This window comes from Prionailurus bengalensis, chromosome C2 (assembly GCF_016509475.1).
Source record: "Prionailurus bengalensis isolate Pbe53 chromosome C2, Fcat_Pben_1.1_paternal_pri, whole genome shotgun sequence".
Lineage (NCBI taxonomy): Eukaryota > Metazoa > Chordata > Mammalia > Carnivora > Felidae > Prionailurus > Prionailurus bengalensis.
This window is the reverse complement of record NC_057350.1, coordinates 67065373-67642088: the sequence shown is the minus strand read 5'-3', so window position 1 is coordinate 67642088 and position 576716 is coordinate 67065373. Positions and strand designations below refer to the sequence as shown.

Genomic DNA, 576716 nt, shown 5'->3' with positions numbered 1-576716 from the left:
ACATCTAGTGGGGAAGACAATTAATTATACAGTTATTTTGGAGTAATAAGAAAATTCAGGTCCTATTGGAGTCAGAAAAGGCTTCTTTTTGAGGAAGAATCATTAAGCCAACCTCTGAAGAGTAACTAGAAACTCTCTGAGTGAAGAAATGGATAAAAGTGCTTTAGGGAGAGGGAATAGCATTCAGCTATCCAAGGTTGAGAAAACTTGCTCATCAAAAATAATAGTGAATCTGAATATTACAACTTGTCTTTGTTTCAAAAGGCTAGGCTTCTCATTGATTCTAGGATTTTCTATGTTTAATATACCTCAGAGGAAGATTAATAATATCTATCAATTACTGGATGCTAATTACATGCCAAGTGTGATGCTAAGCACTTTATATGTAATATAATTCTTACCACAAGCTGTGATATAGGCATTTTTATCAGTTCAATTTTAAAAAATGAAAACGGGTTAAAAAAAGTTAATTTTACCTAAGGTAAAAATGCTAGAAAATGGTGGCTCTGGGGTTTAAACCTAAGTCTGCCATCTACAGTGCCTCTAGTTTGGTGAACTGGAGTTCAGGGAAGCTTACCTGCCTGGCCTGCTGTGTTGGGCTGAGCCATATACTTTTCATATTGACTAAGGGACATTTTACCTTCTGTTATGGACTGAATGTATCCCCTCCAAACTCATTTGTTGAAATCATAGCCTTCACGAGGGTGGAGCCCTTATGAATGGAATTAATACCCAAATAAAAAGGGCCCCAGAGAGATCTCTCTCTTTCTTTCTGCTATTTGAGGATACAACAAGCAGCATTCTGCAACCCAGAAGAGAGCTCTCACCAGAACCCAAACATGCTGGCACCCTGATCTTGAACTTCCAGTATCCAGAACTGTGAGAAAAATTTATGTTATCCCTGTGTTTTGTTATAGCAGCCTGAACTGGCTAAAACACCTACACCTCAATGATATGTCACTTGCCTTAGAGAATGGTCCAATCCAAGTCATATGCTCCAGAGATTTTCCAGTATGTTCTGAGTCTGGCAGATGAGATACTCATGACACCATTGAACCAAAAGAAACACTCTTACTTTACCCTTGCAAGTGAGGTGATATAGGAGAGGAATATCTGTGTCCTTGTCCTTTAGAGTTGCCATTGATGTAACCCAGGATGTGCACACCATCAAAATGGGCGGTGAAGATGTGATCTTTGTAAGTTGGTCCCACTTTAGAGAAGAAAGATGGAATCTTGAAATATATTTATTTACCAATTCATGCTCAAAAGATTCTCTAATCTATATAAAAATTACACTTGAGGACAACTGTGAATCGCTTTAAGGGCCATTTTATTAACATGAGAATTATAGGTAACTGTAAGGTCCCCTTTATCATAAAGGAAGTCTTTCCATGGAGGATTCTGAGTTTATTAGAGATAAATTTTTTCCTTGCATTATGCATAAGGGTATACTATCTTCATAGTGATCAAATGTAAACAGGAAGAGAAGGGTAGAAAGGCAAATAAAGTGAAAATGAGGGGAGATAATTAGGGAAAGAGGCAATGGAGAAATGCAAAAAGAAGACAGGAACACAAATTCAACCCAAATAGGCCTGCATCCTCTACCCTACACCAAAGCAGCTGGATATAAGCAAGTCTCCACTCATTTTTCCTGTTTGTTGCTATTGATTTGGGGAAGATTTCATCTAAATAAGAAAAAGGGTGGGGTTGAGAGTATAAAAGAAAAAAATAAAGTCACATCTAGAGAAATCCTCGGAATCAAAAAGCTGATTTTTAAGAAGAATGCCAGTGCAATTTTGATTGGGATTGCATTGAATGTGTAGATTGCTTTGGGTAGTATTGACATTTTAACAATATTTATTCTTCCAATCCATGAGCATGGAATGTTTTTCCATTTCTTTGTGTCTTCTTCAATTTCCTTCATAAGTTTTCTATAGTTTTAAGCATACAGATCTTTTATATCTTTGGTTAGGTTTATTTCTGGGTATTTTATGGTTGTTGGTGCAATTGTAAATGGGGTCAATTTCTTGATTTCTCTTTCTGTAGCTTCATTATTGGTGTATAAAATTACAACCGATATTTGTACATTGATTTGTACCCTGTGAATTTCCTGAATTCATGTATCAGTTCTAGCAGCCTTTTGGTGGAGTCTTTCTTTCGGGTTTTCCAAATAAATCCAGTGAAGAAATGGGCAAAAGACATGAATAGACACTTTTCCAAAGAAGACATCTAGATGGCCAACAGACACATGAAAAGATGCTCAATGTCATTCATCATCAGGGAAATCCAAATCAAAACCACACTGAGATATCATCTGATACTAGCCAGAGTGACTAAAATTAACAACTCAGGAAATGACAGATGTTGGAGAGGATGTGGAGAAAGGGAACCCTCTCGCACTTTTGGTGGGAATGCAAACTGGTGCAGCTGCTCTGGAAAACAGTGTGGAGTTTCCTTAAAAAATTAAAACTAGAACTACCCTATGACCCAGCAATAGCACTACTAGGAATTTATCCAAAGGATGCAGGAGTGCTGATTCATAGGGGCATGTGTACCCCAATGTTTATAGCAGCACTTCCAACAATAGCCAAATTATGGAAAGAGCCTAAATGTCCATCAGCTGTGGTTTATATATACAATGGAGTACTACTTGGCAATGAGAAAGAATGAAACCCTGCCATTTGCAGCAACATGGATGTAATTGGAGGGTATTATGCTAAGTGAAATAAGTCAGTCAGAGAAAGACAGATATGTTTTCACTCATATTTGGATCTTGAGAAACTTAACAGAAGGGAAGGGGAAAAATAGTTACAAACAGAGGGAGAGAGGCAAACCATAAGAGACTCTTAAATACAGAGAACAAACTGAGGGTTGATGTGGGTGGGGGAGAAGGGAAAATGGGTGATGGGCATTGAGGAGGGCACTTGTTGGGATGAGCACTGGGTGTTGTATGTAAGCAACGAACCATGGGAATCTACCCCAAAAACCAAGAGCACATTTTACACACTGTATGTTAGCCAATTTAACAATGTTATATTTAAAAAAAAAAAACAAATTAAAAGTTTGCAGGCAAAAAAAAAAGGCTGATTTTAAAACTGTACACTCAGAGACTCAAGTGGTAGCCCTGGGGTGTTAGCTTAGGCATGATCTGATTCCCCCCACCCCAACCAAACCAATCAGGAGCTTGATCCACCAGGGCTCCTTTTGGTAACTTTTCCCCGGCAGAGTACTCACCCCTTTCCCCATCTAATCAAAGGCTATTTCTACTCCAAAAATCACATCCTTAGGATTCCTAGTTTTACTCCTTATCCCTCTTCCTTATAGTGTCTGCTTGGTATTTACTACATAAGCAATCGATAGTATTGCCATGTGAGAAGTGGGAGAACAGCCTATATGTAAATTTGGAAGTTATAGGTTCGTGTTCTTACGTATTTCTGTAATTCAATTTCTTTCAGGCATTCACAGTTTCATTTTACTATCTTTAAGTTGGCTTTCTGATGTTTTAACCTAGACGTTTGGAGTTATTTCAATTTTGCTTCCGACCCCATCCATAAGTGAGCTATTTCTACTAGTTCTTTGGACACTGTGGAGAAATAGGTCTTTTTCAGAGTTTCTTGTTCAGCTAAGCCTCTTATTAAACCTTCACAGAAGCTACCTGAATTCAAGTCTGCAGCACCCCTTGGATTATACCAGGGGTTCTCAATTCCAGCAACATTTTAAGAACACCTGGGGAGCTTTTAAGGTTCTATCCCAGACCAATTACATCAGAGTCTTTAGGCATAGGATAATAGTTCTAAAGCTCCCCAGGGGATACTAATGTGCAGCCACTGCCCTTGTCCAGTTGAGAACCACTGCACTTCAAATAGAAAATCCTCTTAATTAGCATCTCCTTTATTCTGAGCACATTAGCTCCAATTAGCACCACTTGCATCCCATTTCTGATCTTGGATATTTTCTGGTTTCTCCTTTTTTTTGCAAATCACTTCCATCCACGTGAGAAGCACAGAATTTATTCAGTTTGGGTAGATTACTTTGTTTTAATTAATTCACAAATGTAGTTTGCATTTTATTTTTCTATATAACCTCTGCAATTTCAATGGAAAAATCACTTTATTATTTGTACAGACTAAAATAATCAGATGACATATTTGAATGTATATCGTTATTTGAGTTTCCTTTGCTTTTGTTTTCAGAAATATTAGGCTGAACAAGAAACCACTTCTAGTGTAGCACACTTCTTAAAATTCTGGATGTTATATAAGAAATATATTTAATAAAATTCCTGAGTAAAATTGTAAAAATCAGAGAATTCCTTGTAGGACATAAATGTCAATCAAATACTCAAACATTCTAAAAGAGCAAATGAAACACTAGAACCAAAGTTTTCCATAGTGGTGTCTGCTGATCCATGGTGATCTAGAGTGTGGATTTTAATGGATTATGTATTCTGGGATAGGAGTCTGGGGCTCCTAACAGGTGAGAGATAAGATCTAAGAAAATAAAGTCAAAACCCAAGAAGCAGCACCCTTAGTAAGTAAAGGAGAGAAATGTCTGATCTGCAGATTGATACGGTGAGGATGGAAGTCTGTCCAAATCTGGCTCTGAGTGTCTAACATCATTCTCCTACTTCCATATATTAAAAAAAAAAAAAAAAAAATCAACCCAGAGATTAAGTTTCAAGTGGTCCAGAATTGGATGTCTCCCAGAAACTGCCAGAAATATGTGCAGATGTTTTTTTTTTTTTTCTGGGAGATTTTATTTATTTTTTATTTGTTGTAAATAAAATCTATACCACATGTGGGGCTTGAATTTATGACTCTGAGATCAAGAGTCCCATGTTCTACCGACTGAGACAGCCAGGCATTCCCTGTGGAAGATTTTAACTCAGACCTGGAAGAATTACCACAAATAAAAATCCTAAGGAACACAAGCTCAGATGCAATTAAAAGACAGATGGGAAACACTTCTGGTGTATTAACATTATTACTATACCTGTTAGCACAAAAAATTTTTTTAAAATATTTAAAAAAATAGTTTTGAGAAGTAGCTTTCTTTTTAAAGAATTTTTAAAAAATTAGAAACAGTTGTTGAATGTTTGAAAATTTGAAAATATTCTTCAGGCTTTTTACTGGGATGACATTAACTATTTCTTGCATTTCCTTCCTAATTATTTTCCTCATTTGATCATAGTTCATATAATAAAAATAATGTGAGATTTGTGAGAATTTTTTTTTTTTTGGTTTATTACTTTCCTTAAAATGCTGGGTTTATATTGGGAGAAATATTAGAACGTTTATTATGCGGGAGGCACTGTTCTAAGCACTCTACCCATATTGACTTGTTTAATGTTCATAAAAACCAAACAGTTGACTATTATTATCACTGTCATATACATGAAATAATGGATGCACAAAGAGATTAAGCAAGTTGCTCCAAATCAGTTACAAAGTCTTCATACTTAGACTGATTGGCTCCAGAATCGCACTCTTGACCTCTATGCTATAGGACATTTCATAAAGTTCTTCCATGACTACAATGTAAATTAGGATTCTTTCTACTTCTTTGATAACACTGTTCATTTCTGCCTGAACATTAGTACAACTTAAAATTATTAATTTGTTTAATGTCTGTCTCTTTCTCTAGGCTCTTTCTCTTCGAGAGCAGGAACCATTTCCTGCCATTTCCCTGCCACATACACAGAAGGTACTCAATAAATGGTTGAGAGAATGAATGCAGGGAACTTGCATAAAAGAGAACGAGGAAAAATGTTTCCTTCGTGGAGTAATGTCTCCATCTTGTGGAACTTTAGAATATCGTCATTAAAAAACATTTTTTAATAAGGTAGGTTTTCATAGAATTCTAAAGTGCCTATTTCCCAGGCGTGTAACCAATCTTTTCTACTGGACCAGCCCTTTTGAGATCGTTAGTGCTATAGAATAGCGCAGCCTCTTAAGGACAGGCCTTTCTCCTACTAGATTTGCTCGGTGAAACTAATTATGCAACTAGGTAATTAACTCGCCACAGTTTACGTCCAGAATGCGTTTGCTTCTACCTTGCCAAAAGGTAGAGCACAGGTCCATCAACAAGCTCTTGGCTTAGAATGATCACCCAGGCACATTCAGAGCCCATTCTTTGCAGCGTTAATACAGACTTCGAAGGGGTCTATCTGCCAGCAGTCCCCGACTCGCCGTCACGTATTCGTCAGAGTGTGATGGCCACAGCAGGAACTACAGAAATAGCCTCTGTCACACCATCATACACTACGAGAGCGGCTGATTATGCTCCACTAGAAACCCGAGGTTTCACTTGTATAATATTTTGCACACATAATCTGTTATAATTTTTTAATACAACACTTTAAGAAGAGTTATTTCCCTGATCTACCAAATCTTGCTATTCAAATCAGAAATGGACCAAAAAAGTGCTTAGGCTAACCCGATTATAAGTGCAGGTTATATATACCGAGTCTCCCCCTTCCCCACCCCCCAACCAGGCCCAGTTTAGCTTCTCTGACCCTAACCTACAAAGAAGGTTAGAGACTGGAGGTCTAGGACACCACTGAGAGACGCTCCTTCCCCACGATTCTATGGTTTTTCAGGATACTCTCACCACTGAGAACTCTATGGTTCCGGCGCGGGTTGGGAGGTCTGAGTTTGAAAACCGTGGCGGGAAGATGGTGGCTACACCTGTCATCAGGCCCTGTTTCTACCGTGTGGGAAGACGCTGGGACTGTGGCTTTCCCTGAATGGCCAAGAAGAGTTCGCGATGAATCTTCCGCGCTGGAGTGGGAAACGGCGACGTTCAGCATCAGGCTCGGACTCCTTCTCGGGAAGCTGCTGTGACAGTAATGACAGCCCCCTGCTCCCCTCAGGGCCGGTGCTGAGTCCTCCCCCAGGCCTGGGGCGCTGCTTGAAGGACCTCGGTCGCCCGCCAGCAGCAGCTGCAGGTACTCTCGGGCCCTCTGGGGGCGGCGGGTGAGGTGGGCAGCTCTGCCCAGCCACGTGTCGGGAGGTGTACGTAATTACAGCACAGAGTTTGCTTGTTTGCACAGCCTGCTAGGCTTCTACTCCCTTTCTCAGTTTGTGACTCCTGACTGGTGTGGAAGGTCACTTTCTGTTAGGACATGGACGTGGATATTGGGCAACAGCCTCGTGATAATATTCAAGTGGTTTGTGGGTCATTCGACCTTTACAGAAACAACTTCCTAGTGGCCAGTCTAATCATCTGTGGGAGGCTCAACGCCCACTAGTGCCCAGGACTCCTTACAGATCCTTATATGGGAAAATGCTTTATGTCAGGATATGCTCTATATAGCCTCACTCCAACACACAGGGATTCCAAAACACGGTGGAGGACTACTGAAGTCATATATTAGAATTAGATTCAACTCTTAATTACTTTTTTCTTTCCTGAAAGGGGAATGCAAGCAGACAGTTTCTGACGATCAAATGGACAAGTTGCTGTTGGCAAACTGGGGACTTCCTGCAGCGGTTCTGGAGAAATATCACAGTTTTGGTGTAAAAAAGATGTTTGAATGGCAGGCAGAGTGCCTTTTGCTTGGACAAGTCCTGGAAGGAAAGAATTTAGTCTATTCAGGTATTAAAATTTGTGCAAATTAATTTCTTTATTACTTTAAAACATGAATGTAAAGGATACTCTATTGAGGTAGTTATGAAGTTAAAAGGTAGTAGTTATGAGGTAGTTTTAAAAAGTGAATGAGACAGTGATTTGTAACTAGAGAAAGTCTTAAGTCTTAAAATATGAAAAGTGGAGTCTCATATACATACTTAAATTATGCAAATTCCATTATATTGGTGGTTGGTAGAGAGCAAAAAAGCAGACAATTAAAAATTTTTTTTACATTACTTTTGGAGAGACAGAGAGAGACAAAGAACAAGTGGGGGAGGGGCTTGAGAGAGAATAAGACACAGAATCCGAAGCAGGCTCCAGGCTCTGAACTGTCAGCACAGATCCTGATGTGGGGCTGAACTCAGAAGCTGAGAGATCATGACCTGAGCCATAGTTGGACGCTCAACAGACTGAGCCACGCAGGTGCCCCCAAAAGCAGACAATTTGAGGAGAGCTGTTCTGCTTGCCATTCCTCTCAACAAACATGTCCCAGGGTGAGTGTGCAAGGGAAATGTAAATCTGTTGTCCCTGCCCCCCACCCCGTTGATCTCAGTTGCCTTATGGTGTATGAACATTATACATTATTTATTTATAAATTGACTCGCTTTACAGGGTTGCATACACAAAACAGCATGTAATTTGTTTTATAGAAGATTTATATAGGCTTTCAAGAGCAACTCTGACATTCATACTACTTAATTTTTTTACTGTGCTGACTTTAGAACTTACTTGGTAAGATGCACTTTCTTTGTATCAGTTTTCTCTGAAGTTGTGAGCGATCCAGGTTTTTCCTTATGGCTGCAGCAAATAGTTATCATTAGAAATAAGTTCAGACTGTGGAATCAGATTGGTTGGGTTTGAAAACTAACACTTGTCGCCTGTGGCAATTAATAGAGAGCATATTAATAGAAAGCATGAGAGAATGCTTAGAAGAGTTCTTGGCACGTAGAAGGTACACAATAAATGCTAACTGGTGACAGTGGTAGAATGGCCTGACCATTTCCGCTGCTTAAACCAAAACTTGAGTGTCATTCATATCTCTGGTCACCAACTTATATCAATTAATTACCAAGTCCAGTGTGTATTATCCCAAATAGCTTGATTCTGACTACTCTCTGTTTTTAGGTACATAACCTAGCTTATTATCCTCTCTCTTGTAGATTATGCTATCATCTTCTAGATTATGGAGCAGCCTTATAACTAGTTTATCTTTTCTCTCTGGTTTTGTTCTGCCCCTGCACCCAAAGTGGTCTTTATAAAGTACATGATCTTGCCACTCCTTTTTATGAAACTCATCATTCTGTGTTGCTTTCAGGATAAATTCTAAAGTCCTTATGTGGTGGGATTATAAAATTTTTTTCATGTGGCACATTCATTTATCTTCTCTTACTCCTACTGATTTTATTTCAGGCTTACTAAATTACTGTCATCTGAATTTACCAGGTTTTCCTCCAGGCCTTTGCACATGCTGTTTCTTTTGCTTGACATTCCTTTCCTCTTCCATTGTCTTCTCATAACTTCTATTTCCTTTCCATAAACTTTGTTACAGCTCTTCTCTCTCAGCTTCTATCATAGTTCCTATTACAATATATTAAAGTTGTTTATCTCCTTCCTCAAAGCAGGGCTTTTAACCATTCAGTACTTAAAGGAAAGGATCTTTAGATACAAACTAGGGACTCAATATTCATCATTTATTGTTCCAAAAAGGATTTGTTTAACAATTCTCTTCTGTGTGAGGCTATCTAGAACCCTGGTTTGAAGTCAGTGGGGTTTAAGCATATAAAGTTTTCAGGCCTTTTGTAGCAATGTGGATGGAACTGGAGAGTGTGATGCTAAGTGAAATAAGCCATGCAGAGAAAGACAGATACCATATGGTTTCACTCTTATGTGGATCCTGAGAAACTTAACAGGAACCCATGGGGGAGGGGGAGGAAAAAAGAAAAAAAAAAGAAAAAAAGAGGTTAGAGTGGGAGAGAGCCAAAGCATAAGAGACTGTTAAAAACTGAGAACAAACTGAGGGTTGATGGGGGGTGGGAGGGAGGAGAGGGTGGGTGATGGGTATTGAGGAGGGCACCTTTTGGGATGAGCACTGGGTGTTGTATGGAAACCAATTTGACAATAAATTTCATATATTAAAAAAATAATAATAAAATAAATAAATAAATAAAGTTTTCAAATGCTAGTAGGGGCCTTAAAGATAGGTTAGTCTTAGGCCCTGTAGTTACTGGATGTGGTTTAAAACATTTATTTGTGCAGTATGTCAAATATTACTTCTCTTTATGATAAACTTATGGAATAATATGTTTTAGCTCCGACAAGTGCTGGAAAGACTCTTGTTGCTGAACTACTTATGTTGAAGAGGGTTTTGGAAATGCGGAAGAAAGCTTTGTTTATTTTGCCCTTTGTCTCTGTGGCTAAAGAGAAGAAATACTATCTCCAGGTAATGTTCTTGTACTAAGAACATTATTGTGATAAGATCTGTTATTGGGGCTGTGTTAATAATAAGTTCCTTTTATTGCATCCCAGTGTTGCTTTGAAAGTTGACCATTTATGAAGAGAAACCTTTTTTTTTATTAAAAAAAATTTTTTTTTAACATTTATTTATTATTGAGAGACAGAGAGACACTGAGCATGAGCAGGGAAGGGTCAGAGAGACGGGGAGACACAGAATGCAAAGCAGGCTTCAGGCTCTGAGCTATCAGCACAGAGCCCGATGCGGGGCTTGAATTCACAAACTGTGAGATTATGACCTGAGCTGAAGTCAGACGCTCAACCAACCAAGCCACCCAGGCGCCCCAAAGAGAAACTTTAAAAATATTGCATAAAAGAGAAAGGGTCATCAAATCAAAAGAATGATTGGAAATTGTGTTAAAATTTATAAACTTTCCCTTAGGAAGTAAACATAATACTCATGCTGATTGAGTCATAAATTAAAAATCAGCATTTTAGCTGAATAGTAGGATTAGAGAGAAACGTGGAAAGGAAAGTGTATTTACAGAAACATATCCTATCCTGAGGGCTGTTCGGGAATATTTAAGGGAAGAAGAACAAAATCCATTGGTGCTTAGGTAGAATCATATACCACTTCAAGCCTGTGGTCTGTTCTATTCTGCAAAAGTGAGTAATGTTTTTTATTTGTATGATACTCACTGGTTTTTAAGCCATTTTTACAAATACAGTGTTTCATTAAGTAGAATAAAGTTACTATTGTGATTTCTGCAGTGAAAAACTGCCTTGTTGGAATGGCAAGACTATTGTACTGGTGATCCAGAAAATCTGGATTCTAGTCCCAGTTTTGCCATTAACTATGTTTTCAGACCAGGCACATAATCTCCTGGGCATCAGTATTTTCATTCTTAAAATGAGGATGTTAACCTCATGGGTTAACTCAATAAACACTCAGAAACATTTTATTGAATGAACAGCTGTCAAGTTCAATGGTTCTATAAATCTTTTTAACAGTTATTTCAGAGGCCAAATAGCCAACAAAGCTGGTCCCACATCCTCTCAACTTAGACCAAAGTAACAAAATGATGAAAGGATCCTTTTTATTAAGAAGGTTATGTTAGTTACAATTTAAACTAAAAGAAAATTAACATCAAAGTCCCACTGCATTTGACTTTTGAAAACTTCCATTGTATAAAAAATTAGTGGGAGAGTAAGAATATTTTTTTCATGAAGTATAAATTTGTTTCTTAAAGTGTTACATTAGTGTTTAAAAAAAGATCTAGTTTCTTGCATGTTTTTAGAATAAAAATTTAGTGCTTAAGGTAGTTTTTTTCCCCCAATTTTAATTTCTATAAATAGCTCTAGGAAATGCTGCCTTAATGGTATCATTAAAATGGCATACTTAATTTTATTTGGCTTTGTCTTAACAGAAAATCTCTGTTCTGAGTTTTGTCAGTTCTAAACTTCATATGTTTAGTATATGATTCTAAAAAGAACCAGTGTATCCTGGCTAGGAACAACCAACAGTAATCTAATAAATATCTTTTGATACTTATGTCTGTGTCATGGAATAGAACCAATCTACAATTCATGAATTTCAAATATTTTTACCTGTATTGTTCCTTTTTACTCAATTCAGAGTCTGTTTCAGGAAGTAGGAATAAATGTGGACGGTTATATGGGCAGCGCCTCCCCCACAAGGCGTTTCTCTTCCTTGGATATTGCTGTCTGCACCATTGAGAGAGCCAATGGTCTAATCAATCGCCTTATAGAGGAAAATAAGATGGACCTATTAGGTAAGAAAAGTAGGAAATAAGCAAATACTTTCTGTTGCTATTTTTTGTTGGAATGGAGTGGAGCTTTTGTGATTTCTACATGTCCCATGTTTTTTCTTACTGTCTATCATCTATTTCTGAAGTTGAGAATTGGCATCTGTAATGTTAGGAACTCTGTGTAAAAAAAAAAAAAAATTGTGTCCTGCTGCTGTTAATTGACTATTTCCTTGTATATACTTTACAAAACATAGAGGATATCCTTGAGCCCTCAAGTCATTTCTCATTATTTCTCTTCTGTCCAAACTTTACCAAGAATAGAAGGAAGCATGCTGGGACTGGTTCTGTCATATCCACAGTTACTGTGTATGTATATTCATTATCATGTTCTAATGCCAAGATATCTAGATTTGGCCTCTTCTCAGAGGCTACCATTTAGCAGGGAAATGGTAGGGAGCTATAGAAGCTGACACTGTATTTGAACTTAGGACTCTAGGAAGATTTTCTACCTTAATACTTTTTTTTTCTTTAATAACCTCTTAGGAAAGTCTATGTAGAGATAGCAACAGGAAGAGAATGGTTGTAGCAGCAACAGAAGCAGCAGGAGTATCAGTTAGCTATTCATTGAGATCCTGGTGAACTTAAATGGTAAAGTAGGAGTAGGGTAGGAGTGAGGAGTGAAATCAAAGATTAATAAGACATGGCTCTGCTCTATAAAGCTTAGAGAAATCACATTCACCAATTTGTATCAGAATTGTCTTATTACTTGTGATCCAATTGGATTATAAATATGTTGAGGATTGCAATAGAATCTTATTAAGTCTTATATCTAATATATTGAGCACAGTGCCTGGCACACTAGGGAGAATAAATATTTTTTGAATGAGTGAGTGAATAAAATGTTGAAATAACTTATCATGCCATATGATTTTGAGATAGCTTACCAATGAGGAAAAGGAACATCATGCCATTAGGAAATAGACCTGAAAGATCTTGATTTTGGTGGGCAAGATTTGTAGGGAGGATACCATCGCCTGTGAAAACCATGACATGATGACCTTTAAAGGAGGTGTTGGTTGATACTAAATTTTCAATAATTCTTGAGCACTATTCCAAGTGCACAGACTGGTTTAATTCACTAAGTAGTGGAGAAGGGAATTACGGTCATATTTATGTTTTGTAGTAGGGTGATTCACTAGCCTATCACTTCCAACAAAAACATTTCTTAAAATCACTTCTTTCTTCTTGATCTGATCTTGTTTTTCTAAGCAACTTCCTAACATCAGTATGGTTGCCCTGGCTGTTTTCCCCCATAGAAAAGTCAATACACTGAATAACTGTCATAAATGTATTTGATGTCTCATTGTACATACATTTCTACAAGGTTGCCAATAAAGAAGTGTCTGAGTAATAAGAGGCAGTTTTCTCTGAGTTAGCCCTGATTTAGCTAATCATTGATTTTTAGATCCAGAATACTTATAGTAGGACCACTTATGATACCTGAAATGTCTTGAAAAAGGATCATCTACTATGTGAAATCTAATTTTTGTGTTAGGGTTAGAAATTTGTATCACCTGCAATATATTATAGTAATGACAGCTACTTACTGTATAAGATATTGGGTCTTTTAAAATTTTTCTTGAAATTGTGAAATTTTGTAAAATCTAGGAATGGTGGTTGTGGATGAATTGCATATGCTGGGAGACTCTCACCGAGGGTATCTGCTGGAACTTTTGCTGACTAAGATTTGCTATATTACTCATAAGTCAGCATCTTGGTAAGTACCTGAAATAACTGAGTTCCTGAGATTCTAGCAATGTTGAGAAAGGGTCTGCAAAATAGATATGAATTAAATAAATTAAAGAAGTAGAATAGTACCTATTTAGAACAAACTCATGTATAGCAGTTAGTTTTTATTCCAAAAGAAGTACATAAGACTGAGAGTGGTTTTATTTTGTAAACATTTAAAAATTTCTGACTACTCACCATTTTTATGATAAAATTTTAAAAATCCAGTTTTTGTATTTGTCAGTTATACATTCATTGTATTTAAGTAGTCAAAGCTAATTTTGAAAAATAGCATTTCTTCATCCTCCACTTATCAGAGGTAACTACTTTCAACTCTCATAGCTTTAAAAACAATTATTTACAGTGTTATCTCTAAATGTAACTACTTGAGTTTTTAGTTTTACAGTTTATATTGATTACTTACTGTGGAAGATGAAGATCTAGCTCTTTTTCTCTCATTTCAGTATGTATGTATGTATTTATTTTTTACTTTTCTTTAAATCCAAGTTAGTTAACATATAGTATAAGAATGGTTTCAGGAATAGAATTTAGTGATTCATCACTTATATGTAACCCCCAGTGCTCATTCCAACAAGTGCCCTCCTTAATGCCCATTACCCATTTAGCCCGTCTCCCCACCTACCTCCCCTCCAGCAACCTTCAGTTTGTTTTCTGTATTTAAGAGTCTCTTATGGTTTGCCTCCCCCTATTTTTATCTTATTTTTCCTTCCTTCCCCTATGTTCATCTGTTTTGTTTCTTAAATCCTACATATGAGTGAAATCATATGATAGTTTTTTTTCTGCCTGATTTATTTCATTTAGCATACTGTTGTAAATGGCAAGATTTCATTCTTTTTGATCACCAAGTAATATTCCATTGTATGTATATGTGTATATATATACATATATATATATGTATATAACATACATATATATATATATGTATATAACACATCTTTTTTATTCATTTGTCGGTCGATGGACATTTGGGCTCTTTCCATAATTTGGCTATTGTTGATAGTGCTGTTATAAACATTGGGGTACATGTGCCCCTTCAAATCCTAGCTCTTTTTTATGTTCTTTACTTACCCAACCGAGTCTCCCATCACCTCCCCTCCACCCCACAGTCTCTGTCTTCTCATCACCTTCCCATTCTCCAAATACTGTTATGTCATAATTTTGCTCAGATCAATATTTAGTGTTATGCTGTTAGGACTATACATGCCATTGCCAACTGAGCCATGTAGTATATATTGTGACTACTTTTACTTTCTAAATAATGTTTTATTTTCTCTGAAATTAATAAATGTTTTTTTTGTTTATTTGTTTGATGGCCTGTGTTTTGTTGTTGTTGTTTTTCTTTTATTTTGTATTTATTATGTGAGTGTGTGAACTGGAGAGAAGAGGAGAGGGAGGGAGAGAGGGAATCTTAAGCAGACTCCATGCTCAGCATGGAATCTGATGCAGGACTCCATCCCACAATCCTGGGATTATGACCTGAACTGAAATCAAGAGTGGGACGCTCAACTGACTGAGCCACCCGGGCACCCTAATGGTTTGGTTTTCTATGTCCTTATCACTGATTGACCTCCAGCCTATTTCCCACTTATGTAAATTTTCATCCAATATGTTTTTTTTTTTTTTTTTTTTTTTTTAATTTTTTTTTTTTTTTTTTCAACGTTTATTTATTTTTGGGACAGAGAGAGACAGAGCATGAACGGGGGAGGGGCAGAGAGAGAGGGAGACACAGAATCGGAAACAGGCTCCAGGCTCTGAGCCATCAGCCCAGAGCCCGACGCGGGGCTCGAACTCACGGACCGCGAGATCGTGACCTGGCTGAAGTCGGACGCTTAACCGACTGCGCCACCCAGGCGCCCCTCATCCAATATGTTTTAACACATTTGCTATTATACCAAATTCATCTTCTTGAAGTTTCTCCAAAAGCCTTCTGAACTGTTCCAATCTGGATAGGTGGGTAAACTATATATGTATGTGCTGCACAGCACTCATTTTAGGATCTTTCTTTATCATTATCATTCATTCCTATTACTTTTTGCTTGAATCAGAGCACCCCTTTTTTGGATAATTTATGTTTTCCTCATTTTGGTGAGGACATCTTTCAAGAAAATCCACTTTATTTTAGTGTACAAGCTATTACGCATGTGATTTTTTTGAAAATTTTCATGTCTGAAATGTTTTATAGCTATTTCATAGATTGTCCAGGTATAAAAGTCAAGATTTCCTTTAGAGTTTTTAAGACATTGGGGCGCCTGGGTGGCGCAGTCGGTTAAGCATCCGACTTCAGCCAGGTCACGATCTCGCGGTCCGGGAGTTCGAGCCCCGCGTCCGGCTCTGGGCTGATGGCTTGGAGCCTGGAGCCTGTTTCCGATTCTGTGTCTCCCTCTCTCTCTGCCTCTCCCCCGTTCATGCTCTGTCTCTCTCTGTCCCAAAAATAAATAAACGTTGAAAAAAAAATAGAGTTTTTAAGACATTACTTCATTTTCTTGTTAGTGTTGAGAAATCCCATGCCATGCTTATCCTTTGTCCTTTGTATAAAATGTTTTAATTTTCTCTGGGAGTTTTTAGGACTCCTTTTATTCATCAGTGTTGTGAAATTTCATGCTGATGTGTCTTCGTGTTCCATTTTTCTTCATTGTACTTAGTACTCAATAGATTCTTTCAATCTGGGAGCTCTTATGTTTCAGTCTAGGGAGATTTTAACACCTTTTGCAGTATATGAGAAAACATGGAGATAATCATCTATATCTTAAAGCAGTAGGGATATAGAAGATGTGACTAATACAATTACCAAATTTGACCTAATGGATGTATGTAGAAGAATTACCAAATACAAGCAGAATGTTCCTTTCAATGAACATAGTAAATTTGTACTAATGCTGAGCCATAAAGCAATATATTTTAAAGGGTTTAAGTCACTTAAAATCTATTCTCTGACAAATGGGATTCAACTAGAAATAAATATAGGAGAGGCATGACTAGAAAATTCACACTGGAAATTGGGAAAAACATTTTGACCCATTTATGGGTCAAAAAAGTAATCACAGTAGAAATTGGAAGATAGTTTGAAGGCATGTTTCCTAACAAAACTTTTGAAATGTAGCTAAAGTTTAAAGGGAACTTGATAGTATAAAGTGCATATATTATTAAAGAAGAGAGACTGAAAAATTAATGCATTATTCATCTCAAGAACTTAGAAAAAGAATAGTAAAATAATGCCACAGAAAGTAGAAGGAAAGAAATAAAGACAAGAGCAAAACTTATTGAAAGAGGAAAGTTATTATCTAGAACACTCACACACTTCTATGATCAAGAAGAAAAAACCCAATACGTCAATGGGCAAGCACCTTCAACAGGCATTTATAAGATGGTATCCAAATGGTCCATAAACATGAAATGGTCTTAATATCATTACTAATCAAGGAAATGTAAACTACTTCTTCAAGGGGGTATTACCACACACTTTCCAAAATGGCTAACATTAAAAAGATTGGCATTTGCAGCAACGTGGATGGAACTGGAGGGTATTATGCTAAGTGAAATAAGTCAGAGAAAGATATATGGTTCCACTCATATGTGGAATTTGAGAAACACAACCGATGAATATAGGGGAAGGGAGGGAAAAATAAGTTACAAACAGGGAGGAAAACCATAAGAGACTCTTTTTTTAAAAAAAAAAAATTTTTTTTCAACGTTTATTTATTTTTGGGACAGAGAGAGACAGAGCATGAACGGGGGAGGGGCAGAGAGAGAGGGAGACACAGAATTGGAAACAGGCTCCAGGCTCTGAGCCATCAGCCCAGAGCCTGACGCGGGGCTCGAACTCCCGGACCGCGAGATCGTGACCTGGCTGAAGTCGGACACTTAACCGACTGCGCCACCCAGGCGCCCCATAAGAGACTCTTAAATACAGAGAACAAACTAAGGGTTGATGGGATGGGGGCTTGGGGGTTGGAAAATACGGGTGATGGGCATTAAGGGGGGTATATGTTGGGATGAGCACTGGGTGTTATATGTAAGTGATGAATCATGGAATCCACTCCTGAAGCCAAGACTACACTGTATGTTAGCTAACTCGACAATAAATTAAAAAAGAAAAAAAGATTGGCATCTTTTTTTTTTTTTTACTAAGTGGTGACAAGATGTGAACAATAAAACACACATGGATTATGGAGATACTTTGGTACCGTCTCTGGAAACCAGTTTGACATTAATAAAATTGAAGATAAGCTATAACCCAGTAATTTTATTTGTAGGTGTGTACCTTAAAAATGACTTGGTGTATGTCCTGAAGGACATGTACAAAAATATTGTTAGCAACACTATTTGTAATTAACACTATGTGTCTTTTAACATCATTTTCGTTTATTTTTTACAGCCAGACAGATTTAGCCAGTCCTCTGTCTAATGCCGTGCAGATTGTTGGCATGAGTGCTACTCTTCCTAATTTGGAGCTTGTGGCTTCCTGGTTAAATGCTGAACTCTACCACACCAACTTTCGTCCTGTACCACTGTTGGAGTCAGTAAAAATTGGAAATTCTATATATGATTCTTCAATGAAGCTTGTGAGGGAATTTCAGCCCAGTCTACAAGTAAAAGTAAGTCAGTATTCTTCGATCAGTATTCCCAGTGTTTGATTGCATTTTCTAGCAAGTCGTTAACATTTTTTGAGCTATATAAGTTAGTGGTTGCAAAGTAGTTGAATATGCTTTACATCACCATCAGAAGGATTATTAATATTTTTTTTATTAAAAAAATTTTTTGTTTATTTATTTTTGAGAGAGAGAGAGTCAGAGTGTGAGCAGGGGAGGGGCAGAGAGAGAGGGAGACACAGAATCCAAAGCAGGCTCTAAGCTGTCAGCACAGAGCCCAAAGCTCGAACCTGTGAACCACAAGATCATGACCTGAGCCGAAGTCGATTGCTCAATCGACTGAACCACCCAGGTGCCCCAGAAGGATTACTTAATATTAAGCTAATTGGTTTCATCTTAAATAACTGGTGGTGATGGTGAGAGAGGAAATGTAGTTGTGCCTTGAATTTAAATGATTATCGTTTTGTGGGGCACCTGCGTGGCTCAGGTGGTTAGGCGTCCGACTCTTAGTTTCAGTTCAGGTCATGATCTCACAGTTGCTGGGTTTGAGCCCTGCATCAGGCTCTGTTCACGGTGCAGGGCCTGCTTGAGATTCTCTCTCTCCCTCTCTCTCTGCCCCTCCCCCTCCCCCACTCATACTCTGTCTGTCAAACTTAAAAAAAAAATTATCATTTCCAGTAAGTATAAGTAATAGAAAATAATATAAATAATAAGCAATAACTAATTTTGTAGATTGTTCTTTTTAACTGGGAAAAGATTTTCTTATGGTTTAGTTTACTTACTAAATACTAATGTGGAAAATGAAACTTTTGTTAAGTAGTAATTATAATATATAGTAAAGGGGAAAAACATTTTTGGAGTCAGACCTATTTCTGGTATTCCATAGAGATTCTTGATATGGCTGATATTAGTTGAATCACAAAACCTCTCTGAACATACTGTCTTCCTCTATAAAATGAGATGTAACACTTATTGTAAGAATGAAGTATGGTTTTAAAAAACTGGCATCTAGGGGCGCCTGGGTGGCGCAGTCGGTTGAGCGTCCGACTTCAGCCAGGTCACGATCTCGCGGTCCGGGAGTTCGAGCCCCGCGTCAGGCTCTGGGCCGATGGCTTGGAGCCTGGAGCCTGTTTCCGATTCTGTGTCTCCCTCTCTCTCTGCCCCTCCCCCGTTCATGCTCTGTCTCTCTCTGTCCCAAAAATAAATAAAAAACGTTGAAAAAAAAAATTAAAAAAAAAAAACCTGGCATCTAGGAAGTGTTTGATGAATGATAAATTTCCTCACACACCGATAAATACAGTTAAAAAATTTTAGTTCACAGTATTTTTTTAGGTCTGATTTTTCAATCCTGACATTAAAAAACTGATTCATCATCTGTGGAGGGGGGCATCTTCACATTTTATAAAGAGCTGTGCCTCTGAGTACTGAAACAGCTGGAGTTGGTAATAGGAGTAAATTCACGTTTCAGTACTCTCATAGGTATGCATTTGTAGCCTCTGTATGCCTGGCATGGAATCTTATTCAGTTGTTTGGCTCAGTACCCCAAACTGCAGCACACTGTGCCTTGGTTACCTCAATGAAATATATATGTAAACACATTTATTTACTGTCCTATTAATCTCTTTCTTTTTTTTTTTTAAATTTTTTTTCAACGTTTATTTATTTTTGGGACAGAGAGAGACAGAGCATGAACGGGGGAGGGGCAGAGAGAGAGAGGGAGTCACAGAATCAGAAACAGGCTCCAGGCTCTGAGCCATCAACCCAGAGCCCGACGCGGGGCTCAAACTCCCGGACCGCGAGATCGTGACCTGGCTGAAGTCGGGGCTCGAACTCCCGGACCGGGAGATCGTGACCTGGCTGAAGTCGGACGCTTAACCGACTGCGCCACCCAGGCGCCCCAATCTCTTTCTATTATTATGTCTATGCCTCCACCCTATTTGAATCACTTGACCCTTATTCGGATTATTGAAATAGTCTCCTAATTGATCTTTCTATTTCCCACCTTCTCCCTTTCAGTCTATGCTTAAATCAGGAGCTAGTGATCTATTTAAAATGAGCATCCAAGGGGTGCCTGGGTGGCTCAGTCCGTTGAGCGTCTGACTTCAGCTCAGGTCATGATCTCACAGTCTGAGTTCGAGCCCCGCATCGGGCTCTGTGCTGACAGCTCAGAGCCTGGAGCCTGCTTCAGATTCTGTGTCTCCCTCTCTCTCTGCCCCTCCCCTGCTCATACTCTCTCTCTGTCTCCAAAATAAATAAAAACATTAAAAAAATTTTCTTTTTAAATGAGCATCCGATCACATAACCATTATGTTCCCAAACTTGGAATGCTTCCTTGTTTCATTTTGAATGAAGGCCAGCCTCTTTTTGGTAGCCTATAATGTCCTATGTGATCTGTCCCCAGCCCCTTAGTGCTCTGACCTCACCTACTACATTCCTTCTCACTCCCACCACAGCCACATTGCTGTTCTATGAATCTTCTACCTCACTACCAAGATTCTACCAAGAATCTTCTACCTCAGGTTCTCTCTGTCTGGAATGCTTTCCCCCCACTCGTCAGCATGGTTTACTCTTTCACCTTTGGACCTTTACTCAAATGCCACTTTCTGAGACCTTCCCTGCCTAACTCATCTAAATTATAATGTCCTCCCTTTCCTGGTCCCTATTTTCCATTTTATTTTTAGCACTCTTCAAAATTCTGTGTGTTTTACTTAGCTTGTTTTTGTTATTATCAATCCCTTCTTACTGGAGTAGTAAAATTCTGAGGGCAGAGCTTTTTTTCTGCTTTGTTCTTTATCTCCAGTACCTAGAACAGTATCTGGTATGTAGTAAATGTTTGTTCATCAAGTGAATGAATGAATGAATTAATCCAATTAAACACACTGACCTTCCAGTTTTGAGAACTCACTGGGCTACTAGACATTTACATATACTTTGTTCTACCTGAAATTACCTTGCATCATAAGGAAGCTTATTTCTTTTTTTTTTTTCTCTTGCTTTTTCTTTGTTACTGACTTTGTAACTGGTTTTTATTATACCTTTCAGTAGAAAAAAACCTTCCCCAATAAGCAAAATGAGTGACTTGAAACTGATGTGAAATGTTTTGAAAGACCACTAAAATGACTATTTCTCTTTCTTTTTTAGGGAGATGAGGACCATGTTGTTAGTTTATGTTATGAGACCATTTGTGATAACCATTCAGTATTACTTTTCTGTCCATCAAAGAAATGGTGTGAGAAGTTGGCAGATATCATTGCCCGTGAGTTTTATAACCTACACCATCAAGCTGAGGGTAAGTTACTGATGGAAATGAAAGCCTCTATTTTCAGTATATTTGCTTAAAAATAATGTTAATGATTATATAATAAAGTATAGTTCTCTTTGATCATTGCCTCCACCTGCCCACTGGACACTCCTTTACAAAACTATGCTCCTCTCCTTATCCTCATTATAGACAATATATACATAAACTCAGACTAACCTTCAGATTTTTGTAATACTGGATTTATACAGGTGCATACTACTAAACATACAAGATTCTTCATCTGGGGTCCATGGGCTTTGAGAGATATCTTTGAAGCCCCTAAATTATATATAAAATTTCATATACACATTTTTCTGGAGAAATCAGACATCTCTCTCTTTATATTTCCAAACTCTAAGAAAGAATCACACACATATACTTATGTATGTATATAAACACATATGTATTTTAAAATCAGCTTTATTGAGGCTTAATTTATACACAATACAATGTACCCATTTGAATTATATAATTAATGAATTTTAACAATTGTATACATTTGTTTAATCCCTACTCTAATGAACATATAGAACATTTTTTCCTAAAATGTAATCTTTGCTCTTTAGCTATCAATCTCCTCTCTATTCTTAGCCCCAGGCAACCTCTGATCTGCTTTCTATTTCTCTAGATTAGTTGTGACTTTTCTAATAATTTCATATAAATGAAATTACATAGTATGTATGTGTGTTTTATGTTTGGCTTCTTTCAGCATGGTATTTTTAAGATTCATCCAGGTTGTTAAATCTATCAAACTGATTCTTTTTTATTGCTGAGTAATAATTTAGTGTATAGCTATGACTATTAGTATATATTTTACTGATTCTAGGATGAGCCCTGTTCCCTCACCACTTTTGCTAACCTGTGGTCCCTTGGGGTCCAAGATAGGTATAGAGAAGACAGAGACCAACCAGTTCTGGTCACAGAATATTAGGATATTTTATGAATTCATTATGCTACTGCAGTCATGAGGATAGGTGATAGATACCTCAAGCTTAGATCTAATAAGTAAACTTTGCTTGAAGTTTATTTTGGGAAGACTCCAGCCCAACATTATAATACTGCTTTTATTTCCCTCCTAATTGATGTTTCCTATACTATGCCATTTATATTCTTTATGTTGTACCATAATAACTTAAATTCCTTTGATAGACAGAAATATTATTATTACCTTCTTTGCTTGAGATTCTGTCATTTTGATTTATCACAAGGGTTCCCAAATCCTGGTGCTTAAATTGGAGCCTGGGTTATGATGAACTTTTCACTAGAAAAGTAAAGACAAGGCAGCACATTTTTTGTAAAGCTGAAGTTTAAATTCTGAAATTATCCCTACTAATTTCTTTTATGTTAAGATGACTTTTCTTAGGAAATAAAGGTATCAATCAATGGTAGTTTTAAAAAAATGTTTAATTGTACTTAGCATAATAAAACATTGACAAGCCTCTCTGAGTCTTTAAAAATTTTTTTTAATTAAAAAAAAACGTTTTTTTAAAATGTTTATTTATTTTTGAGAGAGACAGAAACAGAATGTGAGTGGATTAGGGGCAGAGAGAGAGGGAGACACAGAATCCAAAGCAGGTTCCAGGCTCTGAGCTGTCAGCACAGAGCCCAACATGGGGCTTGAACTCACAAGCTGTGAGATCATGACCGGAGCCAAAGTCGGACGCTCCACCGACTGAGCCACCCAGTGCCCCCCAATTTTTTTTTTTAATGTTTATTTATTTTTGAGAGAGAGAGTGAGACAGAGTGTGAGCGGGGGGGGGGGGGGGGGGGCAGAGAAAGGGAGACACAGAATCCAAAGCAGGCTCCACGCTCTGAGCTGTCAGCACAGAGCCCAATGTGGGGCTCGACCTCACGGACCACGAGATCATGTCCTGAGCTAAAGTTGGACGCCCAGCCAACTGAGCTACCCAGGCGCCCCTCTGAGTCTTTAAAATTTTAAGAAAAGTTTACCTAAAATATTTTTTTAATTAGGAAATAGAAGCTATATTAAAAATATATCTTATGAGAAATTTGCTAGTTCAGAAATCCAAAAGTTTGGGAGATTCTTTAAAGAAAACATAGTTCCTACACCTAAAAAAGTTGAGGTCTTACTTAATAAGGGAGCAGGTTACACAGAGAGACAAAAACAGAAGGTAATGTGTGATTAATTACCACATTAGTGGCAAATAGGCTAGAAAAATTGTCACACAGAAATAGGTTCCTAGGTGGTTCTGACACTGCTGGTTGGTGGGACACACTTTGAGCAAGGATTTTTTTTTTTTTTTTTTGCACACATTTTAATCATTTTTATTGAGCATTGGCACTTCCATTTTTCTGAACCTTTAGGGGGACATTCTATATTTGCTTTTTATTCATCCTTCCTTTCAGTCTTTTTATTCAAACAAGACATTTAGTCTGATATCAAGTAATGCTGGTTTCAAAGGCTTAGCGCCTTCTCACAAAGAAAATGACATTTCCGAGTATTCTCTACCATATACAAACACTTACAGTTATTTAAAACTAGATTTTATATACCTATACCTATACCAAATGGTCCGCTGAATTTTCTGTTTGGCCATTTAATATATCTGACTTTTGCATGGAGGCAATTATGCACAAGGTGATCCACATCCTTGCAAAAACTGGTATATAAAATGATTTTCAGAGAATTTAAAGGCTGTCATTACTAGAATTATAAGTGGAGAATCTAGAATTATTATTGGTCAGTATTAAGTCTATTGGCGTTCTGTTAAGTTTGTTTTCTCTCTCTCCCATCATCTCCTCTATGACCATTTCCTATTTGGAATGCCATTTCTTGGGCTCCTACTTGAGACTCAAGGATGCCTATTGTGTGAGAGTATACTGATGAGTAAGGATTTTGATTTTTAGGCTCTGAGTGGTAGTATCTGTAATCCTCTCCTTCCCTAGCTGGGTCCTTTGTCCCCTCTTGTGGGCTTGGTCTCACTCTACTACAGTGCTTTCTAAACTGTGGTGCACATTAGAATCATCTGGGAGATTTAAAAATTCCTTATGTCCAGGTTGCATCCTATTACATCTCAATGGCCAGGAATGAGAGCCAGCCATCAGTATTTTTAAAAGATGTTCAGCTAATTATTATATATGGTAATTTTAGAACCATTGCCCTGATATTTAGCTCTGTCCTGACTTAGGCAGATAGCACTTAAGGAGGTCTATCCAGAGGTGAACAGTGTTGATAATTTTTCTGTGACAGGATTGGTAAGATCATCTGAACTTCCACCGGTGGTACTGGAACAAAAGAGTCTCCTAGAAGTGATGGATCAGTTAAAACGTTCACCTTCAGGACTGGACTCTGTATTACAAAAAACTATACCTTGGGGAGTAGCATTTCATCATGCAGGTATCCATATTTGTAATCTGTTATTAAGAAGCCCCCTCCAGATATCCTCATAATTCCTTCACATTTATATTTGTGTGCATTTGATTTATTGTCAGTCTAATACTCTTAGATTTCATTTTAAGAAATTGTGTGATTAAGATTAAACAAGAATAAAACATGTTTAGTTTACTTATCTGTATAGTATATAAAACTACATAAAGGCTTTTTTGTTCCCTTGGAGAAGTGAATTCTATAATTGTTACCTTTCTACATTTTGTTTTCTTAAAATTTAGGTTAGACAGGTATTTGCTACCCTAATTTTATGCTACTCTGAGTGTTTCCTTTTATCTTAAGGGGTATTGAAATATACTTACAAATATATCAAAATCAAATTAATTTTAGAAATTGTCATATTGTATTTTGAGAGCACTAGAAGTGTTTAAAAATAAAACAGGTCAAAATTGCAAGGATTATACAGTCACTGAACTAAAAACTTCTTTCAGAGAGTGGTTTGTCCATGATTATATGTACTAAGAATATGATTAAGAATATATAGTTCCTAAAATTAGGAATTTAACCTTTTCAATTTATTTAAAATTTTCATTACATGTACATAAATAAATTTTAAAATATATGTGTATATATAAGCATACAGGATATTTTTTTTTAAATTTTTTTTTCAACGTTTATTTATTTTTGGGACAGAGAGAGACAGAGCATGAATGGGGGAGGGGCAGAGAGAGAGGGAGACACAGAATCAGCAACAGGCTCCAGGCTCTGAGCCATCAGCCCAGAGCCTGACGTGGGGCTCGAACTCACGGACCGCGAGATCGTGACCTGGCTGAAGTCGGATGCTTAACCGACTGTGCCACCCAGGTGCCCCATCATACAGGATATTTTTATTATATATAACTTATGCATATTAATAAAATGAATACCTGTGGACTCACTACTTAATTTATAAACTAGAACCTCAATCTTTTTGATATTTTTTAAATTATTATTATTTTTTTTTTTTTTTTGAGAGAGAGGGGGACAGAGTGTGAGCAAGGGAGGGGTAGAGAGAGAGGGAGACATAGAATTGGAAGTAGGCTCCAGGCTCTGAACTATAGCACAGAGCCCAACACGGGGCTTGAACTCATGAACAGTGAACTCTTGACCTGAGCTGAAGTCTGATGCTCAACTGACTGAGCCACCCAAGCACCCAATCCTTTTGATTTTTTAAATAAAATTAAAAATAATCTAGATAAGTATATATCGTATATACTTTTTTCATTTACTTGTATATATATTCTTTAGCATTTATTTATGTCAAAACTGTGCCTGACCACACTGTGTTGGATAGACCCTGAAATTAGTGTGATGCATAAGCAATGTCTCTATGCTCAGTGAGTTCATTTTCTAGAACAGAGGTCAACAAACTACAGTCTGCTGGTTAAATCCAGCACACCATTTATTTTCATAAAGTTGTATTGGAACACAGTCATGCTCATTTGTTCTATGGCTGCTTTCATTTGACGGTGGTAGGGTTGGCACAGACCATCTGTCTTGCAAAGCCAAAAATATGTACAGAAAAAGTTTGCCCACCCTGGTCTAGAAGATGAGATAGAAGTATACTAGAGGGGCATGCAGGAGAAGATGGCAGCGTAGGAGGATGCTGGGCTCACTGCGTCCTGCTGATCACTTAGATTCCACCCACATCTGCCTAAATAACCCAGAAAACTGCCAGATGTCTACCAGAATGGATTCTCCAGAGCCAAGTAGACAAGAGGCCCACGGAAGAGGGTAGGAAGGGTGGAGGGGCGGTGCGCACTACATGGAGTGGCGGGAGGGAGCTGGTGGGGTGGAGGGGCAGCCCACCTGGCAAGGCAGAGCCCCGAGTCTGGCTTTTAAAAGTGGAGGGGCCAGACTGCGTGAGTTCTGACAGCCAGCGGGACTTAATATTTGGAATGTTATAAGTCAACAGCTCTGCTCAGAGAGTGGGAGGGCGAGAGGACAACAGGAGGGAGAGGTGTTGAGCCGCAGAAGACAGACCTCAGCTCGGCGGGGAACAAAGGCATTGGCCAGCATCATCTCCCTCTCCCATCCCCCAGCCAAAATCCCAAAGGGAACCAGTTTCTGTCACCGAACTTGCTTGCACCGCACAAACACCCAACGCTGTGCTTCTGTGGATCCATCACTCCGACAGGTCTGCCTGCCTCCCTCCCAGTGCTGTGGGGCCCCTTCTGCAGGGGACCACCCATGGCAAAGCGAGCTAAGCCTGCCCCTCCTGCCCCTGTGCACCTTGCGGATCCACCTCGGCTAATACTCCAGATCCCATAGAAGCAGCACCAAAAGCCTGGCAGTGTGCAAGTAGCCCCCACAGGGGCCACACCACTCCACAGTGAGTCCTGCCCCTGGGAGAGGGGAAGATAAGGTACACACCAGTCTGACTGTGGCCCAAGCTGTGGGCTGGGGACAGACATCAGGTCTGACTGCGGCCCCGCCCACCAACACAAGTTATTCTAGACAGCACAAGGGAAGTGCCCTGCAGTTCCTCGCCACTCCAGGGACTATCCAAAATGATGAAACGGAAGAATTCTCCTCAAAAGAAACTCCAGGAAGTAGCAACAGCTAACGAATTGATCAAAAATGATTTAAGCAATATAACGGAACATGAATTTAAAATAATAGTCATAAAATTAATCGCTGGGCTTGAAAAAAGTATACAGGATGGCAGAGAATCTATTGCTACAGAGATCAAGGGACTAAGAAACAGGAGGAGCTAAAAAATGCTATAAATGAAGTGTAAAATAAAATGGAGGTGCCCATAGCTCAGATTGAAGAGGCAGAGGAGAGAATAGGTGAATTAGAAGTTAAAATTATGGAAAAAGAGGAAGCTGAGAAAAAGAGAGATAAAATCCAGGAGTATGAGGGGAGAATTAGAGAACTGAATGATGCAATGAAACACAACAATAGCTGTATAATAGGAATTCCAGAGGAGGAAGAGAAAAAGAAAGGGGCTGAAGGTGTACTTGAACAAATCATAGCTGAGAACTTCCCTGATCTGGAGAAGGAAAAAGGCATTGAAATCCAAGAGGCACAGAGAACTCCCTTCAGACGTAACTTGAATCAATCTTCTGCAGGACATAGCATAGTGAAACTGGCAAAATACAAGGATAAAGAGAAAATTCTGAAAGCAGCTAGGGATAAACACACTCTAACATATAAAGGGAGACCGATAAGATTAGTGACAGATCTATCTACTGAAACTTGGCAAGCCAGAAAGGAATGGCAGGAAATCTTCAATGTGATGAACAGAAAAAAATTTGCAGTCAAGAATCCTTTATCCAGCAAGTCTGTTCAAAATAGAAGGAGAGATAAAGGTCTTCCCAAACAAACAAAAACTGAAGGAATTCATCACCACTAAACCAGCCCTACAAAGAGATCCTAAGGGGGATTCTGTGAGTGAAATGTTGCAAGGACCACAAAGTACCAGAGACATCACTACAAGCATGAAACCTACAGACATCACAATGACTCTAAACCCGTATCTTTCTATAATAACACTGAGTGTAAATGGACTAAATGTTCCAATCAAAAGACATAGGGTAATGGAATGGATAAAAAAAAAAGACCCTTCTATTTGCTGTTTACAAGAGACTCGTTTTAGACCTGAGGACACCTTCGGATTGAAAGTGAGGGGATAGAGAACTATCTATCATGCTACTGGAAGTCAGAAGAAAGCTGGAGTAGCCATACTTATATCAGACAAACTAGACTTTAAATTAAAGGCAATAACAAGAGATGAAGAAGAGCATTATATAATAATCACAGGGTCTATCCATCAGGAAGAGCTAACAATTATAAATGTCTATGCGCCAAATACAGGAGCCCCCAAATATATAAAACAATTACACAAACATAAGCAACTTTATTGATAAGAATGTGGTAATTACAGGGGACTTTAATACTTCACTTACAACAATGGATAGATCATCTAGACACAGGATCAATAAAGAAACAAGGGTCCTGAGTGATACATTGGATCAGATGGACTTGACAGATATATTTAGAACTCTGTATCCCAAAGCAACAGAATATACTTTCTTCTCAAGTGCACATGGAACATTCTCCAAGATAGATCACATATTGGGTCACAAACAGCCCTTCTTAAGTATAAAAGAATTGAGATCATACCATGCATATTTTCAGATCACAATGCTATGAAGCTTGAAATCAACCACAGGAAAAAGTCTGGAAAACCTCCAAAAGCATGGAGGTTAAAGAACATCCTACTAAAGAATGAATGAGTCAACCAGGCAATTAGAGAAAAAATTAAAAAATATATGGAAACAAATGAAAATGAAAATACAACAATCCAAACGCTTTGGGATGCAGCAAAAGCAGTCCTGAGAGGAAAATACATTGCAATCCAGGCCTATCTCAAGAAACAAAAAAAACCCAATTACAAAATCTAACAGCACACCTAAAGGAAATAGAAGCAGAACAGCAAAGACACCCCAAACCCAGCAGAAGAAGAGAAATAATAAAGATCAGAGCCGAAATAAACAATATAGAATCTAAAAGAACTGTAGAGCAGATCAACGAAACCAAGAGTTGGTTTTTTGAAAAAATAAACAAAATTGATAAACCTCTAGCCAGGCTTCTCAAAAAGAAAAGGGAGATTACCCAAATAAAATCATGAATGAAAATGGAATTATTACAACCAGTCCCTCAGAAATACAAGCAATTATCAGGGAATACTATAAAAAATTATATGCCAACAAACTGGACAACCTGGATGAAATGGACAAATTCCTAAACACCCACACACTTCCAAAACTCAATCAGGAAGAAATAGAAAACTTGAACAGACCCATAACCAGCAAAGAAATTGAATCAGTTATCAAAAATCTCCCAACAAGTAAGAGTCCAGGACCAGATGGCTTCCCAGGGGAATTCTACCAGACATTTAGAGCAGAGATAATACCTATCCTTCTCAAGCTATTCCAAAAACTAGAAAGGGAAGGACAACTTCCAGACTCATTCTATGAGGCCAGCAATACTTTGATTCCTAAACCAGACAGAGACCCAGTAAAAAAAGAGAACTACAGGCCAATATCCCTGATGATGATGATGATGGATGGATGCAAAAATTCTCAATAAGATACTAGCAAATCGAATTCAACAGCATATAAAAAGAATTATACACCATGATCAAGTGGGATTCATTCCTGGGCTGTAGGGCTGGTTAAACATTCACAAGTCAATGAATGTGATACATCACATTAATGAAAGAAAAGAACCATATGATCCTGTCAATCGATGCAGAAAAAGCATTTGACAAAATTCAGCATCCTTTCGTAATAAAAACCCTCGAGAAAGTCGGGATAGAAGGAACATACTTAAACATCAAAAAAGCCATTTATGTAAAGCCCACAGCTAATATCATCCTCTGTGGGGAAAAACTGACAGCTTTCTCCCTGAGATCAGGAACATGACAGAGATGTCCACTCTCACTGCTGTTGTTTAACATAGTGTTGGAAGTGATAGCATCAGCAATTAGACAACAAAAGGAATTCAAAGGCATCAAAATTGGCAATGAAGAAGTCAAGCTTTCACTTTTTGCAGATGACATGATATTATACATGGAAAACCTGATAGACTTCACCAAAAGTCTGTTAGAACTGATACATGAATTCAGCAAAGTTGCAGGATACAAAATCAATGTACAGAAATCAGTTGCATTCTTATACACTAATAATGAAACAACAGAAAGACAAATAAACTGATCCCATTCACAATTGCACCAACAAGCATAAAATACCTAGGAATAAACCTAACCAAAGATGTAAAAGATCTGTATGCTGAAAACTATAGAAAGCTTATGAAGGAAATTGAAGAAGATATAAAGAAATGGAAAAACTTTCCATGCTCATGGATTGGAAGAACAAATATTGTCAAAATGTCAATTCTACCCAAAGCTTTCTACACATTCAATGCAATCCCAATCAAAATTGCACCAGCATTCTTCTTGAAGCTAGAACAAGCAATCCTAAAATTTGTATGGAACCACAAAGGCCCCGAATAGCCAAAGTAATATTGAAGGAGAAGACCAAAGCAGGAGGCATCACAATCCCAGACTGTAGCCTCTACTACAAAGCTGTCATCATCAAGACAGCATGGTATTGGCACAAAAACAGACACATGGACCAATGGAATAGAATAGAAACCCCAGAACTGGACCCACAAAAGTATGGCCAACTAATCTTTGACAAAGCAGGAAAGAACATCCAATGGATAAAAGACAGTCTCTTTAACAAATGGTGCTGGGAGAACTGGACAGCAACATGCAGAAGATTGAAACTATACCACTTTCTCACACCATTCACAAAAATAAACTCAAAATGGATAAAGGACCTGAATTTGGGACAGGAAACCATCAAAACCCTAGAGGAGAAAGCAGGAAAAAACCTCTCTGACCTCAGCCGCAGCAATTTCTTACTTGACACATCCCCAAAGGCAAGGGAATTAAAAGCAAAAATGAACGATTGGGACCTCATGAAGATAACTTCTGCACTGCAAAGGAAACAATCAACAAAACTAAAATGCAACCAACGGAATGGGAAAAGATATTTGTAAATGACATATCAGACAAAGGGCTAGTATCCAAAATCTATAAAGAACTCACCAACCTCCACACCCAAAAAACAAATAATCTGGTGAAGAAATGGGCAGAAAACATGAACTGACACTTCTCTAAAGAAGACATCCAGATGGCCAACAGGCACATGAAAAGATGCTCAACGTCGCTCCTCATCAGGGAGATACAAATCAAAACCACACTCAGATACCACCTCACGCCAGTCAGAGTGGCTAAAATGAACAAATCAGGAGACTATAGATGCTGGCAAGGATGTGGAGAAACGGGAACCCTCTTGTACTGTTGGTGGGAATGCAAACTAGTGCAGCCACGCTGGAAAACAGTGTGGAGGTTCCTCAGAAAATTAAAAATAGACCTACCCTATGACCCAGCAATAGCACTGCTAGCAATTTACCCAAGGGATACAGGAGTGCTGATGCATCAGGGCACTTGTACCCCAATGTTTATAGCAGCACTTTCAATAGCCAAATTATTGAAAGAGCCTAAATGTCCATCAACTGATGAATGAATAAAGAAATTGTGGTTTATATACACAATGGAATACTATGTGGCAATGAGAAAGAATGAAATATGGCCTTTTGTAGCAACGTGGATGGAACTGGAGAGTGTTATGCTAAGGGAAATAAGCCATACAGAGAAAGACAGATACCATATGTTTTCACTTTTATGTGGATCCTGAGAAACTTAACAGAAGACCATGGAGGAGGGGAAGGAAAAAAAAAAAGAGGTTAGAGAAGGAGAGAGCCAAAGCATAAGAGACTCTTAAAAACTGAGGACAAACTGAGGGTTAATGAGGGGTGGGAGATGTGTATTGAGGAGGGCACCTGTTGGGATGAGCACTGGGCATTGTATGGAAACCAATTTAACAATAAATTTCATATTTAAAAAAAATATACTAGGGGAGGCAGATTATACTCTTAAAGATAGACCGTGGTGACATAAAGATGTTGTTTATGGTCGTAACAATAGCTTGTAAAAATCGTTAGAAGTTTCTAGTAGATTCCCAGATCCATTTGTAAGTAATCAAGTACAGTATTTTCATTATATTCATTATTTCATATATTCATTAATAAATATATGTTATTGTAACTTCCTTTTGTTAGGTCTTACTTTTGAGGAGAGGGATATCATTGAAGGAGCCTTCCGTCAAGGTCAGATTCGGGTTTTGGCAGCAACTTCTACTCTTTCATCTGGGGTGAATTTACCAGCACGTCGTGTAATTATTCGGACTCCGATTTTCAGTGGTCGACCTCTAGATATTCTTACTTATAAGCAGATGGTTGGTCGTGCTGGCAGGAAAGGGGTAGACACAGTAGGTAAGTGAGTTTGATTTATTTGTAATAGCATTGGTGAAGGACAGTGTCAGTCTACTTGAAATCTGACTGATGCCTGCCAATTGATTTCTCATCATGCTGTATTTCTTTGTTATCCAAAGCACTAATGTCATGTTTTTGATTTACTTAATATTTATAATGAGTGTAAATTATAATTTTCATATATCATTAGCCATTGATTTTCTCTTAATGTAAAATTAACATTTTCTTTTATATACGGTGAAATGATTCAGTATTATTCTAATCAAAATGATTTATCATATTAGCTAGAAGATGATTTTTAATTTCCAGTATAATTTATTTAGTGCTAATGAAAGGAGTAATTTTCATGGGGCTTTAGTTCTGCTTAGGTGACTGACCTAAGACTTCAAAGGAGGGATACTGAGAGCTGGAAAGTACTCTTACATTTAGGAATAGGAATTTCACATACCATTATTTTCTCTCTAAAATGGTGCTGGTTCTGAAAACACCTTTTTAGTTTCTTCTGTCAGCAAGTAATGGTAACATTAACAGAAACCAAGCAGAAGTTTTGTCTTAAGCAATGAGGAAGAGTCTTGTTTGAATTAAATATTGAGGTAGCAGCAAATGTTATTACTAACCTGGTAGATAATTATGGGTGTGACAAAATTGTTATAAGTCTTACAACATTAAAGAGCTTTGGGAGGAAATTCTCTGTCATCTCATCTTTCTTCTCTAGGATGTATTTTATTGACTAATATTATACTGTATGTAAAAAAATAGTTCTATGGTTGCTGAAGAACATTATTGGATATCCAGGAGAAAAGGGAAAGTCTTAATGGGAAAATAAGTGGGATAGTCTGGGTGCAAAAAACTGGGTAGTATACCAAGGAAGTGACTATTAGAATAACTTGATTTGTCTGTCATCACATCTGCATTTCAACCATCAGGAAGGGGCGATGAGGAAATAAAGGACACAACTTGTCCCTTAAGGGCACTTCTCAGAAGTTGCACTAAGTATTTCTCCTCACATCCAGTCGGCCAGAACTTAGTCACATGGTTACATTTCCCAACTGCAAGAGAGGCTGGGAAATATAACCTTTAGCTGTGTGGCCATGTGCCCATCCAACATGCAGGAGTTTTATTAAAAGAAAAATGGCTATGTGTCTCAGCCCCAGTAACAAATGACTTCTCTGTCTGTAATCCCTGAAGGGCCATTGGCCTGCCTCTCTTTTAAGCCCTAAAAATTCTAATGATTAAAAAAAACGTCCAACTCCTTGGATTTCCCCTATTATAGGCATCAAAGAAGTTTATCCTGCTCTGTCTCTTACTTTACCTATAAAATGTGCAGATTACACGTGTTTAGAAAAGGTTGGGGGAAGAGACAAAAACACTCCCTTCCTATTCCTATTTGCTCTTCCCTCTGCCCTTCCTTCCAACTCTAATTTCTTAGTAGGCTCAAACTCTGGAGGGTGGAGTCTAAGTTCATTTTACACAGCTACTCTTCTTTTAGGGTCAGAGGGTCTTTAAGGTGACATAGAAGATAAGGAGATTTTATTTGCCTTGCTATATTCTTAGCTTATACTTCTCTTTCTTATAGGGAAGAATAATTGGAAAGTTGGTACCCTGGCCAAATTATCAAGCCTTAAACCAGATTAACATTTAAACAAAACTAAAATATACCATAGTAACTTTGTTTTTGAGGTCTTGGAAACTTCTGAAGTTTTGACTTTGCATAATGCTCCATTTCAGGATGACATATGCTTGCTCAGAACTTCCAGCAAGTGGAGAATGTGTGAATATAGTGTTTCATATCAATTATGAAGATATGCATACTTGGTCATGCTTTTTAGATTATGTAGCATCTTTGTAACTTCTTTACATTTTATAAATTATGTTAATGTTCCTAGACAGTTAATGGTGTTTTATTTAGATAACATTTTAATCTTTCTGTGGATTTCTTGGAAACTTCCAGTATAAGAGGTTGGTACTTTGTGCAAAAATAGTGATTTACAAGTCAAATAGTAATAATTGATTTGATTCTAATTGTCTATTGTAGTATGGATACAACCTCCTCAGACAGATGGGAGCAGGGACCTGGACTGTATATATTGGCATTAATTTTCATAAATCTTGCTCACTTTGAAAAAGGGTTTTCCATCTTGCTGAAGAATTAAAAGCTGAAAGTAGTTTGAATAGCCCAAAGTGGCTTTTTGTATTTGCCACTAATGCTAGTTGATCCATTTTGTAGATAATTTTTTATCTTAAGTTGGGCTATTTTGTAGTGTTTATAAGAGCCAGGTGATGCATTTTATCCAGCTGTTTTTGTTGCTGCTATTGTTTTGTTTGATGACATCTATCTTTTTGTAATTATATCTAGGATAAACAACAACAGTCATCAAGTTTATAGTCCTTTATCTTTATCTTATCTTGTTTCTCAGTTTAGCAATCAGCTTTAGGAAAGTCTTCTGTCTCCCTAGAATGATTAATATACTCCACCACAATGCCATTTTTAGTTTTCTCTAATGCAAGTTGCCTTCATTTGCCCCCTTACACATCTACTTGCTTCCTTTCCCCTACTATTGGATTCATTTTTGAAAAAAAAAATTATCTTTTTTTCTAGTCTTAATTACCGTAATAATAGTTTATGTTTGTATAAATTGTACCTTTATATATGTTTATAATGTATAAGTGCTATCACATTTTTATTCATTTGATTGTCACAGTAACCTAAAGCTTTTGATTAGTGAGTTATAATGTAATTTCTAGGTTTCTGTAAATATTTTTGAATTTGTGTTTTCATATGTAACCAGTAATAATTTGCATTTGCATTTTCCTTTATGATTTTCAAAATACCTCTATTATTATTATTATGTACTTAATTATTCAGTAAAAACAGTTGCTCCTATGTGGAAGGAAAGAAACTTTTCCTGTGCCTGCTTAGCTTCTATGGCTAGTGCCTGCAAATTAGACTGACAGATGGCAGATTAACAGGAGAAAAGGCATACATATTTTATTTGATGTTAATATTTTAATTTTTTGCATACACAGAGGACTTCATAGAGAACCAGTAAAGACCCAAAGAAGCAGTTAGATGTTAGGGGCTTTATACCCTTTTAACAAAAGGTAATAGAATTGTGAAGTGACAAGACCAAGGAAAAGGGGTTTGAGTTTCTAGAAGTGGTAAATTGTGGGAAAGTAAATATATACTGGAAACTAACAGAAGTTAAGGATTATTTAGTAAGGTTTATGCAGACCCATCTGGTGCTGCCTTTCTGCATCCAGTGATAAGTGATAAGTGGAACACCTTCACAAAGAGAAATTTATGTCTTACATCTAGGCAAACAGGATGAGGGCCAGGAGCTCTTACTGTGTTTGCTACTTCCTAAGTGCCTTCAGGTCAAAATAATCCTTATGCCAAAGTGGCATGTTTTGGTATGGCATATTCTGATCCCCTTCAATCCAAAATTCAGAAAATGAAAGCATCAGCAATAATTTTATGATCATAATAACCGCTATCATCTATTACCTTCTTTTTAAATAAGTAAGACAACTTAAATTCTCTTTGGCAGGTATCTTATGGAAATATGTTGGGGTTTTGCAAATGTGCATTTTTTTGGTTATAGGTGAGAGTATCTTAGTTTGTAAGAACTCTGAGAAATCAAAAGGCATAGCTCTACTTCAGGGATCTCTAAAACCTGTTCGTAGCTGTTTGCAAAGACAAGAAGGAGAAGAAGTAACTGCAAGCATGATAAGAGCTATTCTGGAGGTAAGGAAGAGTTCACTAAATTATTTGCTCTTTGAAGCCTATAATATGATGATAGAATTTAATGATGTGAAGAAAAATCTTAGCTTTGTGTTTCATTGTGAGATTGTTTATAGTGTTCCCAAGTCTGAATGTCTTCTATTTTATATAGTTATTTCCTGGAGTTTAATACAGCTAGTGCTATGTCAGCGTATTTCAGAACAGTGGATTAAAACCCAAATGCCAGATGATTCTTTTTCTTTTTTAGGTATACTTTATTATTTTTTGAATTTTTAAAAAAGGTGACAAAATGGACCATAGTTCTTACATACAGATAATACCTATTGACATTAAAATAAAATCAAATTACAAACAGACATGATTAGAAGTTTCAAACAACATGGAAAGATCTAAAGTGAAAAATAAAACTTTCTATTCTGGGTCCTCAAAGGTAACGAATCTCCTTTTAAGTGTTTTGCGTATTCATCCAGAAATTTTTCTGTTCATATACCAGCATGCCTTGCTCTTGGCTTCAGTACTGGTGCTAGGGGTTCTGGTACCTGTGCTCATACTTTTTTCTCCCCTTTCGCTCTCCAGTTGAAAACAAACGAAAACACACAAAAAAAGGAAAGTAACTGATAACATAGGGTTGGTAAGGATATAGAAAGTAGGCATTCTTATATACTGCTGAAACTCTTTTGGGAGGGCAACTTGGACATATCCACTAAGATAAAAACAACAACAATGCCAAAACAGAACACATAGCCATTTACCAGTAGATTCACAACTAAGAGTTTTACTTAGGGATGTATTTGTGAAATTGCATAAAATTAAATGTACAAGAATGGTTATTATGGCACTATTGGCAATAAGAAAAAACTGGAAACAACCAAAATACCACAAATACTAAATAAATCTTGGTAAAACTATGCATTGGGGTCATTAAAAGGAGTAAGCTCTGTTTAGGTTGATTTAGTATGTTTTCAATCTGTATTAAATGGAAGAAATCAAAGGGAAAATTAGTACACCTAATTAGTATATTTAATATAGTTGTAGGAAGATGATATCCACAAAACACAACTCACTTCACTTTTTCTACACCCATTCCCATCCCCCTTCTGGGTGGGGAATATTCAATACTAGCATTCCTATATGCCCACATGTTTCAGAAGGAAGGCTATGTTGTTAGTTCCTACATTTCAGATAGATAGTGATTCATTTATTTTCATTTATGAGAAAATGTATCTACTTTTAAGGAAACTTTTGATGTTGTCATTAGGTGTTATCTACATGTATAACGAGTGATAATGGAAGAATTAATAAAAAGTCTCTACGTTAAGATGCTGAGAATATTTTAAGAGAACAAAATCACTTCATTTCTTTTATATCATAAGGGCCTGCATGTCTTATTAAAAAGTTACAGAAAATTTCAAACCTCTTATATCAGATAATAGTTGGTGGAATGGCAAGTACATCACAAGATATGCAGACTTATGCTTCTTGCACATTTTTGGCTGCGAGTATGAGAGAAGGGAAGCTGGGAATTCAGAAGAATCAAGATTCTGTTCAACTTGGAGCAATTGAAGCCTGTGTAATGTGGCTGCTAGAAAACGAATTCATCCAGATTACTGAAGCTAGTGATGGAACAGAAGGTAAGTGTGACTTAATTACAGTATACACTTTTTCATCTTTGCTGACTTTATACTGCTTAGTAAAAGGAAATTGACTTTTCAAACACTATAAAAGGAAACCGGTTTTTCGAGTGCTATATAAACTCATTTTTAGTACTTAGTGTTGGATTTAGCAACATCAGGCATTTAGCATAGAATCTGCTCATAAATATGCATACATGGGGCAAAATTCTGTTTGTAAAATTTATCAGAGGCTAAAACGTAAATTATAGAGTACAGAAAGACAGTGTTTTATTTAATCTCTAACATTTGATACTTTATTTCCCTTCTCCTGCCCCCAACCAGGAAAAGTGTATCATCCAACACATCTTGGTTCAGCAACTCTGTCTTCTTCACTTTCTCCAACTGATACTTTAGATATTTTTGCTGACCTCCAAAGAGCAATGAAGGGCTTTGTTTTAGAGAATGATTTGCATATTGTTTATCTGGTAAGTTCTATTAAGTTTGTGAAAATGGGGAGAAAATACTTATATAGAATCCTGAACATCTTGGGAACATCTTGTTTGTCTTCTTTAGGGTAGCAGTGGTGGAAATAGAGTACAGGTAAGAAGAGAGTTGTTTTAAAGTAATAAGCTAAATGTTATAGTGACACTTTAATTTATTTGTCTACTTTTTTCTCTAACCTTTAAAAAAAGCATTTGAGGTCTTTTATAAAAACATATTTTACAATATATAAAAGAATAGTAAAGTATAATGAAATATCAGGAAATTGAAAATAAGATGATCATATAAAATTCAAAGGTTTGTACATAAACATGCATGCCTTTAAGTCATGTACAGTTCCTGTAGCCAACTTTGGTTCTGAGTTTTCTAGCAACTACAGCAAACAGGAAAGCTTGATTAGTCTCAATATTGATAAGATAAACAAAACCAAAAAAATGAGGAAAAGGGGTACCTGGCTGTCGCAGTCAGTAAAGCATGTGACTTTTGATCTCTGGGTTGTAAGTTCGAGACCCATGTTGGGTGTAAAGATTACTTAAAAAAGTAAAATCTTTAAAAAAATAATTAGGAAAAATGTTGCATTTTATTGCATAAGAGAAATTTAGTCCTAAAAAGACACTCAGGGTCTTATATTCTTGAGAAAATCTCTATAATAAATGCAATAAGGAATTTTAAAGTCTTGTATATATTAGATAGTCTTTTATAACTATTTCTTATAACAAAGATTTTGATAAAAATTGAATAAAATAGGGTTTGAGATTGTATTCTCTGGAAAGAACCTGGCTAAAAATATTTTGTCAATTAAGAGCAGTCATAGGAACTGACATAAGCAAGATGGCAGAATAAGAGGCCCCTGGTTCTAGTCTCCATAACAGAAATATGAATTAGTAACTATTTACAGACGAAAAGACCTTTCTAAAAATCCCAGAACCTGGCAGTTAGGCTGAAACACATTCATGGAGCACAAAAACTGAGAAAAGCCACATTAGAAGGCTAAGAGCAGTGGTTTCACTTTGACAGTGTTGCCCCTCCCTAATCCAGCACTGTACCACACTGGGAGGAATTCTCTGGGCCTACAGTTTCTCCAGTGAGAAAAAGAGAGCTTGGGGTTGACATCCAGCTTCCTCAGCATTCTGGAGTGTTGCCTGGGAAGTCCACTTCTGTCTTACCTTATGGGGAACACTAGGGAAATAGGCAAGGCTAGATTACCTGAGGAACAATATGGGAGGTAGGGCTCACAGGGTTTTGTGTGTGGATTAGTGATGGCACTGCATCCCTCCTGGCCACCTTGCCCAATCAGAGAGCCCAGCAAATGGCTCCACCCACTTGTGCCAGATTGCTGCCTGTTTGACCAGAAAGCAGGGTGAACAGTTAAGCCCAGCTAGGATTCCCAGGCAATGGCCTGACTGCAGAGCCCAGCCTGTACCTCTGCCCTTGCAGGTAACCAGTCCGACACCCCTACCCAACTGCAGAGCTCATCTTGTGGCCCTGCTGGAGCAGGGACTCTGAACTGTAGAACACAGCCAGAAGTCCTGCATGATCACAGGGTCCATCCTGCAGCCCCATCCAACTATGGAGCACAACCTCTGGCCACACCTGAACACAAAGTTCAGTTAATGGCACCACCTATCCAAGGAGTCTAGTCTCTGGTCCTGTCTGGCCAGAGAGCCCAGCCAGTGGCCATGCCTGTCTGCAGAGCCCAGCTAACAATCCCACCTGATCAGGCAGCCTAGGGAGTGGTCTTGCCTGAGTGCAGGGCTGAGCCAGTGGCCCCACCCAACCAGAAACTCTGGCATCAAACCTTGCCCACCCTCCTGTGGGCTCTACCAGCTGGCCTTTGAGAACCTAGTTTGGGCTGACTAGTGAAAATCTTTCCCTATTGAAGCAAACCTGTAAAGACTAGAAGAAGTGACTGCTTCCTCAAATGCACACATACCAACACAAGGATACAAGAATAATGAAGAATCAAGGAAATATGGCACCGCCAAAGAAACTAGTAAAGCTCCAATAACCAAACCTAAACAAATGGAGATCTGTGAACTGACTGACCAAGAATTCAGAATAATCCTCTTAATGAATTTCAGTGAACTACAATAAAACACAGATAGTCAACCAAACAAAATTAGGAAACAGTACATGAGCAGAAGGAGAAATTCAACAAAGAAATAGAAACCATCAAAAAGTAAAACCAAACATGAATCCTAGAGCTGAAGAATACAGTGGGTGATGTGAAAAATTTAGTAGCTTCAAAAGTGGACTCAGTCAAGGAAAAGAAAAAATCTGTGAACTCAAAGATATTATGCTAAGTGATATAAGTCAGAATGAGAAAGACAAGTATCATATGATGCCACTCATAAATGGAATAAAAAAAGAATAAGCAAACAAAAAGCAGAAATAGATCCTAATTAAAGAAAGCAAACTGAGGGGGTAGGGTAGGGAGATGAGCAAATTGGGAGAAGAGGAGAAGAAGACACAGGCCTCCAGTTGTGGAATGATTAAGTCACAGGAATAAAATGTAGAGCATAAGGAATACAGTCAATGATATTGTAATAGTGATATAATAAGACATGTTAACTATACTTGTGGTGGACATAGCATAATGTATAAACTTGTTAAATCACTAAGTTGTATACCTGAAACTAATGTAACGTGTCTACTATATTAAAAAAAAAAAACATAAAATAATGAGTTAATGGATACACAAAATAAAAGATGTAAATGGTAACATCAATGACCTAAAACATAAGGGGATAGAGAAGTAAAATTTTGGAGTTTGTGTATGTAATCAAAGTTAAGTTTTTATCAGCTTAGAATAGGATGTTATAACTATATACAATGGAACATCATTCAGCTATCAAAAAGAAGGAAATCTTGCCATTTGTGACAACATGGATTATCCTGGGAGGGTATCATGTTCAGTGCAGTAAGCCAGAGAGAGGAAGGCACATATAATATGATATCACTCACATGTGGAATTTGAAAAAGTTGAACTCAGAAATATTGTTAAATGGCAGTTGCCTGGTGCCAGGGCATGGGGAACATAGGTAGATGTTGGTCAAAGAGTACAAACTTTCACTTATAATATGGATAAGTTGTAGGAATCTAATGTAAAAAATGGTAATTATAACTAATAACACTGTATTGTATACTTGGAATTTGTTTAGAGAGTAAATCTGTTCTTACCACAAACACACACAAAGTGGTAACTGTGTCAGGTGATGGATGTGTTAATTAACTTGATTGTCGTATTCATTACACAGGAACACATGTATCAAATCATCATATTATACATCTTCAATATATCCAATTTCATTTGTCAATTATACTTTGATAAAGCTTGGGGGAAAGGGGCAGATACATATATTTTGATAAGCAAGTGAGTGGTGGGAGCATAAAACTGAAATTCTCAGAGAATTAGGAAGGTTGGGGTGCCTAGCCAGCTCATTTGATAGAGCATGCAACTCTTGATCTTGGGGTTGTGAGTTCAAGCCCTACGTTGGGCCTAGAGAATACTTTAAAAAAATAAAATAAATCGTAAAAACAAAGTTAAATAGAATTAGGAAGGCTTATCAGGAAATGCGTTTAAATAAAAAACAGTGTTGAGGTGAACAGGGGAAATGCCAGAACAAGGCCATTTTCTCTTCTTTTAGTGAACAATTGTAATACATGGGTGATAATATGCTCAAAGTTCTGTGCCTGAGAATGTGGCTAGGAAGAATCTCAAAGCCAGTGTTATAAGTTACCTGCCACGGCCTTAAAACTGTCTCATTTATCATACAGTGGATAAGATTATCAGTTCTAGGGTCAGACTGCCAGTTTACTTCCATGAAAATCAGATTGAATATAAGTCATTAAAATAATTGCTAATGAAATATGTGAGACAACTGTAAAAACTGTAAAAAAAAAAAAAACAACAGAAATTGAATTTCAGTGTATTGTGGATATGGTCTACATAAGAAAGCAGTGATAAATTCTAATCAGTAGACTTAGACTCAAAACAAAAGGCCTTGACCTTAGCTCAAAATGTGGCAAGTTAATATACATTTATGTTTTAAGTTAAATAAAACCTGTAGTTTTCATATACTATTTTATTTTTTGAATATTTAAAACATTTATGTGATTCAAAAGTCAGAAGTACATCAAAAGGATGTACCTCTACTCCTTCATAGATAACTATTTTCATTAGTTTTTAATACACAGACACACCTTGGCAATATTGCAGGTTTGGTTCCAGACCACTGTAACAAAGCAAATCAATGCAGTAAGTGAGCCAAATGACTTTTTTGGTTTCCCAGTATATATAAGTTTATACTATACTATAGTCACTATAGTCTATTAAGTGTGCAATAGCATTGTCTAAAAAATGTACATACCTTAATTTAAAAATACTTTATTGCTAAAAAATGTTAAGCATCATCTAAGCTTTCAGCAAGTCATAATCATTTTGCTGGTGGAAGTTCTTGCCTGGATGTTGATGTCTGCTAATTGATCCAGGTGATGATTGCTAAAGTTGGAGGTGGCTGTGGCAATTTCTTAAGAATAAGACAACAATGAAATTTGCCAATGAAATTTGACTCTTTCACAAGCAATTTCTCTGTAGCATGCGATGCTGTTTGATAGCATTTTACCGACAGTAGAGCTTCTTTCAAAATTGGAGTCAATCCTCTCAAACTCCGCTGCTGCTTTCTTTATCAACTAAGTTTATGTCACATTCTAAATCCATTGTTGTCATTTTGATGGTTCTCACAGCATCTGCACCAGGAGTAGATTACATCTCAAGAAACCACTTTCTTTGCTCATCCGTAAGAGGCAACTGCTTATATATTCAAGTTTTATCATGAGATTGCAGCAATTCAGTCACATCTGCAGGCTCCACTTCTGATTCAGGTTCTCTTGCTGTTTCCACCACAACTGCAGTTACTTCCTCCATGGGAATCTTGGACCCATACATTCATCCATGAGGGTTGGAAGTCACTTCTCTTAAACTCCCATTGATGTTAAAGTTTTGACCTCTTCCCATGAATCATAAATGTTCTTATGGGATCTAGAATGGTGGAATCCTTTCCAGAAAGTTTTCAATGTACTTTGCCTGGACCCATCAGAGGAATTACTGTCTTTAACAGCTATAGCCTTATGAAATACAGTTCTTCAATAATAAGACTTGAAAGTCAAAATTACAGTTGGCTCTTGAACAAAATGGGTTTGAACTTTGCAGGTCCACTTATACATGGATTTTCAAAAAATAAATATAGCACAGTACTGTGTATTTTCCTTATGATTTTCTTAACATTTTCATTTTTATAGCTATATCATAAGAATACAGTATATAATATAGCATAAAATATGTGTTAATTGACTGTTTCTGTTATTGGTAAAGCTTTCCGTCAACAGTAGACTATGAGCAGTTAAGATTTGGGGAGAGTCAAAAGTTATACACAGATTTTTCCACTGCATTGGGGTTGGTGCCCCAACCCCCACATTGTTCAAGTATTATCTATACTTCAAGATCCATGGACTGTAGAATGGATATTCCATTAGGAGATAGGAAAACAACATTTGTCTTGTACATCTCCATCAGAGCTCATGAGTGACTACATTGTCTGCAGTAATTGGAAAGGAATCTTTTTTTTTTCTGAGTAGGTCTCAATAGTAGGTTTAAAATACTCAGTAAACCATGTTGTAAACAGATGTGCTGTTATCCAGGCTTTGCTATTCCATTTACAGAGCACAGGGAGAGTAGATTTAGCACAATTACTAAGGACCTTAGGATTTTGGAATGGTAAATGAGCACTGGCTTCAACTTCAAGTCACCAGCTGCATAAGTACCTAACAAGAATCATCGTGTCCTTTGAAACTTTGAAGCCAGGCATTGACTTGTCTTTAGCTATGAAAAATCCTAGATGGCATCGTCTTCTAATAGTAGACTATTTTGTCTCCATTGAAAATTTTTTGTTTAATGTAGCTATGTTTATTAATGATTTTAGCTAGATCTTCTGGATAACTTGCTGCAGCTTCTATATCAGCACCTGCTGCTTAACCTTGCACTTTTACATTATGGGCACGGCTTCTTTCCTTAAACCTCACAAACCAGCCTCTGCCAGTTTCCAGTTTTTCTTGTACAGCTTCCTCTCCTCTCTCAGCCTCTCAGAATTGAAGAGTTAGAGGCTTGCTCTGGTTTAGGCTTTGGCTTAAGGGAGTGTTGTGGCTATTTTGATCTCTATTCAGGTCACTCACTCTTTCTACATATCAGCAATAAGAATGTTTCACCTTCTTATCATTTGTGTGTTTACTGGAGTAGAACTTTTAATTTAAAAGTTCAAGAACTTTTCCTTTGCTTTCACAACAGAGCTGCTTGGTGGAAAAGGCCTAGCTTTCAGCTTGTTTCAGCTTTCTATATGCTTTCCTCACTAAGCTTAATCATTTCTAGCTTTTGATTTAAGAGATTTGGGACTCTTCCTTTTCATTTCAACATGTGGAGGCCATTGTAGGGTTACTAATTGGCCTAATTTCAATATCGTTATATCTCAGGGAGTAGGAAAGCCCTAGGAGAGGGAGAGAGATAGGGTAATGGCTGGTCAGTGGAGCAGTCAGAAGACACAATATTTATCAAGTTCACTTTATTTATCAAGTTTATTTATCAAGTTTTATATGGGTGTGGTTAATGAGACCTTAAAACAATTACAATAGTAACATCAAAGATAATTTATCATCGATTATCATAGCACATAAAATAATGAAAAAATTTGAAATAAACTGTGAGAATTACAAAATATGACCCAGAGACACAAAGTGAGCAAATGCTGTTGGAAAAATGGTGCCAGTAGACTTGCTCAAAGCAGGACCGTCACAAACCTTTAATTTGTATTAAAAAAAAAAAGACAATATCTGTGAAATGTAATAAACTATATAAAATAAGAAAGTACTATATCTCTTTTGTTTTATAAATACTAGCAAGCACATATATGTATTCTTACTTTACCTTACTGTAAGTGCACTGTATACATTTTTTTTTGCACCATCTTTTTTCCTTAACAATATATCTTGGAAATCACTCTGTCAGTTTATGGAGATTTTCAATTCTTTTTTAAAATATCTGTATAACTCCATTGTGTGTGTATACCATTATTTATTCAGTTCTCTGTTGATGGACAGTTGGGTTGTTTCCAATATTTTGTTACGGCAAATGATGCTACAGTGAATAACTTTGGTGCATATATTATTTAGTTTTGAGGGAGGTATATCTTTAGGAAAGACTCCCTAAAGAACAATTGTTTGATAAAGTATAAAGGCACATGTGATTTTGGTTTTGTAAGATTGCCCTCCATAAGATTTGTATCACTTTTCAATTTTACCAGTGCTATATTAGGGTAGTTATTTTTCCACAACCTGATGAATAGAGTATATATATTGATAAGCTTTTATACTTTTTAGTGTATTTTTAATTTATATTTTTAAGCTATGAATACATTTGAACATTTTTTCCATTTGTTTAAGGACAGTATGCTTTTTTCCCTCCATGAATTGTCCATGTCTTTTATTTTTCTATTGTGTTTTGTTCTTTTTCTTAAGTTTTTAAGGTTGTTTTATATATTAGGGAGAATAGTGCTTTGTAGTATAAGTTGAAAGTATTTTTATCCTAGTTTTTTAGTTGGCTTTGGCTGTGTTTATTGTGTGTTTTACCTCACATTTTTAAAAAATGTCGTTGAATTTATGAACTTCCGTATCGGCAAGAAATGCTTTTCTTGATCTAAGATTATAAAGGAATTCTCTAACATTGTTCTTCATGTAATTGTCTGATTATGATTCCCTTCTTTTGAGCTGTGTTCCATTAGAAGTTTATTCTAGTACAGTAGTCACCCCTTATCCATGGGGGATACATTCTATGTGCCATGGGGCACTACTCTTCCTAATATATAAAACAACCTTAAAAACTTAAGAAAAAGAACAAAACACAATAGAAAAATAAAACACATGACAATTCATGGAGGGAAAAAATGGGGGATGCATTCCAATACCATCAGTGGATGCCTGAAACCCAGATAGTACCGAACCCTATGTATATTATGTTTTTCCCATACCTACATACCTTTGATAAATTTTAATTTATAAATTAGGCACAGTAAGAGATTAATAACAACAACATAAAAAAATAGAACAATTATGTAATGTTATAAATTTTTGTGAATGTGATCTTTCAAATTATTTACTGTATGTACCCTTCTTGTGATGATGTGAGATGATAAATTGCCTATGTAATGAGATGAAGTGAGGTGAATACTATAGACATTATGATGTAGTGTGAAGCCACTATTGACCTTCTGATGATATATCATCTGTTATGGACCATGGTTAACTGTGGGTAACTAAAACCATGGGAAGTGAAACCAACAGATAAGCAGCAGGGGAGACCTACTGTATATGGCTTTTCAATTTTACCTTTCTTTCATGGTGACATTCTGCAGTCACAATTTCATTTATTAAAAGGTTTATTTACACACAACGAATGAAAAAATTTCTTTAGCTTTTATCTTTACTTTTCCCCCCATGTTTTATGTACTAATTTGCATTTTTTATCTGTATATTTTAAACTTACATTTGGTTTTGGATGTATATCTGCTTCATTTGTCAGTCTGACAACAGACCAATTTTACCAATTTTTACACGAGTTACCCTGTTTTAATTAAAAGCTTTTCTTGTATGTTTTATCTAATGGGGCTAGTTTCCTTCATTGCTCTCCTTTTTCAGTGTTCATACGCATTCTTGCTTGCTTGCTTTTTAATGTAATGCTTAGAATTAACTTGGTATTTTCATTGGTATTGTTAAATTTACACATTGTCATGTAGGAGAATTGACATCCTTCTTTTTTAGACTGATTGGTCTTATTCATGAAGAGACATGTTTCTCTATTTCTTTAAGTCTATTTTTGGGCTTCCAAGAATGTTCTGAAAATTTTCTCATGTAGAAGTTGAATATATATTTTTAAAATAGCTTTGTGTAATATGGTTTATACAGCATACCATTTAAAGTATGTTAGTGGGTTTTAGTATATTCACAGAGTTGTGCAATTATCACCAATATCTAATTTCAGAACATTTTCATCACCCTAGAAAAACCCTGGTTGCATTAGCAGTTACTCTCAAATTTCCTCTAGTCTCCTCATTCTCCCTTAGTCCTAAGCAACCACTAATGCAATAGTGTGCCTTCTGTTTTATAAACTTTCGTATTCTGGAAATTTCATATAAATGGGATCATATAATATGTGGTCTTTTATGACTGGTTTCTTTCACTTAGCATAATATTTTCAAGTTTCATCCATGGTATAACTTATATTCCTATTTTTTCTATTTTTTAAAAAAAATTGAGTATAGTTGACACATGATGTTACATTAGTTTTAGGTATAGAACATAGTGATTCAATAGCTCTGTATGTTTTGCTATGATCACCACAAATGTAGCTACCATCTGTCACCATACAATGCTATTACAGTACCATCGATTACATTCCTTATACTGTACCTTTTATTCCTGTGACTTATTTAATAACTGGAAGCTTGTATCTTGTCCAGGAATTTGTTCATTTTATATAGCTTCTCTAATTTGTTGGTATTCATTTCACATTATTTTCTTATAACCCCCCCCTCCTTTTTTCTCTGTACATTCAGTAATGTTATCCCTTCTTTCATTCCTGACTTTAGTAATTTAAGTCCTCTCTCTTCATTTCTGAATCAGCCTAGGTAAAGTTTTTCAATTTCATTCATCTTTTCAAAGCACTGTTAAAAGTATTTAAACAAGGAAGCCATTAGATTGAGGTGGCTGTAATGCCTTGGTAGCTTACATAAGCAAGACAAAACATAAGCCAGAAGCAGTGCACTCAAATCCAAGAAATTGAAACTTGAGAACAACCAATCACAAACAGCCATTGAGGCTTTCCCAAGTAAGGCAAGTGCTTAAGCTATAACCAGTCAAATAATTGCTTTGCTTTGCTTCAGCATCTTCTCTATAAAAACTTTGCTCCTCCCCGTTAGTGGAGGGCTTCTAACCACCTTTGGTTTGGCACTGCCCAATTGAAATCAATTTATGCTCAAATAAAATCTTGAAAAATTTTAATGTATCTCAAGTTTGCCTTTTACCAGAACCAATTTTTGTTTAGTTGATTTTTCTTTTATTATTTTTGGCTATTTCATTAATTTCTGCTCTTTATTATTCCTTCTTATTTTGGCTTTACGTTGTTCTTCAATTTGCAATTGTCTAAAGTTGAAGATTAGGGTATTAGTTTCAACCCTTTATTTTTTTAATAGAAGCATTTATAGCTATACATTTCTCTCAAAATACTACTTTCACTGCATCTTCTAAGTTCAGTACGTTATGTTTTCATTTTTTATATTCATTAATTTTAAGGTACTTTGTAATTTCTATTGTGATTTTTTTCCCTAACCCATTGTCATTTAGTAGTTTCTTGTTTAATTCCCACATTATGAATCTCAAACATTATTTGTTATACATTTTGAATTTTATTCCATTCTTAGGAAACATACTTTGTGTAATTTAGTGTGTGTATGTATATATATGGATGTGTGTGTGTGTATATATATATTTATATATTTTATAAATACATATTTATATATATTTATATATATTATATATATGTGTGTATGTATATATATGGATGTGTGTGTGTATATATATATATTTTAAGATTTTAAGATTTTATATATATATGTTAAATATATAATATTTAATTATAATATTTATAATTATAATATTTAACATATATATATATATTTTTTTAAGACTTTATTTTTAAGCAATTTCTACACACAACATGGGACTCAAACCCACAACCTTGAGATCATGAGTTGCATGTTCCACTGACTGAGGCAGCTAGGCACTACTTTTATACATTGAGGCTTGTTTTATTGCCTGCATATGGTCTATCCTGGAGAATGTTCTATGTGAATTCAAGAACAATGTGCACTCTTCTCTTGTTGGATGGAGTTCTACAGATGTCTGTTAGGTCTAGTTGATTTAGAATATTGTCTTAGAAGACTAAGTTGATCTTCTGCTTAGTTCTATCCAGTTGAAAGTTAGGGTATTTAAGTCTTAAGCTATTATTTTTTAATTTCTCTTTTCATTTATGACAAGTTTTGTTCCTGTATTTCAGCACCCTGTATATATTTATAGTTGTTTATATATACTTGATGGGTTGATCCTTTTATCATTATAGAATGATCCTTTTGTTTTTATTAATGTTTTTGAACAGTCTGTTTTATCTGATATTAGTATGGCCACTCTGGTTTATTATGGTTGTGGCTGGAATTATATTTTCTCTGCCTTTTACTTTTGACCTTTTTGTATTTTTGTATCTATGTCTTCTACAGACAACATATAGTTGGATTCTGGCTTCTTATCCAGTCTGTTAATTTTTATTATTCAACCCATTCACATTTAATGTTATTATTGATATAGTTGGGGTAACATCTATGTTTTGTCTCTTTATTTTCTATATATCTTATGTCTTTTTATGTCCTCTGTACTTCTTTTACTGATTTATTTTAATTGAATATTTCCTAGTATAACATTTTAATTTCTTTAATTAATTTTTCTCTATTTTTTTTTAAGTTATTCCCAGTGGTTACTCAAGGAGTTATAATATAGCTTAAAATTTATACTAACTTAGTTCCAGTGAGATATAGAAACATTATTCTGGTATAGTGTTATTTTGATGTGCTATTACTGTTATATGTGTATATCTATATGTGTTACAAACCCAGTAATACATTGTTATAGTTATAATTTATGTAATATTATGTCTTTTTAAATGTTTATTTACTTATTTTGAGAGAGAAAGTGAGCGAACAGGGGAGGGGCAGAGAAAGAGGGAGGGGGAGAGAGAGAGGGAGAGAGAGAGAAAGAAAGAAAGAAAGGAAGGAAGGAAAGAAAGGAAGGAAGGAAGGAAGGAAAGAGAGAAAGGAAGGAAGGAAGGAAGGAAGGAAGGAAGGAAGGAAGGAAGAAAGAAAGAAAGAAAGAAAGAAAGAAAGAAAGAAAGAAAGAAAGAAAGAAAGAATCCTAAGCAGGCTCCACACTATCAGTGCAGAACCCCATGCAGGCTTGAACCTGTGAACCATGAGATCATGACCTGAGCCAAAATAAGAGTTGGATGCTTAACCAACAGGGCCACCTAGGCACCCCAATTTTATGTCTTTAAAGAAGGTAAGATGAGAGAGAAATGTATATTTATTGTTACATTAAAATTCATATTTAATATTTGTGTTTTTCTTTATTCCTATTGTTTTTAGTTTCTATCTTTTGTCATTTCCTTACTCCAATACAGTTTTGCTCTGTTAACTCTAAACAGAGCAAAGAGAAATTTTATTTAAGTAAAAAATGAATTTTATTCAGGAATAGCAGAGGAATTGCAATTTGGGACAAGCAAGCTATGGTGAACCATAAGCAAGTCTGAAAAGACAAAGGAGGGTCAGCTTTTATTATGTTTTAGGAGGAAATTAGGGAGTGTTTTGTTTAGAACAAAAGTGTACTGGAGAAGAACAAGAGTTTGAGTTTGTGGTGGTTTCTGATTGGTTGTAAATGGTAGTTAGTATGTTGTCACTAGAGCAGAGAGGGATCTTCCTTCCTATTTTTAAAGACAGGAGATACAATTCCGATTTGAAAAGTGCTCTCCCTTGTTGAAATAATTCTTCCTTCTTCCTGCTGGTTATGTAGGCTACAATGAGTGGTTTGGGCTTAACAGCTCCCCTTTCAGGGCTTCCCTGATCCATGGTAAGGGAGGTTTTCTTTATTTAGTTTCACAACTCCCACATGTCAACCTTTGGGCTGTTATTGTCAAATGTAATGCATTTTTATATGTTACATACATGTCATTTTATACAGTTGCTTTTTAAATCAGGAGAGGGAAGAAGAGGAAATATGCAATAATACTGTCTTTATAAGTATCTACATAACTACTTCTATTGGTACTTTTTGTTTTTTTGTGTGTGGAATTAAAATACTGTTTGGGGTCACTTTTTTTCCAACCTGAAGAATTTTCTCTAGTATTTCTTATAAGGAAAATCTGCTAGAAAAGAATGTTTTAGTTTTTGTTTCAGTGAAAATGCCTTTATGATGCCTTTACTTTAGAAAGATAGTTTCCTTCATGTAATATTCTGGGTTGATGGTTGTTTTTTTTTTTTCTTTCAGCTGTTAGAATATATCATTTCATTGCATTCTAGCTTTCATTGTTTTGTTAAGAAGTCAGCTCTTAATCTTATTGGTTTCTCTTGTATATGATGCATTGTTTTTCTGCTGCTGCTTTCAAAATTTTCTCTTGTTTTTTTACATTTTTACTATGATGCATCTGGGTATGGATATTTTTATGTTTATCCTACTTGGAGTTCACTTAGTCTCTTGTTGCACATAATAGTTCCCACATTTCTCTGAGGCTCTGTTAATTTTTCCTTCCCTTTTTTCTGTCCTCTCAGACTGCATAGTCTCTATTGGTATATCTTCATGTTTGCTGATTCTTCTGATAGCTTGCATGTAGTATTTAGCTCTGTAGTAAATTATTTATTTCAGTTATTGTACTCTTTACTTTCAGAATTTCCATTTAGCTCTTTTTTTTAATCATTTCTTTCTCTTTACTCTTATTCTCTTCTTGCTGAGACATTGTCATCATACCTTCCTTTACTTCATTAGCATAGTTTTCTTTTGTTCTTTGACTGTATTTGTATACCTCAAAGTCTGGCATTCCCAAATCTGGAACCTCTCAAAGTTCTTTTGCATGTTTTTCCCTTGTGTTTGGGACACACTTTCCTGTTTCTTTGCATGTCTCATAGTTTTTATTGTTGTTGAACCCTGGATATTTTAGATAATATACTGTAACATTTGTGAATATTGATTCCTTCTTTCCTTCCCCCCTCTTTCTATTCTCCTGATTCTTTCTTGGAAACCATAGAAAATACTTAGGATTGTACTTAATGTAAGGACATTGAAATTAAAAGTGTCTATGATTAAAGTTCTTGGATTTGGTAAAATCCAGTTTGTATGCTCAGTGGTCTCTTCTCTTTTGGTTGTGACTCGTTTGTAAATAAATGAAGTTTCCATATAAGTGAGGTATTACCACATTTAGAAATTTTTCCAAATGCTGAGTCCTTTATTTTTAATACAAAGTTTACATTTATAGTTTTGTTCCTTTTGTAATACATTTGTTTAGCTAATGAATGATATTTCTTTCTTTTAGGTTACACCTATGTTTGAGGATTGGACCACTATTGACTGGTATCGATTTTTCTGTTTATGGGAGAAGCTGCCAATTTCTATGAAACGGGTGGCAGAGCTAGTGGGAGTCGAAGAAGCGTTCTTGGCTCGCTGTGTGAAAGGAAAAGTAGTAGCCAGAACTGAGAGACAGCATCGCCAGATGGCCATCCATAAAAGGTAAATATCAAGGAGTCTACACTATCCAGTATTTAACACAGTTTTTGGATATATAGTAGATGTTCAGTTTATTGTAGTCACTTTCATTATCATTAAAATCAAATTTTTGGCTGAGTATGGTAAAAATTTTCACTTTCCTGTATTTATTGAATTGATTGATATTTCTCTCTTGCTATCTATAGTTTAGAAGTCATTGTAGATGAAGACCTTTTAAAGTAGAACATTTAGGGGCTCCTGGGTGGCGCAGTCGGTTAAGCTTCAGACTTCAGCCAGGTCACGATCTCGTGGTCTGTGAGTTCGAGCCCCGCGTCAGGCTCTGGGCTGATGGCTCAGAGCCTGGAGCCTGTTTCCGATTCTGTGTCTCCCTCTCTCTCTGCCCCTCCCCTGTTCATGCTCTGTCTCTCTCTGTCCCAAAAATAAATAAACGTTGAAAAAAAAATTAAAAAAAAAAAAAGTAGAACATTTAATTACTTCCTTTACTTAAAGATGTGAATTAGAATTGCCAACTTAGTGTAGCTTCATGTGAGGTTGTGCTTTGTATCATTATTATAATACAATATTATAATGGCTCTGGGGAAGAGCCATTAAAAAATTCAGATGGGGAAATTGAATCATTTAGCTTCTTTAAAATCTAATAAAATTATTTTTCTTAGTGCTAGTATCTAGTATATTATTTACAACATAATCAAATGTGAATTTTGTAAGGATTTATATACTTGGATTATTTGTGGCACTAGGACCTTTCAAGTCAAAACTGGTTTTATTATCAAATTATGTCATTTTTTGAAAATATGAATAGATGATCATGTAACTGTATCAGATGTTCTTTTAAATTATTGTGCCATTATATTTCTTGAACCAAGTCTTATTTCTTGAAATTAGTTAGCAGTATTGAAATATGGAGGAGCTCTTTTTGTTATATAGGTATTAGGTTCCTTGTTATGCTATAGTACTAATGTATGTCAGGATTTATTTGACCAACATTGAGCTCAGTCTTTGTCCACTAATCCTATATCCTATTAGGAATCTTCTCACAGTGTATAAATCTTCACTTGCCTTTTTGATTCTTTCTTGTTTCCCAGCATATATCTTCATTGTAGGCATAAGTAATCTCTTACCACACTTTTGGTGATTTACTTTCCAGGTTTTTTACCAGTCTTGTGCTATTAGACTTAATCAGTGAAGTTCCCTTAAAGGAAATAAATCAGAAATATGGATGCAGTCGTGGACAGATTCAATCCTTACAACAGTCAGCAGCTGTTTATGCAGGTCAGTTAAACAAGGGTTTCCACATTTATTTGAGACTCTGTAGTTTGAGATCAAGTTAAAATTACTTTTTTTCATATTCCATTTATTTTAGGCTTCTCTACAAATGAGGGGATCATGTAAAGTCATAATTGTGTGTGTTTGTCCTCATAAGAACCCCTAAAACTATGGCTTCTCACCCTGCTCCAGAGGATTGGCAGCTGGCAGCTAGCTGAGTGTCTGGATCTTAGTCTCCCTCCATTGCTTAGCCACCTGCTAAGCATCCTCCTTTTTATTTTTTTTTTAGTTTTTATGTTTTCACTGTTGCAGGAAGTAGACCCAAAGTTCTCAATGGCCTCCCCTTTCTCATCAAGTTGCTGATCAATATTTGTTATTGAGTAGGAGGATGGCAACTACAGAGGGATTTCTGTATATCTGGTAGACTGTTCTAAATATCTCTCCTCTAAGGAAACACTGGTCTGCCCTTAATAAAATTAAACCCCTATCTGTAAGCTAGGCAAACAGGGAAGTTCTGGGTCTGATTTTACCAAGAAATCCTTACAAACTCTTAGGAAGGAAACCCTGGGCTGCTGGAGAGAGTGTGGATTTGTATGTGTAGGAGGTTTCATTGTGAAGGTGTGTGCATATATGAGAGTACTGAGGGAAAGATTGTAGGAGGGGCTGGAGACTTCAACTCACTGGCATGAAGGATCTCAAATTGCCTGTAGGATTAATGTTCTCATAGGGAAGTGATTATATTAATGCCTTGACATTGGCTCTTCTGGCCTCTTTATCTCATGAGGAAATAGCTATTAAGTTGGGCAACCTTTCCTTGAAGAAAATATCAATAGGAGCTTCACTTTTTGTACTCCTCTCAGCACTTGAATATTTAAATCATCTCTCTTATTTTCTTATTTTGCTCTAGATGAAAGAGTCCCTCACCTGTTTTAAAGAGTTCTCTCTTCCTTAAAGAAAGAAAGGAAGGGGGGCGCCTGGGTGGCACAGTCGGTTAAGCGTCCGACTTCAGCCAGGTCACGATCTCGCGGTCCGTGAGTTCGAGCCCCGCGTCGGGCTCTGGGCTGATGGCTCAGAGCCTGGAGCCTGTTTCCGATTCTGTGTCTCCCTCTCTCCCTGCCCCTCCCCCGTTCATGCTCTGTCTCTCTCTGTCCCAAAAATAAATAAACGTTAAAAAAAAAAAAATTAAAAAAAAAAAAAAAAGAAAGAAAGGAAGGAAGAGAGAATGAGACGAATGAACTAGAGTGAGGGCTTTTTGTGTATTTTGTGTTAACATGCTCTGCCTCAGTTTTTTCAAATATCAAGTTCATGATTAAGAATAAATGAGATGACAACGTGTTTACCCCTTTTATTGACCAATTAGCTAGGCCCTGAACATGTGTCTACTCACCTGTTAACGTACACTTTGTGCCTTTGTGCCTCTTAAAGTTTACGATTCTGCTGGTAAAACAAAACAAAACAAAACAAAACAAAACAAAACAAAAGATACAGCAAGACAAAAGTATCTAAAGAAATAGAGAATTATTTATAAAGAATTTTTAAAAGAATTTTTGAACGTTTTTTTAATGTTTATTTTTGAGAGAGAGAGAAACAGAGTGTGAATGGGGGAGGGGCAAAGAGAGAAGGAGACAGAATCCGAAGCAGGATCCAGGCTCCAAGCTGTCAGCACAGAGCCCCATGTGGGGCTAGAACCCACAAACTGAGAGATTGTGACCGGAGTGAAGTCAGGCGCTCAACCAACTGAGCCATCCAGGAAGCCCAAGAATTTTTAATTTCATAAATATTCTATGATTATTGTAGGGATGATTACAGTATTTTCCAACCGCCTCGGCTGGCACAACATGGAACTACTACTTTCCCAATTTCAGAAGCGTCTTACATTTGGCATCCAGAGGGAGCTGTGTGACCTGGTCCGGGTGTCCTTACTTAATGCACAGCGAGCCAGGTTCTTCTATGCTTCTGGCTATCTTACTGTGGCAGATCTTGCCAGAGCAAATATTGTGGAAGTGGAGACTGTTCTGAAAAATGCTGTGCCCTTTAAAAGGTAAGAGAGTCCTCCTGACCAGTAGTTATTAAATGAAAAATTATGTCTATTTGTAAATAATAGAAAATGTACTAAAATATTTTTTCTTTGATAGTATCATGACATACATGGGGTCACTGGAAGAAAATGAGACTGCTTTTTTCCCCCTTTAGAATTACTATCGTGTGTGTGTGTGTGTGTGTGTGTGTGTGTGTGTGTGCCTGTGTGTATGTATATATTTTTAAATTGAAGTATAGGTGACACACAGTAGTACATTAGTTTCAGGTGTACACATAGTGATTTGAAAGGTCCATATGTTATGCCCTGCTCACCACAAGTGTAACTACTATCTTTTGCCATAAAATGCTATTAAATACCATTGATTATATTCCCCATGCTGTACATTTTATGCCTGTGACTTAATCATTCCATAATTGAAAGCCTTTATCTCTCACTCCCCTTCAACCATTTTGCCTATCCCCCTACCTCTCCCCTCCAGCAACAATCAGTTTGTTCTTTGTATTTATGGGTCTATTTTTTCTTTTTTGTTTTTTCAGAGTCCACATCTAAGTGAAATCATATGATATTTGTCTTTCTTAGTCTGACTGATTTCATTTGGCATAATATCCTCTGGGTCTATCCATGTTGTCAAAAATAGCAAGATCTCAATCATTTTTACGGACGAGTAATATTCTATCACATATTTATGATACATGATATGTGAGATATATATATATATATGACATCTATATTCCTTCATCTATCCATGGACACTTGGGTTGTTCCTATACCCTGACTACTGTAAATAATGCCACAATGAACATAGAGGTGCATATATCTTTTCCAATTAGCGTTTTCATTTTCTTTGGGTCAATATTCAGTAACAGAGTTACTGAATCGTATGGTATTTTCATTTTAATTTTTTGAAAAACCTCCATGCTGTTTTCCACAGTGTTTGCACCCACTGTGCACAAGTGTTCCTGCTTCTCCACATCCTCACCAACACTTGTTATTTCTTGTCTTTGATTCCAGGTGACCTGACAGGTGTAACTGATATCTCATGGTTTTGATTTGATTTCCCTGATGATTGGTGATGTTGAATAACTTCGTGTGTTGGTTTGCCATCTATATATTTTCTTTGGAAATGTGTCTATTCAGGTCCTCTGCCCATTTTTAATTGGACTTAATGCCCATTTAATTGTTTGTTTGTTTTTGGTGTTGAGTCATATAAGTTCTTTACATATTTTTGCTATTAATCTGTTATTGGATATATCATTGCAAATATCTTCCCCCATTCAATAGGTTACCTTTTCATTTTGTTGATTGTTTCATTCACTGTGCAAAAGCTTTTTATTTTGGTGAAATCCCAATAGTTTATTTTGCTTTTGTTCCTATTCCAAGAGGAGACATATCCAGAAAAATGTTGCTAAAGCTTATGTCAAAGAAATTACTGCCTGCATTTTCTTCTAGGAGTTTTATGGTTTCAGGTCTCACATTTAGGTCTTTAATCCATTTTGAATTTATTTTTGTATGGTATAAGAAGTGATACCCTTTCATTCTTTTGCACATAGATGTTCAGTTTACCCAGCGTCATTTACTGAAGAGACTTTCCCATTGCATATTCTTGCCTCCTTGTCATAGATTAATTGTCCATTAAGCATGGGTTTATTTCTGGACTCTGTATTCTGTTTCACTGATCTACTACATGTTTTTGTGCCAGTACCATACTATTTTGATTATTACAGCTTTGTAGTTTATCTTGAAATCTAGGATTGTGATACCTCCAGCTTTGTTCTTTCTCAAGATTGCTTCGGCTTTTAGGTCTTTTGTGGTTCCATACAAATTGTAGTATTATTTATTCTAGTTTTGAGAAAAATGCTGTTGGTATTTTGATAGGGATTGCATTGAATCTGTAGATAGCTTGGGTAGTATGGACATTTTCAGCAATGTTAATTCTTCTAGTCTGTGAGCATGGTAATATCATTCCATTTCTTTTTTCTATCTTCAGTTTCTTTCATTAATGTTTTATAGTTTTCAGAGTACAAGATTTTTGGTGTAACTGTAAATGGTTTTGTTTTCTTAATTTCTATTTTTACTACTTTGCTATTAGTGTATAAAAATGCAACAGATTTCTGTGTATTAACTTTTTATGCTACAACTTTACTGAATTTATTTATGCTAATAGAATTTTGATGGATCTTTAGGGTTTTCTATGTATAGTATCATATCATCTACAAATAGTGATGGTTTTACTTCTTCCTAAACAGTTTAGATGTCTTGTATTTCTTTTTTGGTCTGATTGCTCTGGCTATGCTTTCCAGTACTATGCTGAATAAACGTGGGGAAGGTGGATGTTCTTGTCTTGTTCTTGATCTTAGGGGAAAAGCTCTCAATTTTTCACCATTGAGTATAATGTTAACGGTGGGTTTTTCACGTATGGCCTTTATTATACTGAGGTATGTTCTCTCTAAACCCACTTTGTTGAGAGTTTTAATTATGAACTCAAGTTGAATTTTGTCAAATGCTTCTTCTGCATCTATTGAGATGATCATATGATATTTAACCTTTGTTTTGATTTATGAACGTTGAATTATCCTTGCATCCCCAGAGTAAATCCCATTTAGTCGTGGTGGATAATCTGTTTAATATACGGTTGAATGTGATTTGTTAGTATTTTGTTGAGGATTTTTGCATCTATGTTTATCAGGGGCATTGGCCTGTAGTTTTCTTTTTTTATAGTGTTTTTGGTTTTGGTATCAGGGTAATACTGGCTTTGTAGAATACATTTATAATGTTTTTGGAAGTTTTCCTTTCTCTTCTATTTTTTGGAATAGTTTGAGGAGAATAGATATTAATTTGTCTTTAAAAGTTTGGTAGAATTTACCTGTGAAGCCATTTGGTCAGGGACTTTTGTTTTTTGAGAGTTTTTTGGTTACTCATTCAGTTTCATTACTAGTGTCTTGTCTGTTCAGCTGCTGTTTCTTCCTGATTCAGTTTTGGAAGATTATATGTTTCTAGGAATTTATCCATTTATTCTAATTTATTGACATAATTTTTTGTAATGTTCTCGTATAAGTCTTTGTATTTCTGTGGTGTTGGCTATTAATTTTCCTCTTTCATTTCTGATTTTATTGATTTGTGTCCTCTTCTTTTTTTCTTGATGAGTCTAGCTAAAGGTTTATTAATTTTATCTTTTCAAAGAACAAGCTCTTGGTTTCCTTGATCTTTTCTATTTTTTTAAATCTCTATTTCATTTATTTCCACTGTGATCTTAATTTCCTTCCTTTTATGGACCTTGGCTTCATTCTCTTTTTCAATTTCCTTTACATATAAGGTTAGATTGTTTATTTGAGAATTTTCTTGTTTCTTGAGGTAGGCCTGTATCTGTATGAATTTCTCTCAGAATTGTTTTCACTGAATCCCAAAGATTTTGGACTGTTGTCTTTTCATTTTCATTTGTCTTCCTGTATCTTTTGATTTTCTCTTTGATCTCTTCATTGACCCATTGGGTGTTTAGTAGCATGGTATTTAGTAGCATGCTGTTTAGCCTACATGTGTTTTTCTTTTTACCAGTTTTTTTCTTGTGATTGATAGTTCTATACTATTGTGGTTAGAAAAGATACTTGATATGATTTCAATTTTCTTAAATTTTCTGGGACTTGTTTTATGGTCTAATGTGTGATCTGTTCTGGAGGATGTCTTATGTACACTTGAATTGAAGGTATATTCCGTTGTTTTTGGATGGAATGTTGTGCATGGATATTTTAAGTACATCTGGTCTAATGTGTCATTCAAAGCCACTGTTTCCTTTGTTTTCTGTCTGGATGATCTATCCATTGATGTAAATGGGATGTTATAGACCTCTACTATTACTGTATTACTGTCAATTTCTCCATTTAGGTCTGTTAATATTTCCTTTATGTATTTAGGTGCTCTAATGTTGGGTGCATAGAGATTTACAAATGTTATATCTTCTTGTTGGATTAACCCCATTATCATTATATAATGCCCTTTGTCTCTTATTACAACCTTTGTTTAAAGTCTGTTTTGTCTGATATAAGTATTGCTACCTTGGCTTTTTTTAATTTTGCTTTTATTTGTGTGGAATATCTTTTCCTATTCTTTCATTCTTAATTTCTGTGTGTCTTTAGGTCTGACATAAGTCTTTTGTAGGCAGCATACAAATGGGTCTTGTTTTTTAATTTGTTCCACCACGCTATGTCTTGATGGGAGCATTAGACCTACTTTTACATTTAAAGTAATTATTGATAGGTATGTACTTATTGCCCTTTTGTTAATTGTTTTCTGGTTGTTTTGTAGTTCTCAGTTTTTTTCTTCTTTTGCTCTCTTTCCTTTGATGACTTTCTGTTGTATTAGTTGATTGTCTTTATTTTTTGTATACCCATTATAAATTTTGGTTTTGTCTTTACCATGAGGTTTATATATAACATGTTAATTATATAGCAGTCTATATTAAGTCAGTTACTTAAATTTGAACACATTATAAAAATTTTTTCACCTCCGTTTTAGGTATGTATTCTCATATTTTACATCTTTGTATTCATAATTTTCTTAGTTCTGATTATGGCCTTTTCTTTTTAACATAAAGAAGTCCCTTTAACATTTTTTTTAACAGTAGCCTAGTGATGATGAACTTTAACTTTTTTAAATTTCTCCTTCGGTTGTGAATGATAACATGGCCATGGAGCGTATTCTTGGTTGTAGGTTTTCTTCCTTTCAGCTCTTTGAATATATCATGCCACTCTCTTTTGGCTCACAACATTTCTGCTGAAAAATCTGCCGATAGCCATAAGTGGTTTCCCTTCTATGTAACTTTTTGTTTCTCTCTTGCTCCTTTTGAAATTTTCTCTTTATCTTTAACCTTTGACATTTTAATTATGTACCATGGTGTGGAACTCCTTGAGTTCATCTTGTTTGGAACTCTCTGTCCTTCCTGAACCTAGATGTTTGTTTTCTTCCCCCAGGTTAAGGAAATTTTCAGCTGTTATTTCTTCAAATGAATTTTCTGCCTCCTACTTTCTCTATTCTCTTCTGAGACCCCTATAATGTGAATATTTGTTCTCTTGATGTCATCCCAGAGATTGCTTAACCTATCCTTAACCTATTCTCATTAAAAAATTTTTTCTATTTGCTGTTCAGCTTGAGTGCTTTTTATTACCTTGTCTTCTAGATTGCTAATCATCTCTTCTCATCCCCTATTGTTGATTCCTTCTAGTGTATTTTTCATATCAGTTATTGTATTCTTCAGCTTTGATTCTTTCTTATATTTTCTCTTTGTTGAAGTTTTCACTGAGTTCTTCCACCCTTGTCTCCAGTCCAGTGAAGATCTTTAAGATCATTATTTCAAACTGCTTATCAAGCATATTGTTTCTCTAGGTTTCATTTGGTCCTTTTCCTAAGGTTTTGTCTTGTTCTTGTGTTTGGAGCATATTCCTCTGTCTTCCCTTCTTGCTTGACTTTCTGTGTTTGTTCCTTTGAATTGAGTAGAATAGCTACTTCTAAACTTAAAAGAAAGGTATTATGTATGTCATTTCCTGTGTATTCTGTGTATACTGGATAACTTTGGCTGGCTGGAACTGTGGCTGGCATGGGCACGGAGTCCCAGGTACTCCATGTTTGGGCTGCCCTGGTAGGATGGCTTGAGCTAAAGTGGGCTTGGGCCAGGTGGTCCCAGAGCTCTCCATAGAGAGGGTGCTCTGGCAGGAGAGCTATAGCTGAAGTTGGCGCAGGTTGGAGCATTCCCTGGGCTCTCCATGAGAGGATCCCTGGCAGGATAGCTGAAGCTGAAGTGAGCATGGGCCAGGGCTGTCTAGGGACTCCCCACCCACAGGGTGCCCTGGGAGGACAGCTAAAGCTACAAGTTGGGGTGTTCTGGGGACACTTAACACAAGGGATGCACTGTCGGGGTGGCTGGAACTAAGGTGGATGTGGGCCAGGGAGTCCTGGAGTGTGTTGGTAAACTGTGTGGAGCCAAAGTAGTGTGGGCCTGGGTCTGGGGTGCTTTACGCCTGTGCCACCTTGCTGTAATGGCTGGAGTTACAGTGAGTACTGCTCAGGGGTGTTCTGGTGGGCACCACACTGGTGCTACTTTGGTGGGATGGCTGGGGCTGGTGTGGGCTAGGGGTCTGGAACTTACTGAAGTGTAGGCCAGCTAGGGAACCTGAACCCTGCTTCTCTCTGGGCTATCAAGGTGGAGAGGGAGCATAAACTGTGGCACTTGCAGCCCCTCCTGACATGGAAAGGGTTCCGGCAGCTCCCCCACCATTTGGCAAAGTTCTAGGTCTAGTTTCTCTTTACATTCTAGTTGCTATTTGTACTTATGTATTATGCTAAGGCTACTATTTCTGTGATTATACCTTTTCTGAATGCCCAGAACTTTATTGATCAATATTACTAACATCAGTATTAGGACAGATCTACGTCACATACCTCCTCATGTGACACAGTGAGAAAGACACAGCATTACTCCTGGAGTATTCTTATCAAAAATGTCTAACATAAATTTAATTGTAAGGAAACATCAGACAAACCTAAATTGGGAGGCATTATACAAAATAATTGTCTAATACTCTTCAAAAATATCAAGGTCATGAAAAACAATAACTGAGGAACTCTTTCTAATTAAAGGAAATAAAGAGACATGACAACTAGATGTACCACCTTATTCTAGATTAGATTAGAACAAGGATGTAAGTGGAACAATTGATGAAATTTGAATAAGATGTATAGATAAGAGATAGCATTGTATTAATGTTAATTTTCTGAATGGAAACTGGTATATCTGACACCTGGCCACCCTTTCCTTTTAGTACTTGGTACATGAGAGCCAGAAAACCCATTTTGATTGTCTCAGTTTGCCATTAACAAAAATTCACAATAAATTACCTATGCATATGTATTTTCCATTGTTGGTAATGTTTCTTCAGAGTAAATTCTTGGATGTGGGATTTCAAAAGGTAAGTGCTTATGTAGGTTTATTAGTTCCAGATTACCCTGCAGAAGGGTTGTACCAGGTTACATTCTCACTGGCCTATTACGCCACAGCCTTGCAAACAGAATCCATTGTTAGAGTTTTCATTTCACCAGTCTGATAGATAGGAAATAGTATCTCAGTATGGTTTTAATGTGTATTTCTCCAATTGTGAATGATGGTGGATGTCTTTTCATATGTTTCAGGATCATATTTTTGTATCCTTGTGAATTATCTGGTTATGTCTTTTCTTGTTTCTACTGAGTTTGGTCTTTTCCCTCTCCTTTTTATTTTATTTTATTTTATTTTTTTAAATGTTTATATACTTTAATAGAGAGAGAAAGAACAAGGGAGTGGCAGAGAGAGAATCCCAAGCAGACTGCATGCTATCAGTGCAGAGGGCTCTATCACAGGGACCCTGAGATCATGACCTGAGCCTAAATCAAGAGTCAGATGCTTAATCTACTGGGCCACCCAGGTGCCCTTCTTTCTCCTTTTAAAAGAATCTTTTCTTCTTAAATTGATTAGAGTTCTTAGCTGTTTATTTTATATGTATATTGCAAATATTTTCTCAAAATTTATAAATTGTCTTTTGACTTTTACTACATTGTTTTTGCCATGCAGAATTTTAACTTTTCTATTGATTTCTTTGTCAATTTTTTTTTTTTGCTTTGGAATTGTCATAGTTAGAAAACTTTTGTCTACTGAAATTAAAAAGGAATTCATTCATGTCTTCTCCTAGTATTTGTAGATTTGCATCTAGATTCCTGATGTATTTAGAATTTAATTTTGTGTATAGTATAAAGTCTGGATCAAATTTTGTCCTTTATCCAATGGCTCCCATTTATAAAAATGTTTATTTTTGACTTAGTGATTTGAGATGCCATCTTTGTCATATACCAAATATCCATAAATAATTAGGTCTATTTCTGTAGTTTCTATTTTATATACTATTCTTTTTGTCAATTCATGAGCCAGTAAATACTTTTAATTATAAATTATAAATTATTAATCTCTGGAAGGACACTTCCTCTCATAGTTTTCCAGTATTTTTTTTTTTTGGCTATTCTTGCATATTTGCCCATATGAAAGTTAAAGTGCTTGTTGATATTTTATAGGAATTGTATTGAAATTTAACTTAGAATTGATATCTTTATATTTTGTGTCAACCTATCCAAGGATAGGTAACATCTTTGAATTTGATCTAGTCTTTGTGATTTTTAAGAGTTTTCAAAAGATTTCCTCATATAGGTTTTCAAAAGTTTTAAGTTTTGCTCACACAGGTTTTATACATTTCTTGTTAAAGTTATTCCTACTTAATATTTATTGTTATTTTAATTGGTTGCTCTCTTTTATTATGTCTTCTACATAGTTATTATTAGAGTATATGAAGGCTGTTTTGTATAATTTTTTATCCTATTTTCTAAATTCTTTTATTGTTTGAATTACTTTTATCATTGATTCTCTAGAATTTTCCAGGTATGTTGGCACATCATCTACAAATAGTTATTTTACTTCTGTAAGAATTTGTATGCTTTTAATTGATTTCTCTTATCTAATTGTATTAGCTGATATCTCTAATATGTAGTAGTAGTAGTAGTAGTAAGGATAGTAGTAATAGATATTGGGAATTTTTGCTTTGTTTGTGATCTTAGGGGAAATGCCTCTGGTGTTGCTTCAATAGGATACTGGTTTCAGAACTATGGTGTGTGTGTATGTGTGGGTATGTGTGTGTGTGTGTGTGTGTGTATTTATGTAAGAAATACATAATTCTTGAATAGTTTTGTCATGATTGGGTATTGAATTTTGTCAAAGCATTTTCCAGTATTCCTGAAGATTATCATAGTTTTTTTTTCCTCCTCCTTCATCTATTAGCATGGTACATTATATTAATAGGTTTCCTAATATTGAATCAATCTTATGGAATAAATTTAATTTGGTCATCTTATTTTATTATATGATGTTGAATTCTATTTGCTAATATTTGATATAGTATACTTTTGCATTGTTATTTACAAATAATATTGACCTATTGTTTTCTTGCATTGTGTGGTTTTTTGCACTATTTTTATTCAAGTTTTGCTATCAGTTTTGGTATCAGACTTGCCTCATGAAAAAGAATTATGAAGCATTTTTTGTTTTCAGTGCTTTGCAATAATTTAGGGAGACTTGGGACTGCTAGAAGTTTTTATATGATTATTGTATGAAACCATGTTGAATGGTGCCTTTCAATGGGTTAGTTTCCCGATCACTTTGTCTACTTTATTTTTTCAGAAATTAGTCTCTCTAAGCTTTCTATCTTGAATGGGGTCAATTTTGGTAATCTGTATTTCCTTAGAAAATTATTTGTTGGGGCGCCTGGGTGGCGCAGTTGGTTAAGCGTCCAACTTCAGCCAGGTCACGATCTCGCGGTCCGGGAGTTCGAGCCCCGCGTCGGGCTCTGGGCTGATGGCTCAGAGCCTGGAGCCTGTTTCCGATTCTGTGTCTCCCTCTCTCTCTGCCCCTTCCCCGTTCATGCTCTGTCTCTCTCTGTCCCAAAAATAAATAAAAACGTTGAAAAAAAAATTTTAAAAAGAAAATTATTTGTTGCATCTGGATTTTCAAATACATTTTTATAGAGATTTGTGAATTAGTTTCTTAGGAATTTTAAGTATTCCTTCTATTTCAGTGGATATTCCTTCCTTGTCATTTGCTATTTTATAAATTTTACTTTATCTCTATTTTTTCTTGATTAGGTTAGCTAGTGGTTTATCTATTTTTTAAATTGGTTAAAAATCAGTTAGATCTAGACCTAGGTCTAGGCCTATGCCTTTTTTTTTAAAGTAATGTACCTTATTAATCTCTTCTTTTAATTTTACATTTCCTTCTTCCTGCTTTCTTTTGTTTTCTTTTGTACGTTTTCTGATTTTGTTGTTGAACTAGGAATTTGTTGACTTTTATATTTTTATTGGTAAATAAAATACTGTATTCTTAGTGTAGAACTATGAACTTAGTACTGTGAGTTTTCCTGTGGTTTTTATTTTAAATATAACCCATAGATTATGATATGTAGAGATTTTGTTTTTATTTGTTAGAAATGTAATTTGCATGGTTTCCTTCTTTTGCCCAGGTGGAAGTGCTTTTTGTTTTTTTTATTTTTTAAAATAATTTCTAGTCTTATTGCACATCAATCTAACGTGTTATTTATAACACATATACTTCATGGAACTCACTGATGTTTTCTTGGTGTGCTAATATATGATCAATACAAACTAGATGTGTTCTGTATTACAAAGGTAAAGTGTTTGAAATATATTCATAAAAAGTCGCCCTCATTGCTTATGTTCATTAGGTCTTCTTTATTCTTATTTATTACCCTCCTCAACATTTGATCTGTGTTTTAATGAGAATGGTTTATTAAAGTCTACTAATTATTAGTACACTTCTTTCTGTGTCTCCTTGTATCTCTTATATTTGCTTCATAAAAATGATTGCTTATTATTTGGTATGTAAATACTCATAGTAAATATGACTGGTAATGTTATATTTACTATCATTGTTGTTTTTAGCATTAAATTTTACTCTTTTTGTTATACTTAATGCAAAATAGCCCTCACTGCTTTCTTCTTGCTCCATTTTTCTAGGATATTTTTTGTCCATCCCTTTAGTTTTAGTCTTTTAGAATCACTTGGTTTTAGGTATGATTTTTATGTACCACACTGAGTTGTAATTGTGTTTTACTTTCTGAACCAAATTGAAGTCTTTCTTTTAATAGATGATTTAATCCCATCACATCTATTGCTATAACTAAAATGTTCCATTTCAATTCTTAAATTATTTTATAATTATGTGTATTGTGTATTTACTATGTTTCTTTGTCTACCTTTAAGAGTACTCTTTGGAGTTTTACTTTTAAATTTAGACAGGTGTGTATTTTGTTCTAGTGCATACCTGTGTACTTTTTATTATCTGGCTTGTAAACATTTTTTTTAAGATTTTATTTTTCAGTAGTCTCTACACCCAACATGGGGCTCAAACTCACAATTCCGAGATCAAGAGTCATATGCTCTTCCAACTGAGCCAGCCAGGCACCCCTGGTTCGTCAAGATTTTAATGGTATCCTGTAGCACCTACCTATTGCCTGAACAACAGTCATTGACATCGAGCTTACTTTAGTTTTCTTTTTCCCTCTCCTTTTCCCTCCGTTTAAAAAGTGCATTAGTTCTCTTTGTCTCAATGTATAACATTTTTACATTAATTTTCCACCCCGTCCCTACCCTTGTAGGATGTAGAGATGAAAACTAATATAATCTACATTTTTATTTATTCATATTCTTACCATCAGTCTTAGTGCTGAAGTACTCTTAGTCCTCTCTTGGTTGGATTACACTTACCTGCTAATAGATTTCTTGAGGGCTAATATCGTATAGAATTCCCTAAGTTCTTGTATGTGTAAAACTGCTTTTCTATAACCTTAATAGTTAAAGCACATCTTGACTAGATATAGACTTTTGGTCCACCTTTTCTTTTATTAAGTTTTAGGAAAATGATTTCTTTGCTGTGCATGCTGTTTTTGAGAATTCTGATGGTAATATAATTCTTTTTTTTCCTTCTAAATATGTAGACCTTGAGATTTTTATATCTTTGAAGTTGGATAGTTTTAATAGGCTAATTAATTAACTATTGCTGTGAAACAAATTACTTTAAGAGCTTAGTGACTTAGGGGCACCTGGCTGGCTTAGGAGATCATGTCACTCTTGATCTTGGGGTTATGAGTTCAAGCCCCACATTGGGTGTAGAGAGTCCTTAAATAAAGACACTTGAAAAATATGTTTTAAAAGAAGAACTCTGTGGCTTAAAAGCAACAGAAATAATTATTAACTCAAAGTTTCTATGAGTCATAAACTTGGGAACATCTTTGTTGGTGATCTGGTTTGACGTTGTAGTAAAGCTGTTGGCTGGGACTATAATTATCTGAAGGGTTGAGTTGCATCTGCTTTTAAGATGACACACACATACTGCCAAGCTGGTGCTCAATTCTCCATGTGACCTTCTCCATAGAGCTGTTGTTGTCCTTATGCCATGATGGTTGGCTTTCTCTAGACTAAGTGACGTAAGAGAGCAAAATGGAAGCTGCAACATCTTTTAGGAGCTAGCCTTGGTATTTTAGTTGTTTTGGGTGAGTGGCTAACTTGGTCCCTCTTACACCAGTCTTGTTGGAAACAGAAGTCTCTTGACCATTATTTCTTTCATAGTTTTTATGCTTCATGCTGTATTTTTTCTTTTCATGGTACTTCAATTATGTATATGTTTGGCATTTTAGGGTGTAGAATCTATTATTTTACGCTGAAGAACATTGATATTTTATCAGTTAGTTAGCTTGGCTGAACTCAAACTCTAAACTTTGTCTTCCTATAGTGGACAGTAACTCAAATCTCTGTTCAGTTTAGACTTTTAACTGGCTGCTTAGAGTCATCCCATACTTGCATAGATTAGAGGTCAGCTAGATATTTGAACAGATTTATATGGAGAATTTTGGGTTTTCCTTCTCTGGATCTCATTTCTGGACTTTCTCCATTCATTTTATACCTCCTGTAATTATTCTGAGCTCTTTTTCAAATTCTGTCAATTAATAAACTCCAGGCTTTTATCCAAGTTTTTAGTTACCTTCTTTCAGTTTCTCCTTTCTTTTGGTCACTCTCCATTTCCTTCAACTATTTTGTCTAGAGTTAATATTACATAGGAGGATTTGTTTCAATGAAAGTTTTATGAAACTATTTTAAAAAAGTTTCTGCTTCATCTGTTTTAGTGAGGCCTTCCCTAATTTTGCTATCTGAAAATTGCAGAACCAGCCATCCCCTCCTGGTGCTTCATTTTTGTTCACAACTCTTATCATCAGTTGATATGGAATGCATTCTAACATTTGTTTTCTGTTTTCTCCAACTAAAATGTAAGCTCTTAGAAAGCAGATGTATTTCTCTCTTGTTCAGTGCTATTTCTTCACTTCCTAGGACAGATCAGTTTAGTGGTTAATAAATATTTCTGTATGCATGAATGAATCAATGCATTAATTTATTTCTTTTTCTATATCCTTGTTTAGTGCCCGAAAGGCTGTGGATGAGGAAGAGGAAGCAGTTGAAGAACGTCGGAATATGCGAAATATTTGGGTGACTGGCAGAAAAGGTTTAACTGAAAGGGAAGCAGCAGCCCTTATAGTAGAAGAAGCCAAAAGGATTCTGCAGCAGGATTTAGCTGAAATGGGAGTGCAATGGAATCCATATTCCCTTTTAAATTCTAATACACACTCATTGACCAGCAGTGAGCCAGAAGTAAAAGAACAGAAACTTACACCCCAAACTAAGAGATCTTGTAAAAGATTAATATCAAAGAAAAAAAGTAACTCAGTGTTTAATGATTCTTTTGCTAAGCATTCACCAACTACAGTGCAAGATTTAGTTAAATGTGGAGAGAATAGAAATTCCTTTTATTACAAGTTACAGAATGGGAATCAAGAATCCCAAGTACATTCCATTTCCAGAGCAAGAAAACGGGCTTCTTTGAACAGAAGTAAAGAAAAGCTAGTAACCTCTCTGAATGAGGGGAAAAAAAGCACTAAGAATGTTGTTCAAACTCTCTTATTTGAGAAAACAAAAAAAGAATCTTTGAGTTTCAGTTCAGAAAAGATGAGTACTGCCTCTCGATCTTGGAAACGTGATAAGCATCTAACACAATCCAGAGATAGTAGCCCTGTGAAAGACACTGGGATGTATAGAATTGATTTACAGGAACAAACTATGTCTAATCCTGTTTATTGTGAAGACTCAATTACCTTAGATAAGAAGAATATGGAATTTAGAACTCCAGAGCCGTTTCCTAAAAATGTATCTTACTGTGCTGAGGGAAAATATAGCAAAGCATCATTCTCATCACAAACAGAACAAAGTTCAAAGAACAAAACAAAAACTAACAATATTCTTGTGGAACATTTTATCACAGAATCCCAGAGTAAAAAAGTGACTTGTCATCCCACTAGTACAGTTAGTGAAAACGGAAGAGCACTAGCTTTTGTTGAGTCAGAAAAAATAAACAAAGTACTGATGATACAAAGTGATTCAAAAACCCAGAATGTTTATGTAAAACACCATGACACCCATTCAATTAACCAGTGTGCAGAAAAACAGTCTGATAAACAAACAAACACTTATACCAAACAGAAAAAAATATTAGAGAGACAAATGCCCTGTGAGACAGGCAGTAGTTATATGAATAAAGACTCAAATGGTATTATCAAGTGTGGAATTATGAAGTTTAATGGTGAGGAAAATAAATCAAATAATTTTCAGGTATCAGGAGATAATATAAACAGCACTGAGATACTCAGTAGAATACATCCCCCAACTGGAGCATTTGGTAAATCAGGAGGCCAGCATGAGGATTTTCTAAATCCCTCTAAAATACAAGAAAAAACGGAAGCTTATGCAGCAAACAAAACTAAAAATAATTGTGTTTCTGACTTAGGTTTAGTTCTTTGTGAATTTGAAGATAGTTTGTACCTGGATACTCAGTCAGAGAAAATTATACAACAGATGGCAACTGAAAATGCCAAACAAGCAGGAGCAAAGGATGCCAACCTGGCAACAGAGACAATGCTGAAGAGTTTAGACAAACAGAGCTTGGTGATCTCTTTTCAGAATGAGATTCATATTACTTTTCCTGGTGAACGACATTCTCCAGGAATGACAAATATAGATCATTTGGAGGATAAGACTGTAGATACTGTGAAACAAAGCACCAATTCACATGGAGTTGATGTCCTGACTCCAGAAAGCTCAATTTTTCATTCTCCAATACTCTTGAGGGAAAATGGCCCTTGTTTTAAAAGGAATGAACTTTCTGTCACTGACTCTCAATTAAATAGTTTTCTTCAAGGTTATCAAACACAAGAAGCTTTGAAACCAGTTATACTACCGCCTCCCACTGGTGTAGAAGTAGAATGTCTACCAGCTCCTGAAACAAGTTTGAATTTGAGTGATAGCTTACTATTTGACAGTTTCAGTGAAGATTACCTAGTGAAAGAACAACCTCCTGATACACAAGCAAAAGAACCCCTTTCTTCTGAACTAATGTCAAACTGTTCCAGTCATTCTCTGTGTCTACAACCAGAGGGCCAACTTAGAAAATCAAATATGAATGAGAATCAAGATAATCAGCAACAGTTGACTTGTTTCAGTGAGGAGTCTCTTATATTTTCAGAGTTGGATTCTGCTCAGATGGTTGAAGCTTTGGACAATGTAGATATATTTCCTGCCCAAGAGAAACATAATACCGCAGTGTCTCTTACAGCATTAGAACTAAGTGATCCAGGGACTGTCAATAATGATTATTCACAAAGAGAAATAATTGGAAGAGATAAAGATGAAAAGTCTAAAAAATCCAAATTAACTGAGATAGGGCAAAATAAATCGCTCATATGGTCAGGGGCATCGTTTGATTTAAGTCCAGGACTGCAAAGAATTTTAGATGAAGTGTCCAGTCCTCTAGAAAATGAAAAGCAAAAATTAGCCACTACAAACTTGTCTAGTTTAAAAGGGGAAAATATGGAGTTAAATGGCAAACAAGTAATTTCAAATTTGGAGCCAAATCAAGTTCCGGGAATTTCATTTTTCCCTAATGTTGAAATAAAGAGCAAGATTGGAGCACTGGAGAACGGTGCCCTTCATGGTGAAACCTCATCCCTCTTGCCTTGGAAAGAGAGCTGTATAGTTGATGATAACGGACTCATTCCTCCTACACCCATCCCAGCATCTGCTTCTAAGCTAGTGGTTCCAAGTATTCTTGGAACATCTTCTGTAAAACTCCAGAAAATGCATAGTGTTTTACAGCTTGGTAAAAGTTACTCATTTGGCTCATCTTCAGATATTAAAAACCAAGATTTAAGTTCAGAGAGTAGAGATGGTTTAAAAAAGGATAGACCTATTAGAGACACAAGTTTTTCACTGCAGTTGTCACAGGATGGATCGCAGTTAACTGCAGCCTCATGCAGCCCAGAAAGCTTGGCCATAATTGATGTAGCAAGTGACCAAATTCTCTTTCAAACATTCATTAAGGAGTGGCAGTGCAAAAAGAGATTTTCCATCTCACTGGCTTGTGAAAAGATCAGTAATTTGAGGTCTTCTAAAAATGCTGCTATTGGTGGTAGGTTTAAGCAAGGTAAGAATTTTTTCTTTAATTTTTCATATTTTCATGTTTATATGTAAAATAGTGAATTGGGATGAATGTACTAAATTTATTCCAATTTAATTAAAATTTCTTCTATATGGGTTTACCTGTAGAACAGCTTATTGTTCAGTGCAACTAGATTAATAATAGTTGCCATCTGGTATAAGTGATGGGCGACTCCAGGGTGTGAGAACTGAGCACTGAGAAAAAAGGTCAAGCTGGGATACTGAAATAATGCAGACCTCTAAGGCACTACTTATTACTGTGGCCCTGATCCGCTGTTATAGCTCTGGTCTAATCAGGCCTGTGTCTGCCTCTTTTCTTCAAAAGCCAGAAATCCCTAAACAGCCTTGCCACAGGAGCTCCCCACACTAGGTGGTCCAAAGGGAGTTCTATAGCAGTCTTGTCTCTCAGGACATGGACATAGTACCCAAGCTTATTGCTGCTGCAGCCATCCCAGTTGTTGTGGCTGGTACATGGGCCAGCACTGGGATAGTTTTTGGCAGCTTGATCATTGGGTATATCAGGAACCTGGCTCTCAAACAGCAGCATTTCTTCAGTTCTATTCTGGTTTTTGCCATGTGTCAGGCCATGGTGCTAATTGTTGCCTTTCTTATTCTTTTCACTTTACGAGGCTTTATGGAGGTCATCTACCTGTCTCTGCTGCTTCAACTCCAGCCCATATCTGGTGCTGGAGTGTGCTAAGCTTTACCATTAAACGCAATGTTTCTTTTAAAAAATCATATAAATTTGTATATTTAACACATAATATAATATTTTATATAATATATAAATGTTAGAATATAAGTTTGTAAAAACGAATATATTTTGAATATGGATCACCATTTTTGGTATCTCATTTTTTATTAATCATCAGTGCTTATGAATTATTTTCTATTTAATTAATTAAAATAATTAATTTGTATTATATAATCTACTTAGATAATCACAAAAGTACATAGAAAATTGGCACTATATTTTTAACAATGTATGTTAACTATATTTTTCAATACTTACCTCAAGTAGACTTATAACCTTTACTGATATTCATGAGTTCTATACCAAAATGTTGATCCCAAATCCTCACAGAGCCCTTCCACATTTTAAGAGAATTGAACCAAATAATGCCATGCATGTATATTCCTGTCTTACTTCATGACAGTAAGGATTCTGTATCTTGGGGAATAGCTGTAGTCAGCTTGACGACCTGCTGTAGAAACCAAAGATTTGATCAGATTTCTTAAATCTCTGTATTTATGAATGAATTTGTTCATAAATTTTGAGTATTTGTCTGATCTTCAATTCATGGAACACATGTTTTTCTTTTTAATTTTTTTATTTGAGTATAATTGACAATCAATGTTATATTAGTTTTAGGTGTACAACATAATGATATGAGAAGTTTATACATTATACTATGTTCACCATGAGTATAGCTACCATCTGTCCCCATACATTGCTATTACAATATCATTGACTATATATATTCTTTATGCTGTGCTTTTTAGTCCCATGACTTATTCATTACATAACTAGAAGCCTGTATCTCCCATTCTCTTTAGCCATTTTGCCCAACCCCCCACCTCCCCTTCCTTCTAGTAACCATCAGTTTGTTCTCTGTATTTATAGGTCTGATTCTGCTTGTTTGTTTATTCATTTATGTGTTTTTGTTTTAGATTCTATTTATGAAATAATATGGTATTTGCCTTTCTCAGTCTGACTTATTTCACTTAGTGTAATACCCTGTAGGTCCATCCATGTTTCAAATGGCAAGTTCTCATCCCTTTTTATGGCACCATAATATTTCATTGTATATGTATACCACATCTTCCTATTCATTTGTCTGTAGATGAACACTTAGGTCATGGAGCAAATGTGTTAATGACAAGTTTTATATATGTTTTGTGTTGACTAGTACTTTCCATTTTTCATTCAACAAATATAAAATTGAGCACATTCTTTGAGCGGTTAGAGGGGTAAAATTGTTCACTTAAATTTAACAACTGTGTGCCAGTTATTAGACTGGTTCTTGACCTGTATTTGTAAAGTTGGAGATCCATTATTTCAGAAAAAAATGTTGACTCTGGATACAAAATTATACCTGATTCTTCACCAAGAAGTAAGATACTTGATTTTTTTGAAGTTTCTTAGTGTTAAGAATTTCTGAGTTCAGGAGTGCCTATGTTGGCTCAGTCAGTTGAGTGTCTGACTTCGGCTCAGGTCATGATCTCACACCTCCTGGGTTTGAGCCCTGTGTTGGGCTCTGTGCTGACGTCTCAGAGCCTGGAGCCCACTGCAGATTCTGTGTCTCTGTCTCTCTCTCTCAAGAATAAACATTTAAAAAGAAAAAAAGAATTGCTGAGTTCACTACAAAATTTTTATAGTATACCAGTGGTCTTTATTTGTTTCAGTTATAGCAATTCAAAATGTAGCTTTAAAAAATTTAGTTAATACCCACTTTAGTTATTATTATAGATATATTTTAAGATATCTTTGATAAATTTTTCAAAGTGACAGTTATCTTAATTGATGGGAAGCCTAGAAATATCTTACATATACCTTAAAAAGACCATCCAAATAATGCATATTATGGGGATCTGGAAATTTTGCCAATCAAATAGTTTTTTTTTATCATTATCATTGTTTTAACATTCAGTTTAATGGCTTTATTTTGAGATTTTTAACTATTTCACTTTTGATTTATTTAGTTAGCCTACCTCAGGAAACCCCTATTAGAGATGATGGAGTTCCTGTTAAAGGTTGTGATGACATCTTGGTGGTTGGTCTGGCAGTGTGCTGGGGTGGAAGAGATGCCTATTATTTTTCACTGCAGAAGGAACAAAAGCATCCTGGTAAGTAATCACTATTTGATTAAGTCACCATATAATTTTTAAGATAATCTCTATTAGGATAGTGCCTTTTTTGTTGAGAATAATTTCCTGATATTTACCTAGAATTTATTTTTAGGATTAAAAAAATGGGGGGGGGGAGTGGCACATGTGTACATTATTTCATATATTCATTAGAATGAATGTCTTAAGTACTATTCTTACTCCCCTCTACCTATCACATAGGCTACTAATACTATCTTTTCTTCTTGGAGGTAGTGGAGTGGAGCCTTAGGGACTCCCTGGATATCTTAGGGGATTGCTCTGAAGATTGGATCACACCAGTTTCTTTTCAGACTTTTTTCCTGTCATTGACTGTGTCTGGAACTTATCTAGTGACACTGATAAGCTGAACATATACAATAGTTGAATCATACAGCCTTTGTAGAAGTCTTTGGAATAGAGAGGATATGATCTAGAAACACCTTGTGATCTGATTACAGTTGCTGCATTACGTACCTGACATAATTGGTTTTAGACAGGAGCAAAATTAATAAGTAAACATTTTAAAGAATGCCATACAATGTATGTGTTCCTGAGTAAGCATGAAATTTTTTTCAGTTGTTTTGAGGGAAAATGTGTTATGTTGAGTACTTTTTTTTTTTAAGATGTAACACTATACGTTCATACTAAACCTTTTTAAGGAGTTCATTTAAAATTCATTTCAAAACACCCTTTTCTGTCTTTAACTCCTTATTCTGGGAAATGTAAATTTATTTTTAGAAATCTTCATATTTAGAATTGTCTCCCACCTAATTAAATAGAACAATATAAATTACATAGCATAAGCCTTAATTTTTAGAATATGAAGCTTCGTGCTTGCTTCGGCAGCATACACACTAGAATATGAAGCACTTCATCTATATGATCAACATAACCTGAATAAGGTCGTGCTGAGTTATTGGTTACATGGAAGTAAACCCTTAGATTTCTGAGTCTTTTTTCAGTCTTTTTATTAAAGATTGCTGCTTCAAATCAATGCATGTAATTTTTGCCTTAAGCCTTTTTGTTTGTCTGTTTTTTAAAGAAATTAGTTCCAGTTTGGTCCCACCTTCTCTGGATCCAAGCCTGACTGTGAAAGACAGAATGTGGTATCTTCTGTCTTGCTTTCAAGAGGAATCTGATAAAGAACGTTCTATTATCATCTATGACTTCATCCAGAGCTATAAAATTCTTCTTCTGTCTTGTGGTATATCCTTGGAACAAAGTTATGAAGATCCTAAGGTTTCATGTCTTATTTAATTTTTACTATACTTAAAAAAACTTTTTTAATGTGTAGTGTTAATTCTTAAATGACTTGGTATTTATTTAACTCCAACAATGAAGCTTACATTTTTCAGAGTAGTCATTCCTTTATCCAGTAATCTCATCCACCCAGAACAGAATGTTAGGCACCAAAATACCTCTATGTAGATAAAAACAGTGATTCCACAAATTCTAAGCACTAAAATTTGTATCTTTCCTCAGAGATTTAAAAAAAATTTATTTTGGTTATGTTTTAAGTTTTCTGTCTCATAGTAAATTAGAAATGAAGTGAGAATTGTCAGATTTAAATATATGGTAGCAGGTTGTTTCAGATGTCCATGAGTATAGAGGCAGAAAATAGGAAAAATGTGTAGATAATAAGCCATCTAAAAGGACAACATTTAGGGCCATTTAGCATAGGGGCAAATCACCTTATTAGCCTCTGTGAACTTTGCTTATAATAATAGCAAAGCATGATATGCTTTTCATAACGATGACTCTGAGTTATCAAGGAAAGGGTAACTTACATTATTGTAACATAAACAGTATAATGCATTTTCATATGACATTTATTTACAGTATCATAGCTTTCAAAGGAATATCATTTTCCCCCTATTGATACTGAATACATGAGGTGTATAGAATATTAATTTTGAATTGATATATGATACTACTTGATTGTTATTAGCAATATAATAATAGGATAAATCAATAGGATAAATTTCTTAGTTTCTTTAGCTTTTTTAGGGAAAGATTTTCAAAGGCAATATCAAATAAACTGAAGATACTGGCCTTTTCTGCAGTTCAGGCTGGGCTTGGTTTACATGTGATAAATTCCATGTAGTTTTTAAACTGACATTTCCTGGATATAAAAAGTTGTCACTTAATTTTGATGTTCCAGAGTCCAAAAGGAGAATATGGGTAATATGAGCTTCTCATTAAAACTACTGTAGCATCTCAGATGTATTGTAGTACTTTTTACATAAACTATTTGAAAGATTCCACAATCAGTTTTGTCAGTCACAACACTTTTGATGTAAGAAGATAAACTATTAATTTAAAAAAAAATTTTTTTTTAATGTTTATTTATTTTTGAGACGGAGAGAGACAGCATGAGCAGAGGAGGGGGGAGAGAGAGAGTCAGAGACACAGAATCTGAAGCAGGCTCCGGGCTCTGAGCTGTCAGTGCAGAGCCTGACGTGGGGCTCGAACTCACGAGCTGTGAGATCGCGACCTGAGCTGAAGTCGGATGCCCAACCGACCGAGCCACCCAGGCGCCCCTAAACTATTAATTTTAAAAAGCTCACTTTTATAAGAAACATTTGCCAACTTTTACATCAAACTACCGTATTTGATATTCTCTAAAAGGTTTCTGTTCACCAGTTTCTAATGTGGATGGCAGGATATGAAAATGTCTCCCAGCTTTGCAGGCTTACCAGGTTCCAAAAGTTAGAGTGGTGTCAGCAATATATGGCTTCACCCTTTCAGGTATCTGATATAATCAAACTGAAAGACAATATCATTTCTTGCTTGGAGCGGCTTTTAAGATGTTAATATTGGATTTTCCTCCTTACAAAGCCCATTTATTCATTTACTTAGCCATAACTACTATTTTTTCCTTCAATGCTTTAACCTTTATGTTACAATTCCTAAGGGCCTGATGGGGCAGGATGTGCCTTCACCCCTTTTGGAATAGTTACAGTTTCTTGCTTAGGAATCATTCATTTCCAGCCCTTATACCCGTAGTCCTGGTCCTGTGATCCCTATTATCAGCTAAGAGGAAAAAAGTTGAGGTGATGTGGGAAAGAAAGTATGTTAGCACCTTCCCCCCGCCCCCCGCCTTAGTTCCTCAGATCCAAACAGACAAATATATCCAGTGGGGACTCCTTTAGCCCCACTCATGTTCATGTTGAGTGTGAGCATATACTCACATACCATGAAGGCATGAAAGCCATCTCTTCCTGCCTTTCTCTTTCCCCATTTACGACAACCAATGTTTTAATTGCCTATTTCAGTTCTCTGTCAAACTAGTACTGAGGAGGATATCTCTTTGCCCATCATTGAACATTATGGGCTGTAAAGTGTGTTCTTTAGTCTGAAGAAATAACAGTCAGCCATTCAAACTGGTGCAATTTCTTCTTCTGTTCTTTTCTTTTTTTTTTTTCTTTTTTTTTTTTTTCTGAAATTTATTGACAAATTGGTTTCCATACAACACCCAGTGCTCATCCCAAAAGGTGCCCTCCTCAATACCCATCACCCACCCTCTCCTCCCTCCCACCCCCCATCAACCCTCAGTTTGTTCTCAGTTTTTAACAGTCTCTTATGCTTTGGCTCTCTCCCATTCTAACCTCTTTTTTTTTTTTTTCCTTCCCCTCCCCCATGGGTTCCTGGTAAGTTTCTCAGGATCCACATAAGAGTGAAACCATATGGTATCTGTCTTTCTCTGTATGGCTTATTTCACTTAGCATCACACTCTCCAGTTCCATCCACGTTGCTACAAAAGGCCATATTTCATTTTTTCTCATTGCCACGTAATATTCCATTGTGTATATAAACCACAATTTCTTTATCCATTCATCAGTTGATGGACATTTAGGCTCTTTCCATAATTTGGCTATTGTTGAGAGTGCTGCTATGAACATTGGGGTACAAGTGGCCCTATGCATCAGTACTCCTGTATCCCTTGGATAAATTCCTAGCAGTGCTATTGCTGGGTCATAGGGTAGGTCTATTTTTAATTTTCTGAGGAACCTCCACACTGCTTTCCAGAGCGGCTGCACCAATTTGCATTCCCACCAACAGTGCAAGAGGGTTCCCGTTTCTCCACATCCTCTCCAGCATCTATAGTCTCCTGATTTGTTCATTTTGGCCACTCTGACTGGCGTGAGGTGATACCTGAGTGTGGTTTTGATTTGTATTTCCCTGATAAGGAGCGACGCTGAACATCTTTTCATGTGCCTGTTGGCCATCCGGATGTCTTCTTTAGAGAAGTGCCTATTCATGTTTTCTGCCCATTTCTTCACTGGGTTATTTGTTTTTTGGGTGTGGAGTTTGGTGAGCTCTTTATAGATTTTGGATACTAGCCCTTTGTCCGATATATCATTTGCGAATATCTTTTCCCATTCCGTTGGTTGCCTTTTAGTTTTGTTGGTTGTTTCCTTTGCTGTGCAGAAGCTTTTTATCTTCATAAGGTCCCAGTAATTCACTTTTGCTTTTAATTCCCTTGCCTTTGGGGATGTGTCGAGTAAGAGATTGCTACGGCTGAGGTCAGAGAGGTCTTTTCCTGCTTTCTCCTCTAAGGTTTTGATGGTTTCCTGTCTCACATTCAGGTCCTTTATCCATTTTGAGTTTATTTTTGTGAATGGTGTGAGAAAGTGGTCTAGTTTCAACCTTCTGCATGTTGCTGTCCAGTTCTCCCAGCACCATTTGTTAAAGAGGCTGTCTTTTTTCCATTGGATGTTCTTTCCTGCTTTGTCAAAGATGAGTTGGCCATACGTTTGTGGGTCTAGTTCTGGGGTTTCTATTCTATTCCATTGGTCTATGTGTCTGTTTTGGTGCCAATACCATGCTGTCTTGATGATGACAGCTTTGTAGTAGAGGCTAAAGTCTGGGATTGTGATGCCTCCTGCTTTGGTCTTCTTCTTCAAAATTCCTTTGGCTATTCGGGGCCTTTTGTGGTTCCATATGAATTTTAGGATTGCTTGTTCTAGTTTCGAGAAGAATGCTGGTGCAATTTTGATTGGGATTGCATTGAATGTGTAGATAGCTTTGGGTAGTATTGACATTTTGACAATATTTATTTTTCCAATCCATGAGCAGGGAATGTCTTTCCATTTCTTTAAATCTTCTTCAATTTCCTTCAGAAGCTTTCTATAGTTTTCAGCATACAGATCCTTTACATCTTTGGTTAGATTTATTCCTAGGTATTTTATGCTTCTTGGTGCAATTGTGAATGGGATCAGTTTCTTTATTTGTCTTTCTGTTGCTTCATTGTTAGTGTATAAGAATGCAACTGATTTCTGTACATTGATTTTGTATCCTGCAACTTTGCTGAATTCATGTATCAGTTCTAGCAGACTTTTGGTGGAGTCTATCGGATTTTCCATGTATAATATCATGTCATCTGCAAAAAGCGAAAGCTTGACTTCATCTTTGCCAATTTTGATGCCTTTGATTTCCTTTTGTTGTCTGATTGCTGATGCTAGAACTTCCAGCACTATGTTAAACAGCAGCGGTGAGAGTGGGCATCCTTGTCGTGTTCCTGATCTCAGGGAAAAAGCTTTCAGTTTTTCCCCGTTGAGGATGATGTTAGCTGTGGGCTTTTCATAAATGGCTTTTATGATCTTTAAGTATGTTCCTTCTATCCCGACTTTCTCAAGGGTTTTTATTAAGAAAGGGTGCTGGATTTTGTCGAAGGCCTTTTCTGCATCGATTGACAGGATCATATGGTTCTTCTCTCTTTTTTTGTTAATGTGATGTATCACGTTGATTGATTTGCGAATGTTGAACCAGCCCTGCATCCCAGGAATGAATCCCACTTGATCATGGTGAATAATTCTTTTTATATGCCGTTGAATTCGATTTGCTAGTATCTTATTGAGAATTTTTGCATCCATATTCATCAGGGATATTGGCCTGTAGTTCTCTTTTTTTACTGGGTCTCTGTCTGGTTTAGGAATCAAAGTAATACTGGCTTCATAGAATGAGTCTGGAAGTTTTCCTTCCCTTTCTATTTCTTGGAATAGCTTGAGAAGGATAGGTATTATCTCTGCTTTAAACGTCTGGTAGAACTCCCCTGGGAAGCCATCTGGTCCTGGACTCTTATTTGTTGGGAGATTTTTGATAACCGATTCAATTTCTTCGCTGGTTATGGGTCTGTTCAAGCTTTCTATTTCCTCCTGATTGAGTTTTGGAAGAGTGTGGGTGTTCAGGAATTTGTCCATTTCTTCAGGTTGTCCAATTTGTTGGCATATAAGTTTTCATAGTATTCCCTGATAATTGTTTGTATCTCTGAGGGATTGGTTGTAATAATTCCATTTTCATTCATGATTTTATCTATTTGGGTCATCTCCCTTTTCTTTTTGAGAAGCCTGGCTAGAGGTTTGTCAATTTTGTTTATTTTTTCAAAAAACCAACTCTTGGTTTCGTTGATCTGCTCTACAGTTTTTTTAGTTTCTATATTGTTTATTTCTGCTCTGATATTTATTATTTCTCTTCTTCTGCTGGGCTTAGGCTGCCTTTGCTGTTCTGCTTCTAGTTCCTTTAGGTGTGCTGTTAGATTTTGTATTTGGGATTTTTCTTGTTTCTTGAGATAGGCCTGGATTGCAATGTATTTTCCTCTCAGGACTGCCTTTGCTGCGTCCCAAAGCATTTGGATTGTTGTATTTTCATTTTCGTTTGTTTCCATATATTTTTTAATTTCTTCTCTAATTGCCTGGTTGACCCACTCATTCGTTAGTAGGGTGTTCTTTAACCTCCATGCTTTTGGAGGTTTTCCAGACTTTTTTCTGTGGTTGATTTCAAGCTTCATAGCATTGTGGTCTGAAAGTAAGCATGGTATAATTTCAATTCTTGTAAACTTATGAAGGGCTGTTTTGTGACCCAGTATATGATCTATCTTGGAGAATGTTCCATGTGCACTCGAGAAGAAAGTATATTCTGTTGCTTTGGGATGCAGAGTTCTAAATATATCTGTCAAGTCCATCTGATCCAATGTGTCATTCAGGGCCCTTGTTTCTTTATTGACCGTGTGTCTAGATGATCTATCCATTTCTGTAAGTGGGGTGTTAAAGTCCCCTGCAATTACCACATTCTTATCAATAAGTTTGCTTATGTTTATGAGTAATTGTTTTATATATTTGGGGGCTCCGGTATTCGGTGCATAGACATTTATAATTGTTAGCTCTTCCTGATGGATAGACCCTGTAACTATTATATAATGTCCTTCTTCATCTCTTGTTACAGCCTTTAATTTAAAGTCTAGTTTGTCTGATATAAGTATGGCTACTCCAGCTTTCTTTTTGCTTCCAGTCGCATGATAAATAGTTCTCCATCCCCTCACTCTCAATCTAAAGGTGTCCTCAGGTCTAAAATGAGTCTCTTGTAGACAGCAAATAGATGGGTCTTGTTTTTTATCCATTCTGATACCCTATGTCTTTTGGTTGGCGCATTTAATCCATTTACATTCAGTGTTATTATAGAAAGATACGGGTTTAGAGTCATTGTGATGTCTGTATGTTTTATGCTTGTAGTGATGTCTCTGGGACTTTGTCTCACAGGGTCCCCCTTAGGATCTCTTGTAGGGCTGGTTTAGTGGTGACAAATTCCTTCAGTTTTTGTTTGTTTGGGAAGACCTTTATCTCTCCTTCTCTTCTAAATGACAGACTTGCTGGATAAAGGATTCTCGGCTGCATATTTTTTCTGTCTAGCACCCTGAAAATCTCGTGCCAATTCTTTCTGGCCTGCCAAGTTTCAAAAGAGAGATCAGTCACGAGTCTTATAGGTCTCCCTTTATATGTGAGGGCACGTTTACCCCTTGCTGCTTTCAGAATTTTCTCTTTATCCTTGTATTTTGCCAGTTTCACTATGATATGTCGTGCAGAAGATCGATTCAAGTTACGTCTGAAGGGAGTTCTCTGTGCCTCTTGGATTTCAATGCTTTTTTCCTTCCCCAGATCTGGGAAGTTCCCAGCTATTATTTCTTCAAGTACCCCTTCAGCACCTTTCCCTCTCTCTTCCTCCTCTGGGATACCAATTATGCGTATATTATTTGTTTTTAGTGTATCACTTAGTTCTCTAATTTTCCCCTCATACTCCTGGATTTTTTTATCTCTCTTTTTCTCAGCTTCCTCTTTTTCCATAACTTTATCTTCTAGTTCACCTATTCTCTCTTCTGCCTCTTCAAGCCGAGCTGTGGTGGTTTCCATTTCGTTATGCATTTCGTTTAAAGCGTTTTTCAGCTCCTCGTGACTGTTCCTTAGTCCCTTGATCTCTGTAGCAAGAGATTCTCTGCTGTCCTGTATACTGTTTTCAAGCCCAGCGATTAATTTTATGACTATTATTCTAAATTCACTTTCTGTTATATTATTTAAATCCTTTTTGATCAGCTCATTAGCTGTTGTTATTTCCTGGAGATTCTTCTGAGGGGAGTTCTTCCGCTTGGTCATTTTGGATAGTCCCTGGCGTGGTGAGGACCTGCAGGGCACTTCCCCTGTGCTGTGGTGTATACCTGGAGTTGGTGGGCGGGGCCGCAGTCAGACCTGATGTCTGCCCCCAGCCCACCGCTGGGGCCACAGTCAGACTGGTGTGTGCCTTCTCTTCCCCTCTCCTAGGGGCGGGATTCACTGTGGGGTGGGTGGCTCGTCTGGGCTACTTGCACCCTGCCAGGCTTGTGATGCTGGGGATCTGGCGTATTAGCTGGGGTGGGTAGGCAAGGTGCTCGGGGGCAGGAGGGGCAGGCTTAGATCGCTTCTCCTTAGGTGATCCACTTCAGGAGGGGCCCTGTGGCAGCGGGAGGGAGTCAGATCCGCTGCCGGAGGTTTGGCTCCACCGAAGTGCAGAGTTGGGTGTTTGCGCGGAGAGAGCAAGTTCCCTGGCAGGAACCGGTTCCCTTTGGGATTTCGGCTGGGGGATGGGCGGGGGAAATGGCGCTGGCGAGCGCCTTTGTTCCCCACCAAACTGAGCTCTGTTGTCAGGGGGCTCAGCAGCTCTCCCTCCCTTTGTCCTCCAGCCTTCCCGCTTTCCGAGCAGAGCTGTTAATTTATGACCTCCCAGACGCTAAGTCGCGCTTGCTGTCGGAACACAGTCCGCCCGGCCCCTCCGCTTTTGCAAGCCAGACTCGGGGGCTCTGCTTGGCCGGCGAGCCGCCCCTCTGCCCCGGCTCCCTCCCGCCAGTCCGTGGAGCGTGCACCGCCTCGCCTCCCTTCCTACCCTCTTCCGTGGGCCTCTCGTCTGCGTTTGGCTCCGGCGACTCTGTTCTGCTAATCCTCTGGCGGTTTTCTGGGTTATTTAGGCAGGTGTAGATGGAATCTAAGTGATCAGCAGGACGTGCGGTGAGCCCAGCGTCCTCCTAAGCCGCCGTCTTGCCGCCCCTCTCTTCTGTTCTTTTAATAGTACCCAGAGCATTTGCCCCTACAATCAGGTAAGCAAAGCACAGTCCAGAGTCAATGTCTGTTCCTATTGGACCCATTTGTAGCCCTCCAAGGCTACTAGCATTAATTTCACCTGCCAGCTATATTCATGACCTTCCTAACAAGGAATCTGCTAAATAACCATCTGCAGTCTCGGTCCCTCTTGTTGGCAGATAGAATAGTTTGTTTTGGCACTCTGTGCCTCAGGGGGTGCAAGAGGAATATGTCTAGATTCAGCCCATCTCTGCATTGCTGCAGTGAACCAGGCCCACTCATTTCACAGATCCAGGTGTCCATCTTCCAGGGTCATACAGGGACATTGGCTTGATGATTCTAGTCACCTTCCTAGCCTAGAAGGGAATTCTTCTGAAAGGCATTAATGTGTCCTATTTTGATGCACCCCTTCAAATTTCTATAAGGACCGTGTCCCAGAAGAGGACCCTTCTTTAATAGGCCATGTGTCCATTGCCTTCCTGACTGACATTTTGGCAAAGTTATTGGGCATTATTTATGAGCCAGTGAAAACCCAAACAGAGCTTTTCCCTAGCTCTGTTCAATTCTTTCATCACTGCTAGGAAAACAACATGCAATTCAGCACACCAGGATGATCTTTTCTATCTTCTTTAATTAGAATGATGGCCTTCCAAAGCAGGATATTGTCCATTCACTTCGGAACTGCCATCCACAAACCTAGCAGCTCTTTATCAGTCAGTCAAGGACTGTTTCTAGAGCACTGTCCAAGTGACAATGGAATCCAGCAGCTCCTCCTCACACAATTCCAGAGTCAAGCCGAGGAGAAAAGAGGCTCCCTGCTCTTGAGTATCTCTTCTTTTCATTCCCCAGGCAGCAGGATCCTGTATAAACTGTTTCCATTTTATTATGGAACTCTACTGGGCACTGCCATCTCCATTAGAGCAGTTCTCGGATATCACCCAACACTTTGTGGGTATTTCAGGTTTCAGGATCGTATTATATCCTTTAGTAATAGAAATAGCGTCAATTAATAATGTCAGATAAGAAGGCAATAAATACCCTCAAATGGAAATTCTCTTGTTTAAAGTCCCAGTAGTCATTGTCATGAGATGCTCACAAGCTCTGCCATTAGCCCCAGTCTCCACATAGGGCAATTGCACAGTTTGTCTTTACCAGCACTTGAGCTTTATTCCACACTGTGCGGGATTAGGCAATCTTACTGGTTCTCACTGAGCATGTCTATTTAACATTGCTTGAAGGGTGAATTTAGATGCCTTCTGTTTTACAATACTCATTATGGGACATGTTCCCCTGTTTGACATAATGTCCATTCCCAAAATGCAATCAGGTAAGGACCCAACCACCTCATCTAAAGCCATTTCAAACATACCAGTTCTCCTATAGACTTTTTCCTTAATTCCATCAACCCTTACATTTCTAATCATAACCTTCATTAGGACTTCATCAAAAGGCTTTGGTTTTACAAAACTAGGTAGGGAAAGTGTTCCCCAACCAGGCATAACAACTCATTACCATAAAATATTTAGGTAAAGGAGATACAACTTCTTCACATAATTAAACATTCCAATTTACATAAGCCTATCAACGATTACATTTTTACATTTCTCTTAATCTAATTGTAGCCCAAATCAGGGCTTTACCAATGGGTTTTGGTACCATAGTTCCTGGATCTTCCATCAAAGAGTTCTGGAAACTTCTCTTTTCCACCTCCTGACAGTTTTACCTACGCTTGTCCTAAAGGCTTTGAGTCCCGAGGGACGGGTTGAACCAAGGTACCCTGGCCCTTTTATTAACTTGATTAATCTGCCTAACCACTGGTCAGGTTTCTCATTGTACCTTTTGCCTTCAAGCTTTTAAAATTTCTCCAAATTATGGTGAATAGAGCAGTCTTGTTTGAGGCCCTTTAATGTTGGGGGACTAATGGAGGGGGGGGTTGCTTTGACCCACCCAACCTTTGGTGGTGCTTTATTAAAACCTTTTATTTAATCCATCATTACCCATTTTATTCATCACATTTCTTAATAACCATCTAAAGATTTCCAGCCTTCTGGGGTGAGTCCTGTAACTCTCCTTTCTGTTTCCTCTTTCTCTTGCTCCTGTCAATATTTGCTTTATTCCCCTTATTTGTTATAACCTTTTAAAATTTTCCACCCTGTTGGGAAGTCTCTTGATTCTGGCCCTGCCTCTTCTCATTCTCTTGTTAATAAATCTCAAGTTTTATTATCACCTCTAAGGCCTATGAGAGGAAGTGAGGTGGTAATTTTGATAAGGCTTCCCAAACTGTCCCTCAGTTTTGCAACAGTACAGTTATATGGTTAAAGGTCCCCCTTAAAGCATTTACTGTGACCTGGATAATCTACTGATTTCAGTGGGTAAATATCCCAGTTATCATAAAGCAGTCCCATATGGCTTGCATATGAAGAATATCAGCTCCTTTATCTGGGGTGTTCCACTTGGCATTTATAAGAGAAAAGGGACAGTCTCCCTCTCAGGGTAAACAGACCTTACAGTGGCTTTTATCCGGTGTACCAGGCCAGCTGTTTCCTTGGCAACAACCTCGCTTGTGTCTGGATCACATACACTCAACTATGATTATACTGTAGTGAGCTGTGGGGTCTTGCATCAACCCTCTGCCTTTCGTTCTACAGCATCCAAGACCAGACCCTCCTCCTAAATTACTCTCCTAATCCATTTTAGTAAAGGTTCCTCAAGAGGCTGATGATAGTAGGTAGGGTGCCTGGGTGGCCCAGTTGGTTAAGTGTCTGACTTCGATTTAGGCCATGATCTCATGGTTTGTGAGTTCAAACCCTGCAAAGGGCTCTGCACTGACAGTGCTGAACCTGCTTGGATTCTCTCTCTCTCTCTCTCTCTCTCTCTCCCCCTCCCTCCTTCCATCCCTTCCTCCCTCTCCCCCTTTCTCTCCCTCTCTCCCTCTCTCTTCCTCTCTCTCTCTGCCCCTCCCCCACTCACTCTGTCTCTCAAAATAAATAAATAAACTTAAAAAAAAAAAGACTGATTTTACTGATCCGCAAAGGGAAACAGCTTCTTCACACTGTATCCCCTAGTTTTGGTAGTTTGTAGGTATTGCTCTCCTACATTGATTACCTTAATGATGACCAGAGGTCTTAGGGCTACTTTGTGTTGCCCCTGTACAGATGACTTTGAGGCTACTGGCTAGAGCTCAGACCGACCCAAATCTGAACTTGGTTTAGCATCAGGGTGAGACCCAGCACTTTTATTTAGCTATTACAGATAACAGTAACCAGGAGATTGTATGTTTAGTGTGATTATTATTTTTTATTTCGTTACATATCTAATGAGCCAACTCCTTGGGGGTTAGGTCTACCATTTCTAAATTGCATTGGTAGCTTTTACCTTTAGTAACTATAGTGTAACTGCAGTTTCACATCATGGGTCACTAGGTAGCATCCAGCTATCAAAGGATCATAATCTCCACCCTTTTATCCTTTCTCTTCATAAACCATATGTTTCTGTGAGCCAGGCCCTTCTAGCAAGTTCTGCTTCTCTGACACCAAAAGAAACCAAAAAAGTGTTCTGAGACCAATTCTTTTTTTAAATTTTTTTTAATGTTTACTGATTTTTTTTTTTAATTTTTTTTTCAACGTTTATTTATTTTTGGGACAGAGAGAGACAGAGCATGAACGGGCAAGGGGCAGAGAGAGAGGGAGACACAGAATCGGAAACAGGCTCCAGGCTCCGAGCCATCAGCCCAGAGCCTGACGCGGGGCTCGAACCCACAGACCTGCGAGATCGTGACCTGGCTGAAGTCGGACGCTTAACCGACTGCGCCACCCAGGCGCCCCTGTTTACTGATTTTTGAGAGAGTGAGAGAGAGAGCAAGCAGGAGAGGAGCAGAGAGAGGGAGACACAGAATCCAAAGCAGGCTCTAGGCTCTGAGCTGTCAGCAGAGCCCAATGCAGGGCTTGAACTCACAAACTGAAAGATCATGACCTGAGCCGAAGTCAGAGGCTTAACAGACTGAGTCACCCAAGCACCCCTACTGAGACCAGTTCTGATGTGTTTGCAGGGTTTTCCCCCACACCATCAAGCAATGCTGGAAACACCAGCTGGGTAGTCTACAACTCAATTCTGACAGTATCTACCTGGAAATAGCATCAAATTCCACAGGTTAAGGGTCAGTGCCACAGACTGCCCACTATCTTGAGGCCAGTTGCAAGCCCAAATTAACACATATGCTCCTGACCAACTGACTACAGACTGGAGATTCCAAGGACCCCCGCTTTCCGAGGACATCTGGCAAGGACTTCAGGTGCCAGTTGTAAAGCCAGGTTGTTACCTGTAGTCTGACCAACTGGCTGTAAATGAGAGGTTCCTGTGACCTGCACCCTCTTCAGATTCAATAAATTAAGTAGAGTGACTCACAAAACTCAGGGAAACATTTAGTTACATTTATCAGTTTATTATAAAAGGATATGATAAATGATACAGATGAACATCCAGACGGAAGAGAGATGCAGGGTAAGGTATGTGGGAAGGGAAAGGGAGCTTCCATCCTCTGTCCGAGCACACCACTCTCGCCAACACCTCCATGTTCCACAACTTCCAAGCTCTCCAAATCCTGCCATTTGGGGATTTTATGGAGCCTTCATTACATAGGCACGATTGATTAAATCATTAGCCATTGGCCTTCCAGGCGCCTCCCAGCTGGTCAGGGGTGAGACTGAAAGTACTCACCCTCCAATCACAGTTTCCTCTGGCAGCCAGCTCCCATCCTTAAGTAACCTAGGGGCATTCCGAAAGTCACCTCATTAACATAACAAGAGACACCTTTATCTCATAGTTAAGGAAATGTCAAGGGTTTTAGAAGTTCTGTCCTAGAAATGTGACAGAGACCAATTTTAAATTTCTTATTATACTTCACAGTATCACACTCCCCTATCAAACTACATTCTTAAGCTACAGAAGAAGTAAATGAGTCAGGTAGTAATTGTCAGAACTACGAGTAGGGCTTATATTTCCTAATTCTAATTTAGTTTTGATCTGCTAGATCACATAGCATTAGAAAATACAAGTCTAGTCTCATAGGAGAGCTAAAAATAGCAGTCATGATTTGTTGGATGGTCCTAGTGACAGGCCCTCATCCTGAGGGGAAAGCCCCCAGAGGCTTTCTAAAACTTTGAGTATGAAGTTTTAATGGTAAAACATTTATGTCTCACTTCTTATGATGTTGAGAGAATTTTTAAAAACCTAAAACTATATAGGCCTATCTTTACTAGAGTAGCTTAACCAAAATCAACCCTTAGTGGAGAAGAGTCCGTCTACATTTTCAGAAACAAAGTTTTAATTATCTGAAGTGCTAGGATTTCAAGCCTATTTCAGAACTATATCAGCAGAAGCTGTATCATCATTGTAGTGATGAAAAGTTGTAAGTTTTCCTTCTTTGAAAACTGCTCGAATTAGTACCAAAAATGAGTCCTGGGACAATTTATAATTATCCTTTCCTCCTCTTCTAGAAAGGCCACTGAATTGGTATTACATGAAAATGAGTGAGATTAGAAATGAGCATTTTCCCCTTTTAATTTAAGTGTGCACAAATGTCTTTGAACCCTCTCAGGTAGCATGCTGGTTACTAGATCCAGATTCTAAGGAGCCAACTCTTCACAGCATAGTTTCCAGTTTTCTTCCTCATGAGCTTCCACTCCTCGAAGGGATAGAGACTGGCCAAGGAGTTCAGAGTCTGGGGCTGAATGTCAACACTGAACATTCTGGGAGATACAGAGCCTCGATGGAGTCGATTCTCATCTTCAACGCTATGAATCAACTCAATTCTTTGTTGAAGAAGGAAAACCTTCAAGGTTAAAACGATGTTGCTGGCATTTTTGTGCTATTACAGACTGGTGTTGGTTTTATATTTAGACACTTTATCACAGGTCTTTATCACTCTTTATCACACTTTTTTTAAACTTTATTTATTTGAGAGAGAGACAGCAAGGAGGAAGGGCAGAGAGAGAGAGAGAGAGGGGAAGAGAGAGAATCCCAAGCAGGCTCTGTGCTGTCAGCACAGCTGCCACCATGGGGGGCTCCCTCTCACAAATCCTTGAAATCACGACCTAATTGTTTTCAAGAGACAGAGGCTTAAAGGACTAAGCCACCCAGGCATCCCTCTTTATCACTTTTAATGCAAATTCTATGTCTGGATTGTCCAGCACAGGGGTCAACAAACTTTCCTTAAAAGGTGAGAGATTAAATATTTTTACTTTTCAGGATGTTAATAAGTATTGCATAAGATACAAGGTATTGTGGTCAAATAATTTCAGACTTTCAGTTAATACAAAATTAAATAGTCTTTGCTTCAGGGCTTCTCAGAGTCTTTACTAAATTAACAGGCATCATGAATATCCAAAAGCAGTATATAAATGCTGGAACTCCCAATACAGTGTCTCTCAACTGTACTCTTTTCATAGAGTATCTTTGACACTAATATTCCAGAAAGCATACTGGAAAAAAATGATGTAGAATGACTACTCTGTTGAGAAGCATCAGTAGATAGAAAAATACTCTGATTCTTACTTTAGAAAACTTTTTCTTTACTCTTTGGTAAGAGCATTGGCTTCTTTGGTAAGAAGCCTCCATTTTTAGTTCTTTGTGCAAATGTGCATATCATGGAACCAGGAACATTGGAAATAATTTCAGGAGATTAACTCTTTCTAGTCAGTTTAGCAAATAAGTTTGGCTCTCTTGCTCTTGCCAAGGGTAGAAACAAAAACATTATCTTGGGAGAAATGCAGTTTATTGTAATATAGACTATTCACAAGATGGCCAGTTTTTCTGGCCCTCTGTGTAGACAAAGATAGTGGTCTAGTGCTGAAGTAGAAAAGTGGGAAGTACTTTTATGCCTTTCATTGTTGGCCTGAGAGTGCTGCTTTGGAGACTGGATCTTGAAGAATTGCTTGGGTAGCACCTCTGAATTTGCCTAGAAAAATTCCATGTGTTTTTAGGTGATGATGCTAATCCAATCGTTTAGCTGGTGAATTAATGTCTTAGTTTTCTTGTTTTTTCTTCCAGATGTTTTCTGTAAAGTGGAAATGCCCTCTCAGTACTGCTTGGCCTTGTTAGAACTAAATGGAATTGGATTTAGTACTGCAGAATGTGAAAGTCAGAAACACATAATGCAAGCCAAGCTGGATGCGATTGAGACTCAGGCCTATCAACTAGCCGGGCACAGTTTTTCCTTCACCAGTTCAGATGATATTGCTGAGGTTGTATCATGGGAATGCAGAATTTTAGAGTTTAAAATGATGTGTGTGTTTGTGTATGTGTGTGTATTTCCTAAATGTGTTTGCCTAAATGACAAAGATCAATTTTAAAAATTTTAGTTATTAGAGAACTTTGGAAATAGAGTATTCTAGTGTCTAATTTATAAATTATATCTGTATTTATGAGTTTGGAAGGTAGTAAAGAAACCTAGAATGTATGCTCCATGAGATTTACCTAGAACAGAGGAGGTACTCGGTAAATATTTATTGAACAAAAGATCTATAGTGATGTTACATAACAGTGTAGTTGTTTCTCCATGAAGTTAGACATTTCATGAAGTCTCACTCCTTCCTTCCCCCCATTTTTTTTTTGGAGAACAAAATTAGATATTTTTCTCAGTTGTTAACGAAAAAGGGTATTTTGTGACTATTTGCTTTTTTTAAACCTACATAAGATTTTTATAAACTTGCATACGTTTTGACACAGTTTATCCTTTTTTTTTATTTTCAAAGTTTGACATTCTATTCTTTTGTCTCCCCACACTCTGCAAAGGGTGGTTGGGTTGTTGTAGAGGGGTTACAAGTACAGGGTGGGTGCTTATACTCGACAGCATTGAGGTTCAGGTGTCTTACAGATGCATTTCAGTAATACAGCATATTGTAAAGATCACAGGCTTTCAAGCCAGTCTTCTTGAATTTGAATCCTGTCTCCTCCACTTAGTAATTAACTATGAACCTTGGGCCAATACATTAACTCTTTATATCTCAATTTCTACATTGGTAAAATGGGTTATGATAGAAATACCTCACAGAGTTGTTGTGAGGAGTAAATGATGAATGTAAAACACTTAGAATAGTGCTCATCTCATAGTAAACATTCAATAAATGTTATATATACTCATATAAATGCCCCCCTTTTAAGCCACAGGGTTATGTTTTTAAAATAAGAGGAATTTTGTTTCTCCTAACCACAGGGTACATTTGTATTGAATTAGTGGTGCCTTTTTTGTTTATTTTTTAAATTTTTTTCTTTTGAGTTTTTTTTTTAATGTTTATTTATTTTTGAGAGAGAGAGACAGAGACAAAGCGTGAGCAGGGGAAGGGCAGAGAGAGGGAGACACAGAATCTGAGCTGTCAGCACAGAGCCTGACACAGGGCTCAAACTCATGAGCTATGAGATCATGACATGAGCCAAAGTTGGCTGCCCAATGGACTGAGCCACCCAGGCACCCCTCTTTTGAGTTCTTTAGCTTACAACTCCCAAACTGACTGCACATAAAATTACATAGAAGACTTATCAAAAACATAGGATCTCTGGATTTCAGCATAAGTAGGCTTGGGGCAAAGACAGGAATCTGTGCCTTGTGATTCAGATGGGTACTAAGGCCATAGGCCTAGACTAAACTCTAGGCCAGAATAAAAGACCTTTGATGTTAATGGCTTGTTCTTAGGTCTTCATGTTAAAATGGAAATTATATTTAAGGTAATCTGACAGTTTCACACATTGACTGTTTAATCCTTAGTGATCTGAAGTTGAATCTTTGACCTGGGAAGGATATTACTAATCATCTAGAGCTGCACTGTCCAAACAGGAGCCACTAGCCACTTGTGGCTATTTATATTTAATTTAATTAAAATTAAATAAAATATATTAATTCAGTTCCTTACTTGTGCTAGACATGTTTCAAATGTTCTATAGCCACATGTGGCAAGTGACTACCATAATGGGGAATGCAAATATAGAACATTTTCATTATTGCAAAAAAGTTCTTTTGGATGGCACTGGTGTAGAGTGGGGATCAGCAAACTACATCTTGTGGGCTAGATCTGGTCTGCCACCTGCTTTTGTAAATAAAATTTTATTGGAGCACAGACACACCTGTTGTTCATTTACTTATTGTCTTTGGCTGCTTTTGGTCTATAATGGCACAATTGAAAAGTTGTGACAGACAGTAAAAACTGCAAAGCTGAAAATATCTGTTATCTGGCCCATTTTTGGAAATGGTTGTTGATTCCTAGTCTAGAGGGAAGCATGGGTTAGAGGAAAGAAAAAGGACTTTGGAGTCAGAGGACTATGGGTTCTAATTCTTAATTTTTCTGCTTTTTGGCCATGTAATGTTAAGTAAGTTTCTCCAACTGTAAACTTTTCAAATGTGTCACAGAATTGTTACATATATTACATGTGATGACACGTGTTAAAGCATCTAGCATAATGGCCGACACAAAGTAAGTCCTCAATAAATATTAGTGCCTCTTGCTCTCATCTAGTTCAACTACCTCATTTCACAGATCTATTCATTGAGACGTGGAGAGGTAATTTATGAAGTTTCCGCACTCAATTCTGAGGGTTTCACCAAAAACAGAAATGCAAGATAAAGAACCTTTAAAAACGTAACTTGAGATCTTTGAATTGTTTTAATTATGGTAGGTCTTTCCTCCTGGAATTGTTGATTTATTGCCACTTTAAATTAAAAAAAAAAAAAATCCCTGCCCTGTATAGGCCTAGTTTCTTCAGTGGGTGCTTATGAGCCACTCTAGCTATCATTATTGCTACGTTGGGTTAGCCACCTTCTCCTGACTTTTGTGCCCAAGGATTCTGAGTCTAGCCTTATGGTGGTGGAAGTAGATGACTTTTTGGATCCCTTTCTACCTTAGTGTTCTCTGATTTTTGTGATCATATAATAGTCACAGAGCCTCCCATATTGACCCTCTATGAGGCCTAAATGGTTGAGTAGCCACGTTGGTTACCACATCAAGGGGTATTTAGGAGAGTTCACAGTTGTCAGAGCAATTGCTAGTCTCAATGTCAATAGCTTATTTATCACTTGTTCAGCACAGAGTATACATTCCCGTGTTCTTGACTTTAAAAGCCTGGCATTGGTATTAATCTGATAGTGCCTAAATTAGGGCATAGACATACTTGACGTACAGATTTTTATTGCCATTATTTATTAAATGTGATAATTTAAGATGTTATAAGAAAATCTCCGAAGCCATACTGAATTATATAGATTTTCTTAAATAACTTTAAAAAATGTTTGTGAATGTCAATGCTTGTGATTTAATTCTTGACTAAAGAAGCATTAATTTCTTGCAGGTTTTATTTTTGGAATTAAAATTGCCACCAAATGGAGAGAGAAAAAATCAAGGCAGCAAGAAGACTTTGGGTTCTACTAGAAGAATGAATGACAATGGATGCAAGCTAAGGCTGGGAAAACAGCTCAGCACCAGTAAGGTGCTCTATGGGGCAGTCACAGGGCAGAAATTGAATTACTTTTAGCACTTTAGTGTCTTGAAAGAATGCTGACGAAAGCAAGATCCAGCATAGCCCAATATTTGAACTTATCCAGATAAAAACAAATTGGTTTGTGGTTCAACTGCCTGCAAAAACTGGAGACATTCCATCATGGAAAATCTGGACCATAATCTGATTTAGCAGTTGTGTCCTTCCTATCATTCAAACAGTATAATGGTTTATAAACTTAGATCTGTAGACATTATTTAGTCATTGACATCCACTACTCTTGGACTTCTAGTGTAACATAATTTATATAGTTATAGGTATATGAACAAAGGTGTGGAAGAATTAAAAAAGAAAAAAGTCCAGCCATTACAAATAAAACAGTTTAGGGGCAATTTTAGGGCAAAATAGTAAGTTTTCCATGAACTTCTTTTAAGAATCTAATCTACTAAGTTCTTTTCTTTTTTTTTTTAAGTTTACTTATTTATTTTGAGAGAGAGTGAATGTGAGAGGGGCAGAGAGAGGGGGAAAGAGAATTGATCCAAAGCAGTCTCCACGCTGTCAGCGCAGAACCCACTGCAGGGCTGGAACTCATGAACCGTGAGATCATGACATGAGCCAAAACCAAGAGTTGGATAACCAACTGAGCCACCCAGAGACCCCTCTACTCTACTAATTTCAAAGTAAAAGTACAAATCACAATCCATGGAAACTTTATGTTTAAGAGAGAAGAGAAAAGGCTTAATTTTACAGTTTTGCTGAACAAATTTTCAATGGAATAATAAGGGGTAGGAAATACAGCCACAACAGCCAAGGAGAAAGAAGTCCCCAGTTGCCATTCTGTAGAATTTTGACCCTAATATCATTAACTATGACTAACCTGCCCTAGGGAAGTTTCCACTGTTTCATTCTGTAACAAAACTTTTTGTTTTATCTCACTGGCCCTCTAACCTTCCAAGTTCCTATTTCTTAGCAGTTTACCAAAATTCTGTAGCATGGAAAATTCACAGTTTTGAAGATAAATGTCTTCTAACTTTCTTGACATGGAAACCATGAAACTATTAGGGCAAAAGGAAAACAAAATAAAACAAAACATAAGAAACTTCCAATCACATGAAGAATAGAGAAGGAAAATACAGAGAAAGGATTCTTGGGGTGGGGCGAGGGAAGGCAGCTCTAGTACTTTGCTAAGTTGACATCTCATTGATTTTATTTTTAAGGTAGATCTAAATTGATATTACTCAGCATTGACATATTTGCATTTTATAATCTATAGTTGTTATAGTTTTATCACAGTGATTGTCAAAAAAACCCAAACAGTTAATTTTGAGTTGTAGATACAGGAGTTAACAAAATTAATTTTGAGATTTAAGAAAGTCTAGTTTGCTATGGAATTTGGACAAGAATCTGATCTTACCTTTTTATATTTCTTTGGCAGGATGTTTTAAATAAATTAAAGGCATTGCATCCTTTACCAGGCTTGATATTAGAGTGGAGAAGAATCACTAATGCTATTACCAAAGTGGTCTTTCCTCTGCAGCGGGAAAAGCGTCTAAATCCTTTTCTTGGAATGGAAAGAATCTATCCTGTATCACAATCACACACTGCTACAGGTAATGAGAAATCTTAATTGTAGATAATAGCCAATTTTGAAAGAAAAACTTTTCATATATAATATTTGCTTATGATGACCAAGGAATTCAAGTGTTGATTATTAGATACTGTGAAGTTTCATAAACATTTATGAAACACATACTACACCAAAGCATGGATGGATACTAGCTACAGAGATGAGATTTAGTAAGATATAGTTACTACTTTCAAGTACTGTCTGAGACTGTGCTTTGGATTAATATTTATTTGAGCCAGTGATCTTATCTAATTTCAGTCCTAGCCCTCTCCTGAACCTCTTAAGATTCTCTCCAAGTTGAATCTAAATAGTGCTGTGGAACATCTGTATAATAAATGAGTGTCTTATTTTACTGAATCAGAATAGAGCTGTGGAGTACTTTGAGTGTCTTGTATGACTCTTGGGATAGGTAAGGAAAAAAGCATTCTTAGGCTAAGCCGTACAAAACTAAATATTTGCCAAATGCAAAGTGCATTGGAAGAAAGGGCAGGATTAATTCTTTCATTGGGGAGATAGTTTAGATTGGTGGTATAGAATTGGACTTTAGGGGCGCCTGGGTGGCGCAGTCGGTTAAGCGTCCGACTTCAGCCAGGTCACGATCTCGCGGTCCGTGAGTTCGAGCCCCGCGTCGGGCTCTGGGCGGATGGCTCGGAGCCTGGAGCCTGTTTCTGATTCTGTGTCTCCCTCTCTCTCTGCCCCTCCCCCGTTCATGCTCTGTCTCTCTCTGTCCCAAAAATAAATAAACGTTGAAAAAAAAAATTAAAAAAAAAAAAAAGAATTGGACTTTAATATCTAATTTTTACATGGTTTGAATTCTGGTGCTGTGAATCTTTAGACAAGGTAGCTTGGTGCCCACGTGTCCTCATGTGTAAAACACAGTGTTAATAGTCTACTTCACCAGGTCATTCTGAGGATTAAGTAGGTTAATACATTTAAAGTGTTTAGTTCATGGCACTTTGTGCATGGCTAGTTATCAGTTGTTGCTGTTATTACAGATGGAGGCACCATGAAGAACTGCTCTTCTCTTTGCTTGCTTATTCTCTGTTCTAAATAAATTCTTTTCCCTTCTCCCCTATTTAGCTAACATCTGCCTTCATCCTAGACATTTCTTGCCCTATTGGTATTTAAATTTCATTTTGAAACATATGCTAAGACATATCAACATATCAAAATCAATGTAGAGTTTTAAAGGTGTTGCATTTATTCATTGCATATAAACAGAAAGTAATCAATTCCTTTTGTTTTTCAGTCGGTTTGTATGGGTATTGTATGGAAACCAATTTGACAATAAATTATATTTAATTAATAAAAATAAATAAATAAATAAATAAATAAAGACTATTTTAGAAATACAAGCTTACCTAAGCATAGCAAAGCCATTTAATTATTAGAATTCATCTCCATGAAGCCACATTCATGTTTTGTAATTTATTTTTGCCATCTTGTTTGTCTGCCAGTGTTAACCTCATTAATTCAAATAATAGACCTGAATAGTAAGTACCATTATAGAAAAGAAGACAGTGTGCTGAGGCAGCAAGAGACTTAGATTCCTTCTTTTGGTTTTGGCTGGTTTTGTAACATTGAACAGGCCATTTAATGATAATAAGTACATTAATATCTACCATTAATTGAACACTAATTTTTGCTAAAAGGTAAATAACAAGGACATTTATCAGGGATTTATTCAGTAAAAGAATATCTGAGGTACTTAAAATGCCTTACTCATCAAAAGAAGATGAAATTATATATAGTAGCTAGTAGACAGGCAGTTACAAAGAAGAGTACATTTTAAAACAGAAGATTTTGTATCACTATATATGTGTTATAAAAACTACAATAACACAATCAGTTACCCAGACTTTTTTTGAACTATGCTTATGTGTTTTAGAAAAATTCAATCAATAAGTAAACAAGTGTAAAATATTTTTGGGGAAATAAAGGCTATAAACAGTAAAACAAATTGCTTTCTCTTTCTTAGAAAATTCAGTAACCACCTGATTCTAGTCTCCAACCTTATCACTGCTACTGTTGATTCTCTTAATGATTAAGGATGGTGATGAAGAAAAGCAGCCAGCTGATGTCTAGAAAGTGATTTTCCAGCCACCGCTTCTCACTTCTGCATTTTCCACATTAGCTAACTCCTTGGGCCCCAGTTGTCCCTCTTCAGCATTCAGTTGCTCTTCTGCTTCAGATTCTGTTTTGTGCATTCCTGGGTTTTGAAGGCTTTGACAGTCATTTCTCCTAGGATCCATTTGATTAGTCCATTTGATTACTCATTAATACCACCGCTAACATTGTATAGTGCTGACACCTGGTATTCACTTTAGCGTAAGAATAGTTCAACTCAAATTATGGCTTATCATAGGATTGTTTTCTAGAGAGCTAGGTTAATGTAACATATTCTATTATTGACTCATATATTCACTTACATTGGGATTGGTCTTGTACTTATTTTATCATTGTCAGACACATGAACATAATGAAAAATATTTAAATACAAATTTATTTTAGCGTAGCAATAATAGAACATGCATTTTAAAGATAATTCAGAAATGCCATTACTGTGAAATAAATGTCAGATCCCTCCCACTCCTCTCAATTTTATGTCTTCATTCTGCTTGATTTTAGGACGAATAACCTTTACAGAACCAAATATTCAGAATGTGCCAAGAGATTTTGAGATCGAAATGCCAACACTAGTAGGGGAAAGCCCACCTTCTCAAGCCCTAGGCAAAGGCCTACTTCCCACATACAGGTAGACGTTATTTCTCTGTATTTGTGTTAATATACTTTTGTGAGTATGAATGGTTCAAAAACAGCCGTTTGGACAAAATAATGAAATTAGTTATTTTATTGGACAAAATAATGAAATGATGAATTTTTTGTTCTGGGCATACATATTTCTTTTTTTTTTTTTTTAAGTTTATTTATTTTGAGGGAGAGAGAGTGTGCTTGTGCACAGGGAGGGACAGAGAAAGAGGAAGAGAGAGAATCCCAAGCAGGCTCCATGTTGTGTGGAGCCCCAAGTCCGTTGAGGAGCCAGAGACAGAGCCCTTAGTGGGGGCTCAAACTCACAACCCCTGAAATTATGACTTAAGCTGAAATCAAGAGTTGGTGGCTTAATTGACTAAGCCACCCAGGCACCCTTGGGCATATATATTTCTATTCTAGGTGCTATCCGTTTAACATCCTGAGTCTGTCTATAAAGATGCTAGTTGATGGTGAAAGGCTGAAAACCTAGGCCACTAATTAAATCAATTGGCATGATGTGCTTTATTAACTCAGTCGCTAAAGGGAAGAGTTTTTTAATTGTGTCAGGAACATCCCCTCCTGCCCTCGCCATATACACCTGATGGAAAGAAACAGCATAGATAATTACATATGGTCAAAAGGATTTGTTGATTTGAGCTAAATATCAGTAATTGTTTCAGAAGCAGTTTGTGGCAGAAGCAGTTACAGAAATGTCTTACTTCCTGTTTAATTGAATATTTGCTAAAAAAGAAAATCTAGTAGCTTTGTTAAGCTTTAAAGTGAGTTTCAAATGATAAGATTTTTAAGTTTCTTAGATAGAACTATTGACTTTACTGAAAAATGAGACCTTTTTCATATATTTGAGACTGCTTCATGTCCAGCTGCTGATGTTGTTTTCATGACAGAGGAAAAAAGAAGACAAGTTGCAGCCTGAACTCTGGACACCAGGCACAGATGGAGGAGAGAGCCTCAGACAGAGGAATGCCCTTTTCAGTCAGCATGCGACATGCCTTTGTACCTTTCCCAGGTAAGGTGGCTGATGGTTTTCTGAACTTCTTATTGCTGTGGGAATGGTTTTCAAAGCACTGATAAAGCCTGGATTATGAATAAGACTCAGAAGGATTCATTGGTCGCTCCCCTTTTCCTCTCTTCAATGTAGCCTGTTTTTCCCCTTTGTGTTGCAAGGTTGTCAGTCATCATTGTCTTCATGATCTGCTCTGTGGGAAACTTCTGTGGTGTAAGCTTATCGGCAGCAGTCTGCTGAAACCATGTTTTCCAAGGTCATTGTAGACCTTTTGGCAAAGTCCAGCAGATACCATTAGTCCTTGTCCTCTTTGACTTCTGTACAGCTTTTGTACTGTTCATTAACCCTTACTTTCCTCAATTTCTGTCCTCCCTTGATCTCGAAGGGCACATTTTTTTTTTTTTTTTTTTTTTTTGTCTTTCTGACTTGCTTTGCTATTCTGTTTCTCCTCCTCTTCTCCACACCACTGCTTTCTAGTGCAGGGGCTAGTCCCCAAGGCTGTCCTCCCAGTGCCTGACTTCTCCTCAGTACTCTAGTCATATACTTTTCATAAAAGGTTTAACTCTGGCTATAAACTCTAGTCATAAAACATTTGAAAGTCACGATCTAACTCCTAAACATCCCTACTATTTGTATACATATTTGCTCTTTTATCTTTTGCCAGCTGTTAGGTCTGAGTGAGTGCATTCTGAATTTATTTTAATTCTGCCAGAAACTTAATGTTCTAATGGTGAATTCAGGTCTATGATAACAACCTGCTTGGTAATTTTAGTTTTGCTTTAAGTATGAACTATCAGCATTATATCATTGTAACCATTTTTAAGTATTTAGCTGTGTGACATTAAGTACATTTGCCTTGTTGTATAGCCATTACCACCATCCATCTCCAGAACTTTTTCATCTTCCACAACTGAAACTCTACATCTATTAAAAAATAACTCTTCCCACCCACTCCCCAGCCCCTGGCAGCCACCATTCTACTTTCTGTCTCTGTGAATGTGACTACTCTAGCTATCTCATCTATGTGAAATTATACAGTATTAGTCTTTTGGTGTCTGGTTATTTCACTTAGCATAATGTCTTTAAGATTCATCCATGTTGTAGTATATGTCAGAATTTCCTTTCTTTTTAAGGCTGAATAATATTTGATTGTATGTATATACTTCATTTTGTTTATTTGTTCATCAATTTATTCTTAGCTAAACAATAAAATTATGTTAACATGACCTTATTTTATACTGCTTTTGTTTACATTTTTTAAGTTTATTGAAATTAAAGATATGTCGATTAAATCTGAAAATTTCTGTCACATATATTTAGTGTTTAGTCCATTTACATCTAAAGTAATTATTGGTGTGGCACCTGAGTGGCTCAGTCAGTTGAGCGTCTGTCTTGATTTGGGCCCAGGTCATGATCTCAGGGACATGAGATCGAGCCCTATATCTAAGCTAAGCATTGAGCTGGTGTAAGCTTCTCTCATTCCTACTCCCTCTTCCCCTTCCCTGCTTGTGCTCACTCACTCTAACTCTCAAAAAAAAAAAAAAAATTGGCATATGGTTGGTTTAAGTCTACTCTCTTGTTATTTGTGTTTCATTTATCTGTTTTTTATTTTTTAAAGATTTAAGTGACTACTTTTTATTCTTTTTATTTTCTCTACTGTCTTATTAACTATCCTATATATTCTAGAGTTTACAATATGCATCCCATCACAAACTATCTTCAAATAACCTTATACTACTTCATCTGTAATATAAGGAATTTTTCCATTTCCCCTCTTTTATAATAGGTTTTATTTCTATGACATATAAATTCTACTATCTAGCTGTTATTCTTGCTTGAAACAGTCTATAATCTTTCAAAGAAATCAAATAAAAAAGCATCTCTCCTATCTGTCCATTTTTACCATTTCTTGCACTTTTCATTTCTTGGAGTAATTCAAGGAATCTTAAAGTACTTCCTCCAGAATACTTCCTTTAAGGTTTCTTGTAGTGCAGATCTACTGACAACGACTTATCTCAGCATTCCCATGTCTCTAGGTGTCTTTATTTTATCCTCACTTTTGAAAGATAATTTATTTTATTTATTTTTTTAATTTTATTTGAGAGAGAGAGAGAGAGAAAGTGAGTCAGGGATAGGGGCAGAGGAAGAGAGAGAGATAATCTTAAGCAGACTCCACACTCATCACAGAGCCTGATGCAGGGTTCAATCCCACGACTCTGGGAACATGACCTGAACCAAAATCAAGAGTCCAATGCTCAGCCAACTGAGCCACCCAGGCGCCCGAATGATAATTTTTTTCAACATAGATTTATTGGTTTACAGTCCTTCTCTTTCATCACTTTATATATTTCCACTAGCTTCTGGTTGCATTATTTCTGATGAGAAGTACTCCACCATTTTTCTTGCTCTTTTTCTAAGCATAATATAACTTTTCCTTGGATGCTTTTTCAATTTTGTTATTCAATTTTAGCAATTTGATTTGGGCGCAAGTCTCTGGGTAGTTTTTCATGCTTTGCTTGTAAGACTTTTGAATTTGCTGAATTTCCTCAGTTGGCATCATTTTGCTTTTTTTTAATCTATGTGCTTATATTTTTCAGTAAATTTGGAACATTTTCAACCATTATTTCTTGTAATATTTTTTGTTCATATCTCTCTCTCCTTCCTTTCTATTACACAAATATACATATGTAATACCACTTGGTATTGCCCCACAATTCCCTGAAGCTTTCTTCTTTTTTATTTCCCTTTCCTTTTTTTTTTCCTCCCAATCCTGTGCTACAATGCATATTTTCTATTGACTGTTTTAATGTTCATGGATCATCTCTTCTACAGTGTCTAATTGCTGTCACATCCTTCTGGTGGATTTTACATTTCAGATATTTTTAGCTTTGGAATTTTTATTTGATTTCTTTGTCTAGTTTTTATTACCTTATTGCATTTCATTATTTGTTACATCATTATGTTCATGTTTCTTTAAATTCCTGAACATTATCTATGGTAGCTATTTAAAATTCCATCATCTCTGTAATTTCTGGATCATTTTGCTATTGATTAAAGACTCTCCTGGTCAGTTACATTTTCCTGGATCTTCATATGTCTGGTATTTTTTTTTTATTATTATATATTGGACATTACGGTTGCTACATTATTGACTCTTGGGATTTTGTGGTCTTCATTAATAAAATTTTCTCTGGCAGACACTTAATTTACTTTCACAGTCAGCTTGATCATTTTGAGATTTTTTTTAAGCTTTGTTAGCAAATGTTTAGAGTGGCCTTTACCCCAGGGCTAGATTAGTCCTGATTGTAAGGTGCTGCCTTGCTAGGGTCTGTACTTGGTGCTCAAGGGGTTAACAAGGTCTGTCCACTCAGTCTGGTCACAGCTTGAACATCTCTCAACATTCAAGAGGATGTTGTTCAAGTAGTTGTTCAGCTGACAGCTATGTGATGGTGGTTGTTTCTTCAGTAATAGTTATTCCTTTAGTATTGGTTCTTTGCCTGGTTTCCTGAACTATCTCCCTTCTTTAGTAGTTGGTTAAAAGTCCCAAGGGATTACTGTGCATATTTGTGGTGCTCCTCTTATGTACAACTCCTTTCTCCAAATTTCCACAAATTCTAGCTCCCTCAGTAGGCACAAACTCTAGTCTCTGCTTCCTCATCTCAGAGAGATCATAGTGCTTCGTTTCATCTTTCTTTCCCTGCAATGCATTCTGGTAAGTTCCTCTTTTCAGAACCCTAAGACACTTGCATGACTCACCTCATCTTTTCCCTCCTCCCTACTTCTTAAGGATTGTAGTCCTGTACTATGTCCAACATCTGAAAACACTTATTTCATATATTTTGTGAGTTTATCTTATTTATGGCAGGAAGGCCATAAAAGTTATGGTCATTTGTTTTAAATTATTACTTATATACTTTTGAATTGTTTATTTATTTACCATAGTTCAGAAATAAAAATGTATAAAATCAAAATATATTGAGAAGTTTTATTTCCTTCCCTGTCCTAGTTGTCCTATTGTCTGCAGCTCTTCTAGATAACCTCATTCATATATGTTTCTTACATGTCCTCATTGTATTTTTATGAAGATATAAGCAAATGTGAATATATAATTCCTTCCCCTATTCTTACACAAAAACAAGGATTCCATATACACTGTTGTATGCCTTTCTTCACTTAATGTTTTATACTGAAGAATTGTGATGATCAGTAAATAATTTTGAACATAAATCAGTTTAATCTCTGTGCAGGTAATCTGTGTAGCAGAAAACTGTGGGTTTGTTTGCTGAATCAAAGAGTAAATCTGTTTAATTGGTAGGTATTGTTGAATTGCAATCTAATGGGGGAGAATAACCATTTAGTTCCCAGTAACAATATCTGAGTGTTCCTTTCTTAGCCTTGCCACAGAACGTACTGTCCAACTTCTGGATTTTTGCAATTTAGGTAGAGAAAAATTATTCCTTGCTATAGTTTTAAATTGCATTTCTTTTATTGTGAATGAAGACAAGCATTCTTTAGTATGTTTAAGGTTCTTTTGATTATTTCTGTGAACTGCTTGTTTATATTTTGTCTTGTTCTTGATTTGTAGCATGTCTTTTTTATAATATGACAATGAATCTTTTGTGATATCAGTTGTAAATATTTTTCCTCCTTTTTTTTACCATGATTTTTTAAAAAAGTTTATTTATTTTTGAGAGAGAGAGCATAAGCAGGGCAGGGATAGAGAGAGAGGGGACAGAAGATCTGAAACCTGATGAGGGGCTCAAACTCATGAACCATGGTATCATGACCTGAGCCAAAGCCAGACTCTTAACTGACTGAGCCACCCAGGTGCCACTTTACCACTATTTTTTAAATTTTGTTTTTGCCATGTGTGTCTAATCCAGTTATTTCTATTCCATAGGTAAACTTTCTGAATCCTCTAAGTCATAGAGGATTGTTTCCATTGAATGTTTCTCTCCAGCCCACTTAAAATGTGCACATATTACAAATCAGTTTCTTCATTCATTCTTTCATTCATTCAACAACCATTTAAAGGATTTTCTAGAGAATGAAAAGGAAAAATAAGTATCCCATTTCTAATGGCTCTGTGCTACGTGGGAGAGGCATGGAAGAACCATTTTAGATTGTGTATCAGGTGCTGTGGAAACACTGAAGAAAGCACTACTATAGTGGTTAAGTGGCAGAGGTCAGGGGTGGCTTTACACATAATACATATACTTGAAAGCCAAACAGAAAAATTATGATCTAAGTCACAGAACTGAATTGCATCATGTTAAAAGCAAGATTTTAACCTTTGGACACATATCTTATGGTTCTAGGTTAGAACTAAATTTCTGTCTTCCGGTTCAATTCTATAAAACCTGGATTTATCTTTGTACCAGCTTTTCTAAAATAATTTCTGTTTCAGGTGGCTTAATATTAGCTGCGGATTACTCTCAACTTGAACTGAGGATCTTGGCTCATTTATCTCATGATCGGCGTCTCATTCAAGTGTTAAACACTGGAACTGATGTTTTCAGGAGTATTGCCGCTGAGTGGAAGATGATTGAGCCAGAGTCTGTTGGGGATGATCTGAGGCAACAAGCAAAGCAGGTGATTTTAGTGAGCATGTTGAACATAAATGGGAATTTTAATGATTAAAAAAATTTAAAAATTGCCTTGATCATTTGCAGTGGAGGAATGATTTCTCCATCTTTGGATCTTTCAAATCACATTCACCTGAGCCTGTCTCATGGTATTCATTATACTTTCCTCAATAGAGTCAGTAAAAAGAATCAGGTAGATTTAGTCTGAGGCAACTTAGTGTGAGGAAAGCCATCTACATTAGTGGTAGATATTGTGGTGGCGGTGGTAGTTGTTATTTATGTATATTTGTGTTGGGGGGGGTTTCTTTTAGAGAGAGAGGAATCGTGAGTGGGAGAGCAGGGTAGGGGCAGGGAGAGAAAGAGAATCTTTTATTTTTTTAATGTTTATTTCTTTTTGAGAGCAGAGAGAGAGAGAGAGACAGAGCATGAGCAGAGGAGGGGCAGAGAGAGAGGGAGACACAGAATCCAAAGCAGGCTCCAGGCTCTGTTAGCACAGAGCCTGATGCGGGGCTCAAACTCATGAACTGTAAGATCACGACCTGAGCCGAAGTCAGACGCTCAACCAAGTGAGCCACCCAGGTGCCCCTGAGAAAGAGAAGCTTAAGCAGACTCCACACTTAGCCCAGAGCGTGATGTGGGCTCACTCCCACGACTTTGGGATCATGACTAGAGCCAAAATCAAGAGATGCTTAACCAACTGAACCACCTAGGTGTCCCTGTGTGTGTGTTTTAAAAATTTCTTTCTAGTCTGTAAGCATTCATATTTTCATCTTTATTTTCACAGGTGATTTCTAAATGTTTACTGAAAAATAAAAATTGACTGAGCTGTAGATTATAATTAATAACTGATAGCTTTTTGAGGCCTTTGGTTAGCTAATCCACATGTGAAACTTTACACTGCCCTTGGACTTTTCAAGTGGGTCCATATTAGTTCCTGGCCTGGATTAACATTGATACTTTTTTTTTTTTTTTTTTACCTCATGGCCTGTGGGAAATCTGATGCCATTTTTGAGAGAATAGGATTGCTGGCTGAGGCAAACGAACATTACTCCCACCTTTAAGATCCTATGTGTTAGTTTTACATTTATACTTCTAGTTACTCGCAACTATAATTCTTGACTCACTCATTAGGCATGAAACACTTCCTCTCAACGTTGCCTATTTAGCACCAGCACTTGTTTCTTCCACTTTAAAAATTTTTTTTTAACGTTTATTATTTGTTTTTGAGAGAGAGAGAGTGCAAGCAGGGGAGGGACAGAGAGAGAGAGAGACACAGAATCTGAAGCAGGCTCCAGGCTGAGCTGTCAGCACAGAGGCTGATGCGGGGCTCAAATTCACGAACTGTGAGATCATGACCTGAGCTGAAGTCGGATGCTTAACTGACTAAGCTACCCAGGTGCCCCTCTTCCACTGTTTAGAAAGCCAGCTTTGCCCTTTCTATTTAAGAATCTCTTCTGGGGTTCTGCATTCAGCAAGAATCAAACCCTAAGTAAAATAGGTAATGTTCCAGTATTTAATATTAATAATAAACCCATAAAATAGGTATTATTATTATTCCCATTTTATATAGGAGTAAACAAAGGCACCAAAAGTTAGTAATTTACTTAAAGTCATACAGCTGTCAGTGGTGGAGCCAAGATAAGTTCAGAATGCCAGAACTTAGACATTCTGTCTCCATATAAACACTCATGCACTGATGATATCTGCCTCTATTTAATAAGTTCTTACAAGACTTAATGGTGTTTATGCTATGTCAATTTTTCTTCCTAAGTCACCATGCACTGAACTCCTTGGCTCTGGCTGAGATCTCAGAAAGTGCTGTGTACTTTCTGAGTTAAAAAAAAAAAAAAAAGGTAGGAGTCACAATAAAATAAAATGTAAAAACACCAAAAAGGGAAAGAAAAAAGAAGGTAAAAAAAACCTCTCTCAATGTATTTAAAAAGATAGGGGGATGCCTGAGTGACTCAGTCAGTTAAGTGTCCAACTCTTTGATTTCAGCTCAGGTCATGATCTTATAGTTCGTGAGTTTGAGCCCTGCATCAGGGCTCTGCACTGACAGTGCAAGCCTGCTTGGGATTCTCTTGCTCTACCTCTCTCTCTGCCCCTCCCCTGTTCTCTGTCTCTCTCTCTCTCTCTTTCAATAAATAAATAAACATTACAGGGCACCTAGGTGACTCAGTCAGTTAAGCGTCTGACTTCGGCTCAGGTCATGATCTCATGGTTCACGAGTTCAAGCCCTGCATTGGGCTCTGTGCTGATAGCTCAGAGCCTGTAGCCCACTTTGGATTCTGTGTCTCCCTCTCTCTCTGCCTCTTGCCTGCTTGCTCTCTCTTTCTCTCAAAAATAAATAAACATTAAAAAAATGGAAAAAACAAAAACTTCTAGCCATCCTATCACATTAAAAGTATTTTGGAATTCTGATAATCATTTTTTGCTAGTTATCTTCTAAATTATATTTAATGACATTTATATGAGCTTGCTTTATATCAGGAATTTTCCTAAACACTTATAAATAATAACTCCATAATCTTCACAATTCATGATACAGGTATTACTATCTTCATTTTATGGATGAAGAAATCAAGTTACAAGACTTTAGGTAGCTTGTGTAAATGCTGGAATTGGGATTTGAACCCAGGCAATATTCATTATTAAATTACAGTGTCCTTACTGCCTATTTAGACCATCTCCTTCCATTACTCCCAAAATTTCCTCAGGAATTCATTTAACCCAAAAGAATTCTGCAATTGTGGGATTTCAGGTGGTGGTGAAGCGGAAAGCATATTTATTTCCAGTGAAGTCTTTCCTATTTTCCAACCATGAAGCCACCACTTCCTACTCTATTAGTCCTATGCAAGGGCCAGGAGACGAATGTTTGTAATGCTTCTCTTTCTTGACTCCTGGACACTTCTTTAAGCAGAAGTTAATATGGTATTATGGGAGCAGAAAGCCGCTCTGAAGACTACTGGTTAAATAACAGGAATAAATCTTCCCTTTTATTTTTTTTTTTTAATTTTTTTTTTCAACGTTCATTTATTTTTTGGGGGACAGAGAGAGACAGAGCATGAACGGGGGAGGGGCAGAGAGAGGGGGAGACACATAATCAGAAACAGGCTCCAGGCTCTGAGCCATCAGCCCAGAGCCTGACGCGGGGCTCGAACTCACAGACCGCGAGATCGTGACCTGGCCGAAGTCGGATGCTTAACCGACTGCGCCACCCAGGCGCCCCAAATCTTCCCTTTTAAATCACTAGTATTATTTTCTTAAAACACACACATATTCATATTTATTCATATTTCCCCCTTCCTCCCTACCTGAAAGTATTCCTAAAAGGCAGAAAAGAGAAAAGATGTTCACTGGATGTCAGGTTCTATGAATTTAACCTACCAAAAACAGATCTAATCATTTTTGACTCACTATGAAATAAAAAGTGGACCAAATTTCAAGCCCCATGAACCTTTTATATTTGCATGTTATGTAGTGATCACCTTTAATTTACTCACTCAGTGTAATGACTTCTTTTCAGATTTGCTATGGAATCATTTATGGAATGGGAGCTAAATCTTTGGGAGAGCAGATGGGCATTAAAGAAAATGATGCTGCCTGCTACATTGATTCATTCAAATCCAGATATACAGGTAGATAAACCTGGAGTGCCAATTATCTTCTAGATGCTATCCTTCAACTATCTTGCCATATTAATTGAAAATTAGTGTTAGAAAATTTTCTGTTAACATTTCTATTACTCAAAAGTTTTTGTTAGGTATTGTTAATTAAATAACATTAACCTTATCATTACTAAGATGGGCTTTTTTTTTTTAATAAAAGTAGGATCAGAAATGGAATAACAAAATCCAGTTGATGTATATGCTACTATGTCATTGTGAATATCTCATAAAGCCTTGGAATTGTCCTGTGCTGTAGGTTTAGATAGCTTTAATTCAAAACAGTAAACCATTGATTAAATGTACCAGACACTATGAAAGAACAATTGCTGTTATAGAGCAGTTTGAGTATTACCATTTTAAATTATCTTTTGGCATTTATTGAAGTACAATTTACATACAGTAAAATTTGTTCCTTTTAGATGTGTATTTGTATGAATTCTGACAAATGCACAGAGTTATATAATCTGCATCACAACCAAGATATGGAACCATTACCCTTTCACCCCAGAAAGCTATTTCATAGTCCTTTATAGTCAACCTTGTCCTCAATCCCCAAAAAGAATTTATTCACATATGACATGATCTTGTACATAGAAAATCATATGAATTCTACAAAAACAACTACTGGAACAAATAACTAAATTTAGAAAGGTCCCATCATACAAGGTCAATTTGTAAAATTCAGTTGTATCTTTGTTTATGAGCAATAATTAGTGAATGAAGTAAAAATAAAACCATTTCAATCACATCAAAATACATGAAATAGTTGGGATAAATCTAACAGTATGTGCAAGACTTTATTGAAAACTCTGAAACAATCCTGAGAGAATTTAAGAATACTTAGATAAATGTGAGGGTTACCATGTTAATTTATTAGAAGGTACAATATTGTTGTGATGACAGTTCTCCATAAATTGTTCTATGGATTCAATTTAGTTCCAATCAAAATTTCATTAGACTTTTGTGTAGAATTTGACAAGCTTATTCTAAATTTATCTGGAAATTCAAAGGGCCTGGAATAATGAGAAAAATCTTGGGAGGAAAAGTATAATGTTGAATACTAACACCCCCTGAGTTCAAAATTTATTATAAAACTACAATAATCAATATAGGCATAAGTGTAGACATGGCAAACAATGGGTCACAATAAAGTGTTCAGAAATAGACCTATATATATCTGTGGTGGTTTGATTTTCAATTAGGTTGCCATGGTAATTCAATGTAGGAAAGATGATCTTGTCAACAATTGGTTCTAGAACAACTGAATACTAGTATGGAAAAAAAGTAACTTCAACTTTCATCCCATACTTTATTCAAAAATTAGCTTGATATGGAGCATAGACTTAAAAGTAAAATCTAAAACTACAAATCTTCAGAAGGAAAAAACGGGGAAAATTCTTTGTGACATTGAGGTAGGCAAAGATTTCTTAGGTGATAATTACACTGAATTAACCATAAAAGATAAACATTGATAGATAATACCATTAAGAAAATTTAAGGCATGGTGCCTCGGGGGCTTAGTTGGTTAAGCGTCCGACTTTGGCTCAGGTCATGATCTTGTAGTTCATGGGTTCGAGCCCCATGTTGGGCTCTGTGCTGACAGCTCAGAACCTGGAGCTACTTCAGATTCTGTCTCTCTCTCTGTCTCTCTCTCTGCCCCTCCCCAGCTCACACTCTGTCTCTCTCTCTCAAAAATAAATAAACATTAAAAAAATTTTTTTAAATAATAAAAGAAAATGTAAGGCAAACCACAGAAGAGAAAATATTTGCAGTTCCTATTATCCAACAAAGAACTTGCATCCAGAATATGTAAAAATTCTTACAACCAATAGTGAGAAAGCAAACAATCCAATAAAATAAAGGTCAAAAGATTTGAAAAGACTTTTCACAAAAGAAAATATATGAATGACAACATCAAATATTATTGTTATTAGTCATCAGGGAAAAGCAAATGAAAACCACAAAGAGACACCATTACAAAAACACTACAATGGCTAAAATTAAAAACACTGTATCCCTTTTACATTGCTGGTAGGATTGTCAAATGGTACAACCACTATGGAAAACAGTATGGCTCTTTCATAGTTAAACATACAGATAATTATGTGATCTGGCAATTCTAATATTGGGTATTTGCCCAAGAAAAATGAAAACAGCAAGAGAAAGACTGCTATGTGAATGTTATAGCAGTTTTATTCCTAACAACCAAATTGTCTATGAACAGGATCATGGATAAACAAATTTTGGTATATCTCTGCAATGGAATACTATTTAGCAAAAGAAGGCAAATTCAAATGAGAACATACAGTACAATTCAATTTTTATGAATTTTTAAGAATATGAAAAACCAAGATATGGTATCATTAAGCAGATCAATGAGTTTTTTGGCTGATAATGGGGCTCTAACTATAAAGGTGATATAAATGTTTCATATCTTGTAGTGTGCATTCATTTGTTAAAATACATCCAACTGTTCACCTAAAGTGCGTTCCTTCTGGGCACATGCACTCCAATGTTTATAGCAGTGCTAGCGACAATAGCCAGTGTGGAAAGAGCCCAACTGTCCACTGACTGATGAATGGATAACGAAGATGTAGTGTGTGTATACACACACACACACACACACACACACACACACACACACACACTGGAATATTACTCGGTGATCAAAAAGAATTTGCAACAATGTGGATGGAACTAGAGTGTATTATGCTAAGTAAAATTAGTCAAAGAAAGACAAATATCATGACTTCACTCATATGTGGAATTTAAGATACAAAACAGATGAACATATCTGGAAGAGAAGCATATTTGGAAGAGAAGCAAAAATAATATAAAAACAGGGAGAGGAACAAAACATAAGAGACTCTTAAATACAGAGAACAAACTGAGGGTTGTTGGAGGGGTTTTGGGTTGCGGGGGTGTGCTAAATGGACAAGGGCATTAAGGAGGACACTTGTTGGGATGAGCACTGGGTGTTATATGTAGGTGATGAATCGCTGGATTCTACTCCTGAAATCATTGTTGCACTATATGCTGACTAACTTGGATGTAAATTAAAATAAAATGAAATAAAATTAATATACAAATTTAAAAAATTAAGTCGGTTCCTTCTACTGTATATAAACTATACCTCAAAACTGATTTTTTTAAATTTTTATTTACATTTCAGTTGGCTAACACATAGTGTTAGATTAATTTTAGGTATACAGTACAGTGATTCAACACTTCCATACATCACCCTGTGCTCATCATGGCAAGTGCACTCCTTAATCCCTATCACCTATTTAACCCATCCCTACATTCACCTACCCTCTGGTAACCATCAGTTTGTTCTCTATAGCTAAGTGTCTGCTTCTTGACTTGCCTCTCTCTTTTTTTTCCCCTTTGCTTGTTTGGTTTTTTTTAAAGTAGTTCTTTCCATCTCTGAATATTTGAGAGCCTCTGACAGGAGTCAGTTAAGAGAATTTGTACAGGTGCAGTGTCTTCAGTCTTATCCTTTTTTTTGCTCTTCACTCAACAATACCATAGTAATTCTTAAAGAGGAAAAGGGGAGAGCCTTACTGCTTTCTGAAATTCTTATGCTGGTGGTCGAATATCACCAACAGCTTCACTTGGCAGGATTTTATCCCTTCCTTTCACCCACAGTCCCCTCAAATGTCTCTCTTGTACCAGCCACACAGCAGAAATCTTCAGATGAGGGGTTTTAGTTAGGAGACATTAATGTTAATTATTTAGGATAAGCAGAGCTGTGAGAAAGCAGAGATTGCATGTATGAATAAAGATATATCAGCACAGTCTGTATACCTGATTGTGTTTTAAATAGCACGGAGAAAGGATGTTGAGGAGAGAAGACCTCTCTAGTTCAGAAATATGAATGAAAAGTTGGCCTACCTGGAGCAACAAATTCAATCTGGAGATCTGTAAGATGTAATAATGAGCCTATATAGCAGAGGATGAATCCTGGTATAGGGAATATGAATGTGTTTGAAAAGTACACCGTACATATTTTTTTTAATTGTAAGAAGTGAGTCGTATATATTCCTAATGAAGTTTTTATTATTCTTGTATTAATTTCATTTAGGTCCTATTTTGATTGTAGCTTAGATGCTAACAAGGAGCTATTAGAATGTTTTAAGCCTGGAAGTGATAAGACCAAACAGTAAAAGAGGATTGATTAACACAACCAGAAAGAGCAGAAGAAGCTGATGAAAAGTAGCATGGAATAGTCTTAAGATCCTAGGTTTTAGTACCTGCTCTGTTCTGGAGTTTGGTTTCATATTTTTTGTTGGTGATAGAGTTAGATTATGTCATTTCTTTTTTTTTTTTAATGTTTATTTATTTTGAGACAGTGAGCAAGCGTGGGGGAAGGGCAAAGAGAGAGGGAGAGAGGGAGAATACCAAGCAGGCTTGTGCTGTCAGCGCAGAGCCCAATGTAGGGCTCAAATTCACGAATGGTGAGCTCATGACCTGAGCTGAAATCAAGAGTCAAATGCTTAACCAACTGAGCCACCCAGGTGCCCTGATTATGTTAGTTCTTTTTTTTTTTAATTTAATTTTTTTATTTTTTTAAAATTTACATCCAAATTAGCATATAGTGCAACAATGATTTCAGGAGTAGATTCCTTAGTGCCCCTTACCATTTAGCCCATCCCTCCCTCCCACAACTCCTCTAGTAACCCTCAGTTTGTTCTCCATAGTTAAGAGTCTCTTCTGTTTTGTCCCCCTCCCTGTTTTTTTTTTTTGTTTCCCTTCCCTTATGTTCATCTGTTTTGTCTCTTAAAGTCCTCATATGAGTGAAGTCATATGATTTTTGTCTTTCTCTGACTAATTTCACTTAGCATAATACCCTGTAGTTCCATCCACATAGTTGCAAATGGCAAGATTTCATTCTTTTTCATTGCCAAGTAATACTCCATTGTATATAATACATTTTCTTTATCCATTAATCCATCGACGGACATTTGGGCTCTTTCCATACTTTGGCTATTATTGATAGTACTGCTATAAACATGGGGGTGCATGTGTCCCTGCAAAACTGCACACCTGTATCCCTTGGATAAATGCCTAGTAGTGCAATTGCTTGGTTGTAAGGTAGTTCTATTTTTAGTTTTTTGAGGAAACCTCCATACTGTTTTCCAGAGTGGCTGCACCAGCTTGCATTCCCATCAGCAGTGCAAAAGAGATCCTCTTTCTCCGCATCCTCGCCAACACCTGTTGTTGCCTGAGTTGTTAATGTTAGCCATTCTGAGATGTGTGAGGTGGTATCTCATTGTGGTTTTGATTTGTATTTCCCTGATGATGAGTGATATTGAGCATTTTTTCATGTGTCAATTGGCCATCTGGATGTCTTCTTTGGAGAAGTGTCTATTCATGTCTTTTGCCCATTTCTTCACTGGATTATTTGTTTTTTGGGTGTTGAGTTTGATAAGTTCTTTGTAGATTTTGGATACTAACCCTTTATCTGATATGTCATTTGCAAATATCTTCTCCAATTCTGTTGGTTGTGTTTTAGTTTTGCTGATTGTTTCCTTCTCTGTGCAGAAGCTTTTTATTTTGATGGAGTCCCAGTAGTTCATTTTTGCTTTTGTTTCCCTTGCCTCTGGAGACATGTTGAGTAAGAAGTTGCTGTGGCCAAGATCAAAGAGGTTTTTGCCTGATTTCTCCTTGAGGATTTTGATGGCTTCCTGTTTTACATTTAGGTCTTACATCCATTTTGAGTTTATTTTTTTGTCTGGTTTAAGAAAGTGGTCCAGGATCATTCTGCATGTCGCTGTCCAGTTTTCCCAGCACCACTTGCTGAAGAGACTGTCTTTATTCCATTGGATATTCTTTCCTGCTTTGTCAAAGATTAGTTGGCCATACGTTTGTGAGTCCATTGCTGGGTTCTCTATTCTGTTCCATTGATCTGAGTGTCTGTTCTTGTTCCAGTACCATATTGTCTTGATGATTACAGCTTTGTAGTATAGCTTGAAATCTGGGATTGTGATGCCTCCTGCTTTGGGTTTCTTGATTATGTGAGTTCTAAAGTCATTTTGTTGCTAACTTTCTGAGTCTACAAAAAGTGAATGAAAGTTTATATGCAAAGATTTGATGATGTGATATAGTGTTAAGAATCATGGTGGGGTTTTGGTATATTTCATTATATTGAAGCTAGTGAATGAGATTAAGAATGGACTTTGGTTATAATTATTTTTGTATCTTCTTTGTAGGGATTAATCATTTCATGAGAGAGACAGTGAAGAATTGTAAAAGAGATGGATTTGTTCAGACCATTTTGGGAAGACGTAGATATTTACCAGGAATCAACGACAACAACCCTTATCATAAAGCTCACGTATGTTGAGATTTCTCTGGATTTTTAACTTAATATTTTAATGACATATACTTTTCAACCAAGACTAAACACTGCTATTTCCTTTTAGGAATGAGTAGCCTATTAATTGGATCTTCTGTTTCACTAAGGACTTTGAAATAATGGCACATGCCAGTATTTGCTGAATGTAGTCCTTACAGACCAATGTAAATATGAGTTCACTTAATAAGACTTCAAATACTTTAAAGACGTTCTGTTTCAGTAAGCCAGTTATTTTTTAGTTTTGATAATAAATTATAAATGTAATTCTTACATTTGCTAATTGTTCTTTGTTTCAGATATTGTATACCAATTTGTCATATCACACAAAGTTTCCGATTTTTTCAGATTAGCCCATCATTAAATTGTGGTTCATTCATTTTTGGCTCATTCTATTTGTTTATTTTTTTATTTTTTTGAGAGAGAGAGAGAGAGTGGTAGCACACATGTACACATGCAGTGAAGAGGCAGAGGGAGAGGGAGAGATTGAATCTTAAGCAGGTTCCATGCCTAGCGGGAAGCCCCATCATGCCCTGAGCAGAAATTAAGTTAGACACTTAACCGATTGAGCCACCCAGGCTCCCCTTGTTTATTTATTTTAATAACACTGGCTCACCCAAAGTTATTAGGATATTCAAAATATTGAAAACTATTTTTAACACCATTTAAAATATTTATTGATGGTATTTACTAAAATTATGATTTAAAGTCTCTGAAATCTTTGGGACCCACAGAAGTATTCTATGCATCTGAACATTTAAATTTCTATTATAGTCCACATCTTCCTATTTCAACTGGTTATATTTTATCTTCTCCAATACTTCTGCATGTCAGTGCCCACTATACATTGTATGTAATGAAAATACCCACCCCCCCCACAGTGCTAGACTTCTGTCTGGAGCTAGAAACCTTCAGAGCACTAATGTTCTTAAGGACCGTGGAAGAATAGATGGCTTTTTGTTACTTCTTCACTCTGTAGCCTACCATATACCCAGATATCAAATATTTATCAGGCTTTTACCATCTCTCTAAATGAGTTGTCCCTTAGGAGTAGATAATTTTCTACTGGTCAGAGGGAGCCAGCTAGTAGAAGGCTTTAATAGCAGGCTGAAAATTTTAGACTTGATCTAACAGGAGTTATATTTCTTGGGATTTACATGATTAAAAATGGCGGATAGATTTATTGATGTAAATCAACCATACAAGTTTTTGAAAACTAATATTTTTGTACCTAAAGATGTGAGGGTAAGACTTTACATGCCAAATCCTTAGGAGTTAAAGTTCTGATTCATTATGTTGTTGCTGAGAAAAAAGAAAATTCCAACGCTCAGAATTACGAATAGATATAACCAGATTTAATTTTTGGTTTGCTTTGGTTTGGCTTCACTTTTTGTTGAAAATTTTATTGTATTGAAAAATATACATAGAGAAAGTGCAGGAAACAAATGTAAATTTTAGTAAATTATCACAGAACTACACCTGTGTAACTACCACTCAAGTGAAATAGAATATTGTCAGCACCTTAGAAGGTCCCTTGATGACTCCTACTCACTACCCACTGCCTCCCAGAAATAATCACTATCATAATCTAGCCCTATAGTTTTATATATTTTTGACCTCTATGTGCATCATATGTATGTATTCTTCTGCCTATAGCTTCTTTCACTGAAAACTGCATAGGCGAGTCATTCATGTCGTCTTACATAAAGGTAGCTGTTTTACTTTATGATAGTATCTTTATGATTATACCACAGTTTATCCATTTTTCCATTGATGGGAATTTAGGTTTCCAGTTTGGAGTTATTATGGATATTGCTGATTTGAAAATTCTTGTCCAAGGTTCTTGGTGCACATATTTTTCCATTTATGTTTGGTAAAGAACTAGTCTTAGAATTGCTGCTTATCTTCAACTTTAGTAGATAAAGCCAAATTGGTTTTGATGGTGGTTGCAGCAATCTGTCCTCCTTTCAGAAGTGTGTGCAAGTTCTCACTGCTCTGTGTTCTTGCCAACATTTGCTATTAAGGTGATATAATTTTAGCTATTCTGTTGTGTTTAAGGTAGTATCTTGTAGTTTTACTTTGCATTTCCTTGAATACTAATGAGGTAAGTAACTTAACAAATATTTATTAGCCATTACTTAATTCTTTCTTGGAAAAGTGGTTTTTCAAGTCTTCTTTTTCATTTTTTTTTTGTTGTTGTTGTTGAGTTGTCTGTCTTTTTCTTATATGTAGGAAAGACATATTGATTACATTTTGGGAAAATAGTCTCTTCTACACTGTATCTTGCCTTTTCATTCTTACTAGTAACTTTAGATGAGGAGAGGGTAATAATTTGGATTAGCCTTTAAATTTTAATTGAGAAATAACATGTGTAGTAAAGGGTACAAATCTTAACATGTAAAGTTTTACATGTTTATACCCATATAACCACCGTCCTGTCATGATATGGAACTTTTCCAACACCCTAGAAGTCTTCTTTATTCCCTCCAAATCAGTACTGTCCACCTCCCACCCCAGCACACACATAAAACTACAGGTTAGATTTGTATGAACTTGATTTTTATTTAAATGCAATTGTACCATATGTACTCTTGGATCTGACTTTTTTCATTCAAATATAGGTCTGTGAGATTCATGAGTTTCATGTGCAGCTATAGTTGATGTCTTTATTTAGCTGATATAGTAGAAACATACCAACAGTTTATCCATTCTAACATTTCATTTCTCCATTGGCAGACATTTGGACTCTTTCCAGGTTTTGCCTATCATTAATAAAGCTGCTATGAACATTCTCACATATGTCTTTTGGTGAACATATGTACCTAATTTCATTACTTTTAGAGTGGAACTGGTGAGTCATAGATTAAACACATTTATACTTTAGTATATACTGCCTAACAGTTTTACAGAGCAGTTATCCCCATTAACGTTGCCACCAGCTCTGTTTATCTACATTCTTGCCTTGGTTGATATCATTGGTCTTTTTACTTTTAGCTCTTCTGGTAACTGTGTAATGGTACCTCATTGTGCTTTCAATTTGCCTTTTTCTGATGACTAATGATGTTTAGCTCCTTTTTTGTTTATGGCTATTTGGATGTCTTCTTTTGTGGAGGGTCTGTTTAAATCTTTTGTCTTTGTTTGTTTATTTGTTTTGAGTTGTCTCTCTTTTAACTGATTTATGAGAGTCCTTTATATATTCCACATATGAGCCCTTTGGTTACATGGACTTATCAGTCTTTTATATTATTATAGTGCTTTCCTTGATCTGTTTAAGAAAGCTTTCACTACCCAAAAGTCAGGATAATTTTTGCTAGGAATTTTTGGTTTGCCATATACATTTATATCTACAATCAACCAGAAATTGGTTTTGATGTATTATGAGAGACTGAGGGTCAAGGTCTTCCATCTCCCCTCACCTCAAGGATATACAGTTGTCCCTAACTATTTATTGGAAAAACGGAGCTTTCCCCCTACTGTTCTTCAGTGCCACCTTTGCCACAAATGAAATTTCTATATATGGATGTGTCTGGTTTTGGACACATTATTTTTGTCTGTTGTATTTGTTCATCCTTTGGACAGTGCCACACCATCTTAATGATGCAGCTTTGCCTTTTCTTGGTTCTCTGCATTTCCATATAACTTGCACAAGCAGCTTGTAAATTTCTATATAAACACAAAATCCTGTTGGCATTTTTTTGAGATTGCCTCGAGTTCATAGATCAAGATGAGATTGATGGATATATTTATACACTTCAGTTTTCCAGCCCATGAACATGATATATCTGTCCATTTATTTAGGTCTGTAGTTTTTAAATTCTCTCAATGTATAATTTTGGGGAATTAGATTTATCTAGGTATTTGAAACTTTTTGATGCTGTTGCAAGTTGTATCTATTTTTGCTCTTTTCCTTCCTTTTTTACATTTTCTAAGCCTTTGTTGCTGGTACATAGAAATAGTTGTTTTTATTGTTGTTCTTTTATCTAGAAGCCTTGCAAATATTGTAATTACTAATTCTAATAATTTATCTGTAGATACTTTTAGAAACTCTATCTTCCCAATTATTATCTGCAAAGTAGTTTTTATAACTACTTTTCTAAACTTTGTTCCTTTTATTACTTTTGTTTGACTTATAAGCCAGGACAGTGTTGAATACAAGTAGTGATAGTGAGCATCTTTACCTCTTTTCTGATCTCAGAGGGGAATTTTAAACATTCACTGCTATGTAGAACTTTCCTTTAGGTTTATTAGTGCCTTTGTCAGATAAAGTAAGCTCCCTTATATATTTGCGTGCAGGGCATAGAGGTTCTGTCATACCTGCTCACTTCTGCTCTTGTAGTGCAAATACAGTCATAGACAATACATAAATGGGTGACTGTGTGGTTGTATTCCAATAAAACTTTATTTACAGAAATAGAAGCTAGGCCACATTTGGCCTGCAGGCTGTAATTTGCTCAGCCTTGGTCTGTCTTTGATGTAATATGCCTTTCTTCTCTAGGTTGATTTCCGTACAATATTTTTCTTTCTGTCTGGTTTACAGTAGATTTTCTGTGATAAACCTAAATTGCGTGTGTGTTTTTAATTTACGTGTTTCTCTGTGGATATGTGTGTTTGATCGATCCATTAAGAGTGTTAGGACTTTTTCAATCTGTGGCTTGATATCTTTTGTTGATTTTAGAAGATTTTTAGTCATTTCTTCTTTAATTATTGCTTCATTACATTCTCTCCTCTCTTTCTGGGACTCCTATTATAAAAATTTTAAACCTTTTTAAAAAATTCCTCATGTTTCATCTCCTCTGTTTGGCTCTTTCCATGTTTATATTTCATCATGCTAAATTCTGGATTTTTCTTCAAACTTATCTTTCAATTTACTGATTTTCAATTTGCTATTGAACCCAACTATTAAGCTTTTCTATTCAAAGTGATATAGAACTTTTCCACAACTCCATAAGGCTTCTTTATCCTCCCTCCACATCAATACCATCCCCCTCCCCCCACCCTTCCATACACACACACCCAACTACAGGGAAGGTACTATTTAAGTGCTTTAAGTTCTGTTTTTTTTTTTTTTCCTGGCTCAGATTGATTTTTTTTTTTAATTGGAGTATAATTAATACATAGTATTATATTAGTCTCAGGTGTATGATATAATGATTCAACAATTCTATGCATTTCTCAGTGCTCATCAACCTAAGTGTACTCTTAATCCCCTTTATGTATTTCATCCTCACACCCTCCCCTCCGCCCCCAGCAACCACCAGTTTGTTCTGATTTTTCTTTGTTTTGTTTCTTAAATTCCACATATGGGTAAAATCATACAGTATTTGTCTTTCTCTGATTCACTTATTTCACGTTGTATTATACCCTCTAGGTCCATCTATGTTGTTGCAAATGGCAAGATTTCATTCTTCTTTTTTATGGCTAAGTGATATTCTATTGTATACATTACCACATCTTCTTTATCCATTCAACTATGGATGGACACTTGGATTGCTTCCATATGTCGGCTATTGTAAATAATCCTGCAATAAACATAAGGGTCCATACATCTTTTTGAATTAGTGTTTTTGTTTTCATTTGGTAAATACGCAGTAGTGGAATTACTGGATTATATGGTAGTTCAACTTTTAGTTGTTTTGAGGCATCTCCATACTCTTTTCCACAGTGGCTGCACTATTTTTCATTCCCACCAACAGTGCATGAGGATTCCTTTTTCTCCACATTCTCAGCAATGCTTGTTCTTGTCTTTTTGACAAAATGCAACATCAATTCATAATAAAAACTGTCAACAAAGTGGATTTAGAGGGAACTTACCTCAGCATAATAAAAGCCATATGTGGAAAAAACCCACAGCTAGCATCATACTCAATGGTGAAAAACTGAGAACTTTTCCTCTAAGATTAGGAACAAAACAAGGATGCCCACTCTCACCGCTTTTATTCAACATAGTACTAGAAGTCTTAGCCACAGCAATCAGACAAGAAAAAGAAATAAAAGTCATCCAAATTGGTAAGGAAGAAGTAAAACTTATTTGCAGATCACATGATACTGTATATAGAAAACTATAAAGACTCTACCAAAAAAGTACTGGAACTGTTAAATGAATTCAGTGAAGTCACAAGATACAAAACTAATTTACAGCAATCTGTTGCATTTCAATACACTAACAATGAAGTAACACAAAGAGAAATTAAGGAAATAATCCCATTTACAACTACACTAAAAATAATAAAATACCTAAAAATAAACTAAACCAAGGAGATGAAAGACCTTTACTCTGAAAATTATAAAATGTTGATGAAAGAAATTGAAGATGACACAAACAAATGGAAAGATATTTCATGCTCATGGATTGTAAGAACAGATATTGTTAAAATGTCCATACGACTCAAAGCAATCTACAGATCAATGCAATCCCTGTCAAAATATTAACAGCATTTTTCACAGATCTAAATAATCCTAAAATTTGTGTGGAACCACAAAAGACCCCACATAGCTAAAGCAATCTTGCAAAAGAAGAACCAAGCTGGAAGTATCACAATCCCAGATTTCAAGATAATACTTCAAAGCTGTAGTAAGTTCTGTTATTTTTATTTTTCAGTTATAGAGTTTCCATTCTGCTCTTATTTTATGGTATTTGACTTTTTGCTGAAATATTCAATTTCATCTTTTATTTTCTTGAATATATTTTACTTTGCTTTATAGTCTAATAAATTTGATAATAGTTTATAGTATAATTAAAGTCTTGAACTTGTATCCCTGTAGTCTGTTCCTATTGCCCTTTGTTTTTCTTAGTTTTCTACAAAAATAGTTATATTGCCTCAACTCCTTTTTGTCCTGGTGACTTTTTATTGAGTGTCAAATGTTGTTTATGAATGACTGTGGGTATAATTTGAAGCTTGTATGATAATGTTACCTTTATTCAGAAGATTTATATTTGCTTTTGGCAGGAGATTAGAATGACCAACAATATAGGGTTACTTTGATCTAATTTCAGGAATAGAAATGATTTGAAGCAAGGATGTTAAGACCAGACTATTTCTAATTTATCTTTTTCTTAGGGTGTTAGTTTTGAAGTGGCAAGTTGATGGTTTACTAACCCTCCTACTTCATGACCCTTGTTTGTTACCCAGACCCCTCAAAACCATTAAGCTCTGCTCAAAGATTCTTTCAACTGCCACTTCTGGAAACTGTTGATGTCCCTGAGAGAAATGGTGGCCTCCAACGCCATGGTTTTCTTTCTCTCTTAGCTCTCTAGGTTCTATAATTTTTCATTTCCTTTTTGATCATCTGATTCAAAGAGGTGTTCTCCATACAGATTTTCTGGTTGTTATCAGTGGGAGGGTTTGTCCTAATGGACTAATCTCCTATTACCAGAAACCTATATTTTTTATGTACATGAGAAAACCTTGGTCATGAGGGGACTGAGATTGTTAAGACACAAAGCCGAAGACTGCCAAGTTTTTTTTTTTATTTTAGAAGAGAGTCAGGGAAGTATAATATCATGGGAGTGAATTATATATCTTAGTTTTATTTTTATGCTTGCTTATGTCACAGTAAAAACCACCCAAAAATTTCAATGTCTTATAATAAGAAGCTTTATTTTTAATTCACGCTAGACTTAAGCTCTTGGTTGACTGTGGCTTTACTCCATATTTTCTTCATTCTGGAATTCAGAATGAAGGAAAAGTCTCTGGGATAAGCCTTTTTTTGTGTGTGTGACAATGTTGGGTAGCTCTTAAAACTCCTTAGATGGGGCTTATGTCAATTTTAGTCACATTTCATTCAGCAAAATAAATCAAGGTCAACAGTTGAGAGTGAACAACACTTGAAATTATATGGCATTGGGTGGGGCAGCAAGTAATAGCAACAATAACACAGTCCACTACACAGAGGAGAGGAGTCAGTAGAACTCTGAAATTTAATCATTCTTAAAGCAATGACAACTGAATGGGTTTAGAGTGGATTTGTCAGCATCTGATGAAAAATAATTTTAAAAAATGTTTAGGGACACCTGGGTGGCTCAATTGGTTGAGCATCTGATTTCGGCTCAGGTCATGATCTCGTGGCTCATGAGGTCAAGCCCTGAATTGGTCTTGCTGCTGTCAGCTCAGAACCTGCTTCAGATCCTCTGTTGCCCCCTCTGTCTGGCCCTCCCCTACTCATGCTCTCTCTCAAAAATGAATAAACATTAAAAAAAAAAAGTCTATCTCTTTAATAGGTATTTACTATACTAGGAGTTGGTTGTAGTCCAGGTAACAGGGAACTAGAGAATACATCTCAAGTTACATAGATCCATCCAGTGTGTAGACCCTTCCCACTTTCTGAGACCTTTTGGGACAGTAGGCATGGTATTCATGGATAGGTTCTACTTTGGATATTAAACCAGATGTCCATCCCTGCTGCCTTAGGATCATCAGTTTTAGCAGCTGTGGTAGCAAGAGTTTTGGGTAAGTTCTAACTTCATATCTAGGAATCTAGGGTCTGCATTTTTACTAGCAGCTAATGATTAGCTCCAGCAGCTCATTAAAAAGCTCTGATTCATACCAGAGGGCTCCTGACCTGCTGGGGCCAAACCCTACATAGGACCAACAAACCACTGATATGGGGAATGTGCTTGGAACATTCTAACTCACATCACAAAGAATGTATTCTACTTATATCTGTTTAAGATTAAGAGGAGTTACTTTTCAAGGAATAGGTCTTTTAGAATGAACAGCTAGAACATTGATGATATATGTTTATAAAATAATTTTGAGTTGCTAAATACATTTTAAGTGTAATGCAGTTTTTGATTCTGAGTGTTGAAGATTTCTAAACTGAAGCCATCTGACCTTCTTCTGTTTAGTCTGTTCTCATGGGGACGATAGCCCAGAATCTAGAGCCCTGGATCATTCTAGTTGCTATTCTTAAGATGCAGTTTAATAGTTGATGTCTTGGGTCACATCTTGGTCTAGATTTCCAGTCTGGTTACAGATGTGAGCACTGATCTGTGGACACTAAAAGCAGGTATGAAACAATGTTGGTATATCTAATGGAGCACCTGTTATTGTTACTGTTTTTCATAGGCTGAGCGTCAGGCCATCAACACAACAGTCCAAGGTTCAGCAGCTGATATCGTCAAAATAGCCACAGTTAACATTCAGAAGCAATTAGAGACCTTGCACTCAACCTTCAAATCCCATGGTCATCGGGAGGGTATGCTCCAAAGCGACAGAACAGGTTTGTTCACAAACGAGGACCCTGCTGTAATATTAAGATTAACGGTATCAGAAAAGACAAAGGGAAGTATTTTTATATATTAATTCTCAGCATTTTTCATATATTTTGATCTCATGATGTTTTTACACTCTTAGAATTACTAAGGGTCCCAAAGAACTTTATGTAGGTTATATATAGTAATATTTACCATATTAGAAATATAAACAGGGAATTCAAAAACATATATTAATGTTTAAAAATAATAACAAATAATAAACTCACTACATGTTAGCATAAGTAATATATTTTCATAGAAACAACTACATGTTTTAGAACAAAAGAAAATTGGTGATATTTACGTTTCTGCAAGTCTCTTTGATGTCTGGCTTAAGAGAAGACATTTGGATTTCTGCATTGGATTCAGACATTTGGATTTGTTGCAATCTCACCTGCCCTGTAACCTCTGGAAAACCCTCTATAGTCTTGGGTGATAATGTCCCAGTTTGTGGGAGACCAATGGGTTTCCTAGGATATGGGACTTTTAGTGGTAAATCCAGGATAACTGGTCCTTTTGTTGTACTTATGAGAGAAGGAGGCTGGAAAAGGAAAATAACCTGAGTGTTATTATGAAAATAATTTTGGCTTTACAGATACTTTGAAGGTGTCTTAGGGATCCTCTTGTCCTTAGATAACACCTTAAGAATGTGTTGATTTTCCAATTCATCACCTTCCATGTTCTCTCTCAAGTCTGGGAATATATTCTGAGCTGACTTCCTTATCACAACATTTCTTTGCCAGTATTGTTGTCTCTTCTTGTTCTTATTTTACTAAGTTCTCTCCTTGTTGCTTGGATAGATTATTTCTTGTTCTAACAAGTAGATTCCTTTCTCTGTTTGTCCCATGTCCATACTTTTGCTTTAAATACCATTTCAGTGTGATTGAGATTACCAAACCATGACTGCAGCCAAGTTTTAAATTTTCCTGGGAAGAAGTTAAAGTTTTGGGCATAAAGGAGAAGAATCAGTTCTATTGGAGATGGGGCAGAAAATGTGAGATCAGCTGTTGAGGATGGAATTTGCTGTTTCTAGGAGAGACATATAAATATGTTATAGAGAATAATATAGTCAGTTACACAGATAATAAAGATGTTCATTTCTACATACAAAAAATACATAAAGACTTGCCCACCAAATGCGGATTGTTAATTTTATTGTCTTCTCTCTCCCCCATATATCTAAGGCTACTCGTTCAACATTTTGTGTGTGGGAGTCAATGTGCACACATACTGCACACACACACCACACACACATTCTCTCTGTCTTTATAGAGAGAATATATGATCAAACTTACTTAGGGAATAACACTGTACTATGTGCTTTAGAGGATTTGGGAGTAAAAGTTATCAACCTCTTTACATTTAAAATCTAAAGAAAAGAAGGGAAGATATGATTCCTGACTGAAATATTTCTGTAACTCTTCACAGCAGAGTGATGCAGTATCTGAATGAGGATATAGACAAGAACAACAGCCTTTAGAGTGGGTGGAAAGCAATGTGGGTATGTCCCTGAGGATACATCCTGATGCCATGCTGGGTTAAAAGTAGTGGTAGGTTAGTGGGATCAAAGGGAGCTGAACCTGAGGAAGCAGACCACACCAGGAACAGGGAGATCGTAGCATTCAGAGTCAGAAGCCAAATAACTAGGAGAAATCAAGAGAAGGAAAGCAGAAAAGCATCCTGACAACCAGTGATGTGAGATAAGTGGGCCCAGTGGGACAGAGCAGATTTCAGTTAGATGCACAGCCTTGCAGCCCTGATATGGAAGCATCTTGCCACAGCCTCATCTACCTTTGTTCTCTTACCCTCTAAGAGCCACCTGTGAGAAAACTTGGGCTGCAGACAGTGACAGCTAAAGAATCCTCTCTGAGAGAAGCACGAGATATGAGGAAGACAGTGTTTGTGCTGCCTAGAAGGATCAGTAGGAAATTGGGGTGGCAGAAAGGAAGGACTGCTGTGAGCTATGGGCAAATGATTAAAGGCAGTTACTCTAAAGGTATTATTGTGGGACCTTATCTTAGTGATCACTGGGACATTATTTGTACCACCAGGCTCAGCTTGTTAGGAAATAGTAACTGAGTCTGATATAGTGGAGTTACAGGTTCTTTTGAGAGTCTACTGAAAGATCATCTCCACAGAAAAATGTACAGGTATAGACTCTTACATATAACTTCAAGGGATTCATACAGTCTCTGAAGTCCTCATCTGAACCCTAGGTTTAGAATTACTTGTCTACAGTGTTTGGTCCAGTTGGGAAAGCACCAGTTCTACCACAGTGACACTTCTGGCCGTAAAAATGTGGCAGCAAATGTTCTTCTTATAATACACTGCCTAATGACAATACCAGTTCACTTTCCTGGAGCATGGATCAGGGCCCATACTACTCTGGTGCTATTACCAGAGTTGGTAGTGAGGGTGCCATGGAAAGTGAAGATGTAGGTTGTTTTATAAGAAATAAATTAGATGGCATTTGGAGCAGAGTTCTTCAAACTCCATTTACTGACTGTTAGATTCCTCCTTTATGGGAGGAAGTTGATGGAGATTTGAGTTTACCTGATAGGTCAGCAGTCAGCAAGTAGATATTTTCCTAGTAGTTCTAAATCTCATGTGTTTTAATCTCTTGATTAAAAATTCCCAGAGTTTCTCAAAATCCCTAAAAAACGATTCTTTTATGGTACAGTGACACGCTGATCAGTTTTATCCCTTTCTTCGTGGCACAGGATTGTTACCAAAAAGAAAACTGCAAGGGATGTTCTGTCCGATCAGAGGAGGCTTCTTCATCCTTCAACTCCATGATGAGCTCTTATATGAAGTGGCAGAAGAGGATGTTGTTCAGGTATTTTTGCACTGTTTGTGTCCATTTCATAGAATGCTAAGACGCTGTAGATCAGGTTAAGATGCATGAAATTTCTGGAATCCTTCCTTAGTCCCAGGATGGGACTATATATATAGCTATATAAATGTTGAGTCCTAAAGGGCTGAGAAAGAGCTAAGAGTGCTCGGTTTCATACTCCTATTTATTTTTATTTTTATTTATTTAATTTGAGAGAGAGTATGTGTGTGAGAGGGGGAGAGGAGCAGGGGTGAAGAGGGAGAGAGAGAGGGAGGGAGAGAGAGAATGAATCTTAAGCAAGCTCCATGCTTAACGCCGAGCTCGACTCAGGGATCCATCCCACGACCCTGGAACCATGACCTGAGCTGAAATCAAGAGTCAGATGCTCAACTGACTGAGCCACCAGGTGCCCTTCATACTCCTTTTAAAAGAAACTTTTGATGCAGGGCTGTTTTTCTTTGGGAGAAGTTAGATGAGAGTTTGGAGCTCTGCCATGAGGGTTTAAAAACTTAGCATTCCCAAAGAAACTGGTAGAGCCCTGCTCTTCAATGCAGACCAGTTTGGGATGGCTGGCTCTTTTTGGATTTTGAGTTTTAAGCACCATGAGGTAAAGAGCTCTAGTCTGGCTTATCGCCTCAGTGGGTGGGTTGGGAAACATTCTTTGATTGGGAGAAGAGTTTGTTAACCTCTTTTTGGTTGTTGTTTTTTTTTTTTCTTTGTAGGTAGCTCAGATTGTCAAGAATGAAATGGAAAATGCCATAAAACTTTCTGTGAAACTGAAAGTGAAAGTGAAAATAGGTGCGAGCTGGGGAGAGCTGAAGGACTTTGATGTGTAATTGTATGGCTAAGTCCTCTGGGGAAGCCTGGTGTAGGTACAACTTACCCTTTCACCTATTTCAGGAAAACCAACTCTCAAATCTTGATGGACTTGGGATAGTAATTTTAGTGAGAGTTTCAAAATGTATATCAGAGTTTATTCTCTATAGCATAAAAAAAACTTTTTTGAGGCAAAATACCAAGTTTAACAATTATATTTATTCTCAAAGAGAATGTATGAAGTTGCCTTTTATAGTTCTGTGTGGCTCTAATCAGGTTCAGAACACATGACTGAAACATGCACTTAGCACTTTGGGTCCTCATCTGTCTGGTTGAGCTTGATGGCTCAATGACCGCTGTCTCTGGGGCATTTTCAGCTCTGTCTAGGATGCAGACACTTGTGATATAGACAGCAGCAGGAACCATTGGCAGATAGGGATTTGGTTTCTTATATACCCCCATGCTTAGGCATTCTGGTGATTTTTCTCCAATATCAACTTAAGACTAGTGGAGCTGTATTTCTACGCAACATTGGCTAATAAATTCTGAACTCTATAAAGAGGTAGACTCGATATGGGTGCAGTCTAGGAATGGATTTTCATGAAATGGTGTTTCTTCTTCCTTTTCCTTCCTCAGTTCATTCAATGAATGTGTTTGCAATACTTAGGTATTATAAAATAAGCTACACCTCTTCAAGAGGCATCCTGTTCTGTAAAATCAGATGTTTGTACTACAGTTTAATATAATACTTCCAGAGAAAGAAGACACCCCTGTATCCATCTCTTACTGCCTCTTTCTGTGTTTGTGGCATGGTGAGAATACCCATGCTGAAGACATTATCTTTTATAATCAGTCAGAGGTGTATAACTGACTTTTTTGCTGTTGAAATAAAATGAATTTATAAGAAACTTTATATCGGTAGTTTTATTTTTAATTCAAAAAAAATTTTTTAATGTTTATGTATTTTTGAAAGACAGAGGGCAAGCAGGGGGAGGGACAGAGAGAGAGGGAAACACAGAATCTGAAGCAGGCTCCAGGCTCTGAGTGTCAGCACAGAGCTCGACTCAGGGCTTGAACTCACGAATTATGAGATCAGGACCTGAGCCAAAGTCGGATGCTTAACCAGCTGAGCAACCCAGGTGCCTCTCAGTTTTTAAAATTGTGTTTCATCTAAGAGTATCTGAAACCTGTGTTCCTAGTATTTATTCTAGGATTTGCATTGTTGAGTTTGTTCAACAACATCTGTGCACATAGGAAATGTTTCTTTTATTCTTAATCAGTTATCAGAAGAGCTCTTTTATATTTATTAACTAGAATTTTTTAAAAGACAGTTGCTTTATAAACAAAGTGTAGGGGCGCCTGGGTGGCGCAGTCGGTTAAGCGTCCGACTTCAGCCAGGTCACGATCTCGCGGTCCGGGAGTTCGAGCCCCGCATCGGGCTCTGGGCTGATGGCTCAGAGCCTGGAGCCTGTTTCCGATTCTGTGTCTCCCTCTCTCTCTGCCCCTCCCCTGTTCATGCTCTGTCTCTCTCTGTCCCAAAAATAAATAAACGTTGAAAAAAAAAATTAGAAAAATAAATAAATAAATAAACAAAGTGTGATATACTATTACACAAAATACTCAGATATGCCTTTTGGGGGATGAGAAGGAATGGGCAGGAGATGGCACAGATAAGAGGGAAGTTATAGCATTATTCTTGAGTTTTTTCTGTATTCACTTCCACCATCTTTCTCAGAGAGAAAAGTGGTAGTGCTGTCATTGTTCAGATGACCTTGAGATGTGGCACAAGAGAAGGCTCATTCTGTTTACTTGTGAGTATTCTCTAAATATGAGTGCGGGTATATAGGTCATCTCCACCTGATTTTCTGCAGCATTTGGTCTGTATGTGTAGTCACATGCATTTTCTCTTCCTTTTATCAGCTGGACTTAAAACAAACAGTTCTTGCTTTGCATGACTCAATTATGCACAAATTCCACTTACCATAGTTTACTTAAGTAACACTAGTGCCCCTAATAACACAACTCAAATTTTAGTTACCATGGTATTATAACTGAGTAATTGCATAAAGTTCAAACGTCACTTTTCAGTCCACAAATCATTATGTAAACAACAGATGAGCACTGTGGTAAGCAGAATGCACCCCCCATCCCCATCCTAACCCCTCAAACCTATGAACATGTTATATTACATGTTAAAAGGGACATTGCTGATGTGATTAAGTTAGAGATCTTGAAATGGGAAGATTATCTGGGTGGTTCCAGTATAAACACAGGCTCCTTATAGGAGGAAGACAGATGGTCAAAGAGGAGGATTGTGAAGATGGAAACAGAGTTAGACTGAGATTTGAAAACGTTGCACTGCTGACTTTAAGGATGGAGGAAGGGTCCGTGAGCCAAGGAATGCAGGCAGTCTCTAGAAGCCGGAAGAGGCAATGGAATAGAAATGGATTCTCCTCTACAACCACCAGAAGGGATATAGCCCTACCAATTCCCTGATTTTAACCCAATAAGACCATATCGGAGTTCTGACTTGCAAAAGTGTAAGATAATAATCTGTGTTTGTTTTTCAGTTTTATTGAGATATAATTGACAGAGCATTGTATAAGATTAAGGTGTACAGTATAGTGACATATATTGTGAACTGATTATCAAAATAAGTTAACATCCGGGGTGCCTGGGTGGCTCAGTCGGTTGGGTGTCCAACTTCGGCTAAGGTCATGATCTCGTGGTTGGTGAGTTTGAGCCCCGCATCGAGCTCTTTGCTGACAGTTTAGAGCCTGGAGCCTGCTTCAGTCTCTGTCTCCCTCTCTCTGCTCCTCCCCGACTCATGCTCTATCTCTCTCTCTCTCTCAAAAATAGATAAAGCTTAACAAAAATTTTAAATAAGTTAACATCCATCATCTCATTTGGTTACCTAAATAAGTAAGTAAGTAAATAAATAAATAAATAAATAAATAAATAAAGGTTTTGTCCTTGTGATAAGAACTTTTAGACCTAACTCTTAGCAACTTTAATATATATATTAAACATTCATATATTTTTGACTATAAACTTTTAGAATTTACTCTTAGCAACTTTAATATATATATTGCATATATAAATATATATATATAAGTATATATATATATATATATTTAACATTCATATATTTTTGAGAGAGACAGAGGGGAGGAGAGAGATGGAGACACAGAATCCTAAGCAGGCTCCAGGCTCCAAGCTGTCAGCACAGAGCCCAACGCAGGGCTTGAACTCACAAACTGCGAGATCATGACCTGAGCCAAAGTTAGCTGCTTAACCAACTAAGCCACCCAGGCACCCCTCTTAGCAACTTTCAAATATATAGTCTAAGAGTGTTAACCATAGTCATCATGTTGTACATTACATCCCCAGTACTTATTTATCTTGTAACTGAGGTTTGTACCTTTTGATCACCCTCATCCAATTGCCCCCTTCCCCTACCCTCTGCCTCTGGTAACCACATTTCTGATCTCTTTTTCTGAGTTTGTTTTTTAAAGATTCCATATATAAGTGAGAACATATAATATTTGTCTTTCTCTGTCTGACTTATTGCACTTAGCATAGTGCCCTCAAGGTCCATCCATGTTGTCTCAAATGGCAGAATTTCCTCCTTTTTATGACTAAAAAATATTCCATTGAATATATAGTCCACAACTTCTTTATGCATTCATCCACCAATGGCCACATAGGTTGTTTTTGTGTCTTGACTATTGTAAATAATGCTGTAAATAATGTTAACAGGGGTTTACAGATATCTCTTTGTTAAGTGTCTTCATTTCCTTCAGGTAAATACCAAAAAGTGGAATTGCTGGATCATATGGTAGTTCTATTCTTAATTTTTTGGAAAAATGTCATACTGTTTTCTATAGTGGCTGCACCAGTTTGCAATCCCACCAACAGGTCACGAGGGCTCCCTTTTCTCCACACCCTAGCCAACACTTGTCTTTTTCATGATAGCCATTCTAATGGGTATGAGGTACTATCTCACTGTGGTTTAGATTTGTATTTCCCTGATGATTAATCTTACGCACCTTTTCATATATCTGTTGGCCATTTGTGTATCTTCTTTGGAAAAATATCTATTCAGTTTTTCTGCTCATTCTTTAAATTTGATTGGTTTTTTGTTTTGGGGTTTGTTTTTTTCTTTTTGCTATTGAGTTATAGAAGCTTTAATATGCTTTAGATATTAACACCTTAGCAGATGTATGACTTACAAGTATTTTTTCTCATTTCACAGGTTATATTTTCATTTTGTTGATTGTTTCTTTTGCTGTGCAGAAGGTTTTTAGTTTGATGTGGTTTGATTTGTTGTTTTAGGTGTCATATTAAAAATTTTTTCCAAGACCAATGTCAGGAGCTTTTTCTCTATGTTTTCTTCAAGGAGTTTTATGGTTTCAGGCCTTAAATTTAAGTCTTTCAATTTCAAATTAATTTTTGTGAGTGGTGTAAGATAGAGGTTTAGTTTCATTCTTTTACAGGTGAGTGTCCAATTTTCCTAGCACCATTTATTGAAGAGGTTATCTTCATTGAGTATTTTTGGTTCCCTTGTCAAATATTAGTTGACTGTATTTGTGTGGGTTTATTCCTGTGTTCTTTATTCTGTTCCATTGGTCTGTGTGTTTGGTTTTTTGCCAATAACATGATGTTTTGATTACTTTAGCTTTTTGATATAGCTTATAATCAGGAAGTATGATGCCTCCAGCTTTATTCTTCTTTCTCAGGATTGTGTTAGCTATTTGGGGTCTTTTATGGTTTCAAATTTTAGGATTATTTTGTCTACTTCTGTAAACAATGCCATTGGAAACTTGACAGTTTGGGGTAGCATAAACATTTCAACATTACTAAGTCTTCCAGTCCATGAACATGGGATGCCTTTCTATTTATTTATGTCATCTTTGATTTCTTTACTCAATTATAGTTTTCAGTGTAGAGATATTTTCCCTCCTTGATTACACTTATTCTCAAATATTTTATTTTATTTTATTTTATGAAATTTATTGACAAATTGGTTTCCATACAACACCCAGTGCTCATCCCAAAAGGTGCCCTCCTCAATACCCATCACCCACCCTCTCCTCCCTCCCACCCCCCATCAACCCTCAGTTTGTTCTCAGTTTTTAACAGTCTCTTATGCTTTGGCTCTCTCCCATTCTAACCTCTTTTTTTTTTTTTCCTTCCCCTCCCTCATGGGTTCCTGTTAAGTTTCTCAGGATCCACATAAGAGTGAAACCATATGGTATCTGTCTTTCTCTGTATGGCTTATTTCCCTTAGCATAACACTCTCCAGTTCCATCCACGTTGCTACAAAAGGCCATATTTCATTCTTTCTCATTGCCATGTAGTATTCCATTGTGTATATAAACCACAATTTCTTTATCCATTCATCAGTTGATGGACATTTAGGCTCTTTCCATAATTTGGCTATTGTTGAGAGTGCTGCTATGAACATTGGGGTACAAGTGCCCTATGCATCAGTACTCCTGTATCCCTTGGATAAATTCCTAGCAGTGCTATTGCTGGGTCATAGGGTAGGTCTATTTTTAATTTTCTGAGGAACCTCCACACTGCTTTCCAGAGCAGCTGCACCAATTTTCATTCCCACCAACAGTGCAAGAGGGTTCCCGTTTCTCCACATCCTCTCCAGCATCTATAGTCTCCTGATTTGTTCATTTTGGCCACTCTGACTGGCGTGAGGTGATACCTGAGTGTGGTTTTGATTTGTATTTCCCTGATAAGGAGCGATGTTGAACATCTTTTCATGTGCCTGTTGGCCATCCGGATGTCTTCTTTAGAGAAGTGTCTATTCATGTTTTCTGCCCATTTCTTCACTGAGTTATTTGTTTTTGGGTGTGGAGTTTGGTGAGCTCTTTATAGATTTGGGATACTAGCCCTTTGTCCGATATGTCATTTGCGAATATCTTTTCCCATTCCGTTGGTTGCCTTTTAGTTTTGTTGGTTGTTTCCTTTGCTGTGCAGAAGCTTTTTGTCTTCATAAGGTCCCAGTAATTCACTTTTGCTTTTAATTCCCTTGCCTTTGGGGATGTGTCAAGTAAGAGATTGCTACGGCTGAGGTCAGAGAGGTCTTTTCCTGCTTTCTCCTCTAAGGTTTTGATGGTTTCCTGTCTCACATTCAGGTCCTTTATCCATTTTGAGTTTATTTTTGTGAATGGTGTGAGAAAGTGGTCTAGTTTCAACCTTCTGCATGTTGCTGTCCAGTTCTCCCAGCACCATTTGTTAAAGAGGCTGTCTTTTTTCCATTGGATGTTCTTTCCTGCTTTGTCAAAGATGAGTTGGCCATACGTTTGTGGGTCTAGTTCTGGGGTTTCTATTCTATTCCATTGGTCTATGTGTCTGTTTTGGTGCCAATACCATGCTGTCTTGATGATGACAGCTTTGTAGTAGAGGCTAAAGTCTGGGATTGTGATGCCTCCTGCTTTGGTCTTCTTCTTCAAAATTCCTTTGGCTATTCGGGGCCTTTTGTGGTTCCATATGAATTTTAGGATTGCTTGTTCTAGTTTCGAGAAGAATGCTGGTGCAATTTTGATTGGGATTGCATTGAATGTGTAGATAGCTTTGGGTAGTATTGACATTTTGACAATATTTATTCTTCCAATCCATGAGCAGGGAATGTCTTTCCATTTCTTTAAATCTTCTTCAATTTCCTTCATAAGCTTTCTATAGTTTTCAGCATACAGATCCTTTACATCTTTGGTTAGATTTATTCCTAGGTATTTTATGCTTCTTGGTGCAATTGTGAATGGGATCAGTTTCTTTATTTGTCTTTCTGTTGCTTCATTGTTAGTGTATAAGAATGCAACTGATTTCTGTACATTGATTTTGTATCCTGCAACTTTGCTGAATTCCTGTATCAGTTCTAGCAGACTTTTGGTGGAGTCTATCGGATTTTCCATGTATAATATCATGTCATCTGCAAAAAGCGAAAGCTTGACTTCATCTTTGCCAATTTTGATGCCTTTGATTTCCTTTTGTTGTCTGATTGCTGATGCTAGAACTTCCAGCACTATGTTAAACAGCAGCGGTGAGAGTGGGCATCCTTGTCGTGTTCCTGATCTCAGGGAAAAAGCTCTCAGTTTTTCCCCGTTGAGGATGATGTTAGCTGTGGGCTTTTCATAAATGGCTTTTATGATCTTTAAGTATGTTCCTTCTATCCCGACTTTCTCAAGGGTTTTTATTAAGAAAGGGTGCTGGATTTTGTCAAAGGCCTTTTCTGCATCGATTGACAGGATCATATGGTTCTTCTCTTTTTTTTGTTAATGTGATGTATCACGTTGATTGATTTGCGAATGTTGAACCAGCCCTGCATCCCAGGAATGAATCCCACTTGATCATGGTGAATAATTCTTTTTATATGCCGTTGAATTCGATTTGCTAGTATCTTATTGAGAATTTTTGCATCCATATTCATCAGGGATATTGGCCTGTAGTTCTCTTTTTTTACTGGGTCTCTGTCTGGTTTAGGAATCAAAGTAATACTGGCTTCATAGAATGAGTCTGGAAGTTTTCCTTCCCTTTCTATTTCTTGGAATAGCTTGAGAAGGATAGGTATTATCTCTGCTTTAAACGTCTGGTAGAACTCCCCTGGGAAGCCATCTGGTCCTGGACTCTTATTTGTTGGGAGATTTTTGATAACCGATTCAATTTCTTCGCTGGTTATGGGTCTGTTCAAGCTTTCTATTTCCTCCTGATTGAGTTTTGGAAGTGTGTGGGTGTTCAGGAATTTGTCCATTTCTTCCAGGTTGTCCAATTTGTTGGCATATAATTTTTCATAGTATTCCCTGATAATTGTTTGTATCTCTGAGGGATTGGTTGTAATAATTCCATTTTCATTCATGATTTTATCTATTTGGGTCATCTCCCTTTTCTTTTTGAGAAGCCTGGCTAGAGGTTTGTCAATTTTGTTTATTTTTTCAAAAAACCAACTCTTGGTTTCGTTGATCTGCTCTACAGTTTTTTTAGATTGTATATTGTTTATTTCTGCTCTGATCTTTATTATTTCTCTTCTTCTGCTGGGTTTAGGCTGCCTTTGCTGTTCTGCTTCTAGTTCCTTTAGGTGTGCTGTTAGATTTTGTATTTGGGATTTTTCTTGTTTCTTGAGATAGGCCTGGATTGCAATGTATTTTCCTCTCAGGACTGCCTTCGCTGCGTCCCAAAGCGTTTGGATTGTTGTATTTTCATTTTCGTTTGTTTCCATATATTTTTTAATTTCTTCTCTAATTGCCTGGTTGACCCACTCATTCGTTAGTAGGGTGTTCTTTAACCTCCATGCTTTTGGAGGTTTTCCAGACTTTTTTCTGTGGTTGATTTCAAGCTTCATAGCATTGTGGTCTGAAAGTATGCATGGTATAATTTCAATTCTTGTAAACTTATGAAGGGCTGTTTTGTGACCCAGTATATGATCTATCTTGGAGAATGTTCCATGTGCACTCGAGAAGAAAGTATATTCTGTTGCTTTGGGATGCAGAGTTCTAAATATATCTGTCAAGTCCATCTGATCCAATGTCTCATTCAGGGCCCTTGTTTCTTTATTGACCGTGTGTCTAGATGATCTATCCATTTCTGTAAGTGGGGTGTTAAAGTCCCCTGCAATTACCACATTCTTATCAATAAGGTTGCTTATGTTTATGAGTAATTGTTTTATATATTTGGGGGCTCCGGTATTTGGCGCATAGACATTTATAATTGTTAGCTCTTCCTGATGGATAGACCCTGTAACTATTATATAATGTCCTTCTTCATCTCTTGTTACAGCCTTTAATTTAAAGTCTAGTTTGTCTAAGTATGGCTACTCCAGCTTTCTTTTGGCTTCCAGTCGCATGATAAATAGTTCTCCATCCCCTCACTCTCAATCTAAAGGTGTCCTCAGGTCTAAAATGAGTCTCTTGTAGACAGCAAATAGATGGGTCTTGTTTTTTTATCCATTCTGATACCCTATGTCTTTTGGTTGGCGCATTTAATCCATTTACATTCAGTGTTATTATAGAAAGATACGGGTTTAGAGTCATTGTGATGTCTGTATGTTTTATGCTTGTAGTGATGTCTCTGGGACTTTGTCTCACAGGGTCCCCCTTAGGATCTCTTGTAGGGCTGGTTTAGTGGTGACAAATTCCTTCAGTTTTTGTTTGTTTGGGAAGACCTTTATCTCTCCTCCTATTCTAAATGACAGACTTGCTGGATAAAGGATTCTTGGCTGCATATTTTTTCTGTCTAGCACCCTGAAAATCTCGTGCCAATTCTTTCTGGCCTGCCAAGTTTCAAAAGAGAGATCAGTCACGAGTCTTATAGGTCTCCCTTTATATGTGAGGGCACGTTTACCCCTTGCTGCTTTCAGAATTTTCTCTTTATCCTTGTATTTTGCCAGTTTCACTATGATATGTCATGCAGAAGATCGATTCAAGTTACGTCTGAAGGGAGTTCTCTGTGCCTCTTGGATTTCAATGCCTTTTTCCTTCCCCAGTTCAGGGAAGTTCTCAGCTATTATTTCTTCAAGTACCCCTTCAGCACCTTTCCCTCTCTCTTCCTCCTCTGGGATACCAATTATGCGTATATTATTTCTTTTTAGTGTATCACTTAGTTCTCTAATTTTCCCCTCATACTCCTGGATTTTTTTATCTCTCTTTTTCTCAGCTTCCTCTTTTTCCATAACTTTATCTTCTAGTTCACCTATTCTCTCCTCTGCCTCTTCAAGCCGAGCTGTGGTGGTTTCCATTTTGTTATGCATTTCGTTTAAAGCGTTTTTCAGCTCCTCGTGACTGTTCCTTAGTCCCTTGATCTCTGTAGCAAGAGATTCTCTGCTGTCCTGTATACTGTTTTCAAGCCCAGCGATTAATTTTATGACTATTATTCTAAATTCACTTTCTGTTATATTATTTAAATCCTTTTTGATCAGCTCATTAGCTGTTGTTATTTCCTGGAGATTCTTCTGAGGGGAATTCTTCCGCTTGGTCATTTTGGATAGTGTCCCTGGCGTGGTGAGGACCTGCAGGGCACTTCCCCTGTGCTGTGGTGTATAACTGGAGTTGGTGGGCGGGGCCGCAGTCAGACCTGATGTCTGCCCCCAGCCCACCACTGGGGCCACAGTCAGACTGGTGTGTGCCTTCTCTTCCCCTCTCCTAGGGGCGGGATTCACTGTGGGGTGGTGTGGCTCGTCTGGGCTACTTGCACCCTGCCAGGCTTGTGATGCTGGGGATCTGGCGTATTAGCTGGGGTGGGTAGGCAAGGTGCACGGGGGCAGGAGCGGCAGGCTTAGCTCGCTTCTCCTTAGGTGATCCACTTCAGGAGGGGCCCTGTGGCAGCGGGAGGGAGTCAGATCCGCTGCCGGAGGTTTGGCTCCGCAGAAGCACAGAGTTGGGTGTTTGCGCGGAGAGAGCAAGTTCCCTGGCAGGAACCGGTTCTCTTTGGGATTTCGGCTGGGGGATGGGCGGGGGAGATGGCGCTGGCGAGCGCCTTTGTTCCCCACCAAACTGAGCTCTGTCGTCGGGGGGCTCAGCAGCTCTCCCTCCCTTTGTCCTCCAGCCTTCCCGCTTTCCGAGCAGAGCTGTTAACTTATGTCCTCCCAGACGCTAAGTCGTGCTTGCTGTCGGAACACAGTCCGTGGGGCCCCTCTGCTTTTGCAAGCCAGACTCGGGGGCTCTGCTTGGCCGGTGAGCTGCCCCTCCGCCCCGGCTCCCTCCCGCCAGTCCGTGGAGCGCGCACCGCCTCGCCGCCCTTCCTACCCTCTTCCGTGGGCCTCTTGTCTGCGTTTGGCTCCGGCGACTCCGTTCTGCTAATCCTCTGGCGGTTTTCTGGGTTATTTAGGCAGGTGTAGATGGAATCTAAGTGATCAGCAGGACGTGCGGTGAGCCCAGCGTCCTCCTAAGCCGCCATCTTGCAAAACCTCCTGCTCTCAAGTATTTTATTGTTTTGATGCTATTATAAATGGGATTGGTTTTTTTTTCCGGTTAATTCATTTTTAGTGTATAGAAACACTACTGACTTATGTATGTTAGTTTTGTATGCTACAACTTTATTCATTGAGTAGTTTAAAGAGTTTTTTTGGTGGTCTTTAGAATTTTCTATATATAAAATCATGGCATCTACAAATAGAGACAATATTACTTCTTCCTTTCCAGTTTAGATACTTTTTGTTTTTTTTTTTCTTGCCTGATTGCTCCCACTAAGACTTCCAGTGTTTTGTTGAATAGCCATGGTGAGAGTAGGCATCTTTGTCTTGTTCCTAATCTCAGAAGAAAGGCTTTCAACTTGTCACCATTGACTATGATGTTAGCTGTGGGCTTGTCATATATGACCTTTGTTATGTTGAGGTACCTTCTTTCCATACCTACTTTGTGAACATATGTTGAATTTTGTTAAATGCTTTCTCTGCCTCACTGAGATAACTATATGATTTTTTTTTCTTTCTTTCTGTTAATGGGGTGATTCACAGTATTTATTTGTGTATATTGAACCATCCTTACATCCCAGGGATAAATCCCTCTTGATCATGGTGAATGATCCTTTTAATGTGCTGTTGAATTAATTTGGCTAGTATTTTATTGAGAATTTTGTGTCAATATTCATCAGGCATATTGACATGTAGTTTTCTTTTCTTATGGTGTCTTTTTCTGGCTTTAGTATCAGGATTATGTTGGTCTTGTAAAATGAGTTTGGGAGTGTTACCTCCCCTTTGATTTTTTGGAAGAGTTTGAGGATTGGCATTCTTTAAATGTTTGGTAAAATTTACCAGTAAAGCCATCTGGTCCTGGGCTTTTTGTTTTTTGGGAAGTTTTTGATTAGTAATTCAATCACCTTTCTGATTCACTCTTGGTAAGGTGTATGTTTCTAATAATGTTTCCATTTCTTCTAGGTTGTCCAGTCTGTTGGAATATAGTTATTCATAGTAGCCCCCTATAATTCTTTGTATTTCTTTGGTATCCATTATAATGTCTCCTCTTTCATTTGTAATTTTGTTGATGTGGGTTCTCTCTTTTCCTAGGTAAAGATTTGTCAACATTTTTAAAAATCTTTTTTGGTTCTCTATTTCATTTATTTCTGCTCTAATCTTTATTATTTTCTTCCTTTTGCTAACTTTGAACTTAGTTTTTCCTTCTTTTTCTAGTTTCTTGAGCCATGGAGTTAGGGTGACTATTTAAAATCTTTCTTGTTTTTTTTTTTTTTTTTTTTTTTGAAAATTTTTTTTTTCAACGTTTATTTATTTTTGGGACAGAGAGAGACAGAGCATGAACGGGGGAGGGGCAGAGAGAGAGGGAGACACAGGATCGGAAACAGGCTCCAGGCTCTGAGCCATCAGCCCAGAGCCCGACGCGGGGCTCGAACTCACGGACCGTGAGATCGTGACCTGGCTGAAGTCGGACGCTTAACCGACTGCGCCACCCAGGCGCCCCTCTTGTTTTTTAATATAGATATTTATTGTTATGAACTTCCCTCTTAGAACTACTTTCACTGAATCCCATAAGTTTTAGCTTCTATTTTTTGTCTCAAATAACACTTTTATTTCCCCCTTTAATTTCTTCTGTGATCCACTTGTTCATAAGAGTGTTTTTGATTTCCATGTATTTGTGATTTTTCCAAGTTTTCTCCTGTTATTGATTTCCAGTTTCATATCATTTTGGTCATAGAAGATATGTGGTATGACTTCAGTCTTCTTGAATTTGCTAACAGTTGTTTTGTGGCCTAACCTATGGTCTATCCTAGAAAGTGTTCCATTTGTGTTTGTGAAGAATGCATATTCTGCTGTTGTTGGATAGAATATTCTGTATATGTCTGTTAGGTTTAGTTAGCTTAGTTTATAGTGTTGCTCAAATCCACTGTTTCAGATTGATTTTCTATCCAGATTATCTATCCATTGTTGAGAGCAGAGTATTAACCCCCAACAATTGTATTGCTGTTTATTTTTTCTTTCAGCTCTGTTAGTTTTTGCATTATATCTATATAAGTGCTCCATTGTTGGGTGCTTATTTACAATTGTTATATCCTCAATGGATTGACCCCTTTATTGTTGTAAAATGACCTTCATCTCTTCTTTCAGTTTTACGTTAAAGCCTATTTGGGGTAAGTAAGAGATAAGTATAGCTACATCTACTTTTTTTTTTTTAATAATTTGCTTGAAATGTCCTTTTTCATCCCTTTATTCTCAGTCTGTATGTGTCTTTAAGGTTAAAGAGTGTTTTGGAAGCAGCATATCATTGGATCTTGTTTTTTATCCATTCAGCCATTCTGTAACTTTTTCTGAAAATGTAATTGATTTACATTAATGTAACTATTAATAGGTAAGGACTAACTATTGCCATTTTGGTAATTGCTTTCTGTTTTATAGATCTATTTTTCCTTGCTTCTTATCTTGCTATATTTTTATTTTTTTATCTTCTGGTATCACTATGCTTTGATTTCTTTATCATGTTCTTTTGTATAATTACTACAGGTCCCCTTGTGGTTACCATGAGGCTTACATAAAATATCTCAAAACTATAACATTCTATTTTAAAGTGATAACAACTTAGCTGCTATAGCATTCCTAAACTTTATACTTTTACTTCTCCTTCCCCTCCTATTTAAGGTTATTAATTTTATACTTTATGTATTTTTTATACTCTGCATCCAATAAGAGATTATTGTACTTTGGGTTATTTTTAGTATGTTTAATTTTTTTTTTAACTTTTAAACTAGAGTTGTAAGTTAATTATGCACTTCTATTACCATATTATGGAACCTAACTTTGACTATGCATTTACCATTACCAGTGATCTTTTTCACCACCTTCTTTTGTTTTTATAATGTTAAATTAATTTCCTTTTACTTCCACTCAAAGAACTCCCTCTAGGATTTCTTGTAAGGCAGGTCTGGGGGTGATGAATTCCCTCAGCTTTTGTTTGTTCAGGAAAATCTTTATCTCTTCTTAATTTTATAAAGGACAGCTTTGCTGGGCATAGAATGCTGTTTGACAGGTTTTTCTTTCAATACTTTGAATATATCATCCCATTGTCTCCCATCCTGGAAAGTTTATGTTGAGAAAAGTGTTCCCTTGTATATAACTTGTCTGTTCTCTTTCTGCTTTCAAAATTTTTGCCTTTGATTTTTGACTAATAATTGTCTCACTGTAGCCCTATTGAGACTCAACCTATTTGGGATTCATTGGATCCCATGGATCTGAATATCCATTTCTCTTCCCAAGTCTGGGAAGTTTTCAGCCATTATTTCTTTAAATATATTTTCTGTTCCTTTCCTTTATTCTGGTTTTCTTATAATGTGGACATATGGGTTGTGTCCCATCATTCTCATAGGCTTTCTTCACTCTTTTCCACTCTTTTTTCTTCTTGTTCCTCTGAGTGGACAACTTTAAGTATCTTATCTTCCAGGTCACTGATTCTTTCTTTTGCATTGTCAAATACATGTTATTGAAGCTCTCTATTGAACTACTCACTCCAATCATTGTATTTTTCAGCTCTTGGATTTCTGGATTTTTTTCTTTTGATAGTTTAGATTTCTTTGTTGAACTTCGTGTTTTGTTCATGCATTGTTTTTTTAGTTTTGTTCAGTCATCTGTGTGTTCTTGGAGCTCATTAAGCTTTTTTAAGAGGATTATTCTGAACTCTTTGATTTCCATTTATTTATGGTTAGTTATTAGAGCTTCATTAGTTTCCTTTAGTGACGTCATATTTGCCTGATTTTTTGTGATCCTTGATTCTGTTGGTCTCTGTGCATTTAGGAAGCTGTTTTATTTTCTACACTTTAGAGGTTCCCTTTTGTAGTGATAATTCTTCCCCAGTCCACATGGTTTGGTATTCTGGACGTGTCCGCTGGTAATGTCCTTGGGCCAATAGGACTTGTTATCAGGGTCTATCTTTGGGAAGGCCATTGCCTATGATTTGAGGTTGAAGGGCAGGGGGATGCTGCTGGCTGAGAACAGTTGATAGGACTACTGGTTTTGTTCCCTGCTCTAAAGAGGCTATAGGATGGATTTGGTAGTTGTCTGGGTTCTCTACTCAGGTTTTCTACATGATTGGGTCTAGGTACTCTACTCAGCAGTAGGTATGGTCATGAATTAGCTTCACCATCTTGGCAGGTCAATAAAATGTCCCCCAAGGCCTGCACTGCTCATTGTTCGGGGACCCAGATCAGGCTAGACTGTACACTGAATTTCTGGCCAGACAGGGCTATTGGTTTTGCTATGCACCTGGAGAAAGCCAAAATCTGTTCTTTCTTTTCAAGTACCACTTTAAGTATGGGTGTAGTGTGGGCTCTGCAGCTTTGTATGTACTCTGTTAGGTCCTCTGGTCAGAGATGGTGGGGTGGTGGTGAAAGCTGGAACAGCAGCAGCTGGGGCAGGAAGTGGTTTCCCTGTCCAGACAGGACCTCATATGTGCCCCAAGGCTGGTAATGTTCTTGTTTAGGAATCAGACAGACCTGCAAGCTAAGCTCCCTGGACAAGTGGGGACACTGTCTTGGTTCTGAAGAGACCAAGGTCAGGTCTCCTGGTCTTGGTTCTTTACTCAAGAACCTGGAGTTCCTGGTCAGGTTCTTTACTGAGCTCCTGGTCAGGTTCCTTACTCAAGTGCTATTGTAATCAGGACTGCGGGTTGGGCTATGGAGTGTCCCAAGTGCTAAGGCCAGGCTTCCCGGTCAGGCAGGGCTGGGAGCTATGCTCAGCAGTGGGCAAGGTTATGAAGTAGCTCCCATGCCCAGGCAGGGCTGGAGAGCCAGCTCCAAACAGTGTCCCAGATGATCTATTCCAGCTATCTCGTTAGGCAAGTCCACAAGCTATACTCAGCAGTGAATGAAGCTATGAATTAGCTCCTCTACTTGAACAGAGCAGCAGAACTGCATCCAAGTAGCCTCCCAGGAGTTGAGGTCAGGTTTTCTGGTAGCACGAGGCTGGGAACCACACTCATCATGAGTGGGGTTATGAATCATCTCCCCTCATTGGGCAGAGAGGGGTAATTGGCTCCAAGGCTGGCAAGGCTCCTTGGTGATCTGTGCCAAGTTTTCTGGCAGAATGTTGCCACTGGCTTTGCTCTATGGATGATCAGATACGCCTGCTGGACTCTGCACTTGAACATGCTGGGCTATGCATCTTTTAACTCTTCTGGTCAGGCTTTCTCATTGGGCAGGGCTGGGAGCTACATTGAACAGTGGGTAGGACTATGACACAGCATCCTTGTCCTGGTAGTGGTGGGGGACAGTGGTACAGTGGTGGGGGAAGGGGGTAGACCAGGCTTCAGGGCTAGAAAGGCTCTTTGATTAAGGTCCTAAATCAGGCAAACCTGCAACCTTCTGAGTTCCCTGGTCAGACTGTACCACTGTCCTGGCTTTGCAGATGAGCATAGATGCTATTTGTGACTTCTGCTTAAGTGCTATAAGTAGGACCTTGGTCTGCCAAGATCTGAGTGCTGGTTGTTATAAGTCCCTCCCTCCCTCTCTGTCACAAATTGATTTCCAGTGATCAAGCCCTGCAGATTCCCCTGAGATCCCCTTGAGACAAGACTGGAGTGAGCCAAGAAGCAACTCATGCTGCCAGGGGAGCTGGATTTCCACCATGGGCTCTTTTCCCATTGGAGAAACCATAGGCTTAGGGGAGACTTCTTGGTGTCATGCTGTGCTGATCTGGAGGAGAGGCAGTGTGGTCCATGTAGCCACTCCTTTTACCTTTGTAATGTGGTCGGCCTCAGTCTTTGGTGCAGGGGGTGCTTCAGTCTCAGCCCTGTGTTCGAGGATTTTCTCATTGGTGTCTTGTCCATGGATACTTGTTAGTTGTTCTTGTGAGAGGGAGTACACTTAGGAATGATCTATGTCACCGACTTATTGATGCCATTCTTCAGTTTGTGTTGTTTTAAGCCAGAAAGTTTGTGGTGATTTGTCATAGCACTGATAGGACATTAATACATGATCATGATGAGTTACCAGTTACATCACTTCTTTCAAAGTCTGTCCGTGATTGGCCACTGCATGGCTGTCACTGATTGTAGGTACAGACAGTAAAGTATGTAGCAGTGTTCACTCCTTGTCTCCCAGTGTGAATTAGTGTGACATTTTACAAAAAAGGGTAATCAAAAGAGGAAATTGGCTAATGAAGATGCAAGTACACCAGAGAAATGAAAAATGACAACACTTGAAGTGAAGTGCAAATTAAACACAGAGTTATAGAATAGCTGACTAGAAATATTGATATTCATGCTATCCAAGATGCTCTAGATGTGCAACTTGAAAAATTTAGTGAAGGCAAAATTATCAGTATAAACGAAGAAAATGGTTGTGACAAAAAGGATACAGATGTTCTAGAAGAAGTGATGACAGCAGAAGACATCATTACTTGTATAAATTTACTGTAATTCCATTGAAAGTCTCAAGAGGATTTCCATTTTAGATAGGTGCTATCCCAAAGCTTAACTAGAGAAAAAAAAATCAAACTTGAAAAAGATCAAAGATATCTATCAGATATTAGGACAGATTATAAGGATAAAATAATTTAACAGCTTATTAGGGATGCAGAAATAGACTAAATTACTAGGGCAGACTAACGAATTTAGAAAACATGAGGCACCTCGGTGGCTCAGTCGGTTAAGTATCCAGCTCTTGATTTCAGCTCAGGTCATGATCTCAGTTCATGAGGTTAAGCCTCACATCAGGCTCTGTGCTGACAGTGCTGAGCCTGGTTGGAATTTTCTCTCTTCCTCTCTGTCTTTTCCCCATATTCTCTCTCCCTCCCTCCCTCCCTCCCTCCCTCCCTCCCTCCCTCCCTCTCAAAAACAAACATGAAAAAAAGAATTTAGAAAGTGGACTGTAATGTAGATGGGAAATTATTAAGATATCATTTCAAATTAGTGGTAAAGGATGTCATTCAAAAGAAGGGGTATAGTGATATATTATCCATTTGTTAAAATATCTCTTATCTCAAAACTCCAGATAGATTAAAAACCTAAATGTAAAAACTAAACTATGAAATTAAAGAAGTTATGAATTATTTTACAAACATAAAGACCTATAAAACACAGTACAAAAGTCATAAATCTAAGAAATTATAAAATTTTATTACATTAAGAGAAAATCCTCAATATGAAAAAGGGATGACAGACATCCAAGACCCAGAACAGTATAATCCAGGGCCAGGGCATGATAGAGAACCCAAAAGGCATCCAGAGCCTGGATGAGGCTGAGTTAGCAATTGAGGACCACAGAGCCCTTCTCCAAACAGGAGAGGAAGCCACACATTCACTATTGTACTTCAGCACAAATCAGTGAAAGGCGCTTAAGTGTCTGGAACAGACCAGCCACTATTCTAGAATGAATGATAGAGGACTCACAAGGAAATACAAGAACCACCACCCTTCTTCCCTTGCCATGAGGTCACATAAGACTTCCTTTAAACCCAAAAGGCAGTCTTGCAAAAAGGAAGAGGAAGAGATTGTCTGAATGGCCTTTGGAAACACTCATGGAAAAATCAGCTATATAAAATAAACAGGCTAAATTAATTTCCAGAGTTGTAATAAAAACAAATAATAGAAAAGGGGTCTATAATAAAGAGTCTGGCTTCATCTTTTGCCATTTGCTGACAAGTTTTAAGTCTCACTCTCTCTTGCCCTTCTGCCCCACACCTGGGTAAAGCTGAGCAGAAAGCCTGGGTGCTCTCTTCTTTACTGTGCAAACTCCTTTCTGCAAACCCTGGCCCCACCTTCTAACCACATAAAAACCACAAGCCATCTTTTTTTCTTATTCTCCGAAGCTATTTTTGACCAATTTGGGAGCTACTGATCTCCCCAGAAATCTTTATGTGAGTGATAAACGTTTTCATACACTCTTAGGGTGTGTGTGGTGGCATCAGTTTCAACATCCAAACCAAATGCTGGAGAGGGCTTCAGTCTTCTGTAGGGTGGCCACAACAGAACTATTCAGAGAGTATAGTCAAAATTACAAACAAGTCACAGAAGACAGAATAAGTGTGTCTAATTAAACACATAAAAAATATTTAATTTCACTAATCAGAGAAATTCTAATAAAAAGTAAGATACCATTTCACCTTCTAGATTGTGAAAAAATAAGATTAATATTGAGAATAGATGAAAATGTAGGCAAGCAGTAATTCTTACATACTGGTGAAGAATAGTTTAATTGGAAACATTTATTTAAGAGGTTTGAATAAGCATGCCCTTTGAGGTAATTCCAGTATCTTCCCTAGAGAACTGCTTGCAGATAGCAAAATGCATGTGCAACAATGTTTGTTGTGGTCTTATTTATGGTGTCAAGGGATTGGAAAATATCTAAATGTTTACTATTAGAGGAATGGTAACAAATTATGCTTTATTGACACCATGGAATAATATAAGTTAAAAAGAATGAGTGATATCTATAAATACTGACATGGAAAGGTATCTAAGACATAGGTACATGAGCAAGCAAGTTGCAGCATAGAAAAACATTTGGAAGGAAACAACAAACTAATAATAACTGTTATAGAAAAAGGTAGGCGGTAACCAAGGGAAACTTTCACTTTCTTTTGTCTATTTATTATTTGGTGTGATTATAAATATACATTCATGTATTATTTGTGTAATTAAAACACATTTTTATTTTTTTAATGTTTATTTTGAAAGAGAGAGCACGAGTGGGAAGGGGCAAAGAGAGAGGGAGAAAGGATCCAGAGTGGGCTCTGTGCTGACAGCAGCGAGCCAGATACAGGACTCGAACTCACAAACCGTGAGATCATGACCTGAGCTGAAGTCAAGCACTCAACCAACTGAGCCACCCAGGCTCCCCAAAACACATTTAAAAAATTTTTAAATAGTGGTTGGCTTCCCAAACCAGTTCAGAAAACTATTCTAACCCATAAAGCAGCTACCCATTTGCTATGAAAGGTAGAAGACAATGTCATTGAAACACAAATAATTTGACATAATTGAAATAGTTTTATTTTTATAATTTTATTTTGAAGTAATTTCAAACCTAAATAAAAGTTTCAAGAATAGTACCAAGAATCCCACTCAAGTGAGTTTTGTGAATTGCTGCAATTATGTTTTTCATAGCAAAAGGGTCCAATCCAAGATTACATGTTATACCCAGTTACCATGTCTCTCTAGTCTCCTTGAATCTAGAATATCCATCCAGGTTTCTATAGTTTAAAATTTAATTTTTTCTTTATGATTAAGTAGTTTTTGTGAAAATACTTTTGAGACTATGTAAATATCTTGTTCCTTCATTACATTTTAACCCACTAGTTATAGCATCCACTGGTTTGTTGCCCCTAATTTAAAGTGATTGACAGTAATTTTAAAATTCTATCACATTTATTGGTCGACATTATATTGTAAGGAAGAGCTTTTCCTTCTAATTAATTAACATCAGTGTGGACACATGGGTAGCTATTTTATTCAAATAGTATTATTAGTTTTGATACTCAAATTATCCCAGGTTTGACCTGTGTGGCCCCTTTGAAGTTGGCTTCTGTGTCCTTTTGACACATCCCCATCATTCTTTGAATACTTGATTTTCTGGAATAAAAAGATGTTTCAGCCTTGAAATCAGCTATCTCTTGACAAAACCCCAGTTCCTTTTAGCAGAGAATATTTAGAAATCAAATTCCAAGTACTACATGTGTTCAATGTTCCTGGGGTGATGTTCCTAGTTCTCTCAGTGTTCAGAATTATGATACACACACACACACACACACACAACACACACCTTTACATCACAGGTATGTATGTATGTTTGTACATAAAATTCTCACTGATAGTTCCAATTCTAATCCAATACTACAGGATTTATTTTCACATCCCCCCCTTTTTTAATATTTATTTATTTTTGAAAGAGACAAAATGCAAGTCGGGAAGGGGCAGAGAGAGAAGGAGACACAGAATCTGAAGTAGGCTTCAGGCTCTGAGCTGTTAGCACAGAGGCCAACGCAGGGTTAGAATTCACAAACCGTAAGATCATGACGTGAGCTGAAGTCGGGTGCTTGACCAACTGAGCCACCCAGGCACCCCTCATGTTCCCTTTTATTTGTACTTCTCCATCATTGAGAAACCTGACTCTTGTAGCCTCAATATATTTGTTTAATTGCTCCTTCCTTTATCTCCACCTGCTGGACTGCCTTCTGTCCTGTGCCTACCTCTCACAGGCCATCATTACTGTCATGTCAGCCACCTCACTCTGATTCTGTCTTCCTCTGGATTGTCACACTCACCTGCTACTGTGCACTCCTTGCATGGGGCTGTCATCAACAACTTAGGTTGGTTGACTTTTGGACTGAATGAATGGAAAAAAAGGAAAGGAGGAAGGAAGTCAAATCAGTATTTTAAATATTGAATGCATATATGTGAAGCCTGACTGATTGTATTTCAAAGAAGATAAGGACACTTTTGAGAAAATTCTGAAGGGGGGGGATGCCTGGGTGGCTCATTTGACTGAATGACCAACTCTTGATTTCGGTTCAAGTCATTATCTCACGATTCTTAAAATCAAGCCCAGTGTCGGGCTCTGTGCTGATGGTGCAGAGCCTGTTTGGGATTTTCTCTCTCTCTCTCTCTCTGCCCCTCACCCACCAGTGCATGCTCTCTCTCTCTCAAAATAAACATTTAAAAAAATTCTGAAGAAAAGACAACATTTGGATTTTACATTTCCGTTTTTACATTTTCACTATTTATTCAAAAACATTTCTTAGCCTATGGTTGGTTGGTTGATTTTTTTTTCCATCTTTATATGGAGCCAAAACGAGGAGGGAAGTTGTGGTAATAGGAAAATTTTCTTGAGATAATTAGACAGTATTTGGAAGAGTAAGATTAGTCAGCTAAGGCCACAGTATAGATAAATATAAAAAAGTGCCTGAAGAGGAATTAATTGTGCAGATGAAAGCCAGGAGGGGAAGAGAGCACTGTCTTTCTAGGGGACTTTTGGAGGTTGTGAAGTTAATGAATGTAGTGATATAAACCCATAATGGTTTATGGGTTTTGCCTGAATGGGATTAAGGCCTGAGCTTTAATGAAGTCAAGAAGTAAGGTATGAATGTTCAGTTTGTAAATACATCTTACTCAGCCTCAAAAATTGACTGTAGAGTCTTCCATAAAAAAGTTACACAACTCCCCAGTTTGAAATTTGGGGAAATTTGGGGTGGCTATTCTACCCTTTGGGATTTATAGACTCTAGCAAAATCTATGAGTTTGGAGAACTTATGTTTAGTCTTTTTGTTTTTTACTTCAAACAAATGTGTTGTACATGCTCCTCCTCTCTGCCTTTTTAAAACAATTATACTTTGCAAAACCATGGCTCAAAGTGTTGCAAATGAAGGTCTTACCTCTGTCCATATTTAATCTTGGCAAAAATGTTTAGTAGTGCATGACATCATAACATAAGAGCATCTATGTACAAACATATACAATTTTATTGATATTTCTACAGACTACAAGAATTTTAAGTATAGTCACAATTGCTGAGTGCAACAGAAAAATAGTAATTTGTCATTTTCTGAAAAGATGCAAAAGTTCTGAAGATGAAAGAAAGATACATCAATGATGTCATCTGTTTCTTATTTCCTAGAATAAAACATCACATAATTAAGTACTAAAAATTATAGGTTATTAGAGATTTTGATTCTGTGTACACTTGTCCATAACCACCACCTAGTTTATTTTCTGGCTTTGCAGTTAAGAAGCATAGGCCAATACCAGAGGGAGAAGTATGAGAGGAGAGAACTCTCAAGTTTTCTCATTAGGTATTATTGCCTTGGATAGGCAGACTCTCCCTTTTTAAAGGTGAAAGCAGTCTTTCAGGGCACAGATAGTGAGTTACAGACACTCTTCTCCCTTTAAACATGAATCCAATAACCAAGAAAATAAATCCAAGTGGCCCTGGGAGCTAAGCCAGCAATCAAAAAGGAACTGCTCTTCCTTCTTGCTAAGATCTTGTCCAACTATGCAGAAAAGGTACCTAGTACCTATGTCTCCTCCAAATGAAGAATGAATAATAAATTTGGACCTGATTTAGTAAATGTTTTAATTTCCACTATCCTATTACTAAGAATTAGTTTCCACTTAGCTTTACATACTGTTGAATTTCTTATTTTTCTTCTGGTGTCTTGTGATGTCACATGTATAAGACAATCAAAACCTAGATGTTTGAATTGGAATAATTAATGGCCAAGTCACATGGGAGAAAATCACAAAGACAGACTTATTTAAAATTAATGGGGCCTTCCCTGGTCAGAAATTTGCACAGAGCATTTGTTTTGGGTTTCAACACAATAATTATCAACCCAGACAACACTATATCTCTTACATGTTGTCCCTGACCCATCAGAAGTGGGGCTTGGATACCAGCCAAGGTAGACAAATGTTTCTTCCTTAATCGGCCGTAAAGCTGTGTTTGTCAACGTTGGCTAACATTGGAACCATGTTGAGGGCTTTCAAAATTACACGTTTGGTTCCCACTCTGAGAGATTTTGATATAACTGGGAATTTTAAAAGCTCCTTAGGTGATTCTGTTGTACAGCCAAGGTTGAGACTCAGTTCCCTATGTAAATACATAAATAAAAGCAGCCATCTGTGCCTCTGGTTTCTCATCAAAATTTCTTCCACTGAACTCTGGCTCCCATGTCCCTCCCCACCCCAACCCTCTTGTTACCAAACTGGCACTTCCTCTCACTTTCCCAAGTATTCTGTATTTTGTCCTTTTAGGGCTATTTTGTATGCAAATATGTACACTAAACTTGCTACACAACCACTATACTCCCTGGAATGAGCCATACAGAATACATGACTTACCAGAGTGTTTCTGGCACCTGGATCAGTGTGTATGTGAAGTCGTATGTAGTCAGTAATGGGGTTGGTGTAATAGAGGACATAGGTGAGGAAGCTGTGAAGGCTACCACTTTTCTCCTGAATCACAGCAAGTCCTGATAGAAGTGTCTGACTCCTTTCGGCATTGCCGTCTCTGAAAGTGGTCAAGTTCTAATGTCTTTCCATTGGGCCAGACTTAATCACACAGATATACTGGTGGGTTGTCCCAATGATCCTAAACCAAGGAGAGTATTTTTAGCTTACTTTTCTAGACCTGCTTCATTTTTCCTTTCTTCAAACGTTTTATAACTATTTCAAAGAGCTCATCTTCATCTTCTTCAACCAGCCTTGGGCATAATCTATTTTTTCTTTCTCAAAGTCCTGGTAATCCCTTAATACAAATAACAGATAGATGGTACATTTAATATTTGACACATGGGTCACATAAAAAGGGACTCCAACAGTAAACCTTTTCCTCTTATAATCCTTTAAGATCTTTGAGGAATAGAAAACTGGATTCTGATTTAACTTGAGAATCACTCCAAGGCTATATAAAAGGTTTGACAAATTGTCTTTGTGACTAAAGTATAAGAAAACATCTCCCTCAGTTCTGTCACTATTCTTCCAAAGTTAGATAATGACCCCAATGGTGATTGGGGCACTGAGTCTGAGTCTCAAGTATAAGAAGGAAAGTCAGTAGTCCTGCTTTTGTAGGGGATTAAATGACAAATCAATCATCCTCCCCTCCATACAACAAGGTTAATGGATGATTTCATGGTAGGGGTTATTGCTCACATTATTAAAACCAGGAAAACAAACACTTATAGCTTCTTATTGGTGAATAGAACACAAAGACCCATTTTCTTGTGGGACAGTAAGAAGGGCTTATCTCCTGAAGGATTCATAAGGAGATGAGGTCAACTTAAGAGGCTGTGGTTTTCAAACTTTATCTTCTGATACCCCCATAGCAGATATAATGTAATTTTGATGACTACTAAGGCTCAGTCATTTTTTCTATCATTGTCCAAGTTACTAGGAGTATTTTTTTGTGTTCCAAGATAGAGGCAAGACATTTAAAGAGTAGAGAATAGAGGTGTAAAGAATTACATGGATCAACAGTACTCATTTTCCAAAGATGATGATGATAAGGTTGTGGTGGTGGTTGTGATGGTGTGTGTGTGTGTGTGTGTGTGTGTATATACGTGCGCGCGCGCACACACATGTCCGTGTAACAGAACGGAAATATTCAAAGAGAAAAATCACATCCACATTAGATTCTTGTTATTGCTGTCTCTTTGAATTATAAAAATAATTCTGATGCAGTAAAACCTCATTGATTTGTATTCCACTAATCAGGAGTTTGGGAGATGAAGTTACCCTTACATTAAGAAAGGGTTTATAAAAATTATATTGAAAGACATATTTAAACGACTTAAAAGAATTTATTCATTCAAGCATTTAGAAGCACCTGTTTACTTCCAATTGATGTGCTAATTATAAACGTTTTATCTATTCATTAGAGCCAGAGTTTTAAGCACTTCTGTAAAATGCTATATTGTTCTTTTTCGTGTTTTCTCTGTATGCTTAAAATATTCTGTAATTGTTATTTTTCACTGATTCATATAAGCTTTCTCAAAACAGTATTTTATTGCATATGAACCACGCATGTAATTTGGGGTGTAATAATTTATCTTCTTAAGTTATGGTATTTAATTTTATACAAGACATATATTACATAGTCACATTTAATCTGTCTTTAAATAATGTAGAACAGTGGCTCTCAACTGGGAGCAATTTTGGCAATGGCTGGAGACATTATTTTATTCTGGGGTTGCTACTGGCATCTAGTGGATAGAGGCCAGGGTTGTTGCTAACCATCCTACAATGTAAAGGGCAGTCCCACAACGAAGAATTTTCCATTAATAGTGACATTGTTGAGAAACCCAGATGTAGAACAAGTTAAATACAAACTTACTGAGGACTTCAGAGACAGTCATTGAATTTGATGCCACTTTGGACTGAATTTCATTGTTCCTAAAATAATATTTTGCTCTTTTAGTTTTTTTTTTAAGTTATAGAAATGATAAAGTATCTGTTCAGAAAATCAGAAAAGTGAGTTCTTAAAACTGATGGTACAAATAGTGTACTGCAATATGGCTGCCAATGTTTTCTAAACTCTGATCTCAGGTTTAATATTTTTACTGTATAATCTTATGTTTCATGTTTGTATTTCCAAGTTCTGTTACTCTAAGGCTGTTCTCAGGAATGGTGAGATTCATGGAGAAGCTTTTTGAGAAATTAGGAGAATCCAAGGACTCTGAGAAATGGTTTCTTGGTATACATTTTCTGACTCTATCATCTTTGCTCTTCTCAAAATTACTGAGAGCATTTAAAGAAAGTACCACTTCAAAAAAAAAAACCACTAATAATAAAAAAAAAATCTAAAAAAAACCTCACAAATAAATACTATTTTGGGCTACTAAAATAACTTGGACTGCAGGAAAATGTGAATTCTTAAACACAAATGCAAATCCAATAATACCTGGAATAATCAAAATTCAGTAAGACAGACCCATTAATTTTTTAAAAATATTCTTTTCAAAGGAACAACATATTACAGGATGGGTCCTGGAATCTGCATGCATTCATTTTCTGTGACTTTTAACTTCCAGAATCATGTTAAATAATGATGGCAAATGTATTCATTTAGCCTCTAGTAGTTCACTGTTAGAGTTATGACAGAGAACATTTATCATATTAAGGATATTCTTTATTCCACCTTTAAAAGAGTTTTAAATAAGGAATAGGTGTTTGGTGTCTACTGACAGTTTGTGGCTTATAGCCCAGTGAGTGACAAAATTATTGATTTTTGTATAATTAAACTCTCTCTGTATTTCTGTTGTCCATGATGGTGACTAAGGCCAAGATAGCAAAAATTTTATAAAGATTTTCAATAGTAAGTATTGAACCAAAAAGTATTTACTAATGAAAGCCCTTGTTAGTCAGAAATGAAATAAATCAGAATCCCTTTCCCAAAACATTAACTGAGGTTTTACTGAATCATACTGAAGAAAATGACCAGTTTGGTCTGTGAGTGTCAGGCTGCAAGAGCACCTTTGGATTGAAGACCCCACTGGGCTTGAACAGTAATATACTGTGTAATTGGCAAAGATACAAATGGAGCCTTAAAAATATATCACTTTAGAAACTGAAACCAGAGTGTGTGAAATCAGTTCTCAAAGCTAACTGCATTGTTCCTATAATCTAGTTTCCCCAAACTTATCATCAACTCCCCTACAGAGCACAAGCCAGACTGAAAAAATGCTTTGAGGTGACCGAGCCCTACCTGGTTTATGACTGAAAATAGCAACTTGTTCTGGAGATGATAGAAATGGAAATAATTGTGTTAGGAATAATTTAATATACTGGTAATAATTATGACTGATAACCATGATGATGTAAAATATTATGGAGAGAGAAACATTAATCAGACTCTTGCCATAAGAATTCAATAATGTCATAGTATAATGAAAATTATAGATGAGAAGAAAATTCTGGTTTTCTTTTCTTTTTCAGTTGGGTATGGCAAATGTACTTGAAATACACTGGTATCTTCTAATGCAGATTTTTTAAATTGTCAGGTGTGGCCCAATTTATAAAAATAGTTTACCATAAATCTTTTTTTCTTCTGTCACAACATGCTTGTTTTTTTTTTCTTTTCCTCTTAAGATGTTAATTTATCATGCAAAGATTTTTTTTCATTAAGTGCATTAATGCTTTTGTTTGTACAGGATTTTTTCAAATCAGCAGGACTCCCCGTAGTTCCTAAATGTAAATCCTTAGCAAATGACATGCCAAGATGATAGCTCCATTCCACGCTGGGAAAAGGCAAATTCAGCCATGTCTTGGGATTTTAACCAGGTTTCCAGCCTTTGGGTTATACGGTGTCTCTAATAAATTTCCCTTATGATAACTTCAGATGGACTGTAATGGAACATTTTGTAGAAGAAACTGGCTTCTAGCAAGTTGAATAGTGATGCTGGGAATAAATTTGGTTTCCCTGAATAATGGTTTCTCAAAGCAGTCAACAGCTTCTTTAGAAGTTTAGAATTGGTACCATTTCTTATCCTTATATTTCAGCATTAACTGCAAAGAAAAATAGTCACAATAAAATGCTTTTAGAAGTCTTTAAAAGTACTAATCAAAGCAAGTTCATACTGAGCTAATCATGCATATCTAACTAAATTGCAAAATTTATATAACTTCATTTTTTGAAATAAGGTGCATATGAGAAAGATTTTTAAAAAATAATCAAGCTGTAAAGACTCAGCTGATTTTTAATGATTGAAGCAAAAAGTAGTGTGTGGATTCTTGCTTCTTGTGCCCCTCACCTTTTTTTGCTTGAGAGGGAATCATGTAATGTACCTAAGCACCTTTCTAGTAGCAGGTGCACAATACAGATACGATGTATCAGAGCCAATGAATAATTTTCTTTTAAATTATCTCCTAAGGTAAAGCAGTTTTACTATAGTATTTAAAAACATTTTTATTCCAAATGCTGGGGGAATTACAATACTTATAATGAGATTCAAGCTACCTTGGCTCTCACACAGGATTACTTACGGTGGAATCTCTGTTTGGGTTTTCTCGTGGGGGATCTGAATGTTTAAAGCTATTGCTGTGTAAAGATGCCTATATTAAGCAGTTTACCTCATGTGCATGTTTGGAAAATGCTTCCGCACTGGTCATCATGCCTGCAGTTTTCTCCTCCAGCTCTCCTAGCCTCTGTCCTCTCTCATCAAGTGCGATCCGGGCTCGAGTCAGCTCTCCCATCACCCCTCCGGCCGCACCTTTCATCCCTTCTATACCACCTGGGCCAGGAATGTGTTGTGCAAGGCTGCGCGATGCTTTTCCTGCTGAAGCTTCCCCAACTGGGAGTTTAAGCCATAGCAATTAAAAACACATTGTCAGTAATTCAAATAATTATAATCAAGCTTATCACCAAAGTACTTACATTAAATTCTATCATCATAATTCTCATATAGAGAGAGGTATACTTGGTTCTATCACAGACGTGTATTTGGAGATGTTAGCATTTACCCACCTATGAAAGAGATTGAGACTGCGAGGTAACTGTGTTGTTACTGCCTGTCTTCATGTGTATGTGTATGTGTATGTGTGTATGCAGGTTCCATGCAATATGGCATCACTGCCCTTCTTGACATTGCTGAATCAGTTGCTCACAATATAGGCGATTTCATATTTAACCCATATTAGGATAGTTCCAATCTTAGGCCAGTTCATTTGTTTAAACTTCTGCCCAAGTCTTCATTCCTACCATCTCTGCTCATCTTGCTGTCATCCTCTGTAGGCCTCAGTTGTTACTGTTTTAAATTGTGTGTTGGGGGGAAGTAAAATACTAGAGAACAGGGTCTATGCCTGATGGACACGAGCATACATATGTTGAAATTCTGTTCCTTTATAAAAGGATAATAGTTTCTCTACCATTTACAAAGTTCAGTTTAGTTTGAATGAATTTTAAGGAAGTTTTTTATTGAAAGACAGCTATCTTGGTAGAAATTTGGTGAGCATTCTCAAGGATGTAACATTAGGCATGGAATTAAGATCTATTTTTTTTTAATAAGAGACTTACTGAGACACAATTCACATATGTTATATACCACAGTTCAGTGGTTTTCAGTGTACTGACAGAGTCATGCAGCTACCACTACTATCTAATTTTAGTACATTTTCATTACTCCAAACAGTTTAAACTCTGTGCCCATTAGCAGTCACTCCCTGATCCGTCCTTGTCCCAGTGCCTGGCAACCACTATATGCTTTATGTCTGTATGGATTTGCCTATTCTGGACATTTCATGTAAGTGGAATCATATAATATGTGGTCTTTTTTGTCTTCCTTCTTTAACTTAGCATGGTGTTTTCAAGTATCATTCATGTTGTAGCATGTATCAAACTTCATTTGTTTTTATGGCTGAAAAATATTCCATCATATGGAGGCATCTAGATCTTCTGCTTGGTTAAAAGTTCAAGAGAAAAGGAGTTTTGATCTGCAAGACTAAATAGTGGTGAGATATTCTGGAAAACACATTTTTCTTTCTGAAAATGTTCCCTAGTATCTTTCTACTCCTTTTCAATTATTGTTTGTCAGAGTTTCACTGGAAGAATTTTAAAGTAATTTATTCTGTAGCATTGATAAGCCTATGTTCTGGATAAAGAATCTGTTTCCCAGCAGTGGTTTCAAGGTAGCAGATCCATAAACATTTTTTCCAGAATTCAGTAACTGAATATCTTCACCTGCCTTGTGGGTATGATCTATTTGCAAATGACATTTATTAGCTTACTAATTATTTGTATGAATTGCATGCAGTATTTTTATTAAACTATTTCCTAATATTAAGTAACTGATTTTATTCATATTTGGTAAAAAATAATTTTCAAGATACAGAAGCAAAAAACCCTAGTCTAGAATTTGAGATCACATATTATATTAAGTTACACACACACACACACACACAGAAACAGGTCTTCTATTTTGTGATACAGCTTCATAATCAGGAGTTTACTCACAGAGCTCTTCTCTGTCAAATGTCTGTCCACTTCCACCAAAGAGTCCCTTGAGAAAGCCTCTATTTTGAGCTTCTGGTGTCTCTATGGGAATAAACAAATCTCCTAGCATGTCCTGTATCAAATTCAAACAAAAAAGCATTAGAGTAACTAAAAATAAATGAATAATAATAAAACATTGTAGAATGCTAAAGCACATAATGAAAAGACAATCTGCTTTCCATATATTTTCCTGGTGATTTTTGCTTTCCTCCCAGTTTTCTCTCTGGCATTTCTTTCTCCACCTCCTTTTCCTTCCATTCTCCTGTAACTGACATTTTTAAATTTTCATTTTTATGTCCTCTTCTCTTCTCCCCTTTACAGTTAGAAAGCATGAGAAGCAATATATTTACCCTAGGATTAATCTCCACCTGATCAGTGACTCACAATCTGGACTGCTTTTCCTTTTTCAATTACTATAGCCTCTTTCCTGTCTGAACCCCCTTCCTGAACTAAGCATGGACTAACCTATGAAGTAGGAAGCCTTTGGGAGTATGTGGAGGAAGTTTGGATTTATTTTTATATGAAGTACAAAATTAGGAAATGATTCAAGATAAATGAGTCAAAATAGGCAGCATAGTGAGACACAGTTGTTTTCAATATCTGACGTGCTTTAGAATGACTGGAGAAATACCTTGTTAGAAATACAGGTGCTTGAGCTTCATTTCATACATATTAAATCAGAACCTACATAAATGTTCTTTGGTTATCTATATTTTTATTGTGCTCTTCAGGTCTTTCTGAAGCAGACCAAAATTTGAGAATCATTGGTATGGAGGAAGGAACTTCAACCAAAAGTCAATAGATGTGTGACCTAATATCAGTTTGTCCATGAACTGCAGCGTGACTCTCTCTCACCTCTTCTCACCAGACCTGCACTCTTCCTCCTGGATCCCTTCTCTTTGGAAGTGGCAGCACCATTTACTTAGCCAGAAACCCAGGGATAATTATTAATCCCTTCCTTTCCCTCACTGCTATATCTAACAACCTTCCAATCCAACTGATTACACTCTTACTATTAAATCTGCTAACTTCTCTCCATTCTCACTGCTAACTCCCTTATTTTAAGCCACTGTTATTTTTGGCCTTAATTATTAAAAAAAAACTACCTCCTAATTGTTCTCTCAAATTCTTCAAAACTATATGTAACCAGAATATTAGTTTTAATAAACAAATTTGCTAAACCTTTTCCATGACTTCCTGTTCCCCTTGGGATAAATGCCAGATTCCTTAAGGAGCTTACAGGGTGCTCCAAGATCTACTTTTGAATAATTCCCCAGTACTATCCCTCCACCCTTTTCACTGTCTAACTCTGCAGTTTATTGGCAATTTCCTGAACCTCTGGAATTTTTGCATGACACTACTCTGCTGAGAATATCATATCCTTTTCCATTCCCAGCCACCCATCCCTATAGATGACTCTTATTCATCCTTTACAACCTTGTTCTAACTAGCCCTCCCTGCTATCCCATAACCGAGGGGCCTCTGTTCCATGTCTCCTCAGCACTGGCACAGCCACATATAGACAGTCTTTTTCTGTCAGAGTGTGGTGCTTGTCTGTTGACTAATCTTCCTCCACACTAGCAGGTAGAGACTTATATCTTAACTAGAACCTAGCCAAGTACCAGGCTTATGGTAACCACTCAACAAGCATTTGCTGAATAACAATAATAGGAACATTATTATTTATTTTTAAAACATACTATATTCCAGGCACTGGGCTCAGTTCTTACTTAATTCTCATGACAGTGCTCCAAGGCAGAGCATACAGGTCAGTTAAGCAAAATTCCCAAAGTTATACAAGTGGGCAAAATACAACTTAAATAGTTCAGAGCTTATACTTTTAACCTCTCTATTAAAATGGATGGGTTTTAGTTTTCTGTTTTGTAAAATAAAGGGGTTGAACCAATTAAATCTCTAAGATGCTCTTTTGTAACCACGTTTAGGTTATCTAAGGTTTTGATAAGCTTTTATATTTCTTTTGTTTCAAAGCTCTGCTCACTGCTATGATAAAACACAAATGCCCAATACTAACCCACAGGATATGTATTTATTTTGTATGGCTCTTAAAATTTAGACTTCTTTTTTTAAAAAGTCCATGAACTCCCTGAATTGTATGCAAGATTTTTGTGTGCACGTGCATAGTCCCCACCTTGGAGGGAGAGTTTATAATCTTACAGGGGATTCTCCATAGTAAAACAAACAAACAAACAAACAACAACAAAAAAAAACAATAAAATGACCAAACAAAAACTCAACCATTAATACGTATGATCTTTGCATACTCCCCATCAGTCCCCCTCTTTCTTTCTTTTTTTTTTTTCTGTGTATAACTACACCCACACTAAACTTGACAGGGTCACAATGATGAACATATATTCAAAACATCTAGGGAAGGCATATTTATTTCCTGGCCCAATAATATTTAGCTATTAGATATCTCTCTCATTCTCTTTTTACAACCATATCCAATGTGTATTCATAAATGTGCCTGACCTACCTGTAGATTATCACACATCTCTTGGCTGTATGTTAACCGCTGAATTTCAGTAGGAGAGACGAGGTATAACGCTTGGCCTTCATTGGTAAAACAAAATGTCCGTGCTATCCTCATGTCTGTCAGTGGCAAATAATTAACATCCAACATTGGGCGAAGACTAGGTAGGCTGAATGGAAAAAAGCAAATCCACATTTCATATTCACGTTGTTAGAAGCTTTCATTTCTCTGTGTAAAATGTACACTTCCTTACATAAAAACATTTATTTTTATACCACTGTTTAATGTTTGTTTCTTTTTATTCTCTTGAAGTCTCTGGTAAAAAACTAGACTTTCACATAAAATTATATACACACAAAAAATTTTGGGCCTGGTTCTTTCTCTTAATCCACACAGATACTTAGCAAATATGTTTGAAGGGTGGATTAAATGTAGTGGCCAGCAATTTCAGAATACTTTCTGCAGCATTTCACAGGTTCCTGCAACCAAAGGTTGCAGTCTTTGGTTATGGGAGAAACATCACCACTAGAAAGTACTTGGTCTCCTGTCTCCTTTTAAGGCAAAACTCCTGAGTCTGAGGAGGTTATGCACTGATGAAGACATGGAATGGATCCAGTTCACTGTGCCTGGCCATGGAGTGGCTTTGCTCCCCATTCCTCTACTCCCTCTACACACAGGAAATAAAAATTACCTATGACTTAGGACATCTGCACTGAAGGCATGCTTAGTAAATAAACATGGTTAGGGCTGTACGGGAATGAGAATAAGTTATAAATAATAGATCAGAATTAGGCATAGCTAAATGAATACCACTCATCTCCAGTGTCTTACCAAATAGCTATAATCTTCTCCTTATGTGGTAGCCCAAAATTTTGCTTAAATATTCATCAGAATGTCCCTTTGGATATGGCCACAAGAGCCAGTTTTGCAAACTACTGAAGAAACTGGTCTCATTGCTTTTAAATCACACCTCTAATACCAAAAGGATAAAAAGAGACTTGTCATTAAATCTCCAGCTTTCAAATTGTTCAACTGATTCTGGTGTTCATGATGATTTTAAATTATCCCAGATCATAAAACCAGTACCTTGAAAAAAACGTACTTATTTCTCTTATGAAAGTAGTTTGTTATTACAAGTTAAGCCCTAGAACTTTACAGTATAGAATGGGATCTGAAATGTGCACAGTTGGAAAAAGCTTTCCACGAGGTTCTAGCACTATGTTGTCCGATATGGTAGCCACTAGCTACATATGGTTATTGAGCAGTTGATATGTGGTTTGCATGAACTGAGGTATTCTGTAAGTGTAAAATATGTACTGGATTTCAAAGACTTAATATGTTATGACATTTCAAGTAATTGAGGTCTTTAGGCTGTGAGCCAAAACAAACCCGGTTAAACAGACTTCCATGCTAGATTCTGTCAAATTAATGGGTGGCGGTGGGGAAGGGATTCCAATGGACTTTTCTGATAAGCTACATTGTTTATGTAGCATAATAAAAGTAAGCGAAGAAAACAAAAATGGTTTAATTACTTCAGGTTGGAAATGGCAAAAAGTAATTTACTTGCTAAGAACCAGGAACCAAGTGCTTTTAAAGCTGAAAAAATAGATTTTTTTTCTGTGCAGGGACACTTTATAAGGAAATAGTATCACGTAACTAACAATGGTTTTCACTAAAAGCCCAGTTTGAGAACACATTTATAGATAAGACTCATGTATGCCTTTCTACTACTTTCTAGGTTTGGGTACATTAGCATGTAAGCAATCAGCTACCTGCCAACTATCAGAAAACTAGGTCTTGAGAAGAATGGACTCAGTAGAGGTAATTTCTGATAGGATCTGGAAATATCTAGGAAAATACTTAGCATGGGAAGATGATCAAAGTCAGGAGCATGCCAATTTGAAGGATTCAGTTCTTCAAGCTACATATTATATATATTACTAAAATCATCCCAAGGTAATTTCCTTCCAAATATTTTTGAGATCCTCAAGAACACATGAAGATTTTCCACTAGGACATAATTAATATTAAAGTAGCCATTACCATGTAAAGCAGTTTTTACATAGAGCAGAGGAAGACAGAGATAGCATCTTAATTCTCCTGTTGCTATGACTCCTGCTGTTTTTTAAACTCTCTATTTTTCATTTTTCAAGCAATTTCCCTCCTCATAAATGTAGATGGCAGCACATATTTACTTAAATGGAAATTAATTTTCAGATATACTCAGTATCATTTGAGAAAACGAGACTCACTAAAATTTTGCAAAAACAAGGTAAGTAATCACTATCAAACTAAAAATTTCAATTGTGACAACAGTTTAACGTCTTTTAACTTAAAAGAAAAATTTTGAGTGACTAAATGTGAGCTTGGGGAGGAGAGGGTATGTGTGATACACATTTTTTTTTTCCCTCAAAACTAAGGCATGTCTAGGAGTTAAGTCCTCATTTTCAAACAAGACTGGAATGATTTTCATGACAAATACTGAAAAATAGTTTGAGAAAGAAAAACAGAAACAGAGAAACACAGACAGAACCAGAAATATCTAAGAGAATAAGTAGACAGTAAATGATTTTTTTTATTTTTTTTTAAACTTTATGTAGCTACTTTTCCTTGGCTTACATGTCTCCTCTATTAAAGAAAATCTAACAATGAAAACACTCTCGAAAGCCAAGTTTTGCTCTTGAACTACTTTCCTGTCCCTCATCTATCTTTTTACCACAAGGTTTCCTGAAAAAATAATCTATACCAGGGGTTGGCAAACATTTATTAAAGAGCCAGATAGTAAATATTGTAGGCTTTGTAGGCCATATAGTCTAACTACTCAACTCTGCCTTGTCGTGCAAAAGCAGCTAGACAATATGTAAACAAATGGGTGTGGCTGTGTTCCAAAAACTATTTATGAACATTGAAATTTTAATTTCATGTAATTTTCACATATTATGAAATATTCTCTTTGATTTTTTTCAACATTTTAAAATGTAAAATCCATTCTTAGCTTGCCAGCTGTACAATATCAGATTACAGGAAGGGCAGGATAGATATGGCCTGTTGGCTGTAGTTTGTCAACTTTTGATCCATACCACTGTCTCTTTCTCCATTGAAAATTTTGTTTTTGCCTCCACTATGCTTCTAAGATTTGTTTTGCAAGGATCACTAATACCCTACTGGTTGCCAGGCCAGGCCTAGTGTTTTTTCTTCTACTCAAATTCTTTGGCCTCTCTGCTATATCTGACTCCTCTTGACGTTTTCTTGGTGGTCTTCTATTTTTGTTTGGATACTCTTCTATCCTTTTTATTTCATGAAGTTATTCTTCTCCTTTTCCTATATCTCTGATGACTTCTTCTCAATATCCTCTGCTGGATTTTGTTTTTATTCTACTACATAAATATAGAGATATACCAAGTTTTTGTACCCAGATCAGTCTATTTCTCCGTTCTTTTTATACTATCTTCTTTGATGATCTCATTCACTGCTGTAACTTTCACTAATGCATTTATATAGATGACTAACAGAGCTGGATCTTCCATATTTTTCTAACAGTCCGAACCTAAAATTGCTTGCCAAACTTCTGTGGGATCACTTAAAAACACCTCATATTCCAAGAATTCATTCTCAAATTTCTCATTTTCAGCTTTTCCAAATTCTCTTATTTCCTGTTTTAATGACATCGCTGCTACCCAGGTTCATTAAATATTTTCAGTTAAATTCTCTTCTAATCCTGTGATTTAATGGCCTCCATTACCTTTCACAATCAGTTTTATATTTAGCAAGTTTTCCTCAATTATCTCTCACATCTGTTTCCATCTTGCTTTCGAGATAGCTAAAACTTTAGTTCAGAAGACCATTTCAAGCTCTTTCTTTATATGTATTTCCTGATGTATAGCTAGAGCAAGTTAAATGCAGCTTTAAAAACAATATTTCCTATTAACTGATTAATATCAAACTCATTAGCCTGCCATTGCAGGTCCTCAATAATTTACCCCAATCTTTCTCTCCAGTTTACTTTCCTCCCAACATCTTGTATTTAATAACATATACCAACTATCTCATGACTTTGATTCTGAGAACTTAGTTTGTGACTAGAAGATTCAATCCTATATTTCCTCTGTTGGAATATACATGTTCATTGTGTTATCATTATTTGTGTATCTGTCTTATCTCCCCAATTTGATAGTAAGCTTTTTAAGGATTAGGACTATGTTTTTACTAATTTTTATATCTTTCATAAGCCTAGTATAATGCTTAACTGTCTCAATAATTTTTAGAACCAGGTGATGTATTAAAATGAATGACAGTGACTTCTACATAGGTTATATTTATTAAATGTTTGTTGAATTCATAAAATAACTAGGTAATTAATTTTGTGTCTCATGAATTTTATTCTAGTTTACTAACAGTATAATGAAATCTCTCAGCTGATAGCACATTATTAAGGTTGTCAAAGGGCATAAACTTACAGTTACAAGATTAATACCTTCTGGGGGTCTAATGTACAGCATGGTGACTCATAGTTAACAATACTGTATTGTATACTTGATTGCTAGAAGATTAGATCTTAAACTTCTCACCACACACACACACAAATGTAACTCTGTGAAGTGATGGATGTGTTAATTAATGTTATTGTGGTAGTCATATATACATGTATATATATATATATACACACATACACACACAGAGTGAAGTTACTATTATATATATATATTGTGTGTGTGTGTGTGTATATAATCATTGTGCTGTATACCTTAAACTTACACAGTGTTATATTTCAGTTGTAGTGATGACTTTTAGTATACTGTTCAGTGCTGGTCTCACTTTTTCCTAGACTTGTAACCTGAGGTGATTTAAACTTTAATTTATTAACATATGTAAAATGGAGGATGCAAATAATACTTTGTTTTCCTATGTCCTACAGAAACCATAAGGATCAAATTAAATTCTGTATGTAAAATACTTATGTGGACTATAAAACATAGTAAAAGTAAGTTAATTTCTTTTCCTTATAGCTTATTCATTTTTATATTTCATGACTAGCATAGTATATGGGAGATACATATGTTCAATAAATGCTTGACTTGTGTGAATGACCAGAAAAATCAGTCTTTCCTTAGATTCCTTGAAATCAATTAAAATATGTGTATTTCATTCAGAATGCAAAGCATTTTTAACAAAAAAAATTAAAAAAAACCCCAGAGTTTCTTCAAATTGTCAAACAATAAAACATTCACAAACATAATGAAAGAATGATCTGTTTGCTTCTTGATTGCACATTACACATATACTTTTCAAAATTGTACCTTATTCACACTGTTGTGATTACCAGACAATTTATAAAGAAGGCAAGTACCTCATTATCATGATATGCCCATTGGCACAAAAGCATGCCAAGCAGGCACTGTTACACATGACCACCACGTCTGCTTGCAGTATAAAAGATGTCTCCGTGATGTTATGAACATAAAGACAAGTCTGAGAAGGCAGTGAGAAGACTTTGGCTTGTTTTTCTGAGCAGATTACTGTATACTGATGATCTCCTGTTTCTTGGGATGGAGAGGGATAGTTCATGATCAGTTTCCTTCTCCAAGATTTTTCATTTTCATCTATGTTGTTTGGATCCCTCCAAACTTCATATGGCGGTTGCATTAATCCACCAGTTCGGTCCATACAGGAGAATGTTAGCACAGCTCCTTTCAGCGAGAGGAATGTACCTATAAAAAAAATTTCATATCACTGGCATGTGAAATTCTTTCTAAAACAGCTGTTATTCATGGACAATAAATGCTTTATATTATAATTATTTATAATTTATAGTGCTACAATATTGCAGTAATATACATAAATCAGTAGATTTGAGAGTTCATCAGTTGCAATAACTTGGAATCATAGAATGTTAGATCTAAAAGGGGCCTAAGACATCAGCTTGTCAAATCCTTGCATTTTATTATTTATTTACTTTTAAGATTTTATTTTTAAGTAATCTCTACACCCTTGTAAGGCTCAAACTTACCAAGATCAAGAGTCACATACACCCTACCAACTGAGCCAGCCAAGCACCCAAATCCTTTCATTTTATTAATGAGAAGATGGAGGCCCAGATTTGGGCCATGTCAGATGGCAGGGTGGTTGTTGAGCCTGGACTAGAATTCACATTTCCTAATTTCTAATCCAGTATTCTTTTGCTATACTATATAGTCTCCCTTAAAATCCTTTTTTTAAAAGCAAATTTTAGAACATTTATAATTTTCATTTATTGAAATAACTCCAACTGAAAAAAATCATGCCATCTGATTCTATTTCCTTATTTCTTAGGCTCATTTACTAGAAAACGGTTTCTTCTTCTGAAATTGAACACCTGGAATAAATTTCATGAAATTTTGACATATAGAGTTCATGCTAGCAATTTTGATTGTATTAGAAAAAAAAAAACAACCTTCCTTTGGCTCTTACGCAGGCTTATGCATGTTTACATAGAAAAGAAGTATACTCACCTGGATTCTCCAAGTTTGAATATCCATGCCAAATTATTACCTATGGGCTATTTTTACCAGTCCTGGATATTATAAACAGGATATTATAAAACTTGGGAGGCAACTTGTGACAGATTGGGACATTACCAGACTCCTGTAAGCAATGCCCAAGAGCCTTTTTTTTCCCTTTGTCCTCTGACATCATGTAGAGAAAGGGGATTAACCTAGGCTAATATTGCCTCAAAAGTGTACATATGACAGACACTTGTAAAAGGAAGGATAATAAATAAAAATACATTCCATTTAAAGTACTTTATAACTTAAAGTACTTAATCAAATTTAAAATAACGTGTTTAGATGATTTAACATCCCAGTTGTGTTTTAAAATCCACTTTAAAAAGAAGAATCTTGCAAATGTCCTACAAGGGAACTGAAGAAGTTAGGAGAGCAGGGTTTGGGCACTTCATCAAGGAATAAAAGAACAGCTCTCCCAGTGTTCCGGAAGCGGGGTGGGGTGGGGGGCGGGGGGGATTTCCAAAGCTATGACAAGTGATTTAATTAGAATTCATCTAGGATTCATTCTTCTATAAAGCCACATTTCCTTAATTACCTGTCATGGGATAACTCTTCTAATTATAAATATCTTAGCACCCTCAATTTAGAGATACCCTAAGGTAGGTTAAAAAGATAAGAAATCTACATTTTGGAAGCCATTTTACTTATACCTGATGCTTACAAACTGTCAGCATCAAAATGACAATTTCTCAATAATCTGCCCTTGCCAAAACAGCTGCTTTGTCTCCTAATTTGTGATAAAAAAAAATGCTTTGATTATATTCTGTCCATTAGGTTTATACAGGGTTTAAGTTTTTTCAAATATGTATTATTAATCTTTATGACTTGCCATTAATCTTTCCTAACTTAAAAAAAAAACAAACTTAAAGTCCAAATTGTAAGCCACTACTATTTCAGAAATACACTTCATTGCAAAGTAAGCCTAAATTTAAGGTCCTGTATAATAAGATCTTCACAGTTCAGTCTATGGTAAATAATTCACCACACAAGTAATTAGGACTTTCCTCTTGAAGGAGGTCTCACTGGCTGGAAGTATACCTTACTCCAGCTTTCCACAATGGCAGCCTACCCTACTACAACCTTCACTTATATTTATTGAGGACTTACTATGTGTTCCAGGTTCTGTTTTAGGGAATATAATAGTGAATAAAACAGAGATAAATCTCTACTTTCCTAGAGTTTATTTTAGATGATAGAGATAGACCATATATGATAACTAAGTATATATATGAGATATTAGACACTGATAAATACTAAGGAAAAAAATAAAGCAGGAAAGGAGATAAGAACTCTAGGGAAAAGGTATGATTAAATTTTAATAGAGTAGAAGGTGTTAAGGACTAAATGTTTCTACCTCTCCCCTCTCTCAAATTCTTAGGTTGAAGACTTAACCCACAGTGTGGATGTACTTGGAGATGGGGCCTCTAAGATTAAATGAGGCCATAGGGTAGGGCCATGATCTGATAGAATTAGTGTCCTTAAAACGAGAGACACCAGAGTTTGTTCACTCTTTCTGGACACAGAAGAAACACTATGAGAACACAGTGTACAGGCAGCTGTCTACAACTCAAAGAGAGAGCTCTCACCAGATACCAACACTGCTGGGACACTGGTTTGGGATTTTCAGTCTGCAGAAGTGTGAGAAAATAAATTTCTGTTATTTAAGCCACCCTCTCTGTGGTATTTTGTTATGGTGTCTTGAGCAGACTAATATAGAAGAGAAGGCTTCTTTGCCTCATACTGTGAGAATCAGGACTCAGGAAACCAGCACAAAATGCTGATATACTGACTACTGGTCAGATATCTGATTATCTTTCATCTCTGAACCAGGAGTCTTTTATCTTCTATCAACATTCATAAAACTGGAAACCTAACTTTAATAGCTTGCAAATAAAGTAAAATCTCAAACTCTTTTCAGATCTTGACTTTCTAGAGCAGCAAAGGGCAGACTTAGAGATGATGAGATCAGAGAGATCAGAGATGGATCCAGGTTATAAAGGGTCTTGTAGAACACAGTAAAGACTCAGACTTTTACCTGGTATAAGGAAGATTCTGAGAATAGAGTGATGTAATCTAATTTTCATTTAACATGATCACTCTTTCTGCTGGCCATATTCCAAAGGGAGAACAGTTAAGAGGTTACTACAATAAATCAAGGCAAGGAAAGGATAAAAGTTTCTTCCAATCAGGTGGTAACAATAGAAGTGGTAAGCAATGGTCAGAATCTGAGGATACTATAAAAGTCAAGCCAACAGAATTTGCTAATAAATTAGATTCAGAGTGTGAAAGAAACAGTGGTCCAGGATGATTCTAATGTTACTGACGAGAGAAATTGGAAGGATGGAATTGTCATGAACAGATGTGGTAATGAATATGGGAGAAAGGAAAGGAAACCAGGAACTTGATTTTGGACATGGTAAGTTTGAGACGATTAATAGATATCCAAGTGGATGTCAAGTAACTGGATATCTATGTCAGAAATTTGGAGACAATTCCAGACTATAAATAAAAAATATATAACCCATTAGATTTTCAATGGCATTTAAAGTCATGAGGCAGGTTTAAAGTCATTTTGTCCTCGAATGTAAATAGAAAACAGAAAAGGTTTGAGTCCGTCTCTGGGCATTCTTACGTTTTAAGTCTAGTGAAATGAGGAGGAACCAGTAAAGTGGACTGAGAAGGAATGGCTACAAAGGTAGGAGGAAAAGTAGGCAAATATACTGTTCTGGAATCCAAGTGAAGTGTTTTTAAGGTAGGGACAACGGTAAACTTGGTAATATGTTGCTGATATGTCAAGTAATACATGGCCTGACAACTGACCATTGGATTGAGCCATGAGGTCAGTGGTGACCAGACAAAGGTTTTTATTGATTGGTATGGGAGAAAGCTTGTTTAGAATGGAGCCTAGAGAGAATGAAAGAATAAAATTTGAAATCGTGAATATAACAAAAACATTTCAAAGATTTTGCATTAAAGAAAAAGAAATGAAATGGAGCGTTATAGAGGGATAGATTCAAGACAGAGTGTCTCTCTTTTATTTACTCATTTACTTTTAGATTTTAAGTAATCTCTACACCCACTGTGGGGCTCAAACTCACGACCCCAAGATCAAGAGTTGCATGCTGTACCGACTGAGCCAGCCAAGCACCCCAAGTTTTTCTCCTTTAATGGGAGAAAGAACAGCATGTTTATTTGCTGATCTAGCAGAAAGATAAGTATTTATTATAACTATAATTACACAATTAGGTATAAAGGAAACAGGAAAAGTTGCTGGATTGACTTTGAGTATATAAATAGAGAAGTTGGCCAAGTTGGGAGCTTACACAGTTTAGTCATAATAACAGGAGAGAATACAGAGACCATGGAGATATAAGCAGACAGGTTGGTAGATGTGGTGTTTGAAGTTATATGCTTGTTTCAATTTTCTCAGTAAAAGAGGACACATGGTCATTAGCTGACATTGAAAATAGTGGAGGAGGTATTTGAGGTTTGAGGAGAGTGGAGAAAATATATGATTGAGAGTGTGGGAGAGAGGATATTACCCAGCAGCATAGGAACCTACTTGAAGTTATTGGTGATTTATTTCAAAATGAGACTATTTATTGTGGTTATGTTTTTCTCCAGCCATGTTCAGCTGCACAGGCATATAAATAAGCAGGGAGAAATAAATTTAACCAGGATTGTAATTAAGCTGAATTTGCATGTGTGATATTGTGATTTATAATAAACATTTATTTTGGTCTTTATTCTGTATCTGGCACTGAGCTGCTAAAACCTTTGGAATTTCCTCAAGGAGGAGAAAAACACAGGTGTCTTTTATTATGTTAATGAGGTGACTTTTGGATCTTACCCAAGGATAGGGGCTGGTTGCCAGAGGAACCAGCTGTGTTTAGAGGGTTGGTACCTTTAGTCCCATCCCTTCCCAATCTCCGGAGAGGAGGGGCCTGGAGATTGAATTCAACCAATGATCAATGATTTAGTCAATCATGCCTAAGTAATGAAGCCTCCGTAAAAACCCAAAAGGAAGGGCTTTGAAGAGCTTCCGGGTTTGTGAACAGGTGTTAGTGCAGGGAGACTGACGCTCCTGGAGAGGGTATGGAAACTCTGTGTTCTTTTCCACATACCTTACCTACGCATCTCTTCCACGTGGATGTTCATCTGTATCCTTTCATAATAAACTGGTAAATGGTAAGTAAACAGTTTTCCTAAGTTCTGTAAGCCACTCTAACAAATTAATTGAACCCAAAGAGGGGGTTGTGGGAACCTCAGATTTATAGCCAATGTGTCAGAAGCACAGGTGACAAACTAGACTGGTGATTGACATCTAAAGGAAAGAGAGGGAGCAGTTTTGTGGGAATGAGTTCTTAACCTGTGTAATCTGACAATTATCTCCAGATAGTGTCAGAATTGAGTTAAATTGTGGGACACCCAGCTGGTGTTGCAAAGACCTGCTTCTTATGGGGAAAAACCTCTCCACATGTGGTGTCAGAAATGTTGTGAGTGTGGAAGCAGTTTGAAAGAGGCACACAGAAGAAACACACAGAAGGAGGAAGCACTGTGTTTTTCCCTGCACAGGAGTAAAGAATTGTAGATTTTTCCATCCTAGCCTATGTAAAGTGGCATTTGTAGAAACAGCATCACCTGGAAGCTTGTTAAAAATGCAAATCCTCAGACCCCACCCCGGACCTGTTTAATTAGAAACTCTGAGGGTGGGGACCAATAATCTGTGTTGTAACAAACCCTCCAAGTGATTCTGATACAGACTAAGGCATAACTACAGGGAATGGATAACCTTAAGGTGCTTTTCCACTCTAAAATTCAATGATTGAGTACAGTTCAAATTTCCATATCATTGAATAGAATTTGCTGTCAAGACAACCACAGTAAATTAAAGTGAAAAGATTCCTTAAAAAAAGAGTTGGCTTTTCTTTATTGAGAGGTTTTTGATTACTGATTCAATCTCCTTAGTAGTTATAGATCTGTTCAGACTTTTTATTTCTTTATGATTCAGTCTTGGTATGTTATATGTTTCCAGGAATTTATCCATTTCTTTTAGGTTGTCTGGTTTATTTGCATATAATTGTTCATAGTAGTCTCTTATGATCTTCTAATTAGGCTTTCTCTCTTTTCCATGGTTATTTGTAAAACACATTGGAAACCAGCTTCATAGTTTTCTCTATTGTATACCTCTTTTTTAAAAAAATACTTTTTTTTAGAGCACTTGTAGGTTTACAGAAAATTGAGCAAGTAGTACAGAGAGCTCCCATATGACCCCTTTGTCCTTTATTAACATCTTGTATTAATGTGGTACATTTGTTACAATTGGTGAGCTGGTATTGATATTAACTAAAGTCTGGAAGGAACAGGAGAATAATGACATAGAAAATTGGAGAAGACAGGTTCCCATTATATATCTTTAACTAGATGAGGAAAAGCTTTGCAACTACTTACTAACTAGATACCACATTATTAAGTTAAATCTATACTTATTTTGTAATTTGCCATCATTTTTAGTCTATGTCTGTTTGCTAAGAATGCTAAAGGACTTCCCTACAATATTGAGAGATCTGTTAAGTCAGTTCCAGAGAATGTTTATTTCTAAGCTTGTGAAATAGAAAACCACATTTTTTTAGAATATCTCTTAAAAAACTGTCTTTCACTTATGGTTGTAAACTTTTGTACACAAGAGATAAATTTTCACCTTTAAACTTGTGAGGAATGCCTGGCACATATTAGGTGTCCAATATGTATAACGACTTATTGAGTTAAATAGTGGATTGAATTAATGTTTAATAATTCATTATGACCTCACTAATCTGGCTTTAACTCAACCAATATAAGAGAATTGTGCATATTTCCTTAAAATAAGGAATGTAGTAAGAGATGTTTTCTCATCGTGAAATATGTTTACAATTAAAATACAGTGATCCTAGCAGATTAACTTTTAAAATACAATGCATTTTATGGGCTGAATTGTGTCTCCACCAAATTCATGTGTTGAAGGCCTAGAACCCAGTACCTCAGAAGGTAAAACCTTTAAAGAAGCAATTAAGAGGAAGTTGTTAGGGTGGCCCCTAATCCAAACTGGTGTCTGTCTAAGAAAAAGTTAGCATACATAGGGAGACACTAGGGGTACATGCACACTGAAGGACAGCCATGTGAACACATGGCACCTTTGGTGATCTGCAAGCCAAGGAGAGAGGCCTCAGAAGAAACCAAATCTGTTGACTCCTTAATCTTGGCCCTGTAGTCTCCAGAAGTGTAAGAAGATCAACTTCTGTTATTTAACACATACACATACACATAAATACGTTTATCTAAATTTGCCACACTAGGAGAGAGCTGACTATTCTACCTACATTAAGTAAATATCTATAAGAATTTGGTACACCAGTTAAGAAAACAAAACTCTCTCTAACCTGGCATACCGTATATATGTATTCTTTTAAAATAAAATTCCTTATCCTATATATTAATAAAATTCCTTTTTTATTTTTTTACCTAAAAACTGTCTGAAAAACATTTCTTATACATAGGAAATACAAAGCAAAAGTTACTGAGAACAAAATTTTAAATGTTCAAAGGAATTGCGTGAGGAATCACATTCATCTCTTTGAAAAGAAAAAAAGATAATTCAAGTAGGAAGAAGATACTTTGCTTTAAGAAAAACATATGCTTTAGCAACAGTACTCATAACTTAGGTCAAATTCTTCAGGCGCTAGGATAAAAAGGAAAGAAATTGTGTGGTATGCTTTTGAAACAAGATGGAAAGTTTACTGAAGATTTTCGAAAGCTATGTAGTGCTTCTAACTTAATTGTTCTGAATTTGTCAGGGATGATATAGGCTCTGCTCTGGCCTAGAACTTTAGAGAAGTACTTCATTAAATACTTTAACTTTTGCATTAAGGTTTTCCTTAGTGTTTTTCAGAAACTTTTTCCCCAAGGCATTGTTTAGGTGGACAGTTATACAGTTTACTACCATAGAAATGATTATACTATTTTATCCTAATGAATGGTAAGTTGCTATATGACAAATGTTGGGGTAGTATATGATTTATGAAATTCTCAATAGTTTCCAACATACAGAATGCTTATAGTCTTCCAGATCAATACAAATTAATGTTATACATTATCTTATGTCAAAATGTGAAAAATAGCAATTAAGGAATAAAATAAGAACTCTTACCACTTGGAAATACCATGACTGGTTCTGTAAATCTTTGTTCATCTGCTGAAGGTAGGTTCAGGGAGATGATTAACACCATTCCCAGACTAGTTCCAACAAACAAACAAGGGGAGACTGTAGAGTCATTTTTCCGAGCAAAAGACTCCATGAAGTATAGTGCTGTAATTGCTTCTTTAGAATCTTTGTCAATACTGGAGATGCTCGAACTTCTAGAACGATTATAGGAATTCTCTCGGCTTTCTATGGATGTTTAGAAGAACAAAAATTAAGTTAGTGTATTTCTATAAGAAGTAAAGTCAGACTTCATACATGAAAAACAAAATTATGAGAGGGAAGTAGAATTTGGTTCCTTGTTAACTGATCTGGAAGACAGCTTGTCCAATTCACCAGCTTATTTTGATAATGAAGAGACTGAAGTCCAGAAGTATAAATCATAAACTTAGGCAGAGCTGGGACCAGAACTTGGGACTCCAGAGTTCCAGGTCACCATGTTTTTTCCCCTACATTACCTCCTCTATTAGTTGAAATTTTCTAATCTGGGGAAAAAATATTTAGTCTAAGTAATAAAGGTTACAAGAATTTCTGGTACCATTTTAATTATGCTTCTGTATCTCAATTATTGAAAATATTCCTAATGATTTCTTGGCAATTCCCTCTTACGGACAAAATTATGACTACTTACCTGAAAGGTCACAAATGTTCTGTGGTGAATACATGTCCCTAACTAACATAATTTTTGGTTTTGCTATATTTGGAGTAACTATAGTTGTAAAAATTGGAGTATTTACCAAGGCCAAAGAACAAATGTCGTATCCCGGAACTACTTTCAGGTTACCTACCTTGAATCCAAATCCAGTTGTAACTTTTCCTAGGACCAGATCAGAAGCTATAGACCGTGCCATCTCATTGTTAATGGTAATCTTTCTGAGGGGGCTTCAGCCCACCTACAGGAAGCAGGATAGTTGCAAGTTTTCCTGCTCATCAACACTCATACATGTGCACACTCCAACAAGCATAAACTCATCCTCAGTTAAAGGAATTCGAGGCAGGTTTTGTTCTTATAATTGCTCTGGAATACAAGTTCCTCATATTCCTTTTTTTCTACATATTCACTCCTTCCTTTATAGGTACAAGTGTGACTCATTTTTATAAAAAGAGTTAAATATAAGTTCCTTATATTATCCTTTTTCTAGAAAGACAAATATAGTATTTCTAATTTCCCCCTTATATCCCTCAGCAAGTCTGTAAAAATATTCGTAATAGAATTTAGAGATGAGAGGGAGCTTGGATATAATCTATATAACTTTATAGATTTAGAGACCGAGATACAGAGTTAAGCAATTTCCCCAGAATCGAGTACAAATTAGAGGCAGAAATGTCTGAAAGTCAAAATTCTCAACTCTCAAGCCAGTGATTAAGAGTGCTATTTCTATAACCTTTACATTTTGCTTTTATTATACAAATCCTAGCTAAAATGCTTTCAAAATTTTTTCATTCATAGTGTATCAACATTCAAGGTTGTTTCTCACAGACACCTATGAGAGAGATAAATTCATTATTTGCATGTCAATGAACCAGATTTAGTATGGTATAATAATTAAAATAGTTTTTAAATTAAAATTTTTGAATAGTAATATAGGTCATTACTATCAAATTTATTGAGGGGTGGTAAATGGGGAATTACTTTATAGACTAGAATTACCATAGAAAATCTTCCTAAGATTTTTTTTTCCATATCTTTCCCTAAAGTTGTCAGCAAGACAGTAGCCACTAAGTTAGAAGATTCCTTTTTTCCTCCCTGTCTAAAACTTTCTGGCCTTCTAGCTCTTATACTTTAATCCCTGCTCCAATACTCATTCCACTAATAAGCAATCATTTAAAAAACATATGAAGATGAAGATTGCAAACTTAAGAACTTAAGATCTTGCCTTTTTCTTTTTTTTTTTTTTAATTTTTTTTTTTCAACGTTTATTTATTTTTAGGACAGAGAGAGACAGAGCATGAACGGGGGAGGGGCAGAGGCAGAGGGAGACACAGAATCGGAAACAGGCTCCAGGCTCCGAGCCATCAGCCCAGAGCCTGACGCGGGGCTCGAACTCACGGACCGTGAGATCATGACCTGGCTGAAGTCGGATGCTTAACCGACTGCGCCACCCAGGCGCCCCAAGATCTTGCCTTTTTCTTGGTCACATTCACTTGACAGTTGAGGAAATTAGGGTTGCAAGACATTAAATAACTACAGATAGAGACACTAAAAGCTCACCATTGAGATGGAAGGAAACTCTGTTGCTGGGGGTCTTCAGAACAAATTAAAGCATAGGTCTCCCTTTGTACAAGAGAAGGTGTCTACCAATAAGCAGAGCCATCCTGGTTTTAGAGATGAAGAAGGAGGTGTAGCAAGGAATGGATTTGGAATCATGGCCACAGTTTGACCAATCTCTCAGTTATTCATTGCTGAGAGCTGACTATAGTTTTAAATATCTTTTACATGTAATTTATATCCCTTGCCCTCTAGCTCCCATTATTATGGTATATCAAATTTTAATTGTATCCACAAAAATTTGTATGTTTAACTTACCTTCTGCTGTGACTGGTAAAGAAATTTCCATGCAAGCAGCTGATTGTGCTTTCCGAAATGGTGGTCTTCCAGGACCCCAGCGATTTACTTTTGAAACATCAGCACTAGACAGACGTTTTCCAGAACTGCAACTCTGAGAGGTTGGACTTGTGCAGTGTCCGTTTACATGATCTGTACCAGGAGGAAGAAGGCAGCATAAATACCATAAGTAAATCTTCATATATAAAGGAATCTGAATGTGTAGATTAGTAAATGAAGAGTGATAATTCATTTTTTTCAAAACATACAAAGATGGCTAAGTCCTCACTATTTTAAGAGTGAGTCACATTTTCAGTAGTTAGCCAAAAACTTCATACGATTTTTATTAAACATAAGTTCATTTTTAATATTTGACTGTTAACATAGTTTAAAATTTATTGTCTCCATTAAGTATTTTATCATTTAATGGCAGTACAAAATAGGTTATAGTATTCAACTTTCTTTTGCATAATTTAAATATGCACCTATTTATATAAGTTTTGGAAGAAACTCAAGTGCTTGGAGTTTAAAATATAGAATGGAAGTATCTTACTGTGCAGTTGAAAATGGTACTTAAGAATAATGACTCTTAAGCCAGACTGCCTGGGCTCAAATCCTAATTCTACCATTTACAAATTATACAAATTATTGTAGTCCTCCATACTTTAATCTCCTTTTCTGTAAGTTGGGAATATTATCTACTTCACGGATATTTTGCGATAATTCATGTCACATGCCAGAACACTTCTTAGTATATGGTAAATTCTGAACAAAAATTATTATTGTCATTCTTATTCCAGACAAATAGTACTATTTACTTAGAGCTCATGAGTTTAGCTCTGTTGTGATAGAACTTAAAAAACCTGTAAATAATAGCACTAAAAATGGGTCTTATTTTTTTTAATCCTGATATATAATATTTGAAACATCATCTCATAATTCTGCAATATTCAGAATACATTTTAAAATGTGCTTTGGACATTCAAAGGGTAATAGAGTTAAATGGAGAAGAATCATGTTTAATGTCCATGTGGTACTAAGTGTCCACTCCATTATAGCTTTTCTGTATTGTAGAATTTGAAAAGTGTCCATTTTCTGGATATCCTTGAGCTAGTGCAAGCATGACAATTAGGTCTTACCATTTATATGCATTAGTGTTTCTTTTACTATTTTCAAAAAGGAGAGTTAACATTTATCAAATATTTAAATGCCAGACACTATATAAACATTACCCATTTAATTTTTTTGAGGGGGGGTAAAAAATGGGAGAGGCGGAGAGAGAATCTTAAGCAGGCTCCATGCCCAGTGATTGTGACACAATGACCTGAGCAGAAATCAAGAGTTGGCTGCTTAACTGACTGAGCCACCCAGGTGCCCTAACGCTACCCATTTAAGGTTAATAACAGCCCTACAGGGTAGATCCTTTTATTATCCTGATTTTGCAGCTGAGGAAACTGAAGCTCAGAAAAAAGGGTTTGGATACTTTGGAAAAGTATCTAATAATATATAAATAGTATTCATGGGGGCAGAATTTGGATCCAGATTTTCTCAGTTACTGTGTATATACTTAAAAACTGGGCCACAGGGCCACTTTAAAATATTTTGGTAAGGGGTAGAAGTTTTGAAGACACATATAGTAGGGTTTAGGAGCAGCCTGTGTAATGCGTATTGAGATCCAAGTCTTTTGGGGCCAGTCATCTTCCGTATTAACACAGATTTCAGAAATCCCAGATCTCCCAGATGGAAAGACAGAAATATCCCTTGATGAGTTAGCCATAGGGAAGCTGAAGTCAAGAGCTCTACCCCTCCTGCACTATCAAATGTAGTCTTATAAACAGCAAAAATACTGAGAGCAACTTCTGGCACCAGCAACATCTGACACAACACTGGCACTAACTAGAATGAATTAAAAAGGACAACTTTGGGGGTATAAATTGCAAAAATAAGCCATACATCTGTTGGAAAGAGTTGCCCCTTCCTCAGACATGATGTGTTGGTTGGAGGAAAAGTTGCTTTGTTAATTGACTTAATGTTGGTTTGCTTGATTAATTTGTTTTAGCAAGAAAGGAATTTATTAAAGGATATTAGGAAGTTCGGAAGCTCAGACAGAAACTATGAGGTGTACTCAGAAGCTTGCAGCCCCAAACAATGTCCAACCACACAGGAGTTAATGTTTTACTTAAAAAAAAAAAAGTCAGTGACTCAGCATTGATGATTCTGGAGCTACATGCTAGGAGCTGTGCTATTGCTGGCCTGGTTCAGCAGGACATCTCTGCCATCGTAATCCCAAAACTAAGGTTTATGTAATTTTTAATTTGTCTTTATTTTAGTGTTTTTTGACTGTCAACATTCTCTACTTTTTTGCTGACTTTTTTTTTGAGGTTTTTAAGCTTTTATTTTTAGAATATTTTTTCTGAAGAATTTTAAGCTGAAAACCTGGATGGACAGAATCTTAGTCTTCCCCTTGATGAGCTTAATTTTTATCTCCAGTTTTAATTTGATTCTTCTATAGCAAAATTTTCTTGGCTATATTTTTGTTGTCAAAGTTAAAAATGCTTTGAATGAGCAAAGGTTTATATGCCTTGAGTTTAATGGTTAGTCTCTGAAATGCAAAGTTTCAAAGAGCTTCTTCCTCTTTATTTTTCAATAATTAACCATTTGTTTTTTAAAGTTTAACTTATAATTTGTTCATTTAAATGGATGTTTAAAACTAACTTTACAGTTTTAGGGAAAATAATTTCTTACTGAAACCATTGCCTTAGGCTTTGTCGGTGATGAATAGAATGCTTTAACTTGAAATAACTATTATTAAAATTTCAGCTTCATTGAGGTAAAACTGACATTTAAAATTGTAACATTTAAAGTATACATCAAGGGGTGCCTGGGTGGCTCTTTTGGTTAAACATCCAACTTTGGCTCAGGTCATGATCTCACAGTTCATGAGTTCGAGCCTCGTGTCAGGCTCTGTGCTGACAGCTCAGAGACTGGAGCCTGCTTTGGATTCTGTGTCTCCTCTTCTCTCTGCCCCTCCCCCACTCACACTCTTTCTCTCAAAAATAAATAAACATTAAAAAAATAATAAATTGCACATCACTGATATATATACAAACTGGGAATGTATTCCCACTATCTAATTAACATGCCCATCACTTTATTTATTTTTTTGTGAGAACATTAAGTTCTCCCTTAGCAAATTTCAATTATACATTACTGTGTTGTCAACGATAGTCATCATGTTTTACATTAGATTCTCAGAACTTACTCATCTTATAGCTGAAAGTTTATACCCTTTTACAAACCCTTCCCTATTTTCCCTACCCTCAGCTACTGGTTACCACTTTTCTACTCTGTTTCTATAACTTTTTAAAAAAATATTCATCATATAAGTGATATACCATGCAGTATTTGTCTTTGCCTGGCTTATTTCACTTCATGTAATGCCCTCAAGGTCCATCCATGTTTTTGCAAATGGCAGGATTTCCATCTTTTTCATGGCTCAATAATATTCCATTGTGTATATATACCATGTCTTCTTTATCCATTCATGCATTTATAGGCCCTTAGGTTGTTTCCCTATCTTAGCTATTGTGAATAATGCTGAAATGAACATAGGACTGCAGACAGTCCTTCAATACCCTGTTTTCATTTCCTTTGGATGTATACCCAGAAGTGAGATTGTTGGATTATATGGTGGTTCTATTTTTAATTCTTGAGGAACCTCCTGTGTTAAGGGCCAGGGCTGGTTTGCACAAGCACACCCTAATGCCACTGTTAATCTTTATCTTGAGAATGTATAGATCCCGTCTTCTCTCTGTTATTTCCCATAATCAAGATATGTAGAAAACATGTTGTTCAGCATTCCAGGTCAGGGGCTCTAGGGCTGGCCAACTTGGAGTATCACCTTGATAATGCAAATGTCCAGGTGGTGAGTTCTGATATCATTGGAACATTTGCTGTGCAAGGAAAGGCAAAGCTACAGAGAATTCCTAGGATAATTGCTACACTATAAAAGTTTGCTGTGTTTAGTTTCCAGCAGCAGATGCTTTGTTCAGTTGGCCACTCCTGGGCTCCCTGTATGTAAGTGCCCCCAATAAACCTAGATCTCGATCACTGTTTCTGGGTCATTCCTTTGGTCTTGCTGGGTTGTCACCCACCTTTGGCATAGAGTCTTCAGGAATGTGATTACACACCTCCATACTGTTTTCCATAGTGGCTGCACCAATTTACATTCCTACCAACACTACACAGGGTTCCCTTTTCTCCACACTCTTAACACACTTGTTAATTCTTTTTGATGATACATACCATAGCAGGTATGAGGTGATACCTCGTTGTGGTTTTGATTTGCATTTCTCTTATGATTAGTGATGTTAAGCACCTTTTCATGTACCTATTGGCCATTTATATGTTGTCTTTGGAAAAGTGTCTATTCAGTTCCTCTGCCCATGTTTTTTTTTTTTTTTTTAAAGTAGGCTCTACATCCACCATGGGGCTTGGACTCACAACCCCTAGATCAAGAGTTGCATGCATTATTGACTGAGCCAGGCAGGCACCCACCTCTGCCCATTTTTTTAATCTGAGTTTTTTTGCTATTAAGTTATATGAATCCTTTATATATTTTGGATATTAACCTTTTATCAGATATATACTTTACAAACACTTTCTCCCATTCAGTAGATTGCCTTTTCATTTTGTTGGTGGTTTCCTTTACTATACAGAAGCTTTTTATTTTTATGTAGTCTCACTACATCATATTTTTGCTTAATTTTGCATATATTTTCTTTGTTTTTGGTTTCAAATAAAAAAAATGCCAAAACCAATGTCAAGGAGCTTACCATCTCTGTTTTCTTCTTGGAGTTGTATTGTTAAAGGTCTGTGTTCAAGTCTTTAATCCATTTTGAGTTGATTTTTGTGCATGGTGTAGATAGTGGTTTGGTTTCATTCTTTTGCATGTGGATGTACAGTTTTTCTAGCACCATTTATTGAAGAGATGATCCTTTCCCTATTGTATATTCTTGGCTCTTTTTTTGTAAATTAATTGAGTGTGTGTGTGTGTGTGTGTGTATGTGTGTGTGCATTTCTGGGCTTTCTATTGTTTCATTGATTTGTGTCTATTTTTGTGTTGATACCAAACTGCTGTGATTGCTATAGCTTTGTAATATAGTTTGAAATCAGAAAGTATGATGCCTCTTTGCTCTTCCTTCTCAAGATTGCTTTGTCTATTTAGAGTCGTTTGTGGTTCTATGCAAATTTTTAGGATTATTCTATTTTGGTGAAGAATGTAATTGGAATTTTAAGGGGGATTTCACTGAATCTATAAATTGCTTTGGGCAGTATGGACATTTTAACAATATTAATTCTTGCAACCCATGAGTATGAAATATCTTTACATTTATTTGTGTCTTTTTAAAAAAATTTTTTTTTCAACGTTTATTTATTTTTGGGACAGAGAGAGACAGAGCATGAACGGGGGAGGGGCAGAGAGAGAGGGAGACACAGAATCAGAAACAGGCTCCAGGCTCTGAGCCATCAGCACAGAGCCCGATGCGGGGCTCGAACTCACGGACTGCGAGATCGTGACCTGGCTGAAGTCGGACGCTTAACTGACTGCGCCACCCAGGCGCCCTCATTTATTTGTGTCTTTAATTCTTAATATCTTACAGTTTTCAGTGCACAGATCTTTTACCTCCTTGGTTAAACTTATTCCTAAGTATTTTATTCTTTTTGATACAACTAAATAGGATTTTTAAAATTTCTCTAATTGTTTGTTGTTAGTGTATAGAAATGCAACTGAGCTTTATATATTGATTTTCTATTCTGTAACTTTGCTGAATGTGTTAGTTTTAGTATTTTTGGTGGAGACCTTATGGATATATATATATATATATATATATATATATATATATTCTGCAGATAGACAATTTTACTTCTTGTGTTCTTATTTGGATGCCTTTTATTTATTTTTCATGCCCTGGAGAGTATTTCAGTACTATGTTGAACAAAAGTGGTGACAGCGGTCTTTCTTGTCTTGTTTCTGATCTTGGAGTAAAAGCTTTCACTTTTCCACCATTGAATATGATGTTAGCTGTGCCTTGTCACATACGATCTTTATTATGTGAGGCACATTCCCTCTATTTCCACTTGGTTGTAGTTTTTGTTATGAACAGATAGTGAGTTTTGTCAAATGCTTTTTCTTCATCAATTGAGATGATGGATTTTTATTTTTCATTTGGCTAATATGATGAATCACATTGACTTGAATATTACCCTTGATCATAAGATCCTTTCAATGTACTATTGAATTTGGCTTGCTAATATTTTGTTGAGGAGTTTTACATTTATGTTTAGCAGAAATATTGGCCTATAACTTTCTTTTCTTTTAGTGTCCTTGAAAAAATGAGTTAGGAAATTTTCCCTACTCTGATTTTTTGGAAGAATTTGAGAAGGATTGTATTAATTCTTTAAATGTTTAGTAGAACTCAGCAGTGGAGCCATCTGGTCCTAAACTTTTATTTGTTGGGAGGTTTTAAATTAGTGACTCAATCTCCTTGCTAGTAATTGGTCTTTTTGATTTTCTAGTTCTTCATGATTGTCTTGGTAGGTTGTATTTTTCTAGAAATTTATCTGCTTCTAGAATCTCCAATGTTTTGGCATTCAATTGTTAATAGTGGTCTCATGATCCTTTGTGTTTCTGTGGCATCAGTTATAATGTCTCTTTCACTTGTGATTTTCAGTCTTGGTGAATCTGGCTAAAGCTTTGTCTATTTTGTTTCTCTTTTTTAAAAAATCAGCTCTTAGTTTCCTTGATCTTTTTGATTTGTGTTGTTAGTCTCTATTTCATTTATTTCTGCTCTGATCTTTATTTACTTTCTTCCACTAATTTTGGGTTTCATTTGTCCTTTTTCTAGTTCCTTGAGGTAGAAAGGTAGGTTGTTTTGTTTGAGATCTTTTTTGTTTTCTTGTGAAGGAGCTAAGTTGGCAGTGTAGAAGGAGGATCCCACACTTGTCTCATCACTTGAACAGAGCTGGATAACTGTCAAATCATTCTGAATACTCAAATTGGTCTGAGAACTGACAGAATAAACTGCAGAACTAGAGGGAGAGAAGAGGCCACTATTGAGGAAGGTAGGAAGTGCAGAGACCAGGTTTGGGGGAGAAATGGAACATGGGTGCTGTGGACAGGAAGGAGTCCTGGTTGCAGAGAAAGCCAAGAGAGAGTAGAGTGCACAGGGATAAGTATGAGGAGAACAATTTCCCAAAGCCATTGGCTGTGAAAATGAATGGGGCTGAATTTTGTGAAATTTTGCAACCAGGGGGCTGAAAGACTGGAGTTTTAGAGGTCTGTGGGCTTCTCTGGGATAGAGACCTGAGGATGCTGCCCTATTCCTGGAGCAAAGGCAGGAAAACAACTCCAGGGCAGATTGCATGATGTGAGGATCACCTAAGGGGCACAGGGAGAGCCTGTTCATTCCCTGTGGAGCACATCTGTGACAGGAGGCATTGCCTCTCTGGGGGTAAAATAACCAGCCAGCCCCATTTCCTCCTCCTACCCCTCAGCATAGGTGCAGAGATACCTGCTAAAGGCCACTAACCAGGACACTGGCTGTTTAGCCTGTGAGACAGGAAACCATCAAAATCCTAGAGAACACAGATAGTAACTCCTTTGATATCAGCCACAGCAACATCTTACTAGATATGTCCCCTGAGGCAAGGGAAACAAAAGCAAAAATAAATTATTGGGACTTCATCAAGATAAAAACCTTCTGTTTAGTGAAGGAAACATTCAACTAAACTGGGAGGCAACCTTTGGAATGGGAGAATATATTGGAATGGGAGAGCAAATGATATATCTGATAAAGGGTTAATATCCAAAATCTATAAAGAACTTATCAAACTCAACATTCAAAAAATAAATAATCCAGTTAAAAAATGGGCAGGAGACAAGAATAGATATTTTTCCAAAGAAGACCCCGAGCTGGCTAACAGACACCTGAAAAGATACTCAACATCACTCATTATGAGGGAAATACAAATCAAAACTGCAATGAGATATCCTCTCGCACCTGTCAGAATGGCTAAAATTAATAGCACAGGAAACAAAAGATGTTAGAAAGGATGTGAAGAAATGGGAACCCTCTTCCACTGTTGGTGAGAATACAAACTGGTGCAGCCACTTTGGAAAGCGGTATGGAGGCTCCCCCCAAATTAAGAATAGAACTACTCTAGTATTCACCAATTGCACTATTAGGTATTTACTCAAAGGATACGAAAATACTAATTGGAATGGATACATGTGCATCAATGTTTAATTTTTTTTAATGTTTAATTTTGTTTAATGTTTATTTTTAAGAGAGAGAGAGAGAGCAGGGGAGGGGCAGAGAGAATGGGAGACACAGAATCCAAAGCAGGCTCCAGGCACTGAGCTGTCAGCACAGAGCCTGATGCGGGGCTCAAACCCACGAACTGTGAGATCACGACCTGAGCTGAAGTTGGACGCTTAACCAGCTGAGCCACCCAGGTACCCCTTGTATACCAATGTTTAAAGCAGCATTGTTGACAATAGCCAAATTATGGAAAGAGTCCAAATGTCCAGTTCTCTGAGTGATGAATGGAAAAGAGGAGGTGGTATGGTTAGGGCGCCTGGGTGGTTCAGTTGGTTAAGCATCCAACTTCGGCTCAGGTCATGATCTTGTAGTTCCTGAGTTTGAGCCCCATGTTGGGCTCTGTGCTGACAACTCAGAGCCCAGAGTCTGCTTCAGTTTGTGTCTCCCTCTCTCTCTGCCCCTCCCGTGATCATGCTCTGTCTCAAAAATAAACATACATTTAAAAAATTAAGAAAAAAGAAGAGGTGGTATGTACATATATATAATGGAGTATCACTCAGCCATTAAAGGAATGAAGTCTTGCCATTTGCAATGACATGGACGGAGCTAGAATGTATTATGCTAAGTGAAATAAGTCAGAGAAAGAAAATACCATATGATTTCATTTGTATGTGAAATTTAAGAAACAAAACAGATGAACTTGGGTGAGGGGGAGAGAGACAAACCAGAAAACAAACTCTTAACTATAGAGAACAAACTGAGGATTACAGGAGGAGAGGTGGGCAGGGGTTGGGTTAAAAGGGTGATGGGTATTAAGGAGGGCACATGTGATGAGTGAGTACTGGGTGTTGTCTGTAAGTGATAAATCATTAGATTCTACATCTGAAACTAATGTTACACTGTACGTTAACTGGAATTCAAATAAAAACTTAAAGAAAAAAATCGAAAAACATTCTTAGGAGGAGTTACGATAGCAGAGAAGTAGGGGGGCCCTAGGCTTTCTTTGCCCCTCAAACACAGCTGTATTGAGGTCAGATTACTTGGAACACCCAGGAAATAGATCTGTGGAGTGTCAGAAGGATTTCCACAGTTGGGGGGAGAAGCTTGGCAGTCTGGAGGTGCATGGATATGAGTTGGGGGAGAGAAAAACAGCAGAGCTGCAGAGGGGAGGGAACTCTTCCTGTGGAGAGACAAAAGGGAAAGAAAGTGAGAGGAGTTGAAAAAGTATGGCATCAAGTTAGCACAAGAGGAAAACCTCTCTGGACCATAGACGGGGAACAAGAAGTACAGAGTATCCCAGTTCTCCTTTGCAAACAGCTTTTGGAGCTCAAATTCTGAGGTCTTGCAAGTTTGTGATTTTCTCCAGAGTGGTGGGATACATGTTCCTAGGAAGGAGGGAGCTGGCCATCACATACATAGCATGGTGTAGACATCTCCGGGTGCACTGGAAGAGAACAGTCCTCTTCCTGGAGTACTTTTGGAAGAGGGTTTATTGCCTCCCCAAGAAAAAAAGACCCTCAGGTGCCAGCCAAAGGCCTTCCATCAGCAGGGTGGAGAGACTCTACTCTGGAGGAAAGGAATGGATCCATGCCATGCTGGGTCCTTTCAGATGTTGGGTTTGAATCCCAGCCATGTGCCAAGGAGAAGGCATAGAAGGTTGTGGTGCAGAGCAAGCTGACTGCCCTTGCTATTCTGTAAGGGATGCTTGAATAGTGGAGGTTGGTCCAGGGGTGAGATATTGGGATGGCACCATTTTCCCACCCAACACCAACATAGTGGGACTTCAGAGAGCAACACAGCAGCCCCTAGTAGAGGGGGGAGCTGCTTACACCAAACCCTGTCCTTCCTTGCCTGGCAACTGTTTATTTATTGGGGCAAGACTGACTCTGAGTCCTGGGCCAGATAACTTCCCAGAGGAATTCTACCAGACATTTAGAGTTAATACCTCTTCTTCTCAAACTGTTCCAAAAAAATAAAATGGTAGGAAAACATCCAAATTCATCCTATGAAGCCAGTATTACCTTGTTTCCAAAACCAGACAAAGACCCCACTAAAAAGAATTACAGACCAGTATCCCTGATGAAACTGGATGTAAAAATTCTCAACAAGTTACTAGCAAATTGAATTCGATAGTACACTAAAAGAATTATTCACCACGATCAAGTGGGATTTATTCCTGGGCTGCAGGTCTGGTTCAGTATTTGCAAATCAATCAACATGACACACCACATTAATAAAAGAAAGGATAAGAACCATATAATCCTTTGAATAGATGTAGAAAAAGCATTTGACAAAATAAAGCATCCTTTTTTGATAAAAACCCTCAAGAAAGTCAGGATAGAAGGAACATACCTCAACATCATAAAAGCCATATATGAAAGGCCTGCAGCTAATATCATCCTCAGTGGGGAAAAACTAAGAGCTTTCCCCCTAAGCTTAGGGACACAACAGGGATGTCTACTCTCACCATTGTTGTTCAACATAGTACTGGAAGTCCTAGCCTCAGCAATCAGACAACAAAAAGAAATAAAAGGCATACAAATTGGCAAAGTAGTCGACCTTTCACTCTTTGCAGCTGACATGATATTCTATGTGGAAAATCCAAGACTCCACCAAAAGTGCTAGAACTGATACATGAATTTAGGAAAGTTGCAGGATATAAAATCAATGTACACAAATCAGTTGTATTTGTATATACCAATAATAAAGCAGCAGAAAGAGAAATCAAGGGATTTATACCATTTACAATCACACCAAAACCCATAAGATACCTAGGAATAAACCTCACCAAAGAGGTAAAAGATCTGTATGCTGAAAACTATAGAAAGCTTATGAAAGAAATTGAAGAAGAGCCGAAGAAATGGAAAAACATTCTACTTTTGTGGATTAGAAGAACAAATATTGTTAAAATGACAATACTGAGCTCGGAGGGAAGATGGCGGCGTAGGAGGACGCTGGGCTCACCGCGCGTCCTGCTGATCACTTAGATTCCACCTACACCTTCCTAAATAACCCAGAAAACCGCCAGAGGATTAGCAGAACAGAGTCGCCCGGAGCCAAGCGCAGACGAGAGGCCCCCGGAAGAGGGTAGGAAGGGCGGCGAGGCGGTGCGCGCTCCACGGACTGGCGGGAGGGAGCCGGGGCGGAGGGGCGGCTCGCTGGCCAAGCACAGCCCCCGAGTCGGGCTTGCAAAAGCGGAGGGGCCTGACTGACTGTGTTCCCACAGCAAGCGCGACTTAGCGTCTGGGAGGTCACAAGTTAACAGCTCTGCTCGGAAAGCGGGAAGGCTGGAGGACAAAGGGAGGGAGAGCTGCTGAGCCCCCGGATGACAGAGCTCAGTTTGGCGGGGAACAAAGGCGCTCGCCAGCGCCATCTCCCCCGCCCATCCCCCAGCCAAAATCCCAAAGAGAACCGGTTCCTGCCAGGGAACTTGCACTCTCCGCGCAAACACCCAACTCTGCGCTTCTGTGGAGCCAAACCTCCGGCAGCGGATCTGACTCCCTCCCGCTGCCACAGGGCCCCTCCTGAAGTGGATCACCTAAGGAGAAGCGAGCTAAGCCTGCCCCTCCTGCCCCTGTGCACCTTGCCTACCCACCCCAGCTAATACCCCAGATCCCCAGCATCACAAGCCTGGCAGTGTGCAAGTAGCCCAGACGGGCCACGCCACCCCACAGTGAATCCCGCCCCTAGGAGAGGGGAAGAGAAGGCACACACCAGTCTGACTGTGGCCCCAACGGTGGGCTGGGGGCAGACATCAGGTCTGACTGCGGCCCCGCCCACCAACTCCAGTTATACACCACAGCACAGGGGAAGTGCCCTGCAGGTCCTCACCAAGCAGGGACTATCCAAAATGACCAAACGGAAGAATTCCCCTCAGAAGAATCTCCAGGAAATAACAACAGCTAATGAGCTGATCAAAAAGGATTTAAATAATATAATAGAAAGTGAATTTAGAATAATAGTCATAAAATTAATCGCTGGGCTTGAAAACAGTATACAGGACAGCAGAGAATCTCTTGCTACAGAGATCAAGGGACTAAGGAACAGTCACGAGGAGCTGAAAAACGCTTTAAATGAAATGCAAAACAAAATGGAAACCACCATGGCTCGGATTGAAGAGGCAGAGGAGAGAATAGGTGAACTAGAAGATAAAGTTATGGAAAAAGAGGAAGCTGAGAAAAAGAGAGATAAAAAAATCCAGGAGTATGAGGGGAAAATTAGAGAACTAAGTGATACACTAAAAAGAAATAATATACGCATAATTGGTATCCCAGAGGAGGAAGAGAGAGGGAAAGGTGCTGAAGGGGTACTTGAAGAAATCATAGCTGAGAACTTCCCTGAACTGGGGAAGGAAAAAGGCATTGAAATCCAAGAGGCACAGAGAACTCCCTTCAGACGTAACTTGAATCGATCTTCTGCACGACATATCATAGTGAAACTGGCAAAATACAAGGATAAAGAGAAAATTCTGAAAGCAGCAAGGGGTAAACGTGCCCTCACATATAAAGGGAGACCTATAAGACTCGTGACTGATCTCTCTTTTGAAACTTGGCAGGCCAGAAAGAATTGGCACGAGATTTTCAGGGTGCTAGACAGAAAAAATATGCAGCCGAGAATCCTTTATCCAGCAAGTCTGTCATTTAGAATAGGAGAGATAAAGGTCTTCCCAAACAAACAAAAACTGAAGGAATTTGTCACCACTAAACCAGCCCTACAAGAGATCCTAAGGGGGACCCTGTGAGACAAAGTCCCAGAGACATCACTACAAGCATAAAACATACAGACATCACAATGACTCTAAACCCGTATCTTTCTATAATAACACTGAATGTAAATGGATTAAATGCGCCAACCAAAAGACATAGGGTATCAGAATGGATAAAAAAACAAGACCCATCTATTTGCTGTCTACAAGAGACTCATTTTAGACCTGAGGACACCTTTAGATTGAGAGTGAGGGGATGGAGAACTATTTATCATGCTACTGGAAGCCAAAAGAAAGCTGGAGTAGCCATACTTATATCAGACAAACTAGACTTTAAATTAAAGGCTGTAACAAGAGATGAAGAAGGACATTATATAATAGTTACAGGGTCTATCCATCAGGAAGAGCTAACAATTATAAATGTCTATGCGCCGAATACCGGAGCCCCCAAATATATAAAACAATTACTCATAAACATAAGCAACCTTATTGATAAGAATGTGGTAATTGCAGGGGACTTTAACACCCCACTTACAGAAATGGATAGATCATCTAGACACACGGTCAATAAAGAAACAAGGGCCCTGAATGAGACATTGGATCAGATGGACTTGACAGATATATTTAGAACTCTGCATCCCAAAGCAACAGAATATACTTTCTTCTCGAGTGCACATGGAACATTCTCCAAGATAGATCATATACTGGGTCACAAAACAGCCCTTCATAAGTTTACAAGAATTGAAATTATACCATGCATACTTTCAGACCACAATGCTATGAAGCTTGAAATCAACCACAGAAAAAAGTCTGGAAAACCTCCAAAAGCATGGAGGTTAAAGAACACCCTACTAACGAATGAGTGGGTCAACCAGGCAATTAGAGAAGAAATTAAAAAATATATGGAAACAAACGAAAATGAAAATACAACAATCCAAACGCTTTGGGACGCAGCGAAGGCAGTCCTGAGAGGAAAATACATTGCAATCCAGGCCTATCTCAAGAAACAAAAAAAAACCTAAATACAAAATCTAACAGCACACCTAAAGGAACTAGAAGCAGAACAGCAAAGGCAGCCTAAACCCAGCAGAAGAAGAGAAATAATAAAGATCAGAGCAGAAATAAACAATATAGAATCTAAAAAAACTGTAGAGCAGATCAACGAAACCAAGAGTTGGTTTTTTGAAAAAATAAACAAAATTGACAAACCTCTAGCCAGGCTTCTCAAAAAGAAAAGGGAGATGACCCAAATAGATAAAATCATGAATGAAAATGGAATTATTACAACCAATCCCTCAGAGATACAAACAATTATCAGGGAATACTATGAAAAATTATATGCCAACAAATTGGACAACCTGGAAGAAATGGACAAATTCCTGAACACCCACACTCTTCCAAAACTCAATCAGGAGGAAATAGAAAGCTTGAACAGACCCATAACCAGCGAAGAAATTGAATCGGTTATCAAAAATCTCCCAACAAATAAGAGTCCAGGACCAGATGGCTTCCCAGGGGAGTTCTACCAGACGTTTAAAGCAGAGATAATACCTATCCTTCTCAAGCTATTCCAAGAAATAGAAAGGGAAGGAAAACTTCCAGACTCATTCTATGAAGCCAGTATTACTTTGATTCCTAAACCAGACAGAGACCCAGTAAAAAAAGAGAACTACAGGCCAATATCCCTGATGAATATGGATGCAAAAATTCTCAATAAGATACTAGCAAATCGAATTCAACAGCATATAAAAAGAATTATTCACCATGATCAAGTGGGATTCATTCCTGGGATGCAGGGCTGGTTCAACATTCGCAAATCAATCAACGTGATACATCACATTAACAAAAAAAAAAGAGAAGAACCATATGATCCTGTCAATCGATGCAGAAAAGGCCTTTGACAAAATCCAGCACCCTTTCTTAATAAAAACCCTTGAGAAAGTCGGGATAGAAGGAACATACTTAAAGATCATAAAAGCCATTTATGAAAAGCCCACAGCTAACATCATCCTCAACGGGGAAAAACTGAGAGCTTTTTCCCTGAGATCAGGAACACGACAGGGATGCCCACTCTCACCGCTGTGTTTAACATAGTGCTGGAAGTTCTAGCATCAGCAATCAGACAACAAAAGGAAATCAAAGGCATCAAAATTGGCAAAGATGAAGTCAAGCTTTCGCTTTTTGCAGATGACATGATATTATACATGGAAAATCCGATAGACTCCACCAAAAGTCTGCTAGAACTGATACATGAATTCAGCAAAGTTGCAGGATACAAAATCAATGTACAGAAATCAGTTGCATTCTTATACACTAACAATGAAGCAACAGAAAGACAAATAAAGAAACTGATCCCATTCACAATTGCACCAAGAAGCATAAAATACCTAGGAATAAATCTAACCAAAGATGTAAAGGATCTGTATGCTGAAAACTATAGAAAGCTTATGAAGGAAATTGAAGAAGATTTAAAGAAATGGAAAGACATTCCCTGCTCATGGATTGGAAGAATAAATATTGTCAAAATGTCAATACTACCCAAAGCTATCTACACATTCAATGCAATCCCAATCAAAATTGCACCAGCATTCTTCTCGAAACTAGAACAAGCAATCCTAAAATTCATATGGAACCACAAAAGGCCCCGAATAGCCAAAGGAATTTTGAAGAAGAAGACCAAAGCAGGAGGCATCACAATCCCAGACTTTAGCCTCTACTACAAAGCTGTCATCATCAAGACAGCATGGTATTGGCAAAAAAAACAGACACATAGTCGAATGGAATAGAATAGAAACCCCAGAACTAGACCCACAAACGTATGGCCAACTCATCTTTGACAAAGCAGGAAAGAACATCCAATGGAAAAAAGACAGCCTCTTTAACAAATGGTGCTGGGAGAACTGGACAGCAACATGCAGAAGGTTGAAACTAGACCACTTTCTCACACCATTCACAAAAATAAACTCAAAATGGATAAAGGACCTGAATGTGAGACAGGAAACCATCAAAACCTTAGAGGAGAAAGCAGGAAAAGACCTCTCTGACCTCAGCCGTAGCAATCTCTTACTCGACACATCCCCAAAGGCAAGGGAATTAAAAGCAAAAGTGAATTACTGGGACCTTATGAAGATAAAAAGCTTCTGCACAGCAAAGGAAACAACCAACAAAACTAAAAGGCAACCAACGGAATGGGAAAAGATATTCGCAAATGACATATCGGACAAAGGGCTAGTATCCAAAATCTATAAAGAGCTCACCAAACTCCACACCCGAAAAACAAATAACCCAGTGAAGAAATGGGCAGAAAACATGAATAGACACTTCTCTAAAGAAGACATCCGGATGGCCAACAGGCACATGAAAAGATGTTCAACGTCGCTCCTTATCAGGGAAATACAAATCAAAACCACACTCAGGTATCACCTCACGCCAGTCAGAGTGGCCAAAATGAACAAATCAGGAGACTATAGATGCTGGAGAGGATGTGGAGAAACGGGAACCCTCTTGCACTGTTGGTGGGAATGCAAATTGGTGCAGCCGCTCTGGAAAGCAGTGTGGAGGTTCCTCAGAAAATTAAAAATAGACCTACCCTATGACCCAGCAATAGCACTGCTAGGAATTTATCCAAGGGATACAGGACTACTGATGCATAGGGCACTTGTACCCCAATGTTTATAGCAGCACTCTCAACAATAGCCAAATTATGGAAAGAGCCTAAATGTCCATCAACTGATGAATGGATAAAGAAATTGTGGTTTATATACACAATGGAATATTACGTGGCAATGAGAAAGAATGAAATATGGCCTTTTGTAGCAACGTGGATGGAACTGGAGAGTGTGATGCTAAGTGAAATAAGCCATACAGAGAAAGACAGATACCATATGGTTTCACTCTTATATGGATCCTGAGGAACTTAACAGGAACCCATGGGGGAGGGGGAAAAAAAAAAAAAAAAGAGGTTAGAGTGGGAGAGAGCCAAAGCATAAGAGACTCTTAAAAACTGAGAAGAAACTGAGGGTTGATGGGGGGTGGGAGGGAGGGCAGGGTGGGTGATGGGTATTGAGGAGGGCACCTTTTGGGATGAGCACTGGGTGTTGTATGGAAACCAATTTGACAATAAATTTCATATATTAAAAAAAAAAAGAAAAAAAATGCCAATAGTACTCAAAGCAATCTACACATTCAGTGCAATCCCTATCAAAATAACACCAGCATTCTTCACAGAGCTAGAACAAACAATCTTGAAATTTGTATGGAACCAGAAAAGATCCCAGATAGCCAAAATAATGTTTGAAAAGAAAACCAAAGCTGGAAGCATCACAATTCCAGACTTCAAGCTGTATTACAAAGCTATAATCATCAAGACTGTGTGGTACTGGCACAGAAACAGACACATAGGACAATGGAACAGAATAGAGTACACAGAGATGGATCCACAAATCGATGGCCAATTAATCTTCAACAAAGCAGGAAAGAGTATCCAGTGGAAGATAGTCTCTTGAGCAAATGGTGCTGGGAAAACTGGACAGAGACATGCAGAAGAATGAAAGTGGACCACCCTCCATACCATACACAAAAATAAATTCAAAACGGATGAAAGACCTAAATGTAAGACAGGAAACCATCAAAATCCTAGAGGAGAAAACAGTAACCTCTTTGACTTCGGCTGCAGCAACTTCTTACTAGACCTGTCTCTGGAGTCTAGGGAAATGAAAGCAAACATGAACTATTGAACCTCATCAAGATATAAACTTCTGCACAGTGAAATAAACAATCAACAAAACTAAAAGGCAATGGATAGAATGGGAGAAGATATTTGCAAATGACATATCAGATAAAGTGTTAGTACCCAAAATCTATAAAGAACTTATCAAACGCGACACCCAAAAAACAATTCAGAGAAGAAATGCGCAGAAGACATGAATAGACACTTTTCCAAAGAATACCTACAGATGGCTAACAGACTCATGAAAAGATGCTCAATACCACTTATAATCAGGAAAATACAAAACAAAACCACAATGAGAGACCACCTCACACCTGTCAGAATGGCTAAACTTAACTCAGGACACAATACATGTTGGTGAGGATGCATAGAAAGAGGAACACTTTTGCACTATTGGTGGGAATGCAAACAGGTGTTATCACTCTGGAAAAAAAATAGTAGGGAGGTTCCTCAAAATACTAAAAATAGAACTATGCTATGATCCAATAATTGCACTACTAGGTATTTTTCCAAAGGATACAAAAATGCTGATTTGAATGTGTACATGCACCCTAATGTTTATAGCAGCACTATCAACAATAGCCAAATTATGGAAAGAGCCCAAATGTCCATCAACTGATGACTGGATAGAAAGGACACACACACACACACACACACACACACACACACACACACACACACACAGGAATATTATTCAGTGATCAAAAAGAATGAAATCTTGCCATTTGCAACAATGTGGATGGAACTAGAGTATATTATGCTAAGCGAAATAAGTCAGAGAAAGACAAATACCATATGATTTCACTTATATGTGGAACTTTAAGAAATAGAACAGATAAACATAAGGAAAGGGAAGGAAAAATAAGATAAAAATAGAGAGGGTGTCAAACCATAGGAGACTGTTTAATACAGAGAACAAACTGAGGGTTGCTGGAGGGGAGGTGGGGGGGATGGGCTAAACGGGTGATGAGGTTTAAGGAACACACTTGTTGGGATGAGCACTGGGTGTTATATATAAGTGATGAATCACTGGCTTCTATCCCTGAAACCAATACTACACTGTATACAAACTAACTTCAATTTAAATAAATAAAAATTTTAAAAATCCTTCTTTTTTCTTTATGTGTGTTTATCACTATAAGCTTCCCTTTTTACTATTGCTTTGGCTGTATCCCATAGATTTTGGTATGTTGTATTTTGATTTTCATTTGTCTCAAGATATTTTTAATTTTCTTTTTTGATATTTTACCTATTATAAGCATGGCTACCTTGGCTCTCTTTTGTTTACCATTTGCATGGAATATCTTTTTCCATCCCTTCACTTTCAGTCTGATGTGTTCCTAAAATTAAAGTGAATCTCTTGTAGACAGTATATAATTACACCTTGTTGTTTTTTGTTAAATCCATTCAGCCACTCTGGCTTTTTATTGGAGAATTTAGTCTACTTACATTTAAGGTAACTATTGATAGGTATGGATTCATTGCCTTTTTGTTGATTGTTTTTGGTGGTTTTATAATTGCTTTGTTCCTTTTTGTTGTTGTTGTTGTTATTTATTGCTTTTTCTTGTGGTATACTTAGATTCTTTCTCTTACATGTATTCACTATAGGTTTTTGCTTTGTGGTTACAATGAATCTATAAAATGTTATTTATTTAAGTTGCTTAAAACTTGTATTCTTCTTGAACATAAAATATTGTATTAATTTTAGGTGTACCAACAGATTTATAATGGTCTATTTTAAGTTGATAATAACTAGTTCAAATGTATTCTAAAGCTCTACATTTTTATTCTCCTTCCCACATTTTGTATTTGATGTCATAGTTTATTCTTATTTCATATCTATTAGCAAATTATTGTTGTTACAGTTTTTACAACTTTTGTGTTTTAGCTTTCATACTAGATTTATAAGTGATTTATTCACCCCCATTACATTTGATTATTCTGAATTTTACTATATATTTATCTTTACCAGTGAGATTTATACTTTTATATGTTTTCCTGTTACTAATTAGCACTGTTTTGTTTCAAGCCCCTTTAACAATTTTGGAAAGGTCAATATAGTGGTGATAAACTCCTTCAGTTTTCGATTGTCTAGAAAACTCTTTATTTCTACTTCAATTCTGAAGGACAATTTTCCTGTGTAGAATATTCTTAGTTGGCAGGGTTTTTTTCTTTCAGCACTTTGAATATAGCATTTCACTCCATTATGGTCTGCAGATTTTCTGTTGAAACTCTGCCAGTTGTCTTATGGGGATTTCCTGGTATGTAACAAATTGTTTTTCTCTTGTTTTTAAGATTCTTCCTTGCCTTTGACAATTATGTGTCTTGGTATTGGTCTCTTTAGATTTATCTTATTTCATAGTTTCTAGTTTTCCTGGATCTGGATGTCTTTATCATTTCCCAGATTAGAGAATTTCTCAGACCTTATTTCTTCAAATTTTTTTTCCTTTCACGCTTCTCCTTCTCAGGTCCTTATAATGTGAATATCGTTCCACTTGATGTTGTCCCATTCGTACCTTAAGTTATCTTGACTCTTGTTCATTCTTTTTTCCTTTTCTTCTCTGATTGGATGGAATCTGCTTTGCCTTCAAATCCACTGATCCTTACTTCCAGTTCAGTCTGTTGTTGAACCTCTCTATTAATTTTTCCCGTGCAGTTATTGTATTCTTCAGGTCTGTGATTTCTGAAAGTTTGCTACCTTTTCATGTATTTGGCCTCTTTGTTTAAATTCTCATTTTGTTCATGCATTTCTTTCCTGACCTTGGTGAGCATCTTTATTACCATTATTTTGAACTCTATCAGGTAAGTCACTTACCTTCATTTCATTAGATCTGTCTCTGGAGTTTTATCTTTATTTGTTTGAAATATATTCCTCTGTTTCTTTATTTTCCTTGACTCTGTTTTGGTTTCTACACTACAGATTAAATAGTCACCTCTCCCGTATTTGAAGCACTGGTCTTATATAGCATATGAATCTTATGATTCACCCTGGCCCAAGCTCTTGGTGATTTCTGAATCCTTTGTGGTTGTCCAAGAGGTTTTGTTTTTTGTTTTTTTGTTTTTTGTTTTTCTTAGTGGCTCTCATTAATTGAGAGTGTGCAAAGTTGCATTTCTACATGGGTATTTTCTCATTCATCCAATGTGTAGGAGTCACTCAGGTAGTCTGGATTTCCTTCAGAGGGAATTGCTGCATGTGTAGTTGTAGATCTGTGGAGTCCATGGAAGGAGAAGAATTCATCAGCCTCCTATATTGCCATCTTGGACCAGAACTCAACATAACAATAGATTTTAACATTAAAATGCCCTTATATCCTGATTGATGCTGAAGAAGCAAAATGATACCTTGCCCTGAGCCATATCAAGTCCCACATAAGAGTGGGAAGAGAAAAAAACCACGGTGTATTCTGAGATAAATTAAAAAGAAAAAAGTTAATCTAGCTGTCATCTCCAAAAAGATGAAATCTTGAGTTGCTAGTTTACTTTTTTCTAATGTTTCTTAACAAAAAATTCTAACCCCTGATTTTTGCAATACTGATGTTAACGACTATGAAAATAATATGGGTAAAATCCCTCCCACTCCCACTATATGAACAAATTTACCTTAACCTTGAAAAGCTTGTGGACTTTTTGTTTGACATACCTGTTTGTGTTTTATATTCAGTGAGCCAGTTCTTCAAAATCTAAACTTCATTTAATGGGCTTGCAAATCAATAATCACTTTTTCTTAATGCTTTTGTGTCTGAATCTTTCACAATGAGCTGTACATACAGTATGTGTTTTCTAAATCATACATAAAAACCTATAATAAGTTGAAACTGCTTTTGAGGGGTAAATCTCAATATATTGAGTTAAAATTATTTGGTTAAGAAAATTAAGACTTTTACTACTTTATATATTATGCAATGTTCTAACAGGGTTCCCTGGGTATTATACCTTATACCTTCAATTTATTTTTTTCTTCTAAAATAACTTTTAATTTTAAAATGTAAGCTCAAAATTCCCTCAGAGTTTCACCTTCATTTAGACAAAGAATGTTAACATTTTCTTTGAGTATTCTTCCACAATTAGTCTAAACATTTTTTCATTAGAAGTGGAAGCACATTAACAATATTTTGTACCTTTTTTTTTTGTTTTTAAATTTCACAGTGTCCTGGGGACCATTCTATATAGATCTATGTAATTGTTTGTAAATATAGAATAATGGTTTATATAGGGACAAATTTTCCATTTTAGTGCTATATAATAATTGATTTAACGATTTTCTTATTAGGCTTTCAATCTTTTACTATTTGAAAACAAACTTTAATGAGAATAGTAATACTTCTTTACACACATATGTGATTATATCTGTAGGATAAATTCTCAGAATTGAAATTGCTTGGCACAAGAATATGCAATTTAGATCTTGATTGCAAAATGACTTTCAAAAAGGTTTAACCAATTACATTCCCTCCAACAGTGTATAAGAACTTCAGTCTTCCCACATCTTCACCAATATTTTACATTATACAATTCTTTGATATTTGTTGATCTAATTGGAAAAAAATAGTGTTTTAATATTTCTTTAATAATTATTGTTGGATATCTTTTTATTAATTTTTTTTTCTTTTTATTAATTTTAAAGACACTTATATTTCTTTATTTGGGAACTACCAATACTTCGTAAATTTTTGTTAGTGTGTTCTTTAACTTATTTTTATATCTGAGTACTTTGGACATTGTAGAAATTGGTCTTATCTGGCAAATTTATTGCAGAATGTCATTTTTCTATATTGATTATTCATACATAATCAAATTTATCAACCATCAGTTTTTGTTTGTTTTGTTTTTATATGGGTACTGAATTTTGTGCCATCGTTCACAAATATATCTTAACTCTAAGAACATTTAAAAAAATATCTTTTCCCATGCTTTATTCTAGCATTTTTATAGTTTCTCTCTATACATTTGTATTTTTATTGTCTAGAACTTATTTTGGCATAAAGAAATTATTTTTTCAGATGCTTAGTGAGTTGTCCCTATAACATTTATTGAATGACCTACTTTATCTCACTGATTTTAAATGTTACTTATTTACAACTATAAAATTTATATACACATTTGGTCTCTTTCTGAATTTTCTATATTGTTCTACTGATTGAACTTTTCATACATAAGTACCAAAAATTGTATATTTATTATACATGTATGTATTATATGTATGAATTTTGTACCCAGCCATGCCACTGAATTCTAATGATGTGTTTATTAGTTTTTCAGTTGATTCCCTTGAGATTTCAGGTATAAAATTTATCCCCTGTAAGTATGATAATTTTATCACATTTTTTGAATATATATACATAATATTTATTTTATTTATTTAATTGCATTTGATAGTACTTTAAAAGCAAACTAAATATCTACAAATGGTAAATCTTAGTTTCTAGATGTCTGAAAAAGCCATTGCTCTCCTTCATTCTTAGATGATAGATCCCTATTTGACAACTACATTCCTCAGCATAGGTTGAGACATAACTGACACACAATAAGTTGCACATGTTTAAAATTGAATAACACTATTCTGTTTCAGTCTCATAGTAAAAATAATGAATATATCCATCACCTCTCTCAGTTGCCTCATTCTTATTTGTAACCCCTCCATCCTGCCTCTCCCCATTGGCCCTATAGCCTCAAAAACCACTGATGTACTTTGTTTACTGTATATTAGTTTGCATTCCATGGACTTTTATATAAGATAATCATACAGATTATATTTGTTTTTGTCTTGCTTCTTTCACTCACCATGATTGGTCTGAGATTCTGCCATGTTGTGTTATGTATGAAGAGCTCAATCTTTTTATTGCTGAGGAGTATTCCACTGTATAGGTATGGCACAATTTGTTTAACATTCACTCATTAATGCCTATTTAGGATGTTTCCAGTCATCAATTTATTTTTTAAAGAAACTTAAAAACTAATCAGTTTTACTTACCCACATATTTACCATTTCCAGGGCTCTTCATTCTTGTGTATATCTAGAATTTCTTCCAGAAAGACTTCTTGCGGTTTTTCTTGTAGACCTGAGATTTTAGTGCTGGATCTTTTCAGCTTTTGTATGTCTGTAAAAGTATTTATTTCACTCATGTTTCAATGATACTTTGCTGAGTAGAGAATTCTAGATTGATTTTTTTCAGCACTTTAAAAATGTTCTTCCACTGTCTTCTAGCTTATAAGTCTGCTGTTATTCTTATATTTGTTCTTCTCTATGTTAATAAATCTTTTCCCTCCTCTCTGGCTGTTTTTAAGAATTTCAATTGTGATGTACTTTGGCATAATTTTCTTCATGTTTCTTGCTTGAAGTTGCTTGAAGTTCATTAAGCTCCTTGGATCTATGGACTTACAGTGTTCATCAAATTAGGAAGACTTTGGGCATGACTTATTCAAACATTTTTCCTGTCCCATCCTTTCTTTCCTCTTCTTATGTAAGTTGGAGTTAAACACTAGGTCACTTATTTTGGTTTATTCCTTTGTTTCATTTTGGAGAGTAAAAATTTGAGTTTAGTAATTTTTCTTTTTTTAGTGTCAGTTCTGCTGTTAATCCCATCTAGTGTATATTTATATAATCTCATACATTATATTTTTCATTTCTAAAAGTTCAATTTGAGTCTTTTTGTTTTCTTCTTAACATGCTTGTGCTTTCTTCAATCTCTCTGAATATATGAAGTATATTTATAATAGTTGGTTTAATCCTGTAACTTCTGGGTCAGTTTTCATTGATTGATATTTTCTCTTCATCATGGGTTGTATTTTCCTGTTGATATGGTATTATTGCCTGGAAGCCAGACGTTGTGAATCTTAATGTTATTAGGTGTTATTTGTTTCCTATTCTTTAGGTATTCTTGAGCTTTGTTCCAGGGCACAATAATGTTTTTTAGAAACAGTATAGTTTTTTTGCTTCTTATTTTGGAAATAATAATATAATCACACTAAGTTGGTGATAAGTATATAAGATAATATATGGATATACTGTATTTACTTATGGATAAGTAAAATGACAGTAACGATTGAAGGAATAAAAAGGTGAAATTAGGAATGCTTTGTTATTATAAGATACTTGCACTACCCATGAATCAGTATGCTATTTAAAGCTGGACTTGGATCAGTTATAAATGTATACTGCAAACTCTAAGAGCAGCCACTAAAAAAAAAGTTAAAAAGAGAAGCATAATTGATATGCTAAGAAGAGAGGAAAAGGAATCATATAAAATGCTCAGTTTAAACTAGAAAAGAAAAAATGCAAAAAGAAAACAGGAGCAAAGAACAAGGGTAATGAATAGAAAACATTAATAACTATGGTAGACACTAATCCAACTGTATAATCACTTTAAACGTGAATCATCTAAACTAAAAGAGATTATCAGAGTAGTTCAAAAAACAAGACCCAGCTATATATTGTCTACAAGAAACCCAATTTAAGTATAAATGCATATATGGATTAAAAGTAAAGGGATGGAGAAAGATACATTATGCTAACATTAATCAAAAGATTAATAATAAAATATATGTATGTAGTCACTTGCTTCAGGATGGTGCAAAACATGTAAGACCAGTGAACTCCATAAGCATTGGCTCACTGCCACACTTCATTTGCTATGACATGAATTCCTTGATACTGTGAGGATTACCATTATGGTGGATAAGGTATTCTGTAAGTCCATAGATGGTAGTTTTGGCAGAAGCATTGTATGCAAGGAAGACAGATCCATATCCAGAATAATGGTTATTCAAGTAAGAACAATATCCTGTCCCTTCCATGATGAAAATGGTCTAATGTAACCAATCTACCACCAGATAACCGGCTGATCACCCAGAAATGGTGCCAAATTGGAGAAAGTGTTGGTTTTTGCTGCTGTTATATTGGGCACTCAGCAGTGGTTGTAGCCAGGTCAGCTTTGGTGAAAGTCCATGTTGCTGACCCCATGCATAACCTCTATCCCTACCACCATGGTTACTCTGTTCATGAGCCCATTAGGTGCTGACAGGGTCAACTGGGAAGGACACCAACTGGTATCCACAGAATGGGTCACTCTACCCACTTGATTGTTAACGTTTTCCTCTGCTCAGGTTACTCTTTGGTGAGTATTCATATGGGACAAAAAGTTTCCTGTATACTAGCAATGGGATTTGAAATTAAAAACAGTAACATTTACAGTAGTACCTTCAAAAATAAAGTACTTAGATATAAATCTAATAAAGCATTTTTGAGATCTCTATGAGGAAACTACAAAACAATAAAAAAATTCTTTACTGATAAAAGAAACTGAAGAACAAATAAAAAGATATTCCATGTTCATGGATAGGAGGACTCAATATTGTGAAGATGTCAGTTCTTCCCAACTTGATCTATAGATTCAATAGTCTCAATCAAAATCCCAGCAGGTTATTTTGTAGATATTGACAAATGTATTATAAAGTTATATAGAGAAGCAAAAGACCCATAATAACAGAGTATTTAAAGAGGAGAACAATGTCAAAGGACTGGTGCTACTCAACTTCAAGACTTACTATAAAGCTAAAGTGATGAAGACAGTGTGGTATTGGCAACAAAATAAACAAATAGATCAATGGGGAACAGAATGGAAAGCCCTAAAATATATCCACACAAATGTGTAGTCAACTGATCTTTGACAAAGGAGCAAAGGCAATACAATGGAGCAAAGACAGTCTTCTCAACAAATGGTGCTAGAACAGCTGGACACTCGCATTTAAAAAAAATCTAGACACAGACATTACAATCTTCAAAAAAATTAACTCAAAATGGATCGCAGACCTAAATATAAAACTCAAAACTAGAAAATGACTAGAAGAAAACATAGAAAATTTAGATGGCCTTGGGTTTGGTGATGACTTTTTAGATACAACATCATAGGAATGATCCATGAAAGAAAAAATTGGTTGCCCACACAACCAATTAGAAACTTAAAATTAGAAACTTCTGCCTTGTGAAAGGCACTGTCAAGAGAATCAGAATACAAAGACCCAGACTGGGAGAAAGCAATTGCAAAAGTTATATCTGGTTAAGGACTGTTATCCAAAATACACACACACACACACACACACACACACACACACACACCACTTAAAACTCAACAATAAGAAAATAAACAACCCAACTAAAAAATGGGGAAAGGATCTGAACATATACTACACCAAAGAAGGTGGACAGATGGCAAATAAGCATATGCAAATTAAAACAACCACGAGAAACCACTATATACCTTGTAGAATAGCAAAAATCTCAAATATTGTCAAAGCCAAATGCTAGGATGGATATGGAACAACAGGAACTCTGATTCATTGTTATGCAATACAAAAATTCTACAGTCACATTGGAAGACAGTTTGTTAGTTTCCTAAAAAACTAAACATACTCCTATCATATGATTCAGCAATCATGCTCCTTGGTATTTACCTTCCAAAATGGAAAACTTAAATCTATATAAAAACCAGCACAAGAATATTTGGCAGCTTTATTCATTAATTGTCAAAACCTGGAAGCAACCAAGATGTCCTTCAATAGATGAATGGATAACCTGTGGTATATCTAGATAATGAAAAATTCTAAAAAGAAATGAGCAATGAATGCATAAAAAACATATAGAGAAACCTTAAATGCATATTAGTAAATGAAGTCAATCTGAAAAGGCTGCATACTATATGATTTCAACTGTATGACAATCTGGAAAAGTCAAACTATGAAGACAGCAAAAATATCAGTCATTGCCAGGGATTTAGGGGAGGGAGTGATGGATAGGTTGACACAGAAGAATTTTAGAGCATTTTTTTTAATAGAGAACACGAGCAAGCACAAGCAAGCGAGCAAGGGACAGAGGAAGAGGGAGAGAGAGAATCTTAAAGCAGGCTCCATGCCCAACACAGAGCCCAAAGTGGGGCTCAATCTCACCACCATGAAATCATGCCCTGAGCCAAAATCAAGAGTCAGATGCTTAACCAAATGAGCCACCAGGTGCCCCTAGAACAGACTTTTTATATTATGTATTATATTTTAATGATGAATATGCTTAGTGTTTTGACTTATATATAATGTCACATGAGCCCTAATGTAAACTATGAATTCTGGGTGATAATGATGTATTAACATAGGTTTGTCACTGATAACAAATTCACCACTCTGGTGTGGGGGGTTGTTAATAATGGAGGAGGCTGTGAGTGTGTGGGCAAGCAGCATACAGAAACTAGTGTTATCTTTTCATGTGCTTACTTGCCATCTATATGCCCTCTTTGGTAAAGAGTCTATTCAAGTATTTTGCCCATTTAAAAAAATAAATGTCTTTTGGAATAATTTTAGATTTAGAGGAAAGTTGCAAATATACATAAATTTCTCATATTTTTTTACCTTGGTACATTACTATTCACTAAATTCTAGACTTTGTATTTTACCAGTTCTTTGAAATGTTTATTTTTACCTCATTGTTGAAGTGAAACTCACATAATATAGAAGTAACCATTTAAGAATGTGACATTTAGTACATTCACAATTTGTGCAACCACCACTACTATATAGTTCACAAACATTTTTATCACCACAAAGAATAGCACTGACTCATTAAGAATTTACTGCCCATTCTACTCTTCCTCAGCCACTGGTGACCATCAGCCTACTTTCTGTTTCTAGGGACTTAACCATTGTGGATATTCCTTATAAATGGAATCATATAATTTGTGGCCCTTTACACCTGGCTTCTTTCAGTTAATACAATGTTTCTGAGGTTCATCCACATTGTGGCATGCATCAGTACTTTTTCAGTAAAGTATTTTTAAATTGTGGTAAAATGTATATAACATAAAATTTACCATATTACCCATTTTTAACTGTATAGTTTAGTGGTACTAGGTACATTCATATTGTTACCACCAGCCATCTTCAGAATTCTTTTCATCTTGTAAAAATGAAACTCATTATTTATTAAACAGCAATTCCTCATTTCCTTCTCTCCCAGTCCCTGGCAACCACCATTATACTTTTTTATCTATTTATTTGACTACTCTGGGTACCTAATATAATTACAATCATATAGTTTTTTGTGCCTTTTTGTTACTAGTTTATTTTACCAATGTCCTCAAGGTTCATGCATGTTATGGTATATGTCAGAATTTCCTTCCTTTTAAAATCTGAATATATTTATGTATACACCATGTTTTGCTTACCCATTCACTCATTGATGGACACTTGGGTTGCTTCCACATTTTAGCTATTGTCAATAATGCTGTTATGAACATGTATGTACAAATATCTCTTTGAGACTCTGCTTTCAATTCTTTTGGGTATATACCCAGAAATAGATTTGCTAGATAATACAATAATTGTAACAATTTTAATTTTTTGAGGAACCACCATAGTGTTTTCCATAGCAGTTGTACCATTACACATTACCAACAGTAATGAACAAGGGTTCCAATTTCTCCACATCCTTGTTAACCCTTGTGATTTTCTGTTGTTGTTGTTATTGATGGTAAGCATCACCTATTAAGTGTGAGGTGGCATCCCATTGTAGTTTTCATTTGCATTTCCCTAATGATTAGGGATTTTGAACATCTTTTCATGTGCTTATTGTCCATCTTTATATGTTCTTTGGAGAAACGTCTAAATCTTTCGCCTGTTTTTGAATTGAATTGTTTGTCGTGGAACTGTAGTAGTTCTCTGTATAGTCTGGATAGTAACCCTTAGATGATATTCAAATACTTTCTGTATAGTATGTCTTTTCATTTTCTTAATAAAATCCTTTGATGCGCAAAAGTTGTAAATTTTGATAAAGGCCAATTTACCAATATTTTTCTCTTTTTCCTTAAATTTTGGTGTCCTAAGAAACTATTGCCAAATCCAAGGTCATGAAGATTTTTCTTTATACTTTCTTCTAAAAGTTTTATAGTTTAGCTCTTAAAGTCACTGATCTATTTTTTGTATATGATGTGAGGTAACAGGCTACCTCCATTCTTTCACATGTCCATTTCTAGTTGTCTCAGTACCATTTGTTGAAGAGACTATTTTTTATCCCACAGAATTATCCTGGCAACTTATTGGAACTCAGTTGGTCATAGATGTATGGTTTTTATTTCTAGACTCTCAATTTTATTACATTGGTCTATATGTCCATCTTTATGCCAGTACAGACTGTTTTGATTACTATAGCTATGCTGTAAGTTTTGATATTGGGGAAGTGTGAATCTTCCAGCCCTCTTCTTTTTCAATATTGGTTTGGCTATTCTTCAGCATTTTCCACATGAATTTCAGGATAAGCTTTTCCATCTTGTACAAAAGGCTACTAGTACTTTGGTAGGGTCTGCATTTAATCTGTTAGATTGCTTTGGGTGGTATTGATATTTAAATAATATTAAGGCTTTCGATCCATGAACAAGTGATGTCTTTTCACTTTTTTAGATCTTATTTAATTTCTTTTAGCAATGTTTTGTAGTTTTCAGTGTACAAGTCTTATATCTCTTTGGTTAAATTTATTTAAAAGTGTTTTATTCTTTTAGAGACTTGTAAGAATTTACTAAATTCTTTTTTAAAAATTTCATTGCTGGTGTATAGAAACACAACTGATTTTGCAGTTTATATTATACCCCGCAACTTTGTTGAATTCACTTATTCTAGTTGTTCTTTTGTGGATTCTTTGGATTTTCTATACAGGATCATGCCATTTGTCAACAGGGATAGTTTTACTTCTTTTCCATTTTTAATGCCTTTTATTTCTTGCCTGATTTCTCTGGCTAGAACTTCCAGTGCAATATAGAATACAGGTGGTAAAAACAGGCATCCTTGTCTTGTTCTGGATCTTAAGGAGGAAAATTTTTATCTTTCATCATTGAGTAGAATCTTGTCTGAGTTTTTCAGGAATTCCCTGTGATGTTTTAAGGAAGTTCCCTTCCAATTCTAGTTTTCTGAATGTTTTTACCATGAGGGGATATTCAATTTTATGAAATGGTTTTTCAGTATCAATTGAGATGTATCTGTGTAATTTTTTTTCTTTTATTCTATTAATGCTGTTTTTACATCTTTCATTTTCTTCTGTTGAAACATCCTTGCATTTCTGGGATAAATCCCACTTGGTCATGGTACATAATCCTTTTAACATGCTATTGAATTCTGTTTGCTAATATGGTGTTAAATTTTTTGTATGCACATTCATAAGGGAAGTTGGTTTCTAATTTCATTGTGGTGTTGTCTAGCTTTGAAGTTAGGGTGATGTTGGTGTCATAGAATGAATTAGGAAATGTTCCCCTCTCTTGTATTTTTTTTGGAAGAGTTTGAGAAAGATTGGTGTCAATTCTCTAAATATTTGGTAGAATTCACCAGTGAAGACATCTCATGCTGTACTTTCCTTTGTCAGCAAGTTTTTGAGTACAGATTCAATATCTTTATTTATTATAGCTATGTTGAGATTTTCTTCTTGAGTCAGTTTTGATACTTCATGTGTTTCTAGGAATTTGCCAATTTCATCTAGGTTAATGTTGGTTTACAATTGTTCAAAGTATTCACTTACCCTCATTTCCGTAAGGTTGATAGTAATGGCCCCACTTTCATTTTGATTTTAATTACTTGCATTTTCTCTTCTTTTTTCTAGGTAAAGATTTGTTAATTTGTTGGTTTTCAAAGAACCAGTTTCTGGTGTTGTTGATTATTGTTTTTCTATTCTCTATTTAGTTTGTCTTCTCTTTAATCTTTATTATTTCCTTACTTCTGCTAGCTTTGGGCTTAATTTGGTCTTCTTTTCCAGTTTGTTGAAGTATAGAGATGGGTTATTGATTTGAGATCTTACTTTTTTTAACATAGGCATTACAGCTACAAATTTCCCTCTGATCTATGTCTTTGGTGTAACCTACAAATTTTGCTTTTAACTTTAATATGTCTCAAAGTATTTCAAATTTCACTTGTGATTTCCTCTTTGTGACCCATTTGGTTGTTTACAAAGTTGCAGTTTAATTTCCAAATTTAATGAATTTCCCAATTTTACTGATTTCTAGTTTCATCCCGCTGTGGTTAGAGAAAAAAAATTTTGTATAATTTTATTCTTTGTAAATTTGAGACTTGTTTTGTGGCCTGAAATGTGTTCTATCCTTGAGAATGTTCCATGTGCACTTGAGTATGTATTCTATTGTTATGTGGATTACTGTGTCTGTTAATGCTAGTTGATTTATAGTGTTATTTGAGTCCTCTATTTCCTGATCTCCTGTCTAGATTTTCTATCCACTATTGAAAGCAGACTATTGAATTCTTCAACTATTATTATAAAACTATCTAATTTTCTCCTTCAATTCTGTCAATGTTTGCTTCATATATTTTGGACTCTGCTGTTTGGTGAACATTTGTTTGCAATTGTTATAGCTTCTCACCAAAATGATTCTTTTATTCTTCTTTGTTTCTTGTAACAGTTTTTTCACTTAAGGTCTACTTTGTCTAATATTAACATTGCCATACAAGCTCTCTTTTGGTTATTCATGCATGGAGTCTTGTTCCATCCTTTTAATTTCAACCTATATGTGTTTCTGGATGTAAAATGACTCTCTTGTAGATAATATAGAGTTAGATTATATATTTTTAATCTATTCCGAAAATCTCTTTTAATTGGTAAGTTTAATCCATTTACATTTAAATCAATTACTGATAAGGAAGCACTTCTGCTAATTTTCTATATTTGTTTTTCAGAATATCTTTTGTTGTTCATGAATTGCTCCCATACTGCCTTCTATTATGTTTCATTAATTTCTTCCCAGTATATCTCCTTCCATATTTCCTTTTCTATATATTTTTTTTTTAGTTATTAATGGTTATACTAGTGGTTACAAATTTATACCAATGTCTCTTGAATTGATTCCAACTTAGTTTCAATAGCATACAAAACTCTGTTTCTATAAATGTCCATCACCTGCCCTTATATTGTTGTCTCCATATCTTTATTCATTACATGCACATTAAAGATTTATAATTAGTTTTATATGCTTGACTCTTAAATCATGTAAGAAATAAAAAGGAGTTAAAAACCAAAAATATAATAATATTGGTTTTTATATCTACCTATGTAGTTACCTTTACCATTGTTCTTTATTTCTTTATATGTCTTCAAGCTACTGTCAAATGTCCTTTCATTTCAGCCTATAGGACTCCCTTTGGTATTTTTTATAGGGTGGGTCTACTAGTGATGAACTCTCTTTGCTTTTGTGTCTGGCAATGTCTTAGTTTCTCTTTAATTTTTGTTTTTTCTTTTTTTTTTTTTTTTTTTAATTTTTTTTTTCAACGTTTATTTATTTTTGGGACAGAGAGAGACAGAGCATGAACGGGGGAGGGGCAGAGAGAGAGGGAGACACAGTATCGGAAACAGGCTCCAGGCTCTGAGCCATCAGCCCAGAGCCCGACGCGGGGCTCGAACTCACGGACCGCGAGATCGTGACCTAGCTGAAGTCGGACGCTTAACCGACTGCGCCACCCAGGCGCCCCTTAGTTTCTCTTTAATTTTTGAAGGAAAGTTTTGCCATGTATCTGAAATTCTTTTTTGACAGTTTTTCCCCCCAGAATTTTAAATATGTCATCCCATTGCATCTGGCCTCTTTGGTTTCTAATGTGGATTTGACTTTTAAACTTATTGAGAATTTCTTTTTTTTTAATTTTTAAAAATGTTTTATTTACTTTTGAGAGAGACAGAGTATGAGTGGGGAGAGGCAGAGAGAGACGGAGACTCAGAATCTGAAGCAGGCTCCAGGCTCTGAGCTGTTGGCACAAAGCCCCATGCAGGGCTTGAACCCATGAACCATGAGATCATGACCTGAACCAAAGTCAGATGCTTAACCAACTGAGCCAGCAAGGTGCCCCTAAACTTATTGAGGATTTCTTATTCATAATTAGTCACTTCTTTCTTGCTGCTTTTAAGATCCTCTCTTTGTAAAGTGATTATTATGCACCCCTGTGTGAATCTCTTTGAGTTTATTATATTTGGGATTTAAAGGATTTCTTGCATGTGTAGCTTATATCTTTCTTCAAGTTTGAGAAGTTTTCAGCTATTATTTCTTCAAATATTCTTTTTTATCCCTTTTATCTTCTCTTCTTCTGGTATTCCCATAATATGTTGGCATGCTGAATGATGTCTGACAAGTCCCTTAGTCTCTGTTCATTTTCCATTGTTTTCTTTTTGCTTCTCCAAATTGATAATTTCAATTGTGCTATGTTCAAGTTGGCCAGTTTCCTCTGCCTACTCAAATCTGCTGTTGAACCTTTCTGGTGAGTTTTTCATTTCAGCTATTGTAATTTTAGCTCTAGAATTTCTACTTGGTTCCTTTTTATAATTTCTGTTTCTTTATTGATGGTCTCTATTTGTTCATTATTATCCAAGATTCTTTTTATTTCAAATTTCTATTTAAATTCCAGTTAGTTACATACACTGCAATAATAGTTTCAGGAGTAGAATTCAGTGATCCATCACTTACGTACAGTACCCAGTGCTCATCATAACAAGTAGTCCTCCTTAATATCCATCACCCATCTAGCACACCCCTCCACCTACCTCTCTGTATCAACCCTGTTTGTTCTCTACCTTTAAGAGTCTCTCTGGTTGTTCCCCTCTCTCTTTTCCCCTCTCCCATATGTTCATCTGTTTTGTTTCTTAAATTCCACATCTAAGTGAAATCATATGATATCTGTCTTTCTCTGACTGACTTATTTCACTTACATAATACACTCTAGCTCTACCCACTTTGTTGTAAATGGCAAGATTTCATTCATATTGATCTCCAAGTAACATTCCATTGCACATATATACCACATCTTCTTCACGCATTCATCAGTTGATGAACATCTGGGCTGTTTCCATAATGTGGCTATTGTTGATAATGCTGCTTTAAACATCAGGGTGCATGTGTCCCTTCATATCAGTATTTTTGTATACTTTGAGTAAATACCTAGTAGTGCAATTGCTGGGTTGTAGGGTAGTTCTATTTTTAATTTTTTGAGGAAACCTCCATACTGTTTTCCAGAGTGGCTGCACCAGCTTGCATTCCTACCAGCAGTGCAAAAGAGATCCTCTTTCTCTGCATCCTTGTCAACATCTGTTGTTGCCTGAATTGTTAATGTTAGCCATTCTGACAGGTGTGAGGTGGTATCTCATTGTGGTTTTGATTTGTATTTTCCTGATGATGAGTGATGTTGAGCATTTTTTCATGTGTCAGTTGGCCATCTGGATGTCTTCTTTGGAAAAGTCATGTCTTTTGCCCATGTCTTCACTGGATTATTTCTTTTTTGGGTGTTGAGTTCTGTAAGTTCTTTATAGATTTTGGATACTAACGCTTTATCTGATATGTCGTTTGCAAATATCTTCTCCCATTCTGTCAGTTGCCTTTTAGTTTTGCTGATTGTTTCCTTCCCTGTGCAGAAGCTTTTTATTTTGATGGGGTCCCAATAGTTCATTTTTTTGTTTCCCTTGCCTCCAGAGATGTGTTGAGTAAGAAGTTGCTGTAGCCAAGGTCGAAGAGGTTTTTGCCTGCTTTCTCCTCGAGGATTTTGATGGCTTCCGGTCTTACATTCAGATATTTCATCCATTTTGAGTTTATTTTTGTGTATGGTGTAAGAAAGTGATCCAGGTTCATTTTTCTGCATGTTGCTGTCCAGTTTTCCCGGCACCACTTGTTGAAGAGACTGTCTTTATTCCATTGGATATTCTTTCCTGCTTTGTCAAAGATTAGTTGGCCATATGTTTGTGGATCCATTTCTGGGTTCTCTATTCTGTTCCATTGATCTGAGTGTCTGTTTTTGTGCCAGTACCATACTGTCTTGATGATTAGAGCTTTGTAGTATAGCTTGAAGTTTGGGATTGTGATGCCTCCTGCTTTGGTTTTCTTTTTCAAGATTGCTTTGGCTATTTGGGGTCTTTTCTGGTTCCATACAAATTTTAGGAGTTTGTTCTAGCTACTTGTTGGTTTTCATTCACGTCTTCAATGTATGCAGAAGCACTCTGCATTTGAAGTCACATAATCCTGATGCCAGCAAAATATTGTTGATATGCCAGTCCAAACTGAGGACCATTGAATGAATTAGCTTCTAATATGTTTGCTTACTCACTTGCCATTTTCATACTCAAGTAATAAACAGAAATGAATTGTGTTTCACTATCCACAGCACATTTGTTCTCTAGAGGGGACTACTTCACAAAAATGGCAGCATAATTAATTCACCAGGGTTAGCTTCCAGACACCATCTTTCTCACTCCTGAAAATACCAATGTAGTCACTCTTGAAAGACAAATAAGTATCTGCGATGTGTTTATTGTGTCCCTGGAGTTCATGAGCCAGTTTACCCACTGGTTCCCATTCTTCCTATAGATATAAACTTTGTGGTTATTTTGGCCAAGAACAATCTGAGTATGACCCCTATTCCATGCATGACAAGTGACTGGCTCTAGTAAAAAGTTGTTGCAAAGACAATATTCTTGATGTTTTCAAAAGGTATAAAGCTAGGGTCAGGGCAGTCCTGAGTCTCAAAATGGAGAATTAAAAGACACTGGTCTGAAAATGGAGAATTAGAACAGACCCTGTTCTACTCTGTCACTTTTATAGTGGGTTGTATCTTCTGCTGCTGCTTTTTGTAGACACTTTTACTATATTGTCTGTGTTTTCTTATTTAGTTTTATATGTTTTATCCTTTTAATTTTTGACATTTTAGGGTATTTTACCTTTTTTCTAGTGGTTATCTTGAGGATGTATTCTTCTTCTTAAGTTGCTATCTATGCATAATAACAATTTATTTCCCCTTATGAAAAGTGAAATTAGTGTAATGCTTCTTCCTCTACTTGTCTTTGTTCTCATATTACCACCAATTCGCCACTGTTGTTTGTAGCTTTACACTTAAATAAATTAAATAATCACTACAGTTCTTTGAGCATGGCCTCTCCGTGCATCTTTTCATTGGCTGGAGATCATCTTGTAGTAGATATTTTTAAAGGGCTTATGGGGGCCTGTGTTTCATTTATAATATCCTATGGTGCATATACAACAATATATTCATAATACTATCAGCCAGTCCCTGAATTATGTACATTCCTTGAATTCTATAAAATTCATTTTTCGGTTTTCTTAATTTTAGTTTTAATTAAAAAAATTTTTTAAATGTATATTTTATTTTTGAGAGAGAGGGACAGAGTGCAAGCAAGGGAGGTGCAGAGAGAGAGGTAGACACAGAATCCAAAGCAGGCTCCAGGCTCTAGGCTGTCAGCACAGAGCCCGACTCCAGCTTGAACCTATGGACCACAAGATCATGACCTGAGTGGAAGTTGGATAATCAATCAAGTGAGCTACCCAGGCGCTCCCATTTTTAGGTTTAAAAAAAAAAGTTTATTTATTTTGAGAGAGACAGGGAGAGCGAGAGTGGGGGAGGAGTAGAGATAGAGGGAGAGAGAGAATCCCAAGCAGGCTCGGCGCTGTGAATGCAGAAGCTAACACAGGGCTCCATCTCACAAACTGTGAGATCACGACCTGAGCCATTATCAAGAGTCTGATGCTTAACTGACTGAGCCACCCAGGCACCCCATTTTTAGGTTTTTAATTCAAAATATTGTCAGGAAAGAGAAAGGTCTATTTTTGGTTAAAAATGAGAAACAAGATAGCTTTTCATTAAATGTAAAAATGTTAGGTATAAAGCAATTAGCCATGAATCTGGCAGATATGTCATAAAATGCTAACTACTTAAGGGTTCTAACTGCATAAATATACAATGTATGAGGTTTTTACTGCTCTTATTATTATTTTACTGTTACTGTTATACTGTTCTTTAGTTAAGGATTATTATAACAAAGAAGTTACACTAGTATCTACAGCTCTCCAATGCATTGTTTTTACCTTTGTCTTCACTAAATAGCTCATACACACCATCACTAATACCTTGATATAGATAAATGTTATTAGTTTCTAACTGCTCACTGAATGGTTAAAATGGATGTCCCTGTAGCACTCTAACTCATTCTCCTTTCCTCTCAAACCAGGCATTCTCCATGAAAGCTATTCTCAACATTTTGTAGTCATTCTTGATTACTTCTATGTCCTATGCATTACCAACCTTGTTCTACCCACTGTTTATAATCTCATCAGTTGTAAAGTTTCCCATGGTGACTGCTTCTCCATTTTTGTTGTTGTTGTTATTGTTGTTGTTGTTACTCTACTTTAGGCTCTCATTTGGCCTACTACAATAGCTTCTTAAACATGTTCCTCCTTCACTAATGGATTACATACTACTGGAAAATACTCTTCCTAAAGTATGTTACAACCAACCCAGGTATATTTTAAAGCCAAGGTTTTATGTGGAAGAATTTACATTTTTCCTTGTTCAGAAGCCTTATGATTTTTTTTCCTGGAAATTTCATTTTTTAAATGAAATTATATTGACAGTATACTTAGAAGTAGAAATTAGAAGTAGAAATTTAATGAAGTTTTATTGTGAATCCTTTTAAATGTAAAAAATCTTTTAGTAAACTGAAAAGCACTTGGCAATTTTATGAGTTTCCATAATTCACCTTTGCTTAAAGTATGTGAGAGAATAGTGAGAATGAAGCTATTGGGAGGGAGATAACTGGAGATTTTGAGAGACTAACATTTGTAGAAATTGTTTATTATATTAATAGCAACTATGCTAAATGATCTCCAGATGAGAATTATAACCAAGAGCTTTCTTTGCTTTTACCAATAAATATAGAAGTGGGCTGGGAATCACCTTACTCCATTTGTAAAGTGGGAACAATATCAACTACACTATCTTGGGTAATATGTCCAAATCCTATAGTATCTGACACTGTAGGAAGTCAATAAATGGAACTATAATGTTAATTCTTCTTCTGATGTCAATTACAATGGTATAATACCAATTCACAACAATTTCGTTAATATTGAACTATTAGTAATACCTAATAGGTTAGTGCCTTGCGTTTAAAAAACATGAGTTAATCGAATTCATACAAGGTTATATGTAACTAGATTTTAAATGTAATAAGCTATTTGTTGTCTAACAGTTATTTAATTTAGATACAATGAGGTGAGCTATGTGAATATGCTCTAGAGAATCAAATAAAATAATGTATGTGAAGCAGCTTTGTAAACTCTAAAAAATAATGCAGAGGCTAATTATTGTATTTTGTTATTTTACCCATGACATTAGTAGGACTTAATGGTATGGCTTTAAGTTAGAATAAAGGAGATAAAAATAAAGGTAATTAAATTAAAAAAAAAAAAAACCTATGCCAGAACAAGTAGATAAAAGTTCTGAAGGCCTATTTAATAAAAGCCTTATTTATTTCAGTTTGAATCATGAAAAAGGCTGTGACCACCACAAAAAAATAAGCTAAAAGTGAATCAAATTTTCTGTAACTTTTCTAAAATAATAATAATTAAAAAAAGCCAGGGCTCCATTTTTTTAATGTACCAGACATTTTTTGTTGTTATTAAATAGCATTAATTCTAAATAATATTAATGTACAGAATAGGGAAAATAATTCCAGGAAAGAATGATACTCATTTACATGATTACTTTCACAAAGGGTAGGGATCATATGCATGATTATTCATTGTTCAAAAATATTTTCATGCTAAAAATAAATGAAACATTATATATCTAGGTGTGTGATGATTTATAAAACACAATTTTGTAAAATGATTGTTAACAAACAGAATGTTGAATGCTGCCAACAGAACTGTTTGGTGATTTTTAAGAAAGCCTTTTTGGAAATTCATCAAACACTGCCATCTAGGAAACTTGTTATTCATGGACCGGTTGGTAAAAATGTTCAGCCAAATGAATATAAGAAAGCTTAAAATTGTTGGCATACCATACCAAGATCAGCCTTAAGATCTGTTGGCAGACTTAACTTTCTTGATCCTTTAACTGAAACAACAGAAAAAGGAAAAAGGCAGATGTTAATTATATTAAAGAGGAGTGTGGGGGAACAGTATGTCTTATATATAATTATTAAATCCTAATGAGCGTTATATTTAGTGAGCATGTATAGAAGCAGAAATATTGTTTGATGTTAGTTTGTTGTCATTCAGTAGTAATTGTTTAATATGCAAACAGAAACATGACAAAAGCAATTGTTCTTATAGTAGATAATTCAGTATATCTTTGCATAGTTTTTTTTCATATGTGGCATTAGAAGTGATTTTTTGTTTAATTTGGGAAGGACCAAAAATCCATATTGGATAAATCTAATAGGTAAAGAAATACGGCAACAAATGTATGAGCTCCTATCATAAATAACTGATAAGAGTAAAAACAGATGGTAAAACCTGTCAACATTTTTTTGAAATAGAAAATTCTATTTTATAGATGTATATATGATATGGTCAAGGAAATTTTGCCATGGAAGTGGCAGATGAAATGACTTCAATATTGACTAGTACAATGTTAAATTCAATAGATAAGAAAATTTTGAAAATAAAAAAATATTTGAAAATGAATTATATTATAAACAAGCTATCAGAAAATGTTTGAATAAACCAAGAAAACACCTATAATTTATTTAAAAAATTTCCTCATTATTTGTCTGCTAATAAAAATTTTACACTGGGTATCTCAAAATATTTAACTAGAATGCATGTTATTATAAAAAGAATGCATAAAAGAAATCATGTTACACATCTTTTCTGTCACTTAAGACTTTAAGAGTCTAGTTGATGTCATCAATTATACCCTCTAAGTGATTTTTCTTTACAAATAGGAAAGCTATTTTATTTTTAATTTATTTTTAAAGTTTATTCATTTTGAGAGGGAGTGCATGCACAAACGGGGGAGGGGCAGAGAGAGAGAGGGAATGAGAGAGAATCCCAAGCAGGCTCTACACTGCCAATGCAGAGTCTGACATGGGGCTCTAACCCACAAATGGTGAGATCACGACCTGAGCCAAAACCAACAGTCTGATGCTCAATGGACTGAGCCACCCAGGTGCTCCAGAGAGTTATTTTACAATAAAGATGCAGGATGATGAAGTAGAAAGAATACTCCATTTCAAATCAGAAAACCTGGCTCACAAATTTCTGAATTTTGCCACCTATAAGTTTGAAAAAAAAAATCCCTTTTTCAACTTGTAACTTAATCTTATCCGTCAAATAAATAACATTCTGAATACGATCTTTAGTGTTTCTGATGGAATATGATTGGAATACATTTTTTAATCGGTTTTAGAAAATCTAAATATAACACAAACTTAAATATATTTTTATGTGTCCTGAAATATTACTTATCTCTTGATTTTTTTTCAAACAATCATTTAAAAATTAAAACCCCATTCTTGGGTGCCTGGGTGGCTCCGTCGGTTGAGTGTCTGACTTCAGCTCAGGTCATGATCTCCTGGTCTGTGGGTTTGAGCCCCGCGTCGGGCTCTGTGCTGACAGCTCAGAGCCTGGAGCCTGCTTCGGATTTTATGTCTCCCTCTCTCTACCCCTCCCCCGCTCATGCTGTCTCTCTGTCAAAAATAAATATTAAAAAAAAAATTTAACAAAAATTAAAACCCCATTCTTATTTCACAAGTCATAACAAAATAGGTGGCAAGCTGGATTTGGCCTGTGGGCTGTGGTTTGCTTATTATTAGATGCCATGTTGAACTACTTGTAAAAGGAAATCTAAGTATTATCATTTTAATAAAAATAATAGCAGCTGGCAATTGTTGCTATGATAAAACATTAAAAATAATTCTATTAAGATTAAGGGGCAGGGACTCCTGGAGGCCTCAGTCCATTAGGAACCCACTCTTGATTTCTGCTCAGGTGATGATTTCAGGGTCATGGAATCCAGCCCGGCTCTGGGCTGAGCAAGGAGCCTGCTTGGGGTTCTCTTTTCCTCTGCCTTCTCCCCCACTTGCATGCATGTGTTCTCTCACTCTCTTTCCAAAAAATAAAAAATAAAGAGATTAAGGGGCAATCAGTAAATCAAATTTTAGTAATTTGGGTTTAGAATTAGCACAAGCAAAAATTTATTTATATCAAAATATGGCAAACTAAGTATATGTAATATGCTTCAGAAGAGATTGCAAATATATTTTGTAAATTCCTAATTCAGATGAAGTGAAGGAGTGGGGTGTGTTCACTAATCTTTCATTTAATTTTTTAATAACTAATGTAAGGATTGGTTTCATAATTTATGTCAATTGTTTCTATTTTATTTTTAAATAGGGTATTTCAACATATCTATATAGTATTAATTACTTTAAATGAATTACAGTGATGTTTTCAAAAAGTCGAACAGTCCCTGCTTATTGGTCATAAAGCCCAGATGCATACAGGAGGACAATGACCACAATGTCACATGCCTTCCCACTTTCCACTCTTCTTTTTGATGGAAAATTCACTTGTATATTGTGAATTGTATATTCTAGTATCTAACTTAGTCTGTCTTCCAAATCTCCTCCATGTTTTTAGATTCCCCCCTCCATTTTATTACCGGTCTTTTTGGTTTCCTGTAGAAAGCCTGAAAACTGGAGTCCCCTCACAAACCCCAATTTCAATAGTATAACTGAAGGAGTGAAAGGGAATGATTTGGTGGGATTAATTAGGGAAGTTTAATACCAATGTTAATAATTATTCATGCACAGAATGATTCTCTTCACTTGCCCAAATAAACTTTTTTTGTGGGGGGAGGGGCTCTTTAGTGTCCAGGCTCTTAGTGTCCAGACAACTAGTAAATTCTTACTTGTCCTCCAAGACAGCTCAGAAATCACCTCCTTTTTGAATGCAGCCTCAAATTTAAGGTTTCATCTGGTGCCATTATGTTTACTTTCATAGCATCTTGTGCACATTCCTTTATAACACTTAACACATTTTTTACACTTGATTTTTTTTAATGCTACTATCCATTAACATCCTGAAACTGAGTTCTCCAAAGGTGGGAGGTTGTATTCCCAATACCTAATAAATTACTGACATAGAGTAGGTGTACAATAAGTGTTTGCTGAGTGAATGTTGAAAAAAAGCCAATAAAGTCAGAAGGTAGGTGGTGAAGAATTACGCTGAAGAGGGCTAAGCAGAGAGAGAAAGTATGTTCAAGTGTTAGAGAAATATGTCACACATGAACATTTGAGGAATTTGGGTTGGAAGATGAATAAGGCAAGAGGTAGTAACAGGCCTTTAGTCTTGCAAATGTACAGGATAAAAACCTTTGCAATGTTCCCCTGGGAATGTGCCTCTCTGAATTGGTACATTTTTACTGTTCTCTAAGCTAAAGCATATGCACAGCAGAGAAAACGGTAAATAGAAACTTCTCACGACTCACTGGCTTAGCACATTACACAAAAAAGAGAGAAAGAGAATCTTGGCTCCCAGGAATCTTAGAGGTCATCTAGTCAAATATCCTATTCAATGAAAGTATTTCTCCTACAACATTCTTGATATCCTATCTATTTGAATAGTTCTGATTGAAACCTTTAAAGGTAGAAAAAGAAATCCAATTTGGGGTTGCTATATTGCTACAAAATTTCCTTCTATGTGAGCTCAAACTATTTTCCTTTACCATTTGTAATTGTCCCAGTTCCGGCCTCTAGAGCAATAAAGAATAAATGATTCTTGCTCTCATATGTCAGATCTTAAAGCCTCTGCAGAGACTTAGGGGCCATCTCCAGGTACTCCGAACAGATAGGCAGGAATTTTTATTTTAAGATGGTGATACTGATGCAAAGAGGTTGGTAGATCACATTTTGAGAAATAACATTTTATGGTTTTATGAACATTAACCTATGGGACTTTCATTCAGGAACCTTCCACAAGAAGTATTTCCTGAGATGCACCCTAGATTTTTCATATGAGACACCATTTGTCCTAGTTGTTAAATTAGATGTATATACAGTTACAGATAGATACATAGATATTCATAACACTTTTATGATCTTTAAAAATTGATTATTATATTCATTTTCAAGTTAACAGGTGCTTTTGGTTCCATTGAGTTAAGTAAAAAAAACAAAAACAAATTTTGTCATCTCTAGTTTCGATCTTACATTTTCTAAATTTTAATTGGTCTTTTTTCCCCTCTGTAAAGTTCCATAAAGACTTTTTGCTTTTCTCCTATGCAGGTTTCCTGTTTTTTTAGATGAAGCGAAGTCCAGTGATCCAGAACACAAGTGACCTGGATTCATATCATTTGCCAGGTGATATGGACTCAACCATTTGCCAGGTGAGTGAGTGACGCTGGGGTAGTAGTTACTTAATCTCAGGAAGAGTATGTTTCCCTTTCTCTGTAAAATGGAAATAATAATAGTCCCTACTTCATAGGGATCTCTATCAGCATTAATTAAGTGAATATGTGTAAGGCATTTAGCATGGTGTGGTATCTAATAAGAATCCAGTGTTAGCTATTAATTTCATTATTAGTTGACAAGAAAATATTGTTTCTCTGTGGTATTCTATATCAGAAATGACTTGTCTGGGCAATGTGTTGTATTTAAAATCTGGTACCTAGGATTAAACATTGCACATTGGGATAGTCTCCAATTGTATATAGCACTATTATTTGTTTGCTCTGCACAGTAGTACTTCCTAAGAGTCCACTGCTCTTTTCAATAGTAATGCCATACACTTAATTCATAATGGGCTTATTTTCCATGAAAATCTCTTTAAATCATGTTGTGCATTCTCTTCTAGAGTACTATTTTTAATCCTTCACACTTTGAAAAACTGCTTATCTTGGCTCACTGACAGTAACACAGCAAACAGTGACATAGGTAATCCACCTGCAGGGCAGGGACTATTGCTGCACCAAGTGTTAGACTTAAAACAGTTTGATTTCTTATTATCTTAATTCTTTTAGGTTCTGGGCAAATTGTCAGGAAACTCTTGTCCCTTTAACATGTTATGGCATACACTTTTGAAAAAAAACCCCAGAAAATTCATGAATGTACACTAAAAAAGTGAATTTTATCCTATATAAATTGTATCTCAATAAAACTGAATTTAAAAAATTCATAGAAAATTATCCCCACAGAAAGGGTTATTCACTCACCTAATCACATCTATCACCTCTGACTTATCTAGAAAATATCAGGTAGGATGGCATAAGAGACCAAAGATGATGCAAATGAATGAAATAATTGACTGATGGCAAAATACATAGTAATATATATAAATTCAGCCCTAAAGTTCAGGTGATGGCCTAAAACAGCACCAGATTATAAACTTTTGCAAGACTATTTATCTCTATTCTAGAATTTCTGCCTCCAGGCTCACTTACAATAATAGGTGGAGTAGTCTGATAGCTTACCGTAGCTTATGCCAGAATGAGGTAGTATGTTCAGGCCTAAATAAGAGCAGAACTTCAGGCACTACAATACTATTTTAACTAGGGGGCTTCATGCATCATTAATGTATCAAATCCTTCAATCACTTGTTATATTCACGTGCTTTTTTCCTAACTCCTAATTCAAGTCAAAGTCAATGGAAAGAGCAGCCTGGCTCATCAGAGATATGTTGTATTGGCCTCAACTCTCAGAACAAATTCTTAACTATAGAGAGCAAACTGATGGTTACCAGAGGAAAGGTGGGCAGGGGGATGGGTAAAATAGGTGATAGGGATTAAGAAATACACTGGTGATGAGCATGAGTGTGGCATGGGAGTGCTGAATCACTATATTGTACACCTGAAACTAATATTATACTATATATTAACTAAATGGAATTTAAGTAAACACTTGAAAAAATAACACATAAAATAAAGAACCTCTTGGGGTGCCTGAGTGGCGCAGTTTGTTAAGCATCCAACTTGGCTCAGGTCATGATCTCACGGTCTGTGTCAGGCTCTGTGTTGACAGCTTGGAGCCTGAAGCCTGCTTCAGAGTCTGTGTCTCCCTCTCTCTACACCCCTTGCCTGCTTACACTCTGTCTCTCTCTCTCTCTCAAAAATAAACATTAAAAAAAAAAAAAAAAGAACCTCAGGTCCTTAATTCCACAGCTGAATCAAAATTTTTGGAACAAAACAAACCCTGAGTCAGTCTGAATGTGGCTTACTACTTTAATGGGAAGTAAAATACAGAGATAGGCTAGAAATTTCTAATTGAAAGATTTTGATTAGTTGTTTCTTGGTTAGAAACAATTGGATTGACTTTTTGATTTCCAATGAAAGATTTCTATTTGATAACTTGGCTAAAGATATCATGGTAGGAAATGACAGGTAAATTCAAATTTCTCTGACTCCAAAGCTATGCCCTTTCCAGTAAGCAACATAATATGTATGATATATGTATGATACAGAAGATACCACTTGTGTGGCCTAGATGTCTTCTGCAAAATAAATAAATCTAACGATAAATTAAAAGTTGTTTAGATTGAAATGTTTATAAAATTTATCTGTGTATTGATTCATTCACTGACTAGTTGGAACAAAGTAACAAATTTCATTTGTCTGTATCTTCCCTAAGCCAGAAACTAAGATAAAACAAAAATACCTGCTATGTATATAGGTACAGTTCAAACACATATGCGCAATTTTGGAGTCACCATCCATGGTAGAGCACTGAAAGGCCTACATGCCTCTATATTACTCCCCCTGCCCTCACCTTTTTAGGAAGTTGCTAAGGCATATCCAGGCAAAGAAGTATCTTTATTAAAATTTTCCTCAGCATAAAAAAATGTTTAACGTCATGACTTCACTTTTCTTACAATATCAATATATATATATATATATATATATATATATATATATATATATATCCTATTTCTACCTGGACAGTGTTAATGAATCAGTAACTTGTTATTAGTGTTGTATGAATGAGAGTTAAAAGATTGGGAAACTTTACTTCTGTTCTTATCTACCTTGAATTATAAATCCCAGAGAGAACTAGTTTCTTCAACATACTTTTTTAATAGGAGGACAAATAATTTGGGATCAGAGGAACTTGAAGTCTGAAGATATGAGTTGGTTTAGACTAAGTCATTTATTATTAGCAGGGTTATCTTGAGCAAGTTATGAAATTTTTCCTTAGTCATAATTTCTTCAGAGTTGCTGTAGGATTGAATAAGATAATACATATGAAAATACTTAGTTTGCTTTAAAGTACTATACCAACATTGATTACAATTTTTAGCAAACAAGGCTTGATAAATTCAAATGTGATAATTTGTTGATTTTATGCACTATAAAACTAAAAACTATTTTTGTATTTAGCTTTTCCTGGAACTTAAATGGTAAACTATAGTTCTAATGTTTCATGCAAAGTATATTTCTTAAGTTCTTTTGAATTTCTTTGTTAAAACATTCTCTTCATAGCAATTTTGTCACTGCTTGCCTATGTTTTAATTTCAGTTGTGATTAGTTTTTTGCAATTTTCATATTTCTTTTTTTCATTTTATTAATGAAACGAGGAAAACGCATAGGCTTTACAACCAAATGTAACCAAGTTAGAATTCCAGCTCTACTTACTTAAATACTCTGACCATCAGTTTTCTCCTCAGAAAAAGGCCTATCACAGGGGTGTTGTATTACATAAGAAAAAAGTAAGTTACTGTTTGGAAAATTATGGGTTACAACTATTTTTAGGATCCTTGGTTACTGACTTAACTTGGATTCTAGAATATTGGTAATTTATGCTTCTTAAATTGCAAATCTGGTCACAACCATTTTGTAATGAATGCCTAATTTAAGGAAGCTATAAAACCTGTGTTTGATTTTGATTTGGTCTCTCTGAGCAGTATCAAATATTCAATGGCTCTGCTTAAAACAGATTATAAGACCTTCCTTTCTGCTATTTCTGAGAGAACATTGCCCCTTTGAGGCAATTCTTTGGTGGAATTTCAGGGTTCATCACAGTAGTTTCTGATCATAGAAAATACTTAATTGTATTATGAAGAATTAGGAGAATTTTTACAAAACCACTCTACTTTTTGGCTCTTAAGTTTCCCTGAATTCTCTGTTGCTCCCCTCATATTTTCTTATAGGTATGATAAAAGTATTCAGGTTTAAAGCAGAAAAACAACATTATCAAAATTCTATAGAACATTTCAAAGTCTTCACAAAAGCCCTAACAATTCCTGTTTTGTATTGAATGAAGTCAGTGTACATGGTTTTATTACTTCAGGGAAATTTGTCTTCATTCACCATGAGGGACCTGTATTTTCAGCACAGATAGGAATAAAGCTTTTGAGACAAATTGTGAAGTCCAGAAAATTGTAGAGATATGAAAAACTTGTTTGTTCACAAAAGAGATTTTCTCTTTCACCTGGCAAGTGATGTGCTTGATTCCTCTGTCTCACAGCTGGTATTTCATTCCTATACAAGCCTGGTGCTGCCTCAGGAGTTCTGGTAGCAAGTCCTAAAGGAAGGGAATAAAAACTATTGGCATATAATTTCTTAGCCCAGGTGAACCCAGAAGTTTTATCTAAGGGGTGAATTGCATGATAACTATCTGGAAGGGTCTCTATTTTGGGTATTTATCTGGATGTTTTGGCACTGCCCTAACAGAGGACTATTTGAACGGAAGAAGCTTTCTTCTTTGGAGGATGTACTGGGTTTCTAGAAATGTAGAACCATGCAGAACAAGCATTCATTGTAGGCTATAAGACTTAGTTCTAACTCCGGTTTGAGAACAGAGCTGGTTGTTTCTTCGTTAGTTTTTGTGATGTTAGCCTCTATGAAATTTTGATAAAGATATCTTTACTAAAGAAACCTAAATAAACATATTTTAATAATGATAAATAATTCTATCACCCTAGCCTTAACTTGAACTTGATAGCATAGTAAGTCTATTGTATACTGTGGACAGTGAGAATTATGAGGATTGATGGCTGTAGAGGTAGCAGGAATATTAGAACCCGATGCTAGCCTAGAAAAAGATGTTCATCTGAGCAAATAATTTTTAAAGACACACCTTTAAGGAATAAAAATTAGAAAAATGCACATCTTGTGGGCAGATATAACCCTACAGTTGAAGGCTTGGGTAGTTTTCAACTCTTTGTCCAAAGAAAAGGCGTCTATTTCCTTGACGGATTGCAGTTCTGTTCCAGGTAAGTGAAGCTAGGGCTGAATGTTCCTGCTCATCCCCTTGGAAGGTATGTTTATGCAGTACACAAACTGCACAGCCTTACCTAGTGAGTGAAAAATGGTTACACAGCTTTAAGGAAAAACAGCTGACTATTGGTAAAATTATTAGTTTAATGTTGGTTTCTGCAGATACACTGTCAGGTCTATTTGGCATGGAGTATGTTATTTTGTTCATTAGTTTATTCTCCAGGGATAGATAGCATAATATTTACATAACTACACATACTGAAAATTACCTGTTAAATAGTTGGGTGAATGAATAAATAATATGAAATGGCTATAGTATCCTGGAAGTTAAGAACATCAGCATTCTGGTTGGCTCACTGAGATTCTTTCAGCTCTGAATTCCTATTCTGTTCTCATTGTCCTCAAATAAATATTTAATAGACTTAAACTTTGCTCTATTTTACTTGCAGTTTATTGAGCTAAAAGGGAGTTTGAGATCCATGTAGAAAATCAGAATTATAAAATTATTACTGGTCTCTGGCTTGCCTAATTACCAGCCATTCTTACTCAGCTCTTTGCATCAATGTTCTAATCTACTTTTATCAGACTTTGAAGGGGTTAAGGTTTGAGATCACAAAATAGATACTGAGAGGGTAAGTGTAACTATTGAAAAAATATTTTAAAAATTTTCACAGAGCCATAGTTCTCAAGTGGTCCAGAGACCAGAAGCATTGGCATCACCTGGGATCTTGCTTTGCAAAATTTCAGGCCCCACTCTAGACACTCAGTGCCCAATTAGAATCTTTGGCACTCAGCAATCTGTGTTTTAACAAAATATTCACATCATTCTCATACAGGCTTATGTTTGAGAACCACTGCATTAAGGAAAAAAAAAGACAAGAATAGTATTGGCTCTTAAATGCTACATATATATGAAAAAGAGGAGATATACCCAGATACAAACATAATAATTGACATTATTAATCAGATCTAGTTTTTTTAGTATGTGAATCAAGGAGACATTAGAAGGCATGGCTGCTTTTCTTAATTTTTCAGAAGTCAGATGTATTATTATTTTCTAGTTTCCCTTTATTACACATATTGATTCTGCCTTTTATAAGTTATCTAAACATTTTCACTGTTTATATTTTCATTCTTTTCTGCCTTTAGAGATAATAGGCTTCATGAGATTTAAACTACCATTAAAGTCTTAAATGTGCTTTTTTGGGTTACATTTTAGTTTCATGAGATTGGACTAAAAAGTCTGCATTTACCCTAACAATACCTCTCCTGATAATCTAGATTAAATAAAGCAATTCCTACAATAGGAAGAGATTTCAGAATGTAGTTTTATGTATATGTGTTGCTGTGGTATTCTAGGAATAGCATTGGGTACATTCTCCTTTGTGGGCTTAGAAAGACCCTTTAATGCAACACCATTATTTTTATTTTTTCATGGGAAATGAATGGAATAATCAAATATTATTTCTAATTTTCTTAAGATAAAATAAAATTTGTTGGCACTGTTCCCAGAAGGATAGATTTCATATATTTTAACAAACATAAAATGACTAAAAAGTTGTTATAAGGAAAAAAAAATCATTCCTCAACTGTGAATATGATTTAAGGCTGCTACTAAAGAAGAGTGGGCCCTGACCAGCAAACCAGTCTCAAATAAGGCACTGAAGTGATAAGTGAATCTTATCACAGCCAATCATTTCTGTCCCAAGTATCCTAATACAAAAGTAGTCAAAGCCTTGCTGCTTTGAAGTAATCTACCTTATGGCATGCAAAGTCCTGACTCTGCCTTGCAAAACAAACAAACAAAACAAAACAAAGCAAAAAGAAAAAGTGTCTTGGTGGTGTTTCCAGATCTACCCTAACATAATAAAAAAACATCAGAGGCAAAAGTCTAAAAGCAAGATGTCTACTAAAAGCCTATAATAATTACCATAATTAATTATGATATTGAAAGACATGCCTGAGACTGGAAATAAGAGATGTTTGCTAATACCACATATATTCAACATTATATTGGAGGTCCTAGTTAATTTCTTCCTTTAGAAATAAGAATAGAACTGCTCTTTTAACAGTAGGCATAATTGGATAGACAATCCAAAAGAATTTATAAATTATTGGAATTTATCAAGTTTTCTGGATGACATCAATATACACAAATTAATTGTATTTTTATAACCTAGTCACAAACAATAAGAAAAAAATAAAAAAATTATGATGTATAAAAACACCAAATACCAAGGAATAAATCTAATGAAAGGTATGCAAGACCTCTAAAAAGAAAACTAAATATGTTACTGAGAGAAAGATGTATGTGGAACAAATAAAACTTTTATACTGTTAATGGAAGTAAAATTGGTGCAATCATTTTAGAAAACTCAGTAGTATTTACTGAAGCTGAGCATAAACATACCCTATGCCCCCCAGGCTTCACTCCCAGAAACACGTACAACAAAAATGAGTTTATATTTGCAATAAAAATTTTACAAGATTGGTCATAACATAACCCCAAATTGAAAGCCACCTAAATGTGCAGCAACAATAAAATGCATAGATATATTCATTTAATGGAGTATCACACAGAACTAAAAATCATTCAATGTGACTGAATATCATATACGTAATGTTGAGCAAAATTAGAAAAAAGAAGTAAATACTGCATGTTTCCATTCATATGAGAGTCCAAAACTCACAAAACTAATTTATGGTTAAAAGTCAGAACAGTGGGTACCTTTGTGAGAGTAAGTGGCTGAGAGGCAGGAGGGAGGTTTCTGGTGTTCTACAGACATTCTGTATTATACCTCAGTTAAAAAAGTTTACTCCTAAAGAGGTAAGACCAAGGTATACAAAAAAAAAAAATTCCAAAGAAACAAACAAAAAAGGAAAAGTTGTAGTATTAATAGTAAACAAAGTGGAATTCAGGTAAAAAGACATGAACAATGGTGGTTTATGGTATAAGATGCACTTTTTGTCAATATAGTTTAAAATATCTACACATGAATATTTTTAACACAGCAGGTATAAGGAAAAATAGAAACATTATTAGTACAGTATTTTAATTCTCCTTTTCTCCATCCTTGGCAAGTCAAGTAATTAAAATATAAAGACATGAAAGACTTAAATAACAATGAAGCAGCACTTATAGCTACTTAATTCTGCTACAAGTTAACATTAATAACTCTGGTAAAAGAAAAAAAAACTCTACCATATGGAAATTACTATTAATGTAATCACAATTTATCAAAAGCTCTGATACATACAATGCAGAGTTCAATGGGAAATTTAACCTTAGTATAGCAACATGTAAGAAATAAATTAATTAAGCATCTACCACAAAAAAATTGAAAAGTGAAAAATTAGAAAACAGAGGAGGGAACTAATAAAGTTAACAGCAGAAATTAAGTTAAAACCCCTAAAATCCAGTAAAACTTTTGTTCAAGTTTAAAAAAACAAAACAGAAAGGGGCACCTGGGCAGCTCAGTTGGTAAAGTGTCCCACTCTTGATTTCCACTCAGGTCATGATCTTATGGTTTGTGGGATCCAGCCCCACCTTGGGCTCTGCACTGCTGCGGGATTCTCTCTCCCCCTCTCTCTGTCCCTCTCCAGCTTGCATGTGTGTACACACACACACACACACAAACACACACACACACATTCTTTCTCTAAATTAAAAAAAAAACAACAGAAAAATAGATGGACTATTAACTAGCCTAATTAAAGAGCCACAATCTTTGCATATGTTACATTGAATATTGTTAGAAAATTTCTAGGATGAAAATAGCTTTCTTTACGGACAATATGAAGATACAAAATCAATAATTATAAAGGGTAAGTGACTTGATGGGAGAATTCTACCAAAACTTTAAAAAGCAGATAATTACAATTGTATTTAAATTAATGAGCATAAAGAAAAAAGTCCACAAAGGAAATGTCTGAATGCAAAAAACTGCTGTAAGGCAAGAGATACCACAAGCAAAGTGAAAATGAGAAAAATATGTGGATCTCAGGTCATAAAAGGGTAATCTTAATTTGTAAAGAGGCAATAAAAATTGATATGAAAATGACAACTCTATAGAAAATGGGCAAATTGTATGAATAGATGATTTATAGAAAAAAATAAATAGGTCTTAAACAATTGAAAAGGTATTCAATATCACGTATGTGAAAGATAAATTGAAACTACATTGACCTTTTCTTACCAGCGTTACAAAAATTAAAAAAAAAAAAAGATAACCATTGTTTGTATGTTACTGATGGCAAGAGAGAAAATTGCTGCAAACTCTAAGGAGAGCTATTTGGGAAAATTTATAAAAATTAGATAGGCATATACTCTTTGACTCAGAAGCTCCAATTTTAGGAATTTACAGATCTACTGGTACACATTTGTTTGTTTGTTTGTTTATTTAATGTTTATTTTTGAGAGAGACAGACAGACAGACAGAACACAAGCAGGGTAGGGGCAGAGAGAGAGGGGGGACACAGAATCCAAAGCAGGCTCCAGGCTCTGAGCTCTGAGCTGTCAACACAGAGCCTGATGCGGGCTCCAACTCACAAACTAGGAGATCATGACCTGAGCCAAAGTCCGATGTTTAATTGACTAAGCCACCCAGGCGCCCCTACCTGTACACATTTATAATGAGGAAGGTATGAAGGTTAGTCACTGCAGCATTGTTTGACATGGCAGAACACTGGTAGCAAACTAAGGGTCCCTTAATTGGTGAAATACTAAATAAATTACAGTAACTGCATGCATTTCAATAACATACAACTGTAGTGATTATTTAATGAAATGGAAAGACAAGATACACAGTACAGTGAATCAAGCAAAGTATATTGAAATGCATATACTATACTAGTGTATAGAACAGGAAGCCAAAATGAATATACTATGTCTTTTTGGCTTGTTTACAAATACGAATTGAAAGGATAAATAAGAAAGTAACAATGTTTATTTTTCAAAAGGATGGAAACAAAGTATGGGGAAGGGTGGGAGGGAGATTTTTAAATACCATTTCTCTTTGACTTTTGAACCCTATATTACTATTAAAATTCAGATTACAGGGGTGCCTGGGTGGTTCAGTTGGTTAAGCACCTGATCTTGATTTTGGCTCAGGTCATGATCTCGCGGTTGTGAGATCCAGCCCTGTGCTGGGCTCTGCACTGAGTGTGGAGCCTGCTTGGGATTCTCTCCCTCTGCCCTCCCCTGCTTGCATGCATATTCATATTCTCTCTCTCTCTCTCTCTCTCTCTCTCTCTCTCAAAAAAAAAATATTTAAAAATTTAAATTTAGCTTATGAATGAGAATTTAAAGTGAAGTTATTTAAATTGATATAGGATATTGAATTTTATATTGAAGATTTATGACATGAGAAAATATCAAAGTAATATTTTAAGGAGATTAGTTTTGCAACATGATATCCAAAATGAATTGTAAGGATGAGAGATCACAGAGACACCTGTTAAGAACATTTTTGTGATACTCTAAATGTAGGATACTAAATGCCTAAATTAGGATGGTGCCTACAGGATAGAAATACAAAAGAAAGGGTAAAAGTATGAGATCATATTTAAAATAAAAGCAATGAAATAAAGATTAAATAGATAGGGCTAAAAGAAAACTTTATACAGGACACTAGATTCTACTTTGCCTCACATTCCTGAAGAATAAGGATAAACAATTAACAACTCTTAAGAGATAGAATGAATTGGGGGTGCCTGAGTGGCTCAGTAGGTTAAACATCCAACTTCATTCAGCTCAGGTCATGATTTCATAGTGCATGAGTTCGAGCCCCACATCAGGCTCTGTGCTGACAGCTCAGAGCCTGGAGACTGCTTCAGATTCTGTGTGTCCCCCTCTCTCTGCCCCTCCCTCATTCATGGTCTCTCTCTCTTTCTCTCTCTCTCTCTCTCTCTCTCTCTCTCAAAAATAAACATAAAAAAAAGAGATAGAATAAATTAAAGAAATATCACAGTTAGAAAAGAATTTCCAAAAGTCAAAATTAATTGCTTTTTAAGGCATTAAATGTTTATAAATTTATATGAAGTTAAAATAAAAATTAATTATAAGGAATTATAATTTTTTGATACTCTGAAAACATATAGTTCAATGTCAAAGAAATACGTAATATTTTTTGGTGTTCAAAAATTTACATATACTGTATATGTATTGGAGAAAAATCAGGTAAATAAATGAAAAAATATAAGCTAACCATTTATAATCCCACCACCCAACAATTTCTACTAACATTTTTTTGTACACCTTGAAAGACCTATTCCTAGGAATCTTTATACTCACATTTTTAATATACTTTGGTAGGCTCATGCTTTCTTGATGCTTTACTTCCAGCATATTATCATTTTTTCTTTTTTTGAAAAAAAAAAACCTTTGTTTAAAATGTCTTTAAATGTACTACACTCATATCTCTGATCTAAATTTTTTGGGAGGCCAAGAATTTTTTATATATTTGCTTATGGTAAAATTTCAGAAACTAAATTAGAAACAATTACTAAAATTATGAATTTCACATTGTAAGAATTAAGAAAATAAAGCAGTAGATTACTGCAGTGAATTACAAGAAGGCTGAAAGTTAACATTCATGTTTACCTGAAGTGGGAGACTTGCAGCGCTCAAGTTCCAGGGGAATGGGACTATCATTTAGCTCAGTTAAACCTGAAAATGAAATGACAAGAAATTAGATAAATTTTGCTAACAAATTGTAGATAATTCTTATATATTCATTCCTAAAATTTTCAAAAGGTTTTTCTTCTCCCTGTGAAACTTTTCTATTCTCATGTTATGACAATGATTCTGAAAATTTGTTTCAGTAAGTTATACCAGAAACAATAAGGAGCAATAACTAATAGATATATACAAGGAGTAATTAACATAATGGTAGTAAAATACAAAATCTTCTTTCTTACTTTTTAACATGAAATAGCTACTTTAATAAATGACCTAGTTTTATCTAAAAATAGACCAAAAATAATACAATTTATAAGGAGTTTTTAAAAAGACCTAATCAAATCTTCTTTCAAGATAAATGTTTATTGGCTTTTAAAAAGAACTTTAAGGGGCGCCTGGGTGGCGCAGTCGGTTGGGCGTCTGACTTCAGCCAGGTCACGATCTCGCGGTCCGGGAGTTCGAGCCCCGCATCGGGCTCTGGGCTGATGGCTCAGAGCCTGGAGCCTGTTTCCGATTCTGTGTCTCCCTCTCTCTCTGCCCCTCCCCCGTTCATGCTCTGTCTCTCTCTGTCCCAAAAATAAATAAACGTTGAAAAAAAAAATTTTAAAAAAAATAAAAAGAACTTTAACGGATGCTACAGATTCTAAATATTATACTTAGTTATAAAAATGCAGTGTTGTATAATACATATTAAGTGACTTATTTGATGATATCAAATTCCTTCTTATAATAAGGATTACATTTTTCTCTTTTTAAAAAAATTTTTTAATTTTATTTATTTTAAGAGAGAGAGACAGAGAGAGAGAGAGAGAGAGAGAGAGAGCACATGTGAGTGGGGGAGGGGCAGAGAGAGAGAATCCCAGGCAGGCTCTGTGCTGACAGAGCTTGATCTCAGGAACTTCAACACCACAATCTGAGCTGAAACCAAGAGTCAACCAACTGAGCCACTCAGTGGTTAAACAGGTTAAAGAGGTTCAACCAACTGAGCCACTCAGTCACCCCTCTCTTATTTTTAATACTCTGTTATGTAACTCTACTGACAAACACAAGGATAGGCACAATAAATAAACATTTTATAATTCTTGCTATCTGCCAGCCTGCATTCCTGTGGCATTCATAAAATATCCTTAATTATGGTTTTCCTATACTTGTTAGAGATTCTTATATACTTTTTCCTTATAAAAAATATTCAGAGTTCCTACTTTAATGTAAATCTTTATACCCAGAAGTACTTATTAAAAACTATTGTCAATTACCAGAACTATCTTTGTCCATATTCCTTGCTACCACCCCTTTCTTGATATAATTTGTACCAATAAACTTACTATGGTTCAAAAAATTATAGAATTTGGGAAAAGGCTGCTGTGGTACTCTAGCCCACCTCTTATGTTTTACAGATAAGAAACTATGAGTTTGAAGAGTTTAAACAATTTAAGGTTACAGAACCAAGTATGTGCCAAATCTTGAATAGAATTATTTATATACTTAAGAGTCTTTTGTTAGAAGTAGGTACTGTGAATATTTTCTTCCAGTATGTGACTTATCTTGTCATTTTCTTTTTTTTTTTTTGTCATTTTCTTAATGAAAATGAAATGTTTTGATGTTCAGGAGATTAGTTTACTTGAAGGACCCTTTATGAAATTTTTTAATTGTGAATTTTTTATAATTCCTGTGTAAGTAATCTTTGCCTACTCAATGCTCATGAAGATATTATTGTATTCTCCAAAAAGCTTTTTTAATTTTCAGCTTTCAGTTTTAGGACTATAATTCATCTCAAATAAATTTTGATTGTGGTGTGAGGTAGAGATTAAGGTTCGTTTTTCCCTATATGTTGTTTGTCTAGTTCCTCCATCATTATTTGTTATAAAGATTTTCCTTTTTTCATTGATTTTTATTAGTGCCTTAGTAAAAAATAAATTGGATACATATGTGTAAGTTTACTTCTAGACTTTGTATTTTGTAGTCATTGGTCTATTTGTCTATCTTTTTTTGACTACCACACTAATTAATGCAGGTCTATAGTACATCTTAAAGTCAGGTAGTAAAATACTCCAACTTTGTTCTTTTCCAAGAGTGTTTTAATTACTTTAGATTTTTTGCATTTCTAAATAAGTTTTAGAATCAATTTGTCAATTGCTACAAAAGGATATGCCAAATTTTTACTAGACTGTAATTTTGATAGAATAAACATTTAAAAAATATTCAGTCTCCCAACCTATAAACATGGTATTCTCCTCTATTTAAATGATGTTTTAAATTTTTTTTTCTTTCTGCATGAGTTTGTAGATTTCAGTATAGAGGTTTTGTATGTGGCATTTTTCAAGTCTTTATTTCCTTTTTGGTTTTCTGTCTACTTCTTGTATCATTATTCGAAGTGGAGTACTGAAATTCCCAGTAATTATTGTTGGATTGTCTCTCTCCCTTTGATTCTGTCAAGTATTGCCTCATGTACTTTGTAGATCGGTCGTCAGATACACAGATGTTATATCTTCTAGATGGGTTAACCATTTTTTCATTTTAGATGTCCCTATTTATAGTAACTTTTTTTTGCTTTAAAATCTATTTTGTCTGGTATTAACTACAGCTGTACTTGCTGTTTGCATGGTTTTTTTTCTATCTCTTAACTTTCAACGGATTTACATCTTTATGTGTGGCCTCTGACAGCATGGAGTTAAATCTTGGTTTTTTTTAAAAAATCTGGCTCAACAGTCTTTGTCTTCTGATTGAATTGTTAAATCTATCCACATTTAATGTTATAACTGATACAGTTAGGTTACACTTGTCATTCTACTTTATTTTTCTGTATGTCTCATGTCTTTTTGTCCCTCTAATCTTCCTTACTGCTTTGTTTGGCATTAAATATTTTCTAGTGTAACTCATTCATTTCTTTAATGATCTTGTCATCATATTTTTGGCATTGCTCTAAGATAACATATACATCTTAACTTCTCAGTATCTACTTCAGATGTATATTAACTTAATTCCAGGGAGATGTAGAAATGTTATTCTTTCATACTTCTATTTCCTCTTTCCCCTTTATGTGCTATTACTGGCATACATAATACATCTATATGTGTTACAAATCCAGCAACATATTATTATAATGATTACTTTATATAACTTTGGGTTTTTATAAAACCTGAGAGAAGAAAGTAAGCAGAAAATATATTTATAGTTTGTATATTAACTTTGCAATTTATCATTTCTAGTTCTCTTCATTTGTTCCAGTCAATCCACCTGGGTTTGTTTGCTTACTCAAATACAACTTTGCTCCCACCTACTTCCTTTGTGCTGTTATTGGAAAATATATTACATTTCTACATACTGTAGGCCCATCAAGACAATTTTATAATATTGTTTCATAAATGGCTTTTTAAATCAGTTAAGAGAAGAAGTCATGTACATTTATATTATTATTTTATAATTACATAGTTACCTTAGTAGTGTTCTTTTTCCCCTTGTGTGAATTCAAATTATCATCTGGCATTACTTTTTTTCAGCCTGAGAAAAACTTCCTTTAGTATTTCTTATAAAGTGGCCTATGCTAGCAACAAATTCTCTCATTTTTTGTTTATCGGGGAATGACTTTATTTCAGCTACATTTTTGAAAGATTGTTTTGCTGGATATAAGATTTTTGGGTTTAGGTTTTTCCTTCGAGCACTCTGAATATGTTGTCCTACTGCTTCTGGCCTCCATTGTTTCTAATGAACTGTTAATCCTACTTGAGTTCTGTTGTATGGGACAAGTCATTTTTCTCTTACTGTTTTCAAGATTTTTTTGCCTTTCAGCATTTTTACTATGATGTTTCTGGGTGTGGGTATCTTTGCATTTATCCTGTTTGGAGTTCACTGACATTTTAGACATATGCATTAATGGTTTTCATCAAATTTTGGAAGTTTTCAGCCATTATCTTTTTGAATATTTTCCTGCTTCTCTCTTTTCTACTCTTATTATGGACATGTTTGCTACATTTACAGTATCCTAAGCTTCTTTGAGGATTTGTTAATTTTTCTTAATTTTTTTCCCCTCAGAATGCAGTCTCTATCAGTTTCCTTCAAGTTTGCTGATTCTGATTTCTGCCAGTTCAGATCTACTGTTGACTCCCTCTAGCAAATTTTTCTTTTCATTTACTGTACTTTTTGTACTGTACTTTTGTATAAGAATTTCCATTTGGGTCTTATTTTCCCTTGACCTCATTCACCTATTTCATCGACGCTTCACCCTCTGCCTCTGAAAACCACCAATCTCTTCCCCAGATCTATGTGCTCATTTTTTGTTGCTCTTTGTTCATTTTTAGATTCCACATATAAGTGATGTCATGGGTCTTATTTCACTGGGCACTGTAATGCTCTCAAGGTCCATCCATGTTCTTGCAAATGGCAAGATTTCCTTCTTTTTTATGGCTGAGTAATAATCCAGTTTGTGTGTGTGTGTGTGTGTGTGTGTGTGTGTGTGTAACTCAATCGTATTTTCTTTATTCATCCATCCATTGATAACACTTAGGTTGTTTCTATATCTTGGAAAATATGTAAATAATGCTGCAATGAACATGGGAGTGGCATATATCTTTTTGAGTTAGTTTTTTATTTTTTTGTATAGATACCCAGAAGTAGAATTGCTGGATTTTATGGTAGTTCTATTTTTAGTTTGTGAGGAACTTTCACACTGTTTTTCAAAGCATCTGCACCAATTTACATTCCTACCATCAGTGCACACAGGATTCCCTTTTCTCTACATACTTGCCAACACTTGTTATTTCTTGTTTTTTTGGTAATAACCATTCTAACAAATAGGAGGTGATATCTCATTGTGGTTTTGATTTGCATTTCTCTGATGATTAGTGATGCTGGGCAAATTTCATGTACCTGCAGGTTATCTGCATGTCTTTTTTTTTGGAAAAATATCTATTCAGATGCTCTGCTAATTTTTTAATTGAAATTTTTTTTGCTATAGTTGTATAAGTTCTTTACATATTTTGGATATTAATCTGTTATCAGATATATGATTTTCAAATATTTTCTCTCATTTCACAGATTGTCTTTTCATTTTGTTGATGGTTTCCTTTGCTCTGCAGAAGTTTTTTAGTTTGATGTAGTCCTACTTGCATATTTTTGTTTTTGCTGCCTTTGCTTTGGTGTCATATCCAAAAAATTATTGCCAAGACCCAGATCAAGGAAGGAGCTTACTGCCTATATTTTCTTGTAGGATTTTATGGTTTTGTATCTTATAGTCCAGTCTTTAATCTATTTTGAGTTAATTCTTGTGTATGCTATCAGATAGTTCTGTTTGATTTTTATAACTTCAATCTCTTTGTTAATATTCTTTATTTGATGAGATATTATCATTATAGTTTACCTTCTTTAAACATGGTGTCTTTTGGCTCTTTAAAGATTTTTCATGGCTGTTATGAGGTCTTTGTTAAATCCAACATTTGAGCCCTCTCAGAGACCATTTCTATTGCCTTGTTTTTTCTGTGAATAAGTCACACTTTCCTGTTTTATTGTAGGTCTTATAATATTTTGTTGATAACTAGACATATTAGGTAATACTGTATAGCAATTCCCTCCCTCTCTCTGGTTTTTTTGTTGTTATTTGCTTGTTTAGTGACTTGGCTAGACTATTCTAGTGAAATTTATTTCCCTTATATTGTGAAGACTCTGATGTTGCTTATCAGAGGGTATAGCCTTCTGTGTGTATACTGTCACCCTGGGATGACAGTTTTAGCAGGGTTCTCTTTGTCTCTTTCCCTGATCACTTCATTGATATCAAATCCAGCTATTAGCTATCACAGTCACAACCAGGTGAATGCTTTATTGTTTTTGACAATGCTCCAGGATATATATTACTCAATATTCTAATCCAATTCAGGCAGAAGTCATATTTGAAGCCAGTATTTGAGGTTTGTTCAAATCCCAACTCACCTTTGGCCTAGCTGGTTGCTCTTAAATAAGAGGAGCTGCCAGCCTCTTATTTGATTTCCAACAAATACTTCATTGGTTTTGAGGGCATCCTTAGGCTTGAACTTCCTCAAATTGTGTTTCAAATAAGCTAGTTTCTTTGGGGAGAGCTTCAAAGTTCATTGCCTCTTTCTCTGGGCAAAATTTCTGAGCCACTAGTCTGGACCTGGGGCAGGGATGGTAACCTCTGGCCTTCTCAGCTCTACTTTTCTGGCACGAAACCTCTGTCCTATGACCAAGCTGGGTGAGAGCAGTCAAGGCCTCAGCATTTTAGCTTGCTATGCCTGGGGTAGACATTTTGTCCTATGAGTGGGGGACTGACAGGGGAGAGAAGACTTTGACCTCTTGGCTACACTCACCAGGAATTTGTCCTTTGCAACTTGGGAGTTGGAACGGATGAGAAATGCTGACAACCTGAAGGCAGGAGAGGTATACAGCAAGTTGTGGCTCAATATCAAACACACACTTTTTACCAAGTGTCAGTAGATTTTCTTGAATAAATGTTTCTTTATTTTCTGTATCCTTTTAGGACAATTTCCAGAGGCTTTAAATGATTGCTGTTTTTAAAAAATACTTTTTACCAGTTTTACTTTTTTTCTGGAGAATGTGTCCATGGTGCTTCTCAAGATGCCATTCGGAAGTCTATCCTGTACCTGATTTTTGTTTTGTTTTGTTTTTTTGTTTGAGAAAGAGAGTGAAGGAGGGGCAGAGGGAGAAAGAGAGAGAAAATCCCAAGCAGGCTCTGAGCTGTCAGCGCAGAGCCCAACACAGGGCTCCATCTCATGAACCATGAGAACCATCAAAAGTCGGATGTTTAACTGACTGAGCCACTCAGACGCCCCTATCCAGTACCTGGTATTTCAAAAATAAATAAATTTCTCAATTGTTTCCTTTTATTATATAGAAAGATGATTGATTTTGTATACTGTGTACTCTTCAATGTTGCTAAGTTCACATATTGTTTTGTATTTTTTTTTTGTAGATTCCTTTGGGTGTCCTAATATACCACAATATCATTGGCAAATAAAGTGAGTTTTAATATTTTCTTGCTAAACCCTAGGCATATTATTTTTATATTGCTTTTGCCCTTACTAAGTCATCAAGTACAATGTCAAACAAAGGTGATGAGAGTGTATATCATTGGCTTGTTACCAATTTTAGTGGAAAAACATCCAATATTCCACAATTAAGTGTGATGTTATTTGTAGGTTTTTATAGATTGGCTTTATTCATTTGAGGAAATATTCTATTCCTAGTTTTCTGGTGATTATTCTAAAGAAGTGTTAGTTTATGATTTTTTTTTGCATGTATTGAGATGATCATATAATTTTCTCCTTTATTATGTTAACCAGTTGTTTTGCATTGATTGGTTTTCAAATATTAAACTCTTATTCTTGGGATAAAACCACCATGGTTATATTTTATCTTTCTTACATATGTCTGTCTTCCATTTACTAATATTTCTGAATCTATGTTCGTAAGTGAGACTGGCCTGTACTTTCCTTTAAGTTTGTCAAGTTTTTGGTTTCAGCATTGTGCTGTCCTCAGATAAGCAGTTGGGAAGATTTCACTCTTTTTTCTATTCCCCGAAATCATTTGCATAAGATTAGTGTTATTTATGTTTGATAGAATTAATCAGTGAAATTATTCAAAGCCTGTAGTTTTCTTTGTTGTGGTTATTTAATTTTGAATTCAAAAATTTTTTAAAGATAGGAGGCTATTTATATTTTCCAATGTGTTTGGTGTCAGTTTTTATAATTTTTTTCTTTCAAGACATCTCTTGCTTTCATCTATACAATTTATAGGCATAACGTTGTTCATAGTTTTACTTTTATTATTTTTAATTTCTGTAGAATCCATAGTGATGTTCCCTTTTTAATTTATCATATTGGTTATTTTTTTTCTTCTTGATCTATCTAACTAGGGTTTTACAGATTTAGTAAATGTTTTGAGGACACACCTTGTGGTTTTATTGATCTACTCTATTGTTTGCCCTGTATTTCATTGATTTCTGTCTTTATTTCCTTCCTCTGTTTACTTTGTGTTACACTGTTCTTTTTTTTTTTTTTTGGTGTCTTAACAAAGTTTAGATTATTAATTTGATATTTTCTTTTCCAGTATAAGCAATAATGTTCTAAATTTTTCCTTTAAGTACTACTTAAGTAACAGCTTACAAATTTTGATATTTTGTGTTTATACTTTCACTCAGTTCAAAAATATTTTAAAAATTTCCTGTGATTTGTTTTTTAAACCATGACACAGTCTTAATTTCCAAATGTTTGGGGATTTTAAGATATATTTCTGTTATTGATTTCTAACTTAATTTCTCTTGTGATCAGAGAACATACTCTGCTTGATTTCAGTCCCCTATAATCCATTGTAACTTGTTTCCTGACTCAGTCTACATTTGTGAATGTTCCATTTCTACTTGAAAAAAATGCATATTTCCCTTTGTATGTGGTAAGTGGCTATTTTGGTCAGGACAATTTGGTTAAGAGGATTGCTTAATTTTTTTCTTAATATACTTACCAATTTTTCTTTATTTGTTCTATCAATTACTGAGGAGAAATAATGAATCCCCAGCTATGATTGTATATTTGTCTCTTTCTTTCTTTCTTTTGTTTACTTTCTATACTTTCAATACCTCTTATTAGGTCTGTACTTGTATAGGATTATTAATATCTTTCTGATAAAGTGATTCTTTTATAATTTGGAACTGCCTCTCTCTCTTCTTCTCTTAATGTCTACTTTATCTTATAATGTAGCCCCATCAGCTCTCTTGAGGTTAATATTGATAAATAATTTGATAAAATTATTTTTCACTTCTTTTATTTTTAATCATTTGTATGTTTTTGTAATTAAAGTGCATCTCTTATAAACAGCATATAGTTGGGTTTTTTTTTTCCATCTTGTTTCACAATTTCTTCCCTTTTCTTGTGTGTGTGTGTGTGTGTGTGTGTGTGTGTGTGTGTGTGTAATATTTGCTCCATTTACACTTACTATAATATAATCATTGTTAGAGTTAAATTTACGTCTATCATTTTTTTTTCAGCATGTCCTTCTGTGCTTTTTTCCACTATTTCACTTTTCCGTCCTTTGAAAAAAATCAAATATTTTTTAGTATTCTATTTTATCTTCTCTTTGGCTACTTAGCTACACTTCTGTTTTATTTATTTATTTATTTTTTAGTGGTGGTTCTAGGGATTATAATATGCATCTATAATTCATCACAATCTACTTTTAATTATTATTGCATAATTTCTCTTATGATGAAAGAAACATAACATGATTCTGTTTATGTCCCTCCCATCCTTTGTTACTATTGTCATTTGTTTTTCTTCTACATTTTATAAACCCCATAATACAGTTAGTTTTTTTTTTTTTTTAATTTTTTTTTTTCAATGTTTATTTATTTTTGGGACAGAGAGAGACAGAGCATGAATGGGGGAGGGGCAGAGAGAGAGGGAGACACAGAATTGGAAACAGGCTCCAGGCTCTGAGCCATCAGCCCAGAGCCCGACGCGGGGCTCGAACTCACGGAGTGCGAGATCGTGACCTGGCTGAAGTCGGACGCTTAACCGACTGCGCCACCCAGGTGCCCCAATTAGTTTTTAATTTAAAAATTAGATAAACTCCTAGGGATTTTAAGAAATGACAAAATAATCTTTTATATTTACCCACATATTTATTCTTCTAATGCTTTTCATTCTTACTGTATATCTAAATCTCCATCTGGTATTATTTCCCTCAGCTTAAAAACCTCCTATACTGGGGCACATGTGTGGCCCAGTCAGTTGAGCACCCAATTCTTTGGTTTCTGTTCAGGTCATGACCCCAGCAGGGTCATGGGATCAAATACCACAGTGGACTGCACACTAAACATGAAACCTGCTTAAGATTCTCTCTCCTTCTCTCTCCCTCTCTCTCTCTCCCCTCCCTCTGCCCCTCTCCAACCCTCCCTTGCTCTTTCTCTCTCTCAAATAAAAATTAAAAACAAAACCAAAAACAACCTTTACCATATCTTGTAGTGCAAGTCTGCCCATGACAAATTTATTTACCTTCATTTTAAAATATTTTTGCTAGAGGGGTACCTGGGTGGCTCAGTTGGCTAAGCGTCTCTCTTTTTTTTAATGTTTACTTATTTTTGAGAGAGAGAGAGAGAGAGAGAGAAAGAATGAGTGGGGGAGGGGTGGCAGAGAAAGAGGAAGACACAGAATTCAAATAGGCTCTGGGGTCTGAGCTGTCAGCACAGAGCCCAATACTGGGCTCGAACTCATGAACCATGAGATCATGAGCAGAAGTTGGAAGCTTAACCGACTGAGCCACCTGGTCACCCCATAAGCATCTGACTCTTGATTTTGGCTCAGGTAATGATCTCACAGTTCATGAGATTCTTGGGATTCTCTGTCTCCCTCTCTCTGCTCATGTTTGCACATGTGCACTCTAAATAAACAAACAAATAAATAAATAAGACTTTTGCTAGATGTACAATTCTAGTTTTTCCTACTCTTTGCAGTCCATCCATCTACAGAAGGCCCACTCCTTTCGGCACCTGTGCCCAGATCAGTCACTTGCACCAAGTATGGGAGCAGCTGCAGCTTTCTGCTCATCTATGAATGTCTCTTTCACTCTGGAATTCACTTAATCAAGCCTTCTTTGAATCTACCACTTTTTAATATCCCCACAGAAAAGTATGATTTTAACTTTATCATTGTATTTATCACAGGGTTTTATTACTGTTGCGATCATTGTTGTTACTACAGGAATGAACTTTCATATCTCAACATCCTGTCTAGAAATGGAAAGCTCCTCTCTTGGTTTTATTTTATATCTTGGAAATACTGTGAAAGCTGGACTGAAGACATGGAAGACCAAGAGAATGGTAACTAGTCAAATTGATTAATCTATTCCTGATACTAGTAAGTATCCAATGAAGTACTCAGAGTACATTCCAGATAATTGTGCTTTTCCCAAAGATTATACTGAGATTTCCCAAAGAGATCTCCCAGAGATTAGGTGGAGAAAATTATGTCTGACATATAAATAGAGTAAAGCAAATTGACTAAACTTGGAAGATTTGTACAGTGATTCATTAGAAAATGCATAATAATAATATAAAAGGAAACATATAATAAATCCTGGTTGAGAACAGATACAGAAATTTTATGGTAAATAAACAACTGAATATCAGAAGACAAATCCCCTTTGGGGTACAGTGAATTATATCAACTTTTATTTAAAAATGTTAAGTATGTACAGTTGACCCTTGCACACAATAAGAGTATGAACTACATGAATCCACTAACACAAATTTTTTTAATAAATAAGTATAGTGCAATATAGTGTAGTATAATGTATTTTCTTTTCCTTATTTTCTTAATAACATTTTCTTTAGCATACTTTATTGTAAGAATACAGTATATGATACAAGTAACATACAAAATATGTGTTAACTGTTATCCATAAGGCCTTTGGTCAGTAGTTGGCTCTTGGTAGTTAAATTCTGGGGGAATCAAAAGTTAAACATAGATTTTTGACTGCAGAAGAGGGTTGGTGCCTCTAACCCCACAGTGTTTAAGGGTCAAGTGTATACCTATAATGTATCTTAGTGTATAATATAATTAAGATAGCATTTGAAATAGCAACTTGTGAATGTTAAATAAAATATCAGTATTCTTTAAGAGACTAAGACACAAGTGTCTCCATACATATAAATAGTCTATACTTTGGGGTATTTTCTTACCAAATTATCACTTATCATATAAAATGCTCTGGTCTGAATTTTTTCCAATTTGATTGACATTTTGGTGAGATAATTTTTTTCTGTGGGATAGTATATTATAGGATATTTACCTACATTCTATTTACTAGATGCCAGTAGAGCACCCCTCTTCTACTTGTGAGGGCCAAAAATGTCTTCAGACATTGCTAAACGTCCCATCGGGGACAAAATCATTCTTGGTTGAGACCACTGCCATAAGTTATATTAGCTTGTTTTATTTGTTTGACTCACATTGAGATTACTCACTAAACTCTAGAAAACCCACACATATTACTAAGTAATAGCTCTCCTACTTTTTATTTCCTTGTGCATTTTGTTTAAATTCAAAGATGAAACTTTATATTTTATCCACTAATTACAGTTCAATGTAGTTGCTTTCTAGCACAAAGTTTTGAGGTAAAAAAATTTACACTCTAAGACTAATTTCAAAAAAAAAAATAAGTAAAATATAGACCTGAAAATCAGATATATAAAAAAAACATTTGTTTAACCAAATCATACTATTTTTCAATTTATTCCTCTTATTATGTAGCTCTCTCCTTTTCTTTTATGTACCTATTACAGTAGAGAACACCTCCTATTAACTAATCTTTAAATCTGTTCTGATTCCCATCCCTTCTCCCCTTCTTAAGGATTTTGCTCCTTTAGTTACCCCCTCTGTCCCTTATCACCAGTCTCTCTTTCTCTATGGATCACTCTCTATTCGCATTAACTTTAAAATATGTTCTTTATCTAAAATGGAAAGACAAAAAATTCCTCCTCTTGACACTTTATTCCAGTCAAGTTACTGACTTCTTTTTTCTACACTCCTTCATAACCAAACATCTTGAAAGAGTTATCTACTTGTTCTGTTTCCTCATTTGCCACTCTTCTCTCTAATATAATTTTGGTTTCTCTCCCAATACTTTTCACAAACTACTTTTTAAAGAATCACTAACAACCTTCACAGAGCAAGACACACTAGTCACTTCTCTGAGCTTATTTTACTTAATCCTATCTTTAGCATTTGACATGGCTGATCGCTTCTTGAAACATTCCCCTTTATTTTGGCTTCTGCAACAGTCTCCTCATTTTTTCTCTTTTCTCTGGCAAGTCCTCTGGGCCCGCTGCTCCTCTTCTTTGAAACGTAAATGTTGAAATTCCTAATGTCTCTATCCATAATCCTCCTCTTCCCTCCCTCTGTTTCCCCTTTCTCCCCTGTCTAGGTAATTTCATCTATTCCCATGTCATTACATATTATCTATATGCTAAAGACTCAACTAACAGCACTGATATTCAGATTTGTTTAGTTGTCCACGTGACATCTTCACTTGGATAAATGACAGACATACCAAATTCTAACATGTCTAAAACTGAAGTTTATTTTCCTTATTACCATGTCCTACTCCAACCCTACCACAATCAGTGACTCAAGCCTAAATCTGGAAAGAATTTTTGATTCCACTCTCTGATCTTCCACATTGAATATAATTAGTAGCTCTAATGTACTAATGATATTTGGACCTATCCTTTCTTCTACAATAACATTGTTAAAACCCTAGTCAAAGCCACCTTCAATTCTTGCGTGGAGTACACACTGGCCTCCTAACTGGTATAATGGCCATCTTTTCTTTTTCTTCTTCTTTTCTTTTCTTTTCTTTGCTCTTCCCCCCCCGCATGATATTTTCTTCATGCAGCAGTGTGGATGATATTTTTAAGACATAAAAGCATATCATTCTCCTCCTTAAAATAAAATGGGATTTCTTATAATTGCCTCAGGACATGTATAATCTTATTCCTGCTCATCTAGACATCAAAATCTTAACTCATTTTCCCTCTCAGTCCTTTTCTATTGCACTCCCAGCCTCCTTGGCCTTCTTTTTATTTCTAGAAGATAGTTAAGTCCTTTACCTTTAGAACCTTCTTATAAGGCTATTCACTCTGCCTGGAATACACCATTTCCTGCCTCATGTGGCTAGTTTTTTTCTTGAAAAAAAGCTTTATGAAGGTTTAATTTACATATTTATAAAGTATATGATATGATAAATTTTGACATATGTATACACCTGTGAAACTATCTCCACGATCAAGATAATAAACATATCCCTCATGCACAAGAGTTTCTTTGTGTCTTTTTGTAACCCTCCTTCCAGCCCTTCCCATAAGTGCCCCTTCCTACCCCCAGGCAACCACTAATCTGCTTTCTGTCACTATGCATTAGTTTTCATTTCCTAGAATTTTATATGAATATACACCTTTTTTTGCCTGGATTCTTTTATTCAGTGTAATTATTTTGAGATTCATTGATGTTGCAACATTTATCAATAGTGCATACCTAGGGGGGAAAAAGAGAGGCATACCATAATAGACTCTTATCTATAAAGAACAAACTGAGAGTTGCTGGAGGGGAGGTGGGTGGAGGAATGGGTTAAGTGGGTGATGGCTATTAAGGAGGGCACTTGTGATGAGCACTGAGTGTTGTATGTAAATGATGAATCACTAAATTCTACTCCTGAAACTAATATTATACTATATGTTAACTAAAATTTAAATAAAAACTTGAAACATTAAAAAAAGGAAAAAAAAGTGCTTACCTTTTTATTGCTTAGTAAACCACCGAACAGATATAACAGAATTTGTTTATTGGAGAATTTAGTTGTTTCAGGTTTTGACTACTACAAATGTTTCAATGTTTGATTGCTATGCATGTGTTTGTATTGATATAGGCTTTCTGCTTTCATTTGTCTAGTTTAAATAACGATAAAAAATGACTAGATCATGTTATAAATGTATATTTAAATCTTTAATAACCTGCCAACTGATCATACCATTGTACATTCCTACCAGTAGGGTGGGAGAGTTCTGTTTCTTCCACATTCTTGCCAATACTTGGTGTGATCAACATTTTTGATTTTAGTCACTCTAACCGATGTGCAATGATATGTCATTGTAGTTTTTTTTAATTAATTAATTTATTTTGAGAGAGACAGAGATATTGCAGGCTGGGGACCAGTAAAGAGAGAGGGAGAGAGAAAATCTGGGCTGCCAGTGCAGAGCCCCATGTGGAGCTAAAACTCACAAACCATAAGATCATGACCTGAGGCAAACTAAGAGTTGGACACATAACCAACTGAGCCACCAAGGCACCTCTCTCATTATAGTTTTAATTTGATTTTCCTAATGATGAATGTTGAGAATCTTTTCATATGCTTTTCTTTATTGTTTAATTCTTCAATTTATTGATTGATTGAATTATAATAAAGGACTATCATTATATTTCTGGAATATTCTCTATTTAATTATTTTTGATATTCAGCTGGATTTGATTTCCTAAAACTTTTCTTTTTTTGTGTATAATATTAGTTTCAGGAGTAAAATTTAGTGATTCATCACTTACATATAACACCCAGTGCTCATCGGAAGAGCCCTCCTTAATACTCATCACCCATTTAACCCATTCCCCTGCCTACCTCCCCTGCTGTAGTGCTCAGTTTGTTCTCTATAGCTAACAGTCTGTTTTCTGCTTTGCCCCTCTTTTTTCTTTTTCCCTCTACGTTCATCTGTTTGTTTTCTTAAACTCCATGTGAGTGAAATCATATGGTATTTTTCTTTCTCTGCCTTACTTTGCTTGGCGTAATACTCTCTAGCTCCATCCACATTTTTGCAAATTACAAGATTTCATTCTTTTCAATGGCTGAGTAATATTCCATTGTGTGTATGTATGTGTATATATGTATGTATGTGTGCAGATATATATATATACACACATATATGTATATGATGTGTGTGTATGTGTGTATATATATATATACACACACAACACATCTTCCTTATCCATTAATTAGTTGATCAACATTTGGGCTGTTTCCATCATTTGGCCATTGTCATAATCATTACAGTTTTGATTTGTATTTACCTGATGATGAGTGTTGTTGAGTGTTTTTCATCTGTTAGTCATCTGTATGTCTTTTTAGGAAAAATACCTATTCATGTCTTCTGACCATTTTTTAAATGGATTATTTTTTGGGTGCTGAGTTTGATAAGTTCTTTATAGATTTTAGATACCAACCCTTTATCAGACATGTCATTTGCAAATATGTTCTCCCATTCTGAAGGTTGTTTCCTTCCCTGTTCATATGTTTATATGTTATCAGTATATCTTCCTTTGTGAAGTACTTATTCAAATTTCTTGCCCATATTTTTATTGGGTTCTATGCTTTATTATAGTTTTTAGAATTTTAACAATCTATTCTACATACAAATCCCTTATAAGATATATGCTTTGTAAATATTTTCTCCTAGTCTGTGGCTCAACTTTTCATTCTCAAACATTATCTTTTGAAGAGCAGAAATTTTTATTTTTGAAGAAGTCCAGTGTAGTCATATGTTCTAATATGAAGCATGTTATTTAAAAAACTTTTGCCTAACCCAGTATCATAAAAATCTCCTCTTTTCCTAGATTTATAAAAATTTTAGGTTTTATATTAAGGCTAATGATCTATTTATAAGTTAATTTTTTGAAAAAATTTGTTACAATGGATCAAAGTTAACTTTTTTATGGATCAAAGTTAACTTTTTTCAATTGTTTAAGTATCATTTGTAGGAAAAACAATCCTTTCTCTACTTAATTGCCTTTGCACCTCTGTCAAAAATTAGTTGTCCAAATATATTTGTGGGTATATTTCTGAAGTCTCTATTAAGGTCCGTTGATCTATTTGTGTTTGGACTGACATTAAACTGTTCAATAACACTAATTTTTTAAAAAGTCTTTAAATCAGGTAGTGTTGGTCTTCCAACATTTCTCTTTTTTTTAAAAAAAAAGCTCTTTTGGCTCTAAATCTTTTGCATTTCTGTGTGGACTCTAGAATCAGTTTGTCAGTTTCTATTAAAAGTCTGCTAGAGTTTTATTGGAATTGTATTGAATTACAAATCAATTTGGGGAGAAATGAGATCTTAACACTGAGTCTTGTGAAACATGAACATGGTGTAATTCTTCATTTTTGAAGGGTATTTTTTAACTTCTCTTACCAATGTTTTCAGGTTTTCAATCTGGGTCTTTCACATCTGTTGTCTTATTTATGGCTGTTTCATATTTTTGATGCTATTATGAATGGTATTTTCAAATTTTAATTTCAGGTTGTTTTGGGTAGATAGAAATAAAATTGATTTCATACATTGACTTTGTGGACTGTGCTTTGTTAAACTCACTTATTAGTTCTAGTAGCTCTCTGTAGAATTCTTTAGATTTTTTTCTTTATGGATGATGATGTCATCTATGAAAAAAGATGATTTAACTTCTTTTCCAATTTAGATAACTTTTTTTCTTGCCTGACTACACTCACTAGAATCTCTAGTACAATGTTAACTAGAAGTGGATGTGAATTCGAAGTTTTTTCTAGTCTGGCTGCTGGGAATAGGCACTGTTTCCTTTAATCCCTTCAGATGGTTCTTTATGTATTCCTAGTTAGTTTCATCATAGTATGTGTTGATCAGTACTTTGGTGAGGAGGAAACTATAGATCTCTGGGATCTTCTTTGTGAACTGCAGTTGCTCTGGTTTTCCTGGTTTCTCATCTCCATCTCATTAACTTAGGGAGTCAACTGGGTTTCTCTAGGGTTTCCCCTCCTCTTTTGCTGCAGTCTGCAAACTCTCAGGGCAGGAACGTGTGTGGTTATAGGGTTCACTTCTTTTGTTTCCCATTTTCAGAGATTACTGTATTTCATTGCCTGATGTCCTGCATCTTAAAAAAAGCCATAGTTTCATTTATTATATCTGTTTTTTTGTTTGTTTGTTTATTTTAGGCAAGACATTAATCTGGTCTGTATCTTGGTCTGAAGTGTAAGTCCAAGGCATTGTCTGTTTCATTCTTATCTGACACAATTTCACTTAAATATTTCCTCCTCAGATAGGCCCTTCTCTCATAACACTCTCAAAAATAGGTCCACCTTTTCCCCCTTATCTCACTTTTCTCCTTGATGGCTTTGCTTTTTTCAATTATAATAGTACATCTATGGATTCTTTACATGTTTTACATATATGCATTCCTTACATGTTTTCTATTCTAAACTGAGGAAAGAGTCTATAATTATTTCATTCATCACTGTATATCTTGTGCTTAGAAAAATGTTTGACACAAAAGATGCTTAATATTTTTTTGAATAAATGACCTCTTCCCATTTATTATTTACCATGATTTTTGCTCATTTTTGTTCATTGAGGCATTCTTTCTTTCTTATTCTTTGTTTTACTTTTCCATTTTTTATATTCTCAAGTTCATTTTTATTTTACATTCATGTGCCTCTCTTTGCTAGTTCTCTTTTATTCTTCTTTCAATTTTTCCTTATGCTTCTATTTGTGTTCCCAGGATCTGTTACCGTTCCCCACAATCTGAAAAAGCCATGCAGTGAGAGTGGGAAAATATCTATAGATAGACTTGAGACTTTTTAAAGGATCTTCCATTGCATTACAAGAAGTTGATGCACAAGCAAGTTTGTCTGACAGTGTTCTACCTTAAGCCTATTCCTCAACTCCTTTGGTTTAAACAGCATACTATTATTTTCTAACTAGCAAAATTTCTGTCACTTTCACAAGTAGAAGGAGCACTAGTTGACGAGGCAGCTGACAGGATGTTAGTCATTCCATAGACCAGTTGTTATACTGGAAAAGATATTTAACCTCTCTGAGGCTTGGTTTCATCTTTTATTAAAATAATAATGTCTACTATTTATAGAGTACTTTTACAAACATTAACCAAGAAAAGTTCCATAAGTCTTTAAGGGAGTTAAGGGATTATAATTTTTACTTGATATTAGAGAAAAAAGAAACTCAGAGAAGTTAAATGACTAGCCACAGATTACCGATATAATGAGTACTTCTTAAGTAGAAAAAGTAGAACTTGATATAAACCTCTGACTGCTATGCCTGCTGCTCTTTGCAAATCATTTTATTGGTTCCACAAATCATAATCTGTCAAATACAAAGATTTCCTTTGAGCCATAGAGTTTTGTTATTCTATGATGTGAAAGATTTGCAGATGGAATAAAGATTTAGGGTAGGCAGTTCCTTGGAACCTAAACTATCTTACAAAATGATCAGTGAAAGAGCCCAGGAAAAGATTGGTATTTAAGTGTTTCTCCAGAAATGAAAGTATAAAGTTCAAAACAGAATGTGTGTCCCTTTGAGATGTAATAAAATATAATATATAATCATGATATAATAAAACATAAAAGATAAAAACTGGATTTCAGAGAGCACCATGTCTAATCTCCTCAATTGTGAAAAATAATTTTAAATTGTTTTGTTTTTGAATATATTTTTTCATTGATTGTGGGTAAAAACTGGGTAAAAAAGTGGTTTCTGATTATAGTATAATGGGATTGATTTCCAATGACCCTGAAACTTTGAGACACTTAGAGACACTGAATAATACAATGGAAAGCATATGAAGTCTGTTTTGCATCAGATAGGCCTAATTCCCACTCATTGTAACTTTGAGAAACTAATTTAATATCCTTTGTCTTCATTTTTTTTTCATCTATAGAGGAATCTACAGATAAATATCTATCTGCCATAAAGGGTTACAATGACCATTAAATAATATAACACTGAGTCAAACTGCCGAGCACAATCCCAGAATAGAATAGACACTCAGTGGAAGTGGATTCAGTTTCCCCAAGTAGGAACAATGCAGATATGCTTTCCTGAAAGCTAGGAAATAATTCATGAAAGGCCAAATAGTCTCTATTATAATAAAATGGAACTACAGAAACATAACCAGGTTTTATGATCCAATAAATTAAAAGCAAGTTTTCATAAAATTTATTTTTAAAAGCATATTCCAGGATATACCTTCAAGTCATTAATCAGTCCCGTATGATGTTGATTATCAAGAGAAGACTTTAAAGAAATTGATTTCAAATTCCATGGCTTGTCTGAATTTCTAGGGAGCTCACTGGTGGAGACATGGAGGATCTCTTAATGGCCTCCTAAGGACTTGATTTTACTTCTGTCTTGACACTTCAGATCTTTGTTTAGAAAAAACTATTTGTTTTGAAAAATTCCAGTGAACCCAATAACTGCAGAAGCTATTTCTGTTCTCCCTTGTCAAATCTGAAAAATCCCTTGGCTGTTCATATGAGCAGAAAGAGCCTGCTGTCATGCTCTATCTTACTACCATCATCATTTAACTACTGAGCACATATTTGTGCTAGGTATAGAGGGTATAAAGAATTTTAGATATACTCTTCACATTCTTCCCATGCATTTGGAAAGGTAGAGCACATGCATAAAAATAAATAAAATACAAATGAATCTACACCAACTACCAACTGGTTCACGTTCTACCATGTCTACTATAGACACTGTAGGCATTTAAATGAGTTGGCATAACAGGGCTCTGATGGCAGGAGGAAAAGTTTACAATAGGAACTAAAATTTGAGCAGGGTGTGTTCAGAGGGGGGATAATATGCATAAATTATAAGGATAGCAAGATAAATACCCTTGGCTTAAGGGGAGTGTTTTTATAGAAGAGTAGTAGAAATTTCATTTGAAAATATAGATAGGAATTATATTTTAGAGTACCCTGAATGAAGATTTAAAATCTTTGCTTTTTAAATCTGAAGGCTGTATAAGAGTATTGAAGGCTCAGAATAAGTGAGCATGTCTCTGAACTTCATTAACTGTTATACTGTGGTTGATACTGTAGAATCATGATTAAGAGCCTTCTCCTGCTTCTTATCCTCAGCATAAAATTTCTCTTTTTACTATAAAAGCATTGCATTTTTATTACAGAAATGTCAGAAAATACATTAAAACTAAAAGAAGAGATGTGTAAAAGCCACAGTCTCATGTTTAGAAACTTTTTTGATCCATATAGATGGATACATTCTCTGTCTCTCTGTCTCTGTCTCTGTCTCTGTCTCTCTCTCTCTCTCTCTCACACACACACACACACACACACACACACACACACACACACACACAGTCTTGGGGGAATCCAACCCTGAAAAGGCTAAACTGGGATTCAGAAGCTCCAGTATGTGTGGTAAACCATGTGGAGACTATTTACAGGAAAAGTTTTGGCTGAAACATTTTATGTGGAAGCGAGTGGGTGTGAAAGAATAGTATTAGGGTAGGAGTCAGCTAATTTTTTATATAAAGAGCAAGATAGTAGATATTTTGAGTATCATGGGCCATATGTTTTCTGCTGCAACTGCTCAACTCTGCCATTGTAGTATGGATGCAGCCATAGATAATATGTAAATTATGAGTTTGACTGCATTCTAATAAAGCTTTATTTTGGGGAAATGAAATTTTACATAATTTTCAGATAATACCTAATTGGTTTCTGTTTTAGGATCAGCAGAAGCCAACATAGATATCAGTGTTCTATCATAAGTCACCAGGAGAAAAGACAGTGAAAAGCAACCAAAAAGGGGGTGTTCTACTAGAATAGAAAACTAGAGAATACCTATGATGAAAAATAAGTCACCCTATGGGCATTCCCAGAAAAATTTTAAGGATTTCATAGGAATTGGCATCCTTTAGCTAGAGGAAGACAATGTTTTAGGTTATTATTAATGATGTGATCCGATTAATCATCTACAAACTGGTGAGGCGAGGTCTGAAGAAATTCAAAATACAAACAATATGTGTGTGTATACATGTATATGCCTATTTTATACAACATGAAGCCATCATATATATTGTTAAGCAACCTTCTTTTTTTTAATATGAAATTTATTGTCAAATTGGTTTCCATACAACACCCAGTACTCATCCCAACAGGTGCCCTCCTCAATACCCATCACCCCCCCCCCCCATCAACCCTCAGTTTGTTCTCAGCTTTTAAGAGACTCTTATGGTTTGGCTCCCTCCCTTGCTAACTTTTTTTTTTTCCCTTTCCCTCCCCCATGGTCTTCTGTTAAGTTTCTCAGGATCCACATAAGAGTGAAAACATATTGTATCTGTCTTTCTCTGTATGACTTACTTCACGTAGCATAACACTCTCCAGTTCCTTCTTTTTTAACATAACACTGATCAATATGTTGTAAACCTCTTCTTGTCGATGAATGTTAGCCCATAATATCACTAATAATATCTGCACCTCCAATCATACCTTCATTCTCCATTCTTTCTGAACTAGTTTTTAGAATTGCTTACTCCATCATCTTCAAATTTGCATTTTCTACCATGGTAAATGTTAATATTATTGGATTTTTAGTTTGTGACCTTAATTTCCTAACTTCACAGTGTGTTTGTGTTTTCTATTTAAAAAAAAGCAACAGAAACTAGGAAAGTTAGCTAAGTCTAAGAAATCCAATTACTTAGGAAAATACTGTAGTCCTTGTTATAATACTTTTTTAAAATGAGCAATGGCATAAGGTTTTCCAAACAAGAAAGTATTCAATTATTATTGATACTGGCATTGTCAGGTTTACTATTTATAAGGGCACCATGGCTCTTCCGCCTCAAAACAAAAGACAGTGACTCTGGAACTAACAGAATAAGGTCTGCATGGTTTGTAATAAACACTGAAATAATGGGTGTGAATAAATGGATAAATGATATTAGCTATTTGAAGTATTTATATAATTATTAAAATTATCAGGTTGCACTTCCATAACAAAACAAAAATTTGCATGCATGCTGAATGTGTTTTAAAAAACACATTACTAAGCACAGATGTATGGGTTTAAATCAGGCATTAAAACTTAGAAAAGCTATTTGCCTAACCTTTATAGAACTTACTCTGATAGGAAGTACGGATCCGTTTCGTTAAATCAGGATAAAAGTTAGACAGGCCACGCATGCAAAAGTTGTCTTTGGAACATGCCAGAACATCAGCATCAGCAGCAGGCAGGGGAAAGAGAGAAAAATAGTCTAAAGTGAAAGGAAGTGATTCATACCAGAATCTAGAACAGCCAAGATGAAGAAATTGCAGCAAGTTTAGGTAACCAAATTAGAAAGGAGATATTAAAAAAATAAATCAATTAGAAAGTAAGAGGTGATAGATGAATGATGACAGTGCTATAGTAATTTTATTTAATCAAATATAAGAGTAGATGTCATATTTGTCATATGATTTTTATGTAGTAAACGTATTTCACATGTAAATAATACTTATGTTACCTCATAAAAATCAAAATGGTTGTCTTCAATCCTCAGTATTAAAAAGACAGCTTAGGGATTTTAGTCTTTGGTATTTTATTTTTATAATATAAAATGAGTATTCATTGTAGTCATTTTATACACTAAATATGAACAAAGTTTATGACTTCATCACAGTTTTTCCAGATTTTAAAGTCATCAAAATTCTAAGCTCTAATTATAATTGAGTCTCAATAAATTTAAATTAAGTAACAGTTATGTTGTTTGTCACAATATACACCTTGTCATACCATTGTATAAACTGAGTAAGTAACTTAGATACTGGCATAGGATCCAGTTTTTCAAATTCAATTTGTGCTTTCAGTATGCCAGTATTGCCTCTTATACCCTAATATTTTCCTACCCTAGAGTCCATAAACTTTAAAAAATCAATCTTCTCTTTCCCAATCATGAGGTAATCTTACGGAACATGCATGCACAATCTCTTATTCTGCCTTCCTTTCAAAAGCCAGAAAAGGTAGAGGCAGAACCTATACAATTTGAAATTTCCAGCATTCCTAAAATTATGCTAAAAGCTGAGATCACTAGCAGGAAACAAAGAGACTTCTATATTCTGAAGGAGAACTTTTGTGCTCCTGAAAAGGGTTTAAATTAGCAACGTGGAAAGGGTTAAGGTTCATTAAAAAAAAAAAGAAAAAAGATTAACAAAGGGAAGAATTTCAGTATATCAAGTTAATTTTTCATTAGTCCAAAGGGAAACTTCTTTTATTATAACATTTGGATGTTAAATTTGGCACATTTGCTATTTAGTAAATAACACCTATCATAATGTTCTCTTTTTATTTTAAAATATTCTTTACATGAGTCTATTTAATAAACTAAACACATAATACTATAGATGTATTTCCATCTGCAAATCTTTGAGTCAACTGATTTTTTTTTATCAACTAAACTATATCAGTGGACAGAAAATATGCAAAATTTTGTCAGTGTTTACAAAGCCAACTATTTGGATAAATACTGAAATTTCAGTAAACTTTGGATAATTTGGCATACCAAAATTTGGCATTATATAGAAAGTATTTCTGCTTATATATTAATTAACCTTATATATTTTTCCTTTATAGTTATACAAATTTATTGGTCCTGTCAAGCAAAATGTTATCTTTCATAGCATTTTAAAATGTTAATAATGTTTATTGCATTTGTGAAAATACCTCAAAGAAAATCACCCTCCAATAAAGAAAGGTGACAGCTAGAATATGGAGTTTAAACAATTAAAAGTAGTGAATATTTAAAATTATATTTTTGAATATTAGAAGAGATATTAGAAGAAAACTATCCTGTTAAAATACAACTATTGCAAATAATTTTTTCAATTACAGAGCCTGATTTTCACAGCAGTTTTATATTTAATAAATTCTTATTTTCTCTTATTTCTTAGGAATTCAACCTATGAAACTTGAGGTGTTCCCTAACTTTGGCAGCAAATTGAAATTTAAACACTTCCTTTATCCTTTCAAAGATTCTCACTATATTTCCGCCCAATTTTATTTACATAGTATTATAAGTTATATTGACTTCATATTGCCATGCATTTGAATAGCATTACAGAAGAAAGATAAGAAATCTAAAGGTAAGAAAACAGATGAACTAATCAAGTTCATAACCATTTTGTTTTATCTCCTACCTGCAATGAACTGCTTGTTTTTTCGAGGAGACCGTGGTTGACGTTGGTATAGGTCACTTGATCTATATAGGTCAATGGTCCCCATGCTTAACAGTACTGTCTTCTGTATAAAATCCACCACAGCCAACCCATTGCAGTTCCCAAATGCAACTCTGAGAGAAAAAAAAAAAATGCAGCTAGAACGTATCACAGTAATCATTATTATTGTAATCTCTGAATTAAACATAATTGGAAAGTAATGCCTTAGGGTTGGAGAGGTAAGGTCGCGATTGGTGTAACGTCAGGAAGGATACCATGCCTTTACACAGGATGGAGTGACCTTGTATAATAGCCATATTATACAGTCATATTTTATCATCAATTTTATTATTTAAGTAGTGATTACCCAATCTGCTCTTTAACTTGGTCTTATCTTTTTATAGAATCATATAAAATGTTTTTGCTAGCAGTGGGGAAATAGATCAAGAAATGGCATACTCTAATAGCTATAGATGCTTAGGTATATAATTAGATGCCTTTTAAAAATAAAATTATAATTATTAACCTCCAAATTATTTCTCTTCTTTCTTAAAAAATTGTAAAAATATTTTTTTATTTTTGAGAGAGAGATAGAGCATGAGCAGGTGAGGGGCAGAGCAAGAGGGGGAGAACAGATTCTGAAGCAGGCTCCAGGCTCTGAGCTGTCAGCCAGAGCCTGATGTTGGGCTCAAACTAATAAACTGCGAGATCATGACCGAGGTCGAAGTTGGATACTTGGCAGACTGAGCCATCCAGGCACCCCTAAATTATTTCTCTTCTTAAACAGTATATATTTAACACAAAATTTACATAAAAAATAACTTTCTATATCTAAGGTTTTGACACCATAGTAGATATAAACAGAGATACAATTTTCATTCACAAAAAATTAAAAATTTCTCTCTTGTTTTTTATTTTGTCCTACTTATTAACTTTTGTCCTATTAAAAGACAAACATCATTCGATTAATTTTTTTTATTTCTCCTGAGAAATTAAAACAGCTCTTAGCACTAAGCAGGCATTTTGGTCAGTCTTAATATTTATTAGGCTTACACAAATTCTCTTTTTCTGAATTTACAACATGTCTTCTAGCTAAACAATTGTAAATTTGTGCTGTTTGCTCCCTAAACTAAACAAACACTAGTTACATGACTGTTGTTTTGCTCATTTCATGTAAGTTCTGTGTTGTTTTCTTACTTAGATTGAATCTGGTTGACAAACCATTGGTTTACTCTCAGTTTCTTTCCACTCCACCACATAGCCTTCCTTCCTTACAACAAATGAAAAGTTCTACCATATGAGATGTTTTGCTATTTCACATAGAGTTCTACACCTTCCAACAAGACAGACTTTGGAAACTAAAAAAAAACAAAAACAAAAACTATTGTTATAAGAGTCAGCAGAGGGGCACCTGGGTGGCTCAGTCAGTTAAGCACCGACTTTGGCGCAGGTCATGATCTCACGGTTTGTGAGTTTGAGCCCCGTGTTGGGTTCTGTGCTGACAGCTCAGAGCCTGAAACCTGCTTCAGATTCTGTGTCTCCCTCTCTCTCTGCCTCCCTCCCACTCATCTCTGTCTGTCTCTCAAAAATAAACATAAAAAAAAATTTTTTTTTAAGTCAGCAGATTCTATCTCTATCATTTACAGGTTATGTGACCTTGAAAACAATTAATGAACTTTGTCAGGCCTTAGTTTCTTTACTTTATAATGAGAATTATAATACTAGATTTATCTATTTTTCAGGGCTTTAATGAGCATCAAAATCAGAAAATTGTTATTAAAATACTTTGAAAAATTTCCATACATAAGTAGAACTGACTCTAATATTATAATAAGTAAATGCAATATTATACATATTACATACTGTATAGCAAGTTCATATCTCGAAACTTATACAGGTATGATAGAGTTCCCAAATTCAATACTGACAAGAAAAAAAATAGGAAAGTAGAATGTATTACATCAACCAGAATGATTATTTTTCTCTTTGAATTAAAATAAGAATACTAGAAAGTTATACCTTAGTGTTGGGGAGGTCAGGCAATGGTTGTTGAAAAGTCAGTTAGAATACTGGGTTTAATTTACTAACTTAAATAAAAAACTGTACGAAATATATTAAGACACAGTTTGCACAGATTGACCAACCAGGCAACATAGGATGAGAGAAGGATAACAATCAAAGTAAACTTTACCTAGGTATTCTTCTTGTGTTTTGTTTTTTATTTACAGTTTTATTGAGATATATTTCACATATTATAAAATTCACTGATTTAAATAAAGTGTACAGTTCTGTGGTTTTAAATATATTTGTTCTTACTAGTAAAATGTATTTAGAATTGTGGAATCATCACCACATTTTAGAACATTTCAGTACCGGAATCTGGGTATTCTAATTTAAACTAATGTTCTAATTTAGTGAATGGAGGAGAGACTTTCCAGACTAGACTAGCACAGGAAACTAACACAGAGAGATCAGTGGTCGCACTGAATTGAGGAGAAATAGATCAGACTCTGATGCTATAAAAACAGCCAGAATTTATGAGGTAAAATACTAGAGAGAAAAGAGCTACACAAGGAGAATATATCAGACTCATAGAATGGTTCTCTGGAGCATCCATGTGAAAAAATTCCCCCAGGCTTGGGAAAGAACCACTAAAGAGATAAAGCTGAACAATTCACAAAGTTATCAAAAGGCTGAGAATATTTCATGTTACTACCAGACAAACTGCTGAGATCTCCTAATAGACAAAAAAAAGCAGATATAGTAGTATCACTTTAGGAGTGGGGAACACATTTAGCCATAAACTAAAAGTTCTTCTGAACTCCACCTTAAAAAAAAGCTTAGACACATTATTCTAAGTAACATAACTGCCTTCCAGAAAAATAACCAACACTATTAAAAAGAATCAAACAAAATACCACCATAATGTAAAATTCACAATGTCCACTATATAAAAAGTAGCAGGCATATAAGGAATTCAGAAAACATGACTGATAAGCAAAGGAAAAAATAAATCAAAAGAAACATACCTAGAAATGAAACAAATGATAAAAGTAGCAAACAAGGATATTAAAAATGCTTAAAAATATATATTCCAGATATTTAAGAAGGTGGAGAAAAACATACTCTAAAGTTACAGGAATCAAGACAGGCTGGTATTGAAGTAAAGATAAAAATAAATTTTAATGAAACGAGTGGCCACAAACAAACATAAATGGTCAACTGATATTTGACAAAAGCATTATAGGAATTCAGAGGAAAGATCGTCTTCAATAAATGATGTGAAACAATTAGATATCCATAAGTAAAAAATTGAGCCTTAAATTTTTACCTTCCACAGTACAGAAAAATTAATAAGACACTTGATTTCAAAAAATAGGCAAAAGATTTGAACAGATATCTCACCAAACAAAATGTACAAATGTGAAATAGGCACTTAAAAGATGCTGAGCATCATTAGTCACCAGGAATATGTAAATTAAAACCACTGATCCCATCAGAGTAGATAGAATTAAAAGATTGGTAACATCAAGTGTTGACAATCATGTGGAAAAACTGAAATTCGAATACATTGTTGTTGGAAATACAAAGAATACAACTTCTTTAAAAAATAGTTTGCCTTATAAATATATATAGTTAACTCTTCACCAACACAGGGGTTAAAGGTGCCTACCCCCCACACAATCAAAATCCATGTATAAGTTTTAACTCCTTCATACCCCCCAAACTTAACTATTAATAACCTACAGTTGACTGGAAGCCTTACTGGTAACATAAACAGTCAATGAACACATATATTGTATATGTATTATATATTAGATTTTTACAATAAAATAAGCTAAAGGAAAAATGTTACTAAGAAAATCATAAGAAAGGGAAATATATTTACATTATTGTATTGAAAAAAATCATGTATGAGTGGACCCATGCAATTCAAACTTGTATTGTTCAAGGGTCAACTAAATTCACCATATGACCCAGTAATTCTATTCTTTCTTACCCAAGAAAATGTAAACAAATATTACACAAAGACTTGTACTTGAACATTAATAGCAAATTTATTCATAAAAGCCTCAAACTGGAAACAACTGAAGTTTCCATCGTATAAACACATTTTTTGTATATCCACATAATGGATAATGCAGCAATGAAAAGGAACAAGCCACAGATACATATACAATATGGATGAAACACAAAAACATTATGCTAAGTGAATGAAAACAAACACAAAATTATTTATGATTTATGACTCTATATAAAATTACAGTAAATGCAGTCAAATTGAGGGGCTAGAGGAAGAGGTAAAAATTGAATGCAAGGGAGCATAAAGCACCCTTTTGAGGTGATCGATACTTTTTATATCATTAGTTTGTTGGTGGTTACATGACTTATATTTGTCTTGCATGTTTGTCAAAATTAATATGTCATGCTTAAAATGGGTGATTTTTATTTTATATACATACCTCAATAAAGTATTTGTAATACTAATAAATATTTAGTTAATTAAATTGCTACAAAAAAGACAGAGAATTACACAGAGTTATGGACTCTGGTCCCTAAGAATGTTCTGGAGAGTAAGAGAATGATATGGCAAAGATTTTTTTAAAAATTGGATATTTTAGTTAACCTACCTGAAAGATAAAATGATTTCATTGTGGGAAGAAAAGGTGAGATTTTTTTTTTTCTTCCAATATCTTGTTGGTAAGGAAATTCAAAAGAAAATATCAATCAACAAGAACATATTTTCAAGATTTAGCATTTATAATAAAAATAATTTTTATTAATCTCATCTTTGTTTCTTTAAATACTCAACATCTATCTTAAACTGCTTTATATAAAAACCAGCTATTCTCAATTGTCTAAGAGTTAATTAACTTTTCTGTTTTATAAGTACAAAATATATTTATATATAGAAATTAAAAGTCCACATTAAAAAGTCCCTAAATACCCTACAGGCATCCTGTTCTATTTTGCATTTATAAACAATGTTAATGTATGGACACATATAAATATAAAAAAAAAGTAAAAGTCAAATATTTTAAAAACACATTTCTATTTCATATGTTTGAATATGGTGATGCTTTAAGAAATTGCTCTTCTTTCTAAAAGCAACTCAGAAAAATAGGTTTAAATATGTTTGTTCAATGGGTTGGAAAAAAAGCAAAATTTTGCTTTTAAATACCTTAAAAGTTTTGTTACTGGTACGAACTTAGGGAAAAAAGCTCATATAACATTTGTAATCAAATACAAATACATTTTGGAAAATTACTGATTTAATAATTCTGTCTTAAAAATAGCTTTGTTTTTTTTTCCCTTGATATACCACCATGTAAAAATAATCATAAAACTGTCTGTGTTTAAATTTAAATTTTTTTAATTTTAAAAGAAAATTTAATTATACCTAGAGTTAAAAATTCAGTTCCTAGTTGTGCTAGCTTCATTTTAGGTGCTCATTGTGATTAGCAGTAATATATTCGACTGCTCAGATTATAATACATTGCCATCACTGCAGAAAGACCTATTGCACAGTTCTTTTGTAGGGTATGCATACCTTAAATGTGATTTATTTATTTTATCTCCCTGTGATTTATTTATTTTATAACTGGAAGTTTGCGCCCAATAATCCCATTCACCTATTTTGCTCCACCTGCCAACACCCTCCCCTCTGGCAACTACTAGTTTTCTTTGTATTTATAATTCTGTTTCTGTTTTTTTGTTTTTTTGTTTGTTCATTCGATTTGTTTTGTAGATTCTACATATAAGTGAACCATATACTATTTGTCTTTCTCAAACTTATTTCAACCTCTAGTTCCATCCATGTTGTCCCAAATAGCAAGATCTCATTCTTTTTCATGACCAAGTAACATTCCATTGTGTGTGTATGTAGGATATGTGTCACATCTTCTTTATGCATTCATCTATTGATGGATACTTAAGAGTACTTCCCTATCTTGGCTATTTTAAATAATGCTGCAATAATCTTAAGGGTGCATATATCTTTTTGAATTAATGTTTTTATTCTCATTACCTTTAGCAGTGGAATTAGTGGGTCATATGATGTTTATGTTTTTAATTATTTGAGGAACCTACATGCTGTTTTCCATAGTGGCTACACCAAATTACATTAACATCAACAGTGCACCAGGGCTCACCTTTTCTGCATATCCTTGCCAACACTTGTTATTTCTTGTCTTTTTGGTACCAGGCATTCTGACAGGAATGAAGTGGTATCTCATTGTGGTTTTGATTTGCATTTCACTGATAATTAGTGCTGTTGAGCATCTAATTATGTGTTTGTTGGCCAGCTGTATGTCTTTGGAAAAAATGTCATTTCAGGTCCTCTCCTCATTTAAAATTAGACTCATTCCTATTGAGTTATGTAAGTTCTTTATGTATTTTGGAAATTAATCCCTTATCAGATATGTCATTTGCAAATATCTTCTCCCATTCAGTAAGTTGCCTTTCAGTTTTGTTGATGGTTTCCTTTGACTTGCAAAAGCTTTTTACTTTGTTGTAGTCCCAATAGTTTATTTTTGCTTTTGCTTCCCTTTCATGAGAAGACTTATCCAGAAAAATGTTGCTAAGGTTGATATCAAAGAAATTACTGCCTTTGTTTTCATCTAGGGATTTTATAGTTTCAGGTCTCACATTGAGGTCTTTAATCCATGTAATTTTATTCTTGTGTATGGTATAAGAAAGTGGTCCAGTTTTATTATTTTCAATTTAACCATCCAGTTTTCCTAATATCATTTTTTGAAGAGATTGTCTTTTCCTCATTGTGTATTCTTGCCTCCTTTATTATAGATTAGTTGACCATTATAAGCATGGGTTTATTTCTGGGCTCTCTATCCTGTTGGTGAATGTGTCTATTTTTATGCCAGTACCATATTGTTCTGACTATTATAGCTTTCATAGTATACCTTGAAACCTAGAACTGTGATATTTTTAAGTTTTGTTCTTCCTTCTTAAGACTTCTTTGGCTATTGGGGGTCTTTTGTGCTTACATACAAGTTTTACAAGTACATGTTCTAGTTCTGTGAAAAATAATACTGGTATTTTGATAGGAATTACATTGAATATGTAGATTACTTTGGGTAGTATGGACATTTTAATGATGTTAACTCTTCCAATCCATGAGTGTGGTACGCCTTTACATTTGCTTTGCTGTCTTCAATTTCTTTTATCAGTGTTTTATTATTCTCAAAGTACAAATGTTTTACCTCCTTGGTTAAATTATTCTTTGTATTCTCTGGTATTTTATTCTTTTTGATGTGATTGCAAATGGGATTATTTTCTTAATTTCTCTTTCTGCTATTTTGTTATTAGTATACAGAAATGCAACTGATTTCTGTATATTAATTTCCTACAACTTAATACTTAATTCATTTATCTACTCTAGTGGTTTTTATTTTTTTTTTAATTTTTTTTCAACGTTTATTTATTTTTTTAAGAGAGAGAGAGACAGCATGAATGGGGGAGGGGCAGAGAGAGAGGGAGACACAGAATTGGAAGCAGGCTCCAGGGTCTGAGCCATCAGCCCAGAGCCTGACGCGGGGCTCGAACTCACGGACCGCGAGATCGTGACCTGGCTGAAGTCGGACGCTTAACCGACTGCGCCACCCAGGCGCCCCTACTCTAGTGGTTTTTAATGGAGTCTTTAGGGTTTTTGTTTTCTAAGAATGAGACATCATGAGTGGGGGAGGGGCAGAAGAAGAGGTAAAGTGAGACTGTTAAGCAGAATCCATGCCCAGCACAGAGCCCCAAGCGAGGCTTGATTTCATGACCATATCATGACCTGAGCCAAAATCGAGAGTTATATGTTTAACAGAGTCACACAGGCACCCTTGGATATTCTATATACAGTAGCATGTCATCTGGAAATAGTGAAAGTTTTACTTCTTCCTTCCCTATTTGGATGTATTTTATTTCTTTTTCTTGTCTGACTGCTGCAGCTAGGACTTCCAGTACTATGTTGAATAAAAGTAGTGAGAGTGGACATCCTTGTCCTGTTCCATATCTTAGAGGAAAAGTTCTCAGTGTTTGACTGTTAACATGATGTTGGCTGCGGGTTTTCATATATGGCTTTTATTATGTTGAGGTATACTCTCTCTAAACTTACTTTGTTGAGAGTTTTTATCATAAATGGATGTCATTTTGTCAAATGTTTTTTCTGCATCTATTGAGATAGTCATATGGTTTTTATTCATTTTGTTAATGTGGTATATCACGTTGATTGATTTGCAAATCCTGAACCATCCTTGCACCACAGGAATAAATCTCACTTGATTGTGGTGAATGATCATTTTAATGTATTGTTGAATTTTGTTTGCTATTATTTTGTTGAGTTTTGCATCTATGTTTAGCAGAGATATTGGCTTGCAGATTTCTTTTTGGGTAGTGTTTTTCTCGTTTTGGTATCAGGATAATGTTACCCTCATAGAATGAATTTGGAAATTTTCCTTCCTCTTCTATTTTTTTGTAATAGTTTGAGAAAAATAGATATCAACTCTTCTTTAAATGTTTGGTAGAATTCACCTGTGAAACCATCTGGTCTAGACTTATGTTGGTTATTGATTTAATTGCATACTAGTATCTGGTCCATTCGTATTTTCTATTTCTTTCAGATTTACTCATGGAATTGTATATTTCTAGGAATTTATCCATTTCTTCTATGTTGTTCATTTACTGGCATACTTGTTGTTTGCAGTACTGTCTTAAAATCCTTGTACTTCTGTAGTGTGAATTATTATTTCTCTTTCATTTCTGATTTTATTTGAATCCTCTCTCTTTTTTTATTGAGGAGTTTTCCTAAGGGTTTATTAATTTTGTTTCTCTTTTCAAGGAATCATATCCTGGTTCCTTCCTTCCTTCCTTCCTTCCTCCCTCTCTCCCTCCCTCCCTCATTTATTTCTGCTATGATCTTTATTATTTCTTTTTGATGTTCAGCTGGGTGATTTCCAGTATCCTGTCTTCTATATCACTAATTTGTACTTTTGCATCATCTTATCTGCTGTTGATTCCCTCAAGTATTTTTCATTTCAGTTATTGTATTCTTCAGTTCTGAATGGTTCTTTTTAATATTTATCTTTCTGTTGCAGTTTTCACTGTGTTCATCCATTCTTTTCCCAAGTTTGGTGAACACTTTATGACTGTAATTTTGAACTCTTTATCAGGTAGATTCCTTATCTCAGTTTCATTTAGTTCTTTCTCTGAGGTTTATCAGTTTTTTCATTTGGAATATATTCCTCAATCTCCTCATTTTGCTTCACTTTGTGTGTTTCTACATATTACATAGATCAGCTATATCTCCCAGTTGTGAAGCAATGGCCTTAGGTAGATTTCCTGTGTGGCCCAGAAGTGCAATCCCTACTGTTCACCAGAACCAGGTGCTCCGGGCTGTCCCCTATATGGGTTCTGTATTCCCTTTTATTGTGGCTGGGCTGCAACTGCTATAGGTATATTGGGTAGAATGGACCCATAGGGGAATACAAGGGTGGAATGAGTAATGCTAACCAGGTAGATGGAGGGTATTAGAAATGGTGCCTTCCAGTACCAGGCTAGCTTGATAGAGGAATATGAAAACTGGCACCCACATATGCACATATTCCTGAATAAAGTTGTTACAGATCCTGTCCCTACAGAACATGCCTAAAATTAGTCAATAAGTCTCCTTCAAGTATGGCCCAGGTTCCTTTTAAACTGCTGCCTTTCTGTTGGGTCTTGGTGCAGATGAGTTTGTGTTTGTGAACCAGGCTCTTTATGAGTGGAGTCTTATTTTCCTATAGCCCTGTGGCTCTCCCAGAATTAAACTCTAATGATTTGCAAATCCAGTTGTTATGGGGGCACATTTTACCAGTGCAGGTCCTTAGGGCATTGGTGCTTGATGTGGTACCTAAACCCTTATCTCCTTAGGGAGTACTCTACTTATGTGATATCCTTCCTGCTTGTGGGTTGCCATGCTGGGGATATAGATCCTGACTAGCTTGCATCTCTTCCACTCCTACCTGTCTCAACGTGGCTTATCCTTAGTTGTGTAAGAGCTCTTCTTCTAGTCTTTGGGTCATTCTGAGAGTTGTCCTATATGTAGTTGTAATTTTGGTGTGTCCATGGAGAACTTAAACTCAGAATCTTCCTATTCTGCCATCTTGATTCTCTCTTCATTTATAAATTCTTTTTGTATTTGTAAGATAAAATCACTCTATTATTGGTTTACTTTGTTTATTCAAGTAAATATATCTTCAAGTTATTATTTTATGGGTGGTAGTAAATCACTATCCTTTCTATCCCTGGGATACTACACTATTTCACGTTTCTCTACACCCTACATAAGTAATTCATTAATTAAAAGCTCCACAATTGTTCTTTTTGAATATGTCATGTGTATTCTGCCCTGAACCTAAAAGTTAAATTTTATTTTATTTTTGTTTTTATTTTTATTTTTTTAAGTAAGCTTTACACCAAAAGTGGAACTTGAACTCACAGTTTTGAGATCAAAAGTTGCATACTCTACCAACTGAGCCAAACAGGTGCCCTTAAAAGTTACATTTTACATGTGTTCATACATTTAATCCTTTCAACATTTTATCCTTGTGTTACAGATATGGAAATTGAGCACAGAAACTTTAAGTAACTTCTAAGATTCAACAGCCAGAAAGCAGAATTAAGATTTGAATCCCAAAGAATCTGACTCTAGCATTCATGCTCTTTAACCCTGCACTAGATTATCTCAGTAACTAAAAAACAGAGCTTCCACTAAGCCATCAAAATTGTATGGTTCTCTATCCTCTGGAAATAATGGGAGGAAGAAAAGCTGATAATAATAGAAGAGCTGACTCAACATAATTCTTTATGTCTTTGGAATAAAAGTAAAATATTCACATTTAATCTTCTTACTAGATTTCTTCAATGACTGATTTCTCACCTTCTTTTTTCTCCAACATTTTCTTCTCAGTTACTTTGCTGCACTCTATCAGTTTCTATATTTATGCTTTCAAATGACTTTCAAGTCATTGGTCACATACCATAGGCTCTAGATTTTCTAACCATTTCTGGTGTCTGATGATACTCAACAACTCACATCCCCAAGTCCCTAAGGAAAGAGCATTTCAGAGGCACAAAGTATAGTTTTCTTTAAAGTTTTTTTTTCAGTCTTAAAAATTACTTTTACTTTAAAAAATTCAAACAAGGGGCACCAGGGTGGCTCAGTCAGTTGAGTGTCCGATTTCAGTTCAGGTCACAATCTCACGGTTCATGAGTTCAAGCCCCACATTGGGCTCACTGCAGTCATTGCAGAGCCCACTTTGGATCCTCTGTCCCCCTCTCTCTGTGCCCTTCCCTGGCTCACACTGTCAAAAATGAATAAATATTTAAGAAAAAATTCAAACAGTAAGATGAAAGCCCCCTTACTTGGTCTACTGTGTGCCAATCTCCTTTTCAAAAATGACTGCCATTAACAGTTTTTATATTCTTCTTGCCCTTTTTCTATGTTTTAACAAGCTTATACTTGTTCTATAACTTTATTATTTTCACTAAAACATGTCTAAGATATATTTCATTGTGTTCTTTAACTGTTGCATTGTATTCGAAGGTACAAAAGTAACATGTTTTTTAAGACAGCATCTTCCTATTTAGGTAGATTTATATAGGTTCCAGATATTTTGCTATTATATGGAATGATGCAAGGAACATGCTTCTACTAACGGTGCATAAGTGAAAGCCTTCAGAAATTGTAAATATTTCACTAAGCCTAGAATTTCAGAGTCAAAAGATATGCTTAGTTTTATTTTATTTATTTTTAAAGTTTATTCTTTTATTTCAGAGAGAGAGCATGAGTATCAGAAGGGCAGAGAGCAAGAGAGAGAGAGAGAATCCCAAGAGGGCTGTGTAATGTCAGTGTGGAGCCTGATGCAGGGCTCAAACCCAAGAACCGTGACATCATGACCTGAGCAGAAACCAAGAGTCTGATGCTTAACCCACTGAACCACCCAGGTACCCCTTAGTTTTATTTTAAAAAAAAAGCATATAAAAAAGAATCCATTTCCTCATATTCTTAATGAATATGTTAGCAATCTTTAAAAATTTTCTCAGATAATGGATAAAAATTGCTCTTGTTTCAATTTTTTTACTTGTTACTAGTGAAGTTATAAATCCTTTCATGTTTATTGCCATTTGTATTTCTTCTGTGAATTGCCTGTTTATATAGTTTATTTTTAACTGGGTTATTCTTATTTGTGGATGTTTATAGCATATTATAGAAAGACAATGTTGCATAGTATATAAGTAATATGCTGTACCTTGATTTTTAGAACTTTATTAGATATTTTGCTAATTCTATGTAAATTCATAGTATGTAAAATTTTTAAATGACTCCCAATATTTGTATGTAATCTAATTTATTCCCCTATAATTTTGTTAATGGACAATGAGATTGCTTCCAGTCTTTTGCTATTAACAATACAACAATGACTATCCTTCATAAGTTACTTTGCACTAAAATGTGGAGTATATTTGTGGGATAAATTTCTAGAAATTAAATTACTCAAGTATTTTCAAAACTCTATATTTTACTTTTATTCATATGTAACATTTATAAATAAAAGTGTACATAATTGTACACTTCAATGGATTATCAAAAAGTGAACAATCCCACATAACCACCACTATGTCAAGAAATAGTATGTTACCAGCAGCTGATTCATGTTCCTGACAATTATTGCTACTCTTTCCTCTTCCAAAATCTGACTTCCTACACCAAAAAAGCAGTTTTGCTTGTTTTTGATAGATGTTTATCAAAAGATAGATATGTGTTTGCTTTTCATTAGGTTATATACCTAGAAACGAAACTTTTGGATTATAGGGTGGGCTAACATAAGTATGCTAAAATGGAGTACATAATGCTAACATTTTATAAAGTAGATTCAACAGTTTACCCTCTGCAGCAATGTATGAGAGTTCCTATACCCAATATCTTTGCAAATATTACCAACATTACTAATGGGGTTGTGTACTTTCTCATATGTATATGCAAATATACTTGTCATTTACATATCTTCCTTTGTGAGATATTTGATCAAATTTCCTGCACATTTTTTTCTATTATTTGTCTTTTTGTTATTGATGACTCATGAGACTCTTTTTACACTCTGCATATGAATGAGTCCAGTGTCAGACACAATCTAAATATCTCTTCCTTGCCCTACCATTTCACTCTAATGGTGCCTTTTTTTCCAAGAGTTTCTTAATGTTTTTCTTTATGATTAATAATTTTTTAGCATGTTGGAGAAATATTTTTAAAGAAATTTTTAATGTTTATTTTTGAGAGAGAGAGAGAGGCAGAGCGCCAGCAGGGGAAGGGCAGAGAGAGAGGAAGACACAGGATCCAAAGCAGGCTCCAGGCTCTGAGCTGTCAGCACATAGCCTGATGCAGGGCTCCAACTCATGAACTATGAGATCATGACCTGAGCCTAAGTTGGCGCTTAACTAAGTCACCCAGGTGCCCCATTGAAGAAATATTTTCTTAACATAAGTGTAATGAAGATATTCTCCTATAATACCTTCTAGAATCTTTGTATATAGTGGGAAAGAACAGTCATATTTTTTCTCTCTATATTTTTTAATTGGCTTTGTAGTATTTATTGGGGGAAAACCTGTCATTTCCTCTATTGCTCTGCAGAACCAATTTGGTTATATATGCTTGGATCTCTTTCTTCACTCTTCTGCGAGTTGGTCTATTTGTCTATTTCTCCTGTGCCAATAGAACACTGTCATGACTAATATAACTTTAATAACTCTTGCTTTCCCATAGAACAAGTCTTCTAAATCTATTTCTCTTTAGTATTGTCTTAGTTAATTGTGGTCCTTTGCATTTCTCTATACATTTTAGAACCAGTTTTAAACTTCAAGGGAAAAAATATGCTAAAATTTATATTGGTATTATGGTAAACCAATAGATCATTTTGTGAAAACCTGACATCTTTACACTATTATTGAATTTTCCACTCCATGATTTAGGTTTGTTAATTTCTTTTTATAGTTTTCTGTGTAGAGGTCTGTGTGTGTGTGTGTGTGTGTGTGTGTGCGTGCGTGTTGGTAGAGGTCTTGATAATCTTTTATTAAGTGTTTTCCTAGATACTTTATTTTATTTTATTGCAAGTGGAATCTTTATACAACTTTAGTTTTATTTTTTCAGTATATGGAAATGCTTGTTTGTTTATTTAATTATTTTGAGAGAGAGCACGCACGCATGTGTGAGTGGGAGAGGAGCAGAGAGAGAGAGAGGGAGAGAGTATTAAACAGGCTGTCATGCCCAGCATGGAGCCCTATGTGGGGTGGATCTTGATCTCACAACTGTGAGATCATGCCCTGAGCCAAAAAATCAAGAGTCAGAGGCTTAACAAAGTAAGCTACCCAGGCACCCCTGGAAATGTCATTTATTTTTACATTGACTTTGTATCTACTAATCTTGCAATCTAATAAAATTTATCTGCAAAGTATTTAAATGTTGTACATACATAATCATTTCTTTCCATTTCCTTCTTTTGTAATCTATATAACTTTGATTTATTTTCCTTTATGTATTGCTCTGGCTAGGTCCTTCAGTACAATGCGAATAGAGGTAGTGATAACAGTCATCCTTGTCTTGTTTTCATATCAGATGTAAAGCTTTCAACATTTTATGTAAAGTATGGATGATATTTGCTGCCATGTATCAGATTAAGGAAATTTCCTTCTTGGTTTAGTTAATGGTTTCTTTTTAACTCATGAATAGAAGATACATTTTACTAAATGTTTTTGCTTTTTGCATCCCATGGCTTACTTTTATAGTTTTCTATTTTATCCTGTTAATGTGATGAATTACATGAATTCATTTCAAATGTTAAACAAGCCTTGCATTCTTGGTATAAACTAAACATGTTTCTAATATGTGATTATTTTATTGACACATTTTATTATTTTATTGACACATTATTTTATTGACACATTCTAATATGTGATTATTTTATTTATATTTTGGCTGGGATTTTTGCACCTATGCTTATGTTCTGCTTTTTGTAATGGTCGTTTCAAGTTTTGGCATCAAGTTATATTGTCCCATAAAGAGATGAATATGACTTTTTCTTTCTCGGCTTTCTCAGAAAGTTTTTATATAGTACTGGTTTTACTTATTTTCTAAAATTTTGTTGGGATTTACAGAAGTAGCCACTTGAGCTCGAAATTTTTGGCAGTTGAAACCGTCTGTGAGCAAGGTGTCCAAGCTGTCTTTCTCTTACAAGTGTCGGTTCTTCAGAGGCTCTATAGTGACTGTTACCCCCACAGTTACTTACATGGAAAATATGCTCTCTGACTTATTCTAACAATCTTCAGCTCCTGAACTTGGTGATATACCTTCATACCCTCTTAAATTTGGTATTCCTTGCCTTTATAGGTCAATCTCTTGAGTATAGAACCCTGAAAATGGCTTCAGCTCAGTCATCTACCATAACTACTTGGGTTAGAAGACAAACATATATTCTTGTCGTATCAAATAATGGGATTATTGACTGTCCCACACTTCCTTCCTCGCTTTCCTTCATTCAAGGGAGTTCCTGCCAGTGTATCTACCAAATAATTTTTCAGTCAATAAAAGGTTCCCCTTATGTATGTTCACATAGAACCTCCACACTGCAAAAACTCCAGGAACACAAGATAAAATTTTTCTTTTTCTTTTAGGCAGTCTTCCTTTCAGATGCCTTCAAAAAGTTTTCTTTGAGCTCATCAAACTTAGCTTAGGGGCAGACTGGGAAGAATGGAAGTAGAACCAAATATATATTTTTCATGTATTATTTGATAAATTATGATTGATTCCAAATTTGGAGGGAAAGATATAGTATTCAGGAAGTGGTATTGGCACAACTCTTAGTCATCAGGAAAGAACTAGAGTTTAATCCCAATTTCATACTTTATATCTAAATTAATGCTAGATAGATTAAATACTTAGATATATTTAAGAAATATATTAAAATAGAATGTAATAATTTTTAATCTTGAAGTGAAGGAAGCTTTTCTAAGTATGACACAAAATCCAGAGACATAAAAGAAAAAATAGAATTACTTTAACAATTTTTAAAAATTTATTCATGGAAAAAACCATCCTAAACAATTTCATAAAGTAAACAAAAACAGGGAAAATACTAGCAAATTACATCAGATAGAAAGCTAACTTCCCTACTATGTAAATAGTTTTCACAAATCTATAAGAGAAATACTAACAACTCTGTAGAAAAATGGACAGAATATAAACAGAAATGTCATAGTACAGGAAAACATGTTCCATTTCACTTAAGATATAAGAAAAGTCTACTAACACAATTACATACTTCCTATCCACAGAATGACAGGGAATAAAAAGTTTACACTATTGTTAGGAAGGTAGTGCAAGATCACGTATTCTTAAACATTTTTGAGGGGGTATAATTTGGCACAAGTTCTATGGAGGGCTACAATCTAGAAATAAAGAATAATTAAAATTATATTAGCTTTTAAAGGGTATAATACAATCCAACTTTCAAAGAATGCCTGACTGGATTATGTTGCTCTAAACCTTCTATTGTCTCTTAGTTTAGCCTATTAGGGGAAATGTGAATACTTTTTGGAGGATGATAACATCATTTAGAACCTGAAATTATCTCTATAATGTTTATTTATAAATATGTAAGTATATATATGATGGTATATAAATTTATATGTCCCATAAAAACAGAAAGAACACCAAAAAGCAAATCTAGATTACATGAGGACAATATGACCAAAATCCAAGACAAATCAACTAGATAGAGATAGGGAGTTATCAAACACATATTGAGGGAACTGTATTCAACATGTTCAAGGAAATGAAGGACAAGAGTGATAATTTAGGAAGATAACAAGAAGCTTTAAAAAGAATCAAATGAAAGGTATAGAACTGAAAAACAAAATAACTAAAATTGAACTCCATGGCTGGATCTACCATAAGATTATAAACAACTGAAGACAGAATTAGTGAATTCAAAAAGACAAGTCAGAAGAAAGCATCCAAACTGAAACACAAGGAGAAAAAGGATAGAAAATAGAAAAACAAAAAAGAATGTGTAATAACATCCTAACAACCTCCCAACATTAAAAGTGGAAATGCTAGCACAAGTCTGACTTCAAGCAAGAACAAATAATCATAGTTTTTATATAAGTTATTATTTTTCGTATACCATTTTCAATCAAGTAAAAATCTAGGTAAAGCCTTCTTTCCATTTTTAGGACTTAAGTATTTTAAAAGAAACATCTCACTATATCAAACATATTAAATAATACAAATTAGAATGTTTAGCTACTTACATTCCATATGCTGAGCTTACAGCAAGACTTGTAATCTGTTGGGGAGGCTCACCATCCACCCACACCAACTGAATAACAAGTTCTGCTTGGTACCCTGGAGGCATCCTCACTGGTCGTGTCTTAACACTAAAAAAGAGAAAAAAGTAGTTCTATCACATACAGTTTAAATAAGTATGCCCATGCTTATCTTCAGAATTTACATAGCATCTTTCTACAGAAATATACAATACCACACACTGAGGGAAGTACACAGGCGGACAGTGTCTTCTAGCTTTCTCAGAATATACCAAATTACTTAAAATTGCTTAGTTTTTTAAATAGCTTTTAAACCAGTTAAGTCCACAACTTCAAATGGCCATTATCCCTTCCTTTTCTTAATTTTTGAGGATGGTATTTTAAATTATTTTTATTATTTACTTTTTTAACAAAAGTTTCTAAATATTTATGAAATATTATAACATATATTAAGTTATAAATGCATAACAATATGAATGACTTAATCTACCACCCAAATTAAGAGTTGAACATATCCAAAACCCAAATTCCTGCTCATTCCTTCTAAATTTGCTTGACCTGCAGCCTTATCTATTCTAGTTTATAGCAACTTGTATCTTTCCAGTTATTCAGTTAAAAAAAAAAGTCATACTAATATCCTTCTCTTGTACCTCACATCAATCAATCATCAAATTCTATTGATGTTACCTTCAAAATATACCCAGAATCTGACCATTTTTTAATTCTCTATTGTGACCATCCTAGTTACGGTTGACAAATAAAAATACAAGACACCCATTTAAATCTGAATTTCAAATAAACAATAAATAGGTTTTATGTTTTGTTTTGTTTATTTTGTTTTGTTTACTGTACGTATGTCCCATGCAGTGTCTGGAATATACTGATACTAAAAAATGTTTATTGTTTATTTGAAATTTAAATTTAAATGGATATCCTGTATTTTTATTTGCTGAATCTGTCAGCCCATAACATCATCTCTGCTTACATTTAATAGCCTCTTTACTGGTCTCCCGGCTTCTACCTTTCCCTTCCATCCCAAGATCCATTTTCAACAAAGCCACCAAAATGATCAATTTAAAATTTAATCAATGGATGTTGAATGTAAGTGATGAATCACTGAATTCTTCTGAAACCAATATTGCACTGTATGTTAAGTAACTAAAATTTAAATTAAAAATAAAATGGTATGTAAAAAAATAATTTGAAAAATAAAATTTAAAACTGATGTCTCTTTTCTATTCAAAACCCTGTAATGAGTCCCCGTTTAATTAGGAATAAAAGCCATGGCCTTACAGTGGCCTATAATTGGCCCTCTATTACTTATCTGACTTCATCTCTTGCTCTTTCCCCCCCCCCCCCCCCACTTGCTCTCCTTGTCCTAGCTACACTGACCTCTTCATATGCAAGGCACTTTAAGCCTTTGTTCTATCTATTCCTTCTGCCTGGAATACTCTTCTACGAGATACATTTCAGGTAAATCCCTCATCTACTTTTTGTTTAAATCTCACCTTCTTATCAGTTAAAAAGTAAAAAAAAAGAAGTATTATTTTAGCAAAATCATAGCAATCATGAGAGGAATCCTTTTTTCTAACATAGTATTCTTGTAGTAGTTAGTGTTCTTGTAGTAGCATTCTTGCAGTGTTTTTTGTCTGGTTGATTGGGGTTTTTTTTGATTCCAAGAAAACTGAAGAAATTCCCTAAAAAGACTTTTTGAATTGGGAGATACCAAGCAACTGGCCAAGTTTCTTCCCTGCCATATGTGTTCCCATTCTATTAAAGCCATATTTTCTTTATGATCTTTCTGGGAAGAACATAAATGCCTTCATAATAAAGGATAAAAATATTGTGCCCTCTTCATAGATATTCAAAGAAAAGACCACAGCACTCCTTGGTTGAGTGTAGATCAATGACAACAACTTAATAAAAGAAAAGAATAATTTTATTTTGTACAGTTTCAAAGTAGTATATGATTAATATGTAAAATTGTTTTAAAATTTGGTAGCAACTCTTACTTGAGGCATGGGATACTGTCCTTTGTTCCTCCTTCACTAGCCACAGTGTTAGTACTTCCAGAAAGACTCCTTGAAGGAAGCTGAGATGAGAGATCTGGAAACGGAGGACTTGTTTCTGGTTCTGGGGTTGTAATATCTTCAATATCATACTGAAGTCGTACCTCTAATGACTTAAAAAAATCAAGTTTTAATTTAACCTAAGTCATAACAATAAGTAACCACATTAAATTACCTGACAACTTTTTTGTAATTATTGTTTTATTCAGATTAATAAGTTCAATTTCAATTCATAGTAAAGTTGAGATATCCCAAATTGATTTAAATACTGCTATTTCAGTATTTGTATTTAAATATGTGGAACATTCACTGGCACTCACAAAAAATGTAAAATATTTCTTAATTCTTCAGAATTATAAGAAAAATACCTACTAGTGAAGATAAAGTTTTTACATGAAAAATTCTCCTAAGATAAAGGTATAAATTACAACTCCATATATAGTAAAAGAAGAAATTGGTCAGTTATTCCAGTAAATAAAATAAACTGGATGTGTTTACACACACATACATAACACACAAATTATTTGTAGAAGGATTTTAGTTTTAAAAAAAACATTCAATTTTGCCTTCAAACTCAGTAAAACATTCCCAAAATAAATTCTAATTTTTGTTTCATTAGCTCAGCTCTTAATTTCATTAGCTTGCTTAATTAAAAAACATTTGATAAACTGTATTGGAATAAAAGATGATCCAAAACCTTTTTTTTAATCTAAAAATGTTTAAAAATTAAGTACTTTATGATTACATTCTATGCTTTAATTAAAATCGATTTTACAACAAACATTTGCTTTACAATGTAAAAATCAGGATCTTTGAGGCTGAAGACAATTGCTTAATAACATGTCATTATGGGGTGTGAATATAGCAATATTATCAAAATGACTGTTATAATTATCTTAAAATTAAAAAACCCTCTAGTGACAGTAACCATTACCAATTATTGTCAACTATACCTAGACACTATACTAATGATTTTATATAATCCTTACAAGAACCTTATGAAATTGGCATTATCATTTGTAGTTTATTACTACTTTGCATTTTTCTATTTTATTTGCACAGAAAATTACATGAGTGATGAAACTGGGTCTTACTCAGACTCTACTACTGACTACTGGATCTTTGTGACTTGCTCAGCATCATGTAGCTATTCGCTGGTACAGCTAGAATTAAAACACAGACTTATCTGACTCCAAAGCCTGGGATTTTAACTAATATACTTTAACAGGGCAGTACTTAATTTTAGCTGTTGAGGTAAAAAGTTATATACAGGTGTTTAGTAGATAATCTTTATTTTCTGATAAAATGGTAAAATGGACTCAGTAGGGATGGCCAATTATCTATAGATGCCTTAATTTAGATTTAATTTATCCCATGAGAGTATCAGAACAATTAAATTACTTGATTAGTTTAAAATTAAGATTATCATAATTATTTCCATCCTATAAAAATGTTGCTATACAGAAATTAAAAATTGACAAGAAAAGGCAAACTAAAAAATTTTAATAAAGATATACATACAACAAAGCCCACATTAATTTGACATTTATGCATAAAGCTACAAATGTCTGTATAAATTCTATACAGACAAAATACATCCTATCTAAAAATACAAGGTTTTGGTACAGAACTGTTTTCATCATTTTAAGCCAAACTATTTTTTAATAAGTTATATAAGTAACAATAATAATTTAAAATCCTATGAATTGGATTACTGACTAAATACATCAGTCTTGATGGCTTAAAACCATATCAAGCACTAGCCAAAATATATGATAATTGCTTTAATAACTCTAGCTATGAACATTAAATTTTAAATAACTTACCACTATTTCCGTTGTAATTTCATGTCTGCTGAATTTATAAATTATGACATATGCAGAGACTCCTGATACACAGAATATTCTGCTCTCTGGACACCAGTAAATCATCTGAATGGCATATGGATCTTCCTCTACAATTTCACATGTTGGTTTTCCTTCTCCTACCTTCTGTTTTTCAAACACTTTTGAAGTTTTTAGCTTATACAGCATCTGCAGAGTTACTACAAGATATTGAAGCATAGTTATCTTCTAATTTGAACTTAATTCTTAGATGTTGTTAAACTCTTTCAGTGTATTTGTTAAACTACTAAAATAGAATCCAAGCAGACAAAATAAATTATATTTTAACTAGTAAGCATTCAATGTCATGAACTCTTATCATAGTTTAGCTGAAGGGAGACTCCAGAGAAAAATAAACATTTATTGAACATATACTATATACCAATGAATTTGTAGGTCCTTTGTATTCATTGTCTCATGTGATCCTCAGAAAAGTCCAATGAAGTGAGTATTTTTATCCTTATTTATTGATAAAAATATTGGGGCTCAAAAAGGTTACAATGGAAATACTAAACCTAATTCTCTCCTAAAGGAGACCCCTTAATCCTTTTTCACAATTTCCCCCTTTGATTGCTACATGAGAGGTTGATGTTATTCATAGAGGGTTTTCTTCTCCCAACAAATTTCTTAGACAATCCTGAAGATGAGAAACATTTGTAATTTACTACCTAGTAGTATTGAAAGCCCAATAATCTGCAATTATTTTAGAAAGGATCTTTTCTGAATGGCCCTGTATTAGAAAAGGATCAGTTATAATTTTTAAAAACTCTGGGTTTGTGAATTTTTTTCAGGAATTTTTATTTGGGGGAATATTTTTTCCATTTTAGACCCTGATAAGAACTCTCCTATAAAAAGCTCTGATTCTACAAAAGATCCTTAAGAAAATTTCCAAAAATCTGGGAGTTTCTGTCAAAAGTGCATAATTTGAACCTAATCATGAGAAACTTCAGTCAAACCCAAACTGAAGATTATACAAAATAACTGGCCTGAGTTTTCAAAAATATCAATTAAATGAAATAAAGATTAAGAAACAATTCCAAATTGAGGAAAACCCAAAAGATGATAAATGCAATAAATAATTCTCAATTTTCTTTTATTATAAAAGATATTATTGGGACAATTGGTGAAAACCGAGTAAGACCTGGAGGTTAGCAGGTATTGCTGTATTGCCATCAGTATTAATCTTCTGATTTTTATAACTCTAATTTGACTATGTAAAAGAACGTCTTATTTGTAGGAAAGATACAGTGAAGTATTTTAGAGGCATGTAATGTAAAAGGAGCATCATATCTGCAACTCAGAAATGGTTACAAAATGCTGTAAGTATATATAAATATATGGAGAAGAAGGAGAGGGGAGGAGGGTGGAAAAACAAATGTAGTATACATTGACATTTGGAAAATCTGGCTAAAAGCTATATAACACTTCATGGTATTTTTTTTTTTCAATTATTCTGTAAGTCTAAAATTATGTCAAATCAAAACATTTTTAAAATGGGTAAGGCTTTATACCAGATGCTATAGCCTGGCTTCTATGTCAGATGGGGTATCACTCCCATGATTATTTTATATGACATAGCAATGCTAAAAGGATACTACAGACATAATTAAGGCCCCTAATTAGTTGACTTTGAGTTAATTAACAGAGATTATCCTTAATGGGGCTGACATAACTGGTGCCCTCTCTGAGGTTAGAGAGACACTGCCTCACCAGCCTTAATAAAACAAGTTGCCATGAGTTCTAAAGCTACAAGAAAATGAATTCTGCCAACAACTACATGAGACTTAATGAGGATTCTAAATCTCAGATGAAACTGCAGCCCTAGCGAACACCTTGACTGCAGTCTCAGGAAACCCTGAGCAAAGAACCCAGCTAAACTGTACCCAGATTCCTGACACAAAGAAAATGTGAGATAATATGTAAGTACTACTCAATTGTGGTAATTTATTAGTCAGCAAATTGAAAACTAATACACATAAAACATAAACTCAATTATTCAAATTCAGTATAACCTCACTTCCTGTACTGGACAGTATTCCACAAAATTGACAAACTAAGTGAAATTTCTTCAATGATATCCATTAAATTGGAAATATGTTCTTATAATTACAGTAAAAATATTAAACATGCTGCAAGCCTTTATAATATGTTTTGAATGGGATAAAATATTTAAAAATTAACCTCTTAAATTATTATGCATGCTTAAGAGTGGCATATACTCTAATCACTAGGATGTTAAAGTGTCTTCTCACATTTTAGATGCCAAGGAGTGAATTTGAGGTGGTGGGATGTTACTATAAAATTGTGTTCTTGGAACAAGGTCAGATTTACAAGAAAAGTCCATCCAAAGAAAATCTTTTGTCCTGTGGAATTTCTCCCTGAGCCATTGATTTCTATTGTGTGAGTTCAGAAAGGGGCCTCAAAATTCGTGGTTTTAAATATTTTAATCATTTTTTCTTGCTGATGATTTGCTCCATTGCTGAAAGACTCTAGCTTGCAGGCTTAGAGTATAACTAATAATCAACCTTCTTCCCTCTGCTTTTGTGTTTATCATAATCTTCCTCAGAAGCTGTTTACTTCTATAGTTTCAAATACCACTTTTATGCTGCCTCTTCATTAGTTTCCATTCTTGGCTGTTCTTCCTACCTGCTAGACATTTTTACCTGGATTTCCTGGTGTAATTACAAGATTCAAACCTCCAGCACTCTCTTATAGTCCTCACCTTGCTAGTTGTTCATCCTCAGAAACTGAGTCATCGCTCACTTACTCTATTCCTCCTATTCCTATTAAAATCGTAAATATCTTCCCAAACTCACATTAAGTATTACCCCATCAAAATACCCTTTCTGGATCTACCTGGTTCAAACAAATCACAAATTTCTGATAACAAACAGAATTCGAGTTGTATTACATTTACAATTCTTATCATACTGTTTGCCTAATAGTCAAATATGTGCATTCATTTATCTGATTTAGTAAATAAAAGTACTATAAAGGATATATACAGATACAATCAATTCTGAAATATCTTTGTGTGCCCTTCAACACTGAGGCAGCCTACCTTATTCCTTAAATTACATAATTCTCAAAAATTTTTAAAGAAATTTTACATTTATCTAATCACTTCTTTTGATTCACATAGGGCTTCATAGACAAATGGAAAAGAAAGTGAAGACTAGTGAGATAAAAGAACTTTTCTAGGACCAGAGCTGGAGGTGAAGGAAATTCCTTCAGTAGAGTTAATCTGACAAAGTATGGTAGTTTTTTCAATGTACCTTACCTTTTGTAAATACAACAGGTTGCTGATGGAGACTTCAGTCCTATCTGTTAATATTACAAAGGAAAAGTATAGTAGAGATAGTACTTTAAACTGATCCAACATAGGAAATGGATTTTTATAACACAGCTATATATATATATATATATGCTAAAACTGTATCTGAAATATTAATCATCCAAAGTAAAAAGTGGCAAATGGCTCTGCGTAAATATTAACTGAGGGTTTTCTGTTATAGAACAAGAGACTTAAAACTTACTTGCCGAAGCATCCCAAAATTTTATTGATCCATCTGCATGACTAGATGAGAAATACATTAGCATTAATTATAGTAAATTTCAAAAATTATAGGCATTCTAACTGTATATAAGAGGTATTGCCAAAATTTGATTTAAAAATCCCATTCCAATGAGAATGAATATATGCTAAAGCATTTCTAAGCTCATAACAACAGTTTACTTTTTAAACAATGCACTAAAATCTAAATTTAAAAAAGAACAATTATTAAGATTTGACTGTAGGAATATTTTTATGTGTAATAGAGAACAACGAAAACTGGCCTGAATAAACAATATATTTTATATAAAACTGTTTATACTTGGGGTGGCTGGGTGGCTTAATCGGTTAAGCGTCCAACTTCAGCTCCGGTCATGATCTCACAGCTTGTGAGTTCAAGCCCCGCGTTGGGCTCTGTGCTGACAGCTCAGAGCCTGGAGCCTCTTCAGATTCTGTGTCTTTCTCTGTCTCGCTGCCCCTCCCCCATTCACACTCTCTCTCTGTCTCTCAAAAATAAATAAACATTTTAAAAAGTTTAAAAAAATTGTTTACACTCAATAAAAAAAATACCTGAGTTAATTCTGATTACATTAAAATAATTTTGAAGTGAATGTCATAGTGAAATTTCAGTTTCAAAATATAAAAAGCAAATCCTTAAACCTATCTAGAATGGTATCATTATTTGGTAATATAGTGGCAATTCTATAAGAACTCATCTAGAAATGAAGATGATAGAATAACCCCAACACATTTTATGAGGTCAGCCTTATCCTGACTACCAAAACCAAAAAATAAAATTATACAACCATATTCCTCAAGCATAGGTGAAAAAATTGTCAACAAAATATTAGCAAATCAAATAAAAAACATATAGAAAGGATCAGACATCATGACTAAGTGCAGTTTATCTTAGGAATGTAAGATTTGTTAAACATTAAAAAAAATCAAACACCATATTGTTATTCATCATACTGACAGATTAAAGAAGAAAAACCATATGGTCATCTCAATAAATACAGGAAAAGTATTTGTCTCCAGCTTTTGGCTATTGTGAATAATGCTTCTGTGAACGTTCATGTAAAAGTTTTTGTATATACCTAAAAGTGGGAGTGCTCAGTTATATGATAGTTATCTTTTTGAGAAATTGCCAAACCATATTCTATATCAGCTGTACCATTTTACATTCCCACTAGCAAACTATGTGGTTCTAATTAATCTGTTTCCTTGTCAACACTTGCTTTTCTTCCTCTTAAAAATTTTTTTAGCCATTGTAGTGGGTGTGAAGTGGTATACACAATTAATTGTGGCTTTGTTTTCATTTCCCCAATGACTAATGATGTTAAGTATATTTTCATGTGCTTGTTGGACATTTGTATATCTTTTTTTGAAAAAGTCTACACAAATCCTTTGTTCATTTAAAAAAATGTCTTTTTATTGTTGGGCTCTAAGAGTTATTTATATATTATGAAAACTAAACTCTATTAGATATATAGTTTGAAAATTTTTTCCAACTCATTGTTGTCTTTTCACCTAATGATGAAGGCCATTTTACCTATTTTTTTCTTTTGTTTACTTTTATGCTTTTGGCGTAATGTCTACAAAATCTCTGCCATAATCAAAGTCATGAAAGATTACCTTGTTTTCTTTTTTGAATTTTTATTTATTAAATATAATTTATTGTGAAATTGGTTTCCATACAACACCCAGTGCTCATCCCAACAGGTGCTCTCCTCAATGTCCATCACCCTCTTTCCCCTCTTCCCCCTACCTCCCATCAACCTTCAGTTTGTTCTCAGTATTTAAGAGTCTCTTATGGTTTGCCTCCCTCCCTCTCTGTAACTTTTTTTTCCCCTTCCCCTCCCCCATGGTCTTCCTTTTTGAATTTTATAGCTTTAGCTATAAATTCAAGCCTTTCCTTATATTTGAGTTAATTTTTGCATATGGTATGAAGTAGGGGTCCAAATTTTTCTTTCAAGTTTTTATTTAAATTCTAGTTAGTTAACATATAGTGCAATATTAGTTTCAGGAGTAGAATTTAGTGAATCTTCACTTACATATAACACCCAATGCTCATCACAAGTGCCCTCAATACCCATCACCCATTTAGCCCATGCCCCTGCCTACCTCCCCTCCAGCAGCCCTCAGTTTGTTCTCTATAGTTAAGAGTCTGTTTTCCGGTTTTTCTCTCTTTTTTCCCCACTATGTTCATCTGTTTTGTTTCTTAAATTTCATATATGAGTGAAATCAGATGGTATTTGTCTTTATTTGACTGGCTTATTTCGCTTAGCCTAATCCACTCTAGCTCCATCCATGTAACTGCAAATGGCACAATTTCATTCTTTTTTATGGCTGAATAATATTCCATTACTCACACACACACCCCACATCTTCTCTATCCATTCATCAGTCGATGGACATTTAGGCTTTTTCCATAATTTGGCTATTGTTGATAATGCTACTATGAATTTCAGGGTGCATGTGTCCCTTCAAATGAGTATATTTGTATCCTTTGGGTAAATACCTAGTAGTGCAATTTCTGGGTTGTAGAGTAGTTCTATTTTTAACTGTTCGAGGAACCTCCGTACTATTTTCTAGAGTGGCTACACCAGTTTGCATTCTCACCAACAGTGTAAGAGGGTTCCTCTTTCTCCGCATCCTGGCCAACATCTGTTGTTTCCTGTGTTGCTGATTCTAGCCATTCTGATAGGTGTGAGGTGATATCTCATTGTACGTTTTATTTGTTTTTCCCTGATGATAAGCAAGGTTGAGCGTATTTTCCTGTGTCTGTACATCTTCTTTGGAGAAAATGTCTGTTCATGTCTTCTGCCCATTTCTTAACTTGGTTTTTATTTGTGTTGAGTTTGCAAAGTTTTTTATAGATTTGGTGGGGGGGGTGGTGGATGTCTAACTTTATTCTTTTGTATGTGGGTATCCAGTTCTCCTAGCAACGTTTGCTGATGAGATTATTCTTTCTCCTGTTAAACAGTCTTGGCACTCTTGTTTAAAAAAACAATCATAGATGTATGATTTCTGGAATCCCAATTACATTTCATTAAATTATATTTCTAATCTTATGACATTACCAAACTGTTTTGATCAGTGTAGCTGTGGAGGAAACTTTACAATTAAGAAGTGTAATTCCTTCAACTTTGTTCTTTTTCAAGATTATTTTGTCTATTTGGAGTCACTTGCAATTTCATATGAATTTTAGGATAACCATTTTCATTTCTGCAAAAAAGCCATTGGGGTTTTGATAGGGATTGTAGTGAATATGTACATCACTTTTGGTATATTATTATCTTAAGAATATTAAATCTTACATTCATAAACATGGGATGTCATTCTGTTTATTTTTGTGTTTTTTTTATTTTTATTTTATTATTTTTTTTTAAATTTTTTTTTCAACGTTTATTTATTTTTTTGGGACAGAGAGAGACAGAGCATGAACGGGGGAGGGGCAGAGAGAGAGGGAGACACAGAATCGGAAGGAGGCTCCAGGCTCTGAGCCATCAGCCCAGAGCCTGACGTGGGGCTCGAACTCACGGACCGCAAGATCGTGACCTGGCTGAAGTCGGACGCTTAACCGACTGCGCCACCCAGGCGCCCCTATTTTTGTGTTTTTAAAATATTTTTTGGCAATGTTTTATAGCTTCTAATGTATAAACCTTTCATCTACTTGGTTAAATTTGTTTCTAAATTTGTTTCAAAAAGTATTTTATTTTACTTTTTGATGCTATTATAAATAGAACTGCTTTCTTAATTTCCTTTGTGGATTGTTCATTGTTAGTATACAAAAACACACTAATACATATATAAGATTATGATATTCGCAAATAGAGCTAATGTTCTTTCTTTCCACTGTAGGTGCTTTTTATTTTTCTTGCCTCACTCTTCTGGATAGAATTTCCAATACAATATGAAGTAGAAGTATCAAAAGCAGGGATCCTTGTCTTGTTCATGATCTCAGAGGGAAAGGTTTCAGTCTTTCACTATCGAATATGATGTTATCTGTGGGTTTTGCAAAAATGCCCTTTACCAGGTTAAGGAAGTTCCATTCCAATAAGGAAGTCACTGAGTTATCTGAATGTTGCTGTTGTGGTTTTAAATCATGAAAGGGGCATCTGTAAAATGCTTTTTCTGCATGAGATAACCTTATTTTTCTTCCCTCCATTTTACTGATGTGGGTATTACATTGATTTGTGTATACTAAAACACTCTTGTGTTCCTAGGACAAACTCCACTTGATCATATTTTATAAATCTCTTAATATTCTACTGGATTGTGTTTGCTAGTATTTTATTGAGGATGCTTGCATCTATATTCATAAGTAATATTGTTGCATAGTTTTCTTTTCCTGTGATGTCTTTGTCTGGCTTTGGTATTAGGGTAAAGCTGGCCCCAAAGAACGAGTTAAAATGTGTTCCCTTCTAGTTTTTGGAAAATGTGTGAGAAGCATTTGGTGTTACCTCCTTCAACAATTGGTAGAGTTCACCATGAAGTCATCTGATCCTGGCCTTTTCTTTGAAGGAAGGCTTTGACTACTAATTCAATCTCTTGTTACAAATTTGTTCAGATTATCTATTTGTTCTGGAGTCAGTTTTGGTAGTTTCTCAGAATTTATCCATTTCATCTAGGTTATTTACTTTGTCAGCATGCAATTGTTCATAATATTCTTTTATAACCCTTTTTACTATGTAAGGTCAAATCCACGTATTCTTTCATCTGCCTGTTCAAATCTGAGGCTGAATCCCTCACGTAAGTTTTTCATTTCTGTTATTGTATTTTCCAGCACCAGAATATCTCTCTCTCTCTCTCTCTCTCTCTCTCTCTCTCTCTCCCTCTCTCTCTACCTACCTACCTACCTATTTATTTATTTTAGAGAAAGAGAAAGCATGCGGGGAGGGGAGGGAAGCCTCGGGGAGAGGGTAGGAGAGCAAGAGAGAGTGAGAGAGAGAGCGAGAGAGAGAATGAATCTTAAGCAGGCTCTGTGCTCAGCATGGAGCCCAACAGGGGATCAATCCCATGACCCTGGATCATGACCTGAGATAAAATGAAGAATGGGAGCTCAACTGACTGAGCCACTCAGGCACCCCCAGGACCAGAATTTCTATTTAGTTTCTTTTTAAAATAAATTTTATTAATACTCTATTTAGTGAGACTTAATTCTTTAATTGATTACCTTCAATTCTTTATCCTTGTTTTCTTTTAGTTCTTTAAGCATATTTAAGACTGCTGACTTAAAATCTTTGTATAGTACGTAAAATGTCAGCTTTCACAGGGACAGTTTCAGTTAAATTCTTTTCTTTCCCCTCTGAATGGGCCATGCTTTCTTGTTTCTTTGTATGCTGTTTCTTTTGTTGTTGAAAGCTGAACTTTTGAGCATTAATGAGGAAGCTGTGAAAATTAGATTTTCTCCCTTCCCAATTTTTCTGTTGATGCTTGTTGTAAGTTTTTGCTGTTAGTTTAGAAAAGTCATCACGTAAACAGTTTTTCGAAAGATAGTATCCTTCACTGTGTTTGGCCTCTGAAAACTCTGCTCCGTTAGCTTACTGGTGACCTAGTGATTTGACAGCAATTTCATTAAATGACTATAGCCAAACAACAGCAGCAACAATAATAAATCCTTTCCATGTCTGCACAGGTTGATTCTGTGTTAGGAAACTGCTGCAATAATAGCCAGGTTATTTCCAACTCTGCATTAGCCTTTACTTACTGTCTGGATGGTGCCTAAAGTTAATCCAAAGGGGAAAACTTAGAATCTTCTCAGGTATTTTTTTAGCATGTATCCAACTGTAGGCAGCATACAGACATCTAGATTCTGCAGTGTATGTGGGAGCTTTACAAAGCCTTTGTTCCCCCCATCTATCTTCTTATACAGCCTATTCTTTCCAAGAGTATAAACTATCTATTGTTTGCCCCTGCTTGTTATCCCTTTCCCCAGGTAAGTGGCAGCTGGTACATCTGCCTTTAATTACTCAGATAAATGCCTTCCAGGAAGCCACTTCAACCCCAGGAAAGCTCTGAGGCAAGCAAAACAAAGGTAAGCCCTTTAGCTAATGCTTCAGGGAGTCACCAAACAGGTAAAAACACAGGTCAGGTACAACTACCATTCTATGAAAAGAAGGTCTGTATTTATTACTCCCTCTGGCACCAGAAAGCTATGTAAGAGGAATGCAGGGTGCTATCTTCATGGCCACCAGTAGTTAACTGTAAAGGAGTAAGATAAAAATACCATGTGGTCTCTTAACAAAATTCAGCAGCTTTTTAAAGAAATGAGATATAGTTGACATTTAACATTATATTAGTTTCAGGTGTACAACGTAATTAGACATTTGTACATTTTGTAAAATAATTACCATAAGTTTAGTTAATATCCATCACCATAGGTGGTTAAAATATTTTGTTTTCTTGTGTGAGGATTTTGAAGTTTTACTCTCTTAGCAACTTTCAAGTATACAATACAGTATTATAAACTATACCCACCATGGTATACATTACATTTCCATGACTTATTTATTTTATAGCAACTTCTGTCTTCATTAAGCATTCCCCTGATTGTTATACATTTTCTATTAGATTCTAGAATTCTGAAAAAATTGATTTTGCCAACATAAGCATTTTTTAGTGGAGAAACCAGTCCTTTGTCATTTTCAGTAATATAACTTCCTGATATTTTGAAAAAAATTGTTTTACTTAGTTAAAACTCTCCTACAGTACAAATCATAAAATCACACCACAATGAAGCATCACAAAATGAATACAACTGTTTAATCACTCAGATTAAAAAACAGAACATCATCTAAAACCCCTTAAATTCTCTTTTCCAATCACTATTTCTACATCTTCCCCAGTGGTTGCCGCTGTCTTGGCTTTTAACACCCTGTATCAGTTTTACCAGTTTTTGAAGCGTCTGTAAATGGAAACAACTATGTTGAGTCTAGTTGATTTCAGTCAGTAATATGTATTACTGTAATACATGTCAGAATGTCAACTTGATTTGTGTTACAGTGTGAAACAACAGATTAAAAAATGATGAACACTGGGCGTTGTATGGAAACCAATTTGACAATAAATTTCATATTAAAAATTGCTGTTTAGAATTCCACTGTATGAATACACCACAGCATATTTATATACTCTAGTATTGTTAAATATTTATGTTGTTTCTATTTTGGCACTATTACAAATTGTGTGGCTCTGAAAATTCTTGAAAACTCTATTTTAGAGTACTTAATACAGGTTTTTATTAGATATATATCTAGGAGTGGAATCAGTGGACTCACCTGAATTCTTAGGTGCTGCCAAAGAATTTTCCAAAGAAGCTATAACCAATTCGTACTCCCACTAACACTTTAAAAGAGTTCTAGGGGTACATGGTGGCTCAGTTGGTTAAGTGTCCAACTCTTGGTTTTGGCTCAGGTCATGATCTCATGGTTCATGGGATCCAGCCCTGTGTTGGGCTCAGCGCTGACAACATGGAGCCTGCTTGGGATTCTCTCTCCCTCTCTCTCTGCCCCTCACCCCCAAAACTAAATAAACTAATAATAATAAAAGACTTCTAGTTGTTCCACATCATGAGGAAAAGGTGCTGATAGTCTCTTTAAAATTTTATCCATTCTGATGGGTATGTGCAATGTTATTGTGATTTCAATTGACATTACTATGAAAAGTGATGAACACCTTTTCATATGCTTATGACCATTTGGTTACTTTGTTAGGTCTCTTGGCCAATTTTTTCTATTGAGTTTACTGTGTCTTTTTCATATATTTATCATAATTATTTATATATCTGATATAAGCCCTTCACTACACAAAATGTAAGAGTCTTCCCTGTAACTGGTATTTTCAGTGTCTTAATGGTGTCTTTTGAGGAAAAGTTCTTAATTTAAAAAATTTTTTTTCCAACTTTTTTATTTATTTTTGGGACAGAGAGAGACAGAGCATGAACGGGGGAGGGGCAGAGAGAGAGGGAGACACAGAATCGGAAACAGGCTCCAGGCTCTGAGCCATCAGCCCAGAGCCCGACGCGGGGCTCGAACTCACGGACCGCGAGATCGTGACCTGGCTGAAGTCCGACGCTTAACCGACTGCGCCACCCAGGCGCCCCAAAAGTTCTTAATTTTAATGTAATCTAATTTATAAAATTTTCCCTTTCTGGTTAGTGCTATTTTGTATTTTCTTTACAAAATCTTCCAAAACATCAAAAAGATATTCTCCTCTATTATCCTCCTGAACCTGTATTGTTTTCCTATAGCATTTAAATCTATCATTTACCTGAACACATTTTTATTATGATGTGTGGTAAAGACAGATTCCATATGAATATCCAATTAAGCAGTATAATTTTTTTTAAAAGATCCATTCCTGCTTTGGAGTGTCATGTTCATAAAAAATCAGTTATCTTATACATGGCATATGTTTTTTGGACTCTCTAGTCTGTTCAGCTTTGTCTGGCAGGGTCCATATTTCTGCCATCAACACACAATCTTAGTCACTATAGTTTTATAATAACTCTGAATGTCATTTAATTTCTTTTCTTTTTTCAAGTTTTTATTTAAATTCCAGTTAGTTAACATACAGTGTATGATTAGTTTCAGGTGTACTATATAGTGATTCGACACTTCATACATCACCAGACGCTCATCATAAGTGTACTCTTTAATCTCCATCACCTGTTTAACCCATCCCTCCCCCCCCCCCCCCCCCCCCCCCCGCCAGCTTCCTTCTGGTAACCATCAATTTGTTCTCTATAGTTGGGTCTGTTTCTTGATTTGCCTCTCTCACTTTCTCTTTTCCCTTTGCTTATTTGTTTTGTTTCTTAAATTGCACATATAAGTGAAATAATATGGTATTTGTCTTTCTCTAATTTATTTCACTTAGCATAATACTCTATAGCTCCATGCGTCATTGCAAATGGTTAAGATTTCATTCTTTTTTGATGGCTGAGTAATTTTCCATTGTGTGTGTATGTATGTATGTGTGTGTGTGTGTGTGTGTATCACATCTTCTTTATCCATTCATCAGTTGATGGACACTTGGGTTGTTTCCATCATTTGACTATTGTAGATAATGCTGCTATAAACATCAATTAATTTACTTTGAATTAGTATTTTTCTTTTCTTTAGATAAATACCCAGTTCTGTGATTGCTGGATTGTCAGTAATTCCATTTTTAACTTTTTGAGTCTGTACCAGTTTGCTTTCTCAACACCAGTGCAAGAGAGTTCCCTTTCTCCACATCCTCATCAATACCTGTTGTTTTTTGTTGTTGATTTTAGCCGTTCTGACAGGTCTGAGGTAACAGCTCATTGTACTTTTCATTTGCATTTCCCTAATGATTAGTGACACTGAGCATCTTTTCATGTGTCTGTTGGCCGTCTGTATGTCTTGTTTGGAAAAATGTCTATTCATGTCTTTTGTCCATTTTTATATTGGATTATTTGTGTTTTTGGTGTTGAGTTTTATAAGATGCTTATATATTTTGGTTACTAACCCTTTATCAGATATGTCATTTGCAAATATCTTCTCATATTCTGCAAAATTTCTGTTAGTTTTGTTGATTGTTTCCTTTCCTGTGCAGAAGTTTTTATTTTGATGTAGTCCCAATAGTTTATTTTTTATTTTGTTGGCCTTGCCTCAGTAGACATATCTAGAAAGAAGTTGCTATGGTCAACATCAAAGAAGTTATTGCCTGTGTTCTCTTCTAGGATTTTTACAGTTTTACATCTCACATTTAGGTCTTTAATCCATTTTCAATTTATTTTTGTGAATGATATAAGAAAGTGGTTCAGTTTTCCCAATGTCATTTTTTGAAGAGACTCTTTTTCCCATTGTATATTCTTTCTTGCTTTGTCAAAAATTAATTGACCATATAATTGTGGGTTTATTTCTGGGATTTCTATTCTGTTCCATTGATCGATGTATCTATTTTTGTGCCGGTACTGTACAGTTTTGATTACTGGAGGTTTGTAAAATAACTTGAAGTCTGGATTTGTGATGCCTTCACAGCTGTGTTTTTCTTTCTCAGGGTTACATTTGATATTTGGAGTCTTTTGTGGTTCCATACAAATTTTAGGATTGTTTTAGCTCTGTGAAAAATGCTGGTGGTGTTTTGATAGGGATTGCATTAAATGTGTAGATTGCTTTGGATAGAATAGACATTTTAACAATATTTGTTCATCCAAACAATGAAAATGGAATGTCTTTCCATTTGCTTGTGTCATCTTCAATTTCTTTTATCAGTGTTTTATAGTTTTCAGAGTACAGGTCTTTCACTACTTTGGTTAGGTTTACTCCTAGGTATTTTATTATTTTTGGTGCAATTTTATATGTGATGGATTCCTTAATTTCTCTTCTGCTTCATTATGGGTGTATAGAAATGAAACAGACTTCTGTACATTGATTTTTTTTATCCTGTGGCCTTAGTAAATTTGTTTATCAATTCTAGGAGTTTTTGGTGGAGTCCTTTGGGTTTTCTATATACTATAATGTCATCTTCAAATAGGGCAAGTTTTACTTCTTCCTTGCCAATCTGGATGCTTTTTATTTCTTCTTGTTGGCTGACTGCTGTGGTTAGGACTTCCAATACTATGTTGAATAAAAGTGGCCAGAGTGGACATCCTCATTTTGTCCCTGATCTTAGAGGAAAAGCTCTGTCTTTTCCCATTGAGGATGATATTAGCTGTGGATCTTTCATATATGGCCTTTGTTATGTTGAGGAAGTTCCCTCTAAACCTACTTTGTTGAGGATTTTTAATGAATAAATGTTGTGGCTAAATGCTGTTTCTGCATTATTGAAATTATCATATGGTTCTTATCCTTTCTTTTATTGTTATGTACCATGTTGATTGATTTGTGAATTCTGAACCACGCTTGCAACTCAGGAATAAATCCCACTTGATTGTGGTGAATGATTTTTTTAACGTGTTGTTGGATTCAGTTTGCTAGTATTTTCTTGAGGAGCTTTGCATCTTTGTGTATCAGAGATAGTGGCCTGTACTTCTCTTTTTTTGTGGTGTCTTTATCTGGTTTTGGAATGAGGGTAAAGTTGGCTTTAGAGAATGAATTTGAAAGTTTTCCTTCCATTTCTACTTTTTGGAATAGTTTAAGAAGAATAGGTATTTAACTCTTCTTTAAATGTCTGGTAGATTTCCCCTGTGAATCCACCTGGTGTTGGACTTTGTTTTTTATTATTATTCATTCAGTTTCTTTGCTGGCTATCAGTCTGTTCAAGTCTCCTATTTCTTCCTATTTCGGCTTTCGTAGTTTATATGTTTCAAGGAGTTTATCCATTTCTTCCAGATTTCCCAGGTTGTTTACATATAATTTTTCAAAATATTCTCTTACAATAGCTTGTATTTTTGTGGTGTTGGTTGTTATTTCTCCTCTTTCACTTATGATGTTATTCATTTGGGTATTTTCTCTTTTGTTTTTAATGAGTCTGGTTAGAGGTTATTGATTTCATTTTATCAAAGAAACAACTCCAGGTTTCATTGATCTGTTCTGTTGTTTTTTAGTTTCTATATCATTTATTTCTGCTTTACTCTTTATTTTTTCTTTCTGCCAGCTTTAGGCTTTGTTTGTTCTTTTTCTAGCTTGTTTAGGTGTAAGGTTAGGTTGTCAAATAGAGACTTTTCTTGCTTCTTGGGTAGGCTTGTATTGCAATATACTTCCCTCTTAGGGGAACCTTTATTTTCCAGGTTAAGTCATTCATAGTTTAGTATCATGTCACTTAACTTCCACATATTTGTGATCATTCCAGATTTTTTCTGTGGTTAACTTCTAGTTTCATAGAGTTGTGGACAGAAAAGGTGCATGGTATGACGTCAGTCTTCTTTTGTTTGTCAAGGCCTGTTTTGGGGCTAATTTGTGATTTATTTGGGAGAATCTTCTATGTGCACTTGAAAAGAATGTATATTCTGCTGCATTAGGAAGTAATTTTCTGAATATACTTGTTAAGTCTATCTGGTCCAATATGTCACTCAAAGCCATTGTTTCTTTGATGATTTCCTGTTTAGAAAATTTGTCCATTAACATAAGTGGGATGTGAAAATCCCCTACTATTATTGTATTATTATTGATTAGTTCCTTTATGTTTGTTATTGTATTTAGGCACTCCCATGTTGGTTGCATAAATATTTACAACTGTTGTATCTTTTTGCTGGATTGTCCCCTTTATTATTATATAGTGCCCCCCCTTTTTTTTGTCCCTTGTTACAGTCTTTGTTTTAAAGTGTAATTTGTCCAATATAAGTATTGTTACTCTGGCTTTCTTTTGACATCCATTTGCATGATAAATGTTTCCCCATCCTCACATCTTCAATTTGCAGGTGCCTGTAGGTCTAAAATGAGTCTCTTGTGGGTAGCATATAGATAGGTCTTGGTGTTTGTTTGTTTTATCCATTCTGACACCCTATGTCTTTTACTTGGAGTGTTTAGTATATGTATATTCAAAGTAAATATTAATAGATAAATATTTATTGCCATTGTATCACTTGTTTTGTGGTTGTTTTGATTTTCTCTGATCCTTTCTTGTCTTTCTCTCATATTTTGCTGATTTTTCTTTAGTGATAGATTTGGATTTCTCTTTATTCTTTACATGTTTATTGGTGATTTTTGATATATGGTTAGATTAGGCTTGTTAATAACCTCTTCTGTATATAGCAATCTACATTAAATTGATGGTCTTTTAAGTTTGAAACCATTCTTTTCTCCTCTCTCCCCCTGATGTTTTTAAGTGTGTGTTATTATATTATATCCATTTTTTGTGAGTTGCTTGACCAATTTTTTACAGAAATATTCATTTTCACTGCTTTTGTGTTTCCTGCATTTATACTGTCACTTTTGGTGCCTCCTCTCCATTCAGAATCTCCTTTAATATTTCTTGCAGGGTTGGTTTAGGGGTCATGAACTCCCTTAGTTTTTGTTTGTCTGGGAAACTTTTTATCTCTCCTCTTTTGAATGATAGCCTTGCTAGATATAGTATTTCTGGCTGTGTATTTTTCCCATTCAGCACTTGCACTGTATCATGCCACTTTCTTCTGGCCTGCCAAGTTTCTGTTGAGAAATCTTCTGCTAGTCTTCTGGGTTTTCCCCTGTAAGTTAATGATGTCTTTTGTCTTGCTGCTTTTAAGATTTTTTTCTTTATCACTATATTTTGCAACTTTAATTACAATATGTCTTGGTGTAAGCCTGCTTTTGTTAATTTTGATGGGAATTCTCTGTATCTCCTGGATCTGAATGTCTGTTCTTTCCCCATATTAGAGAAGTTTTAAGCTATTACTTCTTCAAGCAAAATTTCTGCCTCCTTTCTCTTCTTCTGGGACGTCTATATATGAATGTTCTTACATTTGATGGAGTCACTGAGTTCCCTCATCTATTCTCTTTTTGCATAATTCTTCTTTCTCTCTTTTGTTCAGCTTCATTTCTTTCCATGAATTTGTCTTCTAGGTCATTAATTTGTTCTGCTTCTTCCAGTCTGCTGTTCATTGCATAAAGCAAGTTTCTAATCTCATTTATTGCACTCTTCATTTCTGATTCTTTTTTTTTTTTAATTTTTTTTTTAATTTTTTTTTCAACGTTTATTTATTTTTGGGACAGAGAGAGACAGAGCATGAACGGGGGAGGGGCAGAGAGAGACGGAGACACAGAATCTGAAACAGGCTCCAGGCTCTGAGCCATCAGCCCAGAGCCCGACGCGGGGCTCGAACTCACGGACCATGAGATCGTGACCTGGCTGAAGTCGGACGCTTAACCGACTGCGCCACCCAGGCGCCCCTCTTCATTTCTGATTCTTTTGAAACTTTTTTGTCTCTGTGGTAAGGATCTCACTGATGTCTTCCATTCTTTTCTCAAGCCCAGTGAGTATCCTTATAACCAGTGTTTTAAATTCTCCATCAGACATGTTACTTATATCTGTTTCATTTAGGTCTCTGGATATGACCTTATCTTGTTCTTTCATTTGGAATAAGTTCCTCTGTCTTCTCATTTTGTCTAAGTCTCTGCTTTCCTCTGTGTGTTAGAAAAGCCAGTTATATCTCTTGCTCCTGACAGTAATGGCTTTATGAAGAAGAGGTAGTGTAGTGACCAGGGCCTGGTGCTTCAGAGAGTGCCTCCAGCGTGTGTTGCGGGCACTGTACTGTTGTATTCTGGCTGCTTTATCGTGTAGGCCAGTTGTCTGCAAAGGCTCTCCTTATCTGCTGTGAGTTGTGTTTGGTCCCTCGTCTGTGGCAAATTTTAACTAGGTTTGGTTTTGTCTGCTTGTGAAATAAGATCTGTCACCACCTGTTTTGGAACTGAGGACCTGCACAACTCTCTTGTTGGGAGACAGTGTGGGCAGGGATCTGTGCTGGTCTTCTGGCAGAGGGGCCTTCCATACTGGAGCTGAAGTAAGTATGACTGAGAAGCGCAGTTCAACTAGAGTACAGGGCATGGGGCTTAGTAAAAGCAAGTTAGGCAGCCAGTTTCTTTATTGTGCTGCTTCCTGCAGGTGGCTCTGTGTTTGTGCTGAGGGGTGAGGGAGGGAAATGGTCCCCACCTAGCTCCTTTGTTCCCAGAGAAGTGTCTCTGAATGCTGCCTTTCTGGGACATGCTATGAGAATAGCAAATAATCTCCCCACTGTGTGCTCCAGGTGCTCTTCAGATTGCTGTTAAAATGCCATATGCCCCAAGGGTTGTTTTTCTACTTTCTCTCCAAGAGCAGTGCAGTGCCCTCTGGACTCTATCTTAGCCAAGGGTACTGACTTCTAAAACTCCAGGCTTTAATCCCCACTAGTTGCAAGAACTCCTGAAATTCAGCCCCTTCATTTTCCAAGCCAATGGCTATGGGGAAACATTCTTGTGCATTCTCCTGTGTACTCGTCTCTCTCTGCCCTTTTCTGTGATCATGGCTCCCTTGCCTCTGCAGCAGTCAGGACTGTTTCTCTCCTAAACCATGTCTTTGTACTTCCAACATTCTTCAATGTGGCCTCTTCTCTTCCTTTACTTGTGGTTTGTTCTGTCAGTCTTCAGGTCAATTTCTGGGGTATTTAGGATGATTTGATAGTTATCTAGTTGTATTTGTGGTACAAGGTGTAATAGGGTCCTCCCATTCTCCAACCATCTTTTTCAATCTCTCTACTAATTTAATTTCTCACTTTGTTCTTTTTTCCATATTGGTTTGGGTATTGTTCTTTATATTTCTATATAAATATTATAATCAGTACATTAATTTCCACTAAGGAATTGGTACTGATGTTCTTTTATCAGGATTACATTAAATCTTTAGATCAAATTGGGGAAAAAATGATATCCTTATAATATTGAGTGTAACTAATGATTATGGTATATCTCTCCATATACTTAAGTCTTTCTTAACTTCTCAAATTGTTTCACAATTTTAATTGTAGATGTCTTTATATGTTTTGTTAGGTTTATTTCTAGATTATGTGATTTTTTTGTATCCTATTTTAAACTGTATAATTTTGGGGGCGCTTGGGTGGCACAGTCGGTTAAGCGTCGGACTTCAGCCAGGTCATGATCTCGCGGTCCGTGAGTTCGAGCCCCGCGTCGGGCTCTGGGCTGATGGCTCAGAGCCTGGAGCCTGTTTCTGATTCTGTGTCTCCCTCTCTCTCTGCCCCTCCCCCGTTCATGCTCTGTCTCTCTCTGTCCCAAAAATAAATAAACGTTGAAAAAAAAACTGTATAATTTTGTATTTTTTATTTTATACCTGTTGCTAGTTATAAAATACGGTTGAATTTTGCATACTGATGTTTCCAGTGAATTGCTACATATTCAAATTAATTAAAACAGTTTATTTGTACATTATTTTTTACTTATATAATCATGCTGTCTCTGAGTAATAATGGTTAATATCTTCCTTTTCAATCTTTATATTTTCATTTCCATTTTTCTCTATGGAACTGGATAGGTCTACAGTTTAATGTTTAATACTAGGGGTGATGGTAGACATTCTTGTCTTATTCTCAACATGGGAGGAAAAACTTTAAACATTTCACCAATCAGTACATTTGCTTCAGTTTTTTTTATTTTTTAATAGAAATCACTTTTCAGACTATAGAATTTCCCCTATATTCCTAGCTTGCTAGGAGATTTTATAATGAATAGAGGATGAATTTAATCATATTTTCATTTAATTATATGATGGAGATTTTTCAATTTATTTACTTTATATTCATAGCTGTGTTTGGCTTTTTTCTTTAATTTTTTAACATTTATTTATTTTTGAAAGACAGAGGGACAGAGCATGAGTGGGGGAGGTGCAGAGAGAGAAACACAGAATCCAAAGCAGGCTCCAGGCTCTGAGCTGTCAGCACAGAGCCTGACGTAGGGCTCAAACCCACAAACCATGAGATTATGACCTGAGATGAAGTCAGCCACTTAACTGACTGAGCCATCCAAGTGCCCCTTGATAGATGTGTTTTTGAAGGTTAAACCAGCATTCCTGACATAAAGTTGACTTAGTTCTGAGATATCATCCATTTCCTATAGCACTAAGTTTTATTGGCTAACATTTTACCTAGGAGTTTTGCATCTATATTCATAAAAGAGACTGGCCTATAAATTTCCTTTCTTGTGATGTACCTGTTGTGTTTTGGTACAAAAAATATACTGGCCTCATAAAATAATAAAATATTCTCTTCTTCAAAAAAATTCTTTCTAGTCTCTGATTTTCTGAAAGATTGGTAATATTCTTTTTATTTATTTGTTTGTTTTAATCATTAAGTAAGCTCTATGCCCAGTGTGGGCCTTGAACTCATGACCCTGAGATCAAAAGTCACATGCTCCACTGACTGAGACAGCCAGGTACCCTGGTAATATTCTTTTTTAAATGTTTAGACAGATTCCCCAATGAAGACATCTGGGCCCAGGGTTGTCTGTGTGAAAGGTTTCTAATTTTAATTAAATTATTTTAATAGATATATGACTAATCATATTTTCTGTTTCTTCTAGTGCCAAGTATGGTAAGTTGTATTTTTATAGAAGTTTTATCTCATAAATTTTACTATTATAAACACCCTATTATGTTTTAATTGATAGTAAATTGTAGTGAATCCTCTTTTTCATTCAATTTTTTGACAATCTTACAAAACTTTACCAACTTATTTCTATAAACAAACAAGTTTTTTGATCTTTGCTATTATACATTTGCTTTCTATTTCATTAATTTTTTTCTTAATATTAAGATAACTGACTTTTTTAAACTTAAAATAATTAGATCATTGAATTTTAGTTTCTTTTTATTTACATACAGTTATGGGTATAAATTTACCACTAGGTATAAATTTACCTCTAAACATAAACTTAGATGTATCCACATGTAATGATATATTGTATTTTTACTATTTGAGGTATTTAAAAAATTTCTATTGTGATTTCTTCATTAACAGCAGTTAGTTGTAATTACGTGATTTTGAAAAATTATTTTCTTTATATATTTTTGTCATTGACTTGTAGTTTAATTCTCCTGTGGTCAGAGGACATCCTATATAATAATTACAGTTTTTTTACATTTATTTACATTTATATTATGACCCTGTATATGATCAGTGTTGGTCTGTGTTTCATGTGCATTTGAAAAAAACAATGTACATTCTTGAGCTATAGAGTATAATGTTCTAAATATGTTAAGTTAGATTTATTAATCATGCTGTTCAAAACTTAATTATTATGCATTCTTTAATGATTTTTAAGTCAGTTGCAGAGAGAGCTCTGTAATAATTTCATTTATTGCAGAATTGTCTACCTTTCTATCAATATTTCCTTGAATTCAAAATCCTTATGGATTCAACCTTTTATTTTGAAATAGTACCTTTCACCTTTGGTAATGCTTCTTGCTTTAAAGATTAATGTGGTAGGCAGAATTCTAAAATGTTCTCCAGGATTCCTGCCTCCCAGGATAATCCTATATAATTCCTGGGCCTGTGAATTTAATAGAGAATATATTGCTCCTATGATAGACTTTAAGAAGGGAGACTATCTGAATGGACCTAACCTGATCACATCATACCTATAATAGGTCTAGAGGTCAAAGGTAAGAGTATTCTGAGATTTGAACATGAGAAGTACTAGATGCATTGTAACTGGCTTGAAAGTAGAGGGAGCCACATGGCAAAGAATGCATGTAATTTCTGGGAGTTTAAGATGGCCCCACTGATGGCCAGCAAGTAAATGGGGATGTTAGTCCTACAATGACAAGGAACTAATTTCTTTTGACAAAAAGAATGTGTTTGGAAGCAAATTCATCTTCCCTCAGAGCCTCCAATGAAAACTCAGCCTGGCTGACCTCTTGATTTCAGTCTCATGATACTTTGAACAGAAATCCCAACTATGCAGTGCCAGATGCCTGACCTATAGAGCTATGAGTTAATAAAAGGATGTTGTTTCAAGTTGCTAAGTTTGTGGTGATTGGTTATGCAGCAATGGAAAACTACTGATACAAGTGATTTATACCAGCATTTTAAATTATTTACATCGTATAATTTTTCATGCATTTACTTTCACAATTTTGCTAGACATATATTTAATGTGTCTCTTGTATGCAGCTTAGAATTTGGTTTTGATTTTTATTCATACTGGCAGTTTTTGTCTTAAAATTGGAGAATTCAGTCCAATTACATAAATACTGCATATTATCAGCATAAATACTGATATATCTGAATTAAACCTACCAACCTTACAATTCTTCTATTTGCCTAACCTACTGTGTCTTCTTTCTCTTTCTTTTCTGTCCTTTTAGGGATTAATCACATTTAAAAACATTCTATTTTATTGGTCTTTGAGTATTATTGTACTTATTATTTTGGTGGTTACCACAAATATTACAAAACTGATCCTTAAATTGTTGAGTCCAAATTAAACTGGTAAATTTATATTTTCCCAGACAAAACAAGAAATGTTAAATGTTTTAGCTCCATTTTCCTCTCCCACCTTTTACAATATTATATTTTTATTTTACATCACGATATTAAAAAATTAAATGTTTTAATATTTATACCAACATATAATATAGTATAAATATAGTATAAAAAGTCAATATTTATTTATATTAATTCCTGCAATTATTTCTTTCCATTTTGCTTATTTAATTTCTGCATTTTAATTGTCTGGGACTATCTTCCTTCTATCTAAAACATTCCCTTTTTTGTTTGCTTTAATTTGTGCAGTTCTGCTGGCAACACTTTCTCAACATTTGAAAAAAATTTCACTTTCATAATTGAAGGATATTTTTGCTAAATATCAAATTCTGTCCTGGTAGTTTTTTATAGCACTATAGATCATTACAATATCTTCTGTTTTCACCATTTCTGTTAAAATATCAACTATTAATCTTATTGTTGCCCCTTTTAAGGTAAAGTGTCTGCATCAAAGAATTTTTTCTTTGTCCTTTGTTTTCATAAGTTTTACTACAGTCTGTGTAGATGGTTTTCTTTATATTCACTCTGCTTTTGGATTTTAGCATTTTTCATATCTCAACAGGAAAATTCTTACCCATTATCACTCAACAATTTATTCTTCTTTATTCTCTTTCTCCTTTTTGTTTGTGTCTCTAATTATGTATATGTTCAATTCTTTACCATGTATCATATCTCATGCTTTCAGTTTCTTTTCCCATCGTGCTTGCATCTAGATATTTTCTATTGATGAGCTTCCAGTTTACTAATCGTCTTTCGGCTGTGACTAAATGCTATTAAATTAATAGATGTAGTTGTTATTTCCAGTTATAATAACTTTAAATTCTACAGTTTACATTTACTCTTATTGTGGTCAAACCATAACATAAAATTTACCATCTTAAACACTAAGTGTATAATGCAGCAGTGTTAACTATGTATACAGTGTTGTGCGGCAGATCTCTAGAACTTTTTCATCTAGCAAAATTGAACCCCACATCCACTGAACAACAGTTCCCTTTTCCCCTCTCTCCCTAGCCCCTAGCAACCACTACCCTAATTTCTGTCTTTATGAATTTGCCTATTCTAGGTACCTTATATAATTGGAATCATGCAGTATTTGTCTTCTTGAGATTAGCTTGTTTCACTGAGCATAATTTCCTTAAGTTTCATCCACATTGTAACATATGACAAGATTTCCTTCTCTTTTTTTAAGGCTGAATTGAATAATCTATCATGTGTAGCACATTTAAAAAATCTATTCATCTTTTGATAGATATTTAGGTTGCCTCCACCTCTATGCTATTGTGAATAATGCTGCAATGAACATATCTCTTTGATATTCTGTTTTCAATTCTTTTGAATATCTAGAAGTGAGATGGCTGGGCTATAAGGTAATTATACTTTTAATATTTGAGGATGCTGTAAACTGTTTGCAATAACATCTGTGCTATTGTACATTCCAACCAACAGTGCACAAAGTTTCCAATTTCTCCACGTGTTTGTTAACACTTGTTATTTTCTGTTTTTGTTTTGTTTTAGAGTGCCAATAAAACAAGTGTAAAGTGATACTGTGATTTTCATTTGCATTTCTCTGATGAGGAGTGATGCTGAACATCTTTTGTATGCTTGTTAGCCATTTGTATATCTTCTTTGGAGATACAGCTATTTAAGTCCTTTGCCCATTTTTAATTGGATTTTTTCTGTTGATTTGTAGGAGTTCTTTATATATTTTGAACATTAACCCTTTATCAGATACATGGTTTGCAAAAACCTTTTCCCATTCTATAGGTGGCCTTTCTCCTCTGTTGATTGTTTTCTTTGCTTCAAAGAGGGTTTTAAGATTGATGTAGTCCCATTTGTCTATTTTTGCTTTTGTTACCTGTGTTTTTGGTGTCACATCCAAGAAATAATTGCCCAATCCAATGTCATGAAGATTTCCCCTATGTTTTCTTTTAGGAGTTTTAAAGTTTCAGGTCTTATATTTAAGTTTTTCAATTTTCAGTTGATTTTGTATATGGTGTAAGGTAAGGATCCAACTTCATTCTTTTGCGTGTGCAAAGACTGTTTTCCCCACATCATTTGTTGGAGACACTATCCTTTCCCCACTGGATAGCTCTGGTACCTTTATCAAAGATTTAACCATATAGAAGACAGTTTATTTATGAGTTCTCTATTCTGTTCCAATGGTCTGTATAAGTCTGCTTTGATTAATTTGTATTATGTTTTAATTATCATGTCTTGAAACCAGAAAGTGTGAAGACTCTAGCTTTGTTTGTCTTCATCAGGATTATTGTGGATATTTGTGGTCCTCTGAGATTCCACATTAATTTTAGGATTTTGTTTCTAGTTTTGCAGGATACACCATGGGGATTTTGATAGTGATTTACTCTGAATCTAGATCACTGTGGGTAGTGTGAACATTTTAACATTTTAACATTTCTGATTCATGAACATGTGGTATCTTTAATTCATGTCTTCTTTAATTTCTTTCTTCAATGTTTGGTAGTTTCATTATACAAGAATTTTGCCTACTTGGTTAAGTTTATTCCTATAAATTCTTTTTCATGCTATTGTAAATGAGATTGTTTTCTTAATTTCCTGTCAAACTGTTCATTATTAGGGTACAGAAATGTAACTGACTTTGTGTATTGATTTTGTATCCCACAAATTTGCTGGATTTTATTTAAAAGTTGGTGTGTGTGTGTGTGTGTAAACTTACAACTTTTCTGCATACAAGATCATGTATTCTACAAATAGATATTCTAATTCTTCTTTTCTGACTCGGGTGCTCTTTATTTTTCTTATCTTACTGTTATGGATGGATTTTCCAGTATTCTGTCAAATAGAAGTTGTAACTGGGCATTCTTCCCTTGGTCCTGATCTTAGAGGGACAACTTCCAGCTTTTCCATCATTGAGTATGATGTTAGCTGTGTGCTTTTCATATATGACCTTTATTATGGTGGGACAATTTCCTTTTATTACTAGTTTGTTGATTTTTTTTTATCCTAAAAGGGTGTTGAATTTTGTCAAATGCAATTTTCTGTATCACCTGAAATGACTGTGTGCTTTTTGTCCTTTATCCTATTAATGTGGTTTATCACAGTGATTGATTTTCATATGTTGAACCATCCTTGCATCCCAAGGATAAGTCCTACTTCGTCATGATGTATAATCCTTAAATGTGTAGCTGAATTCAGTTTGCTAGTATTTTGTTGAGGATTTTTGCATTGATATTCCTTGGGGATATTGGTCTGTAGTTTCTTTTCCTGGTAGTATCTTTGTTTGATTTTTGTATCAAGATAATGCTGACCTCATAAATGGGTTTGAAAGTGTTCCCTCCTTTCACTTTTTCCAAAGAGTTTGAGAAGGACTGGTGTTAATTCTTCTTTAAATGTTAGGTAGAGTTGTCTAGAGAAGGCATCTAGTCCTAACTTTTCTTTGTTGATTTCATTTATTTATTTTTTTATTATTATTACTCAGTCTTCTTGCTGGTTTATAGGCATGTTCAGATCTTTTTATGTCTTCATGATTCAGTCTTCATAATTTGGATAAATTTCTGGAAACATACATTTCTTCTAGATTACCCAGTTTGTTAGCATATAATTGTTCAGAGTAGTCTCTCATGAACGTTTTAATTTCTGCAGCATCAATTGCAATGTCTCCTCTTTCATTTCCAGTACTCGTTGAGTCTTCTCTCTTTTTTCTTAGTCTATCTACAGCTTTGTCAATTTTGTTGATCTTTTAAGAAATAATTTTTCAATATCTTTACTGTTTTTCAATTTGTGATATCATTTTTATTTCTGCTATAATATTTTCTTCCTTCTGTTAACTTCAAGTTTAGTTTTTTTCTTCTTTTTCTTATCTCTTGAGGTGTACAGTTAGATTGTTGATTTGACATCTTAACATCAGCATTTTCTAGTATAAAGTTCATACAGGTTTACTTATAAATCTCTTAGCAGTGCTTTTGCTGAATCCCATGTTTTGGTATATCGTATTTTTATTTTCATTGTCTCAAGATATTTTTCAATCTCCTTGTGATTTTTTTTTAAATTTTTTTTTTCAACGTTTATTTATTTTTGGGACAGAGAGAGACAGAGCATGAACGGGGGAGGGGCAGGGAGAGAGGGAGACACAGAATCGGAAACAGGCTCCAGGCTCTGAGCCATCAGCCCAGAGCCCGACGCGGGGCTCAAACTCACGGACCGCGAGATCGTGACCTGGCTGAAGTCGGACGCTTAACCGACTGTGCCACCCAGGCGCCCCATGATTTATTTTTTGACTTATTGGTTGTTCAAGAGAGTGTTGCTTACTTTCCACATATTTGTGGATTTTCCAGTTTTCCTTTCACTGTTGATTTCTAGTTTCATTTCATTATGGTTGTAAAAGATAGTGTTATAATTTCAATCTTTAATTTGTTAAGACTTATTTTGTGACCTAACATGTGATCTATATTGGAGAATGTTTCATGTGTAATTGAGAATAATATGTATCCTACTGTTGTTGAATGAAGTGTTTTGTACATGTCTGCTAGTTCCACTAGCAGATCTATTAATTAGTAAAAGGGGGGTGTTGGAATCTCCTATTTTTGTTATTGCCTCTTCCTCCCTTTAATTCTTTCAATGTTTGCTTTATATATTTGGGTGATCTGGTACTAGGTACATATGTATTTTACAACATTTATGTCTTTCCGATGTACTTGCCTCCTATGACAATTTTTTATTAAAGTATGGTCATTCTTGCCTGCTTTTGGATAGACATTGCATGGATATATTTATCTATCCTTTCACTTTCAGCCTATGTGTATCCTTATACCTAAAGTGAATTTCATGTAGACAGCACATACTTGGATCTTTTTTGTTTTCTAATCCATGCAACCACTTGATTTGGGAATTTAATTGATTTACGTTTAAAGAAATTACTGACGGGAAAGGATTTACTATTGCCATTTTAAAATTGTTTTCTGTGTATCTTGTATTTATTTTGTCCTACATTTTCTCTTCTTGCCTTCCTTTGCATCTCATTGACTTTTGTAGTGACATGCTTTAATTCCATTCCTATTTTCTTTTGTGCATATTCTATAGGTATTTTCTTTGTGATTACCATGTACATCACATAAAATATTTTATAGTTATGCCAATCTGTTAAAAAATGATACCAAGTTAGTGGTGTCTAGGTGGCTCAGTCAGTTAAGCATCCAGCTCTTGATTTCAGCTCAGGTCGTGATCTCACAGTTGTGAGATGGAGCTCCATGTCAGGCCATGTGCTGAGTGTGGAGCCTGCTTAAGATTCTCCCTCTCTCTCCCTCTGCCCCTCTCCCCTGCTTGCGCTATCAAAAAAAAAAAAAAGTGATACCAACTTCATTTGCATTAAAAAATTCTACTCCTTTACAACTCCCCCTTCACTTTGTTATTAATGTCACAAATTACATCTGTTTATATTTTGTAACTATTAATATAGTTTTATATACTTTATTTTTTTTTCACCATGGTAAATTTAATTTTTAATCCCCATCACCTATTTTACCCATCCCCCTTCCCTCCTCCCCTCTGGTAACTATCAGTTTTTTCTCTATAGTTAAAAGTCTGTTTCTTGGTTTCTCTCTCTTTTCTCCTTTGCTAGTTTTTTCCTTTAAATTCCACATATGAGTGAACTCATGTGGTATTTGTCTTTCTCGAACTTGTTTCACTTAGCATTATCCTAACTCTATCCATGTTGTTGCTAATGGCAAGATTTCATTATTTCTTATGACTGAATGATACTCCATTGTATGTGTGTGTGTGTGTATATATATATATGTATATATATATATATATGTGTCTATTGATAGATGAATGGATAAAGAAGTTGTTGAGATATACATATATATATCTGTATATATATACATATATATATGTATATACATATATACATATATATATATACATATATACATATATATACTTTTTTATCCATTCATCTATCAATAGACACTTAAGCTGCTTCCACATTTTGGCTATTGTAAATAATGCTGTAAAAACAGGTGTACATGTATCCCTTGTATTAATGTTTTTGCATTTTGGAGAAATATCCAGTAGTGTGACTACTGGATCATAGGGTAGTTCTATTTCTAATTTTTTGAGGTAACTCCAAACTATTTTCCACAGTGGCTGCATCAATTTGCATGCTCTCCAATAGTGCCTGAGGGTTCCTTTTTCTCCACATCCTTGCCAACATATTTTGTTTCTTGTGTTTTTCATTTTGGTCATTCTGACAGGTGTGAGGTGATAGCTCATTGTAGTTCTGATTTGTATTTCCCTGATGATGAGTAATTTTGAGCATCTTTTCATGTGTGTGTGTTGGTCATCTGTATGTTTTCTTTCAAGAAATGTCTATTCATATCTTCAGCACATTTTTAATTGGGTTATTTATTTTGGCAGTATTGAGTTATATCTGTTCTTTGTATACTTTGGATACTAATCCTTTTATTGAATAGGTCATTTGCAAATATGTTCTCCCATTCTGTAGGTTGTCTTTTAGTTTTATTGATTGTTTCCTTTACTATGCAGAAACTTTTTATTTTTATATAATCCCAATAGTTTTGATTTTGTTTCCCTCATCTCAGGAGACATATCTAGAAAAATCTGAAAATCTGCTATGGCTGAGGTCAGAGAGATTACTGCCTGTGCTCTCTTCAAAGATTGTTATGGTTTCAGGTCTCACATTTAGGTCTTTATTCTTAGTTTATTTTTGTGTATGGTGAAAAAAAAAGTGGTCCAATTTCATTCTTTTGCACATGGCTGTCCAGTTTCCCCAATACCATTTTTGAAGACTGTCATTTTCTCATTGTATATTCATTCATTCTTTCTTTATTGAAGATTAAGTGACCATATAATTGTGGGTTTATTTCTTTTTCTTTCTTTTTTTTAATTTTCTTTTTCATGATTGCTTTGGGTATTCAAGGTCTTTTGTGGTTCCATACAAATTATCTGATTGTTTCTTCTAGCTCTGAAAAATGCTATTGATATTTTGATAGGGATTTCATTAAACATGTAGATTACTTTGGGTAGTGTACATGCTTTAACAATATTTGCTCTTCCAACTCTTCCAATCCATGAGCATGGAATGTCTTTCCATTTCTTTGTGTCATCTTGAATTTCCTTCATCAGTGTTTCATAGTTTTCAGAGTACAGGGCTTTTACCACTGTGGCTAAGTTTATTCCTAGATATTTTATTGTTTTTGATGTAATTATAAATGGGATTATTTTCTTCATTTCCCTTTCTACTGCTTCATTATTAGCATATAGGACTGGAATAGGTTTCTGTACAGATATTGTTTCCTGTGACTTTACTGAATTCATTTATCAGTTGTAGTAATTTATTGCTGGAGTCTTTCAGGTTTTCTATGTACAGTATCATGGCATCTGCAAATAGTGAGTTTTACTTCTTACCATTTTGGATTATTTTATTTCTTTTTTTTGTCTGATTGCTGTGGCTAGGACTTCCAGTACTTTATTGAATAAAAGTGGTGAGAGTAGACATTCTTGTCTTGTTCCTGATCTTAGAGGAAAAGCTCCCAATTTTTTTCCATGAGTATGATGTTGGATGAGGGTTTTTCATATAACGCCTTTATTATGTTGAGGTATATTCCCTCTGGACCTACTTATCAGAGGGTTTTTATCATGAATGGATGTTGTACTTCATCAAATGCTTTTTCTGCATCTATTGAAATGATGGTTTTATTCCCTTCTTTTACTCATTTAGTTTTATACAGTTTTTTTTAAATGCTTTTATCTCCTAAATTGTAAACTTGAATTTAAACTTATTTATATATCACCACTACAACATTACAGGATTATGTTTCTGTCTATATATTTTCTTATGCTTTCATTTTGTTCTCTAGTGTTCATTTTAACTTGAAGAACTCTCTTTAGCAGTTTTAGTAAGGCAGGTATATTGGTGATAAACATTCTCAGCTTTTGTTTATGTTAGAAGGTCTTTATTTCTCCATTTTTGAAGTAGTTTTCCAGTTACAGTATTCAGGGCTGGGTGTTTTTTTCTGTTTGTTTGTTTTTTACTTCTCACACTTTGAATGTATCAACCCACTCCCTTCTAGACTAAAATGTTTCTGTGGAGAAATCCAGATTATCTTATGGAGTTTCCATATGCATAATGAGTAGCTTTTCTGTTGCTGCTTTCAAGATTATTTGTTTGTGTTTGGTTCATTTGACTATGATGTATATCATTGTGGGCCTCTTCGTGTTCAACTTCATTGGAATATTTGAATGCAAATGTTTATTTACTTAGATTTTGGAATTTTTTTACCATTATTTTGTCACATAAGTTCTCTGTCCCCTTCTCGCTCTCTTCTCCTTTTGGGACCACCATAATGCTTATATTGATCTGCTTCATGGTATTCTCTAAGTCCTTTAGGCATTTGTTTTATTTCTCTCATTTGATAATTTCATATTACCTATCTTCAAGTTTGATGATTCTTTCTACATATTAAGTCTTCTATTGATCCCTCCCTTTAATAAAAATTTTCAATTCAGTATTTTTTTTCCCAAACTCCTTTTTGGTTGTTTCTGTGTCTTTACTGATATTCCCATTTCATTCATTCATCATTTTCCTAATTTTGTTTAGCCTAAACATGTACTCTTACAGTGCATTGAGTTTAAGAAAATTATTCTGAACTGTCAGTTAATTCACAGATATCCATTTCCTTAGGATCAGTTGTTTTTTGGAGAGTGTTTTTGTTCCTTTGGGCTATATTTCACTATTTCTTTGTGTTTATTATTTTTTGTTGTGAATTTAGCATTTGAAAATGTAGCCACCTCTTATGGGCTGGCTTTGTACAGGGGCGAATTTTCACCCATCGGCCCATGTAGAGATCCTAGGGGCTTCTCGAACCTTTAATGAGGATGTGTCTTTTTTGGGCTGTGTGTAATAATTTCCCAATTATAGAAGTTTCTGGTTTCTTTACGAGTGGCTTGCAGTCTCTTGCTCCCTCTACAGTCTGTTGGCAGCATTGCAAGTTTTTTGGTGCTTCAACAAACACTGAGCGTTTTTGTTGTTGTTGTTCTCTGCTGCCCCCAGGGATCCATCTTTCATCAGTACCATAGTTTGTCTCACCTGTCAATCTCCAAGGGATCCCCCTGAAAAGCAGGAACGTTGAATGTACAGTCTGTTCTTCTATTTCCCTCTCATGAAAGAAGATGCAGGTTGGACCTTCCTCTTGAACACAAGCTGTGACAATTTGGAGGAGGAGCTCACACAGTTGAAATGAAATGAAATGGCTGTGGCTATTTTAGGCTTTGAACTTGCCTGGAGTACTATTATTTCCTAACTAATCTCTGGGTTTTCGTGAAGGCTTTTTGAAACATATATTGTTGTTACATCAGTGTTTCTGGGCTCCCTATTCTGACATCTTTCTGATGTCACTCTCCACTGATTACTTTATAGAGTATTTTCCCATCACTTTTCTCCCAATCTGACTATACTATTGTATTTGAAGTAAGTGTATTGTAAACAGCATATAGTTGGGCCATGTGTTTTTTTTTTATATATATTTTTTTCAACGTTTATTTATTTTTGGGACAGAGAGAGAGCATGAACGGGGGAGGGGCAGAGAGAGAGGGAGACACAGAATCGGAAACAGGCTCCAGGCTCTGAGCCATCAGCCCAGAGCCTGACGCGGGGCTCGAACTCACGGACCACGAGATCGTGACCTGGCTGAAGTCGGATGCTTAACCGACTGCGCCACCCAGGCGCCCCAGTTGGGTCATGTTTTTAATCCACTCTGCCAATTTGTGCATTTGAATTGGTGTACTCAGATCATTTATATTTAATATCATTGATATGTTAGGGCTTCAGTCTTTTTTTTCACTGTTTGTTTCCCCCTACCTTTCTATGGATTACTTCAGTTATACATCCATTTGATGTATGAATAATGTTTTTGAGTGTATCTTTGCACATATTTTTAATGGCTGTTTTAGGTATTACATTATATATTTATAACTGGTGTCATCATACTACCATTTTGAGGTAAGTATAAAAACCTTATCTCCTTTTTACTTCCCTTTATCCTCTTGCATTTGTAATTGTCTTCAATATTTCCTCTAAGATATATTTATTAGGTATAGGATTCTGGATTGCCAGTTGTTTTATTTCAGCACTTAAAAGAGATCAGATTTTCTTCTGGCCTTCATAGTTTCTGATGAAAAATCCACTGTCATGCATTTGGTTTTGCACTATCAGAAAGGTGTCATTTCTCTTATTTTCATGATTTTTACTTGGTGTTTAGTGTTCATAAGTTTGACTATGATGTGTTCTTTCAGCTTCTGGAATCTAGAGGCTCAAGTATGTTGTCAAAATTAGGAAGTTTTCAGCTATCGTTCCTTATGTAATTTTTCGGTCCTGTTTTCTTCTTTCCTTCCTCACTGGACTTGTCTTGACACAAGAGGAGGAAAGTGTGTGGCTCATTACTGTTGGGCAGTGGTTGAAATTATGGTTCCCCACATTATCTCTAACACCACATGTGATGGGTTTCATTACCACCCAGAAGGGTTAAAAGTTCTAGCCCCCTACTCAGCTCAATGTCAGAAACTGATGCTCCCCACTCGGCCTCTGCATAGTTTTTTTCTGTTGTGGTTAGCTAGAATAAAGAGATTATTTTTTAACAGTTTTCTGTCTTGATAGGTTGCCCCTTACATCATCCTTTGAGTAGACAGTGCTTTTATTGGACTTTTTGTTTAGTCTGTGCCCACTGGCAGTTCCAAGTTGCCAGCTTCTTCAACTCCAATTCTGAGATAACAAAGCAAAAAGGAAACCTAGGAAACTCACCACCATGTCATTTCTTGGGTGTTGGGGGGGCCCTAACCAGCCTCGCTTCTCTCCATCTTTTCCAATCATCTTATGTTTGTTTAAAATATTGGGGTGCCTGGGTGGCTCATGTCCAACTCTTGGTTTTGGCTCAGCTCACGATCTCACAGTTTGTGGGTTCAAGCCCCACAATGTGCTCTGCACTGACCTTATGGAGCCTGCTTGGGATTTTCTCTCTCTGCCCCTCCCCTTCTCTCTCCTCCCCACCCCCAAAAAAACAATAAAAATAAATAAATATATATTTTTATATATTATATATTTATTTATACATAATTATATATATATATATATACACACACACACATTTAATAACTGGGGCTTTTGGTAATGCTTAGTGGGAAAAATAGGAAAAAATATATTCCATATCTCATAAGCAGAATGCCTTATAATAATCTTTTAAGTCTCATCTTTATCTGTTGTTATATTTCTATTTTCATTCCTAATATTAGAGCATGAAGTCAGTTCCTATGGGAAGTAGTGACATTTCTGGTACTGCCAGAGCACAATTACAGGAAAGTATAAAAATTCATAATATCTTTTTGTTTATGAATTGATAAAGTCACAAATCACATCCCACTTACCCAGTAATAATAATTTCTGGATATGTTTGTGTTCCAAGGTTCCAGGCTCCTCCACTGATTGGCCACTCCTAAATAAATTATTCAGGAAGAATTTATGAGTTTTATTTTTTTTTAATTTAAATTACTTAAAATTTTTAAAGGAAAACACTTTAAAATAATGGCAAAAGATTCATTTAAAAATAAATGGCCATAAAGTAAATGATGAAGTGTGCAGCTTTTACTTAATTTAATTGAACAAACAATTCCAAGTGCACAATTCCATCTTCTTTAAAAGTACAAATTTTAACAAAAATTACCATATACATAAAAAGTACTAAAGAAGTATTTTAATCATACAAATACAGTGTTGCTACGTTTGCCACATGGTCTCTGTACCAAACTATTGTAGTTCCATTTAACACAGAGTACTATGTAAATTGTGCCCCTTGGAGTTGTCAATTCCAACAGCCCTGTGTAAATAGAAACCATAAATTACTATTGCCAGTATTTTAATCCTATAGTTAAATACAACAAAATTGAATTGAGAAAGTTATTTAACAAATGACTTTTGTTAGTTATGCCTTATAACCACTGAATAAGAAATAGTTAACTGAAGTTGACTCTTGAATTTTGTAAAACATAATCCTTCATCTGAAATAATTAAAAATTACATCTTATGATTCAAATATATGCTAGTTTAAATATATACTTGGGTAAATGTACCTCAGTATGTAAGTCTATACTATCATATGTATTTATAAAATAAGTATATAAGAAATTTATATTTGTGTAGGCTTAAGGCTATGTGGCATTTAGGAAAATTTAAATTTCACAAGTTATGTCTTATAGACACCAGCTTATGACCTCAGAAGAATTTAGTTCAAGTATTCTTAAATGGAAGGTCAGAAAATAACAGGAAAAAGTATGATCATATGATATGAATATAAGAAAACATTTTTAATGGTTACTTTTACCTTATTACTGTATCCTTGTTTTTTATGCTTGGCTCCTATAGAGTAGAGTACTAGAATCAGATCTGGTGGGCAATCAGCAAAGTATGCTGTGCATGTAACTGGTGATTCATGAATGTCCATGGGATACGGATTTTCAAAGATTGGAAAACTAATAGATGAAGACAATATATTAGTGTCACTTCCCAAAGATAAAAAATGAAGTAACTTTTATAAAAAAAAACCCTAAAAGCTTCTAAATATTAATTATACATTTCACTTAATAGCTTAGGTATCCTAAAACAAGGATCACATGAACAAGAATGCTCTTTTAAGAATATTTATCTATAAAATGTAATATGAATAGTGGTAGAATTTTTCTTGAATAAACTCATTGTCTTTTCTGTAATTCCAAAATTCCACAGTGATATCACTTTGTTAATACAGACAGAATGAATTATGTTAAACTGAAAATGTATTCATCAAGTTGACTTATTTACATAAAGTTATAGAGAAAACACCTATCTTATGTGTTTTAATACATTGACAAATATTTATATAATATACTTGTAAATGTTAAAATATCTTAGTAAATATGACATGCATTTCCTATTGAAGTAGTACATAGGCAACGTTTTATTTTTTACAGAATTATTGAAAGACCTGTTTGCTGTGTAGGTGTGTGAATGATTATATATAAGATCATTTCCAATGTAAACTAAACTAGAGAACATAAGGGGAATACAGACTTATGGATACAGTAAATTTCCTATCTTTAAGCCCACTATAATTTAAAAAATGGGTATCAGTATAGAACCACATGAAGAATTCTTAGAGACATAATATGTGCACTTCTCATGTACCAGAGCTACTAGGCACTGTAGTAGAGGGAGTTATTATTCTATGCTGCATATGTTCTAGGTCTGTGTATTCATGTTATTTCTTATATAAGGTTTTTGTTTGTTTGTTTTGTTTTGTTTTACTGAGGGTCTAGGGGCTAGTAACAATAATTTTCCAGCATATTATTAGGAACTTAGTTAAAAAAGTAGTCCAATCTAAGAGTATAACATGTATGTGTATTGGCAAGGGTTTTCTTCCTCTGATCTGAAATGCTGCAGATTCTATCCCAGATAAGAATAGTAGTATATGCAAAATCAGTTGAAAAGGAGCAAGTTGTGTTTAATAAATGATATATCCGATAAAGGGTTAATATCCAAAATATATAAAGAAATTATATAAGTCAACACCCTAAAAACAAATAATCCAATTAAAAAATGGGCTGAAGACATCCAGATAGCCAACAGACACGTGAAAAGATGCTCAATGTTACTCATCATCAGGGAAATACTGATTAAAACTGTAATGATGTGTCACTCCACACCTGTCAGAATGGCTAAAATCAACAACAGAAGAAACAATAGGTGTTGGAATGGATGTGAACAAGCTGGTGCAATCACTTCACGGTATGGAGATTCCTCATAAGTTAAAAACAGAACTACCCTATGATCCAGCAATTGCACTGCTAGGTATTTATTTAAAGAATACAAAAATACTAATTCAGAGGGATAAATGCACGCCAATATTTATTGCAGCATTATCTCCTATAGCCAAACTAGGGAAGCAGCCCAACTGTCCATTGACTGATGAATAGATAAGGATGTAGTGTGTATATATATACACACACACACACACACTGGAACATTACTCAGCCATGAGAAGAATGACATCTTGCCATTTGCAATTACATGGATGGAGAGCTATTGAGTACAATGCTAAAAGAAATAAGTCAGAGAAAGACAAATACCATATGATTTCACTCATGTGGAAGAAACAAAACAAGCAAGCATAGGTGAAAAAGAAGAGAGGCAAGCTAAGAGACTGTTAACTATAGAGAACAAACTGATGGTTATCAGAGAGGAGGTGGGTGGGGGAATGGATTGAATAGATGATGGAGATTAAGGAGTGCACTTATGATGAGGACTGGGTGTTTTATGAAAGTGTCGAATCACTATATTATACACCTGAAACTATTACACTATGTTAACTGGAATTTAAATTAGAACTATTTTTTAAAAAGTATAAAGTACTACCTGGACCCAGAAATAAATGAAAGAAACAGCAAGCAGATTAAAATAGATGGATGAAAGTTTCTCAGTTTCAGAGTAGAAATTAAACACATCTGAGATTGATGAATTAGAAGTAAAATAAATGGATCACCTTAAAGACCACATCTACAACTTCAGATTTGATAATAACAAGAGGTTATAATGATAGACTGACAAAGTGAAAACATCATGAAAATGTTTGGGGAAAATTAGTATATTGGCAAAGAGTAAAGAGAAATATAGTTAAGAAAAGAATAACTAAAAATGTATTATAGGAATTTAGATGTGGAGATGTAAGCAAAGATAGAAATCCAAGAAATCAAGAAGAGGAAAAATTTGTAAGCCCTGATGCTTGTTTTCATATAAACAATTAAGTGGGGAAAAAAGGAGGTAAGGGAAGAAGGGATAAATTAATTTGAACATTTATTTAAACATGGTTAAAAGTTAACTATTTGGAAGGAAAGAGAATATGTTAAATTTCTTAGACATTCAATGGGAATGTCACATAGTTTAAAATATGGTGCTGCCGAAGGTGAAATGTTAAATAAAAACTAGCAAACAAAATGTCAATTCACATACCCATATAAGCTAATGAAAACTGTAAGAATAAATGTATATACTGAAAACAGTGATTATTAAAGGTATAAAGGGCCTTGAAAGATAGCCAACTAGATAAAGTATAAGTAACCAACAAATATGGCACAGAAAGAAGATGAGTACTGTTGAGAACAGAAGAGTACATTTTAATAAAACTAATATTAGAACTTAGAGGAAGAGACATAACAAATCTATACACGTACACAAAATTTACTCAATTTTAATCTTGATAAATAGAGTAGCCAGGCAGAATCAGTGATGATGATCTTAAGGCCCAATCCTATATATCTTTCAAACTACTGACATATATGCTACAAATGAATATAAAGAAGAACTTTGGCTCTGACATTTTCAAATGACATGGAAAGTAGAACTCAGGCTATAAGTCATTCAACAAAAATTTACTGAGAACCTACTCCATGTGCAGACAAAGCCTCTCCATGATCACTACAGTCTAGTAGAGAAACCATTTTGAAACAATAACAGATGGAAAATTTTATATGTGTCAAAGCTAGAAGGAGATGAGCAAGGGAGCTGTGAGAGTCTGTAATAGGATATTTGACCAAATTATATAGGTAATGAAACAATTTTTTTAAATGAGGAAATTATACCTGAGTTGAGCTTCTTACAGATGAGATGTTAATGAGGAGAAAAAGGAAGGGAAGATTAATATAGAGGAGAGAGAATGCACAAAAATTCTAAATATAAAGGGGCTAAGAGATCAGTGGGCCTAGAGCATAGAATGAGGGAAAATCAGAGAAAGGAGGATCCTGAGCTTATTTTGTCCCTTGGACACACCAAGATAACAACTATATCTATACAACTAACTCTGAAAATGATCTAAAGACTGGCAGAACAGACCTTCTGCAGTTAATTGTAGAGAACAGGTCACACTGAGGGGCAGAGATGATGTTGGGAACCAAACCACTGGTAATACTAATCACACATGAGAGGGATACCACAAGCACAGAGAAGATGATTAGACCCCACCCTAGGCACTGGGGATATGCAGTAGGAAATCAAGTCTCCATTAACATGGGGCTTCAAAAACATGGGGCTTAACTCTAGGAAAGCCATAGGGAGATAGGAAACAGTCCCTGCCATTAAAGAGCCAGCATAATAAATAACTCCAACTGAGACATAGCACAGAAGCTGCAGTTTGAAAAGTCCCTGGAGTAAATGTGAAGATTTATTTACTAATCTCAGAATGTGCACTGAAGGGGCAGAGATCTTAATAAGACTTCTCCAAAAACAAATGTTGGTGGGTGCATTTTTCTTCCCACCCTTCGCCTAGATAGCTGCACAGTTGGAAACCAGCCCAAACACTCTCCACCTATCTTGGTAGCACTGAGTTTCTTACCCCATCCAACCCACCTGCCTTCACAGGCATCCCTGCAAAGAAGCTCCTGCCCCTCTACATCCTGCAAGCATCCTTGGTACAGACCAGTGCCAATCCAAAGTGTCCTGAGGAAATGGGGAGATAACCCCACACAGCAGCATACCTACAATTTCAAAAACTGAGCCTTTTAGCTGGCTATGCAGAGACAAAGCCCTGCTCTTCAGTGTGCCCACAGTTATGGTAGAGAGGCTGACTGCAAATACCTAGTCTGGCTGCTGGCCTCACCCACCAACAAAAGCCTCTGTGGGCAAACAAGGAGAAAGCCCTGCCATTTCATTGTGCCTGTGAAGACTAATCATGAGCCTGACTGCTGACCCCACCCACCTAAAAGCCCACAGAGACTTCAGACCCCTCAATAGCACAGGGACCAAACCCTGTCTAGTGCACCCAGAGCAGGCAAAGTTGATCACTGCAGCTGACTGGGCTAAATGCAGATGCTAGTCAGCTATAGACCAGGGTGCACACAGTTCCCAAAGAAGATATCCCAGGAGCACCTGGGTCTGGTGACCAAGGGGAATATTGCTACAGGACCTCTTCTATACAAGGCCACTACTCTCAAGACTATGAGATATAGCTGACCTCTGTGTTTATTTAAAAAACAACAACAAATGGCACAGTTTGTTTAAAAAACAAACACAGAGTAAGACAGAGGGATATGTCCCAAAATGAAAAACACAACAAAATCACAGTTAAAGATGTAAGCAAAGCTGAGATAAGCTGTATGCCTGATAAAAATGCAAAGTGATGATTATAAAGATACTCAGTGAACTTCAGTAGAGAGTTTATGAACTCAGTGAGAATTTCAACAAAGAGAAATTATAAAACAGAATCAGGCACACACGAAAAATTCAATAATTGAAATAAACATACTAGAGGGAATAAACAGTAGATTAGGAAATAGAATGGCTCAGTGATCAGGAAGACAGGGCACTGAAAATGAAGCAACTAAGAAGAATAAATGACAACAGGTTAAGAGAACTTTGTGACATCATCAAGAGGATTAACATTCACATTATAGGGATTCCAAAAGGAAAAGAGAAAGAAGGAGGGATAAAACTTATCTGAAAAGAGACTGAGGAAGAAGATGGCGGTGTAGGAGGACGCTGGGCTCACTGCTGATCGCTAGGATTCCACCCACATTTGCCTAAATAACCCAGAAAACCACCAGAAGACTAGCAGAATGGACTCTCTGGAGCCAAGCATAGACAAGAAGCCCACGGAAGAGGGTAGGAAGGGCAAATAGTCAGTGCATGCTACACGGACTGGTGGGAGGGAGCCAGAGTGGTGGAGGGGCAGCCCACTGGGCAAGGCAGAGCCCCTGAGTCTGCCTTGCAAAAGTGGAGGGGCCAGACTGCGTGAGTTCTGACAGCCAGTGGGACTTAACATCTGGAATGTTAAAAGTCAACAGCTCTGCTCTCGGAGAACAGGGAGGGTGAGAGGACACCGGGAGGGAGAGTTGCTGAGCCCCGGAAGACAGAGCTCAGCTCAGCGGGGAACAAAGGTGCTGGCAAGCGCCATTTCCCTCTCCCATCTCCTTGCTGAAATTCCAAAGGTAACCAGTTCCCGTCACCAAACTTTCTTGCACCGCGCAAACGCCCAACGCTGTCCTTCTGTGGATCCATCCCTCCAACGGGTCTGCCTCCCTCCCTGTGCTGCAGGGCCCCTCCCACAGGGGACCACCCATGGCAAAGCGAGCTAAGCCTGTCCCTCCCAACCCTGTGCACCTTGTGGATCCACCCCGGCTAATACACCAGATCCCATAGAAGCAGCACCACAAGCCTGGCAGTGTGCAAGTAGCCCAGACAGGGGCCACGCCACTCCACAGTGAGTCCTGCCTCCGGGAGAAGGGAAGATAAGGTACACACCAGTCTGACCGTGGCCCAAACAGTGGGCTAGGGGCAGACATCAGGTCTGACTGTGGCCCCGCTGCAGTACAGGGCAAGTGCCCTGCAGTTACGAGCCACCACAGGGACTACCCAAAATGACGAAATGGAAGAATTCTCCCCAAAAGAAACTCCAGGAAGTAGCGACAGCTAATGAATTGATCAAAAATGATTTAAGCAATATAATGGAACAAGAATTTAGAATAATAGTCATAAAATTACTGGGTAGGAAAAAGCATAGAGTACAGCAGAGAATCTATTGCTACAGAGATCAAGGGACTAAGAAATAGTCATGAAGAGCCAAAAAATGCTATAAGTGAGGCGCAAAATAAAATGGAGGCAGCCACAGCACAGATTGAAGAACCAGAGGAGAGGATAGGTGAATTAGAAGATAAAATTATGGAAAAAAATGAAGCTGAAAAAAGAGAGATAAAAAAATCCAGGAGTTACAGGGGAGAATTAGAGAACTAAGTGATGCAATCAAACGGAACAATATCTGTATCATAGGAATTCCAGAAGAAGAAGAAAAAAGGAAAGGGGCTGAAGTTGTACTTGAACAAATCATAGCTGAGAACTTCCCTGATCTGGAAAAGGAAAAAGGCATTGAAATCCAAGAGCCACAGAGAACTCCCTTCAGACGTAACTTGAATCGATCTTCTGCACAACATATCATAGTGAAACTGGAACAAGGATAAAGAGAAATTTCTGAAAGCAGCTAGGGATAAACAGGTTCTAACTTAAAAAGGGAGACCCAGACTAGTGGCAGACCTATCTACTGAAACCTGGCAGGCCAGAAAGGAATGGCAGGAAATCTTCAGTGTGATGAACAGAAAAAATATGTAGCTGAGAATCCTTTACCCAGCAAGTCTGTCATTCAGAACAGAAGGAGAGATAAAGGTCTTCCCAAACAAACAAAAACTGAAGGAATTCGTCACCACTAAACCAGCCCTGCAAGAGATCCTAAGGGGGTTCCTGTGAGTGAAATGTTGCAAGGACCACAAAGTACCAGAGACATCACTACAAGCATGAAACCTACAGACATCACAATGACTCTAAACCCATATCTTTCAGTAATAACACTGAATGTAAATGGACTAAATGCTCCAATCAAAAGACATAGGGTATCAGAATGGATAAAAAAACAAGACCCATCTATTTGCTGTCTACAAGAGACTCATTTTAGACCTGAGGACACCTTCAGATTGAAAGTGAGGGGATGGAGAACTCTCTATCATGCTACCAGAATTCAAAAGAAAGCTGGAGTAGCCATACTTTTATCACACAAACTACACTTTAAATTAAAGGCTGTAACAAGAGATGAAGAAGGGCATTATATAATCATTACAGGTACTATCCATCAGGAAGAGCTAACAATTATAAATGTCTATGCGCCGAATACCGGAGCCCCCAAATATATAAAATAATCACAAACGTAAGCAACCTTATTGAGAAGAATGTGGTAATTGCAGGAGACTTTAATACTCCACTTACAACAATGGATAGATCATCTAGACACAGGATCAATAAAGAAACAAGGGCCCTGAATGATATCGGATCAGATGGACTTGACAGATATATTTAGAACTCTGCATTCCAAAGCAACAGAATATACTTTCTTCTCAAGTGCACATGGAACATTCTCCAAGAGAGAACACATACTGGATCACAAAAAAGCCCTTTATAAATGTAAAAGAATTGAGATCATACCATGCACACTTTCAGACCACAATGCTATGAAACTTGAAATCAACCACAGGAAAAAGTCTGGAAAACCTCCAAAAGCATGGAGGTTAAAGAACATCCTACTAAAGAATGAATGGGTCAACCAGGCAATTAGAGAAGAAATTTAAAAATATATGGAAAAAATTAAAATGAAAATACAACAATCCAAATGTTTTGGGATGCAACGAAGGCAGTCCTGAGAGGAAAATACATTGCAATCCAGGCCTATCTCAAGAAACAAAAAAAAAAATCTCAAATACAAAATCTAACAGCACACCTAAAGGAAATAGAAGCAGAACAGCAAAGACACCCCAAACCCAGCAGAAGAAGAGAAGTAATAAAGATCAGAGCAGAAATAAACAATATAGAATCTAAAAAAAACTGTAGAGCAGATCAATGAAACCAAGAGTTGTTTTTTTGAAAAAATAAACAAAATTGATAAACCTCTAGCCAGGCTTCTCAAAAAGAAAAGGGAGATTACCCAAATAAAATCATGAATGAAAACGGAATTATTACAACCAATCCTTCAGAAATACAAGCAATTATCAGGGAATACTATGAAAAATTAAATGCCAACAAACTGGACAACCTGGAAGAAATGGACAAATTCCTAAGCACCCACACACTTCCAAAACTCAAACAGGGAGAAATAGATAAATTGAACAGACCCATAACCAGCGAAGAAATTGAATCAGTTATCAAAAATCTCCCAACAAATAAGAGTCCAGGACCAGATGGCTTCCCAGGGGAATTCTCCCAGACATTTAAAGCACAGATAATACCTATCTTTCTCAAGCTGTTCCAAAAGGGAAGGACAACTTCCAGACTCATTCTATGAAGCCAGTATTACTTTGATTCCCAAACCAGACAGAGACCCAGTAAAAAAAGAGAACTACAGGCCAATATCCCTGATGAATATGGATGCAAGTATTTTCAATAAGATACTAGCAAATCGAATTCAATAGCCTATAAAAAGAATTATTGACCATGATCAAGTGGGATTCATTCCTAGGCTGCAGGGCTGGTTGAACATTCACAAATCAATCAATGAGATACATCACATTAATAAAAGAAAAGATAAGAACCATATGATCCTGTAAATAGATGCAGAAAAAACATTTCACAAAACTCAGCATCCTTTCTTAACAAACACCCTCAAGTAAGTCGGGATAGAAGGAACGTACTTAAACATCATAAAAGCCATTTATGGGGGCGCCTGGGTGGCGCAGTCGGTTAAGCCTCCGACTTCAGCCCGGTCACGATCTCGCGGTCCGTGAGTTCGAGCCCCGCGTCAGGCTCTGGGCTGATGGCTCAGAGCCTGGAGCCTGTTTCCGATTCTGTGTCTCCCTCTCTCTCTGTCCCTCCCCCATTCATGCTCTGTCTCTCTCTGTCCCAAAAATAAATCAACGTTGAAAAAAAAATTAAAAAAAAAATAAATAAATAAAAGCCATTTATGAAAAGCCCACAGCTAATATCATCCTTAATGGGGAAAAACTGAGAGCTTTCCCCCTGAGATCAGGAACACGAAATGGGTGTCCAATCTCACCGCTGTTGTTTAACATAGTGTTGGAAGTTCTAGTATCAGCAATCAGACAACAAAAGGAAATCAAAGGCATCAAAATTTGGCAAAGATGAAATCAAGCTTTCACTTTTTGCAGATGACATACTATACATGGAAAACCCGATAGACTCCACCAAAAGTCTACTAGAACTGACACATGAATTCAGCAAAGTTGCAGGATACAAAATCAATGTACAGAAATCAGTTGCATCCTTATACACTAACAATGACACAACAGAAAGACAAATAAAGAAACTGATCCTATTCACAATTGTACCAAGAAGCATAAAATACCTAGGAATAAACCTAACCAAAGATGTAAAAGATCTGTATGCTGAAAACTATAGAAACCTTATGAAGGAAATTGAAGAAGATATAAAGAAATGGAAAACATTCCATGCTCATGGATTGGAAGAATAAATATTGTCAAAATGTCAATACTACCCAAAGCTATCTACACATTCAATGCAATCCCTATAAAAATTGCACCAGCATTCTTCTCGAAACTAGAACGAGCAATCCTAAGATTTGTATGGAACCACAAAAGACTCTGAATAGCGAAAGTAATATGGAAGAAGAAGGCCAAAGGGGGAGGCATCACAATCCCAGACTTCAGCCTCTACTACAAAGCTGTAATCATCAAGACAGCATGGTATTGGCACAAAAACAGACACATAGACCAATGAAATAGAATAGAGACTACAGAATTGGACCTACAAAAGTATGGTCAACTAATCTTTGACAAAGCAGGAAAGAATATCCAATGGAAAAAGATGGTCTCTTTAACAAATGGTGCTGAGAGAACTGGACAGCAACATGCAGAAGAATGAAACTAGACCACTTTCTTATACCATTCACAAAAACAAACTCAAAATGGATAAAGGACCTGAATGTGAGACAGGAAACCATCAAAACCCTACAGGAGAAAGCAGGAAAAAACCTCTCTTTCCTCGGCCGCAGCAATTTCTTACTTGATACATCCCCAAAGGCAAAGTAATTAAAAGCAAAAATGAAATATTGGGACCTCGTGAAGATAAAAAGCTTCTGCACTGCAAAGGAAACAATCAACAAAACTAAAAGTCAACCAACGGAATGGGAAAAGATATTTGAAAATGACATATCAGACAAAGGGCTAGTATCCAAAATCTATAAAGAGCTCACCAAACTGCACACCCGAAAAACAAATAATCTGGTGAAGAAATGGGCAGAAAACATGAACTGACACTTCTCTAAAGAAGACATCCAGATGGCCAACAGGCACATGAAAAGATGCTCAACGTCGCTCATCAGGGAAACACAAATCAAAACCACACTCAGATACCACCTCACGCCAGTCAGAGTGGCTAAAATGAACAAATCAGGGACTATAAATGCTGGAGAGGATGTGGAGAAACGGGAACCCTCTTGCACTGTTGGTGGGAATGCAAACTGGTGCAGCCGCTCTGGAAAACAGTGTGGAGGTTCCTCAAAAAATTAAAAATAGATCTTCCCTATGACCTAGGATTAGGACTGCTAGGAATTTACCCAAGGGATACAGGAGTGCTGATGCATAAAGGCACTTGTACCCCAATGTTTATAGCAGCACTTTCAACAATACCAAATTATGGAAAGAGCCTAAATGTTCACCAACTGATGAATGGATAAAGAAATTGTGGTTTATATACACAATGGAGTACTATGTGGCAATGAGAAAGAATGAAATATGGTCTTTTGTAGCAAAGTAGATGGAACTGGAGAGTGTTATGCTAAGTGAAATAAGCCATACAGAGAAAGACAGATACCATATGTTTTCACTCATATGTGGATCCTAAGAAATTTAACAGAAGACCATGGGGGAGGGGAAGGAAAACAAAAGTTAGAGAGGGAGGGAGCCAAAGCATAAGAGACTCTTAAAAACTGACAACAATCTGAGGGTTGATGGAGGTGGGAGGGCAGGGAGGGTGGGTGATGGGTATTGAGGAGGGCACCTATTGGGATGAGCACTGGGTGTTGTATGGAAACCAATTTGACAATAAATTTCATATTAAAGAAAAAACTTATCTGAAGAAATAATAGCTGAAAACTTCCCTAATCTAGGGAAGGAAACAGACATCCAGATATAGGAATCTTAGAGAGCCCCTAACGAGATTAACCCAAGGAGGTCCATACCAAGGCATACAATAATTAAAACGGCAAAAAACAATGATAGAATTTTAATAGCAGCAAGAGAAAGTTACATAAAGAGAAATAACACAAGGCTATCAGCTGATTTTTCAGCAGAAACATTAAAGGCCAGGAGGGGGGTGGCATGTATATTCAAAGTGCTGAAAGGAAAAAACCTACAACCAAGAATACTCTATCCAGCAAAGAATAGAATAGATTACCATTCAGAATAGAAGGAGAGATAAAAATTTTCCCAAACAAAAGTTAACGGAGGTCATCACCTCTAAACCAGCCTTACAAGAAATGTTAAAGGGAATTCTTTGAGTGGAAAGAAAAGGCCATAACTAGAAGAAAATTATGAAAGAAAAAAAGTTCACAGGTAAAAGAAACACATAATGAAGGTGGTGGATTAATCACTTATAAAACCAGTATGGAGCTTTAAAACATAAAAACAGAAAATTATATCTACAAAACCATTCAATATATATATGAAATATGTAAAATAGGACATTATATACATAAGACATGGAGATAGTAAAAATGTAATGCTTTTAGAATGTGTTTGAACTCAAGTGACTATCAAGTTAATATAGACTGCTATACCCATAAAATGTTACATATGAACCTCATGGTAACCACAAATCAAAAACCTATATTAGATATGCAAAAAAATAAATAGAAAGTAAACCAAGTATAACAGTAAAAAAAAAGCTATCAAACAAGACAAGAGAGCAAGAGAAGAAAGGGACAGAGAAGAACTACAAAAACAACTAGAAAACAATTAATGAAATGGCAATAGTACACACCTACCAATAATTATTTATTTTAATGTTTATTTATTTATTTTGAGAGAAAGAGGGGAAAGGACTGAAAGAGAGGGAGAGGAGAACCCCAAGCAGGCTCCACACTGTCAGCACAGAGCCCAATGCAGGCCTCTATCCCATGAACTGTGAGATCATGACCTGAGCCGAAATCAAGTCAGACATTTAAGCAACTGAGCCACCCAGTCACCCTGCCAATAATTACTTTAAATGGTCTAAATGCGCCAATAAAAAGACATAGGATGACTATATGGATTAAAAAAACAAGGCCCTTCTATAAGCTCCTTATAAGAAACTCACTTCCGAGCTAAAGACACATACAGACTGAGAGTGAAGGATTGGAAAAACATATACCATGCAAATGGAAGCAAAAAAACCACTCCAAAACCAACAACAACAACCAAAAAATGGAGGCAGCAATATTTAGATAAAAAGACTTTAATTTAAAACAAAGACTGCAATGAGAGGCAAAGAAAGGCACTACATAATGATAAAGGGAACATCCAAGAAGATGATTTAACAATTTTAAATATCTATGTACCCAAATTGGAGGACCCAAATACATAAAGCACATATTAACAAACATAAAGGGAAAAATTGATAATCAAATAATAGTAGAGGACTTGAACATCCCATTTATATCAATTGTATCACAGAAAGGAAATCTAAAGGAAATAATGACTTTGAATGACACAATAGATTGGATGGACCTAACAGATATATACATATTATTCCATCCCAAACAGCAGAATACAAGTTCTTTTTAACTGTACATGGAATATTCTCCAAGATAGATCACATGTTAGGCCACAAAACAAATTTCAGTAAATTTAAAAAGATTAAAATCATATCAACCATTTTTTCTGACCACAGTGTTATGAAAATTAAAATCAATTACAAGAAAATCTGGAAAGAACACAAATACATTAAGTCTAAACAACATGCTACTAACCAACCAATGAGTCAACCAAGAAATCAAAGAGGAAATAAAAAAATATATGGAGACAAATGAAAAACACACACACATACACACAATAGTCCAAAATCTTTGAGACACAGCAAAAACAGCTCTAACAGTTCTAAGAGAGAAGTTTGTAGCAATACATGCCTCAATATAAGCCTCAAGAAACAAGAGAAACCTCAAACAACCTGGGAAATGATAAAAATTAGAGCAATAGAAAGATTGAAACCAGGAGCTGGTTTATCCTTTCTTTAAAACGATAAACAAAACTGGGGCACCTGGGTGGCTCAGTCAATTAAGCATCTGACTTTGGTTCAGATCATGATCTCACTGTGAGTTAGAGCCCTGCATCAGACTTTGTGCTGACAACTCAGAGCCTGGAGTCTGCTACAGATTCTGTGTATACCTCTCTCTGCCCCTCCCCCACTCGCATTGTCTGTCTGTTTGTCTCTCTCTCTCAAAAATACACATTAAAAAATAAAAGGATAAACAAAACTGATAAACCTTTAGCCAGATGCATCAAGGAATAAAGAAGGAAGACTCAAACAAAAGCAGAGATGAAGGAAAAATAACAACCAATACCACAGAAATACAAGAACTATAAGAGATTATGAAAAATATGCCAACAAATTGGACAACCTAGAAAAAAATGGCTAAATTCCTCGAAACATATTCCACCAAAGCTGATTTAGGAAGATAGAAAATTTGAAATGAATTGTTACTAGTAAAAGAATTGAAGTAGTAAGCAAAAACTTCCAACACACAAAAGTCCAAGACAAAATGGCTTCACAAGCAAATTCTACCAAACATTTGAAGAGGAGTTAAACCTTTTTTTAAATGATTCTAAAAAACAGAAGAGGAATGAAAATTCCAAATTCATTCTACAAGCAAGCATTACTCTGATACCAAAAGTAGACAAAGACATTACAAAAAAAAAATGTATGGGCAAATATCTTTGATGAACAACACAGATGCAAAAATCCTCAACAAAATATTAACAAACTGCATTAAGCAACACACCAAAGGATCATTCACCATGATCATCCACCACCCCAAATTTATTCTCGGGAGGCAAGGAAGGATAGATCAATATTCGCAAATAAATCAATGAGATACATCACATTAACAGGAAAAAGGATAAAAACCATATGATCATCTTAATACATGCATTTGACAAAATATAACATCTGTTCCTGATAAAAAGTCTCAATAAAGTGAGTTTAGAGGAAACATACCTCAATATAATAAAGTTTGTATATTAAAAACCCACAGATAACATCATACTCAGTGGTGAAAATCTGAGAGCTTTTCCTAAAAGATCAGGAACAAGACAAGGATGTCCACTCTTGCCACTTTTATTCAACATAGTACTAGAAATCCTAGCTCCAGCATCACAAAAAGAAATAAAAGGCATCCAAACTGGTAAGGGAGAAGTAAAGCTGTCACTATTTGCAGATGCCTTGAGACTATATACAGAAAACCCTAAAGACTCCACCAAAAACCTACCAGAATGGATAAATGAATTCAATAAAGTTGAAGGATACAAAACTAATATACAAAAATCTGTTGCATTTGTATAATAATGAAGTAGCAGAAAGAAAAATTTTAAGACAATCTTACAATTACACCAAAAAGAATAAAATACCTCGCAATAACCTGAACCAAGGTGATGAAAGACTTGTACTCTGAAAACTATAAAATGTGATGAAGGAAATTAAAGATAACACAAACTATGAAAAGATAGTCCATGCTCATGTATTGAAAGAATATCATTAAAATGTCCATACAACCCAAAGCAACCTACATATTTAATGCAATCACTATCAACGTACTAACAGCATTTTTCACAAAAGTAGAACAATCCTAAAAGCTGTATGGAACCACAAAAGACCCCAAATAACCAAAGCAATCTTGAGAAAGAACAAATCTGGAATTATCTCAATTCCAGATTACAAGATATATGACAAAGCTGTAATAATCAAAGTAGTATGGTACTGGCAAAAACAAACAAGCAAAACAACAACAGACACATAGTCCAGTGGAACAGAATAGAATGCCCAGAAATAAACTCATCCTTATATGGTCAATTAGCCTACAACAAAGGAGGCAAAAATATGCAATGGGGAAAAGCCAGTCTTTTCAAAAGTGGTGTTATGAAAACGGGACAGCTACATGTAAAAGAGTAAAATTGGACCACTTTCTTACACCATACACAGAAATAAACTCAGGTTAAAAACCCAAATGTGAAAGCTGGAGTCTTAAAACTCCTAGAAGAAAAGATAGACATCAAGGATAGACAGACATCTGCTATAGAAACATTTTTCTATATGTATCTCCTCTAGCAAGGGAAATAAAAACAAAAATAAACCATTGGGAGTACACCCAAATGAAAAGCTTTTGCATGGTAATGTAAATCATCAACAAAGTGAAAAAGGCAACTTAATGGGAGAAGATATTTGCAAATGATATATCTGATAAAAGGTTAATATGCAAAATATTTAAATAACTTACACAAGTTAACCCCATAAAACCAAATAATCTGATTAAAAAATGGACAGAGGACTTCAACAGACCTTTTTCCAAAGAAGACATACAGATGGCCAATAGACACAGAATAAGATGCCCAACATCACAAATCATCAGGGAAATGCAAATCAAAACCACAATGAGAGGTCACCTTACACCTGTCAGAATGGCTAGAATCAAAAAAGACAAGAAATACAAAGTATTGGCAAGGATGTGGTGGAAAAGAGACCCCAGTGCACTGTTGGTAAGAATATAAATTGGTGCAGCCACCATGAAAACAGTGTGGAGGTTTCTCAAAAAATTAAAAATAGAAATACCATGTGATCTAGTAGTCCCACTACTGGGTTTTTACCCAAATAAAACAAAAACACTAATTTTAAAAGACATATGCACCCCCTATCACAGCATTATTTACAATAACCAAGATATAGAAGTAACTTAAATGACCATTGATAGATGAAGAAGACGTGCCACACACACACACACACACACACACACACACACACACACACTGAAATATTACTTAGCCATAAAAACTAATGAGATATTGCCACTTGTGGCAACGTAAATGGGACTGGAGGGTATGATGCTGAGTGAAATAATTCAGACAGACAAATACCATATGATTTCACTTATATGTGGGATCTAACAAACAAAATAAGTGAACAAAGAAAGAAAAAATTCTAGATTCATAAATACAGAGAACAATCTGGTGGTTGCCTGAGGGGCAACAGTGGCTGGGGGGTGGAATAAAGGGGATTAAAAGCTATAAATTTCCAGTTATAAAATAAATAAGTCACAAGATTAAAAGTACAATATAGGGAACACAGTGAGTAATACTGTAATAATGTTGTAATGCAACAGATGGTGATTACATTTGTTGTGAGCACTGAACAATGTATAGAATTGTTGAATCAATATCTCATACCCCTAAAACTAATATAACATTGTCTGTTAAATATAATTCAATTAAAAAAGAAAAAAGATAGGGAAAATCAGTTTCATGTCTATCATCATTTAGAATGAAAATGTGTAACAAGAAGACAGTATTCATCAATCGCATCTACTTTTACTATGTAAAGGAGTTGAAAGCAACTCCAAGAGCAATATTTCATATTTGTTTCCATTGCCTACAACATGAGAAAGAAAAGAAAGTAAAAGAAGGCCTCCATCTCCTCTGCTTTTGAGATCCTGCTCTCCTGTATTGTTGTTGCAGTAGTCCAATAACACTTTAATCATGTGCCATTTTCCATTAGTCCATAGCTAGCAGATGGCCATATGGTATGTTGTACAAATTTTCATAACGATTGTTTTTGCTTAGGTTAACAGAAAAAATGTGATCCATTTTATGTGTCCTGAGTCTCCAAATGCATCTTTCCAAACATCAGGTGTTGCCTTAAAAATGTGTTACAATTTTCTACGTCTCCTAAAGTCTCCTGGTTTTGTTTTCATTATTGAACTAATTACATTTCTACAATTCTAGCATAACAATATTCCACATAAAGAATATTTACCATCTAACATACACTAATGTCAATTATCTATGATAACTTCCTGTATTTTCATTGTAATGAATAGAGTATAAAAATAGTGTTAATCTGTAAATGAATAACTTACTTGCTTTGTGTCAGATCAACTACAATGAGATCTTTCTCCAGAAGTACTACAACAGCATAAGGTTCTTGAAATTCTACAAAAATAAAAAGTGGAAGTTTTCATGTTTCATATTTTATAAAATAATCAAACTTTCATTTCCTTTGTCTCCTTACAAATGTTATTTAAATGATTTCAGAAGACCAAAATATGAGCCACAGTAAAAAGTAACAAAACATTTTTAATTAAAAAATATTGTTGTTTTTCTCAGACTTAATGTTTAAGATCATTACAGGAAATGTGAAAGTGAGAAGTTGCATAGAGTTAAATATTTCTCAATAATAATGAGGTGGTGATAGATTATTGGAAAAGAGTCTGTCATCTCTGTCTCACAAACATTTATCTTATTCTTCCATAACTTTCCATTTTAGATCTGATTTCATGCATACAAGGAGATGTTGTAAGAAAAGAGTTCTGCCCTCCTGGGCTATGACACATTTCACCTCCCTGTGAAAGCAACACTCCTTATACTAAAAAATTTAATTTCTATTCAATATGTTTTAACAGGCACTTAAAGATTGCCTACTATGTGCCTAAGGGTATATACCTCAAAAAGGCAGAGAGTCTGAGGATAATCTGTGATTTTAAATTCCTAAACTTTAACCCCTCCCTCCTTTCAATAGGTTCCAGCAACTATTCTCAGAATAAAGGATATATGGAGAATAAAATTGACAAGGTCCTTATTCTCATGGAGTTTACATTCTAGGGATGTATACAAACAATGAAGAAGTAAATGAATAGATTCAGAAAGTAATGTGAGCCATTAGAAAAAATCAAGGCTTATGGCATAAGAAATGACTTTTAGGTCAGGCAGAGTAACACAAATACCATATGATTTCACTTATATGTGGAATTAAGAAAAAAAACAGATGAACATATGGGAAGGGGGAAAAAAAACAAAATGAGGGAGAGAAAGAAACAAACCATAAGAGACTCATTATGACAGAGAACAAACTGAGGGTTGATTGAGGAAGGTGAGTGGGGGATGGGCTGAGTGATGGGTATTAAGAAGGGCACTTGTTATGATGAGCCCTGAGTATTATATATAAGTGATGAATCACTAAATTCTACACCTGAAACCAATATTACACTATATATTGACTAACAGGAATTTAAGTAAAAATTTGAAAAAGACAAAAAAAGAAATGATTTATGGTTGGTGGGAGAGCACTAATTTAGTTACTGTGGTAAGGAAAGGCATTGTTTTCCATTTATAATACAGACTAATAAAGAAAAGGTACAATTAAAGTGTTCTCAATTTAAGAAGTAAATATTTACAAAAACATCTTCCATACATATTTGATTCTCAGTAGCTAGAACAGGTGTTATATTACTATTTTTCATTTCATCAACAAAATTAAAGTCTAAAGAGGTTATGAGATTGGCGCAAATTTACAAAGCTAGTTAATTGAAAAAGCTGAAACTTTAACCCAGGCCTTCTGATTCTAAATTCTAATTCTAAATTCTGATTCTAAGTTTTCATTATACCAGCAGTTTCTACTAGCTACTTTAACAGGTATTTAATCCTAAACTCAACAATCACTTGGCAAGAATTTTATTCAGAGAATTCAAGTCTTAGTTGGAAAACCAGAAGAGATGGCCTTCACAGTCTTGAGAAGCTATAGAACCTATTTATATTTATAAGTCACACGCTATGAGAGAAAAACTAGAAACAAAACCCCCAAAACCGAGGAGTTTGGGTGGATGCAGTCTTCATACTGTTTGCTATTCAAACTGTTCTCAAACTGAGGCTTCCTCTGCTTCTCCCTTATCTCTTAGAGCTGTTTTAAATTTTCAACATTATTTTAATTCTTCTGAACCTAGGGTTTTTATGGTTTTTTGTTTGTTTTTGTTTTTCAGTTGAAGGAACACTGGAGTTCTATACTACTACTTTCTTCTTTGTCTTCTCTTTAGGACAACCATTGGTTGGGAAGCAATTGCTACAAAAATAAAATAGCTGAAACACTGGCATGAATGAGAAAAATTCAAAAATTTTTTTCAGTGGTTATATCTGCTTTATCATTTGAGATAGGTATGTTTCAGGTTATTATTGTTTCTTTTAAAATAATAAAAACTGGTAGCAAAAGTTTCACCTTTGTAGAAGTACTTGGTGAACTGTGGTAACTGCTGAATAAAAAGATTTCCTTAGGAGTCAGTTTAGGTTCAATTATGTGTCTATTATTTTTTAACAGTTTGATCTTAGACAAATTCATTAACTTATTAGCTCAATTAAATTAATTCAATTTCTTTACCCATTGATATGGCAAAATAATAATAACTTCCTTAGACTGTTACGGAGATTAGGTGTATGTGAAGATGCAAAGCCTGGCACATAGTATGTGCTCAATAGATAACGATCATATCATTTTCTCCATTAGATTGGTTTATTTTTGAGCAGTCTTTTAACCCTAGTCCCCAACAAGGTGAAAGGCTCTATCATAATTACTACTTCTCTGAAGAGAAATGCATTATTTATGACACTTATAGAGGACCAGATACAGTTAAATGTAAATGTGAAACTGACGAATTCCGAGTATAGTTGGTTAGTTACTCTGGGCAATACCCCCTGAGATAAGAGGCATTTGTGTTCTTTGAAAAATAAGTTGAATTGACAAATGTCAAAATGATTTATCAACATTAAAAACTGTTAATAAATTTATTTTAACAAATGCATAAGATTTATCATTATGGCTGTAAAGAAGATTGAAGTTCCATATTTGCTCATATGGAGTTATAATCAAAATACATTGTTAAGTGAAAAAAAAGTATGATACAGAATAGTACATAGAGTATGTTGTCATTTGTACAAAAAAGAGATAATGTAGACATAGATAAGTATACATACGCATATGCATAAACTTTTTGGGAGAATACATAAGAAATGTGGAAATAGTTGCCTCTTGAAGGGCAATGAGTAAAATTTTTATTATATACTAATGTGTACTGTAGGGTCTCTTCTGTCATTTTCATGTGCTATTGTTTTAACCAGAAATAGTTATTCTCTTAGCCCCTGACAAAAATTCCATCCTCATTATCACTACTCTGAAAAACAAACACATATATGTGGCTTGGAAGTGATAATACATAGTTACGATATATTTATAACTTACTTAACATCATTATAGATTATCCTAACATCTCTAATGTGCATAAATTTGTACAAACACACACGTAAAATGTGTGGTTTGCATAGATCAAACACTATCAGTCTGTGTTACTGGCATACATTTTTCTCTAAGGTCTTTAACAGGATGCATTTTCCTAAATTCAGCTTTTGGTCTTCTATTTGTTCTTTCTCCCTTTGTTCCTTTATCTTTCATTCTCAGAACTCCAAATAACATCTATATTCTGATAATTCATAAATAAATATTAAAGACCTTTTGCCTCTCTTTTTCTGCTCTCTAAGCAATTTCTCTTTCCAAAAACAGTTATTGCATATGAAACCATTATTCTTAAAATATGTTATCTTTGACTCCTCTATCATGTCATTCTCTAACTAATTGGTGCCCAAATTCAGTGAGTTTCCTGTTTCCATTCTTATAGGTAGCAGTGTATTAGATCTTGATCATTTTAATGAACATTTGGACAAATGCCACCCAGCTGTAATCTGGAATTTAAGATTTCAGTTTTTCTTCAGACCCACACACTCTTTTCTGGCAAATTTTACTAAAAACATTGCTTTCTTTCATGTTAATATTTTCTCAAAATTCCTCTGTTGCTCTCTATCTCCAAATACCTCTAAAAGGCTTTCAATTTTTTCTCTTAAGTTGATGTCACCCTCGCAAACCTTACAAGTTCTAAAACCTTTACTTAATATCCTCTTCAAGTGCCAGGTCCTTCTTCAAAGCCTATCTAAATCCTTTTTCCATGCAGCTTTGCATGAAAATTTGTCATCGATTCTGACTAGCCTATAAATTAGTACATTACTAAAACCCATATAATTCAGCACTTAAGTGTTACATTTTTACTTAAGTCACAATTATCTCCCGCATCCAACCAGATTTTATGTGATTTAACATCAGAGATCAGTTTCATACTTCATCTATATTCTCAATAAGTCCTGACAGTACTGAGGCCACAGAAGCATCCAATAAATAATTGTTGATTAATTAACACAAGTAACTTGTTTGTCCCAGAAACCCTGGAAATAAAATGCCACACTGATATCTCATATCAATCTATCCCATCTTTATGAAACTAAAAATTTTAAGCAAATTAACAGTTATAATAAAACAATTTATAGATATTCATAGTTACAAAGTATGCTCATTTTGGCCTTCCAATAATCATGTGGAGTCAATATTATTATTCTCTTTCTAAAAATGATAAGCCTAACTCATAAATTAAAATGACTTACCCAAGTTCATCTAGCTAGTGACTGACAGGGCTAAATCATAAAGCCAAATACTGTGTCTCCAAGTCTAGAGTTCCTTCTTTTGTATGTTCCCTCTTAAAAAATTGTAGTTATATATATGCATATGCATATGTACTGTGTTGTTTTAATCATAAATTCATATTTTACTTTTTATGTTTCATCCTCAATTTTTAGATTTTATTATTAAAATATTTCATTATTAGGTTTAATTATACAGTTTGTACATAAGTTGTTTTTATGTCTAAAAAAAGTCTTTATATTCAAGATGCATCTCTTCTCCCAAAGGCCCTTCTAATTATTCTCAAAATTGAAATAAATCACTAACCACACATCAGCAATCCTAGAGTAATCAGAGGTGCTGCAGTTGCATCTGAAGCAAAGCCAGATGTGAAACAGATGCAGTACCACCAGAGTTACAGATCACTGATATCAGGTAAGTGCTTTAACTTTGATTAGCACTGGAATGGATGGGTGGAGCTGGTCTAGGAGAGGCTATTAGGAGACCTCAGTTTCCCCAAGTGATTTCACCCTGGACCCCTATCGGACCCTCCCAGCTCAGCTTCCACCATCCTTATCAAAGTTTAAAGCACTTACCTGATATAAGAACCTGAAACTCCAGCACTGCTGTACTACATCTGTCTTACTTCCAGTTTGTCAAGTAGGTACAGTTGCAGAACCTGCTCCAGCACCTGTAGCTCAGTGTTGTGCCACAGTAGATGTCAGCTGCCGAAACTAAAAATATTTAAGCTTAATTTTATTAGGACCTTATTTCAAAAATGATTTTCAACATTAATAGTTTCATTTTTGTTACTTACCATTTGGATAGGGCGTTTCACATAAAGTAAGGAATTCAACAATAGGATGATCCATTTCAAGCACTGTAATTGCTTTTCCATGCATGATGGTTAAACTTGGTCTTCTGCAAGCTTTGTCATAGGACAATCCACCAGAAAATATTATGAATGGTTCACTACATAGAAAAAAAAAGTTAATGAGATTGAGAAGTCCTTTAAAATGATATGATTATCACAGGCTGAGCTAATGAACAAGTTTGGTGGGGATTATACAGGATGTAATTTGACAGGGAGAAAACACCTTTCCTGGCCCAAAATACCTCAACTAAATGACTTACTATTCTACCATATCCCTTTTTCTGGAGGTGAATTCTTACCATTAAAATTACTAATGAATCAGTCTAAAGGTGATGAGGTGGGCTGGGGAAAAGACAGGATGGCTGAAGGGAGGTAGAAGTACTCATTGACTGAAAAGGACATCTTCACATGTATTAGTTGATTCCCAAAATTCTGTATCACTACCATTAGAATATTGATGTATGTTAGCTTATCATATTAAACAGTTGGCATGTGGGGTCCAAAATTCCTAAGGGACAAGAGAGGCAAGTTTCAATTTAAGATGAAATGCAAAAGTAGCAATCCCACAGTGGTAGAAGGTACAAAAATTCTATGTAATGGATTCTCTGTGGGAAAAGAGTTATGATAAAAAGATGGAAAAAACAAAACAAAAAAATGTGATCTTCTCAATTTTACCTTGGGTCAGCCAGTTCTATTTAGCTAGTGAAACTAACATCAAAATTTTAGGGCATGGCTGAGATGACTATAAAATATTACAGGTTTCAGAAAGTTATGAAATAGTGTCATAATTTTTCACTTTTCTCAAAGTAATATCTATATTTCTAGTTTATATATAAAAATAAAATATGTTAATGAAGTATTTTCAATAAGTAAATACTAATAGAAAATATTCTTCTCCAAAACAATTTTTAAAAAGAACTAGACACTAATTTTACCAAATTCTTTGAGAACATATGCTTCACTAAATAATTCACTTCCATTTATTCACCAAAGTATCAACTAGTTTCTAGAAATCACTCCATAAATTTCCCTTTCTCTTTCATTTTGTACTGTATACATAGTATCAAACATTACCAATGGAACATTTGCTAATCTTATGCTGGCTCTATAACAACAACAAAAAGAGCTTTTAAAAAGGTTTCCATTAATACTTACATATTAACTGTTTATACTAATTTTTATTTATAATTCTGTCTTGATGTTTTAACATAAATATTTAAGTTGTAAGCTAAACAGGAAACAGTGCTCTTATTTTTTATTTAAATTTTTTCAATGTTTACTTATTTTCGAGAGAGAGAAACAGAATACGAGTGAAGGAGGGACAGAGAGAGAAAGGAAAACACAGAATCTGAAACATGCTCCAGGCTCCAAGCTGTTAGCACAGAGCCCTATGCGGGACTTGAACTCCGGAACAGCGAGATCATGACCTGAGCCACAGTCGGACACTTAAATGACTGAGCCATCCAGGCACCCCTCTAATTTATTCTTCTTGAGTCTTATATCAGTTGATGTGAGTTAGTCTTACCTCAGTAATCTGGCATATTAAATTACCAACCTAGCAATGGCAGTATTAAGCAGCAAGTTTTTTCCTATAAAATAAATGCTTAATTATTAAGATTTCTCTCCAGATTTAAAAAATCACTTCTAATGAAATGAGTATGTGTTTTTGCACCTTTTTGTGTTGCTTTGTTGTATAACAAATATCATGACTTGGAGAACATATTATCTTTTCATATGTATCGAGCTTAACTGCTCCAAATATTAATAACGCCATAAACATCGATTTTTTCCATATAAAAGTATAAACTCTCATCTCCTAGTACTAATCCAAATAAAGGTTAAGAAGCAATTTACTCTCCCTTTTTTGGTAAGCACATTGGAAAATATGTCCTTTCTAATATTGGAAGAAAGCAAAACCTTTTCTGCTCTTATTATGACTCTGCATCAGAAAACATTGGATCTAAAGTTAATTGCTGATATATATGCACTTCTCTATAAAAAGTTATTTCCTCAGGACAATGCTCAGGAAACCACTCATAAATAATTGCACTAGATACTTTATTATCACATTAAATTCTCATAAGTAGAATCCTCATTTCATTAATGAGGTTAATACTAAGCAACTAAGCAAGAAAAAACCCAAAAGAAAATGGAGATCTGTAAGATTTCAAAACCTATTCTCCTAAACAATGATCTATACTGTCTATAGCTGATAAGGAGTCTGGGATTAATGCAGGTGAACTTGTTCAGAGTCAAGCAGCTATGAAGAGGCAGGATAAGGATTTAAATTCAGACTCCAAAGTCCATGTTTTTCACTTCTAATGTTTCTAAAACTGTGGACATAACTTCATAAATGTTCTGGAAAAAGTTTTTAATTTAATAATTTGACAAACACTTGCAAACTACATCTCCCTTTTGAAATTTTATAATTCGGGCCATATAGTAAAGATTCTAAGAAACTGTGTAGTAAAGAATTCAATTTACTTCTATATAATGCAGCATTTCTCAGATCTCTCAAATGAATTTGATTACAGATTCCTATTTTTTCATGAATAGTTAGTGATCAAAGGGACACAATTTGGTAAATGCTATATCACAGTAAACTTCCTCCTTTATTACTTAATACAAGTGTTTCTTGGTATACTGACCAGATGGATTATTACAAAATAAACAGCTATATAATTAACAGTGTCTTTATACACAAAGACAACATTAATACAAATTAAAATTTTTGACAACTTGGATAAATTCCAAAGGCATTATGTTGAGTGAAAGAAACTAGGATTAAAAGGTTATGTAATACATAAATGCATTTATATGACATCTCAAAAAGGCAAAACTATAGTCATGGAGAACAGATTACTGGTTGTTATGGGTTAGGAGGAAAGAAAAGTGTGGCTATTAGGAATAGCATGAGAGAATTTTAGGGGTATGGAAATGTTCTGTATTCTTATCATGATGGTGATTTTCAGGCATCTATACATGTGTTAAAATCCATAGTACTGATTCCAAAAGAAAAAAGTCTATTTTACTGCACAATTTGTAAAATAAATATAATATAAAAAAGCATTAAAATTTTGTCTCAATGAAGATAAACAATAACTTGTGCAACATAACACATATTAAAATAACATTTGTTGAATATGTATAATGTTCCAGGTGTTGTATGAAGAACTTTACTTGCTGTATTGTATTAAATCTTTATGATACCCCAATGAAAAAACTATTATTCTCATTTAACAGATGGATATACTGAGGCTTAGAGAACTTTACACATGAAGTCCATCAGTAGGTGGCCATGATAAAAAGGGATCAAAAGACTAGCAGAAAGTAATTTTTATTAACTGCAGAGAATTTGATAATGCTAGTGGTAGCAGGTAGAAAGATCATTATTCCTTTTTTAGAAGAGGATCCATTTAGTAAGCCTAGAGACCATCAGGGTTGGGGTACCAGTAAGCAAATTATTGACTGGGACCAGTGATTCCTAAGCATAATGGTTGTTCATCCTAGAAATGTAAATAAAGCCAGTTTGTGAATGGCTGATCTAAGATAAATTAAGCAGAAAACAAACCCCTTACATCTGCTACCTATGCAATCCTTTAAGAGGCCCTATTGCTGCAACATATTTGATAGAGTCTTCTTAACGTTCCTGCTCCTGCCACAGCCATCCCAATTTTTGACTTCACAAAGTTTTTACTGCATACTGGGTGGAGCAGAAATATAGCTATGTATTTTCATTTCCAGACTGTGGCCCATTTTGCCATAATACCTTTAAGCATTCTTCAGTGCTCCTCTGCTTTTTAATCTTCTTGTGTTCTGAACGGTGGAACCACTGCTTTTAGAGGTGACTTTTTTTTAATATTGTAATAATCACAACAAACACACAATGTACTAAGTAAAGTACACAGTAAGTGGGATGGCAGTAATTATTATCTACAATATAGAATTACTTCACATTAGAATCTGAATTATTTATACACAAAGTCGGATTACCAATTACTAGAATATATCATTAGGATCAGTGGAATAATTTTAATAATGTGAAATATCATGGCTTTGATGATGAGAATCATGATAACTTCTTTCTATCAGGAAATCCATTATGTGCCAGTCATCAAACTTATGACAGTACAAACTTTATGCATAATTTCATTTATTCCTCACAAACATCACAATGAGATAGGTATAATTGATGAGGCAATTAAAGTTTAAAAGAGTTAAATTTCAAGGCCACATAGCTGTCTTACTCCATTTGGCAAGGATCTTTTTTTTTTTTTTTACTTCTTTTTTGCTTTTTGGGTTTTTTTTTTTTTCTTTTTTGAGAGACAGAGTGCAAGTGGAGAAGAGGAAGAGAGGGAGAAACAGAATCCCAAGCAGGCTTTGCGCTGTCAGCACAGAGCTCGATGCAGGGCTCAAACTCACAAACCATGAGATCAAGAGTCAGATGCTTAACCGACTAAGCCACCCAGGTGCCCCCCCCCTTTTTTTTTTGTTTTTAGGTTTTCTTTTCTTTCTTTCTTTATTTCTTTTTTTGAGAGAGAGAGAGAGAGTATATGGCAAGGATCTTAATAAGTATCTTACACTTGTCTTGAAATCCTCATTCCTAAAGTATCTTCTCTTCTTGTTCACCCTTTCCTCTCTTTGTGTGCCACCATCCTATCATCACTTAAGCCCCATCTCACGTATTTCTTTTCCCAAGAAGAATTTTACTGATGTCTCTTCACTGTGCTCTTCCCCTCTCTAGGCTGGGTTAGATGTCCTTTTGTTGTGCTGTCATAAATGTACCTCGCATGTTACATGTAAACCACGAGTTTATGGCCTTACTTCCTCTACTAGACCATAATAGATTCAAAAGCAGGCAGTATTCTCTTTCATTTTAGTACACTAAACAAGGTGCACAGTGTGTAGTATGTAGTAATAACTAATATATATATTTAATAATAATATATGCATATATATGCAATATATATCAATATATAGTATATACATGTTTCCATATATAATATGTACATATGTTTCCATACACATAATACCTATGTAAAATGTTTCCATCCCTAATAATTAAATTTAAAATGTTTTAAGACTTTAATTATAAGAGTACAAAACTGTGGTCATTTTTACTACTTAAGCATAGTAACATTTGGCTGGACTAAAGAAGTACTAATCTATCTTATGTGTGGGGAGGTACATAAACTGTCATAAAAATATACTCATTAAAAACATATCTATCTATATAAACATATACGCCATATATGTTTATATATATAAACTCACTAATTAAAAATGGCCATAATTTTATACTATTAATTCTTTCAAAGAGCAGGTATAATCAAACATTAAATGTGATGAAAATTGAGGAGGGCACCTGTTGGGATGAGCACTGGGTGTGGTATGGAAACCAATTTGACAATAAATTTCATATTAAAAAAAAAAAAAGAAGGGGCGCCTGGGTGACTCAATCTGTTAAGCATCTGACTTCGGCTCAGGTCATGATCTCATGGCTTGTGAGTTCGAGCCCTGCGTCCAGCTCTGTGCTGAGAACTCAGAGCCTGGATCCTCTTCAGATTCTGTGTCTTTCTCTCTCTCTCTCCCTCTCTTTCTTTCTCTCTCTCTCTCTCTCTGCCCCTGCCCGCTTACACTCTGTCTCTCTCTGTCTCTCAAAAATAAATAAACATTTAAAAAAAATTTAAGGGGTGCCTGGATGGCTCAGTCAGTTGGTTGTCTGACTTCAGCTCAGGTCATGATCTCCAGGTCTGTGAGTTCGAGCTCCGCGTTGGGCCCTGTGCTGACAGCTCAGAGCCTGGAGCCTGCTTCGGATTCTGTGTCTCCCTCTCTTTCTGCCCCTCCCCTGCTAATGCTCTCTCTCTGTCTCAAAAGTAAATAAAAACATTAAAAAAATTTTTTTAAATCAAAAATAAATAAAAATAAACATTAAATAAATTAAATAAAATTAAGGTTTAGGCATAATTCTGAATGAGAATATTACCACTAATAATTACTGGAAGTAAAAAGAACACTGTTGATTTATAGGATAAGACTGCTATGTACACATGATAAAACTTTATTATATACTATTATTCAATTTTTTGTCTTAAAATTTAGTACTATTTTAATATGTTAATATCTAATATACATCAGTGATTATCTTTCCATCTAACTATAATCTTTCTAATTTCAGCATGTAAAATCCTAAAGTACAGAGACTTGGTTATGTATTTAATTCTATCATGTAAAATGCTAATAGGTATGTTTCTGCTGAATAAAATTGAATGGTTGCTACTTGTAATGTGTATGGCCCAAAGGTCCTACTTTGTTAAAATTAATTTGCATAATATTCATCTGAATATTCATAGAAAGTTAAAATAATTGGCAGTTGCTATTTGTAATATTCATAATAACATCATAGATATTCCTATTAAACAATAAGAATCATTATCATCAATGATGAGGATATAGCCCATTAATATACTTACATAATTACGTAAAACTTTAAATAATACATAAACATTAAATGTTATTTGCCTTTCCTGTCTCTGTTTTTATATAATCTCCTATATTCCCCAAAGTAAAAAATGCATACCTGTTTCTACAGGTCTTGTATTCTACTTTAAGAATTGGCTTACAAGACTCAGATTTTCTTCCTTCTCTTTGACTTTTTCCTAAAGAAAGAAAAAGGATTTTGTTAAATCATATTTAAATTCTACTCATCCATGATAATTTCAAAAGTTTGACTAAAAGAATATAAAGAAAAGGGATAATTTTGTGTTTTGCATAGTAGGATAAACACAGTTCTATGCATCCAAACATATGTGTTGAATTTGTAAACAATTTGTTAAATTCTAATAAAGTTATTTGTAAATTTGTATCTGTATTGTTTTGTATTCTCCATGTATAAATCTAGTCTCGTATAGTTATTTTAATTAACTTTTAAAATAAACAACTTTAAAATTGAAGACATATACACGTACATACTCTTCTGCATAACGAAATGTATTATTATGAAAATCCATACTTTCACATGCAGAAAGATTTGCCATTTAAAACTTATGATAGACTATCAAAATAATTGTATTTTTGTCAAAATTCATGTAAAGGAAAGTCCAATACACAAAGAACACAGATGGCACATTTCAATTATATACTATATTTGCATAAAAATAGTGTCTTGTAGGGAAAGGTTTATGTTGTTTAGACTCCATGGATTTTGCAAAATGATCAAAAAGAGTAGGAAATGGACATAAAGCTACTTCTACATATGGCATCTTTCTAGTTATGCTTTTGCTTATAATTCTGTCTCATTTTGATAAAATTGATGATTTTGAAGTATGTTTCTTTTTTATTTTAATAAGCACTCTTATTTATTCTTGTATTGCTACAACTGTTTATAGACACAGATACCTATTATGTAGAGAGATGTTTATGTGCATTTAAGTTTAAATTTTCAGGATAGCTTCAGAATGACACAGTCATAATCTAAATAGGATGTCAACATAGTTTTATTTAATTTGTTTAAAGGGCAGGGTATCAGCATACAACATACCTTATCTGCTCTATGGCATGCTTTCTAAATTTGCCTTCTCTTTCTTTTACCCTACCTCAACTAAAGAAGCAACCAATAATAAAATATTGGTCATGGGGCATTTGGGTGGCTCAGTTGGTTAAGCATCAACTTCAGCTCAGGTCATGATCTCACAGCTCATGAGTTTGAGCCCCACATCAGGCTCTGTGCTGATGGTTCAGAGCATGGACCTGCTTCAAATTCCGCATCTCCCTCTCTCTCTGCCCCTCCCCTGTTGTGCTCTGTCTCTCTCTCTCTCTCCCCCAAAATAAGCAAACATTAATTTTTTTTAAATATTGGTCATAATCATTCACATTATAAAAAATATTTTAAAGTATCTGTATTATATATAAAAAAGAATTGCTGACATGATACGTAGGTCATGATGCCTTAAAAATAGAGAACTTTGGCTCAGGGACTCACTCTGAACAGTAGTCTTAGCGGGGAGGAACAGCTGGTTGGTGATTACTGGTTTGGGTAACGTGGGAATAGAGAAAACTGAAAGAAATAACACTATAAGGAAAGAGACCCATTCTCCTCAGTTGATATCTTTTTCCTCCATTGCTTGTCTAATAATTGCCAATCCATTAATTAAATCAAAACCGTATATTTGCAGTTGTTTATATATACACGTATATAGGTATGTGTGTGTATATGTGTGTGTGTGTGTGTACACACACACACACACACATATACATAATGGAAACAATTACTGTTTTTCAATCAATATACATCAGTATCATACACAGATTTCAGTAAAAAAGAACAGTATCTTAATTAATTATTTACTTCAATTTCTAACTCCAATAATTAATTTTTGGCTGAAGGTTTTCAACTTTGATTATATTCATTGCCTGTCAGTAATTGAAATATGCTTATATGTAATGTAAAAAATTGTCATAAAAATTACATTTATTGCTACTCTTTATGTTCAAAGTACTATACTAAATGGCAGGATAAAAAGGAATAACCATCAAGATGCTTAAAATTTACTAGCTTAAGCAAAACAAATATAAAACTGACAATATGAGGTACCATAAATAAATGAGTAATAGACATGAAGTGTTGAGAATAGTAGGAGTACATGAAGCAGTAGTTAAGAATATTATGGCTTCACTTTATGACAGAGAATTTCCAGATGACTTTCTAGAAGCTAGATTAAGCATTATAAATAGGACTTGGGAGTCCCAGTCCAAGATGGTGACATAGGAAGACCCTGAACACACCCCCCACAGACATACCAAATCTACACCTACTTATAGAGCAATTCTTCCTGAAGAACTGAGGGCCAATTGAACAGCTTATGTACAACAAAAAATATACCACAAAAGAACAGCACAAGAGAGGGAAACACAAAGGGAACCTTCACCCCCAATGCTATGAACTACAGTGGGGAGGGGTAGGACTAAGGGACAGGAAGCAGACTCATCTGTCCTGGGGCATAGAAAAAAAGTTATGGTTTAAAAGGGCAACTAGAATATAATGGAACCAGCCCTAGAGCGCTGCCAAATGGGAGGAGGACCGAAACTGTCTTAGGGCTAGAGGGACTGGCAAGCTCCACTGTCTATGATAGCCCTCCACCTTGATAGTAAAGATGGGGGCAGGGTCCAGGTGCCATAGCTGGTCTGCCACCTCAGCAAAACCTGGGCCCCTAGCACATGCCAGCCCTTGATGACCTGGGACAAAGAAAAAAGCCACAATTTAAAAAAGCAACTAGCATATAGGGTACCTGGGTGGCTCAGTTGGCTAAGCGTCTGACTCCAGCTCAGGTCATGATCTCATGATTCATGGGTTCGAGCCCTGCATCGGGCTCTGTGCTGACAGCTTGGAGCCTGGAGCTTGCTTCGGATTCTGTGTCTTCCTCTCTCTCTGCCCTTCCCCCATTCTCTCTCTCTCTCTCTCTCTCTCTCTCTCTCTCTCTCTCTCTCAAAAATAAACATTTTTTTTAAAAGCAACTAGCATATAAAAGACTCCACCAAATGTCATGGAAGCTATTGAAACTCTCCAGGCAGACAAGCACCATGGTTTACATTCCCCTCTCCATCTTGAAAGCTTGCACAAGAGCAGAATCCAGGCACCCTAGCTAGCCTACTACCTCAATGACTCTGGGCCCCTAGCCCACACTAGCTCTAGCTATTCCACCAAGACAGCACCACTGTGGTGCACACTGGAATACTCCTTATCAGTGTTCACTACAGTTACAGCCCTTTTGCCAGAGTGATACATGGGCAAAGCATTCGAGAACACTCCAGGGCCAGGCAATGTTGACTCCAGACAATTCACCAGGCACCTCCTGCATGGAGCACCCTAGGACCACCATCCCTCCCTCTGCATAGCTCACACTCTTCCTCAGTTCCAGCCTCTCCACCAGGGCTCCCCCTGCATGGATCATTCTGGGATACCCCAACTTGCACCAACTTCAGCTTTAGCCATCCTGCCAGGGCACCCTCAGCACAGAATGCCCCAGGAGTCCCCTCCCCTCCATCTTGCACCCGCTTCAGTTTTAACTATCCTGCCTGGATTCTCTCTGTGTGGAGAGCCCCAGGACATCCCAGCTTGTATCCACTTCAGCTTCAGTCTTCCTGCCAGAGTATATAATGTGTAGGGTCCCAGGATACCCCCTTCCCCAACACAACTTATACCCACTTTAGCTTCAGCTGTTCTGACACAGCACTCTATGTGGAGAGCCCTAGGATCACCCTGGCCCCCACCCATTTCAGCTTCAGATATCCACCAGAGAGATCCCAGCACAGAGTGCCCCGGGACCCAGGGTACACAATAGCCATAGCTCTGGCCAGCTAACCAAAGTCACGAGGCACTTAGTCTACACAGGGGATGGTAATACACAAGATCATTCCTTCAAGTTTAGAAGAAGTAGCTGTTTCACTTAACTCACAGATACAAAATTAAGCAAAATGAGGAGACAAAAGAATATGTTTCAAACAAAAGAGGAAAACAAAACTCAGAAAAAGAACTAAATGAAACAAAGATAAACAACCTACCTAACAAAGAGTTTAAAGTAATGGTCATAAAGATGCTCAATGAATAGGAGAGAAGAGTAGATGAACTCAGTGAGAATGTTAACACAAGTTTAAATATATAAGAAAAGCATCATCAGAGTTGAAGAATACCATAACTGAAATGAAAAAATCCACTAGAGGGAAGTAACAGTAGATTAGAAGGTGCAGAAGCAATCTGAAAGAAAGGGCAATGGAAAGCACCCAACCTGAACAGCAAAAAGAAAAAAGAATTGTAAAAAATGAGGATAGGTTAAAGGATACCTGGGACAACATCAAACAAACATTCTCATTATAGGCATCCCAGAAGGAGAAGAGAGAAAGGGGCACAAAACTTACTTGAAAAAAAATGATAGTTGAAAATTTTAATAACCTGGGGAAGGAAAAGACATCCAAGTTCAGAAAGCAGAGTTCCAAACAAGATTAATCTAAGAGGTCCACATCATGACACATAAAAATTAAAATGTCAAAGATTAAAAATGAAGGGAATTTTAAAATTTTTTTTTTCAACGTTTATTTATTTTTGGGACAGAGAGAGACAGAGCATGAACGGGGGAGGGGCAGAGAGAGAGGGAGACACAGAATCAGAAGCAGGCTCCAGGCTCTGAGCCATCAGCCCAGAGCCCGACGCGGGGCTCGAACTCGCGGACCGCAAGATCGTGACCTGGCTGAAGTCGGACGCTTAACCGACTGCGCCACCCAGGCGCCCCTGAAGGGAATTTTAAAAGCAGCAAAAGATAAAATTCTTTTAGAATGTATTCACACTTAAGTGACTATCAAATTAATACAGACTGCTATATACTTAGAATATTATATATGAAACTCATGGTAACAACAAACCAAACACCTATAATATATACACAAAAAATAAAGAGAAAGAAAACCAGTAATTACACTAAAGAAAGATGTCAATCACAAAGAAAGAGAGCAAGAGAAGAAAAAAGGAACACAGAACTACAAAAACAGCCAGAAAACAATGAACAAAATGGTAAGAGTACATACCTATTAGTAATTACTTTAAATATAAATGCTCTAATGCCCCCATCAAAAGACATAGGGTGGTGGAATAAATAAAAATACAAAATCAACCCATCTAAATGCTGCCTATGAAAGACTCACTTCAGACCTAAAGACACATACAGACTGAAAGTGAAAGGATGGAAAAAGATATTCCATGCAAATAAAAGCAAAAAAAAAAAATGGGGCACAATATTTATATCAAACAAAATAGACTTTAAAGCAAAAATTGTAGTAAGAGACAAGAAGACACAATGATAAAGGGGTTAATCCAACAAGAGGATATAGCAGTTATAAATATCTATGCAGCCGACACTGGAGCACTCAAATAAATAAGGCAAATATTAACAGACATAAAGGGAGAAATTGGCAGTAATACAATAATAGTAAAGGTCTATAACACACGACTTACATAAATGGATAGATCAGGCAGAAAATCAATAAGGAAATGGAGTCTCTGAATAACTTAACAGAAATATATAGAACATCCCATCTAAAAACAACAGAATATACATTCTGTTCAAGTGTACAAGAAACATCTCCAGGACAGATCACATGTTAGGCCATAAGACAAGTCTCAATAAATTTAAAATCATATACAACATTTTTTCTGACCACAACAGGATGAAACTACAAAATTAACACAAGAAAAAATGTGGAAAAAGCACAAACAGATGGAGGCTAACCAACATGCTACTAAGAACCAGTGGGTCAATGAAGACATCAAACAGGAATTTTAAAAATACATGGAGAGGAATAAAAATAAAAACATAGTGGTCCACATCTTTGATGGAGTAAAATCAGCTCTAAGTGGAAAATTTAGAGCACTGTAGGCCTACCTCAAGCAACAAGAAAAATCTCAAATAAATAATCTAACCATACACCTAAAAGAACTAGAAAATAAAAACAAACAAAGCCCAAAGTGAGTAGAAGGAAAGATAACATCAGAAATAAATTAAATAAAGACTAAAAAATCAATAGAAAAATCAATGAAACCAAGAGTTGCTTATTTAAAAAGGTAAACAAAATTGATAAACTTTAGCCAGACTCATCAAAAACAAACAAACAAAAAAGAGAGTGGGCCCAAATAAACAAAATCAGAAATGAAGGAGGAAAAGTCAGTAACAGCTGACATTGAAGAAAAATACAAAGGATTATAAGAAACTACTACACAAATTATATGTCAACAAAGTGGACAACCTGGAAGAAATGAATAACTTCCTAGAAACATAGACACTTATAGAAATGAATCAGGAAGAAATATAAAATCTACAAAATCTAAACAGACCAATTAGTAGTAATGAAATTCAACAGATAATCAAAAAACTTCCAACAAACAAAAGTCCACATCCAGATTGATTCACAGGTGAATTCTACCAAACATTTGAAGAAGAGTTAATATCTATTCCTCTCAAACTATTCCAAAAGATAGAAGAAAAGGGAAAGCTTCTAAATACACTCTATGAGGTCAGCAATATCCTGAAAACAAAACCAAAGACACTGTGAAAAAGAAAACTATAGGGCAAGAACCTTGATGAACACAAATACAAAACTTCTTTTTTTTAATTTTTTAATGTTTATTTAGTTTTGAAAGAGAGAGAGAGAGAGACAGAGCATGAACAGGGGAGGGGCAGAGAGAGAGGGAGACACAGAATCCAAAGCAGGCTCCAGGCTCTGAGCTGTCAGCACAGAGCCCAATGCGGGGCTCAAACTCACGAACTGTGAGATGGTGACCTGAACCAAAGTCAGACGCTCAAGTGATTGAGCCACCCATGTGCCCCAAGATACAAAACTTCTTAACAAAATATTAACAAGCTGCATTAGCAACACATTAAAAGGATCATTCACCATCATCAAGTAAAATTTATTCCAAGAAGAATGCAAGGATGGCTTAATATATACAAAACATTCAATGTGATACATCACATTAACAAAATGAAGGATAAAAGTGATAAGATCATATCAATATATGTACAAAAAGTATTTGATAAAATTCAACATCCATTCATGATGAAAACTCTTAACAAAATGAGTTTAGCGGGAACATACCTCAACATTATAAAAGTGATATATAACAAAACCCACAGGTAACATCATGCTCAATGGTGAAAAACAGAGCTTTTCCTCTCAGATCAGGACAAGGATGTCCAATCTCGCCACTTTTTAACATAGTACTGGGAGTCTTAGCTTCAGCAGTCAAACAAGAAGAAGAAAATTGTTAGCATAAATTAATTCAGTAATGTTGTGGGATACAAAATTAATATACAAATATCTGTTGCATTTGTATATACTAATAATGAAGTAACAGAAAGAAAAATTTAAAAAAAAAAACAATCCCACTTACAATTGGACTGGAAAGTATGAAATGTCTAGGGATAAACATAACCAAGGAGGTGAAAGACTTATACTCTGAAAACTATAAAACAGTGATAAAAGAAATGAAAGATGACATAAATGGAAAATAGCCCATGCTCATGTATTGAAAGAATATCATTAAAATATCCATACTACCCAAAGCAATCAACAAATTCAATGCAATCCCTATCAAAATGCCAATAGCATTTTCACAAAACTAGAACAAATAATCCTAAAATTTGTATGGAATCACAGAAGACCCCAAATAGCCAAAGCAATCTTGAGAAAGAAGAACAAAGCTAGAGGTATCACAATTCCAGATTTCAAGATTTACTACAAGGCTGTAATAATCAAAACAGTATGGTACTCACAAAATAAAACACACACACACAAAAAAACACACACCAAAAAACCCAACAACAAAAAAATAAAACAACACACATAGTCCAAGGAACAGAATAGAATGCCCAGAAACAAATCATGTTTATACAGTCAATCTATGACAAAGGAGGCAAAAATATCCAATGGGAAAATGACAATTCTCTTCAAAAAATGGTGTTAGGAAAACTGAACAGCTACATGCAAAAGAATAAAACTGTGCTACTTTCTTATACCATATACAAAAATAAACTGCAGATGGATTAAAGTCCTAAATGAAAGACCTAAAACCATAAAACTCCCACAAGAAAAGATAGGCAGTAATCTCTTTGACATTGGCCTTATCAATATTCTTCTAGGTACATCTCCTCAGGTAAGAGAAACAAAAGCAAAAATAAATTATTGGGACCACACCAAAATAAAAAGCTTTTGCACAGTGAAGGAAGTCATTAACAAAATGAAAAGGCAACTTACTTAATGGGAGAAAAATATTTTAAAATGATGTATCTGATAAAGGTTAATGTCCAAAATATATGAAGAAACTATACAACTCAACACCAAAAAAATAAATAAATAAAATAAAACCAATCTGATTAAAAAATATGCAGAGGACTTGAACAGACCTTTTTCCAAAGATGACATACAGATGGCCAACAGACATATGAAAAGATGCTCAACATCACTAATCATCAGGAAAATGCAAATCAAAACCACAATGAGAAGTCACCTTACACCTGTGAGAACAGCTAGAATCAAAAAGACTAGAAATAACAAGTGTTGGCAAGGATGTGGAGGAAAACAGACCCTACTGCACTGTTGGTGGGAATGTAAATTGGTGCTGTCACCATGGAAAACAGCATGGAGATTTCTCAAAAAATTAAAAATAGAAATACCATATGATCCAGTACTTCCACTACTGGGTTTTTAGCTCAACAAAACAAAACACTAATTTGAAAAGATATATGCACCTCTATGTTTATTGCAGTATTTACAGTAGCCAAAAATGGAAGTGTCTATCCATAGATGAATGGATAAAGAAGATTCAGTGTATGTATATATGGTCTACTATATAATGAACTATTATACCTCCATAATAATAATGAAAAAAGACACCCAATTTGTAAATGGGCAAAGGAACTGAATCAGTGTGTCACCAAGAAATATTAAAAATGACAATAAGCACATGAACAGATATTCAATATCTTTATTCATTAGGGAAATATTTAAAACCACAATGAGATATTATTGCATACCTACCAAGATGGCTATAATAAAGATAGATATTAACAAGTGTTGATAAAGATGTGGAAAAGTTGGAAACCTAATACATTGCTGGTAAGTATGTAAAAGTCTGAGGACTCTGGAATACAATTTGGCGGTTCCTTAAAATGTTAAATAGGAGTTGTCATTTGATCCAGTAATTCGATTCTTAGGTATATTCCAAAGAGAAATGAAAATATGTGTCCATATAAAAGTTGTACGTAAACATTCACAGAATTATTCAGATAGTCAAAATATGAAAACAACCCAAATGCCCATCATGTGATGAATAGATAAAAAAAAAGTGGTATATCCATACAATGGAATATTATTCACCAATGAACAGAAATAAAATACTTAAATTTGCTATGACATGGATGAACCTTGAAAAAATTATGCTAAGTGAAAGAAACCAGTCATGAAAGACTACATTTAATCGGAGTTCATTTGCATGAAATGAAATGTAGTCAAGTCTACAGACAGAGGAACACCAGCAGTTGCCTAATGATGGAGGACTAGTGATAAGATGACTGTTAATGAGTATGGGATTTCTTTTGGGGATGACAAAAATGTTCTAAAATTAGATTGTGTTGATGGTTGCATAACTCTGAATAAATGAAAAACCACTGAATTGTACACTTTAGTGAATTGTGAATTACATCTCAACAAATTTGTATTTTTTAAAAATAGAAGTTTAAGTTCTTTGAAGTACAGCATTAAACTTCAGAACAAACTATTTTCATCACTTATATCTCAGGATTTCTAGTTTAACAAAGTTTTGGGGATCTTTAAATTTACCTTGTTTTTATGGTTGCTAGCTCAATGACATTTAAAACACAGTACACACACACACACACTCACACATGCATATACACACACACTTAAATAAATTTCTTTCATTTCAGTAAGAATTTATTTATTTCAGCAAGCATTGTTCAGGGCATCTAATCTTCCAAACCATCTATAATAGACCATTTCTTTTTGTTCAAATAATTTTCCTATTTTCATGTTTATTTTTGCTGTACATATGTACATCTGATTTTTAAAAACTGTTATTTTTCTTGGGAACAAATTGAATTTTGAATTAATATGTGGGGAGCTAACATTTTATAATATTAACTCTACCCATGCATACATAGGGTATGTTTTTCATTTATTAAAGTTCTCCTTATGTCCTTTAGTAGAAATAACATCTCACTGTTATTTTACATTTACTTCGGGGATTCTTATGGATGCTATTTTTTTCATGGTTGTAATCATCCACTTTATTTTGTTTTGTATACAGAATTCTCATGTTATACTTAATAGTATTCCTAATTAGTTTTTATTTTTAGCTGTGCAATTACATTATCGAAAAGTAATTGTAATTTTGAACCCTCAAAACTTTTAAAAAATATTTATTTATTTTTGAGAGAGAGACTGAGAGCAAAAGCAGAATGGCAGAAAGAGAGAGGGAAACACAGACTCTGAAGCAGGCTCCAGGCTCTGAGGTGTCAGCACAGAGCCTGAAGCGGGGCTCAAACTCATACAAAGTAAAATTTATTTTGAGATCATGAGATCATGACGTGAGCTGAAATTGGACATTTAATCGACTGAGCTGCCCAGGTGCCCCAAAACCTCTAACCTCTTAAATATCATAATTCTTTTTCAAGTCTAATTACATTACATATTGTTTTGAGGAAAATGTTAAATAATGGTGATAATTGTTGACATCTCTATCCTGTTTCTGAGCAACAATGTCACTATTAAGGATTAGATGGGATTTAAGATCATATATGTAGATTGTGTACGTGTGTGTGTGTGTGTGTGTGTGTATGTTTAGCTGAGGGCATTGTGATTGAATAATACATATGTGAAATCATTAAAATTTACTGTGAAAGAAAAATAATATCTGTAGTGCTAGTGAAAACCAGCTACAATAAGGACAATGTCACCACAGTGCTAGCCTCAAGTAAAATAGGTACTAAATTAACCTTGTTGGCTGTGGCCACCTTCCCTCTTTTCCTACTACTGTCCAATATGAGTGTCAGACAAAGCCTACTTTTGTAGTATAGAAAATATTGATTTGTAGAAAAATAATAAATCTATATATGGTTTCCCAGTTTAGGAAACACAATGGCTAAAGAAAAGGGGGGGGGGTAACAAAATTATATTCTATACTATATTCAACATAATATCCATAATATGCATTATACAGTCCAAATTATTAGATATATGAAGAAGCAGAAAAATTTGAGTCATTCTTATGAACAGAGGCCATCTTCAAGGGGAAGCATATTTTGGTTTCATCAGACAAAGATTTAAAACAACAATTATAACTAGACTCAATGTTTAAAGGAAAGGGAAGGGAAAGGAAGGGAAGGGAACTGCTCATAATGACTAAACAGGGGAAATCTCAGCAGAAAAATACAAAATATAAAAAGGTAGCAAGTGGAAAAATATCTAAAATAAAAATAACTTAAGGGACTTAATAGCTGAATGAAGATTACAGAGGAAAAAGACCAATGGGAATTATCCAATTTGAAATTCAGAGAAAAAATGATTAACAAAAAAATGGAGGCTCAGAAACATGTGGGACAATACCAAAATTCTACCAGACAGATAACTAGTGTTCCAAAAAGAGATGTAGAGAGAGGTTGGAGCAGAAAAACACATTTGAAAAAATAAAAGCCTGAAAATTTCCCCAATTTTGTGAGAGATATAAATTTCTAAATGTAAGAAGCTCTGTAACTCTTAAACAGAATGAATTTGAAGAAGAAAACTCTAGGCATATCATAGTCAAATTATTGAAAATAAAAGTTATAAAAATTTTGAAATTAGCCAGGGGAAAACAACAAATTATATACAAGGGAACCAAATGTCAAAAACACCACACATTTCTCATTCAGAAACACTGTAAACCAGAAAATAATGGAACATTTTTAAAGCGTTCATTCAGCACCTTAAAAACAACACACACACATATACAAACTGTCAACCCAGAAATTTAAATGCATCATAAATGTGCTTCAAGAATAAAAGAAAAAAAGAGAAGAACTTTTAGATAAAGGAAGGTAAGTGAAATGCCGAATGATGTTGCTGTATCCTCAAGAACAAATGAAATTATAAAACTTCATAAATACAAAATTATATTAAGAAAATTATAAATAAAATACAGAATATTTTCCTTCTAATTAAAAAAATACTTAAGACTACTTAAAGCAAAAATTACAACAGTGTATTTAGAACATATATAACTATTATAATAGTATAAATGTAAATAAATATATATGATTATGAAGCTTCTACATTTTTTCATAAAGTGCTACAATGTTAACTCTAATAGACTGTGAAAAGTTAAAGAAGTATACTGTAATCCCTAGAGTAACTGATCAAAAAAAATGTCTTAAGATAAAATGCCTACATGTAAATTAGAAGGAAATTCTAATAAAAACTTTCACATAATCCAGAAGACAAAAAAAAAAAAAAAAAGAAAGAAGAACGATGAAAGAAACAAAAAAAAAGATCGGACCAACAGAAAACAAATAACTTGGTGTACCCAAATCCAATTCCATCAGTAATTACATTTAATATTAATGGACAAAATACTTCGACTAAATGATAGAGACGAAATAAAAAAGACCCAACTGGGGCACCTCGGTGGCTCAACTGGTTGAGCATCCAACTTTGGATCAGGTCATGATCTCATGGTTTGTGACTGCTATCAGCACAGAGCCTGCTTCAGATCCTCTGCCCACCGGTCTCTCTGCCCCTCCCCTGCTCATATGCTCTCTCTCAAAAATAAATAAACATTAAAAATAAAAAAGACCCAATTATATGCCCTCTATAGGAGACATAATGGATGCCTAACAATTAAGCCTCAAAAATACATGAAACAAAAAACGACAGAACTAAAGTAAAAAATGGTCATTCCATAATCCATAAGAAATTTTAATACCATTCTCTCAGAAATTGATAACACTAATCAAGCATCACTAAAATCAGAGGATCTGATTAATATTATAAATCACCTCGACCTACTTGATTTTTACATTATATAAAGCAGAAATGAACAGAATTACAGGGAAAAATCTATAATAATAGAATTTTAACTTACCTCTCTCAAAATTGGAAAATCAAACAATAAAAACTTAGCAAAGATTTAAAATACAAAGAAAACACAATTTCAAGTTTGACCTTTGTATTGGAAATGTATTCTTTTCAAACGTACTTGGAACTTTGTAGTAATTATTTGTTTATGTCTAATTATAAAGCAAATCACAGTTAATTTTGTAGAACTAGTATCATGCCACATTCTCAGACTACAGTTAGTTTCCAAATCTATAACAAAACACATTTTTAGAAATTATAAAACAAATGTCTAACTCAGACATCAAAGAAATTATAATAGAAATTAGAAAATACCTCAAACTGAATATTAATGAAAATTAAAATTTTTAATAAAATTAATATCAAAACTTATAGAATACAGCTAAAGTACTACTTAGAAAAATTTTTATTTTCTAAAATAAAAATAGGTGAAATGAAATGTAACAAAATGAACCTGAAGAATATAGATAAATATGACAATGAATGCCTTTATTGTAAAAATCACTGATGTCTGCTTAACTATGGAGAGGCAATGGTATTTAACTTAATCTATATGTTATGAGACAGGTGCTGATGTTTTCAACAACCTGTGAACAGAATTTTAGCCCTTTAAACAGGAAAACAGAATTATAGTTGACTCTTGAACAGCATGGGTTTGAACTGTGTGGGTCTACTCATGTAAAGATTTTTTAAAAGTTTTTATTCAAATTCCAGTTAGTTAATATACAGTATAATATTAGTTTCAGGTGTACAAGCCACTCTGTAAAACAATATGAAGTTTCCTCAAAAAGTTAAAAATAGAACTACCCTTCAATCCAGCAATTGCACTATTAGGTATTTGCCCAAAAAACATAAAACTAATTCAGGGCTGCCTAGGTGGCTCAGTCCATTAAGCATCCAACTCTTGATCTCAGGTAAGGTCATGATCTCATGATTCGTGGGATTGAGACCCGAGTCAGGCTATGTGCTGACAGCATAGAGTTTGCTTAGGATTCTCTTTCTCCTTTCTCTGCCCCTCCATCCCCCACCCTCTCTTTCTCAAAATAAATAAATATATAAGCTTTAAAAAAAAAAACCTAGTGATTCAAAGGAATAGATTTTTAAAAATATAGTACTGTAAATATTTTTTCTTTCTATGATTTTAATAACATTTCCTTTTCTCCAGCTTACCTTATTGTAAGAATACAGTATATGATACATATAACATACAAAATATGTATTAATTGACTGTGTTTATCAGTAAGGCTTCTAGTCAACAGTATGCTGTTATTAGACAAGTTTTGGAGAAGTCAAAAGTTATATATACGCAGATTTTCAACTGCATGAGGATCCGTGCCTCATCTCCCATACTGTTCTAGGGTCAACTGTACAGAAAACAACCCTAACTTATAAATATGGATATGGTGAAACATATGAAAGTATTAAATATCTAATCCAGCCAAAAAGAACTCGTATAGAAGTTGACAGTCAAGAAGAATAGAAGTAAACAGAAAATTTATGAATAAATCATATTACACACATACAAAAAAAAGGCATAAGGATTTTAGGGGGAGGAGAAAAAGTAAACTCATCATAGAAATAAATATTTAAATCTGAGTGGGAGGTATAGCAAATAACTATCCAAGGTTTCTATACTGGCAATCTGTAAATGAAGCATCTGAAAGTAAGTGAGTAAATGCAAAGTAATCTCTAAGTAAAGCTGCTAGGTTAAATGTTGTAATAATTTAATAATTTGTAAATGGAACATGCAAATGTGGTAGAAAAAAGGACAGACCAACACAAGATGGAATAAGTGGATCTTGTGGTTTATGGGTCATTCATTATAAAGAAATAATAGTAAATTTTCTAAATCTGACACTATAATAAGTGCTCAGAAAATATAAAATAGACTGTGTTTGATTAACTGCTAGGTTTTGACCTCTCTATTCTTACAACCAATGATATAAGGTAAACATGGAACTCAGATCACTACCAATATTCTCAGAAATAAAATGGTCATCTGAATAAAAGATACTCATACATTTGAACTTTTTATTCTGCCCAGTGAGACAGGTACAATATAAACCTTAAATACATCCTTTTGATAAGGAAGATAATAAGAAATATAATCTACAATGAAAACCATAGTTCTCATAATTTAATGGAATCAAATGGTAGAAATGGAAATAAGTGAGAGAATCTAGAAAATGACAAACTATAAACCAGTTTAGGAATTAGGTCTGAAAGTCAGATCTATATGGTGTCATTCTCACTATCTCTGTAACCCTTAAAACTGGGCAGATTTTCTACATTATCTCCTGTGCTTCAGATACATCAACCATCCATCATTCAGTTTTTGTTGGAAAGGTCTCTATATAAGTATCACAAAGTAGGAAAGTGGATAGACACAGGGGAGGGAAAGTACAGAAAGTTTGGAGTATAATGTGGGGATCTGAAGGGGGTATAAAGAGGTATTTAAAATCAGAAGTTACATCCTATTACTTTCTTTCAAACACACTGATACCACCTGTTCCACTTCAAGTCTAGGCACTATATCTCCAGAGTTTATTTCTTTGGAAAGCATACACCTTACCATGTGGAATTGTAGTCTGGAAAGGACGACTTGGGCTTTTCAGGTTCCATAAAGTCAAGCTACCATCTGAATGGCTGCACATGAATTGTTTGCCCTCATGATGCCAATCAATTGAATGAATAGCCTAATGAAACAGCAATTAAAAACAAGTGGGGAGGGGGAAAGTTGATATGTTATAGCATTCTATATTCCAAAGGAAATATATTCTGAGATAAAATTATTATACCAACAATACTTAATAAACATACATAATTTTTCTGACCCAGATCATACTACCTTTAGCTCTAGTCCTCTATAAGCTTATAGAAGACTACAAAAATAATCTCCTGAGATAAAAGTTAGGTACATTTCATAATATCATTATAGCCTAGAACTTTTTGTTGTAAATTCTATGTCCTCCCTGTATCCTATATGATTATTTGGAAAATTATTTACATAGAAATAAAAGCAAGGTTATCTGAAGATGATTTCTGGAAAGGTAGAGGCCTACTTTCACCTAAAGTAGCCAATTTAAAAAATAATTTACATAAGAGCTACCATCTGAGGGCTTACTATGTGCTAGACCCCTTGGAAAACACTTTATTTATATTAACTCTATTAATTTTATTAAAAAGGTATTATTTTTTCCAATTTGCACATGGTGAAATAGGCCTACAGAGATTGATATACTTGTTCAGGTCACACAATTCAAAGCCAAGGTCTATCCAACCACAAAACCCACATTCTCAATCATTTTACCATATTGCTTCTAACATGAATTATTTAATTGGCTTGGCAATTTAGGGTTTAAGGAAGAAGGATTTAAATCTTTTTTTATACTTCTAATTTCACTCTGAAGATGTGAAATACATAAAATTAACAAGTAATTATTCCAGTTTCACATATTGTTTTATTCCCAGTGGTAGCACAGTGCCTTGCACAAAATAGATACTCAATATCTGTTGTATGAATAATAACATTATCACATATTTCCACAGCTTGGTATTCTTTCTAAATCATAAAGTTTATATGGACTTTGGATAATGCATAAAAGCTGAACAGATATGTACAACATTACCCTTTCCTTAAAGGAACTTTCAAAACTGCAAAATAGGGAAGACTGAAATAAATGAATATTAATAATAGTTATTGTTTGGAACTTTTAACATAAATATGCATATATATTTGCATATAAAACTAAGACACACACACACACAAACACCATATACTAAGATATGTGTATTTAAAACTAATTTATTGTTTGTTTTCCAAACAGTAAGTATTATTAGAGTTAGAGATAACTGATGGCTAGAGTAATCATTAAACACATCATAAAAGGACATAGGATATGAGCTGTACCTCAAGATAAGTAAGATTTAATTAAATGAAAAGACAACATGGAACCCTGGACTTATTTTCTCTCTTTTCTCTCTCATTCTTCATTACTAAAGACTTTTTTTTTTTTTTTTTGCCAGGGTTCAGTAGAGGCAGTTAGAGGAAAATACTCTTCATCTTTTCCTTTGCTCATTCTCACTATTTTGGGTAGATCAAGGGAAATGTTTTAACTTTTACGTGTTAACTTGATGAACTCAATGTAAAGTTCTCTCAGACTGCTTTGCTATGAATGATGGAGGCAGAGAGATCATCTCCAGCCCTAACCCTTCTTCCTATCTTACTGAATTTCTTCCTACCTTCTGGGGAAGACAAGTACAAAAATAATAGCTACAACATAAAAGCAAAATAAGTCTAAGTGCCATGAAAGATATATACTTACTGTACACTTATAGGTAAGAATAGGCATCTAAAACCAGTTTGTTATTAGAGAAGGTCAAATAGTGCATCACTGAAGAACTGGCATTTGAATACATTTAATGGGTAAGTACCCAATTTCTATTAATTTGATTATACCCTACTCCTTTCTTAAAAAAGGACCTTAAGGTTCTGAAGAAAAACCAAAAATGAAACAAAGCAAAAACAAAAGCACACACAAATATAATATAACTAATACAAGAAGAATTTTTAAAAAGATAGAAAATAAAATACAGAAGATAAAACACTAGCTAGTTTGGTCAACTTGATGGCTGTGATTGAGTTTCTCTCTACAACAAAAAAGAAAAAGGAAACCCAAAAAGCAGATATCAATATGAAAAAGGAAAACCAGTGGCTACTCAAGGAATTAAAAGGTTATCATCATGTCAAACTCTGAGGGTTTTCACTGTGAGAGATTATTTAGAAATATTGATGTAATGAAACAAAAATGTCACAGCTAATGGAGTAAATTCATATAGTTATTTCTGAAAACTATGTTGGATTTATAAAACAAACCTTTCAATTCATCAATGGCTATTCATCAAGGGGCTAGTTAGGTAGTCCAAATAGCTTTACAGTGGCTAAAAAGTTAATAGGATTTTGATATGCAAAAGAGGAAAGAAGGGAGTTCGTGACAAGGAATTAGCTGGAGCAAAGGCTTGGAGGTGGAAAATAAATGGTATATTTAGCAGATAGTAATATGCCTGAAGTGTGAGGAGTGCTTATAAAGATTCATGGCATTAAACTAAAGGGAAAAGATAACATTGGGATCTTAAATCTCCTGTCAAGGAATAAAGATTTTGTATTGTTGATAATTGGGAGCCATTCAAAGTTTCTGAGGTAGAGAATTACATGATCTGTGTCTTAAAATGATAATCTTGTTAGTGAAAGATACTGAACAGGTAAGATATCAGAGGAAATGCAATTAGTTAGAAGGCTATCATAGTCTTCCAGGCAAGAGATAACAACCTAGATTAGAACATCGAAAGTGGGAATGAAAAAAAGAAAGGAAATGAATGATAGACAATATAACAGAATCAAGAGACTACAAAACTAATAGCATAGGATATGTAAAGAAGAAAGATTAAATATGACTCTAAGGGTTACAAACTGGAATAAATAATCAAAATTTAAAAACTGAAAAAGAGAACACAGAACAAGGTTTAGGTCTTTAAATGTAAATTCAGTGTCAATGAGATATTTACCTGGACTTGTGTGATAGATTGTTAGATATATGGATCAAGAGCTCAGGAGAAAGGTAAGGGTTAGAGATACATTGATTTTAAATTTATTAACATAAAATTAATATTTGAAATGATGGGAAAAGTACATGAATACAAATGTAAACTGGAGGAGAAATCAAGAGGGTAAAGATATAGAATCCTGAAGAGTGTCTATAATTTAAAGGAAAACTAAGGGAAGAAGTGATGGAGAAAGGGGGAGGCAAAAAATGAGGTAGAAAGACACAGACAAGGGAAGGCACAATTTTAAGAAGGAGGGGCTGATATAAAGCCACAGGTTTAATGAGAAACTTAAAAGACTATGAAGGGGTCACTATTTAAATAATGAAGAGGTCATTGGTGACTTATTAGAAACCATTTCATAATAGTATTACAAGTAAATTCTAAATACAAGAGGTAAAGTGCTGAGGAAAGTCTTAAAAGTTTGGCAGTAAAATGATATATATATAACGATCTCCATTAAAGTGATAGAATATATAATTATGCATCACAGTAAATAGATTATATGTATATACATACATATATACATAAGTCAATATATAAAATGATTTTTAGGTATAAAGTAGGTGTAGTGTAATACTCTACTGACTTAAACATTGTTAATGTTTATTTGAAAATTTCACTAAAAGTTGTTTTTGCTCACTTTTTAAGGTTAGAACTCTTCCTTCTACACTGTTTTAGGGCATAAAAAAAAGCAGCTGAGTCAGCATTTTGCTCTGGATTTCCTTTTTCAATGGCCTACTCTATTTCCAATTGGCTAAATACTCAGATCATATTTGTACTTTTATCTAGCTACTAGTCATCTTTATATTTTGTGTACTTAACAAAAGAAAAATCTAGCTTAGCTCCCCAGGGACTTCTCTCCTTATGATTCAAGATGCAATAGAAGTTCATCACACAGAGCATAAATGTATGACATCACCTGCAGGGTATCTTCCACCAATCATGACCAAATTACCCAACTAAGTACTTCTGAACTCTGTCACCATGAGAATTATCTTGTACATACCATAAAATCTTAGTTTGCGAGAACCACTAAGAAACAAATTGGGTGTGTGTGTGGTTATGAAATAGCCAAAAGCTTCTATCTTTAAGCATCGAATTTAAAAATTCAACTGTTATGAAAGGATGGGAGGTAGAACATGAAGAAATGTGTTTTTTTTTTAATTTTTCTATTTATCTCAGTGTTGCCTTAAATTCTTCTGCATTCTTCCCATATAAGTGCGGGTGATACCAGATAATGATTATTTGACCTGTATTTTCCTAACTCTCCCTACTTTACTATTTTTAAAATTGAATTGAGAGCTTACATTTATATCCACAACTATAAGAGGTAATTACCCTTTTTCACTTTTTGCCCCAACCTATCTTCATATTAGGTTCTTCTGAAAGGGGAAATCATTAATGGTATAGAATCAATCTTTAAACAACTAGAGTATTAATGCAGAGTCTATTCTCTGATAAACAGCAGTTCATTGCTTTCTCTAAATGAAAACCTAATGGTCTCAACTATGTACAATAAAACTTCCTTCAAGATCGTACTGACTCTTAAGTATTACTATTTACAAAATCAATCTTTATTCTGAGAAGGCAAGTATTGTATGATAAGGCCTTTCAAACTGACCTCTTAAATTTTCTGCCACAGAAAAAGAATTTTCTAAGGAAGTTGTGAATAGTGTCTTTAAAGATCTTAAGGGTACTGAGTGAGGCAAGACATAACCATGGAAAACCTAAAGAAGGAAAAGGATAGATATTAGGCATCAATGTATATAAGATGCCAAAAGGGACCCAAAAATAGTCAATGGAGAATTCTCATTCAGGAGAACAATCCAGAGTTAAAACGTGTGCAAATGCCAACGGTCAATATGAGGCACTGGGTCAGAACCAGGCAGTTTCCCAATGATAAAAATTGGTAATGTACAAAGCTTAGAGTAGAAAACAGGCACAAAGTTATAATATCCTTTTCAAATATTTCAGTAGAAATCACTTACCTCATCATAATAAACTCTCAGTTCTGCTCTTTTAGATTTCAAGTCCCAGAATACTACAGTACCATTTTCATAACCTATCAGCAACTGGAAAACATTAGAACAATAATTTTTGTAATTCCAACATTAATTTTACTTGATCCAAATAAAGCTTAATGTTAATACAATAAAGCAAAATCATAACACAAAACACAACTTTATTTAGAATATCAATTTTTCTAGAGCCTGAATATATATTTCCTATTTTAAAAAATGGCAGATAAACTCTAGTTCAATATAAAATATTTACCAATGAAGTCTGCCTTGTTCCAAAGAGAAATTGAGGAAACATAAATATATAAGAACAGAAAAATAAATGACAAAATTGGAACAAAGAAAAATGGGATAGAAAATGAAGATGAAATAAAGGGTGAAATGGGATAAGTTTAAGGACTAATGTACATGCCATTCAGTTCTATGTACTGCAAAAATATGGCCACAAATTGATTTCTAATTTCTTTATATCAAATCCAATTTTCTCTCGGAGTTATGTATTTTATTTTATTTTTTCAATGTATGAAATTTATTGTCAAATTGGTTTCCATACAACACCCAGTGCTCATCCCAAAAGGTGCCCTCCTCAATACCCATCACCCACCCTCCCCTCCCTCCCACCCCCCATCAACCCTCAGTTTGTTCTTAGTTCTTAAGAGTCTCTTATGCTTTGGCTCTCATTATGGAAAGAGCCTAAATGTCCATCAACTGATGAATGGATAAAGAAATTGTGGTTTATATACACAATGGAGTACTACGTGGCAATGAGAAAGAATGAAATAATGGCCTTTTGTAGCAACGTGGATGGAACTGGAGGGTGTTATGCTAAGTGAAATAAGCCATACAGAGAGTGGGTGAGTTATGTATTTTAAACTGGTGATTTGTGAACCCTAAAAAGTTCACAAACGTATTCTAGAGGTTTACATCATTAAAAATGGTTGATATTTATAAATCAATAAAGAAGACAACAAAATACATGTTTTCACTTTAAAACAGAAGTATTTGAGAACAGATAATGATTAATAGATGACCATATTCAACTCATTTGGCTAATTACTGCTAGCCATGCTGATTTTTATTATCATATAATTCGGAGTTATTATTTGTAGTTATATTTACTCTGTCATTAGTTTAAAAAAACAGGAAGGATAAAAATGGGCCAGTGCTCAAATAATGATAATATTTTCCACAAATATGCCTTAAGATGATTTTACTAAAACACAGTAGTATTTGTCTGATAAACATTCTTACACAATACAGAAAAATGTTTCAATAATTCTAAAACATCAGAGGTAAAAACAGAAAATAGAGTGGTGGTTATAAGCTACTCCTATATAGCATCCTGAGACCTAATCACTTACCTCAACATTTTATAATAGGACACAAAAAAAAAGACAAAAATAAATGAACTAGTTTTAACTGGGAATGTAAATTTTTCAAATATCGTATTATGAAATAAATGTATATTTGAAGCTATAACATGTTTAAAGGTTTTATTTTTAACTTTATTTTTTAATTAAAAATATTTGAGTACAGTTGATCCAGAATGTTACATTAATTTCAGGTGTACAACATAATAATTCAACTTCTTTATATGTTATACTATGCTCATCACAAGTGTAACCACCATCTGTCACCATACAACTCTGTTACAGTATCATTGACTATATTCCCTATGCTGTGCCTTTTATTTCTGTGACATATTCATTCCATAACTGGAAGCCTGTATCTCCCACTCCCCTTCACCCATTTGGCCCATCCCCCACCCCTCTCCTCTCTGGCAATCATCAATTTGTTCTTATAGGTCCGATTCTGTTTTTTGTTTGTTTATTCATTTGTTTTGTTAGATTCCACATATGAGTAAAATCATATGGTATTTGTCTTTCTCAATCTGACTTCTTTCACTTAGCATAATACTTTCTAGGTCTATCCATGTTATCACAAATGTAACAATCACATCTTTTTTATGATTACAAATATTCCATTGTGTATATATACCACAACTTTCTTGTTCATTTGTCTATTGATGAATACTTAGGTTGCTTCCATATCTTGGCTATTGTCAATAATGCTGCAATAAACACGGGTGCACATATCTTTCTGAGTTAATATAATTGGTTTCTTTGAGTAAATACCCAGTGGTAGAATTATTGGATCATATGCTTTTTTTTTTTTTTTTTTTGAGAGAGAGAGAGAGAGAGAGAGAGAGAGAGAGAGAGAGAGAGAGAGAGGATGAGCTAGGGAGAGGGGCAAAGGGAGAGGGAGAGAATCTTAAGCATGCTCCGCACGCAGAGCCTGTCATGGGGCTCAATCCAACAATACTGGGATCATTACCTGAGCCAAAATCAAGAGTTGAACTCAACTGATTGAGTCACCCAGGCACTCCATTTGTATTTTTAATTTTCAAAGACAACCTACTGAATTGGTGAAGTTACTTGTACGTGATATCTCAATAAGGGGTTAATATACAAAATGTATAAAGAACTTATATAACTCAACACCAAAAAATAATCTGACTAAAAGTGGGCAGGGGACCTAACTACACATTTTTTCAGAAAAGACATACAGATGGCCAACAGAGACATGATAAGATACTCAACAACACTAATCATCAGAGAAACACAAATCAAAACCACAATGAGATACCACCTTACACCTGTCAGAATGACTAAAATAAAAAAGGTTTCAACATTAAATTACATACAGTAAATTTTAAAATTGATTTGCAAAAATTTGAGCTTTACATACTAAATTAAAATAAAGTAAATGACATAATGACTTGCTAAATTAAAAAAGTCAAAAGTGTAAACTTTAAAAATATTTGTTAAAATTTATAAAACATCATAAATACTATACTAAGATGACTTTTAACTTCAAATCAGCTCTTTTTGCATACTATAGAAAATGATGTATCATTAAACCAATTCCTATGGAATCTATGGAAAGGAGGTTTGTAATTCTAAAAAGTTCAGAAAATCTCACTTAGCAAGAGAATGAATAATATAACCTTTCAAAATTTGAACCCTAAGATGTAATGAAATAATAATCTAAAATGCTATATTTTTTCATAGAAATATCTGAAAGATAGTTTTTTGTTTATAAAACATTACCAGCAATAGCCTCATTAAATCACAAAATATAAACTACCTAGCCTCAAAATGTCACACTTTATTGACATAACTATACATTATGATATAATAAGTATAAAAAAATATTAGAATCACTTAGAGAATTGAGAAAGAGAAAAGCTCCTGATACCCAGAGACATCTGACAAGGACACTCTGTGACCATGATGAATCAAGACAAGATCAATCCGTAATATGTCTGACCACAGCAAAACATGAATATCACCCAAGTCACAAAAATATATTATATATACATTTTATCTAATTATATATTATATTACTATAAAACATAATATTAAACATTTATCCCTCGAAATAGAATTTAAGTACTGTAAAGGCAAAGGAGGTGACTTTCTGACTATATCATCAAGACTTGGAACAGTATCTGAAGAAAATAGATATCTGATAAGTATCTATTAACCTATTAAATACCACAAAATCAAAATCACAGATACTATGTTTCCTAACAACTATGAAATAAAATTAGAAGTTATTAACAAAACTATTTTGGAAACTAAAAAATACACTTCTAAATAATTATGGTCAAAGAAGAAATTATAGTGAAAAGTATGAAACAGAACTGAAAAAAATGCCTTATATTAAAACTTGTGAGATACAGATTTAGCCTCATCAAGAACAAAAATTGTTTTAGAAATACATATTAAAAGAGGAAAATTTTTGAATTTTTTACTGATATAAGCATTTCACTTTATAAAGTCAAGAAATAAAAAGAGTAAACTTCAAGAAATGGGAAAAAATAGTAAGTCACCTTATCCAAGAGTAAAAGATATCTTTCACTTATTCAAATATACTTTTATACCTTTCAGGAAGTTTGATACTTTCCATATATAAATTTTATTATTAATTTTATAGCTAATCACTTTGAAGTTTTTGGTTGCTATTTTAAGTTGGATCTTCTCTTCATTATTTTTTTTTGAAAGTGCATTGTTTCTATGGTTAGGTTTTAGTATAATACCTTATAAATTTTTTTATTATTTATACTCATTTTAGTGTTCATTTTATTAAGCATTTTGGATATACTATCACATAATCAAAAACAGAGACTTGCACTTCTTTCTTTCCAATTTTATGACTCTAATTATTTTCACTTGTCTTAATTGCATTACTAAAACATCCTATAGTATTAAAAACAGTGGAGAAGGTGAGCATCCTTGTTTTCTTCTTGCCTTTAGTGGCAAAATCCCTAATATTTCCCTACTTAGATCCTGGATTCTCTATATATTTAATATATATAGCTAAGAGAGTATGAATTGATTCATTTCTTAAATAAATTTCCTTTATCAGGAATACGTGTTTAATAAATATTTTTACTGAGGGACAGAGAAAAGCACACAAATTATGGATGTGTCTTTAAATGACTATGAAGTGAATATACCTATGAAACTACTACCTGGGTCAAAAAATATAATTGAAGGGGCGCCTGGGTGGCGCAGTCGGTTAAGCGTCCGACTTCAGCCAGGTCACGATCTCGCGGCCCGTGAGTTCGAGCCCCGCGTCGGGCTCTGGGCTGATGGCTCAGAGCCTGGAGCCTGTTCCCGATTCTGTGTCTCCCTCTCTCTGCCCCTCCCCCGTTCATGCTCTGTCTCTCTCTGTCCCAAAAATAAATAAATGTTGAAAGAAAAAATTTTTAAAAATATAATTGAAAAACAAGAAATAGAATAAAAACAATACAAGACACTCAGAAGCCTATTTCATATCCTCAATGAGTCAACATTGCCGTTTCCTCTTTATCTTCTAAAAGTAACTACTGACTTCTGGGGCACCTGGGTGGCTCAGTCGGTTAAGGGTTAAGGCTCTTGATTTCAGCTCAGGTCATGATCTCAGTGTTCATGAGTTTGAGCTCTGCACAGAACTCTGCACTGACAGTGCAGAGCCTGCTTGGGATTCTCACTCTCCCTCTCCCTTTGTCCCTCCCCTGCTCATGCTCTCTTTCAAAATAAAACGAATACACTTTTTTAAAAAATTAAAAGTAACTACCGACTTCTAACACTGTAGGTTATCAGTATCTGTTTTTGAATTTTATATGAGTGGAATTATATATCAAATATCCTTTTCTGTCCTGCTCCTACTTTTGAACATGATATTTATAGCAGTAATTCACTAACTTTTATTAATGTAATAGTATTCCATTGTTTGGGTATTACAATACCACAATTTATTCATCTGACAGGTAATATAGTAATGTTGCTATAAATAAGCTTGTATATGTCTTTTAGTGAATATGCATAAGCATTTCTGTCAGGTATATACTGATTCATGGGGTAAGAATATGTTTAACTTTAATAGATAATGCCAAGTAGTTTTCCAAAGTGGTTGTACCAATTTTTATTTCTACAAGCTACATATGAGACCTCCATTTCTTTCTCATCTTTTTTTAACAACTAATATTATCAATAGCTGCACAATATTAAATGGAAGAGGTTGTATGATAGGATCTTTGTCTTATTTCTGAATGCAGAAGAAAAACATTAATTCACCATTAAGGAGGATATTTTCATATTTTTGGGTAAATAAAGTTCAGAATAATAGAGTTCCTTTCTTCTAGTGTAACAAGAGATTTTTATTTACCACAAAGGGAAGGTGCATTTTATCAAATACTTACCTTTTTATTGTCATATGTTTTTTCTCCATATTCCTGTTAATATGATAATTCCATTTATTTTGAAAAGTTAAAACAATCTTGTATTCCTGGGATGAACGCAAATAGGTTGTGTTCCTTTGTGCGTTCTCTTTGATTCTTGATCAGACTTGCCAGAAATGCATCAGTTTTATTAGTGTTTTCACAGAATTAACTTTCATTTTTGCTAACGTACTACATTCTCTTTTTATGTTTATTTTAATTTTTTCTCTCATATTTTATATTAGAATTCTCTAGAAAAATAGAACAAGTAGGATGTATCTATAAAGAAAGATTTATTATAAGGAATTGGCTAATGTGATTATGAAGGCTGACAGGTCTAGAAGGGTTAACTGGTAAGGTTAATTGGCAAACTAGAAACCCAGAGAGCCAATAATGTAGTTCTAGTCTGAGTCTAATGGCATGAGAACTAGAGGAATCAATGGTGTAATCCCAATCTGAAGGCCATCAGGCCCCAGATCCAGGAAGAGCTGATGTTTCAGTTCAAGTCCAGAGGCAGGAAAAAGCTGATGTCCCAGTTTGAAAGTAGTCAGCCTATCTTGGAGGAAAGTCAACCTTTTTGTTCTATTCAGGCAACTCATTCGATGAGGCCTGCTCACACTACGGAGGGCAATCTACTCTACTCAGTCTACTTATTTGAACATTAATCTCACTCAGAGTACCTTCACAGAAACACCAGAATAATATTTGACCAAATATCTGGGCATCCCACAGTTCAGCTCATGTTAACACATAAAATTAACCTTCACATCTTTATTATCTTCTACTTTCTCTGAGTTTAATTCACTATTTTCCAATTTTTATTCTAAGATCATTGATTTACAGCTTTTCTTCACTTTTTAATAAATGCAACAAAAGCTATACATATCCCTCTAAAACACAGCTTTAGCTTCATTCCATAAGTTTTGATATATCATAGTTGTAATTTAACTTAAAATATATTCTAACTTCAATAGTGATTTCTCCTTTAACATGTTATTCAGAAGTGTGGTGTTTATTTACTAAGTACGTATTTAGGAGATTTCCTATTTATGTTTTATTGATAATCTTGCTAAGTTCTCCAGGGTGAGAGAATATACTGAGTATTATTATAATCCCCAGAAATTTATTGAAACATGATTTATGGTCAGCAAATGTACAATTTTGGTAAATACTTCATGTATACTTGAAAATAATGTATGGTATGCAGGTGTTGGGTGTAATATACTATATATGTCAATTAAGTTAATCACGTTCAAATTTTTTTATCCTCACTAATTACTTCTTTATTTGCTTACTTTCGTTTCTTTTAAAAAAATTTTTTTTAATGTTGTTTATTTTTGAGAGAGAGAGAGACAAACTGCAAACAGGAAAGGGGCAGAGAGAGAAGGAGACACAAAATCTTAAGCAGGCTCCAGGCTCTAAGCAGTCAGCACAGAGCCCAACATGGGGCTCAAACCCATGAGCTGCAAGATCATGACCTGAGCCAAAGTCAGACGCTTAACCACTTAACTGAGCAACCTAGGTGCCCCTGCTTACTTTTGCTTCTTATGTTTGTGATGGTATTAGAAAGGAGAGGCTTTGGGAAGTGATTAGGTCTTACAAGTGGAACCTTAGGCGTGTATGGGTGGCTCAGTCTGATAAACATCCGACTGTTGATTTCAGCTGAAGTCACAATCCCAGGGTAGTGAGATCAAGCCCTGTGCTGGGTTCCACACCAGGTATGGAACCTACTTAAGATTCTCTCTCTCCTCTCTCTCTGCCCCTCCCCAACTCATGCTCTCTAAAAACAGTGGGGAGTGAAACCTAAAGAAAAGGAGCAGTGTCCTTGTGAAAGAGGCTCTACAAATCTTTCTTTCCCTTTTTACTATATGAGGACACAGTGAGAAGATGGCCATCTTGAAAATGTCCTTCACTAGACACCAAATCTGCTGGTGCCTTAATCTTGCACTTTCCAGCCTCAGAAATATGAAAAATAAAACTTGTTTAAGCTGTCCAGACTATAGTATTTTTGCTACAGCAGCTGAACTAAGACATCTAATTTGTGTGATATTAGCATAGCTATATCAGTTTTGTTTGTTTTTGCTTAGGGTTTACATGCTATATCTGCCCTCTCTTTTTATGTTCAACTTTTCTATAACCTTAAGTTTAAAATGTGTCCTTGTAAGGGCACCTGGGTGGCTCAGTGGGTTAAGTGTCTGACTTTGGCTCAGCTCATGATCTTGCAGTCCGTAAGTTTGAGCCCTACATCGAGCTCTGTGCTGACAGCTCAGAACCTGGAGCCTGCTTCAGATTCTGTGTCTCCCTCTCTCTCTGCCCCTCCCCTGCTCATGCTCACTCACTCTCTCTCAAAAATAGACATTAAAAAAAATTAAAAAATAAAATGTGTCCTTGTAACAATATATCATTGTTTTAACACAGTTTAAAATTTTCTTTCCTTTAGTCTGTTTACATTTAATATAATTGCTGTCATACTTTAGAACTAATCTACTTGTTTTATATTTGCCCCATATGTTTAATATTACCTTTTCCTTTTTTGTTTTTTAAAAATATGTTTTTTAATGTTTATTTGAGAGAGGGGAGGGCAGAGAGACAGGGAGACACAGAACCTGAAGCAGGCTCCAGGCTCCGATCTGTCAGCACAGAGCCTGACATGGGGCTCGAACCCACAAACCACAAGAGCATGACTTGAGCCGAAGTCGGACACTCAACCAGCTGAGTCACTCAGGTGCCCCTCATTTTTTGCTTTCTTTTGAGTTAATAATTTTGTTATCTCAGTTCTCTATTAACTTATCCATTATACATGTTTATTCTTTTAGTGTTACCCACATGAATATAAAATGTTTCCATGACTTATCAAACTATAATGAAAATTAGTACTTGTGTTACTTCCTAGGAGCTAGAAGGACCTTAGAACTTTAATTCAGAGACTTCATCCCAAGTTTTACCTATTTTTAACTTACATGTGTATTATTTTTCAATTTATTACACTCCCAGAAGTCATTATTATTTTAATAAAGTATTCCCTAGATTTATCCATATTTGTTCTTTATTCCTCCTACATCTCTGTTTTTTTTATAATCAATTTCATTCCCTTAGAGAATTCCTTTAGTGTGGGGAATAAGTTTAGGAATTCTCTGAGCTTGCACCAATGGGTTAACAAGGCTTAGGACAAAAGCATCCGAGAATGGGTAAATAAGGCGAAAGCACCCCCAGCATAGAACAAAAGCAGAAAGCTGCTTCCACGGGATGAAAGGGTCTGAGAAAAGGCGCACAGGGCAACAGACCACTGCAGCAGGGTGAAATTGCTTGGAGCTAATTTGCAAAAGAAAAGTACCTTCTTGACCCAGAGGTAGCGTGTACTGTCTCATCCCCCAGGCGAGTTAAGATAAACAGACACGGGGTCTGGTGCCTGCCATCTGCTCGGTGCCAAGGATTTTGTTTTGTATTGACACAAACCCCTAACACTGCATATCTTCGAAGCCCCTTTTCTCTCAACAGTTGAGTTAATGATCACTGTTTCATTGTCTCTTTCTACACATCCATCACGTTTTTAAGACTTCTGATCCTAATAAATATGGAGCAAGGACCCTTCTTCAGCGCTCTTGGACATTAGCCTCTCTTGTATTCAATTCTGCACCTGCTCTCTTGCTGGACAAGAGAGAACTCTAGACTCAAAATCTGCGACACTTCATTTTTTTCATTAGAGTAGATTTGCTAATTACTGCAAATTATGTTAAATTGCTATAATTTCATGACAATGTTTTTAAGGGTGTTTTTGTAGAGCATAGAATTCTGTGTAGGCTTTTTTTCTATAGGTGCTTTTCTTTGTTAGTACCTTCACATAATCACTCAATTGTCTTCATTTTCTATTTTTCTGTTAAAATGTCTGCTATTAGTCTTATTTTTTTTCTATCCTCTGCTTTTAAGATTATTCTCTTTGTCTTTGATATATCTTGGTGAAGTTTACCTTTTGTTAAGTTTGCTTTGAGTCCATAATGCATCTCAGATTTTTGATATCTGTCATAACTTTGAAAAATTAACATCCATTCATTTTTCAAATATTACTGCTGTCTCATTCTTTTCTTCTTCCTCCAGGACTCCAATTACACATATATTACACCTTTTCATTATGTCCCAAATGCTCTTCATCCATTTGGCTTACCATGCTCTCAAATGGATATTTTCTTCTTACCTATCTCCCAGGTCACTAATTCTTTCTTCATCTGTTTATTCTGCTCTCTGTTGTATTTTTCATTTCTCTGCTGAAACCTCCATCATTTTTAGTTTCAATCACACTCATTTTAAAGTTTGATTTAAAGTTTTATGTTTGATAACTGCTATTTGAATCTCCTGGTGGTCTGTCTCTACTTATTGTCTGTTCACTTGGCTTCTGGTAAACTTTGATCTTTCTGATTCTTTTACACACCATGTTATTTTTACTTTAAGTACAAAGTATGGGAGAAATGTAGTGATAAATAAAGGCTCTGAGTGATGTTTTCTTCTTCCATAAATGATTGATTTTTTAATTTTTTCAGTCAGTTAGACTAATGCTGATCAACTTAATCCCAAAAAGGATTCAGATAATGTTAACAAAAATTTCAGTCATTAGAGGACTGGCATATTTCCAGTTCAACCTTACTTACAGGGCATATTCCTTTGGAGCCACCCTTTAGAGTGATTATCAGAGACTTATTTTTGGCTTGCCCTAAACTTTTTTTATCCACACTACTCATGACCCATACAGCTGCAGAAAACTCTGCTTAGCCTCTCAGCCAATAAATTTCATTTTGGTTATAAAATATCTTAGCCATTCTTTTCAAATGAGAAAATCCCTAGAAGAGTATTTCTGGGCTTCTTTCTCTGGAATCAAGAACTTACAAATCTTTGCTGCCTTGGTCACTCTCTGGTGTCCTCAAACAGATTTTCAAAAATATTTTGTCTAGATTTTATAGTTCCCATTGGGAGGACTGATCTGAAATAGGATAGTCTTTCATTATCAAAAGTGGAAATACAATGGATGTTAAATTTCATTCAAAAGACATTTTCAGCATCTATGGAAATGATATTTTTCTCAAGATCTGTTAATAACAAACTATATTAATGGATTTTCTCATATCCATCTTTGCATACTTTGAATAAAACACCATTTGTCAGTGTTTTGTTTTTGAACATTCTGTTGGAGACTGTGTCCTATAGGATATTTTATTTAAGACTTTTCCATTGATATTAATAAATTCAATAAATCCATGTTTTCTTCTTGTGCAACCTTTATCAGGCTTAGTTGTCACACGTAAAGTAAAAACAATTTTAGAGACACCTGGGTGGCTCAGTTGGTTAAGTGACTTCGATTCAGGTCACAATCTCACAGTTGGTGAGTTCAAGCCCCAAATCAGGCTCTCCACCTTCAGGACAGAGCCCACTTCAGATCCTCTGTCTCCATCTCTCTCTGCCCCTTCCATGCTGTGCGATCTTAAAAATAAATGTTTATTGTTTTTAATGTTTATTTATTTTTGAGAGAAAGACAGAGCACAAGTGGGGAGGGGCAGAGAGAGGGAGACACAGAATCTGAGGTAGGTTCCAGGCTCTGAGCTGTCAGCACAAACCCTGATGCGGGGCTTGAACCACTAACTGAGATCATGACCTGAGCCAAAGTCCGACAGTTAACCAACTGAGCCACCCAGGTGTTCCAAACAAACATTAAAAAAAAAAAACCCACAATATTTTCCTTTTTTAAAATTTTTAAATGTTTTTTATTATTTTTTTCTTATTTTAAAGAGAGAGAGTGCATGAAAGCCGGGGAGAAGGATAAAGGGAGAGAGATCTAGAATCTTAAGTAGGCTCCAGCTCAGTGCAGAACCCCCTGCAGGGCTCCATTCCATGATCCTGGTATCATGACCTGAGCTGAAATCAAGAGTCAGACACTCAACCAATTGAGCCACACAGGAGTCCCAATATTTTCTTTTTTTAAATTATACTCAGAACAAGGGTTGTTAAACTTTTTTTCCTAAAGGGACAGATAGTAAATCTGTTATGCTTTCCAGACCATATAATCTCTCTCTCTCTCTCTCTCTCTCTCTCTCTCTCTCTCTCTCACACACACACACACACACACACACACACACACACACACCCCTTATTTACAATAAAAGAAAGCAGGCCAAATTTGTCCCACTGTCCACAGAGGCAACCCCTGCTTTAGAATAGTTTATGTAGTACTGTATTATATAGTACTTAAAAATTTAGTAACATTTCCCTGTAAAATCATCTGGGTCTGGTACTTTTATTTATACATAGTAATTGAATAACTTTCTCATTTTCTCAAACTTCCTGTTTCTATTGGCATCAATGTTGGTAAATTTATTTTCCTGGGAAATTACCAATTTCACCTATGTTTTTAAATATATCTGCTAGAGTTGTGTAAAATAATTTCATGACATTAATTTGGATATTTAAAAATTTCCTTACTTTTAGTGTATTTCTTCTTGTTTTGTGTATCATTTGTGTAACTTTGTTTTTCCCCTCTTTTTCCTCATCAGATAGTAGTTTGTATATTTTGTTTATGTTCTATGCAAAGAACCAGCATATTAATTTATAAAACAGCTTAAAAACAGGAGAACTAAGTCTATAAGTTCTGCATTTGTCTTTATATTTCTCTTCTGCTTCCTTTTGCTTTATTTTCTTATTCTTTTTCTAGTTTTTTGGTTGCGTATTTAATTTATTAAAATTTCTAATTTTTATTCATACAAGTATTAAAGGCTACTAAAAGCTATGAATTATTTTATAATTGTTTTCATTATATTTCATGGAAATTTTATTCTATATTTAATGTGTAGTATTACAGTATTGTTAATTTTTATATATTCTTCAATTTTGTTTTTTATTTTCTATTTGACATAATAGTTACATAATAAGAGTTTTAAATTTTCCAAATGGAAAGGAATTTTTGCTTCTAGATTTTTTATTATTGTTTCACTCTCTATATGAAATGTGCAACCAATTATAGTACTTGGGAATCAAAGATTTTTCCTCATCAGATTACTCAAGATCACCCTAAGTGGAGATGTAATTGAGCAGCAGTCAATATCTAGATAATAGCAACCAATCATCTGACCTATGAGGCAGGCCTGAATTCTGTCCTCTTCCATCAGTTGATTTTAGGTATTCCCCACCCCATGAGACCATATATGTGGGTTGAGACAAAGGTATTGTTGCAAAAGATGTAATTCTTAGACCCCCATTTATCTAATTATGCCTTTTAGACAACTGAAGGCTGATTTCCTGAATATACCACTTCTGTTGTAAAATGGTTTTTGTCAGTTCTCTCACCCATTCCTATGACTCAATGAGTATGATAATATACAAGTCATGTTGGACAACTCAGTTTACATAGTCATTTGGTGTCCCATGGTTGGGTGTTCAGTCTCTACAAGAGCTCATTAGCATGCCAGGAACTGCCGTGAAAATGGAAAATAGCTGTTGTGACCCTTTTATTGGGCTTTCCGACAGACCATTCTTATCTACCAGATACATTAAGCTCCTTTAGATCTACTAGATCATAGTGGTAAGGGGACTGCAAAGAAGCTTGGGAGCCCTTTCTTCCTTAGGTCCCACTTAAAACCAGCAGGCTTTTTGGATAATCTTTAAAAACGATATAAAACAATTATTTTTAAGACATTATATACTATTATCTAAATCCAAAAAGGCCTGTCAAGTGAAATGACACTTTCCACAAAAGCTTATGCTTTATCTTAGAGGAGATACCCCTACATGCCCCAGACCATTAGACCCTCAAAATCATCACATATAACACAAGGTCCCAGATTTTATGGGATTTTCTTCCCACCCTCTGACATGATCTTGTGAGCTACACATAACAAAGAAAATGAACTAGTATCCTTTCTAAAGAATGCTAAGACAATCAAGTTTCCTTAGAACTATGTTATGACAGAGTATGAAAAATAACACAGTCCTAGGAAAAAATGATGAAGTTATACTATTTTCCCTTTCTATGAAAGCAAGCTGCTTTGATCTTCTCTGCTGATATATTGAGAAAAAAGAGTTCACTAAATCAGTAATTATTCATCATGAGATATAGGTTGTTACTGATCTGCACATGTAGAAGTATCAACAGCAAGGCAGCTGTGATTTGGGTAATCACCTGGTTAACTTACAGTGGTCTACTAATACCAAGCTCAATCCATCTTGTTTTTTGCAGGACCCAGACAATGGAATCCAACAAGTGACCACTACTACCACATCCTTCAAGTCTAACTGATAATTTCTGCAACTTCTCCAGAAATATATCCTAGCTTTTATTTATAAGAATGACAGGGAGAGACAAGTTTTAGGAGTTTCCATTTGTCCCTTCCAATTGTAATGGCTCTAATTCCAATGTCAGAAAACCAGCTTCTACACATATCTATACAGATTATGCAATTGAGGTGTAAAATAACTGGGTAAGTCTGCATACCCATTAGACCTACTATGAGATACACTTGGGTCAAAACATCATTTATCACCTAGTGACCTAGTTCTATATGCCATGACTCTAACTGGATGACAACACTTTCTGGATCTTTTGATATTAATGTCTGCCCCAACCCTATAGCTAACAGTACTGAAAAAGTAAAGTTACTTCTGCAAATGACCACAGATGGCTTCTATAACTACTATATGTACTTATGGAAGCACTTCAGGGTCCTTCATCAGGGGCAACTGGGCTCTCCCTTTCTATCAGTGGGCTCTAGATCTTAGAGCTGACTTATATCTAGAAGCCTGTGAAGTGCTGTGAGTTTCCACTTCAGTGGTCAATGTCAAGAGCTGATTTTTTTTCTGCTTATGTAAATCAAACAATATCTCAGTCAGCTGCTCACCTAATTTTGCTCCTAGAAACGACATGGTAATTTAGCTATTACCATAGATTTCTGTACTGCCATCCAGGCTTAACTACTTGTTATGGTAATTATGTTTGTATTGCCAGATGGTCAAATATTACCATCTGGCCCCTACCAATCCGTGATATTTAATCCCCATAGATACTATGGAGTCTGGATCTCTGCCATCATCTCCTACTGTCAACAAAAGCCAAAAAAGGACAACCCCTATGAAACTTCTCAAAAAATTCTTGTACTCATCTTTCCAAAGTACTCCTTATTAGGTTAAGTGAAGACAGTGTCCTTAAGAGCCTCCTAGGGAATTATTTTAAAGGAGAGGGAGGGGTCAACATGTCAGAGAAGTAGGGGGATCCATACCTCTCTCATCTCTCAAAGAAGTGCTAAAGCCAAAGGACTTTGAATCTAGGAGCCTGGGGAGAAAAGCGACAGAATCTACCAGGAAGAAAATAGGTCAACTGAGAAAAGATAGGTGGGTGGTTGCGAACTGGGGGAGATAAAAAAAAAAAAGGCCACGTGGGCACGGAGGGGAGGAACCCCCTTCTCCAGAGAGACAAAGGGAAGAGAAAGAGTGGCTAGGGAAGTGTAGGACCGTATCTGGATAGGAGAAAGACCTCGGACTGGGACTGAGAAGGAACTATCTCTAACTGTGGGGCCTTCTTTGGACTGGGTCTGGCTCCCTGTTGGTGCACTTGAGGAGGAGGGGAGCCAGGCTTAGTGGTAGGTCAGGGGCACAGTCCACAGTTGGAGAAAGCGGCCCCCTCCCTGGAGGGTTGCTATAGTACAAAGCCTGCCTGCGCTGGCCATCTCCAAGCTCAGTGGCTGGGCGGAAGGGGCAGACCCCAGTAGGAGAAAGTGGCCCCATCCCTGGAGTGGTGTGGAAAACGACAAAGCTTGCCCACATCTGCCTGCATGCAGTCAGCCACCCCCAGGGCTCAGCGCAGAGGTCGGGGGCACAGTCCAAGGTAGGAGAAAGCAGCCCTCCCTGAAGTGTGGTGGCACAGACAATGCCAACTGGGACCACATATGGGGTGGCACTAAGAGGCGCTTCCCCAGTGCCAAAGCACATGCAGCGGGACTTGGAATCCTAGCCAAGCACAGGGTCAGGGGAGTTGGAGGAGCAAGAAGGACCACCCAGTCTGTGCCCACAGCACAGTGAGGATGACTCAAACGGAGTCCACAGGGCCCGGATCCATGGAGAAGAGACTGAGGGATCGCCATTTCCACCCCTCCACCACCACTACCAGCAAGGCGGGCCCTCAGGGATTAGTCCCAGGGCCTATAGTGGAGGTGGGTCCAGACTATACCAAACCAGCCCCTTCCTACTGGGTAACTGCATATATACTGGAGCTGGACAGACCCTGTGGACAGATCCTCCAGACCAATGATGCAGCATTGCCTGGATTAACTCTAGGTCAATTCTGGATATATACATATATTCTTCCCCCCATTTCTCCTCCTTATCTCTTCCCTCCTCTAGGCTGGTTACTCTGGCTAGTGGTTTGTGTAAACAGACGTATTTAATCCATTCTCTTGATGCATGTTCTACACCTCTTTCTTACATTCCTTTCTCTCTCTCTGGAATAATCAAGCCATATAGTTTCTCTGCCTGGGTAACTTTATCTTCACTTCTTTTTCCCTACCTCCTTCTTTATCTCCCTTTCTCTCTCTCTGGATTAAGCCTTTTAGTCTCTCTGCCTAGTCAATGTTTTTTTTTTTTTTTTTTTTTGTCCCCACTCCCGTCATTTCTCTCTTTGTATGTGCTCTTCCAACAGCACCGCCTCCACCCTGTTCTTGTAGTCAGTGTTTTTGGGGTTTTGTGTTTTTAGTTTTTGTTTGTTTGTGTTATTTGCATGTTTGTGTGTTTTTGTCTCCTGTTTTTTGTTTTCCTTTACAGGGCTACTCCAAGGAAAAAATCAAAGCACACCTGGGGGAGGGTCCAAAGTAGGGTAATACAAAGTAGGGTAATAAAATAACCAAAGTCATACAAACAGAGAGCAAGTAACAATCTCCAAAAAACACCACCTGGACAGGCCTTGGACACTGTATGACCCTCCTTTAATATAGCAGTGCTCACAGTGCAGAGCCTACAACAAGCTTTTAAAATGCATAAGGGGCAGAAAACTAGCCAAAATGATTAAATGGAAGAATTCTCCTCAAAAGAAATTGCAGGAAGTAGTGACAGTTAACAAATTGATCAAAACTGACTTAAGAAATATAACTGAACAAGAATTTAGAATAATACTTAAAAATTAATTGCTGGGCTTGAAAAAAGCATAGAGGACAGCAGAGAATCTATTGCTACAGAGATCAAGGGACTAAAAAATAGTCATGATGAATTAAAAATGCTATAAATGAGGTACAAAATAAAATAGAGGAGGCCACAGCGTGGATTGAAGAGGCAGAGGGAAGAAGAGGTGAATTAGAAGATAAAATTATGGAAACAGAGGAAGCTGAGAAAAAGAGAGATAAAAAAAAAATCCAGGAGTATGAGGGGAGAATTAGAGAACTAAGTGATGCAATCAAATGGAACAATATCCATATCATAGGAATTCCAGATGAGGAAGAGAGAGAGAAAGGGGCTGAAGGTGTACTTGAACAAATCATAGCTGAGAACTTCCCTGATCTGGGGAAGGAAAAAGGCATTGAAATCCAAGAGGCACAGAGAACTCCCTTCAGACATAACTTGAATCGATCTTATGCACAACATATCATAGTGAACCTGGCAAAATATAAGGATAAAGAGAAAAATCTGAAAGCAGCTAGGGATAAACGGGCCTTAACATACAAAAGTAGACACATAAGGTAGTAGCAGACCTATCTCCTAAAACTTGGCAGGCCAGAAAGGAATGGCAGGAAATTTTCAATGTGATGAACAGGAAAAATATGCAGCCAAGAATCCTTTACCCAGCAAGTCTGTTATTCAGAATAGAAGGACAGATAAATTTCTTCCCAAACAAACAAAAACTGAAGGAATTCATCACCACTAAACTGGCCCTACAAAGAGATCCTAAGGGGGATTCTGTGAGTGAAATGTTGCAAGGACCACAAAGTACCAGAGACATCACTACAAGCATGAAACCTACAGACATCACAATGACTCTAAACCCATATCTTTCAGTAATAACACTGAAGGTAAATGGACTAAATGCGCCAACCAAAAGAAATAGGGTATCAGAATGGATAAAAAAACAAGACCCATCTATTTGCTGTCTACAAGAGACTCATTTTAGACCTGAGGACACCTTCAGATTGAAAATGAGGGGATGGAGAACTTTCTATCATGCTACCGGAAGTCAAAAGAAAGCTGGAGTAGCCATACTTTTATGACACAAACTACACTTTAAATTAAAGGCTGTAACAAGAGATGAAGAAGAGCATTATATAGTAATTACAAGGCCTATCCATCAGGAAGAGCTAACAATTATACATGTCTATGCACCGAATATGGGAGCCCCCATATAGATAAAATAATTAATCACAAACATAAGCAACCTTATTGATAAGAATGTGGTAATCGCAGGAGACTTTAATACTTCACTTACAACAATGGATACATCATCTAGACACAGGATCAATAAAGAAACAAGGGCCCTGAATGATACATTGGATCAGATGGACTTGACAGATATATTTAGAACTCTGCAACCCAAAGCAATGGAATATACTTTCTTCTCAAGTGAACATGGAACATTCTCCAAGATAGATCACACATTGGGTCACAAAACAGCCCTTAATAAATGTAAAAGAATTGAGATCATACCATGCACACTTTCAGACCACAATGCTATGAAACTTGAAATCAACCACAGGAAAAAGTCTGGAAAACCTCCAAAAGCATGGAGGTTAAAGAACAACCTAGTAAAGAATGAATGGGTGAACCAGGCAATTAGAGAAGAAATCAAAAAATATACGGAACAAATTAAAATGGAAATACAACAATCCAAATGCTTTGGGATGCAGCAAAGACAGTCCTGAGAGGAAAATACATTGCAGTCCAGGCCTATCTCAAGAAACAAGAAAAATCCCAAAATACAAAATCTAACAGCACACCTAAAGGAACTAGAAACAGAACAGCAAAGACACCCAAGCCCACCAGAAGAGAAATAATAAAGATCAGAGCAGAAATAAACGATATAGAATCCAAAAAAACAGTAGAGCAGATCAATGAAACCAAGAGTTGGTTTTTTGAAAAAATAAACAAAATTGATAAACCTCTAGACAGGCTTCTCAAAAAGAAAAGGGAGATGATCCAAATAGATAAAATCATGAATGAAAATGGAATTATTACAACCAATCCCTCAGAAATACAAGCAATTATCAGAGAATACTATGAAAAATTATATGCGAACAAAATGGAAAACGTGGAAGAAATGGACAAAATCCTAAACTCCCACTCACTTCCAAAACTCAAATGGGAAGAAATAGAAAAATTGAACAGACCCATAACCAGTGAAGAAGTTGAATCAGTTATCAAAAATCTCCCAACAAATAAGAGTCCTGGACCAGGATTGGGGAATTCTACCAGACATTTAAAGCAGAGATAATACCTATCCTTCCCAAGTTGTTCCAAAAAATAGAAAGGGAAGGAAAACTTCCACACTCATTCTATAAAGCCAACAATACTTCAATTCCCAAACCAGACAGAGACCCAGGAAAAAAAGAGAACTACAGGTCAATATCCCTGATGAATTATGGATGCAAAAATTCTCAACAAGATACTAGCAAATCGAATTCAACAGCTTATAAAAAGAATTATTCACCATGATCAAGTGGGATTCATTCTTGGGCTGCAGGGCTGGTTCAATATTTTCAAGCCAATCAATGTGATACATCACATTAATAAAAGAAAAGATAAGAACCATATGATCCTGTCACAAAATTAAGCATCCTTTCTTAATAAAAACCCTCAAGAAAGTCGAGGTAGAGGGAACATACTTAAACATCATAAAAGCCATTTATGAAAAGCCCACAGCTAATATTATCCTCAATGGGGAAAAACTGAGAGCTTTCTCCCTGAGATCAGGAACATGACAGGGATGTCCACTCTCACCACTGTTGTTTAACATAGTGTTGGAAGTCCTAGCTTCAGCAATCAGACAACAAAAGGAAATCAAAGGCATCAAAATTGGCAAAGATGAAGTCAAACTTTCACTTTTCGCAGACAACAGATACTCTACATGGAAAACCTGACAGACACCACCAAAAGTCTGCTAGAACTGATACATGAATTCAGCAAAGTTGTAGGGTACAAAATCAATGTACAGAAATCAGTTGCATTTTTATACACAAATAATGAAGCAACAGAAAGAGAAATAAAGAATCTGATCCCATTCACAATTGCACCAAGAATCATAACATACCTAGGAATAAACATAACCAAAGACATAAAAGATCTGTATGCTGAAAACTATAAAAAGCTTAAGAAGGAAACTGAAGAAGATACAAAGAAATGGAAAAACATTCCATGCTCATGGATTGTAAGAATAAATATTGTTAAAATGTCAATACTAACCAAAGCTATCTACACATTCAATGCAATCCCAATCACGCAGCCACTCTGAAAAACAGTGTGGAGGTTCCTCAAAAAATTAAAAATAGATCTCCCCTATGACCCAGCAATAGCACTGCTAGGAATTTACCAAAGGGATACAGGAGTGCTGATGCATAGGGGCATTTGTACCCCAATGTTTATAGCAGCACTTTCAACAATAGCCAAATTATGGAAAGAGCCTAAATGTCCATCAACTGATGAATGGATAAAGAAATTGTGGTTTATATACACAATGGAATACTACATGGCAATGAGAAAGAATGAAATATGGCCTTTTGTAGCAATGTGGATGGAACTGGAGAGTGTTATGCTAAGTGAAATAAGTCATACAGAGAAAGACAGATACCATATGTTTTCACTCATATGTGGATCCTGAGAAACTTAACAGAAACCCATGGGGGAGGGGAAGGAAAAAAAAAAGGTTAGAGATGGAGGGAGCCAAAACATAAGAGACTTAAAAACTGAGAACAAACTGAGGGTTGATGGGGTGGTGGGAGGGGGGGGGAGGGTGGTTGATGGGTATTGAGGAGGGCACCTGTTGGGATGAACACTGGGTGTTGTATGGAAACCAATTAGACAATAAATTTCATATTTAAAAAAAAATGTAATCCCAATCAAATTGCACCAGCATTCCTCTCAATGCTAGAACAAGCAATCCTAGATTTGTATGGAACTACAAAACACTCCAAATAGCCAAAGTAATATGGAAGAAGAAAACCAAAGCGGGAGGCATCACAATCCCAGACTTTAGCCTCTACTACAAAGCTGTAATCATCAATAGAGTATGGTATTGGCACAAAAACAGACACATAGACCAGTGGAATAGAATACAGACCCCAAAATTGGAGACACAAATGTATGGCCAACTAATCTTTGACAAAGCAGGAAAGAGTATCCAATGGAAAAAGGAGTCTCTTTAACAAATGGTGCTGGGGCGCCTGGGTGGCTCAGTCGGTTAAGCCTCCGACTTCAGCTCAGGTCACGATCTCACGGTCCGTGAGTTTGAGCCCTGCATGGGGCTCTGGGCTGATGGCTCAGAGCCTGGAGCCTGCTTCCGATTCTGTGTCTCCCTCTCTCTCTGCCCCTCCCCCGTTCATGCTCTGTCTCTCTCTGTCTCAAAAAAATAAATAAACATAAAAAAAAAATGGTGCTGGGAGAACTGGACAGCAACATGCAGAAGAATGAAACTAGACCACTTTCTTACACCATTCAGAAAAATAAACTCAAAATGGATGAAGGACCTGAATGTGAGACAGGTAACCATCAAAACCCTAGAGGAGAAAGCAGGAAAAAACCTCTTGGATCTCAGCCACAGCAATTTCTTACTTGACACATCTCCAAAGTCAACGGAATTAAAAGCAAAAATGAACTACTGGGACCTCAAGTTAAAAAGCTTCTGCACTGCAAAGGAAACAATCAACAAAACTAAAAGGCAACCAACAAAATGGGAAAAGATATTTGCAAATGACGTGTCGGATAAAGGGCTAGTATACAAAATTTATAAAGAACTCACCAAACTCCACACCCAAAAAACAATCCAGTGAAGAAATGGACAGAAGACATGAACAGACACTCTTCTAAAGAAGACATCGAGATGGCCAACAGACACATGAAAAGATAATCAACGTCACTCCTCATCAGGAAAATACAAATCAAAACCACACTGAGATACCACCTCATGCCAGTCAGAGTGGCTAAAATGAACAAATCAGGAGACTATAAATGTTGGAGAGGATGTGGAGAAACAGGAACCCTCTTGCACTGTTGGTGGGAATGCAAACTGGTGCAGCCACTCTGGAAAACAGTGTGGAGCTTCCTCAAAAAATTAAAAATAGATCTCCCCTATGACCCAGCAATAACACTGCTAGGAATTTACCCAACGGATACAGGATGCATAGGGGCACTTGTACCCCAATGTTTATAGCAGCACTTTCAACAATAGCCAAATTGTGGAAAGAGCCTAAATGTCCATCAGCTGATGAATGGATAAAGAAGATGTGGTTTATATATACAATAGAATACTACTTGGCAATGAGAAAGAATGAAATCTGGCCATTTGTAGCAATATGGATGGAACTGGAGAGTGTTATGCTAAGTGAAATAAGTCAGAGAAAAACAGATACCATATGTTTTCACTCATATGTGGATCCTGAGAAACTTAACAGAAGACCAGGGAGAAGGGAAAGAGGAGAAAACAAGTTACAGAGAGGGAGGAAGGCAAACCATAGGAGACTCTTAAATACTGAGAACTGAGGGTTGATGGGGAGTGGGGGAGAGGGGAAAGTGGTTGATGGGCATTGAGGAGGGCACCTGTTGGGATGAGCACTGAGTGTTGTATGGAAACCAGTTTGACAATAAATTATATTTAATATTAAAAAAAAAGAGCCTCCTAGGGAATATGGTCAGGAAGTGAGTTGCCAGAACAAATATAAAATATCCATTTAAAATTCTCCTCTCCCTGTCTTCTGACCCCTTCTTTAATACTATACTTCTCTACTTTATTTACCATATACTTTTGTTGAGTCCAGCCTTCAAAGAACCATCCCAACAAATGATTCAGAACAGATCCAGGTGTCCTTCTCAAAGCATTAAATCCAAATTATGGTTGAGTGCCCCCATGTAAATGAACTCTCCTCTATGTAGCCCCTATACTCAACCCTTTAAAAAACATTCCTATACACTTGGTGACTATCCAATTCCTAAATTCCTTTGGTGGGGAGGGATTCATATGTAGTGCCTATTTCTTTCAGGAGGAAAACTTATGCTTATATATTAGGCTGTACTGAACTCTGAGATCTAATTACTGGGCTGAAGGTAATGAAATTGAAGGTTGATCTTGTGAGGGTAAAATCATCAGGCAAGAAAACTACCTAATTTCATCAGTCATTTACAGTCTTCTAGAAAAGGAGAACCATTCTCTGGAAATAGTAAAAGAGGTACTTCTGTTGGCCAGGAGGGATCAAGGAAATTGGAGAGGGTGAAATTCTCAGGCTTATACTCACAAATTTCCCTATTCCAAGTGTAGTGGTTGAATAATGTCGCCCAGACCCTCAGAATGTGCCCTTATTTGAAAATTAGGTCTTTACATATGTAATTTGTTAAGAATTTTGACATGCGGGGCATCTGGATGGCTCAGTCCGAAGAGCATGAGACCCTTGATCTCAGGGTTATAAGTCTGAGCCCCATGTTAGGTGGAGACAATTTTTTTGAGATGAAATCATCCTTGACTAAAGGGTAGGCCCTAAAGCCAATGACTGGTGTCCTTGTAAAAGAGGAGAGGACACAGAGGCATAGAGAAGAAGGTCATGTGAAGACAGAGAAAGAGACTGGAATCATGCTGCCAGACATCAAGGGACACTAGGAGCCACAAGAAGCTAGAAGAGGCAAGAAAGGGTTCTCTCCTAGAGCCTTGAGAAGGAGCATGGCCTGACAAATATCTTGATTTTGGAGTTCTGCCTCCAAAAGGAAATAATAAATTTCTGTTGTTTGAAGTCACCCAGTGTACAGAATTTTGTTATGGCAGCCCTAGGAAGTGAATATATCAGGAATCAGGGTCACACTCTTTACTTATCAGGGCTTTAATTAATATATTACCTTAAATGACAAAAAAACAAACCAAACCAAAAAACAAAACAAAACAAGACCAAAAAACAAAAAACACCTGTCAGTTTTAATTAAGATTTGTTGAGATGAAGAGAGTATCCTGGATTCTCTGGGTAGGCCCAATCTAATCACATGAGTCCTTAAGAGTTGAGAATCTCTCCCAGCTATGGTTAAAAAGAGATGCTATGTTATCTTTGAAGATGGAGGAAGGGAGATTTAAGCCTAGAAATGTGTACAGTTTACAAAAGGTTAAAAAGGCAAGAAAATAGATTCTCCTCTAGAGCTAGCAAAAAGGAATGCAACCCTGCTAATATCTTGATTTTAGCTCAGTGAGACCTGTATTGGACTTCTGGCCTACAGAACTATAAGATAATACATTTGTGTTGTTTCAAACTACTAAATTTGTGATAATTTACATCAGAATAGAAAATAATACAAGGGGCATCAAAGGAAGCTGTTTTTTTTTTTCCATCATCATTATAGTCATCCTTGTTCTTTATCAGTTAAACACCACAAGTACTTTAAATCCTACTGTCTTACCTTTCCATCAGCCCCTTTCCCAATTATTCATATGAGGATGTTTAAGTAATTATGATGTCACTGCATGATAAAGTTTAATACCACTTCATCTGGCACCTTCAGTGGGTTCTTTGATTTTAAATTGGAGACAGTTCAAACCCAAACTCCTATCCTGAGGGTCTACAATCTAGAACAGGAGGCAGCAAACTTTTTATGTGAAGGGATAGACAGTAAATAGTTTAGGCTTCACAGGACTTACAGCTCTGTCACAACTGCTGACTTTACTCTTGTGGTAAGAAAGCAACCACAGACAATATGTTAGTGGTTAGCATGGCTGTGTCCCAAAAAAACATTTTATAAAAATAAGGCCTCAAGCGAGATTTGTCCCATTGGCTCTAGCTTGCAATCCCTGATCTAGAACAATTCTGATAATTATTGTCTTAACCAGGGTTCTGTGGAAAACAGCCTGAGGCTAGGCTTAAGTGCCAATGTTTCATAGAGAATTGCAATCTCAGAGCTGTAATAATAAAGGAAAACTGAAGTAAAGCAAAGACGTAAAAGTAAGATGATACATGATCACACTAATCACTACTTTATGGGAGAAGACAAAGAGACACAGCCAATCACTCAGCATGTATATATGTTTGGCATTGCTAGATGTCTCTAACAGTCTATGTGGAAAAACCATAATTCAGAATAGCCCAACCACAGAGAGGAAGGAAAGGAGAATTTATTTCTGTGTCTTGTCTAATATTGGTCAAGGTTTTCTCCATGGGAAGTTAATACCCCCTCATTTCAGAGTCTTGTCATTTGACTCCTTTGGTAGCTGGTAGGAAAGCCAGATATCATATCTTATAGTATGGTATATTATCTGAATCCAGAATTAAAGGGAGAAGCTAAGACTTGGCATAGCCAGTCTACTTAAGAAAACAGTACTGTATAAAACTGATTAATTTTGCCAAAACAGAGATGAAGCAAACAGTCATGATTTGGGGATACAGACAGGCCTGAGAGAATTCAAGGAAATGTATACAGTATTATGCCCAATATAAGCATCTCTCAGTTCAAGGGCAGCCTCTTCGATTTGATACACTAATGCACAGTTTCTTTAGTAAATAATATCTCAGAGAGAGGATGGTCTGTTTTCTGATTCCACAATACTATGTTGTTTCAATATTACACTTAACATCAGTAATGTGTTCCTTCTTTCACCTCACCACAAAGCCTCTGTGGAAAATTGTCCCTTCCAGGTTGAATTTATCCCAGAAATGTAAATGTTTTTAATTAGAAAACCTATTAGTATTTCAACAAATTAACAATTTAAGGAATACTCATCTTGTAGTATAAGTACATGATAGCTTTCTTTTTTTTGTAATATAAGTGTCTGACATTAAACTTTTGATTGCTGAGGCATTCACTTCAGACATCCATCTTGAAGAAACACATTGCAAGCTACATGACTAAATAAAGAGCCAGGATACCCCACCCATGAAGTTCCCCTTTTTTAGAAAGCTCTGGTTGACACAGATAAACTGACAATTTGATTGACAGCTTACTTTTCCTTTCCCACACTTAAATTCCCACTCTTCTGTTTTATTTCACAAATAAAGTGAACATGTGAAACCCTAGGCATTCCATCCTCAATAAAATCAGAACCCCAGGTACATACACTCTCTCTTTCTCTACCTATGACTTCACTGAATGGCCCCAACCATGTTGTGTACCCTCTAGGACTCATGAACAATAATCTTGTTTTTCAAAGTTCCCTGATGATTGTTGTTGAGGGGTATCTTGACCATTAAAAAAACCCACAAGGGCTGGTCTAGCCACAACACTGGCTCTGAAAAAGGAAATGTTGATGATAGCTGGTTCAAGTCCAGCTAGTGTCCCCAGGTATTTCTAGATCCTATATAGCATCCTTATCAATAGACTGAGATTAGCACAGAACATATCTCAATGCATGTAGAAACGCATCCAAAAAATTCAACACTGTTTATAATTTAAAACTCTTTGAATATTGGAAATAGGTGAACTTCATAAAAGCAATCAACCAAAAACCTGTAGCAAACATCTTAATTTTGAAATCTTGGAAGATATTTCTTTTGCAGTTGGAAACAAAAGAAAGTTCCCATTAAAGCCATTTATATTCACCTCCACTGGGTTCCTATCCAACAAAACAAATATGTATATAAAAATATATAAATATTAGAAAGGAAGAAACAAAATTTGTCTATGTTTGCTATGCTTTTATACATAGCATATTCCAGGTAATCTAAGGACAGCCATTAAAAACAAAACATTAGGTGACACAATGAACACAAAATAACAAAATCAATATTTTATGCACTAAAAAGACTTAAAATTAATTTTTAAAAAAATTAATTCACAGAAGCAATAAAATCTATAAAGTACTTAGAATTAATCTAACAAAAGATATACATATGAATTTTGTGGAAAAAGTTATAAAGCTATATAGAAAAAAAGAAGGCTAAAGGAAACACTATGTTTATAGTTGGAACATTCATATCTTAAAGAAGTAAATTTTTTCTAATCAGTATGTTCAAATTACAAACAAAATCCCAGGAGACATTTACATAGAGTTTTAGAAACTGATTCTGCAGTGTATATAGTACAATAAATGTTCAGAAAAAGCCAAGATAGAGAAGGAAGAGGTGGAGGACATACCAGATAACAAGATGTTTTGTAAAGGTATTATTACTAATAAAATGTAGTAACAGTACACTAATAAATAAATATATCAATGCAACAGAGGAAAAGTCCAGAAAAAAGATCCATTCAAGCATGAGAATTTCATATGTGAGTGATATGTCCTTATAAATTAGTAACTAAATTAACTATTCAATAAATGAATTATTTATCTGTAAAAACAGACATATCCCTTATTTCAAACCAATATAAAATAAATTATATTTAAGTTCAAATCTAATCGTGAAATGGAAAGCCTTAAAACTGATCTTCTGTTTTAAAACAAGGATGCTATTTTCCCACAGGAAGAAATGATTTACTGAATAAGATACAAAATGCAAGAAACAAATGAAAAGACTGATAAAATTCAATACATTAAAATAAGAAAAAACCTCTACGTGTCAAAAGGCTGTTGATGGAAGAACTAATGTACAAGAAGTCAAACAATTTGGGGGCACCTGGGTGGCTCAGTTGGTTAAGCATCTCACTCTTGATTTCAGCTCTGGTCATGAAATCGCAGTTTGCAGGATTGAGTCCTGTGGCAGGTTCTGCACTGACAAATGGAGAGATTCTCACTCTCCCTCTCTCTCTCTGCCCCTCCCCTGCTTGTACATGCAGTCATTCGTGCTCTTTCTCTCAAAATAAACGAGCTTTTAAAAAAAGTCAAATGATTTATTCAAGATTTCAAACATGTAGTATTCTGACATTAATACTAATTTATTTCTCATCCCTTTTAATTTTTAATTACTTAACACACATTATATTCATAAAAATATGAACAAAGGGGACTATCAAGGGGCGCCTGGGTGGCACAGTCGGTTAAGCGTCCAACTTCAGCCAGGTCACGATCTCGCGGTCCGTGAGTTCGAGCCCCGCGTGGGGCTCTGGGCTGATGGCTCAGAGCTTGGAGCCTGTTTCCGATTCTGTGTCTCCCTCTCTCTCTGCCCCTCCCCCGTTCATGCTCTGTCTCTCTCCCAAAAATAAATAAACGTTGAAAAAAAAATTTATAAAAAAAAATTTAAAAAAAAGGGGACTATCAATACCTTTGATCACTTTCCCCAGTTCCAATCTCCAGTATCCTCCCCAGATTTGTACATATACTTTCAGGCCTTTTTTCTTGGGTACTTGAATATATAATAAAAACACAAATGCATTATTCAAGTAGCCTTATACTGCACTTATTGTTCTTCAACTTTTATTTTTAAAACATGGATTAAAGAACTTTCCATATCAGTACAGCATTCTATAATATGGATATATTGGCATACATTTATTCCATTTTCTATTAATTGAACTTTATTCTGTTTTCAGTATTTTGGCCCTTGGTAATATAAATAGGATAGACCTCTGAAATGAATTTTCTAAGTCATAATGAATACATGTTTTAAATGGTGAGAATGCCAGATTGCCCATATTGGTATATATACCTACTAGTGCTGTATCTAGGTGTCCATTATTCATTATTAATATTTTCCATTACCTGATATTATTTTTAACTTTTAATATTTTGCCAGTCTGATGTAGAAAAAATGGGATATTGCATTTCCCTAGTACTTATAAGTGAGGATATTTCCTTCTCACAGCAGCCAAACTCTGTTCTTTAGAGGTAAGAGACAACACATTTTCAACTCTTATAACTGCCTTTTCTAGTAAACTTACTCTCATATTTCTAAATAAATTTATATTTCAATTTCTTGATATATTAATTACACATATTGATTTCCTATTATGAAAGATGAGGATATGGTACAAGTTTTTTATATATTTTGCATGTTCATTATTTGCCTACTATACGTAGCAAATATCTCCCTCTTTATTGCCTATCTCTTATCATGATTGTCTTGTTATGGTATATTCCTTAAAGCTTTTAGGTTTTATGTCTTTCCTAAGGATGTCTCTACTTTACAGTAACAACTCATTTCCTATAGTTTCTTCTAAAACTTTCTGAGTTGTGATTTTAATGTTTATGTATTTTCTCCATCTGGAATTTACTTCTGTGAATGGAGTAAGGTAGAGAGACATTACTTTTTTTTTTCAAAATGGATATCCAATTGTCCATCACCATTTATTCAATAGTTTTTTATGTCCTAAAACATCTTCTCTAAAATATCCAAAAATTACCCCAAAAGTCTGAACCATTTCTGGGATACCCATTTACATCTATTGGTCTTTTTGTATCCCCTGTACCAATATCACAATGTATTGTATTACTTTTTAACAATAGCCAAATTATGGAAAGAACCCAAATGTCCACCGACTGATGAATGGCTAAAGAAGATGTGGTATGTATGTGTGTGTGTGTGTGGGGGGGGATATTTTCCATTACCTGATATTATTTTTAATTTTTAATATTTTGCCAGTCTGATGTGGAAAAAATGGGATATTCCATTTCCCTAGTACTTACATGAGGATATTTCCTTCTCACAGCAGCCAAGCGCTGTTCTTTAGAGGTAAGAGGCAACACCCTATGATGCCAAGTGGGATATTCCTCAGCCATAAAGAAGAATGAAATATTGCCATTTGTAATAACACAGGTTGGAGCTAGAAAGTATTATGCTAAGCAATAAAAGTCAAAGAAGGACAAATACCATATGATTTCAGTCATATGTGGAATTTAAGAAACAAAACAGATGAACATAGGGGGATTAAAAAAAAGAGAGGCAAACCAGAAAACAGATTTAACTATAGAGAACAAACTGAAGGTTACTGGAAGGGGAGGTGGCGGTGGGGGATGAGTTAAATGGATGATGGTCATTAAGGAGGGCACTTGCTGTGATGAGCACTGGGAGTTGTATGTAAGTGATGAATCACTAAATTCTATACCTGAAACTAATATTTTTTCTAGTCCATTAAACTTTATTTTTTTCATTTTCTTAAGTTTATTTATTTTCATTATTTTTTATATGTAATTTATTGTCAAACTGGTTTCCATACAACACCCAGTGCTCATCCCAACAGGTGCCCTCCTCAATGCCCATCAACCACTTTCCCCTCTCCCCCACTCCCCATCAACCCTCAGTTTGTTCTCAGTATTTAAGAGTCTCTTATGGTTTCCCTCCCTCCCTCACTGTAACTTTCCCCCCCCCTTTCCCTTCTCCCTGGTCTTCTGTTAAGTTTCTCAGGATCCACATATGAGTGAAAACATATGGTATCTGTCTTTCTCTGCTTGACTTATTTCACTTAGCATAACACTCTCCAGTTCCATCCGTATTGCTACAAATGGCCAGATTTCATTCTTTCTCATTGCTAAGTAGTATTCCATTGTGTATATAAACCACATCTTCTTTATCCATTCATCAGCTGATGGACATTTAGGCTTTTTCCACAATTTGACTATTGTTGAAAGTGCTGCTATAAACAATGGGGTATAAGTGCCCCTATGCATCAGCACTCCTGTATCCGTTGGGTAAATTCCTAGCAGTGCTATTACTGGGTCATAGGGGAGATCTATTTTTAATTTTTTGAGGAACCTCCACACTGTTTTCCAGAGTGGCTGCACCAGTTTGCATTCCCACCAACAGTGCAAGAGGGTTCCTGTTTCTCCACATCCTCTCCAACATCTATAGTCTCCTGATTTGTTCTTTTTAGCCACTCTGACCAGTGTGGTATCTGACCAGTGGTATCTCAGTATGTGAAACTAATATTAAAATGTTTGTTAACTAACCAGAATTTAAATAAAAACTTGAAGTAAAAATTTAAAAAAATATTTTAAATATTTTCCTTTTTAAAAATTTATAGTTACTAATTTTATTTTTCTTCTTAACTGACGTATAATATATAGTGTTATATTAGTTTCAGGTGTACAATATAATGATTCAACAATTCTGTTCTTCCATTTATCTATTTTACCCTTCTCCCCAACCACCTCCCTTCTGGCAACCATGGGTTTGTCTCTATATGTAAAAGTCTGGTTTTTTTTTGGCTTGTCTTTTTTCTCATTGTTCATTTGTTTTGTTTCTTAAATTCCACATATGAGTGAAATCATATGGTATTTGTCTTTCTCTTATTTCACTAAGCATCATACCCTCCAGGTCCATCCATATTGTTGCAAATGGCAAGATCTCATTCTTTTTTATGGCTGAGTAATATTTTATTGTGTATATATACCACATCTTCTTTACTCATCCATCTATGGATGAACACATGGGTTGCTACCATATGTTTGCCATTGTTAACAATGCTGCATTAAACACAGGGGTGCATATATCTTTTCAAATGAGTGGGGGTGTTGTTGTTGTTGTTGTTGTTGTTTTCTTTGGAAAATATCCAGTACTGTAATTATTAGATCATATGGTATTTCTATTTTTAATTTTTTGAGGAACTTCTATGCTGTTTTCCACAGTGGCTGCACCAATTTGCATTCCCAGCAACTGTGTACAAAGCTAGAGGTATCACAATTCCAGAATTCAAGATACACTATAAAACTGTAGTAATCAAAACAGCATGGTACTGGTATAAGAACAGACACATAGATCAATGGAACAGATTAGAGAGCCCAGAAATAAACCCATGCTTATATGGTCAATTAATCTATAATAAAGGAGGCAAGAATATATAATGGAGAAAAGACAGTGTCTTCAACATATGATGCTAGGAAAACTAAGTTGCACGTCATCCTTGCCCAGGGGCCATTCCAATCTTCTCTGTAATTTTAATATATGTGCTGCCAAAGGAGCACAGTGCTTAGAAAACTAGACAGCTACATGCAAAAGAATGAAAATGTACTGCTTTCTTATACTATACACAAAAATAAACTAGAGGCGCCTGGGTGGTACAGTCGGTTAGGCGTCCGACTTCAGCCAGGTCACAATCTCGCGGTCCGGGAGTTCGAGCCCCGCGTCGGGCTCTGGGCTGATGGCTCAGAGCCTGGAGCCTGTTTCCGATTCTGTGTCTCCCTCTCTCTCTGCCCCTCCCCCGTTCATGCTCTGTCTCTCTCTGTCCCAAAAATAAATAAAACGTTGAAAAAAAATTAGGGGCACCTGGGTGGCGCAGTCGGTTAAGCGTCCGACTTCAGCCAGGTCACGATCTCGCGGTCCGTGAGTTCGAGCCCCGCATCAGGCTCTGGGCTGATGGCTCAGAGCCTGGAGCCTGTTTCTGATTCTGTGTCTCCCTCTCTCTCTGCCCCTCCCCCGTTCATGCTCTGTCTCTCTCTGTCCCAAAAATAAATAAACGTTGAAAAAAATTAAAAATTTATAAAAAAAAAAAAAAAGACAACTCAAAAATGGATTAAAGACCTAAATATGAGACCTGAAACCATAAAACTCCTAGAAGAAAAAATGGGTGGTAAATTCTTAGACATCAGCTGTAGAAATATTTTTCCAGATATGTCTCTTCATGCAAGAAAAACAAAAGCAAAATTAAGCTAGTGGGACTACACCAAAATAAAAGGTTTTGCACAGCGAAGGAAACCATTAATAAAACAAAAAGACAACCTACTGAATAGGAAAAGATATTTGCAAATGATATATGCAATAAGGGGTTAATATCCAAAATATATTAAGAACTTATACAACACCAAAAAAAACCCCCAAATAATCCAATTAAAAATTGGGCAGAGGCCCTGAATAGACATTTTTCCAAACAAGACATACAGATGACCAACAGACACATGAAAAGATGCACAACATCGCTCATCATCAAGAAAATGCAAATAAAAACTACAATGAGATTGTCACCTTACACTTGTTAGAGTGGCTGAAATAAAAAACAGAAGAAATAACAAGTGTTGGTGAGGATCTGGAGAAAAATACTTTCTTATGAATTTTAGAATAATTTCCTTAAAAATAAGTAAATTCTGATGACACCTGATTGGAATTACAGTGTATTAATGGATCAATTTGAAGAAATCCAATGTTCTTTCTATTACCATCAGGCAACTTGACTTTCAGGCTCAATATTTATTAGACAAATTCACTTTCTATCATTTAAAAATAAACAAAGAAGAAAACCTATACTAACTAATTTATACAGGTGTTTTCTATGGTATTTAGCAAAAAATATATTATTGAAGAAGGAATATTTATGATGAAAGTGATGCTTTAGATCTTTTCATGTTATCAACTTTGTTTCCTCAAAATGAAAATTATGGATAATCAAAATGAATAAGGATTATTTCCATAACCTGAGAAATTTTTCTGTATAATTACCTATTTATAAAATCAAGATTGGCTAATTTATGATTATTTAATATTGGTCATGTATCATTACCAAAACTGAATAGCAGAGGCCTATGATTAATGATATTGATAATCAAATTGTTAAGTTCCAGCACAGAATATTTGAAAATGGAAGTTGTTCCACATGTCCCATACCTTCCTCAAAATTCTAGAATTAAATATCAACCTTAACTCTAGGTGAAAAAAGAGACTTAACTTGGGACCATTATTGTGAACAATTCATTCATTCATTCGTTTATTTGCTCATTCATTCATTCAACATATTTTAATTTTAGAAAACACTGAATGCTATGAACTGTGCTACAAGCTAGGTACAAAATAAGAACAAGAAACACCTTCATTCAAGAATGAGGAAAATAAATGCAAGAATAATGGTATTGTAATACTCACTTTCCCTTCATCTCTTGGGCTATCACTTAAATGTACAACTGGACCTGGATGAGTCTTTGTGGATCTGTTAAATTAATTCAAAATAGTAATTAAAAAATAAAAATTAAAACACCTTACCATTAGAGACTGGAACAAAGAAATTATACTAGAATATACTCTTAATAATCTGAGAGTTATTCATTTGAAATTTGGTTGTTTTTCTTGAAGACTATCTTTCTTTCTCCTAGTAACTCTGTTAAAATAGGTGTAACTGTTTTAAAATCAGGTTTAAGAACATAGATCCATATAACAATAGGGTTCTTCATTTCTTTTTTGTTTTAAATGTTTATTTATTTTTGAGAGAGCAAGCATAAGCAGGGGAGGGGCAGAGAGAGAAGGGGACAGAGGATCCAAAGCAGGCTTTGTGCTGCAGACAGACCCAATGTGGATCTCAAACTCACAAACCATGAGATCACGACCTGAGCTGAAGTCAGACGCTTAACCGACTGAGCCACCCAGGTACCCTAGGATTCTTTATTTCTATAGCACAAAAATTAAATACCCAAAGGGACAATATTAATAATGAAAGCGATGCTTTCATATTTTCATGTTATCAACTTTATTTCCTCATTATCAAAGGAAAATTATGAATAATCAAGATGATGCCTTTTCATAAAAGTATGGATTTATGGACTGGGCATTTTTATGTTTGTTGCCTTATCTGGACCTCCGAAAATTTAAAATTGAACTTTTAGTTACACAAGAAAGAAAACTTACACAGCCATAAGGCTAATGCTGTAAATCCTTGCAACCAAATTGCAAAGTATATAACTGATTTACAATTTCTTTTGACATAAAATCTCTAATTTTGCTCCTAAGAAAAGTTTAGTATCTCCTTTGATTTACAAAGAAACTCTCTCTAGTGATAGCCAGATTACAGAAAACTGACAAACTGAGGAAACATAGTTCACTGGTTATGTCTTACTTATTTGTTATCTAGGGTAAGCAATAACAGGTAACTATGTGTCTAAGTGCATATTGTTAAAAGGACCTATGCTCTGTAAATCTGACTTCAAATTTATTCTACTCTGATATCTAGCATGTTTCTTTTGTGTTCCCTATTTTAACATACTGTTAAATATGATTATGTCATGGTTAAATATAATATGACTTGATATGACCATAGATTTGTTACTGCTCTTTTTTCCACATCCTTTCTTCAACAGCCTATTTGTGCCAGACTAATTCTATTATGATTATATTGACATAATTCTAATTTATTTCTTATGCACACATTAAAACCATCAAAGATTCTTCACAAAATAGTAAAGAAGATTAAATTTTAAAAACTTGTTGGAATCAGAGAAAACTGACAAATTAAGTAACTCTAGGTTCCCTAGATACCGACTCCCCACAGTGACTCAGAGGAATAAATACAGATTTATTAGATATTTTGTTACTGGTTTTATCCTAAATCTCATTATCTAAAAATGGAAATAGTAGTACTGACTTTACTGAGTAATTATGAAAATTAGAACATATATATATATATATATATATATATATATATATATATCACCTAATATAATGGCAAAACATGTTAAGCACTCAATGAACAGTATGCATTATGACTGCTGTAAATCAATGGAATAATTGGGAACCAGAGTTACTACTTGCATTCTAAATGTAGTGTTTTATTAGAGTATAAGTGCCTCTGATAAGGACAATGTCCTTCAATTATCCTTTGGAAATTAATAATATCCAACAAACTACATACCCCTGTCTCTTGGGTTTGATTGGAACAGCAAATAACAAAGTGTACTCTATGATTAACTAGTAAATATATAAGTTATTTCACTTAAAGAGTGTTCCATATTTAAAAAGTTTGGGAAACCCTGAATCAAACATAGTTACATATTTTTTTCTTCTATAAAACTTCTTAAAGCCACAATTTGCAAGTGAATATTGCAAATCTTTGATATTTTCCAAAAGTGCTGGTTCATAGGATCCTTCCTCATTGACCATATTAAGGCAATCACTGAAATATACTTTAAGAAACACTACTAAGGCCACATGCAAGACTCTACCATTTAGACTCTCAAACTCTGTTAAACACTCAAGTTCAGAAAATAATCTAGCATTAAACTTCAGTTGTTTGTATTTACTTTTTCAGACTATAGAAGATATATTATTGGTTGTAAAAAAGAAAGAAATGAAGGAAGGAAGGAAGGAAGGAAGGAAGGAAGAAAGCCAAACTTAGAAAACACTAATAGTCAAAAGAAAAAAACCTCTCATATTATTTCACTGCCTAAATATAACGACTACTAACATTTTGATATGTTTTTTCTGACTTTTCCCCTGACATTGTACCTCCAAAAACCATCAAGCATTCCTTGAAAAACTTATAGCCATAAAGCATTGGTGTACTCTAGATTCTGTAAATCCTACAAAAATTACTTTAGGTAGAATTATCAATGACCTTAAAGTCATGTAATATCTATCTAAATAATGCCCAATAATATTTCTAGGTATCCCTATTTATTTATCTTCCTCCCATTCACCATGATAGCTTCTTAATAGTTTCCTTTGTGGACTTTATTTCTCTTTCTATATCTTAAATACTGATATTCCTTTTCATTCTGCCCTTGTCTGTCATCTATTCCCATGTTATATATGGTCATGAATTCAAGAATGCACAGGAGCCAGGCAAGATTTGCAAATGAATTAAATAGGCTGAATGAGAACTGTGCCAAATTGGATGCACATTATCCACCTACAAAAGGTGGATTGATTATTGACTGCCATGACAACAATACTGAACTAGAATTGTCTCATCATGAATTTTCATGAAAATCTGGAAGTACAACTTTTTATTTCTACTCTACCAATTTTCAAATATTACAAATAACTCAGAACATACTTAAAACTCTGGTAGCCAAACAAAACATATCTGTGAGTCAGAATTGGTTGAGTGTCTGCTAGTTTGCTACCTGTTTCCTATATACTCTTCATACACAATCTCATCTTTTTTCATGGTTTCAATGATGATAAATTCAGATCTCATTACCTTCAGATCCATATATCCCACTTCATATCATTTTGAATGTCTTACAAACACATACAATTCAACCTACCTAAAATTGAACTCATTATTTTACTCCCAACTTACTCAATCTCCTACTTTATTTCACTAAATGGCACCCTTACCTACACAGTGGCTCAAGCCTAACATCTCTTAATTCTTCTCGTTGTTCTTAGATCCTTCCATAATACCCAAGTCTGGCCTCTTCTATCTTCTATTTATTTAATTATGACAGCTTATCTCCACTCCTAAATCAATCATAATGTTTACCTAAAATACAGTCTTTCTCTCTTTAATCATTTCTTCATATCTGCCTCAGAGTAGTCTTCCTAAATGCATATTTAATCAAGTCAACTCTCTGCATAAAGCCCTTCAAAATCTAGCCCTTGGCCTTAGAAGTCCAAACTTCTCAAACTGCCTTAAAAAGCATATTATATCCCCTGATTACTTCTCCTTTGTCATCCTCTCTCCCAGGTATTACAACCAACTAAACTACTTAAAATTCCTGTGCATGGAACAAAAACTCTCTCAAATTCCACCCTTTAAACTTTCTATCTGCTCCTCCTAGAGTACTTCCACCCCTGTCTCCCAATTCTTCACTCAACTGAAATTCTCATCCTGTCAGATAGCAACATAGATGTAACTTCCTTCACAGACACTTCTCTGAGACCCCATGTTAGGTGTCCTTCTTATGGAATTGCCACATTTTATTCCCAATATATTGGAATTGCCTTTTTAATTAATCTCACCTTTATTAGACTAAAAGCCCCAAGAGGACAGTAACTATGTCTTCACAGTTCATAGTTGTTTCCAGTACAGAGCATATCGTAGTGTACAATAAACATGTTTGAGTGATTGTTAAACACAAGTCTTACATTTATTACTTAATTCTGAATTTCATGCTCAAATTTTAATCATATGTAGAAAAAAATAGGTTATATATTTTTAACGTTTATTTATTTTTGAGACAGAGAGAGACAGAGCATGAACGGGGGAGGGTCAGAGAGAGGGAGACACAGAATCTGAAACAGGCTCCAGGCTCTGAGCTGTCAGCACAGAGCCCGACGTGGGGCTCGAACTCACGAACTGTGAGATCGTGACCTGAGCCGAAGTCGGACGCTTAACCGACTGAGCCACCCAGGCGCCCCGGTTATATATTTTTAAAAGCCAGGGCTGTTCCACAGAAATATTTATTTTTGTGCTCAAACCTGGAATACATTTTCCCATAGAAATATTTTTATGTCAGTGTAGTTCTATGCTACTATTTTATGGGTCTATAAACATCACTGTTTCTATGGAAAATGTGTTCCAGTTTCCAAATAATTAATACATACATTTTGGGAGCACAAAATATTTATAATTATGGGAATTGACTATAATTACAATTAAGAGGCTTCACTAAAAAAAGAAACAAATTACAAAATAACATTGAATGGAAAGTATTTCAAGTAAGAACTTACCTAGTAATAATTTCACATCTCTTAAAGACAATTCTGCATTTGCTATACTTAGAAAATGTATTGTTAAAACTTGTGTCTAAAATTCTATTACTGAAATGATCTTTTAAATATATATTTATTATTGTCCCATACACTTGACACATATTAACAGGAAGTGGCATGTATTTTCTAATGTATCTGAAGAGGTAGAGAGCAGTTAAAAGACTGTTCTAGGAGACTGGCAGTTGCCATTTAAAATTATATGTATCACAATGGATATATAATTGCATGGAACACACTTTTGGAAATTTGGTCTATGTAAACCAAGAAACATTCAAGAGGTAATGTTGTCTACTAATAATTTCTTGAGGATATTTCAGGACATTTTTCAGAGGCATGTACAACTCTATAAAAGATGATATTTCTATAAATGGTAGATTCTATTATGATGCTGTATCACATGTCTAAGATCATACTATGAAAAATAAAAGTGTCTTATTTTATTTTAGTTCCTTCTAATTTTACCCTCCTTTACAGTTTTTAAATTCATCATTAGTCCTGAAATCGTAAAAGTTAGACTATATAAATACATACAGGTAAAGTAGAAATCACTAATGAACTATGAAAAGTATTTGGTAAGTATGTGAATATGGAAACAAAACAGCAAAAGTGATGAAATATTTGATATATTTGGATAATAAACTTCTTAATTAGCATCATTCAACTAAACACAAATGATACATCTATTACTATTTGTACTAATGTTAAATTTGTATAAAAGTTTATAATTCAATCTCTCAAGTTTATTTATGTTTTTATCAATATCCTAAAACAATATTATGAAAGCAAACATTAAGTTCATCCCTATTTACCACTTCTATAGAACTGAGATTATAGTGGGAAAATCTTTCCCAAATAGCTAAAAAAGTAAATAATTTTTGGAAGACATAGTTGACTATAGGATAAACTTTTTTTAAAATACACATATAGAACATCAAAATATATATGAGTAAAATAGCTCATGCCAATTATGAATGAAAGCTGTAAGTCAATAGTAGAGTGTAACTATCAAAGTAACTCTTCAGTAGTGTCATCAATCACTTAGTAACCACTCTGTGGAAAGCACCAAAATAAGCGAAGTATGAAGAAAAAGAAAGGAACAGTGAACAAAGATTCTGCCCTGGAGCAGCTCTTAATCTAATCAGGGATGAAGAATTACCATTGATAAAAGACCCATTAGGACATAATACAAAAGGAATATTATAAGAAGATCATAATTAGTAATAACCTTTCCTATCAAGTAATATACAGGCACACTGAAACATTAAAAATTGGGAATGGTAGATTTATCATAAAGACCAGACTCAAGCTTCATAAAAATAGGCTGTTTTAATCAGAGCTTTGGAGAATTAATTATGTAACTTAGAATATATCTATACAAGAGAGAGAATGAGCCAGCCTCAAGTTAAATATATCTTATTAAGGACCTAATATGCACAGAACATAAACATTTATTAAAGAAAAATTTTTTCCTGATTAAGTGACCAGGAGACAGTGACCAGGAAAATTGTCCATGTATGTACCACAAAAAGATAACTTGGAATTCCACAAAGCTTCACATTTGGGGAATTTCACATTTTTACATGTGCATAAACTTAAATATCAATGCCAAAGTCAAAGTGGTAATTACCACTAACCACATATCCAAATGGATGCATATGTCAAAACATGAAAAATATTGATAAATTGATTCTCCTTAGAACTCTGAACAATATGTTAGGCAAATGAAGAATAAGCTACCACCAATAAAAAATATGTGAACTGATTATGATTATTTTTACATAAAATGAAATGTGGTCACAATCCACTTGCCATTCCCATTGGAAGCGTCTATACTAAGAATGACAATAAAGAAATGAGATGATTTCCTGTATAACTTTTAGAATGAGTCTTAGCTTATTATCATCAAATTTTACATACATAACCCTTAGTTATTCAGAAACTCTTAAGTATTCAGAAAGGCTAAAATAAGAATATGTTAATACTACAATAATTTTAAGTCTGTACAGTTTCAAATTATTTTAGCTAAACTTTTCACACAAATTAATCATAAATTAGCTATAAATGTTTCAAATAACTCTGTAATTTGACATATATTTTACATAACCATGTGAAATATTTAAGCCAAATAAAGTGATATTCAGATTCAAACTTACAGCTCAATTGCCTTGTTCCACATGATAACATATCCAGAAAGAATGAAAGATTCAATATTTACAATATGTGTATTTCCTCTTTCTGTTCCAACATAGAGCCATTTACTCTGGAAAGGTAGATGACAGTAAGTAATTCTGAAAGAAAGAAAATTACAATTAAAATATCTAAATTTTATATTTGGTCAGCATTATATTTTCCTTATACTTATTAGGTAGCGATAGCTATATAAACAATAAAATTTACTATGCACTCAAGTAGCATTTATTTACTAGCAGAGGATATAGGATATATAACAAGAGTACATCATTAAAAATAATTATGATAATAATAACCACTATTTAATAAGTATCTACCATGGACATTAACATATATTGTTTCTAATTCTGAAAAGAGCACTCCAAGACAGATAAATATTTCTATTTTACACAGAGGAAACTGAGGCCAGGAATTTTTATTTTTACTGGCAGAGGACACCTAGTAAGTGGCAAAACTGGGATTCAAATATACTCCTATCTGATTGCAAAATTAGCATATTTATACACTGGTCATTTTGCTTCAGTAATATTCACTTCAAATAGAAATTAAGTACATAGGAAACAAATTTCAGTTAGAGAATTTGTAGCTTTGTCTGCATAAGATCATAAATTATTTACTATTTATTCAGATGCTTGGAATCTAATTAGTATAAAGAAAACTTATAAGGTCAGAGATCTGCCATACTATTCCTTTGGGCTTTTTTATTCTGCCTTTATCTTCACAGTAGGTTTTCTGACCAATTCTGGGAACCTGTTCTATAGCCAACACAACCATGACACCTATAAATAAAATATGGGAATTTACCAGAGCCTTCTATTGACAGTGTATCACTCTTTAGTTTTGCCTATTCAGGCTCCTTAATCACTCTTAAAATGACAAGGGAGGTAAGTTCATAGTCATCCATTGTCAGAACTTATTATTGAATCATAATATTTCCTAGAATTCACTCAGAAAGAGAGATGGTAAATTGTTAGAAGAACAGGACAGAATTCTGATGCCAGGCAGGCAGACCAATACGGGGGGAAAAAAAGGAATGTGAATGGTAAATTCCCCCCAAAATTCTATTTCATACCTCTTTTTTATATAAGACTAAACATACAGTCTGTTGAATTTATATTCTCAGTCTGGTTCATTGAAGTATTCAACAGCCTACCTCTCTAAATCAAAATGTATTAAAAAGAATTCTGCTAAAAAAAAAAAAAGGTATTCTGCTAAAAGCACCTTGCACATTACATCCAAAAATCTAGAAATCCTGTTATCATATATGTACTTACAGTTAATTGGCAATCTAATTGAAGTGTAACCCATGTGATATTGGACAAGTCTGATTAAAACCTAAAGTCTAGAAGTGCTATTGCCAAGGAATATTTAATAATGTCCCACAGGAAATAATATGATGGTCATGTTTCTAGGCAATGAAGGATCTATTTCAAATTCAATGTAAGTGGAAAAAGGAAACTCATTTTAAAGAGGATTTAGATTACCCTTTCTGAATCACAGAGTTGAAAAAAACACTAATTTAATAAAAGTAAACAAAAATTTAGTAGTTCTAGTAGATAAAGAGCAAACTTCAATATGACCTAGTCATTTCCAAGGTTAACAAGAAAAATCTAAAAAGCGCCACGATTCAGTAATGAAGGCTGAAGCAAGAGGCAGAACTCTAGTATAGAGAAACTTTACAAGAATGATGGAATACATGAAAAAGACCCAAACAGGATTAGAACTATTCTTTGAACCAATATTACTTTTCCCCTAATTCTAATTGACAAGAAACTAGACCTTTGATGACAGAAGGGTTTCATCTTATGTCCCATGTCCAACTGATGGGTGGTGGTTAAACAACTGATTTTTTTTTCACAGGATTCCCAGACTTTATTTGAACCCAACAAAAAAGACTAATGTGGTTTATGTAAGATGCTTGACATGGGTGAGGGAGAGGGCATGATTACACTTATGCTGTATATTTGATAACCCTAATAAGTGACTAATCAATACCTTATTGAATTTATTATATTTAATAGTTACACTTTCACTTGTAATGTATTTCCACCACCATAACCCGAAAGATGAAAGATTTTCTGTTATGTAGGAACCCTGGAAAAATAATCTTATTCCTATATCCATACTCACTATCATTCTCTCTAGTATATCATCTAAGACATTGTTAGCCTTCCATCCATTTACCCATTAATTCAAATTTCACTAAATAATTCTTTATAAAAAGCACTGGCAGAAGACATGAATAGACACTTTTCCAAAGAAGACATCCAGATGGCCAACAGACACATGAAAAGATGCTCAACGTCACCCCTCATCAGGAAAATACAAATCAAAACCACACTGAGATACCACCTCACACCAGCCAGAGTGGCTAAAATGAAAAAATCAGGAGACTATAGATGCTGAAGAGGATGTGGAGAAATGGGAACCCTCGTGCACTGTTGGTGGGAATACAAATTGGTGCAGCTGCTCTGGAAAACAGTGTGGAGGTTCCTCAAAAAATTAAAAATAGAACTACCCTATGACCCAACAATAGCATTACTAGGAATTTATCCAAAGGATACATGGGGCGCCTGGGTGGCGCAGTCGGTTAAGCGTCCGACTTCAGCCAGGTCACGATCTCGCGGTCCGTGAGTTTGAGCCCCGCGTCAGGCTCTGGGCTGATGGCTCAGAGCCTGGAGCCTGTTTCCGATTCTGTGTCTCCCTCTCTCTCTGCCCCTCCCCCGTTCATGCTCTGTCTCTCTCTCTGTCCCAAAAATAAATAAATGTTGAAAAAAAAAAAAAAAAAAAAGGATACAGGAGTGCTGATCATAGGGGCACTTATACCCCAATGTTTATAGCAGCGCTTTCAACAATAACCAAATTATGGAAAGAGCCTAAATGTCCATCAGCTGATGAATGGATAAAGAAGATGTGGTTTACATATACAATGGAATACTACTTGGCAATGAGAAAGAATGAAATCCTGCCATTTGCAGGAACGTAGATATAACTGGAGGGTATTATTCTAAGTGAAATAAGTCAGTCAGAGAAAGTCACATATCATATGTTTTCACTCATATGTGGGTCTTGAGAAACTTAAGAGAAGGGGAAAAAATAGTTACAAACAGAGAGGGAGGGAGGCAAACCATAAGAGACTCTTAAATACAGAGAACAAACTTAGGGTTGATAGGGGGTGGGGGAAAGGGGAAAGTGGGTGATGGGCATTGAGGAAGGCACTTGTTGGGATGAGCACTGGGTGTTGTATGTAAGTGATGAACCACGGGAATCTACCCCAAAAACCAAGAGCACACTTTACACACTGAATGTTAGCCAATTTGACAATAAATTATCTTAAAAAATAAAAGCACTGTCCTTGATTACAACACATCTACTCTTTTTCCTCTCAAAACAATATGCCATCTAATTGGAGAGATAAGACAAGTAGACGAGTAAACAAAAATAAAAGTAAAGTGTGTCTATTGCTATAAAGGATTCAAAGAAGGGAGGAATTAATTCTAGTAAGGGCAATTAAGGAATGCTAAGGTAGAAAACTGCATTTAAATTGGGCCATTATAAAAATAAAAGCAAAAATGAACTATTGGGGCCTCATCAAGATAAAAAGCTTCTGCACTGGAAAGGAAACCATCAACAAAACTAAAAGGCAACCGACAGAATGGGAGAAGATATTTGCAAGTGACATATCGGATAAAGGGTTAGTATCCAAAATCTATAAAGAACTTGCCAAACTCAACACCTGAAAAACAAATAATCCAATGAAGAAATGGGCAGAAGACATGAATAGACACTTTTCCAAAGAAGACATCCAAATGGCCAACAAACACATGGAAAGATGCTCAACATCACTCATCATCAGGGAAATACAAATCAAATCCACATTGAGATACCATCTCATACCAGTCAGAGTGGCTAAAATTAACAACTCAGGAAACAACAGATGCTGGCAAGGATGTGGTGAAATGGGAACCCTCTTGCACTGTTGGGGGAATGCAAACTGGTGCAGCCACTCTCAAAATATCAAAATTAGAACTACCCTACAACCCAGCAATAGTACTACTAGGAATTTATCCAAGGGATACATGAGTGCTGATTCATAGGGGCACATATACCCCAATGTTTATAGCAGCACTTTCAACAATAACCAAATTATGGAAAGAGCCTAAGTATCCATCAACCGAGGAATGAATAAAGAAGATGTGGTTTACATATACAATGGAATACTACTTGGCAATGAGAAAAAAATGAAATCCTGCCATTTGCCGCAACATGGATGGAATTGGAAGGTATTATGTCAAGTGAAATAAGTCAGTCAGAGAAAGATATCATAAGTTTTCACTCATATTTGGAACTTGAGAAACTTAACAGAAGGCCATAGGGGAAGGAAAGGGGAAAAAATAGTTCCAAACATAGATGGAGGCAAACCATAAGAGACTGTTAAATACAGAGAACAAACTGAAGGTTGATGGGGGAAGTAGGGAGAGGGGAAAATGGGTGATGGGCATTGAGGAGGGCACTTGTGGGATGAGCACTTGGTGTTGTATGTAAGCGATGAATCATAGGAATCTACCCCCAAAACCAAGAGCATACTGTATACACTGTATGTTAGCCAACTTGACAATAAATTACATTAAAACGTTTTAAAAATTAAAAAATAAAGATGATGCCAAAATTTGAAAAACTAAACAAACAAATAAATAAATAGGGCCACTATATTAAAAATCTAGTAACTCTATAGTTTGATATATATGTTACATAATCATAATAAATAAATAAAATCAATGTTTTCAAAGCTTGAAGAATGTACAGACCTTTAAAGTTTTTTGCTTATCTTCACTTTTCACTTACTTTTATAAATTCTTTAACTTATGTATAAAGTAAGATATAAATTCCTGATCCTTATGGCTTTTATATATACATAGAAAAATACAAAATACAAATAAAACTACATCTAGAATTCAAATTAATGACATTAGTTTATGTGACAGATGGATTTTTTTTTCAAAGAAATAATTAACCTCACAATATGGATATGTTTGTGACTACACAAGTTCTTTTGATTTGGGATATATTTATTCCATGTTTTTCTTCTACCACTTGTCTATACTTGAACAGTTTTGAACTCTATTCCATAGTACATCATTACATACTTTTATAATCATTTTGCATGAATACATAATACATGTGCATAGTCTATTTCTATTATTTTATTAATCCATAACAATTAAAATAACACCATTTGGTGCGAACACAACCACAAATGCAAATTTAATTTCACATATGGGAACTGTGCGACAGTATTTTTGTATAAAATTATTTGTTCAAGTCACTCAGAATCTTTCCATTAATGTTATTATAAAAATAAAAATATTACAATCAGAAACTATTGTGGAAAATTCATAACTCCAAGTCTATGCCTATAGATCCTAATTTGAGAAACACTGTCAACACAAGCCAAAACTATATTTTAAGAAAGTTAAGTGGTTTAAAATTATAGAGACTTTGCTGTATGAAATTAAGTGGGAGATTTCAAGTTTGAAACTTTTTTCCCCTAAGTTCTAACATAGTTCAATTTTAGTCTTATTTTGTATCCAGATACTAGGTAAAACCTCTACTATCAGGCATGATGACTCTGGCTCCAGTCCCTTCTATAATATTTATAATTATGCTTTACAACCTGGTGATACTCAGAATCAGGTGTATTCTACATATTAAAAATACAATTGCTACAGAGAGGAAAGTTCAACAGTTCTGAAGTAAATCTAGCAATATTGTTTTAAAACTCTTTCTGGGTGGTTTTGATGCACAACCATAGTTAAGAACTACTAAATTATAGCAATAATTTTTAATCTTTATTATAAATAAATATCTCATTAAAATGCATATTTTCACATTCAAGGGATAGAATATGTACTGATACTTTAACAAGTAACCTCAGTACTTGATATTCAAAATGAAGTCCATAGACCAGCATGAACATCATCTGGAAACTTAGTAGAAATTCAAATCTCAGGCCCTACCCCAGAATCAGAAACTACATTTTATGAGGAATACCCAGGTTAGTCACGTACACTTAAAGTTTAGTTACTACTGTTCTAGGTGATTCTAATATAGATAACCTATGACCAGTATTTATGAAATACTGTTCTGTGATTGAATGAATGCCATTATTTTACACTTAAAGTTTTAGGATAAGTTCCTAAATTACTAAGTTAGTAATAGGATAGAGCCATATAGCTGCGTAGTTCTCCCCAAATAGCTAACAGTGGTGATAAAAAGAACCACAACAACAGCCCAGGAAAAGAAACAGACAGCTACCCTAAGACTCCCTCAGCATATTGATTCAAAGACTGATACTTAGAGGAATTTTAGTGGAAAAACTAAAATCATATAAAAGAAAAAATAAATAATTAAAAATTCTCTAAGAAATAGAATCTGATAACATCGGATAACCTGTAGCCAGCTCAAATTCTAACACAAGAGACAAAATTAAACAGAAAACTGAAAATTTAGTTGAATTTCATACACAGTCTTAATTAACCAGATAGTAAAAAACTCACTCAATTTTGTTGCTTTAATTATTTATTATAATTATTTGGAAAACTATCAAAAATAAGTCAAATTTTTAAAATAAGCCAAATCTTTATAGTTCCATAAGGAATAACATCATGATTTCTGGCAAATCCAAGTCTGAGAAGCTTATTCTCATTCTGCTACAGCAAAAGAAATAACATTTTCTACCTCCATTTAAAGTCACAGCATATTTTGGGGTACCTGGGTGATTCAATCGGTTAAGCATCCAACTCTTGATTTCGGCTAAGGTCATGATCTCATGGTTCGTGGGTTCAAGCCCTGCATCGCCCTCTGCACTGACAGTGCAGAGGCTTCATTGGGTTCTCTCTTCCCCTCCCCTGCTCATGCGTGTGCGTGCTCTTTCTCGCAAAAGAAATGAATAAGCTTTAAAAAATAAATAAATTCATAGAACATTTCAACTTCTAAATGAAAGAACTGAGTTAGTGGAGGCCACGTGGGGAGCAGGTATGAGGTCCTTCTATTGTGGTCAGGATGATAAAAGTAGAAGTAAAATAAGGAGTGATAATTATACCCTACCCAGCAGTTACAAAGTGTTTCTATCTCTGAAGATAGTAAAGGCCAACAGGGAAATCTGAATTTCTATTCCCATCTGTTAGTAACAAGATGACATCTGTCCTTTACTGCCAGAGTTAAAAAAAACCTAGCCCAAAAAGGTTCAAATACGATCTACCATTTCATAACATAATATCCAAAATAACCAGTTTTAATAAAACATCCTTCATCATACCAAGAAATAGGAAATCTCAATTTGAATGAAAAAAGGCCAAGATACCAATACCAAGATGATACAGATGTTAGAAATCACTGATAAATATTTAAAAGAAGCTAACATAAAAATGCAACGAAAAATTATGAATGAAATGAAATGAAATTTAAAAAAATGGAAAGTGTCAGCAAAGAAACAGGAGATAAAAACCAAATGCAAATTTTACTACTGAAAAATACAACCAAGAAAATTTTAAAACCTATGGATAAGCTCAAGAGCAGAATGGAGGGCACAGAAAAAAGACTCAGTGAACTCAGAGATAAAAGAATAAAAATTATCCAATCTGAACAACAAACAGAAATAGATGTTTTTTAAAAAATTTCAAGACTCAGAAACTTGTGAGATAAAAATAAAAGATCTAACAACCATGTTATCAGGGCCCCAGAAGGAAAGGAACAAAAAATGGGACTGAAAAAAAGTAAGATATCATGTCCAAAACTTCTAAATTTGGCAAAAAAAAAAAACCCAAAAAACTCAAGAGGCTGAGAAAAACTAAGTAGGATAAACCCAAATAAATAAAATTAAGACAGATCATAGCCAATTATCTAAAAGAGGAAAAAGATAATATCTTAAAAGCAGCATAATGGAAATAAAACCGTAACTATCGGAGAAAATATTCCAATGATGGCAAATTCCTCACCAGAAAACCAGGGGCCAAAAGGAAGTAGAACACTGTTCAAATGCTTAGGGAAAGAACTATCAACACAGAATTCTATATTCTCCCAAAATAACCCCTAAGAATAAGGGAGAAACCAGTATATTATTAGATGAAGGAAGACTAAGAGTTTGTCACTAAAAGACAAACTCTAAAAGAATGGTTAAAAGGAGTTCACTAAACAGAAAAAAGATCAAAGACATTTTTGAATATCAAGTGTGAATAAAAAAACTACAGTTAAATACAGTAAATACAGTAAATACAGTAAAAATACAGTTAAATACAATATATTTTCCACCTTCCCTTGAGTATCCTAAATTATCATAGCCAAAGAAAAAATTATAACACAGTCTGATGTGGTTTTAAATACAGAGAGAGGAGAACTTATTTAAAATGAGGAAAGTAAAGGAAAATAAAGAGAGGAAATGTCTATACTTCATTCAAACTGAAAAAATGCAATAGCAGATTTTGATAAGTTGTTTATACATAATGAAATGTCTACAGAAACCATTAAAAAGTGAAATGATACAAAGAGATACACTAAAAATTATAAATAAATCAAAATGGAATTCTAAAATAATGTTCTATTAACACACAGGAAGGCAAGTAAAAAACATTTGAATGAAAAATAAAATAAGCAGACAAAAAATAGACAACTTAAGCACTAACATACCATAATTACATAAAATGTAAATGCCAATTACAATTGGCAGAGTGAACTTAAAAACTGCTCAACTATATGCTGTGCACAAGAAACTCACTTGAATACACTGACATGGGTGGACTGAAAGTAACAGGAAGGACAAAGATACATCATATAAACATTACTCGAAAGAAAGCAGGAATGGGTGTACTAATACCAGATAAAAGTGTAACAACTTTGGAGAATAGAAAGTGACCAGAGACAGAGAGGGACATTATATAAAGATAAAAAGATCAATTCACCAAGAAGACATGGCAATCCTAAATGTGCATTTCCAAACAACAAGTTGCAAATTATGTGAAGCAAAAACCGAGAAGAGAAAAAAAGAATCCATGATGCTAGTGCATTTCAACACCTGTCCCCAGCAAATGAGAAAGGGTATAGAACTCAACACAACCATCAGTCAACAGGACCTAATCAACATTTATAGAATAATCTGCCAAACAACAGCAAAATATCTTGTCACCACAAAACATATACTAAGACACCACATTTTGGGCTAAAAAATAAACTTCAACAAATTTAAAATAATCAAGTCATATAGAAAGTGTTCTCCAAATACAAAGGAATCACATTTGAAATCAAAAAAAATAAGAGAAAAAAATCTCCAAACACTTGTAACTAAGCAACACACTTCTGTTCTATGGGGCCAAGAAGTCATCACAAAGGAATTAAAAAAACACAAGAAATAATAAGTGTTGACACAGATGTGGAGAAAAAGGAACCCTCATGCACTATTGATGGGAATGCAAGCTGGTACAGCCACTGCGGGGACAAGTGTGGATATTCCCCCCAAAATTAAAAATATAATTATCATATGATCCAGTAATTCCACTAGTAGGTATTTACACAAAGAAAACAAAAATATTAATTCAAAACCATATATGCACCCCCATGTTTATTGCAGCATTATTTACAATAGCCAACATATGGAAGCAACCCAAGTGTCCATTCATAGATGAAGGGATAAAGATACAGTGTGTGTGTGTGTGTGTGTGTGTGTGTGCGTGCGCGTGCACATGCGTGCACTGGAATATTACACAGCCATAAAAAGAATGAGATCTTGCCACTTGCAACAACATGGATAGACCTAGAGGATATAATGCTAAGTAAAATAAGTCAAAGAAAGACAAATACCATATGATATCATTCATATGTATACTTTAAGAAACAAAAAAAATGGACAAAGAAAAAATGTATAGAATTGTTGAATCATTATATTGTACACCTGAAACTAATATAACACTGTATATTAATAATACTTCAACAAAAGACATGTATGTTAAGCTCTTGGAAAAAAATATATTGAACTGAATGATGCTGTAAATACATGAAATCAAAACTGGTGAAACAGCTGAATCAATTCCTAGAGGAAATATATAGTACTAAATACTTACATTAGAAAAGAGAAAAAGTTTCAGGTCAATAACTAAGCTTCCACGAACCTAGAAAAATATTTTTCCAAGAACCTAGAAAAATAAGAGTAAGATAAACCTAAACCAAGTAGACAAAAGAAAACAATAAAGAGCAGAAATCAATGAAACTGAAAACAGAGAAGCAAAGGAGATAATCAGTGAAACAAAAAGCAATTCCCTTGAAAGTTTCAAGAAACTTGAAAAATCTCCAGCAAGATTGACAAGGAAAAAAAGACACAAAAGACAATTCACCAAATTAGGAATGAAACAAGGAGTATCAATACAGATAAATAACAGCTCTATACAAATATATCCAACAGTATAGGCAGAATGGACAAATTCATCAAGAAGCACAAATAAGAACAATTCCCCATATCTGAAATAAATTAAATAGTCCTATAACTATTAAGAAAATTAATTGTTTTTTTAATTTCCATAAAAGGAAACTTCAGTCTCAGATAGATTCACTAGTGAATTCTATCAAACATTTAAAGAAGAACTAAAAATCTCTTCCAGGAAATACAAGAGGGAAACTTCCAAATTCATTCTATGAGACTAGCACTACCCTGATACCAAGACCAGACTCCATTACAAAAAAAAAAAAAAAAAAAGAACTACAGGGGTGCCTGACTGGCTCAGTAGGTTAAGCATCCAACTTCAGCTCAGGTCACGATCTCATGGTTTGTGAGTTTGAGCCCCGCGTCGGGATCCGTGCTGACAGCTTGGAGCCTGGAGCCTGCTTCAGGTCTTTGCTCCTCCCCCACTCATGCTGTATCTCTCAAAAATAAATAAACATTTAAAAATTAAAAAAAAAAAAAACAACTACAGACCAATATCCCTGATGAGCATGGAGGCAAAAATTCACAATAAAATACTAGCAAACTGAGCAACAGTATATTAAAAGGATCATTTACCACAAGCAAGTGGGATTTATTTCTGGGTTGCCAGAGTGGTTCAATACGTGCAAATCAATCAACATGACACACCACATTAATAAAAGAAAGGATAAGAACCACATAATCATTTCAATAGATGAAGAAAAAGCATTTGACAATGTACAACATCCATTCATGATAAAAACCCTCAACAAAGTGGGTTTAGAGGGAACATACTTCAACACAATAAAGGTTACCTTTGAAAAACCCACAGCTAATATCACCCTAAATGGAGAAAAAACAGATTTTCCTCTACAGTCAGGAAAGAGAAAGAGATGTCCCTTCTCACCACTGTTATTTAACATAGTACTCAAAGTCCTAGCCGCAGCAATCAGACAGCAAAAGAAATAAAAGGCATCCAAATTGGCAAGTCAAACTTTCACCATTTGCAGATGACATGTAGAAAACCCAAAAGACTCCACCAAAAAACCTGGTATAACTTATGATATATGAATTCAGTAAAGTCACAGGATACAAAATCAATGTTCAGAAATTCATAAAAAAAAAAGATGAAATGCTGCATTGCAACAACATGAATGGAGCTAGAGAGTATTATGCCAAGTGAAACAACTCAGTCAGAAAAGGAAAAATACACTTGATTTCACTCATATGTAGAATTTAAGAAAACAAATGAGCAATGGGAAAAAAAGGGAGAGAGAGAGGCAAACCAAGAAACAGACTCTTAACTATAGAGAACAAACTAATGGTTACCAGCAGGGATATGGGTAGTAGGATGGGTCAAATAGGTGATAGGTACTAAGGAGTATACGTGTTGTGATGAGCACAGGTGTTGTATGGAAGAGTTGAATCACTGTATTGTAGACCTGAAACTAATGAAACACTATATGTTAACTCACTGGAATTTAAATAAAAACTTAGAAAAAAGAATAGCTAATTGTATACTTTAAATATATAAAATTTTAATTTGCCAATTAGAACACAATAAAGCTTGTGGGGGCAGAGGGAATATGCTACACATCAGTACTCCTCATAAGGACATAAAAGTCCTTAACAAAATATTAACATAGAATTGAACAGTATATAAAAAGGCCAAGAGGGGCTTATTCCAGGAATGCAAGGTTAGCTCAACACCAGTACATCAATGTAATTCACCATATTAACAAGCTAAAACAGAAAAGTAACATTATCATATCAATTGATGTAGAAATAGCATTTGACAAAATTCTACACTCATTAGTGATAAAAACTATCAAAAATGGCATTAGAGTGTATTTTATCAATTTGATAAAGAGCAGCTACCAAAACCCTACAATTAACTTTACACTTAATGGTAAAAGACTGTTTTCCCCCTAAAAATCAAGAACAAGACAAGGATGCCTGTTGTCATCACTCTTCTTCAACACAGTATTGGAAATTCTATCCAGTGTAAAAAAGCAAGAAATGCAAATAACAGTATGTAGATCAGAAAGGAAGAAATAAAATGTTTCTATTTGAAAGTAATATGATGGTCAACACAGAAAATCCCAAGGAATCCCAAGAAACTCTTAGAACTAAAAAGTGAGTTCACCAACATTGCAGCATACATAACTCAATTGTGTTTCTATATAATGGCAATGAACATGTGAAAGGTAAAATTTTAAATGCAGTATCATTTAAAGGCATTCAAGATATGTTATACTGAGGTGTAAATATTTAAAAATCATACAACTTTTATGCTAAAAACTACACAAACCAGATGAAAGATCTAAGCAAACATACAGTGTTCACACATTTTAATAATCAACATAGTAAAGATGTTGATTCACATTTTTATAAAACTCAGGCAAAATATTTTTGTGGTTTTATGGACATGCTTATTCTAAAATTTATATGGAAAGACAAAGGCACTAGAATAGCTAAAGCAATTGTGAAAAATAGTAAATAGGAGGAATAAGTCCACCCCATTACAAAACATAATACATAGCTACAGTAATCAAGATTGTGTGACATTGTCAGAAAGACAGACATACAGATCAATGGAACAGAAGAGAGAACACAGAAAAGTAAACCCACTTAATATGTCCAACTGACTTTTGACAAATATACAAGGCAATTCAATGAGGTCAACAAAAGATAGTATAGAATTGGGTATCTATTAAGACAAAAATAAATCTCTACCGGAACTTTAAATTATACAAAAATTAATACAAATCACACATTTACATATAAAATATAAAAATTTACCAAAATAAAATAGGAGAAAATCTTTGGGATCTGGGACAAAGCAATGAGTTCTTATATTTGATGAAAAAGTATAATCCATAATTAAAGAATTAATAAATTAGGATTCATCAAAATTTAAAACATTTTCTCTATGAAGAATTATGTTAAGAGAATGAAAATACAAACTATAAACTTGGAGAAAATATTTACAAATCACATATCTGACAAAGAATTAGTATCGAGAATAAATTTATAAATTCTCAAAACCGAATGATTAAAAAAAAACAAGCAAAAGCCTAACAAACTGAAAACCAGTTACTTCTATTGGACTTCGGGAAGAATCAAAGTCTCAGGACAAACTACAACCCAAAAATCTTTATATAAGAAGGAGTTTTTAGGGAAACCAAAAAACAAGAGAGACAAAATATCAAGGACACTAAAGATATGTGAAGCCTCTAACACTTAGAGCTACAGCAAGCATCATTACAGCCTTGCTCCTTACAACATCAATGTAAAACCTCATACTTAAGTTCTATCCACCTTGATACCTATTATCCAATAAACATGTCCAATTTACAGCAAAAAAAAAAAATACATGACATGATAAAAGGCAAGGAAAAATTCTGAAGAGACAAAGCAACACCAGAACCAGATTCAGATGTGACAAAAAAAAAAACACAAAAAAACAAACAGAATAATTAGACAAGTGATTTTAAATAACTATGACTAATATTTTAAGTGCTCTAATGGAAATAGGAAACAACATGCAAGATGGATAATGTAAGCAGAGATGTAAACTCTAACAAGGATTCAAATAGAAATGTTAGATGTTAAAATAACTGTAAACAAAATGAAGAATGCATTTAATGAGCTCAAAAATACAGTGGACATGGCCAAAAAAACAATCAGTAAACTTGAACCAAGTTACTAGAAACTTGCCAAGCTTAAATACTAAGAAAAAAAGAAAAGAACAGAATATCTAAGAACTATGTGACAGTTTCAAAAGATATACATATAATTGGAATACCAACAGAAGAGAAAATGAGAAGATATATGTGAAGAAATAATGAATAAGAATCTTCCAAAATTAGTGACAGACACAAAACCACAGATCCAAAAAGCTCAAAGAAGACCAAAGAGAATAAATATATAAAATCTACACCTAGGCATATCATATTCAAACTGTAAGAATAAAGCCAGTGTCAGGGGGGAAGCCCACCTACCTACATAACCTATAGAGAGAGAAAAAAAAAAGAGTTACAGTGGATTTCTCATCAGAAACAAAGCAAGAAAGAACAGAGGGGAGTGAAAGAATTGGTTTTGGGGGTTCAAAAAAACCCCTCACCAACCTAGATTTCTATATCCAGAAAAATTATTCTCCAAATGTGAAGAAATAAAAATATTCTCAGAAAAGTAACAACAATAATAAAATGGGGAATTCTTTGCCAGTGGAGCTGCCTGGCAAAAGTGTTAAACATTTTTCAGGGAGATAGAATCTACATTAAAAAGAAGAGCTTGAGAGAAAGAATAAGTAAAGGTAAAATAACAAATTTTCTTTTTCTTAATTGAGCTAAAGGATAAATATTTGCTTAAATTAATAATAGCAACAATGTACTGTGTACTTATTGTAAATAGATGAATTAAATGGCAACAATGTCATAATGGACTGGAGGGATGATTTGAGAATAATCTCTTATAAGCTACAGTCACTACCTATAAAGCAATATGTATTATTTGAAATTTTTATTGAGATATAATTGCCATATAACATTGTGTAAGGTTGAGGTATACAAGGTGTTGGTTTGACACATTTTTTTAATATTGCAATATGAGTACTACAATAGTGTCAGCTAACACCTTTATCATGCCACATAATTATTTCTTTATTGTGTCAAGAACTGTTAAAATCTAAACAATATCCCCTGAATTCCTATATATACACATACATATATATCACATCTACTTTATCCTTTTATCCATTAAAAAAACCTAGGTTATTTCTGAATCTTGGCTAGTGTGAATAATGTCATAATAAACATGGGTGTGTAGATGTCTCCCCAAGGTAGTGATTTCACTTCAGACGTATATCCAGGAGTGGGATTGCTGGATCAAATTTGCAGTTCAATTTTTAATTTTTTTAGGAATCTCCATAATGTTTTCAATAATGTCTGTACCAATTTACTTTCCCACCAATGGTGTATAAGGGTTCCCTTTTCTCCACACCCTCTAGAACATTTGTTATCTCTCATCCTTTTGATAAAGGCCATCCCTACAAATGTGAGGTGATGTTATGGTTTTGACCTGCATTTCCTGATGATTAGCAATATTGAGCATCTTTTCATATTATCTGTTGGCCATTTGTATGCGTTTTTTGGAAACATGTCTACCAAGTCCTTTCCCCATTGTTAACTGGATTTTTGGCTTTTCTGCAATTGAGTTGTATGCATATTGCATATATTTTGGATATTAGTCCCTTTTCAGATACATGGTTTGTGAATATTTTCTCCCATTTTCTAAGTTGCCTTTTCAATTTATTGACTGCATTTTTTGCTGTGCAGAACCCTTTAGTTTAATACAGTTCCATTTATTCATATTAACTTTTCTTGAGGTAAAGTTGGTATACAATTGACCCTTAAACAATGAAGGAGATAGGGATGCTGGCCACCTCCCCCCCCCCCCATGCAGTTAAAAAACTATGTATAACTATTGGCTTCCCCAAAACTTAACAATAACCTATTGTTGACTAGAAGCCTTACCAATAAGATAGTCATTTAACACATATTTTGTATGTTTTCGTATTATACACTCTACTCTTACGATGAAGTAAACCAGAGGAAAAATGTTATTAAGAGGGGTGCCTGGGTGGCTCAGTGTCTTAAGCCTCTGACTTCAGCTCAGGTCATGATCTCACTGTCTGTGAGTTCACCCCGCATCAGGCTCTGTGCTAACAGCTCAGAGCCTGGAGCCTGCTTCATATTGTTTCTCCCTCTCTCTCTGCCCCTTCCCCCCTCTTTCTCTCTCTCTCTCTCCCTCTCTCAAAAACAAACAAAAATTTTTTTAAAAGAACATGTTATTAAGAAAATCATAAAGGGGAGGAATTAGGATGGCAGAGTAGTAGGAGGACCCTAGGCTTGCCTGATCCCTCAAACACAGCTAGATTAACATCAAATAACTTTGAACACCTAGGAACTGATCAGAGGATTAAGAGAACAATCTACATATCTTGAGTCAGAAAACATGGCAAGTACCAGTGCAGAGATATGAATTGGGGGAGAGAAAAAGCCATATTGCTGCAGAAGGAAGGGAGTCCTTTTTGCAGAGTAGAAAAGGAGAGTAGCAGAGAGAGTAGCACATAGGGTTTGCACAAGAAAAGCAATCCCCCAAAACCATTGACTAGGGAATTGGGAGGCACTATTGCTAGTTATTGCAAACAGCAGAGCCCAAATTTAGAGGTTTTTAAAGTCCACGTCATTCGCCGGAGTCAAACCGGTGGGCAGCTATGCTCCTGGAGAGAAGTAGGGCAGAGGCCCAGAAGCAGACAGCAGAGAGCCTGGTGTAGAGATCCCCTGGTTTGCAGTGGGAGAGAACTCTCTGCTTCCTGGTATGCATTTGGAATAGGGTACACTGCCTCTGCAAGGACAAAAGACCCAGCTGGCACCTTTGAGGGCAGTTCAACAGCAGGGGACAGAAGCATGTGCAGAGGGCAGGTAACCTGGCAATAGCTTTCCCCTGTGCTTCACCATAAGCTCTAGGCACCCACATGGCTGTGTGACTGTTCCTCTGGGAAAGCACAGCACCAAGCACAACACTGCAAGGCTAACCATGGGAGGAGGGGAGCAGGTCTGTGCCTTGCCGGCTCCTTTAAGATTTGGAGTTTTGAATCCCAGGAGCAGTGCCACAGATAAAAGACAGGAGAGCTGTGGTGCCAGGCGTGCCGATGGCCCTGGCATAGAAGGGTTGAAGGAAGAGATCTGACAGAAGCCTGGGACACAAGAGGGAAAATTATTTGCTATTTTGTGAGGACTCCCTGAGCAGCAGCTGGTGCAAGCTACCTCTCCAGGGACAAGAGAGCAGGGTGATGCATCTTCCTAACCCCTCCCCAGCTCCCACCCCCCACCCACCAGCACAGTCAGTGCAGCACCGCCAGTGAAGTCTGGAGCCCCTTACACCAAACCTCAAACTCCCACCCCCACCCCCCACCTCCCGTGCCTGGCAAAAGCATCTTTACTAGGGCAGGTCTGTGAGGCAGCACAGTGAGCCTCTCCCTAGAGGACCAACACAGGTACCCTGTATGCAACAAGTTTACTGATCACAGAGTGTTCCAAAGCATCAGCTTCAGTTCTGGTGGAAATAGGACCGGGCTTTCTTTTTTTGGCGGGGAGGGGGGGGGACGGGGGGGAAGGAGAGGGGTGGTGGGTAGTGAGGGTGGTAGAATAGTTTTGGTTCACGTATTTGTTTTTTCATTTTCTTTTCTCATTTTTTGGTTCAAGCTTTTTTTTTTCTTGCTTTCTTTTTCTTTGGAAACAGTCTTATAGTTTTTTGTTTGCTTTTTAATTCTCTTTCCTTATCTCTCTCTCTTTTTTTTTTTTGGATCAAGCATTTTCATTTTTTTAAATCAAGCTTATTTTAACAAAAATATCAAAGCATACCTAGCTAAAGGTCCAAATACTGTCCACTCCAAGCAAGGAGTAACTCTGCAGAGGACTGACATGAGAGAAAGTGTAGCCAAATCAACAGCAGAATGTACACAGCATAAAGCAAAAACACTTCCTGAAGCACCAGATCCTGGACAGTGTATGATCCCTTATTAATAAAGCATTACTCTCAGTAGCAGGAAACATAACAAGCTTTCACAACATGCAAAAGACAGAAACCTGGGCAAAATGACAAGACAGAGGAATTCTCCCCAAAAGGAAGATCAAAAAGAAACCACAGCCAGGGATTTGCTGAAAGCAGATAGAAGCAATATATGTAAACAATAATTTAGAACAGTCATAAAAATACTAGCTGGGCTTGAAAAAAGCATGGAAGGGGTGCCTGGGTGGCTCAATCAGTTAAGTGTCTGACTTCAGTTCAGGTAATGATCTCACGGTTCATGAGTTTGTGCCCCACATTGGGCTCTGTGCTGACAGCTCAGAGTCTGGAGCCTGCTTCAGATTCTGTGTCTCCCTCTCTCTGCCCCTCCCCTGCTCATGTTCTGTCTCTCTCATCTCTCATAAGTAAACGTTAAAAATTTTTTTAAATATTAAAAAAAAGAAATAAGCATAGAAGACATCAGAGAAACGTTTGTTGTGGAGATAAAAGATCTAAAAACTAGTAAGGTCAAAATAAAACATGCTGTAACTGAGATGCAAAACTGAATGGATGTAATCATAATAAGGATGGAAGTAGCAGATGAACAAATAGGTGATATAGAAGATAAAATTATAGAAAATCATGAAGCTGAAAAGAAGAGGGAAAGAAAACTATTAGGTCATGAATATAGACTTAGGGAATTCAGCAATTCAAAAAAGCACAATAATATACATAGCATAGGAGTCTCAGAAGAAGAAGAGAAGAGAAAAAGTGGCAGAAGATTTATGTGAACAAATTAAGCTGACAACTTTCCTAATCTGGGGAAGGAAACAGACATTCAAGTCCAAGAGGCATAGAAAACTCCCCTCAAAATCAACAAAAACAGGTCAACACCATGATATATCATGAAAGTGAACTTTCATGCATAGTGAAGCTTGCAAAATATAAAGATAGAGAATTCTGACAGCAGCTATGGACAAAATTTCCTCAACCTACAAAGGTAGACACATAAGATTAGCAGCAGACCTGTCCACAGAAACTAGGCAGGCCAGTGGGAATGGCATGATATATTTAAAATACTAATGGGAAAAATATGCAGCAAAGAATATCTTATGTAGCAAGGCTGTCATCCAGAATAGAAGGAGAGATAAAGAGTTTTCAAGACAAGCAAAAACAAAAGGAGTGTGTAAACAATAAACCAGTTCTGCACAAAGTATTAAAGGCGACTCTTTGAGCAGGAAAGAGAGATCAAAAGCAACAAAGACAAGAAAGGAAGAGAGATAATCTACAGGAATAGCAATATTAAAGGGAATACAATGACACTAAATTCATATCTACCAAAATTACTCTGAATGTAAATGGACTAAATGCTCCATTCAAAAGATATAGGATATCAGAACGGATAAAAAACAAAACAAAAACCATCAATATGCTGCTTACAAGAGACCTATATGAGACCCAGAGACACTTCCAGATTGAAACGGAGGGGGTGGAGAACCATTTATCATGCTAATGGACATCAAAAAAAGCCAGAGTAGCCATATTTCTATCAGACAAACTAAATTTTAAACCAAAGACTGTAATAAGAGATGAAAAGGGCATTATATCATAATAAAGAGGTCTATTCAACAAGATCTAACAACTGTAAATATCTATGCCCCCAACTTGGAGGAAGTCAAATATATAAATCAATTAATAACAAACTTAAAGAAACTCATTAATAATAATACAATAATACTAGGGGACTTTAACAGCTCACTTATAGCAATGGACAGATCATCTAAGCAGATATAAACAAGGAAACAATGGCTTTAACTGACACACTGGACCAGATAGATTTAATAGAGTGCACAAGGAACATTCTCCAAAAGGGAACACATACTGGGTCACAAATCATGCTTCAACATGTACTTAAAGATTGAGATCACACCATGCATATTTTCAGACTACAATGCTACGAAATTTGAAGTCAACCACAAGAAAAACTTTGGGAAGACCACGAATACAGGTTAGGAGGTTAAAGAACATCCTACTAAAGAATGAATGGGTTAACCAGGAAATTAAAGAAGAAATTTTAAAAATACATGGAAGCAAATAAAAATGAAAACACGACAAGGGCGCCTGGGTGGCGCAGTCGGTTAAGCGTCCGACTTCAGCCAGGTCACGATCTCGCGGTCCATGAGTTCGAGCCCCACGTCGGGCTCTGGGCTGATGGCTCAGAGCCTGGGGCCTGTTTCCGATTCTGTGTCTCCCTCTCTCTCTGCCCCTCCCCCGTTCATGCTCTGTCTCTCTCTGTCCCAAAAATAAATAAAAAAACGTTGAAAAAAAAAATTAAAAAAAAAAAAATGAAAACACGACAGTACAAAAGTTTAGGATGCAGCAAAGGCCATCATAAAAGAAAAGTATACTGCAATACAGGCCTACATCAAGAAACAAGAATATTTTCAAATACACAACCTAATCTTACACCTGAAGGAGCTAGGAAAATAACAGCAAATAAAGCCCAAAACCAACAAAAGAGAAATAAAGATTACAGCAGAAATAAATGATACTGAAATCAAAAAGCCAGTAGAACAGATCAATAAAACTACGAGCTAGTCTTTCAGAGAATTAAAAAAATTGATAAACCCCTAGCCAGACTTATCAAAAAGGAAAGAGAAAGGCCCCAAACAAAATAATGAATAAAAGAGGAGCAATCACAACCAACACCACAGAAAAACAAAGAATTATAAGAGAATATTATGAGTAATTATATGCCAGCAAATTGGGCAATCCAGAAGAAGTGATTAAATTTTTAGAAACATATAAACTACCAAAACTGAAAAAGGAAGAGAGAAAATTTCAACAGACCCATAACCAGCAGAGAAATTCAATCAGTAATCAAAAATTTCCCAAGAAACAAGAGAGCCCAGGGCCAGATGGCTTCCCAGGAGAATTGTACCATACATTTAAAGAAGAATTAATACCTACTCTTCTGAAACTCTTCCAAAAAATAGAAATGGAAGGAAATTTCCAAACTCATTCTATGAGACCAGCATTCCTTTAATTCCAAAATCAGACAAAAACTCCACTAAAAATATCAGTATCCTTGATGAACCTGGATGCAAAAAATTCTCAAAAATATACTAGCAAGTTGAATTCAATGATACATTAAAAGAATTATTCACCACAGTCAAGTGGGATTTACCCTTGGGCTGCCAACGTGGTTCAATATTTGCAAATCAATCATGTGATATACCACACTAATAAAAGAAAAGATAAGAACATTATCTTATGTGATATATGTGATATACCACATTAATAAAAGAAAAGAAAAGATCCTGTCAACAGACACAGAAAAAGCATTTGACAAAATACAGCATCGTTTCTGAATAAAAACCCTAAAGAAAGTCGGGATAGGAGGAACATGCCTCAACATCATAAAAGCCACATATAAAAGGTTCACAGTTAATATCATCCTCAATGGAGCAAAACTGGGAGCTTTTCCTCTGAGGTTAGGAACACAACAAGGATGTCCACTCTCACCACTGTTGTTCAATAGTGTACTGAAAGTCCTACCCTCAGCAATCCAACAACAGAAAGAAATAAATGCATCTAAATTGGCAAGGAAGAAGTCAAACTTTCACTCTTCACAGGCAACATGATACTCTATGTGGAAAACCTGAAAGATTACAACAAAAAAATTGCTAGAACTGATACATGGATGCATCAAAGTAGCAGGATGTAAGATCAATCAATATACAGAAATCTGTTACATTTCTATACACCAATAATTAAGCAGAAGAAAATCAAGGAATCAATTCCATTTACAAATGCACTAAAAACCATAAGACACCTAGGAATAAACCTAACCAAAGAAGTAAAAGATCTGTACTCGGTTAAGCATCCAACTCTTGATTTCTGCTCAGGTCATAATCTCACAGTTCTTGAGATTGAGCTCCACATGGGGATCTTCACTGACAGCTTGGTGCCTGGCTGGGATTCTCTCTCTCCCTCTCTCTCTGCCACTTCCCCACTCATGCTCTCTCTCTCAAAAATAAGCAAACATTTTTTTAAAAATCAAAAAATATAGGGGCACCTGGGTGGCTCAGTCGGTTAAGCGTCCGACTTCAGCTCAGGTCATGATCTCGCAGTCCGTGAGTTCAAGCCCCACGTCAGGCTTTGGGCTGATGGCTCGGAGCCTGGAGCCTGCTTCCGATTCTGTGTATCCCTCTCTCTCTACCCCTCCCCCGTTCATGCTCTGTCTCTCTCTGTCTCAAAAATAAAAATAAATATTAAAAACAATTTTTTTAATCAAAAAATATAAAACCAGAGAAGTAGAAAAGGGGGAAGGAGCAGAAAAGAAATAAAGCACAAATACAGAAAACAATTACAAACATGGTAGATATCAATTCAATTATACCAATAATTTAAATAAAAATTATCTTTGTAAGCAAATTAAAAGAGAGATTTTCAAAGTAAACTGAAAAACAATCAAGTATATGCTATATAAACAAAAACTCAAAAATACTGACACAGTGGGGTTCAATGTAAAGGGGGAGTAGAAAGACATATCATCTAACACTAATCAAAAGAAAGCTGAAGTAGTTATATTAATTTTAGACAAAATGGACTTCAAAACAAGGAATATTGTTAAGGACAAAGAAGGGCGTTAAATAATGATAAAAGAATTCTCCAAGAAGACATAGCAGTTTTTAATGTGTGTACCTAACAGATATCAAAGTACATAAGGAAAAATTAACAGAAATGCAAGAAAAGAAAAATTCACTAATAGAGTTGGAAACTTCAATACCTATCTTTCAGTAATTGATGGATCAAGCAGGCAGAAAATAAGTTAGAATATAGGTGACCAAAAACAACGCCATCAATCCACTTGAACTAATTGACATTTATAGATTATCCCAGCTAACAAAAGTAAAAAATATTGTCAGGTTCACATAAAATATTCACTAAGACAAACACATTCTAGATCATAAAACACACCTTACCAATTTTTAAAATAGAAAGTATGCAAACTACATTCTCAAAAATGATGGTATTAAGCTAGAAATCAAATGTAGAAAAATAGGTAGAAAATTCCCACACATTTAGAGATAAAATCTAAATAGAGCACAGTTCAAAGAAGAAATTACAAATTAAATTTTTAAATATAGTATATAAATGAAAGCACAACTAATCAAATCTTATGAGATGCAGCAAGAGAAGTGCTTACAGAAAATGTTATAGCACTAAATGAATGTTTTGGAAAACGAGATATAAATCATTAATCTAATATCACACCTCAGGAAACTGGAGAAAGAAGAGCAATTAAAACTTAAATCAAGGAGAATAAAGAAATAGCAAAAATTAGAGAAATAAAACAAACAGAAAAACAATTGAGAAAATTAACCAAACCCAATGCTGGTTCTTTGAAATGATTAAAAAAACTGATAAACCTCTAACCAGTCTAATCAAGAGAAAAAGAAAGAAAAATTGCCAATATTGGAAACAAAGGAAGATGACTGTACTAATCGCATGTACATTAAAGGGATCATTAAAGAAAATGATGAAAAATTCTACGTCTACAAGTTTGAAAATCTAGATAAAATAGACTAATTCCTACTAAATTTCTACTAAAACTCACACAAAAGAAATCAATAATCTTAATAGGCCTAGATCTATTAAGGAAATTGAATCAGTAATTAATAAATTTCTAAAAAAAAGCACCAGGCTGAAACAGGTTCATTCTACTCAACATTTAAGGAAACAAATTATATCAATTGTCTACAAGATCTTCCAGAAAACAGAAGCAAAGGCAAAACTTCCTAACCCATTCTATGAGGCTAGCGTAGTGTAATACCAAAACCAAAGACCTAACAATAATAGAAAACTAGAAACCAGTAACTCTCAAAAACTTAATGAAAACATTCTCAACAGAATATTAATCAAATTAAAAAATGTATAAAAAGAATTTAATACCAAAAACTATCTAATTTATTCTAGGTATGCAAAGCTAGTTCAATATTTGAAAATTAATTAATATAATCAATCATATCACCAGTCTAAAGAAAAAAGGTCATATCAATAGATTCAGGAAAATCATTTGAAAAATCCAACATTCATTCCTGAAAAACTCTCCGTAAACTAGCAATAGAGAGGAGCTTCTTCAACTTGATAAAGCAACTAGATGCTTTTCCCCTCAGCATCTAATAAATAAAGAGAAACTAGATGATTTTCCCCTCAGATCAGGAACAAGGGAAGGATGTCCCCTCTTACCACTCCTATGCAACATTGTATTGGAAGACCTAGTTAATGCAATATGACAGTTAAAAAGAAGTAATATTTACTCATATTGAGAATAAAGACATAAAACTATCTATATTCACAGAAGACCATCATAGTCTTATGTAGAAAATTCTGAAAAATTGACAAAAACAACCTCCTAAAACTGAAAAGCAATTATAATAAGGATTCAGAACACAGGACAATTGCTATCAGTTGCTTTTCTATATACCACAAGTAAACAGAATTTGAAATTTAAAACATATAATGCCATCTATAATAGTACTAAAAACAATGAGTTACATAGATGTGATTCTAACAACATATATACACAATGTATAAGCAGAAACTTCAAAAAATCTAACAAAAATCAAATGAAAGGATATTCTATGTTGACAGATTTGAAAACTTGATTTTGTTACTATGTCCATTATTCTCAACTAGATCTATAGATTGATTCAAGGTTAATCAAAACACCCAAAAGTTTTATGTAAATACTGACAAAATAATTCTAAAGTTTATATGGAAAGAGAAAAGACCCAGACTAGCCAACACAATACAGAAGAGGAAAGAGGTGAGAGAAGGGGAGAAAGAAGAGGCAAGGCAATGGGGAGAGGGAAAGAAGTGGAGAAGGAATGGGAAGAAAAACAATGACAATAATACAGCTGGAGGATTCATGCTACTAATTCCAAGACTTATTTCAAAGTGATTAAAATCTAATGATAGCACCGTACCGACAAAAGAATAGAAACACAGATCAATGGAATAAACTATTTAGTCCAAAAATAGACACATACAAATGAAGTCAACTGAGTTTTGATAAAAACCAAAAGCAACTCATTGAAGAAATTATAGTCTTTTCAACAAATGGTACTTAAACAATATGTACATCCATATGTTCATAAAATGAATCTAGACATAGACTTTACATCTTTCACAAAGATCAAAATTGATCATAAACTTTAATGTAAAATACAAAACCGCAAAATTTCTAGAAGCAAACACAGGAAAAAATCTACATGACATGAATTTAGCAATGAATTTTAATATATAACACCAAAGCACAATCCATGAAATAAAAAGTGTTAAATTGGACTTCAGTAAAATTATAAACTTCAGGGTGCCTGGGTGGCTCAGTCGGTTGAGCGTCCCACTTTGGCTCAGTTCTCCCAGTTCATAAGTTCGGGTTCTGCATCGGGCTCTGTGCTGACAGGTTGCTCAGAGACTGGAGCCTGCTTAGGATTCTGTGTCTCCTTCTCTCTCTGATCCTCCCCAGCTTGCGCTGTCTCTCAAAAATGAATAAATGTAAAAAAATTATAAACTCCTGCTCTGCAAAAGGGACTGTTAGGAGAATTAAAAGACATGCCACAGATTTAGCAAAATATATGCAGAATACATATTTGATTAGGGACTTATATCCAAGGTATATAAAGAACACTTAAAACTCAACAATAAGAACACAACCAAATAAAGTTTAAAATGCGCAAAAGATCTGAATGGATGCCTCACCAAAAAAGATAAACATGTGGAATAAGCAGATGAAAAGATGCTCAACATCATCTGTCATTAGAGAATTACAAATACTACAACAAGATGACTCTATACACCTATTAGAATGGCTAAAAATCCAAAACACAATACCACATGCTACCAAGGATATGGAGCAACAAGAATTCTCATTTATTCCTGGTGGAAATGCAAAATCGTACAGCCATTTTGGAAGACAATTTGGCAGATTCTTACAAAGCTAAAAATAGTCCCATTTGATCCAGCAATTGTTCTCTTAAGTATTTTCTCACCTGTATTGAAACCAAGGAAATCTGTATGCAAATTTTTATATCAGCTTTCTTCATAATCATAAAAACTGAAAGTGACCACGATGTCCTTTAATAGGTGAATGGATAAACAAATCAGTACAAACATGCAATGTAATATTATTCAGCAATTTTTAAAAAATGAGCTATTAAGTGGCTAAAAGACATGGAGGACACTTAAGTACATATAGCTTAGTAAATGAAGACTGCCTGAAAGGACTGTGTGTGTGTGTGTGTGTGTGTGTGTGTGTGTGTGTGTGTGTGTAAAAGTATAATTATATGACATTCTAGAAAAGGCAAACTATAGAGGTGGTAATAACATCAGTGGTTGCAAGATGCTCAGGGAAAACGGGAGAAGGTTGAATATATGAAGCACAGGATTCTTATGATGGTGAAACTATTCTTTATCAAACTGTAGTGGTGGAATACAAGATATTATGCATTTGTCAAAAACAACACAAATTTACAGCACAAAGAATGAACCTTAGTGTATGCAAGTTTTTAAAATCACGTTTTTAGAGTTCAGAGGATCCCAAGAGGGAATAAAGACTATAATAAAATCATCTAATTCTATTATAAATGTATGAAACAACTTCAGTGAAACAACGTGAATGAAGACAGTTGAGGGACAAAAGGGTTACCTAAATAATTATGGAAATGAGTACATTTCCATATGAGTACAAGAGTACCTGAGTACAAGACTAAAGACAAAAAGAATTACACATAAACACTATATTCTAGTTGATAAAGTTGCTTCCCTCAGGGATATGGATTAGTAATTCTGATACTAATATACATGGATGCCAGAATTGAACAAATAAGTAAAGGGAGAGTAGGAGCCAAGTTTCTCAGTGTTTGGTTAGAAATTCATAAATAAACAACAGGAGGAATGACCCATACAGTGATGAATTACAGTTGGAGACATCAAGATGAATTCATATTTATCTTAATATAGATACAAATAGGTAAATATTTATAAATATTTGTAGATATTTTTATAGACATGGGTTAGTATATAAACATATATTTCCTTGCTATGTTAGCTGAGCAGGCCTAGAAGCAACCACAGTCCAATAGCAATGAGCACACCTAGTATTCATATTTTGGTTCCTAATATAATAAAATGAAAATGGAAAAATGGCTGATTCTAGAACTGGGGCATAAAGTATATGAGTCTGGAGTAACAAGTAAAGAAGTGTTTAAAATTCCTTAAAGTCTATAATGTTGGGGTATGCTAAAGGGATACAGAAGCCAGTGAAAGAGTTCATGACAACCAAAGTTAGAACAAAAAGAGCAACAAAATAATAAACTAGAATTAGATTATAATCCAAGGTGTGAAATAAGATTTTATGAGTCCATATTATTACAAATACATTATTGATTCAATGAGTCAATGAATAAATACATAAATAAATAAATGGGGAAGAGATAAATCTCCTTTGTAAATAAATTCCAAATAATTTCTAAAGATACTCTGCCTTTAAGGAGGTAGAGTATAAACTTCCACTCTTTACATGTAGGCTGTGCATAATGACTCCCTCCAAAGAGAACAGTATGGAAAAGTAGAAGAAATAGTAACTTTATAGTGGAATAACCTGACAAACACTACCTCAGCCAAGTGCCCAGAGTCAGTATCAACAGCGTTAAATCATATTGATAGCAATGTACCCTTGAAATGATGGAAGAGCACTTTACCTCTATTATCATCTTCCACAAAACTCATACCCACAGTCCAATCATGAGAAAAACATCAAGTTCCAATAGAAGAACACCCTACAAAATGTTTGACCAGGGAGCCCTCCAAATTGTGAAAGCTATTAAAAACAACAAATCTAAGAAAATGTCAAAGCCAAGTGCCTAGGAAGATATGACAATTAAATGTAACATGGTATCCTGGATTGGATCCTGGAACAGAAAAAGAAAAGTAAAAACTAAGGAAATCCAAATAAATTATGGACTTTAACAATAAAGTCTGTACTATCTTTCATTTATTCTGTAAATTGAAAACTGTTCTTAAAAATTAGTCTATTAAATAAATAACCCAAATAAAGAATAGTAAAATACACCAATAGACATTTCAATGAACAGTTTATATACAGATGGCTATTAAACACATGAAAAGATGTCCAACAAGATGAGACAGGAGGGAATTGTAAATTAAAACCACAATGACAGGAAAATAATAGTGAACCCTGATTTAGACTCCCATAGATAAAGTCAATCAATATTTAACAAAGATCAATGGAAATACAATGGAGCAAAGACTGTCTTTAACAAATTGTATTAGAACTGGACATCCACATGAAAAAAATTCAATCTAGACAAAGACCTTATGCCTTTCACAAAAACTAACTCAACATGGATCATAGACCTATACACAAAACATAAAACATAAAACTACAAAACTTCTAGAAGATAACATAGGACAAATCTAGGTGAACCTTGGATATGGTAACACCTTTTTAAATGCAACACCAAAGGCATAATCTATCAAAGAAATAACTGATAATCCGGACTTAATTAAAATAAAAAATTTCTGCTTTGTGAAAGACAATATCAAGAGAATTAAAAGATGAGCCACGGACTGGGAGAAAACATTTCCTCAAGAAACATTTGATAAAGGATGGTTATCCAAAATCAAAAAGAATTCATTTTTTTTTATTTGTATTTATTTTTGAGAGAGAGCAAGAGAGAGACAGAGTATGAGTGGGGGAGGCAGAGAGAGGGGGAGACACAGAATCCAAAGCAGGCTCCAGGCTCTGAGCTATCCACACAGAGCCCAACACAGGGCTCAAACTCACAAACCATGAGACCATGACTGAGCCGAAGTTGGACGCTTAACCAAGTGAGCCACCCAGGCACCTCTAAAATCAAAAAGAACTGAAGAGTGCTGGGAGTTCCCGGCAAGATGGCGGCTTAGGAGGACGCTGGGCTCACCGCACGTCCTGCTGATCACTTAGATTCCATCTACACCTGCCTAAATAACCCAGAAAACCGCCAGAGGATTAGCAGAACGGAGTCGCCGGAGCCAAACGCAGACGAGAGGCCCACGGAAGAGGGTAGGAAGGGCGGCGAGGCGGTGCGCGCTCCACGGACTGGCGAGAGGGAGCTGGGGCGGAGGGGCGGCTCGCCGGCCAAGCAGAGCCCCCGAGTCTGGCTTGCAAAAGCGGAGGGGCCTGACGGACTGTGTTCCCACAACAAGCGTGACTTAGCGTCTGGGAGGTCATAAGTTAACAGCTCTGCTCAGAAAGCGGGAAGGCTGGAGGACAAAGGGAGGGAGAGCTGCTGAGCCCCCTGACAACAGAGCTCAGTTTGGTGGGGAACAAAGGCGCTCGCCAGCGCCATCTCCCCCACCCATCCCCCAGCCAAAATCCCAAAGAGAACCGGTTCCTGCCAGGGAACTTGCTCTCTCCGCGCAAACACCCAACTCTGCGCTTCTGCGGAGCAAAACCTCCGGCAGCGGATCTGACTCCCTCCCGCTGCCACAGGGCCCCTCCTGAAGTGGATCACCTAAGGAGAAGCGATCTAAGCCTGCCCCTCCTGCCCCCGTGCACCTTGCCTACCCACCCCAGCTAATACCCCAGATCCCCAGCATCACAAGCCTGGCAGGGTGCAAGTAGCCCAGACGAGCCACACCACCCCACAGTGAATCCCGCCCCTAGGAGAGGGGAAGAGAAGGCACACACCAGTCTGACTGTGGCCCCAGCGGTGGGCTGGGGGCAGACATCAGGTCTGACTGCGGCCCCGCCCACCAACTCCAGCTATACACCACAGCACAGGGGAAGTGCCCTGCAGGTCCTCACCACGACAGGGACTATCCAAAATGACCAAGCGGAAGAATTCCCCTCAGAAGAATCTCCAGGAAATAACAACAGCTAATGAGCTGATCAAAAAGGATTTAAATAATATAACAGAAAGTGAATTTAGAATAATAGTCATAAAATTAATTGCTGGGCTTGAAAACAGTATACAGGACAGCAGAGAATCTCTTGCTACAGAGATCAAGGGACTAAGGAACAGTCACTAGGAGCTGAAAAACGCTTTAAACGAAATGCATAACAAAATGGAAACCACCACAGCTCGGCTTGAAGAGGCAGAGGAGAGAATAGGTGAACTAGAAGATAAAGTTATGGAAAAAGAGGAAGCTGAGAAAAAGAGAGATAAAAAAATCCAGGAGTATGAGGGGAAAATTAGAGAACTAAGTGATACACTAAAAAGAAATAATATACGCATAATTGGTATCCCAGAGGAGGAAGAGAGAGGGAAAGGTGCTGAAGGGGTCCTTGAAGAAATCATAGCTGAGAACTTCCCTGAACTGGGGAAGGAAAAGGCATTGAAATCCAAGAGGCACAGAGAACTCCCTTCAGACGTAACTTGAATCGATCTTCTGCATGACATATCATAGTGAAACTGGCAAAATACAAGGATAAAGAGAAACTTCTGAAAGCAGCAAGGGGTAAACGTGCCCTCACATATAAAGGGAGACCTATAAGACTCGTGACTGATCTCTCTTTTGAAACTTGGCAGGCCAGAAAGAATTGGCACGAGATTTTCAGGGTGCTAGACAGAAAAAATATGCAGCCGAGAATCCTTTATCCAGCAAGTCTGTCATTTAGAATAGAAGGAGAGATAAAGGTCTTCCCAAACAAACAAAAATTGAAGGAATTTGTCACCACTAAACCAGCCCTACAAGAGATCCTAAGGGGGACCCTGTGAGACAAAGTCCCAGAGACATCACTACAAGCATAAAACATACAGACATCACAATGACTCTAAACCCATATCTTTCTATAATAACATGGAATGTAAATGGATTAAATGCGCCAACCAAAAGACATAGGGTATCAGAATGGATAAAAAAACAAGACCCATCTATTTGCTGTCTACAAGAGACTCATTTTAGACCTGAGGACACCTTTAGATTGAGAGTGAGGGGATGGAGAACTATTTATCATGCGACTGGAAGCCAAAAGAAAGCTGGAGTAGCCATACTTATATCAGACAAACTAGACTTTAAATTAAAGGCTGTAACAAGAGATGAAGAAGGACATTATATAATAGTTACAGGGTCTATCCATCAGGAAGAGCTAACAATTATCAATGTCTATGCGCCGAATACCGGAGCCCCCAAATATATAAAACAATTACTCATAAACATAAGCAACCTTATTGATAAGAATGTGGTAATTTCAGGGGACTTTAACACCCCACTTACAGAAATGGATAGATCGGGGCGCCTGGGTGGCGCAGTCGGTTAGGCGTCCGACTTCAGCCAGGTCACGATCTTGCGGTCCGTGAGTTCGAGCCCCGCGTCAGGCTCTGGGCTGATGGCTCAGAGCCTGGAGCCTGTTTCCAATTCTGTGTCTCTCTCTCTCTCTGCCCCTCCCCCGTTCATGCTCTGTCTCTCTCTGTCCCAAAAAAAAAATAAAATAAATGTTGAAAAAAAAAAATTAAAAAAAAAAAAAAAGAAATGGATAGATCATCTAGACACACGGTCAATAAAGAAACAAGGGCCCTGAATGACACATTGGATCAGATGGACTTGACAGATATATTTAGAACTCTGCATCCCAAAGCAACAGAATATACTTTCTTCTCGAGTGCACATGGAACATTCTCCAAGATAGATCAAATACTGGGTCACAAAACAGCCCTTCATAAGTTTACAAGAATTGAAATTATACCATGCTTACTTTCAGACCACAATGCTATGAAGCTTGAAATCAACCACAGAAAAAAGTCTGGAAAACCTCCAAAAGCATGGAGGTTAAAGAACACCCTACTAACGAATGAGTGGGTCAACCAGGCAATTAGAGAAGAAATTAAAAAATATATGGAAACAAACGAAAATGAAAATACAACAATCCAAACGCTTTGGGACGCAGCAAAGGCAGTCCTGAGAGGAAAATACATTGCAATCCAGGCCTATCTCAAGAAACAAGAAAAATCCCAAATACAAAATCTAACAGCACACCTAAAGGAACTAGAAGCAGAACAGCAAAGGCAGCCTAAACCCTTGTGGAATTATTACAACCAATCCCTCAGAGATACAAACAATTATCAGGGAATACTATGAAAAATTATATGCCAACAAATTGGACAACCTGGAAGAAATGGACAAATTCCTGAACACCCACACACTTCCAAAACTCAATCAGGAGGAAATAGAAAGCTTGAACAGACCCATAACCAGCGAAGAAATTGAATCGGTTATCAAAAATCTCCCAACAAATAAGAGTCCAGGACCAGATGGCTTCCCAGGGGAGTTCTACCAGACGTTTAAAGCAGAGATAATACCTATCCTTCTCAAGCTATTCCAAGAAATGGAAAGGGAAGGAAAACTTCCAGACTCATTCTATGAAGCCAGTATTACTTTGATTCCTAAACCAGACAGAGACCCAGTAAGAAAAGAGAACTACAGGCCAATATCCCTGATGAATATGGATGCAAAAATTCTCAATAAGATACTAGCAAATCGAATTCAACGGCATATAAAAAGAATTATTCACCATGATCAAGTGGGATTCATTCCTGGGATGCAGGGCTGGTTCAACATTCGCAAATCAATCAACGTGATACATCACATTAACAAAAAAAAAGAGAAGAACCATATGATCCTGTCAATCGATGCAGAAAAGGCCTTTGACAAAATCCAGCACCCTTTCTTAATAAAAACCCTTGAGAAAGTCGGGATAGAAGGAACATACTTAAAGATCATAAAAGCCATTTATGAAAAGCCCACAGCTAACATCATCCTCAACGGGGAAAAACTGAAAGCTTTTTCCCTGAGATCAGGAACACGACAAGGATGCCCACTCTCACCGCTGCTGTTTAACAATGTGCTGGAAGTTCTAGCATCAGCAATCAGACAACAAAAGGAAATCAAAGGCATCAAAATTGGCAAAGATGAAGTCAAGCTTTCGCTTTTTGCAGATGACATGATATTATACATGGAAAATCCGATAGACTCCACCAAAAGTCTGCTAGAACTGATACAGGAATTCAGCAAAGTTGCAGGATACAAAATCAATGTACAGAAATCAGTTGCATTCTTATACACTAACAATGAAGCAACAGAAAGACAAATAAAGAAACTGATCCCATTCACAATTGCACCAAGAAGCATAAAATACCTAGGAATAAATCTAACCAAAGATGTAAAGGATCTGTATGCTGAAAACTATAGAAAGCTTATGAAGGAAATTCAAGAAGATTTAAAGAAATGGAAAGACATTCCCTGCTCATGGATTGGAAAAATAAATATTGTCAAAATGTCAATACTACCCAAAGCTATCTACACATTCAATGCAATCCCAATCAAAATTGCACCAGCATTCTTCTCGAAACTAGAACAAGCAATGCTAAAATTCATATGGAACCACAAAAGGCCCCGAATAGCCAAAGGAATTTTGAAGAAGAAGACCAAAGCAGGAGGCATCACAATCCCAGACTTTAGCCTCTACTACAAAGCTGTCATCATCAAGACAGCATGGTATTGGCACCAAAACAGACACATAGACCAATGGAATAGAATAGAAACTCCAGAACTAGACCCACAAACGTATGGCCAACTCATCTTTGACAAAGCAGGAAAGAACATCCAACGGAAAAAAGACAGCCTCTTTAACAAATGGTGCTGGGAGAACTGGACAGCAACATGCAGAAGGTTGAAACTAGACCACTTGCTCACACCATTCACAAAAATAAACTCAAAATGGATAAAGGACCTAAATGTGAGACAGGAAACCATCAAAACCTTAGAGGAGAAAGCAGGAAAAGACCTCTCTGACCTCAGCCGTAGCAATCTCTTACTCGACACATCCCCAAAGGCAAGGGAATTAAAAGCAAAAGTGAATTACTGGGATCTTATGAAGATAAAAAGCTTCTGCACAGCAAAGGAAACAACCAACAAAACTAAAAGGCAACCAACGGAATGGGAAAAGATATTCGCAAATGACATATCGGACAAAGGGCTAGTAACCAAAATCTATAAAGAGCTCACCAAACTCCACACCCGAAAAACAAATAACCCAGTGAAGAAATCGGCAGAAAACATGAATAGACACTCCTCTAAAGAAGACATCCGGATGGCCAACAGGCACATGAAAAGATGTTCAGCGTCACTCCTTATCAGGGAAATACAAATCAAAACCACACTCAGGTATCACCTCACGCCAGTCAGAGTGGCCAAAATGAACAAATCAGGAGACTGTAGATGCTGGAGAGGATGTGGAGAAACGGGAACCCTCTTGCACTGTTGGTGGGAATGCAAATTGGTGCAGCCGCTCTGGAAAGCAGTGTGGAGGTTCCTCAGAGAATTAAAAATAGACCTACCCTATGACCCAGCAATAGCACTGCTAGGAATTTATCCAAGGGATACAGGAGTACTGATGCATAGGGCCACTTGTACCCCAATGTTCATAGCAGCACTCTCAACAATAGCCAAATTGTGGAAAGAGCCTAAATGTCCATCAACTGATGAATGGATAAAGAAATTGTGGTTTATATACACAATGGAATATTATGTGGCAATGAGCAAAAATGAAATATGGCCTTTTGTAGCAACGTGGATGGAACTGGAGAGTGTGATGCTAAGTGAAATAAGCCATACAGAGAAAGACAGATACCATATGGTTTCACTCTTATGTGGATCCTGAGAAACTTAACAGGAACCCATGGGGGAGGGGAAGGAAAAAAAAAAAAAGAGGTTAGAATGGGAGAGAGCCAAAGCATAAGAGACTGTTAAAAACTGAGAACAAACTGAGGGTTGATGGGGGGTGGGAGGGAGGAGAGGGTGGGTGATGGGTATTGAGGAGGGCACCTTTTGGGATGAGCACTGGGTATTGTATGGAAACCAATTTTGTCAATAAATTTCATTAAAAAAAAAATCAAAAAGAACTCTTCAAACTCAATAAGAACAATAAAAAAACAAACAATCCAGTAGAAAAAAAGGGGGGGGGGCAGAGAGCTTAATGGACGTCTCACCAAAGAAGATACACAGAGTGCAAATAAGCGTATAAAAAGATGTTCCACATGATATGTAATTAGGGAAACACAAACTAAAACAATAAAGACATACGACTATACACTTATTAGTATGGCCAAATCTGGAACACAAAAAACACCAGATGTGGGTGAGGATGTGGATCAACAGGAACTCTCACTGCTGGTGGGAATGTAAAATGGTACAGCCACTTTGGAAGATAGGGCAATTTGGGAGTTTCTCAAAAAACTAAAAATATTCTTACCATAGGATCCAGTAACCTTGGTATTTAACCAAAAGAGTTGAAAACATATGTCCACACCTACATGTGGATGTTTATATTTAGAGAAGTTTTATTCATAATTGCGAAAACTTAGAAGCAACCAAGATGTCAGTCTGTAAGTGAACAGATAATATGAAATGTTGAAATGAAACAGTGAAATGAAATGGAATAACCTTAAATACATATTACTAAGTGAAAGAAGCCAATCTGCAAAGGCTACATACTGTGTGATTCTAACTATATGACATTCTGGAAAAAACTACGAAAACAGTAATAAGACAGTAGTTAGTAGGGTGAAATAGAGGCAGAGATGAAGAGGCAGAGTATAGTGGATTTTTAGGGCAGTCACTACTCTGTATGATAATTATGGATATATGTCATTATACACTTTGTCCGAATCAATGACAATATCTTGGTTCTGAATTTGTATTATAGTTTTGAAAGATGTTACTACCATTGGGTGAAACTGGGTAGGGAATATGTGGGATCCCTCTGTATTATACATTATAACTGCACATGAATCTATAGTCATCCATTTTTTTATGCCCCTTGGCCTAGCAAGGGGCAGCCCAGATAGGGCTGGATTCTGCAAAATTTTAATAAAAATAACTAAATTAGAATGTCTAATTCTGATCAAGGTAAAATATCCTCTTTTCTCCCAAGTCCTCTGCTTACAACTAAAAACCCTAGGGGCGCCTGGGTGGCGCAGTCGGTTAAGCGTCCGACTTCAGCCAGGTCACGATCTTGCGGTCCGTGAGTTCGAGCCCCGCGTCGGGCTCTGGGCTGATGGCTCAGAGCCTGGAGCCTGTTTCCGATTCTGTGTCTCCCTCTCTCTCTGCCCCTCCCCCGTTCATGCTCTGTCTCTCTCTGTCCCAAAAATAAATAAACGTTGAAAAAAAAAATTTTTTAAAACCCTAATGAATAGCACATAGTTGGAAGCTGGAAAGATGGCAAAGTAGGATCCTAAGCTCATCTTGTCCCACAGATACAAGTAGATAACACTCACATCAGCATAAACAACCCAGAAAATGAGCTGAAGACTGGCAGAACAAACTCCACAACTAAAGGTAGAAAAGAGGCCACACTGAAGAGGGTAGGAAGGGTGAAGTCACAGATTTGGAGTGAAATGGACCATCGCCTCTCGTGGTAGAGAACAATCCAGTGGCATAAAGAAGAGTGAAAAATAGACTGTCACACTGGGGAGTCCACACAGGGAAGAGGAATGCCTATAATATTTGGCTTTGAAAGTGAGAGAGAACAAATCTCGTGAATTCTTACAACCAGTGAGACTTAAAGCCTAGACATTTTTTAGTCAGTAGTCTCCACTCTGTGAGGCCCAGAGGCATCAGGAAATGAAGTCACTGCCCTTAAAGAGACAGCCCAAGAAACATCTAGTGGAAATACAGTGTGGATGCAGCAGTTTGAAAAATGCCAGGGGCAGACAGGAAGGAGAGTTATTTACTCATCTCAGAAAGTGGCTTGGAGAGGCAGGGATCATGGAAGATACCTCCAGTAACAAAGGAGCTGGCAGGCAACACTTCCTTCCCCAGCTCTAACACCCCCCCACCCCCGCAAAAACACATGGCCACTTGCAGGAACCAGCATGGTGCCTACACTAGCTATCTAACCTGCTTACACCAAGCCCCATCTACCTGCACTTCAGCTGATCTGTCTTTCCCACTTTCCTTAGTTCCAGTGCTGCAAGACTCCTCCCCTAGAAGTCCTGCAAAAACCCCACCAAGTCCCCATCTCCTGACCTGCACATTTTGTGGAACCTCAGTTCTAGTGGCAGCAGCAGGCCTCATTTCACAAGACCTGTGCACACTTTTTAAAAATGTACCCCACCTGGCTGGGGATAAAACACTGACCACAACAGGCAAAGAGAACCTCTAAAGATGACTGGTATGAAGGATAAAAGCCAGGACTCAACAGCAAGGCATGCACGATGCACATAAGAGATACCCCTGAAGTGACAGGTCTTAGGCAAAATGGGAGCCCACACTACAGGGCACTATAAGACTTCTTCTTCATAAAGCCAATACTTTCAAGAACAGGAGATATAGCTGACTTTTCTAATACACAGGAACAGACACAGAGAGTTAGACAAAATGAGGAGATAGAAGAAGAACAAAACAAATGAAAGAACAGAACAAAACAACAGAAAGAGACCTAAACAAAATGGATACAGGTACTATGCCAGAGAGAGAATTTAAAGTAATGGTCATAAAGGTACTCACTGGACTTGAGAAAAGAGTGGTGGACATCAGTTAGACCCTTAACAAAGAGATAAAAAAGAACCAATCAGAGATAAAAGAACACAATAAATGAAATTAAAAATATACTTGATGGAATAAATAGCAGGCTAGAGGAAGCAAAGGAATGAATTAATGACCTGGAAGACAGAGTAATGGAAAGTAATAAAGCTGAACAAGGGAGACAAAAAAGAATTATGTAAAATAAGAACAGACTTAGGAAGCTCAACAACTCTAACAAGCATGGTAACATTCGCATTATAGGGATCCCAGAAGGACAGAGTGAAAAAGAAATATTTATTGTAAGAAATAATAGCTAAAAACTTCCCTAATCTGGGGAAGGAAACAGAAATCCAGATCCAAGAGGCACAGAGATTCCCCCAATAAAATTAATCCAAGGAAACAGTTTTTTAAACTAAAGAAAGCAGCAAGAGAAAAGGAGAGTTACATACTTAAAAGGCTACCAGCAGATTTTTCAGCAGAAACTCTGCAGGCCAGATGAGAATGGCATGATATATTCAAAGTGCTAAAAGGAAAAAATCTGCAGAAAGGCTATCATTCAAAATAAAAGGAGAGATAAAGTGTTTCTCAAACAAACAAAAACTAAAAGAATTCATGACTACTAAACCAGTCCTACAAAAATATTAAAGGGAACCCTTTGAATAGAAAGGAAACAACATCAGTGAGAGTATAAAAAGGTGGAAGCACAGAATTGGTAAAAAAAAAAAAAAAAAAAAAAAAAAAAAGTAAGTATATCTGTAAAAATCAGTCAAGGAATTCAAGAAATGAAAGGGTATAAAATATGACACCATGTACCTAAGTACATGGGTAGGAGAGGAGTAAAGAATGGATTCAAAGTTAAGTGACCATCAACTTAATGTAGGCTGCTATATCAAGAAAATGTTATATACAAACCTAATAGTAACCACAAATCAAAACCACTAATAGATATGCAAAGAATAAAGAGAAAGGAATACAAGTATGTCAGTAAAGCAAGCCAACAATCCATGAAAGAGATCAAGAGAAGAAAGGATCAGAGGAAAACCACAAAAACAATGACAAAACCGGTAATAAAATGACCATAAATACATATCTATCAGTAATTACTTTGAATGAAAATGGACCAAATGCTTCAATCAAAAGACAGAGTATATAAAAAAAAAAGACAGGGTGACAGAGTATATAAAAAAAACAAGACCCATCTATTTGCTGCCTATAAGAGATTCATTTCAGACCTAAAGATACCTGTAGATTGAAAGTGAAGGGATGGAGAAATATCCATCATACAAATGGATGTCAAAAGTAAGCTAGAGTAGCAATACTTATATCAGACAAAATTGACTTTAAAACACAGACTGTAACAAGAGACAAAAGGACACGGTACAATATACAGGGAGCAATGCAACAAGAAGATATACATTGGTAAGTATTTATGGGCCCAACAAGACAGTATTCAAATACATAAAACAGTTAATAACAAAATAAAGGAACTAATCAATATTAATACAATAGTAGGGAACATTAACATCCCACTTACATTAATGGATATATCATCCAAACCAAAAATCAGTAAGGAAACAGTGCTTGAATGACACATTGGACCAAACGTATTTAACAGATATATTCAGAACATTCCATCCTAAAACAGCAGAAAACACATTCTTTTCAGGTGCACATGGAGTATTCTCTAGAAGAAATCACATATTAGCTCACAAAACAAGCCTCAACAAATTCAAGAAAATTGAAGTCATAACCTGCATCTTTTCTGACCACAATGCTATGAAACTAGAAGTCAACCACAAGAAAAAATTGAAAATAACAAAAATACATAGAGGTTAAATAACATGGTACTAAACAATAAATGGGTCAACCAGGAAATAAAAGAACAAATAAAACAGTACATGGAAACAAATGAAAATGAAAGCACTATAATCCAAAACCTAATGCAGCAAAAATAATTCTAAGAGGAAAATTAATAGCAATACAGCAATACAGAAGCAAGAAAAATCTAAAAGAAAAAAAAAAACCTAACCTTACACCTAAAGGAGCTAGAAAAAGAACAACCAACAAAACCCAAAACCTGCAGAAAGAAGGATATAATAAAAAATTAGAGCAGAAATAAATGATATAGAAACTTCAGAAAATCAATAGAACAGATTAATGAAACCAAGAGCTGACCCTTTGAAAAGATAAACAAAATTCATAAACCTCTAGCCATACTCAAAAAAAAAATAGAAAGGACTGAAATAGATAAAATCAGAAATGGAAGAGGAGTAATAAGAATGAAGACTACAGAAATACAAACTATTGTTAAGAGAATACTATGAAAAAAATATACATCAACAAATTGGACAACCTAGAAGAAATGGTTAAAGTACTAGAAACATATAACCTCCCAAAGGTAAACCTAGAAGAAACAGAAAATTTGAACAAACTGATTAGAAGCAAAGAAATGGAACCAGTAACCCCAAAACTCCAAACAAACAAAAGGATCAGATGGCTTCACAGGCCATTTGTATCAAACATTTAAAGACGAGTTAATATCTCTTCTTCTCAAACTATTCCAAAAAATAAAAAAGGAAAAACTTCCAAATTGAGGCTAACATTACTCTGATATCAAAGCCAGATAAGATATAAAAAAAAAAGAGAACTACCGGCCAATAACTCTGATGAACACGGATGCAAAAAATTTCAATAAAATACTAGCAAATCCAATCCAACAATACATTAAAAGAATCATTCAACACAATCAAGTGGGATTTATTCCTGAGTTAAAGGGTGGTTCAATAATCACAAATCAATCAATAAGAGAAAGGATAAAAACTGTATGATCATTTCAATATATGAAGAAAAGCATTTGACAAAGTACAACATTCACTCATGATAAAAATCCTCAACAAAGCAGATCTAGAGGGAACATGCCTCAACAAAATAAAGGCCTTATATGAAAGGCCAACATCATTATCCAACAACATACTCAATAGGGAAAAACTGAGAGCTTTTCCCCTAAGATCAGGAACAAGACAAGGATGTCCACTCGCATCCAAATTGGTAAGGAAGAAGTATTTCAGAGGAAATGATACTATATAATAGAAAAACCTAGACACTAGTGTCTCACTAGACACTAATAGAAACAGCAAAAGAACTAGAACTGATAAATGAATTCAGTAAACTTGTAGGATATAAAACCAATGTACAGAAATCTGTTGCATTTCTATACACTAATAATGAAGCAGCAGAAAGAGAAATTAAGAAAAAATCTCAATTACAACTGCACCAAAAATAAATAAATAAATAAATAAATAAATAAATAAATAAATAAATAAATATCAGGAATAAACTTAACCAAAATGAAAGACTTGTACTCTGAAAACTATAAAACACTAATGAAAGAAATCGAAGATGACACAAATAGAAAGATACTCATGCTTATGAATTAGAAGAATATTGATAAAATGACTATACTACCCAAAGCAATCTATACATTTAATGTAATCTATATCAAAATAACAGCAGTATCTTTCACAGAGCTAGAACAAATAATAGTAAAATTTGTACAGAACCACAAAAGAACTGAAAAGGACAAAGAAATCTTGAAAGAAAACCAAAACTGGATGTATCACAATTACAGACTTCAACTTATATAACAAAGCTGTAGTAATCAAAACAGTGTGGTACTGGCACAAAAACAGACACACAGATCAATGGAACAGAATAGAAAGCACAGAAATAAACCCACGATTATATGGTCAAATAATCTTCAAAAAAGCAGCAAAGTATATACAATGGGGAAAAAGTCTCTTCAACAAGTGGCACTGGGAAAACTGGACAGCTACATGCAAAAAAATAAAACTGGGCCACTTTCTTACACCATGCACAAAATAAGCTCAAATGGATTAAAGACCTAAACTTGAAACAGGAAATCATAAAAATCCCAGAAGAGAAAACAGGCAGTAATTTCTTTGACAATGGCCTTAGCAACATTTTTCTAGATATTCTCCTGAGGCAAGGGTAATAAAAGCAAAAATAAACTACTGGAACTTCGTCAAAATAAAATGCTTCTGCAGAGTGAAGGAAACAATCAACACAATTAAAAACTAAAACAACAACCTATGTAATGGGAGAAGATATTTGCAAATGACATATCCAATAAAAGGTATTTAAAACATATAAAAACTTCATATAACTCGACATCCAAAAACAAATAATCCAGTTTAAAAATGGGCACAATTTATGAATAGACGTTTCTCCAAGAAGACATACAGAGGGCCAACAGACACATGAAAAGATGCTCAACATCACTCATCAACAGGGAATTACAAATCAAAACCACAATGAGATATCACCTCACACCTGTCAGAATGGCTAAAACGAACAACACAAAAAACAAAAGGTGTTGGCGAGGATATAGAGAAAGGGGAACCCTTTTGCACTGTTAGTGGATATGCAAACTGATACAGGCTTTGTGAAAAATGGTATGAATATTCCTCAAAAAGTTAAAAATAGAACTATCCAGAGATTCAGCAATTACGTTACTAGGTTTTTACCCAAAGGACACAAAAATACTAATTCATAAAGGATACACGCACCCCCAGGTTTTTTCCAGCATTATCCACAACAGCCTAATTATGGAAACAGCCCAAGTGTCCACTGACCAATGAATGGATGTGGTAATATATATACATACAATCGAATATTTCTCAGCCATAAAAAAAGAATGAAATCATGCCATTTGCAATGACATGGATGGAGTTAGAGAATATTATGGTAAGTGAAATAAGTCAGAGGAAGACAAATACCATGTGATTTCATTCAAATGTGAAATTTAAGAAACAAATAAAGGGCACCTGGGTGGTGCAGTCAGTTGAGCATCCAATTCTTGATTTTGGCTCAGGTCATGATCTCACGGTTCATGGAATTGGGCCCTGCATTGTGCTCTGTGCTGAAAACATGGAGCCTGCTTGGGGGATTCTCTCTTGCCCTCCCTCTCTCTCTCTCTCTGCCCTTACCTTACTCATGCTCTCACTCTCTGTCTCATAATAAATAAGTAAACATTTTTTTAAAAAGAAACAAAAGAAATGCACAAAAGGAAAAAAAAAAGAGAAAGACAAACTAAGAAATAGATTCTTAACCATAGATAACTGATGATTACCAGAAGGGAGGTAGGAAGGGGGATGGTTGAAATAGAAGATGGGTATTAAGGAGTGCACTTGTTGTGATGAACACTTGGTAATGTATGCAATTGTTGAATCACTATATTGTACACCTAAAACTAATATTACACTATATGCTAACTATCCTGGAATTTTAAAAAAAAATGTTTATGACTAAACCTAACAAAAAATGTGGAAGACCTCCTTAGAGAATTTATAAATGTTATTTAGAGAAATCAAAGAAGACCTAAGGAAATGGAGGGATATAATATATGCCATTGTTCATCAACTGAATGAATCAATGTTGTCATTGTCCATGACAATGAACCAATATTGTCATCCCCCATCTTCGTGGAATATGTTAGTTCTCCCCAAACTAATCTACAAATTCAAAATAATTCTTTTTTTTTTTTTCTTATTTATTGTGTAACTGGAGGTTTGAACCTCTTAATCTCATTTACTTATTTGGCCCATCCCTGCCCTTCCCTGGCAACCACTAGTTTGTTCTTTGTATTTATAAGTCTATTTCTGTTTTGTTTTCTCTTTTAGACTTCATATGTAAGTGATATCATATTGTATTTGTCTGACTTATTTTTATTTAGCATAACACCCTCTAGGTCCATCCATGCTATCACAAATGGTAAGAGTTATTTCTTTTCATGGCTGAGCAATATTCTAGTGTGTGTGTGTGTGTGTGTGTGTGTGTGTGTGTATATGTGTGTGTGTGTGTTTCATAACTCGGCTATTATAAATGTTACAGTGAATATAAGGATCCATATATCTTTTCAGATCAGTACGTCAAATCAAAATATCAGGAAATCTGTCTGTGGAATTTGACAAGCTATTTCTAAAATCTAAGTGGAAATAAAAAAGTTAAATTTAAGCAAGTGAATTAAAGTAGAATGGTTAATCAAATTGAAGAATATTCACTAAGTTGAATACTACATAACAGTGAAAGTAATAAACTATAGCTACATGCAACCTGGCTGAAATTACAAATATAACATTGAGCAAAAGAAGCTATACATAAACAACTGTATATGCATGGTATCACTTTTATAACTGCCCAAAGAACAGGCAAACTAATCTGTAGTGTTTGAAATCAGGATAGTATTATACCTGGGGTTAGTGATTGAAAGATAAAACAGAGGGGGGGGGGTAGTTTCCATAGTTCTAGTAATTTTATGTTTCTTGATTTTTGTGTTTGTTACATGGGTATAAAATTATTTCATGTGTACACTTAATATTTACATAGTTTATTTTTTTAATGTAGCTTTTTAAAATGTTCATTTATTTATTTTTGAGAGAGAGAGCACATGCTCATACACACAAGTGGGGGAGAGGCAGGCAGAGAGAGAGAGAGAGAGAGAGAGAGAGCGAGCGAGAGAGAGAGAGAGAGAGAGAGAGAGAGAATCCCAAGCAGGCTCCATGCTGTCAGTGCAGAGCCCAACATGGGGCTCAATCCCACCAACCATGAGATCATGACCTGAGTGAAAATCAAGAGTAGGATGCTTAACCCACTGAGCCATGCAGGCGCCCCAATATGTGTGTTTGTTTAAAGATTTTATTTTTAAATAATCTCTACACCCAACAGGGGGCTCGAACCCACAACACTGAGATCAAGAGTCACATGCTTCACCAACTGAGCCAGCCAGGCACCCCTACACAGTTCCTTGATTTGGTAACATTTACACACATACCAAAAGAGTAAGTAAAATAAAATAGAATAAGGAAGCTTTTTATGTACTAATAAGGAATAATCTTTAGAATAAATTATAAAGAGAGTGAAAAAAGTACAAAAGTGTAAAACATGCTATAATTTGTGTAACAAAAATATGTATTTTCATATTTGCTTATGTATACATAAGGAAGAAAATTATGTTACATGTATTTGCCTATATATGTACATAATGAAGCTCTGGAAAGATATAATAAATTAATAAGTAACATTGCTTGCCTCTATGGAGGGGAACTAAATGTCCAAGGAAGAAGAGTGGAAGAAAGATCCTTCATTGTATATACAACTTACATCTTTTGAATGTTAAACCAGCTAAATATGAATTATTCAAGAAAATTCTTAAATAAACAGAATTCAAATTACCTTTATAATGCAATACTACCTTTCAAATTGGGGGTACAAACTTCCCCAAAAGCCAACTCTGATGGATCAAGTTTGCTAGATATTTCATAAATTATAGGGTTCTTAAAATATTACTTCCCTGCAACTTAGCTAATATTCCTTAGAAGTACTCTGATGATATTAATTATCAGAACACCACAGATAGAAAAAATAAACTCTGATATAAGTATAAATAATTTAACATCTTTATGTCATAGTCTACCTATTGAATTTTACTTGAGAACCATATAAAACAATTCTATGCTTTACCCAACTTTGTACAATTTACGATCAGTGATAGCAAGGACTAAAATATAAATGACTTATTTTACTCATTTTCAGATCATGCATCACAGAGATCAAAACAGTTGCTCTTCCATATTTAGCTTTAAAATCAGATTTTAAGGGAATCCAAGGATAATTCCCCAGAAGCAGCTGAAATATCTAAACCTATTTCTCAACAGTTACTGCCTCAAAGATTTTAAGACCAAAGGTTGAAGTTGCCCTAATAAAAAAATAACCTAAAATTTATAGCATAAAATATATAAATTAAATATATATTTGGCATAAGCATAAGAATATATAGAAATTTACATAGTGAAATGACTAATTTAAGAAGGTTTAGAGTTCCAAAAAGTGCTTGATTAAATTCTCCTTTACAGACTTAAGGCTTCTATTTATCATAAGTTTAAAAATATTTCCCCCCTATACAAGAGAATGTGATAGTTGATGATTATTTCAAGTCAAGATAATTTATTTTCAAATTCAAGATGATGAATTTATCTTTGTCAACCACATAGATATCACATTTTTGTCAGCATTAAAATAAGCAGTGCCTATACAATTCCTATGATTTAAACTTATCCAAAATCTTCCGGCTTGCTCTTTTATGTTGCTAACAGTTAAATGTACTTCAGTTGAAATAATAAAAGTATAATTGGAAATCATCACCATCATTTCTTTCCCCCACTCCACAAAGGGCCATGAAAGGAGCCAGAACATTTCCTTCAACATTCCAACTGTAAGGGGGGAAAGCCTATTCTGTCCATCTACACAGAAGTGTAGGGCCAGATCTACTCAGTCCATTCAAAAAACAAACAAAATCTTACAAACAGTGAAAGAGAAAAAATCAGTATGTCAATATCTGAGTACATGATATTTTTAGTGGTAAAAAACAGGAATAGTATAACAACTCTTGACTGATCTTTAAATTTTTCAATATCCTGAAACTTCTGTTGTATTACTTTAAAATTTAAGATAATATAACCAAAACTAGATCTAAATAAATTCTATCTAGTTTTAGCAAACATCTAAAATATATATTCTCTCCTCTCAAAATATACTAGGTATTATAATAAAAATTTCCATTGATGCCAAATCCTAAAATACTGTAGAAATAATACTCATGAATATTACTCAGAATATTGAGGATTAATTATTTAAATAGTATAGTATGCACCCAAACAGAAAAAGAAAAAGCTTCAGGTAAAAAAAAAAAAAAAAGAGAATGTCTGCATAACTGCCATCCTATTTTCTCACATAGCTATAAAAACAGATTCACTTCATTAAGCTCTGCCCATATAATGATGATTACATATTAAAGTATTACTATTCAACAATGTAAGTACTATCTTGAGTTCTCAGCAATGACTGCCTGCCTCCATTATTCACCTACCTCAATTTGAATAGTACTTGCTAATCTGTGTAAATTTACTTCTCAGGGGTTTCTTTTCCTTTCATTAACATCAAATTTTCCTGTGAAGGCCCTTCTCATTCACTGCAAAGAGTTAGATTGTTTTCCAAATAATAAACAAATATCAGGTTATTTTATAGTTAAATTACAGAGACAGATAAAGAAATACAAATTTTACTTTATCTCCAGGTGGATTATCAATTGAGTAGATGTGAATTATGTTCTAGGACTAATTGAATACAACATTAGAAACATTAAAATTTGGTAGTTAGAAATAAAACCTATTAATTTTTCCCATTTCCATTCAATTTTCTTTCTCATTATTAATATTTCATTCTAAAATGAGGGAATCTAAATTCTGATCAAATTGTCATTTTTGAAAACATTTAGCTTGAATGTGTAGTACTGCTCAACAAATATTTTTGGAATCTAAAACTTTCTCCTGCTATTTTTTCATGTAAAAATATTTAAGCAAAAGACTGAAAATGTAAGACACAATTGCCATGATCAAAAGGTATAAAAATACATTTAGTATTTACTTGACTTTCAAATTTTAGGGCGTTTTCAGCACCCTGGCATAGGGGAAAGAACACATCATTGTTGTAGTGCCAGTTTACAGTGAGAATAAAAATGTTAGGAGTTCCCCATTAGTAGATGATTAAATCTATATCAGTTATGAATTTTCTATGAAATAAACTATAAAAACAAGGCTAACATTAAGTTATTTCTAGATATTAAGATTATGAAAAAAATAGTCTTTCAAGGTTAACCTTGAAACCTAACCTTCCTTCTCAGGAAATACTTTTTTCATACATTAAGAAATTGTTTAACTCAGACATTCTTACCGTTCTCGATTAAATTTAAGAGAATGAAGAATAGCTGGCCTTTTTTGTCTAAGGTTCCATAAATGAAGTGTATCATCTGAACTCGCACTAACCAAGGCACCCTGAAACAAAAAGAAGACAAAGTAAGTGAGTGACTTCCTTAAGAGTTTTTTGTTAGGCAAAACCAACAAGCTGATTTGCTATGTTTTACACTACTTTAAGAGTTACTTGTATCTATATAACCTAGAAATATAAAGAAAACTATTGTACATACTTCAATCAGGAGGGCTAAGAATGCTGAATAGAAGAAGTAAGTGAACTACTGCTAGTCAGGATGACTAGCTCAAGGTATATGCATTTGCCACTGGAGAGAAATAATTATTGTAGCATCATATGGATATTAAAAATTTTTTGTAGGGGCACCTGGGTGGCTCACTCAGGTAAGTGTCCAACTCTTGATTTTGGCTCAGGTCATGATCTTGCAGTCATGGGATTGAGCCCCACATCAGGCTCTGTGCTGACAGTGCAGAGCCTACTTGGGATTCTCTCTCTCCTTCTCTTTCTGCTCCTCTCCTGCTCATGCTCTCTCTCTCTCAAAGTAAATAAATAAACACTAAAAAAACCTTAGAAAAAAATTTTTTAAATTTTCTTTGGGAAAAACTAGGTTTAATTTTCTCACTTCTACTATTTGCATACATACTATGTAGCTTTCCAGAAAAGAAAATATCCAACCAAGTTTTAAAATTGCAATCTGGTCATATTTTATATTTTATATTTATATTTTATTCACCATTTGTAAAGATTCTCTGTACAGTTGTAAATTATATATATTTTCTAAAAAGTACATGTGGTATAATTTATTTTCAAGAATTAACTGATTTCAAGAAGCTTCATCTGTGATAAAAGAAAACACCTTTAATAAAAGAAAACATTTCTCCAATTAGAATTCAGTATAACTACAAAAATAATACAAAGATTTTTTTTACATTAGTCCAGATACAAATAAATTATATTTCAAATACACTAGTATGTTTTCTACCTTTTAATATGGCAGATACCATAAGGGCAGATAACTAGCTGCCATGTATGATTTCATAGATATGTATGCTTAAACTATTTATGTGAGCTAGGAACATCTTAAACTATGTCAGAAGTTTTACCATTATAGGTTTCCCAGCTGAAAATGCCAGATCTTGCAGAATCATCATATCCTGAGATATCTAAAATTCTTTTCATATTTTCCAAAGTACTCTGTTACAAGTAACCTTTCATAGTTTATAATATCAACTGCAGATATCAATATGATTATCCCATTTAGATGATCAGATTAACTATAATGAAATTCCCAGAATTTATTTCTTCATTAGGGATTAAAAAAAAGAAGATAGAAATTGTTATAGAAGAACATTTAGATTCCTAAGACAAAAATGTTCATGTATCCTATCATGCTTCTCCTCATATTGTATACCTGTGATTTCAGGCTCAAAGAATAGCTTTTAAAACATCAATCATAATCCAAGAGTATATCCATTAAAATATGTTTAAAATGTATATAATTTGCACATTTATATATTAGTATATAAATACACATGATTAAAAGTATACACTCATATATATATTTTTAACATGAACCCATAATTACATTCCATGCAATAAAATGTACTGTATACAGGCCTTGAGGATTTTTATGTTTGTTTGCTTGTTTTATGTATAAACTGTCCCCAAATGTTTCTTATATACAAACTGGAATGTTACTAGGATTGCTTGCCAGTGTTGATAGGCTAATTTTTTAGATATAGGATGTTGATCTCCTTTCTAAGGACAATGGAAATTCACTTAGACTAGGGTGGGGATAGAACATGATACAGGAAATTAATAAAAATTCTATAAATAGTTATGTGCTATACAAAAGATACAATATGCCAAAGGCAATGGAATTAAAATAAAGCAACATATGTTCAACATCAGTTTAATAGCCAAATAAATCTACGAAGGAAGTCATAGAATTATTAATTCTATGACAAAAATAGGAAACAATTTATCATTTTGGAGGGACATGAACAGTACCACTGAGCATAACACTACCAATAAAGATTATAAGACACATAAGAAAGTAAGCACATCAGCAGGTGTCTAGGACTTATTTATAAAAGCAAAGTGAATCTGTAAGAAGCACAAGTAATAAAAATTCGTGAAAAGATTAAAAACAAATAAAAACACCAGCCATGAGGTCAGACTAGGAAGTTTGGAAAAAGGTAAAAGAGCTGAGTGTAAGATGGATCAGGGTAACTAGTTCTGGTTAGATGATGGAAACTGAAGGATGTTAAAGGCTTTCTTTTTACTTAGTTATACAGCACAGAAGTAAACCTAAGGATTTCAAGATGATTCTCAGAGAATCAAAATGAGAGAAAATCACCTAGAAACAAGTTATACCTGCTAGTGAACAACCATGCAGAAGGCAAAAGGCTGAGATCACTCTACTAAGAGTTACAGAGTAACAAGGAGACTTCAAAAAGGTTGGCATTCTAAATACTAATGACAAGTATTATAATAAAATGTTTTTAAAAATTTTCCCTTTTCTTCTTTATCTCCCTCTCTCATTGTGGTATCCCATAGTAAATATGACTATAAGGTAAAATATGCTAGGTTTGTCAATCTTCTGAGAAAGATTTTCAGCCAAAAGAAGTAAAGGGTGGACATTTGCCAACATCACAAATTTTTCATGCCTTAACTATCTCTGATACAAAGCTCTATGAACCATTTTACCCATGTTTATGATTATAAAATTTTTAGAAAAAATATAGTAAATATATGGAGATAGTGAATAAAATCATCATTCATGTCATAAGGAAACAATCAGCAATAATTCATTTTCTTTTTCTCAAGGCACTGAGTTCAGTCTGCTATGTGCCTAAATTCAGTACAGCACAAATGCTTTTTATTATTATTATTATTATTATTATTATTATTATTATTTTGAGAGAGAGAAAGAGAGCACATGCATGAGTGGGGGAGGGGCAGAGAGAGAAGGAGAGAGAAAATCCCAAGCAGGCTCCATGCTCAGCATGGAGCCGGATGCAGGGTTCAATCTCACAACCACCAGATCAGAACCTGAGAAGATATCAAGAGTTGGACACTTAGGGGAGCCTGGGTGGCTCAGCCAGTTAGGCATCTGACTTTGGCTCAGGTCATGATCTCATGGTTTGTGAGTTCAAGCCCACAAGGGGCTCTGTGCTGGTGGCTTGGAGCCTGGAGCCTGCTTCAGATTCTGTGTCTCCTCTCTCTGCCCCTCCCATGCTCGTGCTCTGTCTATGTCTCTCAATAATGAATAAACATTAAAAAAATTAATTAAAAAAAAAAGAGTTGGACACTTAACCGACTGAGCCACCCAGGCACCCCAGTATGGCACAAATCCTTAAAGCATTTTTGCATTGACTGGCTCACTTAATTGAACACAGCTCTAGAAAACTCAATGACCCACTTAAAATATGAATAAAAATATGAGTCCAGAAGGCTTTAAGAAGTCTTCAACTAATGAAAGATCTGCAACCTTTCTGAGCTTTATAATTAATTACATACTTTGTCTTTAGGAGGCTCTTTATCACCATAGGTCTATAAAAACAGGGATGGAGTAGGGAGTCAATTGTCATAATACCTATGGATATACAAATAAATACAAATGCATACATATACCAACAAATATGTATAAATATATAGATAGCAGAACCCATAGGTAAATAACTGAAAAGATTATTTCATGAAAGATAAAGGCAAAACATGAAGTTAGTGCTAGATTATAAAATTTAAGTTGGCATGCAGAAAAAAATTTAGTGATCAAGGAAGCAATTGGTTTTAGTAAGTTTAAAAAATTAAATAATCTGTAAATTATGCTGAATAACAATAACATTCTTCTGGTACGACCTTTTTCCTTTACAATCTAATAAATTGACAAATACTAAAATAGTCTTTTACAAATTTGCATGTCATCCTTGCACAGGGGCCATGCTAATCTTTCTCTGTATCATTCCCGTTTTAGTATGTGTGCTGCCAAAGTGAGCACTGAAATATTCTTTTTTAAGAAATGTGACCATGAATAATATTTCACACATATATATCTTTAAGCATTTAGAATATACAAAATATAACATATTTAAATAAAAATAATATATTTTTATATATCATAATATTAAAAAGATCACATCAACTAATGCAGTGCATATGTGGATGCCTCTGTGATAGTCAAGAAAATCCTTACCTCATTGATCAAGAACTGGAGCTGCAGGACTGCTGCACCACTTTCATGTTGGCAATAACAATCAACTCCAGGTCTCCCGAGTCTAATATAATAAATGTCAAGGATTCTAAGATTTTACTTAGTACTAGTATTAATTAGTAAAGAAAAAACTAACTTACTTAGCATCTAATGTTTTGCTTTTAAGTTATCTTGATTTTTGTAAATAAAGAGTCAAAATATCTTAGTTAATGCAAATAACATTATGTAACACAGGACAACAAAATGGCCAAATAGGACATCTCTTGCACAAATGCCCTTCTTGACAACAACTTGGCATCCATGCACAGATGCACAGAAAGCATCCATGCTTTCCTGGGAGCTTCCAGATCCATATAGGAGGCTGCAAAACCCCAGTGCAGTCCAAGAATGAAAAGAGTTGTTTTGAGAAGGCAGGGTTACTCCAGGCAACTGATTTACTGACTGTAGTCTCAACTACAGAAATAGAAATAGCTCTGCACGCCCCCCCCCCCCCGCCTCAGAACTCAGCTACAGCCCCCATTCAACTTGGGGTCACCAGAATTTGCTATATGCCAAGAGACCTGTAAGAGTCACTCCTACCCAAATCAGGTGGTAGTCATACAGACCTTACATCAGTTGTGGACTGGAAGTGGTCTTTGAACCAGCTCTAGCTCCTCTTGGGTACAGTGCAGGAGCCACTGGAAGTAAGCCCACCAAATTCAAGCAGACCATAGATTCTTAAACAACCTTCTAACTAGGCTCTAGACCTTCTCAGCCACAGTCTAGGAACAATCTTGCTGGCACAGTGACCCTGTTGGAGACACTCTTGTCTGTGCCCCTAGAGATCCTGAAAGGGATCTATCTTCCTCACAGCAACAGTCTGACAGTCGGCCAGCAGTCCTGAGGGTCCAGGGTCCCAGTGGAGGATACGACCATCTATGCATCTGAAGATCTGGAAAGAGCCCCATATTCTACTCTGGGCCCCTTCCAGCCACAGTCCACAAGTAGGCCTGCTGGCAAGAGGTCCAGGCTGTAGTCACTCCCATCTGTCCTCCCAATGATCCTAAAAGGGCCTATACATGATCCCAGCCTCGTCACAGTCACAGCCAGCCAGCAACCCTGAGGGTCCAGGGTCCCAGTGGGAAACATTCTTACCTGCAATACTGATAACTCTGAAAGGGCCCTATATTCAGTTCCAACCCCTCCAACTGCAGCCTGTGAATAGTCCTGCTGCCACAGGGACCTGACAGGAGACACCTCCAGCCTCAATCCGTGAGCTGTCCTACAGGCACAGGGACTTGGTAAGAGCTTATACTGTACTCCAGAAGATCCTGAAAGGTCCCTATACTCAACTTGAGCCCCTTAAGCCATGATCAGGGACCAATTCAGCCTATTCAGTGACCTGGAGGGAGACATGCCCATCTCTGTCCACAGAGCCAGTCTGAGAATCCTAATCTTTCTTGTGGATTGTAAAACAGCCCTGAGGCTCAGTTCCAGCACCTCTTAGGTACAGTCTAGGGTCAATCCTGCCTACCTAGGGAGCCATCAAGTAAGGAGGCAGCAGTTCTCCCAGGGATCTGATGGGAGCCACACCCACCATCTACCTGATAATAAGCCCACTGTCTATTTACCTGATAACAGGAGCCACACGTGAAGCCTTGTCCAGTACCACCCTACTAACAAAGTACTACAGGCAGTAGTATGCACCCAGGGACCAGAAGTGATCCACACTGGCCTAAGCCCTGGTAACAAGCCCAACCACAGACTCTACTGCAGATCCAGTGACAGCCTTGTAACCAGCTCCAACCTAGCACAACTGTGATTCTAGAAGTAATACTATCAGTCCAAGGAACAGACAAGAGAAGGCCTTTACCTTCCATTCTATAAAAACTGAAAGAGGCATTTGCTCCTGCAAATGCACAGACACCAATGCAAGGCAACATAGATCATGAATTAAATATATATGACACCACCAAAGAGCACTAATAGCACTCCAGTAACAGACCCCCCAAAAATGGAAATCTATGATTTACCCAGAAAAGAATTCAAAATAATCATCTTTTTAAAAAGTGAATGAAAATGCAAAAGGGGGGCGCCTGGGTGGCGCAGTCGGTTAAGCGTCCGACTTCAGCCAGGTCACGATCTCGCGGTCCGGGAGTTCGAGCCCCGCGTCAGGCTCTGGGCTGATGGCTCAGAGCCTGGAGCCTGTTTCCAATTCTGTGTCTCCCTCTCTCTCTGCCCCTCCCCCGTTCATGCTCTGTCTCTCTCTGTCCCAAAAATAAATAAATGTTGAAAAAAAAAATTAAAAAAAAAAAAAAAAAGAAAATGCAAAAGGAACACAACTAAACAAAATCAGAAAAACAATTCATGAACAAAATACATTTAATAAACAGAAACTATAAAAAAAGAACCAAACAGAAATCCTAGAGCTCAAGAATACAATTGCCAGAAATGAAAAATTTAGAACATAGCTTCAATAACAGGACTGATCACACAAAAGGATTAGCAAACTCAAAGATAAATCATCTGAAATTAGAAGAACAAAAAAAGAGTGAAGAAAGTCTAAGTAAATTATGGGATACCATCAAGCAAGTTGGTATTTGCATCATGAGAGTCCCAGAGAAGGAAGAGAAAGAAGCAGAGAGATTATTTAAGGAAAATAGCTGAAAACTTCTCAAACTGTGGAAAAGACGTAGATATCCAGGTACAGGAAGTTCAAAGGAACTCATGGGGCACTTCAGTTAAGCATCTGACTTCAGTTCAGGTCATGATCTCACAGTTTGTGAGTACAAGTTGCATGTCAGGCACCATGCTGACACCTCAGAGCCTGGAACCTGCTTCATATTCTGTGTCTCCCACTCTCTCTGCCCTCCCCTGCTCGCATTCTGTCTCTCAAAAATAACCAAATATTAAAAAAAAAATTTTTTTTAAAGGAACCCAAGCAAGATCAACCCAGAAATTACTCAGAAAAATTATAATCAAACGTTTAAAGTCAAAGACAAGGAGATAATTTTGAAAGCAACAATAGAAAAGCAACTTGTCACATACAAAGGAACTCACATAAGTCTATCAGTAGATTTCTCTGCAGAAATCTTGCAGGCCAGGAGGTAGTGGGATATTATATTCAAAGTAGTGAAAGAAAAAATCTGCCAAACAAGAATACTACACCCAGCCAAACAGTCCTTCAGAAATGAAGGAACAATAAAGACATTCCCAAACAAACAATGGCTAAGGGAGTTCATTACCACTAAACTTGCTGTTAATAAAACATGAAAGGGGATTCAAGCTGAAATGAAAGGACATTATGTAACAACATAAAAACATAAAAGTATAAAACTCACTATAAAGAGTAAATAAATACATAAATTCAGAATACCCTAGTATTTTAATGGTGGTATAGAAATCACTTTTATCTCTATTATAAAAACTAAGGATAATATTTAAAGAACTGTAGCTACAAAAATTTGTTAATGGATGCACAATATATAAAGATGTAAAATGTGACAATTCCATAAATTGTTGGGGGAGGTGAAATAAAAGTGTAGAGTTTTTGTACATGATTGAAAGTGAGCTGTTATCAGCTTAGACTATTATATCTCTAAGATGTTTTATATAAGCCTTATAGTAACCAAAAAGAAAAAAAAAATCTATAGTTGTTACATAAAAGATAAAATGAAAGGAATTAAAGTACATAAAAATATATATATATAAATAACACAAATTAAGAGAGAAAGAAAAGAACAAAGGAACAAAGGAATTAAAAATTCAGAAAATAATTTTTTAAATGGTAATAGCAAGTACTTACCTATCTATTATTTAAATGTAAATAAACGAATTCTCCAGTCAAAAGACACAAAGTGCCTAAATGGATAAGAAACAAGATCCAATGATATGTGGCCTGCAAAAGACTCTCTTTAGCTTTACAGATATACATAGGCTGAAATTGAAGGGATGATAAAGGACATTCCATGCAAATGGTAACCCAAAATATACTGATGTCAGATAAAACAGACTTTTAGTCAAAATCAGTGGCAAAAGGAAAAAGTCACAATATAGTAATAAAGGGGTCAATTCATCAAGAGGATATAACAATTATAAATATGTATGTACCATCACTGAAGCACCTAAATATTTAAAGCAAATATTATCAGAACTGGAGGGTAAAATAGAAGGGAACACAATAATAGTAAGGCACTTAAACACCCCACTTGCAACATTAGAGAAATCATCCACACAGAATTAAGAAGGAAATAGTGGACCTAAATAACACTACAGCCCAAATGGACCTGACAGACATACAAAGAACATTACATTCAAGAGACCAGAATACACATTTTTTTTCAAGGGCATACAAAACATTCTCCAGGATATATCATATGTTGGAACACAAAGGGAGAATATTGAAACAATTTGTAGTATCTTTTCTGACCACAGTGGTATTACACTAAAAATCAGTAACAGGAGGAAAGCTGAAAAATTCACTAAATTAGAATTTAAACAATGCAAAATTGTAGGGTGCCTGGGTGGCTGTCAGTAAGCATCTGATTCTTGATTTCAGCTCAGGTCATGATCTCATGGTTTGTGGGTTTGAGCCCCACATTGGGCTCTGTACCACCTAGGATTTTCTCTCTCTCTCCCTCTCTACCCCTTCCCTGCTCTCTGCCTCAAAATAAATAAATAAAAATTTTAAAAAGAAAGAAAAACACACAAACAATCCTGAACAACCAATGGATAAGAGAAGAAACCAAAAGGAAAATCATACAGTATCTTGAGACAAATGTAAATGAAAATAAGACACACCAAAACTTATGGGAGGTAGGAAAAGCAGTTTTACAAGGAAAGTTTACAGCCACAAATGCCTAAATTAAGAAAAAAGAAAGATCTCAAATAAACAACCATTTGACACCAAAAGGAATTAGAAAAAGAACAAACTAAGCCCAAATTAACAGGGAAAAAAAGGAAATTATAAAAATCAGGGAGGAAATAACTGAAATAAAGATTACAGAGATTTTTTATTTTTTTATTGAAAAAAATCAATAAAACTAAGAGCCATGTTTATTTTTGGAGGGATAAACAAAATAAGCCTTTAGCTAGATCAATCAAGAAAAAAAGAGGAAAATAAACTTATAAATGAAAGAGAAGACATTACACATGACCCCACAGAAATACAAAGAATCATAAGAAACTACTATGAACAACTATACATCAACAAATTGGATAACCCAAAAGCAATGGATAAATTCCTAGAAACATGAAACCTACCAAGAATAAGTAATGAAGAAACAGAAAATCTAAATAGACTAACAATGGCTACAGAGATTGAAGCAATACTCAAAACCTCCCAACAAAAGAAAGCCCAGGACCAGATAGTTCCACAGAACATTTAAAGAATTAATGCCAATCTTTTTCAAAGTCTTCTAAAAAAATTAAGAGGAGACAACACCCTCAAACTTAGTTTACAAGGTCAGCCTTACTCTGATGCCAAATCCAGAAAAGGACAGTACAGGAAATGAAAATTATAGGCCAATATCCCTGATGAATATAGATGCAAAAATTCTCTCCAAAATATTAGCAAACCAATTCCACAGCATACAAAATGAATCAGACACCAAGACTAAGTAGGATTAATCACTGAGATGCAAGGATGGTCCAACATACATAAGTAAACAAAATAATACACCACATTAACAAATGAAAGGTAAAAATCATATAATTCTCTAGAAGATGAAGAAAAAAACATTTGACAAAATTCAACATGCTTCCATGAAAAAAAAAAAACTCCCAATAAATTGGGTATAGAAAGAAGATACCTTAATATAATAAACGCCATATACCACAAGCCCACAGCTAACATCATACTTGGTGAAAGAAGTTGGAAGCTTTTCCTCTAAAATCAAGAGGGGGCACCTTGGGTGGCTTAGTCAGTTAAGTGACCGACTCTTGATTTTGGCTCAAATCATTATGGCATGGTTTGTGAGTTCGACCCCCACATCCGGCTCTGCACTGACCGTGTGGAGCCTTCCTGGGATTCTCTCTCTCTCCCTTGCTCTCTGCCTTTCCGATGCATTCTCTCATTCTCTTTCTCCCCCTCTCTCAAAATAAATAAATAAACTTTAAAAAATAAAAATAAATAAAATCAAGAGAACAACAGTGCCCACTCTCATGACACCCATTCAACATAGTACTAGAAGTCCTAGGAAAAGCAATAAGATAAGAAAAAGAAATAAAAGACTTCTAAATCATAAAGGAAGAAGTAAAATTATCTCTGTGGATGACATAAAATTATATGTAGAAAAACCTAAAGATAATACCAAAAAATGTTAGAATAAATGAATTTAGTAAAGTTGCAGGATATAAAATCAGCATACAAAAATCAGTTTCATTTCTATACATTAACAACAAAAGATCAGAAAGAGTAATAAAGAAAACAAAACCTTCTTACAGTAATAGAAAAACACACATGCACAACAACAACAATAAAATATTTAGGAATACATTTAAACAAGGAGGTGAAAGATTTGTAAAATAAAAAATTTAAGATAATGATGAAAGAAATTGAAGAAGACACAAATAGAAAGATATCCTGTGTTCGTGAACTGGAAGAATTAATACTGTTAAAATGTCCATACTACCCAAAGCTATCCATAGATTTGTTGTAATTCCTATCAAAATTCCAGTTTTCGCAGAAATAGAAAAAAAATCCTAAAATTTTTATGGAACCACAAAAGAACCAAGTAACCAAAGTACCCCTAAGAAACAAACCTAAAGCTGGAGGTATCACACTTCCTGATTTCAAACTGTATTAGAAAGCTATAGTAACCAAAACAGTATGATTCTAGCATAAAAACAGACACATACCAGTGAAATAGAATCAAGAGCCCAGAAATAAGTCCACACATATACAGTCAACTGATATTTGACAAAGGAGCCTAGAACACACAATAGGGAAAAGACAGGTTCTTCAATAAATGGTATTGGGTGTTTTCTCTGTACAGAAATGGATATTCACATGTGAAAAAAAAATGAAACTGAACCCCTATCTCACATCATTCAGAAATATTAACATGAAATGTATTAAAGGCTTAAATATAAAACCTAAACACCCCCGCAAAAAAAAAATACTGCAAGAAAACAGAGGCTAAAATCTCCTTTACATTGATATTGCAATTTTGCTTATGACACCAAAAGCACAAGTAACAAAAATAAATATAAACGAATGGGACTACATCAAACTAAAAAGCTACTATATAGCAAAACAAACAACAGAATGAAGAAGCAATATGTATAATGGAAGAATATATTTGCAAACCATATATCAGATAAGAGGTTAATATCCAAAATGTATAAGGAATGCATAAAAAGCAAAAGCAAAATTTTTAAAAAATTGGACAGAAGACCTGAACAGACATTTTCACAAAGACATACAAATGGTCAATAGGTAAAAAGAAAGTTCCCAACCTCAATAATCACCAGGGAAATGTAAGAGCTATTACTTTATACCTGTCAGAATGGCTGTCATTAAAAAGAGATAAGAGAGGCTGGAAAGATGGCAAAGTAGGAGAACCCTAAGTTCACCTTTTGTCCCATGAATATATAACACTCCAGAGATAACTCCATATAACGAGATAATAACCCAGAAAATAATATGGGCAGAACAAACTCCAAAACTAACTGTAGTAGAAAGGAGGCCACATCAAAGAGGTAGGAAGCGCAGCGATGTGGTAGGGAGCTAAACAGACCATAGGCTGTCCAAGGGGGGAGACAGCATCAGGCACAGAGAAGGGAGAGAAACAGACTATCACACTGGGAAGCCCACATGAGGAAGACGAATCCCCATGACATTTGGCTTTGAAAACTAGAGTGAGTGGCCAAATTTTGTGAGTGCTGACAACCAGCATGACTTAAAACCTGGAATTTAAAAAATAAGCTTCTCAGTTCTGGGAGAGCCCAGAGGCAATCAGAAGCTGTCTCTGCTTTTAAAGAGACAGCACTACAAAAAGCCCACAGAGATATAGCACAGAAGCAGCAATTTAATAAACATCTCAGGCAGACAGGAGGAAGAGTTATTTACTAATCTCAGAGCATGTCTGGAGGGGCAGGGTTCACTGAGGGACTTCTCCAGGAACAAAGGAGCTGGCAGGTGCCATTTTCTTCCCCCACCAGCACATAGCCATCAGCAGGAACCAACACAGGCCCAACACTCACTACCTAACTTGTGTATGCTAACCCTAGACCCCCAGACTTCAGTGGGTCCACCCTTTCCAGTCACACTTTCCTCAATCACAGCATTATGGCTCCCCTCCCAGAGAAGACCAGCACAAACGTTGCCAACACCTTGTTTCCTGACCTGCATGCTTTGTGGGCCTTGGTCCCAGGGGCAACAGTGGGGTCCCTCCTGCAGAAGATCTCTATGCACCATGTTAAAATTGCAGGCCCCACTCATACGCTCTGCAGCTTTGCATCAGCCTTCCCGGGTTCTAGCAACTGTAATAGGTCTTTTTACAAACAGACTGGCTCACACCTTGTTAAAACAGCATGCCCCACCCTAGCTGTCCCAGATACAGCATGTCCCCTCTCACCAGGGTGCAAAATGGCAGACACTGTACCTAAATCCTCCAATATACTCTTGGCTAGAGTCAATTCAAAATGGGCTATGAGCCTGGCAGTATGCAAGCAACCCCAACACGGCCGGCACCACTCTAGAGTGACTTCTGCCATGGGGTGAAGGGAAGATAACCACAGACCAGTCAGATGGTGGCCATAGCAGTGGGCTGGGGGCAGACAGTTGGTCTGATTGCAGGCCCCACCTACCAATGAAAGCTTCTCAAGGGATAACAGAGGGATAGTGCCCTACAGTTTGCTGCTACTGCATCTCTGGCAAACAAATAGTCTTACTAAAGTCAAACCCAAGGCAGCCCCAGAGAATGGCCCCTAACACTACAGGGACCTAACACTGACCAAAACAGGCAAAGAGAGCCATTGAAGATGACTGGAATGGAGGAAAAAGCAGCCAAGAAACAACATCAGGGCACAAGCAATATGCAGAGGAAACAAACCTGAAGCACTAGGTTCTGGTGAACAGGGGATACTGCAGTGCAGGGCACTACAGGACCTTTTCTTCTTTGGGCCATTAATTTAAAGAGAGGGGACATAACTGACTTTCCTAGCATAGAAAGTCTGACTAAATAAGTTAGACAGAAAGAAAAGACAGAGGAATATGCAAATGAAAGCACAGAGCAAAATCACAGCAAAGGACTTAAGCAAAATTGATATAAGTAATATGCTGGATAGAGAATTTAAAGTTATGATCACAAAGATATTCACTGAACTTGAGGAAAGAAGGGATATCAGTGAGACAGTTAACAAAGAGATAAAAAAATGAACCAATCAGAAATGAAGAATACAATAAATGAAATAAAAATTTTCATTTTGATGGAATAAATAGCAGGTAGAGGAAGCAGAGGAATGAACTAATGACCTGGAAAACATTGTGATGGAAAGTAATAGAGCTGAGCAAGGGAGACACAAAAGAGTTATGTCAAACGAGAATAGACTTAGGGAACTCAGCAACTCCATCAAGCATAATAATATTTACATTATAGGTATCCCAGAAGAAGGACAGAGGGCAAAGGGAGCAGAAAATTATTGTAAGAAATAATAGCTGAAAACTTCCCTAATCTGGGGAAGAAAACAGAAATCCAGATTCCAGAGGCACAGAAATCCCTCAACAAAATCAAACCAAGGAGGTCCACACCAAGACACATAGCAATTAAAATGGCAAAAAGTAGTGAAAAAAAAAAATTTTAAAGCATCAAGAAGATCATTACATAAAATGGAAATCTCATAAGGCTACCACAGAAGTTTTTCAGCAGAAATTCTGCAGGCCAGAAGGGAATGGTATGATATGTTCAAAGTGTTGAAAGAAAAAATCTACAACCAAGAACACTCTATCCAGAAAGGCTATTATTTGGGATACAAGGAGAGATAATGAGTTTCTAAGACAAAAGCTAAAGGAGTTCATGACCATTAAAGCAGACCTGCAAGGAATGTTAAGGGGAACTCTATGAGTGGAAAGGAAAGACCATAACTAAGAGTAAGAAAAGTAGGAAGCACAATGCAGTACAAAAAAAAGTGTATCAGCAAAAATCAAAGAACTCACAAAATAAAAGGATGTAAGTTATGACATCATATGTAAAATGTGGAGGAGGGGAGTAAAGAATGGGTTCAAACTTAAGCAACCATCAACTTAATATAAACTAGTACATGCAGAAGATGATATATGAAAATCTAATGGTAACCACAAATCAAAACCACTAATAGATATGCAAAAAGTAAAGACATAGGAATTCAAGTATATCATGAAAGAAAGCCAGCAAACCATGAAACAAGACAGCAAGGAGAAAAAAGGAACATAGAAGAACTACAAAAACAACCATAAAACAAGTAATAAAATGGCAATGAAAACATACCTACCAACAATTATTTTGAATGTAAATGGACTAAACATTCCAATCAGAACACAAAGAGTGATGGAGTGGATAAAACAACAAGACCGAACCCATACACTGCCCACAAGAGACTCTTTTCAGACCTAAAGACACTTGCAGATTGAAATTGAGGGGATGGAAAACAATTTATCATGCAAACTGGATGCCAAAAGAAAGCAGGGGTAGCAATACTTATCTCAGACAAAATTGACTTGAAAATAAAAAGACTCTAACAAGACAAAAAGAACACATATAATCATAAAGGGGACAATCCACCAAAAGGTATAACAATTGTAAATATTGTGCACTCAACATAGGAGCACCCAAATACACAAAAGAGTTGATAAGAAAAATAAAGGAACTAATCAATAGTAATACAATAATAGTAGAGGACTTTAACATCCCACCTACATCAATGGATAGACCATCCAAATAGAAAATCAATGAGGAAACAGTGGCTTTGAGTGACACATTAGACCAGATAGATTTAACATATCTATTGAGAACATTCCATTATAAAACAGCAGAAAAAAACACACTCTTTTCAAGTGCACATGGAACAGTCTCCAGAAGAGACCACACATTAGCCCACACAACAAGCCTCAACAAATTCAAGAAGATTGAAGTCATACCATGCATCTTTTCTACCAACACTATAAAACTAGAAGTCAACCACAAGAAAAAAACTAGAAAAACAAAAAATACATAGAGGTTAAATAACATGCTACTAAACAATGAATGGGGCAACCAGGAAATACGTGAAGAAATAAAAGAATACATGAAAACAAATGAAAATGAAATTACAACAACCCAAAACCTTTGGGAGGCAGAAAAAGTGGTTCTAAGATGGAAATTCATAGCAATACAGGCTACCCCAAGACAAGAAAAATGTTAAATAAACAATCTAAACTTACACACCCAAAGGAGCTAGAAAAAGAAGAAAAACCAATACCCAAAACCAGCAGAAGGAAAGATTTAATGAAAAATTAGAGCAGAAATAAATGGTATGCAAACAAAAGAAACAATAGAACAGATCAATGAAACCAAAAGCTAGTTCTTTGAAAAGATAAATATAAACCTGTAGGCAGACTCACAAAAGAGAGAGAGAGAGAGAGAGAGAGGACTCAAATGAAATCAGAAAGAGGAGTAATAAGAACCAACACCACAGAAATACAAACTATTGTAATAGACTATTGCAAAAAATTATACGTCAACAAATTCAACAACCTAGAAGAAATGTATAAATTCCTAGAAACATATAACCTCCCAAAGATGAAGCTGGAAGAAATAGAAAATTTGAACAGACCAATTATCAGCAAGGAGATGGAAATCAGTAATCAAAAACTCCCAACAAAAGTCAAGGACCAGATGGCTTCACAGGCCATTTCTATCAAATATTTAAAGAAGAGTTAATAACTGGCTCAGTCAGTTAAGCGTCCGACTTTGGCTCAGGTCATGATCTCACAGTTTGTAAGTTTGAGGCCTGCATCAAGCTCTGTGCTGACAGCTCAGAGCCTGGAGCCTGCTTCGGATTTTGTGTCTCCCTCTCTCTGTCCCTCCCCCACCCATGCTCTGTCTCTGTCTCTCAAAAATAAACAAACATTAAAAAAATTTTAAGAAGAGTTCATACCTATTCTTCTCAAACTATTCCAAAAAAATAAAAAAGGAAAAACTTCCCAATTGAGGCTAAAATTACCCTGATACCAAAGCCAGATAAAGATACCATAAAAGAGAGAGAGAGAGAGAGAGAGAGAGAACTACAGGCCAGTAATTCTGATGAACATGGATGTAAAAATTCTCAATAAAATACTAGCAAATCCAATCCAACCGTACATTAAAAGAATCATTCCCCACAACCAAATGGGATTTATTCCTGAGTTGAAGGGTGGTTCAATCACAAATCAATCTGCATAATTGGTTTAATCACAAATCAATCTGCACAAATCACACTGCATAAATAAGAGAAAGGATAAAAACCACATGATCATTTCACTAGATGGATAAAAAGCATTTGACAAACTATAACATTCATTCATGATAAAAATCCTCAACAAAGTAGGTCTAGAGGGAACATACCTCAACAAAATAAAGGCCTTATATGAAAAATGCACAGCCACTGAGAGACAACATTCCCCTTTTGGAGTACTTTTGGAAGAGCGTTTATTGCCTCCCAAGGATAAAAGACCCTGCAGGTGCCAGCCAAAGGCTTTTCATCATCAGGAGACAGAGGTGCGCCCAGAGGGAATATTACCTTTGCTGCCTTTAGTAGTAACAACATAGATTCCACACACTGTGCAGGAGTGGGACTGTTTCTCAGGGACAGAGGAATTCACACAGCATGGAGCTCTACTCCAAAGGAGAGGAGCACATCTGTGCTGGATCCTTTCAGACTTTGGCTTTTGAATCCCAGCTGCTTGCTGGGAAAATGGAGGGGAGTTGTGGCACAGGGTGAGCTTACTGCCTTTGCTATTCTGTGAGGGCTGCCTGAACAGCAGGGGGGTGTGAGATCCCTGGTTCAAGACAAGATATTAGAGTGGCACCATTTTCCCCCCAACAACAACACAGTGGCACTTCAGAGAGCAATACAGCTGCCCCAGTGGAGGTGGGACCCACTAACACCAAACCCCAACCTCCTGTGCCTGGCAAATGTTTATTTACTGGGACTCTATGCCAAAGCAGCTGACCTCTTCTCTGGAAGACCAACATAGCCAACATCCCCCATATACCAAATGCACTGAGATCCAGGGCTTCAAAACAACACCTATCTTTCTTTTTTCTTTGTTTCTTTCTTCTTCAGTTTTTTCTTTTGGAATCAAAGTTTCTTGTTTGTATTTTTCATTTCCTTTTCTCCTTTTTTTTTTTTTGCCAAGGCTTTTTTATTCTTTTTACTTCTTTTTCTTTCATTCTTTTTTTTCCCTTTCTTTTTCTTTATAATCAACCTTATAGTTTTTTTTTAATGTTTATTTATTTTTGAGACAGAGAGAGGGACAGAGCACGATCAGGGGAGGGGCAGAGAGTGAGGGAGACACAGAATCTGAAGCAGGCTCTGAGCTGTCAGCACAGAGCCTGATGCAGGGCTTGAACTCACAAACTGTGAGATCATGACCTGAGCCAAAGTTGGATGCCTAACCGACTGAGCCACCCAGGTGCCCCATCCTTACAGTTTTTTGACTTCATCATTGCCAATTTTGATGCCTTTGATTTCCTTTTGTTGTCTAATTGCTGACGCTACCACTTCCAACACTATGTTAAACAACAGTGGTGAGGGTGGACATCCCTGTCATGTTCCTGATTTCAGGGAGAAGGCTCTCAGTTTTTCACCATTGAAGATGATATTAGCTGTGGGCTTTTCATAAATGGCTTTTATGATCTTTAAGTATGTTCCTTCTATCCCGACTTTCTTGAGGGTTTTTGTTAAGAAACGATGCTGAATTTTGTCAAATGCTTTTCTGCATCAATTGACAGGATCATATGGTTCTTATCTTTCTTTCATTAAACATTGATTAATTTGTGAATATTGAACCAGCCCTGCAGCCCAGGAATGAATCCCACTTGATCATGGTGAATAATTCTTTTTATATGCTGTTGAATTTGATTTGCTAGTATCTTATTGAGAATTTTTGCATCCATATTCATCAGGGATATTGGCCTGTAGTTCTCTTTTTTTACTGGGTCTCTGTCTGGTTTAGGAATCAAAGTAATACTGGCTTCATAGAATGCGTCTGGAAGTTTTCCTTCCCTTTCTATTTTTTGGAATAGCTTGAGAAGGATAGGTATTATCTCTGCTTTAAACATCTGGTAGAACTCCCCTGGGAGGTCATCTGGTCCTGGACTCTTATTTGTTGGGAGATTTTTGATAACTGATTCAATTTCCTGGCTGGTTATGGGTCTGTTCAAGCTTTCTATTTCCTCCTGATTGAGTTTTGGAAGTGTGTGGGTGTTTAGGAATTTGTCCATTTCTTCCAGGTTGTCCAGTTTGTTGGCATATAATTTTTTATAGTATTCCCTGATAATTGCTTGTATCTCTGAGGGATTGGTTGTAATAATTCCATTTTCATTCATGATTTTATCTATTTGGGTCATCTCCCTTTTCTTTTTGAGAAGCCTGGCTAGAGGTTTATCAATTTTGTTTATTTTTTCAAAAAACCAACTCTTGGTTTCATTGATCTGCTCTACAGTTTTTTTAGATTCTATATTGCTTATTTCTGCTCTGATATTTATTATTTCTCTTCTTCTGCTGGGCTTAGGCTGTCTTTCCTGTTCTGTTTCTATTTCCTTTAGGTGTGCTGTTAGATTTTGTATTTGGGATTTTTCTTGTTTCTTGAGATAGGCCTGGATTGCAATGTATTTTCCTCTCAGGACTGCCTTCACTGCATCCCAAAGCGTTAGGATTGTTGTATTTTCATTTTAATTTGTTTCCATACATTTTTTAATTTCTTCCCTAATTGCTTGGTTGACCCATTCATTCTTTAGTAGGGTGTTCTTTCACCTCCATGCTTTTGGAGGTTTTCCAGACTTTTTCCTGTGGTTGATTTCAAGCTTCATAGCATTGTGGTCTGAAAGTATGCATGGTATAGTCTCAATTCTTGTATACTTATGAAGGGCTGTGTTGTGACCCAGTATGTGATCTATCTTGGAGAATGTTCCATGTGCACTCGAGAAGAAAGTATATTCTGTTGCTTTGGGATGCAGAGTTCTAAATATATCTGTCAAGTCCATCTGATCCAATGTATCATTCAGGGCCCTTGTTTCTTTATTGACTGTGTGTTTAGATGATCTATCCATTTCTGTAAGTGGAGTGTTATAGTCCCCTGCAATTACCACATTCTTGTCAATAAGGTTGCTTATGTTTGTGACTAACTGTTTTTATATATTTGGGGGCTCCCGTATTCGGCACATAGACATTTATAATTGTTAGCTCTTCCTGATGGATAGACCCTGTGATTATTATATAATGCTCTTCTTCATCTCTTGTTACAGCCTTTAATTTAAAGTCTAGTTTGTCTGATATAAGTATGGCTACTCCAGCTTTCTTTTGACTTCCAGTAGCACGATAAATAGTTCTCCATCCCTTCACTTTCAATCTGAAGGTGTCCTCAGGTCTAAAATGAGTCTCTTGTAGACAGCAAATAGATGGGTCTTGTTTTTTTATCCATTCTGATACCCTATGTCTTTTGGTTGGCACATTTAGCCCATTTACATTCAGTTTTATTATAGAAAGATACGGGTTTAGAGTCATTGTGATGTCTGTAGGTTTCATGCTTGTAGTGATGTCTCTGGTACTTTGTCTCACAGGATCCCCCTTAGGATCTCTTGTAGAGTTGGTTTAGTGGTTAACGAATTCCTTCAGTTTTTGTTTGTTTGGGAAGACCTTTATCTCTCCTTCTATTCTAAATGACAGACTTGCTGGATAAAGGATTCTCAGCTGCATATTTTTTCTGTTCATCACACTGAAGATTTCCTGCCATTTCTTTCTCGCCTGCCAAGTTTCAGTAGAGAGATCAGTCACGAGTCTTATCGGTCTCCCTTTATATGTTAGAGCGTGTTTATCCCTAGCTGCTTTCAGAATTTTCTCTTTATCCTTGTATTTTGCCAGTTTCACTATGATATGTCATGCAGAAGATCGATTCAAGTTATGTCTGAAGGGAGTTCTCTGTGCCTCTTGGATTTCAATGCCTTTTTCCTTGCCCAGATCAGGGAAGTTCTCGGCTATTGTTTCTTCAAGTACACCTTCAGCACCTTTCCCTCTCTCTTCCTCTTCTGGAATACCAATTTTGCATAGATTATTTCTCTTTAGTGCATCACTTAGTTCTCTAATTTTCCCCTCATACTCCTGGATTTTTTTTATCTTTTTCTCAGCTTCCTCTTTTTCCATAATTTTATCTTCTAGTTCACCTATTCTCTCCTCTCCCTCCTCAATCCGAGCTGTGGTTGCCTCTATTTTATTTTGCAGTTCATTTATAGCATTTTTTAGCTCCTCCTGGCTATTCCTTAGTCCCTTGATCTCTGTAGCAATAGATTCTCTGCTCTCCTCTATACTGTTTTCAAGCCCAGCGATTAATTTTATGACTATTATTCTAAATTCACTTTCTGTTATATTGTTTAAATCCTTTTTGATCAGTTCATTAGCTGTCGTTATTTCCTGGAGATTCTTTTGAGGGGAATTCTTCCGTTTCATCATTTTGGATAGTCCCTGGAGTGGTGCAGAACTGTAGGGCGTTTCCCCTGTGCTGTCTTGAATAACTTGCGTTGGTGGGCGGGGCCGCAGTCAGACCTGATGTCTGCCCCCAGCCCACCGCTGGGGCCACAGTCAGACTGGTGTGTACCTTCTCATCCCCTCTCCTAGTGGCGGGATTCGCTGTTGTGTGGCGTGGCCCATCTGGGCTACTTGCACACTGCCAGGCTTGTGGTGTTCGGGATCTGGCGTATTAGCTGTGGTGGATCAGCAAGGTGCATGGGGGCAGGAGGGGCAGGCTCAGCTTGCTTATCCTTTGGTGATCCACTTTGGGAGGGGCCCTGTGGCACCAGGAGGGGGTCAGACCCAACGCTGGAGGGATGGATCCGCAGAAGCACAGCATTGGGTGTTTGCGCGGTGCAAGCAATTTCCCTGACAGGAACTGGTTCCCTTTGGGATTTGGGCTGGGGGATGGGCGAGGGAGATGGCGCTGGCAAGTGCCTTTGTTCCCCGCCAGGCTGAGCTCTGTCATCTGGGGCTCAGCAACTCTCCCTCCCGTTGTCCTCCAGCCTTCCTACTCTCCAAGCAGAGCTGTTAACTTATAACCTTCCAGATGTTAAGTCCCGCTTGCTGTCAGAACACACTCCGTCTGGTCCCTCTGCTTTTGCAAGCCAGACTTGGGGCCTCTGCTTGGCGGAGGGGCTGCCCCCCCCTCCTGCCCCAGCTCCCTCCCGCCAGTCCGTGTAGCGGGCACCACCTCTCCGCCCTTCCTACCCTCTTCCGTGGGCCTCTTGTCTACCCTTGGCTCCAGAGAATCCGTTCTGCTACTCTTCTGGCAGTTTTCTGGGTTATTTAGGCAGGTGTAGGTGGAATCGAAGTGATCAGCAGGACACGGTGAGCCCAGTGTCCTCCTATGCCGCCATCTTCCCACTTCTCAAAAAATGTGATTTCTTTAGCATTGTACAAAAATGGAATATTCACAGGAAGGCAGAGAGTGACATTATAAGTGCCAGGCTGTGTCAAAATGGTCTTCCTCATTGCCACTTTATTCTGAATGTAATGCAAATAGTGTATATTTACTGGGGCAAAAATTGCAATGATGGGCCATCATTTCTGTGCCATTGGTCGGGGGTTGTGCTTTGTAATTCCAAAGGAATTTTGAAACATTCATTTTCCATGACTTACTTTTAGCCACACTGTCTCTGCCTTTGTTTGCAGTAGAGGCTTTCCTTTAGCTTAAAAAAAAAAAAAAAAAAAGAACATCCTACTAAATAATGAATTGAATGTGTTAGGGCATTCGGGTGGCTCGGTCCAATTCTTAGTTTCGGCTCCGGTCATGATCTCATGGTTCGTGAGTTTGAGCTCCGAATTGGGCTCCACCTTAACAGTACAGAACTTGTTTAGGATTCTCTCTCTCTCTCCTTCTCTCTCTGCCCCACCCTGCTCATGCTTTCTCTCTCTCTCTCTCTCTCTCTCTCTCTCTCTCTCTCAAAATAAATAAACTTAAAAAGAAATAATGGGTGTGTTAACCTGGAAATTAAAGAAGAAATTGAAAAATACATGGAAGCAAATGAAAATGAAAACACAACAGTCCAAACCCTTTGGGATCCAACAGAGGCAGTCATAAGAGGGAAGTACATTGCAATTCAGGCCTATCTCCAGAAACAAGAAAGGTCCCAACTACACAACCTAACTTGATACCTAAAGGTGGAGAAGCAAATAAAGCCTAAAGCTAGCAGAAGGGAAATGATAAAAACTAGAGCAGAAATACACAATATAGAAACAACAACAACAACAACACAGAACAGATCAATAAAACTAAAAGCTGATTCATTGAAAGAATAAATCAATTGCTAAACCCATAGCCAGACTTGTCAAAAATAAAAGAGAAAGGACCCAAATAGATAAAATCACAAATGAAAGAAGACAGATCACAACCAACACCAATACAACTATATATTATAAATTGTTTGTACAATAAATACAAACACTCTAAGAGAATACTATGAAACATTATATGCCAACAAACTGGACAATCTGGAAGAAATGGACAAATGCTAAACTACTAAAACTAAAACTGAAAACAGGAAGAATTGGAAAATTTGAACAGGCCCATAACCAACAAAGAAATTGAATCAGTTATCACCAATCTCCCAAAAAACAAGAGTCCTAGGCCAGATGCCTTCTCACAGGAATTCTATCAGACATTCAAAGAAGAGTTAATACCTATTCTTCTCAAACTGTTCAAAAAAATAAAAAATGGTAGGAAAGCTTCCAAATTCATTCTACGAAGTCAGCATTACCTTGATTCCAAAACTAGACAAAGACCCCACTCAAAAGGGGAATTACAGGCCAATATCCCTGATGAACGTGGATGCAAAAATTCTCAACAAGATACTAGCAAATCAAATTCAGCAGTACATTAAAAGAATTATTCACCATAATCAAGTAGGATTTATTCCTGGGCTGCAGGGCTAGTTCACTATTGCAAATCAAAGAATTTGCAAATTTAATATACCACATTAATAAAAGAAAGGAGAAGAACCATATGATCCTGTCAATAGATACAGAAAAAGCATGTGACAAAATACAGCATTCTTTCTTGATAAAAACCCTCAAGAAAGTCAGGATAGAAGAAACATTCCTCAACATCATAAAGGACATATATGCAAGGCCTACAGCTAATATCGTCAATGGGGAAAAAGTGACAGTGTTTTCCTCCTATGGTCAGGAATATGACAGGATCTCCACACTCACCACTGTTGTTCAACTGTGTACTGGAAGTCCTAGCTTCAGCAATCAGACAACAAATAGAAATAAAAGGCATACAAATTGGCAAAGAATTCAAAATTTCACTCTTCTCAATACTCTACATGGAAAACTCAAAAGACTCCACCAAAAGACTGCTAGAATTGATACATGAATTCAGCAAAGTTGCAGGATATAAAATCAGTGTACAGATACCAGTTGCATTTCTATACACCAATAATGAAGCAACAGAAAGAGAAACCAAGGAATTGATCCCATGTACAATTGCTTCGAAAACCATAAGATACCTAGGAATAAACCTAACCAAAGAGGTTAAATATCTGTATGCTGAAAACTGTAGAAAGCTTATGAAAGAAACTGAGGAAGACACAAAGAAATGGAAAAACATTCCATGTTGATAGATTAGAAGAATATTGGTAAAATGTTGAAACTACCAAAAACAATCTACACATTCAATGCAATCCCTATCAAAATGACACCAGCATTCTTCACACAACTAGAACAAATGATCCTAAAATTTGTATGGAACCAGAAAAGACCCTGAATAGTCAAAGTAATGGGGTTTTTTAAATAATTTTTTATGTTTATTTATTTTTGAGAGAGAGAGAGGGGGTGATGGAGGGGAACAGAGAGAAGGAGACAGAGGATCTGAAGCAGGCTCTCTGACAGCAGAAAGCCCAATGCGGGGCTCAAACTCACAAACTGTGAGATCATGACCTGAGCTGAAGTCAGATGCTTAACCAACTAAACCACCCAGGTGCCCCTCAAAGTAATGTCTGAAGAAGAAAACCAAAGCTGGACATATCATAATTCCAGACTTCAAGTTGTATTACAAAGCTATAACTATCAAGACTGTGTAGTACTGGCACAGAAACAGATACATAGATCAAGGGAAAAGAATCGAGTACCCAGAGATAGACCCACAAATGTATGACCAGTTAATCTTCAACAAAACAGGAAAGAGTATCCAATGAAAAAAAGACAGCCTCTTCATCAAATGGTGCTGGGAAAACTAGACAGCAACATGCAAAAGAATGAAACTGGACCACTTTCTTACACCATACATAAAAATAAATTCCAAATGGATGAAACACCTAAATGTGAAACAGGAAACCATCAAAATCCTAGAAGAAAACACAAGCAGCAACTTCTTTGACCTTTTCTTACTTAGAAACATTGCCGGAGGCAAGAGAAACAAAAGCAAAAATGAACTCTTGGGACTTCATCAAGATAAAAATCTGCATAGCAGGAGCGCCTAGGTGGCACAATCAGTTAAGCATCTGACTTCGGCTCAGGTCATGATCTCACAGCTTGTGAGTTCCAGCCCCACAGCAGGCTCTGTGCTGACAGCTCGGAGCCTGGAGTCTGCTTCAGATTCTGTGTCTCTCTCTCTCTGCCCCTCCCCTGCTCACACTCTGTCTCTCTCAAAAAATAAACATTAAAAAAAATTTTAAAAACATCTGCACAGCAAAGGAAACAATCAATAAGACTAAAAGGCAGCCTACAGAATAGGAGAAGATATTTGCAAATGACATATCAGATAAAGGGTTAGTATCCAAAATCTTTAAAGAACTTATCAAACTCAGTACTCAGAACACAAATAATCCATTGAAGAAATGGGCAGAAGATATGAATAGACACATTGAAAGACACATGAAAAGATGCTCAATATCACTCATCATCAGAGAAATACAAATCAAAACCATAATGAGATACCATCTCACACCTGTCAGAATGGCTAAAATTAACAACTCAAGAAACAACAGATGTTGACAAGGATGAGGAGAAAGGTGAACACTTTTGCATTGTTGCTGGGAATATAAACAGATACAGCCATTCTGGCAAACAGTACGAAAGTTCCTGAAAAAATTTAAAATGAATTACCTTATGACCCAGCAATTGCACTACTAGGTTTTTATCCAATAGATACAAAAATGCTAATTCAAAGGGGCACACACATCCCAATGTTTATAGCAGCACTACTGACACTAGCCAAATTATGGAACAAGCCCAAAAGTCCATCGACTGATGAATGCATAAAGAAGAGGTGGTATATACATACATATATATATATATATATATATATATATATATACACATATATATATTTATATACACACACACATATATATACATACATACATGTATGTATATACATACATAAATGTATATATATATATATATACATACATACATACAATAGAATACTACTTGGCAATCAAAATGAATGAAATCTTGCCACTTGCAACAACGTGGATGGAACTAGAGTATATTATGCTAAGCAAAATAAGTCAGAGAAAGACAAATATATGACTACACTCATATGTGGAATTTAAGAAACACAAAAGATGAACAAAGGGAAGTGAAGGAAAAATAAGATAAAAACAGAGGGGAAGGCAAGCCGTAAGAGACTTAAATATAGAAAACAAACTGAGGGTTGCTGGAGGGAGGTGGGCAGGAGGATGGACTAAGTGGGTGATGGGCATTAAGGAGGACACTTGTAGGGATGAGCACTAGGTGTTATATGTAAATAATGTATCACTGGGCTCTACTCCTGAAACCAGTACTAAACTGTACCTTAACTAACTTGAATTTAAATAAAGTTTTATTTTTTTTAAAGAATGATTTTAAAAAGTTAAAAAAAATACTACACTAAGATCCAGTAATAGTGTGGATATTTATCCCCCCCCCAAATAGTGGATATTTATCCCTCTCCCCAAAAATACTAAAACACTAATTCAGTGATACATGCACCCCTATGTTTATAACAGCATTATTTACAATAGCCAAATTATGAAAGCAGCCAAAGTGTGCATCAATGGATGAAGGGATAAGAAGATGTGGTATATATATGCAATGGAATGTTATTCAGCCATAAAAAGCAATGAAATCTCACCATTTGCAACAACATGGATGGAGGTAAATAGCATAATGTTAAGTGAAATAAGTCAGAGGAAAGACAAATATCATATGATTTCACTCAGATGTGGAATTTAAGAAACAATAAAAAAAGCAAAGAAAAAGAGAGAGAGAAGCCAATAAACAGACTCTTAACTATAGACAACAAACTGATAAACTGATAGTTACCAGAGGGGAAGTGAGTAGAGGGATGGCTGAAATAGGTGATAAAGAGTACCCTTATCATGATGAGCCCTGAGAACTGTTGAATCACTATACTGTACATGTGAAACTAATATAACACCATATGTTAACTATATTGGAATGAACATTGAAAGATAAAAAAAAAAGAAAACATACAGATGACTAACAGGCAAATGAAAAAATGCTCAGTATCATTCACCATCAGGGAAATGCAAATCAAAACTACAATGAGATATCATCCCATACCTGTCAGAATGGCTAAAATCAAAAACTCAAGAAACAAGTGTTGGTGAGTATGTGGAGAAAAAGGAACTCTTTTTTACTTTTGGTGGGAATGCAAACTGGTGCAGCCACTGTGGAAGACAGTATGGAATTCCTCAAAAAATTAAAAACAGAATTACCTTATGAACCAGTTTTCACACAACTGGTTATTTACCCAAAGAACAGGAAAACATTAATTTGAAAGGATATGTGCATCCCTATGTTTTGCAGCATCATTTGTATATCTGTGGTGTTGGTTGTGATATGTCCTCTTTCATTCATGATTTTATTTATTGAGGTCCTTCCTCTTTTGTTTTCACAGAGCTAGAAAAAACAATCCTAAAATGTGAATGGAACCACAAAAAGATCCTAAAAGCCAAAGCAATCCTGAAAATGCAAAATAAAACTGGAGGAATCATGATTCTGGATTTCAAGTTATAAATCTGTCAACCTCAAGACAGTATGGTACTGGCACAAAAACAGACACATAGATCAATGGAGCAGAATGGAAAACCCAGAAATGGACTGACAACAATATGGTCAACTAATCTTTGACAAAGGGACTTCATCAAGATAAAAAGCTTCTGCACAGCGAAGGAAAACAATCAATAAAACTAAAAGGCAGCCTACAGAATGGGGAAAGGTATTTGCAAATGACATATGTGATAAAGCATTAATATCCAAAATCTATAAAGAACTTAGCAAACTCAACACCCAAAAAACAAATAACCCAGTTAAGAAATGGGCAGAAGACATGAATAGACACTTTTTCAAAGAAAACATCCAGATGGCTAACAGACACATGAAAAGATGTTCATCACTCATCATCAGGGATACACAAATCAAAACCACAGTGAGATACCACCTCACACCTATCAGAATGGCTATAATGAACAACATAAGAAACAGCAGGTATTGGTGAGGATGTGGAGAAAAAGTAACCCTCTTGCACTGTTGGTGGGAATATAAACTGAAGCAGCCACTCTGGAGAGCATATGGAGTTCCCTCAAAAAAAAAACAAAAACAAAAACAAAATAGAACTACCCTCTAATCCAGCAACTGCAATACTAGGTATTCACCCAAAGGATACAAAAATACTGATTCAAAGGGGTACATGCACCCCGATGTTTATAGCAGCCTTATCAACAATAGTCAAACTACGAAGAGAGCCCAAATGTCCATCGACTGGTGAATGGCTAAAAAATATATGGTAAAGAGGCACCTGCATGGCTCAGTCAGTTAAGTATCTGACTCAGCTCAGGTGATGATCTCACACTTCATGAGTTCGAGCCCCACACCAGGTTCTCTGCTATCAGCACAGAGCTCACTTCAGACCCTCTGTTCCCCTCTTTCTCTCTCCACTTTTCCCCTTCTTGTTCTCTAAACAAAGTATTAAAAGAAACAAAGTATTTTTTAAAAAAAGATGTACTATAAATGTACAATGGAATATTACTCAGCCATCAAAAGAATGAAACCTTGCCATTTGCAACCACGTGGATGGAGCTAGACTGTATTATGCTAAATGAAATAAGTCAATCAGAGAAAGACAAATACCATACGATTTCACTCATGTGTGGAATTTAAGAAACAAAATAAACATATGGGAAGAGGGAAAATAAAAGAGGAGGGAGGGAAACAAACACAAGAGACTCTTAATGATAGAGAACAAACTGGGGGTTGAAGGAGCTAGATGGGTAATGGGTATTAAAAATGCACTTTTTGGCAACCAAGGGAATGGGAAAAGATATTCGCAAATGACATATCGGACAAAGGGCTAGTAACCAAAATCTATAAAGAGCTCACCAAACTCCACACCCGAAAAACAAATAACCCAGTGAAGAAATGGGCAGAAAACATGAATAGACACTTCTCTAAAGAAGACATCCAGATGGCCAACAGGCACATGAAAAGATGTTCAGCGTCACTCCTTATCAGGGAAATACAAATCAAAACCACACTCAGGTATCACCTCACGCCAGTCAGAGTGGCCAAAATGAACAAATCAGGAGACTATAGATGCTGGAGAGGATGTGGAGAAACGGGAACCCTCTTGCACTGTTGGTGGGAATGCAAATTGGTGCAGCCGCTCTGGAAAGCAATGTGGAGGTTCCTCAGAAAATTAAAAATAGACCTACCCTATGACCCAGCAATAGCACTGCTAGGAATTTATCCAAGGGATACAGGAGTACTGATGCATAGGGCCACTTGTACCCCAATGTTCATAGCAGCACTCTCAACAATAGCCAAATTATGGAAAGAGCCTAAATGTCCATCAACTGATGAATGGATAGAGAAATTGTGGTTTATATACACAATGGAATATTATGTGGCAATGAGAAAAAATGAAATAGGGCCTTTTGTAGCAACGTGGATGGAACTGGAGAGTGTGATGCTAAGTGAAATAAGCCATACAGAGAAAGACAGATACCATATGGTTTCACTCTTATGTGGATCCTGAGAAACTTATCAGGAACCCATGGGGGAGGGGAAGGAAAAAAAAAAAAGAGGTTAGAATGGGAGAGAGCCAAAGCATAAGAGACTGTTAAAAACTGAGAACAAACTGAGAGTTGATGGGGGGTGGGAGGGAGGAGAGGGTGGGTGATGGGTATTGAGGAGGGCACCTTTTGGGATGAGCACTGGGTGTTGTATGGAAACCAATTTGTCAATAAATTTCATTTAAAAAAATGCACTTTTTATGATGAGCACTGGGTGTTGTATGTAAGTGATGAATCACTGAATTCTACTCCTGAAACCAATATTTCACTGTATGTGAACTAAAACTTAAATAAAATTACTTTCATAAAAAATAAATAAAAATAAAAGTTTAGTAGAATTGTTTTAAAAATAAAGAAACAGAATGAAATGAAAACACAACATATTAAAATTTGAGAGTGAAGAATTCCAAATCTCCCATATGAAGTAGCTCCATTCCTCCCAGTTTCTGCCTCTTACAACCTAAAAAAAACAAAAAACAAACAAAAACAAAAAAAAACAAACAAAAAAAAACCCTGAATATAACATTCCAAACAAGCAGAGGAAAATTCTAAAAGATAGAAAGGAGGAGGAATGGCAAAGCAACTCAGGAGAGTGACACAGCAGTGATTTCCTTGGGTTTCCTTATTGTGTCTCATATATCCTGGACAATGCACCACAGAAGTCTCCAACCCAGAACCATCAACTGGTAGAAAAAGGAAAACAGAAACAAAACCAAAAACTCCATGAAAAGGCAATTTTCCCAGCCAAAGGACTGAGAAGACAGGATATCCTAAAAACAAATTTTGGCATCACCCACCTTATAGTAGCAAACAACAAGGAAAAACTCTCCTCTCCCGGACTCCACATAGTTCAAAAGGGTTGACTAGGGAACTGATCTTCCACTTATCCTAACCCCACCCTTCAGAGAGCACACTCCAATTTGTTCAGCAGAGAGTGGTTAGGGACACAAGCAGGGAGTTAATCATCTATCCCCTGCCTGGCAGGAGCAGATAGCACTCTGTTTCATTGTCAGGTGGTATTAGTGCATTAAGCAGGATGCTGACCTGCCATCTCCAGACTAACGGAGGCAGGTGGGAACACTCCAACCTGATGGGATGGTATTAGTGAGTTTGAATGAGCACTTGGTCCTACATCCCCTTCCTAGCATAAAAGAGGCGTTCTAATTCTACTACCAAGGTAGCATCAATGAAGTCCAGAGACAACAAGATTGAATGAGATGGAACTCATTGGTGGTGGGACTTCAAGGTGGAACTTCACACACTCGTAAGGCTTCACACATACACTACTAGTTTTCCACGTCAGCAGGGAAATCATTAGGAAGTTGAATATCCACATCCACCTGACAATAAGCAATAGGCCATAACACTGAACAAGGTGGGCAAATCAGGTCTAGTCAGCACACATACTGTGTCAAAGGATCCTACTAGGAGCTGAACCTCTACTCACGTTAGTGAGTTAGAACAAGGCAGTTCAAGGAGTGATTGATACCATGCTTCCTATCTCTCCTGATGTCACTGGGCCCCCACAGGGAGATGAACTTCCAACCCCACACATCAGAAAATGAGGTGGTATGAGTCAGTACCCACTTTTGCTGGCGGGGAGGAGGTGTTGACATGGCTCACCACAAAATTTGAATATACACACCCACCTGGCCCTCAAGCTACACTTCAATGGGAGGACTTAGTGGTTTAAAAAAAGTTATTAGTAGCATCCAGATTTCCTAATATAATACCCAAAATATTCAGGAAACAATTGAAAATCACCCATCATACTAAGAACCAAGATAATGACATTTGAATGAGAAACAATAATCAATACATGCCAAAATCAAAATGAATCAGATGCCATAATTATCTGAAAATGATTTTCAATAGCCATCACAGAAATCCTTCAATAAGGAATTATGAATCTTCTTGAAACAAATGAAAATAAAGATCAGCAAACAGAAATTCCTAAAAGGAAATAAAATCATAGAACTGAAGAATATAATAACCAAGATAAAATTGGATAGGTTCAATAGTAGAGTGGAGATGACAGAGTATAAAAATCAGTGTACTTGGGGAGAGATCAATAAAATTTACCCAATCTGAACAAAAGAAGGAAGAGACTAGATTAGGGGAGCACAATAAACAGTCTTAGGGGACAAGAACAAAGATCTACCATTCATATAACTGGAGTCCCAGAAAGAGAGAAGAAAGACAGTGGGGTTGAAAAACTTTTATAAGAAATAATGGCTGGAAACTTCCCAAATTTAGTGAAATACTTAAACCTACATATTTAGAAAGTGGAGCAAACACCAAATAAGATAAGCCCAGAAATATCCATGTCAAGAAACATCATAATTAAACTTCTGAAAACTAAGGGGAAAAGCTCTGGAAAGCAGCCAGACACAAAGCATTATGAATGAACATGAATTTGAATGACAGATTTCTCATCTGAAACTACAGAGGCCAGAAGAAAGTGGTACAACATTTTTCAAGTAATAAAATAACTATCAACTGTGTATATACAGCAAAAGTATCCTTGAGGAATGAAAAATAAATATATTCTCAGATGAAGAAAAACTAAGACAATTTGTTTCCAAATCTACCCTTTAAAAAAGTCTAAAGAAAGTCCTCTAACCAGAAGGAAATGAAAGTTCTCAAATCAAAATCCCCTATTTTCACCTTTAAAACCCTGGTAAAAGAAGTCTTGGAACTTCAGAAAGGACATAAGAATGGGTAAAATTTTGGGTAAATATAGTATATTATTTGACTTCTTATGAGTTTCTTTTTTTTAATTTTTAATGTTTATTTATTTTTGAGACAGATGGAGACGGAGCATGAGCAGGGGAGGGGCAGAGAGAGAGAAGATGACACAGAATCCAAAGCAGGCTGAGCTGTCAGCACAGAGCCTGAGGCAGGGCCTGAACTCATGAGATCATGACCTGTGCTGAAGTTGGACACTTAACTGACTGAGCCACCCAGGCGCCCCTACTTCTTATGAGTTTCTTAAGTCACATTTGATGGTTGAAGCAAAAATTATAGCACCATCTGATATGATTCTGCTCAAGACATTTACAGAAAATATATAAAATAACTATACTATAAAAGTAGAGAGGGCATAGGGGCCTAAATGAAAGTAAGGTTGCAGTTTCCCTCGAAGTGAAAAAATGTTGATACCAGTAGACCGTGATAATTTATGTATGTTTGTTGTAATACCAAGAGCAACTACTAAGAAAATTCTACAAAGCAATATACTCAAAACAATATAAATAATTCAAGATTGAGTTATTTGAAAAGTTCAAAATAACTCCCAGGAAAATAAGAAAAGACAAAAAGGAACAAAAAAGAGAGGAAACAAGCAGAAAACAAGTAAATAAATTGGCAGAATTAAGCCCCAACATATAATTACCTGATAGTATATTACCTTAACATATCAATTAAGTGAAGCAGACTGACATGGTAGATTAAAAACAAAATGATCCTACAAAATCAGTATATGAAAATCAGTTGCATTTCTATATACAAATAATGAATTATCAGAAAGAGAAATTAAGAAAACAATCCATTTACAATTCCATCAAAAAGAATAAAATACCTAGGAATAAATTTAACCAACGACGTGAAAGACCTGGACACTGAAAACTGTAAGATATTGATAAAGAAACTGAAGAAGGCACAAATTAATGTAAAGATATTCCATGCTCATGGATTAGAAGAATTAACATTTTTTTTTAAAAAATCCATACTACCCAAAGCAATATACAGATTCAATGTAATCTCTATAAAAATTCCAATGGCATCTTTCACAGAAATAGAACAAACAATCCTAAAATTTGTATGAAACCACGAAATATGTCAAATAGCCAAAGTAATCTTGGTTAAAAAAAAAAAAAGCTAGAGGCATCTCACTTCCTGATTTCAAACTTATTATGAAGCTACAATAATCAAAACATTATGGTATTAGCATAAAAACAGACATACAGACCAGTGAAACAGAACCAGGAGTGCATAAATAAACCCATGCATACATGGTCAACTAATATTTGATAAGAGAACCAAGACTACTCAATGGGGGAAAATACAGTCTCTTCAATAAATGGTGCTGGGAAAACTGGATAGCCATAGGCAAAAGAATAAAACTGGACCACTATCTTAGAGTATACACAAAAATTAACTCAAAATGGTTAGAGTTGAATATAAGACCTGAAACTATAAAAGTCTTAGAAGAAATCAAAGGCAGTAAGCTCCTGGACATCATTCTTGGCAATGATTTTTTGGATATGATACCAAAGCAAAACTAAACAAGTAGGACTACATCAAACTAAAAAGCTTCTGTTCAACAAAGGAAACCATCAACAAAATAAAAAGCTATCTACCAAATGGGAGTAAATATCTACAAATCACATATCAATATCCAAAATATATAAAGAACTCATACAACTCAATAGTAAAATAAACAAACAAAAACACATTAGATTAAAAAATGGAATCAGGGGATCTGAATAGATATTTTCAAAAGAAGATCTATAGATGGCTAACTGGTACATCACTAATTATCAAATAAATGTAAATCAGAACCACAATGAGATATCATCTTACACCTATCAGAATAGCTATTACCAAAAAGACAAGAAATAACAAGTGTTAGTGAGGATGTGGAGAAAAGGGGGCCCTTGTACACTGTTGGTGGGCCTGTATATTAGCACAGCCACTATGGAAAACAGTATGGAGTTCTTCCAAGAATTAAAAATAGAATTTCCATATGGTCCAGAAATTCCACTCCTGGGTATTTATCCAAAGGAAACAAAACACTAACTTGAAAGATGTATGCACTCCATGTTCATTGCAGGAATATTTATAATAAAGAAGATGTGGAAGCAACCTAAGTGTCTGCTATGGATGAATAGATTAAAAGAAAATACATACACAAACATACACACTCTGGAATATCATTCAGCCATAAAAAAGAAAGAAATCTTGCCGTTTGCAGTAACATGAATTGACATGAAAGGCAGTACACTGAGTAATATTTCAGACAAGTACTGTATGATATCCCTTAAATACAAACAAAACAAAAGAAAACAACAAAAAACAAAAAACACCAAACTCTCAGATACGGAGAAAAGACTGGCAGTTATTGGAGGTAGGGGTTGGGTTGTAGGAGTTGGGTGGAATCAGTGAAGGTTGTCAAAGGTCAAATTTCCACTTATAAAATAAGTAAGACCTAGGGAATATAGTGTACATCATTGTGACTATAGTTAATAAATTGTGTATTTGAAAGTTACTAAGAGAAATTTTTAAAGTTATCACAAGAAAAACATTTTTGCAACTGTGTGTGGTGATTCATATCAACTAGACTTATTGTAGAGATCATTTGACAAGATATATAAATATTGAATCAATATTTTGCACACCTAAAACTAATGTCAATTATAGCTCAATTAAAGGAAAAAAGAAAATGACCTAACAATATGCTATCTACAAATAAACTACTTAAAGTACAATGACATATTTAAGTTCAAAACAAAAGGATGGAAATAGAATATGCAAATATTAGATTTTTTTAAAAAGCAGGAGTGACCATATTAATATGAGACAAAGTAAATTTCAGAGCAAAGAAAATTATTGGAGACCAATAAAGACATTACATAATGATAAAAAAATCAATCCAGGTAGAAGACCAGAATTCTAAATGTGTGCATACCAAACCAAAGAGCCTCAAAAATACAGAAAGCAAAACCTAATAGAACTGGAAAAGGAGATAAATTTATCCAAAATTATAGTTGGAGATCTTAATACACTCTTCTCTTGGGATTTGATAGAATCATCAAACAGAAAATAAGCAAGGATATAGAACTCAACAACACAATCAACCAACAATATCTTTTTTTTTCAACCAACAATATCTAGTTGACAAATATAGAACATTTCACTCAACAAGAATGCACATGTTTTTCCAGAGTCCATAGAGCATGCCCCAAGAAAGACCATATCCAAGACCATAAAACAAACCTTAGCAAACTTAAAAGAACTGAAATTATACTATATGTGTATGTGTGTGTGTGTGTGTGTGTGTGTGTGTGTGTGTGTGTGTGTTTACCACAGTGGAATCAAATCAATAACAGAAAGACAAAATTTCCAAACACTTCCCAATTAATTAAAACACTTCTAAGTAATTCATGGTCTCAAGATATGTCAAAGGCAATTTTTTTTAAGTTTATTTATTTTAAGAGAGACAAAGAAAGCACAAGCTAGGGAAGGTTGGAGAGAGAGGTAGAATCCCAAGGAGGCTCCACATGGTCAGTGCACAGAGCCCAAAGCAGGGCTCAAATCCACAAAACCATGAGATCATGACCTGAGCTGAAATCAAGAGTTGGACACTTTAACCGACTGAGCCACCCAGGCACCCCTCAGAGACAATTTTTAAAACTACATATAATTCAATTAAAATGAAAACACACATATCAAAATTTGCAGGATTCAGTTAAAGCAGTGCTGAGAATTACACTAAATGCATACCTTAGAAAAGAGGAAGAATATCAAATCAATAATCTAAGTTCTGACTTCAAGAAACTAGAAAAAAGGAGCAAAGTAAGCTCAAAGAAAAGTGAAGGAAGAAATAATAATGATGATTTATTAAATAATAAAAATAATAAGCCAGAAAAAATTGAAAACAAAGAAAATGGAGGAAACCAAACAGCTAGTTCCTCAAAAAAGAAATCAATACAATTTAAAAACTACTAGTAAGACTGACTACACATAACCAACATTCAACTAAGATAAATAGAAAACCAAAAGAGTCCTATAACTACTAAATACATTGAATTTGTAACACAAAATCTCTCAAAATAATCTCCAAGCCTAGGTATTTTCACTAGAGAATAATACCAAACATTTAAAGAATTAACCCCAATTTTACTCAATCTCTCCCAGAAAACAGAAGAAGAAACACTTCTCAGTTCACTTTATGAAGCTAATAATACCCCAATATCAGAACCAAAGACAATACAAATAAAAATTTAACTCAAAATAGAACTGTACTTAAATACAAAATGTATAACTATATAATTTTTAGAAAAAAAAATTTAAAAATTAAGATCCAGGGTTAGGCAAAGAGTTCTAAGGAGTGATACCAAAAGCACAATCAATAAAGAAAAAATGATAAACTGGACTCTGAAAAATCCTGTAAAGAGGGTCAAATGTCAAGCTATAGACTAGAAGAAATAATTTGACAAAAGAGTAGTATCTAGAATACATAAGAATACCACAATGAGATATCACTACAAAATTATCAGAATGGCTTAAAAAAAAAAGAACAAGATGCGCTAATAATGATGTGAAGATACAGAATGTAAAATGTTACAACCCCTCTGGGAAACAGTTTGGGATATTCTTATAAAACTAAATTTTGAACTACCATAGAGTCCCTCTAACTGCACTTTTGGGCAGAGAAATGAAAACATGTTCACAGAAAAACACGTATATAAATGTTTATAACTGCTTTAATCATAATAGCCACCAACTGGAAACCCAGATGTCCTTCAATAAGTGAATGGCTAAACACACTGTGGTACTTCCATACCATGGAATATTGCCCAACAATTAAAAAAAATACTGATACTTACAACAACTTGGATGAATCTTCAGAGAAGAAAAAAGCAAATCCCAAAAGGTTACATACTGTATGATTTCATTTATATAACATTCCTAACATGGCCAAATTACTAAAGTGAAAAACAAATTAGTGATAGAAATCAGGGATGGGGTGGGAGAATTGGAAGGAGAGGATGTGGTTATAAGGGGGGAATGTGAGGAATCTTGGTGGTAACTGAAACACTCTGTACTTTGAGAATATCAATGTCAGTATCTTGGTTGTGATATTACACCATAATTTTGTAGGACATTACTTTTGGGGGAAATTGAATGAAGAGTACATGGGGTTTTTATGTATTATTTCCTGCAACTACAATTAAATCTGTATCTCATGGAAGCAACAACCTAAGTATCAAAATAAAAAATTAAATTAAAATGGAATGACACTAAAGCATAATTTGAGAGGAAATTTATAGCATTACAGACATGTATTAGAAAAGAAGTTCTCAAATCAATAACTTCAGTTTCCACCTTAAAAAAATAGAAAAAAAAAGATCAAATTAACTCAAAGCAGAAGAAAAAAATAAAAAGATATAAGCAGGAATCAATAAAACTCACGTTAGGAAAACAATATAAGAAAGCTCTGCAGCCAAAAATTGTTTCTTGTGAAAATCAATACAACTGATCAAAAAGAGAGAGGGGGGAAAACAAATATTGCCAATATCAAGAATTCAAGATAGGACATTAATAGTTCTCTCACAGACATTAAAAATATGCCAATAAACTGGACATTGTGGGTTTTCACAATCATTATTCATTTCAAAATAAATCAACTTTATTTGGTCATATTTCACTTACCTGAATATTTAAGGAAAAGTAATTGGTATTAATACAACAAATACTGAACCAAAAGTTAAGGATACATTCGTATAGCACCTGTTCTTGTCCCAATAGCCAAGATTTTCTGAACTGGATCAAAGGCTAATGCTGTGGGCTGATAAGGAAAACCATGCCGAACTGTCTGAAAGAGAGCAGATAGTAAAAATAATCACCAGGAAAATAAAAATTAAAATCACAAGATACCACTATCCAACTACCATAATGACTAAAATAAGTATTTTAATTAAAAAAATTACCATATGTTGGTAGGAGTGTAAAATGACACAAGCACTATCTGTCCTATGACCTATATTTCACTCCTATTTATGTATCCAAGAAAATAAGAGCATATGGCCACATAATTTGTGTAAGTATGCCCCTAATAGCTTTATACATAACAACCTGGAAAAAGTGCTAGTGTCCAACAAGAGAATCAAAAAACAAAAATGTGGTATACTCCTACAATAAACTACTACTCAACAGTAAAAGATAAAAACTAGTAACAGATGCAACAACATGGATGATTCTCAAAAACATTATGCTAAATAAAAGCAGCAATACACAAAACAGTGCATATAGTATGATTATATTTATATTAAAATTTGAACAAGCAAAACTAATCTATGGTTAAAAAAATCAGAGCAGTGATTGACTTGAGAAGAACTCACTGGATGAGGGTATGAGGGAACTTTATTGAGTCAAGGTAATATTCTATATTTTGATAGAAGTTTGGATTACACAAGTGTATACATTGGTCAAAACTCATCAAATTGTACAATAAAGTTTATGATTTTTCTGTATGTAAACTGAATGTCAAAAAAAGAAAAAAGTATTATTAACAAATATTTAACTCTAGTTAATGATATGCACACTGAGGTTTTAAGAGGTAAAGTGTACTGACACCTGCAATTTAATTCGAAAGGCATCCAAAGAAGTAATATGGTTAGACAGATGGATAGACATATATGATAAAGCAAATATAGCAAAATGGTAACTGTCAAATCTAGGTGGTGAGAATGTATGTTAGGTGTGTGTATACATGAATGTTCACAATATAACTTTTTCAATTCCTCTGTATGTTTGAAAGCTTTCATAGTCACACAATGGAAAAAAATATATAGAGTTTATAATATCATAAAGATGATAAAACTAACATAAGGATATCCAATAATATACAGGAATTAATTTCAACATGAAATATAACTTTTCAAAGAAATAGAGGACCCACATAGGTCAGGGAAAGGGGATTCTAGAAGGAGCTTGGGAAGATAGTAGAGTAGGAAGACCTTGAGCTCACACCATCTCATGTTTACACCTAGATATCATCCACATCCAAGTAAATAAACCCTTATGATCTGAATAAAGTCAGAACAAATTCTACAACTAAAAATAGAAAAGAAGCTGCATCTCTGAATGGTTAGCAAGGACAGAAAGGCAGAAGGAGGCTGCCTGCAGGAGGGCAGGAGCTGTGCACTCAGGGAAGAGAAATGGGCCCTAGCACCAGGGAGCACCACAGTAGGGGGCGGGTACTAATCCTCATAATGTTTGGCTTTGAAAATCACAGGGGATGAATTCCCCTGGAGCCTGGAGCTTTAAAAGTCAGCTGACTCAGCACTGGGCTAGCCAGGAGGGCAAGTGATAGCTGGGTTGCTGCCCTTAGAAGAGGCAAAGAAGCAACATAAAAATGGCAATTAACACAACACAAGGGGCAAACAGAAAACAGATCTGTTCATGCTGATCTCAGAGTGTGTTAGATTACTTCTCTGAAAATGAGGGAGCTGGCAGGCATCATTTTCCTCCCCCCATCATCCCCCGCCCCCACCCCAGCATAAACACAGGGTCATCTGCCAGAGGAAAGGCTGCATAGACCCTTGCTAACTAACCTGCTAGCAGTATGCCGTGCCCATGAGTTCTCCTGGGGATTTGCCCACTCCAACCCTGCTAGCCTTGGCCCTGGGTTCAGAGCCAATTTTGTTAAAGCTGCCCATGAAAAATTATTAGAATAAAGGAGTTCAGTAAGTTTTCAAAATTAGTTGTACAAATATAATATTTCTATATACTAGTAATGTACTATCCAAAAATGAAATTAAGAAAACAATTTCATTTATAATAGCATCCAAATGAATAAAATACTCAGGAATAAAATGAAGAGAAGTGCAAAACTTACATGCTATAACTACAAAACATTGTTGAAAAAAATTAAAGACAAATAAAAGGAAAGCCATCCCATATCATGGATTAAAAGACTTAATATTGATAAAGTGACAATACTCCCCAAATTCATCTCCAGAGTCAATGCCATCCCTATCAAAATCCCATCTGACATTTTTTGCAAAGTTCAACAAATTGATCCTAAGATTCCTATGGATATTCAATGATCCAGAATACCAAAAAGATCTTGAAGAAGAAAGTTGGAGGATTCACATTTTCTGTTTTCAAAACTTACACAAATCTACAGTAATTGAGCAATGAGATACTAGCATAAGGACAGACAGATCAGTGGAACAGAACTGAGATTCCATAAACAACTCCTCACATTTTTAGTCAATTTATTTTTAATCAGGGTTCCAAGACAATTCAACAATGAATGAAAGAAGAGTCCTTCAACAAATGGTGCTGCAACAACTGATACCCACATGTAAAAGAATTAAGTTGAACCCTTTACTTACTTTATTCCAATATTAACTCAAAATAGATTACAGACCTAAATGCAAGAGCCAAAACTATAAAGATCTTAGAAGAAGAAAACGTATGCTTAAATCTTAGTGAACTGGGATTAGGCAATTAAATCTGACATTAAAAGCACAAGCAACAAAATTAAAAAGATAAACTGAACTTTGTGAGAACTAAAAACTGTTATGCTGTAAAGGATACTATCAAGAAAGTAAAAAGACACCCCACAGAATGGGAGAAAATATTTGCAAGTCATACAAGTCATATATCTGATAAGGAATTTATATCCAGAGTATATAAATGACTCTCACAACTCAATAATAAAAATGGGCAAAGGATCTTAATAGTCACTTATCCAAAGAATATATACAAATGAGCAATAAGCACATGATGACATGTTCAACAGCATTAGTAAATCACATCCACAACGGGATACAATTGTATAGCCACTAGGATGACTATAATAAAAAAGATAGATGCCATCACATGCTGATAAAGATGTTGGAGAAATTGGAGGTCTAATACTTTGCTGGTGGGAATATAAAACCATGTATAAAATCTTTGGAAAATAGCTTGGCAGGTCCTCAAAGTGTGAAATATAGAGTTACCTATGACCCAATGATTCTGCTCCTGGGTATATAACTAAGAGCAATGAAAAATAAATGCACCAAAACTTCAATACAAATGTTCACAGCAGCATTATTCAGAATAGCCAAAAAGTACAAACAACTCAAATATCCATCAACTGATGAATGGATAAATGAAATGCAGTATGTCCATACAATGGAATATTACTCATTAATAAAAAAAGAATGAAGTACACATACATGCAACACAGGATGTACCTTGAAAACGTTATGCTAAATGAAAGAAGCCAGTCATATATTATATGATTCCATTTAATGGAATGTACAGAATAGAAAAATCTGTGGAGTATGTGGTTGATTTCAAAAGAATGAAGGCTATCAATAGAATGACATAAATTCAGTAAAAATAAATGAAGCAAGAGAAAAATGTAGAACAGAGTCTAGAACAAACATGTCAAGGTAAAAAATTCTCAATTTTAGTGCCAGGTAGGATTGTTGAAATACTATAGTTTATGCTCAGTTGGTGAAATAAGATGGCAGTAAAGCTGATCAATAAGAAAATGAGGTTTTTAAATACATAATTTTTCTTTGTTTTTTCTTGCAAGATTTTATTTAAATTCAAGTTAGTTAACATATAGTGTAGTATCAGTTTCAGAAGTAGAATTTAGTGATTCATCACTTACATATAACACCCCGTGCTCATCACAACAAATGAATTTTTCTTAATGTTATTTTGTTTGTTTTCTTTTTTTCACTCTCTGTATTAGTCTGTTCAGGCTGCTATAACAAAATAACATAAACTGGTGGCTTAAGCAAGATATTTATTTCTCACAGTTCTGGGAGCTGGAAGTCAAGATCAAGTTACCAGGTATTCAGTTCCTTCCTAGCTTGCAGATGGCCACCTTCTCACTGAATCTTCATATGATGCGGGGAGGAAGTCTCTATTCTTAAAAAAAACCACTAATCCCATCATGAAGGCTTCACCCTTATGGTGTCATCTAACCCTAATTAACTCCCAAAGGCCCCCTCTCCAAATACCATCACACTGGGGGCTAGAGTTTCAAAATATGAATTTTAGGGGGACACAATTCATTTCATAGCACTCACCCTTGAAATTACTACAAGGGATGAGGTGAGGTAGCCAACTATATCAATAGCTCTTGAAGCAAAAGATACTTGAAGCAAAGAAAGATATAATAGAGAGAACTGGTTATGAATACGTGGAAAGATTGGTCATATTACCCTAAGTTAAGAAAGCTGCTACCACCTTTGAGATGAAAGAAACCTGTATTCACTGCTGACAGTGCAAGAGTTATTACCAGAAGCAAATGACTTTTACTTTCTTTGTATCTTTTAATCCAGTCTAAGTGCCTCCCATTGGCAGAATATAAGCATAACATCTTAGCTTTAGCTTTAGTTTAGTTTGAATTTCAATTTCCTCAGTATATAAATGAGAACACAGAAGGACCATTGTGGAACTGAGAGCAGTATGAAACAAAGTAGAATTCACATTTGGCCTGATGGACTAAGCTTAATACTACTATAATATTTCAAAACAGCCTTAAAACCTCCTGTGACAGAGACTGCCTGTTGCTCCTTAATATCTTCTTTTCCCCTTTTTCTATAGTAATAAAATTTTGAGCCCAGCACATAGCAATCCAATTCACACTATATTCCGAGCCCCCACAGCAGGCTAGATTAGAATCTGAACAAAGGAATGACAGAAGTGATATGAAGCCTTAAAAGTAAGGCAAATACTACTATTTTTTTTCTCACCTTCCTCCTGATTGGAAAATGTACTCAATGGCAGGTTTTGGATCAACCATCTTAGAACATGAGGTAGAAGCCATAGGTTAAGGATAGCAGAGTAACAAGATAGAAAGGTCTCTCATAAAAGCAAAGAGGCTTGTTAGGCTCTAGATAACATAAAGCCATTGAATCAGTCCTGGGTTGCTTAAACTTGGACAGATTTTATGAAAGACAAATTTTGTATCGTGTAAGCCACAATTGTTATGGCCTACATCCTAACTGGCATCCTAAAAACCACAACCATTCCTAAAAGCAAGTAAATATTTATTAGACCACCAAGTTAATTTATGAGGAATGTTGCCTAGTATTGGTCATTAGTGTGAAAAATGAAAGAAATTAAATGGCTTTTGATTCTGCACTAAAAGGACTCCAGCTCACTACCATATTGGTGATTCATCCCTATATGTATCATTTCCATATACTACTGATAGGCCAAAGCTATCATTTCCATAATCTGAGCACAGAACTCCTAGAATCATGTACCAGATTTCATCTAATGACACAAATGTGACTGTTAGAAATTCCCAGATACAGGTGTCCCATACTTTTGAAAGTTGATGTGTGCCACTTTACTTTTATAAAAGACCTACATTAGTACCTGTTTTTACCAAGCAAAAGAAATGTAAAAAGGATTTTGGTTTTACAAAAAAAGGCAACAAGTGAAAATAGAGTTGGTGATTGTTTTGTAGCTGGCCATTACAGAGGCAGCACATGCCTCAAGCATCAAGAGTGGCACCACCAAGCACCTTCTCTGGGAACTACACTCAGCATCTCAGCATCAAGCTGCCATAGCTTTAAACTGTGTCTGTGAGCATATGTGCTTTATCTCAATTTATTTTGTGAATCTGTTACCAAGATGTGTCCTAAGGTATTAGAAAAGTCTAGGAGAGGTTGTATTTTGGGTCTGGGAATGCTCAAAAACTTTTCCACATAAATTAATAGTAGTTGCTTCTTTGCTTTATGTCATTTAGGTTTATGAAAGATTTCATAGGAACACTCTACTTTCAGATAGTATAAGAAACTTGCTAGAAAAAATAACATAGCTTACAAAAGATAGAATACTACAATTGTGCAAATTTGTTATATAAAAATTCTTTTGGATAAAAAATTTGCTTATAAAGATTTATGATTATATAATACATGTTTATTTTGATTAAGTACATTTGACTGGTTTGGTCTATAAATGTTACACTCTGGAGAAGAGGTATAGTAAGGTAAATCATTCCTGATTTTGAATCCAGAAATTGGAAATTAACTGCAGTCTCAGAATTTGTTCAATAAGTTTAAATAATTTGAGATAAGAAATCTTGTTACTCTCCTACAAAAAAGGACTTTCACATGGACACAATATATTTTGGTAAGCAAAAGCCAAACTACTATTGTAACAGTGGAGCAACTCTCACCAGTGGTAAAATTCCCTCAATTTCAATATTTGGTTGAAACTTTATCAAGTAAATTTGATGTCACCGTGGACCACTGAAAGTATTGCTTAATAATTTCCTGCCAACTTGGATGAAGGAAAAGACTAAGTAAGAGGACTATGATAGGCATATGACACCATCGAGTAGCATAATGGTAACAAATTTAACATGTTCCTATGAAATCCCATTATAATGTGATAAAAAGGTAAAATTGCTCTAAATGGTAAAGTACCTGTTCCTGGGAATGCCATTGGCAACTGAGGTATTGGTACCAGTTCTCAGTAAGACTTTTAAATTTCTTGAAAGAATGAGAAAACTATCGCGTTCAAAGATCTAAAGGCAGTTGATATTAAAATTAAAGAAGAATAAGGCATTAATACACCTCCATTTTATAAGATATTTGGAAGTTGACATAATAGAAATGGAATGCTTACTTATTAATATTCTGAAATTTTATATCCTTTTTTCTTTTATTATTTTAGTTTTATTTTTATAACACTCAATCATGCACCCAGTTTAACAAATCAGACAAATCTAAAGGATTTCTGAAAATTATAAATAATTTGTCTCCTTACCTCTCTTATTTCCTACTTCCCAGAGGGAACCACTTGTCACTATTTCTGCTATTTATTTTGGTATTTTTCCTAATGTGTCTCAAAAGAACATTTTTATATTGCTACTTACTGACTTTTCAGGAAAAACAATTTTCTCTTTTTCACCCATCCCCTCATTACACATACAAGTATCCTTGCCATATACCCAAACTTCCAATAAATCAAAACCATCAGTGTTAACACCTTATTGATATTAATCTCTTATTTTGCCTCACAGATGTTTTTGTTCTCTAAGGTTACCTTCTTTTTTAAGTTTCATTTATTTAGTTTTTACATTCTGGTCACTAATTCATCCCCAAACCCTTTCCCCAATTGCTCAAATCATCTTTCAATATGTTGAACACATCAGGTATATACCTAAACATATCAGGTATATATACCTGAGGAAGGAGAGTGAGTGAAGGAGGGAGGGAAAGAGGGAGCGTGAGTAACAGAGAGGGAAAGAGAAAGAAAAGGAGGGACTATTTATATAAAATTTGAAAATTCCAAGTAACAAAAAAATCAAATCAGCTGTTGCCAGGATCCAGAGGCAGAAAGAGGAAAAAGGATGCTATGAAGAACCACAAGTAATGAAAATGTTCTCTATTTTTATTGTGATAGTGATTCACAGGAAACTCATCATATTGCACAATATATATAATTGCAGATTGTTTTAAACATTTTAAAGTAAATACTTATGAATATAGGTGCAAAATACTAAATAAAATACTAGTAGGTTAAAACCAGTAAAATATTCTGACAATGAAAAGCCATGACTAAATAAAGTTTATTCTAGAAATGTAAGTATAGGTGCTGAATATATATATTATATGTAATATATATACCTCATATTCCATTTGTTACTAATAAATTTCATCCTTTGCCTTTCCTTAACTTAGATTTTCAACTTTTCAGGGCTTAGTCTTGAAACTACAGGCACTTCTAACTGCTCACAAAATAAGCCTTGGCAACATACAGATATAGAAAAGCAAATAATATTCTTCAGCATATAAATGTCTTTGCAAATGTTAGTTCTAAAAAGGAGTCTGTACTCTATAGATTGCTGCTATCTCTTGTGAATATAGTCTTGAGTTTCTAAGGAGTATATGTAATTCTGACTGGTTGTTTTACTTAATAATGTGTTGCCCTGATATGATATTTAAGTTGGCATAGCATTTTCAGAAAAATATAAATACATGTGAGTGTTTTTTACAAAGCCAGAAGAGGATCATTGGTATGTTTTCTTTTCTCTCATATGCATGGAAGAGAAAATAAAATTTTAAAGTATGTCTCTGTTAGATTTAGAATTTGACTGCTTAATCTCATTTAAATCCACAAAAAAAACAGCTCAATATCATGATATGTATTGACATTCATTAACTCAACAAATTAAAAGATAAAACCTCATGATTATATCAATAAATTCTGGGAAGGCATTTGAGAAAATTCAAAAGTCAATCCAAGTAAACATCTTATGTAAAACAGGATTAGAAGAAAATTACTTAAAGATGATAAATATTAAGAGTAATGAAAATAACAACAAACACGATACTAAACAGCAAAAAGCTATAGTCATTCCTATTAAAATCAGGGAGAAGACACAAATGTCCATTTTGTCCATTATTATTCAGCTTTGTTTTATTGACGTAAGCTAATTCAGTAAGAAAGGAAACTGAAATGATGCACATAAATACAGGAAATTTAAGAAAAAAAGAGTTACTAAAATATTTTAGAAATAAAATATGGTACGAAATAAAATGTGTTAAGTTTTCTAGACACAAGGTAAATAAACAATAATCAGTAACTTCTATTAGCAATGACCAATTATCAGTAAAATTAGGGGGAAATCACCATTTATATCTTTAGTTGTTAATTTGAGTTTGTCAAATATGTTAAAAGTCTAAAAACAAATGTTTTATTCAACAGCATTGGTTAATATCTTTCCTAATATATAAAATGGTTATTCAAAATATTTTTCACTAGACTGAATTTAATCTTATCAGTAGCAGGATTATATTCATATATATCAAGGTTTATTTAATACCACAGAAGTTAGAGCACAACTGTTAGAATTCCATTAGATATACAGAGCTGATGTAATTAGTCTGTGTTGTAGCTTTGACAACAAAATCCCATGAGAATTTAGTATTCAAGAAGCAATTATTTGTTTATATACCTCAAAAACTTTTTCACCATTGTTCTATGATTCAAGCTACTAAAAGCATCTCTTTTCAAAGTATCTACAAAAACCTAATAGTGGAAAAACTATACAAAGTGATAAACAAATGCCCTAATTATTATCATTTTTCAAAAATAAAATATTCATCTACTTATCTCTCAAATCCCAGGTCAAGGCCTTACTCCTACATGAAATGCTTTCTAAAATACTAAGCCAACACCACAGTTTAACACTTCTTAAAAATTACTGAAGAAAGATTTTTACCCTTTGGTTTCCCCAAGTAAGTCCTGAGCTCCTTCATGAGCAGGAACCCTGCCTTTAATTTGTCCCCTTCACTTAGCTAGTTAAGTGCTATGATTATTTAGGTATTTTTAAGTTAATGAATATGATTTATGCATATAAGGAGTATTCCCCTCAAAACCTATTGTCTTATATTTTTAAATAAAGATGAATATTACCAAATATTTTGTAAATATTGAAATAGAATGCTTATCTAGAATAATGAACTCTCTCAACTTTAATAGTAATGAAAGCACATTTGAAATTTATTTTTAAGTTCAAAAGCTATCATTCTCACCCTTTTCCCTCTGAGCACCTTAGTGATTATTGTAACTATATGCAACCGAGTTATATAATGCTAAGGCATTAGAACAGAACAAGTACCCACATTTGGATAATATCTTTAATGCATACAATTATTTAGTTAATATGTTATAGATACTAGGGGATCACTAAGTCTAATGTAAAAGTATGTTATTCTTTACCACCTAATTGTGTTTCTTCCTATCATATTATATAACAAACCACTTGAATTCAGAGATTGTTGTTTCAAGCTTAAGAGACTTATAGGCATTCAAAAAACTACTGACTTTTATTGCAACAGTTTAATACATATAGTAACTTTGATTCTATAGTCTGATTGTTAATCTTATCAATGCATGTTGATAGTTGAGATAATGCATATAAATATGCTTTATACACTGAGCTTAACTATAAACAGCTTATAAGTTTGTGGTTCTTAAACTTCACAGAAAAGTGTCCTTTCAAAATATGAGGAAATCAAGTTCAAATTAAATGCATTTACTTTCTCTAATATTATCTCATTATCCTCATACTATCACCTTCTCTCATACTGTCATGTAGGTATGTTAAAATAGACCCTCAAAAAATACACCATATAATCTATGAACAGCTCCAATTCTCACTAGTGAAAAGTATAGAGATATATACACAAATATGTACTGACAAAAGTAATATGAATACTAGCACACTAATAACATGCACCAAACATGGGTATACCCCAAAGGGTATCCAATTCTATCATCTTTATTATTCAGTAAGGACACAGAACTAAAGGATAGAACAGTCTTTAATGTGGCCAGATTGTTCTCTTCAGAGTTCTTCAACTGTTGTTTTTTTTTTTTTCTTTCCATCCCTAGGACTCAATTTTATCTTCTTAGGTGATTTTATCATCTGGCTAATACATTTTTCTCTCTACTCAGAACCCTATTAACAGCCTTATGTCTTTAATATCCTTGCTTCAATCTAACATACAACTTGAGTACATCATTCTTCCTTCAATCTCAACTCATCTGACCACCACCAATTAATATCATCAGCCTCAAATGAACACAGCCTCATCATCATACACTTCTAGACCTCTTTCAGAACTCCAATTTGCCATTTTCTTTGTTCACTCAAAGTATCTTTCCTTGTCATCACTTCCATTCCATCTTTCTTACTATCTCAGTACTTCTACTTAAACCTGTCTACCTATCGGAAACATTTATTTTCTTTCTGGCTACACTAGCCTCTATTCCTAATTTATTTATCATCTCAATACATTGCACATTAATTCTGTATCATGCTTGAAAGAAATATGTACATTCTTTATTGTATCTATTTTATATGTCTATACATATAACAAATTTCTGTGAATATAAAGATCTTTTCTCACTGATATAAAACAAATATTAAAATTAGTAGTCACAGAAAAATAATTTGGCCATGGAGCAAAATAAAAATCACATTTTAAGATTTTAATTAATCTCTCTACACCCAACATGGGGCTCAAACTTACAACCCCGAGATCAAGGGTCACATGCAGCACTGATTGAGCCAGCAGGCATTCCAAAATAAAAATCACTTTTAAATGAAAAGAAAAATCTTGTGAAGCAAAATTATAGCAGCATGACACAGAATAATGAATACTGTGCTAGGAATCAGGAGAGCTAGTTCAGGTCTCAGCTCTGTCACCATCTAACCTGGACATATTACTTAAGCTCTCAATTTCTTCATCTACAAAATAAAGAGAATGAACTAAATTATGTCAAGGTCCTTTTCAATTCCATTATACTCCTAATATAAATACTTGCATTAGAAACCATGGAAGACCTAAAAACACATGACAGGTAGTTCTGCATTTCTCACTAAGAATATATTCCTTAAAAGAAACAAATAATAGCGTTATGTTCCCTGATTCAAAAGGACTAATTATCTAACTAGTTATGGTGTTAGACTATTAAAGATGATTCAGTGTTTATTTAGTTTGATTCCCTTGTGAGCTACATACTTGCATGTCAAACAGTCCACTGAGATATCTGGTACTATTGTTATTTCTATAAGTATAAATAGCCTTTAAGTATTTGAGGGCCACCTCTCTTCTTCAGATGCCAACTTCTTAAATCTCCAGTAATAGGGAGGGTGGACATTTTGAACCTCCATTACAAATAAAATAAGATCTAAATTTACAATCTACTTGCAGAACAGCATTTTGCAATGTCTTTCACAGTCTATTTACTGTCAGTTGTGAAGAACTGGAAAATGACAGTTTTCCTCTTGCTACATTGAAACAAAAAATGAAGACTATAGACATATAATCATTGTCCCCAAGGCTGCTGTCACCACCATTTTTTCACTATGTACAAGGTACAATGAAAAATACTTTACGTGGATTATTTCATTTAATATTCATTTATTTCTATACCCCCATGAGATAGGTGGAGTCATTACAGATGCAGTTAAGCCTTAGTAAATTTAATCAACTTGTCTAAGGTCACCAAACTAGTGAATACACAGTTTGATAGCTTTGGAAGTGAGAGCTATGTAACCTTTCAGTACTCTAATCTTCTCTCAAGATGAAAGAATATAACCTCCCGATTTTCACGATATGAATTTTTAAAATTTATTTATAAAATATAATTTATTGTCAAATTGGCTAACATACAGTGTATACTGTGTGCTCTTGGTTTTGGGGGTAGATTCCTGAGATTCATTGCTTACACACAATACCCAGTGCTCATCCCAGCAAGTGCCTTCCTCAATGCCCATCACCCATTTTCCCCTCTCCCCCACCCCCCTATCAATCCTCAGTTTGTTCTCTGTATTTAAGAGTCTCTTATTTTTTGCTTCCTCCCATCTCTGATTGTAACTATTTTTCCCCTTCCTTTCCCCCATTGTCTTCTGTTAAGTTTCTCAAGTTCCACATGAGTGAAAACATATGATATGTCTCTCTCTGACTGAGGGTATTCGCATAATACCCTCAAGTTCCATCCACGTTACTGCAAATAGCATGATTTAATTCTTTCTCATTGCCAAGTGGTATTCCATTGTCTATGCAAACCACATCTTCTTTATCCATTCATCAGCTGATGGACATTTAGGCTCTAGGAATAAACCTAACCAAAGATGTAAAAGATCTGTATGCTGAAAACTATAGAAAGCTTATGAAGGAAATTGAAGAAGACACAAAGAAATGGAAAAACATTCCATGCTCATGGAGTGGATGAATAAATATTGTTAAAATGTCAATACTACCCAAATCAATCTACACATTCAGTGCAATCCCAATCAAAATTACACTGGCATTCTTCTCAAAGCTAGAACAATCCTAAAATTTGTATGGAACCACAAAAGACCCCAAATAGCCAAAGTAATGTTGAAAAAGAAAACCAAAGTGGGAGGCATCACAATCCCAGGCTTTAGCCTCTACTGCATGATATGAATTTAAAACCAGAGCCAGATAGAAGTGGCTTTCAAAGGATTATAAGAAATAATAAAGCTTCAAATTAGGGTAGAATCAAGATCAGTCACTGAGTTAGAGCAGCCACAAAGACAATAACCAGTAACCAAATGCTTCTCCTAACTTTACTAAGTGGTATGAGTAAGATCAAGTGATCCTTATGCCTCCTCATGCTTCAATTAGAAAACAGTAAGATTGTATCAAAAAAGGAGAAGCAGTAGTTATCTCTCATCTCTGAGTCACAGAGTATGGAAAAAAAAAATGACATTACAGACCAGTAAAATACTTTTTTACCTCCTTCTCCCCAGGGCCATTCTAGAAAGTTAGGCTAAGAAAAAACTGATCAACAAAAGGCTTTACAGTTCTTATGGCTTTATAATTCAAGGTACTTATAAAGATCAAAAGCATTAATTTATTAATTTTCCTGGAATGTGCAAAAACAGTTCATTTTGCAAATATAGGGCAAGAAAAAATGAGACCATGGATGATGGCAAAAGTGTAGTTGTTCAGGATACAGTAAAAATGGACACAAGAACTCAGAAATTTATGATTAAGAATGGGAAGAGTGCCTGGGTGGCTCAATTGGTTAAGCATCAGACTCCTATTTTAGCTCAGGTCATGATCTTATGGTTCGTGGGATTGAGCTCCCCATCAGGCTCTGGGTTGACAGTGCAGAGCCTGCTTGGGATTCTCTCTTTCCCTCTCTCTACCCCTCCCCAACTCACATGCACAGGCATTCTCTCTCTCTCTCTCTCTCTCTCTCTGTCAAAATAAATAAACAAACATTAAAAACAAACAAAAAAAAAAAGAATGGGAGATAAGGTCTATGCTCAGAGAGAAAAGAAAAGATTGGCAGAGATTACAAAAGAAAAAAATGACAGGTTATTGGCCCTATGCTTTGTTAGGGCCACCTCCATGTCAAGTTGTTGTTGGTAATAGGCCTCAAAAGTCCATAAGGCAATAACTGAGAAGCAGGAAGCCACTTGAAGGAGCAAAATGTGAGCTATTTATTCTGTCTCTAAGAATTCTACTTTCCACAGTCAGGAGAAATATAAATGTTTTTTGGCTCCATATACTCACCAAATTTCCATTATTTTAGTCTGTTGACCCAAATTCAATTCTCAGAAGGACAACAAATAGTTTAATAACAGTGACAAAGAGTCAGAAAACAAAAACTTGAGAAAGACAATAGCTGGGAGAGGTATTTTATAAAATAATACATTGACTTAAATATCTTTTCACAGTGGGACAACTGTAATGAGTAGCAGTGCTTTTATTCCTAAAGGGGAAGAAGGTGTCAGTATAATAGAAGGAAAAAGTTGAAAAAGAGAAGACTAGAAGCTAAAGACCAACCTTATCTACTGGAGGTATTTTTCATGTTGGAAAACACTAATCCCCAAGGTGATATTTAAAGATATTTGAATTAAACTTTAAAAAAAGAGAGAGAGAGATACTTGAAATACTTATTATCCCCAATTCTTTGGGTATTAGTAGCATAAAGCTATAGAAAAATAAACCTCAAGAACCCTTTAATGTGCAGACCTTTCACTGCTTTGATTAAATTTATTCCTAAATATTTTATTATTTCTGTTGTTATTTTAACTGGAATTGTGTTTTTAATATATTTTTTGGATAGCTTCTCGTTAGTGTAAAGAAATGCAACTGATTTTTAGATATTTATTTTTATGTTCTGCAACTTTACTGAATTTATTTAACAGTTTTTAGTAGAGTCTTCAGGGTTTTCTATGTGTAAGATCATATCATCTGCAAATAGAAACAATTAATTTTGCTCCTCCCTTTCAACTGGGATGCCTTTTATTTCTTTTTCTTGCCTAACTGCTTTGGCTATGACTGCCAGTACTATGTTGACTAGAAGTGGCAAGAGTAGACACCCTTGTCTTCTTTTAATCTTAGAGTGCTTTCTTCAGCTTTTCACCACTGAGTATAACATTATCTTTGGCTTATTACATATGGTTTATATTATGTTGAGGTACATTTCTTCCATACCTAATTTTTGAGTTTTTATCACAAAAAGATACTTAATTTTTCTAATACTTTTTGCATCTATTGAAATGATCATATAATTTTTATTTTTCATCTTGTAAATGTTTATATCTCATTTATTATTTTGTGTATGTTGACCATCCTTGCATCCCAGGGATAAATCTTACTTGCTCATGGTGTATAATCCTTTTAATGTACTGTTAAGTTCAACTTGCCATTATTTTGTTAATGACTTTTGACTCTATGTCCACCACCAGGGATACTGGTTTGTAGTTTTCTTAAAACATTGATGAAAGAAATCAAAGGCACAAACAAATGCTAAGATATCTTGTGTCCACGAACTGGAAGAAATAATGCCGTTTAAATGTTCATTCCATAAAAACAATCAACATATTCAAGGAAATTCCCCATCAAAATGCCAATGGCATTTTCATAAAAATAGAAAAATAACCCTAAAATTCATATGGAACTACAAAAAAACCCCAAATGGTCATGAGATCAATCCCATGCCAGGCTCATGCTGAGCGTGGAGACTGCGTGGGATTCTCTCTCTCCCTTTCTCTCTGTCCCTCCCCCACGTGCACTCTTTCTCTCTCAAAAATAAATAAACTTTTTAAAAAAAAGAAATATATACACTTTTAAAAAGTGTAATAAGAAAACCTAGGCCTACCACTTAATACATATGTTCTATAATAACATATTATAAATAAATAAATCAGTATGGTACTGGGGTACCATGGGGTACTGGGGTAAGAATAGACACAGATGAACAAAATAGAATTGACATCTCCAAAGCCAACTGAAGATAAGGTTTGGGGTCATTTTAATATATGATTTTTTGATTGAATGTAATATTTGATTTAAAACAATCAAAAACCATTCGGGAAGGAATTAATTATTCAATAATTAGAATTGAGGAAATGAAATAACTATTCAGAAAAATAATTTTAGATTTTCAGTCACATCATACTAAGTCTTGATGTTTAATTGAGTTCTAAGTCCTGGCTAAAATGTTTCAAAAGCCCCAGTGTGCTTCCTTCCCATCCTGGGGTTCTGTGATAGATGGCAAAATGGGCAGAAATTCTATCTCTCCAGCCAACAGGTAGAGTCTATATACCCACCTCCATCTTAACTGTGTGATTTTCTTTAACCAATAGGACATTAACACACATTTTCCAACAATTTGAAAAGTGCTATGCACTGGCGATTGATCTTTTGCTGTTCTTAGAATCTTAAGATCATCATGTAATTCAAGCCCAAGCTGGCCTACTGGAGGATGGAGCAGCCACAGCAAGAAAAACCAAGGTATCACAGCTAACAGCCAGCACAAACCACCAGACATGAGTGAGGCCATCCTAGATCATTCTACATGATCACAGCTGCCAGCCAACCCACCAGCTGATCCTAGACATGGGAGAGAGCCAAGTCTGTGTCTGTGGTCAGCTTGTGGGTCCAGACCAGAAAACTTGCCCAGCTAACTCACAGAATCATAAACAGAATAAATGATTATTTGTGGCATCAAAAAAAAAAAAAAGGAAAGGAAAAAAGAGGGAGGAAAGAAAGAAGGAAGGAAGGGAGGGAGGGAGGAAGAAGCAAGAAAGAAACAGGGGAAAGGAAAGGAAAGGAAAGGAAAGGAAAGGAAAGGAAAGGAAAGGAAAGGAAAAGAGAGGAGAAGAGTTTGTCAATAATAAGATTTTGTAGATAGAACTGCCTAATTTTACAGACAGGTCTGCCTTTGCTACTAGGCAAATCTGTCTGAAAAGACCCAAGAGAGTCTGAAAGAAACAAGTATTTAAGTGGTTGGAGGTTATTTTCAGATAAAGAAGCAGAAATTAAGAGTCAGAACTACTAGTAATAAATGACTTCGCAGTAGTGAGACAAATTACAAAAACTGCAAATTTGACCTGGTTTAGAGCTTAAGTTCTCAAATTAAACAGACCTGATTTTAAATCACAACTCTACACTTATTATTTATGTGACTTTAGGCAAATTATATAATCTTCCTAAACCTCAATTTTTTAAATCTGATTTACAAAAATAAGAATAGTTTTTACTTCACAGTATTGTTATGATGACAATCAAAAGAGATAATTCTAAATTGCTCTTCTCATTGCCTGACCAAAACTAAGTGCTCAATAAATGTTAACTATTATTATAATTTTTTTCTTTTATTATTTAAATATGATATGAAAAATTATACCAGGGTGCCTGGGTGGCTCAGTTGGTTAAGCGTCCAACTTCAGCTCAGATCATAATCTCACAGTTCGTGGGTTTGAGCCCTGCATCAGGCTCTCTGCTGTTAGAACAGTGTCTGCTTCAGATCCTCTGTCTCCCTCACTCTCTGCCCCTCCCTCACAAACTTTCTCTCTCAAAAATAAACATTAAAATATATACTTAGAAAATAATATTTAAACATTATAGCATTCATTTTTACTATCCTTGCTTTCATCTAGTTCTTAAAACCTACTTTTCTCTATGTTTAGACCTTCTCTTCCTGATAGTCTAATGATCTAGTCTAGTTAATGAGGCCTGTAGGTATGTTTATGTTTGTGTGTGTGATGAAACATGGAAAAAATGGAAAAAAAATATTGAAATGCCAAGTTAAGTTCTGTGGAATGACTGAAAGGCATTACTTGAACAGATCATTACTGGTAAGAATAGCTTATGTTCTACTTTATTCAACTGTCTTTCCCTAGGTTAGATAAAGCAGATGAGTTGATAATAATTAGGCCTCTGCTTCTAAATAAATTATTCTTAGGAGTAGAATAAGCCAATGAAAAAGAATCCTTCATTTTTTGTGTAACAACTTTAGGACTAGGAACAGAGCAGGTAACATTTATATTATATGGAATGGAATAGAATTATAAGACTAAATAAACACTGATCATATACTGAAGCTATTACAGTGACCATCATGCTAATTCAACGGACACTTTTAGACTGGACTTGATCCCTTTGCCTGACTCTAGAAAGAGATGTTTTGGACAGACACTGAAGAGCAAAGCCAAATCATGACTTAAAAGTCATCATCATTATAATTGCAAAGAATGTCTCCATCATGAATATAAAATATCCTAGAACCAAGAGTATAGATCAAGGCAAATGGGTAATTTATACCATTATTTCCTTCCTAAGCCACCCCCACCCCATTTTTAAAAAGCTTGAGGAAGGATATTAGCACTCAGTTGAGCAAGTAGCCAAACACACAATTGAAAAATTATATAAGACAAATGACCTAGTTTCTTCAACTATTAATAGCATGGAAGGAAAAGGAAGGGGAACTAGTATAAATTAAAAGAATCTTATGGAACATGTGCAAAGAAATAGAGTGCATGGCCTTGTATCATTATTCAAACAAATCTATTATAGAAACGCAATGGGACAATCATTGAGATAATCAGGGAAAACTGAACAAGGATTAGATATTAAATAATGTTTAGGGATTAGTACTAATTTTTCTGAGTGTGACAGTAGCACACAGTAGTGTGGCTTCTGCACCTTCAAAAGACACCCATTTGACTTATCTCTAAATTCTCTTCCAAGTCTAAAATCTTGTGATGATTTCAAATTATTTCCAAGAGATTCAATGATTTCCCAAGATTTGGAAGTCTTCAATTTGCATCTCAGTTGCCCTAGTCAAGTAGAATAATCTTGAATTCAATGTATGTATTCACATACTCAATAATGTACTACATAAGGAGGTTACTTAATTATGGGGAAATACACTAAATCATAAAATTTCTCAAAGTATACTCCCTAGAAGACTATGGATAAGTGGTGTTACATCAAAAAGTTCACAGAAAGATGCCTAGATGGTTCAGTATAGGTGGAGCATGTGACTTTGGATCTTGGGGTTGTGGGTTCAAGGCCCACATTTAGTGTAGAGATTACTTACAAATAAAATCTTTTAAAAAAAAGTCACATAACCATCCACATGAATCACATAAGTTTGAAAATTTGTGGCAAAGTTTGACATTGGTCACATAAATTCTGAAAATGCTCAGGTAAATGTATTTCTATACCACAAGACTTCTTATGCATTTTATCATATAAAAAGACTATTACATCTCCAAGAGGGAAAGATTGGTTACCAATAGGTTTATCTTATTATCAAGCAATTCAAAGGATACAGTAGTCCTTATTTTATGTGAAGCCTTAGGTTGGTCTTGAAGTTTGGCTACTCAAAACATTTGAAAAGAAAATGGAACAACACAGATTTTAAGGGGAAAACTATAATGAGGAATTTTTAACCATCTAATTTTTTATTTATGTATTAGGGCTACAGAAAGACATTCCTAGATACAAAGAGCTTAGAAAGTGTTGTACATAATATCATTTACAAGATGAATAGGGAAGAATCAGAGATGAAGAACACAGTAAATGAAATTAAAAAATACACTAGACAGAATAAATATCAGGCTGGAGGAAGGAGAAGAATGAATCAGTGACCTGGAGGACAGAGTAATGGAAAGTAACCAAGCTGAGAAGGTGAGAGGAAGAAAAATTATACAAAAGGAGAATAGACTTAGGGAATTCAGTGACACCATCAAACATAATAACATTCACAATATAGGGTTCCTATAAGGAGAGATATAAAAGGGGGCAGAAAATTTATTGGAACAAATAAAAGCTGAAAACTTCCCTAATCTGAGGAAGGAAACAGAAATCCAGATCCAGGAGGCACAGATAACTTGCAACAAAATTAACCCAAGGAAGTCCACACCAAGACACATAGTAACTAAAATGGCAAAAAGTAGTGATGAGAAAAATTTTAAAACAAAAATTTTAAAAGAAGACAGTTACATACAAAGGAAACCCCATAAAGCAACCAGCATATTTTTCACCAGAAATTTTGCAAGCCAGATGAAAGTGGCATGATATACTCAAAGTGCTAAAAGGGAAAAGTCTGCAGTCAAGATACTCTATCTAGCAACAGAAAGAGAGACAATGAGTTTTCCAGACCAAAAAAAAAAAAGTTAAAGGAATTCATGACCACTAAATCAGCCCTACAAGAAATGTTAAAAGGGACTGTGGGTGGAAAGGAAAGACCATAAGTAAGAGTAAGAAACTATCAATATACTACAGACTGCTATATGTAAATAACATACATTATATGTATATATACACACCTAGTGGTAACTAGAAAGCAAAAAAATAGTAACAGATACACAAAAAATAAAGAGAAAGGGATCCAAGTAGGTCACTAACAAAAGCAAACTTATGGTGACAGAAGAGAGAAAGGGAAGAAAGGAATAAAGAAGATCCACAGAAACAACGATAAAACAAATAACAAAATGACAATAAATACATACCTATTGATTTACTTTGAATGTAAATGGGCTAAATACTACAATCAAAAATCATGGGGTGACATAATGGATAAGAAAAACAAGACCCATCTTATGCTGCCTACAAGACACTCATTTCAGACCTAAAGACACATGCAGGTTGAAAGTGAGGGGATAGAGAAGCATCTATCATGCAAATGGATGTCAAAAGAAAGCAGGAGTAGCAATACTTATATCAGACAAATTGACTTTAAAACAAAGACTGTAACAAGAGACAAAGGACAATATATAATCATAAAGAGGACAATACAAAAAGAAGATGTAACAATTGTAAATATTTATGCACCCAACATTAAAGCACCCAAATACACAAAACCGTTAATAAAAAACATAAAGGAACTAATCGATTGTAATACAATAGTAGGGGACTTTAACACCCCACTTACATCAATAGATAGATCACCAAAACAGAAGATCAACAAGGAAATTGGCTTTGAATAACACATTGGACTAGATGTATTTAACAGATATATTCAGACCATTCCATCCTAAAACAGCAGAATACACATTCTTTCCAAGTGCACATGGAACATTCTCCAGAGCAGACCACATATTAGGCACAAAATTATACACACACACACACACACATACATATATATACACACACATATACACATACACACACACGCATGCAATTCCTTTATTGTTTCTATGCATGTATATGTTTACCTATGTATACACACATACACATACATACATACACACACACACACACACACACACACACACACACACACACACACCACATTCAACACTGAGAAACGGAAAGAAAATACAACCTATATAACAAAAATCAAGAAAAGGAAAACAAACAAAAAGCATTAAAAATGAATATGTCACAAAAGTCCATATATTGTATAATGTTATTTTATTAAATGTCCAGAATAGACAAATCTATAGAGATAGAAAATAGATTACTGGTTTCCTATACTGGAAGGGTGGGATGAGAAGATTAGAGAGTCACAGCTATCTTTTTAACATGATGAAATGCTCTTCAATTGATTGTGACAATGGAGGTACAACTCTTTGAATTGACATTTCAAATAGGTGAACTGTATGGTTGTGAATTATATCTCAATAAAGCTGTTAAAAATATAAAATTCAAAAAGAAAAGAATATATTAATTAAAACAATATAGATATGTTTCAATACAAAGGTACTAATTTAAAATATTCATCTCCTTTGATTAAGCAATTCCATTTCCAGGAAGCTTATTACAGCATGTAATAATAAAGGCCTTTTAAAATTTAAATGTCCATCTATAGGAGACCAGTAAAATAAATTATGGCACAACCATACAACTGAATACTATGCAACTCATAGAAAGAGTAGGGAAGAGCATGCAATGAGAGATAAGATATATTTTTAAGTTTTAAAAGTACAGTGCAAAAGTCCATTATAATATGTAATAATTTGTGTTATAGGATGAAAATATAATTACATGCAAAAACTATCTCAAAAAGGATATATTAAAAGACTGCTGATATTGATTGACTCCAATTCCAAGGAAAGGAATTGTTAAACATTTTACCTAAGAATATATTAACAAAAGATATTCAGTTTGTGTTAAAAAACCAAATCTAACTATAATATTATCAAAGATGAACATCGAGAACAAACTCCAGAAATCCAGTAAAAACTAACCAAATATTAATTTAAAGCAATGGGAACAAAAGGAAAATTGGGATTACACTATTAATATCAGAATTCAAAACAAAACACATCAAATGGGATAGCATTTAATATTTTATATAACTAAATATCACAATGGAGATCTACTGTAATGCTTTGAAACAAATACCACTAGATTAAAATATGAAAGATAAAGTAATAAAAAGAAGAAGAAAAATGGAGGAAACACAATAGATGTGTGGAATAATATACCTATCCATTATTAACCAATCTGGTAAGCCAAAAACAAAGATATGGAGGTACTAGATATGTAATTAGTAAGATTTACAAATATAAATGAAATTTGCCTGCCCGGAATAGGAAATACCTTCTAGTGCTCCTTTCCAGTCTTATTGAAACATTTATAATGATTTATAGCATACAGACTTACAAAAAGAAAAAGCTCAAATTCCAAAGACTAGGTGTTATAGAGAATGCATTAGTGAAAGGCAAAAAATTAAAAAATTTAAACGGTTAAGTATCAGTTCCATTAACCTGTTCTTTTAAAAGACCAATAAAATAGACAAATTTCTTGAAAAGTTAACAAAAAGAAAAAGAGAAAATATAAACACATAATGTTAAGTTGAGAAATATAGTCATTGTTACCAATGATATTTTATTATAAAAACCATACATAACTCTGTACTAATAAATGTGAAACATCGGATGAAACTTGGGATTTACTCTGAAAGTAAAAATTATAAAAATTTCATTAAAGGAAAAGCAATAATCCAAATTGAACAATTACCATAAATTTCTGTTTAAAAAAACACTCCCTCAAAAATACTGATCCCAGCCAAATGAGCATTTTTCAAACCTTTCAGGAACAAGGCACTTTATTTCAGATAGAGAAAAGTAGATTAAACTCAGATTCAAAAACCTAATATAGAATACACACACACACACACACACACACACACAAGTTACACATCAATTCATCAATTCTGTTTAGAAATATAGGGGCGCCTAGGTGACTCAGTTGGTTAGGCACCCGACTTCGGCTCAGGTCATGATCTCACAGCTCATGGGTTTGAGCCCTATGTTGAGCTCTCTGCTGACAAGCTCAGAGCCTGGAGCCTGCTTCAGATTCTGTGTCTCCCTTTCTCTGCCCGTCCCCTCTCACACTCTGCCTCTTTCTCTCTCTCAAAAATAAACAAACATTAAAATTTTAGAAATATAGGGGCGCCTGGGTGGCGCAGTCGGTTAAGCGTCCGACTTCAGCCAGGTCATGATCTCGCGGTCCGTGAGTTTGAGCCCCGCGTCATGCTCTGGGCTGATGGCGCGGAGCCTGGAGCCTGTTTCCGATTCTGTGTCTCCCTCTCTCTCTGCCCCTCCCCCGTTCATGCTCTGTCTCTCTCTGTCCCAAAAATAAATAAATAAACGTTGAAAAAAAAATTTAAAAAAAATTTTAGAAATATAAAGGATAAGTCCCAAGTATAATATTTGAAAATTAATTTTACTTGTGTATTTTAAAAAGAAATTGTGGTTTATATACACAATGGAGTACTACATGGCAATGAGAAAGAACGAAATATGGCCCTTTGTAGCAACGTGGATGGAACTGGAGAGTGTGATGCTAAGTGAAATAAGCCATACAGAGAAAGACAGATACCATATGTTTTCACTCTTATGTGGATCCTGAGAAACTTAACAGAAATCCATGGGGGAGGGGATGAAAAAAGAAAAGAAAGAGGTTAGAGTGGGAGAGAGCCAAAGCATAAGAGACTCTTAAAAACTGAGAACAAACTGAGGGTTGATGGGGGTGGGAGGGAGGGGAGGGTGGGTGATGGGTATTGAGGAGGGCACCTTTTGGGATGAGCACTGGGTGTTGTATGGAAACCAATTTGACAATAAATTTCATATATTGAAAAATTAAAAAAATAAAAAATAAATAAAAAGATAACATCATTAAGTAGAGTTTATTCAAGAAATACAAACTGGTACAATCTCTTAAATATCTCTCCAATAAACCTAGGGATCTCTCTATCCTAACCTGAATTTAGTTAAGTTTATTGAAACAGTTACAAAATAAATATACCAAAATATTAGCTTTCTTCTAGATTAGCATTAAATAAAAAAATCTATAAGAAGAGTCCTATTCAAAATAGCAAAACAAATAAAAACAAAACAAATAAAATTCTAGGATAAAACCTAGCAAGAAATGTGTCAATTAGCAACAACCAACCCAATTACAAAACACTGATCAATATAAAATAATGAATAACTAGAAAGGTGTACCATAAATTCAGAAGTTTTAATATTCAAAACATGTCAAGCTTTCCCCAAATTAAATTTTACATGTATGGGGAGAGGGGAGGGTAAAAGAGCTAAGACGGCAGCATAGTAGTAGGACCCTAGGCTTGCTTCTGCCCTTGAACACAGCTATATAACTACCAAATTATTCTGAATACCCAAGAAATTGGAGGACTGACAGAACAAACTGCAAACTAGAGGGAGAGAAGAGGCCATAGAAGATGCCTGAAAAAGGCATAAAGTGCAGATATGGTTTGGGGGAGAAATGAATCACAGGTGCTGAGGAAGGGAAGGAGCCCTGGTCACAGAAAAAAGCAAGAGAGAATGGAGCTTACAGGGGTATGCAAATGGCTATGAAACTGGCCAAAACCATTGGCTGGGAAAATGAGAACAGCTGATTTTCATGAGTTTTTGTAACCAGTAGGGCTCCAAGACTGGCCATATATAAAAAATACCCATAGCTAGTATAATCTTCAATGGTCAAAACCTGAGAGATTTTCCTCTACAGTCAGGAACAAGACAGGGATGACCACTCTCAGCACTGTTATTTAACATAGTACTGGAAGTTCTAGCCTCAACAATCAGACAACAAAAAGAAATAAAAGGCATGGAAATCAGCAAGGAAGAAGTCAAACTTTCACTATTTGCAGATGACATGATACTCTATATAGAAAACCCAAAAGACTCCACCAAAAAATTGCTAGAACTAATACACAAAGTTAGTAAAGTCACAGGATACAAAATCAACATATAGAAATCTGTTGCATTTCTGTACAGGAATGAAGCAACAGAAAATCAAGGAATTGATTATATTTACAATTGCACCAAAAACCATAAGATACCTAGGAATAAACCTAACCAAAGAGGTAAAAGACCTATACTCTGAAAACTATAAAACACTGATGAAAGAAACTGAAGATGACACAAAGAAATTGGAAAATATTCCATGCTTATGGATTGGAAATACAAATATTGTTAAAATGTCTATACTACCCAAAAGCAATCTACACATTTAATGAAATCTCTATCAAAGAGATCTCTACCAAATCTCAAAAAACTGCCAGCATTTTTCACAAACAATCCTAAAACTTGTATGGAACCATAAAAGACCCCAAACAGCCAAAGCAATCTTGAAAAACAAAAGCAAAGCAGGACATATCACAAGTTCAGACCTCAAGTTACACTACAAAGCTGTAGTGAATAAGACAGTATGGTACTGGCAAAAAAAAAAACAAACACATAGATCAATGAAACAGAAAGAAAACCCAGAAATGAACCCACAACTATATGGTCAACTAAACTTCAACAAAGCAGGGAAGAATATCCAGTGGGAACAAGTCTCTTTAACAAATGGTGTTGGGGAAAACTGGACAGCGACATGCAAAGGAATGAAACTGGACCACTTTCTTACACCATACACAAAAGTAAATTCAAAATGGAGGAAGACCTCAATGTGAGACAGGAAACTATCAAAATCCTAGAAGAGAACACAGGCAGTAATCTCTTTAACACTGGTTGTAGCAACTTCTTACTAGATATGTCTCCTGAGGCAAAAATAAACTACTGGGACTTCATTAAGATAAAAAGCTTCTGCAGAGCAAAGGAAACAATCAACAAAACAAAAACAACAACCTTCAAAATGGGAGAAGATATTTGCAAATGACATATCTGATAAATGGTTAATATCCAAAATCTATAAAGAACTTACCAAACTCAATACCCAAAAAAGCAAATAATACAGTTAAAAAATGGGTGAAGACATGAACAGACATTTTTCAGAAGAAAACATCAGATAGCCAACAGACACATGAAAAGATGTTCAACACCACCCATCATCAGAGAAATACAAACCAAAATTACAATGAGATATTACCTCACACCAGTCAGAATGGCTAAAATTAACAACACAGGTAACAACAAGTGTTGGTGAGGATGTGGAGAAAGGGGAACCCTCTTAACACTGTAGTGGGAAGGCAAACTGGTACAGCCACCCTGGAAAACAGTATGGAGGTTCCTCAAAAAGTCAAAAATAGAATACCCTATAATCCAGCAATCACACTGCTAGGTTTTTACATAAAGGATACAAAAATACTGACTTGAAGGGATACCTGCACCCTGATGTTTATAGCAGCATTATTAACAATAGTCAAATTATGGAAGAGCCCAGATGTCCATCAACTAATGAATGGATAAAGAAGAGGTGGTATATATATGATTGAATATTACTCAGCCAACAAAAAGAATGAAATCTTGCCATTTGCAATGATGTGGATGGAGCTAGAGAGTATTACACTAAGTGAAATAAGTCAGTCAGAGAAAGACAAATACCCTATGATTTCATTCATATGTGGCATTTAAGAAACAAAACAGATGAACATGTGGGGGTGGGAGGCAGGGAAGAGAAGCAAACCAAGAAACAGATTCTTAACTATAGAAAACAAACCTAAGGTTACTGGAGAGGAGGAGGGTGGTGGGATGGATTAAATAGGTGATGGGTATTAAGGAGGGCATTTGTTGTAATGAGCACTGTGCATTGCCTGTAAGTGATGAATCACTAAATTCTATACCTGAAAGTAATATTACACTGTATGTTAACTAACTGGAATTTAAATAAAAATTTGAAAAAAAAAAAAAAAAGCTGGGTAGGAGGGTCAGGAGGCTGAGTAGGAATGTAACATAGAATAATTAGAATCCTAACTGGATTTTTTATGAAACTTCAGAAAAAGAAAACTAAAGTCTATTTGGAAATATAAACTTAAAACTAACCAAGAATTTTTTAAAAAGGGATATACAAACAGTGGGAGAGCTATAAAATTTTGAAATATAAAATGATCATAATTGTAAATGTAGTATGCATATAGGAAGGCACAGATTAATATAATGAAATAAAATGCTGAAAAATAGGTCAAGTAAATAAAATAATTGAATATATGATTAAAAGCAGTAATCAAATCACTGAGAAAAAAAGGGTCATTCTATAACTGGGACTGAAAAATGTGGCTGGATCATTTGACAAAATTAGATCCCTACCTCACACCATATGACAATAAAATTCAAAATGGATGAAAATGCATTTCTACAAAAAACATATGAAAAAAAACTAATAAAATATTCAAACTGTTTTTGGCCCATATTCATATAGGAGTGAGGGAGAGTTAAAGCCTTTTGACACAATAAAGGGCTACAGCAGCATTTTATACATAACCCAGTACACAAGTGTTAATATCTTTACTATATAACATGTTTTATAAACAGTAAGAAAAAGCCAAACAGTCTAGAATGAAATACTAAAAAGACAACATCTAATTCACTACAGAAGAAATACATATGAGCAGTAAGTTTGTTACGTGCAAATTTCACTAAACAATGAAACAAAAAAATCTTGAGTTACCATCTCTTGCCAATTATAGAGTCAAATTTTTTAAATAATGGCAATTTCCAGGGCTTAGGAGACAAGTAAGCTTCTTCTCCCCTACTCCATACTTACTGAGGTATACTTGACAAAATAAATATAAAATTCTAATAAAAATACAAATGTGTACAACTTTTCAGTGGGACAATTTGATTATACATATCAAAAACCTTAAAAAAAATGCCTATTTTTTTAGTACATACCCGTTAGCTATGTACTTGTTCTCCTAGGAAAAATCATAAGTATATAAAAATGCACAAAGATATTTATTAAAGTATTTCATTAAAGTAAAAAAATAGAAATAACTGGGGATTTATTTAAATAAGCTAGAATCCATAAATACAACAGAATTCTAGGTAACCACTCAACCATATGAAAAAAAACTAAATAACCAGACAAGGAAAATGTTCATAACACATTAAGTAGGAAAAAGTTTCAAAGAATGTATAGATCTCATTTTGATATAAAAACTTTGCATGTAATCATAAACACAAAAAAATATCTCCAAAAAAATACTCCAAGACATTAATAGTGGTAATATCTGGGTAAAAATTTGTTTTTCTTTTTTGCTTATTTGTATTTTCTAGTTTTTCATAAGAATACATATTACTTGCAAAGTAGAAAGATAAAATAGAAGTTATGTGTTTTGTTAATTTTTAATTTTTTTATTTTTTAAGAGAGAGAGAGAGTGAAAAAGCATGTATGCAAATGGAGGAGGGGCAAAGGGAGAAGGAGGGAGAGAATCTTAAGTAGACTCCACGCTCAGTGCAGAGCCCAATATGGGGCTCGATCTCATGACCATGAGATCATGACTTGAGCCAAAATCAAGAGTCAGACACTTAGCCAACTGAGCCACTCAGGTACCCCTAAAAAAACAAAATAGAAGTTTAAAAGAAAAAGAATTCTAGGTACATTTAGATACTCACTAAACACTTCTTGAATTTAAAATAACTCACAGTAAACCTCAATGTGATTGAAAAAATTAAATTTGTACCCTTAACTAATGAACTTCAAAATCAGATTTAAAATATGAAAATAACCCATTAAGTTGTAGATCATTAACAATTATTTACTATTATTTTGAGTTTATGTATTTATTTTTTATTTTGAGAGAGAGAGAGTGCACCCACACACTCATGTGCACAAGCAGAGGAGGGGCAAAGAGAGAATGAGAGAAAGAATCCCAAGCAGGCTCTGTACTGCCATTGCGATGTTCCACACAGGGCTGTGAGATTATGACCTCAGCCAAAATCAAGAGTTGGACCGAGTGAGCCACCCAGGTACCACAACATGTACTATTATCATGCTAAAACCTTTTTCTAATTATTTCAATTAATTTCACTATAGATGTCAAGATTTTAAGTTTATTTGTTTTTTTAAAAAAAGATACTGAAGTTCTAGTTTCTAGCCTGGCATATAGGAAATTAGAACTTGTAAGTCCCATCTACACAAGAAAAAAGCTGAAGAAACAAAATCAATAATTTTTCTTAGATATATCAGAGAACTGAGAGCACAGGGTAAACCATTGCCCCCAAAACTGGAGAGAAAAGACAGGCAGATACAGAGAACCACAATGTACTGTAACAGAAGCCCAATAGCAAAACTTATGCTAATAGACCAGTACCAGAGAAGGAATATATGGACTAGTACCAGAGAAGGAAAATCTCAACTGTTGTTGACAAAGCTGGAGGCTTCCTGTGGACAACTTTGAGAGTTAAAAATATCAATGGACCCAGGTAGGCCTCACACCTTTTTGAGTTTTACCTCCAGAAGCTCTACCAGGTCTTCACAGTGAAGACAAGAAAATCCCCTCCTGCTTCTGGCAGAAAGAAGGAAAGAGTAACTATTTTGAAATACGCCCAGACCATTCTGTTGTTTTTAACAAGTTCTTCCTTTGAAAGAAACAATTTTATCAGAGCCTAATCAACTGGGAGAAGGGAAATACTCAGCTCTAATCCCTCAACTCTCAAGATGGGGAAGGGAAATACCAGCTCTGGCCTTGCTGTCTCACTTAAGGGAAAAAACAAACAAACTGAGAAGTACTTGTGAAAGTCACATTCCAAGGGCACAAGCTCAATAAGGTATAAAAGAAATATAACTGCCAGCTAAGAAGGGAGAGAAAATTCAATCATATAAAATGTTCAGTAAAACCTGAAAAGGCAAAAAAAAAAAAAAAAGAGAGAGAGAGAAGGGAAAAATGAAAGAAACAAAGCATTCTTCACAGAGCTAGAACAAACAATTCTAAAATTTGTATGGAACCAGAAAAAAAACCCTGAATAGCCAAAGTAACATTGAAAAAGGAAACCAAAGTTGGAGGCATCACAATTCCAGACTTCAAACTATATTACTAAGCTGTAATCATCAAGACAGTATGGTACTGGCACAAACACAGACACATGGGTCAATGGAACAGAATATAGAACCTAGAAATGAACCCACAAATGTATGGCCAACTCTTCTTTGACAAAGCAGGAAAGAGTATCCAATGGAAAAAAGACAGTCTCTTCAGCAAAAGGTACTGAGAAAACTGGACAATGACATGCAGAAGAATGAACCTGGACTACTTTCTTACATCACACACAAAAACAAGCTGAAAACAGATAAAAGACCTAACTGTAAGACAGGAAATTATCAAAATTCTAGAGGAGAAAACAGTCAGCAACCTCTTTGACCTCAGATGCAGCAACTTCTTACTAGACATGTCTCCAGAGGCAAGGGAAACAAAAGCAAAAATGAACTATTGGGACCTCATGAAGATAAAAAGGTTCTGCACAGCAAAGGAAACAATCAACAAAACAATCAACATTCAAAATGGGAGAAGATGTTTGCAAATGACATATCTGATTAAAGGTTAGTATGCAAAATCTATAAAGAACTTACCAAACTCAACACCCAAAAAACAAATAATACAGTTAAAAAATGGGCAGAGGACATGAATAGACACTTTTCCAAAGAAGACATCCAGAAGGCTAACAGACACATGAAAAGATGCTCAACATCACTCATCATCAGGGAAATACAAATCAAAACCACGAGATATCACCTCACACCTGTCAGAATGGCTAAAATTAACTCAGGAACAACAGAAGTTGGTGAGGATGCAGAGAAGGGGAACAGTTTTGCACTGTTAGTGGGAATGCAAACTGGTGCAACCACTCTGATAAATAGTATGGAGATTCCTCACAATATTAAAAACAGAGTTCCTCTATGACCCAGCAATTGCACTACTAGGTATTTATCCGAAGGATACAAAAATGCTGATTCAAAGGGGCACATGTACCCCAACGTTTATAGCAGCGTGTTCAACAATAGCCAATCTATGCCAAGAGCCCAAATGTCCATCAACTGATAAATGGATAAAGAAGAGGTAGTGTGTGTGTCTATAAATATATATATTTATTTATATAAATATATACACACAATGGAATATTACTCAGCAATCAAAAAGAATGAAATTTTGCCATTTGCAACAACGTGGATGGAACTAAAATGTATTTTTGCTAAGCGAAATAAGTCAGTCAGAGAAAGACAAATGTATGATTTCACTCACATGTGGAATTTAAGAAACACAACAGATGAACATAGGGGAAGGGAAGGAAAAAATAAGACAAAAACAAAGGGAGGCAAACCATAAGAGACTCTTAAATACAGAGAAAAGACTGAGGGTTATGGGAGGGGTGTTGGGTGGGGAGATGGGCTAAATGGGTGATGGGCATTAAGAAGGGCACTTGTTGGGATTAGCACTAGGTTAAGTTATATATAAGTGATGAATCACTATATTCTACTCCTGAAACCATTATTACATTATATGTTAACTGACTTGGATATAAATAAAATTTTAAATAAATAAATAAAATCACAACAAAAAAATAAATCTTTGGTAGAATTTAAAAAAAAGAAACAAAGAATATGTGCAACAAGTAGAAAATGGTAACAAATATGGTAGATATGGATTAACCAACCATATAACCATATAACCAACCATATAAATAACCATATATTAAACAAATATGGTAGATATGGATTAACCAACCATATAAATAACCATATATTAAACATCAAAGGACTAAATGCACCAATTAAAAGTTAGAGATTGTCAAAGTGGATTAAAAAACAAGACCTCAACCTTATGTTTTCCACAAGAAACCCACTTTAACTATAAAGACATAGATTAATTAAAAGTAAAGGGATGGAGAAAGATACCAGCTAACACTAATCAAAAGAAAGTAGGAGTATTTTAATTTCAGGCAAAGCAGACTTCAGAACAAGGAAAATTATCAAAGATAAAAAGGGGATTTACATAGTGTGAAGGGGTTAATTCTTCAAAAAAGACAAAACAATCCTTAATGTATATGCATCTAACTAAATACAGCATCAAAACATAAGGCAAAAACTGATAGAACTGCAACAAGAAATATAAGAATACACTATTATAGTTGGAAACTTTTACACCCCCTCTTAGTAATCTAGCAGGCCAAAAATCAGTAAGGACATAGTTGAAATGAACAATAAAATCAATCAACTAGATCTAATTGACATTTATAGAATACTTCATCCAACAACAGCATAATAGATATTCCTTCAAGCTCATATAGAAAATTCACCAAGATAAACCACATTCTGGACACTTATTAACAAATTTAAAAGGATTGGAATCATACAAAGTATGCCATAAAACTACAATGGAATTAAACTAGAAATCAGTAAGAGAAAGCTGAAAAACTCCAAAACACTTGGAAATTAAACAATACTCTTCTAAATAGTACATGGGTCAACGAAGAAATCTTAAGAGACATTTAAAAGATATTGAAAAAAATTTTTAAATGCTTCAGTACAATTTGGTACCAAAAATTATCCTTCATTTGGGAACAGAGGCAGAATATGATTTGGCAAAAATAACTGGGATAACAAAAACAAAGACTGAACAAAGATAGATGAAAATCTGGTTAAAAAAAAATCATGAAGAAAAGAACAACAGCGCATTAGAACTAACTGGGCAGAATACAGAGAAAGACAGATACCATATATTTTCACTCTTATGTGGATCCTGAGAAACTTAACAGAAACCCATGGGGGAGGGGAAGAAAAAAAAAAAAAGAGGTTAGAGTGGGAGAGAGCCAAAGCATAAGAGACTCTTAAAAACTGAGAACAAACTGAGGGTTGATGGGGGGTGGGAGGGAGGGGAGGGTGGGTGATGGGTATTGAGGAGGGCACCTTTGGGGATGAGCACTGGGTGTTGTATGGAAACCAATATGACAATAAACTTCATATATTGAAAAAAAAAAAGAACTGGGCAGGGAGGATAAAAGGGACAGAAAAAAAAAAGTCAAAATTTTTCTGTAGTGTGAAGTTACAAGGAAAGCCGTTTGGTGATTTCAGAAAACTACCACCCATTCCTTTAAAAGTAATCCTTTCACTGGATTAAGGGGATTAAGAAAATCTTGGCCAATAGACTTGGTATTAAATTAGCATTGCAGCTGCTCTCCCAATGATCTTTATTCCTGGTTCTTCAAGATCATCATGAGCATTTGGATTCTTGTCTGGAACCACAGTTCCTCCTGCATCACTCTTGCCTCTATTCTCCCAAATTTTGTAACTTTCATCTTGAATCTTAATCTCTGCCTATATTTGATCACACTAAATCAAACAAATACACTCTTTAGACAAATTATCATTTGTGACTATGCCCTATGTACTTCTTTGCCTGAATCTCCACCAGACTCAGTAAATTAACTTTCTATGATTCATTCAACAACCTGGCCATCCTATTATCAAATACAATGCTCTCCTCAAAATATACATTTGCCAAAGACATTAGCAAATGATGTTATTTTACCTCACATAATTTTCTTTTATCATAAAATTTTTCTTTTATGCCAGTATAGGAGTGACTAAAAAAGGAAGGGTTAAAAAATGGAACTGAGACCACTCCAGAGTTGTAAAATATTTGCAGTGATGCAGGCTAGATAATAATTCCTCTTCTGTAACTTGGTTAAAATAACTGGATTAAGTTGATGTCACAAAGCGCAGGTGAAAAATCAAAGTACTACAGAGGCAGCTTACCTCATTCACGCTAATACATACACAATAGAGCTTACAATAGGATTTTTGAAAATCAGTTTTATTTCCACAGTAAATAGAATTTTGTATATTCACCTAGCCATATAAAAATACTATTAAAAAAAATAAAATGAAATAAAAATACTAAATTGATTTTCTGGGTTGACCTTTCAGAAAAACAAGAGTTACTACCTCAAATCTATCCGCTAGAGGTAAAAATGGGTGCCTACTAGGGAATATTATAAGCAGGAAATGAAATTTGCATTATTTTCTCAAAATGGAGATGAAAAGAAAATGAGATTAAGTGGAGAAACAGTAAAAATGAAAAGAGCACAAGCAATTGTTATATTTATTTAGGATAGTTGTTTTCAAGTACACTATTTCAAGTATATAATTATACTGAAGAGTAGTTGTTGTTCAACAACTGTGTACCAATTTCAAATCAACCAATATGAAATTGTTGGCTGTTAATCAATTTAAAAAATGCTCTTATCTAGGTATTGAACCAGGCCTATCTAGCAAGATACTGTAGCAATTTTAGCTACAAAAGCTACTTTAAAAGAAATTGCTAAAAGAGAGAGAAAAAAAAAAGCAGCCTCTAACAGCTGTCAGCTGGAGTTTGCCTGGCATTAACAGCTAAGCCATGATGTTCTCCTGTTGAACATGAACAAATTCATAGAAAACCAACATCAAACAAGGCCACTTTATGACTGTGATGAAGCAAGACAAAAACAAAACTACTGCAGAATCACATCTGGGTACTGATAAATGTAAGAACACTATGCAAACCATACTAATAATTAAGTGTCCCCCACATCCAGCCAACATAAGCAACTGCTATTTCTTTAATCAATTAGAGCTTTAGCCCCACCCATGTCATTCCTCACCTCCTACATAAAAATTCTTAGGATTCAAATAATAGAACTATTCCCCACCTTCTGACAACATTCAATTCATGCTTATTAGAACTTTTCTAAAAGCACCTAACACACAACCAAATTCTATAACAAGCCCTTCCTAACACCCTCATACTGAGGTATTTCATGGTTCCCTAACATACACAATATCTCCCCTTTTGTAATAAACCCAACTTTGTTTAACTACAGAAATGCAGTCTGGTTGGTGGGCACAAATACTGCATTTCCTTTCAAATGTTCCAAAACCCATTCTACACATTATTTTGGCCAGTCTTTAGCCTAAAAATTAAGTTGGTATGGTGTTGGCATAAGAACAGGCACAAAAATGGAAGAACACTGTTATCCCAGATACAAATCCTAGTACCCATCAAAAGTTAATATACAACAAAGGAGTATCATAACTAGTAGAAAATGGAAGAATCAGTTCATAAACACTGTGATAAAACTGATTGGTTATTTGAAGGAAAAAATCATTTTAGAGTCATACTATACATCAAAACAAGTTCCAACTGGATAAAAAAAATTAAAACATAAAAGATCAAAACACTAAAAAATAAAAAAAATAGAAATGATTATTTAATCAAAACTCTGAATTTTAGAGGCATTTCTTTGCTTAGGAGATAAAAAGGAAGGGGTCAATAGATTAAACTATACCAAAAAGTGTGTGTGTGTGTGTGTGTGTGTGTGTGTATAATGTGTGTGTGTTCATATATATAATAAACAAGCAAAAAATGAGCTAGGGATTTTTTACAAAAATGTAACAGATAAAAGGTTGATATATTTAATATATAAAACTTTTATACAAACTAATAGAAAATTACTAAGAACCAAGAGACAAGAGTAAAGGATATGAAAAAAAATTCATGTAAGAAGAAACTCAACTGGTTAATAAATGTATAGGAAAATAATAAAGATCACTAATAACAAAAAAGTATAAATTAAAATAACTATAATTTCTATTTTTTACCTACTGAATTAAGAAAAATGTTTTTAAACACCTAAAGCTTGGGACAGTATCGTTAAACTGACAGTTATACATTACTAAAGTGAGTTGAAATTAGTGAATCCTTTCAGAAAGTAATTCAGCAAGATATATGCAAGTGTATAACCCAACTATTTTACCTTTAGTCTGGGGAAGCAGTACTACATATACTAAAGGCTTAATGCTCACACGTTCATTACATCATTAGTTTTAAAATGGATAAAACTGAAACAACCTGAATTTCCAATAATAAAGAAAGAGTGCATCCACTGGATGAATGTTATAAAGCCATTAAACATAAGGAAAAAAATTCATAACACAAAAAATGTTTATGTTCTAATGTTAAGCCAAAAAAAACCTAGGATGCAAAATTCTATATAAGATCTATAACATAATATAGCATAATATCCATTATATAACTGGGATACCAAACATACAATATACAATGGCCAGACCAGGTACAACAGAATTCTGGCCAAGAAACTCTGCAGCAACTAGCCCAGGAAACAAAACCACAATCCCTGCAGCAACCATTCCAGGAAGCTAAATCACAACCTCTACAGTAATCAGCCCAGAGCTTTAGGATTTGGTCAATGACTGCCAGGTTCCCTAATTTTTGCAGACTCCTACCCCCACAACACTTCAAACTCAGGTCGAATAAGAGAAAGCCAAATATGACTTCCACACTCATCACATAGGATGCCTCACTTATAGTTAGCCTGCCTCAGCATCCCATACCAACAACCTCCTATCAAAGCATATCTGAAACTTCCCCTTTTTTTTTTTCACTATAAAGCTTTCCCCACTCCCTTACTTGCTTTTGAGTCTCTGCCAAATGCAAGCAATGCTGGATGATTCCCTCACTATAGCAATCTCTAAACAAATAGCCTCTGTTCTTGAGTGGTCATTTATTTGCACATAACAAAAACTAAACATAAAAAATACTGAAATAAATGCACCCAAAAAATCACTAATTACCATTTGTATCTGAGTATTTGATGTATGGATAATTTGAGAATGTTTTTCTCTCTACCCTGTTGCATTTTCTGTGATGAGCATGTCTATATTATTAATGGAAGTGTAATTTTTCAATAAAAGTATTTGATGGACTACCATACAGTAATAAAAAAGGGAAAAATTACTGATACATTCAACACAGAAAAACGTCAAAAACATTATATTGCATAAAAGAAGATACACACACAATACATACTGTAAGATTCTATTTATATGATGTCCAAGAACAGACAAAACTAAGTTATGATAAAAGCCAGGAATTCATTGCTTCAGGAAAGGGGTAGAAGGAAGAAATTAACTGGAAAGGAGCAGAAAGAAATTTTAAGAAAATTTAAGGTATTCTATATCATATTTTGATGGCTACATGGATATACATAACTTTCAAAACTCACTAAACTGAGTATTTAAAACCTGTGAATTTTATTATGCATAAATTATACCTCAAATTCTTCCTTCCTTGTTCTTCCCCACTTTGTTTTCAGCTATCAACTCTCAAGTGTTCAACTTTTAGACTGTATCCTCTTAACATTTATCTTTTGCTCCAAGTTTTTAATCTTATAGCTCTCTTCAGAATAAAATATATGGGCATTATGAAAGTGTTACAATTAAATAAATTTTTTTTTTAATTTTTTTTTTCAACGTTTATTTATTTTTGGGACAGAGAGAGACAGAGCATGAACGGGGGAGGGGCAGAGAGAGAGGGAGACACAGAATCAGAAACAGGCTCCAGGCTCTGAGCCATCAGCCCTGAGCCTGACGCGGGGCTCGAACTCCCGGACCGCGAGATCGTGACCTGGCTGAAGTCGGACGCTTAACCGACTGCGCCACCCAGGCGCCCCTAAATAAATTTTTTATGGTAACTGTATAATCCTGCTTTGTATGAAGGCAGAAATTAAATTAGTTATCAAAGAATAAGAAAGCATTATTTGAAGGTAATTCATTGAAGATTATACCGAACAGATCAAGATTAAACACTTTTCAATCCTTTTAAAGAAAAGTTGGTAAGAAAAGAGAAATGGTGACTTAAAGAACTATTTTGATATATTAATAGTACCAATAAGAGTATTAGACTTGTTAGGAGAATAAAATGTGGCAAAAGAAATATGTTTTAAATGTCTTCCAGGTTCTTTCATTTTAGAATAAAAGAGCTTTTAGCCAAGAGAATATAAAGAGAAATTAAGATAAACAAAGGACAAAGACAGCAAATATACTACAAAATGATTTTTAAAAAATAGAAACACAAAGCAAAGAGGAAGGAAAGGGAAAAGGAGCAAAGAACTTTCATAAAAGTTACAAAAAATGAATTAAATACATTTTATGCAAATCATTAATCACATAAAAATATAAATGGTTCATTTAGTGTGTGCTGGCATTGTAAATTCAAAAACTGATGGCCCAATTACAAAGTGCCTAGTATAGAATTATATATAAAATAGGCCTTCAAAAAATAGTAAGTACCTAGTAATATACATAAGTAAATTAATTGACCTAATATCTAAGCTGAATAACTATCAAAACACAAAAGTATTGTATGTTATCTCAAATAGCAAAGAAATTTTGGTTAAGATAGAACTAGAAAAAGCAAAGAAAGATCCAATAAACTAAGGATGGAAGAGAATCAGAGTAAGGAACCTTCTGAATTATATAAGTAATCAATAAAAATGTTCAGATTATTTATAAATGGAACTCTCAATAAATCAAAGTATGTTCCTCATCAGTATTCTGATCCTCTCCTTATTGCCCTCCAATCCAGTTCTTCAGGTATATTTAGCCTATTAACCTAGGCCTTGGATATCCTATAACCTAGAATAAATCTAAGTAAGAGAAAAAATAGAGTTGACTAATCTACTTTAAATATTCAGTTAAAAGAACAGATATGTGAAAACTGGATCCCATCCTAATACCTCCAATAACTTATGTAATAGATAAAAGTTAATACCATTCAGTACAACCAAAAGAATCAACTTCAGTCTTATTAATTTTCACATTTTCTTTTTTTTAATTTATTTATTTTAAGAGAGACAGACAGTGCAAGTGGGGGAGGGGGAGAGAGAGAGAGAGAGAGAGAGAGAGAGAGAGAGAAGATACCAAGCAAGCTCTGTGCTGCCACACAGAGCCCAACGGGGGGCTTGAACCCATAAAACTGTGACATCATGACCTGATCCAACACCAAGAATTGGACACTTAACTCACTGAGCCACCCAGGCACCCCTAATTTTCACATCTTCTATGTCTTTTATATTTTCCTCTTTTCTAATATTCTAAGGAAAATCTACCCCCACAATGGCATCATCAAGTAGGAGTAGCTTAGGGTAATTTAAAAATTTTCTTTCTCCAATTCTTTAAAAGATATGCCCATCTCTAGAAAACAAATTTTAAAAATCTAAAGTCTATTTTTCAACTTGTGGTACTCTGAACAACCCACACACTTCCTCACATAGAGTCTAACAGTTCAGAAAGGAAACAGGCTTTGTTTTCAGCAACATACACAAAAGCATAGGATACCTGATCTTTAAAACAAAACAGAGAGTTGCGGCAAGATGGCGGCTTAGGAGGACGCTGGGCTCACCGCACGTCCTGCTGATCACTTAGATTCCATCTACACCTGCCTAAATAACCCAGAAAACTGCCAGAGGATTAGCAGAACGGAGTCGCCGGAGCCAAACGCAGACGAGAGGCCCACGGAAGAGGGTAGGAAGGGCGGCGAGGCGGTGCGCGCTCCACGGACTGGCGGGAGGGAGCCGGGGCGGAGGGGCGGCTCGCCGGCCAAGCAGAGCCCCCGAGTCTGGCTTGCAAAAGCGGAGGGGCCTGACGGACTGTGTTCCCACAACAAGCGCGACTTAGCGTCTGGGAGGTCAGAAATTAACAGCTCTGCTCGGAAAGCGGGAAGGCTGGAGGACAAAGGGAGGGAGAGCTGCTGAGCCCCCTGACAACAGAGCTCAGTTTGGTGGGGAACAAAGGCGCTCGCCAGCGCCATTTCCCCCGCCCATCCCCCAGCCGAAATCCCAAAGGGAACCGGTTCCTGCCAGGGAACTTGCTCGCTCCGCGCAAACACCCAACTCTGCGCTTCTGCGGAGCCAAACCTCCGGCAGCGGAGCTGACTCCCTCCCGCTGCCACAGGGCCCCTCCTGAAGTGGATCACCTAAGGAGAAGCGATCTAAGCCTGCCCCTCCTGCCCCCGAGCACCTTGCCTACCCACCCCAGCTAATACGCCAGATCCCCAGCATCACAAGACTGGCAGGGTGCAAGTAGCCCAGACGAGCCACACCACCCCACAGTGAATCCCGCCCCTAGGAGAGGGGAAGAGAAGGCACACACCAGTCTGACTGTGGCCCCAGCGGTGGGCTGGGGGCAGACATCAGGTCTGACTGCGGCCCCACCCACCAACTCCAGTTATACACCACAGCACAGGGGAAGTGCCCTGCAGGTCCTCACCACGCCAGGGACTATCCAAAATGACCAAGCGGAAGAACTCCCCACAGAAGAATCTCCAGGAAATAACAACAGCTAATGAGCTGATCAAAAAGGATTTAAATAATATAACAGAAAGTGAATTTAGAGTAATAGTCATAAAATTAATCGCTGGGCTTGAAAACAGTATACAGGACAGCAGAGAATCTCTTGCTACAGAGATCAAGGGACTAAGGAACAGTCACGAGGAGCTGAAAAACGCTTTAAACGAAATGCATAACAAAATGGAAACCACCACAGCTCGGCTTGAAGAGGCAGAGGAGAGAATAGGTGAACTAGAAGATAAAGTTATGGAAAAAGAGGAAGCTGAGAAAAAGAGAGATAAAAAAATCCAGGAGTATGAAGGGAAAATTAGAGAATTAAATGATACACTAAAAAGAAATAATATACGCATAATTGGTATCCCAGAGGAGGAAGAGAGAGGGAAAGGTGCTGAAGGGGTACTTGAAGAAATCATAGCTGAGAACTTCCCTGAACTGGGGAAGGAAAAGGCATTGAAATCCAAGAGGCACAGAGAACTCCCTTCAGACGTAACTTGAATCGATCTTCTGCACGACATATCATAGTGAAACTGGCAAAATACAAGGATAAAGAGAAAATTCTGAAAGCAGCAAGGGGTAAACGTGCCCTCACATATAAAGGGAGACCTATAAGACTCGTGACTGATCTCTCTTTTGAAACTTGGCAGGCCAGAAAGAATTGGCAAGAGATTTTCAGGGTGCTAGACAGAAAAAATATGCAGCCAAGAATCCTTTATCCAGCAAGTCTGTCATTTAGAATAGAAGGAGAGATAAAGGTCTTCCCAAACAAACAAAAACTGAAGGAATTTGTCATCACTAAACCAGCACTACAAGAGATCCTAAGGGGGACCCTGTGAGACAAAGTCTCAGAGACATCACTATAAGCATAAAACATACAGACATCACAATGACTCTAAACCCGTATCTTTCTATAATAACACTGAATGTAAATGGATTAAATGCGCCAACCAAAAGACATAGGGTATCAGAATGGATAAAAAAACAAGACCCATCTATTTGCTGTCTACAAGAGACTCATTTTAGACCTGAGGACACCTTTAGATTGAGAGTGAGGGGATGGAGAACTATTTATCATGCGACTGGAAGCCAAAAGAAAGCTGGAGTAGCCATACTTATATCAGACAAACTAGACTTTAAATTAAAGGCTGTAACAAGAGATGAAGAAGGACATTATATAATAGTTACAGGGTCTATCCATCAGGAAGAGCTAACAATTATCAATGTCTATGCACCGAATACCGGAGCCCCCAAATATATAAAACAATTACTCATAAACATAAGCAACCTTATTGATAAGAATGTGGTAATTGCAGGGGACTTTAATACACCACTTACAGAAATGGATAGATCATCTAGACACACGGTCAATAAAGAAACAAGGGTCCTGAATGAGACATTGGATGAGATGGACTTGACAGATATATTTAGAACTCTGCATCCCAAAGCAACAGAATATACTTTCTTCTCGAGTGCACATGGAACATTCTCCAAGATAGATCATATACTGGGTCACAAAACAGCCCTTCATAAGTTTACAAGAATTGAAATTATACCATGCTTACTTTCAGACCACAATGCCATGAAGCTTGAAATCAACCACAGGAAAAAGTCTGGAAAACCTCCAAAAGCATGGAGGTTAAAGAACACCCTACTAACGAATGAGTGGGTCAACCAGGCAATTAGAGAAGAAATTAAAAAATATATGGAAACAAACGAAAATGAAAATACAACAATCCAAACGCTTTGGGACGCAGCAAAGGCAGTCCTGAGAGGAAAATACATTGCAATCCAGGCCTATCTCAAGAAACAAGAAAAATCCCAAATACAAAATCTAACAGCACACCTAAAGGAACTAGAAGCAGAACAGCAAAGGCAGCCTAAGCCCAGCAGAAGAAGAGAAATAATAAAGATCAGAGCAGAAATAAACAATATAGAAACTAAAAAAACTGCAGAGCAGATCAACGAAACCAAGAGTTGGTTTTTTGAAAAAATAAACAAAATTGACAAACCTCTAGCCAGGCTTCTCAAAAAGAAAAGGGAGATGACCCAAATAGATAAAATCATGAATGAAAATGGAATTATTACAACCAATCCCTCAGAGATACAAACAATTATCAGGGAATACTATGAAAACTTATATGCCAACAAATTGGACAACCTGGAAGAAATGGACGAATTCCTGAACACCCACACGCTTCCAAAACTCAATCAGGAGGAAATAGAAAGCTTGAACAGACCCATAACCAGCGAAGAAATTGAATCGGTTATCAAAAATCTCCCAACAAATAAGAGTCCAGGACCAGATGGCTTCCCAGGGGAGTTCTACCAGACGTTTAAAGCAGAGATAATACCTATCCTTCTCAAGCTATTCCAAGAAATAGAAAGGGAAGGAAAACTTCCAGACTCATTCTATGAAGCCAGTATTACTTTGATTCCTAAACCAGACAGAGACCCAGTAAAAAAAGAGAACTACAGGCCAATATCCCTGATGAATATGGATGCAAAAATTCTCAATAAGATACTAGCAAATCGAATTCAACGGCATATAAAAAGAATTATTCACCATGATCAAGTGGGATTCATTCCTGGGATGCAGGGCTGGTTCAACATTCGCAAATCAATCAACGTGATATATCACATTAACAAAAAAAGAGAGAAGAACCATATGATCCTGTCAATCGATGCAGAAAAGGCCTTCGACAAAATCCAGCACCCTTTCTTAATAAAAACCCTTGAGAAAGTCGGGATAGAAGGAACATACTTAAAGATCATAAAAGCCATTTATGAAAAGCCCACAGCTAACATCATCCTCAACGGGGAAAAACTGAAAGCTTTTTCCCTGAGATCAGGAACACGACAAGGATGCCCACTCTCACCGCTGCTGTTTAACATAGTGCTGGAAGTTCTAGCATCAGCAATCAGACAACAAAAGGAAATCAAAGGCATCAAAATTGGCAAAGATGAAGTCAAGCTTTCGCTTTTTGCAGATGACATGATATTATACATGGAAAATCCAATAGACTCCACCAAAAGTCTGCTAGAACTGATACAGGAATTCAGCAAAGTTGCAGGATACAAAATCAATGTACAGAAATCAGTTGCATTCTTATACACTAACAAAGAAGCAACAGAAAGACAAATAAAGAAACTGATCCCATTCACAATTGCACCAAGAAGCATAAAATACCTAGGAATAAATCTAACCAAAGATGTAAAGGATCTGTATGCTGAAAACTATAGAAAGCTTATGAAGGAAATTGAAGAAGATTTAAAGAAATGGAAAGACATTCCCTGCTCATGGATTGGAAAAATAAATATTGTCAAAATGTCAATACTACCCAAAGCTATCTACACATTCAATGCAATCCCAATCAAAATTGCACCAGCATTCTTCTCGAAACTAGAACAAGCAATGCTAAAATTCATATGGAACCACAAAAGGCCCCGAATAGCCAAAGGAATTTTGAAGAAGAAGACCAAAGCAGGAGGCATCACAATCCCAGACTTTAGCCTCTACTACAAAGCTGTCATCATCAAGACAGCATGGTATTGGCACCAAAACAGACACATAGACCAATGGAATAGAATAGAAACCCCAGAACTAGACCCACAAACGTATGGCCAACTCATCTTTGACAAAGCAGGAAAGAACATCCAATGGAAAAAAGACAGCCTCTTTAACAAATGGTGCTGGGAGAACTGGACAGCAACATGCAGAAGGTTGAAACTAGACCACTTGCTCACACCATTCACAAAAATAAACTCAAAATGGATAAAGGACCTAAATGTGAGACAGGAAACCATCAAAACCTTAGAGGAGAAAGCAGGAAAAGACCTCTCTGACCTCAGCCGTAGCAAGCTCTTACTCGACACATCCCCAAAGGCAAGGGAATTAAAAGCAAAAGTGAATTACTGGGACCTTATGAAGATAAAAAGCTTCTGCACAGCAAAGGAAACAACCAACAAAACTAAAAGGCAACCAACGGAATGGGAAAAGATATTCGCAAATGACATATCGGACAAAGGGCTAGTATCCAAAATCTATAAAGAGCTCACCAAACTCCACACCCGAAAAACAAATAACCCAGTGAAGAAATGGGCAGAAAACATGAATAGACACTTCTCTAAAGAAGACATCCGGATGGCCAACAGGCACATGAAAAGATGTTCAGCGTCGCTCCTTATCAGGGAAATACAAATCAAAACCACACTCAGGTATCACCTCACGCCAGTCAGAGTGGCCAAAATGAACAAATCAGGAGACTATAGATGCTGGAGAGGATGTGGAGAAACGGGAACCCTCTTGCACTGTTGGTGGGAATGCAAATTGGTGCAGCCGCTCTGGAAAGCAGTGTGGAGGTTCCTCAGAGAATTAAAAATAGACCTACCCTATGACCCAGCAATAGCACTGCTAGGAATTTATCCAAGGGATACAGGAGCACTGATGCATAGGGCCACTTGTACCCCAATGTTCATAGCAGCACTCTCAACAATAGCCAAATTATGGAAAGAGCCTAAATGTCCATCAACTGATGAATGGATAAAGAAATTGTGGTTTATATACACAATGGAATATTACATGGCAATGAGAAAAAATGAAATATGGCCTTTTGTAGCAACGTGGATGGAACTGGAGAGTGTGATGCTAAGTGAAATAAGCCATACAGAGAAAGACAGATACCATATGGTCTCACTCTTATGTGGATCCTGAGAAACTTAACAGGAACCCATGGGGGAGGGGAAGGAAAAAAAAAAAAAAAGAGGTTAGAATGGGAGAGAGCCAAAGCATAAGAGACTGTTAAAAACTGAGAACAAACTGAGGGTTGATGGGGGGTGGGAGGGAGGAGAGGGTGGGTGATGGGTATTGAGGAGGGCACCTTTTGGGATGAGCACTGGGTGTTGTATGGAAACCAATTGGTCAATAAATTTCAGAAAAAAAAAAAAAAGAAAAAAAAAAAAAAAAAATAAATAAATAAATAAATAAAAATAAAACAAAACAAAACAAAACTCTGTGACTTTACACAATTTGAATTAAAGATAACTTAAAGCCAGATGAAAATGCATTGTGAACCTGTTTGGTTCCCAATCCAAACAAATCAATTACAAAAATAAATTATGGAACAATTGAAGAAATGTAAACATTAACTGCATATTAGAGTGTATAAAGAAATTGTTAATGTTTTTAGAAGTGATAATGGTGCTAGAGATTTTTTTAAGAGAAGAAGGGGGAAAGTTTATATTTTTGAAAAGGAGAAGGGGGAAAGTTCTTATCTCAAAAGTTTTTACAGATGAAATGGTATAATGTCTGAGATTTGCGTTAAAGCAATGAAATGAGAGATTAAGATTTGCAAAATTGATAAACATTGAAAGTAGGAGTTTATTATTCTTATTTTCCATAAAGTAACTAAAAATAAAACAGATAGGTGAAGGTAATGAATATCTTTATGGCAGGCAGAATAGGGGCTCCCTAAAGGATCTGTGAATATGTAGATTTTACAGCAAGGAGGAATCAAGGTTGCAGATGCAATGAACATTGCTAATCAGTAGAGCTTGAAAAGGGGGAATAAACCTGGATTATCCTAGCGGGCCCAATGTAATCATAAAGGTCTTTAAATGTGGAAGAGGGAAGCAGGAAAGTTAGTGTCATAGCGACGCAGTGTGAGAAAGATTCAATTAGCCAATGTTGGGAAGAAGACAAAAGGAATTGCAACCAGCCTATCAAAGCCAGAAAGGAAGAAAAACACTCTCCAAGAACCTCCAGAAAGGGATGCAATGCTACCAACACCTTGATTTTAGCTCAGTGACAGCCATTTCAGACTTCTGACCTCCAGAACTATAAGCTAATAAATTTGTGTTGCTTTAAGCTGCTAAGTCTTTGATAATTTGTTGCATCAGAAATTGGAAACTAATGCAATATTCTAGTAGAATCTCATATTTTTATTTACCTGAGAGGAGATTAAAGCAGTTTGCTCAGAATTCAAATGAAATATGAATCAAGTAAAGAAAAAATTTACTCCTCAATTAAAGAAAAAATGTCCAGATCAGAGACCCTTACTACTTTAAAGGGAAAATCTTTCCTCTATTCCCCATTCAACCTTTCCCTTTCTGGTAGCCTCATCTTCTTTTCTATGGCTCAATTTCATATCTCCACTACAGTATTATACTAAAATGATATCAGTATCTACCATCACTGCTACTTTCCTACCACTTTTCTCCTTATACACCTACTCTTATAGTACTGATTCTATCAAGTCTATTCCGTATTATACTGTGACCTTAATTTTATCCATGATCTTACTGAAAATATTTTACCCTAATCAAGTTCCTCCTGGTCTAAATGGGCTCTCTCAGTTCTGGTTTGTTTTTAATTTCTTTGCTTTGTTTTCATCATCCTTGACATCTTTGCAATGCTGAGACTTTCTTGAATTTCTTTCTTAATATTCTTTGTAAAGAAAGCATCAGATTATTTACCTCTACTCTTGAGCTTTCCTCTTATTCTGCTTACTTCTCCTATGTCTTCTTTTTTAGATTTACATTTCTCATCTTCTCAGATGTTTACAAACTGTAAGCATTTCCCTCAGATTCAATCTAACTTCTCAATTGATTATACTACTAATGATTTTCAAACTTTTTTGGTTTGCAGATTTATAGACAGGTGTTTAGTCAATTTATAATAAATAAATTAGACTAAACATTAAGCAATCCAATTAATTTCTTGACAGTCTAATTTTATTGTGTACATGTACACAACACATTTTTATTGTGTACATTTATTGTGTACAGTTTTTAATGTTACTGAAATGTACAAATGGTTGGCAAAACAGAAAAAATTTTAAAAAGTAACGGTGTTCTCTAGCTACAAATCCTTACCTTTTGACTCCAGGTACCAAATCTACATCTAAAACCACCATTACATAATGGTCAATTTTATTTATAATGAAATGTACATATTCTAATATGATGATGTTTTTATGCTATTTTCAACCCAAGAAATACTTACTGGATACATGTAATCCAATTATAAGATACCTAGAATTAAAACATTAATTATATTTGTATTCAAATTCACTAAATTGATTATATATAACTATATTCAAAAGAATTCTATATATTATCAACTGGTAATTTTAGGCCTCCTAGAACTAAAATCATACTCTTCTTTCTAATATCTTACATAGGCCCAGAAAATATCATTAACTGATTGTTGATTAATCAACCAAAAGACATCATTTCACTCTTATTATAGTTAGGTGAGACTGGTTTATGTACTAATCATTTTACATGGTACAATAAATATTATTTGAGCAATAAACTTGTTAAAATATCTTCTTATATTCCTTCAGTAACTATGAATATTCCATTTAACCAAACCTCTATAAAGATATCACAGTGGGCCTTTATGTATTTTCTGGAGGTCTTGCAATCTATTCTTTACAACTACTTTCCCCAAATCCTTTAAATATGCTTTCTATTTTTAGTTTTATCAAACTTAATCATTGATTTTCTAACACTCCTTATCAATAAATTTTAGCATTACTTAGAAAGTTAGGAATGATTTCCCAGTGTATTATACACATTAAGAGATTAGCCTTTTAAATATTAAAAAGATGTTTAAATTTATCTTTTTTTAAATTAAAAAGAAGAGCACAGCAGCTATAACCAAATTCTTTTATAAAGATCATTATTTTGACAAGTAGAAACAAAAAATTCAGTTTTCTCTAATACAACAAAAACTCAACTTAAAACTTAAAACAGGGCTTCTATTTGAAACTTCTAATGAATACAAAGTTATTGCTGTCAAATTAATATGTAAATTATTTATAGAACTATAATATGGGAAAGCAATACAATCATTCTATTATTGAAAGTAAACTATGGAACTTAATTAATCCTATGATTTTTTTGTATGCAATCTTCAGATGAAGGCAGAAGGGGGTCTACAGAAATGCGCTAAACTTCAAGAAATAGGAATTTGATTTAATCATTGGTGATAATCCTACAGAAAAACAAACTTGGAAATTATGTAAGTTTTTAAATTAGTTCGATATTGAAATATACACAAAGTATGACAGCACTTTTTTTTAAATATATATATTTTTTTAACTGAAGTATAATTAACACAGTATTATTTCGTTTCAGGTGTACAATATGATTCAACAATTCCATACATTATTCAGTGCTCTACATTGCATGTAGATGCCCAGTTTTCTCATACATTCACAGTAAATGTATTCTTAATCTCCTCTATTTCACCCATCCCCTTACCAACCTCCCTTCTGGCAACTTCCAGTTTGTTCTCTGTATTTTAAAGTCTGTTTTTCTTTTGTCTTTTTCTTAGTTTATTTCTTAAATTCCATACATAAGTAAAATCATATAGCATCTGTGTTTCTCTGCCTGGTTTACTTCACTTAGCATTATACCTTCTAGGTCCATCCATGTTGTTGCAAATGGCAAGATCCCATTTTTTTATGGCTGAGTAATATTTTATTTTGTATATATACATATATATGTGTGTGTGTGTGTGTATGCTACATCTTCATCTACTGATGAACACCTAGGTTCCTTCCATAATTTGGCTAGTATAAATAATGCAAAAACATAGCAGTGCATATATCTTTTCAAAATAGTCTTTTTGTTTTCTCTACATAAATATCCAGTGGTTAAATCACTAGATCATACGGTATTTCTCTTTTTAATTTTTTGAGGAACCTCCATACTATTTTCCACAGCAGCTTCACCAATTTACATTCCCATCAACCCAGCACACAAGGATTGCTTGTTCTCCACATCTTCGCCAACACTTGTTATTTCTTGTCTTTTTTATTCTTGCCATTCTGACAAGTGTAAGGTGGTATCACATTGTGGTTCTGATTTGCATTTCCCTGATGATTAGTGATGCTGAACATCTTTTCATGTGTCTGTTGGCCATTTGTATGTCTTTTTTGGAAAAATGTCATTCAGGTCCTCTGCGCATTTTCAATCAGTTTATTTGGTTCTTTGGTGTTGAATTGTAGAAGTCCTTTTTATGTTTTGGAAATTAACCCTTATCAGATATATGAGTTGCAAATATCTTGTCCCATTCAGTAGGTTGTCTTGTCATTTTATTTATAGTTTCCTTCACTGTGCAAAAGCTTTTTATTTTGGTATAGTCCCACTAGTCTAATTTTGCTTTTGTTTCCCTTGCTTTTGTGTATGGTATTAGAAAGTAGTCCAGTTTCATTCTTTTGCATGTAGATGCCCAGTTTTCTCAGCACCATTTCTTGAAGAGACTGTCTTTGTATGTTCTTGCCTACTCTCTCACAGATTAATTGACCATGTATGTGTGGGTTTATTTCTGGGTTTTCTATTCTGTCTCATCTCTGTGTCTATTTTTGTGCCAGTTATACTGTTTTGATTAATGGAGTTTTGTAATATATCTTGAAATTGGGACTGCAATAACTCTAGTTTTGTTTTTCTGTCTCAAGATAGGTTTTGCTATTTAGGGTCTTTTGTGGTTCCATATAAGCTTTAGTATTATTTGTTCTAGTTTTGTGAAAAATGCTGTTGATATTTTGATAGGGATTGCTAATCTAATGATATATAGATTACTTTGAGTATTATGGGCACTTTAACAATATTGGTTCTTCCAATCCATGAGCATGGAATATCTTTCCATTTGTCTATGTCATCTTCAATTTCTTTCATTAGTGTTTTCTAGTTTTTGGAGTATAGATCTTTCAATTCCTAGTTGTTTATTCCCAGGTATTTTACTCTTGATGTAATTGTAAATAGGATTGTTAATTTCTCTTTCTGCTACTTCATTATCAGTGTACAGGAACACAATAGATTTCTGTATATTAATTTTGTGTCCTGCAACTTTACTGAATTCACTTATCAGTTCTAGTAGTTTTTGTGGTGGAGTCTTTCAAGTTTTCTATATATAGTATAATGTCATCTGCAATAGTGACAGTTTTACTTCTTCCTTACCAATTTGGATGCCTTTCATTTCTTTTCCTTGTCTGACTGTGGTAGCTAGAGGAAAAGTTCTTTTTCACTATTAAGAGCACTAATTGTTTTTAAGATAAGAACGGCCATACTAAATGAGATAAAAATCCAATTTGCTGACAATATACTAGCACCAAAAGACTTTTTGTAAGAAAATGTGATTGCTCTCTATGGTAACTTTAAAAGTTTATAAACATACTTCCTACAAGTCTATAATCCCTTACATGAGCCTGTACCCGCACTCTTATGCTCTTAGGATAAACAAAGTAGAGAACCTAGAGTAACAGAATAACCTGGCTTTTGTTTCTGATTCTTTTTTTTTTTTTTAAGTTTTTTTTTTTTTTCAACGTTTATTTATTTTTGGGACAGAGAGAGACAGAGCATGAACGGGGGAGGGGCAGAGAGAGAGGGAGACACAGAATCGGAAACAGGCTCCAGGCTCCGAGCCATCAGCCCAGAGCCTGACGCGGGGCTCGAACTCACGGACTGCGAGATCGTGACCTGGCTGAAGTCGGACGCTTAACCGACTGCGCCACCCAGGCGCCCCTCTTTTTTTTTTTTTTTTTTTTTAAGTTTATTTATTTTTTGAAAGAGACAGAGACAGCACAACTAGGGGAGGGGCAGAGAAAGAGGGAGAAGGAGAGGGAGAAAATCCCAAGCAGGCTCCATGCTGCCAGCACAGAGTGCAACATGGAGCTTGAACCTGTGAAACCACAAGATCATGACCTGAGCCAAAACCAAGCACCTGACGTTCAACAAACTGAGCCACCCACGTACCCTTGTTGCTTATTCTTAAAAAAAATTAATTTTAATGCATTTGGTTCTTAAATGTGTTACCATCTCAACCCTAACAAGGTAGCTTAAGTCTTCTGGTTTGCCTCCATTCCTATGCTTAAAGATGCCCACCCTCACCTGTCCATTTTGGCTACAGGAGCATGAAGTCATTGTCAGATGCTTTATCCATAGTAAGTTATCCTGCTATGTCAACTGTACTATCTTTTATAATACTAGTTACAGCACAGAATGAGACAGGTCCGCACATCTCAGGGAATATTTAATGAATGAAAATTGCAAATATGTAGAACTGTGATCACGGACTTGCACCAAACCCAGTTACAAAACCTCCCAAGTAAAGACATGCGAAATTAGAATAATGTGGAGACAATGGGAAACCTGAAGAAGAGATAATAATCAGGAAAACCTAGGGACTTGACCTCCTTCAGCTTTCCTGGGTCCTGGAAAGCCTAATTCTCCACAGTCCACACGTTTCTGATTTTATACCTATGTATCTGGGAACATCTTATGTTATATCTGGTATAAGGATCATGATTACAAACTCATTTCCTTGCAGTAGTTACACTAGTTATCTACATGTTGGCTCTGACACTATGACCATTTATAAAAACAGCTTATAAATGTTAATGAATTATGAGTTGGCGAATTTAAGAGTTTATTCAAAACTTTAGGAATTATGCCATCTTGTTCTAGTGATATATTTCTTTTTGTCTGTTTTGTTAGTTAGGTCTAGATCATCCCATGTGTTTGTCACTGTCAATCCAGTACTTCTGAATTGTTCCCTTAAAAAGATTTAGGAATAAAATGTCCCTTATATCTTTCTCAATAAAAACTGAAATTTATTTAATTTTTTAAAAGTTTTGTTTAGGGGCGCCTGGGTGGCGCAGTTGGTTAAGCGTCCGACTTCAGCCAGGTCATGATCTCGCAGTCCTTGAGTTCGAGCCCCGCGTCGGGCTCTGGGCTGATGGCTCAGAGCCTGGAGCCTGTTTCCGATTCTGTGTCTCCCTCTCTCTCTGCCCCTCCCCCGTTCATGCTCTGTCTCTCTCTGTCCCAAAAATAAATAAAAACGTTGGAAAAAAAAAGTTTTGTTTAACGTTTATTTATTTTTGAAAGAGAGAGAAACACAAAGCATGAGCGGAGGAAGGACAGAGAGAAAGGGAGACACAGAACCCAAATCTGTCACCGCAGAGCCCCATGCAGGACTCGAACGCATGAACCAAGAAATAATGACCTGAACTAACTGAGCCACCCAGGCACTCCAATAAAAACTGAAATTTAATTGAATACTTCTACAGTCTTCTTTTTCCAGGTCTTTTTGAAAATTATATACTATATTCCTAAAATGGTGTCACTCTTTCACTGAATAATTTCCTTGTCTTCCATAAAAGCCTTTTCCAAGAAGCTGTTCAAAATAATACCTAGTTTGCTCTTAATACACCTTTCTATTACCTTTCCTGCTCTCATTTATTCATTCAACAAATATTTAATTACCTTGTATATGGCAGGCACAGTTCTATGAATTGGTAAGATAGTTGTGAACATAATAAAGCCCTGCCCCCATGTAGTTAAATTATGATAGGAGAAGCAAACAACAAGCAAATAATATATAATTTAATGACAGGTAATTGTGTTATCAAGAAAAAGTAATCAGGATAAGGTCAGGGAGGGAGTGAGCAGCAGTCAATGAAGATCTCTCTGAGAAGTTAACAATTAGTTAACTTAGAACTAAATAAAATAAAGGGAATATGTAATATAATTATTAGGGAGGAAAGTGTTCCATGGAAAAGAAAAGCAAATGAAAAAGCCTTGAGGTAGGAATCGTGTCAGAGAAACAATAGGAAAACCAATGTAGCTGATGCAGAGTAAGTAACATGAAGTAGAGTTGAAAATGATATCTTGGGGGCACCTGGGTGGCTCAGTTGGTTAAGCATCCGACTTGGGCTCAGGTCATGATCTCGCGGCTTATGAGTTCAAGCCCTGCATCAGGCTCTGTGCTGACAGCTCAGAGCCTGGAGCCTGCTTCAGATTCTGTGTTTCGCTCACTCTCTCTCTGCCTCTCTCCTGCTTATGCTCTGTCTCAAAAATAAATAAAACATTTAAAAAAAAAAAAGAAAATGATATCTTGTCAGGGCCAGATCATTTAGATCTCTGTAAGACATTAATGAGATTTTTGTTTTTATTTTTAAGAGAAATAAAAAGCCATTGGAGAGTTTTGAGCAGGAATAGCATAATATGATTTAAATTTTAAAGGGGTTCTACTGCTTATTATGAAAGTGGAGCCTGAGTGAGAACAGAGAAAATACCTAGAAAGCTATTGAGTAGTAGTCCAGGCAAAAGATATGGTAGAAGTGAAGACACGTAATCAGATTTAGGATGTATTTTGAAGGGGAGTCAATAGAATAGTCTATTTTCTCAAAATCTCTGTTTCCTAAGAAATTAATCATGTTGTCTTTTCTAAATTTTTTTTTCCAACGTTTATTTATTTTTGGGACAGAGAGAGACAGAGCATGAACGGGGGAGGGGTAGAGAGAGAAGGAGACACAGAATCGGAAACAGGCTCCAGGCTCTGAGCCATCAGCCCAGAGCCTGACGCGGGGCTCAAACTCCCGGACCGCGAGATCATGACCTGGCTGAAGTCCGACGCTTAACCGACTGCGCCACCCAGGCGCCCCTCATGTTGTCTTTTCTAATAAGTTAGAAAGATAAAACAGAAAAAATACTAGATTTAATAATGGAAGAATAGAGCATTAAACTTAGCTATGCCTCCTACCAACTTGGAGACCTAAGGATACCACTTAAATTCTCTGGCTTCAGATGTCTTATCAGTAAAATAAAAATATTTACACTTTTCTTGCCTTCCTTACAGGACTGTTATCAAGGTGAAATGGGAGATCCTACAAATAAAGCTAAGTTTAATGTAACAAACTCACTAGGTTAACAAAAACTTTCCATCCTCTTTGTAAAACATAGATTGACATTAATGATTCACTGAATACTTGAAACTCTAGCTTAAATTCTCACACTTTCCTACTCCCAGCCTAATTAGGTGTGGGACAATTAACTGTAAGAATTAAGATAGATGATAGGTAGATAGATTTTATATATACACACACATTCATACATATATATTGTGTGCATATACACTCACCTATACTCTCTATATACGTGTACATACAGTTGACGCTTGAACATGGGTATGAACTGCATGGATCCAGTGATGCTTGGAATTTTTTTAGATAAATACCTAGTACTATACATGTGTTTTCTCTTCCTTATGATTTTCTTAATAACATTTTCTTTTTTCTGCTTACTTTATTGTAAATATACATTATATAATACATATAACATACAAACTACATATTAATCAACTGTTTATGTTATCAGTAAGCCTTCCAGTCAACAGACTATTTGTAGTTAAGTTTTGGGGAGGTAAAGTTTTCAGGGAGTTAAGTTTTGGGGGAGTAGAATATATACAGATATTCAATCATGGGGAGATCCACACCCTTAACCCCCATGTTGTTCAAGGGCCAACCATATATTCATCATGTGTATAAACTGTCAGATGATATGTATATATCATCTAGGAGGACCTGACACTTTGCTTCAAAAGCAAAAAAAAAGTCCTTTTTTTAATTTTTTATTTACTTTTTTTAAATATAATTTATTGACAAATTGGTTTCCATACAACACCCAGTGTTCATCCCAAGTGCCCTCCTCAAGACCCATCACCCACTTTATTCTTGAGACAAAGCATGAGCAAGGGAGGAGCAGATTGGGAAAGAGACACAGAATCCAAAGCAGCCTCCAGGCTCTGAGCTGTCAGCACAGAGCCCAATGCAGAGCTCGAACTCACAAGCCATGAGATCACCTGAGCCAAAGTCGGATGTTCAACCGACTTTGGTGCCCCCCAAAAGTTCTTATTCTACTTTAAATAAGTTAAAACTGAAAATTATACATAATGACTTTGGGATGGTTTATGGAAGAAAAGCCCACACAGAACTCCAATTACAGAACCAATGCTCAACAACAAAAAATCTTGTTCATTCATCAAGTGACCTGTAAAGTGGTGTATATACATTTTCAGTTAAAATAAAATGTTTAAGACATATATTGTTATTAATGACTTTCTGCTTTAATCAACCAACCATGTATATACTGTTTCATTCATGAAGTATATCAGGTGCCTACTACAATCATTCTCAATACTGACTGTGTATCAGAATTTCCTGTGGGGTCTTTTCAAAAAATGCAAGTGTCTAGGCCCCATTCCTCGATATGGATTCTCTAAGACGAGTGGAGCTAGAAATCTTTCTTTTACACAGGGGTAAGAACCACTGGCCTACTAGGTAGTAAGCAGCCTAGTAATGATAAGGAAACATATATTTTCCTCTCATAGAGTTGACAATATAACAATAGTGACAGAAAAATAAATTTTCTAATCACAGTAAGGTGCTAAATTCACACCAAAAGGAATATTCCAGGTGCTATAAAAAAACAGAAGGGAAAAAAAAAAACTAATTCTGCCTTGGGCAGTAAAAAAGGAAGGTAGTGGACAGAGTGGGTTTCATGGAGGTGATATTTTAACTATGAGATAAAAAGTAACTAGGAATTCTCCAAGTTTATTAAAGCTGGAAAGGATATTCTAGTCAGAAGCAACAAATTGAGAAAAGGCATTGAAATATGAGAAAATATGGTCCTTTCAGGGAATGCAGTATGTGTAGGAAATCAAGGAAATGAGGATGGAAATGTAAATAAGAACCTCAACCTGATATAGATCAAGTTAAGCACCTTGACGTTTACTGTATAGAGCAGTAGTTTCAAATTGTGTTTCACAGAATTCAAGTTCAGAAAAGGCACTTCATGTAGTTCATAAATATCTGAACAACATGGGCATTCAAATGCATACATACTGAACTTAGATTGCATTAAACTAATGTATAACTTGTTTTTTGATAAGCTTGAACCTAAGTTTCTTCTACCATTTCTATGTTTTTGAACTTCTTATACATTTGTCACTGATTATAAAAGGTGTAACTTTATACTTTTACTTTTATAAGGCCATCAAAAGTCCTACACCTGACAGGGATAATATTATACAACAAAAACCAAATATAAAATACACGATTTTTATTGAGTAGCTGTATAATTTATTATTATTATTTATTTTTAAATGTATGCCAGTAAGGTATATTTACTTGTTTGAATAGCTGCTGTTTACTGGGTCTGACATTAGCCTTTTATTTGTAGAGCATCATTACTCTAGGGAAACGAACATAAACTTTTTAGCAGGGAAATGACATAATTAACATTACAGTTCAGCAATAACCATTATTATAACAAAATCAATTGGAACAGGGTAAAACTAGAGGTAAGAAGATCAGGTAGGAAGTGATTTCAAGAGACTAACCAAGAAACTATGATAGAATGAACAGGTACTGAAGATGATGAAAAGGGAATAAATTTCAGAAATACTGAGGAAATAGGATAGGATTTGATGACTGATCAGATAATGGAGATGAGGATGGTTTTCAAAAGAGCAGATTATAGATTTATACTTTAGTTTTGATCATGTGGAAAAGTTACAAGTACCCAAAAGGTGCCAACTGCTTAGTACTCAGAATAGAATGTTCTTTGCACATTCCATCAGTGAGTCCAAATGAAGTCCCCACTTTAGTAACAGTCCTAATTTTGGAATTTCCTTAATCCATTTTTATATATTTTCTTATAGTCAAGGTAACCTAAAGTACAATCATAAAATCACTTTTAAAAATTAAGTATATTGCTATCCAAAGATGCCATAGTACTTTCCCCATTTAGTAACACTTTAATACTATTAGTGTTCCACTTATACAGCTATGTATCCTCTTAATTTCTTTGAAAGTATAATTTTGTACTTATATTATTACAACCTACTGGTTATAGTCATTCCACTAAGAACAAGGTGATTTCAAAAATTTAAGAATACAAAAATACACATTTTAGCACCTTTTCCAAATTTATACATTACCTTCACCTAATTGTCTTGTTTGATCTTCCCAGTAACCCTCTTAAGTCAGAAGAGTAGAAATACTTATTACCATACCACAGATGAGAAAATCAAGGCTCAAGGCAGATAAATGGCTTGTCCAAGATTACATGGCTGGCAAATGACAGAGCTTTAAATAAAGTACAATCTGATTCCTAGGCCAGTGTTCTTCCTACCATGCCATATGTTTTTGAAGTAATGCATATTTAACTTCTGCTACTTCTCATGACTATTTCCTGTCTGACTAAATAGGAAGACAACTACATATCTCCCATTTTCCTCTCTTGCATTCACCCATTTCCCCTGAAAAATTTAATTTAAAACCTTCTCTACCAGATTTAAAACCTCAATAGTCCTGCCAATCTGTTTCAGAGGTCTACCTTTTCTATAACTATTTTATCTTTACCAAAACTATCCTAAGAGATTTTGGAAATTTTTCAGAATCTTGGAATGGAAACAGTAATACACCAAATATTAGATAATCATAGCATTATTCTCCTAACTAGCAGTTCAAATTTGAGCCTGTAAGACCCTTTTCCATATTTCTTTCATGACCAATATTAAGCCTCTAATCTGACAAAATATCTACTATTTCTTTTTTTTTTTTTTAATATTTATTTGAGAGAGAGACAGAGCATGAGCAGGGAAGGGACAGAGGGAGAGGGAGACAAAGAATCCAAAGCAGGCTTTGAGCCATCAGCACAAAGCCCGAAGCGAGGCCAGAACCCACCAACCATGAGATCACGACCTGAGCCAAATTTGGAGGCTGAACCGACTGAGCCACCCTGGCATCTTTATCTGTTATTTCAAATTGAGAACGAAATTATATACAACTTTGTATACAAAATTGTATGCATATAAACTTCATAGGGTAGAATTATATCTTTTAATCTAATTCTAAATAAATTCACTTTTATGTAAATTAATATATAATATTTTAATAAATACAGGTTTAATGTTTTTATAATGATCCTACCAGGAATAGCAAATAAGACAATAATTTAAACTTACCCCATTATATATGTTATTTACTACAAAAATAATTTTAATAATTTCAAAAAATTCTTTTGAAGCACCAAAACATTTAATAATTTCTGTAATTTCAAAAATTTATGATTTGTTCTAATGTATTCAAACACATCTTAAAATTATATTCATCAGTATTATATGAATGACTTAGTAGCTTTTTTAATTGTACATGGAGGTCAAGAATACAATCCTAAGCTACCTTCCCAAAAGAAAAAAGAACAGTAAGAATTATAAACTACTTTATGTCAGAAAATATAAATATCTATATAGTAACAAAATGTTTGTTTTGAAAATTCTCATGGCTCCCCATCAGAAACTCTATTTTGCTTATTCATTAGAACTTGAACATTAGAGTACAGTTACCCAAAATGTTTCCTCACTAAACCAGAACACAGGCTATTTTTAAGTTCTTACAAGTATTAAGTCCATGGATTTGTTTAAAAATTTAAGAATCTGGAGGTGTTTTCATACAGAATTTTAAACAATGAATTTAAAAACAATACTGTTACATCTTTTTAAATGGATGTATTCACTTAGTTATTACTTCTAGCAACATTTTAATAGCTTTAATCATTTTATACTGCACAGTGAAATAAAATAACAATTGGTTTCTCTGAATGTCAACATGGAATTAACCAGAATGATTATTTTCTCCTTCAGTTTACTACTTATACATAAATATTACATTAAAAATTTTGCCCACAATTTGGGCCTTGACATTGCAAATTCTACTTTTTATGTTTGCTTATTTCCACTTTAAATTACCATTGCTTTTTAAATTGATACTGAAGTCGATGCCTAGAACATCTTTATTAATTCAAACATCTACCTATAGAGTCGTCTGCCCAGGACTGCCTGATGCTGGCATGTCAACAATTTCTGATCCCTAGTGAGTGTTTTTGTTTGGTTTGGTTTGGTTTGTTCGTTTTTAATTATTCTTTCCTCACAACAGTGAAATAAAGAAATAATAGGCTGTAAGCCAATTCAAAACTTACCTTGCAAATCTGGAAATACTCTGAAGTCAGGGTTTCCTGAATCTCCTCTTTGAGAACCCCTGCAGTCCCTCCTGGGTGCACGGAACCACTTCCAGCCCCACCACCGCTGTTACTGCCACTGCTGCTACCACTGCCAGGGGAGGAGGCAGTTAAGCCGTCCAAAACTTTTCGGAAATTAAACTTCTTCATTTTAAAAAACTGTTGAGAAATTCAAAGGAAAGGGTGACTTAACGCATGGACTTATACCTGGGTAAAAGTGTTGAGCTTTTCATATTAGTGAAGGCAGTAGCCAGTCCCCATTTTACAAGCATTGGCTATAAACGAATTAAAAAAGAGAGAGAGAGAGAGAGAGGGAGGGAGGGAGCCAGGCTTCATCTTGTCAAATTTTAATTCTAAAAAGAACATCCTTTAAAAAGAAATAATAAAATACAACTCTAAAGGCAACAGTATTCCCTCCTCATACATCAAATTTTCAAGTGCTTTATCCTCAGCTGTAGCTACGCTTTATCAGCACTGGGGTAAAAATAAAAGGCAGTGTCATCATCGTCATTAGCATTATATCATCATTATTATTATACAATCAAGCCGGAGTCCAACAGACCAAGACTCTGTCTCTCTTAAGGGCGGGCTTTCTTTTTAAAGATTCAGCTCAGAATATTTTCAGAAAAACGATACTGGGGTTGGGCGGTGGGATAGCGAGTATTTACTCTGCTACCACCTTCTGGACTCTTCCTCACCATCTTCAACACTCCCTTCTTCTCAGTAGGTAATGAAGGGGAGGCCTTTTTCCATTTCTCACCCCCAACAGTCGGACCCCAAAACATCTGCAGGTGACCCACGGCAACAGCAGACGGGAGGGGTGAGCGGCGGCGCCGGCTGCCTCCGCTTCTCCCTCCGCCCTCCCCTTCCAACGCCCCCCCCCCCCCCCCCGCCACCAGCGTCTCCAGCCCTCCTCCCTCTTCTCCCCGCTCCATCCACCCCCCGCCCCCCTCTGTCCGCAGCCGCCGCCGCGCTCGCCCGCCTGTCCGCTCTCCCCGCAGCACCGCGGCGGCTCCTGGGGGACGTGAGGCAGTGGCGGCTACAGCTGCGGCCCGAGTCCCGCCTTAGCCTGCTGGGCGCGCAGAGCCGCCGTTCCCGCGGTCCCTCCCCGGGCGGAGCGCCTGAGGCACCAAGCACACACAAACACCCTCACACAGACATTCGCGCGCCCATTCGGAGCACACTCAAACACCGTCACACAGAAATTCGCGCGCGGGCGCTCACGCTCATGAACACACACACACAGGTGTGAGGGAGCCGCGGCTGGACGGCGTCGTCGGCGTCCCAGAGGGATGACTATCGGACTCCAGACTTAGGCACCTTCCTCGGCCGCCACTAGGTGCCAGCCAGCCCGAGAAGCTGAAGGTGCGGAGGGAGGCGGGCTAGCAGGCGTCAGTCCCTCCCGACTGGGGCCGCTTCTCCGGTTCCTCTGGTCGCGGCGCCCGGCGCTCTCCGAGGTCCTAACCAGCAGGCAGGCTCCAACGAAGGCTCCGCCCTCCCGCCGTGGGATGCAAGCCCCGCCCCCTAGAACGCCCCCTCGTTTGCCCCGCCCCCTCCACTTCAGGCCGCGCGGCGCTGGAGAAAGGGGCGGAGAGTTACGGTACGTCAAAGGGAGCAAATAGCCTCGGCTCCAATCCTAGGCTCCATAGAGTCAAGCTCCGCGGTCGCGAGGCGCGGAAGAAACTGGGGTATAGGCCGAAGGAAAAGCCAATGAAAGGGGGAGGGGAGAACTTAGAAAAGTGGTTGAAGTGTTTGATTGACGGAGAGATTGGCCAGTATGCTGGGGGGCCGTGTTTTGGGGGCTGTAATTGGCGCTACCTGTTGAAGGACGCAAGTGTGAATCAATAGAATGCGTGGAAGTGTGCAAACTTCGGCGCCTTGAGTCCGAGGCTGCTGGAAGGGTGTTCCTAGGTCTGACCCTGGAAGATATTGTGAACTGGGCCAAGTGTTTTTGCAGTTTTCACCTCTACTCGCTCTCCAGGTGCATCTATTGGGCTTCCCTCACTGTCCTGCTACTTGGCCTAATTGCTTAACAAGTCACCTCTGCCAGAGAGAATTGTATTTCCGTAGACTTGGAATATATAGCCTTCCAGACCCTAAGGAATCAATTGCTTACCTTATTCCCTCTAATACGTAAATTACCCTTCCCCCCCATTTTCACATATACACTTAAAACCAAAAAAAAAAAACCAAAACATTTCTCTGAGTAAACCGTGTCAGGAAAGTTTAAGCTTTATGAGTCACAAATAATCATTTTGAAAAATACACTATTTGGTGCAGGATTAAAAAATATAATAAAAGCATCAGGATGGGAATATTTGGTTCTGAGCCCTGACTTGATACTGGATTGGGGAAAATTTAGACCTCAATTTCTTCGTCTGTGAAAATGAAGGGCAACTCAGGGGGCCAGAGCTAGCTACAGACTTCAATTTGGGCAAGCAACAGAGCTCATTAGTAAGCATCTCATATAGTCTTACATTTTTGAGATCTCCTAGGATGATTTTTTTTCTTTTTTTCTGGTGAAGGAAGAGGATGGAGTGAAAGGGAAGACCTGAAAGAGAAATGATTTGTCCAAGGTCACATAGCAAGGAAATAGCAGAGATAGGTTACAGCCTAGTTTTTCAGATCCTCAGCTCAATGCTTACCCTCTCCTTTTTAATTTTTCAGTATTTAATGTGTATTTTACTCCTTTTGAAACCTTTAAAAGACCCCCAATTGCCACAGCTAGACAGTAACACTTTTGAAGGCAGGCATGGAATTATAGATTTCTATCTTGTCTAGCACCTAGCACAATGTTTCACACATAAGAGGCACTTAAAGGGTTTTGAACAATTGGTTTGTTAATGGTTGTTAGTAAAAGATTTAAGAGATGATACCCAATTATATCCTATTTGGGAAGGGTAAAAATTTGGGTGGAAACAAATGCCATGTCTGGTGAAAACTAGATCTTGGTAGGGTTCCAAATTCTGTATTGTATTCCTAACAATATGTACCTTTGTCATTACTCTCTTTTTCCATTTTTTTTTTCTTCTTTCTTCCTGGCCCCATTTCACCTCCAAGAACAGGTGCCTATTAAGGCTAAAGAGTTTGCTTTCCTCTTTTTTTTTTTTATATGAAATTTATTGTCAAATTGGTTTCCATACAATACCCAGTGCTCATCCCAACAGGTGCCCTCTTCAATACCCATCACCCAATTTCCCCTCCCTCCCACCCCACCCCCATCAACCCTCAGTTTATTTTCAGTTTTTAAGAGTTTCTTATGGTTTGGCTCCCTCTCTCTCTCTTTTTTTTCCTTCCTCTCCTTCATGGTCTTCTGTTAAGTTTCTCAGGATCCACATAAGAGTAAAAACATATGGTATCTGTCTTTCTCTGTATGACTTATTTCACTTAGCATAACACTCTCCAGTTCCATCCATGTTGCTACAAAAGGCCATATTTCATTCTTTCTCATTGCCAAGTAGTATTCCATTGTATATATAAACTACATCTTCTTTATCCATTCATCAGTTGATGGACATTTAGGCTCTTTCCATAATTTGGCTATTGTTGAAAGTGCTGCTATAAACATTGGGGTGCAAGTGCCCCTACATATCAGCACTCCTGTATCCCTTGGGTAAATTCCTAGCAGTGCTACTGCTGGGTCATAGGATAGACCTATTTTTAATTTTTTGAGGAAGCTCCACACTGTTTTCCAGAGCGACTGCATCAGTTTGCATTCCCACCAACAGTGCAAGAGGGTTCCCGTTTCTCCACATCCTCTCCAGCATCTATAGTCTCCTGCTTTGTTCATTTTAGCCACTCTGACTGGTGTGAGGTGATATCTCAGTGTGGCTTTGATTTGTATTTCCCTGATGAGGAGTGATGTTGAGCATCTTTTCATGTGCCTGTTGGCCATCTCAATGTCTTCTTTAAAAAAGTGTCTATTCATGTTTTCTGACCATTTCTTCACTGGATTGTTTTTCGGGTGTGGAGTTTAGTGAGTTCTTTATAGATTTTGGATACTAGCCCTTTGTCTGATATGTCATTTGCAAATATCTTTTCCCATTCCGTTGGTTGCCTTTTAGTTTTGTTGACTGTTTCTTTGCAGTGCAGAAGCTTTTTATCTTGATGAGGTCCCAATAGTTCATTTTTGCCTTTAATTCCCTTGCCTTTGGGGATGTGTCAAGTAAGAAATTGCTGCGGCTTAGGTCAGAGGGTTTTTTTCCTGCTTTCTCCTCTAGGGTTTTGATGGTTTCCTGTCTCACATTCAGGTCCTTCATCCATTTTGAGTTTATTTTTGTGAATGGTGTAAGAAAGTGGTCTAATTTCATTTTTCTGCATGTTGCTATCCAGTTCTCCCAGCACCAAGAATCATAAACTACCTAGGAATAAACCTAACCAAAGATGTAAAAGGTCTGTATGCTGAAAACTATAGAAAGCTTATGAAGGAAATTGAAGAAGATACAAAGAAATGGAAAAACATTCCATGCTTGTGGATTGGAAGAATAAATATTGTTAAAATGTCAATACTACCCAAAGCAATCTACACATTCAATGCAATCCCAATCAAAATTGCACCAGCATTCTTCTCGAAGCTAGAACAAGCAATCCTAAAATTTGTATGGAACCACAAAGACCAGGAATAGCCAAAGTAATATTGAAGAAGAAGACCAAAGTGGGAGGCATCACAATCCCAGACTTTAGCCTCCACTATAAAGCTGTAATCATAAAGACAGCATGGTATTGGCACAAAAAACAGACACATAGACCAATGGAATAGAATAGAGACTCCAGAATTGGACCCACAAAAGTATGCTTTCCTCTTTTTTATGCTTGTCTTTCCTTCAAAAAAAAGGTGGGGGGGGGGGAAGGGGTGGATGGAGAGGATTACTGTAACTCTTTGAGCAGTAACATTATTGTCTAAAATAATGGATTTAGATGCCCTCCTTCCCTTCATCAGAAAGTCTATTGACAATTCCTTAATTTTCAAACAAATGAAAGTAAGCCTATAACAATTGATGGTTTGGTCTTTTGATGAGAGTGATTCAGCAAAAGGAGATGTAATGTTTACAAGAAAACCCCATAAACCACCCATCACTAACACTGTACTATCTTAGCAAACTAGGTGGTGGTTTTATTCTGAAGCTGGGGGAGAACTGAGAACAAAAAAGGACACAAAACAGATTGACAAAGACTCTGCTTTAAGACCCTACAGGGAATTCATTGGCCTACTTGAGTTAAAAAGAGGTGACAGCGTAGATATTCCTTCAGATGGGACAACAAATTGGAATGGGAAGTGGAAGAAAAGCCAAGTCAGAATATATAAATGTTTCTAACAAATATTAGAAGCCTAAAAATATATAATTAGAAGGCTGAGATTTTGGAATCTTTGGGATTATTTTAAATATCTTTGTTCTTTCACAGTAGTAGCACAGTGTTTTGTACATAGTAAGTGCCCAGTAAATACTAATTTAAATAAATGACAGCAAGTAAAATTTTAACAAAATTGCAATCTCATTGAGTGGGAAACTGTGGACAGAGGATATTGTAATGCCAACTCACAAACTGTGAGCAAAGGATAGAAATGAGCCAAAGACAGTGCATTATATATGTAATAATGTAATGTGTATGTGAGAAGATAGCACAATTATAGCCTGAAAATCTTACTGGATGAGAGAAGCACAATGACATATATATGGAAGAAAATTCCATCCTTAAATTACTTAAAGAGCAATAAGGTGCTATTCTATAAACCATTTGGCAAAGGGATTGATACCAGACCATAAAATATACCTTAAAAATAATGTAGCAATCTTTAGAATTGGTCCAGATAATAACAAAGGAGAGCTTTGTTTATTCTACTATAAATTAGAATACTTCATTGAGAGGAGTTTCTGATAAGCCACACTATCTTCCTAAAATGGCAAGTATGAAGTCTGTAAGGAAGAAAGATTGTCTAAGCTTGGTCCTTGGAACAAAATCATCAAATTATTTAAACAAATCTAATATACTGAAAGGATTTTTAGAATATATGTTAAAAATGTATTACAAGGGATTGTGATCTTTGATTCAAGCCAACAATGAAGCTAATAGCTGATTTTCCACATCTTCAAAAAATTAACTAATTATAGAAAGTATGTACATATATGGCACTTCACACAGAGATTTGCTAAACTGATCAGGCTTGGAGAAAACGAAGCCAAATTGGCAAAACACGTATAAATGGTCTGTCATTCATAAAGATAATCAGTCCTACCAGTTATTTAGCACCCATATGCCAAACACTGTACTATGAAATTTACAAATATCTCTTTTAATTTGATTCTTATTATAACTCTATGAGACAGATGTTGTTCCCATTTTACAGGTAAGGAAATTTGAGACTCTGAAACATATGAGAAATTTACTCATAGTCACTTAGGTAGATAACCCAGTCTTCAAATTCAAGGCTATCTAACATCTAAGATTATGCTTTTAATCACTGCCCTATTACTAATTAGAAAATTAAATAGGAATTGGAATAGGAAAATGGTGAGGGTTAATTCTTCTGAAATGGTGGCTATATGTGTATTAGTTTGCCAGGACTGCCATAACAAAGTACTACAGACCAGGTGGCTTAAACAACAGAAACTACTTTTTTCACAGTTCTGGAGGCTGGAAGTCCAAAAGCAAAGTGTCAGCAGGTTTGGCTTCTCTTTGGCTTGCATATGACTTCTTTCTTACTGTGTTCTCATATGGTCTTTCCTCTGTGTGTGCACATTTCTGGTGTTTCTGTGTGTCCAGAATTTCCTTTTCTTTTTTTTCTTAAAGTTTATTTATTTATTTATTGAGAGAGAGAGCATGCATGCAAGCAGGGGAGGAGCAGAGAGAAAGGGAGAGAGAGAATCCCAACCAGGCTCCATACTGTCCAAGAGTGCAGCCCAATGCAGGGCTCCATCTCACAAACTGTGAGATCATGACCTGAGCTGAAACCAAGAGTCAGATGCTTAACTGACTGATCCACCTAGGTGGCCCCCTAATTTCCTCTTCTTATAAAGACATTAGTCATATTGGATTAAGGCCAACCCCAGTGGCCTCATTTTAACTTAATCACCTCTTAAAGGCTCTATCTCCAGAGTCATATTCTGAGGACATTTCAGTCCATACCAATATGACAATCAAACTCAATATTCTTTGAAATGAGCATCTACTATGAGCAGGAACTGTGTAAACAATTTTATATTTAGTTTCTCATTTAATTCTCACAACGATAACTCCAATTCATAAGTGAGAAAATGGAAGCAAAGGAAGATTAAATAATATGTCCAATATCATACATCAGGTAGGTTGTGAAATAGGAATTTGAACTTGTATAAATTGTATCCCAAATCTCTTTCCTCATGCTGTTAGTGTGAAACCTAAGAAATCTGATTATATAGATAATTGATATTATAAAGGAAATTATTACAAAATCTAAATATTAGGAAAAAAGAGAACAGAAAAAAGAAGACTACCTGCCAAGGAGTTTGGATACTAGAAGTAAAAAGACATTTTGGAGTTGGGGGAGTAGGTACTAGAAGCAAACTTTGTGAATGGCATGCTAATAGGAAGTTGTTAGCTCACAATAAATCTCAGTATAATTTGAAATATATTAAGAGTCCCAGGGAGTGTCCCACTAAAATAGGAGAAAATCAGTTATTCGATAACTAATTAAACATAGCAAGGCAGTAGTAAATTGCTTGGAGAGGCTGTAGTCTCAGTGAATATCAGAACAGCTAGGAGGAGAATTTGAGTAGAGGGAGGGCAATGACGCAAGATTTACCAAAGGGCCAGACTGGCAATTATTGACATTAGCAAGTGTGAACATTTCCAATCTGCTTGCTGTGAGGTGCTGGATCTTGAACTGAGCAATATCTTTTATCATACATTTCCAACCCCTTAAGCAAGTTATAGCACTATCCATTATTATTTGCTAGTCTAGGAATCAGAATTTCATTGAGAGGACACAGTTGAAAAACAGGTTCTACCTATATCCTTTCTCACAAAATTTTCAAGAGGATTAGCAATTATCTTTCCTTCCTCAATCTTTATCTGACTTTTTCTGGCCCTGTGATTACACATCGTTCAGGAAGGGTACTTGTTGATAGTTGTCAGTTTTCTGTCATATGGCAGGAAATAGCAACCAGCATTATAATCTCTTATTCAGCCTACTCCAAGTGCATAAAGGGAGAAACCACAGGGTTAATTAAATAATGTCATCGCTCTCATAACAAACAGGCAGAGGTCATTAGGATAGACCCAAAACATACAAAGTATGGCTCAGCATACAATCAATGACAGAATTGCAAACAGAACTCATGTCTTCTAGGGCAAAACTCAAATATTTGCTATTAAACATGTAATTAAAATCAGCTCTTTGTGCCTCTTTTAAAATAGATGTTCACATATCTATCTATCACATTAGGATGTGTAATAGAAAGGGATTTAGTGCTGAGACAGAACTGGTTTTCCTAAGTGGGGCACTAACATGCCCTTTCAGCCTCTAAGCGTCAATTTTTCCTGTATATACATATAGACTATTTTAAGGAAAAATGAGATTATGTTTGTAAAAGTGAATTATGGAATGCAAACCACTCTACAAATATATTGTTATTATTCTTTTGCTTTAGTGACACTTTATAGGAATTGAGTTGAATTTATTTTTCCCATTATTATTAATATAAAACTCCTTTGTGTCTGTGGATTGATTGTTGCTGAAATTGAAAGAGAGGAAGAAGGTTTGGACTAAATGAACTTTACGAATCTTTCAAACCCAAAATTTTGTCTCTGTATGATTTATTTAGTCAAGGTTCACTGCAATATTTTCCTAAATACTACGAAAGCTGATTGAAAAAATAATTAAAAGAATACTTATGTGGGTAGTGACCAACAGAGATGAACTGCAGCCTACTGCAGATACAGAAATCCTCAAAAGTATCTGTCTACAAATTAGAGATTCCTGGAGATCACCTTTTTTATTACTATTTCTATTTATATACACTGCACATGTAAAATAAAGTACTAATTATATATACACTGATTATAAAAATAAGGTGTGCTTATTATAAAAACTTAAGAAAACTTAAACATTTATTTCTAGTCATTTTCAGAACTCAACATTTTTAACTAAGCATTTTGTTTTAAACTTTTCCCACTTCATAAAATATTCTTCAGAAATAATCATTTTGAGTGTTATACAATTATTTATACACTGCACTTAATAATTTTCATATTATTGGATATTTTATTTCTAGTTTTGCACTATTATAAATAATAATAGAGAGAACATCTGTATACTGAATCTTTGGCAAAGTTTCAGATTTTTTATTTTTATTTTATTTTTATTTTTTTTAATTTTTTTTTTCAATGCTTACTTATTTTGGGGACAGAGAGAGACAGAGCATGAACAGGGGAGGGGCAGAGAGAGAGGGAGACACAGAATCTCAAACAGGCTCCAGGCTCTGAGCCATCAGCCCAGAGCCCGACGCGGGGCTCGAACTCACGGACCAGGAGATCGTGACCTGGCTGAAGTCGGACGCTTAACCGACTGCGCCACCCAGGTGCCCGAAAGTTTCAGATTTTTTAAATAGTTGTTCCTTAAATATTAAAAGTTTACATAATATTAATTCCTTATACAGAAACTCCTCAATTAGCTTTCTTTTAGCGGGCATTACTATGTCAAAATAATATGTCTTCATACTTAGTTCTAAATTTTATTTTTCAAAGGTTACACCAATTCATAATTTCATTAAGAGTTTAGGTCCCTGTGGAGAACTCAACAATGAACCTTTTTGTAAAGTGATATCCCGTCTTACCTGTATTGACATTTTTTGTTTATATTTGTATTGTTTGTTTGAAAAAAGTTCAGAAAAATTTTAAATTATAAGAATTGGTAAGTATAATCAACTAGACAGAGCAGGAAAACATGACAAGCAAAACATAATTTTAGTAAAAGGTTGTAATTTCAGACTGGAAGATGAAAACGTAAGAGTTTTCATAGAATTTTAAGATTAAAAAGAAATTTAGTAATTCATGTTTGATTTCTAAATTTAAAAAGTAATAACTGGGGCGCCTGGCTGGCTCGGTTAAGCGTCCGACTTCAGTTCAGGTCATAATCTCATGGCTTGTGGGCTCGAGCCCCACATCAGTCTGTGCTGACAGCTCAGAGCCTGGAGCCTGCTTCAGATTCCATGTCTCCCTCTCTCTCTGGCCCTCCCCTGCTTGCACTCTGTCTCTGTCTCTCTCTCTCTCTTAAAAATAAATATTTTTTTAAAGTAATAACAAACTTCAGTTATATGAGCAAATTAAAATTACAATTTTAATATATTGTTATTTGAAGGGAAATATTGAGAAAATAAGCACAAAAAGAGCTTAAAGGGTAGACAAGGAAATATAGACCTACAGAAGAATAATTTCATAGGAAAACAACCAAATCTTAAGAGAATATTTAAGGATCTTAAAGCCAAGTTGGGTTTTTGCCACCGTAGGCCAAATAGGGATGTGAACCCTTGGAATTTGTTACATAAATTGAAACTCAGAGCAAGATGCAAACTACATATTATAGATTCTCTGACCCTCATCTAGATGATAAAAATACAAAGATTGACAGCCTTTCTTGGATTTGGAATGACTTATGATGATTGCACCAGTTTAGGGATATGCATTTGCCTTCATGATGGCAATCACAATATACTGAATTAATTTTTTATAATGGCTAACAAAGGGTTAAGATGTTAAGATTTTGTAAATGTCAATATTAATTATTAGGTCTGCTAAAATTGGCACACAAGAGTTTTAGAAAATAAGCCATGATACCAGCATTACTTTGCTTTAGCATAAACAAAAGTTCCAAAACGGAATCATGAGAGTAGGAGAGGAATGAGTGACTTCTTGCCTGTCCAATTACAGGCTCTAAGACAAGAGAAAACCATTTAAGTGGGTCCTGTCTGGCCAAGGAGGATAAGCTTTCTGTTTCAATCAGCTCCTTGGCTAGCTTGGCTGAAAAAACATTGTTGTTCTCTTAACCTTTGCAAAGCTAAGGAACTTGACAAGTATTTTTTTTTCAGTAACAGCCAGAGTGATTTATAGCTTCTTCTAGCTCTCCTCAGTTAGAAAAACAAATTTTATGTCTTTGCCTCATTCTTTCCTCCCCATTATTCCCACTCTATTGTTTTTAGCCATAATCCTTCTTTATTTAATGCAAAGATTATTTTACATTGTTTTCCAAGTGTGTCTGTGTTTAATGTGCTTTAATTATGGAAACTAATTTTCTTGAATTTTCAAGGACAGTTGTTATTTAAAATATTCTGTACCATTGTTCTCATAAACCATCAAAACCGTCTCATAACATATACAGTCCCTCAACAAATACCACTGTTTTCCTTGATGTTATTTTTTAAACTTGAGTGGCAAAAACTGTAGGGGAGTGAAATACACAATAGTGTATATTTAAGAACAGGAGCTCTGATTTCAGACAGAACAGAGTCTGCTACTTGATGTATGACCTTGGACAAGTTATTTAACTTTTCTGTGTTTCAATTTTCTTATCTATAAAACGAAGATAAAATTACCAACCTCATAGGATGGTTGTGAAAATTAGGTTAGAAAAATTGTGCTGGTATTCAACACACTGCCCGGCACCTAGGAAATCCTCCACATATGTTAGTTATTATTAATTTTCAGCCCCAAAGTTTCAAGTGAATACTGATAATCATAAAAGAGGAGTGCCGGGTGGCTCAGTCGGTTAAGCATCCGACTTTGGCTCAGGTCATGATCTCACGGTTCGGGAGTTTGAGCACCACATCCGGCTCTGTGCTGACAGCTCAGAGCCTGGAGCCTGCTTTGGATTCTGTGTCTCCTTCTCTCTCTGCCCCTCTGCCACTCATGCTCCCTGTCTCTCTTTCTCTCTCTCTCTCTCTCTCTCAAAAATAAATAAACATTAAAATTTTTTTAAAAAAGAATTATAAGAAAAAAAATTAATTTTACCACTAAAGTAAAAGACCTTAACATGAAAACTGCTAAAATGTTATTTGTTGTGGTTTGGACCTTGCAAAGTAACTGTGTATTTTCAGGTTGATAATTAGCTTGTCTTTTAGAAAGAAAATCTTTGTAGAAACTGTTAAGCTTGGCTGAGTTCGGCTGGGGAGGCCCTGAATGGTAAATCTTCGAAATCTTAGTCATATTGTCTGTTTAGTAAATACCATGTCTTCAGGCCATATCCTAACAAGAACTTACTAGCAAAATAGGACAAAAGAGAATATATCTATAGGTAAATAACGGTTAAATATGTTTAAAGATTTTCAATATGGAAACATTAGTTTCCCCAACAGAAAGAAAATGTGTAAACTCAGTCTCTCTCTGTCCAAACTCCAGGATGGAAGAGAGTTGTTACTGTTATTGTTTGCTTGCTTGTTCTTTGTTGTTGTTCTGTGACTTCTGTTTTTGTGTTTTTTCTCATTAACAACTTTTGAGATTGGAATTACCATCCATTGATTATTGTAAAATCTTACCTGATAATCCACATGAAGTATTCAGAGACTTGGCAAGAAACGCTGGAAAAAAACTGGAAAGAATAAACAATTATTAAGCAAACAGTTTTTTAAACAAGTACAGGAGAATAATGTGCCATCATTTCAACAGCAGATGATGAAAATGACAATGCAAATATTATATTAACTAATATATGGTGTCTTGGCTGAACTTTTTATTTCTCTTCATGTAATTGTATACTTTATAATGATGTGATTCATTATATGATGTATAATTAAATGATTTAAATTTTACACCACTGTAAGACTTGATTATTTTATTTGAAAGAGTAATTAATTATAACTATCAATTCTTGCTCAAGTAAAAAAAAAAGTGTTTACAAATAAGAAAAAATAAGCCTTTCACAAGAATATGTACTTTGGTTTGTAAATTTTCTAACGTGGTTATCATATTTATAATTTATTAACTCCTAAGAGATATTTTCACAGTCAAAAAAAAAAATAAGGCTGAAGGAATCAAAAGTGGTAGCTATGAAAGCATACTTTCAAAAGATTTGAGAAGCCAAAGAGATGATGTGGAAAGAACCATATTTTCCCTTATGCATACCAGGCTAATTAAGGCCTTAGCCTTTGATAGTGTAGGATGAAAAAAGAGGAAAAGTACTGAGAATGGATATGAGTCAGCTTTCTAATCTGTAAAATGGCTTACAAACAGTAATTTTTATCTATTTTCTTCATGGTTGTATCTATGGTACTTATAATAGCATCTGGCACATGGTAGGTTTTTCAATAAATATTTGCTGAATAAAAATATTAGTACATGATATTCATGCTTCATGCTAGTATTTCAAGCCTGAATTTGAAGATGTAATTAAGCCATAAATTAGATAAACATGCTTCTCTTATTCAACAAATATGTATTGTGTGCTATTTTGTGCTAAGTAAAATGCTAGCTGTTATAGGGGACAAAAAAGAAACAAAGAAAAAGAGTAATACAGCCTTAAAAAGCTGATAATAATTGAGTATAAGGTGACAGACATGCAAAAAAATATAAAACACTGTTATGAGAGTAATGTGAGTGGTATAAGCAGAGCCCTGTGGTTGCACTGAAAAAATGCCCAATTATTTCTTCCAGGTTCCTCAATAAAGAGGTGTATGATTGAGAAAGTTGGTTTGAAGTCTTCTTGAATCTTTTTCTATACTAGCTTCCTCAACACAAGTCTATGTTGATTACTTCTTTGAGGTCTCTCTTACTTCCTTCAATGGATCATCTTCCTTTTTTCAACCCCTAAAGATGTGAGAAGCAAGTGGAATATGAGCAAGAATTGGTAGTTATCATAAATTACTATTTCAGGAAGTTTGGTAGTAAAGGAAAAGAGGAAAGCAGAAAAAATGAAAGCATAAAAAGGAGGGGTTGGTTGAGACAGGAATGAATAATATTTTGGGATAGAGAGGTAATACCAGGGAACAAATGATTAAAGATTCAAAAGTAAAATAAGATAACTAATAAAACAAGGTCATAGCTGCAACAACTATTTCATAACCTTCCTACTTTTCCTAGCCTCCAACTTCTCTGCCACTGCAACCCCAGCTGAAGACTTTGTTCTGAATAGAGAAAATGGAAGCCATTAAATAAAAATGTTCTAGTCCTCCTACCATCAAATCTTTAAGACAATAACAACATCAGAGAGATTTCTCCTACTAACAGCCCCTACCTCCCACCTTGTTCCCACTTTCTCCCATTTAACCATACTCTCCTACTTCTATTAAACTTCTTATGTCTTTCTCTTTGTTTATCAGTATGACAATTAAGAATCCCTGGGAAACTTTCCCCTTCTCTACATGCAAAATTATGATAATTTACACTGATCCTCCAAGCTATGGTTGATTTGGGGGACAAAAATATCCATGAGAAAAAGAAAAAATCCTACCCAGTTATAAGTGAACATAAGATATTTATTCATTCTACAATAGAAATGGTGACTATATGGTGAAAGAAACTCTTTTGCCACACCAGAGAGCATGCTTTATCTAGTAGGAAGGAGGAATTACAAAATTCCTACCTCAAAGGTTTATAGTAGGCTTTATTTAGGTTCAGTAAGAATAACAATTTCTTCAGAACATTATTTTTTAAGCATTTAAACTTCTTTAAAAATCCCAGATTCATACTAAATTAACTGCTTTACAGTTTGCATGGTGTTTTGATTTTCAGATAAAAATAAACAGAAGCTCAATATTCTTTTCACTTTGGCATTTAGATTTTTTTTAATACAATAAAAAAGCAGGTTTGCCTCCTGGGTGTAAGGAGAGCTTCTAGCTGTAAGAGTCAATCAATCGGGAAGGGCATTTTGTGGGTAGGAGTTGTGAAAAGTCACCAGCTTGACCTTGAAAAGAATGAAAAATAATTGAGACTAGTGGCAATGAGCATTTATTTCCCATGTGCTGCAGTTTCTCTCACATTTTTAATTTGGTTTAAATTTCTGCCCCCTACCACCTACTCACATATTCTGTGCACTATTAACATCATAATGTATATTAACGAGCCCTCACAGCTGGGTAAGAAGCTTCTTCTAGCAGGCTAATAACATCACTTTGACTCAATGATGCTGTGCATAATGTAATCTAATAAAATTATGTCATGTGCACCGAGAAAGTAGTCAGAATAAAATAGTTCACCCATCCAAAGAGGCAGCAACTAGGAATACAGCTATACTCATGAAATCATCCTGATTTATATAGCCCAGTGGAATTTGTGTCCTTGTATATATTTCTTTGATTCTATATATATATACATTGTGGTGGGTAAATATAAAATGATAAAATCTCAAGGGTGAGAAAGATATAAAAGACCATATACTACAATTAACTGTTTAATACTTAAATTATCAACAATATTTGTTTCAAGTGGTCATCTAACGTGTATCTGAAACATTTTCTCTTCCCGCCCCCCCCCACATCCTACCTTTAACAAATCCCTAGCAATTGCAAGAAGGAGTAAAATATCTCCAGAGAAATTTTAAACCTTGGCTACACAATAGAACATACTTGGGAACATTTAAAAATCTCCAAGCTGAGTCTACAGACCAGATCAAGTAAATCAGGATCTTTGGAGTTAAGACCCAGAAATAAGAGGCATTTTTTAATTTAATACTTCCCAAGTGATTCCAAATGCATCCAATTGAGAATCACTGCTCTAGAGGCAACACATCTGAAAATAATAAAGGACCTACTGGTCCTAAAAGAAGTTTTCTTGGGAATTCTAAGCTGAAAATCAGGGAAAAATTCTCTTCTTGGCAGATAAAAAATTAAATAATAGATTATTTTTATAAAACATGAATAAAAGGTTCAGAACTATAAGTGCCAGGCATCACATATAAGTGTCATTTATTTTTTAACCCTTGAAGGAAATATACCTTTCCTTAAAGTTTTGCATATTTGAGCAGAATACCCTGTCTTAAGAAGATTAGACACAGGTGCCTACGTGGCTCAGTCAGTTAAGTGTCCAACTCTTGATTTCAGCTCAGGTCATGATCTCACAGTTTGTGAGATTGAGCCCCACATCGGGGCTGACGGCATGGAGCCTCCTTGGGATTCTCTGTCTTCCTCTCTCGCTGCTCCTCCCCGACTCAGTCTCTCTCCCTCTCTCTCTCTCTCTCTCTCTCTCTCTGTGTGTGTGTGTGTGTGTTTGTGTGTGTCTCAAAATAAATAAATAAATAAACTTTAAAAAAAATATTAGGCAGATAACATTTCATGTAGAATCTATCTCTATGGATGTGATCCTGTTACTGCTTCTCTACCCATGAGATGCCTGCTCATCTTTTTCTCATGTGAGATATGTAAATATTTTCTTTTAGAACACTGAATGGTGGGCTTCCTCCAAACTTTAGTAGATATATTGCGAAGTATCAATCATGCAAAAAAATTATATATATATAATATATACATATATATACATGTATATACATGTATATACATGTATATATATATATCAGCATCATGTTCTAGAGGCTGATTATCAATTCATCCATCTGATTATCCAGTTCATCCATCTAACTGAATCGAGATGGATAGTCTAAGTATGATAATCACCCTTCCACATGAAGGACTATGGAAATATTTAATAACAGATATCACTTTTTCTTCTTCAATTTCTTTCTTCTGTAGATTAAATATATCCTCAAATTCTTCAACTATTTCTCATAAAACATGGCTTTACTTTCTCTCAATATCTTGGTCACTTTCCTCCTATTGCTCCTATTGTAGTCCTCTTAATTATGGTTCCCAGAAATATGAAGATTACCTTCTTGGTCCTAGATACGATAAAATAGAAGTCCTCTTACTTGAAACATTGAGGTAAGTAGTTGATCAATATTTGGGAAAAAAATTACCATAATGAAGAAACCATTAAATAAGTGATGATCCACTAGTGCATGATGGTACACTGTTACTGAAGTTTATAGTCTCAGGTCTGAGCAATTAAAAGAATGGAGTTGCCATTAACTGGTAAGGGGAGAACTCGGGAAGGAGAAAGTTTTGGAGGCACTTAGTTTTGAGCCTATTAATATTTTGGTGCCTGTTAATTGGTAGTTGGATATTTAAGTCAGGTATTCATGGGAAAGGTCTGAGCTATAAATACTAGAAAGATATACATTTGTGAGTCATCAGCATTGAGATGGTACTTAAAGGGATGATTTTGGATAAGACCACCAAGAGAATGAGTATAAATAGAAAAGAGAATAGGTGCAAAGTCTGAGCCCTAGAGCATTCCAACATAAAGAAACAACCAAGAAACAAGAATTAAAAGCAGTCAATAAACTGAGGGGTGCATATATCTTTTTGTTTTCTTTGGGTAAATACTAATTCAAAAAGATATATGTACCCCTATGTTTATCGTAGCATTATTTACAAGAGCCAGCATGTGGTAGCAATATATGTGTCCCTCCATATATGAATGGACAAAGATGTGAGATACACTCACAGTGGAATATTAACCTTAAAAAAGAATGAGATCTTGCCCTTTGCAACAACATGGATGGACCTAGAGGGATTGATACTAAGTGAAATAAGTCAGACAAAGAAAGACAAAAACCGTATGATTTCACTCATGTGGAATTTAAGAAACAAATCAACAAGCAAAAAGGGGGAGACAAACAAAAAATTAGATTCTTAAATACAAAGAACAAACTGGTGGTTTCCAGAGGAGAAGGAAGATAGGTGAGATAGATAAAGAAGATTTAGTACAAACTTTTCATTTTAAAATAAATTAGTCATGGAAATGAAAAGTACAACATAGGGAATATAGTCAATAAGATTGTAATTTCATTGTTCGGTGACAGATGGTGACTACACTTATGCTGAACACTGAGTAATGTATAGAATTGTTGAATCATTATGTTGTACACCTGAAACTACTGTAACACTGTGTGTTAGTCATACTTCGATTAAAAAATAATAAAAGGAACAGTCAATAAGATAGTTGAAAAACCAATACTGTGCGTTCTGCATGCTAAGTGAAGGGAGGGTGTGCTCAACTGTGTCAAACACTGTTGAAAGTCTAATAAAATGAAGATTTGAGGTTCTGGGTGATATTGACAAGAGTGATTCTTTTGTGGCAAGAACAAAAGCTTATTTAAATCACATTCAAGAAAGAATGGGAATACAAGAATTGAGTATTGAGTGTACAGATACATTTTTTCTTTGGGATAGAATTTTAAAAAGCATGTTTGTTTACTATTAGGAAAAATCCATTAGAGAAGAGGAAATTAATGATGCACAAAAAGTGGGAAGAATAGTTGAAGGATATCCTTGAGTGAAAGAGAGTGAAAAAATCTAGAACATAAGTTGAAGTCCTGTCCTTACCTAAAGTACATACAGCTTATCCATAATAACAGAGGAGAAAGCAGAGTAGATGGTCACAGATGCATTGGGTGGAAATAAAAGGTGGTGTTGTTTTTGGAAGTTCTTTAAGTATTGCTTCCATTTTCTCAGGAAAAGAGGAAGAAAGATCATAAGCTAAAAGTGAGAACGAGGGAGGGAGTATAGGGTTTAAGGAGAAGGAGAAGGAATACGATAATTATCTAAGTCTAGCAGAGTGGGAGTATAATTGCTAGGCAGCGTAAAGGGCCCACTTAAGGTTAATGATCACAAATATAAAATGAGGCCAATTGACATGGTTGTGTGTTTTTCTTTAGTCATGTCAACTAAACAAGCCCAGACATGCAAGAGGCATAAAACTGATTTTTTTTAATGTTTATTTTTTAGAGAGACAGAGACAGAATGCAAGTGGTTTAGGGGCAGAGAAAGAGAGAGACACAGAATCCAAAGTGGGCTCCAGGCTCTGAGCTGTCAGCACAGAGCCCAACACAGGGCTCCAACCCAGGAGCTGTGGGATCATGACTCGAGTCAAAGTTGGACGCTCAACCAACTGAGCCACCCAGGCACCCTGGCATAAAATTGGTTTTAACCAGGATTGAAGACAAGTGAAAACAATACAGTGAAAAAGTAGAAAGAGGCTGAGAGTAGAGATAAGGAAGTTAGTATGATGATTGACTATATCATTCAAGCTAAATAACCAAGGAAGTGAAGACATGAGCAACGAAATAGTGAAAAGCAAGTAGGATAGATATTTTATTGGCTTGGTGGGTTCAAAGGATTATTGGAATTGAAATATAGGAAGGAATGAACTGGAAAGTTTAGAGAAAGTGATAATCAGGGTGGAGAGCTTGAAACTGAAATCATGCAGGAGTTCCAGTTATTGACAAACACAAGATTTAAACTATAACTTGCACAGTGGCTGAGGTGGAAGACAAGGTCATTGGAAGAAAGGAGGTCAATAAACTGAAAAACGAGGCAAATAGAAGGATAATCTATGTGCATGAAGAAGTCCTAAAGAATGAAGACAGATGTATTAGTGGAAAGAATGACAGAAATGAGGAGGAGTGATCTTCTGAGGGTCAGTACATGACTGCAAACGGGCGGGGTAGTGGGTGGAATAAACAAATCTTGAGAGGGAGACAGTTTAGAGATTGTTTTGAATATTTCTTTATACAACATACTTGTTTTCATCTTCAGCTTATCACTGATATACTTGTTTAATATATATTCCATATTTTATTTGTGATTTTGATGAAATGATAGAACAAAATAGGTCTAAGGATAGAGCTCCAGACCATGCCAGTAGAAACTTCCCCTCAGGTTGATACTGACTTATTAATAAACATCCAAAAAATATGCTGTAGTTTAATAATTTAATTATCTTGTCTGCCCATAAGAATGTCAAGTGTTGTGAGAAATGTAATGCCTTATTGAAATGTTAATATATCAAGTGCAGTGTTTTTCAGACCGGTATACACTGCCCCTAGTAGTTAGTCCACAGATATATCCTCAGAGGTCCTCAAGTTCCTGTGAGAATTATTCTAATGTTGTTATTTAACTTTAATAAAAATATTTTAAAAATCAATACAGACATATTCAATATAATTTGGATAGCCTCTTTATAGTGAGAACTGCCACACTTCTGTTCTTGGGTCTGCAATTATCCTCATACTGGTACCAAGAAGTACTACTTTAATTGTTAGTTAAAAAAAGAGAGGATGCCTTAATACTTAAATGATGCATGCACACGGAAAGCAGGCCAAATGACATCATTGTGTCCTCTATAAGTGATGATTTTGCAGTGTTTCAAATAAAGAAAAGACGTGGGTGACCTGAATCATCACATGGCATGTGGTAGAATTGAAAGATCAAACCCATGGAAGTCAGTACCATGCTCATATTGCTAAACAGTGATTTAAATCTCAAATCTATTTAGATTGGTTTAACCTATGTAGTTAACCTAAATAATATCAACTATCACATGAAATTTTAGGGATGAGTTTAAATAATATTGGTTTTGTGGCTTTATTAGCATTCATATTGGATGATCTCAATATATAATTTTATTTATATTTCATTATAATTAAAATATAAACAATTTAGAATCTATCTTCTTTCATCTTAATAGGGTTTAATTATTTCTCAAGCTGGAAAAATATCCATCTTTTTCATTTTTCCTGTATTTCTAGTCTAATGACTCTGATTTTACTTTTTTTTTTTTTAAGAGAGAGAGCACACATGTGGGATCAGGGAAAAGGAGAGAGGGCAGAGAGAGAGAGAGAGAGAGAGAGAGAGAGAATCCCAAGCAGGCTCCACACCTGGCAGGGAGCCCAACAGTGGGCTCAGTCACACAACCCTGGGACCATGAACTGAGTTGAAATCAAGAGTCAGATGCCTAATTGACTGACCCACCCAGGCACCCCTAATGACTCTGATTTTAAAACGTGAGAGTAAAATATACAACATGCCCTGTTTCTTTATGAGTCCATGCTGGCAACCAGAAAATTATACATTTTTCTACATCATTTAAAGGCACTCTTGTATTAGTCAGTAACATCACCCCCTCCAATCTCTCAATAGCTTAAAATAAGAGTTTATATCTACCTCTTACTATAAGTCTCAGGCAGATCAGCAGAGAAGCTCTCCTCATCATAGTCACTCAGATACCCATGTTAATAGACTTCATCTGGACATGAGTTTCCTGATCACCAGAACAGTGGAAAATTGCACAATGGCTTTTATAAATCTCCACTTAGATATGCTACATATAATTTCCAATCACAATTCATTGGCCAAAAAAATTTACATGGCCATACCTTCAAATGGGAGTAAGAATAACACTCCTACCACATAAATGGTGGAGAATTGGAAAGATTGGGTGGATAATACTAATGAATGCCTGTATCCCTAGAATCTTATAGGATGAATATTTACCAGTTTAGAATTAACATTTGTGTCAATTAGAGTTCTATGTTTGCAAACAACATAAATTGACTCTAGCAGTTAAAAGGAATTCATTTAAAGGACTGAAAAGAGAAGATTAAATAATCAGGTTCAGAATGATAAGAAAACCAGAGCAGTTCTGGGTGTCTCAGTAGAAAGAGTAAATGAATGGCCTCTTCAAGGTTTCCCTGTTGGGGTGAATAAAATCCACACAAATGCAGTGTTTTTGATGCTCATGCAAAGGGTGGAAATTGATTGGTTATATTGAGTTACATGCCTAGTTCATGGCAAGGGGACATCAGCACCATAATATCCCATTCCAGTGATGAAAGAGGTAATTTCCCCCAAAGAAAATCCAGTGTTGTTGTGAAAAGAAAGAGGGACACTTGAAAGCCAAAATGCAAACTTTCTTCCCTTTTGAAAATTCCAACTTCATTAAGCTGTCTCCTGGCACCTCTTCTATTCTTGATCTTTTAGAAGTTTATTGTTGTTCTCATGACCCATAGGATGAGAGACTAAAAGAGAAAGACCCTGTCTGCCCACAATTATCTTTCCTACTGGCATGCCACATGGCTGAAATCATTCACCAATATGGACATTGTTTTGTGTAGTTATCATCTCTAGGAGGGGCTTAATACCAAACAATCAATACTAAAACAATTCATGGATTAATTTGTGAGATTAGATGGCCGTAAGTGATCTGATCAAGACCATGTGGGAAAGAAATGAAGGACCATGATGACATTTTTAAAAGTCTGCATTCTGGAAAACTTCCTGGAGAATAATGATTTGGAAGATGAGGGTCAGCTCTACAGAGAAGTCCCGGGCAGTCTCAGGTACTAGTATTATGATTGGGAAAAAAAGCCATAGCAAACATTTTTACAGTAAGAGTATGAACACAAAACGCTTTCTCTCATTCCATACTTGCAGCCATCTGACCTTTGAAATTTGGCTACTACTGAGTTCTTCATGAGTACCACCTGTTTTTCCTACTTTGGAGAATCAGTTATAAATAAAATGAGTTATTAATATTTGGCAATGCAGCTTCAAACACCAAATAGAAAGTTTTACTGACTACTCTGTTGAGTCCTTGAAGACAGATGGACCAAGCATGTGTGCATCATTTGAAAAGGCAGCAGTTTGCAATGGAGGGCCAAAATCTCATTCTGTCCACCCCACCCCCACAAACATTGCTTCTGCAGGCTGAGCTCTCTGGATAATCAGAGAGAGTTCTGCACATGTGAGAAAAAGACAATAGCACAAGTCTGGAGTAGGTTTAAATTATGTTGTTACTTTTACTTATTTAATTTTTTTAAAAAAGATTCTCTTTTAAAAAAAAAACAGAGCCTCTAGATTTACCTATAATATAAAGCATTTTATTTTATAACGAACCAAATTCTCCCAGTAGAATCTCTCACTGGTTACAAATTAAGCAACCTGGACACTGCATTTACCCCTTTAGGCCTTAAGTAACTGCCACTTTGCAGAATGGCCCAAATGCAGAAACAAATACAGAGATAAGGAAACGGGCTTTCATGCCAGTTTGCTAATAAATTGCCACTTCAGTTTCCTAAATGAATTCCTGGTGGCCTAAAAGAGTTGACATAGATTCTGTACTCCTGTCAAACTTCTAGAAAGGAACTTAGAGGCTAGTAGGAAAATTGATAAATTATTTAGGTTTTAAAAGATTGACATGAAATGAAGAAAACATTAGTCACTATATTCATTCCTTAGGCCAAGAAGTTAAAGTCAATTTTTCTGGGAGGCCCTGTGGGACACAATGATCCTGTTTTAAGAGCGCACTCCAAGCATGGACTTAGAAATGCATTAAATACAGTACTATTGGTTATGATATAGAAATGCACTACACAGAATACCCAAATTAGCCCTCCTTAATCTTCTCTAATTCCCAGGGGAGGTCAAGTTTCCTTATTACAATCTTTTTTTTAAATAAAAGATAACAAATCCAGGGTGATTATAAATTAATAGTGAGCAATAATTTATAATAGTGATAGAGCAAATACGTCCCCCAAATTCAGAAAACGGTTGTTTCCAAAATCTCATTTGTACATAGATTTTTTTAAGTATGGAATATGTTTTTCTTTTTTTTTTTTTAATTTTTTTTTAACGTTTATTTATTTTTGGGACAGAGAGAGACAGAGCATGAACGGGGGAGGGGCAGAGAGAGAGGGAGACACAGAATCGGAAGCAGGCTCCAGGCTCTGAGCCATCAGCCCAGAGCCCGACGCGGGGCTCGAACTCACGAACCGCGAGATCGTGACCTGAGCCGAAGTCGGATGCTCAACCGACTGAGCCACCCAGGCGCCCCTGGAATATGTTTTTCAATCATACTTGGAGTCTCAGGCTAATTCAAAAAGATTGATACACCCAAAAACACGCTTGAGTATCGTGCTGTCAGTACACTACCATCTCTATACCTCACTTCCCATGTGACCTGCAATAGAAAAACAATAGAAAGCAGGGGTATCACATATGGGAGGAGTGGTGTGTAGAACAGTTATGACTAATATGGAGAAAATATGCCAAAGGTACCAGTCGTTTGTAAATCAGCTGTTCGTATGACAGAGAGTGCTTGTCCTGATGTCTATTAGCTAAGACACATTCTTCCCAAAATAATAATTAGAAATTTTTTCTTAAACCTAAACCGGAGAGAAGGTATTTAAATAATTTATGCAAAATCCAAAGCGCTTATACCTGTTCTGCTCAGAGAACACTTTGCTTGTGGCTAGAACTCTTATGTGTATACCTGCCAGGCACACAGTGCCTTTTTTCCCTGAATACTGCTAAAGACTCACAATTTTTTTTTCACTTTCCTTCTCTTCCTTTTTAATATTCCCTATTAGTCCACAAAGTGCTTTGGTCATAAGAGACTCTTAAAAAACTGAAAACAAACTGAGGGTTGATGGGGGGTGGGAGGGAGGGGAGGGTGGGTGATGGGTATTGAGGAGGGTACCTTTTGGGATGAGCACTGGGTGTTGTATGGAAACCAATTTGACAATAAATTTCATATTTTGAAAAAAAAAGTGCTTTGGTCATTACAACCTTACCTCTCAATGTAATTTCCAAGGTTAGAGCTTATCAATTTCATCATCACAATTTGTATTGACTTCCTGATAAGGTCTACAGCCGTACCACCCTGAACGCGCCTGATCTCGTCTGATCTCGGAATCTAAGCAGGGTCGGGCCTGGTTAGTAGTTGGATGGGAGACTTCCTGATAAGATGTTGGGAAAGCAGGCATTTTAATCTCACCACTAACATTTTATAAATAATATTTAAAGTGGGTCTTCTTCTGAAATTGTTTTGTAAATAATCCTATCTGCTATGTGTTGATTTCTGTACCTCACTCCTAAATTTTAAGTTGTAGGTTACATTTGGAGTGTTTTGCCATTTATCCTCATCATATATTTCTCTTGTCTCATTTTCCACATATATTGCTTCAAGTCTATGTTGAAACTACATATGAAGCACTGGGTGTTGTACGGAAACCAATTTGACAATAAATTATATATATATATATATATATATATATATATATATATAAAACTACATATGAATCTAGACAAACGAAGACGCTGGTGGTTATGAGGGTGGGGTTGGGGGGTTACACACCCTCACAAGGGACAAGAGGAGGGACACAGAGCCAGCAATCTGATTGATAAGAGGACTAGAGGGCTTCTTTTAAGTTGTGAAGTGAGCACCCTGGCTTTTTAGAGGCCTCTGCATTTCTTTGAAGGGAGCTTCAGAATGGATGTAGCCCTTTTGATCGATTGTTTTCTTTCACCACTTTTGATAGTACTGATATGGGTAAAGATAAAACTTTTTCTCTACCACGAGGAACATCAGCGGTCCAATTATGATAATAAGTGGCAACTGAAATTGGTCTTAGTCTCAGGGAGAAAAAAGAAGTGATAGAAAAATGGTAAAATGGAGAGTGCTCCACCTAAAAGAAGCAGCTGTTACTAGGTTCCAGTGGATTATTGCCATTTAGGAATATGGGCACTGTGTTATCAGTCTTTTCAATTTTTCAAAAGAAGCCAGAAATCCACACTTTAATGTGAGCTCTCCCATTTTTTTTTCAGTGTTGGCTCAAGCTAATGCTTTTTTGTGACTTTACCAGACAGTATGGCATCTTTTTTTCAGGAGACATTGACATCCGTTCTATCTCGACTGACTCATTTGGTAGGAACAAGAAGTCCACATGCCAATGCAAATCAAGGAGGGAGAAGAGGTTCAGGAAGAGGGGAGGAGTGGGGGAGACATTCTGCAGTGTATAAAGATAATGAGTATTGATGCTTTATTTTTTACCAAAAAAAATCTATATATATATTCCACCAAACTGAGTCCTTGAGATGTCAAAAATATGTATTATAGTGAGAAACTGACAATTTTTAAAAGTGCTATAACATTTAAAACAGGAGATGGAGAAGGAACATTGGGATATAGAACTGAGATAAGTCTGGTAAGATTTGTTCTTATAAAGAATTAATGTTGGCTATTAGCAAAAATACAGAAAAGTCCCCTGTATGATAAACAACAAAATTCAAGATAATGGTTACATGAGATGCAATCTGGGAGGGTTACCAAAGGGCTTTAATTATATTGCTGGTGTTTTATTTCCTAACATGAGTTGCAGGTATGTGAATGTTCACTATAAATTGCTATATATTTTTATATGTCTTAACTATTTCATAATAAGCACATTTAGAAGAATAAATGTTAAACCTTCATCAGACCTGTGAATGGTTTTTCTGCCAAACCATTATATTTCCTTTTCAAGGGCAAGAAGGGAAAGGGCTCTTAGACTTTTCTTTTCTCACTAAAAATCTCTCAGCCTCTGACAGATGACAAGAGACTGTGAGCTGAAAAGCACACCTCACGTTGGCAGGAACATTGAGGGGTTGCCAGAAATGTTCTAGCTGATAGCACAGCCATGACTCCAGCAATTGGACCCCAGATTTCTGTTTATTTTCCGAACCCAGCCAGAGATGTTTATAGAATGAGTGTTCTGGAGTCTGCTTTAATTTCTAGACGGAAGTAATTAAAAAAATTAGTAATTCCTGAGTAATAATCAGGCACCATATTGTTTATATGAATTGCTGTCATCACCATCATTATAACAATTACCACTCACATGGCATTTAACAATATACAAAAATGTCTTATATACATTATCTTATCTTGGTCTAGCAAAAATCCTGGAAGGAACAGGGGAAGAATAGTATTATCTCTAATCTCCATAATGGATTGACAGAAATCTATAGCTATGACTTTATCAAAACTCTTTCTGGACAATTATCTGCCAGTGCCTTAACCTTCCCTAATCCCATAGGTTGAGTCCACTGAACAGCTTGGACCAGGGGTTTGGCCATGCCCCAGACCTAATGACCAACCCTGTTCTTAATCATGGGTTATTTTTAAAAGCGTACATGTAACAATATTTTAGCATATTCTAATATCCTCTCTCTGACTACTAGTCCCATCTAATATAGTACCTATATTCTTGTAACTATCAAATGTTTCTTAAATTATTTCCATGTTTCAGTTTTATATCCCAGCGACATTGTTAATTATCTTATTTGTAGTGCTTTTTGTCATTTGATTCTCATGGGTTTTCCAGCCATCTGTAAATAATTTTTACCTTGTTCTTTTCAGTTTTTATACCTATAACTTTTTCTCTCATACAATTGAATTGACTAATGCCTCCAGGGAAATACTAACTAATAATGATGATAGCAGGCAACTTTATCATGTTCCTGACCAGCAGGGGCTTCTCAGTGAGTCCTCATTAAGATGTGGCTGA

At 35.5% G+C, this 576716-nt stretch overlaps 2 protein-coding genes, 1 non-coding gene and 2 pseudogenes across 7 annotated transcripts; 2 read left to right on the top strand and 3 right to left on the bottom strand.

The window, feature by feature from the left end:
- The first annotated feature begins 6575 nt into the window (after window positions 1-6575).
- On the top strand, window positions 6576-130162 carry POLQ (DNA polymerase theta). The gene is made up of 30 exons (XM_043594280.1): window positions 6576-6946; window positions 7417-7596; window positions 9939-10069; window positions 11717-11873; window positions 13518-13626; window positions 18034-18253; window positions 21389-21536; window positions 24760-24906; window positions 32635-32847; window positions 36450-36592; window positions 38016-38220; window positions 38545-38687; window positions 52934-53127; window positions 54272-54396; window positions 56188-56431; window positions 69481-72590; window positions 75308-75451; window positions 76515-76711; window positions 90452-90692; window positions 91903-92096; window positions 95191-95328; window positions 96773-96947; window positions 99593-99719; window positions 100621-100742; window positions 106147-106331; window positions 109851-109962; window positions 116205-116329; window positions 125413-125566; window positions 128321-128436; window positions 129156-130162. The coding sequence occupies exons 1-30, from the start codon at window positions 6766-6768 to the stop codon at window positions 129267-129269; spliced, it is 7794 nt and encodes a 2597-aa protein (XP_043450215.1). The 5' UTR covers window positions 6576-6765; the 3' UTR covers window positions 129270-130162.
- LOC122491491 lies at window positions 72605-73324 on the top strand (annotated as a pseudogene).
- A 21468-nt stretch (window positions 130163-151630) lies between the features above and the next one.
- STXBP5L (syntaxin binding protein 5L) lies at window positions 151631-551077 on the bottom strand. 5 transcript variants are annotated; one of them, XM_043594274.1, is made up of 29 exons: window positions 550838-551077; window positions 549554-549751; window positions 490311-490408; window positions 456524-456605; window positions 452290-452390; window positions 404828-404962; window positions 398112-398175; window positions 364476-364559; window positions 359456-359579; window positions 343790-343868; window positions 337153-337307; window positions 331927-331999; window positions 314617-314764; window positions 313664-313731; window positions 283316-283356; window positions 279723-279940; window positions 277840-278009; window positions 275813-275938; window positions 258449-258600; window positions 256399-256470; window positions 233852-233917; window positions 226463-226555; window positions 178470-178640; window positions 175892-176131; window positions 167511-167871; window positions 162167-162332; window positions 159631-159742; window positions 157752-157972; window positions 151631-157187 (listed from the first exon to the last, which is right to left on the bottom strand). In XM_043594274.1, exons 2-29 carry the CDS (start codon window positions 549740-549742, stop codon window positions 157146-157148), a joined length of 3651 nt encoding a protein of 1216 aa, XP_043450209.1. In that variant the 5' UTR covers window positions 549743-549751; window positions 550838-551077; the 3' UTR covers window positions 151631-157145. The 5 variants fall into 5 exon arrangements, with proteins under 5 accessions (XP_043450209.1, XP_043450210.1, XP_043450213.1 ...); XM_043594275.1 differs by having other exon boundaries at window positions 549554-549750; window positions 550913-551077; XM_043594278.1 differs by lacking the exon at window positions 226463-226555.
- Window positions 396126-396223, bottom strand: LOC122492490 (annotated as a pseudogene).
- Window positions 456219-456328, bottom strand: LOC122492450. The gene has a single exon (XR_006299637.1). It is a non-coding gene; the product is annotated as a U6 spliceosomal RNA (small nuclear RNA).
- Window positions 551078-576716: the final 25639 nt, after the last annotated feature.

Coding starts and splice junctions, on each gene's coding strand:
- POLQ (XM_043594280.1), top strand. CDS start 6,766: ATGAATCTTCCGCGCTGGAGTGGGAAACGGCGACGTTCAGCATCAGGC. Junction 95,329..96,772: donor AACAGCTCAGCACCAGTAAG/GTGCTCTATGGG, acceptor TTTCTTTGGCAG/GATGTTTTAAATAAATTAAA. Junction 99,720..100,620: donor GGCCTACTTCCCACATACAG/GTAGACGTTATT, acceptor TTTTCATGACAG/AGGAAAAAAGAAGACAAGTT.
- STXBP5L (XM_043594274.1), bottom strand. CDS start 549,742: ATGAAGAAGTTTAATTTCCGAAAAGTTTTGGACGGCTTAACTGCCTCC. Junction 452,391..456,523: donor TCCAGTTCTTGATCAATGAG/GTAAGGATTTTC, acceptor TTTTTGTTTCAG/GGTGCCTTGGTTAGTGCGAG. Junction 159,743..162,166: donor AGATGTGTGATAATCTACAG/GTAGGTCAGGCA, acceptor AATTTGATACAG/GACATGCTAGGAGATTTGTT.